Here is a 462,392-nt window from a genome sequence, read left to right as displayed (position 1 = left end):
ATCAACTGTTCAAGGTGTTGAATACTGCTTAAATCTTTATTAGTAAAAATGAAAAAAAAAGCATAACTTAATAGAGCAGTCATCTTATAATCATCAGATATTAACCTCCCTTTCTTATCTCTCAAAGATCCTACCCTCATCCTAACATTTTGTATTAATGTATTTTTTCTATACATCATTTTTGATGTTATAATTTCTTCATCTATAATCTTCTAAGTCTCATACCAGTCAATTTCTTAACTTTATGATATTATTTTTAAAATTTAATCCCTTATACTCTTTGTACGCCAACCTGGTTTACTTGCAACTGTCCTTTTGTTTTCTATAAAGAATATATTTACCTTGAATAGTTAACGTTTCTTCACATCTGATCTGCGTCTCCAAATAACTCAGCTGCCTATTTTACAATAGATAATACTTGTCACATTCTAACAAAATTTGCTGTTTTTTTTATTTGTAACCCAAATATATTTATTCCTTATTTCCATATGCAGTAAAACACTGAAATTAAAAGAACAATGACTACTTGCGCTCAGTTGTTCCTCAATTTACACTCTCTCGATCATTTCTGTATTTGAAGTTAGCAATAAACCTAAACTAGCATTCTTTCTAGTTGGTTCCTTGACTAATTGGTGAAGAAAAAACATTTTGGACAATTTACAAAAAAAAAACCTTTCTCCTTAATGGTTTGGCTCATACCAATGTAAACATAATAAACTGCTGTTTATTACTGGTAATAAATAACAAGTATATTTTAAAATAGATCTAATTTAGTGGTAGCAGCGTATTACTTTCTTCCTTCTCCTCTCTCACGGTTTATTCGTTCTCTTTCACACACGCACCTCCTGGTCCTTTCCTCTGTTCTTTTTGTTTGTTTGTTTGTTTTGTTGAACTTCTGATTTGCATATTCCTTTCTTCAACTCGATACTAAAGTAGGCTCCTTGTTTCTGACCTTTCACTTGTTTTCCATGTATCACATTGTAGCATTTGATAATCATAAGAAGTCTGCATTCACCATATAAGCTGAGCCCAGAAAAACTACCTTACTAGTTCAATAATTTACTGATGACTTGAAGTACTATAGTTCCTCATTCTAATCCTTAGAGACTGTCGAAAAGCTGACTGCTTCCTCACACTTTTGTAGCTTTAAATGATATTACTTTACACCTAACTTCATAACAGACTCTTACATTAGTTAACTCATATATCCGTTCCTTAGCAGAAATCTGTTTCACAACTCCAACGTCTTGTTCCCTTAGCTGAAAAAGAAATTATTGGATTCAACAGCTACTTCCTTGGAGACAGCTTCCATGAAAATCCTTTCAAAAGTCTTGGGTATTAAAAAGGGAGTTCACTATTGTTAGACTTTAAAGGTTGACTAGTGATTTAGAGTTCAAAGTTTTGACATACTTATACATCCTTCAAAGCTCTTCTGTATACCAAAAAACTTGACATCTCACGAAGAAATTTTTCAGATATGGAGTTTGATATTAGTAAGCAAAGTTTTGTGTCTTGTTACATGAAATAGAAGCTGAGTTTCCGGTTTGGAGGTTTTTTAGATCCCACTCTAGTGTTTTGAGGTCAAAACATCTACAAAAGCAAAGTAAAAGTCAGTGAGGAAACACCAAAACAGTGCGTTGTGTTTTGTGCTAAACGACCAAGTCAAAGACATCAATAATTTAGAGCTATTGGCCAGAGAAAAGGAAAAATAAGTAGCCTCTCTCCCGTCTACACAGCTAAACTTAATCAACAAACGAGATTGATTTCAATTTTTATATTATTCTCTGAAGTGAAGTGGAGAGTAATATCGAGGTTTAAACCTTGAACCTTCCTATTCGTGCTTTGGTACTCTAATCAATAAAATACGCTCAGAAATAAAAAAATTAGCATATAGTGAAAATACACAACGCACAATAAAAACAATAACAGCTACGTTTACTATCATTCTTGAGTCCTGATGTTTCACAATTCAATCAAAAAATATCCCTTTTAGTTATAAATATTTCCGATAGAGAACGCCACAACGCATGTTCTTCGTGAAACTTTAACTCAATTATTATGAAATTAACTTAAAATGAAAAAAAAAATTCTCCTTTTAATGTGGTAACACTTTATGTGAGATCATGCCAGTGTTTGATAATTCAGTGCACTGTGTATTGTCTGAGACCCGGAGTCATACAAAAAAACCTTTGTTTTTTCTTCTTATCAACAAATATTGCTGATTTCAATATTTTTAAATCTTTAAACAATATCCAGTCGAATTATATTGTATTCTTCATAGTTTGTGTCTGCTTATTCATTGTTTGCAATCTATCACCTTTAAGCACACATTGAAAGATATTTTTCATAGTAATACTCAACTGGCTAACAATTTCCTAAAACAATTGTATTAATCTTTCTTATAAGAATAGCTATTCAAGCGCGTTGTTAAGTTCATCATAATATACAAGAATGCTAAACAAACTATACTTTTATATGTTGTTGCTTAAAGAACACGAGCAAGCGAGAGATGTGTAAAACACATTAGGGCCAAGTGATGTAGAATTAATGTGATTTGTTGTGTTTGGCAGGTTCACGCTAGAAGTGTTTCGCCATATAAGCTTTTATTTCATCCATTAATTTTCTCCCCAGATAACTATTTTGTTACTTTCTAAAACTGTGTTCAAACTTAATCGGCCAGCATTAGTCATAGATTACCACTATCACCCAAATAGTTCACTTTTTTTGTAAGAAGTCGTGAAAAATTTTACGTTTAAGCTTCGCAATTAGTACCTAGTTTTACTTCTTACGCTCATGGCCAGGTGGGTTAAGGCGTGCGACTCCTAATCTGAAGGTCGCGGATTCGCATCCCCGTCTCACCAAACATGCTCGCCTTTTCAGTCATTGTGGCGTTCTAATGTTTCAGTCAATCCCACTATTCGTTGGTAAAAGAGTAGCCCAAGAGTTGGCGGTGGGTGGTGATGACTAGTCTTACACTGCCAAATTAGGCGCGGCTAGTGCAGATAGCCCTCGAGTAGCTTTGCGTGAAATTCAAAAACAAACAAAACAAAAACAAACTTCTTAAGCTACAATGTTCCGATACAGTTAATTGAACCTACCATTGATTTTTAATTTGTTGGTCTTTAAAGCTGTGAACCATTTTCCGGAATTTCAGAATATCAACGGTTTGTACGTATCAACATTGTTTTGCTTTTCATAGTGCCGTGACCAGCGTGGTCCTCATTGATATACTCAATATCGAAACAAAGAAAGATGTGGTCAAATGTCAAACGTGTTGTTCACTTTAAAGAAGTGCATATCCGAGAATTTGAAACAGGTCGCCTAACGCTGAATCAAAAGTGGACAGTGAGTATATGATTGATATATGATATATGATTGATATTCCCCATTAATTCACGTTGTGTTTGTAAACGTATTTGTTTCTCTACGAACTCTTCTCAGAATGTTGCTGCTGACAGAACTATACTTGTTATACGAAGACAGGGCGGCACGGGAGAATAATGTTTTTTTCTGTATTATATGTCCCCCCAACTAAAGTGAGCTAAAATCCCTTCCTAACATCACTAAGACAAGGTGAGGGTCAAGGATTAAGTTTGTGAAGTCGCTAAATCCAAACTTAGCATCGCATTTGTTCCCCAGTGGCTCAGCGGTATACCTGCGGACCTACAAATCCTGGTTTTGATACCCGTGGTGGGGGGAGCACAGATAGCTCCTTGTGTAGCTTTGTGCTTAATTCAAAGCAACAAACAACAACAGCATCGCATTTATGTTCCTCGTCCCCTTAGGATCCCAGGATGGTCATGTTTAAAATTGGGTTCATAATGAACTATGGTCTAGTGATTATAACAACCGACTTGCAATCCGGGGTCTCGAATCCCCGTGACTTTGACTTGCTACTTTCTCTCTGGCCTATCACTACTAAATTAGGAACGACTAGCGCAAATATCTCTCGATTAGCTTTGCGCAAAACTTCATACGTGCAAACCATAAACTGGCGAGACTAAACATGGCAAACATGTTATTGTACCACCCGGCGGTTATACTAACATGATTTATTTTTCGGCACAAGCCTCTTTAAGATAGCAGCCCTCCAGTGTTTTTGACACCAGTTAGGAAAATGTTTTCCTATAAATTACTGATGTTATCATGGTGTTGTTTTTCATATAGAATGAAGGAGGATTAGGTGGAAATATAGAAATATTCCTTATGTAATAAGCTCTCCAGCAGCACAGTGGTATGTCTGCGGACTCACACCGCTAGGAAACGGTTTCCATACCTATAATGGGCAGAGCACAGATAGCCCATTGTGTAGCTTTGTGATTAATTCCAAATAGTCAATCTCTAGGATAGTTATATAACGGAGAAGTTTGATTGGTACATTAGGACCACCTCGAATCATCTGAGGGCCTTCCATTCCCACAGCTCGGTAAAGCAAGTATTTTACGCTACTTTACGTATTTTCTCTACTTTATACATTTTACACTACTTTACATATTTTACATTTACGTATTTTACATTACTTTACGTATTTTAAACTACTTTACAATAATGAAGGCTGAGTTTCAAGATCAATAAGCGAAATAAAATAACACAACTATATTTTATGATTTTTTACATTATCTAGCACAAATACTTTGGAACATAAATTTGAGATTTTTAATGCCGTCTGTAAAAATATTTGTAAACAAGCTATATCTGTAGGGTGTGAAATGTTATCAAAACTGTTTTGGCGTAAACTTATTTTTTAAACATTTTAGTGTTATATATGCAAACTCTTTCGGAGAAAATTTTATTTTAGGAGTTTTAGTGCTATGAAAAAAAAGGTTTTGGAATAGAACTTATTTCTAGTTTCTTAGCGTCATCTGAACGAAGTTACTCCGAGCTAGATTACACATTTAGGGTTTGCAATGTCATCAAACCCTTTATAAAGATGAGTTAATCTATAAAGCTTTTAATGTTGCCTAGAAAGTGCTTTCGTAGCAGACGTTATCTGTTTAGAAATGTTGTATATGAGATACAAAAACTCGAAATTTAAAATCATGTAGTTTTCTGTTTTGTTGACAAAATTTATTAACTAGTACAATGCTTAGAAGTTATTGTTCTTTTTTTCCTTGAAGGTCCAGGTGCGTCTTTCTTAAAAGTGTGTAAATGCTTGGACTCGGTTTCGCAAGAAATAATATTCAGTAGCTCAGCGGCAAGTACGAGGGCTTCTAACACTAAAAATTTGGTATTCGTAATAGTTTGTTTGTTTGTTTGTTTCGAATTTCGCGCAAAGCTACTCGAGGGTTATCTTCGCTAACCGTCCCTAATTTAGCATTGTAAGACTAGAGAAAAGACAGCTAATCATCACCACCCACCACCAACTTTTGGGCTACTCTTTTACCAACGAATAGTGGGATTGACCGTCACATTATAACGCTTCCACGGCTGAAAGGGCGAGCATGTTTGGTGCGACCGAGATTTGAACATGCGATCCTCGGATTACGAGTCGCACGCCTTAACACGGTTGGCCATGCCGGGCCAACTCGTAATGGATACAGCACGGAAAACTCATTGTGTTTAATAACAAACAAATAAAAACAAAAAAAAACTAGATACCCTGAGCCTGTATGGACCCAGTATTCATTCATCGTGACCCAAGAAGTACCCCAGTTTACAATATGTGTTAGTACACATGCCTTATATACATACTCATATGCGTATATACAAACAAATAATATCGATTAACATGTTGTCATGTGTATCACTTCAGTCTATTTGCATAAAGGAATTGCGGGAGAATGATATGTTTCTATTTATCGTAATGTGGTCTGGGGAATAGTTTTATATATTCTGATTGATCGCAAAGTAGGCTGGGGAATCATTTGCTATATTTTTATTATGATAAAATAATCTGAGAAATCGCTTTATGTAGTTTTATTGATTGAAAGGTAGGTTGGGGAATCACTTGATAAATTTTTATTGTTTCTAAGGTAGAAATCGGCTATTTTATTTTTCTCTAAGATTGAAACCAAAGTTAATCAAGATATATTATTATGATCAAATATCTGTAAAGAAACAATAACATATGTCTCTTGTTACCGTAAATAGATCATTACATAGAAAAAACAAGGCAAAGAGTAAGCTAATCGTAACGGTTCTTGTATGCACGAAACGTTTATCTAAATAAAGCTTTAAAAACAGCCTGAACATAACTGACGTGATTTTTGGTGTTTTTGGATAAATGTCTATATTTTCTCCAATTCTACTTTTGTTTTTTTTCTGGGGGAAGGTGATATGTTTCTGGAAAGTCGTTGATGTTGCATGTACCAGTTTTTAAAGTAGGCATTCAAAATACGATAACATTAATAGTGTTCTACTGTGTCAGAAAACTAAAAAGCCTTTCTTTCCCATGATGCAATAAAACTACCAGCCAACCAATCATATGGAAGTGTTCTCAATAAAGTAAAGTACAACTTAGTTGCAGAAGGAGTGTTTATATGCACATACGTATGAGTGCATTTGTATAGAGAGAAGAGAATATGTGCTCTACCATTAAAATGCATGACTTCTATCAACATATCTCTATAAACAACGACATCAACACAAGATTTTCGCTTCTACGCTCATTTCGTTGTTATATTGCTGATTTTTTAATTTACAAGTTTGCATTGGATCTTTTTAAATATTCAAATAGTTCGTTATTGCTTTTCACAGCAATAGTAAATTGATAAAGTTACATTTAAAGCTTTATTTACACGTAAAAACACAATAGAAAAACGTGGCTGACAGAGCTTCATAGATTGACATCCTTCCAGCTCTTTTTGATATTTTACTGCCATCTAGGGGAAGGAAATTAAAATACTTTTACACAACTCAATAACCACAACACAATAATTGCACTGTGTAACGCAAATTTTGTTCCTAGATAGTATATGTTATTTCTTAATTGCTTGTGTTGTAAAAACACAGAAAATGGCCATTATTCCCTCAAAACTTTCCTTTTATGACCTGGATAATGAAATTTAGAAATTAACCTATTTTCTATGTAAAAATGGGCAAATTTGTACATTTTCATTTACATAAGGTCTGAATAAATTAACATTTATATGTATTTATACCGAATTTATAAATAAATTAACACAAATGTCTAGAAGTGAGTAGTTTTTCGAGATTTGAGACTGTAATGTAAATCACTTTCACGTATCAGCCCCCAAACATAGTCTCCCATCATGTTTTCGTTATACGCTCTCAGGTCACAAAAGCAAAGTTTGAAGAGAAAAATAGGTCTTTTCCATTTACTTTAGGCGTAAGCAATTGGGAAATAACACTTTCTACCCAGGAAGAAGAAGAAGTAAAAATTTAGTTACATTGTGTAGCCAATATGATCTAAACATATAATTTAACATTTATGTTCGTTACAACCTATACAAAATAGCTATGACCACTACTAGATGCAAAGTTAACTCACTGTCTTCAACCATCTGTCTCAGTAAAATATCTGTGTTAAGTACTCATTGCAATTTCAGGTGTAATCATTAGAAACAAACAATAAACAAGAATTCTCATATCAGTATTGTGCATCTTAAGAAAGTCTTACGTTTGATTTCAACAGAAAAGTTTAATGTTCCTGTGGATGATATGTTGAGACAAACCATATTGAATCATGATGTACATAAAAAAATAGATTACACCCATTACTCATGTGTATTAATACATTTATTGGAAGGAAGGCACACTTTACTAGTCTATGGAATATAACTCTAAGCAATGCATATAAGATATCTTAGTATAAAACTACACGTCACCAGTATATCAAAAAATAACTTTTTCAATATGAAACCAAATACGTCATTAGTATCGAACAAAAACCGTATTCGCTATAGAACCCAAAATATCATCAAAATAAAACTTGTCACTATATAATTCTACCATCTTCAGATTGGTTTTGGTTTTTAACTTCCGCATAAAGCTACTCGAAAGCTATCTGCGCTAGTCGTCCCCAATTTTGCAGTATAAGACTAGAGGGAAGGCAGCTAGAACTCTTGGGCTACTCTTTTACCAACGAATAGTGGGATTGACCGTCACATTATAATGCTCCCATGGATGAAAGGACGAGCAATTTTGATGCGACGGGAATTCAAACCCGCGACTCTCAAATTACGAGTTGAACGCCTTAAGCCATCTGGCTATGCCGGGCCCCATCTTCAGAATACAATAAAAATATTTTAATATAGAATAAGACCCATTATCATATAGAAACGTTTATTGAAATTTACAGCAAAACCACATTGGATTATGTACTGTGTCCACCGTTGGAAATCAAACCTCGGATTTTAGCTTGTAAATCCGTAGACTTACCGCTGTTCAACCGGGGTGCAATCAGTATAGACAAAAGGTGTCGTAATTATTGGTTTGAAGTATCTTTAGAATAGAATAAAGATATTATCACTGTAGAACCTAAAACATCATTAGTGGATAAAAGTGACTTCCAAACCTTTGTCACTGATAATACCCTAACTTACCCACTTGACTTAATTTGTGCGACACCTCTGATGCCATATGCATATATATATTTGTAGTTTTTTTGTGTTCTTAATTATTCTTCATATAGTGAAACTCTTGTAACACGCAATGTGGAAACTACTGGTACATGGTATAGAATATAACATATTATCACTGTAGAACTGAAGTGTCGTCAGCATAAGATAAAAGACATTGTTACAATAGAATCCAAAATTACATTAGTATGTAAAAAGTTATATATATAGCCACTGTAGAAATAATGTCTTCAGTATAGAACAAAAAATATTATTCTTATAAAACCAAATATGTCATCAGTATAACATCACAAATACTGTCACTATAAAACCCAAAACGTCATTAGTACAGGATGAAAAATATAATCACTTAAGAACACAACTCGTTACCAGTATAGAATATAAAACATTATCATAGAATCCAAAACATTGTCACTATAGAACCTAAAACATCATTAGTACTGAAAAGAAAACTTTGTCACTATAAAACCAAAAACACTATAAACATAAAATAAAAAAAATATTATCACTAAGGAACACAACTCATTACTAGTTTAGAACATAAAACATTATCATTATAGAACCTAAAACACTGTCAATGTAGAATAAAAACAAACTTGTTACTACAGAATTCAAAATATCTTCAATATAGAAAGAAAATAAAACGTTTTCATTATAGAACCGTCACTAGTATAAAATAACGACATTGTCACTTGAGAATTAGTGTCACCAGTCTATAACAAAACATCTTTTCGCTATATAACTCAAAATATGATAAGTAAAACACAAAAAAACATTTTCACTACAAAAATTAAAACGACATTAGTATAGGACAAAAACAAAACTGTAGCTGTAGAATCCAAAACACATTGTCACTATAGAACGTGAAATATCATAAGTATGGATAAAAATAATAAATATTTTCACAATTAAGCCTAAAACATCATTACTATAAGACAAAAAAAGACATTATAGACATGAAACACGTTGTCAATGTAAAGATCAAACTAATTCAGTGTGGAAAGCAAAGTGTCTTCAGCACACAACTCAAATACTATCAATATAGAGAGAGAAAAAAACGTAGTCAGAACAGAATCCAAAACTTTATCAGCACAGAATACAGAGTAATAATAAAAAACTGAAAACTTAGTCATTGAATAAGAAAAATCAATATGGGCCCCGAAATCTCGTAAGCATTAAAAAACGTGTAGTTATCAGAAAAGAACACAAAACACCATATATAGAATACAAGACTCTATACACTGAAATCAGTTCTGTATGTTCGTGTTCCATTAGAAACAGCTCTCTTCCCACGACTGACTGTTTACAGTGAATGACTGTTTAGACTTGTAATACTCCAGATGAGATTTTATTTATCGTATCAGCTTGTGTAGGATATACATGTTTGTTTCAAGCGCGAGTCTTTTCAATAAAGGATGACAAGTGATATCCCAACCTCTGTGTGGGTCTTACTCCCACTGAGCTGCATTCCAAAGTCCTTAATCTGTAGTGACGTACTCTGACGAAACACGAGTCAGTCCCGAAGAAAATGTAGCCTATTCTCCAGTGAGTTTATTTTTAATTTGCTTGCTACATAATATTCTAATATGTCAGTTTTGCGATTTTACGTCCTCTCCTTTTAACTGTTAGTCCCTGATGTTTCAATGAAACATACGCCTTTTTCTATACAACTTAAAACAGAACTATATGAAGCTATGATAAATCAGAGCTAAGTGATAACAAAAAATAAGTAAAAACTTAGTTATGTTTCAACCATTATTTATTGGTTGTTTGCTTGTTTTTATTTTATCGTATGTGGTAAAGTTTGTGTAACAGTACTTTATCTTACTCAAGTCCTTTCAGTTTTTCACCTTCAACTGTAATGTTAAAATCATTCTACATAGAAAGAAAATTAATTTTAACTATTATTTGTTGTTTCCCTCTTTTCCAGTTTTGATGAATCAAAATAAAAACATACGAAATCAGGGGGAAAATGTGTACAAAAAACAATAGATGAGTCCTTATATATTAGCTATTTCGAAGACCAAAAATTAGGTTTTATGACTTTTGACGTATTCGAGGTAATGTTACATCGTCATTTGTTTAATACTGTACCACTAGAGAGCAGCACGCACGTTTAGCTAACGAAATTTATCGTACAAAAAAAAAAAAAGAGATTAAATAATATTATTATGTTTTATGCTTTCTTTACATAACAAACAAACAAGTAATTAGAATTTTTAGCATTACTTGGCATCATACAACATGGTTTGGAATGTTGCAGATTAATACTCTGGCGAAAACAACATGGTGGATATATGCTCACATTAACAGTTTACGAATGTCTGAACATGAAGCATTAGAACATTTGAAAACTTTTGTAAGCCAATCAATTGTTTAAAGTTAAAACTCATAAAAAATATTTTTTCTATAAAGGTAACCTAGAACCTCGGTTGGTATTATTAGTATCGATGAAATTACAAATGAAAATCAAAACTAACAAGTATAATATTAACAATGAACAGAGGCAAATTAAGGTTACAACGACATTGAAAACTAGAAAGGTCTTTGTGAAATATAATATCTCTAATTCAAAATCAAATATCAAAAACTGCCTTCAAGGTTTCATCGTATCAAATCACTAACATTCAAAAAAATTACAAAGACTGCACTGTTAAATAAATTTTGCGAACAAAGTTTAAATGGATATTTCATTAAGCATGACGAGGTTTGAATGGTTTGCTAGATGTTTCGTGTCCTTCCTGCAGAAAAAAATCGTAGTCCATATTATGGAACAAGTGAGAGTCAAATTCCATTGTTCGATTAGAGTAACCAAAGTGTGATTGTGGGTGGTGTGACTGGGGGGCCTTCCTCTAATTTATCATTTTAAAATTAGGAACAAGAAAAGACATTATCACGTTCTTCAGCTGCTTTTTTATTACAATATCTTTGTTGTTGTATTTGGCAGGATATTTACAACATTAGAAGTAATAGAAAAATCTTTCTTATTTCTCATAAAACGCATAAATGTAGTTCTGTCCGATTTATCTGTCATAAGAAGTGTATATATAGTTTTACCTGATTTATTTGTTCTAAAAAGTGTAAAATGTAACAAACGGGTAGCAGTATTTTGCTCCTTAAACTCAGGTTTATAAAGTTTATTCATCAATAGACCCTATTCTATTCTCAAACTATATTTATTATTAGCCTTAGCAAGGACGTGGCCTGGCATGGCCAGGTGGCTAAGGCACTCGACTTGTAATCCGAGGGTCACGGGTTCGAATCCAAGTACCACCAAACATGCTCGCCCTTTCAGCAGTGGGAGCGTTATATTCTTACGGTCAATCCCACTATTTGTTAGTAAAAGAGTAGCCCAACATTTGGCGGCGAATGGTGATCACTAGCTGCGTTCCCTCTAGTCTTACACTGCTACACTAGGGACGGCTAGCGCAGATAGCCCTCGTGTAGCTTTGTGGGAAATTCCAAACAAACCACATTGGAGAAACTATCGCAGATAGCCCTCGGGCAGCTTTGCGCGAAATTCAAAACAAACCAAACATTTAAGTCACATGATAACAATAATAAAGATATCTACATATCTTCCGTAATATCCTGGCTTAGGATGTTATAAACAATCTTCTAGCCAAGCCATTTCACGATGACATAAGAACAAATTAGCAAGTAATGGATTTAATCTCGATACCATAGAAATCCCATATAGTTAATAATGCATGCCGTTGTTAAACAGGTGATATAACTCGTGAACTTGTACAATAGTTTTTTTTAATCTACTTTGATTATTATGATCGTAATAACGTACTTCTGTACACATATTTACAGCACTTTCTAATGGCATATTGGTAATGATATATGTAAAAGCTAGCACAGTAAACCTCTTTTTTGAAATTAACTTTTTATCTCTAGTAAAAACATCTTATAGTTTATTTATTTTTAATTAGAGGTTCTAACAATTTGACTGTGAAACCGATTATTTTGTGACTTTTCTTTCCTGTACTAAACAAATGTTATTTCCTATTTTTTGGTTCCAGAAATGTTATTTTAACCTTTCAGCTGTTTGTTTTTGAATTTCGACCAAAGCTACACGAGGGCTATCTGCGCGAGCCATCACTAATTTAACAGTGTAAGACTAGAGGTAAGACAGCTTGTCATCACCACCTACCGCCAACCCAAATCTTGGGTTACTCTTTTACAGTGGGATTAACTGTCACGTTATAACGCCCCCACGACTGAATTGGCGAACATGTTTGGTGGGAGAGGGATTCAAACCCGCGACCCTCGGATTACGACTCTTAACCACCTGGCCATGCTGGGCCTTTCAGCTGTTAGAAACAAGAGTGGTAAATCTAGAAAGGTAACTTCAACCTTTTAACTGATACAAACAAAAATGATAAATATTTCAGGAATAACTTCTAAACAAATATCGTAAAATATTTTGTTGCTAAGGTGTAAAAAATAAACATGGTGAAAATTCAGACATAAACGCAATAACATGTAAACTCTTGTACTTTCTTAAGTTAAAACAAACGAGACAAAATAAATTATAATCTATACAAAAGTTAAGGAAGTAACAACCAAAAAGAAATAAACACACACATATATAGATACATATAATACCATTAATTGTGGTAAACAGAACTGGCTTGTTTAACTCTTAAAATATTACTGTAAATCCATTAAAACTGTCTAAATTAGAGTTAAAAATCTCACTATTTTTACAAACAACGACTATTTGTTATACAATTCTAAAAATGACACTGTTTCCAGTGTCATTGGGTTTTAATTATTTTTAACTCTGTACAATAAGCTATTTGTATTTTATTGTAATGTTGAGACTGGAAACAGTCTCATTTTAGAGCTGTGTAAAAAATCATTTTCTTAAATTGTGCGTTTTTAACGTTGAACATTACACGAGTGCCAGTGAATTTTAAAATGTATAAATTAATATTATAAAGAAAATTGCAAAATGATACTTTTCATTTTATTCTTTAAAATTGTGATGTCATGATGTCTGTTTCATTCAACTTATTATAATTTTAAAATATCCATATTTGTCAAAACGTAAATTTCGTTTCCTTATTATATTCTTTAATCTACAGTTAGAATGTGTATGTGGCCTTAAATAGTAGGTAAGAATCCTTTTTCAAGATACTTACGTAAATGGTCGTCTACTATTGAACTATGATGCATATATCCATCATATATTTCAACTTTCAACATGCTTAGCTTTCTTTTACAGTCATGATTATTTCTGCTAGGTTGTGGTTTATTAAGATTGCCGGTAAAAACCCTATGATTCATTAGGCTTAAAGAAAAATTTTGAATTCGTTTTTGGGCATGAGTTTATTATTTTATTTGCATTTAGAATTAAGAAACGTTCGAAAACAAATACATTTTTGAAGAACAACAGTCTCTTAACTTTTCCAACAAAAACGCCACTTCAACTGCATTTGAAGCAATCTAAAAATGGTTTCGTAGTGGTATGATAATATCAAATATTGATCGCTTGTGGGAAAGTTATGTAAGAGAAGACCTGAATCAACTTTTGGCGCCAAACCCATACACAAAAAGAGAATACAATAAGTCGTACACCAGTTGTGCTAAGCAAAGTGCGATATCGTACAACAACTGAGAATCTACAAGCGCAAAGGTCAGTGGCGAAGCTGTTCACGTAACCCTGACAACAATAAACAAAAAAGGATCTCCGTTTGGAAAAGTTACACGAGTTATATGCACACAAACTGCTTACACAACATGTCCTTTCAAAATACGCATGCTTAAAGCAGTTAGAGAGTGAAACGAGTATTCCTTCTTTTTCATACGTAGATATATCAGTCAATTCACCGGATGCAGTGCCTATGAATTTCTGCGTAATCGGATTATTGAAACGGTGCTAGGAAATACTCATTTTCGTACACTAGATGGATTGGAAGGCATGCAGGGAGAAGTGGTATGCTTTAGATATGACAGCAGTACAATGGATCCTTTTGTAGTGGAAAAACTCTGCAAGGTTAGTATTAAGACTAACATAAATACCAGCTTTTCCTGTTAATTCGTGGGGAAGATTATTAGGCCTGCGACCTTTCCTGGAATTCTCTGACAGTTCTACAACAATTTACTCATAACTGACATTCAATAATGTTCACTATCAATGAGGAAAAGGATTTTATTGAAATTTTAGTTTTAAAATGAGATATCGTTACAATATTACACCACAGACTAGATTTTATTGGAGTATTTCTTTGTATACACAGTTTTCAATGAAACTTCCTTGCTTTTCTGATGCAACACTCATGAGATTTTCACTAAAGAAAAACAATGTTTTCAAGTTTATTTTCTGATTGTTTTATATTTGAAACTTTCTCCCTTTTAGTAATTTTTATGAGGTGTAAAAATACTGTCGATTTATAAAAATATTACGCAGTTATGATTGGTGATTATCCGTGCGGTAGTTTCCGACATCCGAGTTTCGAAAGTATACACGGCAAGTTTCATTATAATAAGATATATAGTATTCAAATAGAGAATAACTGGACGTGATGACATGGCCTGTAACGACGTTGTAAGACTCCAAAATCATTTTAATATGACGTACTTAATATCTCTGTATTGACTATTCAATACACGGTTTGATGTTCCTTTGAAAGCTTTCCGAAGTAAAAGTAAGTATATTTCACTAAATGATTTGGGTTTTGGTTTCAGTTATCCTTCATGTTTTGTTTTGTTTTCTCTTTGAGCCCAATGTTTCACCAAGCGACAAAAAAGAAAACCAAATTTGGAATATGAAATTATTCGTAAGACTACGTAGATATTTGTGTCTAACAACACCCACTTGAATGCCTGCAAATTGATCACATTACGCATGTGTTAAAAGAACTTAGTTTTTACCACTGACAAGCAAGGGCAAATGTTACAGTGCTGCGAACAAGTCTAGTCACGTGTAGATGGTAGTCTGTTTGTATATTTATTCAACATATGCCTTGTCTCTTTCTTTCTCCCTGAACTATGGGCTATCTGAAGATTCATCTTGTTAATAGTGGTCTTTGGAAAACCTATAATAACTGCAAACCAAAAGCAAATGTGATTTTAATCTATCCTTATGGAAGGTACCATTGCTTTTATGCTTTTCGGTGACCAGCTAATAGCTGGTATCCGTCAAAAGCGTAACTCACTTTCTGTGTACATTTTTAAAGAATATCATACTCTGACAAAAAGCGTTGCATTAACTGTACCATACTTAATGGTTTTGTCTGACTACAGAGTGATGTATTAACCTTTATTTATATAATATCACACCTAAGGCAAAGGTCACGCTATAGGAAGGTTTATTAACTGTATATCTACAGAATATCAAACCCAAAATATTTTTCACGCTACAGAGTGACATTTTATATTAACTGTTTTATCTAACATCTTTTTCAATGGATAATTTTCACTGGTGAACCTCTATGAATGTTTATATGATTTCCGTTGATGTACTCCTATAGATGTTTATACGATTTCCGCTGGTGAACCTCTATAGATATTTGTATAATTTCCACTGGTGAATCTCTATGAATGTTTATATGATTTCTTCTGGTGAACTCCTATGGATGTTTATCTGACTTCCGCTGTTTTCTCCGTGGATGTTTATATGATTTCCATTGGTGAACCCCTATGGATGTTTATCTAACTTCCGCTGGTGAGTTCCGTAATGGCTTAAGAAAGGGGAAGACAGGCAAGGAATGTGTACTGAAAAAATTCTACTATTATTTAGATGAAGTAGGTTATTTGGAGGAAGTAGGTTTAGTGAGGTAGTTAATGAGGATAAAAGGCAGAATGAAAAGACATAGTTATAGAAGATAGGAAACAGATCGTGAGAGAAAGGAGCATAACTGAAGAAATTAAGATAGTCTGATGACTAGGAACAAAGCATTTTACAAAAAAACGGAAGTAACAAGCTGAACAGTAAACTGACCCTCACTTTATCCCTGAAGAGCACTTGACCATCTGGTTCTTTTGTAAAATGCGTGTAGTTTGTGTTAATATTTGGTACTTGTAGGTTTTAAGTGCAATAAAGCTATTTTATTTTCGCAAAGTTCATCCATATGGTAAAACTCTTTTTATAGAGTAATATTAATTTAGTATATACGAAATAAAGCCAATTTTATCGCTTTTATGCGCATGACCGTATCATAACTCATTGATTAATTTCATTCTATAAACTTTACTTGAAAAATAATTAAAATCTCATTCCCCATTCTAATAATTTAAAAGTGTACTTCCAAAAGTAGCAGCTTTGTCTGAGGCAATATAAATGTGTAGTTAATATTACTTGCTCCTGTACTGATGTTTCACTGGGAAACGTAAAGGAAAGATATAACTTTGTACAGAAATAAAGAACGTTGATAAAGCCATCAACAACTGATTAATTTTGAGTAAGCGCTATTCAGTTTAAAGGAAATTCATACAGATGTTTAGCGCAAGACAAATAAAATAGAGATAGTTCAGAGTAGTGTTTTTTGAGCTGTTTATGGATTATAGATATGTGTGTGTGTATGCATGTACATATTTATATGTATCATATGGGAAATGAAGTTGAAAAGTAAATGTGCGAAATGGATTGACGCTAAGTGTTTCCCACGTGATATGTTATTTTTTTTCTCGTGCAATAAGTTGCTAGATGAATTCACAAAGCCAAACAGTGCTAGTAATTAAATATAAGCTACGAAACAGAGCAGCCTTTATGAAGTGTGTGCGTACATGTTATCAACACCACATAGGAGTGGTTGCTTATGACTGTGCTAAGACACATGCGGTATTGTGCACTTTGCACATCTGTCAGGATCGAAAACACTAAGGAGATTCCACCAGAATACCAAGTGTGTTTCAATGCGCTTCTTTTGTTCTGAGATTAAAATGTACGAGAGCGGTAACTAATGGGTTCAATGAAGAGATGGTGGCCATAATAGACCTATTGAGAATTCAATTCCTTTTTATTTTACTGGCGAGGTATATCAAGTTACTTGAACTGTGTAAGACGTACCAAACGAAACACTATTCCCATCAGCACTAGTCCAGAGAAGAAAACAAAAAAATTCTAAGTTGATCGAAATGATAAAACGCTAAGAAACAATCTTTTTGTTTTTCAGTTCTTCCCACCATACTTAAAATACATCTATAAAACGTTACGTTTTTGTCTTCTCTCTTATTTATTTCCAGTTAATATTTTATATTTCCCGTTATTTCTGAAACACCTTTAGATAGTTTTAGTATTCACTTTTACGTTCCTGATATATCCATTCAGTGACAAGGTATTTTGAGCAGAGATTTAATCTGAAGATACTTGTTAAATAGGACACTTAGGATTTAATCTGAAGATACTTGTTAAATAGGACACTTAGGATATAATCTGAAGATACTTGTTAAATAGGATTCTTTCTCGTCCAAATTTTCGTTGTTCTCCTACGCATTTCGTCGATATCTTCGTACCGTGATTTTCATTTTTTTAATAAAATGGTTAATCTATTTCAAAGTTAAACAAACCGTGTTGTTCTTTTTTTTATATCTATTTATTACCTCTTTGTCAAATTTGACTTCAAAGGTTTCGCTCCCAGTGGCTCAGCAATATATATTCCGGCTTATAATAGTAAGAATTGGACTTCAATGCCCGTGGTGGCACACAGCCCAATGTCTAGCTTTATATTCAACAAGAAATAAATAAACAAAACATTTAAAGTTTCAAGTTCTGAGAAATTATAGTTTGTATAAATTAAGTTTTATCTTTCGGTTTCATTTTTCTTTAGGACACCACATAACCCATTCAGATGCATTTGCCGCCAAAAGGGTTTGTCCGGTCATTTCAACCGAATAATAATATTGAATATCACTTTTATATCGCGCTCTTATCTCAAAACGTGGAGCCTGTTCTGTGACATCACGTCTCGAACCCCGAACTCTTCGATACATAAATCTAGGCCATTTCCAACCCTATTTCATAAATAAGCTCGAACCCTTATAAAGGCGGTTCGTCAAATATCTGAAAAACAAGTAAAGCAGGAAATTACGTATGTTAAAAATGTAAGGAAAACAAGCTGCACCATCTTAATTGTCCCCCAGGGACACAGCGGTATATCTGATGTCTTATACTGATAGAAACCAAGCTTAGATACCTGAAGTGTGCACAGACATGCCTCTGTGAAGCCTTGTTCTTAATAACAACCAACTACTGTCTCACTTTACTGAAAATAAGCATAAAACAATTCTTACACCAAAAAACGTTCAGTATCAAGTGTAAACTTCAGTTGAAGCTACTGAATTAACGAATTTTATCGACTGTAACTGAAGGCTGAAGTTACTGCATTAACGGATTACATGTTGAAGTTATTAAATTGGTGAATTAGATCTACTGCAACTGTATGTTTAAATTTTTTAATTAACGGATTGCATCAACTCATTCACTATAATTTTATGTTGAAATTATTGAATTAGTAGATTACAACGACTGTTTTTTGCAGGAATTATTTAATTAGCAGAAAAGGTCAACTGTAATTTTATATAGGATAAACTGGTGTCTATGAAAAATATCCGAAAGCAAAACATTGTAATAATTATTTCAGTTTGTACAAATGTAAAATATTGGTTAAAAAAAACTTAATAAGTAAGAGAGTTCTAGTAAACTAACGAAAATATCAGAACGTATTACCACTATTCACACAAAAATAGAATGAAAAGCAGTTGGCAGCTGTTACGATACTTCAATATTATTGATAAACCAGTGATACGAACTCCACTAAACTGACGCGCAAATCCCTCCTAATAACAGCTAATAACCGGAAGGGTATGGGTTCATGAACTACTATATCTATATCTCTATATTCTTATGCATTGAAAGGTGTCCTTTCTTACGTTAGGATTCTAAGCGATAGCTTTCGGATTTTAGGAAAGAATTGGCTAAATATACCGGATATTTATTATGATGTGTGCTGTATTACTTGGGCTATTTAGTTCACCCCTACAATATGGTAGACCAGCTTGTCGAGTCTGTTGAATCTCTCCTAGTGAGGTACATTATTAAGACCTTTGTTAATGTTTTTCTAGAATCCCCCAAATGTTTCATGTAAGCAGCATGTCGTATTTAAAAAGTACATTTTTTTTTCTAACGCTCGTTCGCATATTTATCCTCTTCTTTGCAGTGTGTTCTTCCAGCTTTTTAAATATAATGAAAGGAAGTGACGCTTCAGATGACGTCATGCGTAGAAATAGAAAAACAGCTGCCACCTACCCGTTTTCGGTTGTTGAGAAAATTGCTCTAGTAACGGTTACAAGAGAGATCAACAGACAATTCGGCGTTTGTGAATGTCACAAAAGGACATAAAGGAAAAGCTGGATATCCGAACCAGTACACTACACGTTTTTTTCCGTCTTCCTCTCTATTCCTAACCGTACTTCCTCTTACATTTGTTTTTACTCGACACAAAATATTTAATTGTCAAAAACACGTGATCGGTAAATCCTCATTTTTGATCACTGAGGTTTATCCTTCACTGATTTCCGGTTTGATCACTGAGGTTTATCCTTTACCGATTTCCGGTAAACGTTTAAAAAATTCAGTGTATTTGCATAGAAACAGTACAATCAAAATATAAATATGTCACATTCTTTGAAATTGATGAAGGTTAAAAATACTCTAAATACTGTAATAAGTTTTAATGCTAGAATATCCTATCATCACCGAATTCCAATTTGGTTTAAGAGTGAGATAAAAAATTACAAAATAACCAGTTTATGCTTCGTTGAATTTCAAACCGACAAGTGAAGTTGTATCATCACTCCTATAATGTACTCACGGTCTCAAAACTCGAGCGCGATTCATTGGGAATAGAATGATGAGCAGTAATGGGACGTGAACAACGAAATCTCAGAATCCCATTCCAAGAAGTTAATCATTGGGCCGCATCTCGAACAAAAGCAGTATATGAAACAAATATTCTATTATGTTTGCGAGTTTTTGGAAATTATTCATCTAAGAGAGCACTTATATAAGCTGTATATTTTCTTTATGAATATTCTATAAAACAAATCATGCGAATATCCTGTAGTTTAGTTATATCCAGTAAAATAACACACGTTAAGGGTTTTTCAAGCAAAGTAAACGTACATAACAGTAAAGTGCACACTTCTGTTACGCGGCATTGATCATATTTGACTCTCAACAAAACAGGTGTCTGTCTGTCTGTCGTTATAAAAAATGTGAATCATTTTTGGCAGAACAAAAGTAAGATGATCCCATATGTGTCTCACAAGTTTAATCAAAATCTGATCTTTTTTTTACTGAATTACAGAGCAAAAAGAGCGTGAAAAATCGGAGTTTTTGGATTTTAGTAACCTTGTTTGAGACTTTGAACTTTGACTTTGATCTCCAGAAACTAAAAACTTCTAATTGGAATCATAGTTCAGCTGTATACCATCTTTCATTCAAATTCATTCAATCATTTTCGAAAAATCTTACTAACAATCACATACGCAAACACGAATGAAAATATAACCTTCGTCCAATTTTAGTGGCGAAGGTAATAACTGGTTTTCCATTTGCAGGCTAGCTGCAAAATTCGAATAGTTTCTGATACTTTACCGTAATGAATACGTAAGCTTACTTCTTCATCCACCAGAAGACCAAAATTTAACGTAAACACTGCTGACTCACGGAGACCAATTTTTAATACTGCTTGAAAGGCAAGAATGATCACAACTCTTTAAGCATGTATATTAGCATTACTGTCAGGGTCTTGAAATAGTACTTTAAACATGTATTATAACATTACTGTCAGGCGTCTTGAAATAGTACTTTAAACATGTATAATAACATTACTGTAGTAGAAAAAAACACATTTTATTTAAAGATTTTATACAACCAGGTCTCTATTCCTCTGAAAATGATTTTAAGAAATATATATTAGTAAGTTATAAATGAACATATTATTTATAAGTAACATTGTTCAACGGAAAAACCGCCAAATCAATGGTTTATTTAGACTGTTATCTGGAAGTAAAAGCATTCAACCAAAGAACTGGAGTACTTGTATCTATATTAAGCAACAAAGATAAATTTGTTACATGTATGTTACATTTTGCGATATAAGATTAAAACAACGTACCGTATGAGTCATATCACATAACATTTCTTGTTTAACATAACTTGAACCACAGTGGCAGAGTAATTGCTAAGAGTTTACACAAATCTGTTTTACTATTTGGAGAAATTATTGTGTTATTCATTTCGGTAAAAAAAAAAAAAATTACCAAAGTTTGCTATTTCATTACACATCACTGTTTCACAACGGCATTGAGTGAATAATTACGTCTCCCAGTAGAACAGCGGTATGTCTGCAGACACCCATCGTTAATAACCGTGGCTCGATACCTGTGGTGGTCAGATACCTTTGTATCTTTGTGCTTAAATCTACACAAACAGAGCAAGATGTACAATAGTTCAATCAAAAAGTTGACTGCGAAGTAGGAAGAACTATATTAATAATATTTGTTATGGAAAAACAACCGACCACTCTGTCATATTCTTCATTTCTATTTTTACTTTAATTCCAGCGGATTACGGGTCGACTGGTAAATTTTGTAAGCCAATAATCTTACCATACAGGTGGTTAGCCTAGCCACAGAGGATGAATACATTCGGTGATAGGGAACTCGGTCTCGCGATCTCCAGGCCTGTGGTCTTTCTTGTGCATCTTAACATATCATGTTTGGTTAAATGATGTTTGAGAAACGTAAGCCTTCTTTCTGAAGTCACGACGTAAATAATTATGTATGAAAGAAAATTTGAATAGGAAGCAAACCCTTTTTTTTTTTTGTAAAATAAAAGTTAAATATTATAGGTAAATTTATTTTTTCATTTTATATACTATAATTTTTAATGTTTTACATGGTGTGAAAATAAAAAGAATGAATATTAACATACCGTTTTCGCTCCTTGTTACAAGCAAACTTTCATTTTAAATTTTAAATTTTCAAAAACACTATGAAAAGGCGCTAAATATAATGAAATTTCTTTAAGTATAAAACGCTAAATACCTGAAAAAATATCACAAACAAATTACGCTAACTATCTAAAGAAATAACTAAAAAAACACGCTAAATATATAAAGAAATGGGACCGGCATGACCAGGTGGGTTAAGGCTTTTGACTCGTAATCTGAGGGTCACGGATTCAAATCCCCGTCGCACCAGACATGCTCGCCCTTTCAGCCGCGGGGAGTTATAAAGTTACGGTCAATCCCACTATTCGTTGGTAAAAGAGTAGCTGCCTTCCCTCTAGTCTGACATCGCTAAATTAGAGAGGGCTAGCGCAGATAGCCCTCAAGTAGCTTTGCGCAAAATTCAAAAATAAACAAAAAATATAAAGAATGATTTATGTAAACACGCTAAATACCTAGCGAAGTAAAATACACAAAATACTTAGAGAAATACCTTAAGTAAACTACTCTAAATATCTAATGAAGTAAAGTAAAACCCAGTAATATCTGAAGTTGATGTTTCTTACAGGATTTAATACAATGATGTTAGTATCCTTAGTATCCTAATATTAACTATGGTCGTCATATAGACGTCATATCTCTAAACCATATGTAAACCACAATCCTTGTGGATCCATTACTTTGTTGATTACGGGCTTAACTGTTAGATTACCCGATGAGTGTGTGTCCCATGTCCCAAAGCTTCTCTACACACGCACACAAATATAAAACACAACCCTGCGGTTAACTACACTGATTACTGCTGGAACTTTCGATGAAGTTATGCTTAGAAAATGTATGTTTTCGCCTGCTTTATTTCATCAGGTCTTTAAAGTGACGTAACGAGATCATTATGATGCAGCACGTGGACTCCACGATAGTGGACAGTATATAAAGAAAACTGTAGTTTTAGGACTAAGCTTCTTTTCCCTTATTTAGATTTTTTTGCACCATGAAATAAGTCTCGTTACGTCAAATCTGGATTATCCAGAAACATTTATTTGTAACAACCTTTGCAAATATTAGCACTCTATCCGAAACACTTCAAGCACTGTGTGAGAAACACGAATAAATTTGTCCTAATGATAGTTTATGGCATTGTTTGAGTATCTGAAAAATTCATAAATTTCAATTGAAAGTATTTTACTATGGTAACTAATTGTTAATGTATATTGTTATTAGATTAGCTCTACTATTGTACAAACCATGTGTTGGATTCATGCTTCTCTAGCTAATAGGCTTGAGGACAAACACGATTCCAGATTACTAGAATGACTTTGCAGTCAGTCCTGATGAATAGATGAATAGAAAGGTACAAAGAAATTCTAACTTCAATTGAATAACATCAAAGAACATTCTTTCCAGAACATTGTGGAAGATTCAGTACTCATGTCAGTTATTTACCATTTTATAAGTTCGAGTTTTAACGGCCAAGTCAACACGAAAGTAAACCTTTAAACATAACTGATCAGTACACAATTTTCAAAGATCTTTATTTAAACCTTTAAACATAACTAATCAGTACACAATTTTTAAAGATCTTTATTTAAACCTTTAAACATAACTAATCAGTACACAATTTTTAAAGATCTTTATTTTCGTCTGTATGGTACAGAAAATCAAATTACAAAATGCTTTGAAGAAATCTTAATAGAACAAACATATTCATCAGGAGTCGAACCCGATATTCTACTAACTAGACAGATGCTCTAGTCCTCACATTTTGAAGCATATCTCATTTGATTGATTAATATGAATCGAAGGTATATGTTTGCATTGAGTAGGCAAATCAGTCGTTCGTAGAATCTATCCCAGGTGCGCACACACACATGAGAATTATGTTTGTAATTAAATCAATACATCCTAACTTTGTAAGTCAAAATATAAACAATTTTTCTATACCTTACTAAAATTCGGGATTTTATGTATTTGTTAAGTGTCATTCTCTCTCAGGTTTTGGGGCCGATTTTGTTGGACCTGAAAGAGCAGATACACCTTCGACCTCTTTCTTCTCCTAATAATAGAAATTCGTTCTTTTGTTTTTTGTCCAGGTCGCTAAGGTTTTATTTAATCCACATGGAATTTTCTGGTGATGCTTCCCACACCTATACAATGACAGATTTGTTTTCATCTGGACTCGATCCAGGGAGAGTCAGATTCAGCTTTAAATGTTAATACATTGTAGCCCTTTAAATCTCGCGGGTACTTCACGTCATATTAATACGCAAGAATATCAGTGGTTATGTATTACATAGAAAATAAACACTTAATTCGGACACAAATGTTTAATATTTCTTCGAAAGCCTTAAATGATATTTAAAATAATTATTTTCTGAGCAAATACATATGAAAATGGAGTTAATATTTGGATCTACTTTTTTGTGCGAATTTACACCTATCTTTTCATATGTTCACTATCGTCGAGAGTCGGGTCAACGCGCGTTTTTGCAGCAGAGCGTGTAGCGTAGAGAATAGAAGAGAGTGTGGACTGTCGTCTCTTTTAGAATGCTCTTGTGGGTTAACATGACAAGTTTATAAACTGGAATATAGACAGTGCTGTAACAAATTTCAAAACGTTTGGAAAGCTATAGCAAGATGAAGGTATTACCAAAGTTCCCAAAACACCACTTTTGGACCGCAGTTTTTTACACAGGTGAGTAAACAAGAAATTTATCAATTCTCGATCGAGTCGTTTTGCACGTGCACTTCCTTGCAAGTGCGAATTGGCGTTTTAACTTAACATTTGATGTACAGTGTTTACTAAGTTGTGGGGTAAACAGTTACACTTGAAGCTTCTTTCATTATAGCTGTTTGCTAAAACTCCAACAGTTATATATCTCTAGTCATTATCTTCAACATTTTTTTGTTTACCTGCTGTATCCTAATTTGTTACAAAGCGATGATGTTATGTTGTCACTTTATCTAAGCGAGCTTGGACTTTTCGTACATTAGCAAGAAAATTATATTTTAGTTTCTCAAGTAGTGAGTTAATAAAATGGTTACACTAGGGCTATCTGCGCTAGCCATTCCCAATTTTGATTGTATAGACTAAAGCTTATAGTCAACAGGACCCACCGCCAATTGTTTGATACTCTAATCGAATGGTATGAGTTAAACACAGTCACTGCGAAAAACGATTTCTTCTTCTTTTTTTTTTGGGGGGGGGTTGAATATCGAACCAGAGATCCTGAAATCCATAGTCCATCACGCCAAACTGTATGCCTTTTTTTTAAAAGTAAATTGGCCATTTGAACTAAACGAGGGTAAAAATAAATAAAATAACTGTATACTGTTTGTTTTTTGAATTTTGCGCAAAGCTACTCAAGGGCTATCTGTGCTAGCCGTACCTAATTTAGTAGTGTAAGACTAGAGGGAAGGCAGCTAGTCATCACCACCCACCGCCAACTCTTGGGCTACTCTTTTATCAACGAATAGTGAGATTGACCGTCACATTATAACACCCCCACGGTTGAAAGAGCGAGCATGTTTGGCGCGACGGGGACACGAACCCACGGCCCTCAGCTTAGGGAGTCGCACACTTTAACACGCTTGGCTTTGCCGGGCCAACAGTACACTCAACGAAAGCAAAATAAATTAAATATTTGTAAACTAAATGCGTAAAATAATAAATAAATTAATACAATACTAAACCTTATAGTGTTTCAGAGTTAGTGTTTAAACTTATATAACGACTGTTACAATTGCACGACTTTCTTATTTCAGAAGAAAAAAACATTTATTCGAACAAATATATATATATATATGTGTGTGTGTGTGTGTCTTATATAATTAAGATTTTGTTTTTCCCTTAAAGTATATTTATGTTATTAACCCAAGTTACACGCATGGAAACAACCTGGCACTGTGCTTCAGGTTCACACATTGTCAATCAAGGACAAGGCACTACAAAGATAGAACTGATACGTTATTCTTCAGACAACAAGATCATTAAACACAGCAAGTACAACACTAATCGGACAGCAAGATGAATAAAACACAGCAAGTACAACATTAATCGGACAGCATGTACAATTTTAAATGTTTTCTCTAGTTAGAGTATTAAATAACATTATTCCACCTGGTTATGTTGAGACATTTTGATTTAAGTCCTGTGGTAGGTTACATTACACCATTTCGTTCTGTTAAACTATCATTTACAAAAGATTCATGCTTTTTCTTACGATAATCAAACTAATAAATTATGCTTCTCTGTGGTGTGTTCCATATATAAATGTGATATAGGTTACGCAATAACGTCTATATAATCTTTATAAGGACCAAATCTCAGTTATCTCCACTTAATGGCTACTTCTTTAGAAAGTGTTGCTAAACAAGTAGCGTTGGAATGAGTTTTTCTAAATTGTATATATAAATACAAAATCTTTTACAAATGCGATAAAAATTATAGATCTCATACAAAAACAAAGAATACAATTTCCATATTTAATTTAAGGTTAAAAAAAGAAATGGAGCGAAAACATTTACGTAATAGTTTAGAAAAGACGAAGAAACTGAATATGTTTGTTTGTTTTTGAATTTCGCACAAAGCTACTCGAGGGCTATCTGTGCTAGCCGTCCCTAATGTAGCAGTGTAAAACTAGAGGGAAGGCAGCTAGTCATCACCACCCACCAACAACTTTTGGGCTACTCTTTTACCAACGAATAGTGGGATTGACCGTAACATTATTACGCCCCCACGGTTGAAAGAGCGAGCATGTTTGGCGCGACTCGGGCGCGAACTCGCGACCCTCAGATTACGAAGCGCACGCCTTAACGCGCTAGGCCATGCCAGGCCCGAATAAAAAGTTAAAAAAACAAACTAAAAACGTTTGAACATGAACAAATTAACTTGTATTTCTGAAATTTTAGTTCTTTATGAACCAAACACATAAGTAAAAATTTCAAGAAAAGCTAATAGTTTCGTAAATGGAATCTATATCGTTTATAGATTTTCTTATTTCCATAGGAGATGCCAGTAGAGTCAGTAATGTTTACCATCAGATTTTTTAAAAAGAAAAATAGAAAAATTAAATTATTTCTATTCTTCCTTGTTAGTTCTTGTAGTTTAAGTAGTCAAACAGGTTCATAGCAACTGTTCGATCCTGGAGGCAGTCGGAAATACACGTATGACCTGAACCAAACAATCGTCCCTTCTTGATATGACCGTTCGTACCGTGAAGTAGGGAACGCGCCTTCTCTTCTGCATGCTGTTGGTTTATGTCAATTCACTATTCGGTCAATCGGCATGCCTGTTGCAGACAAATGTTTCATTCTTTGTGATTTATGTCGTATGATTTATTATCAGTGCAGTTAAATAGCTTAAATCAGCCAATCGAACGTTTACATTTTCTAACGAAAATCTCGTGATAAGTACAAGCAAATAGTGAAAGGTCTTATCATTGTCAAAATAAAGTTTTGGCACATTCCACTGTTGTATTTTTTTCCTTTTTTAGTGAAGCTTTCGCGATATTTTTATAATATTTCGGGACTTATAGTTTCTACAATTAGGCAAAAGTTATCACTCTAATGTTTTCCTATCAATAGTTTTCACCATTAGAATATACTACGTATGATTGCAATTCTCGTGAATATATGGGAGCTTTTCATGACGTTAACCTTAAATAGGCCTCCTCTCGGCTTCAGATAAGCCTCAGATTAGTTCCATATGAGACCGTGGTTTAATATTGCTAAATGTTTAGTGTGTAGTGTGTTTTTTAACGACGTTTATTAATTTCGTGATCGTAAATACCGTTAGAAATTATAAAGACTTGATATTTAAAGTGCCATTAAAATATGATTCCTTGGACAAATAGATGCTTGTTAGAACATTATTTCTTGGACACGTAAATGACCATTATAACATGACTCCTTGGGCACTGAAATGACGGTTAGAATAACACTTCTTAGACACGTAAATGGTGATTAGAATATGATCCATTGGGCACTAAAATAACGATTATAACATACTTCCTGAGATAAGATGGGCTAAACAAGAGTATCAAGACTTGAATTAAATAGGAAAATATCTGAAAATGATATAATGCAGTGCTTAGCAAGTTCAGAATAGCATCTACTTTGTAGGAAACAATGAGGTCATTAACCTTCTGATGACTTGATTTCCATGTCTTTGTATTCTCATCACGTGGATCATCGTACTCTATTGGAGTGTTTAACGGAATATCTTTAGCCTGCATAGACTGGTATTGAATGTACGACCTTCTTTACTATCTCATTTTTTGAGATAATGGTTTAAGGTAGTTTAACCACAGCTTACTCATATAGATCTATATATGTGATGAATCTAATAAGAGTCGTAGTTCATGCACACCAGCACTAATACTTTACATCCTCAGTCTATCCTTTACTACTGCGATATACATTTCTAACGCTAGTTGTTTTCCCGTAGTAACGAGTTCAGAAGGAAACATGTGGCGTGAGTTATATTGTAGCACGTACTGCCCTGAATGTCGCGGTTTAATTCTAAATCAAATGTTGCTTAATTGGTATGTAGCCTGAGTTAGTTTAGAGCACAAAAACAATATCTCGACTTTTATGGTTCCGTTTCAATTCAAATGTTAAATTATACATTGAAATGCACGATTGAATATTCACCTTTCCAGGGTTGTACAGCTTCGTTCACTTCTAAAGCAACAACAACAATATTGTTCTACCTACTTCTAAATCTTCGGAAGTTTCATTCCTCCCTCCTCCAACTTCCTATGTACAACCAAAAGACATCAAATTTACCAAAAAAAGGAACAGAAACATCGATTCAGTTGAACGCCTGTTGTTGCGTTTTATTACAGAGTTAAGCATCATGACTTTCATTTTAAAAGGTATAAAGACTTGCTGAAAACTTAGCTAGTTTGACATTAGAGAATTTTAGTTCATGCAGTGTAATTAACCTAAAATGTGTCATGGGTTGCCATAGATATATATATATAAATATACACACCTTGATGACGTTGTGATAAAAAGTATTTGTGACTATATTTTTAACTTAGTCTAGATCTTACATTTGTCTCACTGTACGAATCGTTGCTGAATACCTAAATTACCTAAATATATGTAATTTCATGTTTAACCATTTTGTTCCCTATTATGAGCTTCAGTTTATAAAACAACAGTTACAGTGATTATGTAATGTCATCTTGTTGTATCAATGTTAGTTTTTATCCTAGTACATTACGTATTGAACAGTTATTCTAAACCAATTTAAACGTACAATTTGTAATAATTTCTTAAATTACCACATCTTAAATTCGAAGAACAAAAGAAATGAGTAAACTATGAAAACGCTATATTCATTTGATGTTCGTTGTTTAACATAAAACTGCATAGAAGGCGCTGGATGTTTGTTCTTCAAGTTTTATTTCAGTGCTTGCCAAGAAACAGATCTGAAAGAGAATCTAGCTTAAGATTAGGTATTCCCACTTATATATCTTGGTTTGAAAGTATGCTTTGAGTTCAGGTACAGGAAACCACCTTTTTTTAACCTAATCTTGCAGGTGTTGACATTGTACCAAAGTACACCTGGATATATATATATCTCTTTTTTAAACTACAAACGCACAACAACCATTCAGAAATATGGTGTCATTCAGACTTTTGTAACCCTCGCAAATGTGATCGGATTACCTCAAATCCGATTATTTTAATACCTATACAAAGGTGTAGCTTTGTTGTGTGGCTCCAACACCATTCACTTTGCCGCTGGCTAGCCCGCGACCCGGACCCTAACTTTTGTCGCCCCTTTAGGCGACGTCATATTTGTGTGTGTGAAACGTGCTCGGTTAGTGCCTTCAACATTCTTTGTGCACTAATAATGTTCTATTGTAAAGAAATAATTGAAACCCAAGATAACATTAAGATTATGACGGTTTCTGGTCCTTAATCACAGGAAATTCATAACAAAAGAGATTAAAATATATAGATGTAAGACGCTAATATAAAGCTCTTTTTTTCTTATATTTTTACATAAAACATAACTTTTTTGTATTATGAGGGCGATTCTTCCATTATTACTTTAATGTATAGATTTCAGACTAACTTAAGCCTTCTAAGCTATAATAACTTTATTAATAATGGGATTACAGCCGAAAATACCCGTTGGAAGGTGGTACCAAAATGACGAATCATTACTTTCTAGTCATTTATCAGTTTCGATTTATGGTACGACGTGCTTCTTGTTAGACCGATATATTAGATTAAGTATATTATTATTAACAATATTATTAATTATTGGATAAATTTTAGTTCTGCACTGTGCAAATGCGTTGTTTGATGAGACATTAGTGATACTTATTTAGATATAGTTCAGTAGAGGGTTAGTGTGCAGTGTAACTGAATAATTGAAGACTATAATGTTTCTATCTTCCTGATACTGTTCATCCCTATCAGTGAATGTATCTTTTCGTTTTTTGGTTTCATGTTCACATATTTGATTATTTTCTTCTGAAAATACCGTCATTATAGTCCAACGTAATGTTACCCAACTTGCCATCAGAAGAGCCCCCCGCTAGTACAGCGGTATGTATACGGATTTACAACGCTAAAATCAGGGGTTCGATTCCCCTCGGTGGGCTCAGCAGATATCCCAATGTGGCTTTGCTATAAGAAAAACACACACACACGTCATCAGAATATTGGCAACCATATAGCTCTCAAGAATCTTGAGATAAATCAATCCATAAGAAACAGTAATTTTCCAGAAGCATTTGAGTTAATAGCTACAACATGAACGCTTACCAGACAACCGCCCTCGTATCCTGCTGAGACAGCGGTGAGTCCCCGGATTTACAACGCTAAAATCAGAGGCTCGATTATTCTCGATGGACACAGCAGATATCCCGATGTTGTTTTGCTATATGAAAACCACACACTACCTTTACCCATCCGAAAAACTTAGAGAGACAAATTAAAAAACAAAGGCGACAAGTTTCGATATTTAATTCACTAATTGAGCGTCTCAACTCTTACTGACATACACACTTCTAAACTATTGTTGCATTACAGCTTGCATTTAGTGCACTGTAATGTGTTTATAATTTTTATTGCGCTGTAAAGTAGGTTTATACATTTTTACCGCATTGTATGTTCTATTTATAATTAATATTACATTGTAACATGCGTTTCTAATTTTTATTCCACTGTTTGTGTTTTCTAAATTTCTATCGCACACTCAAGTTCGTGTTCATACTCTATCATACTGTTATAACGTTTATTTTTATATCCTTATCTCATATAATGTACGTTTTCGAATTATTCGTACATTGTAAAGAGCATTTCTGAACTCCCATTACTGTTAAATGTGCGTTTCTGAACTCCCATTACTATACAATGTGCGTTTCTGAAATTTTATTGTACTATGTAAATTTGGTTAAAGTTCATTGCACCTGAATGTGCCTTTTTAACACCTTATTATACCCTTGTGCAGGTTTGCAACTAGTACTGTAATATAACATTTATTTCCGAGTCTTAACTCTTTTTATATCTTATTACGTATTCTTAAACTCTTATTACATTATTAGCGTGCATTTCTGAACTCTTTGATTTTACTGTTGATGTACATGTCTGATCTCTACACTGTCAGTAACCCACCAGGTGTTATTTTGGTGTGCCTCGTGCTGCTCATAAATTACACACCTAGAAGGGGAAGGGGAAATGGTTCTTTGACCTGATTGCCAGGGTTTACACCCTCACATTCTTCTTACGTAAACAGTTTAACAAAAACAATGATTAGCGTAGCACGATGTATCTTCAGCTTGTTCTCCGACACGAACATATGTTGTTGTGTTCTGCACTTGCATTATTTCAGGAATATTTGAACATTTATCTCTTAATAAGAAAACTTTATATCATTCTTGTGATACATAAACGTAAGACTCAAAATTACAACTTTTAAGAAATTATCTTCTTTATTTAATCAGTTCAAATAAAATTTAAATGAAAATAAATAAGCCAAGACAACAGCTGCCAGAGGTCGTTGATTTCTTGTTCTCATCATTATTTTCTAAGATATCAACCCTTAAAATAAGTTTCGTTGAACAGAATACCACTTCATTCCCCTTTGAGCCAACGTCAATGAGTATTCCAGTCATGCATCTGTCTTACATGTGTTTCTTGTTTAGCTAGTACCAGTTTGTAATACGTTGTTTTCATCGATTAGGCAAACAGCCTATGTACAGGTAGCTCGTGCGACCAGAAATTCTTGTACAGCGATCAAAACCAGGCCATCTATAGGTTTGTTCAGCAAAGGTTCACTGGACACGAAGTACTAAAATTATTGTCCCGAGCTTCAGGCTTAAGACGCTGAAAATCTAATTTCAATACCCTCAGAATATAGTGCATAGTCTATTTTTCAGCTTTGTACTCAACAACAACCAAACCCAATGAAAATTATTATTATTATGCACCATTTTCCTGAACTTATTTCGCAAATAAATGTATTAATTAGTTAATACATAAAGTTATGAACTTATACTACAATATCGTGTTAAAGAATATGCTTGTGTCCATTTAGTATTAGAAACCATGTTATGACAAAGCCTGCTTCTTTATTCAAAACGTTACATGGACAGTAAAAACTGAAGGAATTCAAGGAGTGGTGTATTAAGATGGGTAACCGTGAATTAATTATTTGAAAATGAGTAAATTATATAATAGCAGTTTATATAAATATAACACAAATTTTATAAAATAAATTCTTAACTTTATATTCTACCAAACATACCAGAGCATCTATTAAATAATAGTCGAGGTTTGGTTTCTAGATAGGATACTTAATCGTTCCTCATCTTAGCTTCCACCACCATAAAAATCCCCAGCCACTCTCCTCACTTTAGCTTCTCCCATAGTAATACCCATTATAAGCTCCTAATCCACCATAGTAATATCCATCACAGCTCATCACCTTAGCTTTCACTAATAATCCCCAGCTTACATCCCCATCTTAGCATCCACCATAGTAATACCCATCATAAGCTCCTAATTCACCATAGTAATACCCAGCTTCGATCCTAATTTTAGCTCTCCTCCCGTATAATAACTGATGTAAATAACTGATGTTGATTCATTCAAGTCCTCCACACTTTAGAGACATTTTGTTATGGCCGTAATATCCATGACTAACTTGCCTTGAGATGTTACTGACCTCAGCCGGTGTAAGAGCTGAAGGTGCATGCACTTTAAATTACTGGAAAACTTATTTGTTAAGCTTGTGAGAAATTATGATCTTACACCTCTTCCAACTTTCCAGCCTCATACATCATACACTTTACATCTCTAACATTAAGATAATCAGGTTACAGAAATAAAAATCTAGCTAAGCTAGTATTTTGATGTCGCCGCTTTTCTGTAGGGTGTAGAGACTCTAAAACGAACTTTTAGCCCTGCTAAATTCTGTTTCAAATGTCACTAAATTTGCATACTGCTGTGACCTTAAATATAAATATTCCCTATATGCTTTATTACATAGCATGTATTGTAAGACTTAGATAGACTGACTTTCCCAATGTAGTCATTTAATATTCAGGACAAGCAGAGATACACGTTGACGTTAAAACAGGTTTGTCCGGTAATGCCATATGATTAACATATCACAGAAAGAATTGTCCAGTGGTGCTATGTCAGTAGTATACCGCAGGTTAAACATGGTATTCTCAGTGATGGAAATGTCCGTTCGACTTATTTACAATTTCTCTACTAAGATATTTTGTCTGAAAATTAAAAAGAATAGGACCGAAGTCGGTCATCATAGAATCTCCCTAAGTCAGTTGGAAATACTCTCTTCCACCTGTGACTGTAATTCTTAGTAACAAGAGCTTAAAGACATTTTGTTCCCGGTTAGTCAGCGGGAAATTTACAGACTTAGAAAACAAAAATAGGGTGTCTGATCCCCGCGGTGAACAGGGCAGATACCCAAATGTGATTTTGCTCTTAAATTCACTCACACACTTAATGGCATTTAGTGTAATCCCTGTCTTGCTTAATGTTTGTTTGTTTTGAACTTCGTGCAAAGCTACACGAGCCCTCTCTGCGCTAGATGTCCCTAATTTACCAGTGTAAGGCTAAAGGGAAGAAAGCTAGTCATCACCACCCACTGCCAACTTTGGGCTACTCTTTTACCAACGAATAGTGGGACTGACTGTAATATTGTAACGCCCCCACTGGTGAAAAGACGAGCATGTTTGGTGTGACGGGAATTCGAACCCGCGACTCTCGGTTTAGAGTCGAGCACCCTAACCATCTGGCCGTGCCGGGCCGAGTTAATGTTTGCCAAACCTTTCTGTAGATCATAGAATGTGATGTGTTATTTTAACTCTTTTTTTTTTTTATTTGGTGTTTTCGATATGAATAGAAACAATTTTCTGTTGTGCAGATTGAATTGTGCTTTTCACAAAATACAACTGCTGCCACGGAAAAAAAGGTATCTTGTGATTATTAATTACCTAATGAAAAATTACTGTATCCTCACTGTTTAGCCAATTCTCCTATGCTAAACAAAGTCTTCAGTATAAGGTTCAACATAGTTTTTTCCTTCTATTTTTACGATTTCATGAAGTGTTTCATGACTTTTAGTTTATGTTTGATTTTACCTATGTCTGAAAGATAGTGCATTATGTCATTTAATAGTTACAAGACATTTTTACTGCTACGTTTTTAAGTTCTCGTAAGGGTTTTCATATTAAGACTTTCAGCTAGTATCATCTCATCGTGTCCTACTTTTCTCACATTAAAATTAATTAATAACGACTTTTACTTTATGAGGTCCCACATGTCTTACAACATGATTTGGTTCTTCCTTGTACATGGTTCTTTTCGATACATCTACATCTTACTCCTCTCCCATCATCAGTGCTAATTCAGATCGCTCAAGACAATAAGAATTTTACTAGGTTCTTTCCAACATGTCTTAATATAAAACCTCCAAAATAACATGCATACTTATTTATAGATACATTTTCTCTCTTAAATTGTTTTATTTTGCTAGTAAACCAAAAAGATTTAGAATTCTTTACGAAAAGACATTTCGTGAGCCTTAAATTGTTACAAATTACAATTATCAATTGGTCTCAACAATCAAATTAAAATGAATATTTCAAAACGCTGTTTCAAGTCCTATTGAATCTGGTTGCTCCAACGTGCTATCAAAAAACCAGATGTGAAAACATAATAACAAAAAGGCTGTTATTTAAAGTTTATGAATTAATATTTATCGTTGAGTCTAATATAAAAAAAAACGGTGTCCTGTTCCATGACCAACACGGGGGTTGCACACTTCCAAGTTTGGGTGGTGTTCTGCTTCAAGGCTTGATCTGAAGCTGAAGTCTGCCATGCTTGGTCATTAGCAGTTTCTCTATACGTTCTATAGTAGCTTTTTACCATCATTATCGAGACCGCACCTACTTACCTAAGGCTCAACTGAACAAGTCTTGTTATTAGTGGCAGGTTTGATTTGGACTTTCTATTGTTAAGGGGCTGACTCTTTATTAACGGAACGTTGCGGTTTGAAGAAAAACCCATAATATACTTTTGCAATTTTTTTCCATTCACAGTATTTAGCTTTGCCTACATTTTCAACTGAATAGAAAGCTTATTACTGCACGGTTCTATGCACCTGGCTTTATCTATATACTTCTAAGCCAATGCTGAGGAAACCCTAATAGAGTTTTGCATGATCATTATAAGTAATTTGTATGCATATAATGTTACCTTTAATTTTTTGTAGTTCCGTGAACCAGTTTTATGTAATATATAACGTATTTGTAGCAATCCTCCAAAACGTCATTAAACAGCATAACATAATCTAATTTCAACAATGTAGAGACATACATATAATACAAATGACCCTTCTCCAACTTAATCCAATTCACACTGTACTAATTGTCAAGTAGTAAATATGTCGTATCTCAAATCACTGGTTGTACGAAATGCCTCTTCGTCACCGGATATAACAGCTGTTCTTCTCGTTCGTCTTTACTTTCACTCAAAGGTTTTTATAATATTGATTCCGCAGATTGAAAATTACCCTTTACATTAAACTTATAAAACCAGTGAAACAGTCTTTGCACATAACATTAAGATGTTAAAAGGTTTTATTCTAATTTGTTTTATTGAAAATGTCGCCAAATAATTTCCCCAAAAGAGGATTTACAGGCTGATGGCTGTTGAAACTTCTAAAAAAGCCTTCGTCAAAATTACCAATAAAATACTACATTCAGGATAGAAGCTACATAACCGACTGCATTACTTTTCAGTAAAAACATACGTAAGTTTCAAAAGTGAAAAAAAACTGTCTGGCATTTCGTCACAGACAATGACTGTTACAGTACACATGCACCTCGAAAAACGGACTTCCCGCCATTCAGATTGTTTATTCCTCTCACATTAGTTCATATAAATATTGTATACTTAATTTACCACCAATGTCTTTATATGGTAACCCTCGGCAATATTAAACGCACTATTAGAGGTTTTCACCTCGTCTTGAATCCGAATATTGAACAAGTTAATTTAGTTTTAATTATTCATGAATAATTATATTATGGCATTTAAAAACCTCGAACTCTCCATGGAAGAACTTGTTTTAAACCATTTGTTTGACACACACATTTCTTTGTTTGTAGAACACACTTTTCACCTGAACGGCTTCTAAATGTCCGTGTGAGAGATTTCTCGGCTTCAGGTGTAGCTGTTCCTAAAGTTTGAATTTCTGACAAATAGAAAGACAGCCAATCACGAGCAGCAGCCTTCTGTTACAAAAATCTGTGCCTGACTCTTGAAACCGAATAAAATTCCCGCAAATGAAAGTACGGAACTTCCTCAGCAGCTTGTGTCTCGAACCCCGGATCCTTCGATCCAAAACCTGACATGATAACTACTATATCGTGTCCAGCCTCTCGTTACTTATTTCATAACACTCTAAAATAACATAGAATAGAAACAGTCATTTTAAGTGATTGAAATATATATATTGAACGACAAGTGACTTAGGAATATAATTGCCGAGATTTCAAGACTAGTATTTCACGGCATTTGAAACTCTCTGTAATTTTTTTTAAAATCATTATTGATGACTAAATACGTAGACATGTAAGGGTTTATATTCTAAGATACACTAAGTAAAAAAATGTAGTGATCCTTCTAGTTGAGGTAAATCATATTGGTGTATTATAAGTACCTCATATTTTATCTTTTATGGAGAAATACGGTGTAAATCAAAACGTACAAGGACAGGCAATATGATTATTCCATTTGTTACGCTTTCCCCAACCTAAAAGTCGGGTAATATCACAGATTTATGAAATAATTCATTTACGATTTTGATGTTTTGCTATTATCCCTTGTCAAGATAAGTTTTCTGTGCCTATTTATGAAGAGCCTATCCGACCCACACCGTCTTTTCCACTAGTTAATCACGTATCACCTTTTCTTGATAAGAGCCTTAGCTATGCACCTGTCACGTGCTCAGTAGCCATGTGTTATTTTAGTTAACGTTGGCAGGTATTCATGGTCAACTCTTGCTTTAATAAATTAGAGATCGACTCTATCGAGGCCACATTTTCCCTTCGGCCCATAACTCGTACAAAATACAGTCATACACTGTAGTTTTTCAGAACCCGGGGATTCCCACCCCTTTGGAATTTAAATCATCAAATGATTTGCAAGTAGAATCGCTAAATAACTCCTCTAGTGTTGGGTTTATTATTTGATATAAAAATTTTGTCAAATTTAAACTTCAATAATTACTACTTGAAAGAAGATTACTCACTCAAAAAAAAACAAACACCAACAACAAATGAGTCAGAAATGGAATAATGTATTTTGATGTAAAGAACCCAAAACTTAACTAGCATTTGGAATAGTGATTTTCGATAGAAAATTGTAAACCATTCAATCCGGTTTTCCTCTCTTGTTGTTAGTTTTGTAGCAAAATTAATATCATAGAAACCCGTCTTTAACAGTGCAGCTATTCATGTTGAGAAAAATACATTCAGAATCTTTTCTTTTTAAGCAACTGCATTTCATGAAAAATCTTCCAAGGAACTTGTCTTCAAGACGAGTTTTGGTGCAAGCATAAAAAGTGATATAATGAAGTAGTTGTTTATGTCTTCGGGCCTCGGAGCTTACAAGTAAACCCGCTGAGGTTGGGCTGGGTCACCTTGGTGAGGCTTGACACTACCCCGAGGGGCAGAAAGAAGGCCAAAGAACCTCCGCTGGAGCCCAGTTTTGTGTTTGAATTGGAGAACTACTATTGAATACGTTAAAGAGAGTGTAGAAATATGCAAGCGATAATATTTCTAACTAAAATGACACGAGGTGCACACAAGGCTCAAAAAACAAAGTGTTTGTTTGTTTAGAGTAGGTTAATCTAAATTTCGCCATTTAGGAAATTGGGTCAATAAGAAGTGTAGATGCACGAAAATGAGTAAACATTCCACTTAGCTTGAAATGAATACGAGCTGTTTCTCAAGCTTTACCTTGAATGGACTTAAGAGCCAAAGTAATTTTAAAAGATTGAATAAAAAAGATATTATCCAGTGTTTGCCTTCGAAACTCTCATTTTTGCAAAAAAGGGTTAAACAATGTATTTAACATCGCAGTTGTTCATGCGACGATTAGGAACCTAATTTGAGACTTAATTTTAAAATCGTCTGTGAGAGGAGGGAGGGGTAAGTTTCCGTCAACGATCCGGTAACGTGCTACATAGTATGGAGCACATGATCCGATTACAACGCTGGTTGAAATATTGCGCTGAGGCCAGCTCTTTGTTTGCGACATTAATAGTTGAGTTGAGAACGTTGTTGCAGTGTTTTTAAAGAAAGAGATAGCACTAAAACGTGCCATATGACAGAATGTCTTTAGAATTCCGACTTTTCAAATAATAAAAGGAACTAAAAAAGAAGTCAAACTTCAAATAGCGGATGGTGTATTTACGATAATGTATCTCGACGTTTCGGACCTGAGCCCTCATTCTGGATATAGAAAAAAAATGTCGGTAAATTTAAAGTTCCGCGGCCCTTTATAATATTTATCTAGCTGAAGTTTTTCAAACTCTAGCACCGCTTTCATTAGACTTCTTAAAGACCAGCATCGCCACATTTATCAAACTGAAGTTTTAAACGTCAGCATCACGTTTATAAAACTGACTTTTGAAACATTACCTTACCCCCGCTAGTACAGCGGTATGTCTCCGGATTTACAAAGCTAAAATCAGGGGTTCGATTCCCCTCGGTGGGCTGAGCAGATAACCCTTTGTGGCTTTGCTATACGAAAAACACACTGAAACATTACCTTCTTCTGACTGTACTGTTCTTAACGGATGGTGTTCTTCATGTTACTAAAGTCGAGTTACGTGGTGCAAGCCCATTGAAAAGCTACAGCCTTTATTACTCTTGGTTGTTTTGTTATAACCAAAGTTTGGTGTTAACACTTTATAGATTGTGATGATGTTAAGAAGTCCTATCGTTTTTTTTCAGCCACTTGCATCGTGAATCTTAATTAGTGTGCCTCTTTCAGTTCAACAACTTATGTTATTTTTCTAGGAGGATGAGTTGTTTGAGCGCATTCGACACGCAGAGGCCCGGCATGGCCAAGCGTGTTCAGGCGTGCGACTCATAATGTGAGAGTCGCGGGTTCGCATCCCCATCGTGCCAAACATGCTTGCCCTTTCAGCCGTGGGGGCGTTACATAGTTACGATCAATCCCACTATTCGTTGGTAAAAGAGTAGCCCAAGAGTTGGCGGAGGGTGGTGATGACTAGCTGCCTTCCCTCTAGTTTTACACTGCTAAATTAGGGACGGCTAGCACAGATAGCCGTCGAGTAGCTTTGTGCGAAATTCCAAAACAAACAAACAATCGACACGCAATGCTGAAAAGTAACTTCATCAGTATTTCTTTGATTAAATTTCACAAAGTAATCAGTGAAGTGACTACAGCTTTAAACCTCATCAGATATTAAAATATCATTTCTGTTCTAGTAAAGCTGTGAAGTAAATTAAAACACCTGTTTAGTTCAAGGAAATTGTAATACTACGCCTACCAGTCAAGCTATCTCATATTTTCCTGTAAGTCTTTCTTCAATAAACTAATGTAATAATAGGCCTACCAGTCAAGCTATCTCCTATTTTCCTGTAAGTCTTTCTTCAATAAACTAATGTAATACTAGGCCTACCAGTCAAGCTATCTCCTATTTTCCTGTAAGTCTTTCTTCAATAAACTAATGTAATAATAGGCCTACCAGTCAAGCTATCTCCTATTTTCCTGTAAGTCTTTCTTCAATAAACTAATGTAATACTAGGCCTACCAGTCAAGCTATCTCCTATTTTCCTGTAAGTCTTTCTTCAATAAACTAATGTAATACTAGGCCTACCAGTCAAGCTATTTCCTATTTTCCTGTAAGTCTTTCTTCAATAAACTAAGTTTACCTTTCTAGTCAACTCAGTATTCGGCTTTTAGTTTTCGTCTTTCTTAAAAAAAAAAAAAAAAAGAATTTCGAATTATAAGAATTATATGTTAGTGACAAAAGGTTATTTGGCCCCTAAACTTCATATCTTCTTCAAAATTGGCTTTCATAAAAGGTTCATTCCTTTCAAAAAACAATCTGTACAACAGATTGTTTTCTTGACAAAGAGAGCCACTTTAAAAAAACAAGTCTTAAATTCCAGAGCAGATCGATGTGTTAATAATATAATTAAGTAACTCACTCATGTTTCTCAGGTTATAACTGTAAACAAACTAACTTTCATTTTAACATTTTTGCAACTAAATAAGACTTGCTAATTCTTAGGCAGTCTTTACTAGTAGTGAGGAAATAATTACTCTCAACGACATTTATCAGTTCGTTATGTTACAGTTATCTTAATGACATAACTATGGATTAATGTTTGAGTAACACTCAAGTTAATGTTAATATTATCTCATTTTGAATAATCCAGAACCACGTAATTGTTAAAAGTACATGTTTTTATCTGTATTTATTGGCTATTGCAAGGCATAATATTAGTTTTGTTTGTTTTAGACAAAGCCACATTACATTATCTGCTGTGTACACCACGAGAAATCGAGCCTTGGATCTCAGAGATATAAGTCCATAGAGTTATCGTTGTCCCTCGGAAAGCCAGTGTAGTGCAGAGCATAAGATAAAAACCCCAATAAGAGCTTGTCTATGTACTTCAAGAAAGTTTGTTTTGTTCAATTTCGCGCAAAGCTACTCGATGGCTATCTGCACTAGCTGTCCCTAATTTAGCATTGTAAGACCAGAGGAAGGCAGCTCGTCATCACTACCTACCGCCAACTCTTGGGCTACTCTTTTTCTTACGAATAGTGGGATTGACCGTAACATTAATGCCCCATGACTCTTAGAGCGAGCATGTTTGGTGTGACGGGGATTCGAACACGCGACCCTCAGATTACGAGTCGCACGCCTTAACCCTCCTAGCCATGCCGGGCCTACTTCAAGAAAGAAAACTTATATATTTATAAATAAGTCGTAATATATGTATTTTCTTGATGGATACGAAAAGCATAAATACTGCTATACATTATAGTGAACACACTCGTGAAATTATTTGAAATGTGTTCTACGTGTGAATATAATTTATATTTCTGGCGCTCTATTGCTAATAAATAAATAAGAAACGTGAATCAACTGAAAGGTCTTTCCCTTTCTTATTAGTCTACAAGTGTATAATTTACACTAATTTAATGATACAAATATTGCTGCTGTTCAAAGTAAAAAAAATTGTCGGTTTACTTTGATGCTTCAAACAACTAACTTTCCTGAGGCTAGTTGGACTTACGCACCGTTACCCCGGCTTTTCATTTCCCACGACTGACGTAAAGAAGAAAGAAAACTTCAAAAATATACAGCAGACTAGTTGACAATGTATGCATTATCATTTAGATTTGTAATTAACAAATTCTAGAATAATATCTGTACTTCCTTACTTGGTTTTTTTTTTTTTTGAGGGGTGTCTTTTTTTCGTCCTTTGCTTTTAGATCTAAATTAAAACCCATTGAATCCTCAAAGCTCTTTAGTGTCTTTGTTGAAGAAAATCTGTCAAAATTACCTTTCTTTGCTGAAGAAGCAATATACACTTGACAAATGCAACATTTACTTTTCACCCACGCCCGGCATGACTAGGTGGTTATGACACTCGACTCGTAATCTGAGAATGCAGGTTCAAACCTCATTCACACTAAACATGTTCACACTTTCAGCCGTGGCGACGTTATAAGGTGAGGGTCAATCCTATTATCCAGTGGTAAAAGAGTGGGCGGTGATGAACAGTCTGACATTGCTTAATTGAGTATGGCTAGCGCATATAACCCTCGTGGAACCTTGCACGAAATTCAAAACAAACAAACAAAATTCTCACCTAGCATAGTCTAGAATATTATTTTGCTCTAAATACTGTATACGGTTTAACTGATAAGAGAAAAAACTGTAGAGAGATAATACTAATTTAAAAAGTCACGTTTACTCATCTAAAGGTGATACTAGTATCTAGTATTTCGTACTGAGAAATTGAATTTACAAAATTTTATCATTTCCATCAAGTCAACAATCTGAGGTAATCTCCCTCTTGTTGTAAAGTACCACACGAATCCTGGTTGTTTCTTTTGTTACATCTTTGAAAAACCCAGTGATTGGGATCTTCAGGACTTTCAATGACAGTTTCAAGAGATAATGTTTGTCAAGTTCTGCCCCAGCCTCTTTAAGTGTACGGTTAGTGTTCGTTTTTAGGTTCCTGAGACACATTAACCTGGTATCACTGGAGACATCTGTGTTTACTGTCGCTGTGATCACACCTTCTGAAGTTGAGGGTGGTCTTCCACTCCTTTTCACAACCTGAGGTGTTTCTAGTTGACCCTCATTATTAGAATATAGGAAAGAGTCTGTCTACGAAAAACTGTAAATTTCTCAGGCTGTTATCAGGTCATTATGAAAAGTAAAGTTAAGATAAGAACTTTATTGTGTATTTTACGAAATATAAAATTTGTATTGATTAACAATATATCAAATAAATGTGCATGTCCAACATTTTGTGGATGGTTTGTTAGTTGGTTGTTGTTATAAGCAAAGCACCAAATGAATTTTTCGTGCTCTACCGATTTTTATCGTCGTAATTCTGCTGATTCACCAGGGGGCATTATTTATGCATGTCTCTCATGGTTGTTTAAATAATATCTGTGGTGTGTAGACAAAATACTCAAGTGATCAATTTGTAATTGTTATAAGGCACTGAGAAGATACTCGTATTATTAAACAAAACTGCTTCGTGAGTTCACGAATAATCTTATCAGTAATCAAGGCATTAATTAACACTTTTGTAAATATATTTGTAATTTTGATATTTATATAATGATAAAGGACGGCCAAAAACTTACATTTAAAATGCACTAGTCCTTATTCTTGAACTAATAGAGTAGAAGGAAGGCAGCTAGTCATTAAACCATACATTTCATTAAAACCTAAGAGAATGATTTACGTTAAAATAAACCTGCGCATAGAATGCAAGAATCAGTTAAAAACAAAGAAGATTATGGACAATTCTTTAAATTCATCCTAAACTGACTTGAAACCAAAATAAAATCAGCGACTACGGTTCTCCTTTCACGTCACCTGTTTTCTATATCGCTGATTTTAACTTTTCTTAACCAGTTTTACAAAAAACTGATTTTATTTTTCAAGACAAATCCGAGTAAAACTTTAAACTGTTATGTGTGTGTGCGAACTTCAAACTTACAGAAGCTTGGATGTTACAAAACTATATTTCAGTGCCTGAATGTACGAAATGTTACATCAGTTTGAACACTGTGTCAAGAATAGAAAGATATTGGACGGCCAAAAACTTACATTAAAAAAAATACATATTAGTTCTTATTCTTGAACTAATAGGGTAGTTTTTTTTTTAATTTCGCGCAAAGCTATACGAGGGCTATCTGCACTAGCCGTCCCTAATTTAGCAGTGTAAGGCTAGAGGGAAGGTAGCTAGTCCTCACCATCCACCGCCAACTCTTGGGCTACTCTTTTACCAACGAATAGTGGAACTTACCGTCAGATTATAACGCCCCCACGGCTGAAAGGGCGAGCATGTTTGGTGGTACTTGGATTCGAATCTGCGACCCTCAGATTACGAGTCGAACGCCTTAACCCACCTGAGCATGCCGGGCCAACAGAGTAGAAGGAAGGCATTAGTACCTACCGCCAGTACTTGTCTGATCGAATAACAAGCTTTGGCAGTCAGTATATAGCGCAATCACGGTCCCAAAGAACTCTTTTTAACATCCTGGCCACTAACTGCTAGCTCATAATTTCATGGCTAAAAGAACAGTTATTGGTAAACTTTGAACATGTGCATGACGTGAGGTGTATGGTATGGGATATCATTTATCAGTAAAAATCTAAATATGACTTATATCATCTTCCCTTTTTCTCACGCCCCCAAGTGGCAAAGTGGTATATCTGCGGACTTGCGCCGCTTTAAACTGGGTTTCTAAATCCTGATGGGCAGTGCACAAATAGCCCTTATGTAGGTTTGTGCTTAAATACAAATAAATAGAACTTTTTCTCACGATCTACAAAACCTATTAATAAGTAACAATCTTTTAACAATTACACTTTTGTACAGTGTTAAGGTGAAATGATTTCATAATGCAAGAAATTAAATAAGCGATACACCGTCTACTTACAAAGGTTTTACTCACTTTTTCGGAAAGAGCACGTAACAACATGTGTTTATCTGTATAATGAAGGTAGGCAATTCTTTAAGGGATCGCTATATTCAAGGTTCGATACTTTTGTTTGAACATATTTTGTTATAATACGTGGAGAGAGAGAGAGAGATTTGAAAAGACCACTGTCTTCACACATCTTTAAATAAAATTTCCGTTTCTGACCGTGTAATCCAGTTAGAAATAGCAACTTGTTTATAACGGAGTCATCACACTGAAGCACTGTCATTGTAAGACGCACCCGTGTTCTGAAATTTGACTTTTTATGTGTTCCTCTTTACATCTTCAAGCAGTAAACTTTCACAGTGCTGCAAGTTCTACCTACGATATGTTTAAGCGCTCGCGGTTGAAGTCTCAACGCAAGAGCAAATACACAAAGTAAAATATAAATCTTAGTGGTTGTTGTGGATACTTGAGTCTGTAAAGTGTTACTGGTGACCAAACTTTATTATCCCTGTTTATTAAGTTTTGAATAAAACAAATAAAAGAGAGGCTGCATCAGTAAGTTGTTACTGAGAACTACGCATAATGATATGTTATTTATCAATATGTTGTAACAAAGCAAGTTGATTCTCTAAAGAATATGTTGTGGATTACGAGTTATTATCCTTAATATATATATATATTACGAGTTATTATCCTTAATATATATATATACAGATTTTTTTTCGATAACAAGTAAAAGAGAAGTTAGTCTTGTAAAGTGCTCCTGGAGATACTATATATATATATATATATATATACTGTACAGCGTTCTCTTACGTTTATGTAAATACTAAGTTTTTCGTGAACGCTAATATGACCAGGAGCTCTTGTTTTACTTTTATTTCGTTGCATGAATAATCACACCAGATTCACTTTTCCTTGATCCATTTTCTTCGTGAAACTACTTCGACAACAGATTCGCCAGGATAGAATGAAACAGGTTGACCATGACTTCCCATTCTATAAGAGTTGTTATGATTCGAGCTCCAGCCCGTAATGTGGGACACACTTAGTTAATAATCTACTATTTGAAGTGAACTGTTATTACGAATAAATGAAAGACGTTTTTTTTTCATGTACTTTCCCGTTGTTATTATTACCTAATAAAGCGTGTATTATATACAAAATGAAGCATGTAGCCTGTTTCCCACAGTTGTTTTTTAGATACATACATGACACAAATTCAGCTAAATATTCACACTAGTACTCTTCTGTTAAATATGAAATGTAGAAAGAGCACTCAAAGTTAGTATAATCCCTAATCCTTAAACGTCTACTCAAATGTACAACACTTCCAGTTAGTAAAAATCATGTTTTACCTTTAAAAATCGGATACAGTCTGTTAATTCAAAATTTTATACACGAATCGTTTTATTACGATATACTTTGATATACGTGTTCCGCTAAGTGAAATACTGGCATGTGTTAAATCGAGCCACCTTAGGCTTAAAAGGAAAACCAGAAAAAGAAAGGTTTAGTATTATTTTAAATCCAAACACATAACCCAACGTTCCGTCCAGTAAGGGAGCGAGATAAAATAATTACTGTCCTTAAACCGAAAATATAGCTGTGACAGTTTCAAAATATTTCACATTGTAACGATCTCTGTTGACCTATGTTTTCTTTAAACGTTCCTAACAACAAATTTTATTCAGCTGTGAATGCTTAGAAATAGATCAACTTCCATCCATTAACTTTTTATTCTAGTTTATTATCCAGTATTTATACTAGTACATTTTACTATAAAGAAAATCTTTCAAAGGTCGCTCTGTTCACTTTAAATTATTGAAGACCACCTAGCGATAAAGAAAGAACCTTAAAAGCTTGTTAGCCTGATTTATCACACCTTCCTAGAAATATTGGTTTACTTTCTATTCTTCACCAGAAATGTTAATTTTCGAAAGATTTCCGGTCGCAGTTTTAGCTAGAAACACTAGTGACCTGTTTTGGTTTTCGTAATATTACTTTGAGAATACCGCTCGCTTGCAAAACGAGCCGCACGAGCGTTAATGTTTATATGGACACATAGACGGCTTTTTGAGTTATCAATTCTAGGCTTCTTCAGAGAAATTATCCAGAAAACATGCCGTACGGAAATCATAAAAACCTCAAAAGAAGGAGAAACGAAACTGACAGAGACCACATGGTGTTTTAACTCTAGCGCTGTTTTCTCACAACAGACCATTTCCATTCGGGTGAAAGCTTTCTAAATTAAAAAAAAAAGGTGTTCATTCAAGAAAAAATATAATACTTTGGTGTTTTTGTCGTAGCTTCAACATTGGGTTTGGGTTTGCATCACATCTTTTATATTGATCTGGTTACAGAATAATACAAATGCTCTAAGTAGTTCAAGTTCTTTATCGTCAAATATACAAAAATTGTGTAAATTATCATTTTATCAACATATCATACCAGACTCTCAATTATCTTATTAAACTCGTATTCTAGTGGGATTTACATTCTTATTACTGCACCAATTGTTGACATTACAAAAACGTGTGCGATTACTCTATGTTATTAGAAAAAACAACTCAGTTCAAAATGTTTGGAAGAAATTAAGAGAAAAACACATCCAACTGCCTGCCCACTATGTTTTCTAAACAACAACTTTAGTCAACTGCGTTTCCTTTTCGTCGTCACAGGTTTCCAGTTAGTATTCTGGACGATAATACAGCAGCTCCGTTCAGCATGGGAAAAACTCAGAGGTTGTGAGTGATAATTAGTATTTAAACGGTCTGTTGCAACAATGATATTTATCAGCAACGATTAACCGAAGCAGCGAGGCAAAGAAAGTAGTTTTGAAAGAATGTATTAGTTTAGTGTGATGAAAAACGACACTACATTGTAGAATAATAAAGGTGATCCAGTTGTAAGAAAATAAGCAAACAATGTTTATGTAGACCTAAGTAAAGATGAAATGAAATACATAACTGAACATGCTGTTTCATAAATGTTTCTCACAAACGTTCTAATTTCTGCACCTTCGTGATTTCAAAGCAATTGTTCCGTTTGGAGGCTATTTTGACCTGCTATACACAATGTAGCGTGCTCGCCTTTGAATGATATCGTGTCTTGCATTCATTCTCCTAAGTGAGTTGTAATTAACATTAACGATTTGGTATTAAGGGTAAGAGGGAAATAAGTAGGCGATGAACTACAGTAGAGGCCAGTAAAGGAGAAGTTACTCCCTTCCAAGGACAGTTTTCTCTGTATAAGTAAGTTTACGACTGCTATAAGAACTTGGTTACGTGCAGCTCGCCAGTTATTTTTGTTGCATGGTTATAGCTATCTGTTACTGTTGTCAGAATTGTTAACGAAGGATTCAGCTAATGGTACAAACATCAATCTTATTAGGGTACCCACCGGGTCAGCGTCTCGGTGGTAATGAGAAGATCTATGTTCAACCGAGCGGGAAACCATCACCTCTGTGGTTGAAGTGATCTACAACAAAGACCCGTTCTTTCATATTCTCAATATTTACTGAGTTATACATGTATTTATTCGCAACGATATTCATCCATCTACTTGAACGTGTAGCACGAGGACGCCAACTCAGCAGTTACTTACAGGGACTGTTTGAACGCAAGCAGGCATCTCAGACATCCTAAATTACGACTAAACTTAAATTATTTACTGCCGTATAGAATGAGGCACTAATCAGAGTATTACTTTTTTACTCTAACACTATTTTCAAGAGTCAGTAACTGAAAGATTAATAACAAAGGACGATTAGACAGACATCAGTGAATCATCAGTGCTCTTTCGTTGTTAAAACGTTTTGTTTTTTCGAACACACTCTGACTTAGCCTTCATCGTCAGCCATTTAGTTAGGGATTTATAATTAAACATAATCTTGAAGCGAAATCATTTAATAATAATATTAATTTGAATTCATTTCGCCACGTATAGAGATATTTTGACTGCAGCTTCCTTGTTAGGCTAATTTTCACAGAAAAAAAAATTCTGCTTCTTGTTTGAAAGATGCTAATTCCTTACTCATCGTAATCATGTAACCAATAACAAACTTTGTTATGTCTATATGTATATATAGATATGAATACTTTACCCAACAACTTAGTTTAAGTTGACTGCCCCTCTCACGTTGACAGTGATTATGTTCTAAAAGAAAAAAGGTAAACAAAACTACCACCAGGGGATATGAGGCCACAATAGTTTATTTTTGTTTTTGAATTTTGCGCAAAGCTATTCGAGGGCTATCTGCGCTAGCCGTCCCTAATTTAGCAGTGTAAGACTAGAGGAAAGGCAGCTAGTCATCACCACCTACCGCCAACTCTTGGGCTACCCCTTTACCAACGAATAGTGGGATTGACCGTCACATAACGGCTGAAAGGACAAGCATGTTTGGTGCGACCGGATTCGAACCCACAACCCTCAGTTACGAGTCGAACGCCTTAAGACGCTTGGCCATGCCGGGCCCGGCCACAATAGAAACCTGTACAAGTAAGGCATACGCACTTGTTACTATTTATAATTCTTTCAGATTTTCAACAGGATAATCTTTATATTGATCACTGACTTTATTCAAATATTGTGACATAAATCGACAAATACTAAATCGCGTGCAGCAAAGAAAGTAAGTAGTCTGCGATCAGTGAGATGGGTTTAATACAATTTCGCACTTTCCTTGCCCATTAGCTTCCGTGAATTTAGGAACAGGGGTCATAAATCCGACAATAAATCCCATTGTATTTTGAAGCAGCGTCACAAACTAAATGGTTCTCTAGGTGTACTTAATCTGGTGCGCTAGAAACAAACAACCACAACCTTCAGATACTAGCCTGAGGTTGTATCTACTTTCTGACATGAACGAAGGCGCCCTTTGTCTTGAAATAAGAACACGTGAAAGACTACCGTCTTACAAATAACCTACTGTGATGGCCAATTGGACATATGGCTGATTTCCAGCTGACAGAAAAGCTTTGGTCGACTACCACCTGTCATAAAATAAGCAGCTAAGTGCTCCTAGAGGGTTGAGCCTATTATATTCCAGTTCTTATCATGTATGCATCTTATATTCTCCAGATTTAAAATTAAAAGTGCTTGAACTGCAAATTGACAGCTCTTTAAGCAACAGTTATTCTTGTAATATATAAATGAGAGTACTTAGAGAGAAACAGAGAAAACGTAAACAAAACTCGACATTTTTGTACTTATTGGCACATTAAGTGTGGCCCCTCAGTGGATCGGCGGTGTCTGGGGACTTACAACGCTAAAAAACGAGTTTCGATACCCGTGATGAGCAGAGCACAGATAGCCCATTGTGTAGCTTTGTGCTTAATTCAAAACAACAACAACACATTAATTGTTACAAAAGCCAAACATATTGAATAAGCGTGCTCTTACATCAAAAATTGTTTGTTTATTTATGAAATGCTTTCAGTTTTCAAAGTTTAAATACTGATTAGAAAATTTATAAGTAAAATCGAACAAAAAATCTCATATCGACTATTTGATGCAGTTTGTATAGTAGATATCATGGCGTTATTAATCATGAAAAACATTTTTGTTCAATGTCTGTAAAGCCTTCTACAAATATCCTCCTTGCAGTCAGTTATTTTCTGTAGTGCTTACGTGAAACCAGTACATGGTACGAATAGACAGACTTCTGGTTACTAGAGCGGACTTTCGTCACGTTTGACTCTATAAAAACGTCTGATAATGTCATTTAACTAACACATCGTTGGTTAAGTAGACATCACGACGGAATGGGTATCTTTGTTTTTTTTAACTTATTCATTACAACAACCTCATTATCAGCTTATTCCAAATACAATAAAATTGAACTAATTTATGTATAAAGTGTCTCAGTTGTTGCTGAGTTCCAAGTTGCCCATAACTTTCCTAAGTTGTGAGTCAGTTAACAACGTTGAAATTACGAAAAATATTTAGCTAAACCGTGACACAGTGGTGCGCCTTCGGACTTACAACGCTAGAAACAGGGTTTCGATACCTGTGATGGGCAGAGTACAGATACCCCAATGTATAGCTTCGTGCTTAACTACAAATGAACCATCAAGGAAAAAACCGTTAGTAAAATACTAAAACCTTAGGTAGCACATAAGTTGTCAGTAATTGTCTTTGTGAATTGTTCACAGTCTCTGTGAACTTGACGATGACCGAAGAAGGTCGAAACGTTGTTCGCTTGTCTTCGTAAAAAAATTCTCAACCCAAACGAGCCGTTTTTACATATATACATATATATTTTTATATTATTTGTGTACACACTGGTGTCATGTCTCCATAAATAACTTGTATTTATTTTTGTTCTTACAGGGAAGTTTATTCTAGACGTTGATCTTGTTTTTAAGTTCGTGCTGTTCTTAAACCTCTTTTAACTACCATGACTCTGTTCTTTGTAACTATAATTATTAGCTTTAACCGGCAAAATATTAGGACAACCAACCAGTAGGTTAAGATAATGAGGTAAGTTAACGAATTCGTGCGTTTGACCAACGACGAAGTATATCATTTGTCCAGAGGATAACTAAATAATGTGAGGTCTTGTTTCCATAGCAACTATAAACGTGAAAGGATGTTTTGTGCTTAGCAGCAGCTAGAAACACGAACATATCTAAGTCTCCTGTTACACCGACTGACTGGACAGAATAACTGTCACTATTCAGAGACGATCGCGTTACAACTGATTAGTGGAAACCTGCGATAGAGCCGCTGTACTCTTCGCGTTGTATCTTCCTTTTCTTTCGAGTTTCAGTTTTATTTTCTTGGTTGGTCTTGGTAGTCGATTGAAAAACAAAGTTTCGGATCAAACAAACAGAAATTTCTATTACATCTACTACGATACTCGAGTAAGGAAGTACATTACGCTAACATAATAATAAGCTGACAAAGCAAAATTTTATAAGCATAATAAACTGATTTAGCTTTGAATGACAGTTTTATCAAAATTTGCTTGTTTGAGACATTGTTTTAATAAGAAAAAATCAAAACATTGTTTGAAATTCGTCATATTATAGACTGAAAGACCTAAGTCTATACAATTAAACACTAAATTGAAGGCATTGCACAATTTATTGTACCATTTGTATTTCAAACTAATGTTCTTTGAAATTCGTACTTTCTCACATAATATTTTAAAAACGTTAGATAAACCTGTGATATTTTCCTAACTACGGTAACCAAGTTGTTTTTGTGTAGGTAAAAACCATTTTCAATGCGGCAATGAAACGTTTTTAACGGCTGTATCCGCTTCGTTTAGAACTCGTGTAATTTAGTTAGGTTCACAAACCAGTAGGGATGCCCTTTGGGATGACCTACACTTATGGCTCTTCTTTTTCCCTTTCCTACCGTGGATAATTTGGGAGTTTGAAGTTCGTGGACGACGTCGCGTAGATACTCTACATGAATCTTCACAGAAATTTACAGTGAAATTAATGACACACTTGATCCACTCGCAGGGTTCTTTCTTATCGGGATCTGTGATTCGTCACTTGAATGTTTGTTGAATTTGACGCGAAGCTACTCGAGAGTTATCTGCGCCGTTCCTAATTTAAAAGTGATAGACTAGAGAGAAATCCAGTTAATCCCATCTCTTACCAACTCTTGGGCTAGTCCTTTTACCAATTACTATATTATAACGCCCCTGCAGATGAAAGAACAAACATGTTGGATTTAGAGATTCGAACCTGCAGGTTGCAAATCGAGCACTCTAACCACCAGGCCATATTAGACCTTGCTTGAGTGTGACGGTTTGATAAAAGAATTTCACCGCTAATTTCTGTCATTCATGCAATTAAACTACAGTTTTGTTCAAAAGTACCCAATCTCTGTATATCTTAAATACGACATATGACTAGTTTTATAATATGAGAATAACACGATCTCGAATAGAGGTTACCCATAAGTTGGTATAAGCAGACTAGTTTATTATTACATACTTAGTACGCTGTAACCTTGGAGTGATTTACTGATCAGTTTGTTGAAATGTAAACCTAATTGTCCATGTCGAAAAAGTAATTGCTGTCTGCAAAAGTGCAATAAGAGTAACGGTCAAATCCTCTTATTTAATGAGAATATTACAAGAGTTGGCGATAGATGCTGTTGACTACCTACACTCCATCAGCTCAAAATTACTCCTTCCCTCTCTATGGCTATAGAGGTATGTAGGCTTACGTCACTGAAAATCTGGTTTCGATATCCATGGTGAGAAAAGCACAGATAGTCCATTGTGTAGCTTTGTGTTTAACAACAACCAACCTTGTGTAGCTTTGCGCAAGTTTCTGAGACAAACAGTTATACGTCGTTAGTTTATATTTAATGCTATCCCAATAAACACCAATTTAAATAGATGTTTCTAAATGTGCTTTACAGTCCAGTGTATTATTAAATTTTTTTAGAAAATGTCGTGGAAACCAAAATTTATATATACATAGACTTTGTTTGTGCACGCAACTATGACGAGCACTTTAATTTTTTCCCAGAAGAGATTCGTGGGAAGAAAGATTTGCTAGACATAATAGTAAATGAAATGCAGTAGACTATTAAGTGTATGTTAACAGTGAAGATGATGACTTAAACAATCGTGGGGAAATATCATATGTATTATACATCTGGCCAGCGTTCATGTTTGTAATAGTAGCTAATAGAGCTAACTTTCTCACTGTAAAGACAAAAGATATTCAAAGAAGCAACTGTGTTTTCTCAGTGGAACATCGTGTTTATATTGCACATTATTCACTTTCAGATATTAGGAAGCAAAAACGTGGTTAACTTACTTCCCAGTTTTATAGTCACACTTCCCATGTGACTAATAACTTGGTTGAGTTTGTTGTGACACACGTAGTAAATAATTCATTTCTGTTAAATTCAACTTCACAACACCAAATGCTTATTTTTCCTTTGTTCAGCTTGTTTGTTTGTTTTTTGAATCTCGCACAAAGCGACTCGAGGGCTATCTGTGCAAGCCGTCCCTAATTAAGACTAGAGGGAAGGCAGCTAGTCATCACCACCCACCGCCAACTCTTGGGCTACTCTTTTACCAACGAATAATGGGATTGAGCGTAACTTTATAACGCTCCCACGGCTGAAAGAGCGAGTATGTTTGATGCGACCGGGATTCGAATCCGCGACCTTCAGATTAAGAGCAAACACCTTAACCCACCTGGCCATGCCGGGCCTGTTCAACTTGTATATATGCCGACTGTATTCGATATCAATTTTTTTTGGTTTCCAAAGATATCTATCTGTTTCAAGTTGTTCGGATAATCTTGTATGCTGTTTTGTGTAGGCTTCAAGCGCAGGCGGACAATTTGGATTCTATAACGAGACTCGACCAGAAATCCTTGGAGAAGATTAAATGTCACGTGCTTTTTTTTTCTTTTTTTTTTGAAAACTTTGTTTTCTCACTGTTCGGTCGCAGCCTCGGATGTAACGAAAAATGTCAACTCTTATGAGCAGAAATCCTATGTAATACATTAGGCGACGAAACCTTGTAAGGAAATCCAGCATAAATCAGATTATGTTTGCCGCGGGTCGTGTTGGTATGCCTTTAAAGGATCTTACAAAACTACGTACAGGTGCTTGATGAAATATACATAATAAAATAAAAGTAGTCAACATTTCCACAAATTCTGGTTTACCGATGAAGAATATTTAAACAATACGTTTCAATAGATTTTGCTCAAGTAGTTTTTAACTCTTTCTTAAATTTCTAAGTACTAAAAAAACTTTGTTAGCCTGTTTTTTGGCTCTTTCTTTTCCTAATCATTTAATCTATGGCTTTTATCTGAATTTCTAACAAATAGATTCATAAAACAGCATACTGAAGAGTTTTCACTTGAATTTTTTTATAATAATAAATAATTAACCAGAGAGTTTTATTAATTTGTCCCCGTTAGCTCAATGGTAAAAGCTTAAGTGCTTATAACGCTTATAATTGGATTTTCATAACCCGCAGTGGGTAGAGTAGAGCTAGTCCATTCTGTATCTCAAAGCTTATTGTCAAACTAACAATATTTTATCTTTTTTTAAACCCTTATTTTCAATATTTCACATTACTAACGTTCATGCTAATACATTAGTGTATTTGTAACATTAATTACGACTATCTACAAATAAGCCAAGAATGTTTGAATAAATTGTTTGAAAATGGTCTACGTTTTCCATATCTTTAAATTAACAAAGTTTTATGAACGAACTTCTTAATCAATATTATGTGTTTTATATTTGTTTGTTTGACCGGAATTAAGCACAAAGCAACACAATGGATTATCTGTGCTGTTCTGCCAACCACGAAAACCGGAACCTGGTTTCTAACAGCGTGAGTCCACAGACATATCGTTGTGCCACCGGGTAGAATATTTTATATTAACATAAAAATTGTCAACATGGTATAACACAAAATGTATTATTTCTGCTTGAAAAAAACATAAAAATAGTGATTGTTTTTATTCAGTTGAAAATGATTACCTTGACGCTAGAAACACCAGACACAATTCACCAGAATGTTTCATATTTACTATTCACATCTAAGAAATCTGTAGAGAGGGGGGGGGGGTACCTCGTTAGTCAGTCTTGTCTGTAAGCCTCACCTCGGACACCACCTGTTAAATCAACCTCAGCATTGACTAAGAAATCGGGGCTCGGCGTTTCGCATCGTTACCGTCTCTAATAAACTCCTGGGAACAGCTGTGGTTTCCAAGACGCCAGCCGATAGATGTGGAAGGCTCGCCTGATTGGAATATGAAGACCCACAACAGCAGGTAGCCATTCGTAACCTTAGCTACAGCCATTGTCTGGTGAAAGATATATGAAGTGCGGCTGAATTCCAAATAAGCATTGGTGTTTTCTAAGAGGGAAATATGAAAGAAAAGAATAGTGTTGGTGCTGTAAAGCTCTGTCGTCAGGTCTGTCATGAATAGTTTTTATGTCGCCTGACCACTCCAAAGGCTATTATTCTGCTTTGACTTGAAGTTAATATTCTTTCCAATAGAAAAGCACCGACAACAAGACTTTGTTAACAAGAGGTATGTGGCTCTTCATTTCATTCAATGGTCATTCTAGGGAGACCCAAATGAAATACCACTTATAAAGGTTCTTTCTTTGATTGAAGTTCGTGATCATGCTTGATGTAAATTGAATGCTGCTGAAGGAATGCATATTCAATACGACTGCCCTCTTTTGGTGATCAGTGAAGTGTGATATTTTTTCCCTATGCTTTTTTCTATCTTTAAGGTTGATAGAATTCAGAGCGATTACAAGAGACGAGTATCTTGAGTTTTTACATAGCTTCATGTTTGAAGACTGTTTCATATATCCAACACCTACCCACCCACACTATATTAAACATTCTTTTCACAAACCATATAATTGTTTGAATAGTTGCCAAACAAATAGTTTGAATTGCACTTCCGGGAATAATTCTATAGCAAGTTTTCTACATATTTTATTAGATAAATCTTCTTTTGTTTTTCACTGAGTAAATTTTGCTTATTTCTTCACACTCTTTAAAACATTATTGATTATTCTCATATATAGCCCCTTACCCGGTAGCTCAACGGGAAATCTGAAGCCTTATGAAGCTGGAAATCGAGCTTAGATACCCGTGGTGGACAGAGCGAAGATACCCTTTGTGTAGCTTTGTGCATATTAACAAGTAATTCACATATTTCGATAAGCCTTCCATGGTTCACACTGCGACCATTTCAAAACAGCTGTTTAAAAAGACTGATATTCAGATTGAAGCTTAAGTTAATTAATTAAAGTTCTGGTCTACGTTACTGTTTCCTAACCCTCTTAAGTTTCCACTCTTTACTTTTCAAAGACAGGCCATCTGTGTTTTATAACGCTCGGGTTGCACGGTTCTCGTCGACCTCAAAGTCGCTCAGTGAACACCTAAGAAACTGAACTTGTGGAAATGTTAATGAATAGACTATATGGTCTGCTATAAGGCATCTGAAGAACTGAATCTCATCTATTATTTCACTTGTTTGTTTTGTTTTATCAACATCCGAACTGCTCTAACAGTCTAACACTAGACACTTTATTAGTTTTGTACGATAGGAGAGTTATTTCACAACTTAAGTGTATTGAAGTGTTCTGGTTGGAATAAAAATATATATCAAACACTAACAACAGTGTGTGTTTTGTGTTTTGTGTTTTTCTTATAGTAAAGCCACATAGGCTATCTGCTGAGCCCACCGAGGGGAATCAAACCCCTGATTTTAGCGTTGTAAATCCGTAGACATACCGCTGTACTAGCGGGGGGCCACTAACAACAGACATTATTAGCTTTGTACGATAGGAGCGTTAGATACACTTCGTAATGTTGATAAACTCACAAAAACTGAGAATTATCTAATAAAGTATTATGTTATTTTTTGTTTTATTAACCATTAAATGTGTTACTGTACAGTTGAATAAAGATATCCCTGCTTAGGCTGGCAAAAAACTAAACAGTATTTAGAAGTTATTGAAGGATATATTTATATGATAACCCCTGACATTTGTATTGTGACCTTGGTGTTGAAATTTAATCCTCGACATGCCAGTACCAAAATGAAACGTATTTTTCACACACCATAACTCTGTAACTGTATGATCCTCATATGAATCCACTATTTTAAAATTAGTGTAATTATCTCTGCCAGAAAACTGTAGTGAGACCACAACTTTTTTTTTTTTAATATTCTGGTTATGCCTTCATGCAGACGGCGTGAGAAACCATGGGTTAGGTTAAACGAACTGTGACGAACAAGGAACCTCTAAGTGAATGAATCACAGATAGATTTTTCGTATCATTTACTGTAATCCCAAGAATTATGATTCCCCTCTTCAAGTATTAAAACAAACAATACTTTTACAGGTTTAAATGAAATAGTCTTACAACTGATACATTTTATTTAGAACTGATCCTGTTTGTGTGAATTAAACAAACATAAACTTGTTGCTGTTGTTTGTAATTAAGCTATACAATGTGCTCTGCCTACCACGGGTATCGACACCTGAATTCTAGCGTTTAAGTCCGCAGACTGTGCCACTGAGGTGCCAAACAAAACATTTCTGAATTCTAGGCCTTTTTCTTTGATTTTCCACGCATTAGTGATTGTTCATCTTTGTTTTAATCAGAACATTATCAACGACATGAATTTGATAACCGGTATTTCACCGACTTTTCGCCACTAAGTACGTTTCAGGCTTTTATGTGTGAATTAATTTACGTGATATATATTATGGTACATTGGTTAATTGGTTCTTTGGGTCGTTAAAGGATAAGTTTATTTTGACAACAATTACTGTGTTCTAGTTGACTTGCTACATGTTGCATGAGTATCATATGTGGCCCTGGTTGTATGCTACTGCATATCGAATGTAAAATGGAATAAAAAGTAAGATGAAAGACTTCGCCAAATTAAAATAATTTTAATGATAAAACACAAAAACAATGTTTCAGACAAGAGTTCTTCCATTAGGTTTCCATTGAGGATTACGTTGAAAGAACAAGTAACAAAGTGTCTCGAAAGAAACAAATGATACGTGGCTCGAAGGCGAGACAACAAGTTCCTAAGCTATAAAAATATTAATAACCCTAAATAGCATAACCCTCCTTGGAAACCTGATGAAGGGATGTTGCCAGAAACGTTGTTTTCGTGTTTTATCAATAAATTTTTTTTAATTCGGCGAGCTTTATACCTCCAATTTTTACCCTGTTTTACATGTTGTTATTTCCTTGCCTACACAATTATTTTATTGCTACAGTTGCACACTAATTCTCTGAACAATATTCTGTATCACTCGTAGCCTCGGTGGAAATATTTTTTTACTTATGAGTCAACAATAACTCAAGCTACCTCAGTATAAGTTGTCAGTGGGCCATCGCTTAGCAACAATAACATTAGTTGGAACTTTTCGTCTCAGTTGCTTAGCAACGGTGTGAATGTTTTCTCCGCTAAGATCGAGTGTTTGTGCTTGAAGCTGGTTTGTGGCTTGAGGTTTCTGGTGTACAACAACTAAGACCATTCTGTCAAACAAGTTATATAAAAGAAGGTAATATATAATAGTTATAAAAACAGTAAAACGAAACAATGGTAAATCTTCACATTAAATGAAAAAGTCAATAGCTGTTAAAAAGTTCAAGCTGTATTAAGTTGGACAGTTTTAGTATTCTTAATGATATTGTGCAACTAAAAGACAAATAAACAAATGTGTAAAATATAACTTACTGTCTGTTTCTGTTCTACGATCGCTTAACTGCTTTGTATGTAAATAGTTCCATGCGGAGATACATACAATTTTTCAGTTTTGTATTTTGCAGTTCTTATGGGTCCTTTTGCGTATTTTACTATTACTTCGCCCCCTATAAATTGATCTTCACAAAATTTAATATGGAGGATCAATGAGTCCATGGGGAAATAGATAGAAATTTTCATCTGTACGTTTTATGTTATGCGTTTTTATGAGCCCTCATGAACCCCTTCATCAATGTTGATAGATCTTCATGAAATTTGCAGTTTACATTTTGTGTTTTGCAGTTTTTATGTACGTGTTTGTGTTTTTTCACAATTACATATAAGGAAAGCAACTTTAGATGACCTAAGATAACTTTCCATTAATCATGAAATTACTTTACTTTCGTCTAGAAGAGGGATATTCCAGCTAGTAAAGCAATGTGTTTATAATATTTCCACTATAGACAGCAGTAAGGCAAGATATAGGCAACTCTCAAAGATATGTCGCATTATTCATACATTGGCTGGTCATTATCAAGTGAGAAGCACTAGTGAGTGAATAAATAATGAAAAATGCAGAACCCTGCTAAGATAACTTCCGTTTCTTTTTAGAGCTTTCTTATGAAAAGCTTCTCATGTGTATTCCAAATGTTGGACAATAATTAGATTACACACAATTCATTACCGTTAGGGTATTTCCATACATTCTTATATAACTTCTCATAATATCAGCAGTCCACATGCAACACTGCGTTTGGGAGTATCTAATCAAAAACAGTCTTAACACTCCTCATTCTCGAGTCACCTTCATTTCATAGTTACTGTTTGTGAAAGAGGTTTTGTAGATCAAGCGAGCTGAGTTGACAGCGATAACCCACAGCTTATGAAACAGACCTATGCCGCTTTGTCTCTTAATCGACCAACTCGGTCTTAGTTTTTTGTTTTGTTTTCTGCTCTCTTGTAAGCCTGATAGACCGGTCTCGCCGATACCTACCACCGCCCTCCAGCAAGCTCCAACAGACTCAAGGTTAATCGCCGAGTCCGTCAACCTTTTATCTGGCGATTCTCTGAGTATTTCGTCTTTCATAGCGTCGTTGTCCAAATGTGCCGGTAGTTCATCGTGTAATTGCGGTTATTAAAAATATATGTATAAAAAAAACAACAGAACCTTCTTAACTGCTCTCTCTGAGGATATGTCAGTAAACAGAAAAACACGTTTTGCCATAAACATAATTTTCTAGGCTGAAAACTTGACTTTTAAATTCACCAAGAGTGATTTTCCTATATTATACGTAAACGGATTTTTTTTCTAATTATGTTCCATAACAAACAGAACAGTTTTTGCCTCAGTGAGGAAACGTGCTTTAGCAAGAAATTAGGTATCTTCAAGTCAGTTCGGCAGCAGACGTTAGCTGTCTTACTGTAGCGAAACTCATAGACCATCGAAATAATATTTATTGTAGGATTTCTTTAATTTGAATAACTTAAAAGTCATAACTTCCCATTTAAATAACAGTACGTATAGCAATAACATAGGTCTCTGAAATTATTACAAATATATATCAAAAATGTTTGTGGCTTATATCCCTAATATAACATTACACACATACTATTGTTTATATAACATGATAACCTGAATGGACATTAGACTTACATGGAATATCGGCTGCAACACTTTTAACCTTATTTATAGGTTTGGATCACCAGTGATGTCTGTAGTTCTTGTTTGAGTTTTGATTATTTTTTGGTCTTTCTCTGTCCTCTGAGGTTCGATTCCTTGAAGTTGGCACAGCAGGCAACCCAATATGGTTTTGTTCTAAATAAGACTTTCTTTACCTATGGGTTGGATGACACTTTGTAGTTATGGATAATTTACAGCTTCCTTTTACCGGTTTGTGATTCTTTGAAGTTAATTTTCATTCTTTCATGTTTTATGAGACTAAATAAAGCAATTAAGTCCATGAGTATATTATTTCTGTGAAAGATAATTTAACTATTAACTAAGTTTGTGCTAGGTAACAACGGGTAAAGGAATGGTTATTGTACAATATTTCACTGCAGATACGTACAAACCTACACATTAAACTATGCCTTATGCAAACATCGCGCATGGTTTGCACTAAAAGGTTTTTAGTGTTCATGCAAATTATCTGCTGCATATGGCTGAACGCATAAAATATACACATATTTCTGAATTATATAAACTTTTTTTTTATCACAAAGCAAGAAAATAAAAATATGTTGGGTCCGTAAAAACGGTTTTCTCTTGCTAAAAATACACAGATTTGTGCGCGAAAAGGTAGCGAAGCCTAACATAGTACATCGTTTCGAGAACACGGCGATAATTCAAATATTAGTTATCATAAATGAGTAAAAACAACTGTAGTTTTCAGGTGTTGTCATATGTTAGTCAAAACGAAATTCTAACACACTTGCTCTAAACGACTGTGTAGGAATATCTCATATTTTAAGGTCCTTGTATTTGTTAGATATTCAGTATAATAGGAAATCCGCAACCGACAGAAAAACAAGGTTTAATTAACACTTACAAAAAGAAGGTGTTAGCAGGTACGTATGGTCAAGCAGAGGCGTCTCTAAATGCTTAAAAGATTCTGGGCTCTGATCCAAAGGCGCAGGAATTTTATTAGTCATTGTTTTCTATTCTGATTTGACAAGAAACCAACTGGGGATTCAGGGAATTATGAAATATAATCGGGGTACAGGCCTAGCAACGTCTCTGCAATCAAGTGTTAACATCCTAAAGTCCAATGACTTTTTTTTCAAAAGGGTCATTAGGTTAGTACATTCATTAACTAGCACTTGACACCAGGGGGCATCTTCAGATTACTGGCGTATAGAAAGTACTTTTCTACCAAGCATTGCTTAATTTTTTATACGATGTATTATGTTAACGTAGTTCCAGTAGTCGATATTAAAGCAGATAACATAATAACATCCCCTCCGGTAGAGAGCTAGCAGGCGGGACTAAGTCACGCTTCGAACGTTAATAAACCTTGGTGTTCATGGTTTTAAAAATACTTCTGAAAAACAGTGTTATCTCACGATAACTTGAGATGAAAACAAAAACAAAAAAGAGAAAATTCATCGAGATCATCATCCTAAGAAGGTTTTCTTCTAAGGATGTAAAAAAAGATAAATGTAATATAATTATAATATTTCAAAATGACAGTATTCAAAAAAGATTATCCCTAGAGCTTTACCTCATCTGTTCACTTTGTTTGAATGTAATTTTTTTGGATATAAAGCTAAAGTTGTATTACTGTACCGCTTTTTATTCTTTTTGGGCGTTTTTATATCGTTTTGAATTAAGTTTGGACTTTATTCCAAAGATGTAGACATGTATAGAATGATGCAAAAGTTATACGACACCAGGAATCCATGATACTTCCAAGTTCCATTGTTAACTATGTAAACAGAAGACATCTTTGTACTTCTCTAATTGATCAGGACGTCATTAACCGTGTTGAGACTATCTTGTTGAATTGGGGAAAATTATTTTTGTATTTTTATAATGTTACTCTTCTTCTGTCGGCGGTTGATTAAAGTCGGTGTTTGTCACACCTCCAAGTAACCTTAAAGATTTGACACAAAGAATAACGACAGTCTACGTGACTCAAGATAAGGCTGTAAAAGCTACAAAATGTAAGCTACGCCTTGAGAGAAACAGTGATTTTGTGTACGTTAGTCAATGGTGCGCATTTTAGCAGCTGCTAAGAGAAAAATATATGGTAGTGTAATACTTTGGCATCATCATGTATGTTGTTAAGTAAGCTTTCAAGGCTTTGCGTTCGTAGTTTATGTTTGTCCTTCTTTTTAACCTAAGCTATGTTTCATTTACAGAATGAACTCTTTGTTTCTGTTACCAGTTTCAGCAGCTGTTTACTTTTTTGTTGTTGTTGTTGGCATATTTTGTTCTTCCATTCTGCATGAACTTCGTTCATAGAAAATTAAAATGTCGATGGTCTGTGTACCACATCAACATGTATGGTTTCTACAAATTTAGTCTTATTTTTGAAAATTACTGTATTCGACGGTGTTGTTTCTCAGAGGAAAAATCGATTTATTAAACAGAAAATAGTTATTCACGTCAAGAATTGTGATATATATATATACTATAAGAAAATTAATATTCGTTGAAACTTTCTACATAATAGTAATTATCTTATTGATTCAACCCATTTGAAACCTCTTTTTTTTGTTTCTTTCATCTAATACCTTAAATATTCTTAAACTTTAGTAATTAGTTTACATGAAAGATTTCAACGTTAAATAAGGTTTTAATAGTCAAGGACTTTGAACCTCCCATCACGTATACTGTCTTACCACTCCATCTAATCGAAATCAAATTTAGAAGTATTTTAGCATGCAGCAAACACTCCTTCCCCTAAGACAACTTGTTTTCAGCTCAATATTATATATTCAACTTAATAAGACAACTCAATATTCTAATGCTCCACAGGAACAGCTTCCAGATGTAATCAACGTATGAAATATTAGTTGAAACCATAAGATTTCCTGTTTATCTTTGTAATTTGAACGCATTTACCACAGACAATTAATCCGCTGAACCAATAAGTGTTTTAAGTTTATTACACGGGTTTCGATATCTACGGTATACAAGAGTAAGTGTAGTTCTTTGTGTTGATGCGCGTTTAACAACAACCAATTAACCAAATGTTAGAAGAATTAAGTTATTAAATAAACTTTTGTCTATTTATTTTAAATTTTCAGTTAATGAACGTTTTATTTGTGTGTAGAAATAATGGTATCTTAGTTAATGTAATATCAAAAATTTTAATAATAACATTAGGAACCTGCACCGCTTCATGATGGACCTAATGTGAATATTTGTAACTTTTAAGCTAATAATATTTGTAGCTGTTTTACATTAGGAAAAAAGAGCATTACTGTAAATTAAATAATTAAGAAATAAGTTACTAAAGTCGGGATAGCTTACTTCTAATTATTGCTGCAAAACTTAAAGTGTTTTTGATTAGTTTTGATACATAAGTTTGTCATGTTTTAAATTCCTCTATTGTTATTTTCAGTTCTAGTCTCCGTGATCTCTATGCCAAACGTAAACAATAAGGATGTCGTGAATGGAGAGATGGTTCGTCTCCAGTGTAGGTTCAATCCAGCGCTATCTACCGGGAAAGTCTTGTACTACTGGATCAGGACAAACAAGGACGGGAAAGATAATGCTGCTATCAGCGACGTAGCCCTAGATCCTCACTACCAAGTTGAATTTACTCCAAGTGAAGGCATATACGATCTCTTTATCACACACGCCAAGTATGACACGGACAATGGTCATTTTGAATGTAAACTGAAGGAGGGGGGTAGTGGAGCTGACATCCATAACATGGCCTTCACTGTAACAGTCCTCAGTAAGCAGAATTTGTACCTTAGAAACTATTAAATGTTACATAATATCCCAATGAAACTACTAAATATTCACACACTACTTTTTGTATTTTTTTTAAGCAGTAACTAGAAACATACAAATATGTACTTTATAAACTGCGCGTAAAGTAATAAAAAGGTTCAGTGCTATAAGTTAGGTGACCGATTTGACAAATTCTTTGAAATCCACACGAAAGTTTAACTTCTCCTGCAATTACTTCAGAAACGAACAGTCATAATTTAACAAGACAATATAATGTATTGAATAATGATCAATGTATGACAGATGGTTCTGGAAACATCGCTTTAGGATTATTGGCACATTATACATTATGTTACAATATAGCTCCCAAGTAGCTCAGCAGTAAGTCTGTATAATTACAATGCTAAAAGTCGAGTTTAATGCCGTGATGGGCAGAACTCAGGTAGACCATTGTGTAGCTTTGTGCTTTACAGCAAACAAATTATGCATAGTATAAAATCTTAAAGAAAATGTCCCTACTGGGACAGCGGTAAGTCTTCGGTTTTACCACGCTAAAATCAGGGTCTCAATTCCCCTCGGTGGACACAGCAGATAATCTAATGTGGCTTTGCAATAAGAAAAACGTAGTAATTGAGATAACTCTTGCTCGTTCGTTAAGTATCCCATTTAAAACATACAATAATAACTGGTGAAGTAACTGTGACGCATAGGGAAAAAAAAGAGCTTGCTTCCCGTCTCTTTTGAAAACTTTTGGTTGAATCTGAATCAGGCTGCAAGTAGTCGAAACTCGCATTAAAGAAACACAGTATATACATTTGTATATTTATTGTTCTCCATAATAGCCTACCCGTTTTTGGAGTAAAAGGATATTTTCATAATTGTAACACTATTTTATTCATTTAATAAATATTATACTAACCTCAAGGTCCCATACTTGAATTACTTATTACATCTGTTGAAATAGGGTTAAAACTGTAGCTTTTTTTAAATTTTGCTCAAAGCTACACGAGCTTCATCTGCACTAACTGTCCCTACTTTAGCAGTAACAGACTTCAGAGAAAGCAGCTACTCAACATCACCTACTGCCAACTCTTGGGCTATTCTTTTACCAACGAGGGATTGACCGTCACATTATAAAGCTCCCACTGCTGAAAAGGCAAACATATTCAGCGATGAGAATTCGAACCCATGATCCTCAAATTGCAATTATAGAGCTATAATAACCAGGTCATTTCAGGCTTTAAAACTGTAACCTCGTAAAAAGCTTTTGTGTTTCAATTAAAATGTTACCCAAAATAAAAGGTTATAAACATGTTCATGTTGCTATAATTGTTCTTGTAAATAAAATATTATATTAGAAGAAATACAGTATTGAATATTTCATATTATAACAATAAAACGTCTGGCTTTACAATTTTTGATGACAGTAGTTAATAACGTATAGAAACAATTCAAATGTTTATTCACAAGCATAAATAATTATGCAACCCTCTAGTACAATGGTAAATCTACGGATTTACAACGCTAAAATCAGAGGCTCAGCAGATAGCCCGATGTGGCTTTGCTATAAGAAAAAACACACACACAAATAATCATCGACATATTAATAGAAGAAACACCTGAATTTTCTTATAGACATATAGAGTTATTTTTCAGTATATTTCCCCGTCACACTAAACATGCTCGCCCTTTCAGCTATGAGGGTATTATAGTATTACGTTCAATCCTACCATTTGTTGGTAAAAGAGTAGCCCAAGAGTTGGCGGTGGGTGGTGCTGACTAGCTGCAAAATCCAACTATTTGTTAGTAAAAGAGTAGCCCAAGAGTTGACGGTGGGTGGTGCTGACTAGCTACCTTTCTTTACCTGTATTACACTACTAAATTAAGGACGACTAGCGCAGATATCCCTCGTGTAGTTTTGCTGAAAATTAAAAAACAATCAATCAAACAGTCATTATATTAGTATACACTGAATTTTTCTAGTTCCACCAGGACCACCGAACATTCTTCCCATCAATCCTATAGCGAAAGAAGGCGAACCATTCACCCTTACATGTTCCAGTGAAGGTGGAAGTCCCGATCCTCTCATCCAATGGTACCGGGAAGGAACCCCACTACAAGGTCAGCTTCGGAAAGGAGGATCTCGAGATAAGCCTACCTCAAATGTCTTAACAATATCTCCAAGAATGGAAGATGATGGTGCCATCTATCGGTGTGCTGTGTGGAACCGAGCCATCCGAGAGGAACAGAGATTAGAAACGAGTATTACGTTAAAAGTTCATTGTAAGTAAAGAGAAACTTTGTTTCTTATATGTTTCTCATTTAGTTTCTGCAGTACATTTAAGCTATGATTTTGTAGCCTTTAAAAGGTATTAAACATTTCTTATTTCAGCATTAGTAGAAATATTAGGTTAGTCAAACAGCATTCTAAAACAGTTTATTAAACATTTTTATTTCAGTATTATCAGAAATATTAGGTTAGTCAAACAGCATTCTAAAACATTTTAGTAAACATTTCTTATTTCAGTATTAACAGAAATATCTGGTTAGTCAAACAGCATTCTAAAACGTTTATTTGGCGTTAAAGTAATCTATTTAGACTTTAAATTTTTTTTAGTCGTAAAATCCTATATACGGATAAATGATGGTCCACACAGAACTAACTTAGAAGTATGTTTAAGTAAATTGTGAAAGGAACATTTTAATGCTTAAATAATATGGTATTAATCACCAATATGTGACACTTTGTTTAATTTTACTTTATTTCAAATTTGGCCTCTAAAAGTTAACATGGTTTATGTGAGGAAAATAACCTGAAAATTATACGTTTTAGTGATTCTTATATTCGTCTTGAACTTTTTAGATTCCCCGAGAATAACCTTTGGACCCTATAATCCTTTGAATGTATTAGCCGACAAAGATGCAGTCCTGGCCTGTTTTGTTGTAGCTAATCCTCCTGTCAACTCTGTTCGTTGGGTGAAAAACGGCCACCTGTTGTCCAACAGTCACAAACACACCATTTTAGGTGTAACACCAGATGACAGTGGAATTTACACGTGTATCGCTGATAACGGGGTTGGAAAAGCCACCCAAACCGATCTTAAACTTTCAGTTTTGTGTGAGTTGCACCGTTATTTTATTTGTATTTATTACTTTAATTTTGAGACTCCTACTGTTAGCTGTTATATTTTTATCACTTGTTCTTTTTTCCTTTAAAGAAAACAAAACGTTATTACTTCTTTGTCATTTAGATGGGCCTAAAGTCACTGTTGAAAAGCAGAAAGAAGTGTCAAAGGGAGAATCTTTATCAGTAAAATGCAATGTAGATTCAAACCCACCACCCAACTCGTTGATCTGGTTAAAAGAAAATGACCCATTTTTTCGGAAAAGTGGCGACACTTTGAACCTTAAAGCAGTATTTCCTGATGACTCCGGAAAGTACATTTGCCAGGCAACCAACTCTTTGGAAGCGTCCGGTTCTGGAACTCGGGAACACGTCAGAAGCAATGCGTCCGTAATTGTTCTCGTGCGACGTAAGGAAATCATACGCTTTTGTTACGATATGCAGTGTTGCAATATAATGTATAGAGACTGCTTAACCTGTTTGTAATTATACTATTGTAAAGTCTATACTTAGGATCAGTCGTATGACATGCATAACAAAATTATAATACATTTAAATGATTCATAATTCATTGTTTCTTGTGTCTCAAAAACTTTAACAGATTGCCAGTGCTTTATTATGGTTATTCGTTTCTTCGTTTCTAGACAAACCTGGGGATGTTGAAATTATCCCAAACAACCCTATGGCTGTAGCCGGACAGCCTTTCACATTGACTTGTTTAGCACGTCCTCGAGGATGGCCACTGCCAGACTATCGCTGGTGGAAGGAGGGCAAAGAAGGTACAGACTTAGCCAGAAGGATGAACTATACCATCGTACCAATACACGTGAGTCATGAAGGCCAGTACTACTGTCAACCTCAGAACCCTCTTGGTCAAGGTGGTATAGGATCTGTTTATCTCACTGTTCATGGTAAGTAACGCTTGTGTATCAATCGAAGTATGAAATTTAAAAAAAACTATTAGGAATGATATAAACTATCAAGATAATACAGGACTGTTTACCTCACAACTGTTCATGGTAACTAATGTTACCAGTCGAAGTATTGTATTAAAAATACTTCAAAGTACCCCATAGTGAAGATAACAAATAACAATAATTTTATATGACACAATTTAAAGATAATTAATAATCAATTATATACCAGTAGAGGGTGGTAATGTTTAAGGTTTGCCTTTTTTTAGACGTCACTGAATAAAACTGAGGTATTTGCATGCTACACTGCTGTGTTAATTAGATGTATTTCGGTCTCCCGCTAGTGCAGTGGTAAGTCTACGAACTTACAACACTAAAATCAGGGATTCGATTCCCCTCCGTGGACTTAGTAGATAGCCCATTGTGGCTTTGTTATAAAAAAAAACAACACACATATGTGTTTGAGTGTCCACAGCACTTTCTTCGGGTGTGAAGAATCTAAATCAAGGGTGTATATATATGGTGAATGAATAAAGAAATATGTTTTTAGAGACAAATTCCCTCTTTCTTCCCTTGCATTTGTGTGTGCATGGTTCAATTAAAACTTTTTGTTGTGAAAAAGCCTTATTTTTAATACAACATATTAAAAGTATTAATATGATAAAATGCTACTAATTTGATAGGAGTGAGATTTTGTTTGATTGTTGATTAGCGTAAAGTTACACTAGGGCTATCTATAGCTAATTTTTAGCTTTATAAGCACACAGGCTTACCCCTGAGCCACCAGGGACGGTGTGAAGAATTAGGAGTAATGTTAATTATCATTGTATTTCAAAAGATAAATTGTACTGAATCTCATTTGAATAAATTAAAATTGGGAGCAGCTTTAACTAGATGTTCTCTAGAAGGTTGTACGTAGTGTGTTCTGTTTTGAGTGTGAGTGTGTAATTCGTGTAAGGAAGGTACAATAGATAAATAGATAGATCATTATTATCTACTAATTAATATGTATAATCACACAGACTAAGTTTGAGACCCCTAGTCTGAGGTCGATTACTTTACGATGCTGATATCTAGACAAACCTTACCTTCTAGAAACGTGATTTTGCCTCCCAAATTACTCTAACTGTTCGTTGTTGGAAATTAAAACCTATAAACTATGAAATTTTCATATTGTAGATATCACTATAAATACATTGATACATTATTTGTTTATAATGTTTTATTGGTTAATGGCAACCATGGCATGTTATGAATTGAAAATATCTACAAGTGAGTAAAACCACTGATATATATATATAACAACATAAAATACCTAAAAGCTCTGTTTGTTGAAAACAGACCATGCTATAAATGTGTCATATATTTTGTTAAGCCGAACTTATATGCATGAATAGAGTGTTTATTAATCTAGTTGTTGTAATAAGTTTTATTATTATTATTATTATTAGAACCACCATCCGTTGTCATACCACTGAGGCCACAAGTAATCAAGCGAGATGGCGATGCCAGTTTCAGTATTACTTGTAAGGCTCGTGGGAAACCCAAACCTAAGGTCCGGGTGGCTAAAAAATGGACAAGAAATGTCTAAGAACACAGATTTATTTTCTATTGAAATTTCTGACTACATAGAAGATAAGAATGCATACTCTGTGCAAAGTACTTTGACCTATCGAGGTCCGGGTAGAACACGAGAAACTCTTTCTCTTACCGACAGGGGGAAATATGCTTGTGAGTTTGATAACGGATTTGGAGAACCCGCAAAATCTGAAATGATGCTTCGATTAGAACGTAAGACTTTTTATTTTACGCTAACATTAATCTAAATGTTCAATGAGAATATTTTTTTCATATAATTTTGTAGAATTTTTCACATTAGCTATTTTTAAATTCTCAATATTGTATTTAAATATTTACATCTTAAGAGAAACATGTTTTTGAGTTTAAAGTCTTAACATTTTATTCATTTTTGCTGATTTGTGCCTAAACGTTTAAATTATTTTGAATTCAAGCTAACGTTCTTAGTTTCATGACTGTTAAAAACTAGCATGAGTTGGACTGTGCACAGTAAAACTAAATCAAATAATTAAACTACATCATTACATGAGACATATACAAGTTATGTGTTTTTTTTTAAATGAACCAGTAAAGTATAATGAAATTAATATTATTAAAAATACTATAAAATAACTTTAATATTTTTTCTTGAGCCAAATCATGAAAGTTTTTATTACAACTGCTAATATACATTTTCTGAAAAATAGATCAAACGTTTTGTTCGATTTCATGTAGATTCACCTGTTGTTAGACATACCTACAATCGCATGGCATTTGACAGTGGAGAAACTGCTGTACTACAATGCAAAATGCAAGCTTATCCTGAGCCATCTTTTGAGTGGTCTTTCAAAGGACGCATCTTGGACAATTATGGAAATTATGGGACCAATGTTACAGATCTTGGGGAAGACATCTTTGTAGGATCTTTATCCATCAGGGATGTGAAAGATTCAGACTATGGTGATTACACCTGCCAAGCATGGAATCAAGTTGGTGATGATGAAAAGACCATCATAAAACTTGTCAGGAAAAGTAATAAACCCTTTTTACAATTATTATGTTCAAGTTCAAATACATGTACTCTAATGAAAATAGAAATCCTGAACATCTGTGATAATTCCTTATATTACTTACATTTTTGAAAAATATTATGGTTGTGTTTCCAGATTAGGAAAAATATTTTATGCATGTATTTATGAAAGAGGACAATAGTATGCCCAGTATTTAAAATCTGATAGAAATTTTGGTGTTAATATTGATGGGCATCTTACGTGGATGATGTTTATTATTAATTTTTATAAAATGGCATAGCCTTTGGTTATATTTATGTTGGAGGTTATGCAATAAGTGAAGCCTTATGTCATGGGTCAAAAATAAACTAAAAAGTAGCTTTATTACATAAATCAGAGGATAATTATAGATATTCCATTTTCTAACTAGATAAATTATAATATACAGTGATGTGTTGCAAGGACTGTGGATTATAAATTTTGTAATTACATCATCAAATTGTTAGGTAATGGCTGTATAGCTGAAACTTTTCTTTCAAAACAAAAGCATTACAACTATTCATTTGGAATAGAGAAGCCAAGAAAGAACATAAATTTTTGTGATAAAAAAAGTAATAATACACAGGTAGGGAGAATATTAATGTAAGTGTTGAACAAAATTCCTAAAATTTTGACAGTGTTTGTCATTTAACTTGTTATTTTAATTTACTTCGTCACAGGTGCCCCAGATAGACCTACAGGTCTTGGTGTAATGGAAGTTAACTCCAATCAGATTACCTTAAGATGGAGTGAAGGATTTAATGGAGGATTCTCAAATACAGAATTTATTGTCACATCCATAAACCTTGAGACAGGACATGCCAAAAATGAATCTTGTCGTAACCAGAACCCTTGTCAAATTACAGGTAATTTAATTACATATTAGTGTACTTTTCTTATCGTAGTATAATCGTGTATTATTGTGAATAAGTTTTAAAAATCTATTGATATTACTATGCAGTTTGACATTTAAATTTAGTTAACAATTCTCACTGCCTTGTAAATTTGTATATATGTATGTATGTGTTTTATATAGAAATTTTTGGGTATATAAGCTAAAAATACAGATATGAAGTAGCACAAAAGTTGTGATTTCTTATGCTATTTTCTTTAAAAGAAAAGTAAAGTTTGTAGCTAGTGGAATAAGAAAGTAAAACTAGAAACCATATTGGAACATAGTATTTTTGAGTTTCTTAAAGTACAACTTAAATATTTATTACTTTGATTTTAATATTTCTAATCATGATGTTGCCAGATAATTTGAATTTTAAATTTTAGGACTTCAGTCAAAGACTAACTACAGATTTAAAGTCATAGCTATAAATCCACGTGGTTACAGTCCATATTCTGATGATATAGTTGTTTCCACCAAAGGTAATTTTACAACTGTTTTGTATTTGTGATTTTTATAAACATTTGTCTTTATAGCCTGTTATAAATGAATAGGTTTTAAAAGTCAAAGTTTTATATGTATATAATTTTACAAAATGAAAATAACTATTATTTATTGCAGATTAAGTGAAATGACTGGTTTAACAAATTTAATGTTTATGTGACTCAAACGAAAATATTGACATCCCATGTCTCATATTTTATTATTTAGTAAAATATAAATATAAAAAATATAAATGGTTACTAATTGTTGTATTATTTCTTCTTTTGCAGTGAACCTAAAAGGTAAGCTGAATTAATATTTCCTGACTTAATTTTTCCAAGTATAAATAGGTAATTCACAGAATACACAATCAATTCTAGTACAAGCTTGGTTAACAAGTAGTTATTAAAATGTATTCTATTTATTTATTATTAAATGTTGTATAATAATAACTCTAAATTGAATAAACCATTTGCTAAACCATAGGAAACTGTTTGAAAGTCATGTTTCTATCATTCATTTAACATTTAATTGTAAAAGTTAGTTTTTTAAACTAAACATGTACTTTACTAATATTAATTTAAAAAACAGTTCCAAGCTTCAATAAAAATACTAGACAGATATGCCACAGCAAGAAAAAAAAATGTTTAAATAATCACTGATATTACATTCAATACTTGAATATAACATATCATTTTTCATAGTATAACATCAAATTAATGAGAGAAATTTTACTTATTCATTTTAATATGTTACTTCTCATATTAATATGAATATTACTATATCATATAGACATTACACTAATTTGTCCTTCTAGATATGCCTCGTGCAGTTGTTGCACAGTACGACAGGGAGTCACACCACGTGTTTTTTCGAGTGAGCCCTACAAGTTTCAGTTTACTTGCTAAGGTGAGAGACAGTTTTATTTCAGAGATCAGTTATGTTTATCTCAAATTTAATTTTCATTTAAAAATTAATATGTTAACTTAACTCAAGTTTCTTTTCTTCTTCTTAATAGCTCAGAAATATAGATATATACCTATATTTTATTTTTATTATTTGAGACATTAGAAAGTGACTACAATGTTTAATATGTAATCTTATTTCTGAAACATTAGAAATTGGTTATGGTTATTTACATGTAGGCTTGTTTCTGAAACATTATAAAATGATATTATAGGTTAAATTTGTCTTGTTTCTGGAGCATTGGAAAATTATTATTGTGGTTTGTATCTAGTCTTGTTTCATGTGTTGTTCCTCGGGTGTTATCATCTTAGAATAAGGATAATTATCAAATGTATTTGTGGCTTCAGAGAATAGTAATAATAAGTTTTGAAGTTTGAAAATGTGTCTGTGATAATCTAGAAAATATTACAATTTCAGAAAATTAATTGGGAAATTGGTAGACTGATATTGCTGAATATGATATATCTGTCACTAAAAAAATAGGCTTGAAGTTTTCAAAATAAAAATAACATGCTTTGATTTTTAATGTATATGGTTATGATAAGATATGCGTGTTAAAACTGTATTGTTTTAAGAATAAGATATTACCTACAAGTAAGGAAAACTTTCCAACAAAGGAAGTAAATGTTGGGATGGTTAATATCATTCCTTAAAAAACAAGATAGTAGGGATGGCATTTGCATCATCCATACATATCAGCACAGCAAAACAGTATAGTAGAATGATAAAAGTCAAAATAGGATAAAGTAAACCCATTTGGGATTGAATAGTTTTATATATATATATATTGTTATATGTTAATTCTATTATGTGCTATTATGTAGGGATGATGCAAATGTCATCTCTGCTATTATGTAGGGATGATGTATGTGTCATCTGCTATTTTGCTTGCATTGTTTTTGTAGGATTGATATTATTCATTTACTCCTTTTTTGAAGTATTCTTTATTTATATATTTAATACAGTGTTGTATTTATAAACAAGCCCTAAACACAGTGATGTTCCAACTGTAATATTTATTATTTATGTATTACTGGCTGGTAATTCCTGTTTCACCCTGTACTAAAACTTTTCAAAGGAACATCAGTTTTCTGTAGGAAAGCTTATCTTCAAGATGTAAAGATAACATAATTTACACTAGAATTAAGATTTTTAAAAATTACTTTTACTTATTAATAATACTTATATAAATGGATATTTGGTTTGAAACTATGTCACCTCAATCAAATTGGTTGACAACACTGTTTTGGTTTTTGAGTTATCATGTAATTATAAAAAATAAGAAAGAACAACAAGAAAGTCAAAGCTTCTGCTGTGATACTTACAGACATCTCTAAAACTTGTGGCTCGATCATTATGTAGCTATTGTTGTAGAAGTAAAACTATATAGTATTGTAAAGTTCTGATGACCTGTTGAGGAAATATTTAAAATAACATTTTAATGAACTGTCCGAGCCATCCCTATATATCTAGTGCTACTGTCTGCCTGATACTCATCATACAATCTGTTACCATATAAACTGATTTTACAAATGTTAAAATGTATATTTGATTGGATGCTTCTCAGCTCTAGTGTTGAGATTACAGTTTTATAGTTATGTTAAAATGCTATGTATAATATTTTAAACTATTTAAATCAATGTAAAATAAATTATGAAAACATCAGTCATAAACAATGAAATGGTTATGAGATATTTTAGATTTATGTTTGCTATTTTGTATGAAATTTTTAACATTTTAGCATACTAATATATAAGTTAAGAAAACATAACTAATATATTGGTATGAAATGTGTTGCTATCTTTTCATATAGAAGGTATATAATTTGATTTATTTAATTTGTTCAGGTGGAAGCTAGGCCAGCTGGGGAAACAGAATGGCAATTACAGAAAACAATCTCTGTGGAACATGAAGAAGTAGAAGTTTATATCAACTCAGATCACAATGAATTTAGTGACGTTCGGATAGTTTTGTGTCTTCAGAGCAATGAGACATGGTGTGGAGATGAAAAGTTAGCAGAACCATATATTGGTGGGTGTTAAGGTTCATTTGTGTAGTTTACCTGGTTTATTAGTAAAGAATAGTTGCACTTATTCCAAAATTATAATCCAAAGTTTTTGATATTAGTAAGGCTATTGTTCCTTCTTCATCAATAACATGCAGTGAATATAGTGTAATGAAGGTAAAGGTTGTGTTTACACTTATTCAGCTAAAACAATTAACTTCATTCATATATCTTGCAAAAACTAATCTCAAAATTATGTAAGGTTATGCAAACATCTCTTGAATAAGATGGAAAACAATTTCTGAAGCTCTGTGGAAAAATAAATTGTACAGTTGCCTTCAAGAAATGTTCAAAGATGAATACTGTACAATTATTTACAGTTTCCTCTGTGTTCCTCTAGGTGGAATTCCTCAGGCAATAGGAGCCAAACCACCCCTCTCTACAGCTCACATGATTGTTATTGCAACAGTTGCAGCTGCAGTCTTCTTGTTACTTGTGATTGTTGTCATATGCTGTTGTTGGAAGAGGAAAGTAAAAAAGGGTAATTTTTTGTTCAAAGTATAAAAAATACCATTTACTATACAGAGACCCATAGTTTTGGTAAAATGCGTAAATATCAATCAGTTTCAAAATGATATGCAATGGATTCAGATTTTTTTCCCCAGTTACAGTTGCAAGAGCAGCCCACTAATAAATTATGCCCAAGTAGTTTTCTATATCTTAGTATCTTATGTTTACATTTGACAGTTGTGCAAGTCTAGGTAATGATACAGTTGGGTAAATTTTAAATATTTTTGTTGTCAGTTACTTGGTATTTTACTCAAACAGTTATCTATTTTCAAGAACAACTGAATAATTAAAAATAATGTTTTCAATGTAAATAGTACTTACTGTTAACAGTTTATCTAATATTAATTTTCTTCTACATTTGTTAAAATTAATACATTAAACTACATTTTTTTTCCAAAAAAAACTGAAGGCAGAGTACAAAATGAGATTAATGTAATGTTTATGGACAACAAGAGGCATATTGGTCCATCTCAGCTGTTCTGTTCTCTAAACTAAATTAAAATTATTAAATACATTAATTAAAAATAATCTTAAAGGCACTCTTATCATTCATATAGTTATCAGCTTTCACTCAAACTCACATTTACTGCCCCCACAATATTGTAAGACAACTCTTTCATTAGAAAAATAAAACTGTGTTAACTGAAAATGTCTCCTACCTTGCCAAAATTTATATGTATGTCATCTAATCCTACTATTATCACCATTAAGTATGAAAAAAAATGATGCATCAACACTATCAATTTCCTTTACAATCTTAAACCTTCTCTCAGATTCCCTCTAATTCCTCTTTTAAGAGAAAACAATTTCAGAGATCTTAACCTCTCCGCATATGACAACTATTCCATCTCAGATACCATTCTCGTAGCTATCCTCTGAACTTTTTCCAGCAATTCAGTGTCCTTTATAAGGAAAGTAGCCCAAGAGTGAACACAATATTCCAAATGTGGCCTAACCAGTGACCTATACAATGGAATTATAACCTCTTTAGACTTGTATCCAGTATTTTTGCAGATACAACCTAAAATGCTATTTTATCTACCACTTGTAACAGCAGCCAACTTTTGGTAGCTTAAGAAACTTATCAATCATTACACTAATATCCACCCTTTTTCATGAGAAAGGTTATTCCCGTCCACATTATACTTATAATTAAAATTGTAATTACCCACCTACATTTATTATAATGCAAAGCCACCTGCCATTTATTTGCCCAACTCAGAAAATGATCTAAATCTCTTTGTAAGGCAGCATCATCCACTTCACAAATAGCAAAATCCAATATTTTAATTTCATCAACATATTTAAGTGACTTACTGACCATTTCTTCATCTATGTCATTGCTGTAATTAAAAAAGAGCAAGATTCGTAACACTGAGCCCAGAGGTAACCCACTTGTGACATCAGTCCAGTTTAACTGAACTCCATTTATAATAACCCTCTGATTTCTTCCATTCAGGACTTCTGTTCAAGAGCTTACAAAAAATAACATTAAATGGCTCATATAACCTACTCTTAACCTTTTTCAAAACTCTTGTGAAATATTTTCTGGCATAGGAACCTTGTCATTTTTTTAAACTTCCTAATTTTTTTCTTAACAAACTAAGAATTAATGCATTCATCTTGTTTGACTTTGTTTCCCTCTATCAACTGTTAAAGATGAGGAATATTTCTTAAATCTTCATCAGTAAAAAAGTAAAGAAAATGCAGAATTTAGCAACATATAGTCATCAGATACAAGCCTTCTCCCACCTTAACATTTTGTCTTATCAAATGAAACTTGTACAATTTCTTGTCACAAATTCAAAGCTGTGTAATTTAGTGAAATAATGTGTGAATCAAAGTAAAAACAGTGTCAAGAAAAAACATTTAATTTTGCATAGGTTAAACATTAAAAGAAATGTATTCATCTGGTGCCCAAACTTTAGAAACAAGGCCTTCTATTTTGAAAATGGTTAATGTGTTATCAAACAATAGTAAATTATACTATAATATATCTTAAAGTACATAAAAAAAAGTTATTCAGAGCAAGGAATTTGATGTTTTTAGTTTTGCTCTAAGCATCAATTTTTCCTATAGCATAATGCATCAGTAATATAGTAGAAAAGTGTACAAAAACTACATTCATTGCCTTGATATAAAAGATAGTCCCTCAACAGTAGTATTAATTCTGCTTCTAAAACAAAAGCAGTGTAAGTTCTGTTTTAATTATAGTCTTTCCAAATGACTTATTATATTATTACTAATTCTATATATGTAAAAACTGACCAGTTACCTCTTTCTTTCTTTGTGAACCTGACAATGACCAAAGAAGGCCGAAACGTTGTTCACTTCTCTACCCATACCATCTGTTTTTACGTATATATTATTCTCTTCATCATGGATTATTACTAATTCTGTTGTGTAAGATGTAGCTAATCTCAGCTTATTCAAGTTACTTTTATTATTAATATTGTTGTGTAAGATGTATCTAATTGAAGAATAGATTACAAAGTTGTCAAATGTTACTTTTTTTTAGATGATTTGGGCTAGTTCTCTTAAATCCTTTTATAAAAACTTTTATATTATATACCTAATCACACCTGTCCATATTACTTTTTTATTATTATTATGAATAATATTTTGTAAACTCTATTTAATCTCAGTGTGACTGTATATTTATTATTATTATTAATAGTGTAGTACATTCTACCTGACCTCATCTTATTCAAATAAATATTTTTGAAATTGTTACATTCTCGTAAAAACCTCAATGTTTATTTGGTTCTCTGTTATTTTTGTTGCAGCTGATAAAAGAGATTATGAAATGAAATCAACTAAGTAAGTATAGAAGTTAAATTTCTCTATGTATTTTATTTAGTTTCTTGAAAAGAGAATATTTTGTATATTTCTATCATGAAATCTTTTGCTGAACTCTAATTTGTTTATTGCATAAGGTTGTACCTGTCAAAACCATGTAAAATAATTTTTTTGGAAGACCATCTATATGGAACTGGAAAGAAGAAATACAAATAATTCTATATTCTATAAGCTTGATTAGCTTTGTACTTTTTTCACATAAAGATAATGTAGGCTTTTGCATTCCAGTAATGCTATCCTTATTTCCTTTCTTACAGACCTTTGTGTGCTCTTTTTAAAGTTAAAAAACACATGTAAGATCATCTATTGTTAGTCAAAGATTTCAATGTTGTAATTAGCCTCCTGTATTTATGTTTAATATGTGCCCATTTAATTACATAAAATTACCACCTGGAAGTAATGTCTTTGAAGATTACCCCTTTACTTGAATTTATATATCATTTTAAGGTTTGTGTGTATATTTGACAATAAGAAAAATTCTTATTGAGATCTTAGATCATATAATTGACTAACATTTCTAACCAAATAACTTGTAATAACATATTTAGCTTAAAACCACCTAATTATTGCTTTTTGGTGGTTCTTCCTTTAATATAATAGTCAAACATTTTTAAATAGCTACAGAGATGAGTTTTTGTTTTGTTTTCGTTATTTATTTTATGTGACTACTACCAAACATGATTTATCTTTTTCCTAAGGACTTGTATGAGTGAAATGTTTTGATTAAGATGAGATGTTAACAGTCAAGTAAGAACTTGTAATATTCTTGAGAAGAATACTAAATCAGAATCTTTGCCATTCAAATAAAAGTCTAGTTAACAAAAATTAAAATTATTTGTTATTTCAGTTCCCCACCAAATGCAATATCCCCTCCATATTATGCACATGGTACAATTGGTAATAAAGGTGTGGAAGAAACATTAGATGATGTTAGTAAAGTTCCAATGTATGCACATTCTCTTCATGGTGTTAATGGGGGACTGATGAATGGTCATTTATCTCTGAATTCACATCATGCTAATGGTAAGTTGTCTGTATATTAATTATTGGTGGTATAAAAAATATTCATTTTATGATCTATCAGCATATGTAACGTATTGATGAACTAAAATCACCATACACGATGTTATATTTTTATAAGATTCTGAGCTTAAGGATAAAAGAATAAATAGGTATACTTGCATTTTTATGAAATTGTTTATTACTGTTTTATATATATATGCATCTCTTAAAAATTACATTATGCAATCTTTTTTGTAAAATAAATTCTGAGTAGAGGTTTCAACCCTTGTAGTATCTGGAATTTGAATTGACTAGTTTCCAGGCTATGAGGGAATAAAACCTATATCTACCCCATCCAAAATCCCAAACAAACAAAAAACACATGTTCCACTGTACAAGATCTGGTTCTTCAGCCCTATATAGATGTTTTCTCCGTGGTTTTCATGATTTCTCACGATATAAATCATTATTTGATGAGAAATTTGTAGATTGGCATACAAAGTGTGTTAATATTGCTTATAATTCCCTTTCATGGCAATTCATACACCACCAATGTATGCAAAGGCATCACAAGTCCAATCATCATCATCTTTGTTGTAGTGGTTTCTACTCGTAATCACAGATGAATACTTGTCAAATCAGTCACAAGAGCTAGTTTGATATGGGATGGATAACAGTAGTAGCAGCAACAGTTGAACCAGGACAGCATCACTGGCTCAGCACATTGAGGAATATAGACTAATTAATGGTTTCATTTCTTATTTAAATCAGTCAGGGTTTAATTTTACATTTGACCAATCATGGTATACCAACATAAACACTACTACTTTTTGCATGAGAAATACAGTCCAGCTGATTCCCAAAACTCCACATCTTTGTGACCAAATACTCTTTAAAAGGGAATTTTTTTAACATAAATGTCTTTTTTTTTCTTTTTTTTTCTTTAGGTTAATAGGTTCAGCCCTTTATTAGAATATGTTTTAGTTCTTATTTGAATACCAGAAACTCTACTATTCCTCTGTAGCCCACTTGATCTCCAACATTCAATCTCATCACCTTGTAGACTGAGTATTAAAAAAAATTGTCTTTCAGATTTGTAAATAGAGCAAAAGTAGCATTTTTTTCTCCAACTTAAACAGAGCACATTTTCAGATTAAAAGCTAAAGCCTCAATAAGTACAGCATAGAATACTTTAAGAATCTAGATATAGTCGTAAAGCTGTGGTAGTGACAATCACTCTTTACCAGTAAATGAAAACAAATTACCACGTCAAATGTTTTGATATATTTTAAAGCAATAATTATCACAAATATGACATATATTATTTGTTTTTACCCACTAAGTGAAAATTGTCTACCTGAAATATATAATTTAGACAAAAAGCTTATAGATAGTTTACTCTAGGCCTTAAAGTTATTTTAAAAAGCAAGATGTTATTTACTAATAAAATAGTTAAGAATTGTAGCTAATGGGCATGTCACATGCATATTATCTTTAAAATTTATGTGCTAATTATAAAATTAACCTTCCACCTTCCTTTTTGTTTCAAGCAATGATGTACCTGCCAGAGCAAGAAGTAGGTGGTAATGATAGCCATTCAGATCTGTGGATGAAAGGAGGGGGAGAATTACCTCCTGAGGGCTCCTACAACCCCTATGATGGTGGCTTACCTAATGGCTACTACTATCCAGAAGACTATCAGCCACTGACAGAAGATATTATGAATATGAAAAACAGAGAACATCTACGTAAGTATGAGATAAAAAAAAATGGATTACATTGTTGTATGTGATATCTTGTGTGTTGTTTATAACACCAATGTAAAGTAATTTATGTAATCAGGATATATATTTTTGTTTGTATGTTTCTTAATTACATTAGATTTCAATAAATATCAATATGAGCTGAGAAGTGAGGCATCAACTAATATGGTTCTTAAAGCATACTTCGGATAATAACAATACATTTTACAGATATTTGAAATGATAAAAACAATGGCATATTATATCACCTTTGCCAACTACACACAGCTTTTAATCTCCTTTATTACAAAGTTCTTTTTAATTAGTTCAAGGACTTAATATAAAGATCAGCCTTCTGCTGGGCTCAATACCATTGTTAGCTGTCTACTATAAGTTCTTTGTTTATTAATAGCTTAAATATATTTTTAATTCATCATTAATATGAAACTCTACCATTTGTTTTTAATGAACCATATTGTTTACAATGCTTGAAAGAAATCATAAATAATTTACAATGATTCTTTCAAATGTATGGTGGTAGACATTGGCATAACTTTTTAAAGATGACAGTTTCTTTGATTACCAAAAACATTTAATATTCATTTGAGTAACACTTAAAAAGCATTGTTACTTGTCTTCATATATTTCATAATAAATAGTAATTAAAATTTCTATTTCTAGAATCCCCCTACTATGATGTCAGTGGGCTCCCAGACCCTTATGCCCTGGGTGATGAAGATAAAACACAGCAAGTCTCCCTTAGCTTTGATGAAAGTTTAGAAAGTGGATATTCCACCCCTAACTCCCGCAATCGCAGAGTTGTACGAGAAATTATTGTGTGAGAAAGTTATAGTGTTGTGGTTACCAAAGGAAAGTGAGTTGTATTGCAGTCACATAAGGATGTGGACTAAAGGGAGGAGCTTGTGAATTATCTTAATGAATAACATAATGATCCTATTATACTGGTTATGTTGTAGGTTTAAATTGGGGCATTTTTTTCTTTCACTAAGCCTTCTTTCTGTGGAAAGATGATGCAAATTTACCTAGCATAAATGAGTCAGTCACATTCCACAAGTGAAAACAGAAGCAAGCCCTGTGTTGAGACGAAAGAAGCCATGTATTTGTCAGGAGTGCTGAAAGTAAACCAGCCATGTATAAACACTTATTAATACTCAAATGTGAAAAAAACAACATTTAAAACAAAAGCTATTTAACTGAGTTTTGCCAGAATAATTCTTAGTTAAACAAAAATAAAGAGGAATGTGTCATTAAATAATCAACATTGTGAACTTATTATTACCAATTTATGGATTAAGAACTGCTATAAAAAGCTTACTTTGCAATGGCTCAGTGACAGAACTTGTACATAAAAAATTGTAAAATATTAAAAGAATATAGTACAATACCAGAGCTTTAGCTCATTTGAGCATAGACTTTAGTAAGTGTGTTCATGCTCTGATTCCAGCCAGAAATGGATAATTATGTCCATTTTTATTGTAAACTTCAGTTTTGTATGGTTTGTTTGAATTTGGCTTGCTATGAATAACAGAATAGAACCATGGGCAAATGCCTTAACAGAAATAGTTTGGTCATTATGAAATATATTTCATTCATATTTTATTATCTGGTGCTGGCTAATCTTTGATTGTAATGGTGATCAAGCTGTGGTCATTGAGGTTATTTTAACTTCAAACAGATATTCAGGGGGGGGGTTGTCCAAGAATTATTATGAATAACAGTATCACATTTGCACAGGAACATTGTACTCTAACATTTTTGCTCTTTAAAAGCAACTCTTTCAACTAATATTTTTACAATTTTTAATAAATGTGTAAAATTTTGTTTTCATCAAGGGATTGTTCAGCCAAATTTCTCAATTATTTTATTGAATTTTAAATTTAGAAAAATTATTTACATTTTTAGTGTATGTTCTCTTTACTGAAGAATTTATCAAAATAAAGTGCTCGATGTCATTGTTAATGGGTTGTTTTTGTCATTATTAACCTTTATTGTACAATTAAAATGTGTAGCAATAAATAACCATTCTTTTTATATTAAATTAAATGCACCTAGATTTTTTACATGTTTAAGGATATATTTGATGCAAACCATATATACTGGATCTGCAGGTTAAGATAGGCCTTCTAACTTAACCTAACAGATGCCCAAGTCCAAGCTTTCAACTCTTGTGAAGGCATACTTAGGCCTAACTAGACTGCTGTCCATAAAATATAAACTTAAAAAGGTAACTGGTGCAATCTAGTTAATTGGAAAATTATATTATAAACTTTGTTAAAAAAAGTGTTTTATGCAGCAAAAAAAAACTTTTAAAATGGTAGAATCCTCCAAAATTAAGGGTTAAGATCATAGGCATATGAACATATCGACTCAGTCAGGTTATAAAATTTTGAATATGCCTATCTGTGTTTAAGGGAGATTACCCCATTATATTAATACCATTATCAAGACACACTATACTTGTGATTTTAGCACTACTAGCACTAATATTCTATTGCTACCTGCAACTATAGTTAGTATGTTATTGTTGTAGTTCACAAGGTATGTATATGCTAATTTTCTTTTGATACTTTGTTATTATTATGAATGGTAGCGGTATGTTGATTCAGTCCATCCGACACGTGGGAAGAACCACAGGCAGTGTTATGATTACAATTGTTTCTTGAATTTTTCTTCATGTTAGAATCTGTATTCATAGGTTTTATGATTTTAAAATTAAGAATGGGGTAATGTTTAATTTTCACTGTAATTTTTGGCTACCACTGACATATCTGTATTGTATGTCTGATGTATTTGCTCTTTAGACCAGTGGTATGCCCAATGCTAGGCCTTGCCTGGCATATATCCAGCCAACGCTTGGACAAGTGATGGTAAAATCTCTATCTATAAAGGAGCTGAAGTGAAAAAAAAACTAGTTTGTTGCAGTATGGGTTGTAAGAAGAGTGAAAAAAGAGACCTTATAATCAATGAGCTAAAGGAGTCACATGTTATTATGTAATTAAGTATATTCTTGAGTTTTCCAAATTAAAATGATCCTTGTGCATTGGTTATAAATTACTTTTGTTTTCATTTACTTATGTACAGTAAAATGCCATAATATTATACATATCTTTAGCCACAGTCTCAGTCAAGTATTGCATACACACATACAAAGGGACCATACCAACATGCTATCTGTAATGTGATTTGCTTTGGTTGAGCCAAAGCAACTTTTTAAGAGTTTGTCTACGCCACTGGTCAGTCTTGTGGATATGAACCAGTCATTTTGTTTGACACATGAAATTTAAAAACAAGGAGCCTATTGGTCCATTTAGGCTGCCTCATCTAATAAATTAAATATTTTTTTCAGCATGAAGGTTCAAGTAATAACAACGTTTTAGGTTAATTTAAAATTATTTTGCCCGAGTAAGAATATGTTAAAAGAGTGGAAAGATTTGAAAACTGTATTGCTGTTGTATTTTCTAAGTTAAACGTCTTAGTTTTCCAGTTTACCCTAATATTTGATACATATGGTAAGGTAATTATTTTGTCCTTGTAAGTTTGTAAAGAGGGGTAACATTGTTCAGAATATAGAATATATTTCTTTTTTATAACATGATCAAACCAATTGTTTCCTTATTTGCTTCACCCTAGACTGACAGTGTAGTTAGGGCTCAGCAAACGAAAACTGGAGTACAAATCTTACACCAGATAAACCATCACATGTGTTAAAAACGTATTTGCGTTTTATTTGTAATCCTGTGTTCATTGTGATCATTAAAAGGTTAAAATTAATTTTAAAACATACTTTTTGTAGAACTGATCTCTTTGGTACTGCAGGTTCAATAGAACCGCGTTAAATATTGTTACACAAGAGAAAAAAACTACATTTTGATATAGGCTACATTTGAGCGTATTTTTGTGTTGTAATATTAATCACAATAAATAACCTAATGGGTAATTCAAAACCTTTCAAGATAAAATCAAAATGCCTTTATGATTAAACGATAAGTTTGAACTTGATGTGCACAGGCCAGATATCGTATTGTGTAGCTTTGCTCTTAAACACAAACAATAAGATCAAATGCTTATCATTTGAGTTGTGAGAAACTAAATACTTGTTTCCCCTTTTGCTCAGTTGCATATAGCAATGTCAATAAACAATCTAAACCCCAATTTGTAGTAAAAGTTTTGTATTTTAAAGTCAAAATTATTGTGTGGAAAAGTTCAGTATCTGCATAGTTTTATTTTTATTTGTTCAGTGTATGCTTTGGAAAAGCATTTTTTATTGGTGTGCAGTTGTACTTTCCTTTTTTTTTTGACATAATTATTTTGTTAGTTCAGTTGAAGCCTTGTGGTTGTGGTACCGGACTGTGAATCAAAGGGTTCGTGGTTTGTGTGTTTTTTGTTTTTTTTGCCATGGCAATGCGCAGATTTTGTTGACCAGGTTATGTCGAGCAATAAATTACATCTGTTAAACAACGAGAACTGACTAAGTTATTTATCATGAAAATGATCGCAACAGTGATCGAAACGTTGAACCTGCTCTAAAAACAAATGTTGCTTTGAAAGATTTACATTGTAATGAAATAAACTTAACTGGTAGGTAAACTCGAAATGAAACTATGACTTAATATTTCCCATTACAAATGAATTTTTGAGTCATTGCGTCCGCTTATATTGGTTTCCAAGGCGGTTGTAAAAAACATATAAAAACAAAACACTGTGATCAGTTCCATATCTTATTTGTCACTAGCATGTGTTTGGAATATACAGCTTGACTGTTATTTTAACTTTGATATGCAAATATGTAACATTAGTTCTAAATTTCAAGTTGCTTACGCTGTGATACTAATGTCACCATTACTAGGAACGTGAAGGATTCGGTGTTTTAATCTGGTAATGCATACTTTGTAAATAATGGAGATCACGTATGAAAATTGTTCATTTACTCCATATATAAACATAAGTTTTCAAAATGCACTTGCTTGGCTATGAATGTCGTTAATTTGACAATGTAACTTTAAAAACTTAATTCTGAATATGGCTACTTAAAAAAAAAAAAAGATAAGGCTCATTTTTGTAACAAGTGATATTCTAAATATTGTATTAAATCAAAATTAAACATAAAAGAAAGGCAGTAAATTGTATTTCTAATGAATAACATTTGTGTTAAATAACATACGTGTTAAAGTGTCTTTACTTTTGAGGAGGAAGGTATGAAAGTATTAATTTCTTGAGTTAAAACGTACGTTTTAAAGTTTCAATATTAAATTTCCGTGTAATATAATTTTTTGTCAAATTTCTTTACAACAATTTAATAGAAAGAATGTTGCTTGGTATTTTGAGAAACAACAAACAATGCAAATAAGTTGTATTTTTGTATGTACATTTTTACATGTAACCATTCCATTTTGTAATCACTTAACGTTTTTTGCTAATTATTGCAGCATACAGAAAACTTAATTTTAGTTTGAATAGCATATTTTATATTATGAAAGTGCTCATTTGTATATAAATTCTTGAAGGAAATTTTTCCATAAAGTTATTATATAGTCTGTTTTCACCCGATTTTTTTTGCTTTTTTACATGTAAATATAGAAATTATAAAATTTTGTATTTAGAGTTTGTTGATTTTTAGACTCTTGTATGAAAGTAAAAAATAAATAACATTTTTCTTTAAAAAAGGCTTCACTCAGTTCACTCTAGCAGCATTCTCCCTAAATTTATTGACTTCACAATAAATCTTCAAAAACAAAATACTGAAGACAATCTGATAAAGTGTCAATTTATTTTGCATCCACGTACTATACCAAAATACGCCCACAAAGACATATATTGCAATACAACGTTGGTATTATTATCTAGTGAGATGTAAATATTCAACATTATTTAAGTTGGTACCACATCTTTGTTTTAACATTAACTTTTCATCAAATACACTTCATGTGTCAAAATGATACTGTCAGCTACTAGTCAGTACTCACTTTCAAGTACTTTTGTGTGTATTTGTACCTTAATAACTCATTCTGGTAGTAATTCATTTCTTCACAAATACAGTTAGATGAGTTCTTTAATACAGTTTTAAAAAATAAGGCTTGTGAATTAATCCTAACAATCCTGTCAATTAATAGGTAGTCCTTTTCCTGCAATATTTTAAACTAAATCTTCAACTTTATCAGTTTGTTTACTTTACAATTAGCGAAGAACAAAGATGTTAGAAAAAAACGGCACTTCATGAATGAATAGTGACTGATGAATAAAACAACATCCGTTCGTTACTGTGACATAATGATGCCAAGCCTTATATTTCTCATAAGTAATATTTGTGGCTAAGAAGTTCAAATTTACAGGCCTTTCCTATCCTAAACGTGAACCCTTTTCTCAGCACTCCCAGATCGTTTATTCATTTAAAGTAGTTGTCAAAATCAGATTCGTAACCCAGCAGTTCATATTATTAAATACGATATGATAAAACCTACAGAACTACTAAGGAAATACATCATGCAAATAGTTATTGTCATTTGATGTGGTTCGCCTTTAAGAAATAAACTCCTATACACCGTTCTTGAAACAATGTTTTGAGGGAATATCACATTTATTTTTTGAGTATAACATTTCCTCTAAAAGTGAGACGTGATCACGTAAAGTATTCCACGTATATATCCCCACAAGAAGCTGTTTCGTAAACTCGATATTTCTTCAGTAATTAAATTGGCTACGTATCAAAACGAAAATCCCCTTTCTTTCTGAGCACCCATAGATTCTATGTTATAAGCGATATTTGATTTATATTTACTAAACAGACTAATAACACTCCAGGGGAGGGGAATCAAAACAACAAAAAACAATGTTATTCAAAATCCTATTTTTCGGTTTACCCTTCTTATACAAATATAGGCTGATAACTGGAGAGAACATATAACAACACATAACAGGCTTAGCAATATTCACACAAGTATTTTATCGGTTATACATAGTGAAACTTTTGTTCACTTATACCTATTTTAATGACTCCCTTCTCTCTTGTAGGTGGAATGAATTTCAATACTTAGACCTGAAAGCTTTATTTATTTATTAAGTTAACAGTTCATTGAGAATTTACTTTATGAAACGCGTTTTAAGTTTTACGCAAGTTGTTGTCAGATAAAAGCACTATTAATATCCTCTTTTTTAAAAAACTGGTTTGAAAGCAAAATTTGTCAACTCTCACGTGGATTGTTGAAAACAAACCTATTAAAATAGCTTAAATATGTGAATTATTTAGGTTCAAAATTATTATGTTATTATAGATTCTCACACGATTCCTTTTATTAACTCACCCGCTGACAGCAAATAAACTTAGTGTTGTGAACAGAATAAACAAAAGTTTAATACGTACAGTCGATAAAAAAAGCTCCTTCTGATATATAATTCATGACTTAATAATTGTAATATCACACGCACGTTAAAAGAAACTCGAATGACTAAGCGACAGAAAATCGCAAGCTACTGAGCAACAACCAGATAACAAATAGTTGCTGTTTGTTCTTTTTGCTATCTCCTATCTGCTCTCCAAAGCTTAGAAATTGATATCCGACATTTGCTTAAGTATCAATCAAATGTTTTGTAACTTTTTTTTCTCTTATCAATTTAATTATTTTTTGGTATAGTATTCGTAGCATTATTGAGAGCAGACATAGTACTGAAATAGTTCAGTTAATCATTAGTAGGAAATATACTTAAATAAAGAAACAACAGCTGATAGTTCAAGGTAACACCAGAATGCGTTAATGCTGTGTAGAATAGTTAAGCCTCTTTCTGTTTGCTAATGGTTCATTTAAAAAAAGAAAAATCAGTAGCTGAATTTTAATACCACTAAGCATATTATCATTTAAGAAGTACAGTATATAAAGTCTATACTAGGGCTGATACTAAAATCTACTAGGTCTCCCTATTTAGGTTCGTTTGCACAGTTATACTAGGGCTGATATTGAAATCTACTAGGTCTACCTATTTAGGTTTGTTTGCACAGTTTTCTTCTCAAAGTTTTGCTCTTACACTGTACTAAACATACATTACTTACTAAAGTACACTCAGGAAGCTGTTTCGTTCGTGCATCGTAATGTTCCTCCTCTTTTACTTTTGTATAACGAGCAAAACAGTATTTTATCCTAAGTTGTATATATATATATTATCCCTACCCATCCATAAATCTTATGTATGCACTGTATCTGTGTGCTGTCCCTCATTCTCGCTGCATAAAATTATGCGACGCCATGTTCTGTGAGACATTTTCAAGTGTAAATGGGCTTAAATCGGCCATATTTCTCAAGAAAAAAGAAAAACAATTATAATACATGCGTAATTGAATATAACATGATAACATGTGGATGGGTACGATCTTACGGGCCACCCTGTATATTTATTCAGAAAAATAGAGTTTTTAATTTTACCCTCCTCGTTTTGTTTCTCATTGCTATTTTTTTAATGACTTAGTGATTGCTTTATAAAAAGATTGTTAACATAAATTTTCAAGAAACTTCTTACGTATTATGATATTTATAAATAAGTAATTAATATATTCAGATTCAGTAAAAATCTAATTTAAACCCCACCTCACCATTGGAACGTTTTTACAGCTCATAATGAAACAACAAAAACCTAATTTCATTATTCATTTTTACATCTGATGTACTACCTATATAATGGAATAATCAGCTTTTATATGTCATGAATCAATAAATGTTTATATACCGTGTGGACATCGTCAGCACAGTTCCGTTGTCTTTAACTGTACGGTTGGTGGAACTGGACCATAATAGCAAAATATGTAATAAGTAGGCCTGTCATCTGATGGGAAGAAGTGGAGCAGATGAGACTGAAATTTCCATGTTACAAGTTCACATTAAATCAAAAATAACAAATCAGAATGAAATTCTGAATAGTTTGTAGTGTAATTTAATATCAGGTATTCAAGATTGCTAAAACATTGCTGCTAGAATATAAGTAACATGAAAGAAAGTTTAAGCAATATAACCAAGATTGTACCGATAATGACGTAACATCTGTTTTTAACGAAGACACATTAATTTCATATTTAGCTATTCATACAATACTCCAGTCTTCATTCACAACGAAATGATTGTTTAGCATTCTACCTTCCCTTCGAGTCTTTGAAATTTAAATTCCAACGTAGCTATTAAAACTCAATTTGTGCATGATAAAAATCAAAGATAATTGTACTTCTTTGCATTTTATCATTAATTTAAATTAGAAACATTATATAAAACAGTTTTCAATCATCACTAAAATTAATTCAGGTATATTTTTTCTTTAAATAATGTGCAATACGAAAAACATTTTTAGATTATTCAACACCTTAGGAACTCGATTTCTGTCTTTCAACAAAACCATATCCGTCATTGCACACTAACTAGTTGATATCTCTAACTCGATTCAACTGACATTGCATAAATTTCATTGAAACATGTATTTTAATTAACTTCCCCCTTTACTTTTAATATCAGTGAGTTAAGTTTGTTTTTGAACTTCGCGCAAAGCTACACGAGGGCTATATGCGCTAGCCGTTCCTAATTTAGCAGTGTAAGACTAGAGGGAAAGGAGTTAGTCACCATCATCACCACCCACCGCCAACTCGTGGGCTACTCTTTTACCAACGAATAGTGGGATTGACCGTCACATTATAACACCTCCACGGCTGAAAGGGCGGGCATATTTGGTGCGAGAGGGATTCGAACAAGCGATCGTCGGATTAGGAGGCGAACGTCTTAACACACTTGGCCATGTCGGGCCGCTAAGCAATATTCATATTGTTCTGATATTGTACTCTTATCGGTATATCAAGTTCAATTTCACGTTTCTATCTCATGATAAGTTAATCTCGGTTACATTTGCCATTTCGCGACGAGATTTATTTGACATGTAAAGACTGTTATAGTTTGTTCACCAATGGCTCAACGTAGACTTCAAGGCTAAAAAAGTAAAAACTCAGGTTTCGATCTCTGCAGTAGATAACTCATTGTACAGGTTGTGCTTAGATAAAATAAACACAGCTCTATGACGTTGCATCTCGTTTAGTTAATAAGTCTTAGCCATTACACGTAATTTTAATTTTTGTTTGAAAAGCGAAACAAAATATTTTAGCAATAGTGAATGTTTCAACGAAGAAACTAACGTATACTATTTTATGGTTAACTCCCCTAAAGGTCTCGATAGTACAAATTTCAACTTGAAGTGTCACGACATTATTTTAGTGTGCACTGACTGACTGACAGACAATACATTACTGTATTCTGGTGCAAGTGGTTAAAACATGTGGTTTTCAGTCTCCTTTAAGGGAAATTATATACACATAAAAGTACTTACATTTAACATTGTACCTGTGGTGATGACGAAAAAACTACCACATGTCAAGCCAATAGAAGTACCTTGAAGCCGTTGAAACCAAGCGATCAACTGGAAAATATCAAAAGAAATTTCAGTATTATCCATAGAAATTATTTTATAGCATTGAAATATTTAGTTTTGTTAATTTTATCCATATTCAAGTTAATTACTCTCAATCTTTTTATTTTTTCTAATAATAAATAAGGTATTAATAATGGGTTCGACTGACGATAATAAATTCGCAAACAGAATATTGCATAGAAATTAGAAACGTCCATCGCTAGAATGCTTAATGAATAGGCCTACCGGCTTAGGTCATGTTTTGCTATTTAGAGAAAGTTTATGAACTGTAACAATTGTAAAGATAAATATATTGTTAAAAATTGCTGTAGGAGAAAAATATTCAAGTTATTGTCACCTTTCATCAGGACAGTTAAAAAACGTTTTCTTGAAACTTTCGCTACTTAAAATATTATAATTTTTATATCGATTTTAACCATTTATTTGTATTTCTAGTGTCGAGGTTTTAATTTCGAGTATGTGTTGCAGTGACTGTCTATGACTTGTTGGCTATAAGTTTCTACAATGAATGGACAGCACGCAAACTACTTGTTTTAAAATCGTATATTCAAAACGAGTCAAATATTTGTTCAAAAGCTGGTTACACTGTTGATTAACACAACTGCATCCAGAGCTTTAAGTAACTGTTTAGTTTTCATCAAAGTCCGAACAACACAGGTGGGCTCAGTTACTTTAGAACAAGACAAATTATTGTCTTCTATCTCTGTTATTACAATTCTACCCGTGAAACTCAGTTTAGAAATCGCTGTTATGGTTAAGCTCATAAGCAGTATAACTTAACTTTTTAACTCTCATTTTCACTAATTTAGCTCCCTGCACTACCTTGATCACCTATATATATTTAGGTCTAGAACTTTCTAAAAACTACGAGACATTTTGATGTAATAATATTTACTTAAAGGAATAAGAAAAAATTAAAAAGGTTGAGTAACATGACATCAATTCATAACAACTGAACTATGTAACAAATGATTCGCAAACAGCTACATAAGCAAACCATTATAAATCATTGCTTCTTAAAATATTAAACTTAACACTTTATATCTATTTATGTCATAGCTTTCATATTAAATCTAAATGAAACAGTCGTATATCTGACGACTAGATATTTTCAGACTCAAGTTTCAGTTCTTTATTATTTTATAATGGCATGGCGTGGCGAAGCGCGTAAGGCGTGCGACTCGTAATCCGAGGGTAGTGGGTTCGCGCCCACGTCGCGCCAAACATGCTCGCCCTTTCAGCCGTGGGGGCGTTATAATGTTACGGTCAATCCCACTATTCGTTGGTAAAAGAGTAGTCCAAGAGTTGGCATGGGTGGTGATGACTAGATGTCTTCCCTCTAGTCTTACACTGCTAAATGAGGGACGGCTAGCACAGATAGCCCTCGAGTAGCTTTGTGCAAAATTCCGAAAACGAAAACATTACTTTAAAAGTAGTTGTGTAAAGCAAATGTATGCTAAAAAGTTAGAGTAAAATAGTTTTAATAGCATTTAGAACTATTTATAATTTTATGAAATCGGTCTGTAAATATATACATTAACTAGAGTGAACGTACGGTATGAATGTAGAAATAATCACTCTGGTATGAAAACGAATTTGTTATTTATGAAATAAAACATGGCTCTTATTTTGGAATGCAAGGCTCCATACCTTTAGTTTTTCCTCGTTTGAAAGAGCTGTGAAGTCAAGTTTCATCAAAATCTGGTAAGATTTCCTCGCCTATTAGACATAAATTTTGAAGCTTTATTTATGGTTATTATACACGAACTTATGTATTTGTAAGTAATTTTTAGAGATATTTTTTATTTGTTTTATGAATTATAACATTCAGTTTCTGGAGTGACATCATTATTATGCACTAAAGCATTAAAAATTACTGATTAACCTAAATTACAGATGTTACCCAATTATTGGATACACTCAAAGTTTATGTTTAAGGACTTGTCTTCCTGCTTTGGTACAGTTAGTGTTTCTTGACTAATTGTACAAACAAACATAGTCCTTTTCAAGACAAAATGTACATTGAGACATTTTCCACACTCGAACTTATACATTTCCATTTTTTATCCTGAATCCTTATGAGATCTGACATGGTTCCAAATTGCAGTCCTTAGTTGATCGTTGTATAATATTTATTATAGAATACAATAAGACGTGGTTCATTTTTCACTTACAGTTGTTAGTAATAATAATTTTTTATTATTACTAATAATTTGCAGTAAAAGTATAGGAAACAGCTATATTTATTCTTATAAATTTAAATATAATCTTTTATGTCTGGTAATGAAAAGTCTATACTCTCAAATAATTAACACCATTGGTAACATTAACTCTTTAAAAGGAACTTCTTTTTAACTTCTAAGGATATATATTTATGTAAAAACGGCTCGTTTGGGTTCAGAAAATATTTTACGTAGAGGAGTGAACAACGTTTTGACCTTCTTCGGTCATAGTCAGGTTCACAAAGAAAAAAAGTGGTAACTGACCGGAAGCTGACCACATGTTTGAAAGGGGTTGTGTAACTGAGTGTCGGAATGTAGGAGACGGTGTTAGATGTTTGAATATATAACTTCTAAGGATGCTAATTGTAAGCAACACTTTTACACTCATAATCTTAACACATTAAAACTACCCTAAAGATATCAGTGAATTACCTTAAGGTCAGTTATGGTAAAAACAAACATTCTCTTTTAACACCCAATCAAGGAGTCATGTTTGATGGATTGATTACCAAACAAGGCTTTCTGTTACTCTTTTAAAAACAATGTATGAATAGGGATTTCAGCTCCTTAGAACATCTGAAATCTGAACTGCCCGTCAAGGTAGCTGAATTTCTACTGATATTCAGGCTATGAGGTAGTAAAAACCTTACTATAATTCAAACATCCATAAAAAACATAGAATTAGCTGCACATGTCGAGTAATAGAAGATCTGATTCCTCAGCTGTACACTGCCGTTTCATCAGTGGTTTTCGTGAGAGACAGCCAAGTAATGCTCAACAAAGCCTACTTATTGTTGTAAGATACCTGCATGTGGTATCTACCTGAACATTAACATTTCTACTATTGTGAGAAAAACGAAAATTGTATGGCCAATCCACAGTGTCAAAGACTCTTGAGAGATGAGTATTTTGGCAATAGAATGTAAAGTGTGTTCGGTTAAAAAATCCACCCCCTTATAGGAGAACATTTTTTTCCTTGTGGAGGTGTCTAACTTGATTACCGGAAACCGTGACATTGCCCTGTAGCCTACTCGAGTTTGGTCTCATTAACTCACAGACTGGGTGTTAAGGTTAATTTTATAAACAGTATAGAGCAGTAGTTTAATATATCAAGTTTTACTCTTTTTTTTTTTATTACTATTATACTTTTGTGACAGTAATAGGTTTGCATTATAAGCTCAGTAATACTAGACTTAGTTGACCGACCTTCCGGAGATATTATTGGATTTACAGTCACAAATATTGTAAATAGTAAAGGTACTAAGGTACTATAGGTACAAAACATTGTAATCATTAGAGTAAGAACATTAGAAAAGTATATTTAATTAGATATATTCACTAAAAAGTTGATTATAATATTTTATCTAAATAGATAGCTTGCTCTGATTTCAAGTTAACATTAATTATCCGGATAATAAAAAGCGGTATCTTAAAACTGAACAGTTCATACCGAGGCAGTTACTCTTGAAGCAGCAAAGCAGAGAGAGTAAAGTCCTAGAAGACTCATGATTGTAAGTCCGTATGATATAGACTTATTGGTTAGATTTACACTGGACCAAAGTGCCTTATAGATGAAGAACGAAAGCATTGGAAGATATACTACAAAACTTACAGAGATAAACGGTCTGAATATGCGGTCACAGGACCTTACCAATTCACAAAGATGTTCAAATCGACGAAAATACTCGTTGAAAAGTACAGAGTGACCAGAGTTGCCGGAAAAAACGTTTAACTTTATTTCTGAGTTAAGTTCATTAAACCTGAAGGAAACCGCCCAACACATAAGGAAGTAAAAGAGATAAACGGTGGACATGATTCCTAACGCTAGTATTAAGGTGACGTTGTTTCCGATGCTCCAGATTAAATGAAGAATATTCATCTTGATATGAGAATCTTGGTAAAAGAATACCAACTCCACAAATACAGATAAAACTATTGCTGAAAATTCTATAGTTAATAGAACATGCTGTGCTCGAACAAACATTTTTGGTAAAAGAGAACCCATCGAGTCATTGCCATCATACAAGTTTTCCCATGTATCAAACAATTGCTTCAAGTAAATTCCGTGTCTAGAATTCCAATGAAACGTTAAAGCCGTGCTACCACTAAAGAAAAGTAAGGCTGTTATAGTGACCCATACCCTCATGCTGTTAGGTTTCTCTAGTGGATTTTCTTCCAAGTACAACTTCGACACCGACAAAGGCATAAGAAAAACACAAAAATGACCGAGAAAATTCAACCATACAATTATGATCACGATAATAGAATACACCCTCCAACCAGTTTCGTTTCCTTCTTTTAAAGATAATGCCTCCAACTTGCCTTTGTTTCCTTCTAAGCCTAAAGAATCGAAAAACAAACCAAAAAATCTAAGGGTTCTCAAACAAGGTTGTAGAGCGTGGTAGAGGAATAAATGCTTTTGTGCAGTTCGAGCTGCCATAACTCAGAGGAAGCCGTTTCTTCTGTCGTATATATCCTTCAGATTAAAACTGGTTATCGTGCAGAACAGGAAATTTATATGTAAGAAATGCAAACCTAGAACTCACAGGTGAAATTAGTTAGAATATTGTATTTATATTCGTTATATTATAAGCTCATATATTCACCAGATGGCGCCTTGATTGCTCAAGCATTCGTTTATAATCATCAGAAAATCTTTGGAACAAGAGACGTAAGAAAGCATTGAATTTCACGTGATGATATAAAAATAGAGCATGTATAACAGTGATTAGTGTTTAGTTTCCACGTATGTTTTGAGTAACCTGTTTAGTATTTTAAAAATATATTTTCACAAAAAGAGTATATAGCGTCTATCATTACACATAATAAAATGTTTTGCAAAAGAACTGATACGATTTTAGTTCAAGTAGACTCCATTTTACTTCCTCGTAGATCAGGTATTAATGGTGTATCTATAGTAAATTTCCAATGTTTGGAGAAGTTTTCCACGAAAGTTTTATTGGTACTTACGATCACATTACAAATTAATATTTATTCTTAGTTCCATGTGACTGCTGTGTAATTTGGCCAACCCGTTGTACTAGCCCCTTTGTTTTCAACTGAAATTATGGTAAACTACAGTTTCAATCTGTAGTGAAGTCTGACATTTTAGGTGAACACCAACATCAGCGTCCTTATTGGGACAAAACGCCAAGAAATTACACCTTACGTATCAGTAAATAAAAGCATGACTCTTGTGAATGTACTATGATTGAACAGATGCTTTTCATGCTAGTGCCATGAAGAATAATATGACTTTTGTTTTACTTTCGTGTGATAAGATTGAACTTTTTGAGTACTATTGTTTTCTTACATTTATCACACAAAGACAGGGTTAGTATAAATAAAGTTTCATATTTAAGATGATATTTTACGATTGCTCATCCTGAGATAAAATTATACCAGATCTTCTTATTCAGAGATATGTTTGAGATAACGTGGTGTTTCACAAACTGGCACAGAAGGTACTCATTACGCTTACATTTGCTCCCATATCCATATGACGCTATTGCAAGCATAATTTATTGAAAATAATATTTATTGATTCTTAAAATAATTTGCACACTGATATATACATTTTATTCAAATCACATAACTCGTACTGTTGAAAAATATGAAAAGAATATAAATAATTGTGTGTGTTTTTTTAATTTCGCTTAAAGCTACACAATGGCTATCTTCTCTAGACATCCCTAACTTAATAATGCAAGACTAGAGGAAAGACAGCTAGTCAGCACCACCATCCGCCAACGCTTGGGCTACACTTTTACCAACGAATATTGGGATTGAGAGTAACGGGTTTGTGGGTCGCTTTAAATCGTAAAGTTCCCCCATATTTCCTATATTTCACAACGAGTTAGGGAAAATATGTTCATAATTTGTAACAGGAGACTCTGACTAACATCGAAGTTCACATACGTGTTTTTTAAACTGATCAAAATAAGATTTTATTTTGTGTAAGGAAAATATTCAAATCGTAACTTTACTCAGCAGAAAAAGCAAATGTAATTAAAAATAACAAGTCTTATGTTTATAATTCCCATCAAAACGTTATCATTTAGCTAGTTATAATTGTAATAATTGCTTGAAAGACATTGCCGATGACATGCCGGTAATTTTCAATTAATATTAGTGTTTGTATTAAAAAACGATAAAATTGTAAAGTTTTTTGTTGTTGTTGTACAAGGGAAATATCATACTTCTGACGTAAGTGGTGCAGTTTCTATCGTATTAAACATTTACTACAAATTAAAAACCCAGAGAACAATACACAATAACGAAAGTAGCTTTTTGTTTCGACTGCAACTTTTACTATTTTAATTACACTGACGATTATTAATTTGATAAACGTGTAAATAATCACTGCGAAATGCCCTAAGTTTTAGTATTCTTGAAATCATTGTAAAACGTAATTAATGTTCAGACCACAGTACTAAATTTCGTAGAGTACAATATGCTGCCTAGATCCAAAGAATTTCAAACATATGAGCTGTGTATCATCTTCCGATATTTTATACTCCTGATTTCTTGTTGACTTCATCGTCAACAACTGTCATTCGTCGTTATGAATAACACACGTTCTAAATATTCAGATCTTTACTCATTACATTACACTCTGTATTTTGTAATCGTTATTCATTTATTGTTGACTTCTTCATTTGGTACGCACAATCGGTGTCTAATGGTATTATGGCTCATACCTCGTGTAATCTTATACGATATCTTTGGAATTACGACGTGCATGATAACGTATAGGTTCTTTCTGAAAAGCTAAGCTCCAGACTTACTGTTGATATGAGAACGACATAGTTATGAAACTGTGAGGTCACTCTGAAGGATCAATACTCTAGGACACAGTTCTAATGTGCCTACCAGATATAATCCCTTGAAATTACATAAAACCTAGGTTGCTCGGCGACCCCTAGATTTTACTGATACTTGTACACTAGTTCAGAGACACTGTTATCCCCTCCTCTCACCTCATCCAAGTCTAATGAATAAATACAATTTATCATCAGTTGTTTATGAAATTAATTTATACGTGTGTTTGTAGTTTCTGGTATGCAATATTATCTACACTTCGCAATATATCAAAATTGAAATAAAGTGTTATATGTGAGTAGTTAGAGAAGTACCTAAAAAGAAATGTTGTTAGAGGTCACTACATGTGTGTCAACCTCATTGAAGGGAGCGAAGGGGTGAAGACGAAAATGCCACCAGAGACGATGACGTCATAGTTCTACGAAGTGGAACCACAGGACGCTGAGGCAATGCATTGATGTCATAAAAGAGATGCGATGCTAAGTCGCTATGATGTGAGAGACAATGACACACACATGTCTTAACGTATCTTAACATGGCTGGGCTTAAAACAATAATTCGTGAGCTCTATATTTAATTAGTTAGTTAGTTATCACCATTAGATTTCATCAAGGAACATAGGGCCGCAATCGCTTGCGGATTCTTCAACAGGTATTTAAGTGAGTAGGTTGTTAGCCCACTGCACCGAGCCGTCCCTAATTTGCACAGTGGCTATCTGTGCAAGCCGTCCCTAATTAAGACTAGAGGGAAAGCAGCTAGTCATCACCACCCACCGCCAACTCTTGGGCTACTCTTTTACCAACGAATAGTGGAATTGACCGTCACATTATAACGCCCCCACGGCTGGGAGGGCGAGCATGTTTGGCGCAACGCGGGCGCGAACCCGCGACCCTGGGATTACGAGTCGCACGCCTTAAGCGCTAGGCCATGCCCTCTATATTTAATTACATTTCGTAATCATTTATATTTAAATCGTCCTGAAAAATAACGCTTATTTAATATCACACAGTAATTTAAATTTTCCATTTTAACTAATCTGACTTTACGCTATCTACATAACTTGATAAAACATTTCATTTCACATGTGCTACTGTAACAGGAAACCATATTGGATAATCTGTGGAGTTCGACTTTAAATTCAGTTACAATAGATTTATATATAAAAGAGATTCAAAAAGTAACAACACTGTAATGCAGTATATTAAGCTAGTCAGTTACATCGAAATGTTTGAAGATATCTTGGAACTATTAAGCTCATCGACTTGCACTAGTAACTGTTCTTGGATTTAACTTTCTACACCCTTGTGCAAATTAATTGAAACAAATGGTCATTTTACAATATTGTCAGCGTGGCGGTCGGTGTTGGCTCGCTGGATCCGCTGGTTTCCTTTAATAGTCAGTTTTTCACACAGACGGCGTCATTAGCTGTGTTTTGCAGTACGGTCGATCTATTTTTGGGATATATGACGAAATTTTGAGGAGTATTACGTCATTCGAAATTGCGTTAGAAGGGCAAGAAGACCAGTCAAAAAACAACTTCTTACCAACTCAATGAAAAAAACACGTTATCAATGGGTTCTAAAATACAAGAACTGGGCGCAAGAACAATGGAGGAAGGTGTTATTCATTGACGATACTCATTTATTTGTACAAAGTCAAAGAAGTCTGCATGTTCGCAGATCTCCAGGTGAGGAACTTCAAGAATCTCACATCAATCATTTCGTAAAACATCCCTTGAAGAAGATGTTTTGGGGCTATTTCAGCTACTATGGTGTCGAAGGCTTACATATCGTAGAAGGTATGATGCGAGGACCACAGTACATCCAAGTTTTGCAGAGAAGAGTCGTTTCAAAATTGAAAAAGAGATTTCCAGATGGATCTGGCATTTTTCGGCAAGATCTGGCTTCGTGCCACACATCGAAACTTGTGAAGAATTTTATGACTACAACGCGAATAAAGGTGCTGGACTGGCTTGGAAACTCTCTGGAATTAAATGCTATTGAAAATCTTTGAGCGATTTGTAAAGAAAGACTTCGGGGAAAAGACTGTTCTACGAAAGATAAGCTAATTGAGGCCATAATTGAGGTGTGGTAGCGCGACCCAAAAATTAGTAAAGATTGCAGTCAACTCGTGGACTTAATGCCAAAGCGGATTAATGATCTTCTGAAAAATAAAGGCAGTAATATCATGTATTAATTTGTGAGTAATTTTTGGATTCTCAGAAATAAAACGCAAAAAATTGAAAAAAAATCGCAATTTTCCGTCTTGTTTCAATTAATTTGCACAAGGGTGAACCTGCGCTCTACCAATTACGGGTATTAAACCCGGTTTTTAGAGGTGTAAGTCTGCAGACATAACGTTGAGTCATTGGGGGAAGCTGTTTCTCATTGGTTTTGATAAGCTGTGTTACAAGGTCAGACATACCTTAATTTTAATATCTTTCTAGAGCAAACAATTTAAAATTCAGCCATATTTGGCTCATTTTCATATTTTGTAATAGAATTACCATTGTACGTTTATTTTAATACCTATGTTTGTTTCGGGTTGATGTGTGTGTGACCTATATTGTTGAATGTTACTACGCAAGTCTTGCGTGCTCTCTAAATTTGTAGAAATTTCTTGAGAGTAAAAATCAACAATATTTTTTACAAAAACGCTAGCGTGTTCGAACATTGTTGAACGTCCTAGACCTAGAATTTTGCATGTTTCGTATAAAAGCAGTTAGCCGAAATACAATAATAGAATATTAGTGGTCAACTGCAGTTAGTAAAGTAAAAGCTGTGGAAACTATAATTGTCATTAATGCTTATTTATCAGGAAATTACAGAATTTTACCAGGAAAATCTTTATATTTAGAACATTGCAAACTGTTCAATTTCAGTGAATCATCTTTGGACGTTAGTATTTGCATGGGGCATTAAATATTTTCGCCGGAGAAAGTCAGCCTGTAACCAGTGTGAGGCCAATCAAGCTAGCTTAAGCGAGGTGTAATAATATCAACTCAAAATTAATTTACTTGTCATGAAACCGGATCGTCGATGAAATATTTAGTTTTAGGCCAGATATAAGACTCAATATTGTTTTTAAATAAATCACATTTGTAATAGCTATTAGTAATAACCATTAATACAAACTGTATTGTTTTTTGTTTATATATTAAAAAAGTATTTGTGTTAAGAAATAAAATTGTGTGTATCAATTTTGTTGGCAAATATCATACATTTGATACGTATCGGCATTAAATAAACGTCTAGCTCCCCAATAGAACAGCAGAAGTCTGCGGACTCACACCGCTCGAAACCAGTTTTCGATACCTCTGATGGGCAAAGCACAGATTCTGTAGCTTTGTGCTTAAAATAAAACAAATTAATATTTCCGGCTATTAGAAATCTTAGTGCGTAACATAATAAATTGTAGACTCGTCCGACATAAATAATTATATGTGACATTTTTTTATTCTGAATCCAATTTCTGTGTTGTTTTATTTTTGACATAGTAATGTTTGTTTTCATTCATATTCATTATATTAATAAATAAAGTTGATGTGATTTACTAATTATATATTATTTTACATTCTAGTCTCTTGTGAAGTAAAGAAATGCTCTTAAGATTTATGAACTTATCAAATCCAGCAGTGCAGAAGAATTACTAAAAGAGAAAAAACGATATTTAGGTTCCTCTACTATTATACAATGTGAACCTAAATCATCTCATGCCTATCTCATTGAGAACAACCGTTACATCATTCTACCACCTAATGAAAATAATTTGAGTATTAATATTCAAGCTTTCAAGGACTTTGGAAAAGAAAAACTATATCCAACCAAGGAAGGTATCACTTTTTATTCAACAGAGGGGAATGAGTTTAGGTTATGGATATCAAACGTTGTCGTAGTTGTACAGAGCAAAACTGAACAAGATTTTCTTCTCAAATTTCTTTAATTCAAATAAAAACTAGATTCTATGTTACAGACTGTTATTATTTGTTGTATAATAAATTCTCATACATGTTTAAAAGCTATTATAAGCTGATTATTCTAAAATATGGTTGTGTTTATAAACTAAGTTTGTGTGTATTGGTTTCTCTGTTTGCAGACAACATTTTATATATTATGTTTATTATCGTTGTCGAAAAAGCTGAACATACCACAATGAATAAGAGTGAAATATCTCCATGGTGTTAATGATCCACAGATTGAAATACAAAAAAAAGTCTGTGTATTGCATTCTGTCTTAAGCAAGTGTAGAAACATTTTTTGTTAAACTACATAAGTAAGTGTATGGGGAAATCTGTATACAATTTTTAATAACATTGTCCACCTTTCATGTAATACAAATAAATACATATGATTGAAAAGAAAAATGCAAGGTGTGATCTCATTCAAATAATTAATAATAGGATATTTATTAAGATGCTACAGACATTACGATTGTTGTTGAAACCATTGTTTTACCATAATTAAATTTAGATATTGATGACTTATTCATATGTGGAAGTATAATGTCTACCCTTGTATAACTTATGTGAGATAAAACTTTCATGTATCACGTGAAAAATGAAATATTTTATCAAATTAAATGGATAACATGAAGCCAAACTAGTGAAACATTAAATTTTAAATCATTGCATGATATTTAAATAAACGTTCTTTTTCAGGAAATGTAAATATTACTGAACTAATGAATTAGGATTTTATACTGACAATATTAAACTTAGAAATGTTGAGACCTTTCATGGAACTATATCATCATGTTTAACTTTATCTTTTATTCTCTCTACCCCTTCCTTCTTCCCCTGAGGTCAACACAAGTGTAGTGCCCTCTGGTAAAAAAGCATAGATATCCAGAATAACTAGTTTGTTTGTTTGTTTTGGAATTTCGCACAAAGCTACTCGAGGGCTATCTGTGCTAGCCGTCCCTAATTTAGCAGTGTAAGACTAGAGGGAAGGCAGCTAGTCATCACCACCTACCGCCAACTCTTGGACTACTCTTTTACCAACTAATAATGGGATAATGGGATTGACCGTCACATTATAACGCCTCCACGGCTGAAAGGGCGAGCATGTTTGGCGCGATGGGGATGTGAACCCGCGACCCTCAGATTATGAGTCGCACGCCTCAACACGCTTGGCCATGCCGGGCCACAGTTAGTATTATTCTTACTGTTTAACATAATAATAGAGTTTTGACACCTTAAATTTCAACACAGTTGATATAAGATTCACTAAAATTTGGTAAAGTGCATGTAGTAACAGGAATACGTTAAAGTCATAATAAATCAGCCCACGGTTCTTCTTAAGTTACAGTTATTTAATTAAGCTCAGTGACGAGAAAATGTTATATACTTAAAATCATCAAATAATCTCTAACGAATTTTTTAAAATGATTAACAAGTGTACAACATTGAACATATTGTTACTGCAGTGATATATATATTTTTGTTGGTGAAAAGAAAATATTTTAGCGAACCATTTTTTGACAACAACGTCGAAGACTTATGCCAAAAACAAATTGGATATTTTCTTTGTACAGAATTACAAAAAGCTATATTCAATTTATATTAAATTTACAACTAATTCCTTAAGTTACGGCAGAATATATGAGACTGTCAGTAACGAAGAACGAGGCCTATTGTCCAGAACTCATATTATCAAATCACTATACTAATTATTAATGTGACATCAGTTATTACTGTATTTAGCTTTGGATTTAACGATGTTGGTCAACGACCTTTCTCTCTTTTCTATATATATTTTTCTCTGTCTGTCTTTTTAATGTGACGAACTTTGTACCCCTTAACAGACAAAGATTATATAGCTAGACGTAAGTGATGTATGTGTGATATTTCATAACAGTGCTAACATAATTTCAATATTTTTGAAATATTTATAGAAAATTAATGAATAAACGTTCATTAATTATATTTAATTGAGACAAATGGATCAGTCATTCAAATATTAGAGAGCATGTATGTTAAATGACCAACTACCTGACCATACAGAAAAACAATTGCACATCATCAATCTGTATCCAAGTCATGAATCTAGTAGCCACTTAGTCTGCATTTATATTGTTCGAGATGAGAAAGGAGTGTATTTTGATTCATAAGGACTTCCTCCACTTAGTATTAACAATATAAAATCACCAAGCACAACTGTCGAATTTAAACTTAAACCAACGAAAATACTGTGAGGACCATTTTCGTCTTTTTGTGTGTGTATGTGTGTTTGTATGGACAGTATTGTATATATTATTGTTATCATCATTTAATATATTTGTCCAATAAAGTTCAGTCCTCAAAGATTTATGAAAAATGGTGAGAGCTATTATTCTATAATATTGATTAAAATTAATAAAATTATTTACTACAAAGTTTGTTCTAGATGTTAAATTAAAGTTAGTGATAGATTCTTTATATACATATAAAAAGTTTATTGATTATGTATTTTTAACTTAAATAGATTGATCATGTCACAATAAGTTAGAGTTAAATGTCTCCATGGTGTTAATGAATCACAGATGGAAATGAAATTAACGTCCTTAAGCTGCATACTATGTTACAGAATTTGGTTTTGAATTTCGCACAAAGTTACACGAGAACTATCTACACCAGCCGTCCCTAAAACTCTTTCGCTATTAGTTATGAAATTTTATCTAAAACTAAATAATTCTGTTTCCTTGTCAAAAGTCCACACAGGCTAGTTAATTTAGTTTAGTTAAATTTAGTTAAATGACACGAGCAATTCTCCTCTTTAACTCTGTACTTTAAGACTACACAATCTTTGATAAATTCATTTACATTAACCAATAGGTTTTTAATTATATATAGAACTTTAACTAATTATCTTCTTTTTGAGAGTCTACACAGGCGTGTTTAGTTACTTTACAACGCCCTTTGACAAAAGAAATTATTACTCTTTATCTCTGTTAACTGTGATACTCACTTTAAATTACGCCTATTATAGCTACACTAAAATCACTGGCTAACCTCACTTTCAATACTGTGCAAACACATTAGAACAAAACAATATTTGGTCATTCTCACCATTTTATTGGGTTAATTCTTCTATGTTATTACAGAAAGTACATTTCAACACTATGGTAATGCTTCACTGAATCCTGTTGATAGATAAATGGGCCAAAGTGATAACACTTACCATTCTTTAGAATTCCCATATACCTATTTCAAGGGCATGTGACAGGGGTTCTGTTTGAATGAATATACTGATCACATTGAGGGTCTGAAATAAATAGCATGTTACTCCATGTTGTTTTTAACTCTTTAGAAAGATGTTAACATATGGTACCAATATATGCTAAAAGAAACCAATTTAATAGAATTTCCCAAATAAACTTTGATAAAAACAACGTTTAATACTATATATCAAGTTTTGTTGTTATTTCATGGCCCAAAGAGAGTAGAGAATTGTTGATAGAACAAAGAGTTTGGATAAAACCTTTACGTGATGTTGGATGGATTTTCCGCCAATTGCTGTAGATCTGAAATGTCCCCAAACACTGTTAAGTACACCCTGGATTGTAAAATCGAGAGAATTAAATTTGAAAATAGAAAAGGATGAGGCAGAAACTCAATTTGTCAAGCGTCTTCGTTTATGCAGTCTTCAGGACAAAAGCAACACTCCCACTGATCTCAAGCATGAGATAAACGGCCGTGTAAGAAATGGTAAAAAAGTTTCCACGTCTACATTATCAAGAAGACCAAAAAAAAAAAGGAATATTTGGTCGTGTAGCAGTTTAAAAAATATTTTACTTAAATCTCCAAATATTGTCAAGAGACTAAAATTTGGTAAACATTAAAACAACTGGTACATTAATAATGGTGTCCATAAAATAAAGTCGCAGCGCTTTATTTCACTAATATATGGTTCTCTTTACACTTGGTAGTGTAGTCATTATTGTTCTTCAGTATATGACATACATTCTCTGCAGAGTGCAAAAGAAACCCTTCTTTCTCACACGTCTTTAGTCAGGAGTCTAGTTTTTTGCCATTTTAGAAAACTGTTATTTTTAAAATCCTATCTTTGCCAACAAGGCCTTCAGAACTACCAATCCATGTTCTAAGTCTACAGGTAACCCAAACGTTTCAACTGAAATATTTTCTAGTTTTTTATGGTCTGTTACAGCTAGATGTTTGAACGTTTTCCTATATTCAATAGATGATTAATTAATATTGGTACTGTAAAAATATTTTATCACTTTTTTTCATACAAGATGTTGTTGTTCTCATTTTACTTATGGAATCAAAGTTAGATGATGTCAGTCTATGGTGTCTTTCCCGTCACCAAATAATATCTTTATGTTGATGGATGATTTGCTTTTTGTAGCTTATTTTATTGTTATAATGATACTTGCAACTATGTAAGTTTTTGACTTTTAATTTAATAAATAAGTCTGGTATTTTATTGGTCTGATTAACATATTTCCCATAATCCATTGCAAAAATTTTGCCAGGCATTTTAGAACTTGTTTCTCATTTGTGAATCATTTCCAGATATTTTTCATGCGGAAGCTAGAAGCCATCTCTTGCAATTTTGATTGTTTTTGTTGGTGTACCGGGTATATATTTAAAAAAACAACAACAGTACTTGAACTTTGAATTTTTTCGCTAAACGATTCCGGTTCGACTTTAGCTGGTAAGATAAACTAGCTCCTTGGCATCTATTACTGTAGAAGTTTCTTTTTGAACAAAGAAAATATTTGTCACCAACAAACTTATTAGCTTAATGCGCATACGTTTAATTTGCCTTGCTTGTTTCATTTTCAGCAAGATGAGGTACTTTCTGAACAAGTCGAAATAATTCAGGGTAGGGATGAAATAATTTTATTATCAGAATCCTTTTCGTCTTTCTTACAGTATTTATCTCATTTCGTGAGCGAAACACATGGTAAGGACCATTTCTGTGATCCTTTTAAAAACGCCTTTAACATGAATCCAGTAAAGAAGTATGATGTGTTATTGCTTCTTTTGCAACAGCATATAGCTGCTTTATTCTAAGAGTTAAAAGAAAAAGGGCATTTCAAGTATTCGATTTGGAAATATCATGCAAAGATGAGTGTAGCAACACAGCATGATTAGCACTTTCTAATTTCTGAGTTTTATAGCCATACTTTACCTGTTTAATAATTATTTTATGAACACTGAATAATCATCTCCAAATAATCTAAGGGCTCAAACCCGTAAATTTTTTACTTACTCTGAATCCCTTCATTATTAATCTGCTTCCATTGCCGTTGATAATTCATTCCAGTTTTTATAGCATAAAATAACCTTCTTTATATTCTTTCTACCATTAACTTCAAAGATACATTAGTATTTGTTCCTGATGCTAATAAATAAGCACATTTTCTCCATTTTTCCAAAAAATAACGGTCACACCAGATTCTGTACTGTAGCAGTGTCCCTACATTAACACGGACTACACCTACATTCATCCATAAATCAATATCAAATTCTGTATTTCTTATTTCCAGCAGCTATCGATGTTTTTTATTTCATTTTTAGAAAGGTTTTCTTGCTCGTCATGGGAACTTCCATCTGATGCTCAAAGGGAAAGATGTAGCCGTTTCCTGTTATAATATAAAACAGTTATTATCTTTATTTCTAAACGTATTTAAATCGAAAACGGTGACACAAATGTTTAACATTACATGCTGCTTACCCCAAACCATCTTTTTGGTTCAAACGTTCATTATTAACGAACTCCTTCAGTTTAGAGAACAATTTTACCTTTCACATATTCGCCACTCTGTAAGCATATTACATTGACCTATTGAGAATGTTAAAAGATAGACTTCAATACTATAACATGACCCTTTCTACACGACCTTAGGTATCAGCTAATTAGAGACGCCATCTAGTAAAGTAAATGTTTTTCTTCACTTCATTTAATAGCATAAAGTACGCTTGATTTAGTTTATACATTTATCTATATATGGAGATAACATCCTATTATATTAGTTTATTGAACTGGTGAATATTTTTAAACTAATTTATATGGTCTGAGGAAAGTAATTCTAGATTATAAAACGTCAACACATTTGTAAATATATCGAATAACATTAGAACGTCTAAGCGGAAAATTAACTACGCCCCTGTTTGTTTGTTTTTTACACACATACCCTGACCCCACTCTTTTTTCCCCTTTTCTTCGCTTCATAGTCATATGACTTAAAACATTTACCTACATAACATCTGCTAATTTTTCAAGAGAATAAAAACGTAGCTTGTGGTTAGTAAAGTGTTTCTCGTTGTTAGCTATAGAAAACAATATTTTAAATATATTCTTGAAATATTTTTGTTTTTTAAATTTAATTTAATTATGTCCACATTTTTTCTAAACAGTTTGTTTGTTTTAAATTTCGCGCAAAGATACTCGAGGGCTATCTGCGCTAGCCGTCCCTAATTTAGCAGTGTAAGACTAGAGGGAAGTCAGCTAGTCATCACCACCCACCGCCAACTTTTGGTCTACTCTTTTACCAACGAATAGTGGGATTGACCGTAACATTATAACGCCCAACGATTGAAAGGGCGAGCATGTTTGATGCGATCGAGATTCGAACCCGCGAACCTCGGATGACGAGTCGAACGCCTTAACACGCTTGGCCATGCCGGGCCTATAATATAAACACAAAAAAACGTTATCTAGCTCCAAGTGCTTTATTGTTCCATTTGTCATTTGTGTCCGTTTTTATGAAGTCAAATAACTTAACATCAGATCACATCTTTCATCTTTAAGTTTGACAGTTCGATTATTTAAATGTTCATTAAAAATGCAATAATAAAATACTGTATATTTGGAAGGAAAGCTAGGTTCGAGGGGATTTATACATATTAGCATTTGTGAATCATTCCTTTATCAGAAAATACAGTGTATAATAAAATTGCGGCACATGTAAGGACAATTTCTTCGATTCCTTAGCAAGTTATACAGTCAATCAGTGACAGTTGGTTTCATCTGAAATATTTTATCTTCGTTTTTCACCCCAAAATGCTTTCCATCTGGCATAAAACTTTGCTTTAATTGCAGGCTAATAACCCATATAATAAATTAGCAAAGCATTATAATTACCATTAGAGTTCGGTTTTGCCACAGTTCCAGCGAGCTCACTCTCTTAGATATACTTGCTAGGAATCTAGACAAACTGGATAGAAGCAAAATATAATGAAAAATTAACCAATAGTTTATGAATATTCAAGAAAACTGGGTGAGAACTGAAGTTAAGCAATCTCAGATCCTTTAAATAGCTAAATGAGATTATGTAAATGATATAATTTGTATGCCACTTAGCTTCCATACGATCCAGAGCAAGTGAGATTTCATAAAACTCAATAGTGAACACAAAATCTATGGAGGGAATCTTATAAGCAAAGGCAGAGCTGCAGCAAACCATGCGAGAACCATTTATATACCTTAAAGAAACGAACGTTTCATTACTACCACTAATTCTTTTTGACTTATGTATATTTAGAAATTTAAATTATAAACTGAAATCAATTCTTGATTTTTTGTGGTAACAGATATTGAAAAATTCACACTCTGCTGACAAAATGGTGCTTTAATAAATGAAACGACATGATCACCCAATTTCGAGCCATCTGTAAAAATGGGAACAGAGAGATGACATCGAAGGTATTCATTAAATATAAGTTGATATTCTCAATCAGGTGACTCAAAGAAAAAGTCACAATAGAGGGGTTGGAAAAAAAGCCTTGCTGAGATGATATAATCATCGAATTCAGCCATAACATCCAATGTTAGACTTAATCCTGTTTACTTTGAACACAAAACATACAGATAACAGGACATCTATGTGTAAAGAGAATGGCCAAGTAAGGTACTAAACTATATTACAGGGAGGAGTATAGCCCAATACAGTTAAAAGCTACATTATAGGGTTTTGTGGAAGTGAACAGAAATGAGCAGCATATTGTTAAGAAAGATAAAATAATTAAATGAAATAAAATTTCTTAAAACTCTGTGTACAAACGTTAAGCCAAAGAGTATCGAACAACCCAACGTAGCAACAAAGTCCCTGTTGATTCAAAGGGTCCAACAACTACAGTTTAAAGTCTCTGATGTGGGTATATACCAGAGATCCATAGTATAGCTTGGATCCAATGAAGAGATGACACAGCTTAAGCATAGAATATATCTGTTTACTCCCCAAGAGATGGAAGAGAGAATGTATAAGATTTTCGGTGTTCAAGGTACAAATATTGATCCACTATGTTTGTCAGAATGTATCTTTTTGATAGTTAGTGCAGATATAACTTAACATATACGTAACACATATTGCACTGATGGTCTTCTGATCATTTTGTCTGAAGGAATGGGCGATTGTACTCTATTATAGACATCTTACAAATCTAAAGCTACTACCAAAGTGTACTGACGAGCTTCAAAGCTTTTCCATATATCAGATATGTTAATTAATACTACAATTCTACTGGATAACCACTTAATAATAACGTCTTTTCTGGGATGTTGTTAATGATGGTTTGTAGATTCACGATTTAATAATTTTTAAGATGAGAGTGATCCTTCATTGGTTTAGGTAACAATTTGGTAAATGTATCGGTCAATATTTCAGGGACGATATTCACTGTCCATCCAGCTGTTTTGACACAGTGTCACTAAATTCAACAGGTTTTCTTCTATAAGCTTCTTAAAGATGGTGATATTAACACAACCTAGACCTGGTCTTTGGGTCTTTTCATGGTTCTATATATATTGCCCAAACTCAAGAATAAAGTAGTGATTGGATACTGAAAAACATGTTACGACAGGATGTCGTTGTGCTTTTGCTGGTGCCAAACTTCTTTAGTAAGTGTTAATAATTATCATTAAAATTTAAATCCAACTTCTACATGTGAGTTGTCAGAAAGTAAAGACCAACGTTTAAGCTGATTAGATGTTGCAGAAAACATCCTGAGATTCTATAAATAAACTGTTAAATACTACAGAGAAAATATAAATTTAGCATAGCAACCATATGTGAAATATTTTACACGTACATGACCTGTTCAAATCTATACAAGTATTATATTACTGTGTATTATATGTCCATGTAACTTTTTCACAGGGTGTAGATGTATTTTCCCTAAATTTGGTGTGGAGGTTCATTTTCAGTTTTTAGCGTTTTCTTTACCATTGCTTTGCCCCTCTTGACGGATCTTCGCCAAATTCCCGCAAGAAGCTTTCTGAATCCACACGGAGATACATGCAAACTTACGATTTCACATTTTGTGTTTTGCCATCTTTTTGGTCATTTTTGCATTTTTTTACAATTACATATAATAGAAGTAGCTTTTCATGTCCTAAAATAACCTTTCTTATTAATTATAAGTTAACATAAGTTGTATGCGGTGGAGGGATACTCCAGTTAGTAATGAATAATTTCATCTAATGAAACGTGAAGTTAAATATTTCAGAAACTTCCATTGTCATGAACGCGACACTTTGTTGTGAATTTTGTGAAAAGCTACGGAAGAACTATCTACATTAGCCGTCCCTAATTTATGGCAGTGTAAGACTAGAGGGACGGTAGCTAGTTATCACCACTCACAATAGAATCAACCACACATTACAACATACCTACGGTTAAAACGGTGAGCATATTTGGTATCACAGGGATTCGAACCCACGACCGTTAGATTGGAAATCGAGCACCCTAACCACATGACCAAACACGTTTTTTTGTTTTTTTTTTACCTACATATAATCTATATTATTCCAAGGTATAATACATCATTTCAATTGCTATTTTATCTGTTCACAGATTGTAATTTTCCTTTAACAATTGTGGCATTAAAGTCACTATAACTAAGAGCACGAGAAACATTTTTTTTTTCTCTGTTTGAAATATATTTATCATCATTTGATCTCATATATGGTGTACATTTTTACGTGGCTTTTGCATCTTGTATGCATGTTTCAATATTACTCAAAGATAAATTCCAATTTTTGACTATTTAATTTTAACAATAATAGTTCATCACTTATTGCAAGTTGATAAAACTTAAATTTAATTTTTATTATTTGTTTACTTAAAAAACTAATGAGGATAATTCTAATCAAAACAAACTACTCAAATAGATCAGAACTAAATCAATCTGCTAATTAACTTAGCTAATAAAATTCACTATTTTTATATTTTTATTTATAATGGTTATAAAGCATTGTTTCGTCACTTATGTATCCTTCCTGTAAAAATAGATAACTGTACAGTTTCTCTCATGGTTCCATGAATTTCTAATAAAATATAAAACAAAAGCAAATACTGAAAACAAATATTTACAACCAGACAGCGCTATTAGAAAATGAACTTTCTTCGAACCCTCCAAAAACCTACCTTTTAATAATCAATGTAGGCATCGTCTATAGCAGTTGCGCCTTGTATAAGTTGCTAATAAAGGCACATTTATATTTTAAATGTGCCAACTGAATAACTGTAACGGTATTGTATCCCTCTAACTTTGCCTACTTTAGTTTAACTTTCTCAGTGTACTTATCATAAAACAATTTATTGTTGTTAGTCCCCACATCTGTGAGAACCTATGTAGATGTAAAAGAATTAAACAAAGGAAATACGTTCTTAAGTTTTACATGTTTAGATATGCTACATTTATTTGTTGTTGTTTTTTTATCAATAAAATTCCTTCCTTATTTACACGTCCTGTCCCTGTCCCAACATACGTAGCGTTATAAGTAACAGTCTATCTCATTATTCGTTGATAAAAGAGCATCCCAAGAGCCGGCGGTTCGTGATGGTGACTAGCTACCTTCACCCTAGTCTTTCGCTGCTTAATTAGGAACGGGTAGCGCAGATAGCCTTCGTGAAGCTCTGGGCAAAGTTCAAAACAACTCAAATATCCATTTACATATATTATCTCTAAACTAGTTTGAGCGTAGACGACCTATTTAGTTATTTTGTTTCTCTGAAATTTATATTTTTCTTAAAAGGAATAAATAAATCTCATTGAAAAAGTTGTCTAAAGACCAAAATAATAGTATAAACACTGGGGGATTCTACCAATAATATTTATCTATAGAATGCATCTAACTACTTCAAATACTAAAATCTAGTATTCTCAATTGTAATGCAATAATAATAATATTATATGATTAAATCAGTAGTTAAAGAATCTCATGAGAGTGCATGCTGTCTCTGTCTTTATTCAGGTAAGTTTATTTGTTTTTGTTCGTTTTTTGAATTTCGCGCAAAGCTACACGAGAGCTATCTGCGCTTGCCGTCCCTAATTTAGCAGTGTAAGACCAGAGGGAAAGCAGTTAGCCATCACCACCCACCGCCAACTCTTGGGCTACCCTTTTACCAACGAACAGTGGGATTGACCGTAACATTATAACGTCTCCACGGCTGAAAGGGCGATCATGTTTGGTGCGACGGGGATTCGAACCCGCGACCCTCTGATTACGAGTCGAACGCCTTAACCCACCTGGCCATGCTGGGCCTAACATTGATTATGAATAGACAATTTCTTATATAATATGGCAACCACAAGCAATACTAACTCATGGTGGAATGGAAGGCATCAGAAATACAATTTGATATTGTTTAATGTTTATAGGTAGTGCGATGCTTGAGGAAAGTTATTACTTTTAGAAAGCGTATGTAACAGTTCTGTTAGTCGCAAAATATTTACACTCTTAGATCATAACTATGTTTTCATATCGAAGGTTTAGAATTTCTAAGATAAAACAAATTGATACGAATCAACTTGGAACACCAGGATCGTCCAGAAAGAGACTTGAACAAGTTGCACCCCAGCTATGATAAAAAAAGTACGGAATATTGTAACAGGTAAGTATACACGAAAATAAAGGTCAGTAGCAGAGGCCATCCGGGAAACAGTGCACAACGTAATCAAGACAGATTTCCGTCTTGTGAAGAGCCCAACAGGTTATGAGGCTAGTCACGTGCCTTGTCCAAATATTGATATCTTACTCAGCTGAAGAATGCAACGGGTATTTATACTACTTCATACGAAGACACACGAGTGAAGTTGTCGGATGCATCACCTATAAATTTCTGTGTGATCGGTCTGTTTAAATGAGCACTAGTAAATTGTTTTTCTCATATTCTAAATGGATTATAGAGTATGCGTTAGGAGCAATAGTGTGCTTTTGACATGACTAGCTTATAGCGAAACTCTTTGCAATGGAAAGTACACTGCAGGGATTTTGTTACGATGTACGGCTATCAGAGAGGACAGAACTGGATGTATCGCCATATGGAATGTTATGACTTAGTTGAGCGTGTTTCAGTACAAATGAGCCTTTGTGAAATAAGTGTTTAATACCGTACATACTAAATAAAACAGTTTAACACTTCATTGATAAAACATTCTGTATCTTGTCAGTCTAATAACAATAAATAATAGTAATTTTCTAACAATGGTCAATTTCAATATTAGTTTTCAATAATTAGTTAAGTACTTAACAAGCGAATAGGTGTTAAGGTTTAATTCATGAAAACGTGTTGTTTAATCAAAGTTTAAGTTTGTGGAAGAGAATACACAAATGCATAATATCTTCATAAAATTCGTTCATTTACATGGACAATTATTTTTACATCTAGTTTTCAACATTAGATTCAAGCTGTAACTCCTCTGAAACAGTTGCTTTTTCAACAACATTTGGTTGTTTTGTATATTGTTGATCAGATAGAGAGCTTGTTAGTGTGTTTGGTTTATCAAAAGTTTTGTTTTCAGAATTATCCTTTAGCAAGGATGTACCTCGCAGTTCAGATTCCAAGATGTCTTCTCGTAATTGTTCGCCTGTAGATTCGGCCAATAGAGAAAATTCACTTGATATAGTAGTATCAGGTACTGATTCAGTTTGTTGACGTTCAACTAATGCATCTGTAGACTTCACCTGAAATTTTAGCGAATTTGACTTATCTTTTGTTATTCCATCAGAAATTTCAGTTTCTCCAGCCAGCTGCTGAATGTCTTTTAAAATATCCGTATTGTTTACAGTGTTTTGACAATAAAGGGATGTATCACGTGTATCAACAGTTTGGGCTGAAGTCCTCAACTCTTTCTTGTCAGTTTCGTAAACCAAAGGCCAAAATGTATCTTCTTGGCTGCTGGAAGCTCCTTTTAAATTAATCTCTTCTAATTGAATAAGAGTGTCCTCCTGTTGACTGTTTGATTTAATAGATGGGTTTGGTGTTTCTAGAAAACTTAAATTTTCAATAACGTTATTTTTTAGCATTGAATGTCTTTCATCTGACTCTATTGTGCAAGAAGAATCAGGACAATCTTCATAAAATAATTTTATTGACTCTTCAGGCTTCTTTGCGGGTGTCTGCGTTTCTGGTTTGGTTTGAACGCCTGATGAATCTTCTAATAAACTAATAAGGTCATCTGAGTTTTGCAAAAAAGCAATTTCTTTTTTCTCATCCAAAATCCAAGAATTCTTTGGTGCTACCTCTTTATCAAAAGTAAAAAAGTCATTTTCACTAAGTTCTTGAGGTATAAAAGACGTATGTCCTTGAAATATGGACTCTTCACTTGGTTCAGTACAAGATGTCTGCGTTTCATGAAAAGTTAACAAATCTTCAGGGCTTTGTAAAAGAACATCTGAGTGTGATAAATCTGTGATATTCAAATGATCTACGCTGTGCTGTGGGTGAGATGTTTCAACATCTATTATTTGTGATTGGTTCAGTTTTTGTTTAAAGGTGCTACTATCAGAAAGAGGGAAATCAACTTGTTCGTTTTGAGTATCTGATACATTAAGCTCTTTTGATATTTCTTTCTGAGAATTCACGGTACGATGATCCTCCAACATAGCACATTCTTCTGGAAAAGTAAATGAGATTTCTGCCTTGTCTTGGGTCTTTTGTAAACATGCTGGAAAATTTATATTTTCTTCAAATTTTGGTGTGCCAAAAAACAGGTGCAGATCTTCTTCTCTTATCTGCGGAAAAACTTGAGTGTTCTTGACATTTTTGGTTGCATTCTTCTTTATTATCATCGACCTTTGGATATAACAGTCTAACCGATTCATCAAAATTTAATATTTTGACTGGTTCAGCTCTGAATAACCCTGTCACAGAACTATGATCTACATCCTTATTTTCTTTCTCCAAACATTCAGATTTTTTCTTTTCCAGACTAACTAAAGATTCTTGTGGTTCTTTTCTATGCTCACCTTCTTCCTGCAAATCTTTATGTTGCTCATGTTGTGAATAGTCCTTTTCTTTCTCATCTCCAACAGTTGTTTGGCTTACAGTTTTGGCTTCATATTGCAGTTGTTCATGTGACTGATTTTGTCCCTGCCTTTCAGCATCTTGGGTACTCTCACATTTAATATGGACATTTCCCTGCTTTATTTCACGACGAACTTGGTAACCACGAAACACAGCTTGAATTCTCGTAGCAGCAATTTGTTGTTTTTCATCAGGTAGATAAAACTCTTTATTACCAGCCTCTATCTTTAATTGATTATCATATTCAGCTTCTTCTGGACACCTCTTAGTAGACTTCAAACTCTTACTTCCTTCGGGATCAGTTTGTTCATATTTCTCTGTTGTCAGTTCTTCCTCTTTCTTTAAATTCAGTTTTCCATGCAAACTTTCTTTTTGTTCCACAAGATTATTTTCTTCCTTAGGTGTCGGTGTAAGTTTTTGTAATTCATATTTTGTTATGTCTTCGTTATCCTGTTTCGTCTGCGGATAAACTAAATCTCCGTCTTCTGCTAAAGCAGCAGCGTAGTATTTCCTAGTCATATATCCTCGAAATGCCGATTGTATTTTCACTGCCGCATTTTCTTCCATTACAGTATGTGTTGCACCATCGTTTGGTATCTCATGAATTGAAGAAATTTCTGTGAAATACAGAAAATGAAAATATATTACTTATACCCAATATTATCTGTTATTTACATCTGGGACTTTTGGTTTTCGGTGCTTATATTTAGCTGTTTTATAGTTTTATTTAAGTATTTTAAAATCGGTGTTTTTCAGGGTTTTTGTTTTTAATGCTGTAATGACTGATTCCCAATTTGCCCCTGAAGAAGAAAGATCCACTTTTCGAAAGCACTCGGGTCATAGGGATTTTATTCGATACTGTAATGAGTATATTATTACATCATATTAATTTCTATTATTGGAGTAATGACAGATACAAAACAAAACTCTATATATGTTAAATTTTTGTAACATCAGTTAATGTTTTATATGAAACTATTAAAACAAACTTACCAATAACGAACTAGTTTGTATGGAACAGGTTAAATCTCGCATGCATAAGAGTACTGAATAACCACTTCCAGTGTTTATTGGAAAAACACCAATTTTATTTTTATTGAAAGTGTTTTATCAGTGTTTAAATCCCAAAATCTGGACGCTCTATCTCTAAGCGGTTGAAAGAAAAGTGTGTAAAACATTGGGAGGGTACTTAAAGATTCAAAGATATTGTTTTAATATACCTTTGTCATTGTTGTTTAAAATTCATAACGTTGGTGAATTAACATGTAAAATTATACTATACAGCAGAAGCAAACTATTTTTATACATATATACATGTTTATATTCATTTATAAAGTTATAAATCTTTCCCACAAATTAAAAAAATAAATTACAACGAGTGTGTTTCTAACCCCTAAATTTGCTCTTTAGACTTAAATATAGATTCTCAAGATCATATTTTATTTTGTTAATAACTTAGCAGGATCTTTAGCTCAGAAACTGTTTGCTGAATGATTTTATAACAATTAGAATGGAGTGAAATAATAGCACTTATCGTTGATACTGCTAAAAACCTCCTAAAATCCATACATCACTTAATGTCTGTGTACACGTAGGATTACATTTATTTTACTTTCATTCAGTAATAAACTGAGATGTTTATATTAAATGTCAGCCATCTTTAGAATATTTAGATTTATACTTATTTATATTCCAAGTGACCATACCTATTGGTTTGTATTCTTCTGTTGTAGCTTCCTCTCTTACAAAACTAATATCAGTTGTTGTAGGAGAGGTCATTGGCTGTGATACTTCTTTCAAAACTTCCTGCTTTACAAAACTAGTTTCAGTTGTTGTAGGAGATATCATTGGCTGCGATACTTCTTTCGAAATTTCCTGTTTTACAAAATTGGTTTCAGTTGTTGTAGGCGATATCGTTCGCTGTGATACTTCTTTCGAAACTTCCTGTTTTATAAAACTAGTTTCAGTCGTTCCAGGAGAGGTCATTGGATGTGATACTTCTTTTAAAACTTCCTTTTTCACGAAACTAGTTTCATTTGTTGTATGAGAAGTCGTTAGGTGTGGTTGTTCTTCTAAAGCTACCTGTCTAACTACACTTATTTCAGTTGTAGGAAAAGTTATTGCCTGTGATGCTTCTTTTGAAACTTCCTGTTTTACAAAACTAGTTCCAGTTGTTGTAGGAGAGATCATTGGCTGTGATACTTCTTTTGATGCTTCCTGTTTAACAAAACTAGTATCAGTTATTGTAGGAGAGGTCATTGGTTGTGATACTTCTTTTGAAACTTCCTTTTTTACGAAACTAGTTTCAGTTGTTGTATGAGAAGTCGTAAGGTGTGGTTGTTCTTTCGAAGCTTCCTGTCTAACTAAACTTATTTCAGTTGTAGGAAAGGTTATTGGCTGTGACACTTCTTTCGAAACCTCGTGTTTCACAAAACTAGTTTCAGTTGTTGTAGGAGAGATTATTGGCTGTGATACTTCTTTCGATGCTTCTTGTCTGACAAAACGTGTTTCAGTTGTTGTAGGAAAGGTTGTTGGTTGTGTTACTTCTTTTGGAGCGTCCTGTTTTATAAAGGTAATTTCATTTGTTGAAGAAGCCTTTAGATATGGTTCTTCGTTTGAAGTTTCTTGTTTTAAACTAATCCTATTTGTTGTAGATGAGACTATTGGTTGTTGTGCTTTCTTCAAAGTCTCACGTGTTTCTATGGTTACAGTGGTCGAGGTAACAGTGGGTATTGTCTGTGTTTTATCTAAAGGCTGTATAATCTCATGTGAATTTTCTTTAAGTGCAGAAGCTGAAGGAGTTGCATTGGTTTCTTTAGGCATTGGACTTGCATCCTGTTGAAAGAAAACAGTTACATGTAAGGATGTAAAGTGAATAACAAACTAAGTAAAGAAAAACACAATTTAAGGCTTTATCGTTGTCACATTTGGTTTGTTTTGTTTTGAATTTTGTGCAAAGCTACATGAAGGTTATCTGCGCTAGCCATTCCTAGTTTAGCAGTGTAAGAGTAGAGAGGAAAGCAGCTAGTCATCACCACTCACCGCCAACTATTGGGCTACTTTTTTTATAACGATTAGTGGGATTCACCTTCACACTATAATGCCCCCAACAGCTGAAATGGCGAGCATGTTTGGTGGACGGCAATTCGAATCCGCGACTCTCAGATTACGAGTCGAGTGCCTTAACCACCTGGCCATACCGGTGATTCGTTGTCAGGAAACTGACATTTTTCATACTAACTTTAAATACTCTAATACTAAAAGTTTGCTTGACGTGTACGAAAAGTTGTTCTTCAAAACGGCAGGCAAGTTAAACATGCTGAAATTAATCGGTCCTGTCAGGAACGTCGCTTCCGTGAACGTAAAACGTTATGTATTTACACAATAGTTTAGCGGTACCGCAGAAAAGCTTAACGTGGATCACAAAAACAAAAAGCACATTCTATTAAAAATGTGAATTACTCTTATGAGTATATAACATGAAAAGTATATCGGTTTTGCCAATAATTTCAATGTTACATGTTTGTTCTATTACCCAATCCGTTTGAATATCTCCTTTTGTTATTCAGACGCGAGGAACCTGCTTTCAGACAATGAAGCTTGAATACGGATGGAATGGATTTAAAAAATCATTACGAGTTAATCAAGTTACAAATGTATAATATTTCGTTAATATTTTGTCGTCATAAGGTACAAAGTAGGCTACGTAATTCAAGACTTTATACAGAGTATGGGACAAAGAGGCCGCATAACCGAAAACTGCACTTATCTTCGCACTTCCAGAATGTTGGTATAAAGTAAGGTTGCTTTGTTCATTTAAGTATCTCAACTAAGAACGTATAGCATTAATATTACTATTCACTTTAGTCAATCGATGGAACTTACAATGCCAAAATCTGAGGTTCGATTCCCTGCAGTGTAAGCAACAGATAAACCATCGTGGCTTTGCTTTCAAACAAACAAAAGGCTGTGATGACGAGAAACCCACTTGTAGAGAAAATTATATATTTAAAACGGCTGATATGGGTAGAGAAGGTACTAACAGAGGAGCGAACAACGTTTCAACCTTCTTCGGTTATCGTCAGGTTCACAAAGAAGGAAAGGGTCTTTTCTATGTGAACCTGACGATGACTGAAGAAGGTCGAAACGTTGTTCGCTCCTCTATTAGTACCTTTTCTATCCATTTCAGCCGTTTTTAAATATATAAACAAAAGGCTGCCTCACCACATACACTTCGGGGATATTTCGAGGTCTTCTGGTTACGTTATTAAATTTAAGATATAGGGATAACTACAAATAAAGGTGGCTTGCTAACAGTGAACCTATGAAATAAAATCGCCCTCTCCGAAATTAATATATCTTCCGCCACCTCTTTTTATAAGTGTGTGTGTGTGTGTGTGTTTTGTTATAGCAAAGCCACGTCGTGCTATCAGATGAGTCCACAGAGAGGAATCAAACCCCTGATTTTAGCGTTGTAAATCCAAAGACTTATATTTTCAAGTCATAATGAGCATAATGTTCTTAAAAAATATCCTTCAATCATAAAACATCATCTTCCCACCATTTGACTCTTTCCATCATGCTGAAGAAAGCGCCCCCAGCAGCACACCGGTATGTCTCTGAACTTACACTGCTAGAAACCGGGTTTCGACACTCGTCGTGGGCAGAACACAGATAGCCCATTGTGTAGTTTTGTGCTTAGCTTCAAACAAGTTCAAGACAGTAAAGAATATGTAATTTAAAATTTGCTTCTTTAATCAGTTGTTATTACTGATTGCATTTGAAGCGTCATTTCAGAAAAACTGAAGGAGGGGTGGCAAAGTTATATAAGCATACAGAATATTTTCTGTGCAAAATAACAAAATTAAAATTAAAAATAAACAGTTACTGTCATTACTAGGCAATATTCATGGTTTGTTCGTTCAATGGGCTCACCATTGTTTAATTTCTTCATTTTCCACCAAAGCACACGATACCATTTTCAAAAAGAGTTAAAAATTAGACTCTGGAATCTACCCTCAGAGGTTTATGATGATCTAATGACATTATATCTATATAAAACATTAGGTTTAGTTAACTCAAATATGATTTTAAAACTTTTAATCGTATTTACCTTCGACTCTTGACAACCGAGTATACAAAATGTTTATACTCATGTAATCACTTGAAGACACCGCCACAATAATCACTTCAACTCTGTTAATTGTCAAACAAATAGATAAATGAATACTCTCATTAAGTCTCGGGTAGGTCATTACATCATAATGTTACCACCAAATCAAGACTTTTATGTCTTTCTGCAGCAAAGCCACCAAACGTACGATCTTATTAACAAATTATGAATTTTTAGCTGCCACTCTCTTCCTGGAAAAAATACGAATCATCCTTCAAAACTCTCAACAGTTAACCTTTATTTTTATACTATTATCATCCTTCAACGCCGTCAACAGTTTACATTTATTTTTACATAATTACCATTATTCAACACCGCCAACAGTTAACTTTAATTAGTATACAATTGTCATCCTTCAACATCGTCAATAGTTAACCTTTATAATTATATAATTATGATCCTTTAACATCGTTAACAGCTAACCTTCATAATTATATAATTATCATCTTTCAACACTGTCAACAGTTAACCTTCATTATTATATAATTATCATCCTTCAATAACGTCAACAGTTAACCTTAATTTATTTTATATTTATAATCATTAAATGCCGTCAAAAGTTAACTTTTATTAATTACAAAATTATAATCCCTCAACACGGTCAATAGACAACATTCATTTGTTATATAACTAACGAAATTAACCAGCTTCTCTAGGGTTACTAGGTTGACTTATTTTAGACGACTATGTGAACGTGTGTATTCTGAACCCAATTTAGCATAAAAGTATAATCTATATACTACTACTGTTACTGTGCGGGATGTGACCTGTTTATCCAGATAGCCTTCACTCCGACTTGTCCTCATATTTTAAACTTAAGTGATAAAACAAACCTCTTTAATCAAAGGAGCCTCTAAATTAGAAAAGATTTTCTTCAATTTTCTTTACTTTATACATTTCATTTTAAACTTTCAGCACATAGCCTCTTACACACGTACATGTACAAGTACAATATCTTGGTGCACATTCCCATAGTTCATTTAGTATGGGTGCAAACTTTCATGTTTTTAGGTTCTTTCTCTTTGAGTTATGTCGTTCACACACACACACACTGTCACGCCCTTTTATTATTATATATTATGATTTTCAACACCGTCAACAGTTAAATGTAATTTGTTGTATAATCAACATCTTTTAAAACTGTCAACATTTAACCTTCATTTACTACATGATTATTATTTTTCAACACCGTCAACAGGTAACCTTCATTTATTATATAATTATAATTCAACTACCATTTCCATTTAATCGACTGTTATAACAAAGGGTGAAAACATTTTAATTTCTGAGAAGTTTTGCTTCTTTAACTTGTTTGTAGAGAAAACTTTAACAATTTCGTATATCTCTTAATCTCTTAAGTGTGGGTGCATAATTTACCGATATATCACTTGATATGGACTGTCATTTCTTGTACTTTTTACACTCTAGGAACCATTATCTCGTTGAATTTATTTGGTTATTTTTGTTTGCTGTTAAGAACAAGGCTATACCCATCAAGGTATCGAAACCTTTTGCCAGTTTGGTCAGTCGTAATGGATTTGTTCAATAAAAAATGCTCAATTCAACAGAAAAGAGAAACAAAAGAAAGTTATATCGTCAGATGGTTACGTGCACAAAGTTTTAACTACAAGAATTGATTGCTTCCATATGTTCCAAAGAACTTCAAACGTACACCTTTCTCAAATTACAACGTCGCTTGACGTATAAACCTATTTTAGAAACATACATGAACGATTACACTCGCCAAGTGACATTGAACAATATAAGCTGTGACTTCATAGAGTGAGAAAGGAAACCATATTTACCTTTGACTCTGGTGTTTCTGGATTTTTTAATTCTTCTGAAACATCATCTTCATCAATTTCTTCGTCTTTACATGTCTGTTGGTCTGTACCTAAACAAAGTAAGCAAGCCATTTGTATAAAAATACTTCAAACACTTTAATGTATCTTTTACGAAGCATGAATTACTAAAAACCTGCCTTTAAATATGAAATCAGCAGGAAGTCCACGTTCTTTCTAAAAACTCTTCACATAAACAGAAAATATCCCCTCAAAATAGTTGGACCGAGAATCTTAGGGTTCATGGTTCGCGTCACGTTACCACAAAATCGTATCCCGTACTTTTGAGCTATTAAAGTAAGAAAATTATACGTTGAGCAAGTTAACTAGTCCTTAATTTACTAGCGCCCTCTTAATCATTTAGTAAAATCACAACGAACCTATTATGTTCCTTTATTATCTGAATTAAAAATATAATATTGAAATAAAAAATGCTGTTTATAGTTCTTAGTACGTATTGTATAAAGAAATGTCTGGATTATTGTTTTTATTTGACTAATATATACACATATAGTGAAATGAAAGTTAATAGTTAAAAATCCACATAACTACATTGCTATAACTATAAACGAGTGCAAAAAGTCAACAAAAACACACACATAATTTTATGCTTTGACTGGCACCAGATCAGTCATCTTCAAGATAATATAACGTATAAAAAGTACTATATAATCTCGAAGACTGTTTTCATTTATAAGCATTTATAGTTAAAGTAACGTATGAATGTAAATTGTTAATTAAATTCAGCTCGAAGTTATTTTATATCTGAAACTTAACAGCGTTCAAAATTTCGGAAAGGGTATTAGTAACAACATGCTAATATTTAGTGAAATGAACAAGAGACTATTTTACTGTCTTAGTAATTACTGACTCATCAACAGGGAGGAAGTAATGTAGAAACTGCTAAAAATAATTCCGACACAGCTCACGTTGTCATGGGTACATGAAGGAATTTTTCTTTTTTGTACCTTCAAGACGAGTGATAGAAACAATGTAAATCATGCGATAATTAATATAACTCCTGAAAGATATTATAAGCAAAGGTTGTAACATGCCTATTAAATTTAATCTATGAAGAAGGGAAAATATCTTATGGATTTTAAATATTCATAAGTCCGGAAAAATAATCATTTTCACTGTACATGTAGCTGAAAATAAAATAAAAAGGTATGTCTACAACAAAATGTTGACTTTTATTGGAAAAATAGCACTATAAACAAATGTCAATGTGGATTTATTAAAAACTAAATGTTCCACATTACAATTAGAATATTTAACAAATGATTTAAGCGGAGCCTTTGATACATTAAACGATACTATTGTATTAACTATACACAATGGGTATAAATGGACGTTACAGAACACGTTTTAGAATTATTTAACTAATAAGGTTGCAATAAAAGAAATTGAAGAATTAATGAGTGATCCACTGACTATAAAATATGATTCTCCACAAGGTCTTGTTTTGGGTCCACTACTGTTTAATTTATAGGTTCATTATATTGTAAGTATAGGTTCATTTCATATTGATATAGCTTTAACTGTAACTATGTTGATGTGAAAGTTGACAAATAAATCTTGCAAGTTGTTTTCATTAAATAATATATTGGCTTGATATAAAGGAAATCCATACAAATATCTTTAAAACAAAAAATATGATAATTCATTCACCATATACAAATATTATCAACAATTATTTTTGTAGATTCCTGGACAAAGATGTAAAAATAAACTGCATGTAATAGGAAATGTTAATACTGAGATATACTTAGGAGTAATTATAAGTGACGTTTTTTTGTTGGAATAAACATATTTACATATCTTTAGTAGAATTCTATATACGTTATGGATTGACAGTATATAGTTCAACAAGCATCATTCTCTAAAGAAAATAAATATAATTCAAAAACCAATGTATAATCTGATAATCTTAAAAAAAAACTGACGAACTTATTGCAAATGTTACATTAATAGACGAAACCATAAGAAACCCGTTATTTGATGTAAGTGCATCTATACAAATATACTCTTCAAAAAAGAAACGCAAAAGGCAAAATATGAGACAAATTGTTAACAAGTTTATTCCGGGAAGTTCTGTATGACATGTGTGAAACTTTGCACCTTCACTGCTGAACATCCAAAGTCTGCAAAGTCGAAGTTTACGCTCACTAGGTGAAGTTTAACGTCACGCAACGTCAATAACGAGTACGCCCCCCGTGAGCATCAATAACTGCTTGGCATCTCCTGCCCATGGAAGCGATGAGATGACGAATCACATCCTGTGGAATGGCTGTCCACTCAGCCTGCAAAGCTGCTGCAAGCTGAGATAGAGTCTGCGGTTGAGGTTGTCGCAGACGTCGGTCCAACTCGTCCCAAAGATGTTCAATGGGGTTTAAATCTGGTGATCTGGAGGGCCAGGGAAGAACGTTGATGTTGTGGTGTCTCAAGAAGACAGTGGTGAGTCGGGCTGTGTGAGGACGGGCGTTTGTCATGTTGAAAAACGTCGTTGATGTTCATCATGATGGGTTGCACATGGGGCCTAAGAATCTCGTAGACGGTTGCGTACGGTCTGATCGGAAATCCTACGCAGCTCTGGTATGGTTGAGGCAGTAGACGTCGCAGTGGTGGTCCTATCCCGAAGGTGACGTAACCGGATGTTGCGATCTTGTGCGGGCGTGATCACACGAGGTCTGCCAGATCGTGGACGGTCACGAGTTGATCCATGTTGTTGGTGACGATTCCATAGCCTTGTGATGGTACTTGGGTGGACATTCTGGCAACATCTGATCGAGATTCGCCTGCTTCCAACGACCAATGGCGTTGTTGCGTTATGCTTCAGTCAGTCTAGGCGTAACTGTATTGCGTGTCGGTGGCTTAACACTGAGCTATGGAAACCGAGAACCCGTCACTTTTATAGAGATTTTGCACATGTTGCACTTGCAAAACATGCAGATCTCTCAAACAAATTTATTGGACACGCATGCGTTTTGGCGAAAAATTCGATGTTTTCCTCCGTTTTCAAAGTGCACAACTTTTATTCTCATTTTGGTCTGACAATCAGTGCCTTAACACGTGTAACATCACATACTCTGAGCTTGTAACGTTATTATATATATTTCTCTTTAAAATAACAAAAATATACCTTTTGCGTTTCTTGTTTTGAAGAGTATATAACGATTCATGCGGAGGCACGAAGTAGTTCCAGTTTTGTATTTTGTAGATTTTATTGGCGATAATGTGTTTTTTATCACTACTTCGACCTCTATAAATAGATCTCCATTAAAGTTGGTGTGGAGGTTCTTTGTGCCATGGGAAAATATATACAAATCGAACATATATATAAAGAGAGAGAGAAGTTTATGGTCACAGTAATTGAGGAATATTCTACAAGTAAGTTGATTAAGATTTGTGGGAACTTCTTTATTTTGTATGTTTAATTTTTCATTGATATGTATATGTTGTAAGTGACAAAAAGTATAGAAAATTTTTTTTAACATTTATGAGTAAACAAAAATTAACGAAGTAAAGTTTAAAAAATGAGTTAAATAACATTTGTTTCGTTTATTTTTCTTATAGCAAAGCCACGTCGGGGTATCTGCTGAGCCCAACGAGGAGAATCGAACCCCTTATTTTAGCGTTGTAAATACTGAGACTTACCGCTGTACTAGCGAGGGGTATTTCTTTCGTAAACATTCATAATACTTTTGGAAGCGACACTTGATATCCAAGCTTAGGGCTGGCATGATTAGGGTGGTCGACTTGTAATCTGAGGGTTGCGGTTTGAAATCTCCGTTACACCAAACATGCTCGTTGGAGCATTGTAATGTGTCGGTCAATCCCACAAATTCGTTGGTAAAATAAGTAACTCAAGAGTTGGCGAACGACTAGCTGTCTTCTCTCTAGTCTTGCGCTGTTAAATTAGGGACGGCTGGCGCGAAATTCAAAACAAATAAACAAGATTTTCTGAAATCAAGTAGCAGCATGAGAAGGCTTATGAAGACATTGTTTATTCCCAAGTAGAAGAATGTTTTTATTTATTTATAATAAAGTGCAATATTGTGAAATTGAACATATCTGAATAAAGTACTTTAAATATTTTGTAATAATTTCACGAAAACAAATAAGTAAAACTATGCACACAGATATTAGGAAAGAATGTACGCCATGGCAACAACATTCTTTGAGCGAAATTCAGAACAAACAAACAAACAAATCTTTGTTTTATAGACCATAGAAAACCGTTTGACAAAGTGAGACATGAAATTATAATGAGAATTTGTGCAAATATCAATTTATATGGTAAAGGTATGTAAATCAAAATATATGTTGGGATTAAACATCAGCTATCGGAGTAGTTTGTTTGTTTGTTTTTGAGTTTTGCGCAAAGCTACTCGAGGGCTATCTGCACTAGCCGTCCGTAATTTAGTAGTGTAAGACTAGAGGAAAAGCAACTAGTCATCACCACCCACCGCCGACTCTTGGGCTACTTTTTTACCAACGAATAATGGGATTAACTGTCACATTAAAACGCCCCCACGGCTGAAAGGGCGAGCATGTTTGATGCGACGGAGATGCGAACCCGCGACCCTCAGATTAGGAGTCGTACGCCTTAACCCACCTGGCCATGCCGGGCCCCTATCGGAGTAGAGAATGATCTTAGCCAATTACAGAAGAAAAAAAAAATGAGTTTGACAAGAATGTGTTTAATACCCTGATCTCTTCTCCTTGTACAGTGAAATGATCATAAGAGAAATAGAAGACTCGTTAGGCATAAGTATTGGATGTAACATTTTAAACACCATCACATATGCTGATGACATCGTGTAAATAGCAGGAATGGAAAAAGATTACCAGTTCTTACTTGACATGTAAATTTAAAAAGCGGTAATATAAGACTCTGAGAAAACAGAAACCATGGTTATATAAAAGAAGAAAAACTACAGTCCGAATTGTACTTTATCATTAAATGGGAACCTGCATAAATGTTGTCTTATCCTCTGCTCTTCACTTCATTTTGACATCTTTGATCTGATATAATCCATGATAGTGCCTCAAAGAGATTTTAGCTGCTATATCGAACCAATCTTGTTATACGGTTACTAATCATAGACAATAAACAATGAAAAAAACCATTTAATGCGACCGATATATGGTTCCTGCACAGAGTGGTTAGAACTTTCTACAAAGAACGGAAAACAAATGAAGAATTTCTACAATAAACAGAAACAAAAGTACGAAAAATAGAAGCAGAATTCTTTGATCACGTGATGAGGAGAATGGTACGAAACATTTGGTAAAAAACTGGGAAATTTTTAGGAAAAAAAGTAGAGGTAGACAGCGATAGAAGATCCTGGACAGTTTAGCAACTTGGTTACAGAAATAGATGGTGACTAATGTGATCACAAGTACCTGTTACAGGTAAAGGGGCGCTACTAAGTATGAAAGCTTCATGATCATTGTTAAAATTGATAGACAAATTGCAGATCACCTATTGTAGAGCTTTGACTGATTTAGTTTTTATCCAGGACAAAATCACCTGCAAACTACAGATCACCTATTGTAGAGCTTTGACTGATTTAGTTTTTATCCAGGACAAAATCACCTGCAAACTACAAATCACTATTGTGTCTCCACCACATGTAACCACATGGATTTGTTTGATGAATTTCGCGCAAAGCTACACGAAAGCTATTTGTGCTAGCCGTCCCTAATTTAACAGTTAAAGACGAGAGGAAAGACAACTAGTCATTATCACCCACCGTGAACTCTTGGGCCACTCTTTTACCAATGAATAGTAGGATTGATCGCACATTATAACACCCTCACGGTTAAAAGGGGATTCGAACTTACGACCGAGCCTAACAGCAGGGATTCAAAATATGAGTTTGTAGTTTGGGTAAATAATGTCTACAGTAAATCCAGCCTTGTTTTTTATTTCTTTACAATCCCTATTTGCAAGCTTTTACATTTCCAATTTATTATCTTATTATTTTAAATAACTTGTTTCTAAATAATTCAAAAGGATAAATTAATAGAATCAATGCCACGTGTGCTTCAACTCTTATATAAATGTATGTCATTTAATAGTTGTTATCACCTATGTTTTAATTTCATTATTTTGAGTCACAATTCTGAAAAAGAAACTTTCTGAAGATGGGTATCTTTATTTTTGTTATACAGAGAAAGCAAAATACGTCTGGCAAAACCGGTTAGTTCGAGAATTATCTACACGTTTAATTTGTTCACTTGTGTTAGATTTTTCGCGCAAAACTACATAAAGGCCATTTGCATTAGCCGTACCTAATTTTGAATTGATTGACTAGAAGGATCACAGATATAAATCAGCTTCTGCCTCCTACTTTTAATCTACTCTAATCAAACAATAGAATAATGACATTTGGAGAAGAATTTTGTGGTAATGGAACACAAACCACAGACTTTATAGGTCACAGTACAGCATGCTAATAATTAAACCATTCCTGGCCCGTGAAGACTGAGATTTTACATTTTTCTTATAGTGTGCATATAGTTCCAAAGAGCGGACCTCGTTTATGTAAGGAAATGAATTGTGAATCCCCGATTTAAAGCTAGAATCTTAACTACACCCAGTTCAGTTACCAATGAATATGAACCTCACTGATTTTTTAAATATATTTTTCTAAACTATTTATGCACCGTTGAATCCCCGTCACACCAAAAATGCTGCCATTTCAGCCGTGGGGGCGTCATAAAGTTACGGTCAATTCCACTATTCGTTGGTAAAATAGTAGCTCAAGAGTTGGCGGTGGATGGTGATGACTAAATGCCTTCCATCTAGTCTTACACTGCTAAATTAGGGACGGCTAGTGCAGATAGCCCTCGTGTAGCCTTTCGCAAAATTCAAAACAAACCAATTTATGCACCGAATCGCTTGAAAATCCGTAACGTTTTCGTTTTCAAGCCACATATAAGTCACATGAACTAATTTAAAGAAATGTAATATGAATATTAAATTTAACCCTACTAATTGCTGCTGTTATTTTCTGTGTTTTTTTACATTAACAGCTTCTGTTTTTAATAACGATTCCAAGAAGATTCGTTCACTTAAATCTTAACGTATATTTTCGTGATTTTCAATACATAAATTGTTTTGCTTTTTATTGAGCATAAAACTATCTGTATTATGCCCGTCACGAACACCGAAATCTGTTTTCCAGCATCGTAAGTCCTTTGACTTACCAATGGAACACCAGAGATCTAGAATGAAAATGAAAGACGAACTATTTCTTTCGATTATTTGAATAATGTCGATCTTATTGTAAATTTAAAACTTTAACAATAAAGTACTTTTACTGTATAGGATGTATGTTTCAATATACGAGGTCTGTTCAAAACATACGCGGACTGTTTGAACTGCGCGGCTCCAGTTGGTTCCAGGGGAATCCACTTGGTGTCGCTAGGTTTGCACAGATCAGTTGATTACGACGCCATTTCCCGATTGCAGATATCTTCATTTGTGTATTAGCTACGCGGTTTTAAGTGAAGTGCGATTTTTTCGTTTGGCGGATTTCAGAATGAATGACCTGAAGGAGCAACGACTTGCTGTGAAATTTTGTGTTAAACTTGGAAAATCAGCGACTGAAACTTTTGCTATGCTTAACACGGCTTACGGTGATGTTGCTATGAATCGTACGGCATGTTTCAAGTGGCATGAACGTTTCAAGAATGGTTGACAGCCCTTGAAGATGATAAGCGTCCTGGACGTCCTTCCACGTCAACTGACGACCCACACTTCGACAAAATCAACACCCTGGTGCGGGCAAATCGACGTCTGACTGTCAGGGAGCTTACTGAAGAGTATGAGATATCAGTTGGATCTTGTTACGAGATTTTGACCGAAAATTGAAGATGCACCACGTTGTTGCGAAATTTGTGCCTCAGAACTCGTGAGTTTTTGGCCAAACACTCGATCACTGTTCTTTCCCACCCCTCCTACTCACCTGACCTTGCTCATTGCGATTTTTTCTTGTTCCCCAAACTCAAAAGACCCTTGAAAGGAAGAAGATTTGAGACGATTCCCGAGATTAAGGCAAATGCGACGAAGGAGCTGGAGGACATTACAAAAAAAGCATACCAGGACTGTTTCAACAAGTGGAAACACCGTTGGTATAAGTGTGTGCGTTGGGGAGGAGAGTACTTTGAAGGGGTCCCAGACCTGTAACTTCTTAATAAAGTACATTTTGTTTTATGACGTCAGTCCGCGTATTTTTTGAACAGCCCTCGTAGGTAGTTGGAACTACCCCAGTGGCACAGCCGTAAGTCATAGGACTTATATAACAATGGAAACAAGCTTTCGATACTCACTAAAGACAGCCCATTGTGTAGCTTTGTGCTTAAGTACGAAAAAACAAGCATATATGATTAGATATATCTTGTATTTTTAGAGTAATGTTTTTATTCTTAACCTGTAGTTTTTCAAGGCTGTGAATTTAATATTAACAGTTCTGGCTTTTCGACTCACCTGTAATTATATCATAGTTCTGAATATTTCCAATAGCATTTCTAATACACAAAGTGATGCAATATTAATAATTCGTATTTGGTGTGTAATGTTCACTTTAATGAGTTCATTTCTAGTTTTCTTACTCTCTTTGTTTATACAAGTTATGGTGTCGTGATGATACGTATTAAGTGTAATAAGGTATCAGAAGGTGTAATTATGTGTCAGAAAATATTCTAAAGATTGCAGGGATATTATTTACAAATGATCATTGGGATCAGGATATTTGGTATTTTTAATCTTTAAGCATGTTTTTTACTCTTTATTAGAGTAAGGAAAACTCCCATGTATAAACACCTTTTGGAAAGTTCAAACATTTATCACGTCTGAAAAGTGTTTTCATGAATTTGTTATTGACTCCAAACGCTGTATCTATCTAACTTTTAGTACAAGTACAATAAAGCATTTCTGTTTTTCATCACCATCTTATAAAAGTATCATAAATAATTATTCTATGTTCCACTTTACTGGCCTAAATAAAATTAATAATTACCCAGTAACTTACATTTAATGGCTACCATACCAAAATTTACTGTTCGTTGATACATTATTTACAGGAACCTGAGGTAACAAGATGGCATTAGTATTAACGCAAGGTAGAAAACTGTTACACCAAAGTGCTACACTTCCTTCACAGATACAGCAATACTGTATGTTTGTGACTGTACGTCATAAAACTTCCCCACGTGCCTTCCTATCAGTGTCATCGTTATTTAGTGTACCTGGCACCCACTTAATATAATCCGTAGTACAATATGCTTACAAAAGGGGCATTCAAACAAGTAAAATCAAATAATTTTTTGAGAAAACGAAATCAATACATATATTCAGTTATCAAACGCAATAAATGTTAAATTACACAAAAACTACCTGCGCTGTGCTCATAGCAAATATCAGTCACCGGGTGTTAGGTTATAAGTCCTCAAGATTAGCCACTAACGGTCTTATTTTAAATGATTTTATTCTTATTGTATATTCCCAAAACAACTTTTCCAAATTAATATTTTTCACGAATAATTTCAGACTAAAATATATTTGGAAAAATACGCGATATTTAAAGGTTTCAGTCACCTTCTATAACATTGATTTACAATTCAGCAGTCGAAATCTGTTATAACATTGATTTACAATTCAGCAGTCGTAATCTGTTATAACATTGATTTACAATTCAGCAGTCGTAATCTGTCAGTAACAAGAAAGTAACAAAAAGGTTATTTATTTTACCTTTGTTTTACACAGCTTGAAACATACAGTTTTCTTAACAATCGTTTTTAATTCGCTCATACTTATGATTTAAGGTAAACTAACTGTTTGTTTTATACAAATAAAAAGAAAATAATGCTTTTTCTAAAAAGAGAAAGTTAAACCAATAAAACTGAAATACTGAAATTTGAAACCTACATTTTACGTTTCTCAGTATTTTGTTTAGCGTTATGTTTACCGTATAATGGTAAGTTAACTTACCTTCCTTAACCAGATATGATCCGTAATGAAAAAGGGATTGAATGCAACCCATTGTAGAATATTTTTTTCTTAATGAAAAAATTCGTTTATTCGAATTGGAAAACGAATTATCTGTCAAAGTTCAGTTGTTAATTTCAACACTTGACGTAACTTATTTACTAGTCTACTGTCATCGAAACTAAACGAGATTTGAATACATCCTCGTTTTGGTTGAATATAAGGTTCCACTACAGAATGGAATAGTGCAGGTTCTAATAACGCAAACCACTTCGACAAATAAGAATCATAATGTATCGATTTTTTCGGCTAGAGTCTGATTAGTTTTTCGTTATCTCAGTCAACAGCGAAGTGAGGAAACTAATTAATTTTAAATTAAACGTCTTCTATCCTATTTGTTTCTTTAGTAAAGGATATTTTTTCACTTTTTTTTTCACTCTCCAGTCTCGAAATCTCTATAATACATTTTGTATACAGAGAAACCGATAAAAACTGAAATGCTGAAATATTACGTTGTTAAATTACACAACCGTAAATAGGTTGGATTTTCGTTTCATATGGTCAGTCCATTACAGCTTGACACGTCAGGACTTCATATTTAAGTAACATGTGATCTTTTATAAAGTTGAACTTGTTTTTCTGAAGTTTGGGCCTCAACTGCTGAGTCGACATAAATCAATTTAAGCACTGCTGAACGTTAAAATAATTAGAGTAAGGCCTGCACTAAAAGGCCCTACGGATCTATCTAATTTGAGTTTCTGTGTTTCCCAGAAGTAAGTGGACTCCTCTAGGTGATTGGAAGTGAGCGAGTGACCACAACACTACACTGCAGCTGTATAATCATGCAGGGAACTGTTCTTCAGAGAAGCTACCGTACGAAAGCAAGCTTTCACATGAAAACTTCTACTGATGAAACTTCAGAATTCCGCCCACGTGTAAACAACGACCAGCTTCGTTAACTCACAGAAACAGACTTTACAGCTACACGTGTGGTATTCTGGGACGCACTAGATAAGGAGATACCTTCATATGCTGCGTTTTTCAAACAAGATTATACCAGTCGTCTCGCAAAATATCAGTTCACCTCACGTTCCAAATCTTCTCTCGTCGTTATGTTTGAAACGTTGAAACAAACATCAAGCAGTCTGAACATTTCAACTGTGACTTTAGAGAAACTGATACCCAGGAAAACTGTGCTGCAAACACATCTCAGCATTTTAAGCCTTTCATACTTCCAACAGCTTTATCCCAAGCTGTTGACGAGAGTTTGATGCTATAAATAACAACGGATGCACTCCGGGTCCCCGAATCTTCACAGACGTTACATCTGACATGATGGTACTTTTTGTTTCTTTTCACCGTATGTGTGTGAGAGAAGGGGGGAAGAAAATTTATCATTGTACACACAAGATTATCTTGCAGGGAACTTCTGATTATTTAAATAAACTGAAGGAATGCTTGGAGCAACGTGTGTGCCCACATTTCCACCATGCTATGCTTTTACTTACAAAACTATATCAAGGAAAGAGGTTAAAGGCATAACTAAGTAAGCCTTGTTAGCTAAGATGTTCTTAACGCTTAGTTAGAAAGAGACAAAAACCATATGAACTAAATAAGAGGAATCACGTACATATAATAGCAAAAGTCGAGTTCATGAAAGTAGAGCAAATTAACATCATACATTGTTAAAACATTAATAGGACGGACAAAGTTCCCATATCGAACGTTTAATGTTAAACATAAAAGGGGCAGTACATGAAGAAAGACGGTTGAAAACATAGATTCATTGAGAACTGGACCAGATATTAACTTACATACAGTGTTCATTAATTATTGATCAGAAATTCTGGTTTAAAGTCAAGAAGAGAGTATTAAAATCATATTTATTGTTTATCTAAGAAACAGAGGATGGTTTCTCTATCTCAAACTAGTAGACACGTCCTACATAAGTTTTACACATTAGTTAGTTTGTTTTGAATTTCAAAAACTATCTGCGCTGGCTGTCCCTAATTTAGCAGTAAAAGACTAGAGAGAAGAGAACTAGTCATCACCACGTACCGCCAACATTTGGGATGCTTCTTTACCAAACAATATTGCAACTGACTGTAATATATTTACGCCCCATGGCTGAAAGAGCAAACATGGTTGATAGGACGGGAATTTAGACAAGCAACCTTTAGAGTGTGGGTCAAGTGCCCTGACCCCTGACCGTACCGGACCTATACATTTGTGTGACAGCTTTATCTCCTAATCGTTTCAGTCAGTAAAATTGTGGTGTTTGCCGTCCCTCCAGTGGCTCAGCGATACGTCTGAAAGCTTATAACTTTAGAAAGCCAGTTTTTACACCCTTAGTTGGCACTGTACAGATAGCTCATTGTGCAGCTTTGTGCTCAACTAGAAACAAACAGTGGTGTTTGCAGTGTGAATATACAAGGAAAGAGTCGTTCCGTTTCGCAAAGCACTTCTGTCAACAGAGGGCTGCTTAAACATTCACACGAAATTACAATTATCGGGTTTCTGATGTGGTATAAAAACATGGGGCTACTTTCCACATCAATGTGTTTCCAAAATATGATAATTAAGATCTTCTGAAAGGTTCTAGCGTCTACAAAAAAAAAAGAGAACAAATTTTTTTTCTTTGTTATATTATTTTAACATATAATTAACTAAAAATGCGTTGATGTAAGTTATTGTGTGAAAGACTGAATTCACAGTCTCACTACTTTAACATTAATGCTTTCAACTAACATTATAAATATCGAGCATCAAGAGCTTTACTTTGCAAGTTGAAGAATTCATTTATTCTTATTCTCGACAGAGCTTATACATTTTACTTTGTTAAGGGAAATTTTACATGCTATTATGAAAAGGCACATCGTGTACATACCATTAAAATTACATTAAATCATACTTAAACCATTTGGTTATCTACTGTTACCTTAACGTAGACTTTATATCACATTTAACAAATTCAAAATATAGAATCTTTACTTCAAGTACCTACAACTTGTTAAAACTATTTTTGTTTTAAGTTTTGTTGTTATGAGAATAAGCTAATAGCAAATCTTCATCGTTGAAACGGTTTTTTTTAATTTCCACCAACTCTTCAAATTCGAATTTAAAAAATAATCCTTCAGTGCACTGAAACATATAGTGAAATCATCTCGCAACATACTATCCGCTGCCGGTTATGAGAAACGACTTGTAACACTAGAAATTAATGGCAAACAAATAATGAAAATAATTATTTTACCTAGATACTCCTTGTAACTTACAATTTTACGTAGTAACAAAACACAACAGGTAGGATATGCAGCTAAGCGAACAACCTGAGTTTGGTTTATAAATTTCCTGTTTAACACTACATATATACTAATGAATCCTCAAAATTAAGTAACTATTCTTAATACATATATGTATATATGTTTTTCACATTGAGCATTTGTTTGCTGGTTGATAAGCATATTGCCGTGCTCTTCGTAAAGGTCGAGACCCGAATTTTAACTTTATAAACCTTACAGTTGAACTTCAGGAGTACACCATTGAAAAAGCTTGATATAAACGAATAAAGGTAGGGATATTGATAAAGAAATACGTATGACTGAACTAAACAGCTAGTTGTTTATCTTTGGCATTCTTGGAATTTTAGTTCGAAGCAAAACACAAAATATAGTTTTATCTTTCAAAGAAAAAATTACCGATACTAAAAATACAAAAAAATATTTAATAAAAAGAACGGACAAAATAATATTTTAAAATATCAAAACTTTAAAAACTCTAAGTTTAATAATTCTTTATCTTCTAGATTTTCAGACTAAGACTTTTCCTCACGTGCCAAATGTATGAAAATCTTGCATGGGAATAAACCAATAACATTTGTATTTTTTGATTAATGCGACAAAACAAATACGACCATAAAGAAGTTCTTCCTACGCAATGAAGAGAAACTGAGTCCTCTTTAGAAGGTGAATCAAAAATAATAGCGTCGTAAGCTATATTGATATATAATAAAAATATACAATACATAAGGCTTAATATATAATTTAATATTAAAAACGTGAAACAGAACTGGAAACAATCTATGGCCCATAAATACTTAAACCACTGACGATTTGAAATGTATCATCATTTCTTATGATACTACACATTATTAAAGGGACATCGCAAATTAATACATGTTTAAATACTGCCACCTCTGAATGTCATAGTGGTGACAGGAAACCAAAATGTGGTTAACATCAACCTCTGTATAACACTGACGGAACAGACTATAGTATAAAAAAAATAAATTTAATCCTGAGAATTGTATATAAAACAGACGGTTAGCTCTTGTTGATAGTTTAGTTGTGGATAAACGTATTACACTGTTGCTCACCCCAAACCATCTACTATGTGGCACACAGCCTTGCCATATAATCTTGTATAATAGTCGAGATATTAAGAAAAATGTGTACAATGGGTTAAAAGCACAAAACTTTACATAATTTTAGTTAACTGCTTAACTCAGATATACACCAACTGAAAATCATTCAAAATGACCACAAAACTCAAGTTACAATATTAAGATATACGTCGTATTTAACTTTTAACTGAGCACAATTTAGTATATTTTTGTATACACACCTAACCTTTGTTGTGTTTTCTAAATATGTCATAATAAATAGATACATATAGTTTCAATATTTAAAACTCATGTTAGTTATATGTTAGATTCCTTTGATATTTCTTTTCATGGTTTTTTTATATTGCTCAGTGTATGACAGTATTGTAGAATATGCAGCAGTATGGTACCGACCACAATACAACAATGGTTGTTTGTTCTCATCTTGGTGCTTCATAAAGACCTTGACAGTATCATTGTAAAACAATCGTGGTTAAAAACTCCATTTTTAATATGAATTACAGAAACGCTAAAATACATTATAAGTTACCCTACGACTTTGTGTATGGTTTCGAGGTGCTATCGAAGTGATTATAGAAATAGTATCAAGTGAAAATCAGAAATGTTATCGAGGCTGAGAATTAACTAGAAACTGTTAAAACGTAGTACGTGTGGACTGTGATATTTGTGTGTTGTTCTTTTTTTCAAGAAAGGACGACTGTGTTCTTAATAGTCTTTAAAACCAAATAAAGAACCAGGATATAAAATAACTACTAATAATATACATGTTTAGTCGTTAGTATATTGAACACTGGAAGACTAGAAAAAGGTGTAAACATACAGTCAATTTTCAAGTCGCATAAAGCTAATTGTTAAAAACGTTGTGGAAGTATCTTAACAGCTTTAAGCTTCTAGGAGCTTAAAGAAATATAGAAGAATATTCACAAGAAGACATACTAAGTAAGGTTACCAAGATTTACTTTGCTGAATCTTTTATCATGAACGATCATGTAACAAGATGTGCACATGTTTCACAGTAAACAGTTTTACTGCAAAAATTCTGTGTCGGAGTTATTAACTTCCAAGATATTACTTATCATGTCTTAGTTCACCTAATGAAAGTAAAATTGTGAAATTCTGCCACAAATGCTGAATAATGAGGAAAAATGACAACAGGATTTAGTGTTAGTAGAATACCTTACATTGAGATCATTAAGTTGGCATTTGGTATTCTCCCAATCTTCAAATAATCTGATTATGCAAAGACATATTCTACTTGGTTATAACAGCTTGGAGGTTAAACATTTAGTGGTGTATATAATAGTAGATAAGGAAACCCGAATTTCATCCAGTTGTAATAACTTGAAAATTCATGAACAAGGCCGTGATATTTTATTGTCCTACTCTGCCTTTAAAAATTGCTTCTAAGGCAGAAAAAGTTGTCCGTTTGAAATCTTGAAAATTAGAAAACCACGTTTGATGGAACTTTTAAAAGTCATTGTCAAGAATAATTTGTACCACATTATCTTAAATCTGTAATTGAAATGACATTGGGAGGTTCAAATAGCCAATCACAATTAGAGAGTATTCGCATAAGAAACATTCCTCTTTCTAAGCTTCCAGAATTGTATTTACAATTTTTGGAAGAGAGAGCTCGACAGTGAAACATAATACAAAAGGTCGAGAGATTATGTTTCCAACATATCTTGGACCCTAAGACATGTAAACATGGTATGTTAAAAAGTTTTATAATTTACAGTTTTTTGTTGTCGTTTTTCTCACAATAAGTTTGTGAAACTTTTAACTACCATGGATAGTAAATAACAGTCTTTGTGTTCAGTTTAAGGCAGAATGTGTTGGGTGTCCATTTAACTTGTGACCTTTTCATTACAAGAACTGTTGACATTATATATAGTAATCCTAGTTATACAAGTGCCCAGGTATCTTTCTATGGGAGCGGTATCTCTATCTTTCAACATTCTAAAATAGATATTGATGGACAAGATAGGGATAATGTTTTACTTCAAGAGAAGGATATTTCACTAAATATAGTCTTTACTTCTGAATGACAGATATAAATACTTCCATGTCATGTGATAATCAGTTGATTGCTGTGGCTGTGCAGAGAGATTGATGGCTTAATCACAGTTGGAATGCTGTTGAAGACATATAGCAAGGTGCAGCAAACATGATTGTTCTTTGAGGTGTATATGACGCTATTTATTTTTGAAAGAATTACAAAATTTGAAAGGCTATCAGTTCTTCACTTTTCCGTCTTTTTAAAGTTCAAGCAAAATCTGTAGCAATTATATGTTATTCAGTGATATACTAGTAAGACAATTTATTTGGCTTTAAATCCTGGCCAGGCATTTGTTCTAGCAGCCACTATTCTAGCACTGTGCATTGTATAATGGACCTGGCACATAGGTAGAATAATGTGTAGCCATCCTTTTGAGGAATCTAAATTTTAAGATTGCAATCATGAAAATTATTGGCAACTGGCTCGAAAACACTTGATAGACTAATGCTGTAATTCAGACCAATATTTAAACACTTGACAGACTAATGCTGTGATTCAGACCAATATTTAAACACTAGATAGACTAATGCTGTGATTCAGACCAATATTTAAACACTTGACAGACTAATGCTGTGATTCAGACCAATATTTAAACACTAGATAGACTAATGCTGTGATTCAGACCAATATTTAAACACTAGATAGACTAATGCTGTGATTCAGACCAATATTTAAACACTAAATGGACTAATGCTGTGATTAAGGCCGATATTTAAACACTAGATGGACTAATGCTGTGATTAAGGCCGATATTTAAACACCAGATGGACTAATGCTGTGATTCAGACCAATATTTAAACACTAGATGGACTAATGCTGTGATTCAGACCAATATTTAAACACTAGATGGACTAATGCTGTGATTCAGACCAATATTTAAACACTAGATGGACTAATGCTGTGATTCAGACCAATATTTAAACACTAGATGGACTAATGCTGTGATTAAGGCCGATATTTAAACACTAGATGGACTAATGTTGTGATTCAGACCAATATTTAAACACTAGATGGACTAATGCTGTGATTAAGGCCGATATTTAAACACTAGATGGACTAATGTTGTGATTCAGACCAATATTTAAACACTAGATGGACTAATGCTGTGATTCAGACCAATATTTAAACACTAGCTAGACTAATGCTGTGATTCAGACCAATATTTAAACACTAGATGGACTAATGCTGTGATTCAGGCCAATATTTAAACACTAGATAGACTAATGCTGTGATTCAGACCAATATTTAAACACTAGATGGACTAATGCTGTGATTCAGGCCAATATTTAAACACTAGATGGACTAATGCTGTGATTAAGGCCGATATTTAAACACTAGCTAGACTAATGCTGTGATTCAGACCAATATTTAAACACTAGATGGACTAATGCTGTGATTCAGGCCAATATTTAAACACTAGATAGACTAATGCTGTGATTCAGACCAATATTTAAACACTAGATGGACTAATGCTGTGATTCAGGCCAATATTTAAACACTAGATGGACTAATGCTGTGATTCAGACCAATATTTAAACACTAGATAGACTAATGCTGTGATTCAGACCAATATTTAAACACTAGATGGACTAATGCTGTGATTCAGGCCAATATTTAAACACTAGATAGACTAATGCTGTGATTCAGGCCAATATTTAAACACTAGATAGACTAATGCTGTGATTCAGGCCAATATTTAAACACTAGATAGACTAATGCTGTGATTCAGGCCAATATTTAAACACTAGATAGACTAATGCTGTGATTCAGGCCAATATTTAAACACTAGATAGACTAATGCTGTGATTCAGACCAATATTTAAACACTAGATGGACTAATGCTGTGATTCAGACCAATATTTAAACACTAGATGGACTAATGCTGTGATTCAGATCAATATTTAAACACTAGATGGACTAATGCTGTGATTCAGACCAATATTTAAACACTAGATAGACTAATGCTGTGATTCAGACCAATATTTAAACACTAGATGGACTAATGCTGTGATTCAGACCAATATTTAAACACTAGATGGACTAATGCTGTGATTCAGACCAATATTTAAACACTAGATGGACTAATGCTGTGATTCAGACCAATATTTAAACACTAGATGGACTAATGCTGTGATTCAGATCAATATTTAAACACTAGATAGACTAATGCTGTGATTCAGATCAATATTTAAACACTAGATGGACTAATGCTGTGATTCAGATCAATATTTAAACACTAGATGGACTAATGCTGTGATTCAGATCAATATTTAAACACTAGATGGACTAATGCTGTGATTCAGACCAATATTTAAACACTAGATGGACTAATGCTGTGATTCAGACCAATATTTAAACACTAGATAGACTAATGCTGTGATTCAGATCAATATTTAAACACTTGGCACGGCTCATTCTTTTCCGAAAACTGGACACCTATCTAGAACACCTAATGCTTACCAGATAACAGTTGGACGCCCTCATGTTTGTTTGATGTGAGTACATGTTATATACAAAGAAATATTAAAAATAGGAGAACAAAGTCTTGAATTCAAAATGTGGAAAGTAAAAAGAGGAAGTGAATATTTTTATTTCAATTCTGTTTCATCACACTCAAGTTGGAATTCTAAATTATTATCTTAGTTTGTTCTCTCCATGAAAGCGAGTTTCCCCTGTACAAAGATGTATTTACAAGACTAACTTCATGATTTTTTTAGTTATATCATCCACGAAAGATTACTTCCTGTCTAGAAAGCGTTCTAAATCGAAAATGAGTTTTAAAATGTATATTTTATAGCCAAAAAAAGAAAAGATCCCGGCATTTTTTCTATTCATTTCAATTTATCATGCCTTAAAAACAAAGTAACACTCGTTCATAGGAGATGGTGGAGTAGTTGGATTCATTGAAAACAGTACATAGTTTTTAAAGTTTATGTCATAGGGTCTTGAAGTGACATGAGTGAAAAGTAATTTGAGAGTCAACAACAACTGATAAAGCCAAATTTGAGAAAATATCCAGTAGTGCTATTTTATAATGTAATGGAAAAAATGTGTAATCCATTTTTTGAAAAATATCAAAGTTTCTTAATTTTGGATAAGAGATATATTACACATGAACTTGTTATTCACTATTCAACAAATAGAATATAATTCTACAAGAGAAAAGCAGTTTCAAGAATTTGTAGATACAACACGGCTGTTGCAACACACGACGTCTATTGCTTCAGGTATTAATGTTGTAAATTCTTGTAATATTTTCCAGTTGTTAACTCTTTTTATGATATTAATTATATTATCCAGTGAATTTATTGTTCTTTGTAGAGGTGAGTGAGTAGTCATAAATTTAACACAATCTTTATTAGATGCAAAGAAAACCAAGATGTAGGCACTGGAAAGTCATCTTGTACAGGGTCGATAAATCAACCAATAACTTTTTTGTACCACAAATGTACCATGAAAAGTCTTACTGTTGATTTATTCACTATGCTGATCAAGTTGAACGCTATTCATTAACAGGAAACTTCAGAACGACGTGTGTTATCAAGTGATTGTTCATTTTCTTAAAACATAGTTAAGGCTATAACCTTTAGATATCACTTACTCGACCATTGAAGGACATTACTATTGTAACCTGTTTCTACACAGTGCGTGAGGTTGCAGCAATATTCCCATGAGCAAAATGGATACAAAGTGGAGAACAACAAATTGGTAAAAGCAATTAGGACTAAAATAATTCAGAGGGTGTTCTGAGCCACATGTTCATGCAAAAATTAGATTAAAAGTACATTTTTCTAAAATTGTAATATTAATAAAATAAGGTAGAAATCATAAAGTATGTGATTACATGCTACAACTAGATGTCTTATAGAGCTCGTGCAAACGTTAACATTTGCTCACAGCCGTTTTCACAACAGTACAAGGAGTTTAAATATAGAAACAAGGTGTTTATAGAACCCTGTGAAAATTATAAGCTCGGTAATTAGATGTCTTTTCAACATCGTAAGCAGTTAATAGTTTGGTAGAGCATTAGTCAGTAACGTTCTTCAGATATAATTTTTTACTGTATTTAAGAACTTTTTTCTATATTAGTAAAAATATGTTTACATAGCCTTGTAAGAAATTAAACCTGGAAACTATGTGTTTAAATAGCTTTAAAAGGTTATTCTTGGTAATTCGGAGCTTAAATAATCTCGTAGAAATTTACACTTTGTACCTAGGTGTATCTAACATGAAGAGGTTACACTTCGTAACTAAGTGCTTACGTAACCTTGTGAGGTGTTAACCTTGATAATTAAGCATCTAAATAACCCTGTTAGAAGGCTTAGTTTGGTAACTTTTTAAGAAATTTTCACTTGATAACAAGATGACTAGATGTGAGAAATGTAAACTCGATCATTAAGTACTTTAATTACCTTTTGATCAGATTAAATTTGGCAACTACAGTAAGAGATTAACTCTATGTCACAACTTTATAAATGCACGTGTTTGCATTTCTCTGAGCAGAAAGAATTATTATTTATTATGATTTCTGTGAATGCTCCAACCAAAATTCTATTTGAAACGATGTGTTTAACGACACAAGTCTTTCGTTCAACCATACTTGTCTTGAATATTTCTTTTTAGCAATGTTTTAACAATGACATTGTATTCAGAAAAGTTTATTTGATTTTGTTTAAATCTGGTTCGAACAATAAGGAAAAAACATTCTACACATCAAAGATACAAGGGGCGCGAAGAACGATAACGTATCTAACATGTTTTCGTGTATTTCACGCCCCTCATTCTGACGTTGTTGTCTTTAATTTCAATTACGCATTTCACAATACTCGTTGTTTTCAGTTGCTGTGATGATGATAAACCTCACAGTCACCGAAATTTTGGTAAATAAAATCAGATTAGTGGGTCAGTATGAATAATTATATTAGCAAAAAAAAGCTCTTAGTTTAAATGGTAATAAATAAAAAATATTAGTATGTTGTATTTGTTTGTCTTAGAACAACGCCATATTGAATCAATTACTGTGTTCGCCGCTGGGAATCATCAAACTAGAAAGTATTGTAGTTAAAAAACAGCTATAAACTCCTAGGTGGCTAACGTCGAAACTGTTTGTGTGAGAAAAAGAAGTGTATTATTTCAGAACTATTAAATGCTTTCAATATTGTGCCCATGTAGTGTTCCAAAAACATTTTAATTCACCAGTTAACATGTTCACAAAATAACTCTGAAGTCTGCTGATTTCAACAACTTTAATAATTACTTCTAATACCTGTCAGTTATATCATTACTTTGTATTCAAAAGCGTAAAAAACAAACAATCAACAAAACAAAACTGGCTATGAAATTTCTTATTCTATTTGAAAATACAACACTTCAAAAAGCACATCTTAAAATGTCCGAGTTCCACATAAATAATTTCTAGACCTGATTATTCTAGAAGATTCAATACATGCACGCTCATTGCCTTGAAGGGATACGTTTGACCTATAAGAAGACCATGTATACTTTCTGCCTGAACACTTCTTAAGAGATAAAACGAGCATGTTTCCGTGTGATTTTAAAGTTCTTGAAAAAATATAATTATAATACTTACATTTTGATAGATTTTGAAGTTGTAAATTATTATTATTATTACTCCTAATTTTAGAACATCTGAAGAAGTTTTACATTTTCTTATACAGTAAGTTCTCGGAAGAGTTGACTGTATTAACATACATTTATGGATCTGGGACAAATCTCGGGAACTTTGGCACTCTTTCTTTTGGCACACAGTAGTGCCGTGTCGCTGTAACTTAAAACAAAAACATGACCAACTTCTAAAACAATTCCGAGATAATTAACAATTCAAATACAGCAGGATATATATTTACTTACTTCTTCAGACCCACTGAAAGGGGTCTGAATATATAGCCGTGGTGGGCACAACACAATTAGCCCATTGTGCAACTTTGTATTTAAAGGCACGCAAGTTCATTTCATCTGTTGTACTTCTTTATAAAGAACATAAACTAAAACTTAAGATACCGCAAAACCTTTAGTGAATGTAATTGTGACAATGATTGCAAAACTATTTGCAATCCTTGATCTACAACAACTTGTAATAATACTCTAGTTTTTGTACTTATGGAAAAACTATCTTTTTACTCCTACACGTAAACTTTTACCGTAGGTTCAACACCATACTCCAATGTTACAGTTTTAAGTTATGACACAACTTAACTTCTTCATCTTATACATTATAGAATATGGAAAAAAAAAACAAATTGGTTTTCAGATTTTCATGTTTTAAAGATTTATGTGGACCTGACTTTACATCCCCATGCCTTTAACTTTCCAGGAAGACTTAGTACAATTACATACCTTTCAACTTATAAAAGTTAAATTTAACTTCTCATAGTTAATGCGTTAAAATTGCTCAATTTAACTAAAACAGTTGCCCTACCTTCGGTGTCATTTAGCTGCTCTAAGTCTCCTACTATATGGCCAGATGTTTAGGTCGCTTTGCTCGCAATCTGAGGGTCGAGGGTTCGAATTCACGTTCCACCAAACATGCTCACCCTTTCAGGCGTGGAAACATTCTAATATTAAAATCAATCACACTTTTCGCTGGTAAAAGAGTAGTCCAAGAGTTGGCGGTGGGTGTTGATGACTAGCTGCCTTCCCCTCTAGTCTCACACTGCTAAATTAGGAACGGCTAGTTCAGATAGCCCTCGTGTATCTTTACGCGACAATCCAAAACAAACAAACCACAACCATTTAATAACTACATTTAGCATATGTATGCATGTTTATTGAACTGTCTTTATTGAATACATCTAATAAAAATCTACATTTGATACACAGTTGAGCGTTATTACAAGATACATCGACTGTAACTTATCTGTAACACTTGCATTTTTTGCTTTGTGTAGATCTACTTAATTACATAGTGATACCAGTGGAAAGCGGATTTCTTTAGAAAAATCGATATGATACATAATTTTCGTTAGAGAGCTTTACTATGAAGAAAGAAATCGGCTGGTTGCGAAGTGATTCAGAGAATTAGCGAACTATGCGTCTCCTCCACCATCTGCAAGAAATAACAGTGATTAAAGCCTCATAAAGTCCTCAAAATATTACAGCTATATGATTAACACGTTACTTTCACTATACCATTAATGTTTTGTGTTTAACTAATACTGGAAGAAAGAGAAAGCATTAAATCAGGTAAAATAACAAATATACCAACGTGTTATACGTATACATTGGAAAGTATGTTATTTTTTCTATATGAAAAAAAGCTGAATCTAGCTAATACTGAGGATAAAACTTGGTCATAAGTACAGTATTCAAGAATGGAAAGTTTCTGTGTTAAATAACAAATTTAAATCAATGTTATTAATAGTCGACCGTGCATACTAATTGATAAAATCATAAACACAAAAATTTTGATATTTTTGGAAAAAAAAAAAAAACTTATTTATACACAAATGTTTTTCTTCCTCACAGGCCCAGCATGGCCAAGTGTGTTAAGGCGTTCGACTCGTAATACGAGGGTCACGGGTTCGAATCCCAGTTGCACCAAACATGCTTGTCCCTTTCAGCCGTAGGGGCGTTATAATGTAACAGTCAATCCCACTATTCGTTGGAAAAAGGGTAGCCCAAGAGTTGGCGGTGGATGGTGATGACTAGCTGCCTTCCCTCTAGTCTTATACTGCTAAATTAGGGACGGCTAGCGCAGATAGACCTCGTGTAAGTTTGCGCGAAATTCAAAAACAAAACAAAGAAACCTCCCCACAGAAACGATAATTTCAGTGAAGAAAAGATGACGTAGGGGTCTTATCTATTCTTCGATTCGTTAATGGAAATTATACTGGTGTGACGGTAATAGAAAACAAAAAAAATTGTTATTTATGGGGAGGAAACAAAACTAGTAAACAGACAGTTAATCTGCTGAATAATAATAAATAAATAACTGAGATGATATGACACGTGTTTGGGTTATCAAAGGTCATTATATCAAAATATAAAATAATTAATTTTTAATCGGTTAGTATGATCGTAAGACAATAAAACATAACTAATCCGATCTTCTACAATTAATAAAACTAACATGATATTACGACACTAAAAAATAATTAAGAAGATGGTTTAAAGCTAACAACACAACAAGGAGATATAACACTAACAACTCAAGTTATTTGACGATATGAAAGTAATATAACAGTATGATGATATAATAATAATAATAATAATAAAAAGAACTAAACTGGTTGTAGAACACCAACACAGATTATCAAACAGAAGTGGCATACACCACCTTTAAACTGCTGGCACAAAACTAACAACATAACTAATCTGATAATAAAATAGTACCATGATTACATGATTAGTCTGATAGTATAATACGCTATCACTAGCCTGCTGGTTAACAACATATCTAATCTGATAATAAAACAGATCCATGATTAGTCTGATAGTATAATACACTATCACTAGCCTGCTGGTTAATAACACATCTAATTTAATAATAAAACAGAACCATGATTGGTTTCATAGTATAATACGCTATCACTAGCCTGCTGGTTAACAACACATCTAATCTGATAATAAAACAGAACCATGATTGGTTTCATAGTATAATACGCTATCACTAGCCTGCTGGTATAAAATTAACAAACAGCCAATCTTACAGTACGATACAAAAACACAGTAAATTTAAAGTAAGAACAAAAAAATGATAGTTTAAGAATGAAGTTAATACGACTATGATGTTGGGAAAGAAGGCAGTATTAAAGATAATACAGTTGACTGTGATGATGCACTTAGTGACAAGGTTTGTCATATTATCAGATGGTGTACTCGTACCCTGGACGATACTTATGTAAATTCCTGATTTATGAAAGGTTTATTTTAGGGCATGAAAACATTCTCATAAAATCAGCAAAACACAAATTTGAAATTTGTATATACCCCAGATGGACAAAATGAACCTCGATACCATAATTGGTGGGGATCCATTCAAACCCTGCGAAGAAGTTACACGGACGTACAATAAATAACAAACATTACTATTATATTTATATAAATACAACCACAACGATTTCATGCTCTTAACTTATACAACAAGAATATGGCATATAAGGCAACATATTATTTCAGAATATAACTTAAAATGTAAAATAATCATAATTTGAGGATATTATTATTAACTGACAGAAGTGTTTTAAACCCATAGAAACAGTAGTACGTTTGAAAAGATATCACTTTGTGAAAGGTGGTATTTGGTTTTAATACAAGCTAATAAAAACACATTTGGTGTAAAAAAAGTGCGACCAAAAATATTGAATATGCGACTTAAGGGAAAAAAAATGAAACCTTCAGCAGGTTCTCTTGATATAACAGTTATAATAAAATAACTTTATGGATAGGATTTTTTAGTACACGACCCAGCTCAGTAAGAGATACACAAACGTCAAAGATCCAACAGAACCAATAATGAAGCTCAAGAGAAACGTTAACAGAACCAATAATAAATGATGAATTATATACAAACACTAATGGATCCAATAATAAATGATAAGTTAAATATAAACATTAGCAGAACCAATAATAAATGATGAATTAAATACAAACATTAGTAGAACCAATAATAAATGACGAGTTAAATACAAACATTAATAGAACCAGTAATAAATGACGAGTTAAATATAAACATTAGCAGAACCAATAATAAAAGACGAGTTAAATACAAACATTAGCAGAACCAATAATAAATGACAAGTTAAATACAAACATTAGCAGAACCAATAGTAAATGACAAGTTAAATACAGACATTAGCAAAACCAATAATAAATTACGATTTGAGTACAAACATTAGCAGAACCAGTAATAAATGACGAGTTAAATATAAACGTGAGCAGAACCAATAATAAATAACGAGTTAAATACAAACTCTAACAGAACATTAATTAATTAGTTTAAACGATACTTACGTGTCATCACACGGCTCAGATTTAACTCTGAACTGGAAGTAAAATGTTGCAAATTGTATTTGGTAACATGTAAATGTTTTGTTTCGATATATTATGAAAATCGTAAATTTTAACAATTTAACTATAAAAATAATACTCATTTTAAAGCCACCAAAATGGAACTAATATTTTTCATTTAAAAACAGTTTATTATTTTTAATAAAAAGCTATGCTGTTCCAAAAATAAAATTAAACCAACAATTAATAATTACCAAAACATATTTGTTATTATAAAATTTATATAATTTTTGTCTTAATTTGAATAATTAGACTTTGCAGTTAAAATTTATGCAGATTGCTAAATAATCTTACCTCAGACTTCCTATTGTGTTTGAAGGACAAAAAAAAGATAATTTTTATTAATAATAAATACTATTAAGTTTTTCTTTCTGCAAATGATATTTAAATTTTGTATGAAACAATTAGCTGTTAAGTGTATTTGGACTTGATCTAGTAAATTGTTCAGTGAGTTTTGGACTTGATTGTGAAAACTGTTCAGTGTTACTTGGTTTTCAACTACACGATTGTTTAATGAGTTTTGGACTTGACCTAAGCAACTGTTCAGTGAATTTTGAAATTGTCTAAGACACTCAACAATTTATTGTATTTCAGCTAAGACGATTACTCAATGTAGTTTGAAGTTGGATAACGCAGCTATTTATGAAAGAAAATCCATTTCTCATTGCGTTTTGGATTTAGCTAAAACATTTATCATTGTGCCTTAAATTTAACTACAACAGTTAGTTAATGTTTTTTGGACTTAGAGAAGACAGACAGTTATTCTGGACTTTATAAGGATTATTCGTTGTACTTGAGAATTAATGAATAGAGCAACATGTTTCAACTGTTTTTAGTTTTAGCAAATGAGTAATCATCGTGTCTACCACAAGACAGTAAAACTTATTGCCTAATCTAAGCATGTAGGAAATGTTTGATTCAACATTTAAACTAATTATAATCAGAGCATTATTCTTAATTTTATATCTTAGGACAGCTGGTATTAACACTTTTACCACTATTACTCGTCATTCTTAATTTTGTTCTATAATTTTTTTTTTAAATGAGTCAAGGTTTTATAAATAAAAATATGTAGTTGTTATCACATAACCACAGTTTATGTGTAATCACCTTTTCACCAAATTGTAAACAACCAACATGAAGTCACGTGAGATGAAATATTACAACTACACTTACATGTCTGTCTCTTCTTGGCTGGATACAGCTAGAACTGGCTGAAGAGGAGAAGGCATACACTAAAAAATCAAATTAAATTTTATTTCATAAAAGAATTGTCTTTGTTGCTGTATGTATATTGCTATTACTTGAAATAGATTATTTGGTTAAGATGCATAGATCAAGAGGTGTGTTGCTAAGCTTTCTTCATAAAACATGACTCGCAAAATATATTTTTATAGACATTAGACTTTAGTAAAAGTTTTCCAACTTTGTGATATTTACGTTTGTTTTCCCAACCTGACTATCATTATCTCTCCTACTTTTGTTATTTTTCTCTGTCACCTTTTCTTTTATATCCTTTCTTCTCTTTTCTCGATTATATATTTATATATTTTGCTCTCTCTTCCTTAATTATCCTGGCCAGGTCGTTAGGGCGCTCAACTCGTAATCTGAGGGTCGCGGGTTCGAATCCCCATCAACTCAAATATGTTCGCTCTTTCAGCCGTGGAAACGTCATTATGTGACGGTCAATCCCACTTTTCGTTGGTAAAAGAGTAGCCCAAGAGTTGGCGGTGGGTGGTGATGACTAGATGCCTTAACTGCTAATTAAGGACGACTAGCGCGACAAATCAAAACAAATAAACCTTTATTTCCCACCTCTGACTTTTTCCCAATTCATTTCTTCCCCTCTGTCTTTTTTGTCACCTTCTCTTTCCTTTTGTTTTCCATGATCCTTCCTTACTTTCCCTACCCTCTACTTATTATTATGTGTGTGTAAAAAATATACTTACTGTTCTTGAAACACTTGGACCATTTAGCAACAAGGATAAGCAGTACGTATATAATACAATTATTGTACGTTGACACAAAAAGTTTGGGTTTGAACACTGCAGTACGAAAATTTATTCAAATTAAGTCCAAATTTTAGGTCAACAACTCACGTTCCATGTGATCTTTGTGACTTTCATAGTGAAAGATCTCATAGAATGTCAGGGAATATAATTAAACTAGATTTAAACATCATTAACAGCTAAAGACTTTAAGCTAGATTTCACAAGTATATAATTCGATATAATTTCGTTATTACATAAATATTTGTACAATAAACTGTAAAAAATTCACGAGCAAAACGTCACATTGCTTCTGTTTGTTCGCTGTTGTTGTAAATCAATGCTTCGCTTCTTATTTTTGTCCCCATATTGTTCATCGAGAGCTAATAAAGCTAAAATTTAAGTTTTGATACCTGCTGAGGGTAGAGTACAGATTATCCTTTGTTTGGCTTTGCATTAAACAAGAAACAAACATAAAAATTCAACTTGATTAATCTGTTTCATTGGTGCTTTTATCAAAAATAAAATAAGAAAGGTAAATAGTCTACTAATGTCCATATAAATCCAAAATATTGGGTTGAGGAATAATTCGTGAGCGTTTTTTCAAGTTAAAAAAATATATTCATAAATGAAACGCTTTCGCAAAATATTTCATGTCATTTGGTAGAAAATTTTTTGCTCTAATAGATGGTGTGTTTGATTTTCATATGTCTTTAATTTTTGCTTTCATTTTCAGCTCATTAAATGGAATGTCAAGTGGACAAAATCGAGCATTTTCGACACCATCTGCTTTTCTCATTTAATTTCTTGCAATTTCGTTTAAAACAATGCATACTATATACCTAGGTATTACATGAAATAAAGTATCATAATAAATGTTTTGGGTGTAATGTGTTCATGCATTGAAGTATTGTATAGTCTTGCATGTAATGCTTGAATAAAATTATTTAAAAACGCTCACGAATTATTCCTCAACCTAATATATTATTGTCGTCGTCTTACAATTGTCGTTTTATAAATTTATCACTGAGTCACAAAAATATTCCAAAAGCTTGTACTAATAAACTAAAACATTATCGGATCTAATAATTTGTATTAGCTGGGACTGAAATGAAAATATTTATAGTTTACTATAAACGGGAAGAATCAGCTAGGTGAATTAGCTACGCAGGTATTCGTTGTTGTTTTATGGATCATTACAAGTGTCTAGAATATGTTCGACCCATAAATATTGCTGTTTTTTTCTTTTATTCATAGTACATATTTTACATTTTGCTCAATAACAGCAGAATACAAACTGTATAAACATATAGATGGTGGAATAATTGAGCTTTGCCAGTTAAAAATGAAATAGAAACCCTATAAACCGATCGCTTTCGAAAGGTGGGCCTTTCGAAAGCGCTCATGTTACAGGGTTTCTATTTCATTCTTATCAAGACTTCTTGAACCCACGTGTTTTTAGAACACCATGAACAGGTTTGTCAGTTGGTGCGGGTGTGAAAAACAATACATCAACGTTTATTAAAAATAAAACCACAGATAGATCTGTAAAATTAAATTGAAGCATATTGATTTTTATTTCATCTTAAGAGAGTCAGTGATATCAATGCATGACTCAATTATAGCCTGCGTCAATTTCAACAACAAAATCCAGATGAAACCTGTTGTTGTTTAAAATCCATCTGAGGTTTAATATGAAGCAGATAGTGATGTTAATCACCTTACGTTCAATATGATTGTTAATTGTTAACTTTTGAAAGCAGTAACGAGTCCTACTAATCAGCAACAACATTTTAAAGTATAATTCCTCTTAATGTCGCGTAAGAAGAAATCGAGTTTCGACACCCGTGTGAACAAAGCATAAATAGCCCACAACTAAACCAGCATAAAGGAAATATGCTTGCTCATCCTGAAACTCCACCTATATATTTATTTTTATTTAAATAACTTGTTCTACACATGTTTTTCAATATCCACACATGCTAGCAAAGATGGAGATCGTATGGTTCTCTCAACACTTATGCATGTATACAAACAACAACCGTGTAACAATAGTGGCTGAAGTTACAGAAAACATGGAAATCATCAGTAAATTACCAAATGAATCTTGCATAATTCTCTATAATATATACTTTCATACCAAACTATTCTTGTCAATTCCTTCTATGAAACATTCTCTGGTAATTTCTTCCGCTAAATCTTCAATTACGTCTTCCAGGAAAAGGCCAATCACTTCACGTGCAAACTTTTTGTCCTTCCTGAATCTTTGAATTAACTCCTAAAAAAATATATAGAAACATCATAGATAGATAGTATTACATAAAAAGCATATTAATATCATCATAATTCCGTGGCAGGATATTTTCATGAAGTTAGCGTGCCAACACCGTGAATTCGAGAGTTCATGGAGTGTGTATTAATGCTACAGAAAATTACTTCGCACTTTTAGTCTGTGGCTTCCATATAAGAACTGCAGTCAAAGTCCACTATTAGGTCCAACAAATGTAGCTTGTGAGTAGGCGGAGGATGCTGTTGGCTAGTTCAGAAGCTAACAACCTTTAATTTCCATAGAAACCGAAACTGAGTGGAAATTTAAAGTATTTTCCAAAGAGACAATTTTTGAAAAAATACAATCATAAATACGTACGTGTACACACAATATGTGTGTTTTAAAGTGCAGTGTAAAGGTTTCACGGATAATATAAACTGATCATTTTAATGTGCAATTTAAAGATTCAAGGAAACTATAGATTGATCATTTTAAAGTGCAATTTAAAGATTCAAGGAAACAATAGATTGATCATTTTAAAGAGCAAATTAAAGATTCAGGGAAACTATAGATTGATCATTTTAAAGTGCAATTTAAAGATTCAAGGAAACTATAGAATGATCATTGTAAAGTACAGTGAAAAAGGATTCAAGGATAATATAATTGATAACTTTAAAGTGTAGTTGCCAACCCAGGCTCTAGTCTGTTGGTTATAAATTCGAGGTTACTGTGCGCAGGTAGCCCTTGTATATATATATATATATATATCTTTACACAAAACTTACAAAAGCTAGTCTGAACATGCTAACCTTCGACCACGCCCGTCTCAACAGTAAAATAACATAACACATATACGTAATTCTCTAGAACAGTGTTTCTCAAATGGGTGACTGATTCGCCCAAGGGTAAGTAAGATCAGAATCACTGAAAATGAGAATGATGTAGTGAATGACTATTATCAGTCATGCAACAAATTCAAGATCAAAGAGAGTGATTACTTATTATTATTTATCCTATTTGTACTTTAATAAACACGTATTTTCCTTGCATTCATTCAAATTGCAGTTTGATATACATTTAAGTCATATTAAATAATTTTATATTTTAATATAATACTTTTTGTCTTGTTTCTAACTTGGATGAATGAGTTGTCGTGAGAAACGTACAGTGATGAATCATAATGGAAAAGGTTGAGAAGTACTATGCTAGAATGAGGAAGTATATTATTAATATTTTGGGTTTATTTCAATTTAACTATTATTATATTGACGTTTGTAGTTACTTTTACCACTGATCTGAACTTTATTTTCGTTTGAGCAGATTGCATTCCTTTATTAACAAAAGAAAGCGTTTGTAGCTTTCCATAGAAAGAGTCAAAACTTAAATATTGAAGTATCTTTGCGTACAATGTATTAAATAAAATGCAATTTGTTTCAAAGTAATTTTCAAATAACATCTACAAAACTCCTATACTCTACAAAGTAAAATATTAAAGTATTTTCATTGTTCAAGCAATTCGCTCCTTAAACTGAAATTACCGATCTATTTTTATATTATTCAACACTTATGGGGTCCAAATATTCCAACAAATTGAGGATTACATTTTTAACTTTCACAACGTGTAGTGTAAAAAACTGATCAAAATTATCAGGTAAAATAACTGATTTTCTACAGAAAACACGTGAAAATCCCAACAGTAAATTCAGCAAAATTAATTGTAGTATTAATGGAATGTTTGTTTACAGTTTGTGTTTATAACTTTACTTTATAATTAACAAATACGTGGATCCTCGAGCAGTTTGGAAAAAAACATTCTTCTAAAAACTGATGGACTCTGAATCCCATTAGTAACTTCAAGGTTAAATACTGACACTACGTGATATGCGGGACTATCATTTGTCTCCACCACTCTTAGTAACATGGAAAATTTTAAAATAATTTATTTGGTTAAGTTTCTGTGTAGTTTTATCATAAATATGACGTCCAGCAAACTATTGAATTTTGTCTTATTCTATCTACATGTTTGCTTTCTTATCAACAACATGTAATATCTGTTCTGCTCGGTGGTATATTACAATTGAAAGGGTTAACGATTGTAGCATTCCTCGCTGGTTAAGCGGATGATGCCTGTATGTCAAAACAAGAGAATGACCTGTAATATGATGACGATATCGCAAATAAAGCATATGGGATTATTGATATCTCAGAACCTTTATACATTCAGAGTTACACTTGCTTTTCATCATGCTTGGTTCACAAAACCTCTCTTGAGATCAAATCAGCTGCCAACTAGTACAGTTATCTGGTAGAGGCGATTATTCAATACGCACAACGGTTTTGTTAATAAAGGTTGTTTTCACTTTTCTTCAAACGTGTTCAGTTTGTTTATTTATTACATTTCCTAAAAGTAAGTCAAGTTTTCAAATTCAGATTGCTTTAAAAATTCATGTTTGTTCTTGGTGTTATTAAGCGAACCTACTTAATACTTGTATAAAAACAATTTCGCCTAATATTTTCATGTGTCTACAACGAATTAAATGAGTCATAGTTAAAAACAAACAAAAAACGTTCTTTTGTATTCCAATATAACAGGACTTTACTGCATTACCTTCTCATTATCCTGTTTGATATCGTTGGTTGACACCACCTTTTCTAGCCTGAGATCGACATCTTCAGATACGACATAAGGACATGGATGAGACTCGCCAATATCCGGTAGGAGTACAAGAGGTTCTGTGCTGGCACGACTGGATACAGTAGATTCTGAACTGTGATAAGGGAAAACTGGTTGCTTATAAATAAACACTATTTGGATGCAAACCGAAAACTAAGAAAATATATAAAAATAATACTATTTATTACAAATTCTATAATTTTCACAATTAAGGATAGAAAGACAAAAATTATCAGTGATCACGTTCTGATTCGAAGTTTTCTGTAATAAGCAGATATCTTATAAATAATCACGCAAAAAAAAACATTGCAAATAAGAAAGTTTTTGAAATCTCACACAGCAAAAAAACAGTTAAATATTTCTGTTTTAGAATCCAAAATATTTTATGTTTGTAAAATTCACGTTGTCATAAAAGTATAAAGATATACCGATCAGGCTGTAACCAGGCTTATCATTTCGTGTTTCAGAATATTGGACTTTGAACTCTGCAACTTACTGGTATTTTGTTTCAGAATACTTTTCATCTGTAACTGAAAGGCTAACCACCATTCGTACTTAGACCTTTACAAACTAACTACATCAACATATGAAATGGTCACACTGCCTTTAGATTAAGAATACATTGCCCAGTAATGCTGAATGGGGCCAATTAATTCATTTTTATGCGCCATGCAAATTGTTTATCTTGCCTTGACTTTTATTGATGTGAATACCAACTGAATAATACGATTACTATTTAATTTTCAAACTATTTACGTAACTTTTATTTGATATACACATATTTTAAATAATACTAATTGAACGTTTTGGTTTTTTGACTGTTTGTTATTATACATGTATAATTTACAAATATAGAACCAAAATTCATACAACATTGATTTTTAATAAATACAAGTGGAAAAATATTTAAAAGAATTCAAGTGTAGGAAAAAATAAATAAAAAAATAAGGAAACAAGGTAGGAATGGGCGAGGTGTCATAAAAATTCCTCTGTACAACCTAACATTTTGTTCATGCCTACTTCGAGTAAATACCAGTAATTTATTTCTATAATTCTATTATTTAAACTACAACAGTTTTATAGATTACTCACTTGTCCTGATGACCTGGAATAGGTGGCATGATATTGTATTGAACCGTTCCGAAATGTGCAGGTGGAGAAGGCGACATCCTGCCACGAGAGGGGCTGTCTATACTGAAGCACACATTATGTTATGTAGGATAGCTGTATATCAAAATAAATCCACAAGTTTTTTTTCTTAGCAGCATTATGAGTTCAGTGTTCGTTCAAAAAATCAAACATAATATCTCTCCTAAACAGAAACGATTCAATAAAGTCTGGAAACGCCATGCACTGTGCAGGGTACATGTATAACAATTAATGATTCCAAAAACGACAAGAACAAGAGATTTACAACTCTAAAAGTTGCTTTTATCATTTGCAGCATGTCTGATATTTTCAGAATATTTCTTCGTAGCAGTCAGTTAGAGCCCAATAAGTGAAGACCCGAAGGATACCGAATTACTGGGTGTGGGTCTGTTTATCTCTCTGATCTGTAACTGAATTTGTAAGGAAAAAAAGAGAAGAGATATTGAAGATAAACAAGGATAATGATCATTAACTAATAACAAGAAAATCCCAGTCGCTGTTACAAGCACAAGATATAACAAAATGGGAGCAAGTGGTCCTGTGGTAAATATGTTGGAATGGTTAGAGAGAGATAAAGTAGAACCATGTTGAGTTCCTCGTAAGATAAATTAAAACAAAGTTATAAACTAAAAAATAACCCACTATTAACAATAAAACAAAAACACAAAAGTTACTCCAGAATCTAAGTTTTGCCAGAATAAATGAATAAAGATAATATCTCAATCTTAACAAAAACTCCAAATCTTCTAAAACTTGAAGTCATAAAGGAAATTTCAGAAAAATACATATTTAACAAAGATGACCCTGGATTTTAATACAAAACATAATAACAGCTTAGGCCCAGCATGGCCAAGTGTGTTAAGGCGTTCGACTTGTAATCCGAGGGTCGCAGGTTCGAATCCCGGTCGCACCAAACATGCTCGCCCTTTCAGCAGTGGGGGCGTTATAAGTGACGGTCAATCCCACTATACGTTGGTAAAAGAGTAGCCCAAGAGTTGGCGGTGGGCGGTGATGACTAGCTGCTTTCTCTCTAGTCTTACACTGCTAAATTAGGGACGGCTAGCGCAGATATACCTCGAGTAGCTTTGCGCGAAATTCAAAAACGAAACAAAAAACATAACAGCTTAACCAGATTTGCACAACCTTTTCCGCACATTATCTTCATCCATTCATGTTCAATCACAGGGACGGGTTAGTCTCCAGATATTATCCTTATTCGCTGAAATAAAATAACGTTTTTATTCCTGCATGTCACGTGCAAAAGTCTAACAAACTTGGCTAGTTTCCAATTAGCAGATAAGTGTGTGTTTTTTCTTATAGCAAAGCCACATAGGGCTATCTGCTCAGCCCACCGAGGGGAATCGAACCGCTGATTTTAGCGTTGTAAATCCGGAGACATACCGCTGTACTAGCGGGGGGCTAGCAGATAAGACCGAACCGAAATATCTAAGCTTCAGTAAAATGTACATATTATCTAATGGAGCAGAAAAGACGCGGTCGTGTCCCGTAACACACATGAACAATAAGGTTAAAAGTAAATTAAAATGTTCATTATGTCTATTCACCTTCTAAACCTACGCTTCTACCTACTTCACTTCCCTCTAATAGCTTTCATAAGCGTGAGGGCTTATAATGTTAAAAGTTATGGTTCCATCCCTGGAATGGACAGAGCACAGGTAGTCCATTACGCAACTTAGTTTCTTTTCTTTTCAAAAGAAACAAATAAACTACTCCCCCCCTGACAATTGCAGTGATGCTTCATGACCTCTAATGAGTAGTAAATATACATCATACAGTGTATTAACTGCCATACCTTCAAAACCAAACTTGCAAGTTGCCATATTCCACAGACAGTATAGTACCTTTCATTAAAAACTCGAAAGAAAAACGTTTTTATTTTTACGAAAAAAATAAAATCAGTTTGCATGACCAATATAATTTTCAAAACGTATGACGAAACCTTACACAAATACTCTAGATTTAATTTTAAAAAACTTACAGATAATACCGTCCGCCCCAACCATAACATGCCTCACAAAATCAGTGTAAATACGTTTTCAATTACAAACAAAAGTTTTATACGAACATTATGTTCAGCCAAAAATAGTATATTGCTTAACCCTGACTAGCAAGATCCAATAATGAACAATTTCAAATTATTTTATGTTTCTGCTCGTTATAAAACTAAGCGTTTAAAATATAAAAAATTACCAATAAAACTGAATGAAATCATTCATTTTTTTATGTAAAATACACAGAGAACCTCAACAGTAATTAACTGCAACACCATTTTTTTTTACATTCCTTTGTATGACTCGTACATTATTACGAACTCTGTAAACCAACAAAGTCATGGCCTAAAGTTATTTCGTGCATAAGTTCCTTACAAATCGGATAATGCTGCAAAATAAAGTCTAACACAGCCCACAATGAATAATTTCACTTGAGACCTTCTTTGGTAAAGTTAACTACTTAACAAGACAAAATGAAAAACTTTAAAATTCTATTCGAAGGTGTTGCCAAAGGAAGCATTGAACGAATGCTTGTATAGATGTTTTATTAACATTTTACTATTGGAGTTGTTCTACAAAAGTTAAGTTTAAATTACGTAACAATGAAATAATGTCAATATATAAATGCTTAATATCGGCTTGTTTGTTGAGAAACACGAAGCGGCAGAACTGGGTATCTGTGTAGTTCCACTACAAGGAGCAAACCCCCAAACTTCTGCATCACAAACGCCCAAGATTATCCCTGACTCACCAAACAACTCTATCAGTGGAGACAGATATAAAAGGTTGTGTTTATTATACTGATTTATTTCACACCTTCCCTCGCCCCCATCCACCCACCTACACAACTTTAGCTTCTCGTCGACTATTACAAAAGTAGGAAAGGTAGAAGAGATGGTCAGTTGCTAGGTTATTGCATAGAAAATTTAGTCACGAATGCGTACTGAAACTTAATATAAATGTCGCTAAACAAAGAATAATATTTTCAAACGTTCATCGGGTGTCACGAATACATACTGACAACGTATGTCGTTCACATCAACTTTTGTAGTTTGTTGTTTTTTTCAAATAATTAATTTACGTTAATTATTTTTATAGGTGTTAAATTCCCATATTAGGCTTAAAATGCCATGTTACGTTAGGCATCATCACAATTTTCGCCATGTTCACGTGGTTACAAAATGAACATTTTTCCTGACCCCCGTCTCTTCTGAAAGCGTACGCACGAAATAGTGATTTTTAAAGAGATTACATAAAAATCTAGTCATTATAAATAGGGTTAAGGGAAGCTGAAAAGAGGTTCTTAACCTTACAAAACTTATCCAAGTGATGTTTATAAATGCTTTTGGAAGGTATTTATTAATAGCAAATTATGTCCTTTCGACATTTCAAGTAAAATGTTCATGAGCTTCTAATCCCCAGTGTCCACACACATTCATTCCTTCACAGCATATGGTTTGTACGCCCTTAAAAATGGCGAAAATTGTAGACTATCCCTCATACATACTACATCATCATTATCATAAAGAAGGTTTTGATAGTACTTAATGTATAACACAAAACCGTGAAATATGAAAAGCACATCACCTAACAACTAAAGTAGTTCATGTGTTCAAAAGTTGAGCATCAGTAAACCTAACACAATTTTTATTACAATTTCCAAATATATTCTTCGTTTTACAAAGCAACGCATTTGAAAATTCGTTTTACTTTATCCATTTGTATCGTATGGTTTGGGCCCGACATGGCCAGGTGGTTAAGGCACTCGTATATTATCTGAGGATCGCGGGTTCGAATCCCCCGTCACACCCAACATGCTCGCCTTTTCAGCCGTGGGGGCGTTATAATGTGACGGTCAATCCGACTATTCGTTGGTAAAAGAGTAACCCAAGAGTTGGCGGTAGATGGTGATGCTTTCCATATAGTTTTACACTGTTAAATTAGAGACGGCTAGCGCAGATAGTCCTCGTGTAGCTTTGCGCGAAATTCAAACTGTATGTTTGGAGTTATAATTTTTCGAACTCTATAATTTGAGGCGCGAGTCATATAATCACTAAATGCGTGTTTGTTTGTAATTAAACACAAAGATACACAATAAGTTATCTCTGCTCTGCTATCCACGGGTATCAAACACGGTTTCTAGCACTGTAAGTTTGCAGGCATACTACCATGCAATTGGAGGGGAAGAGCTTAAATGTGAATTTTTAGACTTGAACACTAAATAGATATCTTGTCAAGTACTTGCTAATTATTGACGAACTGCATATAATTTAGACATATATCTTAACTGTACTCGTATCCAATGCCATTCATCCCCAACCCACTCGCCTACATACATGACGGCAGCGAGCTTATTTTATATTATTAGCTTCAGTTATTTATAAATTACTTTAAGTTTTCATCTATATAATTATATTATATTTGATTATAAATTATTATGAATTTCAGTAACACTTTCAGGACTTTGGGTAGTATATCCGAAAATATAATCAAATTTAATCGTCTAAACGTTCATATCTCGTGAAGAACAGCAGGAAGCTACAGTGCTGCTAAAGCTATTACTTAAAAACTTCAACAATAAAAAACATAAACAAATTAATTTATTCTATTCACAGGAATGAATTATGAATGAGAATATGTGTCGTGATCAGAACTCAAAACCATAAAAGCATAAAACGAGCTTCATGTCGGTTAAACTTTGATCAAGCAAGAGACGTTCTCTATTTGAAGTAAAAAAAAACACACGCCTGCCTTCTATAATCCAATAACAAAATGGTTAGAATAATTAACCATACCTTTCTTCGTCAATAAACTAAATGACTAGTAAATTGTTACTAGCTTACTTACTTTAATTAAAATAATACTCAGTTGTGTTAGTTTTAACCAAAAATTAGTTATTTTAAGCAACATCTACTAAGATTATTTGTTTATCTATAGTTAATCAAAAAGCTACACAATGAGGTTGCCTGTGCTCAATCTACCATGAGTATTGAAAGCTATTTTCTATCATTTTAATTGCAGACATATCGCTGTGCCACTGGGGGCGCTGTAGTAAGATGTTGCTTTGTTATTTTGAGTTAAGCACAAAGCTATACATTAGGCTATCTGTGCTCTGTGCACCACGGGTATCGAAACCTGGATTTTAACGTTGGAAGTCTGCAGAGATACCGCTGAGCCACTGGGGGAACCTGTAGTAACAACGATAACATTAAGCACTGCTTGTCACGAGATTTAACAGTGAATTAAATTAGACAGAGAAAAACAAATTTCGGATGTTTATACGCATTAGACTGGAAATTATTTACAAAAACGTAATGGTTTTAAAAATTAAGATATTCAAGTAGGTATATAACACGAGTTTCTCAAACACAGTTCTTCCAGTAGTTTTACTCTACAGAAGCACAGAGAGTCATCATTGACTCTGGAGAATAATTGGTATCTTCCCCACTCGGAGTGCCATAATGGAGCAGTGAGAAGAGTTAGTTTACACCTTCCATCCTTACCATTATATGATCCGGAGAGAATTGTTGTCTTACCCCTGCCCTGACTAGTTTTGAACTATGCCACATACACATTCACAAATGTGGTTCAAGGAACGGTTAATATTTTACTCAACGTTCCGTATTGTGCGTTTTGGTGGTCTCACCTTTTCTTGGTGTGTATTGTGTACCAGAGAAATATGTCTGGCTTATCAGTGAGACTGGACGTAAAGGCACAAAATCAAAAAGTTTCAAGCAAGAAAATCGGGAAGTTAAACGTTTGATTTGCATAAACAGTTTTTCAGTTGTTTTATATTCTAATTTAAATAAAATACAAAACTATAAAATACATAAATTTAATTTATATATGTATAGATATAATTGTAAGTTTATGTTCATACGAAGGTAATTTTGAGAAAAAAACATCACAAAACTTTATGATTATCTAAAAATGAAATACTAAAGTGTGTGAAGTTTTACTAAGCATGTGGTACACATTGTGTTAATCGTTATTCCAGTTACGTAAGGTAAACACCAACCTCGGCAGTCTTACAGGGGATGTTCTAAAATGGTTTGTTGTTGTTGTAGTTGCCATGGATACAGGAAGTTAGATGACAGGTCTTCATGCTCGAACCTGATATATACAACAAATTACTTTGTTACATAGTACATCTAGAGTACGAGCTCTATCACTAGTTTTTACAAATCTATATTTGTTCGATCTACAGCTTTGACGACCTAACATATAATCTACAATAACAAAATAGTTATTGCATGCAGAAAGGTATATATATATATTTCTACGCGACAGCTAGAAAATAAAAAAATAAAATAAAAATATATTTTTTAAATGTCTACGAAACATGAAACGTTAGACACTAGAAAAGAAAAACCCTTTACTTAAAGCTATTTTAGTCTCAACTCCATATTAATTACTAATGCTTAAGTACTAAATTATTTTTGAACATAGATTTCTAAGAATTAACGAGGGTCCGGCATGGACAGGAGAGTTAAGGCGTTCGAGTCGTAATCGGAGGGTTACGGGTTCGAAACCCCGTCGAACCAAACATGCTTGCCCTTTTAGCCGTGGGGCCGTTATAATGTTACGGTCAATCCAATTATTCGCTGGGAAAAGAATAGCCCAAGAGTTGGCAGTTGGTGGTGATGACTAGCTGCCTTCCCTCTAGTCTTACACTGCTACATTAGAGATGGTTAGCGCAAATAGTCCTCGTGTAGCTTTGCGCTTAATTTAAAAAAAAGAGTTAATATATTAGTTTATAAATTTTCACAATATTTTACCCGTGAATCACAGTGTTCTACTTTTACATTATATCAAAGAACCATACTATTTTACTGACAACTCTGTATTGCTTCAATTTTCTCACTACAACCTTGAATAATTTTAAACTGTGACCTCTACCCTATTTTAACCTTTGAGCCACACTGAAGGAGAAAGGGAAAAGTTTAAAATCAAACTAAGCTTTTATATACAGATTGTTTATAAAGTAAGTATCTATTTCGGTTAATTAATTATTTTTATTTATGAAGATGAATGTGTAAGAACGTGTGGTGGTTGTTACGCTATGTATTGAATGAACGAAACCAGAGAACAGTTTGAAAAAAAAATTACAAGCCTGGTCTCATAGACAATACAATACGTAAGGTGCTTAATAAATTTCAAAGAACAGGATCTGTTTACGATGAGCCAAGATCTGGACGACGAAGTGTCTCTAAACATGTTGTGAGTGTAATAAGAAATGCTATGGATGAAAATATAGTTACGTCAATTCGCACTGCACCACGCAGACTCAGAATACCCTATTCAACTGTCAACAAAAGTTTAAAATCGCATTTGAACATGAAAAGTTGTTATCTTCAGGTATTTCATGACTTGAATGAAGAGGACTATCCACAGCGAAGTTCAATATGTGCTGATCTGGTCGAATACATTCTGACAGAACATTTAACGGACCACATTCTTTGTAGTGATGGAGCAACTTTCCACACGTGTGGAAAGATTAATCGTCATAACTGTTTCATATGAACTAATTAAAAGCCAGTTGATTTTTCCTATCAGTGGGAAAGAGATACTCCTAAAGTTAATGTCTGATTGGGTGTGACTAAATCTAAGATTTTTGGACCATTTTTCTTTACAGAAGCTACATTTATGAGCGTTATTTGTCTGGACATGATTCAGTAATTCCTAGAATCACAGCTTTATTCAGGTGGCATTTTTAATACTGTTGTCTTTCTACAAGATTGGGCACCTTGTCATTACGCAACTACTGTTTGGGAGTACCTAAACGAACAATTTCAAAATTCGTGGATCGGATCTAATAGACCTTGGGCAGCTCGGTCTCCAGATCTAACATCCATTTTTTTAATTTTTGCATGGAGCTTCACTAAAACAAATGTATATCATAGAAAGGTAAGATATCTACAGGACCTAAATAGACGTATTGCAACAGCTATTAACAAAATAACCCCTGAAATGCTCTAAAATGTGTTCCGTAATGGTACTGACAAATTCTGTAGAAATACTGATGGTGTTCGTGTAGAATAATCTCCATAAGTATTCGTTGAACGTATGCGTTCTATCGTATTGAGTTTGAATTTTAGCCATTTTCGATGTTTTCACTTAATAGATTCTTACTTTATAAACACCTTGTATAAAGACTCTGCTTCTTTTAAAATGACTTTCATTTTTAACTTACTCTGTAATCATCGAGTTTTATCATAAAGCAAAATGCCACATTCATATTCTAAAGACAGACAATCACATAAACAAAATGAATTCAAAGTGCTCCCTTTATAAATCATTACATTGTTTTAAATCAACGTTTTCAGTTATCAGCTCATAATAACTTACTATTTATACAAAGACTAAATATGTTGTACCAAAATGATTTTGGAACCTCACCAAGTAGTCACAACTTATTATTCAGTCACGTCCTATGGTGCTCTATCTGACAATCGTGGATCTTGACAATGGACTATAATATAGTTTACATTACAAAAGGCTTTACTGTAATGTTGTCATATACAAATGAAACCATTTCTCTCTGATAGCTTTCCATAATCCATCCAGTGTAGGAGAACCACAGTTTTTTAGTGCTAGTTTCAACAGTTCTATAACAGAAATCCATAGGTTCTGTCTAGTGATTTGACTGTATGTATGAATGCTTGAGTTATTCGAAAATTGAATGAGACGTATAATAAGAAACCTTATCATGATCTTTTCATGCCCTGTTAGTAACGCTTACAGACTGAGATAATTCTTTGTTGTGTTGTGTAATGCTCCTTCTTGGATTTTACTACTGACTTTTGCGTTCTTCAAATCTCACCTGCTTGAAGACGCCGAACTTTCTTTTCCACGGTTTACGTACGGCGTATATATCTCTTTCTAGGTGGTCCTGTTTCTTCAAACTGATACATATGCCTATGTTGCTCTTCTCACCTTAGAAATTCGAAATCCCTTAACTGTCATATATTTATTATCTAAGTGTATAAATATTTTACATCAGAAAGAATTGTTATATACTCTTTCCAAAAGTGATCAATTTTGATGGATTACACTACCTAATACAGCACGAAATAATGTTCAAATTAATTTTGATACGTGCCAGTTCACTACTATTTTATATTGTCTGTGGCTGTATTCTGAATTTTTAAAATTTGAATATTCAAATTGTTTGAATATAGTATACACAATCTCTTGCAGTTTTAAAAAGGCAAACTCGAAACCGTACAGAAAAAACTTCTTTTTTACATTTTTTTCACAGTAAGTACATCTAATCTAATAGCTCTTATTATTATCATTATATTATGTTTTGTAAAAGTAAACTCAAATTTGTCTTACCAATTTGCTTTCTTCATAAAATTGCAAATTCAACACAAGTTTTTATATAAACATATTATCTCGCTGCCGTCCTTTGGTGAAAAGATAGCGTTAGCTTTAAAGACTATATAGATACGTTATTTAAAATGCAATATTTTGTTTCCTTTGATTCAGCAGGTTGACGTTTTCACTGTAGTTTAAGTTGGAAAGGAATACCCTTTAGTTATAGTAGTTTTTTTCTCAAATTTGTTGTTGTCATTATTGTTAATATATTATTTAATACGTAATATATTCATGCGACAACACGGCGACAAAAAGGCTGATTATTAATATATAAATAATATATTTATTTATATTTATAAATATATATTTATATATATATAATAACGAAAAGCTGGCGATCTTTTATACCAGCGTATAAATGAATATACATTCCAAATAATTCGATGAATAATGGCAGATACAACACATTATTTAAGAACAAAAATAACATACAATTTAATTCTAAGAATGTTTTTCCCTAATATATGCCCCTCAAGTGGCACAGCGATATGTCTGCGGACCCACACCCTTAAAATTGGGTTTCGATACCCTTGATGGCCAGAGCATAGATAGCCCATTGTGTAGTTTTGTGTTTAATTCCAAACAAATAAACAAACCCTAATATTTACTCATAAAAGAACTTTAACAGTAAAGATAAGCTAAGAACTGAAACGTTGTTTGTTTCTGATATTCGTACAAAGCTTGCCATCCCTAATTTTAAACTAGTAGACTGAAGAAAATGCAACTATTGAACATAATTCATGATAACAAGAAACTCGCTCAAAGTACAAATTTTAATTAAAGTTTTAACACCCATACCATCCGTCTTTATAATACAGCTAGATTTTTTTTTTTTTTATTTTGCGCAAAGCTACTCGAGGGCTATCTGCGCTAACCGTCCTTAATTTAGTAGTGTAAGTCTAGAGGGAAGGCAGCTAGTCATCACCACCCACCGCCAAACTCTCGGTCTACTCTTTTACCAACAAATAGCGGGATTGACCGTCACACTATAACGCCCCCACGGCTGAAAAGGCGAGCATGTTTGGTGTGACGGGGATGCAAACCCGCGACCCTTAGATTACGAGTCGCACTACTTAACCCACCTAGCCATGCCGGGCCTATAACTAATGAGCGACACTTATCGTCAACTGCTCTACTTATTAGCTTGTTGATTCACTAAAAATTATGGTAATTACAATTCGCATACTTTATGTCGATGATATAAAAAGCTCCTAAATTGTCACTGTGTATTTCGTACTTTAGCCATCTTGACAAATCCTTGGTATTTCACGAAAAGCCTCGCCGGTACTGGTTATGGAATGTGTAGTGTGGTAGAAATTTATTTTTTATTGCTTTCACTCATAAGTTAAATTGTAAGAATTACCGAATAATGGGGCTTGATCAACAATATAATATCGCACCCATTGCAGTAAGGAGTGCGTAATAACGGGTTGCAAACTTGGAATCATCGGATTCATAGTCTGGAGTAATTAACCATTTGACAACTTCGGCTGATATCGCTCTTGTGTCATGTGATATATAAACTGTTTCTATTGTTTTCAAGCATGTGTGGAATTAAGAAACGTTCTAAGTGCCACAGTCCTGAAGAACTGTTTAAAACAACAACAACGAAGTGAAACAAGTAGCTCAAGAGATTCAGTTTTTTAGCGTTTAATTTCAGCTACTTGTTTTTTAGATTTTTCTATAAATTTCTTATTTTCCATTATATGTTAAATGGTATATTCTATCTGCCGATAAAATATCGTTTTTTTTTTCAGTCTCCAACAACTAATAGTAATGGCACAAAGCATTCTTAAGACGAATACTGAATTATTAATTTAAATACTGCATTAGTCAAATCCTTAAATGTTTTATTTTCTCCACGTCAGTTCTTCGAGAAATATGTCATTAACACCGTAGAAAGTGTAATAAAGAAATCAAATAACCACAAGAATGGAAGCAGTCTATACTTACTACAGTGGTTTTTATCTGAAATACTAAATACTCTATACGTTCATAATCCTATATTTAGCCTAGAGGAGTCGATTTGACTTTACTATACCCCTTTCTTAATGTAAAGAATCTTCATTAACCGAAATCTAGATTTTGTTTTTCCCCCCAGTGGCTGAGCGGTATGTCTGCGGACTTACAACGCTAAAAACCGGGTTTCGATACCGGTGCTGGGCAGAGCACAGATAGTCCATTGTGCTTAATTCAAAACAACAACAATAAGTTGTTTTCCTTTGACGCTGAGTTTCTCGCAAGTTATATCAACTTACTTTAACCCGTTTATTGACAAGATGGGTAAATTAAGTTATCACATCTTTTTTCTGCCACGAATGAATGTTGGTCAATCGTTTTACAAGAGTTAATAAATAATTAATGCTTGGATAACATTGCGACAATGTAAAACAAAAATGTAAAACAAAAACGACCAAGCTTAATGTGACAGATATTAAATCAGTTGTTGAAATACAGTCAACATGGACCAACCTTCACGTGCAGGTGACAAACCAGTAATAAAGATCAACCTTAGTCTGACACCTGAGTTGTTGTATAATTTAAATATTCTGACACACACGTCACTAACTCATCGATATAGCTTTCACTTTTGAGGCCTGATTTTTATCTTCTTTTAAATGTTTTTCAAAGGTTCTCACGCTCCCTCCTCCCCCAAAGTACATGCACCACTCCTATGATTCAGACTTAGTTGGTCCTCATTTTCAAGTTCTGACCAAGTTAAACCGGATTGTGAAGTACCCATGTTTCAGATTCGAGACCTTCGGATCCTGATTCTGACATGTTAACCGTTAGACTGTGTTCGGCTGCTATGCATGTCTGCCCGAGATCTTACTTACCCGCGTCGCGATAAACATGCTCGCCCTCCCAGCCGTGGGGGCGTTATAATGTGACGATCAATCTCACTTTTCGTTGGTAAAAGAGTAGCCCAAGAGTTGGCGGTGGGTGGTGATGACTAGCTGCCTTCCCTCTAGTCTTACACTGCTAAATTAGGGACTGCTAGCACAGATAGCCCTCGAGTAGCTTTGTGCGAAATTCCAAAACAAAAAACAAGATCTTACTTAAGAAAATAAAATGTAATATTGTAAAACGGCAAGAGCACACGATATAATTTGAAACAGAGAAAATTAGTTCTGCTTTTATAGGTCGTAATAAGTAAAGACTGAGTTGCTGTGTAGAATATATTTAAAAATCACAAATTTGTATTTGTTTATTTTGTTGGATTTCGTGCTAAGGTGCACGAGGGCTATCTTCACAAATTGTCCCTATTATTCAAGTGAAAGATTAGAGGGAAGGCAACAAGTCACTACCATCTATCGCCAACTCTAGAGAGACTTGACGCTCGGCCTCAAAACCCTGTTCCACATAATCTGTAAATTTAGAAACAGTAATGGTGTGAAAACAGTATCTGTGATAACTATTTAAAAAACTATATTGAAAAAAATATTTGCACTAAAGACGTTGCGTCTAAAAATTTTACTTTTGCAGTCGGAGATTACACTATGAAGCAATTTAAATCAGATTGTAAAATAATGTGTCTTTTAAATCCCAAAGTCAGGATAAAAAGAAGATGTCACCGTAGATTATATTGTTTAAATTGTACACTTAGGTTATTAAAATGACATTGTAGATCCTACAATTTAAACTTTACTTTCAAGTGATGAAAATGTATCCTCAAAATCTGTATAATGTAATCTTAAAGGGGCCTGGCATGGCCTAGCGCGTTAAGGCGTGCGCTTCGTAATCTGAGGGTCGCGGGTTCGCGCCCGAGTCGCGCCAAACATGCTCGCCCTCCCAGCCGTGGGGGCGTTATAATGTGACGGTCAATCCCACTATTCGTTGGTAAAAGAGTAGCCCAAGAGTTGGCGGTGGGTGGTGATGACTAGCTGCCTTCCCTCTAGCCTTACACTACTAAATTAGGGACGGCTAGCACAGATAGCCCTCGAGTAGCTTTGTGCGAAATTCCAAAACAAACAAACAAACAAATGTAATCTTAAATACAGGCTCGAAAATATGGAACGCAGATTACAGAAATGTTTCAATGAAGATTGTTTGTAGCGTTTAAATGCTAAATGTAGAAAATATGTCACTGGTGATGGCATTTCTTAAACCGTGAATGGTTATGAAAATGTCTCACTGGAGTGTGTATTGCTTAAACCTCGCATTGAAGCTAGAAAAATATGCTTTTGGAGAACATATTATTCAAATCCTGTACTCAAACTATAAAAAATATGTCACTGAAAAAACTGTATTGTTTAAAATCAGACAATAAAAATATTTCACTGACTATCGTATTATTTTAATTCCCACAGCCTGGCTATAACAACATGTCTGTTTGCTTGTTATCCAGCACAATGGACTGTGTCATCCGTGGGTATCAAACCGATTGTTAACGTTATATGTTCTTCGGCTTACTGTAGACCCACTGGGAAGAATTTATCTTTTAAATATAGGGTATAAAAATATTTTACTTAAGATCGTAAAAAGGGTTTTAAAATGTTTTACTGAAAATTATATTCTTGAATCTTTCATCTCGAAGATTAAATAATTACTTAGATCATTTAAATCTATAACTTATTATTGTACTGTTTAAATCCTAGTATCAGACTACTTAAATTTATAACTGATTATTGTATTGTTTAAATCGTGTAGTAAGTCTATTCAAATATATAAATAATTATTGTATTGTTTAAACCCTAGAGTAAGACTATATAAATTTATAACCTATTATAGTATTATTTAAATCGTGTAGTAAGTGTTTTTAAGTCTATAGCTGATTATTGTACTGTTTAAATCCTAGGATAAGACTAGTTAAATCTATAAGTTATTATTGCATTGTTTAAATCGTGTAGTAAGACAATTTAAATCTATAACTGATTATTATATTATTTAAATCCTATAGTAAGGCTAATTAATGGCCTAATCGATAACTGAACTATTTTAACCAACTCAAATATTAAAAAATGTTTCTGAAGGTGGTATCGTATTGTTTAACTCCTGAAATCAGTCTACGTAAATATATCATTGAGGTCTAAATCCGGAGTTAAGTAAGAAAACGCGTCTTGTTGAGAACTATTAACAGTTTAAAATGCAAACACGTGCAGAACTGAGCACAAAGTATTGTATGTAATTCCAGAAAGCTAAATAAAAGATATATCGAGAGTTCATTTATTATAAACCAGAACACGAAGAAAGGAACGTACTTGATCTTATACTACCCAGAAGCCTACCACCAGTAAAATCAAGACTTTGCTGACTCAAGCAACAACAAGGTAATATCCAACTTACAATATAAAAATATCCTTATTTACGAACATCATTAGATGACTAGTTAGCTAAGGACACTTACCCCATAAATTACGCTGAAGTCCTAGAGTGTAAAGAGCAGTGGTAAAAGAGAATCATCCTGAGGTTTGTATAACTAGACAAATGCATTGAGCCGTGTTATTATGTTCTACTCGCATCAGAGTTACAATCGATATTTCAAAGCGATTCATCGTGACGACACCAACGTGAAACGAAATACAGTCATAAGATAGCATTTTAAAAAATCTCATAAACTTTCAGAGTTTTGTATAATTAAACTATGTAACACAAATTTTGTTCCTGGATAGTATGTGTTTTTTCTTAATTGCTTATGCTGTAAAAGTATAGAAAATGGCCATTATTACCTTCAAACTTTGCTTTTGTTGCCTGGATAATAAAATTTAAAAATTAACTTAATGTAAAAACCGGCAAATTTGCACATTTTCATTTACATAAGGTCTGAATAAAACAGCATATGAATCAAGATTTATATGTATTTATACTAAAGTTACAAATAAATTAACACAAATCTCTAGAAGTGAGTAGTTTTTTCGAGATTTGCGACTGTAATGTAAATCACTTTCACGTATTAGCCCCCAAATATAGTCTCCCATCATGTTTTCCTTTTACGCTCCCAGGTCACAAAAGCAAAGTTTGAAGAGAAAAATAGATCTTTTCCATTTACTTTAGGCATAAGCATTTGGGAAATAACACTTTCTGCCCAGGAACAAGAAAAAGTAAACATTTGTAACATAGTGTTATCGAACTTATATGTCTCAAGTCAGTACTCATAAATAAAAAAAACACAAAAAATGAATATATCGGTAAACTAAACAGTTTGTATTCTTAATGTATGGTACATTTACAAATATAATATATTTGGGATAAAGAATAAAGGATAAGGTAATGACCAAATAGTTGTAAGAGAGCTCTATAAGTGAGAGTATCAAGATGATTTTAAGGGTCTTAGATTTCACGGAACCAACTTTCCTTAAAAATATGGAACAATTGAAACAGTAGTTTAAATTTAATTTTTTTAAATATTCACACTTAAACACTCATATGGTGTCAAAGGAGTTTGGAGGTTTCTCAGGACTAGACTTATTTATTTGCATTAAATTAACACAAAAAGAGATCACTCTAAGTATTTTTCAGATGCTTATACGGGATGTTCTAAAGGTGGGACAGCAGAAAGTTTACGGACTTACAACGTTGAAATTCAAAGCTCGATTTCACGCGGTGGACACAATTTGTCTTTTTATTCTTAAAACAACAAACAAACTTTCTAAAATGATATCAGAGAGATTTTATAGGTTATTTATACTTGCTGAATAGAATAACTTGAAACTTTACAATAAAATGTTAATGGAGTTCAAAACAAGTTGTTCTTTGTTGTTTTATTTTACATAGACGTTGTTTCTGTGAATTTTCACAGGCATTTTAATAAATATATCTTACTACATAAATGTAGAGATAAATATAGATAATTGATAATCTGACCTACCTGATACACACACTGGGGAAAATATATCAGCCTAAGCGAAAACTACACTTGAAATTCAGATAACAGAATGTGCTATTATCAAATAAATGGCAGGCTTTAGCTGTGTGAAAACATTTGAAACAAACAGATAAAAAGTAGTGCAGTAACAAACCTACATATGGCTTTAACTTCGGTCTAAAAACGTATAAAACAGGCTTTATGTTGAGTGTAAGGAAAGCTGACCATCATAAAAGCTAGAAATTCCAGTAACAATTTTTATATGTATCACTTCTGGTATAGAACAAAATGAAAACCACTAAAAGCAAAAGGCAACAGGTCACTTATCATAAAAACGTAGCTAAAAAGCGACCACTCGTACTAGAAAAGTGGATAAAAGCTCAGTCAAAGCTGAGAAAGCAGTACAAGCAGCAATGTAATTTGTCTCCTATCAGGTTGAAGATCTACAACGAAAGTAATTTGTGTAAAACACTTAAACCTGAAAATCAATATATGTATATAGATACATACAAATATACGTGTTTCCTAAAATACTGTCAGTTTGTTTGCATTTCAAGCCATGTTTTGCTTAAACATATCACAGTTTTGATACGCATTCTATTTAGAATAAATGTTTATAAACTTGGGAAACGTATTTAAATATGATAAAAATTATTTAATATTTACGTTTTTGAAAGGTCGCTGAGTCAGAAAAAATGTAAAGCTGACGATAGTTAGTATTAACAAAACAATAGATGTAAAAAAAAATGAATAATAATATATCAACATCCTCCACACCGGATGCTGACGTACTAAAATTAGGTGTACTTCCTTTTCACGATGTAGCGTGGTAAAGGTTATGTGTAATAAATTAATGGGTGCGTAGGTGTGTTTTCTCATAGCAACGTCACATCGGGCTATTTGCTGAGCCAACCGAGGGGAATCGACCCCCTGATCTTAGCATTGTAAATCCATAGGTTTACCACTGTACTAGCGGGAAGCAAAAATTAAAGGAAGCTTGCGTACAAGATAGCTGCATCACCTTTATTGTCACTATAAACACAATGCTCATGTATTTACTGAAAGTAATTTGGCAAATTTATTATTAATGTGCTAAAGGAAAGTGGAAGTAACTTGCTAGTTTGTAGTTTTATGTTGGTCATTTTATACAATAACAATTTCCACTCTCTTTAAAAACTGTGTGTTAAAAAATGGAAGATTTCTTGAAATATTTTGTTGTAATACCCATACATCCAGCGTTATTATAGTGTGTGAAATAGACTGCTATAGGAAGCGTACTGAAGTATTACGTCATGAATCAAGTCAATAACTGTATGAGGTATTCGGTACGTGTTCCAGAAAGTGTCGTAACACAGAGTGTTATAGTGCATTTAAAGATGTTGTGCACACACATTTTTCACAGCTTGTGGAATTGCTACATGGCATAGCGCTAACATATTCAAGGCTTAAACTCCAACAGTTCAACATTCCAAATTATATTTTTTTGTTCGAAATGATGGAGAAAGTGTAATGGCTGGTGAAATAAAGAGTAGCAATTCTCATAAAATACATCAATATGTCTGTTCACTGTCTTATAAGCTGCAGAATACACTCCCTTTTGAGTCAAATTTAAAGAGGTACTAAATAAAAGAATATATATTGTGAGTAAAGTGCAACAAAAAAGATCTTGAATTATGAAGACGTTTCAGGATGTCATAAAACTGTAGAAAGAAAGTCTAACAAATTCCTTTAGCAAGGTGACTATCATTTTTACACTGGAAAGTTCTAATATTAGTCCTACTAACAGACCAGAGCGCAGATTCTTGGGGACAGTTGATGTTTTTGTTTTTTTTTAATTTTCTGGCGGTTTTATTATTTTTATTTCACGCTTTGTTTTTGTAACAAACTGTGGTTTCCGTTCTCAACTACAGGCCCTTGATTTAAGTGTAGCACTAGACCACGTTAATTCTTGTATTAAGGAAACTGAATATATTACATGTCATCTGTGGAAGCAGTGCCAAAGGTGATACCTGATGGATTTCATTGTAAAGATAATTTCCTCAAAAACAGAATAAAAAACAACAACAACAAAATAATATGGAAGTGATAAACGATGTCTTCATTGCTAAATTGATTTCAAACCTGAATTAAAGTTTTAGTACACTCGGTAAATTTAATGTGTTCACGTGTTGTTGTTTTTTATGTACAAGTTTCTTCGATTAAGTGAGGATGATTTTTAATTCGTACGTAAGTAATAAGATCTTGAAAGCTTCTAAACATTTTCATAGATACCCAGAGTTGGAAACCTGTCAGAGTGTGCATTATTCAAATGCTTTACCAGCATTAAGTGTAGAATTCCTGTCCTGAATTTTCTTTAAGGAAAATCGTATCAAGGATTTTCATTTCTTAATGATGCCTTTGTGTGACTACCTTTATAAAAAATGTAACTGTCTCAAACCTAAACACACAAGTCTTGATTAAAATCAATGGACCTGAGAGGGGACACTTTTACTTTGATAAAGCATTCACAGAATGATCACAAGAAAGAGTGAATCAACTCCAGAAAGATGAGGTACAATGATAAATATCTCTCTGTTGCATATTGCATTTTCATGATGTTAGAAAAACACGTAGGTTCAAGAGGTTTTAAAAGAAAGGGATAAAACCTTACAACCACAGTACTTTTCGAAAGTGAATCTTTCAAAAGCGCTCGGGCTATAAGGTTTTATTCATTTCTGTTTCATATTGCATATATTATTAATGAAGAAATATATACAGTTGGTTATAAACCTTCAAAGTATTGTTTGTTTTCTTGTTTAAAAGTCGGATATAATTGTTTCATTTATTTACACTGACTTTTAAAAAGCACAATACTTATATGTTTTTATTCACCTCTCCAACAAACCTAATAAAGAAATCTGAAATAAATCGCGGTTTAAATATTCAGAAAATTTCTTTCTAAAACCAAAATTTTGAGTAGTTCAGGATGAATTGTAGTTTCTATTAGTTTTAGTTTAATTACTAAAACATTGAAGATCAATATGATATACAAAGATTCCAGCCTGCAACATATTTCTAAACATTTTTAACTAGCCTCAGAATTGTGAGGTGATGGTAAGAATCATCACAAACCAAGGACAATGGTTAGATGCGCATGGTGGATGAACTTTATCACGAAGATTCGTTATGGAGAAGGTGGGGTAACTAGCATCTCACCACAGTCTTTTATACAGATAGTTGCTTCCTGGATGGCAAAGTGGTGATTAATCATATCTCTGTGCACTACAGTGTTCTGCTAAAAAATATCCCATGGACAATGCATCTTTAAAGTGCAAGCCTCTAAACTTTTGGGCCTCTCAGTAGGTTAGCGGTAAGTTTACACACTTACAACACTAAAATTCAATTCCCCATGGTAGGTACAGACAGATATCCTACTATGTAGCTTCGTGCTAGAACAAACAAATTGAACTTTTGTAGAATATGAAGCCTCCTCCAAGTACTGATATTATCGCAGTCACGATGCAAGACAGAAGCTAATAACATGTTACTTTCTTCATCATCATTTTGTTATGGTGGACCATTTGGACCAATTCCCTAAGTATTTCAAGCAAGCAGTTTTTGGAATGAGTGAATTCGTATGAATGAGATCGTGAGAAGCAATTTAACTAGAAGGGCACAGTTGTCGATAAGTTACATCATCAATTCAACTCTCTCATGAAGCGTGCATAATTCATAAGGCCCCATGGCAATTTGATCACCTTCTTAGACAATCTAAGAAAGTTACATGAAACGGTAGATCCTCAGTAAACTTGGTGATGATGTTGCTGTTTGTAATGAAGCCCAAAACTACACAAAGGAATATTTGTGCTCTGCCCACCACTGGTATCAAAACCTGAGTTTTAGCATCGTAAGTCTGCAGATATACCGCTGTTCCATTAGGGGGCACATAGTGATTAATATTTTATCATGATCACTGGGAGACATGGTCTCATTTCTGGTGAAAGCATCTTCTGTTGTAATGGATTCTGAAGTGCTCACATCATGGGAAGCACTAAAGAAAAACAAGAAGTCAACAACAGCAGAAACTTGAAGGGCCCAAAGGCTAAACCTTAATTACACCAGATGCTATGCTGTTTCTAAATGTTTTAACAATCTCAACTGCCATGTAACAAGATATGAGGTACAAAAGATATCAGAAGCATGAAAACTGAAGTTCCTATCTCAGGTTTCGCTTACCTTGTCAATAGATGTAAACCACAGAATCATGGTTTTTAAACTCAGATAGAGCTAGTGGGTTTCAGAGCTCTGAGGGAGATACTCCAAATTCTACATAATGCAAAAACTAAAGTTAACCAGTGTTTCTCGCACTTTTGCAAGTGTTCATATTCAAACATCAAGGTGGTGCAAGCAACATTTTATGTTCAGTGCCTAGAGGAAAGTTATCAACACCAGGAAAATAACCATGAGAGCAGTAGTTTCTGTTTCACATATAATAAATAAGTGAGTCAATGCTTATTCACTGGTTTTTAAAATTAATGAGTTGGCTGAGCTGTGAATAGTATTATTCAATGCACCTGAAACAATTCATACAAATTAAAGTTCAATTTCAACAGAGATATTCATGGAGCTGTACAGGATGTGATGGAAATGTTAATTTCACTGAAACACCCACAAAAAGATGATTTGGAAGATTATTTTATTCAGATGATGTTTGGAAAGTTTGAAATGAAGGGAACGAATATGTGCTATACATTGTTACGCCACAAATAATAATGGAACAATGGTAAGCTGTTTGTTTACTAAACTTGTTTATATTTTGCCTTAAAACAGAGCTCTACAAAATGTGTATGTACCAGTATCTACAATAATATTCAGAATTAATGAAATTTGCATTGGCTATTGGCCTGAGATTTGTGTTTGACATTTGTATAAAGTTGCAATGCAACACAGATTTATGATACAACATCGAAGCAGTTAAATCTAAAGCTTGAAGACTGGCTACATACCAAAAGTTAAGAGATAACTCAGTCTTGGTTAGAATGAGCTCTTCTTCATCCTCATAAGTTCAACATGTGGACAAGTGAAATTATGCAATATTTGAGTCATGGATCAGAAACGATGAGAGCAATGTGATACGTAAGTTTAATTTACTGATGAGAAAGACGGCTGTCCATGGGGTTACAGACGAGGAGACACAAATATGTGATGCACGAATGGGATGTAATATCGGCCTCATAATAAATATGGTATAGAGTAACTACTTTATTCCAGTGAGGATAATTAGTTCATTGGAGAATACATTAGTGAAAAGAATTAGCACTTCTATATTTTTTGTAATGCCCAGAAATATAACCTTTGAAGTGACTGGAAATTCTTGCTAGGAACTCTAAAGGCACATATGATCCAAAAAACTGTGATACGTTCTTTAAGGTGGAATTTTATGAAGACAATAACCAAATTTTTATTTGAAAAGGTACGTGAGAAAGTTTATATGCATGTATGCAATTTTATGTCTAATTTAAACGCAAGACGAAACCCTCATGCATGAAGTGTCTGTAAATGACTCCTATGTGTGTAATAAAGAAGTACTTTTATACAGCACAAACATTAAGTGGATCTCATGTAAAAACAGACTGTTTCAAAAGATTGGTTTGGTTTGTTTTGAATTTCGCATAAAGCTACATGAGGGCTATCTGCTCGTCGTCCCTATTTTACTAGTGTAACACTAGAGAGAAGACAGCTAGTTATCGCCGCCCACCGCCAACTCTTGGGCTACTCTTTTACCAATGAATAGTGGGATTTACCGCACATTATAACACCCCCACAGCTGAAAGGGTGACCATTTTTGGCATGACGAGGATTCGAACTCGCGACCCACAAATTATGAGTCGAGTGCCTTAACCATCTGGCCATTTCAAAAGATAGTTGAAGCCACCACGCAGTCCAACTGGCTGCAAAGAAAGCCCTCCCCTCTTTTTTTTACATTTGAAATGTTTGCAATCAGCCGTATATATCAGATATGCATGTTCATAACCAACAGAAACAGCAGATTCTTCTGCACATAAATTTTAGAATTCATTTAGTTTTTTTTCACCATAAACCGTTAATCAACAGAACTTCTTTGTGGAGATCTGAACGTGACCGGTATATGTATATAACATGGATTATTTTTTGAACGTTTATGTTTCTGGTACACGTCAAGGCTTTTTGTGAATATCAGAAATGTTTACACGAGTGCAAAAGAGTTTGTGTAAGTAGTAAAGACTACAAAATATTTTTTATGTGTATATATTTTATTTAGAAATATATATCTTTATGTTTACAAAATTTAGAATTATAGATGTTTTCACCAAAGCCTGAAAACCTCTAGCAGGATAAGTTTCACGGTCAATCCCACTATCATTGGTAAAAGAGCAGCCCAGGAGTTGGCAGTGCATGGTGATGACTAGCTGACTTCCCTTTTAGTCTTTCAGTGCTAAATTAGGGACGGGTAGTGCAGTTAGCCTTCATGTAGCTTTGGGCAAAAATTCAAAACAAAACAAATAAACCCCTAAATGATCGAAATGCTTATCAAGCTGGAATCACTTGATGAACTACAGATGTTAAAATTCGTAAATTATCTTCAAGTCAAAGTTCTCATTAACAACACGCCATTCTCCACTCTTAATGGCATGACTATAGTGTAATTAAACTAGCAGTTTCTTAGTTACAAGTTAGTATGCGAGGTGCAAAAGCTTGATTCTTACATGAGTAAAAACTGCAAAAATGAAAAATTCTGGTTTACGGGTTTTGTAAAACAAGTGTAAAGAAATAAAAATATTGTTCTGACACCCCTGATATAATGCTTTTTTTTGCTTTATATATGTAATCACTGTTAGTGTTTTTTGGATGCTTTATGTTTATACACTAAACGTTTATTACTGTACTCTTGTTAAATTATCGTTAAGCCAACTAAGTGCTACACTGACTCCTAATACATAGTTTGTAGGTTTAATTAGGAAAAGCCATGATGGTCTAAAGATAAATGCATGAAGAAATGGGGTATTTAAATACCAAATGCGGCTTTCATTTTAACTTAAAATTCTAATAACGTCAAACTTTTCTTGTTTATGCCTAGGAGTGTTGATTAATTCTGTTCATATACAGGAAGTAGATAACCAATGCCCAACTGGATCAGACTTATTTTTGTGTCATCAATACTGTCCTGGATCATTTTCTTTGATATTTCTAGATATTTTTTACATTGGTTTTGTTGTTGAGAATTCATTTAGGTTTGTTTGTTTTTTTAACTTCATGAGCCACATAAAGATATGGAAATGTTGAAGACTTTGCTTTTCCTTTATCTTAAAGGAAGTAACCAATGACAAGGGTGACAATACATTTTGGAAGAACTGGCCATGATGTTGTAACTTCTCTAATACACCTATTGAATATTACAGGAGTTCTATATTTATTTTGCAGCAATTTATATTGGTATACAAAAAATCTAAATGATTATGCATATACATATTAATTTAATTATTTTTCATATTTTTAAGCTAATCTAAAATAGTTCTTATTCAAGTCACATACTAAACAAATTTATCTTGGTTTCACTTTTAAAAAAATATTTATCATGTTCCTTCTTTCACACTTTAGTGTAAAAGACCACTTTTTAAATTCAACCTACAACATTTAATTTATCACATATTATTCAAAAGTTTAAATGTGCTTTGCACACAAACAAAGAAAATGAATAGAAACGGCTATCACTTCAGTTCTTGCCTCCATGATTTCAACATAATTTATTTTATATAGTAAGATAACACTGCCAGAATATTTATTGTTTCAAGAATGAAGACTGCTAAAAACAAGAGAAAGTCCTCATTATCCATAACACTCGAAATTCTATAATGTTAATCTATGGGGCAGACCCTTGTGTGCACAATTGATTAAGAGATAATTATAAGATAATCCTGGCCATAAAAAATCATATTAAAGCATACATGTTAATGGTGCCATACAGCAATATTTAAAGCATGTTATCATCTTTACAAATTCCAGTAACCATGTAACAACAGCTAATTTTCAAAAATATTGTTGAAAGATCTGGTTGTGAGGAATTTTATACAAACTCTAATTAAAATACATTTAAGTATTGTTAAAACTGGAACACCAAAAGCACATTATTGGTACTGCATTTGAAAGTTTTCATTTACATTTGCAGTGTACCTTTAAGTTTGTACTAAGCTCCATACAAAGTCCAACAACAACTTATAGAGCAGCAGTAACAATCAAAACTACAACACCAGTAGCAAAAAGAAGCATTCAATTTAAATTATCAGCATCCCAGATCCTGTTTTATGAACAAAATAATTACAAGGAATTAAGAGTTATAAGATACAAAACAAGTTGTGATAGAGCAAAACCTCCATCTCTGTATTTTACTCATTTGATGGCAACTGATGGATATAAAATCCCAAGGAGCCAAGTGCCCTTCTTCAATGTTATTACAAATTAAAGCCACCACACACCTCTCGAATATTCTACATATTATCATCTAGTTTCCTTTACTCGGCTGTTTAGGGTTGTTACTCTGATTTTTCATTCTGTAGCATGCAAATTTGTTAGAGAGAGACTTCTTTTAATATACAGGAATGATTCAGACTCTTAGACCTAGCATCTGCAACATGCAGACCTACCTCTTTGTTCCTAAGTGAAAGCAATTGTTTTCATATCATAAAAAGCTTGCACCTATCTGTTCATACATTGTAAAAACTGACCTTCTGTAAAACATTCCTTGTTGTCCTATATATGGTACCAACTTTACCAACAGATCAGCTTATTTGAATTATTAATTTTCAAATAAAGATTTGAGTATTGTCTTTGTTAGAAAGTTTAGAATCAATTTTATTTCATGGTAGTTTCACAGGAAATCCTAGCACAGTTTCAATTTGTCTGGGCTTGTATTTTCCAAGTTTTAAGTTTGTCTTGGTATGGTTTCTACCATTGGATGTACAGCTAAATTCTTTGCAGTACCTACCAATGGATGCAGAAGTTGTAGGTTTGAGCATTTCACTCTGTCCGTGATGCTCGGATTATTATAATCATCCATGTAGTGGAGCACAAATCCAATAACAGTTCTAACTATTATTGGATGTACAGGTAATGGGTTTGAGTAATCACACCTGCGTGTGGTACTCTATACACCCAAATAAAGAGAGTACAAACTCCAAGTCTGTTGCTACTACTAAGAGTCTTTGTCTCTGGTTTCACCATTAAATATAAACTACCCATGGTGTTCAGATTGCAATAAAATCTTACAGTCATCTGATCAAAAGAAACACAAAGTAACATATAATTTGATTATTCACTAAATATCATTGACAATTTTCTTTGGTGTACTTGATTTACCTTTAACATCCCAGTTGAATTTTAAACTCCTTTTCTGACTGCATTTGTTATCATTCAACAATGTCCAAAAGGATACATAATAATACTAAATCATTGGAAAATGAAACTTTAAATGACATTGGACATGTTAGTCAAAATCTTTGTATTATAGAGCTGCCTCTAGGTGATGGTAAATGCTTTTATCAAGCAGTTTGTCTACAGATCTCTGAGAGAGATCTAATAACGAAAGTGTAACATAAATCATTATCTCTTTAGATTATGAAACTCCACACTCAGAAGCTCTGTATTTCTTAGACATTTTACTTAAATCAGAGGAAGGCTGAATCAGTACCTATGATACCATACAAAATAGAGTTTGGGCCAATGACATGATGGTATAAGCTACTGTGTGGTTTCAGAACATACTTGGATTACTTTTCAAGATAATTTAATTGAGTCCCTATTCACTATATTATTAGCAAATAATTGTTCAAAACTTTGGCATAATGCATGGGCAATACTTTAATTCTCACACATGATAATCAAGTGCATTTTCAATTACTTTTTCCAGGTGATTCCCATCTACCAAATTTTAAGAGTCTGAAGAAACAGAAGCAACTGGCCAGATTTCATAAAATTTGCTCTTCACCTGGAAAGCTACCAAATCTTTATGAAAATAATGTGGTTGTCACAGGCAATGATACTATTCTGCCTGTTTCTGTGAGTCAAAAAAAAAACCAGAAGCAACAAGCATGGCAGAATACAATTTTCATTTACAATGCAGCCACATTTTGATGAAAAGAATGAGAATACATGCAAGGATTGTGGCAAAACTAGCTTTGAATACATCTTGATAAGGTTAAAGCCGAATCAAAAGAAAAAACATGCAGAAAGAATTACTTCTAAACCTATAGGGAAAATAATAAAGATGCTCAAAAAGTATAAAGCTCCATATGATGAAAAACAAAGAGATGAGTGCCACAAGTATCATTCCCAGTATTAATATGAGAATAAAACCAAATGAAAGATTACCAAGTGACATACAGAACTATGAGCAAAAGAAATCATCTTTGACAAAATGGATGAAAAATATTGTCAGAATAATTTCAAAGATGGAATCAAATTGGCTCAATTGACTGTTGCAGCTGGACTTTCTTCGAATCTGATATCAAATGCATTGAATTTTTAACTATTACAGACAGGTTTGGGCAATCTTTATGAAAAGTCTATTCATGAAACTGCATAAAGCTATTTGCTGATGGAAAAACACATCTGTGCCATAACTGTCACGTGCAATTGATAAAACAAAAACTGTGCCGGCCTTATCAGTCAGGAATGGCTTGCAATTAGATTAAATTCAAGATAAACTAAACTCACAGAAGTAGAAAACTTATTGATGAGCCAAAACATACTGTTACAAAGATTTGCCACCTACAAAAATCTTAATGGTCAAGTTGTCAAGTGAAAAGTAGTGAATATACCTCTGATATATTCTGGCATCATTCAAACTGTACAATCACTTCCTCAGATTGTAGCTGAGGCTGAAATCATTTTTGTATCACTTAAGAAGCTTGAATACAAAACAAAAATGCATTAGACACATATTGACCAATCATAAGTAGTACATGGTATCCATAAGTCAAAAGAGTTGGGAAATCAATATTATCAATTAGTAAATTCTGATACTGATTATCTTATGAAGTATTGAAACGAAAACCATAATAGATCTAAAACAACCTTTGAGGCAGAAGGAGCAGACTATAATAATGCTAACATGAATTTTAAAAAATGCAAAAGATATTTTCCTTTGGAAAGTCACTGTCAGAAGAAGAACAAAAAATATGACAACATAATCTTGAAACCAAGAAATATTCAAAAACTATGCACAGGCACTGCTTTCACACATGATGAGCAAGAGTTAAATAAATTACAAAGAAATGAAATTATGAAAAAAACAGAGAATACTTTACAATTAAAAACCAAACTCTATACTGAACATGAACCAGATACCATTCAGAGGTTCCACCAGTTCAACTTTAACAATGTGACAGCAACAATCAGTGATCGTCTGAGAAAATTATTTTGTTAACAATACTTTGGATAAAAATGAAAAGTACAAAATAATTTGAAATAGCACCTGATGAAGGCAAAAGAGAAAGAAACTTGTCTGTTAAAGCATTTTCTTCCATATTGCCAATTAGGAAATATGGAATCCACCATATGAGAAAGGAAAAAATCTCAAGACAACAGTACAGGTGGTTCTTGATTTACATGATAGCTCCATTCCAGGAATTTGTCTCGTAAATCAAACGATACATGTAATAACAGTGTGAATGCCACTAACCAAGCCTGCAGGAGTACTTCCTATCCTCACATAGTCAACATAATATATCTACAGAAAACATCAACTCCAGTGTGAAGCATGATAAATTGATTTTAATGACTAAATAGACCCTGCAACCATCTGGCTACTGCACAAATAACCTTAATGTTATTGTCATTGTAACATTACTTCAACTAGTGTGTATTGTGTTATCACAGATATTATCATAATAAAGCATCTGCACTGGGTAAACCTTCAGACACACGGTGAGTAAATGCTTCTATTTGTACCATTACAATACACAAATTGCTTGAAGACCACATTAATCCAAATTTGCAAGCAAGTAAGTCAAGAAATGGTGTTGATCAACTGCATTAACAAAAAACTCATGTAAAATGAATTGTAAACCGAGAACAACCTGTACCTTCTGCAAAGGGTTATAGTTTTAAATGTTGAAAACAAGTTCTGAAAAAATCCTGCCTTTGCTTTTGCATCATTCAATTTAAATGAAATGCATCAGTTGGAAAGTCACATCAACAAATCTTATAAGAAAGGGCATATATGAAATAACTTAAATAATGTGCTGTCTATTGAAAAGGGCTTCACAATATTAGCCAAAATCAATGACACTCCAAAATATGAGACAAGAAAAGTTTGAAATAGTTGCAAAATTGGAACAACTTAGTCCCTTTCAATTCTCTCTCTTGTGGTAAGAAAAACTGGAGTAAAACTCTTCTAACCATATTGAAAAATAACATACAAGAAAGTGACTGTAAGTATGCAGAAATCTTTATTTTCACCAAAAATAAAAGTTGATGGCATTCTGTTGGAAGATTGTTTGACAAATTCAAATATCCATGAGATGGTTTGCAGTGACATGCTGAAAATAACACAATTTTGACAAACATGTTAAAAAATTCAGAAAGAACATTATGATGGATAAACAGCAGTCCTATGAAAGTACAATATTATACTGAAAGAATTGAATTTCTTCTTAAAAGAATCAGTCATATGCAAGCTCATGGTCAAAGTATATTAAAAAGTGCAGGCTTTCATATGCAAAGTTTCAGAGTAAAGACATCATTGCCAAACATCTTCCAACTAACATGGATGAAAAAAAAAAGATAACAGTATATTATTTTTAACAAAACTCAATTTTTGTTTGTAAACTACAAAGTTAACACCTGCAGAGTTTGAAAGAGACATGGAAATATGTGAAATTATTCAGAAAGCAAACATGTCAGAAAATGAATATTAACAAAGCCCTACATATCTCCACTTTTTAGGGTTTCGGTCAGTTTGAAAAGGAAAGTTTGAGAGATTTATGTAAACAATTTTAATTCAGAATGATCGAATGTATGGAATGCTAATATGGATATTGAAATCTGCCTTGGGTATTATGCAGTCCTTAGTTAAATTACTGATTATTTCACAAAAGAAAACTCTAGATCAATGGAATTTTTGAAAGATGCCACAAAGCAAGGGGTGCATTTATAAATCAAGGAGAGAATGAAAGCTCTTTCTCAAGCTTTCCTTATATATAGAGAATGTCTAGGGGAAATGCAAGGCACATTACAGAATTATGACAAACCTAAATCTAGATGATTCAAATGCAAAATGAATATTTGCGAGTACAGATTTTCTACCTCATAGAATAAAAATTCATATTCATAGCACCTGAGGAAAAAAACAGATTCAAATAATAAATTTGAGGCTAATGATGCTGTAATCAAAGTTAGTGAGCATAAAGGGAAACTTTAAGGCAAAAATATCCATATAAGAAAGGTGTGCTTGTAAAAGAAATGGAAAAATGTTTGCTTGACACAGTTTGCAACATAGTACATTACAGCATTAGATTCCAAGGTCAAAGTCATAAAGTTCAAGAATGCCAAACATGAAAAAATCACAAATTTTACCACATGATGAAAACCTAATGTCAATATTAAAAGACCATTATCTGATTCAAATAGATAAGGAGCCCACACACTTAGAGGGTCATATAATTGGTCATGTTCATACCAGATTAATTTAACATTCAAGTTAATTTATCCATCCTCTGCATTTATCTGATCATACATTTTAATATAAAAGCTAATAAGCTGCATTAGTTATGTGTTTCTCTTACAGCACTTTGTTCAGTTAGTCAATATTACAATGATTGTTTATATACCAGTATCCATAATTTAGTACTCATTGTATAAAACACATCCTGCTATATGCCCACTTGGAAAGGTTCTAAACATAGATAATGATAATTGAACCATGCATCCTAAAATTAGGAACATTTTTAAATCAAAAGGAAATCCTCAGTAGCCATAACACTTTAAGTTGTTTTAGGTAGGATTAGAGTAAACTAATCTACAAGACCTTTCATTCCTTCTTCTTATCTATATTTTTGTGCACCAGCAATACTGAGCATGGGGCATGTGTATACCCAATTTGATTTTATTACTCATCTGAATCTTTAACAGCCTAGCCTCAAATTGAAATTCTTTCAGGCAAATTAGAGTGAATTAACTTACAAGTCTTTGGACATGGTCATATACATCACTCAATAGGGTTTGACCTCCTTAGTCCAAAATTCTAACAAAATCTCAAATCAGTCAAGTGATGAATGAGGTAGAAGCTAAAGGTTTGTACTTGAAAAAATAACTTAAGTGATTCTATGAGTAGCTACAAAGACTAAAAATAAAGTAATATAAAACAAGGAAGAAATTGTACATTTCTGAAAAATTATCAAGTTACAGAAAGCAAGAGTTCTTGTTGAAAACTAATTATCATTCTTATTAGTGTGGTAACACTACTACTGAAAGAGAAATGGTAGCAAAAGGAATACTTAAAAACATTATTGTCATAAAAACCTTTTTTTCTGCATACATGCATAATAAGTTAACTAAATAAGTATAATCAAGTAATATTAACTATAAAGTAGGTTCAGGTAAACTGTCACAATATTTTCAATTTAAAAGTTAGACAAGAATCAAAACTGTTACTATACGCAAAATTATCCCAGCTATCTGTGCTAGCTATCCCTAATTTAACAATGATAGACTAGAGAGAAGTTAACATCACCCATTGCCAACACTTGAGCTACTCTTTTACCAATAAACAGAGGAGTTAATTGTCACATCATCAGAGAAGAAAAACAGCAGGTTGAAAAAAAAAGAGAAAATAGTCAAAATAGTATAGGAGAAACCAAACTTTTGCAATAAACAAGGAAACAAAATTTATTAAATACTGTAAAAAATACACCTAAATAACTAGCAAGGTATGATAACCAAATAAATTTGAAAGGTAAATTCAGGAAAAAAATAAAAGAGCTCCCTCTGCAGATCAAAAATACAAGCCTAAAAAATTAAAACCTACTTATCATTAACAGAGGTGAAGTATATAAATATAAATACAACAATAAGCGACCAGGTTTCAATTCACATAATCTGTGTTAGGATAAAAAAAAAATTACACATGTTCAAAAGCTATAGGCCAACAGCTGAAGCTTTTCACATATTTGAACATAATCACAGAAATAGCAATTACAAGCTTAAAACAAATACAATAAAATTATTACATATGAGGAATACAATCAAGATTATTGTTTCAATATATTACTAAAATATTATTGCTTTATACTATATCTTATTTTATATTATAAAACAAATACAATAAAATTGTTACGTGTGAGAAATACAATCGAGATCATTGTTTCAATATATTACTAAAATATTATTGCTTTATACTATATCTTATATTTTCACTAACAATGAGAGATCAATAAGAGTCCATGTAAGAAGTAAAGTATGAAGCACAGACCAAAATGTTTAAATTTTTTCCAATCACATTTATGTCTGATGTAACTTTTGTTTCTAATGTCATTTCACACTTTTGTTATTTCAGCTGAAAACTAAATTAATTTTCACCATATAACTATATCAAACCACTTCTTTCTGTAAAGATAAGTAGTTCTGGAATAATTTGAAAGAAACGTAAGTACATTTTTGGTTTTAAATTATAAATACAGATTTTACATCACATGTCCCATACCGTTTGGTAACTATGATTCTTACAAAATTCAAAACAAAGCCTGGGTCCCACTAAACATTTAAATACAGTTGGTAGGGCTGCATCTTGAAATATGAAATGTCCAAATATTGCAGACTGTCAAAATATGTATAAGTATTAAATTAAGCAATGAACTTCAGATTTTTTGTTTCCTATCCTATTTCCCACTTTCCTGTCCTCAAATGCGGTTTTTCTTTAAGAAAACAAAAGTTTCCACTGAGTTCATTTCTTAAGTTACTGAGTAAATGTAATTATGATAATGTATGAGCTTACATTTTTAGTTTTAGACTGCCTTTAAATTATGCTTGTTTTTAATGGTTGTGTTACATAAACAGTTTTTATGTTCTTAAGTATAAACATATTATAATTAGCTTGAACAAGAAAAAGCTGTAAGCTGTCTGTTCTGTGTTAAACTAATTTACTGTACTTTTTGAAACTAAAGAAGTGACTGAATACAGAACAGCTTGGATTTTAGTTGTTTGAATTATTTAACTTAGAGAATGTGAAAGTTGTTGTATTGAATCCTGTCGTACAAAATCAACAATCAAATACTCGAAACAATATTCATATGAACGTAAGAATAAATCTATTTTATTGGCTTTGATGACACCTTCATTCATTAAACAATGAAGCTGATAACACAAGTTTTGTTCTAATTGTAACAATGCTAAAAATGAGTGCACTTGGCTCAATCTTAATGATCAGTAATGGTAAATTATATATAATGTCTCTTGAAACCTTCTTGGATCCTTCTCTTTACAGTAAACTAGTGCATACAGCTTGAGTTGCAGTTTCCCATTAAAATATTTCTAAGTTATCTACATATAGTATCTGATGACTATCCTATAATAAGTCCACAACCAAACCTCGACTGATTTTTAGCATGATTCAGCATTCCACTTAGAGCAAGAGTGAATGGAAGAGGTTGCAATTTCTTCTCAAGAACTGCTCCTACAGTCCAGTTACTGTCAACAGTACCTGGAAGTAAAATGAACCTGTTATGTTTAAAACTTGTTTTAGGTGGCAAGTAGTAATTGATTTTGAATTGTGTAATGAGTTTCCTTCATCTTTGCTAGTTCAGAAACAGTGTCTTGAACAAGCAGCATAACCTGTAGGCCTGATAAAATTATCAGAACATTGTCTCCAAATTACCAGTGCTGGACAAAGCTAATTCCATGATCCAAAATGAAGAATGTTTAGGATTCAGAAAAATTTAGAAATTTTCAAAAACACCAACTTCATAACTATTAATTTGAAGTATTACAAAATAAAAGTTAGAAGTTAATAACCAAATGGTTAGCACATATTCCCACAGAAACTATTCTAGGGTGACATTATTTAATAAGCAGTCCAATAAAATGTTAAATATGTTAAAAGAAAGTTGTTCTATACTTAAGAATTTTAACATTCAACATTTATTTAGCAAGCCATTTGCAAAATTACAGATTTCTATGGAAACACTTGGACTTTTCTGTAACAATCAAATTTAATGTTTTGATCTCTATGGAAATACATGAACCTTTCTGTAACAGTTAAACCTAATGTTTTGAATTATTTCTATAAATTAAAATTTTTTTATATATACAATATTTACTAAATAGAAGAATCTGAATATTCATTTACACATTTTACATCAAACACAAATCTTCAGAAAAACAGCATTAGGTCTATTACTGTTAATGCTACCAAAATAATGAAAGGTAATGTGTGTAACTAATTGAAAATATAAACAGGTAAGTTGAAAAACAACCTCCCATTTGTTCTTATCCTATTTCAGTAACTCATGTTTAACTGACAGGTATTTTTCTCATTTATTTTATCTAAAATTTTTTGTCTGACTCTTACACAGAAAATTAATATAGATAATTCATAAAATACAAGAATAGAATTTAAAAAAAGATTCTGCTATAGTTAAAAAATAAAATAAATGAAAGAGAAAACAATAATACAATTAAAGTAGAAATATTTTATTTCCAGAGCACAAGATTTAATCTAACAACTAAATATGATTAAAAAAAATTTTGGAGACATTACATTATAATGGCTTATGGATGTATTCATTTTACTATAAATACGTTAAAATATTGATATAAACCATTTTCTATCTTAAACTGACCTTTAAATACAAGGTTAGCCTTGGGTAAATCAATCTGATAGCCAATTGTTGCAACACTTTCACCTAATCTCAGGTTTGTTTCAACTTCCACACCAACCTGTGAATCATTGTTAAATGAAGTTTTAAACTATTAAAAAACTTACAAAGTACTCTTAAAGAGAGGTTTATATTTAATATATCTAATAGCTACTAACTTTATATATATATTCATCATTTATAAGAAAACTAGAGATATTTTTATAGCTTTATTTCTCTTCCCAGCTTTAGATGAATGCCATCTTTTATAAAAACAAAATTAAAATCAGGCAAATAAAAAAAATTGCTTTTTTACAAGAATATAAAACAGGGAGTGCAGGTAATATTCATACAGTACCTGGCATTTACCCTCCTCTACCATGAAATGTCACTAAATCATCAATGTAGGATAAAATGAATAGTTGATAACTTATGTACAATACATAATACCATGTTATATGGCACTCTCTAAAAGGTTGTGACACATGCACAGTGATCCCCACCCATGCATTTAGGGTTAACTGATTTCATATATTATAATAAAATAAGTACTAAATATTTTACTTTTGAGAAGATATAAGTGTCAATACATATCATACTAATTACTGTCATTGTAAAGAGATAGAATATCTTCACTTATACAGAAAGTTATTTGCTTTAAAATTGTATATCCAATCCTCATGTAATTCTAAGGTGTATGAAAATCCATATCATTAGCCTTAGACTGATTGACTTTTAACATTTGAGTTTAAAATGTTTTGCAATTAAATATAAAACTCAATCATGTATATATACAAAAAAGTTTATGAAGCATTTATCTCATCAAGTGTTTTCAATGCTCTTTTTAACAGCTTTAAAACTTATACCAAGATAAAATGTCTTTAAAACAGCTTTTTCTTACTTGCAACTGATCATTTCCTTTGTGGTAATAGCAAACATGAGCTCCTGCAGTACTTAAAGTTCCACTAAGAACACAATTTTCACCTGAGAATAAAAGTATGCAATAAATTTAACATAGTTCCATCAAAAACTTTCATAGTATTTTAAGTATATAGTAGGGCAAACTGACTGTTTTAGAAAACTTTAGATTTAATTTTCATTGAAGAGAATAACAAGTTGAAAACAAGTTTAAGATGATATCTGAAACAATTTTTCAGATGAAAAGCTAAAAACGAACTGCACACACACACACACACAAATAGTAAAACTTGCATGCAAAGTGGAAAGGATTAGATACATACACACATTCCTGTATTTGTTTAGAAAACTGTACACAGAAACTAGTGTGTCAAAATGCACAGTTTAATTTCAGGAGTGAAGAATTTTTATTGAATTAAGAAATTTCACAACCCAATCAAAACAACAAAAATCATCTACACAATTAACTACACTCAATAATTCATACAGTCTAGCTACATACACAATTCTAGTCTTTCTCACTACACTCAGTAATTCATACACCAAGCTACATAAATGATTCTTATGTTTCTTACTGCACTGTGATCCATATATTTCATCTCTATAAACAATTTCTTATCTTTCTTCCAAACAAAGTTTTTATTCAATTTTCTTTGAATGACTGTCCTTCATCTGTAAGCAATTATCACAAAAATATAACTATTTAAAACTCTACTGGTGTACATGTGGTTCAATGTAAGCTATAATTTGTAATCATTTTGTCACAAAGCTTTCTGAAAGAATGCTTTTGTGTTACAAACTGTGGTTCTTACAATTGCCAGGCCACACCTGTTTATAACTTAACTGTTTTATTTTGTAAAGAGCACGGTAAAAAACAGTATGAATTAAAATTATCTTTGTTTATTACATATTAGCCAAAGTACCTAGCTTTGCTCAGGTTACTAGATTGAAAATTTACTTGTAGACTGCATCTGTGTATGTGTGTCACTATTTTTCTACTTTAATTCAAGGTTCTAAAAGCAAGTATTAATTTTAACTTTTACATTCTATTTTTTCTTATTTTCCCTTTTCCTTAAATAAAAATGAAAAATAATTTAAACTTTATTTTCTCATTTTTGACCAAGCTGGCCCGAAGGCCTTCACTGTTGTTGATGCCATTTTCTGAAACTAAGAAAAAAAGAATGCAAAATTAAGTATTCAATTTTTTTTTAATAGACAAATGTACATGTACAATCTAAGGCCACAAAGCAGAGAATTTCATGAAAACATGGAAAATAGAAAATTTTTACTCTATTGTATTTTCATGCACCAAACTTCTTTAACTGCTTTGTTTGATTTCATTTCTTGAACTTTATTTATTCAAATCTTTTCTAGTATTCTAAGGATCTGTTCTATGGGCCATGATGCCTTTGTTTCCCCTTCATGTTGTCTTTGACTGGCTGCAAATGCTTGACCTACCTACTGAAGTTTGTTCATATTTTTCGATTTTTGGCCAATTTTGGTAGGTTATTGAACCATTTTGTTCTTTTTCATTTCAAAAGTATTTAGCAGAAAATGTCCACATATTGTTCAATCATTAAGTGAAAATAAGAAAAAATACACTTTTCTATAAGCCTTCAAGAAGCAGAATTATGGAGCTTAACCCTTTAGGCGTGATTGGCAGTTGACTTGAAGGCTCAGCACAGCAGGCGACCTTCCTTTATTCCTGCTATTCTTATGTATTGAATTTAACATATATAGTATTGGGTACAATCACTAAATATTTCAGGGACTTTTGTTGAGTTATTGCCAAGATATCATGCTTTTAGTACTGATACTGTAATTAGTTGAAGTATCAAACATATATATTCAGTGCCAAAAGGGTTAAGGACTATAGAGTAAAAATTTTATAGCAAAAAATTGGCCAAAACGTTTTGAGTCAAATCTAAAAAGATAATACCTACATGCAAACCCTCAAAAAGCTTGCAAAGTTTCAGGTTCTTTCTTCTTGGAACTATGGCAGTGTCACACACACTATTTTATTATTATAGATAGTAAAACTTTAATATTTGACAATGTATACATAAATTACTTGGAGCATTATTCCAACATACAAAGCTGGATAATTAGCTAGATTACCCAAGAATAATTAGTTTATCAAAACTACAATTAAATCAATTAATATTATGACATTTATCAACTAAAAGAAATAGGCATTTCCAATTACTTCACCTATCCAAGTAATCAAAATACAGCCATTATATTTATCATTAATTAAAATTTGTTCAGCTTAATCTGGGGTGGATTTTAAGCCTAAATGCCTAGTCAAGTAAAAAAAAAACACCTTGATATCTATTGGTTATAGGTAATACATAATTAAACATAAAAGAGAACTATTAAAAATCCCTGAAAGAGGATGTAACAGAAGGAGTCTGATTTTCTATTTGATATCTCTGCAATCAAACAGTTAAAGGTTCGTCTGAGTAATGATGATTTTAAAGTGAACAATTTACATTTAATTTCATAGTTTCTTTGAGAGTGCTGTATAAAATAGAGATGAGAAGATACCTACAGAACATGTCATGCAAGTCACACTAGGGACAATTCAAGATTTTTTTAATATTGTCTTATAAAATTTACAACTTAAAATTTTATGTTATTAAAATGTAGATTATTAGTTAAGATTTTATGCTATACTAATTGGTATTACATAAACAAAAATAAGATTAATAATGTTCTGAATGTAAGACACAAACACTGTATCATGCTCAGTAAAAAATACCCATAGAAGAGTCAATATAGCATTTACATGACTAGCTCTAACATCATACTCAAATTCTAATCTGCGACACATGTAAAAAAAAAAACAAAAAAACAGATACAAAGAGGTATAATTTAAGCTTAGTTTTCAGTGTCTAATTAATTTTTTCCATTCATAACAGTGAAATCATGTCTAAGTTTACAATGTTCTTACACTGAAAATGTATTATTAATAGGTACTTACCTCCTCTCACCCCCAGCTATTTTGATCATGGTCTACCACAGAGTTGTTAAAAACTTCTACTGAAAAAACACCATTCTTTTATACCCCCCAATTTACACAATTTTATATTGAAAATGTACTGATCGTGTGATCATTTTCCACTAATTATGTTATGCCATCTATACTAGCACAAATTAGCTCCTTCTACTATTCCAAAACAAACCTCACTTTCGAGAATTGGCAGTTAAACATCAAATACACTAGCATATCAGTAAGTAAGATGAAGTAAGTACCTATCAGAAATATGTTTTTAGTACAAGAAAATGTTAAATTCTGAAAAGGCCTTACCTTTTCTTACCCAGAGCTAAAATACCATCTCACATAGGTAGAGAGGTCAGTGAAGGTGTCTAAGTAACCAAGAGAGCAGAAAGCAACTGTCCCAGAAGTATTAGTGTGCAAAATTAAGAAGAATAAGCACACCAAAGGGTTACAGCACTACTTCTAGAACAGATATGCTCTTTGTCTAGTAATCAAAATCAGAAAACTATTATGAGTTGAACTGAACTGGCAGGCACCAATGTATTAAGTAAGAAACTAACACTGCAAATCAAATAAATACAACATAACCATAGAAAATTCCCAGATACTAATTAGGGAAATAAACATAAACAAATGCAAAATCAAAGAAGCCCTACCTATACAACAACTAAAACCAAATTTAAACCAATTTAGAGGAACACTTTCATACCATTTCTATTTAATAACCTAACATCCAACCTCCTACAATCACTTACCCCTTTATACTCTCATCCCTAAGATGTGCCTGGCAAAGGTCAATTGCAAACTCTCTCTTTGTTAACCTGAAAATGACCTAGGAAAGTCAAAACATTCTCTACTTATCAATAAAAGTGTTAATACCAAAACCAGCTGTTCTGAGAAACAACTGGGTCACAAGCATATGCCAAGTGCAATGCTTTAGGTAACAAAAGAATAAAATAAGAGTTGTCCATCCACACAAAAAACATCCAGTGGAAATATCTTGTATAAAAAACTGTATGAGACCAAGAAGCAAGGTATGCCCAGGCAAAAACATCCATTGGATAGATAAAATTGTTACCAAATGTGGTCTGCACAAGCAAAATTATTTGGGGAAAGTGCATTACAATATGACTGATTATGTTAAGCAGAAAACATCCAGCAAAAGCACACTGCATGAAATATAAAATCAACAAGTGCAGTCCACCCTTGCAAAACTAGAGGGAAGCATCTTGGATACATAAGATATGACCAGGTTGGTTCACTCAAGCAGAAAACATATGGAAAAATGCCTTGCATACAAAATTACTTGATCAATGAGCAGAAACTGCCAAGCAAAAACATCTAAGGGAAGCACCTTGAATCCTGAATAATCTGTTGCTGTTTGGTACTGCACTGAGGATAAAAAAAAATAGCCCTCTTCTCACCATGAAGGTACCTATGATCTATATATGCTGATCTGTGTTGGTTATACAAAATCCACTTAGAAGGAAACCACTCCATCACTCTAGTTACTAAGAAATGGAAGTAGTAGTTGTTGTTGTCATTGTATGGTGCAAAGCAATTAGGTTATCTGTGTCATATAACCAGTAAAAAAACAAAATAACAGTAAAAATATTATAAAGTGTAAAGTGAAATTAAGTTAAAAAAGTTGTAAAACATCAGCTAAAAATGCAAATAGAATTAAAGAGGCCAATACCCCTTAAAAATTTAATACCTATAGAAGCATAATAAATAGACTCAAATATCAAACTTAAAAAACTCAATAAAACTAATACATTAGAAAGCCTATCCTGAATAACACAAGAAAGAAAAGTCACACTGCTTATTATTTTTTATTGACAAGTAGTAAAGATAAAAAGAATCTTAACAAACATAGAAGAGGTTACAACTGCTTAAAGAGTTACCAACATGTAAAAACCTGCACTTATATTGAAAACTAAGCAAAAACCTGGAATAATCAAATTCCAATTGTAAAGATCAACTAAAGTAACACACATGGCAAAAGAATTATAAAAATGTAACTCAGCAAAAAATCATGAAAGATCGAAATAATCTTGCAGGGAAAATAGGCCTAATTATGAAAGCTCACATAAAAACAGCAAAACATGGGAATACCTACTGGGAGTGAGTAAGATACTTTGAGAAACTTAGCAGATATCTGCAGGAAAAAACAACAATACTTAACCCATGAGATTACATAGAGCCATGGTAACAGGTGGAAAGTGATATAAAAAGAATTTTCCACTTGTTTGGTACAACCTTACTCAGAAAAAAAGTTGTGAAAGAATGAAATATCATTGGCTGAGCATAAGACAAGAACTCCCCATGAACTATAGCTTTCCCCACAGACATTACTGACCCCAAGACTTGAAGATGTGTGCAGAAACATAAATTTTTATGAGAAATTCAACAATCTTCATATTAAGTACCACTGTAAATATAAGAAAAGTAGAATTTAGAAAACAGAAATTGAAGTAGAGACTGATAGAAATGTGTGATCAAATGTCTGTACTTAAATAGAAAGTGAGTGAAAACACATCTGGACACTGGAATGCCAATCAAGTAAATAAGATTTGTTCTGGAAGAGTAGAGGGACCTAATGCATGCAGTATGTATTGTTTGATATGTGTTGCACAAGTCCTATCTGTTCTCTAAATTTGTAGAAGTTTCTTGAAAGTAAGAATCAAAACATTTAAATAATTCCTTCAGAATTAATTAAAAACAATTATATTTTTGCCTACCTGTGTATCTACCTGCTAGGGATAGAACAGCCATCTCACTACCTGGGACTTGAGAACCATACTGATAAGCAAGCTCTGCCCCAGCTGCTACCTTTGATGTAATTGACTGAAGATAATGAAAAACAGCTATCCCTGAGCCATTGACAATATCCATGTTGCCCAGGGTTAGTGATGCTGTATAATCATGATCTTTGAAATCAGCTGTTAATTGTGATGCCGCATAGCGGGAATCTTGTACCTGAAACAAAACAATTAAGTGGTTGCTAACATTTGTGAAATACAAGAAAATCTTCACAGCTTTATTAAATATTTTGTAGATGGTTTATATATGACTTAATTAACAGGAGTATGCTCCCAGTGAACAAGTCTCTGATGTAAATTAAACAACATTTCAGGAAACTATTTTGTAGTAAATATGAATAATTTTGTTTGCATTCATTAATTACTTTAATCTTTCTCCAAAATATACCAAGAAATAGAATCTTTTCTTTCAGACTAATAAGACCATTTTGAATTGACCTGTTCTGTTATTGTAGACTTGTTTATTGTTAATATAAACACACAAATTTGTTTATGATCGAGAATCAACACTAATTGCTGAATGAGAACTTATGCAAGTTTAAAGCCAAAAATAGCATGAAATATTCTGATTAAATGCACACAAGATTTGTATATTAAGATTTAGAAAAATCATCTAACTGTACATTTGCTGTTATAAATACTTGAAATAATTTTCAAATGTGTATAATAAACCTTAACGCATACAACTTTTTAAATTATTTCTACCTAGCTTTTGGGTTGCAACAACTAGTTTCATAATCTATCACAAAATACCATAATCTTGTGTTCTAAACAATAAAGTTAATTTCTCAAAATACTAGCTAAAGAGTGATAAATTAATATCCATGTTCTCGTACATAAATAAAATGATAGTGAAACTGTTTTTTGCAAAACAAAATGATAAGAAAAAAATTATCTTGGCTTAATAGTCCATTAATACTGATTAACAGGTAAGCTTACAAAACAAAATCCTACTGTTTATTTTGTACATATGAATTCAATCAAAATGAAACAAATTTTATACTAAACAATAAGTTTATTTTGATCTTTAACTATTTAATTTTATTTAGATGTTATGGTTTTCAGAGCATATGATGAGGCAAAGTGACAGAAGACCAGTTGATCTACTGAGTCAAAGCAAATATTCCTTTTCATAAATGTAACTTTTCTTATAGAGGGAACAAAGAGCCATGTTCTATTACCATCTTACTGCTAAAAAACAAACCCCTCTTTTACATTATTAGATATTAAGAATGTCTTGACTTCTCATCTTAGCAACAAATGGAAAATTTGTCACTAATTCCATCCCCAATTTCCCAAATATTCAAAAGTCCTTTCTTAAACTCCTTTAAAGTTGTAGCACCTTGCAGTCTAGAGGGTATTTTGTTTCAAAGACTCTCAATGGAGAAATAAAATTGCCTCAACTAAAGAAATGTCTGATCTTTCAAAACCAAAATTCAACACAAAAAATCTGATATATAAAATATTATTAGTTCTCTATAATAGTTTTATATATTTAATTTTCATATAAAATCCTTTTTTTTTAAGAGACAACAAATTATGATATCTTAGTCTTTCCTCATACAATAACCGATCCATTCCTGTAATCATCCCACGAGCAATCGATTCAGTGCCATTCCTACGTCACAGAAACAAAAACACAAAAACTACATGCAGTCTTTCGTGCAGAACCTAACAATTGACTTGTACAATAAAACTATGACCTCTTTACACTTGTATCTAACATTCCTGTAAGTATTTCTGTTAGCTGCACTACTTGTAATAGAACACTTTCTTAAAAACTTCAAACTACTTTAAAATCCTATTCCTCATCCACATAATTAAACAAATTCCCATCCAACTTACACATGTAATTTCTATTACGATAGCCTACACATACGGACTTCACTTAACATAATTAAATACCACCTACAAAGAGCTTGTCCAACTAACCAACAGTTTTAAGTCTCTCTGTAAGATTATAACTTCTTTTACAGCCTCCCACACAAAGATTGTTTTACATCATTAGCAAACTTGACCAATTCACATTATTCCAGAAAGACTAAATTCCATTAATACAAATTTTTTGTTTCCTCCAACACAGCCACAATTAAGTCCATTTAACTAACTTATTACCTTAGTATTTGAAATTATTTTTTCACAGATATTTTTTACAGCACCATATCACAAGCAATCTGAAAATCCCAGAAAACCAAATTCACTATTCTACATTCATCCAAATAAGAAGTATTATGGGTCATTCCATGTCAATTCATCCAGATTTTGGAAAATTTTCCAGGTGACCCCCTCAGAATGCTTTGAAAAAAATCACATGTGCTTATCTACCCTATTAATGAAAAACTGCCAAAGATCAGATCAATATCTCTAATAGTTTCTGATTTACAGCCCTGTAAATTTATTTATTTTTTTCTATTTTTGGCATATTCATTTTTGGGCAACTTTGGCTGCTTAAAGTTGCAAGAGTAATAGTGGTAGAAGGCTGAAAGTTGCTACACTGACTGAATTAATCTCACAGAATTCAAAAATGGTCTCAAACCACGTTTATCTCTTAGGATTTTCATAATGAGGTTGTAAAATCACCTGAAAACCCAAAATCGTAAAAAACATTCGTTTATTTAATAAGCCATATCTCTGAGACTTAATATGATACAAAGCTGAATTTTGTTTTCAAATTTCCTATAACATATCAGTTGATAAATCAGCAATTGTAATTAAAAGTCTATTAGATCTCCTGTAAAAAAAATTTAGTTGCATGCAACATTTTATGATTAAGCTAAAAATAGCCCTACTGCAGGCCACAGTTTGACCATGTCACCAGTTATTCAGCCTTTTCAGATTTTTATCACATATTCTTACATCTCTGAATATGATCTACAAAAAAAATCACGATGGTGTTCAACCTACTTTTTGACTTACAATTTTTTTAAAGTATCCTCTGACCATACGTTGTTTACTTGAAAAAAAAACAACTTCAATTCAAGTGTGTTACTGTGTGCAAATATATCCATACAATTTTGAAATAATTTATGAATCCAATTGAAATATTCTAATCAGCCTTTACCATATATTCTTACATCTCTGAACATGATCTTCAAAAAAATCAAGGTTATGAAAAATAATAACTTATCCAATTTTAAGTGTCTCTGATATGTATCATTGGGCAAAGGACCACATTCAGGGCATTCAGTTCTTTCTTGTGAATCAGGAATCAGTCCTGCAGAATTGTGTAAAGTTTGATCTGCTTGAGCACTTTGAAAAATGCAAAACTGTGGCAGGTATTAGGTCACATCATAGCTTTATTCCCACTCTACCAACAAATTGTATATGAGAAGACTATCAGATGATGATGTGTACACAGTTGTAACTGTTGGTAGTAGCAGTGAAAGTGATGCTGCAGCAGCTCAAATAGGGTCTAATGATAGAAATGACAATTATCAGCCAGGGAAATATGTGGCATGCATATATGATCATGAATGGTATGTGTGAAACATAAAAGATAGATCAGATGAACATTCTGATGTGTTGGTGTCATTTAAGAAAAAATCAAGAAACGAACTTCTCGTGGCCTGCAAGGTCGCGTAAAGATGAAAGCTGGATTCCTTTCCAACATATTCTTTGTCTGATAAATGCACCTACTGTGCAAGGCAATAGTGCTTGCTACTATATTCTAAGTCAAAACTATCTCAACATAATCAAACTCAAATTTCAGAAATTTATTCAAGCTGTCTGAACAAAGCAATGATTATTTGATGTTGTTATAGCTATAGTTTTTGAAACATTTCATTTTCACAATTATTGCAGTTTGGTGTGACTATAATATTTCTCAGTTACGCCCTGTTGTAGCACTGTGCTTTTTGTGTCTGATTTACCTTTGTATTTATTATTTTATGAATCTTAAACTCAGCCACATCTGCATAACTGTAATGCATACACAGTATAATTGCATTGCCATGTGATCTAACTAGTTATGCCAATAAACTTGTTCAGAAATGAATTCTTTCTTGTTTCTTACAACTTTATTATTTACCATTGTGAAAGGCTGGTTAGAATATTTCAGTGGGATTCATAAAATCCTGACAGGTATTTTTCAAAATTATATGGATATATTTGCACACAGTAACACACCTGAACTGAATTTGTTTTTAAAATAAAAAACATATGGTCAGAGGATACTTTAAAAAGTTATAACTCAAAACGTAGGTTGAACACCATCCTGATTTTTTTTGCAGATCATATTCAGAGATGTAAGAATATATAATAAAAATCTGGAAAGGCTAAATAACTGGTGACATGGTCAAACTGTGGCCTGAAGTAGGACTATTTTTAGCTAAATCATAAAAGGTTGCATGCAGCTAAATTTTTTGCAGGAGATCTAATAGACTTTTAATTACAACAATTGCTGATTTATCAACTGATATGTTATAGGAAATTAGGAAAAACAATTCAGCTTTGTATCATATTAAGTCTTAGAGCTATGGATTATTAAATAAACCAATGTTTTTTTACAGTTTTGGGTTTTCAGGTAATTTTACGGCCTCATTATGAAAATCCTAAGAGAGATAAACTTGGTTTGAGACCATTTTTGAATTCTGTGAGATTACTTCAGTTAGTGTAGCAAATTTCAGCCTTCTACCACCATTACTCTTGCAGCTTTAAGCAGCCAAAGTTGCCCAAAATTGAATTTGCCAAAAATAAAAAAAAATAAATTTACAGGGCTGTAAATCAGAAACTATTAGAGATATTGATCTGATCTTTGGCAGTTTTTCATTGATAGGGTAGATAAGCACATGTGAATTTTGTGGAGCATTCTGTGGGGGTCACCTGTAGCCCCCTGGATGATTTGACATAGAATGACCTTTATCCTAAATAAAACAGCAAGTCCTGTAATTTTAAGATAAGATCTTCCTTTTATTAAGCCATGTTGACTGTCTGAAAACATGTTGAACTTCACTAAACGATTCTGTAAGTTTTTTTCAGACTGTCAAGTGATTTCCTTGCCACAAAGGAAGCAGTAACTGGTCAAAAATTACCTGAACAATGCTTACTTTCTCTTTTAAATACTGAAGTAAGATTAGCCAACTTCCAATTTTCAGATACTTAATCTCTTTCCAAAGACCCACCAAAAATGAAAATAAATGACTCAGAAATCAAGCCTTTAACTTCTTTTAAAACTCCAGGACATTATATCACCAAGTCCAGAAATCTTATTAATTTACAAACTCTATGAAATTTGTTTAACAATATGGATTAACATTAATAATAAAAATTTCCTTAAAAAAAAACAAAAAAACTCTTAGGCACAAGAAACCAACCAACTAGTGAAAACTGATGGAAAAAAAACAAACAAACTTAAAATATCATCAACAAAAACTTTATTCTAATCCTTTAAAGATTCAATTTATATTCAAAGAAATCCTTATTTTTTATTTCAATATCATATGCTAACTGTTCTTATGTGCAACTTTTTAACATAATTTTCTTTTTAATTGTTTTGCTGCCACACGTAATGATAAAAGAACTAGCAGTGCCAATTTCATTTTTAGAAAAACAGTAAACAACAAGGAGCATGTTTTATTTCATTACCTATCTGAAACTTGAAGATGGTAAGCTCTGGAAAGTTTGAAGTGAGAATACCCTTTTCTTCACAGTGCTGCAATTTTTCAAACTCCCATGTTCTAGGAGGAGGATGGGGGGGATATATATCCTTATGGCAATGAAAGAATGAACTAATTCTCAACTACTGTACTTCCATCCTGTTCATTACGTTGAGGCTCCTAAACTTATAATGTCTATTTAATTTCATTCCTTGTTAATATGTAGTAAAACAAACGTAATAATACGATCCCTCACATTCAAAAGCTCCTCTGCCCCCACATGGTATGTATTCATTAGGTGCTAACAAATCCAGCATTGCATCCATCCTAAGCAATTTCTTAACCATTCACTGAAGAAAATTTTGAAAGACTTCCTCAAACTTCTCACCCTTCTGATCTCTTCTTTACTGCAGCAAAAAAATATCTAGAAATTTCAAACTATTTCCATACATTAACCCCTCTAAAACTGGAATAATTTTTGGTAGTAATTTTCTGAATTCACTTCAAAGTTCAATATCCCTTCTTAAATAAAGTTACAAAAACTAAAAATATTGCAAATGAGGTCTAACAAAACCTTAATAAATGAATATAAAGAGATACTTCAATGCATTCTCAAAGCTTCTATAAATGTAACATTAAATCCTGTTTTGCTTATTTAACATGAACTATCTAGAAGGCTTAATAGGTTTTGTATATAACTACATCTTGATTAACTTCATTATAAGTTACCACATCACCAAGAAAAGCCTGTTATTTTTCCTTGCAAATATATCTAGATTTAGATCAAATCTAATCATCTTAGCAGATCTTCCCCAAACCTCTTTAACAACTCAATGTTCTTTCTGAAACCAGGTGACAATAATTGAACACAACTTTCCAAATAAGGTCTGACTGGCATCTTATAGAATGAACCAATAATGTTCTTTGCCTCATGATAACCATTTCTATGTATGCTATTTATCATCCTGTTTTCCATGCTTATAGGTAACAAACATTGTCCAGAAGGCTTTAAAAAATTTGAAATAGCTACATGCAGATTTCTTTCATCATCAACTGTAAAAATGGTTAATATTATGATAAGCATTACAGATAACCTTACTTTCATTAAGATTAAAAGGTGTTAGTCCACCTAACCTCATTATCCAAATTTCTCTGAAAATAATTTATATAATTAATAACACACATGCATTACCTTTCATTTGTTAGTTAAATTGCACCTACCATTTATATACCCAACTCACCAAGTAATCTAAATCCTTTTGTAAAACAGAAGCATCCCAGTGCTTAATCTCATCAGCAAATTAAAATAATGTATCATTCATTTCTTCATCTATGTTACTGATGTACATCAGAAAGAGAAAAGGCCCTGACACTGAGCCCCGAAATATTTTACTCATAAAATAAATCTAGTTTTGTTGAACTCCATTTATAACAACCCTCTGGTTTCTTCCATCTACTCAGTTTTCTGTTCAATGAGCTAACATATCCTTCTTACCTACATAGATAACTTTTAACAAGTCTTTTACAAAGTATCTTCTTAAATCATTTCCAAAAATCCTGATACACCAAATCCACATCTTTATTCTTATCTATGTAAGCAGTAATCTCTTCAAAGAATGTCAGAATATCATTATAAAGCAAGATTTCTCTCTCCAGTAAAATCTTGTTTACTATTCAACAAAATTTCAAATTTTGTTAAGTGACTTTGCAGAGAATATTTCATAAAACTTTCAAAAAATTACTACCTCTACTGGTGTAGTACTAATTAAACCTTTAATTACCAATAAAATTTTATCATTTTCCTAGAAAAGCTAATTTCCAATCCTTCAATGCCTGTCTATTAGTCAGACTTTCATAAAATAATAGCAAGTGCTTCAAATATCTAATACTTAACCTCATTCAAATCCCTTGGGTAAATATTATTGGACCACAAGACTTAAAGTTCTTTGAATTTCCTAGTTTTTTCTTAACAATTAATGATTGATATTATCAAGTTGTTTGTTCTTGTTTAAACCTAACAGGACATGGAATATTTCTTAAATTATAATTATTAAAAAAAACTGAAGAAAATGTAGTATTTAATGATTCAATGATCTCATAATCACTAGAATGAGCCTTCCTGTATTACCTCATCCTAGCATCTCGCTTACTCTCATTGTATTTCTAGAAATCCTATCTACTGATTTTGACATTTTTAACCAACCTTTTCCTATGCAGTTTTTGATTTCCTAATTTCTAGTTTGACCAATTCTTTTGATTTCAATAATCATATAATTACACCACTAAAGCAGTCAATTTATTAATCTTACACATGTTTTTATGTTATCCCTTATACCCTTTGACAGCCAACCTACCTGGTCTTTTACTTGCAGCCACCTAGTTTTAACTTCTAATTTAAGCTAGTTATTTTTAGAGCATATACGAAATCAAAGAAATACAGTCTCTCAAAGAATACTAATCATATGAAATGCTTATCTGCCCTTTTCAGATAATTAAAAATTCCAAGTATGATAACACTTCACTTCATCACTTTTATTGTGAACTTCATAATAAAACAATACCAAATAATCCCACTTTTATGATCCTTCATAGAAGTTTTAATGGTAGGAAAATTTGACCAGTTTTAAAATGAACAAATTTAAATCTTCCACATAAAATTACTGAAAGAACACACAACTTGCTTCAGAATCTGTTCTAAGATTAAGAAAGATGAATATAAAACATTAAAACTCTTAACTTAAAAAAAGCCCTATGCTTACCTCAGGTAAATCATATGGCAACTTTTCTTTATTGTACTTTTATTAGTGTTATCATTTGAGCTCAATGATTTGAAATTATATCTACAACAAAAATACATTAATTTACTAAGCTACTTACCTGGGCAACAAACTTTGTACGAAGGTGCTTATTAAACTGGTGTATAATGTTGGCATTCAGATTTCCACTTGGATCAATGTCCCCTAATAACACAGGATAAGCCTAAAAAGGTGGATGTAGCATTTAAATATCTTTCAAAATGAAACTATCATTTCACATACAGAACTAAAACTAAAAACACTTACACAAAGTATGTTTGCTTTCTTTTTATTCCTATCAGCAGATTTATATTTGTATTTGTTTCTACATCAAAACCTTTTTTTTTCTCTCACATGCAGTAACAAGCTATCTGGCATTTACACACTTGCCTCCTCCTCAGCACAAAATAAAAGAGTAAGGAGAATGAATACAACATTTCACATTACTCACGTGTCTCATGATAAGTTCTGTATAAATGTGTGCTAATGCATCACAAACTCAGTTATATGTATCTTTGTCAGCATTCAAACCAATACACAGAATGTAAGTTTAAACAGTTCTGTGAAGCAGAAATATTCCATAGTTAATCAAGATTTTGTAAATTATTTTGCCAGAAAAAAAACCTTGTTTATAACCATATTTATATCAACACAATCATTAAACAATTTGCTACTTTATGCTGAAAAATAAGCTATGTTCAAATTTTTAATGAAAACAATGTGAACAACTCTGCACATAAATGCCATATTATTTAATTTTTTAGTGACAAATTTCATTATTTAATTGAAAACTAAACTTTTTTTTTATTGGCTAATCAAAATTTTTATTCAAACACTATGATATATAATGTAGCTATCAACAGTATATAAAGCTAAAATTCAACTCTTAAACATAATTTTGCATGCAATTTTACTAATTAAGAGACCTTGCTGCCAACAAACATTATTAGAGCAGTTCTTCTTAATCTAAATACAAAATCAACAAATGTAATCTTGAAAACAGTTACCAAAAGCCAATGGTAAATCATCCTGAATAATGAATTTAAATATATACTAACTACTACACAGTAATGTCTTAAAATGTGCTCTGTGTGAAATCAATTAACACTGTATCAAACAAATGATTCAAACCTATGTTGTAATACATACATCAGACTTACTTTTTGAGAATTTCAAAGAGTAAATTTTAAATTGTTGTTATTATTCAAGCTTTTAAAAATTCTTGCTAAACAGTTACAAAATAAATAGTGCAAATTATACAAGAGATGTAGAAAAAGACTTATGACAATCTTAACTCTTTAAGAAAAGTTTAGAAATATTACCTCTGCTGGACTCAACTGCTTGGTACCTACATATGTGGCACCAAACCGATATCCAGATGGAGTAATCGAACTCAAACTAAGAGTATGACTAATCTGGAAATGATTACTCAAGCCTTTGTTGACCATCACTTTAGCTCCTTCAAAATTAACTGGAAAAATATCTAAAATTACAAGATAACTTATTATTAAATCATGAAAACACAGACAGAAGGCAAAAATACATACTAATTCTGCATTGCAACTTCATCAAACAAATAATTTATAATGATCTGCTGATGTCAAGAGAGGTAATGTCATACATTTTCATTCACAATGTCTCAAACAATAAATTCAAAATTAAAGCACTTTCTAGAAGAATAATTATAAAACTATGAGCAAATGGTAAAATACAATATAATAATCTAACTACGCTGACTTCGATTGAGCTTATAATTATATTTAATTTTAATACACTGTTAATTATTACTACATGTAATTATTTACAGTACCAATAAACCACTAAAGTTTAATTCATTTTACATCATATATATATATATATATATATATGTGTAATATGCCTTCAAGAGCGAGTAATTTATCTCGTATACAAATACAAATTATAGAAACATTTTTTTCTAAATGTATACCTTTACATTTCTTATGCAAGTCCTCCATCGAACCAGGGTTAAGGCTGTTGTCCAACTTCTCAGTCTCATCAGGTCCCACACTGGATGCAGTCGAAGGTGGAGGAACATTTGGTATTGGAGGTGGTGGTGAAGGTGTTGGGGATGGCGATATACTTGAAGCTAACACGTTTCCCATTTCACTATATTTTAACAAGTTATTGCCTTCTCAAACTGAGGAGCCAGACTTAATGTGCGTTCAATAAAATCACTTAGAAATCGACTGAAAATCAACTCTTATGTTTCGTCAATATCATAGTGCTTTGAATATAGGCCTAACGTAATAATATATACAACACGCTTTTCTCGCAACCTAACTTTTATAAGTTTGCCTATTCCTGTAAACAGTAGAGGCCTAGCCAGCCTCATGGTGTTGAGAGTATTACAAGCATTTTCTGAAATTAATATATATTACTATATATATCATATATTATATATTTTATATATTAATATATATAACAAGAATGAGAAATACAATTTTAAGTATAATACAAAATATTTATCATTATCTTAGCACATATTTATCACACGTCTTTGTTTAAATTTTATAATATTATTATTAATGTCTAATTAAATTTCTTTCTTTTTCTTTCATGATTTACAGTTTTAGTTTATTTAAAAAAACCGTATTTATATTTAAGTCCTTCGCTGGAACAGAAGTAAGTCTTCGGATTTACAAAGTTAAAATCCGAGGTTCGATTCTCCTCGGTGAACAGAGCAGATAGCCAGACGTAGCTTTGTTATAAGAAACACTCATATACACTTATAGTTAAAGATACTAAATTACACACTTTGCTAAAAGTTTTATCCTTCATTGGATAAGTCATCAGTATACAAACTTACAATATTAACACCTGGAATTAGCCGTTATGGACAGAAACGGAGAAAGCAGATAACCAATTGTGTGGCTTTACGCTAAAAATCTAACGCCAATTGCACGTTTGCTTATACTTTATGAAAAAAAAAGTTATTTTAATCATTATGGATTCTTAATTGGATAGCCCGGCATGGCTAGGTGGTTAAGGCACTCGACTCGTAATCTGAGGATCACGGGTTCGAATTCCCGTTACACCAAACTTGCTCGCCCTTTTAGCCGTGGGGGTGTTATAATGTAACGATCAATCCCACTATTCGTTGATGAAAGATTAGCCCAAGAGGTGGCGGTGCGTAGTGATGACTAGCTGTATTCCCTCTTTTCTTACACTGTTAAAAGAGGGACGTCTAGTGCAGATAGCCCTCGTGGAGCTTTACGCGAAATTCAAATCAGACTTAATTGGAAAATTACGTAAGATAATAATGTTACGGTCAATCCCACTATTCGTTGGTAAAAAGTAGCCTTCACTGCTAAATTATATTGCTCATGTAGCTTTGCGTAGGCTTCCAAATAAAATCAAGTCTGTCTCTTCTAAACCTTAAACTTTTGCCCTCTCTCGTTTGTAAAATATATTACATAAAAATTAAAAGTTCCAGTTCTAACTATTCTGGCCCAGCATGACCAGATGGATAAGACATTCGACTCGTAATCTGAGAGTCGCGGGTTCGAATCCTCGTCATACCAAACATGTTTGCCCTTTCAGCCGCGGGGTGTTATAATGTAACGATCAATCAAACTATTCGTTGGTAAAAGAATAACCTAAGAGTTGGCAGTGGGTGGTGTTGACTAGCTACCTTACCTCTAGTGTTACACTGCTAAATTAGGGACAGTTAGCGCAGATAGCCCTCGAGTAGCTTTGCGCGAAATTTAAAACAAAACCAAACCCATCTAATGATCCTATAAATAACATTGTAACCTCAAATAAGATAATCTCCAATAATTCTTATCAGAGGTGAAAATAAGTTTAAAAATTTTCAACTTATTTATTATTGGTCACTTCAACACCAGTTTGTTGTGATCGTTGCTTTGTTTTATATTGTGTTATACCCGCTTTTTGCTTTCCATTCTTAACTATCTGCTTTATTTAGGTTGTGCTAATTTTTATCTTGAACATAATAAAACGCTGTATAATACTGTATACAATAACAAATAGATTCAGAATTACTTTTTCTTCCTCTTATTGGCAGTATATTACTTTCTTTCTTTCTCTCTCTTGGAGTATTCCTTCTCTCTCACACTTCCTGGTGTCCACTCTTTTTTCATAAAGCCCTTGCCTTTTATATTTATTTCTAAAATCCACGTCGGACTGATCCTTTTCTCTCTCTCATTTTTATTTATTTTGCACATGTTTCCGTTATATCTGATTATAATGTTTCATAATAATAGAGTTCTTGTATCTTTCAATTTGGCTAAACGTGGGAAAGCGGCCACTAATTTATTCACTATAACTCATTTTCTAAAGATTGAAATACTTTATCCTCTAATTCCTAAGAGAGTGAACAAATATCAGCCATTTTCTTACTTTGCTCAACCCCAACCAAACCTACACCTAGCTAGATAACATTATCTACCAAAAGATAAACTTTCTATCCCTGAAATCATCCTAGTAGCTCTCTGCTGAGCCCTTTCCAGTAATTCAGTAACTTGTCTTGGCTAAAGAGAGCAAAACTATATATAATAATCCAAACAAGGACAAACTATTCTTGTACAAAAAGATAATTAAGTTTTTTACTTAGAATCAACACAGCAATATGTTTGTAAATACGATATAAAATTCTATTAATTTTGCTACTTGCAACAGAGAATTGTTTCAATAACTCGAGTGACTTATTCACCACGCTACTAAGATCTTTCTCTTCAGTCATGCTGTTAAGTCGGTTCCCATAACGATAATCATTCGTTGTCATGGAAGTACTTTGATTGCATATAATTTGCCAAACATTTATCCAATTCACAAATTGATTCAAGTATCACAACATCACCAACACAGCTATAAATTCTCAAGAGTTTAATGGCATTTTCAAAGTTTATCTACGAAGTCCTCAAGCTCACCTTGTCTGCACCCTTGTCACATGACTGGTTGAATCACTAAGGACATCACGAAGTCTCATAATTAGGAAAAACTGCTGTAGCATGTAACAAGGGCTCGGCATGGCGAAGCGTGTTAAGACGTGCGACTCGTAATCTGAGGATCGCGGGTTCGCATCCCCATCGCGCCAAAACATGTTCGCCCTTTCAGCCGTGGGGGCGTTATAATGTGACGGTCAATCCCACTATTCGTTGGTAAAAGAGTAACCCAAGAGTTGGCGGTGGGTGGTGATGACTAGCTGCCTTCCCTCAAGTCTTACACTGCTAAATTAGGGACGGCTAGCACAGATAGCTCTCGAGTAGCTTTGTGCGAAATTCAAAAAACAAACAAACAAGCATGTAACATGCTATACATAGTAACAGTGACCTCTTTTATTGGCAATTAAAACTTGTTCTTGCAGTTAAGGTGGCCTGGCATGGCCAAGCGCGTAAGGCGTGCGACTCGTAATCCGAAGGTCGCGGGTTCGAGCCCGCGTCGCGCTAAACATGCTCGCCCTCCCAGCAGTGGGGGGCGTATAATGTGACGGTCAATCCCACTATTCGTTGGTAAAAGAGTAGCCCAAGAGTTGGCAGTGGGTGGTGATGACTAGCTGCCTTCCCTCTAGTCTTACACTGCAAAATTAGGGACGGCTAGCACAGATAGCCCTCGAGTAGCTTTGTGCGAAATTCCGAAAACAAAGAAACAAAACAAGAAGTCAAGGTATAAAATTAGTATATGGATTTTGTTAGAAACTTCTCTGAAATTTAGGTTTGGATATAGCTTGAACGTCTGAAATTTTATTTTATTAGAATGTTATCCATAACACAATTTTGTACAAAGTAATTAAAATACATTTTAACTAAGATATTATATATATAGTACCATTTAATGCAACACACTTGAGCTTTAACTTTTTCAGAAAAATTAGTTCATTATGATATAAAGGGGTAAATGTATTGCAACCTTGAGGCCATGAGTACGTTATAAGAATAACAGTCAAATCCTACTACTTGGTCAGCGCAAAGGCTGGTTAAGAATCCTGTTCTTCTCTCTAGAGTAGCAAATCAAATTTAAAGACAACTATACACATATAGCTCTGAAACGAACAAAACGTTCAAATTTTATTCGAGAGCCAAAATATTTCAGTTTTGAACAGGAATTTGCTAAAGCTAACGCCTATTCTGAGTTATATGACAACATGTTAGGACTGCATAAGGTCATTATTTCTATGTGTATTTACGTAATGTCAATTTACCGTTCCTAATGAAATAAAATTGTCAGCCGAAATTTGTTCTATATTTTACACACTTATTGTCTGTACAGAGGCACGAACAATTAATTATTATTCACTTTTATTTCTACTAGAAGTCGCTTTTAATTTAAGTATTTTTCGTATTTTAGTTAATAATAGAAATAAAAATAACATTAATTTCAATGATGAAATATATGGTGAGGCTGCAGTAACTTGTTATGACAGTACTGTTATATATTTGCGAGAAAAATGTCTTAAGAAATGTTTGAAGAAAGGTATTTAATTTATTGTCCACATATTTCTGGATCGGAAAAATAGCGCCATATTCTGTTAAACCTTTTTAACTTTGAATTTAAATGTAAAATCTCATCGCTACCACCACGCGCACCATCAGAACAACAGAAGTAACGACTTCTTGGAATTCGCAATTCCCGCTTCCCTGAATTTCATAACATCCATTTAAGCTTTAACAGCTGTATGAATCACGTAAACGCAAACTCTTGGGCACAACGCTAAAAAGTGTTTTCCTGGTACCATTGATTATTTGCCAAGATCATCTTTATTTTATCATGATTTCTTTCGTGATTATGATTTTTTTTTATCCTACTACTGGAAAATAATTATTACTGCTGGCTTGTTGCTCCTACTCGCTGTCCAGCAGTTCAGACTTTAGGACGATTTTATGGCATATTTATGGCATATGGTGCTGCTCTGATTGAAAGTACCAAATAAGTCGATACTGAAGCAAGGTGGCTACAGCTTTTAGTTTGTCTGAAAAACTTTACGTGACATCGATTCGTTTATTTTTTATTAAACATTCCTTTTATTTGTTTCTTTCAAAGCAAAGCCACATTGGATTATCTGCTATGTCCACCGGGAAGAATCGAAATCCGAATTTTGACGTTATAAGTTCCTAAACTTACCGTTGTCCCACTGGAGAATAATAAACAATTAAAGTCATCTTCTGTTATTTGCCACGTGTGCTCAGTTTTTTTGTTTTTTTTTGGTTTACCTCTCGGTTATTCTGCTGATAGAAATGTTAAACCTGATACTAAAAGGTGTTAGAATAGGATATACAAATGGTTAACTGCACATAAGTGGTTTGTATATGTTAATACGGTAGTGTGGAGTTGTTTGTTTTAGAGCAAATCTACATTGCGTTATCTGTTGTGCTCACCGCGAGGAATCGAACTCTGGATTTTAGTGTTTTTTCTCCTTAGATTTATCGGGGTCCCACCAGAGTACCTATGATGTAAGATGTGCGTCGAAGACGCAAGCGATTTTGCCACGGACGATATGCTTAGAATCGGTATGCTTGGTTCATACCGAATTGTCAACTATTCCACAGTATAATGTCACAAACTTTTGAATGAGTATATAATACTTCCCAGTTCCTTTCAAGGAAGGATATTCGTATAATGATATTCTTAAATGATTTTAAGCCAATAAAGAGAGACATTTTAGGAAGATGGCTTTCAGTGATTAATACGAAAATGGGAAGTCTTGCATTACTAGTGTTAAGACATCAGTGGACTCTAAAACCATGCGCCAAACCAACCTGGAGCAATACCCTTATCTAGAAATGAAAGGATATTATTATGAAAGAGAACCCTTCAACTCAAAAATGCAATACGATGATGTTAGACATTTGTGCTTACTGATAACGAAATAATAAATAAGTGTTTGAATATGAAGAAAGCTCGTAAACCACCAGCTGCAAATCATAATTTATGGCTGATTTCTTAAGAGAAATAGCTAAAAAAAAAAAAAAAACAGAATCGTAATAAGTTCATTCAACCATACACTTATTAAGTAACCCGCTACAGTTTAACTGGGTTTCTTTGACTATGATCTGTTTAAATGTGATTTTGAAAGTTGAAGTTTGTGGAAGGTTTGTCAAAATATTTGGTCTAAAATAGGATTTACTATATTTTGAAATATAGTGGGATTGTAGCAGCGAAATTTGGTACGATGAACAACGGAGAAAATAGTTCCAAGAACAGCAGGTAATCTGGAGCATCGTTCAAATAACCAGCAATAAGATTATTTGTTTTATATTTACGTTCGTAGTGCAAGTTATAAAATTAATATTCATCTCAAAACCACGAGCCCATTAAAGTGCCCCCCAATGGCTCAGCGGTATGTCTGTGGACTTACAACGCTAAAAACCGGGTTTCGATAACCCCTTGTGTAGCTTTGTGCTACACGACAATAATACAACATCATTTAAGTCACTGTCCAATTTTACTATGTATATAGAGATATGAAAATTTTAAAGCCATATCTGGGATTAGGTCCGGTATGGCCAGGTGGTTAAGATGCTAGATTCGTAATCTGAGGGTCGCGGGTTCGAATACCCGTCACATCAAAGATGCTCGTCCCTTCAGCCGTGGGGGCGTTATAGTATAACTGTCAATTCCACTATTCATTAATAAAAGAGTAGCCCAAGAGTTTGCAGTGGGTGGTGAGGACTAGATGTCTTGTCTTACTCTATTAAATTAGGGACGGGTAGCGCAGATAACTCTCTTGTAGCTTTGAGCGAAATTCAAACCAAATCGTATGTTTGGATTTTCAATTTTTACTGAATAACTTTTTGAACCCTATAGTTTGAGACGAGAGTAATTTAACAGTGTATCTTTGCGCGACATTCCTGAAACAAACAAACAATCTTTGATTAGTATGAAAGTTTTTATTGTGTTTTGCAGAAGTAGATTTGGAAAGAGAAATACGTGGATTAAAAGCACTGATAGACGTTCGTAACGTAAAACAATTGCAACATGGGAAGTTGGCTAAAATACGTCTTCGTTTCATGTTGTTTAATTATTCTTAATCGCTTGAAGAAAAAGAATGATTAGGTTTCGAGTTATTTATAAGAGTAATCGTGTTATACTTTTGCGTGCGTGTTTGTTTTGTTACCTAAGTACACACGCAGATATTCCAATGTGCTTTTATCATGCTCTACATTTTTTGTTTTACCTAAATATCTGTCTTCTTGGATCAACTAATTTAGTTACTGATACATCCGCCCTGTGGTTCTGCCGTGAGTTTAACTCGTGAAGGGCTCATGAACTTTTCTATCTTCTTGACATTTTAACTTTGGAAATTGATAATTTAACGAAAGATGTGGGAGTATTGCTGAAGAAGTCACATAATTCTTTGACGTAAAAAGTTATTAAATCTTTCTTTTAATAAAACGTGAGACAAAATACTGCCACTGCGTGCAGAGAGTTGTTTGTTTGTTTTGAATTTCTTGTAAAGCTATACGAGGGCTATCTACGCTAGCCGTCCCTAATTTAGCAGTGCAAAACTAGAGGGAAGGCAGCTAGTTATCACCACCCACCGCCAACATTTGGGATACTCTTTTCCCAACGAATAATGGGATTGATCGTAACTTTATAACGCCCCCACGGCTGAAAGGGCGATCTTTTTTGTGCAACGTGGACGTGCAGAGTGAAATACTTTTTGTGCCAAAGGTTGCTGTATTTTGAAATATATACATATATATAGGATTTTAACAGACACAGGACGTCTATTCTGGCATGTGTAATATCTAGTTTTAACACTTTATTCACCGAAATCAGTTGATATTGAATAAAGTAAAGAACCGACATTTAATGCTAGAAATTTGAATTTGTGAAAGTTAAGAAATTAGTTAGTGTTTAGAAACATTCAGTAGTATAAGGAAGTCGAAATTTTCAAAGTAAAGAACCACTCAATAGTGTTAAAGGTTGAATTTGTTCTTTGGAAAAAGAAAACAAATCACCCTTATAAGTTAAATATTTTAATTAATTTAGTCTTAAACATAACGTAGAGATTATGTTGTGAGTAAAATATCGCAGAGCTAATAATACAGAATTTTAAAACATTCGGAGTTCTAACAAATGTATTACTGTAAATGGGGTGTCCTATGATAACACCTCGCTAGTACAGCGGTAAGTCTCCGAATTTACTACGCTAAAATTAGGGGATCAATTCCACTACATGGGCTCAGCAGATAGCCCAATGAGGCTTTGCAACACACACAGTCCTATGATATTTTACAATATTGGGTTAGTTATACAAAACATTGAGAAATAAATGCTGTAATGTATAATTTTGGGATGTTCCCCAGTGGCTCAGCGGTATGTCTGCGGTCTTACAACGCTAAAACCCGGGTTTCGATACTTGTGGTGGACAGAGCACAGATAGCCCATTGTGTAGCTTTGTGCTTAATTCAAAAGAACAACAACAACAATAAGTTGTGATATTTTACACATTCAATTGTGTCACAACCAACTTTTCTACTCACACAATGTTTTTTAACTATTACAATAATTGTCATTTATCAGTTGAAGACAATAACGTGTTCTTGGCAATACCGATGAAGTGTATTATACTCGTTTAGAAAATGTTTGCAATTCAATTGAGGAACATATTAAAATTTCGGGTATTAAATTAAATAATTTGAGATTAAATTATTTTCGTTAAAAATTTAACGCTTTCTTAGAAAGTGTACTCAGCTAATTTTGAAATATAAATAAACATCACTAAGATTTCATGTGATTCTATTAAACATTTAAACCACTATTAAAGACATTTAAAAGAACAATTAAGCAAGCTGTATATTAAATATATACATATACGTACCGAGACCAAATATGTAAACATATTAATGTGTAGGCCTGACACGGTCAGGTGGTCAGAGCGATCGATTCGTAAGCTGAGGGTCGCGGGTTCGAATCCCCATCACACCAAACATGTTTACCCTTTCAGCAGCGGTGGGTGACGTTAAATTGTCACGGTAAATCCCATTATTCGTTGGCGGTGGGTGATGATGACTAGCTGAATCCCTCCAGCCTTAAACTGCTAAATCAGGGACGTTTAGTACAGGTAGCTCTCGAATAACTTTGCTTGAAATTCAAAACAAGCAAACAGCTAATGACATAATAAGCTTCTCGGCCGAACAGGCTTCTTCTTCAGGAATCTCCGATCAATACGACTAAGTATAAGCAGTCATACATTTCATAAAACGGATATTATCTTCAGTTGCGCCTTGTGTTTGTAGGCTTATAACATTAACAAAACAATCAGGTTTCGATACCCGTGGTGGGTACAACAAAAAATAGTTCAGTGTACAGTTTAGCACTTAACAACAGAAAAATTAATTTATACTTGCAGTTGTTGCGGTGGCACAATATGTACAAACATTCTTTCTTGTGATGTCGAGAAAACCCACTTGTAGAGAAATATATATGCAAAAACAGCTCGTTTGGGTTGAGAAAATATTTTATGTATAAGAGCGAACAACGATGACCGAAGAAGGTCGAAACGTTGTTCGTTCTTCTACGTAAAATATTTTCTCAACCCAAACGAGCCGTTTTTGCATGTATATTTAGTGTCTTCATTTTTCTGTTTATAATATAATGTTTCGTTATTTCAATGTTTCTCAGTGTTGTCATATTGCCACTGAGACAAATATTATTTTCTAATGTTTAGTTAAAACGTTAAAGTGTTTGGAGACAGTCGTTATGTATTGCGTTATTCTTGTTAGTTTGTTTTAACGGTAAATTTGCTAATATGATCAATCATCAAAAAAGTCTCTGCTTGCGTTATTTTCTCGCTTTTAAATATAACAGTCCTATCATTCCCAGAAACCACTTTAATATCCTTTTACTAATGCTAAAAAGTTAATATAATAATATAAACTTGTAAAGCAAATTTTATAGCTTGTATTTCAAATTATTTTACTCGTTTTCCACATATCGCAAGTAACGCTTCGAACTTATATTTCCTCAGCATCTTCCAGAACAACAGAGCGGCAGGAAATAAGATGATTGAAAGAATTAGTTTGTTTGTTTGTTTGTTTTTGGAATTTCGCACAAAGCTACTCGAGGGCTATCTACGCTAGCCGTCCCTAATTTAGCAGTGTAAGACTAGAGGGAAGGCAGCTAGTCATCACCACCCACTGCCAACTCTTGGGCTACTCTTTTACCAACGAATAGTGGGATTGACCGTCACATTATAATGCCCCCACGTAAGGGTCAATCCCACTTTTAGTTGTGAAAGAGTAACTCAAATGTTGCTGGTGGGTGTTGTTGATTAGCTGCCTTTCTTATACTTTATTATTTATAAGTTATGGGTGGTTAATGTAAAATGCCCTCGAGTAGTTTTGCTCGAAATCAAACACAACAGACGAGAAACTTTTCCAACTCTAGTAAGTTTTAGTTCCAACACCAAAGCAAAATATTCTATTAGGGTCCGGCATGGACAGATGAAAAAGGCCCTCGACTCGTAATCCGAGGGTCGTGGGTTCAAATCCCCTTCGCACTAAAATGTTCGCCCTTTCAGCCGTTATGGCGTTATATGTGACAGTCAATCTCACTATTCGTTGGTAAAAAGAGTAGGCCAAGAGTTGAATGTGGGTGGTGATGACTAGCTGTCTTCCCTCTAGTCTTGCACTACTAAATTAGAGACGGCTAGCGAAGACAGCCCTCGTGTAGCTTTGCGCGAAATTAAAAAAACAACAAAAAATTCTATTTGAAAATGTTTTCTTATTATTGTATTTTACTATGTTTTTGTCATTTTATTATTCAATAATATTATTTATCAAAATAAATTGCTTAATTTGTAGCGATATATATGTTGGGATGGTGCCTAAGATAAAAGTTTTAACTTTGCTTAGCGGTTTATAAAAAATAAAACAACAATATTATTTAGTGTCGTAACTTTCGAAATACGTCTAACCTTATCTGGTGTTGCGAAACCAAACTCCATGAAAAATATACTTATTTAACCGTATGTAAATAAGACAGTAATGTGAAATTAATTCTCGAATATTTAGTATATAAAGTTAATATTTGTTTGTTTTGAATTTCGCACAAAGCTACTCGAGGGCTATCTGTGCTAGCCGTCCCTAATTTATATGCCCTCGAGTGGGTTTCTCGTCATCACTGATTATCGTCCCTAATTTAGCAATGTAAGAATAGAGGGAAGGCAGCTAGTCATCACCACCCACCGCCAACTCTTGGGCTACTCTTTTACCAACGAATAGTGGGATTGATCGTCACATTATACGCCCCCATGGTTGGGAGGGCGAGCATATTTGGCGCGACGGGGATGCGAACCCGCGACCCTCAGATTACGAGTCGCACGCCTTAACACGCTTGGCCATGCCGGGCCGGAAATTAATATACTTAATATGACACTAATTTTTAACACGTTAGCTTCCAATCCTATTTCGCCAATACTTTCCAAGGTCCCTCTAGTCATTTTGCAATTACTTTTCTAGGAAGAGTATATATGCAGCCGTTAATTATAAGTGGCATTTTTGAAAAGAAAATACAACACGCTTCACAGGTTGGTCGGGTCGTGTGGGAGCCAACGTGTTAATAAATAATTTCGTTTCCTTGCAGCAGGGGTGTTAAAGACTTTGTCCATTAAAATACATTACTTAACAATGTCAAGAAAACAAATCATAAGGCCCTTAATGAATATTAAATAAATTACCGTTTTTAAAGTAATTTACAATCTCCTTCTAACTGGATTAACCAAAAACGACTTAGCGCTTTATTTTAAAGATGTGTGAATTTTGCTATCATGTTTTACGTTAATACTAGATGAGATATATGCTCTCAGTTTACAAGTTATGTTTTGGAATATAAAGTAATCAAATTATTCCACAAATTTACCTTAATAAAAGTGTTGGCGCAATAACACTTAGATGAAATAAATTATAAATTTACTTCACCATATACTAACTTAAATTAATTTAGGTATGTTAATAATATTATGAAATTTCGTTGAATCTCATCAAAGAATGCATTAGGCCTGTATGTCATAGATTCTCTTTTCAGTTGCACCTCTGGAGAGAAAGAAAAAATCTTTATTATATATGTATATATATATGTACAAGTTCACAGACAGTTTCTATTTATCTGTGTAATCCCAAAACACTGAGTAATACAGACATTATTACCTTTAGCTCTCTCCTACCTCCGCCATCTGACATGAAATGTACTTTAACTAAGCTACACAGTTAACGAAAGAGACAAGTTGGTTCATAAATAATCGATACTGTCATTTTATTACACATCCAGTGTACAGTAGCAAGCAAGGCACGTGCACTGTACTGTTGTAGGCCTCCTCGAATGTTCTCCACTGCCGAACAAAAACGATTCAATAAATAGCACCGTACAGAAACATTACGTGGCATTTAAGATCGACTAATAACGTTAACTACAAGCTATAATAAGAAACACCTATAGAATGTATTATCTTATACCTAACGCACCACAGTAAAAAGGGTCGTGCAGTGACCACGAATTACTGATCAAAGTTATGACTTAGAATCTATATTATAATCTGTGATGACGAGAAAACCAACGAAAAAGGTCAAAACATTGTTCGCTCCTCTACTAGTGCTTTCTCTACCCATACCAGCCGTTTTTAAATATATAATACATATTATAGTTACTAAACTTAAATTTGTAACTTAGAGGCAAAAAATGGAATTAGCTACTGAACACTTGAACATTTTGTATAGAAGCAACTTGTTAGGATAATCAGTGAATGGCTTATACTGTGTTTTCGTAATTAAGTAGCAGCTAACTGGTAAAGCATGTCGGGGTTCAACATTCAAGGAAACTAAATTATTATCATATCAGATTTAGGGTTGTCTTTGTAAGTATAACTATTTGAAATATGTATTTTACCCTTATTAATATTAACCCCAAGTGACGAATTTAACTATTTAATATCGCGGTTTTTTATTTATAAAGTTGACTGTTAACTTGTATTTTCTTTAAAAAGTCGATCATTTAATAACCAATATTCTGTTTATATGTATCACAATTTAACATCTAGGTATTTCTTTTCATGCATCATTAATAGTTTAAGATCTGTGATTTTCTTTATGTGAATTATTAATAATTAAACAGTTATTAACAATTTAACATATAGGGTTTTCTTTATATAAGTCATTATCAATGTAATATACAGGGTTTTTTTTATACAAATAGTGTTCACTTCTAAAAAAAGAAAGTAAATATAAGAATGGGTAATATCAGTCCTCAAAAGCAATGCAAACAATATGTTGGGTACAGCATTTGCATCATCCATTCATAATAGGATAAAGTGAAACTAGTTGTGATTGAATATTTATATATATTGCTATATAAACACAATGAGGTTCCAACTGTAATATTTATTAGTTATCTATCACTGGCTGGTAATTCTTGTTTCATCCTGTACTTGAACTTTTCAAAGGAGCATAAAACTTCTGTAAGAAAGCTAGCTTCAAGGGGTAATGATAACATAATTTACACTGGAATCATAACTTTTTTTTAATTACTACTAGATGTTAATAATAATTGTAAAAGAGGATACTCCATTTGAAATTATGTTATCTCAGTGAAATTAGTTGACCCAATAGTTTTAGTTTCTGAGTCATCATGTAATAATAAAGAAAAAGAAGAAAGAAGAACAAGATACTCGAACTTTCTGCTGTAATAATTACAAACATTTACAGAATTTGTGACTCAGTCATTAAATAGACATTTGTCATAAAAGGAAACACTATGTAGCATTGTAAAGTTCTGATGACCTCTTATGGAGATACTTAAAATACCATTTTGATGAACAACCCCAGTCATCTCTATATGAATAATGTAACTGTCTGTCTGATAAGTCATTAACAATTCAACATCTACAGTTTTATGGATATCGATCATTAACAAGCTAATATATAGAGTTTTATTTATGTACGCCATTAGCAATTGATTTCTTGGAGTTTTCTTAATAGAGATCACTTACAGCTGAACACCTGGACTATTCACTATATAAAACATTTACAACGTAACATATAGGATTTTCGTTACACATTAACAGCTTAAAATACGTTTGTTGTTTTATTTTTGTAATCATAACTTTCTTTATGACTTTAATAATATCAAATCTACAGAATGTTTTGAACAAATTACCATTTCAAATGTAAGATTTTTATACATTAAACTTTTTTTATTAATTTATTATCACATAGAACGTACTTTATATTACTTAAACAATTAACGAACACGATTTTGTGTAGCTTTATGCCTCACAGAACAATCTGTTTATTTGTTTTGTGATGATGAAAAATCCACTTGATGTAAAAACGTATCTCAGGACGGTTGGTGTGGGTATTATCACTTTTACCAATAAAGCAGCGAACAACATTTCGACCTTCTTGGGTCATCTTCAGGTTCACAAAGAGAGTTTGCAACTAATCGTTTGAATTTCGCATGGAGCTAGCCGTCTCTAATTTTGGAGTGTAAGACTAGAGGGAAGGCAGCTAGTCACCACCATCCACTGCCAACTCTTGGCCTATTCTTGAATTAACGAATAGTGGGATAGACCATCACTTTATAACGTCCCCACGGCTTAAAGGGCAAGGATGTTTTGTGTGATGGGGATTTGAACCCGCAACCCTTGGATTACGACTTGAACGCCTTAACCCACCTGGCTATACCGGACCTTCATCAATTCTGAGTGCCTCAACCGCCTGACTATGCCAGGCTCACAGAACAAGCTCACTAATAATAGTTCATCGTACCATGCTAATATGAAACTTTTTTTTTAAATACATTATAACCAAGGAATAACGTTCATGGTCAGTCCTTAGAATGTAAAGACAATTTCAAGTGTAGTAGCTGAGAATGTAAGTCTGACTTAGCCCTTGATCAAATTACCTTTAAATACATTTTTAAAAATCAGACAGTAGTCTGATACTTTACATTTTAGCTAATGCTTAGAGATATTTCATGGTTAGACCATAACCTTAAGATTCCTCTCCGTTTTAACAACTTCGAATGTTAATAATGGAAACTTGGGAAAACTTATGCAACTCATCATTGAGCCTTCGTTTGAACATCTACAATTTTTGTTTTTTTTTTACTCTCTAAGTAAAAGTTATTACCTACGTCTAGCGCTTTAGTCTATGCGGATGTTCTTATTATATCCCTATAGCTAGATTCACATACACAGTAAACCTATGAAAATAATAATTATTCAGTTGTGTTACTGAATTACACATGATAAGTCTGCATTTTTACAAGTAATGTGTGAGCTTTGTTTGTTTGTTTTTTATTGTTCATTGGTTTCAAAATAATTTGTGTTACGAGTGAATTTAGTTGTGGCTCCGCGTAACCTTCATTGTGCTTTTTACTGACCAGAACAAAGATTAAAGAGATTTCCAATCATTCGGTGTACAATCGATAATCGTTCTGGATACTTGCCAAGCGAGATGTTTGCGGAGAAGTGACGTAAAACGCCTCATCTCAGGACTAGGCAACTCCCAATTTTCCAGCGCGACTACTGTAAAGTCATCGCAACATCGAACAAACTGTTAGCTCTTCTGTATCGTTCTGTGTATGAGTTGGATATTGTGCAGAATGAGCGACACCTACGATCAATGAATAGTGCCATCTTTATTTGATACAGGATCAGTGATGGCGAAAAAGATCTGTATGGATATTTCATTTCTTAGCACTGTAAGAAAAAACTACACAGGATTAGAATCCTTCGTCGTATTCTTCAACCCAGGCGAGTATTGATTACTTTTGTTACCCCTTGTTGTGGCGCATGACAGTGAATAAACTTAAACTGTAATCAGCACTCATCAAGCCTGGAAAAAGAAAGACTTGCAGAATAAGACATATCTGTATCCGACACAACTGTTCAACAAAAGTGCAAAGATTTAGTGTCGAAAGTAATCAGTTTCGATTGTTCTTTTGCACGAGTCTTACCGGTCGTTAGTGCACAGCAATGCTCTGTTGTGTGCTGCTTTCACGAAATTTGCTCAACCTACCCCTGCGCATGTGCATGTCCAGGAGCTGCGACGTGTGTGAAAATGTGTGTGGGTAGAGTGTTGTAGGTCAAGAAAGCCGAGGTGCGGAGTGCGGCCTTCTGACGTGAAGTATCACCTGACTACTAGATATAGTAGCGCCTAAGCCTTATCTTACTGACTTGGAATAAACTAATAATTGTCCTTTCAACACAGGTTTGTGGAGTCACTAGTTCTGACGAGAAGGCAGTAGTGATAAGTCAACTCCAACTTGCCAGAAACAATAACGAGGTAAGCTTTACCGGTTAAATACTGCAGTAGGACGAGATACTAAAATACGGAGAACATGACATGGCATGATGATACGGAAGAGATACACTTCAAATTAAGATGTGGAACTCATTCATGTTTCTGCTCGTCTTGTTTGTAACGACCTAAACACCTGTATTGCTGCGATCATATTTTACACCAGAAACATTTCATGCAGGTTCGAATATCAACACATTAGTTTCGTAAAAATTATAATAAAATACAAATGTAACTTTACTTTAGTTGCAATTAAACAATATAAAATTTACAATCTATAAGAAATTGATCAATGAGTAACTTTAACCTGATCCATGATTTGATGATCATCTAGTGTTGTTTAGCTAAATCCGATAACTTTATTAAAGGTCAGTCATTGTCGGTCTACTTGTAACACTAGTGCCTTTGCACAATGCTCTAGGTTAGTCCTTTTTGATCAATTGGTAACATCAACTTGCTCTATCTTTACATAGTAACTATATCACGTCAATATTACTGATTAACAACGGTAATGTAGCTCAGTCATTGTCGACCAGTAGAGAACGCAGACATATTCTAGATTTTTACATTATTTATATTGCAGCCTTCCCAACCAGTTGGTAATGTTGCACTCCAGCTTTAACTGGTAACAATAATTTAGTCTAGTTTAACACTACCGCCGTATTATGCCGATAGCGCAAGAATTTCGCATTTTCTACAATATGTTTCATTCTCTATCAGTCAATAACCCCAGTGTTTTAGCTGCATCTGTTATATAATTCACCCCCTGTAAATAAGTTGGCAACCTAAATAGTTTAGTACCTTGTTGAATCGATGGTGTTACCTATAATTTTGACTTGTCAAATCTGTCAAACGTAAATACGCACGAGTACATCTCTATATTGCCGAATTATCTAACTAAATTGTTTTAAACAACAGGCATTACCACATTCATTTCACTTTTGCCCCATCGGAAGGCCTCTAACACTAAAATCTGCTATATCCAAAATGAGGGGCAAAGGTGTTTGTTGCATCTGCAAGCATCGTCTCCACCGCGAGCAATTGAGACAAAACAACAGTGATAAAGTGCAAGGTTATATTTACATTTCGTTTTCTTTATGGCTGATTATTGTAAGTTTATGCAAAAAGAAAGTACGTGTAACTGTTAGGAGTATTTGTGACGTGATCTTCGTCGCTGGCAACTGATAAAATACACATAGGTTACTGTATTAATATAACTAGGGACGTTGTATGGAGAGCGTAGGATCGGGGGGGGGGGATTGAGCGACCACCTCAATATTCTAAGAAGTCTGAAGATCCACTATCTTCCGATTTATTTAAATAAACACTTGAATATCTCAAGTTTTGAATACAGTATTTTACAAGTTTCATTTAGGCTAAGCTAAATTATTTAAATAATTTGTATAGAAAATATGTTCACATTTTTTGTGTTCACAAAAAAACACAACAAGAAACAAAAATAAACCCTCCACTCGTTTATAGGCTAGAATAAATTTATTCCTTGTCGATCAACTATATAGAAACGTCGCAGTAGCTCCTGGGTGTTACGCTTTATTGAATTTGTTTATTTTGTTATGCTATTAGAGGGCTATCTTCAATAGCCACCCCTAATGTTGAAGTGATAGACTTTTATACAGAAAGTGTTAACTTAACTACGCTTCTTTGCTGTGGAGTGCCTCCAGTAACACTATGGTGCAGGAGCATAAAAATACTGTTTTTAGTATTTGTTTGTTTTTGAATTTCGCGCTAAGCTACTCAAGGGCTATCTGCGCTAGCCGTCCCTAATTTAGCAGTATAAGACTAAAGGGAATGCAGCTAGTCATCACCACTCACCGCCAAATCTTGGGCTACTCTTTTACCAACGAACAGTGGGATTGATCGTAACTTTATAACGCCCTCAGGGCTGAAAGGGCGAGCATGTTTGGTGCGATAGGGATGCGAACCTGCGATCCTCAGATTACGAGTCGCACGCCTTAACCCACCTGGCCGTGTCTGGCCGTTTTTAGTATTTGTGTGCTCACCTTAAAAGATAGTACATGTTCAATCTTAGCTGTTGAAGTTATTCTTATAGTGTTTGTATTGTTTTTAGAATATAAGAACACTACATACTTGTAATGTTTCGTATTCTTTTTAATTTTACAAAACTATTGACAATATTTACTGGTTGATTTAGTTTTTGCTGAAAGTATATTTCTTTAAACCTAATGACATTGTTGTTATTTTGGATACGTGATTTTCCATACCTAACACTATTCTCTACTTTTTCCTTTTATATATATATATATATATTGTCCTTGACTCACCACGTCATATCGCCACAATTAATTATCTATTGTTATTCAACGGAATAATTGGTTATTTGTTCATTTATGAATTCCTTTTCCTCACTGAAACGTTAGTTTAAGTGAAAAAAAAATATCGTAGAGGCCTAATCTATTCTTTGATTCGTTATTAACGCTTCAGCAGACTAGTTTTGATAAATCCACAGCTCATCAGTGTTACTTCAAAGCACAAAGTAAATGAATAAGGAATTCCTAATATGGTGATGAACTGCTAGCTAGTAAGGAATTGATTAATGGATAAAGTCTCTACGTCATCTTTTCGTCACTGAAAATTATGTTTTGATGAAGAAAACAATTTTATAAATGTACATCCCACACTTGTCATAATTGTTCTTGCATCCTACTCAATACATTGTGTGATGGCTGTGTTTGCTCGTTTCTCTGTACCCTTCCAGTATAGCTGTGAACTTGTAGCCGAATGGCTGCGTGTTTGTGGCTTGACTGTGTAGTGTTGCGTCCTTAAACTAGACACTACCCAAATTGTTTCACCCTATCCAGCTGTATAATGGGTACCAGTAGGTAGCTGGGAGTCAACCTTCGTTAGACTGGCGTCCTGTCTACGAGAAATATATTTCTATTTTCATTGCTTTGTGCTTTTGAAACCGACTTCAATTTGTCTTCTCGGCGTGGAATGAGTTAAACTTGCACTCTAAACATATGCAATTGTAAACGTTTTGTATACTCAGGGGCACTGTATCGTTTTTCAAATGTAATTACATTGTTGATTGCGTTTGGTTATTTTGAATATGTAATTTTTCAATAGCAACAATATTATATACATATTTGTATTTTTCATCGAAATATATAATTTCATTAAAGAAGAGAGAGAATCCATGAATGACATAGAGACGTAATCTATGAATGATATAGAGACGTAATCTATTCTTTGATTTGCTATTGCTTCTACAATAGACTAACTTCGCTGAATTCACGGTTTATTAGTTCTGGTTAGAAAAGTAAAACAGATAAATATATTATACCTTATATTGTGCTGGAATATGTACAATGATGTAGGATCCTTTACATGCCACTAGTAATCTAAAGTTACTTATTTGAATAACATATAATTACAGTTATTTTCTACTTGGAGATTGGTGGAAGTTCGAATGGTGCTATAGAAGAAGTGAAATCACCTACTATAAATATTGTTACGTATTATGACTTATCTTGGACGAGTCTTCGATTTATTATGTTACGTCTTACGATTTCAAATAGCAAAAAATTTTAATTTTAATTTAGAAGCTAATTTAATTGCCGATATGTATCAAATTTATGACATTAGCAAACAAGATTGACACTGGCAATTTTCTTTCTTAACACAAATATTTTTTAATATAGAAACAACAATACAAATTATAATAATGGTTATTATAGATAATGATTCATAAACAGAAAGTTCACAGATTTAGAACCAATACTGAGTCTTCTATCTGACATGAAAGTAAATACTTTATCGACAATTCACGAGGAGCGAATTCTATATTCATATTGTACAGTTCGCGTAATGGCTAAACTTATGTCGGTTATAAGCTGACTTTTCTCGGACGAAGATATCTAATGTCCTTGTTCTAAAATTAGTTGGAAATGATTGATGGTAACTTACAATATTTTTTAATATTAACTAACGTTAGAACGTCCAAGTTTATTTTGTGTGTTTTTGAGTAAATTGTGTGTCGTATGAAGTTTGTTATTCACAGTTAACACTTTTTTGCGATGCTTTCTCTAATTTCAGGTTATAACCAGTACTGTACGGTGCTGATTTACCAGTAATTAAACATGTGACATTCCTAGATGGGAATAGGGAGCTGTTACTATAGCAATAGAAATTATGAATAATTAAAACAGGCAGATGTGAGAGATGAAAATGGACTCGCTTCAGTAAAGGTTTTTAAGCCTAAAGTGAAGTATTAACTAACAAGGTGAGTTTAAAAGCATTTTGAAGTTTGCCAATGTTTCAGTGCTGATTAAAGAGCTTTATTAGAGTGTCAATTATCGGTTTTCGTAAGAGGCTGGTTCTCAATTATCAACATCATAAGTGTACAAATCGTTCTGTTTTTACGCTGCTCATCTCTCTCTTCCTAACGAAACAATACTCACAGAATGTTAGAACGTACACATAATTACAAACGCACTTGTATCCTACTTGGGTCTTTCCTTGCTGCAGGTGTTTCAATTATTAGTAGACTTTCTATTGAAACATAATAAGCGTGTCTGGGCCATACATAAAGCCTCGGTGTTTCTCTAGCTGTTTATTAAGTTGATCAATAACTTCTGATCAAAGTAAGCTACCAACAGAACTGTAAATAATGTAGCTAATTTAATGTATTGATCTAGCTGGGAGAATGCAATGCGAAGAAAATCTTTGACGGTTATAATGAATTGATTCGTCATTTAGAGGCCCTGTCTCTTCTTAGTGCTTTTTATTGTATTCTCAAAAATATCTCACAAGGTTCGATCAGGTTAAATCAATTTACTGATATAAAATTGCCAAATAATCTTCATAGTATAAAAACAAAAGAAATATATTAAAATAATATAAATATAGATTATATATTAAAATGTGAATCAGTATTTTTAATGAAACATGAAGGAAAGACTGAAATAAATTAAATATAACTTGTAAGGTAACTGTTTTTTCCTCCATTATCCCTATTTTCTTGGCTCTTGGAAAACGTGAGACCATTATTTGACGTTATTTTAGTTGCTACAAAATAAGTTTTTTTCACTCGTAATATTAATGCTACTAATAAGTTAATCTGTCGTTAGCTAGATTCTGTATCTTATTAAAGTGTTTCATTAATATAATAACATATAGAATAAAATCGTTCAAAAACTGTCCTCATTTCAAGTATTTGCACAGAATATTGTTAGGTACAGCGTTGAATGTAAAAAGTCCAACGACGCAAAGTGACATGAAAGAACATCATTTTCCACTCCCCCCTACAGAAATAAACACACACGTTCCATTACTCCCTCACCGTTAGTGTCCATTTGTGCACTTGTAGATGGCCATGAATGACCACCAAAGCGCCTTCCAGTGACTCAGTGGTAAGTCTGCAGGTTAAACATCGAGTTTAGATACGTGTGGTGGTTATAAACAGATAGTTCATTGTATAGCTCTGGGATTAACAACAGCCAACCAATCAACTAGCAAAGCTTATATTGGAAATTAAACGAGATTAATCTTCGTGTTTAAAAATCATACGATGACATAGAACATTTTATTAACACAAAACACGTATACCTAATTTAAAGCAGGCTAAGCTGAGTTATTTTCGTGGTCACACGTCTAATATAAAATCATAATGTGTTCGTGAAGTTTCTAACAAGTAAGTGTGGTATCTATCATTCTTCGGTCTTATACTGATTTTAAAGCGTAGTCTATAAATACTGTAACATGGATTGATTAGAAGAACTTATGAGTGAAACTAAAATAGAATACATGATAATATGTTGAGCAAACTATATTTGTAACATCCTGTGTCAACGCGACCTTTTGCTAAACAAAAGGGTTCATGAGGCCAGTCTGTGGATTTACAACATCAAAATCAGGGGTTCAATTTCCCTTCATGGACCCAGCAGATAGCCCGATGTGGTTTTGCCGTAAGAAATTACACACACTCATGAGGCCAACATAGGATTCTTAGAGACGTTAAGTATATTACATGAACAACAATTGTTATGGTGTGAACTAAATTAATTTGGTATCGTATCAATTTTATGAATCATATACAAAAATACAACAAAGCAACAACTGAGATTGAGGTCTAATAAGGCTACATTGTTTGTGTATTTTAATACTAATTATTTATTATTATTTATTTTTACTTCTCTATAAAAATAATTCTTATCCATCTTGGAACTGTTATGGTAATTTATCAAAAGATACTGAGATGGGTTATCTTTAATATATAGAATAAGATGATAGGTTACGTTTTCAAAGGCATATAGTGTAATATAATGCTAAAAATACAAAAATAAGATAAATTAAACTTGATTGTGATAGAATAGTTATATATATTTTGCTATGTATTAATTATTTTCTGTGCTATTATATAAAGATAATGCAAATGTCATCTCTACTATCTTGTTTAATTGTTTAATTACAGAATGATATTAGCCATCCGGACATTTGCTCTCTTTTTAAAGTTTTTCTTCACTTGTTCGCTTTTTTTTATATACTGTGTTTCGATAGACATAGGTAAGTTGTATTCATAACCAAATTCCAAATACAGTGAGATCTCAACTGTAATATTTATTGTTTATCTTCTATTGAAGGATAATACTAGTTTCAACCTGAACATAAATAAGTATTTTAAAGGAATGCTGAATTTCTGTAAGAAAGTTAACTTTAAGGGGTAAGATAACATCATTTACACCAGCATTATGATTCTTTTTGTTACTACTAGTTGTTAATAATAATTGTAAAAGAGGATACGACGTTTGAAACTATGTCAGTGAAATTTGTTGACACCATTGTTTTGGTTTCTGGGTTATTATGTAATAATAAAGAAGCAGAAGAAAGGAGAACGAGAAATTCAAACTTTTTAGTGTAATATTTACAGACATTTATAGAACTTGTGACTCAGTCTTGTTTGTTTATTTGTTTTGGAATTTCGCACAAAGCTACTCGAGGGCTATCTGTGCTAGCCGTCCCTAATTTAGCAGTGTAAGACTAGAGGCAGCTAGTCATCACCACCCACCGCCAACTCTTGGGCTACTCTTTTACCAACGAATAGTGGGATTGACCGTCACATTATAACGCCCCCACGGCTGAAAGGGCGAGCATGTTTGGCGTGACGGGGATTCGAACCCGCGACCCTCAGATTACGAAGCGCACGCCTTAACGCGCTAGGCCATGCCAGGCCCGTGACTCAGTCATTACATATATATTGTTATTAGATAAAACTGTATAGTATTGTAAAGTTCTGATGACCTATTGAGGAGATATTTAAAATAACATATCGATTAACAATCCAAGCTATCTTTACATTGGCTACTAAATACTTTAAATGCATACTAGATCGATACTTAAAATACAATCGGCTGTATTAACTGCCTTGTTCAATATTTATAAAAATAAAACCCTTTCAGGATAGATAACACTGCACAACAAAGTTTTTGATTCTTGAATACTGTTAGGTGTTCTTTATAGATTTTTGGCTGCTGATCACGAAAATCACATCCAAAGTTGCCCATCACGTACCGTTTCATCGAAATCTTCAGTTTCACCAGGACATTGCTACAACGGAAAAACGATATCAGGGCAACTGGAATACGTCAATGCTTGCTGACTACTGTTGGACACTGCAACGTGATGCACCGAACATTGAATACAAACGAAAATCTGGAGCACAACACTTTTAATTATGTTGAACTTAATAGCGTATTAGAAACATAAACGCAATTAAATACGTTATTGCCGGTAAACAGTCAACTGTCTATTTCTCAGAGTTCTTACGTGATGAAGCAAAACCAAAACGATATTTGTGCATACCCACCAGGTACCTGTCACAATCAGCAAAAACTTTTCAGAAAGCAAAACTTTTCAAAAAATTGTTGTGCAGTGTAACTGTAACAGCAAGAAAAGTGAATTATTGGCTATTCTATAATTTTTGCCTCTTTCAAACGCATGAATATTAAATTAAGATAGTACATACGATAACATATGAACAATGTTATAATAGTTGTCTTGCTAAATTTATGGTTTCGCTTGCAAAATCCAGACAACAATGTTGAGACAACCTATAATAGGCTCACCAACTGAACTATCCATTTACAGAAACGTGATATAACCTGGAAGCAATACCTCAGTAAAACAATTTTCCAAGTGATACCATCTGCCTGTAGAACCTTCGTAACACAGTCTACCTAGTAACACTATCTACCTTCGTAAAACACAAGTAACAAAGGTAAATATATAAATGAAACTACAAACATTCGTTTTATCGATTTGATATCTGTATGCAATCCCACGGAAGTACAGTATTACAATATGCCTTATAAGACTATTCACTAATTAAATATAAAAATGAAAACTATAAATATAAGTTTAAACAAGCTGAGCTGTATATGTATTCCTACAGAAGTATAGTAACATTGTCTGCCTATAAATTCTTGGCAACATCATTCACCTTTAGAACTTTTGTCATACCATTTGCCAAAGCAAAATCTGCCTCTGGTACAAAATACTTTTTCTTGAAAATCCCCGAATAATAATGTCTCGTAACATCTCGTAACAACGTGCCCTTTAGCAAGTGTAATGGTAAATTTCGACTCTCTGGTGCCATTTTGTGAATCTATGACGTCACTTCCGCCATGTAAGTACGTCTTTACAGACTACGTCTAGTTACCATATGTTTAATGGAATATTTGATAATGTCAAGAGTGTTAAAATGAGCATTAAGTGACACAGTAATATTCAAGGTTATGAAAATAAGAGCGCACCAGGTCATTCCAGCTCATTTTTAGAATGTAAAGTAATAGAAATATGATCTTGGTGTATGTTTCACTTTTTTATGCTGTATATATTCAGAAAAAAATATTTAAAATTTTTCTTGTTAAACTATACGACTGTGGGTCGTATATATCGGTGGATTTATCATATTCAACCTATGTTTATACTAATGTGGTTCATCGCAAATGCGATTCAAAACATAAGGAACAAAATGCTTAATCTTGAATATTTGTGAATTCCAGATCATTTGACTAGATTGTGACCAGAGCCCTTTCTCAACATATTGATTCTTGTATCGTGTTAAACAAAATATAGCCAAAAAATAATATTTTCCAAAAAAATTGAAAAAACTCGCCCGGCAGCATGTTTAGTACAGCAACGAGCTCAAATCTAAACCCCAAATTAATCCAGCACTACGCCCTTCCCCACAAAATAAAAGCAATCGTTACGAGAAAAGACCATCCAACCCCCCAACCCCCCCCAGAAAAACCATTGTGATGAAGTTCTGCAAATTTCTTGGACTTGTGAATAATGTATTTAACAAGCACTTAAAAATTGCAAAGACTGAAAAGCCAAATATTCATAAGCTTCTACTTATGCATAGGAAAGAATTTTTTTTTAATGAGAAAGAGGAAAAAGAACTGGAATTATAGAATTTACATTCGATCGTTGCCTTCGATACAGTTCCAGTGCAATCTAATGCATTTAGTTCTCTTGAACGTTCTTGGAAGCATGTACAGAGGATTCCTGGAAACATGTACAGAGGATCTTCAGCGGATGGTTTATACAAAGTTTGCCAAGATTTCTTTTTTGTGATTGATTTGTTTGTTTTGGAATTTTGCACAAAGCTACTCGAGGGCTATCTGTGCTAGCCGTCCCTCATTTAGCAGTGTAAGGCTAGAGGGAAGGCAGCTAGTCATCACCACTCACCGCCAACTCTTGGGCTACTCTTTTACCAACGAATAGTGGGATTGACCGTACATTATAACGCCCCCACGGCTGAAAGGGCGAGCATGTTTGGCGCGACCGGGATGCGAACCCGCGACCCTCAGATTACGAGTCGCATGCCTTAACACGCTTGGCCATGCCGAGCCATCTGTGATTGATCTCGTCTTCCTTTGCAGCGTATTATAATTGAAAATCTGATATTGGGTAGTAGTGTGTAATCATGACAATCGGACTTTGCACGATCGACTAGACAGGAAGTAATTCTTTAGTAGCACGTGACTTTAGAGTGTGCGATATGATCATTTTTACCATATTCCTTAACTTCTCTCCTAAACCATCAGAGCACTGTTGTTGTTTTTCTAAATTGGATAATTTTTTCGCGATCTTTTATTGTATCATACAAATTATACCTTACGTATTTGATTGTTTTTTAGTATAGAAATATATTTTTACACATTGATAAGTATTTTTGAAACTTTTTATAATTTCTTTATTAATTTCTCCAGCAGCTTAAGAAAAGCTAGTTATCACATACATTGTTAATAACTTGAGCACAAAGCTACACAATGGCCTATCTGTTCTTTGCCCACCACAGACATCGAAATCCAGATTCTAGCGCCGTAAATCCACAGACATGCCACTTAGGGACGCATTTTGCCTAAAAGAAGAACAAACGAAACGTGAGGCAACACGTACAAAATGCTACATGGACACTCCCTGTTTGTGTTGGTGAATTGATTAAGAGAAACGCGCCCACGACCACGCCCTTTCGCAGTTATTCTTATCTATTTATTGAATAGATGCAAGCGTCCTCTATTTATGAATAATACTTTGATGCAGCTCTTTAAGTGGAACACTGTTTGAATTGATTGTTTCGGAAATTCTTGCGGAGCTACACGAGAGCTAACCTACAGAATAGACTATCCGTGCTCTGTCCACTGAAAGAATAGAGCCTCGCAATTCCAAATTTTAAATACGCTGACCCAACGGGAGACGACACAACAGCAATTAGCGTTAGCCGTCCCTTATTCTGAACTGCTGAGCAAGAAGAAGCTAGTCTATAACACCTACCTTCAACTCTTAGGCTCTTCGATCCGATATGGCCAGGTGGTTAAGGCACTCGACTCGTTATCCCCGTCACATCAAATATGCTTGCCCTTTCAGCCGTGGGGGAATTATAATGTGAAGGTCAATACAACTATTTGTTGTTAAAATGGTAGCCCAGGAGTTGATGGTGGGTGGTGATGCCTAGTCTTGTACTGTTAAGTTAGGGACGGCCATCGCAGATGGCCTTCGTGTAGCTTTGCGCAAAATTCAAGAAAAACCAAACCTTGAACTCTTCGAATTGAACCGAGAGTTTTGACACACACTTTTATAACGTACCAAGGGATAAGATGTCAAGTGCGAGTTTAGAATGTAATGTAAATTGTATATGAATTTTTTTGAAATGTGTACGACAGTTGTCAAGTGTACACATAGTTCTAATAAATTATGTGTTCATTTTCTACAAGCACTTGTCGATTTATAAATCTATGATGCACTTTAATAACATGATGGGGAGATTGTAACACATTTTACAAATCAAAACGTATACTTGTCAGCTAACTTATCAAGATATAAATATTAATAGCATTTATAAGCTCATAAGTCGATTTACAACTGTTCTGGGTAATAAACGTGACAGAATAGTCACATATGAGACATATATAAATTGCACAGACAGTGTAACTTGAATCGCAAACAATTTAATATAAATTTCAAAATTACGTTTGTCATTCATACCTAAAAGGCGGGTAGCAATTTTTTGGCAGTGGGACTGAAACCTTGAACCCTCGGATTCACATTCCGGCAACTAATCACTAGACTAAGTGCAGCTTCAGTGTTTGGGTCTATGAGCGCAAGAGACAAAATTGACAGATTCCGCCTGCTGAAACTGTATATATGAAACTAACTCTCGTCATATAAATAACAACTTATTTTTACGAAGCATTTATGATAGTACAAACTACTTTTCTAAAATTTTCATAGAAAAACAACGTATATCTTGTTTCACTCTCAACGATGTACATATTAATACCACTTTCTACTACATTTTAATAATCACAAAATTTACAATACAATTAATAATTATGTTGCCTCCAATATCATTATTGCAATATCATTGATAACCATATCACTTACGATGTTACTAACAAGCACATAACTTGCAATAGCATTAATAACCGCACATCTAAGAATATCACTAATATGCACACTATCCACTTCCATTAATAATAATATCATTAACAATAAATAAGTTACAATATAATTAGTACCCACACTACTTACAATATTGTTAATAACTGCACAACTTACTATGCTACTATCAATCACGCTCTTACAATATAATTATAATTACCCTACACACAATATCATTAATAACGATGGTTACAATATTATTGATAGCGCCCCCCAATATCTCAGCGGTATGTCTGCGGACTTACAACTCTAAAAACCGGATTTCGATACTCGTGGTGAGCAGAGCACAGATAGCTCATTGTGTAGCTTTGTGCTTAATTCAAAACAACAATTATAACCATATAACTTATAGTGTCACCAATAACAACAAATCTTCCATAACTACACTACTTATTATGTCATTAATAATCAAGCTGCTTAAATATAATTAACAACTATACTACTTCCAATATCATTAACAACCAGACATCTTACAAGAGTAATAATAATCCACTTGTTTAATCTGGTTCACATCATAAGAACCATTATTTATTAAAACTGGTTAGTGAGAAAGGAGAGGACTGTTATAAATGGAATTCAGTGAAAATGGATTGATTTCTCATGTGTGCTTTATTTGAGGGCTCGGTGTTAGAACCTTTGCTCATTTTAGTTTACATCAATGACACAGATAAAGAAATGTCCAATAAATTATTTAAATTTGCTGATGATATCAGCAAACGTATTGGGTGTTGCTAGCCGTCAAGAGGATGCTGCTGATTCACAAAATGATTTAGATGATTTAGTGTGTTAGTGAAATAAATGGCAGACGGGCTTTAATTATAACAAAAGCAAGACACTGCATGTGGGTTATCATAATTTGAATTGTATAATTTGGATGTGAATAACCTTAACAGAGATAAGAAAGAACGGAATCTTGAAGTAATGGTTGATCAGACTCTTAAGCCATCCAAGCAGTGTGCTGTCGCTATTGGTAGAGCAAATAGGTTTAAGATTATGTTTACAGATACGTTGAATACAAGTCCAAAAATGTTAAAATTTCATTGTATAGGTCACTGGTTATGCCACATTTGGAGTATTGTGTTCACTCTTTAGCTCTTTACCTTAGAAAGGGCAATGAGTTGTTGTAAACACTTCAAAGAAGGTCTAGGACAATGGTGCCTGAAATGAAGGGGTTAAGATCCCTGAAATGTTTCTCCTGAAAAAAATAATAGAATGGATTTGACTGGGGTGTTGAAGATTGTAAATGAAATGATATTGTTGATGTAACATTTTTTTTTCATACTTAATAGTAATAATGGTAGGATAAGGGGACACAAATATAAATTTTGACAGGGTTGGAGCCATATTTAGCTAAGAAAGTTTTATTTTTCTAACAAAGTAGTTAGACTCTGAAATGTGTTGCCTTTGAATGTTGTGGAGACAGTAAATTTAAGTGAGTTTAAGAGAAAGCATGATAATCAGGGGTAAAATTCTAAAATTAAAAATGTAGAGGCACTCAACTGGGTGAAGTGGGCCTTTTTTTTTTTGGAAAAAGAAAAATATTCTTACGTATAAACATTAATAACGATAATTTGAGAGTCAACGAATAAATGCTTTTTGACGGACCAATGGAATGCACGCGGGTCTGAAAAAGTAGCGCTAATGAGTCCCGGTACTAGTAACACCTTAAAAATAAGCACCAGTAGTATTTTACCCCAAACAACTACAGTACGTAACACCCATAATAATCACCCAACTTCTAATATCATTAATAAGCTCACAACTTACAATATCACTAATAACCACACTGTTAGATGGAACTGCAATCACAAAGTCCAGAATTAAGTCCACATAAAACAATTCTTTAATTTTTTGGCTCAATGTTTGACAAAAATTCCAGCTGTTCTTATGAAAATATGTTTAAAAGATACACAGGATGAAATTAAACCAGAGTATTTTGGGCTATACAAGATATTTGCAAAGGAAACTTAAACAAACTATTTGCGTAATAATTATATAAAAAGTAATCTAAGATTAATTTACAGCAATTACAACTTACATTTTCTAGGAAATCAATGACAGTTTTTGTGTTAAGCTCAAAGAACGACACTTGTTGAAGTGCTATAAGAGATGTCCGCACAACTATACTATACATGTATTTTTTCGAGCTATTAACCTTTTCGTTTTAAGCTTCAATGATAATTATCAGTGATGATGAGAAAACCCACTTGTAGAGAACAATGTATATGTAAAAACGGCTCGTTTGGGTTGAGGAATTTTTTTTTTTTTTTTTATGCAGAGGAGCGAACAACGTTTCGACCTTCTTCGGTCATCGTCAGGTTCACCTGGTTCTGTGGTAAAATTCGTTTCCGTGTTTCGAATATTCGTACAAAATTACGCTTCATATAACCACATGTAGTTTTGAAATAAATAGAGAGAGTTTGTGTGTGTGGGTAGTATCTTAATGCAAAGCCACATCAGGTTATCTACTGTATCCACCGACGGGAATCGAACTTCTGATTTTAAAGTCATAAACCGAAGACCAGGTGGAAGGCAGCCGTTTAATAGCATCAACTGGTAACTCTAAGACTAGACTGCTCTGATCACCTAGTGGGAGTAAGGTTGTTCAACACTCTTTTATTGCATATACGGCTTTCACCTGTGCTGATCAATTTGCGAGCAACGGGACTCGAGTCATAGGCACTGGTATTCACAAGATAGCATACCAATCGACGGGCCACGCCTAGCCGTAACAAAAATAAAACATAAAATTGCAGAGTGATTGTATAGCAAGGCAAGAGATAAATATTTTAAAATGTCTACAAAGGTGCATCAAAATATAAACAACTAAAAACCACAGTAATGAACTGTAGCCTTTAAAAGCTTGGTTTAAACGCTGATAGTTAATGAAGCATTCAGAAAGCAATAGGCCTAAAATTTGTTATACAAGAAATTACAGATTTTTCGTTTTTATATTTCTGTTACTTTGCCCAGGACCAGCATGGCCAGGTGGGTTATGGCATTCGACTCGTAATCTGAAGGTCGCGGTTCGAATCTCGGTCGCAGCAAACATGTTCGCTCTTTCAGCTGTGGGGGCGTTATAACGTGACGGTCAATCCCGCTATTCGTTGGTAAAAGAGTAGCCCAAGAGTTGGCGGGGGGTGGTGATGACTAGTTGCCTTGCTTCTAGTCTTACACTGCTAAATTCGGGACGGCTAGCGCAGATAGCCCTCGTATAGCTTTGCGTGAAATACTTTGCCCATTCCAGATTTCCAGTTCAAAGTGTATAAAGATAACAATTCAGGAGGTCCTTCGTTCAACACCAGAACTCGTCAGTTTACGTCATTTTTATCAAAAATACTAGTCCTAGTAGTTTCCAGAGCATTTTGGCTTTCAACAATTCAATTATAGCGTTTCGAATAAATTTTTTTACCTCATTGCTTAGCCCAATAGTTTATTTATGTTATTCAATCTAGGCAGTGATTGTCCGATAAAAGAGAGAGCTGAAATGCTATTTTTACACACATTTGTATTGAAGTCCGCAACATACAAAACGAATAACGTGAAAAAATAATATTTGCAGCTTACTTGCTTATAGATCGCTGAGATTAAGTTTGACACAAATAAAGTTTTGTAGTGTGACGTATGATTAACTTGAATTTAATTTGCTTTAAATATCCTACTAGTAAAAACATTTTTCTACATTCATGCCTCTTTGTACAAATAAATCTACAAGCGGCTGCCTGAAATTATTAGGCAGAGTAAACAACTTATCATAGCCAGTTAAACTATTTTATTCTTAGCTAATAAAACTGTGAAACTCAAAGCAATAAAATTAAATAGTTTAAAATATCAACCGTTTAGTTTTCCTTTCTTTATTTTTCGGCTCCCGAGCGACACAGCGGTATATCTGCGGACTTACATCACAAAAATCCAGGTTTCGATACCCGTGGTGGGTAGAGCACAGATAGCCCATTATGTAACTTTATGTTTAAATACAAACACTAACTTTTTTTTACTCCTATTGAGTTATAATTAAACATAAAGACAAATAAATACAAAAATATAGAAGACGTTTTATTTTGATTGAAAAGTATTTTCCACGAGTTCCATCAAAAATCATTTATTTAGGTGGAAACGAGTGAAATGTAATCGTTATCTTCTCAATCTCTAGATAATGAGATCGAATCCTGTCGCTGAACGTACTTGATCTTTTAGCCGTGATGGTGTTATAATGGAATGGTCAATCTCACATTTTTTAAATAATGTAACCCAAGAACTGACGGTGGGTGGTGATGAGTAACTGCCTTCCCTTCAGTCCATCACTTCAAAGTGAAAGAATGTCAGCGTAGCTCTTGAGTAGATTCTGCATTAAATACAACTAAACAAACCAGTTGTTTGTAAAACTGGCAGTTTGTTACAATATGTTTTAAGCGATTTTTGACTTAACTAATACAATATCAAAGCAACAGTGAATCATAAAATCCAATATTTCTTCTTCATTGGTGTTTGGACTGTGGACCTAGTGTTTTCATTTTAGATTCATGAACACAACATTAAACCACATTTTAGTTGCCTTGTGATTCATTATATTCAAGTTACACGTTGTAACTCAACAGCAATATTGATTAGATTTGTTTTCCCGGTAGAACGTCCTCAACTATCACTGATAATTCGTAGAAGTTCTCGGTTTATTTTGTAGCTAGAAGGTACAGCTGTTGGTTATTCTGTGGCTAGAAGGTACAGCTGTTGGTTATTCTGTGGAGTTTTAACAGCTTATTAACAATTTACTTCAAATGTTTTTCAAAAAAATATTTAATGTTATAGTTTAATTTCAAAACTTTCGTATTTTATTGTCAACTTTCTAGAACAGGAGATTAAAAAAGCGTAAATGAATAAGTAATAACATTATAGATTCTTTACAAAAAACTAATATTACCTTTGAAGAAGAGGAAATCACCTTTCAAAAGTGTTACACGTTTTGTTTATCCTTTTTATCAAACTACGATCTAGTGTTTACATACATCACAATCCACGTATTATTTAATCCACGTACTCAGTAATTTTATATGACCAAAAATTGAAAGAAATTCTTTTCATTTTATTCTTGAGGACGTAATGTGGAATTCAGCAGTAATTAATGAGATCAATTGCGTTATTAAAGGGGGAGAGAGTTTTGTATGACTCATTTGTTATTAGGGAATATCTAACCAAGAGAGTCATTAACCGATAGGCATTAGTCCTTATATGGTTTCACTGGTTCACTCTAATAATAGGAATACGTATGTGAATTCCATTTTATCAGTTGCAGATGTGTATGTGTGTTACATTAAAAAAACTTTAATTTTCAAGAGCAATTTCTGATTATATAACTTTTGGAATGTACATAATCTTTATTAACATAAAACCCAGTATAACTTGAGATTACTATCTAATATTAATAAAAAACTATGGTATTTTTAAACTAAGATGTGAATATTCTCACACTTCGTTCCAAAACTCCCCCTTTTCATTTCACACCTCATAGGGATTCCCCATAATATTTAAAAGTAGTTCAGGGGCTCACAGGAAGCTTGGCCCGACCTGACCAGGTTGTTAGGGCGCTCGACTTGTGATCCGAGAGTCGCGAGTTCAAATCCCTATCACACCAACCATGCTCGCCCTTTCCTTCGTGAAGGCGTTATAATGAACGGCCAATCCCACAATTCGTTGGTAAAATAGCAGTCCAAGAGTTGGCGGTGGGTGGTGATGACTAGCTACCTTCCTTCTAGTATTACACCACTAAATTAGGAATGTACGGCTAGGACAGATAGCCCTCGTGACGCTTTGCGCGAAATTCAAAAATAAACATAAACACAGAAAGCTGGAGAATCCATTTGAGACAATAAAGTAAATAAAATATTTTCACTAGACAGAAACAACTGTGATTTAAAAAAACAAAAGAATATAAATGAATTTTTGATGAAGAGGTGAATTAGAAAAAAAAATGCTACAAGTTCTAATCATCTCTGTTGGGTCGATTAATCTTTTTTTCTTACTATTCTACTTGGATCACGAGCATCTTTCTAGACAAGGCCGACCAAACGACAGGAATTTGTGTCTGATGTGTTTAAGCGTAAAATAAATCTTAGAGCGGCATCTACAGTTGGTGCGGCAACATATAAGGTGAAAGTGAATTCTCCACATTATAAAGTAATACTGCTGAAATTAGCAAGCTTTCTTGTTGTTATAGACTCAAACGTAGGTAAATTAATATGTAAAATGATATACAGAATCTTATGTACGTTAAAATACTTTGATTTGCGAGTTTTTGGCCCTCTTCACGGAACCCTTTATCGAGCAACAGTGTACTGAGAAAGGTTAATGAAGATATGGCGTATAGGATTAAACCTTGAAACAGGCTAACTGAAGAAGACCATCAAGTTACAGGAAGATAGACACTGTTGTATTACCTGCTGATAAGAGGAATGCTACAGTTCTATTGAACAGAAGTGATTATAGAAGACGTATTAATGGACAAGGTATAGAAAAAATGGGTTGAATGAAGAACTATGGAACATGAGAAATAAAATGAAAATAATCAATACACTGTTCAGAAGATTATCTGTACAGCATTAAATCTCTCCACAGCTTTATGGTTTGCCAAAGATATAAAAACCAAATGTACCCATGCAACCTATTGAATGTTACAAAACAGCCAAATTTGTTTCTAACGTGCTAAAACCTCTAACAATAGATCAGCCTTATTCAGTTACAAACTCACAAGAATTCGTTAACCACATTTCTCACCAAGTAATATCCAAAGATCTACTACAGATTCCGTCGAAATAATACACGTACGATTAAGTGACGACATTTCACTTTAAACAAGAACATCCACGAGCATCCCGAATATCATGATTTGCTAGACATCTGTCTCGATGCAAATTACTCCCAATAGAATAAACTATTTTACAGTATGTTAGATGCTACTCCATTACGTTCACCTTTATCATTTGTAGTATCATAAATTTTCATGGAGCATTTTGAGCACACCATTTCAATACGACGTCTTCACCAACCTCTTATAAGGGTAAGATGTGTTAATGATACACTTACATTGTGGACCCACAGAGAAGAAAAATAGCTTAAAACCTTTCATACTCACCAGAACAACCAATTTGTCATTATACATTTTTCTATAAAACAACCAATCTGTCATCATACATTTTTCTATAGATTGTTTGTTTGTTTGTTTTTTGAATTTCGCACAAAGCTTCTCGAGGGCTATCTGTGCTAGCCGTCCCTAATTTAGCAGTGTAAGACTAGAGGGAAGGCAGCTAGTCATCACCACCCACCGCCAACTCTTGGGCTACTCTTTTACCAACGAATAGTGGGATTGACCGTCACATTATACGCCCCCACGGCTGGGAGGGCGAGCATGTTTAGCGCGACGCGGGCGCGAACTCGCAACCCTCGGATTAAGAGTCGCACGCCTTACGCGCTTGGCCATGCCAGGCCATTTTTTTCTATAGAACAACCAATATGTCATCATTCATTTTTCTATAGAACAACCAATCTGTCATCATTCATTTTTCTATAGAACAACCAATCTGTCATCATTCATTTTTCTATAGAACAACCAATCTGTCATAATATATTTTTCTATAGAACTTTAAGTCGATAACTCTTTCATCCCTTGATGTTCTGGTTCAAAAGGACACAATTTTAAAGTTGATTACTACCGTTTATCCAAAGAAGATAAAAACATCTGATATTTCGCTCATGCCATATAATATCTGTCAAAAATGAAATTATTAAAGCACTAAAACCTAGAACAATAAGTATTTGCTTCTCGTTTTACCTAAATGAAGAACTTAACCATCTTGAGAAGATGTTTAGGAATAATGGTTATCCAAATATATAAAGTGTTTTAACGTGTGTTATATGGTTCGTCTGTCTCAACTACTAATGAAACACAACTTAAAAATAACAACGAAAAGAAAGAGGCATTTCTTCTTTACACACCAGGCTTAGAAGAAAACTTCGTTGGATAATGAATAAACTTAACATCACTATAGTCTTACGAGGGTAAAATCCCTACTTTAAAGTTCTCTCACACAGAACGTGGTTTATAGCACGCTCATAAAAAACATCATTTAATATACTTAAGAAATTTCAAAATAGTAGGCGCTAGAAAAAAATACCAAACGTAGAAAAATCAAGGAAGCTATTGTCATCCAAGCACAAGACAGTAGGTGTTATTCAAGACAACGACCAATAACGACTCAATAGTGTATGTAAACCAGTAATAAAAGAAATAAAACATATTATTTATCACGGTTTCACTGTAGAATTAAACCTTTAATTGTTATAATGTACTGTTTGAAGTTCAAAAATTCCTTTATTTTGAATTTTTTATTAATACATGTGATTGTATTTTAATTATATTGAAGTAATCGATTTATATTACATATTCATTATAATTTTAATCACTAGGATGCTGTTTTTTTGTTTTTGAATTTCGCGCAAAACTTCACGAGGGCTATATTACACTAGCCATCCCTAATTTAGCAGTGTAAAACTAGAGGGAAGGCATTTAGTCATCACCACCCCTCGCCAACTCTTGGGCTACTCTTTTACTAACGAATAGTGGGATTGACCGTCATATTATAACACCACCACGGCTGAAAGGGCGAGCATGTTTGGTGCAACGGGGATTCGTACCCGCGACCCTCAAATTACGAGTCGAAAGCCTTAACCCACCTGGCCATGCCGGGCCCACTAGGATACTCTCAGCCATTTATCTTTGGAGCTTTTCAAATGAATAGTTAGTGTTATCATACTTTTTAACTTCTAAAGAACAGTAAGATTTATCTGCACGTGGCTTACGTCAAGCAGGTGCCCACCGGTTTTGCGATTTAATAAAAACATTTTCGAAAGCTAAAAGAGAAATGACATATGAGCCTATGAGGCAAAAGCCATCCAACTGAGGAATCTAATGTTTCATTTTGTCTGGGAAAACACTCATGAATGACTTTGCATAGTTTCACACTTGCATGCTACGCTTCACACACACATATAATCACAAACTTATACTTGCATTCATGTAAATTTTGAATTTCCATATATTGCCACATACCTTAGTAAATTTTAATAGATTGCTTCAGGCATCTGTGCCAATACTATAGCAACAAACTCAGGCTTCTATCGTAAATTACATGTTGGTAATTATGGTTTAGTAACACCCCACCCATGTGAATGTGTTCTTTAGGCCTCACGAAATAAATAATTACTAGCAGAATTTATGTGAACCAGACTATTCAGTTAATATTCTTGTCTCAGAACTAATATTTCTTTTGTCACTATATTTTATATCAATACCCACTCTAACCAACTTTGGCTAACCACAGTTGTACACAATGAATTTGACATCGCTGTCTGAAGTAACAGTCGTCCACAAGTCATTGAAGCATTGTATCATTATACACGTAATGTTACACTAATGTTATTTGACATTACAGAAAATTCAGTATAGGTATTCTTTGTGAAATAAAATCTATTCCATATATATTCATAGTCAGTCAATCCACTTTTAGTGTCAGTAAAGAACACAACTATGTAACTCAAATGGATGAGTTATACACAGTTAAGTGTACATGTGACAGTTTCTCTAGATTATTGCTGCATTCTGTTCAAAAGAACCAAAACCACTCTGATAAAGGTGAAACGTCTTCATGGAATATTGGAATACAATTAAACATTTGAAAAATGCTCAATAGTGTAAAAAGCAAGAGTAAAAAACCCTTATTAGTCAAATTTTCTCAACCAAACAACTTTCGTGGCTGTTACAATCGAATGGAAAATGAAACATTGTAAAGTGAAATACCATCCAATAGCTTGTAAGGTAAGGACTATTTCTCAGTTTCAGTTAGTGACTATGCAAATCAGGAACCATTCTAGTCTCAAATGACTGAATGATTATTTAAAAATACTATATGTAAATTAAATCTGAATGTACCACTTGTTGGCTTAGAGAAGAAAGGTAATTAATTAATTGGCCAAATAAGCTTCCTACCTGAATAGTTATTGCAACCAATAAACTTACTACCTAATTAGTTATTACAACCAATAGACTTACTACCTAATTAGTTATTACAACCAATAGACTTACTACCTAATTAGTTATTACAACAAATAAACTTATTACCTGATTATTTATTACAACCAATAAACTTTCTACCTGGCTAGTTATTACAACCAATAAGCTTTCTATATGGCTAGTTATTGCAACCGATAAACTTTATACCTGGCTAGTTATTACAAACAATAAGCTTCCTTCCTACATGGCTAATTATTATATCCAAACGAACAGGAAGTCTTCAGTGGTTTCACTAAAGCTTACACTCCTCATTGATTACTTGATCAAATCAAGGGTCATGCAGATTCAGCGTTAAGTGCAGCACAGGATCTCTTAATTCCAGATAGCTACTTATTTGGAATACTTTAGAACATGGCTCGGCCTTCCCCTGGTTACCTCTTATACGTTAGACTCCAGCCCCGAGGTTTCAAAATAATGCATTATAGGGAGCAGTTTGCCTACTGGCTCACAGTGCCTCAGTGTATTCAAATCTTAGTATATTCCATCTTAGATGACGTCTCTGCTACCCCTCAGGTCCTCATCTTCACCTTAAAGTGCCCACTGTAAAGCAATACAGTTCCACTCAATGGAACTTGTTTACGAGTGGTACGTCACTGGCTCGCAAATCGGTAACGGATCGTCTTTCTTCGAAGAGAGGTTTTCCGCTGCTCCATCAAGCACTATTACCATTTTCTGCTAATATCCACCATCTGGCGAAACAACTTATGTCGCTGAAGTTCGTCTCCCGGTGGTATTTATTCTCTGGTGGTTGGTTTCGACCACAGATAAGAATCAACTTCTCTGATCTGTAAATGCCTAGAGTGCTGTAGAGACCACTCCACAAAGTTTCGGATATCCCAGACTAATAAAAGTTTAAATAAAAAATCTGATAAAAAGAAGAACTTGTCTTTTAATGCAGAACAGAGTAATATCATATAAAGTGAGGATGCATATCACTCCTCAACCACGTGACATTCATTCATTACGGCTATAGTACAAAGGCGAGAAGACATTAAGCCACTTTCCGATTTGCTGTCAGAAATCCCTGTCAGATATTTTGAGACATCAGAAGTTATCTTTCCTGCAACAAAATGCGGTTAGTTGTTAGTAGCAAATCCAAGTCCCAGGCAAGTTTAGAACCAAGAAATATCAGCTGCGTTACATGAGCTATTTTTTGTGTCTAATCTGAACACAGAGAAAAAAGGTAGAAAAATATATACATTAATAAAAAGGGTCTAAAACATACAGCACTCTCCTGTACCATACCACACTAAACAATCAAAGCGGCCGTGGGAGTGTTATAATGGTACGGTCAATCCCACTATTCGTTGGTAAAAGAGTAGCCCAAGAGTTAGAGGTGAGTGGTGATGACAAGCTGAACTTCCCTCTAGTCTTACACTGCTAAATTAGGGATAGCTAGCGCAAATTGCCCTCATGTAGCTTTGCGAGAAATTCAAAAACAAACAAACAAACAATCAGAGCGAAATTTATTTTTTAAAACATAAAATGGAACAGTTTCTTTAATATAAAATGACTGTAAACAAAATTCTAAACATTTTCATTGTTACGATATTTAAATTTCTTTAACTTGGTCATCAAGAATTAATATTCAATATTGTTAAGTGCCAAAACGCTTTTTTCGTTTGTTTGATTTTGAATTTTGCGCAAAACTACATGAGGACTATCTGCGCTAGCCGTCCCTAATTTAGAGGGAAGGCAACTAGTAATTACCACCCACAGACAACTCTTTGGTTACTCTTTTACCAATGAATAATGGTGTTGACAGTCAAATTAGAACACCTCCACAACTGAAGGGGCGAGCATGTTTGGTGTTACGAAGATTTGAAGCCGCGACCCTCTGACTACGAGTCGAGTGCCTTCACTATCTGACCATGCCGGGCTACCTCTGTTCGTTTCTCAATTTCTAGATTATTTAAATATGCCACATTGTTATGTTGTTTTTGTAAATTATTGCCGTTTGTGTTTCTGTAACACATTCTTTGTTTGTTTATTGAATTTCGTACAAAGCTACACGAGGGCTATCTGTGCTAGCCGTCCCTAATTTAGCAGTGTAAGACTAGAGGGAAGGCAGCTAGTCATCACCACCCACCACGAACTCTTGGGCTACTCTTTTACCAACGAATAGTGGGATTGACTGACACATTATAACGCCCTTACAGCTGAAAGGGCGAATATGTTTGGTGCGACCGGGGTTCGAACGCGCGATCCAGATTACAAGTCGAACGTCTTAACACTCGTGACCATGCCGGGCCCAATAATGGACGCCTCAGAAGATTCTATTCGAGTATAATCTGACACTCCGAATCGATTTTGCTGTTACATTTTATCAGATATGGGTAAATAACGCTGTAAACTTATAAATTCTAAATTAACAACCAGAAGAATTTATTTGTCCATGAGAAGTACGTATGTAAGGAGTTAATTTGTAGTATTTAAAGAGTTATCAATTAATTTAAAATTGTAAAACAAATGATAACACTTTCATAACTTCGAATAATCTTTAAAATTTCATCCATTCTTCTGCAACAGGTTTTGTTGGTAAAAGTTGTTTCTCATATCAATGGTGTCATTTTACGATTTAGATAAAGCAATTAAACCTAAACTAAAATTTAATAATTGCTAATTAATGTTATTTTTTTATTAAAACAATAAGAGTATGAAATAAAGAAAGTAACGTAAACTATATATACACGTTGTTATGTTGTGAACGCTTTTCAGGAACTGTGGAAGCATCATATAGTCAGTAATATTTGTCATAAAACATTATATATCATTAAAACATTCCTATATCTAGATCCTAATGGATTTTCAAGATTTAGAAGCGTTTATAATAATAGTATTTCAACCACACTATATTTGTCATATTTATTGCCGACGACTTAAACCTATTTGTTTCCAAAAGTCACAAGAGCTTCATAATAATAAAAAAAAAATCATCAGCAGACTTCTGTTTCTAAACAATTTGCTTCACTCGTAAGTCCTTTAGCAAAACTTTCTTTTTAACCAGTAAAATTTACATAGTTTTCGTACATTTCTCCCTCTACTTACTGCTACGCAACAAGCCCGCTGCTAGTACAGCGGTATGTCTACAGATTTTTAACCCTAAAATCAAGGGTTCGATTCCCCTCCGTGGGCTCAGCAGACGGCCCGATGTGGCTTTGCTATAAGAAAACCCACACACACCTATGCTATAAAATGTAATTAATCCTGTAAAATAGGTTATGCATATTATCTAATTATGTTTAAACATTAGTTTTCTACTTTTCACTTGAAATTTACTTTTTTAAATGTCTTAGTTATAATTTTGAAGTGGAAGATCTACATTTACATCTCACTTAGGCCCGGCATGGCCAGGTGAGTTAAGGAGTTCAACTCGTAATCTGAGGGTCGCGGGTTCGAATCTCCTTCGCACCAAACATGTTCGCCCTTTCAGTTGTGGGGGCGTTATAATGTGACAGTCAATCCCACTATTCGTTGGTAAAAGAGTAGCCCAAGAGTTGGCGGTGAGTGTTGAGGACTAGCTGCCTTACCTCTAGTCTTACACTTGTAAATTAGGAACGGCTAAAGCAGATAGCCCTCGTGTAGCTTTGTGCTAAATTCAAAAAACAAGCAAACAATACATCTCACTTATTTTAATATATTTTATTGAAATACTTCATACAGAAATGTATATTTTGTTACACACTTCCTTGCGATTTCTTCTAATTTGATTAACCTTTAAGTGGTTTTGAATATTCTCAAGCATCTTATCAAATTAAACAAACACTATTTTTGACAATGCCTCTTATTTGAGTGTTCTTTTGGGCCCGGCATGGCCAAGCGTGTTAAGGCGTTCGACTCGTAATCCTAGGGTCGCGGATTCGAATCCCGGTCGCACCAAACATGCCCGCCCTTTCAGCCGTGGGGGCATTATAATATGACAGTCAATCCCACTATTCGTTGGTAGAAGAGCAGCCCAAGAGTTGGCGGTGGGTGGTGATGACTAGCTGCCTTCCCTCTAGTCTTACACTGCTAAATTAGGGACGGTTAGCGAAGATAGCCCTCGAGTAACTTTGCGCGAAAATTCAAACAAACAATTCAGTGTTATTTTATAATCAATTTAATTGAAACTAGTTAGCTCTGTTTTTCATTTTTGCATAATGACATGTTGTAGCACACCATAGAGTAAAAACATATTTTGTGTTATTACACTAGTTCTTAACTAAATAATTCGAAACCTCGACCCATAAAATTACGAGTTGAGCTCCCTAAAACCACATGGCCTTGCCAGACCCTAAAAAAAGCTATATCTAATGTATTAACTTCTTATTTCGTTAAAAATAATGCAAAATCAGTTAAAAGATGAAATATAAAAGTGCCCACTCACTGGAAGAAAACGGTAAAATACTTGTTACAATAACCAATGTACACAAATGTTTCTTCGAGAATAGCGCCATGAATTCCGACTAAGTGTCCCATAATACAGTTTTCCACCCTCGCAGCAACAGTATTGGTACACTTGATTTCTGTCGCATTTTCAGGCAGAGATCCGTCTTAATTATAAATACAATTATGAGTCCCTCATATTGACCCCCCCCCTAATACAGCGGTATATCTTCGGTTCAACGCTAAAATCAGGGGTTCGATTCCCCTCGGTGAGCTCAGCAGATAGCCCGATGTGGCTTTGCTATAAGAAAACACAAACCCTCCCATTGAATAGTAATATAAAATTCGTTGACATCTTTAATAAGTTTAATAAAGTTAATAAGTTAACATATAAACTGTAAAAGTGTATCACAAACAGACTTCATTATAACATTATTGCGTATTATAATTTATCTCAGACGAGCCTCCAGTTTATTATATTACGTGTCACGATTTCAAATAGCTTGACATTTAATTAAATTGTAATTGAAATTTAGATATTAGTGTTTCTTAAGTAGTCTTATGATAATTTATCGCTTTGAGAAGAGCAGGTAACAGTTCTTTTTGACACAAACTATATTCAGATCGTGGATTTATAATTTTCAAGAGGGGGATATTCCCTGAACGTAACGTCATCGGGGAAAAAATGGAATATTGGCCAATTTGGGGCACCAAGAAAATCGAGGAAGATACTTATATTTTATATCTAAAAACGGCTGGTATGGATAGAGAAAGCACTATGTAAAGGAGCGAACAACGTTTCGACCTTCTTCGGTCATCGTCAGGTTCACGATATATAATGTTCTCTACAAGTGTGTTTTCTCATCATTACGGAGACTTATATATTAACAAGTAAGAATCCAAGAACACAAATGTCAGTGCGAAAAGCTCATTATGTATTATCTAGGGCCGAATATAATCAACGTTATGTGGCGGAGGTATGTGCTCTACTGACTGCCCCTTTAATGTACTTTGTGTTTCTAATTGAAAATGACTGCACTAGTGACCAAAACGTTGCACTTATTCTATTACACAAAAAACAAAAATTCAACAAAACATAATTGTTCTAACCCTGATATCAAATAATATTCAATATCCAGTGTCGTAAAACGTGGATTTTCTATGTGTTTAAATTTTGTTTAACTTGACTTCATACCCTAACAGAATAGCTGTTACATTATACCAAGTAGAAACTATCTTTAAATATAGTTTTCAACAGTTTCCACGTATTCTACCAAAATTTTGAACAAAGTTTTCAAGAGTTTCTTCACATCCTCCCAAACTCTTAAACTATGTTCAAAAGTTTCTACACATTCTACCAAGGTCTGTAACATAGTTTCAACAGTCTACACATTCTACCAAAGTTTTCAACAGTTTCAACACATCCTATCAAAGTCTTGAATATAGTTTTAACAGTTTCTATACATTCTACTAAAGTCTTGAATACAGTTTTCAATAGTCTCTACATAGTCTATCAGACTTGAAAAGAGTTTTAAACAGATTTTAAACATTCTACCAACGTTTTGAACACAGCTTTCAACAGTTTTTACACATTCTCTACAAGCCAGACGTGGCCAGGTGGTTAAGGCGCTCGAGTCCCAATCTGAAGGTCACGGGTTCTAATCTCATAGGGCTACTTTAATGTAATTGTCAATTCCATTAATTTGGTAAAAGAGTAGCCCAAGAGTTGGCGGTGGGTGGTGATATCTAGTTGCTTTCCCTCTAGTAAAATTAGAAATGGCTAGCGAAGATAGCCCTCGTGCAGCTTTGCGCGAAATTCAAAAAAAAAAAACAAACACATTCTACCAACGTTCTAACATATTTTTCAACAGTTTTTGCTCATTCTATCAACGTTTTGAAAACAGTTTTAAACTGTTTCACACATCTTATCAAAGTCATTGAACATAGTTTTCAGCAGTTTTTACACATTCTATTGGTAATGTATAATACTTTAGTCTTTTAAAAATTATAAACACTCTACTAAAGCTTTTACTATGGTACAAATTAATTGACAAGGTTTTCAATCAATTGTGCAAGCCATTATTTAATAAAAGTCTATATGCGTATCCACTTGTAACTGGAGAATAGCTGAACCTATTCACATTAAACATAGCATGTGCCCTGTAATTTCTGCGCAATGAACGTCAGTTAGTGTGCTGGAAAAGACTTTATTTTCTTGGAGAACTAACGAAAATTTTTCTTTCAACTTTGTTGGAAACATTTTTAAAGCTCTTAATTCTAATTATATAAAAAATTCCTTCTAATAATCTTTACTCGTTCATCCACTACAGCCTGAAGTATAATTCTTCTGGGATAAGAAACTTCATGATACTTAACTTCTAAAGATTTTAACACTATCTCTTCACTTTTGGCCATAACTTCAACTTGCTTTTCACTTTGTGTGTGTGTGTCTAAAATGATGAAACAAATTGTTCTGGTCAAATATACTGTCTCGTCAATCTTGTTTCTTCGTTGCACGAAAAGAGCAATTCTTTAACTATTAATGTTTAATATTTTATGCAAAAACAGTTGTATAGATTCCATATCTTCCTTTAATTTCACAAGAAGATTAAAAAGAGAAGGAAACAAACCAGAGTAATTCAAGAAACTGTTCAGCAAGTCTGATGAAAAAAAAAGTTCAGTATCGGTGAAAAATAACCGGAAGAAATTAAGTTTGTTAATGTATCACACATGGAAGAAATCTTACACTCTTAAACACTTTCATCACAGGTAAACTAATTACACGAAAATAAAATGTTTAAATAGGACATTACTAAAGGTTACATGATCATCTTTTCAATAATTTGTCCTATCACATCGAAGGAATTATATACTGAAATTGCTCTGGTCATAGGCTTTCTGTAATTGTAATGCATCTAATTTTGTGACACTTGTACGGCATTAGATTAACATAACTTTTAAATTCCATATTACAACAAAACATTAAAAACTGAAGTAACGTATAAGCGGTTTAATATGCATCTTTCTCCATATAAATATGATCTGATAAATATATTTTATTTTAAATTGGTATCCTAAAATACGTTTTAAATAGTTTTCTTTGTTGAAGAGTATAAACATTAAAATTGTATAATTTCGCTATTTATTTTATATCTCTCAACAAATAACATCTGTAGGAAAATAATTCTGTCTTTAAACATTGTCCTTTAATAAAGAAAGACCACCTCAATTAATAGTATATTTTTACTGTTACGCATTACAATTTCCAATAAATAACCTTAAACCGAGTTAAACTATAATTTAAATTCAAAATTTAAATCAATATGTATCCAATTTATAACACTTGCCAACAAGATTGAAACAAACAGTTTTCTTTTTAAATACAAATATATTTTAATACACAAAAATAAAATAATTTACAATAATGGTTGTTACAAATATAATATATTTACAAAAGTTCTACAAACTTACAAACAATATTGAGTCTTCTTTCTGGCCTGGAACTTCCTTGATGTCTTATCAAGCTAGCTAGACATTATCACATGTCGAGTTTTCACCTTTGAAGTTATATACTATTTTTGTGAAGACACTAATGGCATATGTGAATCCGCTGAAGTTAAATGGTTTGTAACGTTCGAAATTTATAAATGTTCCTGGTCAAATATCTGAAGTTCCCTATTAATAATCGTTAATCACAATTGTAGCTTTCGAGGTTTATAGTATACAAATTATAGCAAACCAATAATATATACCGTTTCTCGGCCCGTTGCGTTGGTTACATTTATAGGCATGAAGAGAGTTTCTAGAAATGTCAGTCTGTCCAACAATATGGACGAGGCACTAGTGTTTACATACACATATGTTAATTTTTTACACTCAAGAACCTTCTACAACTTTAGTGTATACTCTGGAATTTTGTAATACAGATTTAACAGTACAAGTTACATGTAAACTTAAATTAAACAAACATCGAGTTTAAAATAGATATATAATAGTAAATCCGCTACATTGCACACAAAAGAAATACAGTTCCTAATCTTGCTATACGATACACAATTTTTCAGAACATGAAAAATATGTCTTATAGAAATATATGCAGATTCGCGTGAAATATATTACTCTTATATTTGCTGTATGATATCCAATAATTATCGATGAATCTGTGAATATTATCAGTGTTGTTGTGTTAACTGAGGTGTTTCTAATAAACATTGATTTGATTTTATTCGAGATAATTAAGTGTTTGCTAAAATCTGTCTTTTGATTCATTTTATGATAACAATAGTTCCTAATATACTGTTAAAGTGCTTATTTAATATAGTTCTATAAGATTCAGTTTAAACAAGTAGACTTGAAGTGTGTTTAATTTATCCTTTGATAAACTACATTTAATTAAAATATGCAGTTCTGAACACCAAGTATAGAATTTCCACAGTAGTAGAAATGTTTATAACTAACTAGTTCTTATTGGAATGTTCCCTGGTGGGTTAGTAACAATGCTCGATTCCCCGCGCGATAAATAATACAGATAGCCCGTTGTGTAGTTTCACTCTAAGAAAACAACATCTGCATGAATATGTAGATAACGGAGTTGTTTGTTTGTTTAGAATTAAACACAAAGCTAACTAATGGGAAATCTGTGCTCTGTGCACCACAGGTATCGATTTGTTTATTTGTTTATTTTTTGAATTTCGCACAAAGCTACTCGAGTGCTATCTGAGCTAGCCGTCCCTAATTTAGCAGTGAAAGACTAGAGGGAAGGCAGCTAGTCATTACCACCCACCGCCAACTCTTGGGCTACTCTTTTACCAACGAATAGTGGGATTGATCGTCACATTATAACGCCCCCACGGCTGAAAGGGCGAGCATGTTTGGCGTGACGGGGATTCAAACCCGCGACCCTCAGATTACGAGTCGCACGCCTTAACACGCTTGGCCATGCCGGGCCTCCACAGGTATCAAAACCCAGTTGTGAGTCCTCAGAAATACTGCTGTGCTACCGGAGTCGTGACAAAAAATTCTTTTAACTCCTTTAACTTCAGTATATTTAAATGATATAATCAAAGCAGTAAGAAAAGATTGAAATATCAGTGTCATTGAGTTCTTCATTCATCTTGACAGTAAGGTCCGGTTATAAACAGGTGATTAACACGCTCGACTCGTAATATGAGGGTCGCAAGTTCGAATTTCCGTCACACCAAACACGCTCGCTCTTTCAACCGTGAGGGCGTTGTATTGTAATTACAGACTGGATCATTTTACTTGCAAAAACTAACGGAACTCGTCCGTATGGATGAATTATTTGCTTCACGTGCGATTATATCACCAACTCATCGACTCTTTCCAATTCGGCCCGGCATGGCCAGGTGGGTTAGGGCGTTTGACTCGTAATCTTAGGGTCGCGGGTTTGATTCCCGATCACACCAAACATGCTCGCCCTTTCAGCCGTGAGGGCGTTGTAATGTAACAGTAAATCCCACAATTTGTTGGTTAAAGAATAACCCAAGAGTTGGCGAGGGGTGGTGATGATTAACTGCCTTCCCTCTAGTCTTACACTACTAAATTAGGGACGACTAGCGCAGATAGCCCTCGCGTAACTTTTCGCGAAATTCAAACAAATAAACCTCTCCAAATCTACCTTTATCTTTCACATAAAAGGCCAATTTACTTGTACATTACAGTGCAGTGTTTATTGTATTCATTGTACTAGATGTAAACAACTCGGAATTTATACACCTTTTCCTGAAGTGATCATTAGCTTCCGTCTATACCACCACTGTTAACTTGACACCATCTATTCATATTTCACTGGTCATTATTATTTTTATTAAAATTACTATTTTATCATTTTTCGAGTTTATGTTTAATACCTTCTGTTTCGTTTAAATTTCTAAAATCCAATTTTTGCCACTTGTTTTCCGTTTTAAAACTGTTTATGGAGCCGCTTCAACAGTGATGCTTTCAATAAATTTCTAACGTGCTTCACGCTATACGTACGTAGTTTAAAATATCTTTATATTCTAACAATTTAATGATTCTATGTAATCCTTTTTTATGTAATCCAGTTTAAACTGCGTGACGAAGAACTTCTGTCTGAAACGTTGAAATAATAATAGACGTGAGTTTTACTTATTTTGAACATTTTTTTTTCATTATTTCATTATTTTTCTACATCTTTCGATCTTTCCTACTGTGTGTATGTTCAGTAAGTTATAAGACGATCATAGCACATTAAATTAAGTTGTATTTATCACTTCCTGAGATTCCCAAGTGGAACAGCGGTAAGTGTTCGGATTTACAGCACTAAAATAAGTGGTTTGATTCCTCTCGGTGGACACAGCACAAAGCTAAATGTGGCTTTGTTGTAGGAAAAAGACACACATATTTCCTGGACTTGTCATTACTAAACTGACTGTCAGTTTCATTGTCTTCAACCAACTGAGATCAAGTCCTCAGCATTAACTTACATATTCTTGTGGTTTGTTACTAGAAAAGTAATTAATTGACTGTTTCATTGTTCTCAATTTACCAAGAGCAGCTTTACAACACTAGTCTGTCTGTAATAAACTAGTTGCTGGTTTCCTTCTTTTCGGTTTACTGAGAGCAACTTTCCAAACATTCTTCTGTCTATAATAAACTAGTTGCTGGTTTTCTTATCTACAGGCTATTGGTTCTTTAGAATGACGAGAATTTTTAATATTATCCCGACTGTCTATTATCAACTAATTTTCTAGATACACCATTAAAGTAATTTTAGATATGGATAGATAACATTATAGTTATAAGTTGTTATTTGCATATTACTTTCTAATATTTCCCTGCTTAGTAATCAATGTTCTAAAGCTGACTGATTAAACTTTAAAGCTGTACTATGAATCACAGACTAACATTAGCTGATAATCAAATGATAAATTATTACCTATTAAACTTCATTACTACTTTACTGGTATTATTTTAATGACATTTTTATTTATTATTATTACTCAAAACCTAGTTAGTTGCAAAAGTTTAAAAGTACATAAGCTTGTAAAAATACATAAATACCTGAGCTTGTATTTACTTTGAATATGACGGTTTTTGTCAAATATTTACAATTTACCATACTTGTCACAAAGCGCTGTTCACTGGCACAACGGCAAATCTGAGAGCTTAAAATCTCAGGGTGGATCCGCGCACCGCAGATAGCCTATCGTGCAGCTTTGCGCTTAAATAAACAAACCCAATATCACCATATAACTTAACTGTTTGCTTCGTTTTAGAGAAGAACAAAAACTTTGAAATTTGAAATATTTTTATATCAATAATAAAACTAATTTTTGTTTGTTTGATGTAAAGCACACAACAATATAATGGACTATTTGTGCTGTGCCTACCATGAGTATCAAAACCCTCTTTTTAGCAATGTGTATCCCCCTGACTTACCGCAGAGCAAAGGAGACAAAAACTAATTCAAGCAGTGAATTTTAATCTTTAAGAATCTGCTGAACATTAGAAACCATTCTCTCTATTTATTTTTTATTTTGCCTAGCATAGCTTTATTATTAGGGCTCTTGACCGAAACCCTTCGCTACACATATTCGAACTTTCATTCATGAGAGTGACAGTCAGCTCCACTGTTCCTTTGTAACAAGTAGCCCTAGAGTTAACAATGGATAGTGTTGACTAGCTGTCTTCCCTCTTGAACATGAATAAAAATATTGTTTTTTGTTGTTATTTTAACAACATTCAATTGAATTAACATGCCAGATGTCTGAAAAACAACATTCAGTTGAACTAGTATGTTAGAAGTCTATTTGTGTCAGAAGAGACTGATTTGAAACGAGTGCTGTAATTTAATAATAGTTGTTATACACAGAGAATGGTGTAGTGTGCTCCTTTTGAATCATATTTGTACCTATATACTTATTTTTGTCTATAAACCCTAATATAATTACGATTTTATATGCTTGCTTCCTTCTCTAGACCTACTAAACTCGTTGATGCTAACCAACATATTTCAATTTGGATAATTGTTGTTTTTTGTTGTGTGTTTGTTTCTTGTTACAGTATAATTATCCCATCTAAAAAATTAAATTTATCTTTCTATCGTGCTTTGTTATACTTTTCTTTCATAGAAAACGTTCATAATATGTAAATGATAGTCTTCATAACACTATTAGTGAAATTGACTCTTTAATTTTTTGCGCTATTACCATTCATGTTTTCCAATAATTATTTCATACGTTGTTTTTGTATGTTACAACACTAATATTAAAAGCAAGTTACAAACCTAAATATGTTTTCTCTTGAAATTCTTTTCTTTAAGCGTCATACAGCGTTACAAAACTAGTTTAACTAACATTGAATATTTTATAACCATTTTTAATAAGATATAATGAACTAGTAGAATATCTCCAAATTCTAACATAAGTTGGAAACAAGAAATCTACTTAACTTTTTAGCTGCGTCATAGCGGCTCATAGAACAACTCTGAGTTTGTTTGTTTTATAAATCAGCATTAAAACTACATAAAAAAAATGTATATATATATATATGTATATATCTTTTCTTTTTTTTCCATTTGAACGCGGTGCATGAAACAGAAAATATCCCCCTATCGATTGATGTATTTGACTACGCCCAAGACCCCATAGATAAATGTACCTAAAATAATTTCAAGTGCCGCAGTAACTGAGGGTTTCCACTTGGGTTTTGAAATAAAAGATGTATGCATAAATTAAATATGTTATAAATAGCTTTATGCCATATCTACAGAAGTATTAGGCTTTTTAGATAACAAAATCTAATTAAACTGGTTTTATGAAAACTGGTAAAGATCGAAATTACAGCTGCATTTTCTCGACTAGTCGTGATATAACATATAAAAGTCTGAAGAAAGAAACTGACATTCTAGCTGTAATATTGTTGTATTGAAATTTTAGAGGGTCATTCAACGTTGGCCCGGCATGGCCAGGTGGGTTAAGGCGTGCGACTCGTGATATGAGGATCGCGGGTTCGCATGTAACTGTCAATCCCACTATTCGTTGGTTAAAGAGTAACCCAAGAGTTGGCGGTGGATAGTGATGACTAGCTGCCTCCCATCTAGTCTTACAATGCTAAATTAGGGACCAAACCAAACATATATCCTGGTTGTGTCGTGCACTATCTGTTTCATATCACTTCCTACATGCTTGCTCTCAAACCTTTTAACTTACTGCAACTACAAACAGAGTGACTTGACATTTAATTTATCATGATATATCCGACAGCATCGTGTACCCCGCTGGTACAGCGGTATGTCTACGAACTTGCAACACTAAAATCAGGGGGTTCGATTCCCCTCGGTGGACTCAGCAGATAGCGCCACGTGGCTTTGCTATAAGAAAACACAGACACAGACAAACACCTTCAGCATCGTTGCTTACTTGGAGCTTAGTTGCTTATGTCCACGTGACTAAAACTGTGTGTGGGTAAGTACTGCATGTATTTGTTACCAGCGTAGCGTGAGATATTTTCTATGCTCCGTAATCTATTTTTCAACGAACTTGATTTAAGTGCAAAACTCTAACAAAAACTCTCTCATTTATCGGGACCAAATTTACTGGAAAGACATTTTGGAACGTCATGAGTCTTAAGCTAAGATTAAAATATACTTTTATAGAAACTTTTAGTTCACTTTGCTGGCACATTTTTATACTCTTTCCATGAAATATGAACTATTTTTGTTTACAAGAGCAAATCTAATTTTAAATTTAATCTTAGAGAATCATATGTTCTATTAGCGACATTCACAAATCGCTCGAGGTTATGCTTTACAGATGACTGGCTTGACTTGACAAATTGTAAGAATTATGCTATGTAACAACATTTTTACTTTTTCTTGTTTTTTGGCAGAAAGAGTTATTTTCAATTGCTTATGCCTAAAGTAAATGGAAAATACCTATTTTTCTCTTCAAACTTTGATTTTGTGACCTGGGTAATGAAATTTTCAAATTTACCCATTTTCCAGAACATTCCTGGTAGGTTCAGTGTTAAATAGCTGATAGAAAAGTTTCTTGAGCTCACAAAAATTCTCTAGAATGTTATAGAACTTACGAGAATTTTCAAGAACCTTTTAGAATTTTCTAGAACGTTCCGTAGTAATATATATACAGGGACTCACCACTTACCACTTCAGATTAGTTCTAGCTGCCCAAATGAACACATGGACCTATCTGATTTTATCAAAGATGGCATCAAGAAGCTGCAAGCATTCTCCAGACGCACTCTGCTATGTATGTGGCCAATTTATCAAGACAATAACGAAAAAGTACTCTGTGACAGCATCTGTTAACATGTGTGAAGCCTACAAGGCATATTTCGGCATACCTGTCGTGGATCAACACAAACCCTGGGCTCCTCATTTTACCTGCAAGCACTGTAAAAAAACTTTAGTAGGTGAGACGGACAATTTTTGCTTGCTTGAATAATAAGATTTTACATTATATAAATTTTAGACCTTTTAAAATTGAAATATCTTTTTATTTTTTAAATTTTCAGTAGTATAGAAAAATATCACGTATAAAATATCTTGCATGAACCTCTTACACATTAGTTGTGGATAAAATAAAGTTATTCTTCATAATAACAATTTTATTTTGGTCTTTTGTATTTTTTGGTACAGAAAAGAAAAGAGAGCCATGAAGTTGGCTATTCCAAAAATTTGGCGTGAACCTACTGACCACTTAAGCAATTGCTACTTCTGCATGGTGGACCTTTTTAAACGTCAGGCTGGCAAGAATGCATCTGCTATCATGTATCTGGACCTTCCATCATCCATCGCCCTAGTGCCACACTGCCCTGAGGTTTCTGTGTCTACTCCGCCAGAGAGAAAGCAGCCATCCTCAGAAGAGAGCAGCAATCCAGAAGAGAAGGTAGACGTTGAAGATCCAGATTACAATTTCAGAGGTGCAGCTGATGAGAGAAGCCCATGCTACCCCAATCAAAGAGACTTCACTGACTTGATCAGAGATCTTGGTCTAACAAAATCGAATGCCGAGCCTTTGACATCTAGACTTAAGGAGTTGGATTTGTTAGACGAAAGTGTACAAGTCGCAAGTCGGAGGAAGCGTAACCGACATTTTGTAAGCTTCTTCACTCGTCAAGATGGGCTCTGCTTCTGCCACAATGTATCCGGTCTGCGCGGATACAGGCGCCACTTGTTCGGGTTACATGCAATTGGAATTGTCTGTAACCCGAATGAGTAGCGCCTTTTCGTTGATATCTCATCCAGAAGCCCCAAAGCTGTGCTGCTCCATAACGGGAATGAGTATTCTGACTCATTTGTCATTCTGACTTCCCCTGACTCATTCGGTGCACCTCAAAGAGGAATACAACAGCTTCAAGACCTTGCTAAAAGCCTTGAAGTATGATGAGTATGGCTGGGAGGTTATCGGAGACTTCAAAATGGTGGCATTCCTGATGGGTATCCAAGGAGGCTTCATTACGTTTCCCTGTTATCTTTGCCTTTGGGACAGCAGGGACACCGCAGCGCAATACAATAGGAAGCAATGGCTACAACGTACTGAGTTCTCTATGAGGAGGCACAATGTCAAGTGTGAACCGCTAGTGGACCTCCAGAAGGTGTTGTTCCCATCATTGCACATAAAAATTGGATCTTATGAAACAATTTTTACAGCTCTTAATAAGGAGTCTGCAGCCTTCAAGTACCTTTGAGACTTCTTCCCTAAGCTGTCTGAAGCAAAGGTCAAAGCTGGTGTCTTTGTTGGACCACAAATAAAGAAGGTCCTGGAGAGCAAAAAATTTCCCAAGAAGCTCAGTAGGAAGGGAAAAAAAAAAAGGCTTGGGGCAGCTTTCTCGCAGTAGTTCGTGGCTTCTTGGGCAAGCACAAAGCCGAAAACTATGTGGAAATGGTTCAGGCTTTGGTGAAGAACTATAGCAAAAGGGGCTGCAGGATGTCCCTGAAAATCCATAACCTTGATGCTTATCTTGATAAATTCAAGGATAACATGGGAGCATTCTCAGAGAAGCAAGGCGAGCGCTTCCATCAAGATATACTGGACTTCGAACGCCGCTACCAAGAAGCGTATAACGAAAACATGATGGGAGACTATATTTGGGAGCTGATACGTGAAAGTGATTTACATTATTGTTGTAAATCTCGAGAAACTACTCATTTCTAAACATTTTTGTTCATTTTTGTATAACTTTAGTATAAATACATGTAAATCTTGATTCATATGTTGTTTTATTCAGACCTTATGTAAATGAAAATGTGCAAATTTGCCCTTTTCACATAGAAAATAGGTTAATTTCTAAATTTAATTATTCAGTTCACAAAAGTAAAATTTGAAGGGAATAATGGCCATTTTCTGTATTTTTGCAATATGAGCAATTAAGAAATAACACATACTATCCAGGAACTAAAATTGTGTTACATATTGTTATTGTAGTCTACGTGAGCCTGGAAACCTCTTGTGACAACTTTTAAGAGTTGTTATTGTCTATATGGCATCGGAACTCTCTCTCGAGAACTTCTAAGAATTGTTGTTTTGTACGTGGCAATTGAAACCTCTATTTACAACTTGTAAGAATTATTGTATTTCACGTAACACCTGAAATCTGTCTTTAAACCTTGTAAACATCGTTGTATTGTACATAACACTGGAAGTGTAAATGCTTTAACATTTAGCAGAAATTTTAAATTGTTATTTTTTCAAGTACAGACCAGAAGATAAAAATATTTTCTTACCTGCTCAAAATTTGTTTCAATACATATGTATTATTGAGCAAGTAATTTACGAAAATTGAAGAAATATGTCGTTTAGCGAATCTAGATTTTCAACGTATCTTTTTCACAGCACATGGCGTAACTAATTTTTTTATTTCTACCCTTATTTAAAGAGAAACAGGGCAGTTTTAAAGAATACGAGTATATCAGTCAGCAAATTGTCTCAGTGTAGTCGAAAAGTAATTTAGTACATGGCATAGCTATTCAAAATTTATACCAGGTCGTAAACTAAAAAACGTCATGAAATATGTAATTTTTAAAGAAAATATTCATGATAATTAAGACAACTCAGCAATGAGCAGTTTATTTTTGATTAGTAAAGAGAGATCGTCCTGTAGTTGAGTTTTAGTTAGTTCGGAAATGTATCATCTTTAAGCTTTTACTCAATAATATATATGTACAAAGCACAAAAATCAGTATATTTCCCTGTGCGTTCCTTATCTACCTACTCCCACGTCACTGAGTCAGTTTTAATCAAACTTTGTAGGATAGTAGTTGATTCAAGGAGAATGTTATTGAAGGTCAGCAACCCCCACCATCCCCATCTACCAGTAATGTTATTATTGAGCATTAATTATTTTTGATGTAAGTAAACGTTCACTAGGTACATAGATGGCGCTACATTCTTCAATAAAAATAAATTTTCGATAACGAAACACCTGTGGAGAGAGCACATAAATCTCTCTTCTACATATAATAAAGACAATATGTGTGTTTGTTTTCAACTTAAGTCCTCCGAGCTTATTGAGCCAAACTTATCAAAAATTTGTATACAAACATTATGAGCTTTGGAAAATCTCCCAACAGGTTAAAATTGAATTTAACCATATTTCTGCTTTGTAAAGTCTGTTATTATTTCCAGCTTGAGTCAATTTCAAACAATCTTGGCAGGTGGACGATTTAGAAAATGTTAAATATTCTAAAGGAATTCAAGGTCAAAGCATGAAAGTTGCTGGATTATTTCTCAAACAACCACGCTTTTCTCTCAGATGTGCATTCTAAGTCTCACCAACTCAGATAGTTAAACTGGTTTATGAGAGCTTCATTAGCAATTTTAAAAGTCTGAAAGTTTGGCATAAAGTGAAATCAAATATATTATTTCTGTTAAACCTAAAATCTTTATTTGTTGGTTGATAGAAATTAAACTGTAAATGTTGTTTATGAGGAAGCTTTGTTGTAATTTTTAAAATTTGGCATAAAGTTTATGTTCAAGTCATTACTTTGAAATATATTATTTCTGTTAAACTTACATCGTTTTAATTAAGTTTAAACATTCACCATCGGTTGATGGGTATTTCAGCTTTTATCTTATGTATCTCAGATAGCGGCGAGCACACACTTTGAAGGATTGCAATGAAATGAAAATGGCCGCCGCTGTTGCAATACCACAAAATTTCTACTCCAACAGTCACCGTAAGGCTGATATGAGGAGCCATTTTTGGGGGTATACCTAATTCTTACTTTGAACCGTGACATTTCAACTTCGGCTAGTAAGAAACTTCTGCAGCCAATGACACTCAATTAATTAATCACGTGAAACACCATGGTAGAACGTTAAGAATTAGGTGTTAAAAGTGAGCAAGAGAAAGTACTCTGTAAGACCACCGCTTTTTTTGCTACCTCTTGATACAAAGTTACCCTGACCATTACATAGTTTCTTTGTTTCTTTGTTTTTTGAATTTTGCGCAAAGCTACTCGAGGACTATCTGAGCTAGCCGTCCCTAATTTAGTGGTGTAAGACTAGAGGGAAGGCAGCTAGTCATCACCACCCACCGCCGACTCTTGGGCTACTTTTTTACCAACGAATAGTGGGATTGTTCGTCACAATTTAAAGTCCCTAAGGCTCAAAAGGGCGAGCATGTTATGTGCGACGGGGATTCGAACCCGCGACCCTCATGTTACGAGTCGAGCGCCCTAAACCACCTGGCCATGCCGGGCGCCATTGCATAGTGTACACTACGTTTTAAATATATACAGAGTGAGTTCTTAAAGCTTGTACAAAATCTTTACTGAGGAAATAATAAATACTGTAGTAATAAGTTATGTTATTAATAAATTGTATGAAAGTTAGGATTTTTATGTTAGTTATCAAAGCACCCACCAACTCATTTTTTTTAAGTACATGACCCGGACGAGGGACGGATACATCAACCTATGTGAACTAAAGAAATGTGTTTGTGAGAGAACTTACGCCTGGTATGTGAAAGAAGCTCTTACTGGGAAAATACCAGCTCATAGAAAGCTTTATCCAAAACGTCCACGGACTGAAACGGTAACAACTTATTGTCATATTAGAACGTGTGGATAATTTAAAATTGAACGTCTAGCATTACTTAAAATAATCGTCTAAAATAGTTAGAAAATATTCGGCCGAATATGTCAATATTTCCCAACCCACTTGTGCGTAATGTGTAAAAAAATGTTTTCGTCTTTTGCTACCTTTCGGTGGTAGTAGACTCTTCCTGTAGCTGATGTCATTGCTACAAACCTTATTGTAAGCTCTAGGTCATACGCGCATGACTGTTATACAGTTCATGTCGCATTGTTTCAGGAAATCTTGGTTTGACCTTTGTTGTTGGATTGTCTTTTAACAATATATGTGTCCACTTGGACATTTGACCTACACTGATTAGACAGAACTACACGTGTAAGAAACTATTTGTTTATTTATATGTAACATGTTCGTATTAAGCCCAGCTCAGCGTTGTTGCAAAAAATTTGGATTCAAGGATTTGATGTAATGATTCAATAAGTCAGCCAATTCTAATTAGCTTTTCTTGTCTCATCAATATTCATAAGACTGCATAATAAAATTCTTGTTTTGGTTCGTTTGATTAAAATATCTTTTATTGTACGTTACGCAGTTACTCAAAAGAACAGAGGTTGAAATAGATACCTTTGGTGTGTTTTTTTCCTAAGATACTCAATGGACCAGTAGTTCGCGTACGGGCCTAGAACGCTAACATCTGGCGTTCGATTCGCCGAGGTGAAGAAAATTCAGATAGTCCTTTGTGTTGTTTGCCCTAAAAAATAAACATTATCCTTCCTGATTTTGAATCATTTTTTAGTAATTAAGTATAATTTCCTATTATGAACCACTTAATAATTTTTATCAAATTTTTGTATTTACTAGCAAACTGCTGTCTGTAATGTCAAGTCAAGTCGCAGATAACAGCAGATAACTGAGTTTTCTTACGATACGATCACAATACTGATGAACAGTTCTTTCATTTGGCATACAGTTATAGCTAAACTATTGAAAAGTGTTTTCCATCTTTTAGTAATTGCAATCGCAATGTTAGAAAACCTATAAAGATCAACTAAATATGTATTTCAAACATTATGTCAACAATTACAAACAAATTCAGGATACTTCATCCATCATCATCATCATCATCATATATAAATAGACAATTCATTAAGGTTGAAATTCACGATGTTAGAAAGGAAAACACATACGTTCAAGATATCTTGATGAAATGAATAAAAACCCAATAACCCTGGCACTTTCGAAAGGTGGGCCTTCCCTCTTGAGGGTCAAACTGGGCAAACAAGTTTGTCTTGGTAGGTTTTACAGTGATTCCTGAGAAGACTGACTCGTGGTCTCGATTTTTGGATTGGATGCCAGAAGATCCTTTCTGAGACGACTAAAATTCTCGGTTTTCATTTTTCAGTCATCTGAGTTCTTTTGTAGTTGTATTCAGTATTATGAGCCACTGACAGCCCTGCATCAGCAGATGTGAATGTCCTCCGGTGGGGCTGTGGTAAGTTTTTGGATTTAAAACTCTAAAATCAGGTTTAATTTTTCTCGGTGGACACAGCAGATAGCCCGATGTGGTTTTGCTGTGAGAAAAAACACACATAGATATGAATATCTCAGAACAGCTCTTCTTGCTTCCTCTGCAGACCGTAGCAGACAACATGATGTAACTACAGTATACGTTACTGAGCCCGTGATTCCTAACTTGCTAAAATAAAAATATTTTGTTGGGTTTTTTTTTAACTTCGGGCAAAGCTACACAAGGGCTATCTGCGCTAGCATTCTCTTATTTAGTAGTGTTAGACTAGAGGGAAGGCAGCTAGTCATCACCACACACCGCCAACGATTAGTGAGACTAACCGTTACATTATAACGACCCCACTGATGAAATGGCAAGCATATTTGGTGTGATACGGATTTGAACCCGCGACCCTCAGATTGCGAGTTGAGTACCCTAACCACCTGTTTATGCCGGACCAATAAAGAAAGAGATGCAGTTCATAAACGATTCTTCATTTTTAAGTTATTAAGAATTTATTTAAACTTAACTCAAGGATGGAAAAATACGAAAATTTCTCAGAATTTTGTATCTCCTGAAAACAACCACTCGTTAGAGCACTTACGCAATTGCAATGCTTTAAGAGAAAATTTCCTTTTGACTTGATAATATTAGTTATTTGTATAATCGATTGTTTATAATTTCTTCTAAAAATAGGGTGGCTATAGTTTTGAGATCTGAAACCCTGAATGTATCTCTTTTTTGATATGAAAATTTGACCATTCTTTTCTTGAGCTCTTTTATTTAATTTTAGAATTTCTTGCATCAAGTTTAACTTTTCATTCTATAATTAAATACGTTTTACGGTAAATACTCTATTAGATGCTGAATTTTCCATTCATTACAAGTTCGTCATTATTGTTGATGTTAATGCTCTGTTTTCCTTCTTTAGTTGGTTTCTAAGTGTATGAAATACTAAATAACCTTACCAAGCATTTCAAATAACATCTTTAAAAGATCGGCAGTAAGAGAACTAGTATTTTCCTAGAACAACTATAAATATAAGGACTTTCTTTTAATAATACACATGTAAGTTATGTACAAATAAACCTCTAAAGTAGTCTTTCATTATTTTTTGTTTTGTTTTTTATAATTTCTGTGCAAACCTACAAAACGCTATCTGAATATAGTCATCCCTAATTTTTAACTGATAGACTAGAGGGAAGGGCATTTATCAACAACACTCACCGTCAACTCTTATCTGTGGGCTTCATTCACGGTCCCATAGTTTAGGGTGTTTCCAAGCTCCGAGTGAAAAAAATCGCTAAGTTAAAGTCGTATAAATTTTTTATTTAATTTTAATACCTGTGAATTTCTTATGAATTTGCCCCCACCACTCCACCACCTCCTCTACCAGTTGCTCAGAAACAAGCTTTGAGGCTAAAAACGCTAGGATTTGAAGATCGATTCTTAAGATGAGAACAGGGCATTGTGCAACTTTAATAAATCAGACACCTGGATTAAAAATTACCATCTTTTGCATGTCACACAAGTACATTTCATGCTCTTGTGGTATGGTTAATATTTGTATGGTATTAAGCACAAAGCTACACAATGAGCTATCTCTCCATGCTATCTAGACTATATTTTAAGTGTCATAAGCACCCACTTACAGCTGAGTCACCGAGGTGAGGAGGCTCTGATAAATGTATAAAACATTTTACTTAAATAACATAGTACGTACACTGATATAGCTGTCTCACTGCCAGTAGTATTCTATGTAGTAGAGCCTTATATCTATCCATAAGTTTGACCTCCTCCCTCGGTGGTTAAGCAATGAGTCTGTGAGCTTATAACGCAAAAAAAAAAAAAGGGTTTCGATAACCTTTATTGGCACAAAACAGATGGTCAATTATATTAATTAAGGTTAATTTAATTTACGGAGAGGCACATGCATAGATATTCTTCACTGATAGCATCTTTCTCTTACTGTCTTATATAAGTCATAATTTGATGTTTTCCAACTATTTAGATAGTTTATTGATAATTTATATTTATTATCACAGAACATTTCTTATATTGTTCTCCGGTGGCTCAATACTAAACTTGAGGACTCATAATACAAAACTAAACCTTCAATTCACCCCAAATAGCTTACTGTGGAGATTATGCTCATACGTGATTAAACATAAATGTTATAAAATAACCTTTCAGAAAAAATGTATAAAACAGTGATTTAAACGATTAAATCAAACATGCGACGTACTATCATTTTTGGCTCAATAATATACAACATTCAGTTGATGTGTGTGTGAGTGTGTAATAATATGTTGTATATACAATCATGAGACTCTTTTTAGGGTTAAATGAGAATACTATATATTTGTTGGATAAAAATACCATTTACGATTGCCTTATTAGCGTATTTTAAGAAAAGAAACGAAAATAGAGAGAGAAATCGAAATTTCTAACGTACAACTTATACACGATATTAAATTATTTAAACTAAAAAACTACGTGTGAAGAAGTCAATGACTATAACAGTTAGTGTGTTTCAAATGTAACCTAGCAACACATCCAAAAACATTTAAAATATCAATGAAACGTTATGTGTTTCTTTTAAGATCAGTGAAGACATAAATATTCACTTATTGTGTGAGTGCTAAAAATGTCCACACGTTCAAGGTTCTGATTATAATCGAAAGTCCATATTGCGTAATTTACATATATAGTTTTTAAGTTAAGGTAAAAACAACGGTCTGGTATAGCCAGGTGGTAAGTTCCCTCTACTTCCAATTTGTACTTTGTGGGTTCGAATTCCTATCCACTAAACATTCTCGACCTTTTAGTTGTTGGTAAAAGAGTATCCTAAGAGTTGGCGGTGATGACTTACTGCCTTCCCCCAAAACTTTTACTACTAAATTAGGGACGGCTAGCGCATATAGCTCTCGTCTAGCTTAGTGCTAAATGCAAAACAAACCAAGCAGAATAACAAGCAAATCCTGATGAACAGTTTTGTTAATCTTAGCCGCAACTGAGTGGCACAGCGGTATATCTACGGACTTAAAATCATTAGAAATTTGGTTTCGATACCAGTTGTGAGCAGAGCACAGATAACCTAATGTGAAGCTTTCTGTTTAACCACGAATAATCTTAACCACCATTGCTTTATATGATTGTTTACGTGTCTTTTAGCGCAAAGCTAAACAATGAATTATCTGTGTTCTGCCTACTGGAGTGCTCTAACCCAGTTTTCTAGCTTTATAAATCCGGAAAATTATCGCTAATCCACCGAGAGACAAAACTTATAGAAATATGGACTATTAAAACATTTTTTTTTCATTTCAAAATAGTTAACTATTAGTATCTCTATTGGAAGACCCAGATTCGAGTTAAGCTGCCATCATGCACTAAAGTAAACTTCTGGTACGTTCGTCATCTCAGACAAAAATTGGTGGCTTTACGATGCATGAAAGTTGTGCTTACATGATATTCTGCAAAAGAGGATTTTATGTAGACGATGGATGATCAGAAACAGGAAGGCAGAGTTCATTTTTTCCACTTTTCATTGCAAAATATCAGACTAACATACTTTAATATCATAGAAAGGAATTATTTATATGTGAGAATGGTCCTTATACGAACATAGAATGTACGTACAAACAAACCAAGCGAAATTCTTTACAACCAAAAGGAAATATGTATAAAACCAGATACAAGATTATCGCGTAAATTTGAAACTAATTATAAGTTATGTATCACAAATTTTAAAAAAGGGTGGTTAATATTAAATAATTGATTTGGTTTGTTTAGTTTTGAATTTCGTGCAAAGCTACTCGAGGACTACCTCCGCTAGCCGTCCCTAATTTAACAATGTAAGACTAGAGGGAAGACAGCTGGTCAACACCACCCACCGCCAACTCTTGGGCTGCTCTTTTACCAAAGAATAATGGGATTGACCGTCACATTATAACACCTTCACGGCTGAAAGGGGAAGCATGTTTGATGCGACGGGGATTCTAATCCGAGACCCTCAGATTACGAATCGAAACAGTAGATGAAAATAAAAACGTGTTAGATTGACTGACACAATAAAATAAATCCGGGTAAATATCAGTTGTTATTCAATCTTTCAGAGTAAAACTATAATTTACTTTATTAATATACTTTTAGAAAAAAATGTATATTTAGAATTATATTATCAGAAGAATGGAATAGCAACTTTGTCCGTACGTTAAGGGAACCTTAGAAATTATGAATTTCAATACAATAGCTTATACCCTTAAGAGAATGATCAATTCTGTGCAAATACTTCTGTCACAGCCAAACGAATACGTTATTACTATGCATTTATATCTTTACTTGATCTTGCGCGAATCTTCTGTCTTCCAGTAGGCCAGTTTTAAGGTTAGAAATTACATTGAAAAATTTCCGGGTTCGATTCACCTCGATAGACACAGTATATGGCCCTTTGTGGTGGTTTGCTCTCAAACATCCTTACACACACATTTATTCTCTTTTGTCCTGTATTCTAACTGCTCTTTCATTCTGCATAAAAACAGTCAATTATGTCTCAGCAGAGAGAAATGCTGTTCCTGTGTTGTCTCTTCTTCCAAACACTTTTCAATCAACTACCATTCTTCCATTTCTCAATGGATTGACTTGAAACGTGATACAATTATACTATGACTCAATACGACCATAAACTTTTCTATATTTACCTTTTAAATGATTTTATCTGGTAAAAGATCAAGCAACCCCAAAATGTATATTATGGGCTCGTGTGCGGTCATATTTATAGCAGTCAAAATGACAGTTGGTACAAATATAAGATTTCATGTGCCCACTAAATTGGCTGTATATTATTAAGTTTATTTTTTGAAATTAAAACTTAATTGGGGTATTGTAATTCATTTATATGCATCAAAAGATTTACTAGATGCCATAAAAATATTGGATCTACAGTGGATTTAGTTGGTTCGAATATTTAATCAAACTGTATTTCAAAATCTTATTTGAATACACCCTTCAGAAAAAGTTGATATTGCATTAGTTACTCTGTGTATTAGTTAAACTGTGTATTTCGATAATCATTTTTGTAATAAGACCTTAGTATATTTCTAAAAACTGCGTTGTTTATCTAGACCTTGAAGAATTTATAATGTTCCAACTACACTGTTTGCCATATCATTTGTTGCCGACACTAGTTATTATGGCATAGACGATTATAATTATACTTCGCAAGCTTATAAAAGCAGTTCACACCATAATAACTGTGTATTATTTGTATTATATTTTTAAGTACTCAATGTTGTTACAACTGTGTATTTTTGTGTGATTTTTTTATGCACTCATTGTTGTTATAAAGAAAGAGTTGTTGATCGGTTCAGTATGTTTTGTTGCTTCTTATTGGTGAGTGGATTTGGGTGGTTTCTACAAACGATAGACATTGGCAGGACTCCAAGTTCAGCTACTAAATAAAAATAATCGCCATGATCACGAGAAGATTAGTGACTAAACCAGTTGTCGTTACTTCTATGATTCGATCCCTGTCATCCGTAACCGTTATTGTTGTGTTTTAAATAAAACAATTATTATAAATACTGGATAACTAATAACGTTTTAAGAATCATTACTTATTGATACGAAAATAAGACTATAAGTAAAACTGATTCCACCAATCTCATACATTTTTAATTTCCAACTTATTAGATATTCCTTGACATCTTACTGAAATGGAACGAATCGAAGTATTTTGTGGCACGGGAAAGTTTAAAAACTGCGTTAACAGTAGTGAACAAACAATGTCGTCATTGTATTCGTAACAACGCTGTCCTGAAGTTTTTACATTATCAGCTTTTGTTGCCCTACAAAAATATTATAATTCATTACATTAGAAACTTGCAGGCTCTGGTTCTGCGTTTATTTTATCGATATACCTGGAACTACTCTGAAGTGTTCTGACTAGAAAACTGAAAATGTCCACTTTATTCCTGAGAACCCATTATACAGGAATAACTTAATTATAAATGGTTCAAGCATCATGCGTTTTACTCTTGTTTTGTAACGTTTCGTAAGCAACGCTTTATTTAGTAGCTGATTCCGTTGGAACAGGCCAGAAACTACAGATAATTATCCACCTAGAAATAACAAACGCAAAGAGTGCATATGTGTTTTCTTACAGCAAAGCCACATCAGTCTATCGGCGGAGTCCACTGAGGGTAGTTGAACGCCTGATCGTAGCGTTGCAAATCTGTAGATTTACCGCTATATTAGCGAGGAACTAAACGCAAAGAAACTTGTAAACTATTAGTAGATAAGCCGACATTTAATTTGGTGTTATATACGAATAGCAATAGTTGCGAAAAAATTGAGAAAAGCAAACGCAAAACATTAACATTTGATAATGGTTTAGATTTTTTTGTGTTTAATAAACATTCGAACAAACAAACAGAACAATTTAATTTAAAGTACGTCAACATAAAATTGTTATGACGCATGGTGCTGATTGACATTTATATGTAAAAACGGCTCGTTTGGGCTGAGAAAACACTTTTACATAGAAGAGCGAACAACGTTTCGACCTTCTTCGGTCATCGTCAGGTTCACAAAGAAAGAGGTAACTGACCGGAAGCTGACCACATGTTTGAAAGGGGTTGTGTAACTGTATGTCGAAATGTAGAGGGCGGTATCAGATATTTGAATATATAATTTTATTTATTTTATTAATATAGGTATAAAAGCGTTCCTTTATATTGGTTTATTTTGGGTTTAAGTTGTTGTATAAGTAAGGCTTCTTTAATTTTGCGTTTGTTTATGTTTGTTTCTTTATTTAGTATTTGAGTGTTTTCTATGGTTATGTTGTGTTTATTTGACTTGCAGTGTTCGAAAACGTGTGAAGGTGACTTTTTATGTTCTTTGAATCTGGTTTCCATTTTTCTACTTGTTTCTCCAATATAGAAGTCGTGGCAGTTATCACATTGTATTTTATAAATAATGTTGGTGTGGTGTTTGTCAGTGTAGTTTTTACATAGTATAGACCTCAGTTTTGTGCCGGGTTTTTGAATACAAAACAAAAACTCAACATACTAAGAAACCAAATAAACACAGCCATAAAACTATGCTCACCAGATAAAATTAACGATGAATTAGACAAAATAAAACAATACTTCACCAACATCAATAAGTTTCCTCCACAAACCGTAGAAAACATTATACGCACACACCTAGACAGAAAGCAAAATCAACCAACTAAAGTAAATACAGCTCACGAATCAAAAAAACACGAAACCATATACTGCTGTATACCATATATTCCTGACATCAGCAAACAAATAACCAACATTTGGCAAAAATTAGTAACAAAATATGACATTCCAATTAATACCAAATTTATTCAAAAACCCGGCACAAAACTGAGGTCTATACTATGTAAAAACTACACTGACAAACACCACACCAACATTATTTATAAAATACAATGTGATAACTGCCACGACTTCTATATTGGAGAAACAAGAAGAAAAATGGAATTCAGATTCAAAGAACATAAAAAGTCACCTTCACACGTTTTCGAACACTGCAAGTCAAATAAACACAACATAACCATAGAAAACACTCAAATACTAAATAAAGAAACAAACATAAACAAACGCAAAATTAAAGAAGCCTTACTTATACAACAACTTAAACCCAAACTAAACCAATATAAAGGAACGCTTTTATACCTATATTAATAAAATAAATAAAATTATATATTCAAATATCTGATACCGCCCTCTACATTTCGACACACAGTTACACAACCCCTTTCAAACATGTGGTCAGCTTCCGGTCAGTTACCTCTTTCTTTGTGAACCTGACGATGACCGAAGAAGGTCGAAACGTTGTTCGCTCTTCTATGTAAAAGTGTTTTCTCAGCCCAAACGAGCCGTTTTTACATATAAATTTCTCAACAAGTGGGTTTCTCGTCATCGCTGATTGACATTATTTCAGATAAACAATATGAAAATTAATCTATATAAAATTTTCCAGGAAAATACGTTTCAAAAAATTTGGTCACCATAAGTATTGTCTTAGTGACTTATTAAGTTACTTGAAAGAAAGTAATAGTATATTAAATACATGAAAATCAACACACAAGCGACAGATTTTGTGAACTTACAGTTTCAGAAAAAAAATAGTCAGTGTAAGCATCCAATAGTATTATAAGTTTTTATAATACTATTTCATGAAAATAATTTATTCTATCGTATAAAGTTTAATGTAATATTGATCTATTTTCCTACTTCTTTGCTTCTCAGATCACTCATATAAAATTTCAGGATCAGCTGATTTACTAGTTGGATTTAATTTCTTTAGATTTATGAAAATACATAAATAATTTAGCAGATTTTGTGTGTGTGTTTTTTCTTATAGCAAAGCCACGTCGCGCTATCAGCTAAACCCACCAATGGGGGTCGAACTCTTATTTGTAGCGTTGTAAATCCATAGCTGTGCTAGCGGGGAGCTGATCAGATTTTATTATGATTTACGTGTTGCAGAAGTTTGTTAGCTAGTTTGTTTTTACGTTATGTTATTAAGTACAAATTAATAAAATGGACCGTTATCGCATCACGGTTTTTAGTGGTGTGAGTCCATAGATTCACGTTAAGCCACTGAAGGAGTGAAAACATTCTATGTAAAAATTGATAACAAGACTTGTTGGAAATGTGTTTTTAATCCTTCACGCACTCAAGGTGTGAATTTAAAACTGAATATAGCTATCTTTACATATATTTATAAACAGTAATTTCCAAGAAAAAGAGCATGTTCCGATTTAAGAAAACAAATCTATTATGCGTTGTGTGTGTGTGTGTGTGTTGTTGTGTTTTTTTTTAAATAAATAGTATGCAACTATGATATAAAAGAGGCTTAAAATAAGTAATATAATTTTAACTTTAGAGGAAGGAAGCATGCAAAACATCATTGATTTTTTCTAGTCAGTCATTATTATATTTTATGTATTGCATTCTATATCCTTTGAATAGTTAAATTATTCATAAATTAATTTATAATTAGAATTATTATTTATTAAAATGTGGAAGACGACGTTACTTTCTGAGAAAATTTATATAAATTATGATGAAGTATTTGGATGAAACATTTTCATCGTGTTCTGACAGAGTTGCCCCCGGTGACACAAAGATATGTCTGCGGACTTACAACGCTAAAAACCAGGTTACGATACCAGAGTTGGGCTGAGCACAGATAGCCCATTTGGTAGCTTTGCGTTTAATTTCAAACAAGCCAATACAATTAAATCTCTCAATGATTCTTTCAGATAAAACAACAACTAAATATAAAAAGGCATGTAATAACTTCGACATCTGACTATTGAATATAATTAACCTACTTTTCACCTAAGTCTGCTGGGCATGTACTATTTCTTAGCGTTCCAGACATTAAATCCGAGAGTTCATGGTTCACATCCTGTTATCGCAAATTTGCGCTTCACGCTTTAAGATAATGAGTATGTTTATATAAATGATGGTCAAATCCTAACCTTTTATTGGATCTGTCAAAAAATTGACAGTAGATTCTTTTGCTTAGCTGCTTTCCATCTAGTATCTCAATTCAAAATTAGGGATAGCTGATGCAGATAGTCGTCGTGTAGTCGTAGTTGGTAAAATAATATATGACAAACACTAATTTGCATAATTAATGTTATCAAAAAACCTTAATCACTTGGTTTATAATTTACGGTCCTTGGACTAGCTAGCCAGTTATTGTGAAATAAACTTGGCCATTCTAATCTAAATTTTTTTTCTAAATGTGTATATTTTCGTTAACAAGATGACCAGTGGCCTTGACAATGAAACACTTTAGACTGTGACTATCCTCTCTTTATAGGTTATTTTGAAGTGTATACGATAATGACACAAGTATTTCTGTTGTGGATTTGTGCATTCTATGTGTGTGTATGCGTGTGACCTTTGGTGACCTTTGTAATTCTCAAAAGTTTGTATCCAGATTGTATGTATTTGAAGTAAGATTAAACAGTATCAAAAGTGGACAACTCTAATGATTTTTATAACTTAGTATATATTTTTAACCAAGACAGTCTTTAAAGACTCACACATGTTAAAATTGTATGTTGGTGATATCAATATCTACCAGGTGCTGTAGAAGAAAACTTTACAACTGACCACTTGTTATCATAATAACTGCCTGTATGTGTGTTTTATTGACATCAAATAGAGCTTCATTAGTTTTATGCACTTATAACAGAATGAGCGTGTTAAAATTTGTATATGTGTTTCGTGATAGGAGCCAGTCTGAAAGTTGTAGTATTTTAAATATTAGCAATCAGTAAGTCGTTCGTTTATTATATGTAGCTTTAGGACGATTGTGGTTTGTAATACAAGTGATTTGTGAAAGTGAAACAACAAGTGTATTACAGAACATTAAAAGAAGGTATATATTCCATACTTTCACAAGAATTATGTGTGTTTGAAGGTGGTCAATGACTATATAGAAAATTGACAGATAAACAGAAAGTCATTCATTTATTGTATATATCAAGTCATCCCTTAATTAATATCCGATTTTAGTTCAAACACATAGAAGGAATTTTAAACGCTTTTAATGTTATTTAATCAATAATGTATGGTCCATTATTATTAATTACTTCCTGCCAACGATTCACAAGCTTCTGAATGCCACTTCTATAAAATTCTTGGGGTTTGAAGGAAAAGAATGTAGAGAGGATAGTTTGATATCTTCATGTATTATAAGCCCTTTCCCATTATGATAGTTCTGCAAACTTCGGAATAAATGATAATCAGATGATGCAAAGTCTGGAGAATAAGAAGGATGTGGAAGTTTTCCCAGTCTAGCTCTTTAATCTTTGCAGATGTGATCCTTGCTGTATGGGCCTGTCCATTATCCTGGTGTAACACAACACCTTTACGATTGATCAAAGGAGACCTCTTTTCTTTCAGTGTAATACTTAAGTGCTTTAACTATTGACAATAGAAGTCTAATGTAATCGTTACATTGAGTGGCAGCAACTCAAGCAACAATATCCCACCAAACATTTAACAAAACCTTCCTAGAATGGAGGTCCATTTTCGTCTGTACTTTAACCAGTTTACCTGCACTGAGCCACTGTCTTAGGCACTTAACATTTTTATAAAATATCCATTTCTAATCTCCAGTCACTAACCTGTCGAAAAAAGGTGAGTTACGTTCACGAGAGTGCAGAGAAGTGCAAATGTCCACTCTTACTTTAAGGTTGGCTTCTGTCAACTCATGGGGAAACCATTTTCCAAGTTTTGACACCTTTTCAAGCTATTGCAGATGATAGTGAACTGTTGAATGGGTTGAATTAAGTTTCTGTGCTAGTTCTTCAACTGTTACAGCACAATCTTCATCAAGTGCAGCCAGCAGCAAGTCATCGTTATAGTCAACAGGATGACCTGAACGTGACACATCACTTAAGCTGTGGTCACCTGATGTGAACTTCTGAAATCACCTTCGAGATTTTCTTTCACTGAGAGACTCTGCACCATAAACACCTTGAATGTTTCGTGTGGGTTCTCAAACAACCACGCTTTTCTCATGGTCTCTCAGATGTAAGGTTTACAAGGGTGAAATCACCTAAAAATCTTTATTTGTTGGTTGATGGAAATTAAACTGTAAATGTTGTTTATGAGGAAGCTTTGTTGTAATTTTTAAAATTTGGCATAAAGTTTATGTTCAAGTCATTACTTTGAAATATATTATTTCTGTTAAAGTTACATCGTTTTAATTAAGTTTAAACATTCACCATCGGTTGATGGGTATTTCAAGGGTTGGAACTATAACAGAGTCATCTTAGGTGACGACACATGTTGGAGCTATTGATAGTATCGCCCCCTCTCCCCATACCCCTAGCTATGGCGGCATCGCTTGAACACTGAAGAGGACTTACTATTAATGTTAAAGTGGCTAAAATGTTTCTAATACAATCTCTAGCTTTGAATATTGTTTAATAAGTTACTGTACTTTAGTACAACAATAAGATAGGCCCAATAATGAAAAGTTAATTCCGTACAATACATTGTTGTTAAAAAAAACAACTTTTCTGAAAGCACTGATGATGAACTGAATTGATATGTGGCTGGAAATCTTATCTTAATTTCGATGTATTCGTTTAATAAACAATAATTTCGAAAGTATCCTTGAGCTATTATTGCTTAATTGTTTTGTACGAAAGTATTATTAATAACTTATTAATTATCAAAACATTTCTACAATACCTTAACAGTTGGACTAAAGATGTGTGTTTCAAGTAATACCTTAAACAGTTTCATATTTTTTATTATCTCAAATGCTCTCGAAAAATTATAATGATTATATTCTATCTGATATTAGATACTGAATATTATTTTGTTCGGACAAATTACTGCAAAGTTTATGTCAATATATTATTTGGAAGAATTGCGAAATAGAAATGTAATACTGATTTGTAAATTTTCTTTTTCAAAAAGTGTTTTATCAAAAATAATTACTTTCTATAAAGACTGCGCTTGAAGTATTAATAGCTATGATTTAGAGTGATTAGAGATATCGGGCTGTAAGATTTTCTTTTGCATTTAATTATAAAAAAAAAATGTTTTCTAATGCAGAAAACAGGAGAAGAAAGACGTCATCGGCTTTAAAATCACGTGATCTGGCTTGACATTATTTCTCCTCCTTACGCTGTCGCCTGGAATGATACGTTTCCATGGAAACGGCGGAGACTGTAAGAAAACTTCACGTATGTGGAATATAGTTCCGGCCACCTGAATTGTGGTATCTGATCATTCGAGGTGGAAGAAATACAACACGCACATTCCAGCGACTTGACACCAAGGCTACACTGCCCTCCAGCTGAGAAAGATAATCACTTCCTATGTTGAATCATGTGTTGTACGATGTTTAATGAAGCGTCTTCTCTTTTCTGGGTATTGCTAATATTTCTTCAAGGTAAAACCTAATTTAATTTTGAACCGAAGTTTCTTTCTTTTCTTTTTTTGTACTAAACTGCCATGAAACTTCTCGATATTTATGACAGCCCGAAAAACGTTGAAAATCCGTCACGATTCTTTGATGTCATTTCAGTATAAAAATAGTTCATCATGAAAATACACACAAGATACTTCAATGTGCTAATTATTAATTTTTCATTTATTCGTACAAAGTTTGCTGTCGATTCTACTATTTTTTTCATGTTAAAGATAACCTACTTTTCTTGGTTTGCATAAGAAATTGAGATATTTTATATCAAAACATTTTTTTAGAAAAGGTTCTACAATAAGATATTACAATTCAGTTATGACACAATTTTTATTTAAATTAATCACATTTCTTTAGTTTTTACTCATAAAACAGGCTGTCTCTTCCTTATACCATCTATTTTATTTGTATTTCTTTAATTAACTCAGTATAATCTCTTATAAACATCATTCTTCACAGAAATTACTTATAATGTCATTTATATAAATTTCAGATACATTTCACCAATCAATTGGCTAAAAAAGTGAAAAGTTTAGTTCACTTTTACGTGACCCAGAATAGCCAGGTGGGTTAAGGCATTCGACTCGTAATCTGAGGGTCACGGATTCGAATCCCGGTTGCACCAAACATGCTCGCCTTTTAAGCTGTGGGGGCGTCATAATGTGACGGTAAATCCCACCATTCGTTAGTGATTTCGTTAGTGAAAGAGCAGCCCAAGAGTTGGCGGTGGGTGGTGATGATTAATTGCCTTCCCTCTAGTCTTACACTACTAAATTAGGGACGGCTAGCGCGGATAGTCCTCGAGTAGCTTTACGCGAAATTAAAAAAGCAAACACTTTCACGTACTTCACGAAAACTACACAGTCGTGTGCGATTTATAAATCATAAACAGTTTCGCTATTTATCATTAGTCATTTCCAGGTTTAATATTAACATCTTTTGTATTATAAGACACAAAGACAAAAGCCAATATTGTATTTCTTCTATGGTATTCTTGTGTTGTGAAATCATCTTGAATATTTTAATGTTGTAGGTCTAGCATGGCCTGATGATTAGAGCCACTCGACTCGTAATCTAAGAGTTGCGAGTTCTAATCCAGTCCTTAAACATACTCGCCTTTTCAGTTGTGGCGGTAGGTGTCCTTCCTATACTCTGTCAGTTCAAAATTATTACACAGATAACTCTCGAGCAACTTAGCGCGAAATTCATGACAACATTTTGTAATCGAAGAACTTCTTCAGACAATGAAACAGGTAAGCCCAGCATTAGTCTTAGCACAGAACGAACATAAAACAGTAACATGTGAACATGTTAAACAGACTTTAAAGCACAGATAGAACAAAGACAGTCAATAAAGCAAACCAACGTTAGATAAAAACTCATTAAGCAATAACAATGAGGAAAGCAACACTTATGAATCTAGCAGCAATCAAGAAAAAGCCAAAGAACCACATAATAGATCTCAAACACACAAGAGAAGAACACAAACACAGAACAAGATTTCACAGAGGTAGTAAACAAAAAGAATTGTTGTCAAAATGGCAAGTGTGTTAACTTTCTATTTCTGGAGCTCAGGATTTCAGATTTGATGAACCGAATTCTAATCTGTCTGGGCCTGGCTTGGCCAAGCGCGTAAGGCGTGCGACTCGTAAGCCGAGGGTCGCGGGTTCGAGCCCGCGTCGCGCTAAACTTGCTCGCCCTTCCAGCGGTGGGGGCGTATAATGTGACGGTCAATCCCACTATTCGTTGGTAAAAGAGTAGCCCAAGAGTTGGCGGTGGGTGGTGATGACTAGCTGCCTTCCCTCTAGTCTTACACTGCTAAATTAGGGACGGCCAGCACAGATAGCCCTCGAGTAGCTTTGTGCGAAATTCCAAAACAAACAAACAATAATCCATCTGATATCACAAACTATTCACAAGTTTCTTTTGAGCTGAAATTTTGGAGGAAAAACGAGAAAGTCGTTTGAAAAAAATAAAGTTCTCTAGCAAATAAAACCTCACCTACTGATTAAAATGCTTAATAATATATTGCTAAGCACTAAGTGTTAAATTAACAGTTCATATATATATATATATATATATATATATATATATATATATATGTTACTTCACTAAAGAGAAGTGTTAAAGAATAATTTGTTTTATCAATTTTTGTATATTACTTAAGTGTAAAGAATATTGATTTGTCCTTATTATTAAAATAATAAATTAATATTAAAATAAAATTACGGATATTTAAATTTTAAAAAATTAATTTATAATTTAAGATCAAATTTTAAAAATTTAAATGCTACAAATTTCTTTGTTTGTTTTTGAATTTAGCGCAAAGTTACTCGAGGGCTATCTGCGCTAGCCGTCCCTAATTTAGAAGTGTGAGACTAAAGGGAAGGCAGCTGGTCATCACCACCCACCGCCAACTCTTGGGCTACTCTTTTACCAACGAATAGTGAGATTGACCGTCACATTATAATGCCCCCACGACTGAAAAGGCGAGCATGTTTGGTGCGACTGGGATACGAACCCGGGACCCTCGGATTACGAGTCGCACACCTTAACCCACCTGGGTACTGCTTCAACTGATGCTGTTTGTTTATTACTTTAATCCGTAGAACCTACAAGAAAAATATATTTTTCTGCCTGATTTCCAGGATCATTCAATCTCTTCATCGTCCCCCACTATCCTTCACAACGCCCGCTTGCTCACCCTTCCAATATATTATACCTTAGCAGTTTATACACTCTCTGACGCTTCCGTAATGATACCTAACCCAGAAATGAGGGAACTATTATGTAATATGGTCATACATGAGGATAAGCCACTCGAAAAAAATACACACAAAAAACAAGCATATCACTAAAGTCCCCGTAAAAATTAAACCTACGGCCTTAGCCCTTCTCAAACCCACTACCATCGCTCTACAACTAGTTTACGTTAACGGAATTTTGATAAACCTGTCTACTGAGAGATACAGATCCTTTGTCTCTTTCTACGACGAATGTTATATTTCATGTTTCGGGATTCATACTTTCAAAAAAAACGTAAGATATCTGAAGTAATTAAATACGTTGTGACGACTAGACTGAGTCACAACTCTCATGTAAATGGGTAAACCTTACATCGAGTTTATATCTCATATAAGATTCATGTAATAAATAGCCTGAAGCACCATTTCTGTGGCTTCCTTCTTATCTTATCCTTGATGTAAATATTCAAAGTATTGTGCAAAACTCTATTTTTTTAATTAATTAACAACCTATTCGCACATAAATGTTGCTTACGATTAGTTTGTGTATAATAAAAATTATTTCAAAAACACGAATTAGATATAATAGCTGGATGTACGCGATATTTTTCATCTGAAACATTTCTAATAAAATTTTCACATTAAGAAATATGAATTACTTTCGGAAATAAGCCATATAATAACTTATTCAGATGTCCAAACAATATGTCTAATATGTTACTGAGCAGGAAATTTTTTCATTAGTTCAAGTTTGTTCAAGTAAACGTAGTGTAATATTGTTGTGTAACTGAAGTTGTCAAAGAGACATAATAACTACACAAGACAATTCAGTATAATAACAAGACAAGACAATTCCGTATAGTAATAGAACAAGACAGTTCAGTATAATAACAAGACAAGACAATTCCGTATAGTAATAGAACAAGACAGTTCAGTATAATAACAAGACAGTTCAGTATAATAACAAGACAAGACAATTCCGTATAGTAATAGAACAAGACAGTTCAGTATAATAACAAGACAAGACAATTCCGTATAGTAATAGAACAAGACAGTTCAGTATAATAACAAGACAAGACAATTCCGTATAGTAATAGAACAAGACAGTTCAGCATAATAACAAGACAAGACAATTCCGTATAGTAATAGAACAAGACAATTCCGTATAGTAATAGAACAAGACAATTCCGTATAGTAATAGAACAAGACAGTTCAGTATAATAACAAGACAAGACAATTCCGTATAGTAATAGAACAAGACAGTTCAGTATTGCTAGTGTATTTAACAGGTGTCTTATAAAGGATGTGAAAGGTGCTTGTTGAAATGTTCCCGTGTGCTTTCATTTGTGATTAATAGCAACTGCCTATCCATCAATGTTTCAAAAGTCCTTTAAATAAGTCATTCTTTACCTTTAAATGCTCGAAGGCGCTCTTAGGCAATAGTAGCAAGTTGGGTTTAAAATGTTATTAGCTTAGTGAATATAATCTTTAAAAGACTTACGATAGTCAATGTACATGTATGTAATTTAGAAAACTGAAATTATAAACGTGGTAAAAAATGTTAATCTTTTAAGAGCATTTTGCTTTATTTTATCTAAACAAGTTGTTTTATTTCTTTAATAAACATACTGTTAGTTTAATTTATGTAATACATATAGGTATATACAAGACTTATTAATACTAGAAATAAACAAATTTATAAATTTATAAAAGTGTTGTTTTTATTTTAATTGAACACTTGACGTTCCGTTTACAGCTTCTTCACGAGATAAAACAAACCGAAACTGATAGTACAAAACTTCAAATGGTTTAAACTTCTATTCGACTCTGATATGTATTTCTACAGCGTGTTCTTCACATATTGAGTAGTATATGATATGTATTTCTACAGCGTGTTCTTCACATATTAAGTAGTATATGATACGTATTTCTACAGCGTGTTCTTCACATATTGAGTAGTATATGATATGTATTTCTACAGCGTGTTCTTCACATATTAAGTAGTATATGATATGTATTTCTACAGCGTGTTCTTCACATATTAAGTAGTATATGATATGTATTTCTACAGCGTGTTCTTCACATATTAAGTAGTTTATATTATTGTTGAAAGAAAATTGTTGAAATAACTAACTACTACCTTTTCTTTAAGACTCATAACATCGGTAAATTAATATGTATAGTTATAAATGGACGTTTGTCAACGTTAAAATGCTTCTGTTGCGAGCTTCCAGCCCTCTTACCTCTCGACCTCCAGTGAAATGGCGGTATTTTTGCAGACTTAAACGCTAAAATCCTGGTTTGATACACGTGGTGGGCAGAGCACAGATAGTTCATTGTGTCGTTTTCTGCTTAACGTGAACAAACGAACCTTCTTACCTCATTGTTGCTTGATAAAGACTCTGTTAACAGAGCCGAAATATTGCCATGAAAATATTTTAACGCATGAAAATTCCATTTATAATTCTACATAACTCCTACATATAATAAATAAAAGATTTATCTAGGTAACAGAGTGAAATAATGAAAAGGTAGAATAAATAGAAAATAATTAAAATTATGAGCGTTTTCCTTTGTACCTTTTCACTGTACTTGGTGGCTTTAATGAGGATTTTTACAGAAAACGGTGATTTCAAACGTGTCCAGAATTAGTTACAAAATGATCTACAACTGCCATTCTTTCATGTTATTGTTTATAAAGAACGTCAGTGTGTTCTCCTATTTTCGGGTATAGGATTCTTTTGGTTTCTCCTATATACGTATGGTAAACAACATTGAAAACGAGACACTCATCTTTAGATTATAAACGCTTTTTTGTAAGACATCTGACTGTATTATATTGTAGGGTAGTGTACTGAGATTTTGAAAGTTGGCCTTTTACGGATGGATCTGGTCATTTATATTTTTCTTTCTACAATAAACTTTACTATATAATATGTATAAAGCACACTGTACAAATGCACGTCATAGATTCGAATATAATTTATTATTTAAAACCTTTTGAAGCTTTATACTGTCAGTTTTCGTTTGCGTTTTAGCAAACGCTTCTAAAGAAGGTGTAAAATGAAACGTTGATGTCTAATTAAATACAAAATTAAAAGTTGGTGTTATAATGCTGTTTATTTCTGGTGTCAGCACTGTTAGTTTGTCATTTCACTTTTTCTTTTATCCAGACCTCGGTGTTGACCCAAAAACGAAGAAATTATAAAACGTGTTCACAGATGAGTTAGTTGTAATATTCTTTTTGTATCCATCTAGAAATGAATGATGTTGGAAGTTTAAACCAGAACGACTGTTTAAAAAGTACAAATAGCTCTGTTACGAATATAAATAGATGTGAAGTTCTTTAGAGAGTTATCCCTCTGGCTAGATGCAAAATAAATTAATTAAAAAGATCCAAAGGTGAAGTTTATCGGGGATATGTTTAGAGCAATAGGCCAGTTGGTTGGCCCTGTGGGAACAGTTTAAGTAGAATATTAAATTATTTATTATAGATGGCACTACTTACGAACATATTTGGTTATAGGAGGTTTAGAGAACTCTCATTATATTAAACTAAACTTGCATAAATATAAGGAAGTTTGAAAATCTACAAACTGATAGGATAGTGCAAAGTGCAAAGAGGAGTTTGGAAATGGGAAATTCAGAGAATAGGCTTAGTTGGTGTTACTTTAATGTTACAAGCATTAGAAACAAAACGAATGGTTTCGAATTTAATTTGAAATGGAAGTTTGTGATATATTTGGAAACCAAATTAAGTTTTAAAAGCATAGAAAAAGGAATTATTTTGAGATTTCTGATTAGAAATTACTTTTACAAAAAAAGGGGTGGAGTGGCTCGTTATATAAGGAATTAGTTGTAACATATTAGGATTAAAAATGTCAAAAATGGTAGTCAAGATGTTTGATCTGTATTGGCTACCATCAGAGATTTAAAGGGTGAAGAGTTTATAATTAGCAAGTGTTATGATCAGAAAGATGAAGTTAATGAAAAACTGTGTATGATGAGATCAACATTGTTATTGTTAATAAAACTAATACGTCATATTTTTAATAAAAGCTTATTTTTATGAAAATGCTTAATTTTTTTAACCTTTGCACATTGCACAAGCGTAGTTTAATTTACTAACAGTTTGTTTTTGGAATGTCGCGCAAAGCTGCACGAGGGCTATCTGCGCTAGCCGTCCCTAATTTAGTAGTGTAAGATTAAAGGGAAGGCAACTAGTCATCACCAGCCACCGTCAACGTTTTCACCTATGAATAGTAGGATTGACCGTGACAATATAACGCCCCCATGGCTAAAAGGGCAAGAATCTTTGGTGGGAAAAGGATTCTAACCTGCGACTCTCAGATTCTGAGTCGAGCCCCCTAACCACCTAAACATTAATTAGGTTTTCTTCATGTACTTTTGGCACTCGTAAAATACCTGGGTGACTGTATAAGGTATTTCTATTAAGATATTCTTGCTTTAGTTAATTTTAATAATATCTCTGTTTATTTAATGTTTTTATCATTTGTTTTCCATTTAACAAAAATATTCTATGTATGAATGGCGTTTATCATTAAAAATATTTTCGATTTCGAAATTTAATGTCCTCCGTTCTTGTTCTACTAACCCTGAAGAAGCCAAAATGGTGAAACTTTGACATAACTAAAATGTTTTAATCACCTAGAGATTAAAGACCGTTTTATTTTTGTTTTACTATTTTCTTCCAAAACATACGTGTAAATCAACTCTGCCATTTCTATTATACGGTTTCATTATAATTATTTTATTATTTCTTACTAAAACCCCCCGGCATGGCCAAGTGTGTTAAGGTGTTCGAGTGGTAATCTAAGGGTCGCGGGTTTGCATCCCCGTCACACCAAACATGCTCGCCCTTTCATCCGTGGGGGCGTTATAATGTAGGTCAATCCTACTATTCGTTCGTAAAAGAGTATCCCAAGAGTTGGCGGTAAGTGATGATGACTAGCTGCCTTCCCTCTTGTCTTAAACTCCTAAATTAGGAACAGCTAACGCAGAGAGCCCTTGAATAGCTTTGTGCGAAATTCAGAAACAAACTTATTAAGATTTTTAATTATTATTAAATCTTTCTAACTCAGATTAGAAGGTTTGTACTTAAACTCATAATGATTAAACTAAAAGGCAGTTGACCAGTATATTTCAGTACTAAAATAATTTATTACAATGAGAAAAAAAAATTAAAGTTATGTGATAATTATTTTTAAGCCGAAATATCGGAAGAGTAGTTATCAAAATAGCATTTAAATGTTTTGAATGTGGTTTTAAATATATTAAACCAGTCACTAAGTGGTTGGAAACACGTGTAGCAAAATGTAAGTTTGAATACTCGTCGAGTATACATGCACTCCTTGAATGTGACGCGCCAATATTACATGGTTTATTTAAGATTTTTGCGAGAAGAAGCAATAAAAAATTATACTTAAAAAGGACTGGTTCTTAATTGTTAGGGTAAGGGAGTGGGTCATAACTTTTGCAGTTAGTTTGTTATTGTAAATACGAGTATTTGCCTTTATACTGTAATTTATCAAATATAAAACGTACATTAAAGTAATTCAAAAATAATGTACTCCGAAATTACTTGTTCATCTTGGGCCATGTAACACAATAGTAATTTTAATAATGAGTTTGTCCCTCGCTGTGGCTTTACGATAAGAAAAACATACACACACAGTAATGAGCTTATTACGATTTTTTCTCATAATATCATACTTTTGGCACTAAGTTAGCATAATAAGAAACGGTTATGTTACGTTAATATGATTTTTCGCTAGGCAAAAAGTAGATTAATTTGTATCTCAGAACGGCTGATATGGGTACCTAGGAAGATAGAAACGTTGTTCTCTCCTTATCAATAAAAGTATTAGAACCCATGCCAGTCGCTCTGAGATACATTTTTATTTTAAGTGGGTTTCTCGTCATCAAGACATTAATTTGTAATTGGGATTTCTCATCGTTACGTTACAGTTTAAACTCCAGTACATCTTAAATTCGCGCCTTACTTAATTTTTTCAATAAGCAGTTGTTATAGGGGATATTTCAAAAGAAACTGAAATAATACAATACTTTTGACTGCTTGCAGGTGTCCTCGAAGCTTTAGAGAAAAACAGGGGCCCTATATTTATTTCAGAGCCTCCCCCTCAGGTGGAGTTCCTCAATACCACAGGTGTCACTGTTGACTGCTTGGCGTACGGCAGTCCTGCACCACGGGTGTTTTGGCGTTTGGAAGATGGTAGTCCTGCCCACGATATTCCAGGATTACGAAAAACATTGCCCAACGGAACTTTGGTCCTCTGGTCGTTTCATCCGGAGCAGTACAGCCAAGAAGTGCACTCAAAAACTTATGTGTGTGTGGCTTCCAACACCGTGGGCACGATCCGTAGTAGAAACGTTCACTTAAAAGGCGGTGAGTACTGTAATAAGCTGCAATATCCATTTATCGATGCATAATAGGTCACTCTTACTGATAACATAAATGTTCGCTTACTCTGCTTCCCGGCCCGGTAGTTAGAACACGAGTCGCAATTTGTGAGTCGGAGGATCGAAACCTCGCGCCAAAAATACTCACCCTTTCAGCCAAGGGGAACCATAATGTGACAGTCAGTCCTACCTTTCGTTTATGAAAAATAGCTCAAATGTTGGCGGTGGGTGCTTTCGACCAGTTTCTTTCTTTATGGATCATCAATTGAGAATTAGTGACGATGGCTTATAGCCTTAGGAACTTTATCACCAACATACCCTACTGTTTAGTTCTAGTTCTCACGATGATTAACATGTTGACGAACTTGCACGTAGAACTTCCTACCAAAATGTAATGAGTTTATTTATTTGTTTGAAGTTAAGCACAAAGCTACACAAAGAACTATCTGTGCTCTGCTAATCACGGGTATCGAAACCCGGTTTCTATCAATGTAAGTCTGCGGACATACCGCTGTGCCACTGAGGGCGCAGTGTAATCAGTTATAATTGACTCTGCTCATGTATCTGAACATCTGTACTTGTGTTTGTGTGCTTTATTAATTTTCTATCGCCGTTAATAAATTACTGCACACAAAAATTCTGCCCGAAGTCATCTAGTCTGCAAACAACCCAAATGTTCAACGGGATTAATTGGTATACTGACTCTAGTTATTAGCAATATAGTTATAGATGAAATGTTTCAACCACTTATAGAGGAACATTCGTCCATTGGTTCAGTAAATTATTCTAAAGTACGTTGAATGTAATAAAAAACGTACCTTTGGTGATGTAGAATATGAGAAACGAATATTAGTTTCATTTTGCTTCTGCTTTTATGTAGGGTAAATCATCTACACGTAGTTCATCTACTGATTGCACATGAAACTTATGAAGTTTTCTTTCATTTTCTATTTTCTCGTTTTCGGTAAGATATTTTCAGTTAAAAGTTCTTTCAGCGCCCTACTTCTGTATATGTTAAAACAAAGTTATGTATACACTTGATGTTAATTATCATAACTGTATTATCAAAGTAGTTGTGAGACGAGAAAGATTGATTTCAGTTTTTCATTTCGTACGTTCGACGACTTGGACTGTCCTTGATGTTCATGTTTCTGTTTGATTTATGTGGCCACGAGTGGTGTTATTTCAGTCACTTATTGGCTCTACAATCAAGTTACCTGTGCATGTAACAGAAAAGCTTCGGTTCATTAGCTTCGCACTTATAACAATGTTCTGTGATTATCTAAGATTTTCCAACTTGGCATCATTGGTTTTTGGTGCTTTTCTGAGACAACTTATTTCATTCTTGCAGTTGTATTCTTTTTATAGCGTAACGTGAGATCGATACAACGAAACTGTTTTGATTTTACTTATTTTGCTTGCATTTCTGGTCCTTGTGAAGAACTGTAGGCCTGGCATGGTCAAGCGTGTTAAGGCGTTCGACTCGTAATCCGAGGGTTGCGGGTTCGAATCCCGGTCGCACTAAACATGCTCGCCCTCCCAGCCGTGGGGGCGTTATAATGTGACAGTCATTCCCACTATTTGTTGGTGAAAGAGTAGCCCAAGAGTTGGCGGCGGGTGGTGATGACTAGCTGCCTTCCCTGCTAAATTAGGAACGGCTGTCGTAGATAGCCCTCGAGTAGCTTTGCGCGAAATTCAAAAAGAAAACGAAGAACTGTAACCGATTGAAACTATCGAATCTATTAAGACCAATCTTGTTTCTTAATCTTTGACTCCCGTAACCTCATGTTTATATATGTACTTTTTAAAATACTATACTTTAATACGTTTTTCTAATGCCAGCCGATATAAGAGACGTGTCCCAGACCGGTACCAAATGCCAAGAGATTCCTATTAAAATTAGAAAACTGCTCGACTTGTTTCATACGATATCAGCAAATAACCTTCAGAGCGTTTCTTCAGTGCTTTAAGAATTCCAAATTACTCAAGACAAACAGAGAGTACTTAATCATCTGGTACTGACGTGGAGATCTTTCGAATGAACGTATTTTCAGAATTCATCTGAGAATTGTTAGCTTCCTTTATTCCTTCTGATACACATTATTTTCCTCCGGTGTATCAGCAGTAAGTTTTTCGATTTTCAATACTAACGTCCAGTATATGATTACTCTGAAGAGCGCACATTGCCCATTGTAAGTATATTTGGGCCTAAATAACAGTAGTAGCATCTTTAAGGGGCATTAAATATTCTTAAGTTTCCAGAAATTGCTACTTGTAGTTCACACTGCACCTGTTTTATACTTTACAAAAGTTAAGACATATGAATCAGATACACAGTATATCGTGTATTAAGTACAGAAAGTTGTGTAAGTTATCTTAAAACATTTTTAAATACATTAATTAACATGACAACCACAGCTATACAATGTCTTAGTATCAGAACTACATTTCGATATAATTTGGAATTTTGTAGGTAGGTGGATCCACGGAAAATTCCTTGCTGTTTTAGAAGTGTATATAACAGCTTTTTCTGGTGCAGAATATCAGTATTCATCACATAAAAACGTGTTCTGATTGAGAATTCATAATTTCCAAGATCCTTGTACTTAATAAGGCTAGAAAACAAAGAAATATGGATCAGCTTGGATACCCAGGATTATCAAAAGAGAGACTCACAATAGGTCATACTCTAGTTGTAATCAGTAAAATGCGGCTTCTTGTAACAAATGAGAATCCACGAAAATAAAGATTAGTAGCAAAAGACGCTCACGTGCTATGGACATCAGTAGGCAGCATAATCAAGAAGGATTTTCATTTGGAATAGCAGCACGAGTCAAGTATACAAAAAATTGGTTCCGCGACGAATCCGTTCATCCACCGCATATCTCAAGCAGCTGATCAATAAAATGGGTATTCAAGCTATACCCTACAAAGACATGCTGGGATGTTTTCATACACAATACTTCTGCATTTCTATGCAATTAGACTGTTGCAACGGATGCTGATAAATCATCATCCTCATACATTACCTGGATTATGGAAAGCCACCAGGAAGGAATGGTGTTATTCAGACATGATAGCCCTACGGTGGAGCCTTTTGGAATAGAAACTATGTTGTAGGACTATTATTCAAGGTGTACGGTTGTCACAATTCATGATAAAACGTGGCAACAAGGCCTATAACGAGGAGGCTGGCTCCCAAACCGTTTTTATATAACATACTCAACCTCTATAAAAATTGGTATTACGGACTATGTTTATAATTGCTGATGTGTATGACTGTTTAATGGGAGTCAAGTAAATTTACAAGACTGTTAGTATAATACCTATTGTTATTTTCCTTTTTTTTTATACTTTGCTTATCGGTAGATTCATTTTGTAAATGGTTTGTTTGTTTTTAATTTCGCGCAAAGCTACACCAGAGCTATCTGCACTAGCCATCCGTAATTTAGCAACGAAAGACTAGAGGGAAGGCACTATTTAACTACTATATATATATAGTACTATTTAACCAACGTATTACTATTGACTGTCACATTAAAGCACCCCTATGGCTTAAAGGGCTAGCATGTTTGGTGTAGCTGTAATTCGAAACCGCGGCCCTCAGAGTACGAGTCGAGCGCCCTAACCACCAGCTGTGCTAGGCCATTGTAAACTGGCAAGGTGAAAGTGCTTGTTTTGTCTTTCAGTGTACTTATATCTCAGAGCTATTACACTTACTTCTATGTTTTAGAAAACGAAAGCCATATTCTTCGTAAAATTAGTGGATTTGATTTTTCACAAAAACAAGTAATTTTCACCTTGTTGTAGTTAGATGACAACCGACAGAAGAAAGTTCTTTGTTAGTTTAAACCATTAAAGTCTGCACTGTTGTTAAGTTTATTTGTAAATTCAGTTAACTTCAGCCGACGTAAATTAACCGAGGTTTATTTGTTTTATTTGTTGTGTTTTGAAAATAACTGACTGTTGACGTACGTTTGTTGTATTTACTATTTTCGTAATGTTATAAGGTTGTTGTAGTTTACGCCGTTTCAAATTAAATACCACTGAAAATGTATGATGTGTATATATTTGTTTCTTACACAGAAGTCAGCCAGAAATACACAGTTCAAGTGTACGATGTATTTGTAACGGGAGGAAATACAGCTGTTGTCACGTGCCACATTCCGATGTTTATCAAAGAGTACATTACTGTGACGTCATGGATTCGTGGGGACAACGTCAGAATTACTTCAACAGCACGAGACGGTAATTTTACTATTGTTTATAAAATTAATTTTGTAGATTAGAAAATGTAACGTTTCCTAAAACACTTGTAAGTACCACGGTTTTAATTACTGATTCGTTTCGTTAGCTGCAGTAAATTTTACTCTTTGTGCTCTGTCAAACAATTAATTAAATCTTTAAGCATTTGATTAATTGTTGTTTTGAATTAAGCACAAAGCTACTCAATGGGCTATCTGTGCTCTGCCCACCACGGGTATCGAAACCCGATTTTTAGCGTTGTAAATCCGCAGACATATCGCTGAGCCACTGGGGGGGCATTTAATTAATTAGCTGCTGTCCACAAAATAGTGAAAATAAATGCATGTTAATTATAGGATGGGATAAGAAAGTGTTTTTCTTTTGTTTGTTTGTTGAATTTTGCACAAAGCTCCTCGAGGGCTATCTGTGCTAGTCGTCCCTAATTTAGCAGTGTAAGACTAGAGGGAAGGCAGCTAGTCATCACCACTCACCGCCAACTCTTGGGCTACTTGCGTGTCAGTTAGTGTACAGGTTAACCTCTCTCCATCCGAATGTATTTATGTGTCATTTATGGTACATGTTAAGGACGTTGTCGCAGTTCTCAGCGTAACGGAAAAGAGTTCTGCTTTAACTGCAAAAATATAGAAAAAGTTACGAATTACGTCCAACTATACTTATAAAAAAATATTACCTTTTGTCTCCACAAAAATCAATATCTCATTCTTACTTGAGTAAGAAAGCGCATTATGTTTAGGTAAGCAAACAACGATTTAGAAACAAAACGTAAACAACACCAAGGTTACATGTGTATAGGTGAATTGCACTTTTCTACCTTAACGTATACCCAATATGAAACAAATCACAAAACGCTTTGGGATGAAATTCTCCCGTATTAACCCCAAAGAAAGAGACTTATTTACAAACTACAGAAATCACTAGAGCAAACGGTCTCTCACTAAACGGAAAGAATGGCCCTAGCAACATCAGTTGTAATTGACAAGGTGTATTCACCATCCACACGCTAAACCAGAACTGGGCTTCACCTGTTACCCTGTAACCATTTCTTTGGCATTTAATCCCTGTCTTTGTAACGATATATAAATCCTGTATTCCACATTACTGACCATACCAGAAGAAGACAGACCAACGTTCTGTCGAAATATGTAGAATGTTTCATCACAAATAACATTTATCCTTATGCTTATAACTCGATGGCTGTTGAGTTGTTATCTTATAGTTAAATACAGCTCTAACATTAAAATATCGTCTCTTAAGATTAATCTTAAACTATGGCTAATATAGAACTCCTATACCAATGACGTTTTCAGATATCCTGAGTGTGACCCAATAGATAAATTCTCCAAACTGTAAGTCTAAGGATTCGTGACCCGAAATCCCGCTGCAGAAAAAAAAAAAAACACGTTCAACACTGTGGGGAGAATGACGGTTAAATCTCACTATTCATTCAGATATGAGTAGTCCAATAGTGGCAACCTTTGCAAGTGATTAGCTAACTTCCTTCTATTTTATCATAATTAGAGATTTTGTACAAAGTTAACTTTGCGCGGAATCATGGAGCAAATGAGGAAGTCCTGCATTAAAAATTTAAAAAAAACTTAAAGAAGCAAAACCGTACGTCTTTGTAAGTATTTGTATTTTGCTACGCTAATGGAGATGTGATCTCTAAAATACTGGGAAAACTAATATAAATTCAGCAAGGAAATACTGGCTCATTTGTGTTTCACCAAATCTCATTACTGCTGCTGTTTTTCGGAAAAATAAACAAATAAAACTAGTATGGGCATAAGGAAAAATTAAAATTCTTTTACATAAGAAATATTATAACCATAAATTGTTAGAAAAAACACACCTTAAAATTAAACAAAATAAGCTCCATTTAAAAAAAAAGATCCCAGAGTACGAGCTACAACGTGGGATTATAAAGTGTATCCTAGGTTTGCAGGTGAATGTGGAAGTAGGACCCACATTTCGGTGGGGATACACCGTCTATCAGTTTTAATCTCCAATTCTCTATTCTCACATAAGAAAATTAGATATTAGGAGAGCGAGATGTGTGTGCTCAAGCCCACAACGTCCCACTACTATATCACCCTTCACTGCCTGCAGACAGTTGTGGCAAGGTGATGGCTCTCACAAGTTAAAATAAGAATAATAGAAAGATACACACAAAAAGATGACAAAATAAAATAAAAAATAAGGTACTAACATTTGGGAGTAAGTAAGATGAAATTTACCTCTTAAAGTTTGTATTCCTGCCCTCAGTATGGTAGAGGCAATTATTAGCACGACATTGAATCATATAAGTATATTAGGTTTACTGTGACTGTCGTACTTTTATATGCGGAACAAGGTGTACATCCGCATAAAGTAGTGCCAGGTTCTTAAATGATCTTTAAACTTAAACATAATTATTAGTAAAATGTCTCTGATTTTACTTTCTTTGTATTTATTTAGTACATTTTTGTATTTATTAGAGAATAATTTAATAACTTTATCGAAATTTCTTTATTAACGTATAGTTTAGTAAAGGAATTTCTATTTACCTGTTGTTTTTATTACAAAGCAACTAAATGTATTTACTGTTGTCCGGCTGTGGAGTATATTTCTTTGTATCAGAGAGATTAGAATCCGCTTCACTCCCACTGCTCCCCAGTGGTATGTCTTCGGAATTACAACGCTACAACCTTTGTTTCGATTCCCGTGGTTGGCAGAGCACAGGTAGTGTTTGCTTAACTTTAGGGACATCTAGCGCAGATAGCCCTTGTGAAGCTTTACACGAAATTTAAAAATAAACAAACAAATAAATTTTCTCTAGGCCTACATCGTTTTTACTAATATAACACGTAGACTATCTGCGCTAAGCGTCCCTAACTTACCAGTGTAAGATTAGAGGAAAGGCAGCTAGTCATCGCCACCCACCGCCAACTCTTGGGCTACTATTTGACCAACAAATATTGGGATTGACCGCAATTATAACGCCCCAACGGCTGAAAGGGTGAGCATGTTTGGTGTGACGGGGATTCGAACTCGCGACCCTCAGAATGCGAGTCAAGTGTCTTAACCACCTGGCCATGGCAGGTCGCCTACAGAAGATACACTGAATATATACTTTTAAAATAATTAAATAAAAACTTCAAAAAAGAAAGTAAATGTGGGATGGCAAATCCTTAAAAAAATTTAAGCAATAGAGTATCATTCCAACATAATTGCACAAGCACACGGTGCGGTACAATGTTAACAGGATAAAGTAAAATAAAGTAAGAAACTGTAATTGAATAGTTATATATATATATATATATATATTGCTATATGTTCATTCTTATCTGTTTTTGAAGAATGTTGTTATTTGTCATCCCTAGATACACTTTCTTTTTCGAATTTTTTTTATTTGTTTGCCTCAATGGATCATTTCAATAGACATAAAAAAGCTGTATTTATAACCAAATTATAAACATAATAAGGCTCTAACTGTAATATTTATTATTTAAATATTATTGGCTGGTAATTCTTCTTTCACTCTGTGTATAAACTTTGTACAGGAACATTAAAGTTCTGCAAAAAAGAGAACTTTAAGGGGTAATAATAACATCGTTTACGCTAGAATTAAGACTTGTTTTAAACATTATTACTAGTTATTAACAATACTTCTAGAAGTGAATACTTTGTTTCAAACTGAAATTTGTTGACGCAATTGTTTTGGGTTTTGAGTTATCATGTAATATGTAACAATAAAGAAACTAAAGAAGGAAAAACAAGAAATTCAAACTTTCTGCTATGATATTTAGAGACATTCACAAAACTTGTTTCTTAGTTATTACATAGATATTGTTATAAAAGGACACACTGTGTAGTATTGTAAAATTCTGATGACCCATTGAAGAGATATCTAAACTACGATTTCGATGAACAGTCCAAGCCATCCTTATTTCAAAGATACGTGGTATTAATCATTGACGTTTCAATAGCGACAAGTGAGTAAAGGCAATATTAATGCTACTTATTAATATGACGAAGTTATTTATTGGGCAAAATAATTACTTACAGTAAGGTTGTGGTAATCGGATATTAATTGTTGTTATGGTTCGTACAATGACTTAAATCTGATTATTATGTTACAACTTTATCAAATAACTAAATACTGATTACTAATTTAATTTTTTGCCTTACTTGTTGGCTATTAATCTGTTTCTGTTTCTGGTGAGATGGCCTACTTTTATGTTGAGATTAATCGTGATTCGATCCTTGGTATTTTTTTGTGGAAAGTGGAATCGTTAGGTACTTGTCTGGGATTCCTCTCTCATCAGAGATGCTTTCAAAACGAATATCCAAATTTTTGCTGACTTCTATGCTAAATTGATGAAGTGCTTTGGTAGTTATGTTAATGTTTCCTTGTTGAATTTCGCGTAAAGCTATTCTCCCAACCCCAACACTTGAGCTACTCTTTCATCAATGAATAATGGAATTGATCGTCATATTGTAATATTCCTAAGGTTGAAAGAAGGGTGGGGGAATTTGAACCCGTAGATTGTGAGTCGAGTACCGTAACCACCAGTCTATGCCAGGCCTGTAAGGTTGGTCTGGAAGAAGTCTTTTGTCTGTCTTTTGTTTTCTCATGTATGATTGATATTTTATCATTTTGGTACTATTCCACTTCATCGCATGCTGTTTATCTATGGCAAGATGAGCTGTTGCAACTAGAATGAGGCTTTTGCTTCTCCAATGTATTGGAATCCACGTTCACAATGATTGTTTTAAATAATGTTTTACTTCTCCATTGGATATGTTGGGTGATTTGTTATCCAGTAAATGCTCTTGGATTGGTTTACTTGTTTGTTTTAGAGCAAAGTCACATGGGGCTGTCTGCTGTGTCCACCGCAGGGTATTGAACCTAGATTTTAGAATTGTAAGTCCGTAAACCTAAAGTTATTCCACCAGGGGACTCGTATTTGATTTCTTAATACTGTTCTGAGTTCGCAAGTCCTCTGTATATTTTCAGACTTCTGGTGTAGGGAAGTATGACTGAATACCTGTCATTTTCGTCCAGTTTATTTCTGTCCATTTTGTAAATAGTTTATCTATGATATTGCAAAAAATCATTCAAAAATAGGAAAAACAGTAGTTAGTATACTGATACCTAGCTAATAAATAAATATTAATTAATAATTGAGGTTTAGGTAATTGTATCCATAGCAACGACCATGAAAACTGTTTAAAGTAATTTGTCTTTTTCGGGTCTGAAACTAGTAATTTTAATGATAAAAGAAAAAAAATGCGTTAGATTATACAACTTTTTTACGTTTTTGTAATAAACATAATAGGATAAATACTACACAGTGAAATAGTGATGCAATATTGTAAACTTATTTAACTGTTAAAAACAAATGCGTGTACATCTGATAAACTGAACAGAACCTTCTTTTGCTGATCTACCAGTCACAAAAATCATAATATCCTAAAGCTTTACAATCCTTTCCTGAGACGTGTGATTACATACTATGAATTAAAGAAACAATTATTTAACTACAAACAAAAACACTGCAAGGATTTTGCATTTTCGAAAATAAATTAGAAAGAAAAGTTTAGACAAATAATTATTAACAAGTGGCCATTCTGAATTTTAGCGCCACACATGCATTGTTTGTTGCTAAGCAAAAGATGCATAATTGGATCGAACCTCGAACTTTATTCTTCAGGGGAACTGTTGAGCCTCATGAGGATCACCACATATTTAATTTTTTAATAAATTTCAACAACAAAATATTTTGAAATTCCAAATAGTATTTTACAAACAGAGCAACTGAACAAATAAAATAATTACAATAAAAATGTTCGATTTTTGTAATATCTTCACTACTTTAATATACTCTTCAAAACAAGAAACGCAAAAGGGATACTTTTGTTATTTTAAAGAGAAATATATGTAATAACGTTACAAGCTCAGAGTATGTGATGTTACACGTGTTAAGGCACTGATTGTCAGACCAAAATGAGAATAAAAGTTGTGCACTTTGAAAACGGAGGAAAACATCAGATTTTTCGCCAAAACGCATGCGTGTCCAACAAATTTGTTTGAGAGATCTGCATGTTCTGCAAGTGCAACATGTGCAAAATCCCTATAAAAGTGACGGGTTCTCGGTTTCCATAGCTCAGTGTTAAGCCACCGACACGCAATACAGTTACGCCAAGACTGACTGAAGCACAATGCAACAACGCCATTGGTCGTTGGAAGCAGGCGAATCTCGATCAGATGTTGCCAGAGCTGTGAATGTCCACCCAAGCACCATCACAAGGCTATGGAATCGTCACCAACAACATGAATCAACTCGTGACCGTCCACGATCTGGCAGACCTCGTGTGACCACGCCCGCACAAGATCGCAACATCCGGTTACGTCACCTTCGGGATAAGACCACCACTGCGACGTCTACTGCCTCAACCATACCAGGGCTGTGTAGGATTTCCGATCAGACCGTACGCAACCGTCGACGAGATTCTTAGGCCCCATGTGCAACCCATCATGGTGAACGTCAACGACGTTTTTCAACATGACAACGCCCGTCCTCACACAGCCCGACTCACCACTGTCTTCTTGAGACACCACAACATCAACGTTTTTCCCTGGCCCTCCAGATCACCAGATTTAAACCCCATCGAACATCTTTGGGACGAATTGGACTGACGTCTGCGACGGCGACAACCTCAACCGCAGACTCTACCTCAGCTTGCAGCAGCTTTGCAGGCTGAGTGGACAGCCATTCCACAGGATGTGATTCGTCATCTCATCGCTTCCATGGGCAGGAGATGCCAAGCAGTTATTGATGCTCACGGGGGGCATACTCGTTATTGACGTTGAGTGATGTTAAATTTCACCTAGTGAGCGTGGACTTCGCCTTTACAGACTTTGGATGTTCAGCAGTGAATGTGCAAAATTTCACACATGTCATACAGAACTTATGACATAAACTTGTTAACAATTTGTCTCACATTTTGCCTTTTGCGTTTCTTTTTTTGAAGAGTATATATTGATTATTTTAATTTTTATTCGTTTATTTCTTTCACTATAACTATTATTCATTTCCTAATTGTCTTTAACTTAAGATTTTATAATGCTTTTGATTTTTACTTCAGTTTCAAAACTCAGCTGTAGTTTCAAAAACGCTTCTGACAAGTAAATAATAGAACACTCATAGTGGTCGTTTTAAACTTTCCAACAGTAACAATGAACTCATTGATTTATAAATAATTAATTGTTTAATGAAGCGTTAAAGTATTTGAATTTAAAAATTTTTATGAAGCAGTTTTATTATTTTATATAAAAAGTCGATATTTTCAACCTAGTTATCTTCTAGTAAGATTCTAACTATTTTAAGGCACTTATTTATTGTTATTCAACAAGGAACGATAACATTTTAGGAATATTATATTGTCAGTTTCAGAAGGTCAGCATTTATAATAATATAATGTTCTTAATAAAATTTAGAATAAAGGCTTAAAGAGAAACCTAAGCCTATGTAAGCCTAAGAGCTTATAGTGCCAAAAATTGGGTTTTGATTCCAGCACTGAGTGGGGTTTTGTGTTTAATACAAGTAATTCTGAAATAGTTTTAGTCTAATTTTTTTATAAATATTTCATGTACAGTTTTGTCAAATTTCCATCTTAGATCACCAAGGAAATTATAATTAAACTAAAGATTCCGTGACAGACTGGCAGACGAATTAACAGATAGTTAGGTGCCTCTCCTGACGATCTGAGATTTCAAGTTGTGCTCTATTTGTATAAATAATTCATAGTGCACCTACCCTGTTGAGGGAAAAATTTATTTAAGCCCCTTAAAGACGTTGAATTTTTATTTAAAAGTAAATTAAATTCTTATTCTGATTATTAACTTATTTTTTTATCTTTTTTATTATGTTTATTTCTAATATGGCAACATTCATAAAATTTGTTTAAACTGGCATTACTAAATTTATCAAGAACGTCTTACTTTAAATTAAACGTTTTCTTTTCTTTTTTTTAAGGCGGAAGGTACAGCGTCTTCTCCTTCGGAGAACTACACATCCGCAACTCTACTCGACGGGATGAAAACTATTACCGTTGCGAAACTGCTCACAGGCTTACCCAAGAGAAAATACTTAGTGCCACAAAAGGAAATTTATTTATAAAAGGTGAGAAATGCTCAATAAGTACTTGTTTAAATAAGCTAGTGTTTTGAACGACTGTTATTATAGGTTTGGTAAAGGGCAGCTGCAAATTGTTTTCAGTTTTATGTAACGTATTTCTAGACAATATAAATGTTTAGACCAATGTTATAACAATATAATAAGAGCATTTATTCTAGGTTGTTAATGCAGCACTGCTGATTATAAAAATTGTACTTTAGTGTTAAGAACTCTGTAATCTAATAGCAGTGATTATAGAAAATTATTTTTAGGAGGTTACGACTATATATATTATTAATGTCAATTGTAGAAGGAATGATCGTTAGGTATATATAAGATGTTAAATGCGTTATAATAAAACAATTTTGCATATGCAAATCATCATGTCGATATAAAGTCAGGAACAAGATGTGTAATTTTAAAATGGTTTTTCGAAAGTAATGGGATGTCTCCGAAAATTGGTCACTTTTACAAAAGGTATATAAGATCTCTTTGTGACGCTATACATCAGTAAACCTAGATCATAAAGATGCACGCAGATTGGGAATTTAAAATTTTAGAGAAAGTGTGTGTGCATATGTGTTTTCTTACTGCAAAGCCATTTCGGGCTAATTAGTATCGTGTAATTAATGTGTGTGCGTGAAAGGGTAGCTGCCTGGTCAGTGTGAGTTACAAGTTCTGCGAATTTCATAAATTAACACAACTAGCTAAACTGTTATCATATATTGAACCGTGAGCAAAATCGTGTGCTATTCGCAGCACTTATTCTTATCGATGTTCTTCATTGTGGAATGGCCCGGCATGGCCAAGCGTGTTAAGGCGTGCGACTCGTAATCTGAGGGTCGCGGGTTCGCATCCCGGTCGCGCCAAACATGCTCGCCCTTTCAGCCGTGGGGGTGTTATAATGTTTTGGTCAATCCCACTATTCGTTGGTAAAAGAGTAGCCCAAGAGTTAGCGGTGAGTGGTGATGACTGCTGCCTTCCCTCTAGTTTTACACTGCTAAATTAGGGACGGCTAGCACAGATAGCCCTCGAGTAGCTTTGTGCGAAATTCCAAAACAAACAAACAAACAATCATTGTGGAATAATAACTAAACGAGGATCGTACTTAGGGTTATGTACTGTTAGAGGAACATACGTGATTTATTAATTATTGATGGTCAGGGAAGACCTATTTTTGAAGGTTGCTTAGTAGTACTAAGTATGAAATTTATAACCATTATACTATTATTGTTTTAGTGTAATGGTTTTAGCTTGAATGGTATCGATTTACATGAATAAGCTATTATAGAATGTAGTTTTAAGGTAATGTTATTGAACAGAGGTATATCTGCAAACTTACAAACGTTCGAAACCGGGTTTCGATACCCGTGATTGGCAGAGCGCAGATAGCTTATTATGTAGTTTTGTGCTCAACTTTAAACAAACAAACTGAACACGATTTACGATTATATATATATATATTTACTCTAGGTGCAGGCCCGGCATGGCCTAGCGCGTTAAGGCGTGCGCTTCGTAATCTGAGGTTCGCGGGTTCGCGCCCGAGTCGCGCTAAACATGCTCGCCCTCCCAGCCGTGGGGGTGTATAATGTGACGGTCAATCCCACTATTCGTTGGTAAAAGAGTAGCCCAAGAGTTGGCGGTGGGTGGTGATGACTAGCTGCCTTCCCTCTAGTCTTACACTACTAAATTAGGGACGGCTAGCACAGATAGCTCTCGAGTAGCTTTGTGCGAAATTCCAAAAAAAACCAAACCAATACTCTTGGTGCAATAACTTTGACAGTTTTAACAATGAAGAAATAGTTAGAGACAAAATAATTCGGTCTTGCATAGCCAGGTGGTCAGGGCGCTCGACTCGTGATCCGAAGGTCATGGGTTCGAATATCCGTCACTCACACTAATGATACTCGCCATTTCAGCTGTGAGGGCGTTATAATGTGACGGTCAATCCTACTATTCGTTGGTAAAAGAGTAGCCCAAGAATTAGCGATGGGTGGTGATGACTAGTTGCCTTCTCTCTAGTCTTACACTGATAAATTAAGGACGGCTAGCGTAGATAGCCCTCGCGTAGCTTTACGCGAAATTCAAAAACAAACAAACACAAAATAATTCAGACTTTACCAATGTACTCCAGGATATTAAGTGTAATAATGCTAAAAATGTACATTAGTAAATGTGAGGTTTGAATTATAACAAAAATGCGTGTTTCAACGCTATTTAAATTTTATCGTCTTAATTCTGCTAACAGGGAACTAGTCATCTAAACAATGGATGTCGGTAGCAAAATAAGCAAAGTCGACTCCAAACGAAAGTAACGTTTAATGCCTTGAGTAGCATGGGTGTCTTTCTTTCGGAGAAGAGTCCGTTTATATGGTCCAAAATAGTGAAATAGGGGCGGCCCATTCCACACATTTACAGTATTACATCTTAAGCCCGTCATTGCAGGGAGTTTTGATAAAGGAACTCACTTAACTGCAAGAAGTAAATTGTTCTTCATTCGTTTATTTCTTTTTTTGAAAAACGTAGTCTGAAAATGGTTGATTAGTTGTTATTTCTTACTACAATAATAGCTTTTCCGACAAGTTGTGCACAGAAGAGTAAATAATCAATTGTCAGGAGTACATGTTGATGTCTGTGTTCTGTCAACTATTCCTTTGTTATTCAAGAAGTACATCTTGATGTCTGTGTTCTGTCAAGTGTTCCTTTGTTGTTCAAGAAGTACATCTTGATGTCTGTGTTCTGTCAACTGTTCCTTTATTGTTCAAGAAGTACATCTTGATGTCTGTGTTCTGTCAACTGTTCCTTTGTTGTTCAAGAAGTACATCTTGATGTCTGTCTTATGTCAACTATTCCTTTGTTATTCAAGAAGTACATCTTGATGTCTGTGTTCTGTCAACTATTCCTTTGTTGTTCAAGAAGTACATCTTGATGTCTGTGTTCTGTCAACTGTTCCTTTTTGTTCAAGAAGTACATCTTGATGTCTGTGTTCTGTCAACTGTTCCTTTGTCATTCAAGAAGTACATCTTGATGTCTGTGTTCTGTCAACAATTCCTTTGTTGTTCAAGAAGAACATCTTGATGTCTGTGTTCTGTCAACTGTTTCTTTGTTATTCAAGAAGTACACGTTGATATCTGTGTTCTGTCAACTATTCCTTTGTTATTCAAGAAGTACATGTTGATATCTGTGTTCTGTCAACTATTCCTTTGTTATTCAAAAAGTACATGTTGGTATTTATGTTCTCTCAACTATTGCTTTGTTGTTCAAGAAATACAACTTGATATCTGTGTTCTGTCAACTATTCCTTTGTCATTCGAAATTTACAACTTCATATTTGTGTTCTGTCAACTTTTCCTTTGTCATTCGAAATTTACAACTTCATATCTGTGTTCTGTCAACTTTTCCTTTGTCATTCGAGATTTACAACTTCATATCTGTGTTCTGTCAACTTTTCCTTTGTCATTCGAAATTTACAACTTCATATCTGTGTTCTGTCAACTGTTCCTTTGTTGTTCAAGAAGTACATCTTGATGTCTGTGTTCTGTCAACTGTTCCTTTGTTATTCAAGAAGTACATCTTGATGTCTGTGTTCTGTCAACTATTCCTTTGTTGTTCAAGAAGTACATCTTGATGTCTGTGTTCTGTCAACTGTTCCTTTTTGTTCAAGAAGTACATCTTGATGTCTGTGTTCTGTCAACTGTTCCTTTGTCATTCAAGAAGTACATCTTGATGTCTGTGTTCTGTCAACAATTCCTTTGTTGTTCAAGAAGAACATCTTGATGTCTGTGTTCTGTCAACTGTTTCTTTGTTATTCAAGAAGTACATGTTGATATCTGTGTTCTGTCAACTATTCCTTTGTTATTCAAGAAGTACATGTTGATATCTGTGTTCTGTCAACTGTTCCTTTGTTGTTCAAGAAGTACATCTTGATGTCTGTGTTCTGTCAACTGTTCCTTTGTTGTTCAAGAAGTACATCTTGATGTCTGTGTTCTGTCAACTGTTTCTTTGTTATTCAAGAAGTACATGTTGATATCTGTGTTCTGTCAACTATTCCTTTGTTATTCAAGAAGTACATGTTGATATCTGTGTTCTGTCAACTATTCCTTTGTTATTCAAGAAGTACATGTTGATATCTGTGTTCTGTCAACTATTCCTTTGTTATTCAAGAAGTACATGTTGGTATTTATGTTCTCTCAACTATTGCTTTGTTGTTCAAGAAATACAACTTGATATCTGTGTTCTGTCAACTATTCCTTTGTCATTCGAAATTTACAACTTCATATTTGTGTTCTGTCAACTTTTCCTTTGTCATTCGAAATTTACAACTTCATATCTGTGTTCTGTCAACTTTTCCTTTGTCATTCGAGATTTACAACTTCATATCTGTGTTCTGTCAACTTTTCCTTTGTCATTCGAAATTTACAACTTCATATCTGTGTTCTGTCAACTGTTCCTTTGTTGTTCAAGAAGTACATCTTGATGTCTGTGTTCTGTCAACTGTTCCTTTGTTATTCAAGAAGTACATCTTGATGTCTGTGTTCTGTCAACTATTCCTTTGTTGTTCAAGAAGTACATCTTGATGTCTGTGTTCTGTCAACTGTTCCTTTTTGTTCAAGAAGTACATCTTGATGTCTGTGTTCTGTCAACTGTTCCTTTGTCATTCAAGAAGTACATCTTGATATCTGTGTTCTGTCAACTGTTCCTTTGTTGTTCAAGAAGTACATCTTGATGTCTGTGTTCTGTCAACTGTTCCTTTGTTGTTCAAGAAGTACATCTTGATATCTGTGTTCTGTCAACTGTTTCTTTGTTATTCAAGAAGTACATGTTGATATCTGTGTTCTGTCAACTATTCCTTTGTTATTCAAGAAGTACATGTTGATATCTGTGTTCTGTCAACTATTCCTTTGTTATTCAAGAAGTACATGTTGGTATTTATGTTCTCTCAACTATTGCTTTGTTGTTCAAGAAATACAACTTGATATCTGTGTTCTGTCAACTATTCCTTTGTCATTCGAAATTTACAACTTCATATTTGTGTTCTGTCAACTTTTTCTTTGTCATTCGAAATTTACAACTTCATATCTGTGTTCTGTCAACTTTTCCTTTGTCATTCGAAATTTACAACTTCATATCTGTGTTCTGTCAACTTTTCCTTTGTCATTCGAAATTTACAACTTCATATCTGTGTTCTGTCAACTTTTCCTTTGTCATTCGAAATTTACAACTTCATATCTGTGTTCTGTCAACTTTTCCTTTGTCATTCGAAATTTACAACTTCATATCTTTGTTCTTGTATTTTGTAAATTTACGCTAGAAACTAGTAAATATGAATTAGCAGCAAGTAGTAACTTAGAATAGTTGTTTGTATGTTTAAAACTAATCAATCTTTAGAAGATCACGCACCGTATATCGAGAGCATCGAGGTAACAATGAAATGAGGCACGTAAGCAAACCCGAGTGCCACATAAGGTGAAGGGCCTGGATATTGAATTAACATTGTATATGACAAACAAAGGCCCATCCTTGAAGAGTATTCGACCTAACCTTCTTTTTGCTTGCGTCTCAAGTGAGTATAGGACTGTGTTAAACCGTTAATGAGACGTGGAAATATAAAAGTCACAAACGCTCTTTATTTCTACTAGATTCCAGTGGAATAATGTCTCCACGTACTAAAGATAGTCGTCAGGTGTCTATTTCTGCGATGGTGGGTGAGTTTGTAGAGCTTCCTTGTGCTGCACAGGGTATTCCTCTTCCAAATTACAGGTGAGTACAAAAAAAAAACACATCTAGTCACTCATTATACATATTATGGATTACAAACCTACCACATACGCAGTTTTTCTATCGAGTTGCTTCATTATTTTGTGTTTTATGGTACTTTTAATTGTTTTCCGATTTACCAATAAATTACATTTACGCATACAATCGATATACACTGCTGGCCAAAATCTTAAGGCCAATGAACATAAAAAAATGCATTTTGCGTTGTTATGCTCAACCACTTATTTGAGTAGAGCTTCGAAAGATTAAATAAGAAAAGGGAAAATAAAAAAACCTTTTTAGCATTTAATATGGAAAATGTGAACACTATGAAATTAGCCTAAATACTAGCTGGTCAAAAGTTTAAACCCACACCAAAAAGAAGTCCTAAACAGGGTAGGAAATGCCCAACAAGAGGTCTCAATAGTGAGTTGCACAGCCGTCATTGCGAATAACTTCAAAAATTCGCTTTGACATGGTCGATATAAGTGTTTGCAGAAGGCTGGCTGGAATGTTATTCCAAGTGGTGAAGATGGATTCATGAAGTTCATGCACTGTTTGGAATTGACGTACATTTCTATATACTACTTCCCTTGCTATCCACCCCGAAACATTTTCAATGGAGTTCAGTTCGGGCGAACACGCTGGATGGTCCAAAAGAATCACGTTATTCGCCATGAAAAAGTCTTTTGTCGTGCGGGCATTGTAAATTGCAGCGTTGTCCTGCTGAAAGATCCAATCATTTCCACACAAGCGAGTGCCTCCAGTCAATAAGGATGTTCTCTCCAATATGCCAATGTAGCCAGATGCTGTTCGATGTCCCTGTGTAACTTGAAGCTTCAATGTTCCATGGAAGGAGAAAGCACTCCAGATCATGATGGAACCTCCTCCACTGTGTATTGTAAAAAATGTCTCCGGTGGGATATCGTTATCGTGGCAATAACGTTGGAAGCCATCTGGACCATCCAGGTTAATTTTTTTCTCAACAGAAAACAATACCTTCCTTCACTTTTCTACGTCTCATGTTTGGTGCTTCTCAGCAAAGTTTAATCGAGTTGTTTCGTGGTGTGGAAGGAGGCGTGGCCTTTGAAGACGTTTACGGTTTTTAAAGCCTTTCTCTCGTAGATGCCGTCTTATTGTTCTTGAGCTGCATTTTGCGTCCGTAAGGGCCTTAATCTGGTTCGATGATCAGCTAGTGTCTTGCCGGACAACCCGTCGAATCCTCCTGCTCAACGCCGGCGAAATTTTCTTGGGTCGACCACTTGAAATTCTCGTTCCGTATCTCACAGGGTCTTTTAAGAAATTTGCAACAGCAGTTTTACTACGCCCAATCTCACCAGCGATGGCACGTTGAGAGAGACCTTGCTTTTGCAGCTCGACAATTTTGCCACGTTCAAACTCTGTCAACGTTTTAGCTTTAGCCATGTTTTTACCCAATGTAACACAGGAGATATTAGTGGGAGATGTTGACGACGCTAATGCTTGAACACAAATGATTAAATTTCGTTACGTGTTTACCAATTAACGCTTCGTTACAGTATGGTTTTGAACTTTTAACCAGCTAGTATTTAGGCTAATTTCATAGTGTTCACATTTTCCCTATTAAATGCTGAAAAAGTTTTGTTTTTTCCCCTTTTCTTATTGTTATCTTTCGAAGTTCTACTCAAATAAGTGGTTGAGTCTAGCGACGCAAAATGCATATTTTTTCCTTATGTTCATTGGCCTTAAGATTTTGGCCAGCAGTGTATATGTATGTCATAAACAGTCGACTTCTCTCTATTGAAAACTGCGACTTTCGAATTACGAAATTGTATCGTAACTACTTTCAAGCGCTAGTAACATATAAATTATAATCATTAATGACTGATATTAGGCCATTAAATGGTTAACGTGAAAAGATTTACACGGCACAGAACGTGAGTGATTAGTGTGTAAAATGCACGCATTAGGAATAGCGAGTGGTTAATATGAAAAGGAAAGTAGGTATTTAGTGTGAAAAAACGACACTTCCCAGGAATGAAAAATGTTAATGGTACTTTGAAAGACAGTATGTTGCATTAGACATTATTTTGCATAAGACCTTTGTGTTTGTCTTATTAGCAGAATGTTGTTGAAATAGTAATTTGCTCTGTGTCCACTGCGAGTATCAAACCCCAAATTTTAGCATTATAAGCTTTCAAGCCTATCACTGCAGGACCTCAAATACATGAAACGTTTGCAAAATTCGTGAAAGCGCTGGATAATAATAGTGCAAAATCCATTTTGATACATTAATGTGTCTATATAGTGTCTTATTTATTGACGTAGCACGTGAATCTAACTGAAGTAAGTACACCTAATTTATTTATAAAGTGACTGTTCTTCAATGACTAATTCATTTAATTAAATTCTGTTGTTAACTAAGTCAGTTATTTTAATGATTTAATTAATAATGTTTGACTTGCCGAACACTTACCTTACTATACGATTTGGTAAGAGACAATTGCAATAGTTTTATCTTAATGAATGTTCCAATAAGCAAATTATTTTAGGCGTTTACAAAATTTTATTAATTCTTTTGCAACCAGGCATTTCCAGGAACCAAGAAAATGCGACAAATTAACAAAAAACGTGTTGGATTCACTTAATGTATATTTCATTGAAAAAAAGGTTACAAGCCATGTATCACTGAATTCAGCGTGAAAATCCCTTATCAAGAAACATGCATATGACCCCTTAATTTATATGTTTATGTCGTACCACTATGCTATAATGGTGTGTACTGTGACTTGCGACACAATAACCAGCTTCTAAACTAATAGAAATAGTATATCCGAATATTTAAAAATTACATCAAGACGTCAGTAGAGTTAGTGAGATGCCATAATGTTATTCGAATCACGTCAACCACATGACCATGCGTGGCCAAGTAGTTAATGTGTCGGGAATATAGATCCGAGAAATAATGGTCCGCATCCCGTTGTGTTAGAAAAACGATTCGTAACTTTGGGGCGTGGATAAATTATTAGAGTGACTACTAAATTCCACTATTCTGTAAAATAAAAGTAGTACAAGAGTGATCATTGAGTGCTATTGACCAACTGCATTCCCTCTATCAGTTTAGAACTGGTGAGTTCTGTGCCAAATAACCCTTGGGTCAGTTCACTCGAGAATTATTAATGAATGTCAGGCTTTTTTATAAGTGTACTGGAATTCTCTACAGTAGAAGTCTGTGACTTGTTGGTGATAAATTTGAACAATAAACCGACAGCACACACTCTACTCGTTTTAAAATAATATATTCAAAACAAGTCAAACGTATGTACAAAAACTCTTTACATTATAGAATATCACAGTTGTATCTAAAAGTTTAAATAATTCTGTCTCTTTTTTGTCAAAAAGCTACACAGGCTGATTAAATTACTTTATAATCCAATTGACAAGACGAATTATTTTCCTTTACACTGTTTCTCAATATACAATCTGCAAAAAAGTAATTTACGTTATTCTAAAATTACCACAGTTGAATCCAGAACTTTAAATAATTGTCTCCTTTTCGTCAAGATCCACACAGAGAAATAAACTTACTTTAGAACACCCTTTGTCAAGACAAATTATCCTCCTTAACTCTGAAACTCAGTTTAAATATTGCGCGTTATAGCTAAATTAACAATCACGCAGTCTAACTTCACTTTCATTAACTTAGCTTATGCTAACATAGTCTCATGTATATATATATATATTTTCATACCGAGACCTCACACTTTCTATAAACAACAAGAGTCTATGATGTAACGATACTCAAATAGCGAAAAAAAACTTGAACTTCACACACATAACGTACGGCTCTTTGCGAATTACGCAATCATACTTGTCATAATTATTGCCTTTAAAATAATTACTTTTAACACTCTTGTTATGAAAACTAAATATTCATTAAATATCAAACCACTCAATAAATTAAATAATAATCATTAAGCTAAACAGTCTTGTTGTTGTTTTTGTTGTTTTGAATTAAGCACAAAGCTGCACAATGGGCTATCTGTGCTCTGCCCACCACGGGTATCGAAACCCGGATTTTAGCGTTGTAAGTCCGCAGACATACCGCTGAGCCACTGAAGGGGGGCAAACAGTCTTGTATTTGCATCAGGCAAACAAACATCAATCAGCACGTGTATCAAAGAAACTGTTGGGCAAACTATTGTCAGATTTTGAGCTGCCCTCCGGTGACACAGCGGAATATCTGTGGATTCACACTGCTAAAACTGGGTTTCGAAGCTATTATTGGGCAGAGAACAGATAGCGCATTGTGTAATTTTGTGTTTAATTTTAAACAAACAAACAGTCAATCAGATTTGAGTTAACCATCTAGTGAATTAAATGTACCAAGCTGTTGTTATGCTTAGATCAACCAGTGAATTAGAAGAGTTGCTGTACCAAGTAGAGTAAGATTCGTGTAAATAATAAAGTGAGTATTTTCTCACTCGTGTAAAAACAATAATGTATCAAAATTATGTAAGGCTTAATACAATGATAATATACTAAAGTCACCTACATTTATTGCAGTGATAAGAAGTCACTCTGTCAGATAAACATTATTTAATTTGCATACGGCATTTTATTGCATTTATTTTGTTGAAATTAGTTCATACTCTAACAATCTTGTTCTAGTTGGTACAAATACACAGGAACAAATCAAACTCCCGTCTATTTGGACTCTCGGGTGATGCAGTTAAGTGGATCACTCATATTCCACTCGGTAACTCTGGATAATGCTGGAAAGTACGTCTGCGTGATGAGAAACAGCGCAGGCGAAGAACGATATGATTTAACTCTGATAATCAGAGGTAGGTAAAGTGTGTTATCGAAAATCCAAAATTTTATATATCACGGTAATAATTTAAGATATAACAAAGACATCAAAATGTATTTAAACATTTTTCTTTCTACACTTTTCATCAAATAACATTAGTTTGTACTAAGTGCCCAAAAATGTTGCATAAAAACCAGAGAATAATGAGTTTATAATATTATTTTAAAATGCACAATGAGACCTTGTCCTAAATAATTCATAAGTGTCTTAGCTCCTTTACATTTCTACAAATTCACGAGTTTTATATCTTAAAAAAACGTTTTACACGATGGTAAGTCAGATTACAAAATTATATGCTTATATTAGAACAATTTTTAGTATGCAAATCAGCAAGTTATGTGACAACTACATCCGATATAAAGTCATGGTGGAAAAGAGTGTATGAAAACGACATATCGGCGTTTTCGCAAAATTGATCGCTTTTAAGTAGAATATAAAACAGTTATTTCCAACTGAATAGTTCTCCTTCAGCTCCTTCCTACTCTCTTTTTTTTCGAAAACAATACTTTTGTAAAAAAAGTTTTCAAATGGCGTAGATATTTAATATTCTTATTTGAATATAAAATATTACTAAATAAATTTAACTTGTTTCTATCTTAACAAGTTATATGTGCTTATTTTTCTTGGCCCGGCATGGCCAGGTGAGTTAAGGCGTTCGACTCGTAATCTGAGGGTCGCGGGTACGAACCCGCATTGCACCAAATATGCTCGCCCTCTTAGCTGTGGGGACGTTATAATGTTTTAGTCAATCCCACTATTCGTTGGTAAAAGAGTAGCCCAAGAGTTGGCGGTGGGTGATGATGACTAACTGCCTTCCCTCTTGTCTTAAACTCCTAAATTAGGAACGGCTAGCACGCACAGCCCTCGTGCAGCTTTACGCGAAATTTAAAAAAAGGAAATTTTTTTTTTTTTTTTACGTATGTCTCATCTTACGCTCAGCTGGCTTAGGCTGCACTTAGACGTCGAGAGAGCATCCAGAGATAGTAGTAAATAAGACTATTTCTAAATTCATGTTTTACACTAGAAGACCAGATATAATTTCGGATTCATAGCAGTAAAAATATAGGGGCGTGATATGTTCAGGTAATTTTTTTTCTTCATCTACACACTGTGTTATGTTCGAATGAGCTAACCTCAAAGCAATGGGATCATCTGATTTAACATGAGGTTTGACAAGATTACAAAGTAGCACTGAATATTTTGGCCCCATAAAGTAAAAGCAGATACAATGTAGTGTACAAATAGGTAGTCACTATTAAGGTACAAAGGCACGCTGTGTTTGTACTTACGCTTATGGTAATGGGGTTGTTGCCTTTACTAGATGAAGTGTTTACCAGAATCTCTAAAACCAACGTTTCTCGTTTTCTGGTAATGTTTGATATACCCAGAATGACTAGCGTTATCCATATGACTAAAAGAGGCCATCACCTTGAGATATCATTTGAACCAGAAGAATAAGTGTAACTTCAATAAAATAATATAAAGTTAACAACATTATCAACCATATGTTATGGAAAAACTTTGTTTACAGAATAAATAATAAATTCATAATAATGCTTTATTAATACAAGAAGGTAAAAACACGTTGTTTATATAGCACGAAGCTATAGAGACAGGTTCAGTCAGTATTCAGGTGTCAGTCTTGGTTGCTTCCAATAATTGGGTGACTATCATTTAAGTAACTGATAAAGGTATTGCAGTGGGGACCATAAAAAACTAAAATTTACTGACATACGTTAAAGAATAGGACATCATTTAGCATGTTAATAATTTTGTACAAGTACCAAAGAACATTATCTTTTTCTATAGTGTAAATATTTAAGAGCAAATACTTTGGAAATTGTAAATAAGAAGAGCTTCATGACTTTGTTTGGAGGTTTAGAGATCAAAATACACGTGTAGCTCTTTTTGTGGTGCTCCTTTGGACTAGTGGAAACCAATTATTTAATATGGCCCAAGTATTTAAGGAAGATCATGAAGGATATAATTTAAGTAACAGGTGGACTTTATTGAACTTGTGGGACAGTTTTGGTGGTAAATCATATGACAGATAATGGCTCCATATAAGCAAGTTCAGTACCAAGGAGGAGGAGGAGATACTTGATAGGTATTTAGGTTAATTTATAATTTCGTTCCCCAAAGGTGAACGAACAATAACCAGGGGCGGTCAGAAACTATTGTTTCTCTTCACCCCACATGTTAAATTAGTCAACTGGTCACGAAGATAATTAGCTGAATTTGTGTGGCACGTTGATTGTTAATCAAGAGCGATGGTCACTAATGACCTTGAAGTTGTCAGTTTTATGTATCTAATTGAGGAGCGTTAGGAAACAGCTGAGAAGTGGGCCGACGAGCCGGAGAGAAAACGCAGAACCAAGTGGAAAAGGTTCAGCACAACATTCACAAGCGTCGGAAGAATTAAGTGGTGTAAATATTGTCGAAGTGAAGGGAGCAGAGAGATGCAAACACAGACAAAATTAAGACTTGGATTAACTAGACTTTAAACACTTAAAATTTTGGTACTAAAGTGACGGACCTCTTTTCAGAACTGGGATCTATAGATCCTATGAAACGGAACTTTTGCTGTGGGGGGAAACGGGAGTACCCCGAGAAAACCTACTTTCACGACCAGGGCGCCGAATAAAGGCCCTGACCGTGCCTGGAAGAAGAGCTGTAAAGAAAGAAAAATACGATGATTAGTTACAATAGATATACAGTAGCACTTACAACATCAAAGAGATGTGCAATGATACTAATAAACACAGATTTCAACTAGAATGCGTTTAAAACAAAGAAAACGAATGATCTAAAGGACATGGCGGATCATCTGTGATGCATAGGTCTGATTTTAGCTTGGGCGAAGGTGGAGACATGAGGAAATTCTTGTTCCTAGGCAGAGTGTTTCTAAACTGGATTCCTTTCTGTGCTAACTTGGTGGATGCTCTCGTGAATCTCATGTCTTCTGGATACTGGGTTTCTTGATGAATCATGACTGTGTTTGTTTGAGAAACAGCGTCTGCTGTTTGGGCATTGTCGGTCGAAGCAGAGGCTTCACAAGTTTTAGTCTCTTCGGTGGTGGTTTGGGTGCTCTGGGATATTTTGTTACCGAAATCTGCCTGGGTACACTTGTCAGATGATTGATTAATGGGTTGCCGGAGGGTCGATGGGCGGAGTGGATATTCTGTTCGGTTGCAAGACAGGATCAGGTTGCTTGGGTGTCCTTGGTTTGGTTGGGTGGCGTCGGGTGCGTTCGGCACTAAAATGAAAGATGTGATAGTAGCAGCCATTCCGTAGAATGGTATCGGCAATATGTTTACTGGGTGTTACAATTTTTATGAGTTGGTGGCTTGCTGGGAGGATTTTGAGTATATCCGGTGCACGGCGTATATCACGGACTTGGTTTGGTTTAGTTTTCGACGGTGCATTTTATTTCACTTGGTTGAATGGAGTGGTGTCCTCCTCTCAGGAAAACAGAGAACAGGTTAGTAGGGCTCTTGGTGGGTGCACATCTGATTTTAATAGGGGTATTCCATGGCTCACAAAAGTAGGATAAGTCTTCAGGCGTTGTTTGGCTGGAGGAGAGTTTCCCCCTCGGCGTAGAATTCGCGTTCTGGGAGGGTCTAAGGAGGTGCCGGGCCTAGCCTGCACAATAAACGCGGCAATTTGAAGAGGCGAAAGGTGAGGCGGTAGGCCGGCGGGTCAGTAGCAAGATGTTCAGGGAATCTCTTAAAGATTTCATTGAAGACAATTTAAGCTTAAGTAGTGGTAAGGAAGCTTGGAAAATTGTAAATAAACTTATTAATTGGGTAGTTAGAGATATACTGAAACTGGTTAAACTGCGTCGGCTCTTGGTCACCTGATGAAACAAGAATGAAAAAGTGTATAACAAGATTAGCATTGTTAGTAGTAAGAATATGTATGCAATACTTATGGGAAACTTTAATTTTAAACAAGTCGAGTAGGAATAGGTTGTAATTTGTTTAGAATAATGTAGTAAAGGAGATAGACTTCAGCACCAAATGGTCAGAGAGCCAAAGGAGAAGGATAATTATTGTATAACTAGATCTTATAACTTGCTACATGTTGTAATGAAAATAAATGAGACATTATCTTTAGTGAACAGGGATATGATAATGAATTTATCAGGTGGTGTGTGACAGATTTAGAGAAGTTTATTTAAAAAGTCAAATTTAATTTAGCATAAGAATATACTTGAAAAGAAAAAAAGCAGAAAATAGCAAATCTTATTTGGTTAACAAAAACTTATAGGAGAAACATCAAGCATAATGACATGAGATTAAGGGATTTACATTTACAAAAGAGTGAATAAGTTACAGAACTACAGAAAAACTTCAGGATGTCCCATAATGTTAAAACTAACACAAAGTTTTTTTTTCAGTATGTTACAGGCCAGCACAATGCTAAACTTTTTAATAATTTTCATTGTGTTTTCTCAAAAGCAGTATTCCCTTTCATGGATATTCCATTGAAAATATTGGGATTAACCTGGCTTCCATAATCTATTGAAATTAGATATCCTAAAAGCAAGTCAACAGTAAGTCACTGAGGGGGAATCTTTCCTTATTAATTTGCTAATTTTTATGAGGATTTTAAATATTATTTGGGTGGATGAAATGGTATCAAATCATTTTTGAAAGATTCTAACAAAATATTATATAAAAAAAAGAATCAAATTACTTCAGTTAGAGTTGGGGAAAGATGAGTAAATTGAATTTTAGTGAAGTTGGTTGAGAGAATGCATAAATTTGTTATTAATGTAGTCCAGTCAGACTGAACATTTATTACTATTAAAAAAGGTTCAGATGAGGCCTACTAGAATGGTCTTAAGGTTGTGTGTGTTGTCTTATTTGGATAAGTTAGTATGTTTTCTTTTGATAAAAGAAGAGCAATGGGTAATTGCTGTTGTGTGGCTAAATGAGATGAAGAACTGAATGGTGGCCAATGACACTTTTTCTTCATCTATCCAATGTAGAGGTTTTTCTCATAGTGAAAACAAACCATATTTATACCAATAATATGTTTGAAGAGGTAGCCTTATTTAAGTAAAATATTTACAGGGAATTTACAGGAAAAAGGCCTCAAGTTTCACTATGCTCTATTTGAAACACAATAAGAAGAGAGGAGAAAACTCTGATTTTTGTACAAGACAAACTAGGCTTTGGTAAATTAGGATACTTCTGTTTTTTTTTAACATGGTGACTAGCTTATAGAATGAGTTGTTGTCAGGAGTAGTAGAGACCAACACTTAACAAGAGTTTAAAAAGAAAATCGGGAATTTCTCTCAAAATACAGAATAAGTTCAAAGTTTTAATTTTCTCAAAACATGTTGGATGTATAGAGATGCCTTGAAAGACCAAGTAGTCAATTTTTATCTATAGGTAACATCTTAGAGGAAAAATTTAAAATGAGTTTAATATTGAATTACTTTTAATAATAAAAACATAATCCCATCCATTTCTTTGCAATTTATTTTGTGTTCGTGGTTAATTTTTCCTGGTAAATATTTCAGAAGGAAGAGGTGCATCTAAATTTAGAGTGCCAGTTAATAGGCACTAGAACATCCACACACAAATACAAACAGCTTAAGTATAAAAATCAAATTAGGTTTAACCCATCATATTCACATAACAGTCTACAACAGATTAAAAGGATTTGACAGTATACAGTGCAATAATAGAAAACTATTAAATTTATAACTCCTATCAACTAGAAATTTTATGAAAAAAAAATAATCTGTATGTACGTTAACAAATCTTAAACCTTTGATTTTTTCAGACCATCTTTCCACACAAGTGCAGCCACAAGAACAAACTGTTGATGTAGGAAAAATAGCCACTTTCAACTGCTCATTTTCTGGCTACCCTGTGAATCTTGTTACATGGTACAAAGATGGAGAGCTATTATCATTGGAAAATGTTAGAATACAAACATTAACAAACTTTTCTATGTCATTAAATCCTGTACAGAGAGAAGATAAAGGCATGTATCAATGTGTTGTGTCCAATGACCAGGATTCTGCTCAAGGAACTGCTCTGCTTATGCTAGGTGGTAAGTTATTTGTTTTAATTGGTATATCAATCATGTTTTAGTTACGATTGAATAATATTGTGTTACAATGTAGTTAGTGATGCTTCTGCTGATATTATGTATTGAAAAGTAGTTCTTATTATCAGTAATAACTTAGCTTGTTCTCCAGTGATTTTCAAATCCAGAACACTTCACATCTGTTCACCAATCATATTTCTAGGTATGTCTTCCTGAAAATCATTGTCTCAGTATACTACTCCTATTTTGAAAATATTATTTTCTCTTTTATTTTTAACAATTAACGTCACATATTCATAATTGAAGTATCATATTTCATGTTTTCAGATGCTGAGCCTACTTTTCATTTTGTGTTTTCGAAGCAAACATTTCAACCAAAGTCATTCCATTCTTTAAAATGTGCTGCTTCTGGCAACCCAACCCCTCAAATAGCATGGACACTAGATGACAAACCTCTTCGAGAAAGTCAAAATCTCCATGTAAGTGAATATATCTCACACCCCAATTTAGTAGTCAGCTATGTGAACATAACATCTGTGGCAGTAGAAGATGGCGGGGAGTATGAGTGCCGAGCAACAAACTCAGTGGGCAGTGTTGCTCATGCAGCTAGAATGGATGTTTATGGCCCACCTTTTATCCGTCCAATGAGAGATGTGTCAGCTGTTGCAGGGGAGAATCTTTATCTTCATTGTCTTGCAGCTGGATATCCAATAAACTCAATTAAATGGTACAAAGGTAAGATGTTAAAATGTTTCAGTGTTCAGTTTATTGTATAAACCCTACTTACTTCAGACTAGTCACTAAAACCTAATTCAGTTGGGAGCAGCCCAAAAAACATTTTCAGTTTACCAACTTTATATATCACTCACTATCTATGAGGTCTGTAATTTACATCATGTTGAGTAATTTTACAGTTTTTTTTTCCTGTTACATAATTTTTGTAATGTAGTGACCCAAGAAACTTTTAAGAATTAATTGTTTGTTACTGTACACACTCTTGTTTAATATTTGTTGTTGTTGCTGCTGCTGTCATTTTGTCATTCATCATTAAACTTTGATTCCCATTAAACGAATCTTTTGATATCTTTATATAGTTTTCATAACCTGCTATAGTAATCATTATAGATGAATATCTTGACTGCAAAACATTTAGGCTTGTGTGTCTTCAGTTTGACAATATTTGTGATTCTAGTAATATCTTTTATTTTCCAAATTACATCAGTTGAATGATTTAGATATTACTTTGCTCAAGAGTAAGATCTTTTTGTCAAAAACTAGTCAGCATGGTTTTCACTTTTTTTAATTTTACAAGTATTTTTTATGAGTTTATTTTAGTTTTAATGTAATATTAGAAGTTTCAGTTTTGTTTTTTGTAATGCAACTAAATGTTGTGTTTTTGAGTCTATTTTTACATAATGAAATAATTTATCCAAAGCTGTGTATAACTGTTACATTTCATACTTTGTAGGGCATATCCAGCTGCCTGTTAATCTTCGCCAAGAAGTGTTTAGTAATGGGACTTTGATGATTCATAATGTTAGCCGTGAGATGGATGACAGTGTATATACTTGTCATGTGACAAATGACCAGGGTCAGAGTGATAGAGAAACTGTTCGAGTTAATGTTATTGGTTTGTACATTATATCTGTGTAATTAGTTTTATGGTTATATCTTTAGTCTAAATACCTGCTTCGTTTTTCAATGGTATTAAGGATTATTTTATCATAGAAGATACATTTAATTTTTATGGCATATGGGCAAAATCCTAGATCTCATCTTAAACAGTAAAATTTAGAACTTGTCAGCATATGTGAGTTTGGTATTATTTTCTTCAAAAATACTTCCACACTATATAACCTATGTGTTCTCATTTAAATCATGTTTGGTATAAACTTTATTATTGACTCAAAACTTTATGCATACAGACATTATACATGGTATGGAAATAAGTCATGTTATAAATAATGTTGCACAATATCTGTAAGTAAGTACATTATTATATATTATAATAAAAGGTGATAATGAACAACATTTTGTATCAGTGACAAAATGAATTACGTGCTTACTTTAACTATAGTTAAAGAGTTCTTTTAATTTTACAAGTAAGAAAACACAAGTGTTTTTATCCCTTCTGAGATACTTAATTCATTTGTAATCAAGAACACCATATAAATGTATTACCTCTAGGTATCATAATTTTATACATATATATTTGCTGTGTTGAAATGCAATAAAAATAATTATACATTTCTTAATGATATGCTGATGCAACGTTTGTGATATTTATAAGCTCAGATCACTAAGTTACCATGTTTTTGTATTCCAGTTCGCCCTGTAATTTACCCCTTTTCCTTTCCGAAAAGTATTCAGGAAGGAATGAGAGCAAGACTTGTATGCACAGTAATCAAGGGGGATCCACCATTTACTATTCAATGGTATAAGGATGGACATCCTTTGATACAGGAATTGAATGGAAAACAACATGATGTTTTCTCAAGTGATTTGACTTTTGCTAATATTCAAACTCAACACAATGGAAACTATACTTGTACAGTTAGCAACACAGTAGCATCAGCCAGTCACAGTGCTGTGTTATCAGTCAAGGGTGAGTTTACCATGGGTCTGAGAATGCCATTTCTGTTTGAGTGAAATTGATGTGCAAACTCTTACATATTCCTTTACAAGAAATTGAACATACTTTCCCTTATATGCAAAGAACCTAGAATTTAAATTTTAGTGCATAAAATGTGGTGAGATATCTTAACAAATGTATATAATAGGCACAACTGTAATGTATTTACCTTTATGTATTTAGAAAAATATTCACTTATTTTAATCTAATGTAATATATTAGGACAACATGGGACTTATTGGTCTATCTTCACTGTTCCATACTCAAATCTAAATCAACTTAAAAAACAAATAAACCTAAAAGCCAGTCCTTATCATTCATGTGCTTATCAAGTTTTTCTTAAACTTATTTAAATTTACTGTGTATACAACATCTCAAGGTAACCAATTTCAAAGGCTAACCACCTTGTTAGAGAAATAAAACTGTCTCAACTGAAGATAACTTCTACACTGCCAAAATTTATACTTATATCCCCTAGCCCTAGTATTCTCACTGTTAAATATGAAAAAAGATGATGTATCAACACTATAAATTCTCCTTAAAACCATAAACACCTCAATCAGATCCACCTGACTCTTCATATATTCAAGAGAAAACAATTTGAAAGACTTCAGCCCCTCCTTCTATGACAATCCTTCCACTCCAGACAACATATTACTTACCCTTATCTGAATTCTTTCCAACAATTCAATGTGAGGAGCCCAAGACTAAACATAGTATCCTAAATGTGACTTAACAAGTTACTTTTACAATGAGATTATAACCTCTTTAGACTTGTAATCAATATTTCTGTGTATACAACCTTAAATCCTATTTACCCTACCACTAGCAACAACACACTGCTTGGATAGCTTTAGATACTGATCAACTATTATACCAAGATCCCTTTCTCTAATGACATTGTTAAGGTTATTCCCATCCAAGTTATAATTCAAAGTATGATAATCAGCATGCATTATCTAGCATTTATTTATAATTAAAACTCATCTGCTATTTATTTGCCCAATTTCATTAAATGATCTAAATCCTTTTGTAAAGCAGTAGCATCCTCTTCACAGCTAGCAAGACCTTGATATCATCAGCAACTTTAAGTAAGTTATTGAACATTTCTTCATCTTGCCATTGATGTAAACTAAATAAGCAAAGGTCTTACTGCTAGCCTTGAAATATCACATTTTTGACATTAATCCAATTTGACTGAACTCTATTTGTAACAACCCTCTGCTTTCTTTCATCCAGCCACTCTTCTATCCAATTTGCTAGCTCATCCCCCACACCTGTAGATACACTAAACTAAACTAAACTAACGTGGCAGGGGTTCAGTTTAGAGAGAGAGAAATCAGAAGAGTTCTCTCTCCAACTGGGGTGTTCAGGAACTTTGTAGTTCCTCTTCGTCCCCTTTCGTGGATTGTTATTAGGATTAAGTGGTGGTTTTTTTTATTATTATTTTAATAAATTAATTATCGTTATTATTCTTGACTTTTTGGGTGGAGAATGTCTCACTAAATGTTCTTTTTGGGTGGAGGCAAAGGCAGCAGTGGAAAGAAAGGCCGGGTCCTGTCCCGAAATGAAAAAGTTGGGGAGATGTGAACATGAATTTAATTCATTCAAATTCAGATCAAACCAAACAGCCCGATTCTGGGTCTGGCAAAAAGGTTGCCTAGGCTGGGATCTAGAAATCCAATGCCTGAAGAATTTGATGTGGGGGGAAACGGGAGTGCCCCGAGAAAACCCACTTTCACACGACAGGCGCCGAAAGTTTTGCCTGTCATGTGCCCTGTACCTGAAAAAAAGGAATTCATGTTAATAACATAGATTTTATTTATTTAGATTCTTTGTTGAGTGGATTGTGATTCTTGAAATATGTTGTAAGGTGATATGAATACACATGTAGATACAATTTTGTTGAAAGCCTTTTATATAGCACCTTGTTAAATGATTTCTGAAAATACAGAAACACCAAATCTGTACCCTTACTCTCATCTACATAAGCAGTAACCTCTTTAAAGAATGTCAAAAGATTTGTAAGGCAAGATTTTCCCTTACGGAAACCATATTGACTATCCAATAAAATTTTAAACTTTGTTAAAAGACTTTCTGAAGCATCTTTTAATAGACTTTCCAAAACTTTTTACACAACTTATGTAAGACTAATGGGTCTCTTAATAACTGGAACAAGTTTTATCACCTACCTTCAAAAGAGGAGTTACATTAGCTAATTTCCAATGCTTTGGTACCTGCTCACTATTCAAGGTCTTACATATTCGCTGCAGATGTCTCTTCAGCACTGTTACTACATTTGTAATGTTTTCTTTCACATTATTTTAGAGTTTTTGTGAGGCTTAAGGTTATAGGTTATTTTCTTTATTTTAAGAGAAAAAACTGGAGACATTTTTTTGAATATGAATACTTACGTTCATGGCTTAGATACAGAGTTATCTGATGCCCTTCCTCTACAACCTCATGTTGTTGGGGAAGGCCACCTTCCACAAGGGGCATACAGTTCTTTACAAGCAGAATGATAGAATCTTATATGTAGTCTTTTTTATCTCCTGTTTGCTCTGAGGCTGAGTTTGTTTGAGATCAAAGACAAACTAGTGATAATTTAGATTATTTTTCCAGTACTCTCCTTTGCTCAGATAGTCATTGATGAATCTTAGATGGACATCAAGCCCCTTGCGCCCTTTTTACAACTAGTATGCCATGTTTGTAATATTTTGAGTATTTATCTGGTGGCTTATGAATCTTCACCTTCTTTATTGGGAGAAACTCCAGGAATTCCAGACTCAGTCACAGTCAACCTTCTCCTCTACTCCTTCATGTTATGAAACAGGTGGTTTTTTTCAAACACTGTTGTCTTCATCTTCACCAGCACACACAGTACTATCTCTTTTGGGAATTTGGGCATCTTTGAAATCTCTCCTTTCTTTGTTCAAGCCAACATGAGGGCCCTTCACTTGTCATTACTGGACCAGTGGAGCATTTGGACAGTTGCACTGGATTGTCCAGTGACATTGTCAGATTTCATTTTTCTAATTCTATATCTCAACTAATGGTTGAACAGGAACAACCAAACTGTAGTTGACCCTCCACCACCTATGGATACATCTGTTCACTCATGCTTCTCTTCAAGACTGAGGTACTTGTATAGATAATATAAAATTCAAGGAACTTTATACATCAAAGGAAGCTTCTCTCTAGATCAGTCCCTCAGACATTTAGGAGTTCAACGAACTATGACTCAGGGTCTGGAATTGTTGTGAGGAAAGGTGGTAATCCTTACAGTAGTGTCATTCTTTTCAAAGCAAGGGGGCACTCACTCCACATCTCATTGTTTTTGAACAGTGGATCATCTCTTTTAGGAATACAAACTTCAGATTATTCTCCTTGCTAGTCATGTTTCAGGAGTAATTAATCTAGTGGTTGACCAGTTATCTCATCTTAACAGAGCTCTTTCTATGGGATGGATGCTTCTTCATCAAGTTTTTCATTGAATCTGCTGTTTTCTTAGAATACCAGAGATTAAGGCTTTCCCACACACTGGAATGCTCAACTTCCATCCTTCTGGTTTCTAGTACCTTGCCCTCTGGCTTTGGAAATAGAAACTCTCAGCCAGAATTGAATTTGTCTGTATGCATTCCCTCCAATTTGCCTGCTCTCCACAGAAGGGACACTAATCTGTTCCATATCCTGTTAAGTCCTTCTAGTGGCACTATATTGGCCAGATAAGCCCTGGTTTTCACTCCTCCTGTAGCTTCAAGAGTGTCAATCTCTTTCTCATTCTCCATGGCTATCTTTCTTATGTTAGCCTCAGTCAGACATTTCTTCATTTAACAGTTAGCATTATTCGACATCATGTCGGGCTTTTATTCAGTCCATCACACACCATCAGAGATTGATATCTTGAGTGGTGTATTTATTAACACATTCCATTTGGCATTCTTGCTTGGAAGATTTTCAAAGGAAATTATTCACTTATCATTAGTGGTCTCTCAAACATGAGTGTAACCTCTTGTTTCATGTCTCATTTGTCGTTTTTCAATACAAAGAAAAGTTTTTGAGTCCCAAGTTTTGTCATAAATTTTCAAATCATTTCATTTTATCCATCCTCATTGCACTTTCAGATTTTTAACTGGGGGGATCACAGTTGTACTCTATGCATTATCATGTTCACCTTTTGAATTTTTTGGGTCATGTTCATTATCTTATCTTTCACTTAATACATATTTTCTTCTGTTATTGATCAGAGCAGTGGAAGATTACTTACATTTGCATTCCATTTTTACAGAACATTTTACCATTCCAACTATGTTTTGTTGTATCCAGACAAAGTTTTTTCTACCTAAAATTTCAACAGCTAGGGAAGGCTTTCTCTCCTACTTATCTTTCCACTATTTTCCATTTATATGACCTTGAAGGTTTGGATCATTTTTTATGTTGCCCTGATCCAGCTCTCTGATGTTATGCCTTGTGCTTTAAAACATTTTGGAGATCATGCCACAGAGATTCTTTGATATTCCTCTCATGAAGTTCAACATATATCGATAATCCTGACAGCTTGGTTGCATCATCCCCTGGAAACTGTACAGGCTGGTATACGAACCACACTAACAGCTTTATATCACACTATTTACATGATTTATAAAATGGCATTTGAAACTATGGTCTTTAAAGAAATAAATATTGTTAACAATAAAGTATCTCTTTCTTTTCATAAATGAAAAATTTCTAGAATTAAGTGACCCAGTACGTAATTTAGGAAACATAGCCTATCCATTTGATATTTCAGCTCCTTTTCTGAGTATTATTACTAACTATACGACCTTTAAATCTAGATATTTTATGACAGAAATGTAACACTGCAGTCAAACAGTCGAAAAACATGAATAAGTGAGAATGATTATATAAAAACAAAATTTCTGCCTGCAAGGTTTTTGTTATCCACTAAACAACCATATGCACATATTCAACGATAAAAATCATATTATACCTTACTGACCAAAACTCAGAATATTTTGTTGAGTAAGCATGAATAATAAAGTATGATTTTATAGAAGCTCATTTTGTTTACTAGAATATTGCTTCTGATAAAGCTTTGTACTGTCTGTTTTGGTTTGAGTTTTAGTAAATGCTCCTGATGAAGCTGTAAGGTGAATTGTTGAGTGTATAACAAATAATATTTTGGTATTGTAAAAACATTTATTTTGAATATTAATACATCTTCTATACATCAATATGATCTACAGAAATTAGATAATGTGGGATCCTAATTACAAATGGGAGAGGAGGTAAATATGTTTTGGAAGTTAAATTGAAAATATACGTCCAGTTTATTCACGTTATTCAGCCCTTCCTCCCCACTAAGAGACTGGGATTGAGCATTCTTGAAAAAGTGATAACATTATCTGAATGAGGTGCTTATATACAGGGTACTAGGATAAAGGGCACATTGATGTAGATGGAGAGGATCACAAGATAAATGTCACCAAAGGCAATTGAGTGGAGTATAGAAGACTGGAGCAAGTGAGAAAAAATCAATCCAATGCTTAGATGTGCAAAGAAATAAACCATAGCAGTCGAGCAGTAGCTATATGTGTTGAAGAATTCTTTGTTTGTTTGTTTGTTTTATTTTGCCAAAGCTACAAGAGGGCTATCTGCACTAGCCATCCCTAATTTAGCAGTTTAAGAGTAGCAGCTAGTCATCCTACCCCTTGTCAACTCTTTGGCTTCTCATTTACCAATGAATAATGGGATTGACCATCACATTATAACAACCCCATGACTGAAAGGGCGAGCATGTTTGGAGTGACGGGGATTAGAATCCGCAACCCTCAGATTATGAGTCGAGTGCCTTAACCACCTGGCTCTGCCAGGCCATGTGAGTAATTATTATTGGAAATACATTTTCAGTTTAGTAAAATGTTTTTTGTTTTTTTTACGACCACTTTTTCATGACACTATTGATTTTCATGTTTTTTAGCTTTCATGAAAACTGTATTAATAAACATATTTTCCTTTGTTTATTTTCAGTGCCACTAAAGTGGGAAATAGAACCAAGAGACGTCTCAGTCGTGGTAGGCCAAAACATCAGGATAGATTGTCTTGCAAGAGGTTTTCCTTCACCAGTAATAACATGGAAGCAGAGAGATGGTAAAAGCAGTCTGTCTGACAGTACATATGTTTTATTGAAAAAAAACAGGAACTTAGATTTCAGCAGGGCAACTTCTATAATGCAAAAGCCACTTTGTTTATCTTCTGTCGGGGGTTAATTACACTTAACATACTAATACACTGATACACCATTACAGATCCAAGTCAGTTTGCTATGTGTGACATGTTTAACACATAATGTTTGATCCATTTGGAAATTATAAACAATTCAAATGTAATGTCACAGCATGTAGATTTGTGGCTGAAAGAATATGTTCCATACATATATATATATATTTATATATTTCCTTAGCAAGATTATGAAACAATACCAAAGGACCAAATATTTCAAAGAAAGGAAATGTCAGTGTTCTCTACATAAGTGAATAAAACTTGCAGAGACAAGCATTTAAAGCAACAAAAGCACATCTTAAACACATCATCAGAGCAATGCCTTCTTCTGCAAAGTTTAAAAATCTCAAAATTGGTGACTGCTTTCATAAGAGAGATAGCCCCAAGAATTGAAATTAGATCAATCTCGTTTAAACAGATACGTGTAAAGCATTCTGATGTATCACCTTCAATTGAATGGTTTGTCTTTGTCTGCTTAAACTTTATCTTATAGGCCAACCTTCCTATGCTATGGAAGTCCCATAGAAAGTTTGTCACAATATGTGGTCTCAATTTTGAAGAAGCTTGTCACAATGAAAATTGTATTAGTGATTGACAGATCATAATTGTAGCTGACAATGAGGAAGTGGTTCAAAGGATAGTATGATATTTATATCAGGTCATCCCTTAAGTAATGTCCAATTTTAGGTTCAGAAAAAGAGAAAGGATTTCAAATGCTTTAAATGCTATTTAATCAATAATGTACGTTCCATTATTATTATTTATTTCCTGCCAACGATTCACAAGTTTTTGAATGCAACTTCTATAAAATTCTTGCGGTTTGGAAGAAAAGAATATAGAGAGGGTAGATTTGACGTCTTCATGTGTTCCAAAATATTTTCCATCAACATAGTTCTGCAAGCTTCAGAATGCATGATAATCATATGGGACAAGGCCTGAAGAATAAGGAGGATGCGGAAGGTTTTTCTCAGTCTACCTCTTCATTCTTTGCAGATGTTGTCCTTGTTGTATGGGGCCGTGCATTATCCCGGTGTAACACAACACCTTTATGATTGATCAAAGCAGGCCTCCTTTCTTTCAGTGCAACATTCAAGCACTTTAATTGTTGACAATAGAAGTCTGAGTGGTAGCAACTCAAAGTGGATCACACCAACAATATTCACCAATCATTTTCGACATTTTCTTTTATTGAAAATCTGCACTATAAACACCTTGAATGTTTCGTGTAGTTTCTGCTGCACTATTGTCTTTCTTTAACTCTTAAAGCATTATATGCCTAATGTGCTCCTCAGAGACATTCATCTTCGTAAGGGTTTATTTGATAAATGATCTGAAAAAGTGGAATTGTGTTAGTTTTCTTTATTTGTCTGAACATTTTTATACACGTCCTACTACATATTTTAATCATTAAAGTCTTCTACAAGGACAGAAATGATGATGCAGTTTCTGAATTAAATTTTTATGGGATGACCTAATAACACTGTGTGATTAATTCCAAAATAACAAGCATTGTGTACTATAAAAAATACAGAACTTAATTTATATAAAATTGCATTTTTTGATATGTATCTGTGTGTGTGAGTGAGCACATTTATAATACATATTTCTTGGTAGTATTACTAATTAATGGTGTTCTTTTATTTTTTACTATGTTCTTAATTACAATTGTATGTGCACAAAAGTTCTTTGTTATCTTAAAGGCCATAGATTCAGATACTAATTTGAAAACAAAGAGCCTTAACAAAATAACATTCTCTTTTTCCAGAACCAACAAAGAAAACTGTTACTTTATCATACTGTAATATAATCTTGGTTGTTATGGTGTAAATACATAATTGCCAATATTCGTGCTTTTAGAAGTCAAATGCTAGTAGGCTGAACACTAATAAAGCTCATTTTCTGTTCTATTTTATTAGCCTACATGGTTTCCATTTCAACAAGAATTAGATAAAGGTTATAAACCTTTGATAGCTTGATATATCACTTGAAAAAAATGTTTGTGAACATCTACCACCATAACTACAATCCAAAGTTTTTGAATCTTGCATAAAGCTTGTTGCTGTATAATAGGAAATGTTTTTTTTCTTGAAATATGCCGAGTTAAATCACTTTGCACTCAACTGTATCAAATTTAATTTTTCCAACCTAACTGTTTTAACCCTTTTGGCGACCTCAGTCGACTTGAAGGCTCAGCGTGGCAGGCGATCTTCCTTTATTCCTGTTATTCTTATGTATTGAATTTAACATATAGTATTGGGTACAATCACTGAATATTTCAGTAACATTTGTTGAGTTATTGCCGAGATATCATGCTTTTAGTACTGATAAAGTAATTAGTTGGAGTATCAAACATATATATTCAGTGCCATGCCAAACATTCAAAGTTGCTATTCAGAGCCGAAAGGGTTAAGCTGTATTTACTTTATCTTATTAGTCTCAGAAAACTGCTTGAATGAACAAATAAATCCCCTGAAATGTAGTTTTTTACAAATGGAGATAAAACTGGTTGAACTGGTTTTTTGGAAATTCTGACTTCTCTTCATTTATTTATTAATTAATAGTTTGATTGTGTTTCTTTTCTTTTTTATTTTTATCTTTCATTCTTTTCATACTATAACATGTTGGTTTAAGTTAATAGTTTTAACCATATTCTGAATTATCACAAGTTTACTGGCTGTAAATTATGCTATCCTTTTTATTAATGTAAAAATACTTTTGCCAAACCAATGTTGGTTATTTATCGTATTAATATGTATTTATAAGCATTAAGTTTATATTTCTTTACATTTTGAATGGTTTTTATGTATACTGCAAGTAGTTTTATTTATATTAGAACAGCTCATATAGTAGATGAAATAATTTTTCTCTTAAGAAATTATTTGTTTTTCAAGTTTATTTGGTTAAGTGTTTCTGAGTGAACTGCTTATGTTAATGCATCTCATTCAATTATCTCTCTTCCAGAAAATACTCCTGGTGACTACTTACCAATTGCTAGCGGTTCATATTATGAAATTTATCCCAATGGCTCCCTTCTCATCAAGAACACCCAGTCAAAAGATGAGGGGCTCTATTTGTGTCAGGTTAACAATGGGATTGGATCAGGCTTGAGTAAAGTAATCTTTATTACAGTTCATGGTTAGTTGGTTGGCACAGCTATTTGTAAATGTCTGTTATCTTCTTTGTTGAGAAACTGTATGAATATAATTTATTCATTATTTTAACTGATAGGAAGGCTAACAACATTAAGTGAAAGTGGTAATGTTAAATATCAGATCACAGATGAGTAGACTGTTATATATTAAAACCACAGGGAATCTTTGAGCATTTACAACCAGAATTTTCTACATAAAGTCTTCCATTTTTTAAACCTCTTTGAGATTTTGGTTATCTGGACATATTGAAAAGTTAAAAATTTGCACAAACTAATTAACTTGAATAGAATAATACAAATGTCCTTCATTACAATTTTATATAAATAATTACCACATTTTGTCAAACCTAAACATTGATAATAAACAAATGACACCCAAGTTTTATTGCAAGTTACTGGTTAAGCAATCAGTGTAAAACTTTAAAATATGTTTGATGTTTTTAATGCAGTTGTGAAGAAAATTAAGAAGGACGATAAATTTTAGCATGATGGTTAGTAATTAGAGAATGTTACTTCATTAAGCACTTTTTCCCTGTAAAACCATGTACACCTCTTAGAAACCTGTAATAATACTCGTACAAATGTTCACTTTGTGACTCTTAAATACATTTCTTTATTTAAAATGTCAAAATATTTTATCTTATTTATGGCTCATGAATAATTTTATATTATTCTGATTATTTGTTTTAAGCATGTAAAAAGATTAGGTCGTTTTTGTATTTGTAGAAACAAAAAAATTATTTCATGTACCATTGCTGTCCTTTTAAATTTGTTGTTGGATACTGGAGTACAACATTAAGTAAAACAAATTTAGATGTGCAACAATTTTATGTCTTAGAAACACTGTATTTAAAAATTTAAAAAAACGAAAATAATATATTGTAATTTTTATTTAATTATTGTTTCAAAGTAAATATAACTTTTAATTACAAATAAATAAAATGACCATGAATTGTAGAGAATCTTTGAAGTTGTTTATTTCAGTTTTATACCTTCATCAGGAGTATGCAGTTTTGTAAAATAACTCTATCACTCAGTTTATGTACTTCTGATGATGGCATAAAGCTAAACTACTGAAAAAGTAAACAACTTGTAGGATTATCTGAAGTGTGCAGTCATTTGATTTGTTTGTAATTATGTGTACTATGAAAGTTAAAAAACATAAAAACATGACTTCTATGGTATGTTTCTGTTTTTTTATTGGGTATCATATTTGGAACTACGTGATATCACATTTAGAAATAAAGTCAACCTTCCATTAACTTTTTCATCAACCAGTACTTTCTGTGTTTAAACTTTTCTATTGGTTCCTCTAAATCAATGGGTATGTCTCAGAAAAAATCTGAGATGAGAACTATTATCAAGAGTTATAAGAGTTATAGGAATAAATGTGCATCGGTTACTTTTGCTTTTTAGAGCTCGTGTTATCTTGGTTGATAACACTTAATCTTAAAAGATTTAAAAAAATTAATTTAATGAGAGGTACTCTTACAGGAATACAACAGTGTTGGATTTTGTTTTCCACATAAATGTAACTAAATAATTGTGTTCATAGTAAAAAGAAAGTTTATTATGTATTTTCTTAGTTTTTAATTATATAAAGCAAGAAAATCTTGACAGCAGATCTCCTAGATGAAAAATTATCCTTTCTCACACAAATTCAGGTACATACTTTTGATTTAAAAAAATTTCATATATAATGAAATGAAAGGTTAATAACCAAAAGCAAGAAACGAAGTAACTTATTATTTTTAGACTTAATGGAGGAGATGAAGGTCTTATCACATTTGAATATGTTATTCATGTACATATAAATGTATATTATGGAAGTAGTACTCCTATTTGAAAAAAAAGGCATTTAATTTTGGTTCATAATCAATCATTTTACTTCATTTTTTTTCTTTGTGTACACATCTTTTATTATTTCTGTATGATAAAAAGTATTTTTTGTTAAGTTAAATTAAGTAATGCATAAGTACTGTGCACATGTGACTGTGTGTTTGTGTGCATATACTTATATATATATGTGTGTGTGTGTGTATGAATTATGTCTATGTAAGAAGCATTGAATTTCCATGAAAGCATTCTTCTATTAATCTTATTAGAGGCTTGTATATTCTATTGCTCATTATTATTGATTAATATATGTAGCTTTTGCAGGATCTTCTGTTTTGAATAGTTTATGATTTAAGCATGCTATCCCTTTTTTGTTGCAAAAGCTACACAGAACCATTTTGTTTTGTTATTTTTTAACTTGCTGTGTCTTGTTTTACTGCTATTAATTTTGAGTTGCTAATTAATGCTATGTGGCATATATGAATTATGTTCATGTTAAGTTCCACCACGTTTTGAAACCAAGTTCAGAAGTGAGACAGTCCGCAGAGGAGAGAAAGTCATGTTGAGGTGCCATGCTTATGGAGATCATCCCATGACCATTGTTTGGAATGTCAACGGGCACCTGCTGAGCCCTTCTGACAATCCAAGGTAGGCTTTAAAAAAATACTTCACAATTTGTGCTGTATGCCACTTTAAATTACAACCTTTTATTTTTTCTCCATAGAATTTCTAGACTTTTTTAAAGCTTGAGGGCCTATAAATATTTGGATTTTAACCACAGCAGCAGACAAAGCACATAAAATCCATTTTGCAGCTTTGTGCTTAAAGCAGACAATTAACCCAAGTTTGTCTATCATTTGGGTTTAAAATCAAAATCAGTTATTGTAAAAAAAAAAAAAGTAAATTTAATTTACTAGAACAAATCTGTGCCCGTGAATAAATACTGTTAAAAGATATAGGAAATATAGGGCAAGTTAATGAGAGTTCACTGTGAAAAGGTGAAAGTAAATCTTCCAGTTAGATACTTAATGTCCTTATGACATCTTTATGTGCCTGCCAAAAAACGTTTTTGCATTCCACTAGCCTTGAGGCAATCTTGACTAAATTTCATGTGAATTGTGCTACTGCATGATGACTTAATCACATGATATATCCCTCCACCAATAGTAGGGTAACATACCTCCATGCAAAATAACTCATCCATATGTATTTGCACTCATGTAAACTTTATTCTTCTTCTCAGCACTATATTGAACCAGCTGTGCTTAACTTTCTCATCTGAACTCAGTTTGTTGAGATTTGCACCATTAACTAAAGTTTGTATATAATTTTCTTTGGCTTTTGTTTCAAAAGTTTTAATCTTCATTGTGCATTTCCAAAGACTGTAATTTGTACTATGTCTTGATTTATTAACTTGGTTCACACTTAGACCTTGTATTTACTGTTTCCCTTGAAAGCTTTTTAACTATCAAGGTCATTGCAGCCATTGTTACACATGTTGTGGATTACAACATACTTACTTGATCCTCCTATTCTATCAGCTGAATTTCTTTCCCCTCGGTGGAAATAATGTGTTGCAATACAACCTTCACCAGTTTGTTTTGGGTAATACTTTACAATACATAAAACAACTTCAACCTTCCTTTCTCTCTATGGATTTTATTCTCATGCACGTTCCTTTTTTTTATATTAATTTTTGTTGTATCGTGCCCTGACCAACATTTCATAAGTTTAGCTTATATTTTCCCTTATGTGTCTTTAGAATTTGTGCTGTTTCTTTTATCTAACAACTCCTTTCTCAGGCCCGAATGTATTATCCCCCTTACAGTCATTACATTATTTGTTCTGAACTGTAGACTTTCTTCCATTTCTTTTCGCATTTTTTTCTGTTGGTATGTATCTGGTTAGCTTGGAAATCAAGCCAATTATCTCTATTTCACTTTTTAGTTTCCTAACTTTGAATTTTCTTACTTTTCTCCCTTCTTTTCTAAACTCCCTCTCCTAAATGCACCTTTTGAACTGAGGCATTTTTTTATATTTCAGGTGGGTTTTGATGAAAATTTCTTCCCTTCACTCTTATTCCAATTTTTCTGGTCTGTCCTCCATCCTTTTTTCCCTTGTGATCAGGATTCTTTGGATTGGGTTACACTCTTTGCTGTACTTTTTTTTGCAGTTATTGTTTGTCTGGTTCCATTTCTTTGTCCAGTTTTCTTCAGTGAAGTTCCTTTCTCCTTGGAACCTGGAGTTTTGTTATTTAGCTTCTGTTCTTGTTATCATCCCAGGTTTGTACTTTTCTTGGCCTCAATCATTTCTATTCCTTGTCTGATTCAGTCTTCTCATCACCTTCCAATTCAATATTACACACCTTCATCTTTTTATTTTTTCTAGTGTGTCACTCTTATTGTCAGTAAGATCTCATTTTCTTCATCATGATTTCTTTCCTTAGTCCTTTTCACTCTAGTCCCTTTTCTCCTCCTTTCAGCTCCATCTATGATCTTTTTCACCTTTTCTGTAGTTGGTCATTATCTACGTGTTAGTATTGTATCACACATTTTTATTGGTCAATCCTCCAGATTGAGACAGTGCTCAATTTGGAAAGAACTTCTGAGGTTTTGCTGCTGTACAGGTATCTACTCTACATCACTGTGCCCAACCTTCTCACCTTTTGTTTTGCATGGTTCAATTCCTGCATTTACTGGTGGATCATTTGGTCATATTACACTGTTATTTCTTGCTTCACCCGTTCAAGAGGCTCCCATTCTAGTGTCTTTTGTTTTCAGGCACTATACACTTCTTGGGATCATTTTTATCTGATTAATCTTGTAACATGTCATTTACTGGGCAATTTCATTTTAGTAGTGATCCTTCTCTCTTGACCAGTCTACATAGTATCAACAGAATGGTCTTTACATGCCCTGGTCTTTCATCAGGTGTGCTGTTGGTTGGACATACCACTCTTGGGTAACTGTGCTGCTCTATTTTTACTCTGAGTTTCCTCATTGACTAACTCTACCTTGGTCCACTTGTCATTTGGACCCATTCTTTCTCTCTTCAAACTTCCCATCTTTCTTGCTTCACCTTCACACACATCTTCATTAGAGGATATATTTCTTCTGTCCTCACACAGGGATTTTGCCCATCAGATTAGGCCTTCTACTTTGTGATGGTGTTGTTACTTTCTTCACACCCTTCTACTGTCTTTTTCTCAACATTGGGCACATGATTTTTGCCAATGGTCCTTCTGCCACCCCTTTCCTTCTACATTCATTCTGCCCTTTTATACCTAACTGTTCATTAATGGCTATTTAGTCTTCTACTTTGCTGTTTCTCAAGTGGCCCTATACAGGCACCTTCTACTTTCCTGGTACCTTATCCCCTTCACTTTGTTTCATTCCTCCTTTCTCTTTTGTCCTCCTTGGCCTACTCTTTTTAATGGACTGTTTCCTTAATGTGGTTTTATGTTACCTTAAACTTTCTTCATTCTTGGGTTTTGTACCATCTTTTTCTCCAGTCTTGTCTCCTATTACCATGGTTATCATTGTTCAGATATCTCTTCTGTAGATACTTCTCACTCTCTTGTCCTCCACACTTATATATTTCCCTCTTGAAACTGTCCCTTCATTCCTTGAACTTCATACAGTACTTCTCTCTGGACTCCCATATGCTGGAATGCTAAATATCCATGACTGCTTCATTTAACTTTAATATGAGAGTTATGATTTAGATAGCTATAAATTGTGAGTGTTAATTTTAGTATTTTTTAGAAGCAATAATTTATTGTAGGTTTGTTTGCATAACTGTACAAATCATATGTTATGTAGTTCACTAATTGGTGGTATGTTGTTGTATCATGTTACTAAAAACTTTTAAAATTTTCCTGTGGTTTCATTGAATATTGTTACATTATAATGCCTCATAGTTTGTAGAAAGTGGCCTCAGTTGGGCAATTTGTATATAGATGATCAAGTTAGTGAAAGTAAAAGTGAAGTTAGACTGACTTTGAATTTACCTGTAATTGGTGATTTCTAAAATGAGTTTTATAGCTTGTATTGTAATAACAGAAGCAGAGAAGAGTAATTTGTCTTGTCAGAGGAGGGTACTAAAGTAACTGAACTCACCATTGTGGACTTTGATTCAATTAAAAAAGAGACAGTTACTTAAAGCTCAATACAACTGTGATAACCAATGGTGTAAGAAACATTTGTACAAATATTTGGCTTGTTTTGAATATATTATTTAGAAACAAGTATACTGTGTACTGTCAGTTTATTGATATGGACCATTTATACCTGGATCAGCTTCTTTTTCAGTTAGACTGTTTGGTGTCCTTTTCACAGACCTCTCTTTCTTTGGGATCCCACCTTAATCTACAGTTACGACAGAAAGTGTTCGTACCCCTGCGTCCCGAATAGTTTTTTGCTCGTAACTTAAAAGTATCACAATTAGGCTAATAGACGTATAATATATTATAAATATTATACTAACACGAATCTACATACATTTTTATGTAAATTAAACTACAAATAAACTGTTTATAAAGAAATAACCAAAAATAGGAGGAGCAAAAATTGTTCGTACATTTCAGAACGTGTGAAAAAACTGATATTCCCGTACAAATTTTGTTTAGTTTGGCGAATAAACTACATTATACTATTCCAGAACGAGACACTTGGTTCATAATTATTGGAATTTAGGCAGCAAAAACTTTACTTCCGGCAATTTAGCGCCGTCTCCGTCATTATCTGCTTGGTCATCATGGCGAACAGGAAACAACTGTCCAGTGATTTAAAAAAACGAATTATTGTAAAATACAAGTCTCGTGTGTCTCTTTCCAGTATTTCTACACAACTCAATGTGCCGAAATCTACTGTTCAAAGTGTAATTGCCAAGTTTAAGCTTACAGGATCAACTGCTAACCTCCCTCGTTCCGGGCACCCCACCAAAATTCCAGAGAGAACCAAGAGGAAGGTTCTCAGAGAAGTTAGTAGGAACCTTCGTTTAACACGTAATGACATACAGAAACTGGGGTTGAAGTAAGCACCTCTACAGTTACAAACATGTTACGTTCTTCTGGGTTCAAAGCATGCTGTCTTCGTAGAACTCCATATTTAAAACCTGTTCATTTAGAAGCACGATTGAGGTATGCAATAAAGCATGTAGATAAACTCTTTACCTGTTGGAAGAGTATTCTTTGGTCAGAAGAGACTAAATTCGAGATTTACGGCCACAATGATGTTCACAATATTTTCTTTAAGAAGGGGGAACGAAATCTTCCAACGAACACTGTCCCTACATTTAAACATGGAGGTGACTCTATCATGTTATGGGGTTCCTTCAGCTCTTCTGGTGTAGGCAGCTTTCATGAAAAAAGAAGAGTACGTTGATATATTAGGCACTTATATCAAGAATGATGCTCGGAATTTGCGGCTTGGGCATCGTTGGATCTTCCAGTACGACAATGACCCTAAGCACACATCGAAATATGTGCAATCCTGGTTGCAGAGGAACCATATAAGCATTCTGGAGTGGCCATCTCAGTCACCCGATCTCAACCCAATTGAAAACGTTTGGCATGAGTTGAAGACCAGGGTTTATCAGCGTCATCCGAAAAACTTGCAAGATTTGGAGGCCTTCTGTGAAGAAGAATGGAAGGAAATACCAGTCGAGTACTGTCAAACGATCATGGAGGGCTATGAGGAGAGATTGCGCCATATAATTCACCTGCAAAGCTACACAACTGACCATTAAAGTAGACCCACAAACACTTTCTGCCCATCCTATGTTTGGTTATTTCTTTATAAACAGCTTATTTGTCATTCAATTTACATAAAACTTTATGTAGATGTGTGTTAGCATAATATTTATAATATACTCTACTTTTATTATTCTAATTGTGATACTTTTTAAGTTATAAAGAAAAAACTACTCACGACTCAAGGGTACGAACACTTTCTGTCGTAACTGTATCTACACCTTGGGATCCCTCTATCTTTCTTTACAGGAACCTCTTTCCTTCTACCTTTACTAGATGGGTCTGCAAATTCCTCTGATTGACATGTTAATTTAAGATGATGATTACTGTGAACTGTTCCACATTTCTTCACATTTGATCCCTCATCTCTTTTTATATTCCTGCATCTCCTCTTCTCTTTCCTTGGACAGGCTCCTACAGTTCCTCTTCACACCATCTGGCTATTTTATCTCTTGATGGTTTCAACTTTTACTGACCACCATTCTCTAATCACCCCAATGGTGGCAAATGCATGATCTTCTCCTTTCAGGACTCTATTCTCATTTCACAAGATCCCATTAGGTAGCTGCTGTTTCCTAATGGAGCATGAGTACCTAAAATCTGCATCAAGCCAAGATAATGGAAAGTACCTATACCATTCACCCTGGCTATACATGTGCTGTTGAGAGATAGGGCATTTGGCAAGACCACTTGAGGTATATTTTTGATATATCAATATATATCTACTAGATAAAAAAAATAAATCCACAGTTCTAATAATATAAGTTCAAGTAAATAGGCAACCAAAGCACTGTACAATAATAATGAAGTTAATACAAATGAGAAATGTTCACAATGACGCTAAAAAAAACTAAAACAATTCTTCTTTACCAGTCTTTGTTATCAGTATCAACTCACACCAAAAAATCTCTACAATCATATTTCCAAAAGGACTGGGGACATTTCATCCATCAGACAAGATCCAAATGCAAATGTCAAACTGTTCAGCAAATCTGGAGAATCAGTTAACACATTGGCTCCCACACAACTTGCTGGTGGGTGGTGAGGGTCTTACTGGAAGACACAATGGCTACATATACACTATTCCTAAAAAGAGTAATTGTAAAATGAATAGTTGGACCCTGATAAATATTGACAAAATAGACTTGGAAGCCAACATGTTGAGTGCTTGAACCCACAATGTCTCTATTTCTAGTGCCTTTCACTGTTTGCAAATAGTTGTGGGAAGGCAGTTACCATTAATATTTAGATATAATCGTTATGTCAGAAAATAGATGTCTAGAAATAAATTACCATATATTTCTATTACAAGAACATTTTTGCTTATTTGTTGTGGTAAGTTGCCTTATTTTACATCTATATAATAAGATTAAGTGTCTATCAGAGTTTTGGAAAAGAGTTGCAAAGTAGGGTTACTTAACTAGAAATTAGATTTTTACAATGAAAGATTGAAAGTATGAGAAGTTGCTAAAATTAGTTCTCAAGCTGCCAAAGGCAGCTTAATGTTGGAGAGTCTGGGAGCATGTCTCCAGAAATTTAATATAATTATACAATTTGCAGTAGCTATGTAATTCAGATATGTAAAAGTGTGGGTGCTACAGTGTGTATGTGTGTGTCACATATCTCCTCCTAACCCATTAGTCACACCAACTTCTTAGTGGTACCAAATAAATTATCTTGGTCTGAGATATGTTTTCACCCTACCCCTTAAGGAACCCTTCTTCTAAACTGCTGGGTTCAACAACTTCTAAATGGTGACAAATGAATTATCTTAGTCTTGAAGTTTGAACAAAAGTAAAACTTTTTACCTAACAGTTTAGGGAACTCGCATATTTTATAAAAACAGTCTTACAGGGATTCTCAAAATGTCAGTCCCAAATTTGGTATTAATTTACATTAGAGCACATAATTAAGAATGACAAAACATTAATGTTTGTAACTTGGCTAAAGAATTTTAAATTTTCATTATTATGACAGTGATTATCAAACTGAAAAAAAAAATGTGCATAATAGATTCAAGCATTAAATTTGTATTTTAGCATCCCTTCAAATATGACCAATAGGCCCATGAGTTTCCTAATCTGTTTATAATATTTAAATGGTTGGAGTTTGAGAACCCTAACCCCTTTCATTCAGTTCCTGAGGTAATAAACAAGAAATAACAATACAGTGAGAGATGAAGTGGTGGTGACATTATTAATGTCCTGCAGATCACATGTTGTATACATCACATATACCACTTATGACAGTTGTACCCTATTCCTACAGCCAAAGTTTTTCAGTAAAGTCCAGGTGGGAATATGTAATACTGTGACCCCGTTCTGCAGCTTAAAATATGTTCATTTGATTTGAGGTATGCACTGACCTTACAATACCTGTTATCTATCCCTTTATATACATGATACATTCTCTTTCTATAGTCAGTGTCTGTTTAGTAGAGTCAAGATGAAAACATTTTATACTGGTTTGTAGCCATTAGTATACTGCCCTCCCCATACAGCTGGAGTCATTTCCTGTAGAATTGAGGTATGCATATGCTGTATGACTTCTTGATGCAGCTTAAATCTGTCCCGTAGGGTGTGATGATTTAGTCATTCACAAGTATCCTGTTACATCTTGAATGTAAGCCACACATACTCAGTGCTGGAGTTTATCCTACAGAATCTGATGATAGAAGTGAGATGAGTGCTCACATACTTGTAACATGTGTTCTACTCCCACAACTAGAGTGTGTCTCAAAATTCAGTCTGAGTACATCCCAACCAAATTACATATATTAGCTATCTGACAAGTACTTGGATATGTTCCCTGTGAAACAAATTTAATTTCTTTGCCTCATATCCTTTTCCATACACAGGTAAAGAAACCAAATGTGGAAATACACTGGTGTTCCATGATAGAACACCTGTCATCAAATGCTATATCCTTTAAGCATCTTTCAGAGGCTTTCTGGAGGTAGCTTATCTAGTTCAAATTGGCATAAATTCAACATGGATTTTGGCTAAATCTGTGTGAAGAAGTGAGATTTCATCTCAGAAGATAACATTATACTTACCTGAAAATGTATCTCCATCATATACATCCATATACATTTCTATTCATCCTACCTAATTCCAATGCATATTAGGTAAGAGTTGCCTCAAGACTACTGGCCTACAAATCTCTAGCAGATCAGTAAGGAAGATAATTATGATAAATCTGTGTGAGAAGGTAAGGAAAATGTTAATTTCATTAAAGCGTCCTCTGACATGTAATGTACAAATTACTTATATATTTTTATTTATAGTAACAATATGATTCATTCTGTTAGTAGTATATGTATCCTTGTAGGTGCAACCTTGATATAGTTTATAACTTTTTACAGCACAAGTTAATGGATGCAATGCATGGAGTAAAAAATCTTTGTTTAATCTTTGATATTGTTATTTTTTTAATCTAAAATAAAAACTTAAAGAATTTTTATTTGATATCAGTTAACTTATCACTTAAAATTTTGTTTGAAATTAATATATGAATTCATTCATGTCTCACAATTATGAAACACTTTTTTCAGGAAAGTTTTCTAGATAACACTGAATCTCTGTTTTGAAATTAGAGCTGTTAATATATTTGAAGTTTGTTATTTGCTGTAATTTTGGAACAAAGATTGAGTTTTGTTTATTTTTTTATTAATGTTTATTCATGGCAGTTTTGAACTAACAAGTTATTTGAAGTTTGTTATTTGCTATGATCTTGGAACATACTTGTATGTGGATATGTTACCATTATAGCACAATTATATTTGAAATACTTGTTGTGTATTTAAACTAATTAAAAACTGTCACTTTTTCTAAATGTTTAATTTTAAAATACCAAGGCATTACACTATAGTTCTCATGAAATTATCTTTTAGTATAATGTTTGAAAGGGTTTCCATACTGGTGAATTATGTTTTCCAACCAAAATAGCTTTATGAATTAACTCTTTCCAAAGTACATCACTTGTGATGAAATGTACAAGCAAACAAAGTAGTCAGTCTTCAAATGTAAAACATTAAAATGAGATTCTGCCAGAGAGTTATAGCTCTTTATTTTCTTAGAAATTTGAAAGAGGATTACTGACAAATTGTATTTTAATAGTTTTAAATAGGCTTCTTCACTTTAGTTTCCCATTGTAACAGAATTCTGTTAAAGTTCTATAATCAGTGGGATTTTATGATATTAAATTTCACATATAGGGAGGATCTCAAAGATAGGTCCTTACACATGTAGCCATTATCAATTATTCATCCATAGTTTCTGACCAAGCATCTCATGTTAGCAAAAAAATTTTAATTGAGATTTTTATATTTTATGTTTGTTAGTATTTTTTAGGTGTCTAACAAAACTTTTAATTGGTTGTTCACTTATTTTTTCTTGTACTTTTTATGATATTATGATTTAATATATTTGGTTAAGTCTAATAATCATTGTCTTTGTAACATTTTATAATGGATGAATATCAAAACACTTCAACTAGCTTTTTCCAAAAGGAGAATATTATGGTTGTTGTTTCTTCCCCACCTTGTGAAGCATAATAAAACTTTAGTAATGTTAATCTTTGTTATCATTCTGTCCCCCCTTGGCACAGCAGTATATCTGCAGTCTCATGCCACTATAAACTTGGTTTTGATACCCATGGTGGGTAGAGCACAAATAGCTCATTGTATACCTTTGTGCTTAATTTCAACATTCCTAAATCCTGTCACCATTATACAGAATTTTTATTTCATGTCACCCCAACAGTAAATGCTGTTTATATCAAATGAAAAACTAAGAAAAACCTTTTTATCTATTTTACAAACAGTATTTCTTATTTCTTCATTGAAGCAGACTACTATACAAAAATGCAAATTACTTAAACATTGGAACATGACTTCTGAACTTACAATTATTCTGTTATGTAAACCTGAATTATTCATTTCAGGTACAGACTTCAAATACAAGTAGGAAACAAAGAAATGTCATCGGATATTACTATTTTAGCAGCAGACAGACAGGATTCAGGCAACTATACATGTCTTGCATCTAATGTTTTTGGTCAACATGATACCATAATCATGCTCATTGTACAAGGTTGGTGAATAAAATTGCATGTGGTACTTTTCAGATTTTTACATTACATTTATTTTTTGCAGTAAAACTCTGTATGTTTCTCTCTCTACCATAATACTGTAAGAAATACAACTAGATAATAGTGTGGGTATATTGTAGTTAATCACTTGAAGTTTGTCCTATGGTGGCCCCTTACAAAGTTCAGTTCAGGAACTCCCTGTTTGCTATTTCAACCAGCAGTACTCTGCTAAAATACAAATATTTTCAAACAGGGCAACAAATACACTATTTATTGAGAATTAAATGACATATATTTTACTAAGGTAATCACAGAAATAACAGATTCAGAATTAAGCTAGTTGTGCTAATGAAAAGGAGTGAAAGAGGAGGCATATCACATGAGACACAAGACAGAGTTAGTTTTATTCTCAATGAATCATAGTTTCTTATCACATATAAACCTCTGCTATAGAATGTGCAGAAAAATTCTTAAAGAATTTATGTGTGTGTGATTACTGGTGAGACTTTCTCAACAATTCAGCTTCTAGGACACTGTAAATTAATTTTATTCTGTATCTAGGATTATTCAAATTAACAATATTGCTGAGCACAATGGCAGGAACTCGTGACTTCTTCTAGATCTCATACAGTTACATTGGCTTCTTATGCCTAAAACTGCTAGTGTACTTAGTGAACTATATTAGTAAAATCCAATAAGTTAAACAGTCTTGTATGAAAAAGTATAAAAACTATTATGAGTTACTCACTTATAAACATTTAGTGACTAATAGATGTGCACCTGGGTGTAACATATGTTACAGTTAACTCTTTAACTGTTCTTATTGAGTACACTGATTTTGCAAATAATTTCCTGTGATTCTCTGATTTAGTATACATGATTTTAGTTTTCTGTCAATCATTGCTTCTACTAAATAAACTCAGTTGAGAAGCTGTTTGGTTTTGGCATCTGTTGTTCCTTTAGCCCAGTAAATGTTTTGTTTCTTCTGCTTTGTTCTAAACACTTGTACTGTCTTATTTCTGTGTTGTTCAAGTATAGATAGAATGTACCCAATCATAACAATTCACAGCAGAAGGAAAAAGTATTGTGCTCCTAAAGAAAATAATATTTTTAAGTTACTTACAACTCCTGAATATAATTTGATGGAATATTAAGAATTTTAAATGGATAAGGAACATACAGATAGCAGTGAAAATTAATATGAAAGTGAATGTTATGCATACAAAACCACCACATTTGCAATGAAGGTCCTCATACCTGTGTCCTGTGTCATACCTGTGGCATCAACATCAAAAACGATGATTTAGTCCAAGGCAGCAACTAATAAAAAATGAAATTACTTTCATTGAAAACTGAATGCGAATTTGAGTTACACATTTGACAACAAATTCTGGACTGCACAGTAAGACGTTTGACAAAAACAGAACTTCATGTGAAATGTTTCAACATTTTATCTCACCTGCATTCATTTTGAAATAGTTGGAATGAGTGAACACTCATACCTGCAACATTGGAAAAAGACAAATGGTGCTAAAATCTGTTTTTATAGCCATTTTTTGAATGCATTATGTCCAGGGATAGATTTTTCTTGATTATCATTTATTGCACTTTTGTAACAGACAGTGAACATAAATCTTTACAAGAGAAGGAATGTAATAGTGCATACTAAAATAATTATTAAGAAATAATATGTTTATTTGAAAATCAATGCTTTGATGAGAGTTTGATTTTGTTCAAAGGACAGCATGGGTTCATGCAGCATATTTCTTCAATAAGGAATCAATTTTGCATTATGTTTTTTTTTCTGCGTTGTAGAAACTGGTTTTATATTGAGGTCTGTAGTTTGTATTGGTTGATTAATCTGGTTTCTCAAAACTCCCTAGGATTTTCAGAAGATACACTAACAAAATTTCTGGAGCCTTACTCAGTAAAATTCACTCTGTGTATGTTTACAGTTGTTACACAAACCTGTTATTACTTAATTGGTTACATCAAAACAAAACAAACTACTGTGTCACTGTCAAAGAGCAGAGAAAAGAATTACAAATCCTAAATGCTAAACTGAAAAAGGTGAAGTTGAAGCCAAGTACATTGATTCAATGATTGCATTGAAATGGATAGACAAGTGAGAAGTTTCTATGTTGTCTACTTTTCATACAAATTAAACTGGAAAGAAAGATTATCACACTGGTGAGAAAATAAAGAAACCAAGATATATTTTAGAATGCATAAAAATATGGAAGTTGTAGATAGATCAGATATGAAGCTAAGCTCAATTTTTTGTGTTAGAAAGGCATTGAAATGGTATAATAAGTTATTTTATTGTACTGATATGTTTTTGTTAGATTCAATACTCTACATCTGATGACTTAAACTGATTACACGTTACTGTAGGCCTTTCAGCTACAACTTGTGAAACATTTACTAATAAAATACAACAAAAAAATCCCATCAAGGAAACGAGAAAGGGTTTTTAATTCATCAACAATAGAGAGACCTCTATACCTTACAGAATATATTTTCCATTTTTATTCTACCAGCAGCTTCAGAATAGAAGAAGGTACTGTCATGTTTGCAGTAATAGTTCAAAAAATATGAGTTCAGATACGTGCATGTGATCCAGGAGTGTGCATTGTACCATGTTTCATGTGTGGTGTAGCATTTTGTATTGTTCCATGTTTAATGTGTGGTGTGGCATTTTGTATTGTTCCATGTTTTGTGTGCAATGTAACATTGTGTATTGTTCCATGTTTTGTATGTGGTGTAGCATTTTTGTATTTTTCCATGTTTTGTGTGTAATGTAACATTGTGTACTGTTCCATGTTTTGTGTGTGATGTGACATTGTATATTGTTCCATGTTTTGCTGAATATCATCAACTCCAAAACTTTTTAATAACAATAACTACAATGAAAATATTATTTGTGCATTTTCTACCAATAAACGACTTTATATTAAGCATAATTTTTAATTATTCAGTTAGAATGAAATATTTCAACTTTTTACTTTTATTCAGCCCAGCAACATCACACATGACACATTAATATAGCAGTTGAAAAGTTAAACATAATCCTAAGCTGTGCTCAACTCATCCATCTTTGTGGTGTTGGCAGTGAGTATCTTCTGATATAAACCTTTATTATGTTTGAATTACATGTCAGTTTTTCACGTATGCTTAAATTATAATCAGTAAGAAATAATGAATTTTTAGAATTAAGATTTTTTTTTCAAATATTGTATTATATGTCTATGGTGATGAATGTGAGTGAAAGACATTTTTTATATATTGTTTTCTAAAGAACCACCTGATTCTCCAAGAAAAATTGAAGTTTTAGAAAAGAAAAGTCGCTCAGCAAGGATAGGGTGGTCAGCTCCATTCAATGGAAACAGCAATGTAACAAGATACCTTGTACAATGCTCACCAAGCCAAGGTCATTATATCATTTCTTATACATACTTTAATGGACTTGTTAACTTGGTCACTAGTATAATTGCTATTTTTATGAAATCTAATTTATTTATTTGTATTCTTTTTACAGTTTTTAAAATACTTGATGTAGTAGCATTCAGTGAGATGTTGGTAACCACATACATCAATAGGGTCCAAAACAGTGCATAAACTCATTGTGTTTCTATAACATTAGAAACTTCTATTTTGTCTTAAATAACATATCAAGAAAATATTCTAATATTTGAAGCATTCAGCCCCCACCCCTCCCAGCGGTGTGTCTGTGTACTTGCAATGCTAGAAACTGAGTTTCAACATCCATGGTAGGCAGAACACAGATAGCTCATTGAGTAATTTTTTTGCTTAATTTTAAGGAAAGAAACATTCATAAAATAATGTGTATGACAAAGTTTATACTGTACAATTGAAATAAATTTCTATTTTAGTTTTATCTCTAAATAAACTTTTATTATACTTGAAGACTGGCAACATCAGATCATTAACCTAACAGTGGACAAAATTGAGAACACAGTTGAATTAATGGGACTAAGGCCGGCACAGTTATACAGATGTAGAGTAAGAGCAGAGAACAACATTGGAATTGGGCATCCTAGTGAAATGGTGTCGGTAATCACGGCAGAAGAAGGTAAGACACATCTTCTAATTCTCTCTATCAAATACTAGGTTATATCATGTTGCTTTTGTCCCTTGTATAACATTGTTAATTAGTAAAATTAATGGAATTAAACTAGATTTAAATAATATTTCAAGAAACTATCTATCTTTAGTTTGAAATATTATTTTAAAAAAGCCTGTACAACTATGTTAAACAAATTTGAACAGATTAAATAAAGTTTAAAAACAAAAGTTCTTAATCGTATTCAAATAAAATTTCAAAAATATTAACTGAGTATTTTAAATAACTTCTCAGCAAATAATTAGTTACTTGTCATCAAATTGAAATTATAACTTTTTTATAATGATAACATGGTTGTACAGATTTAATGTATTTATACATAATGTTTGGATCAGTTATTATAAAGCTACTGAGTTTGCAAGCTCATTAACTTGTAGTTCTGGTTTATTCTACTTCAGTTCCTGGAGGCCCTCCTAAATTAGTGAAGGCTAATGCTTTGGATTCTCAAACTATTCGGGTCACTTGGCAGGTTAGTTTCAGTTTTTGGACTGTGGTGTATTTGTTTTTTCAAAAAAGAAATTTGGCTATTTACTATTTTGTTTGAGTTTCAAAAATTATCTGTTTCATTGGAAATCTCTAAAGGCTGTTTTTATTATCAGTTATGAAATGTTAATCTTCTAAACCCTGAGCTATCTGTCATTTTGGGGAAATAAAATAAACATTTTTTCATTATCAACACAATAAAGCCTTGAATTCCAGATACCTAACTGACTGCTATTTCATTCAAATAATAAGAAACTTGATTATAGTTTGAAATTATGAGAACTGAGTGCTATTATTTTTCATAATCCAAAGAATTTTGCTAGGAATTAAGCAAAAAGATATCCTTTTCATTTCTTTGTAAAACTAGACTTAACTGGACATAATGCAGAGATTCTTAATACTATGATACAGGTAACTGAATTAAATAAAAATGTACATATCCTTGCCACATGTCATAAATAATAAGATTTTCTATTACTTTTTTTGTTTGTTTTACTCCTTATTTAGGAGGTACGGTGTTGTTTTTCAAAGACTAAGTTTGGTGGTTTACATTATCACAAAAAAAAATCAAAAAAGCATTTTGCATTTAGTTAATAAATAACATATAGGCAATTCAGTGTATAAAAGTCCCATGTTTATTAAAAATTAAAACAAATAAAACTCTATGGGTTTTAACTTATTAAAGAGTAAGTTATAATCATAAATATTGCATACAGTTAATAACTTTCCACCATATTAAGTTAATACAGTATCAAGTAACTCATACTTGATTTTTAAGCTCTCCAATATTTAGTAATGCACAATTCAACAGAAAATGTTACTTAAATAGTGCTAATTCAAAACTCGATATCTTTAAAACAAGATAGTTCACAATTTTTGTAATGGTTTTAAAGATAACTGTCAACTTAACCTAAAGATAAACTCTTTTGATTATATTATTCAATTGTTATTTCATTTACAATCTATGTATATCAGTATCTGGTATGTGACATAAATAATATTCATTTGAAAATTAGGCATTGATGTTATTTATTGAAATATGAGCTGTATGAAAATCTATGCATAAACCAGCATAAAAGCCCATCAAAAATGACAGGAAACCAATGGAAACAAAAGCTACTCTGTGTAAAACTAGCAATACACAAAATAAATATAAAACTTTCTTAGGACCATGCTACATATTGCTCCTGAATTCCCTACATATTGGTTCCTTTGGATAAAAGATTAAAACATATTTTGACCATGTAATTACATCCACACATGTTCATCTTCTAAGGAAAAGCCATCTTCTATCCTATAGATACTTGCCATATTCAGTCTGTTTTAACAAAGTCTTTTTTGTAGTAATTCCAAAGCATAAATTTTCACTAATATCTGAATTATTTTTAATGGACATTAAGAGGATGTAAGTGCATATTTGTGTCTTCAATCACAGGAGTCTTTCTGGCTTTCCAATTTGGATCGTACCTAGCTTGATGTTATAATGATGTGGTGTCGCACACATAGTGCCATGCCTGATCTAGTCCTGGGAACTCCCTCATTTACAGACTTTTAAATAGAAGAAAAAGTGTCAAAGCTATTTATACCTCTGTTACTGAATAAATTCAATCAAAATGGTAGTGAGCAATCAAAAGAGGAAATATTGTAGGATAAAAAGTAGAATTGGATTTGTGTAACTCTCTAAATTCAGAGAAATTGAGTATGACTGACTGACTGACCAACTGACACTTGGCTTTCTATATACTCTATATGGCCAAAATTATATGGACACCCTTTCTAACTAGTGGGTTTGGCTAATTCAGCCACACCTATTGCTAACAAGTCTATAAAATCAAGCACACGGCCATGAAATTTCCATAGACAAACACTGGCAGTAGAATGGGTCATACTAAAGAGCTCAGCGACTTTCAATGTGGCACTCTCATAGGATGCCACCTTTCTAACAAGTCAACTCATCAAACTTCTGCCCTGCAACAACAGCTCAGCGACAAAGCAGTAGACCACACAGGCTTGCAGAATGGGACCACCAAATGCTGAAGCTCGTAGCATGTAAAAATCATCTTCTGCAGTTGCAGCACTCACTACCAAGTTCCAAACTGCTTCTTGAAGCAACATCAGTACAAGAACTGTTCATCAGGAGCTTCATGAAATGGGTTTCCATGGCCAAGACCACCATGCACAATGGCAAGCATCGGCTGGAGTGGTGTAAAGCACATTGCCATTGGACTCTGGAGCAGTAGAAACACATTCTCTAGAGTGATGAATCATGCTTCATTATCTGGCAGTCTGACGGATGAATCTGGGTTTGGCGAACGCCAGGAGAACGCTACTTGCTTGAATGCATAGCGATAACTGTAAAGTTTTGTGGAGAAGGAATAATAGTCCTGGGCTGTTTTTTATGTTTTTGGTTAGGTTCTTTAGTTCCAGTGAAGAGAAATCTTAATACTACAGCACACAATGACATTTTAGAAAATTGTGTGCTTCCAACTTTGTGGCAACACTTTGGGGAAAGCCCTTTTTTGTTTCAGTATGACAATGCCCCCATGCACAAAATGACGTCCATAAAGACATGGTTTGTTGAGGTTGGTGTGGAAGAACTTGGCTGGCCTGCACAGAGCCCTGACCTCAACTCCATCTAACACATTTGGGATAAATTGGAATGCTGACTGTGAGCCAGGCCTTCTCATTCGACATTAGTGCCCAACCTCACCAATGCTCTTGTGGTTGAATAAGAGCAAATCCCTGCAGCCATGTTCCAAAATCTGGTGAAAAGCCTTCCCAGAAGAGTGGAGGTTGTTAAAGCAGCAAATGAGGGACCAACTCTTTATTAATATCCATGGTTTTGGAATGAGATGTTCAACAAGCACAGATGGGTGTGATGGTTGGGTGTCCACATACTTTTGTCCATGTAGTGTATATCAATTAGTTAAATTGGTATAGTAATAACACAGTAAAAATATTTAGGTATCCTGAACAGATTTTCTTTTTGACCCTTACTTTTATAAGTTTTATCGGTTGATGAAAGTACTTACCTAAACCAATTTTTCTCAACATTGATACATAGTATTGTTATAACCACAAACAAATAAACATTCTTAAGTTTTAAAGGTATCATCTCTATTGATAAAAATGTATTATGAATTTTTTGTTTTTTCACTTATTTATACCTTGTTATTACTGATTCATACTCAACAAGAACTTACAAATGGGTTGTACTCATAACAAAAGGAAATGAGAATCTCTCTCTTGGTGTGGCTCAGTATGGTCATGTGGTTAAGGCACTTGGCTTGAAATCTGAGAGTTACAGATTTGAAACCCTATCCTACCAAACATATTCACATTTTCAGCAGTGTGGGTGTTATAATATGATGGTCATTATTCATTAGCAAAAGAGTTGCCCAAGAGTTGGAGGTGGGTGAAGATGACTACATTTCTTCCCTGTAGTCTTTCATTGCTAAATTAAGGATGGCTAGTACAGGTAGCACTGGTGTAGCTTTGCACAAAATTCAAAACAAACCAAATTTGCTTGGTGATGTTAAACTTAGCAGTAAAGATAGTAAGAGTAATTTAGCTCTAGAACAGTTGGTAGACTATAGAAAACAAATAACTGAAAACTAAAGAACAGTATTTATAAAAACAAAAGTAAATCTAGCATTACATAAATTAGGTATAAAAAACTACCTCAATTCCATCAGCTAAGTTGGTACTTTGAATAGAAATCAAATTTTTATGCAGAAATTTTCTGAAGAGAAAATAAATGTATACTTACTTGCCAAAGTTAAATATCAGGTTGTCCAGAAATAAATGTCGTTTTCTTTGTAGTTTGGAAAAGTATAAACCAGTATTGTAAAACATGCTTTAATCAAAGTAATAACATTTGCTTCAACACACTTTTGCCAATGTGTAACAATGCTGTTTACGCCTGTGCTGTAGAAATCAGAGTTTCTATGGTCAGTGAACTCCCTGAAAGGCTATTCTGCAGCTGCCTGGTTTTGAAAGCATATATTATTCAAAAAGTTGTCAAAGTGCTTGAAAAAAATGAAAATCTTTAGGGGAAAGGTCTGGGCAATGAGGTGGATGAGGCAGAACCTCGATTCACAATTCATTCAAAATTTTGGAGGATCATCTTTTACAAGTCTCATAATGCAGGTTTTGTTGATCTTCAGTCACTTCATGCAGAACCCACTTATCCAACTTTTTTGTCTTTCAAATCACACTCAGGTGGTTGGCAATGCTTAATTAGCTTGTGCCTAGCTTTTATGCAAGCTCATGTACTATTGTGCAAGGATCTGTCTCAATTGCTTTCCTTAATGTGTTTTCATTTAAGGATGGTTTCCTTCCATGACCTTTGTGGTCTTCAAGATTTTCATCTCCATGTCAAAACCTGTACGTTCAGTAACAGATCCATAGCCAAATGCCTGGTTGAGATTTCATGTAGTTTCAATAGCTTTTCATCCAAGTTTAATGTTGTAGAGGAAAATCAGATGAAAGTTCTTCTTGTCCATGCTGCCTTGAGGGTTGCAAATTTTACTCTAAGTGAAGTTGAAACAGCAGACAATTAAGACACCTTGTAAGTGACAAATGTTGGATTAAACCAACCAATCAATGATAAGTTACTCAGTATTTAGCTTCTAAATACCGTCATGAGAATTCCGGCATTTATTTCTAAACAACCTAATACCAATTCTTAATATGAATTTCTTTGTTGAGACCAGAATATTTAACGTAATGAAAAAGACGAAATGATTTTACTTTTGAATTTCTTATATTTACAGTGATAAATTTTTCACTAAAGTTGTAATTAAAGCTGCTCTAAAGAATAAGATTTAAGGTGGACTAACAGCAATGCATTCTTGTAAGAGATTCATTTCAATTTCAATTTATACAACTATAGTACCAAACATGGGTTGTAATTTTAATGAGCTATTAAATTTTCTGTACTATTACTTCACAGAAACTAATTTATTAAACTTATTATCCTTAACAATATTTGTAATTTTCAAGTGGCACTGTTATCTAAGCCTTTCCGTTGATACAAAAGCATTGTGTTTTTTCTTAATAGATAGTTTTTCCTAACAAAACACAAGTTTGAGAGTTGATGCAAAATCATTGCATTCTTTTCATTTATCCATTTTTTTCTAACAAGACGTAAACTTGAGAGCATTACTGTTACCACAACTCTGTTATTTTTTCAGATTGATTATTACAGGAAACTAGAAAGAGCAAAGTCTAAACTGCAAGAATTTGAATACTCTACCAACTTCTCAGTTATATCACTTAAAATTGATTTGACTTAATTTTATTCTAATCTTATTTTCCTGTTTGCAATCAAATATGAATATATTTGTTTAAAACAGAGATAATTTTTAAATGAAAAAGGGAGTTAATTATGTTTTAGTTTTGAACCTGCATCATTGTGTACTGAATATTGATTTTGTATCTTGTGTACAGAAAGTGAAAAACATTGATGACCAAGCTTTGTGTCCAGTAAAGTACACATAGATATCAGCTAGTATTAACAGCAAGAAATGACCATGATTGTAATGATTCAGTATTATGACTAACCATTAATATTAATACAATGATTAAGCCTAGTTCAGGGGTTAAGCTTTCCCAGTTTGTTAGGTGCAATAGATGCAACAAATGAGTTTTTTTTGTAGGAACTCTAAACTACTATGCACTTTTAAGGAAGCTAATAGTGAGAATGTTCCATTTACATGTTGAGTTTGCAAGATGTAGGAAAGGTTGGAGGTTATCCTAATTAAAGTTGAAGAAGTTAGTAAAGAGAAGTATAAACTGTGAGAAACGACAGCAAGACTTCAAGAGGAGCTTGAGATTTTACATACAAGGGAGACATCAGCTAAGATCAACAGTAACATTCAGCAAGTTAGAAAGGATTAAAAGTAGTGAACTTAATTTTAAATACACTATTAAGCAACATATTTCAGCCTTTGGTTTATGTAGATGAGAAACTATTGGAGGGAGAGACAGCTAAAAAGAATAGAGAAGGATATGGATCATGAACTTAAAGAGGTTATAGTTATAGGTGACTCCTTGACAAGGCATGTTGTTAGTATAGTCATTGGCATAATAAAGAGAGAACAATGAATTAGATTATGCTACTCTGGAGCATAGGTGGAAGACATAACTGACAGAACAAGAGATATAATGAAAGGGATTGACAACAATGAAATTTTGGCATTCATTAATTTCAATTGAAAACATAAAATTATCAGTAAGGATTTTTTAAAGTACATTAGGAATAAATAAAGTGATAAGATGGGGATAGGAACCTTAAGGGATGACAAAAAAAAAGATGATTATTAAATGATTAGGTTAGATTATTAAAGTCGGCTTTTTATCAGTTTTTTACTAATGAACAGTTAATCAGTATTCCTCATCTTGAAAAATTGATAAATGAAAACAAAGTTGAACAAGGCAATTTCATAAATTCTGAGCTTGTTAAAATAAAATTAGGAAGTTTATAGAATGATAAGGCTCCTAGGCCAGATAATATTTACCTGAAGGTTTTAAAGGAGGTCAAGGATTGCATATGCAAGCCACTTCTCACAATATTTTGTAAGTCCTTGAATAATGGACAAGTACCAACAGATGGAAAATTAACTAATGTCACTCCTATCTTCAACAAAGGTAATAAAAAGTTGCCCCAGTAATTATAGATCTATTAATCTCATATAAGTTAAGGGAAAAGTTTTGTAAAGTCTGATGAAAGATATTTTACAAAGGCATTTCACAAAGTTTAGAACTTTATTGTATGATAAACTTGGTTCCACTAAGAGAAACGTTTGTGTTAACATTCTTTTGACAAGCTTTGAAAATGTTACTGCATATTTAGGTGTGGGTAAGGGTGTAGATTTGGTGTATTTGGATTTTCAGAAAGCATTTGACAAAGTGACACATAAAATACTAGTAGAAAAATGTGTCTATATAGGTGTGGAAAATAATTTAGTAAATTGGATAGAACAGTGCCTGGATGCAAGAAAGTGAAGGGTTTATACAAATGGAGTTTAGTCAAATTGGATTAATGTCATAAATGTGGTACCTCAGAGCTCTGTCTTAGGACCTTTGCTCATTTTGATTTGTGCATCAAAAATATCGAACAAGGATTAGTCAATAAATTACTTACATTTTCAGAGTATATTAAGGTCTTTGTTTTTAATAACTGTGGAGAGGATGCTGCTGCTTTACAAAAAAATTTAGATCATTTATTAAGAAGGACTCATAAATGGCAGGTAGATTTTAATTATGATAAATGAAAGATACTGCATGTGGGTTATCATAATTTGAATTATAACTATAATTAGGATGGATAACCTTAAGAGTGGCATGGAGGAAAAGGATATTGGTGTAATGGTTGATCAGTCTCTTGAGTCATCCAAGTAGTGTGCTGTTACAAATAGAAGAGCAAGTAGGAATTTAGGTGTATCCACAGAAATATTGAATACAAATTTGGAGAGGTTATAATTTCATTGTATAGGTCACTAGTTAGGCCACATTTGGAGTATTGTGTTCAGTCTTGGGCTCCTTACCTTAGGAAAGACATTAAATTGTTGGAAAGGGTTCAGAAAATGGCTGCTAGAATAGTGCCTGGAATAGAAGGGTTGTCATAGGGGGGGGAGATTAAGATCCTTAAAATTGTTTTTGCTTGAAAAACGAAGAGTTAGAGAAGATCTAATTTAAGTATTTAAAGGAATTCATAATGTTTATATGTCGATTTTTATACTTAACAGCAATAATTATAGAACTAGAGGATAAAATGATAGATTTAGGCAAGGTAGAAACTGTCTTCTGCTAAGGCAGCTTTATTTTCCAAATAGGATGGTTGGTCTGTGATGTGGGTTGCCTTCAGATGTTGTGGAGGCAATAAATTTTACTGAATTTGAAAGAAAGCTTGATAGATATATAAATTATAAGGACTAGTTTTAATTTTTTTTATTTAATAGTTTCAGTTTGGCTTAGAGGATGGGACAGCCAAAATGGACCAGCAGGTCTCTTGTTGCCTCTAAACATTATTTATGTCATCAAGTGTGAATATGTTTGTTTAAAACATAATTTTTATATTAAAAAGGGAGTCCATGAAGTATTTAGTTTGAACCTGTATCATTGTGTACTGGATACATTTTTTGTATCTCATATACAAAATAGGAAAGATTAGTGACAAAGCTTTGTGTCAAATAAAGCACACATGGATGTCAGAATGTCACACATTAATGGCAAGAAATGACCAAGATTATTATGATTTAGTACTATGACTAGCCATTTTTATTAATCACAAAAACTTATCATAATAATTTTCTCTGATAACTCATTAATATGGATAGCAGCACAAATAACAAATAGAGTTTTTACATGGTGAAGTTATCAGTTTAGTATATACTGAATTTTATAATGTGTGATGTGATGCATTGAAATAACATATTTGTTATGTTAATTAATATCATAGACTCATGATGTTTATCATAACTATTGAAAAAAATTTCTTTGACTGTAAGTGCTATTTTATAAATGGTTAATCTTGTAAACAGAGTACTGAAAATGTTAAGGCTATAAAAATACAATATCATCAGTGAAATTTCTTAAATATAACTGATACGAGCCCAGTACATATTAAGATGTAAAATACTTTGTTTTATGTGGCTTGTTTTGGAGCATCATATACCTTTCATGTTATCTCCACTGTATATGAAAAACAAAAAGAAATTACTTATTACTTTGGACTTTTATATGTCTTCAATATGTACATATCAAATGTACACATAGATACCAGTGGAAACTTCATTTTTACTGTAGCAAATTATATTATTAGAAAAACGAATGACTTAACTGTGGGAGAAGGCATTTGAATCAGTAGTAAGTTTGTATGAACACATTTGTTACAGTTGGACCTTTCAACATATTAAAAGATGTGTTTTGACAAGTTTGTAAATCTGTTTCACAGAATATATATGAAATGTAATTTTACTTATCAAATTCAATAATATTTTAAAATGCAGAAAAACTTAACTTTCTTCACTTTAGCCACCAGAAAAAGAACAATGGAATGGGCCACTGAAAGGGTACTATGTAGGCTATAAGATACATAACTCTGATTCTCCTTACCTGTATAAAAACTTGGAGGTAGGAGAGCACACTCAACAGGAGGTACTACTGTCACAACTTGAAAAATTCACAACTTATACCATCTTAGTCCAGGGATACAATGCAGTGGGTGCTGGACCTCGTTCTGATGAGGTGGTGGTTCAAACACTGGAAGATGGTTGGTATACAAATTTTTGTGAATACTTTCTCACTGTATTGGTGTATAATACCCTTCATCACTCAGTCTTTATTCAAACTTAGAATTTACAACAAAAATATTAAATTTTTATACATGTAGGTGTGCATCTTAATGATGACAATATGATGAAATTACTTTTAACAACAAAACTGTATATTTTCTTAAACAATGCTGTTTAGATTGTGGCTAACAAACAGATACAGTATCAAAATTAAGATGTGCAACATTTAAAGCAAGTTTCTCTGCTATTTTTTCTAATGAAAATGGTTTCTTTATTGATCCTATAAAATCCATAAATGACAGGCAAAGAAACTCAAATTTTGGATTAAAGTTAAGTATAGAAACTGCATAATTGTACAAAAAAAAACTTTTAAATTGGTAATAAAAGCCATATTCCACACATCACTAACTTGTCAGAAAGTAAAATGATACATTTCAAAATAACATCAAGAAATTTCATTTATGTTTTGTTTTATAATCAGGTATTTAAATTTCCTGAAATCCAACATACAAACTATATTAAACTTTTATTTATAATCAAACATAATCAAACACAGAATTCTAGAAGCTATATGTAGTTAGAAATCAAAATGTCATCAGACAGATCAGATTTTAGAAACAAACAAATTACAACGTTTAGGTGAAATCTAAATAATCATCATATATTTTTGTGATATGCTGAATTTTTTTTTTTAATAAGGGGTTTTGTTTCAAGTCATTCATGAAATCTTTTATTTGAAGAAGAAAAATTATTAATAATACTTTACTCAAGCAACCTGTTAATTAAGACACATTTCTAAAAAAACATATGCAATTGTATTTGCCTTACAAGATTTTTGTGAACAAAACATATCAATATACTCAAAATTGTTTTAGTAAGCTAAATTAAAAGTTGCTGCATTTACCAGTCCCAAGCGAACCTCCAAGAAACCTCCAGTGTTCACCTTTAACATCAGAGATAATCCTAGTCAAGTGGGAAGCTCCATCTTTGGACAGCATTCATGGAATATTACAGGGATTCACAATCCTTTACAGACCAGTGGAAGGTATTGTCCTCCCCACCTAGTCACTTTCTACTTTAGGTAAATTCAACGACAGTAGTTCTCTGTAAATCCACATACTAACTAGATATTTTTACACCATCATTTACCTGGAGCACACTAGAATCTGATCAAATTACTGGAATTCTAGACTATTATAAGAGAATTTGTTCATAGAAATGATTATCAATTATTACAGTATAACTTGTGATATATAATTGCATTTCCAGATGATGTAACTTTATTTTGTTCAAAGTTGCAGGTTTATGGATACATGTGTAATATTTTAGTCTAACTAAAAAACTGTGTTAATGCTTTGGGGTAGTTTTGCTTAGAGATATTGTACATGGAACTATTTTATTCTGAAGTTTTGTTGAAAGAAAAAGGATAAATTAATGTAAATTGACTCCTTATGCAAATGAATTATAGTTACATATTTAGAACGTTTTAAATGCTTTCACTTTTTCTCATTTATAGTTTAAAATGTAAGTAAACAGATACCTTAATTGAAATATTCTGAATTCTGAGACTTTCAGTTGTTTTTTAAATAATTAGGTTCCAAAAATAAACCTACATCTATCCTTGTCATCAAATGGCGAAGACAACAAATGAAAAGAATAAATCGTGATTAACTCTTTTGTAAAGTTTCTACAATGTATGTGTACAAAATCACTCAGAATTTGAGTTACAATTTATCACAATATTACAAACATAGTATTGAGATATTCTGGTACTTAAATTACCATTTGCTCAGTTCTAAAAATCTCACATGACTCTGTTAAAACTCATTAAAGATAAATTTATAATCTGTATAAGCTCATATTTTTTTTAGGATATATTTTTTTTTATTGTTAGTAATTTATTCAAACTAATTTAGTGTTTAACAAAATATGTTGGAAGGTTAAACATTGTAGATGTTAATTTGTATGTATTTACTAATATTCTCATAGAAACTACTTATAAAATTTGCAGATGGTACTTCAGTGCATATTTAATGACTGGGCTTGTAGAGTACTTCTAAAAGTAGTTCTTTTAAGGTTTTGATTTCTACCATATTCTGAACTGGTAAAAAAAGCTGTGCTAAGCTCAATTTATGTCCAGAATTCTAATGACCAACTTAAGACATTAGTTTTTACTCCATATGTCTTATGTTTCTTGACTGATTTGCCTCATCTTAAGAAACTGCAAAAAGAGGGAAGAATTTGTGTAGTTATAAATATGTACTTTCAGAATTATAGCACAGTTACTTGAAAACATATCATGTTCATCCAGTTATATACTGTAACAGAGGTAGGGCAATTGGTTAAGCTTAGCCATTGTAGCTTTGACTAACATTGTTAGTTACACTGTTATGTATATTAATTGAAGATTGCAGTGGGGAATGTAGCACACAAGCACTAACTTGAGGATGTGGTTAAAGCAAATATTCTGACTCTGAGACTAAGATTCTAAAAAGCGCTTTTAATATGCTTTTCAAGTATCATTGGTTTACTGTCAATGTTGCATATTTTATTTAGACTAATAAAACTCTTCTAGTTCAACTGATAAAACACTCTTTAAAGCAAATACTTTCAATACTTCAACTGTATTTTACCACATTAATCAATGTTAGGGATAATGGCAATAAGCTACTTGCAGAGAGTTTAGGCAAGAAACAATTAGTGAACTAATCACTACTGTGGTCACAGTTATCTTCAAACTTCAATTGACTTAGGCTGTAACTCACTGGCATAGGGTTTAAGAAACTGTTTTCAAATTCAGGAGAACTCATTTTTCCACTCAGTACATGAGCTTTTATCTAAACTCTTATGATCTTCCAAATACAAGACTACCCGTCTTTGTGATTATTTTTCTTTATTGGATGCAGATAGAGTCATTAAATTGACAGCCTCTTCTCTCTTATCTATAGGCACATTCCTTTTACTGACAATTCATCAAAGTGCCAACTCCCTTCCTTTCCTGACGGTTTTATGCAAAATAATCATAAATCTTCCATAGCTTTTGCCCATACTGTAATGTCTCCAAGCTGTCAGGAACATTTACAGTTCTGTCTTATTAATAAAGCTTTTGTAACTCTCTCTTTGCCTCAGTAGAGTCAGTGTTTAGTTAATATAAACATACAAGCAATAGTTTCTTAACACGTTTTCCTTCCCAGGTAGTTGACATTATATAACCATTTTTGTACTTGTGTGGATAAGCATCACACTTCTCCTTCATACATATAATTATTCAGTATTTCAAGCATTTGAAATGCTCAAAAATGCTCCAGTATGTAGTAGTGTTTATGAGAATGATATCATACTGGGTGATCTAAGGTGGTTTCAAGAACTAGTGATACAAGTATTTTCCAGAATGATATTCTTAAACACTAATTACTACAGTGCTAGTTCGATGGAGTATTACAAATCAAGCCTTTTACTGGAATTAACACATAATATAGTAAAACAACAACTCATTATGTTTTTTTCCTGCTGTTTAAAGTAAAAATTGTTATTGTTTAAAACCTCTGAGGGTCGCAGGTCAAAATCTCCCTGTCACACCAAACATGCTTGCTTTTCAGCCCATAACATGATAGTCAATTCCACTATTTGTTGGTAAAAGAGAGTAGTCAACATTTGGCAGTGGGTGGTGATAACTAGCTGCCTTCTCTCTAGTCTTACACTGCTAAATTAGGGATGGCTAGTGTGACATAGCCCTCACACAGCTTGGCACGAAATTCAAAACAAACAAACCAAACCACAAACAATACTTCAGTATCCTCCTACCTTTCTAACTCTGGAGCTATAGAAAAATAAAGCCATATCAAACTTTACTCACATAACAACATAAAAGCCAATATAACTTTCTCTTCCATCTTAGAAACCACTTTCACTTAATACCTAAGGGCCAGACAATAATTACTAAATCAAAACACCATAATGCATTACAATTTTTACCCATCCCCCTTTAGAAACAATTGGTCTTACATACAATGCATACTAAAGAAACTATAAAAGCACATTGCCTTGTCCAGCACCAGGGTTTTGCCTGAATCTGAACACTCTACCTGACAACTCATCCCCAGGTTTTCCACCTTCTATGACATACAAAATGGCATTTGTACTGTGTGCCTGGTTTACTCACTAGATTGTTAACAGCCTGCTTCTTTCATCCTCTTGAAGATACTTTATGCCCCAACACAAGAAGATATTTTGGGTGTAGTACCAATTATTTTGCCTTCCTCTCTATTGTGTTATATCTCATGATGGTCTAAACACAGAGTTAGACTTTTTGGAGGTTTTTGCTTCTTGACTGTGAGGTGTATTTTCCTACATTTTTATTTAATCACACAGTTCATGATTTACAGATACAAAAGAATATGCTAGGGCAAGTGAACTATGAGTATATGTGAAACTGTGTTACAGAAAAAGAGATTTATTAGATCTCATTCAAACTCCTGAATGTTTAAGAGAAACAAATGAAAAAACAACTAAAAATAACCTCTAACATTAAAAGAAATTGCTGTAAAAACAAAATATAAATCACCTTAGTGCAAACCAAGTTCTTAATATAAGATTTCATTGTATTTACTCATGTTGCTTTGTGGTTCTTTTTCCCCTCAACACAATTAAACATTTAGTGCTTTCAGAAAGGAAAATTAAAAGTTAAGTTGCTCTCTAATAATGTGTGAATCTTTAATGTATTTATTAAAATTGAAAGTTATGCAAACAAAATAAGGAAAAACCCACTTGACTTTTGAATAAATTACAAGAATGCTGAAAACATGCACATATTTTAGGTTGGAAAAAATCAGAGCTTTCCAGTCTAAAATAATCTTTAGTATGTCAATAAACCACAGTTCCTTAGCATACAAAATGTCATAATTTGCACTAGTTATCCCAATTAGCTAGTAAGTCTTCCTGTAGCTGTTATCTGATTTGCAAACAAGGATAGCTTAGTAAGTTAGTTATGTACCTCAGTATTCCTGTAACAAAACCAGATAGTCTGCTGCTAATTGTATTCTCGTTCCAAGGTAAAATGCAAGTAATTCAGTTTGCTTGAACACCTCACTGTACATAAACGGAAAACTACAAAGTTTTACTTTTTAACTGAAGGGGTGGAATGCAAATGATGTTTCCTACTACAGTATGAAAGTCAATCATCTAGTATTTTATGAAGTAATTTCATTTCATATTAAATTAGAAATTGTAGGTGCTGATTTTATATAACCTACTTATATATACTTTTACTTATTACCCTCTCTTTAATGTACTTCATTGTTATAATTTTTATTATACACAAATGTTCATCCAGAACAAACCTATTCCAAGAAAACTTAGGAATTACTTTCTGCTTTGGGAAGATAACATGTACAACTAACTGTTTAATTACCTCAAGTAAAATGTTCATAAGCTACATTTGTAATATACACTTAAACAATGCATTGAATTATTTTAGTGAAGGCTAATATTTTAGAAATCTGACAGAGAATGGAGTGTAAATTTCACTTTCCTGGTAATAAATAATTTGTTGTTTATTGTTGAAGTTTGTTTTGTTTGTTTTTTGCATATGAAACTACAAATAATCAAAAGTCCAATCACAAATAGATATAAAAAACTTATCTGCTGCTTGATAGTTTTTCTGTTATTCTGTAATATAGTTAGAGATCTTTAAGTTACTGTAAAAGCTAAAAGTTTATGGCTTACTTTAAGTATGTTTAGAATGTTTTACTATTTTAGATGAACCAGTTACAACCTATGCTGATCAAATAGTGACAAGGAAAGAACACAAATTAACAGATCTGCAGAAGTTTACAAATTACAGCATATCTGTGATGGCTTATACTCAGAAGGGAGGTGGAGTAAAATCAGATCCAGTCTTCTGCAGAACACTTGAAGATGGTAAAAATTTCTTTAATTTTTATTTATTTCACAAAAATTGAGAGCTGTGTTTATATTTTACACAGAGCAGGAGGTTTTCAAATGGAGAACCATAGGAAAGTGTTAGGGGACCTGTAACAGATGCACAGAACATATAGTACTGTGAAGAAACCTGGTATTTCTAGATTAATTGGAGGGGGAATCTCAGTCAGAATTCAGAATTTTCTCGTGACTTTTCTGCTGAGAAAGTTTGGAAAACTATGTTATAGAGTACAGAATAGTGTTATAGAAATGTTACTTTTATACTAGGTCAAAGACTGATTCGTCTGTTTATAGTTAAATAACATGTGAAACTACAAAGCAGAATTTAATTGTCAAAATATCTGCAAGTGTGTACATATATCATTTATGAATAACTACAATGAGATGTAGTTAATTAGAGAAAAGTAGTTTATTTTCTAGGTTATCAAATAAATTTCATTGTTGTAAAAATTGGTTGAAATCTATTGATTTAATAGGATATGTTTGATAAATATTTGTTTTTAATAAGATAAATAAAAAGTTACGTATTGAAAATATGAGTAACCAAACATGTAATTAAATTTTGACTTTAAAAAGTAATAATACTGTATTTAATACCTCATTACAGTCTTTAAACAGATCAAGATCCATTCACAATATTGTGTATGCAAAAATTTAGCTGTCTGAAAAATAAGTCTTTTAATAAATAAATAAATTATATAATTTTATTTACATTTAGACCAATACTTGACTTTAACTCAATAAAAACTGACTAGATTTCAAACCTGAGAGGCCTTAAGTTGGAGTGAATTTCATTATTTATGTACTTTAAAAGAAATCTCATTCACAGAGAGCATTTTACACAAACCTCTCAGACAGCACTTAATTACGAGTGGCCTCAGTGGATGTAATAAAGTTCTGCTTGTTTCTCACAGAGAGAATTTCTAGTGCAATTTTTATAACCCTAACAAAAAGGTCCATCTTCACTTTTGACTAGTCTGAAAATGTTTTAGACATAGTATTAAATATCCTGATATTTTAAAAATTTTAATACATAGTACATTGTATACAACCAAGTTTGTAACTATTTTGTATATTGATTTCCAGTAATATACATTCCATCTGCACTTAAATTATCATAATGCTTGATACTAGTGATAATATGTGCACACTTGTGTAGAGCTCACTTACATATATGACATTTATCATTTTACATTCAAGAATATGCAGGATAAGCTGGTTGAACCATGTCGTATATTTAAGGGCTGTACACAGAGACATCAATAGAAATATTTATAATATATTTATAGATAACTAAAAATTACTGATGAAACTCAAGTGTTGTTTCAGACTTTCCAAACTTTTGTATGAGCATGTGCTTATGTTTGAAGTTATTTTCAGTTTTGGTAACTTAAACACTGTTATGTTTTGTGATGGAGATGAAATCTCATAACCTTGTTTGTAGATTTGTTACAATGTAACAAAAACTAAGCTTTTGATGGAACTTTCTGACATACAAATTATTGAGTTTCCAGTATGGTTTAACACATTATCTTAAATGATTAATAGACCTTAATAATAAACATATGTTTCTCAGAAAGGAGCTAAGAATGTCCAACCTTTTAAGAAATACCTAGATTTTTTGATATCCTGAGTATATCAATCATTAGTGCAGGATTTGGAAAACAGTTAATAATCAAAAGGTGTTTCATTATTAATATGCACTTCTACAAATGTATAGAACCTAGACATAGGTTGCACACCCTTCCCCTCATTTAGCCAGTGGTCTTTGGAAAGATAATATGAAAAGCAATAAAAATTTATTTACTAAACTCACAAAAATTTGTGTTTAATTATATATAGAGAGCCTTTGTTTAATGAGCATTTGTGACTTCCCTCTAGTTTCCATGCAGTTAAAAAGCTGCAATTGAAGGTTGATGATATAAGTATAAAGTCATTTTTTTCTTTGCTCCTTATAATTGTCATTAAGCTGTGATCCAAAAGGAGTTTACCAAAACAATTTGTTTATTTGTTAAAATCTTATAGTGTAAATACTACTTCTATTGTAGCATTATCCATACCTTACCAGTATTTAATGTTCATTTTTCAGCACCAAGTGCTCCGGCAGACATCAAAGCAATTGTTGTGTCTCAAGATGCCATTTTAGTAACATGGAAACTTCCTTCACACCCAAATGGAATCATAACAAACTATTCCCTCTACTGGCAGACTACAGGCAATGGTTTCAAGGTACCCAGAACTAGGTGTTTATTTGAATTTTACAAATAATAAATAAATCACTGTTAATATGTGAACATAGTTTAGCATATTAAATATTATGTCTGACAAAAAAAAATAGAAACTACAAGTCACCAGTGAAGACCTTTATGTTGTTCAACTTTTATCAAGAAGTTAATTCATTCAGCCTTTTTACACCTAACAACTGATGCAGCTAAACATACAAAAATTTAAGAGTCATCATAGATGGTAGCAAATTCCAACAGTGTAATGCAGCAATGAAGGTGGTTAAACTTAGTTGTTTAGTGAAGAAAGAGAAATTTTTGGGAAGTAAAAACAAGAAATTGTTCACTGAACCAAAATGGCAGTACCTCAAAAAATGAACAAGAACAACAGGAAAAACACAGAGAAAGTATTTTTGGTCCAATTATTTTTCATTTTGAGCAGCTGATGAGTGACTAATTAGTCTAAAAGCTAAACTGTGAAATAAACTTACATTTTCTTAAGAATGACAAACTCATTTGTCACATTACTCAAATCAAAAGTATAAATGAGGTTGTTTGAGCACAATCAGTGATTTGAACCAAGACTGATTCATTGTTAATCATTGTTATACTATCAATAACTGTTCTGGCTGAACTGCTAATGATGACAGTTAAATGAATTCATTTTTTTGTTCTTGTTGTTTTTTATCAACTAAATAACAGTTTTTAAATTTTTATGCTTAAGTGTAGTTGTATATATGCAACAGGGAAAAACCAAATTCTTGGTTCCGTAAAAGGGCCCCAAAGATATGGAGAATTCCTGAGAAAGTCTGAAACATATCAGTATATAAAACTGCTATAAAAAGTGCATTAATCCTGCAACGTCTATTAACTGTGTAAAATTCAAAAACATATAAAAATTAGATAGAAAAAAAAATGCATAATTTAAAAAAAACTACATTTGTTGAAGGTTTTTATTCCTTTATTAAAATGGTTTCTTTTTTATTATGTTTATAAACATTAGGCTGTCAATAAATATTTTTAACAGTTTTATTTTCATTACAGTGTTATGTATCTTTAAACTATTGGTAGACATGTAATGGAGTATGTATGTGTTATGCTATTCTAGTATTTAAATTTCTACAACTCTCCCCTGTATAGAGATTATTACAGTCCATACATTCTACACTCTAAACCACTTCATTCTATATAGTAGTTGGTTTAATTAGGTTTTTAAAAATTATATTCATGTTTTTTTTTCATGGTAAAACAACTGGAAGTTTATACTTCTTTATATTTCTTTACAAAGTCTTTTTTATTATACTTCACAAGCCAGTTACATAAGGAATTATATAGTAAAACAAATTATCTCGATGATTTTTCCTTTTTTTTCTATCAACTTATCAGTTCTTGAATATTTTTTAACCACACTAATAGGGTAATAATTCCTCTTCACTAATAGGTGTTTTTGGATAATGTACTTCCTTGTCTAGCTCTTCTATTGAACTATGATTAGTTTTTCTATTAACCAATAACTTTTTTGTAATCCCTACTTTTTGAGATTTGTGATGAGCTGACAACCAGCTCAAGTACAAATCAGTACAAGTTTATTTTCTAAATACATCTATTTTAAAAGCATTATTGATCTACCAACTATGATATTGACAAAAGATAACTCACCCTCATTGTCATGGGTAAATTTAATATTATGGTGCAGTGAATTCAAAAATATAAAAAACTGTTCAACCATTTGTCCAGAAAAAAAGCCAAGAAGTTTATCACCAATATATTTGACAAAAAAAAACATAATTCTAAACAAACTGTACTTTTCACACTATAATTCATTATGTTCATAAAGGTATTAGCTAAAGCAGGGGCTGATCGACTGCCCACACTTATTCCCTCAACATGATTATTTGTGTTGTTGTAAAAAATAAATTTTGTTTTAAAACTTCTAAAGAAAGTTGTGTTCTTCGATTTTCATATTGTATAAAACAAGAAAGAACACAATCAATAAATTCATGAATTGGTATGTGTGTAAATAATGAAACACCACAAAATCTAACTAAAAAACTACAAGGATTGAATGTACCTAATAACTTGGTAAAATATTCCATATTTTTTATAACACATTCTCCCTGTAGTGCTCAAGGTTTAAATATGCAGGCTAAAACTTTACCTAGGTTATAGTTAAATGGTCTCTCATGGATGCATTAGGCCAAAGAAGTATTTCTATTTTATGTATCTTAGTTAATCCATAAATGTAAGGTGTTTTTACATCAATAGATCTCAAAGAGTTATAAAGAGAATCATTCAGTTTGTGTTTTTTTTAAATCAAATAAAAATTGTTTCTTTTCTCTGTTTTTTGTCAGATTGTCATTTAAATTCTTATAATGCTTATGATCACTTAATAATTCACTCATTTCACTTAAATAATCACAATAACACATTACTACAACAGTATTACCTCTGTTGGCTTTCATAATAACTAAATTATTATTTTCCTGTAATAGTTTAAAGAATTTCAGTTCAACTTTTATTATGTTAGGCTTAACACTTTTAAGATCTAGTCACCCTTCTTATTTTTTGGAAAAAATCCTCAAAACATTAGATGAATACCCATTTTTTGGTACCTGGTGGAAAATAAACATAATTGTTCCTGTAATTATATGTTTCCATACTGTTAACTTCTTGAATCACTTTTTCTCTTTTCTCATCCTATCATACAAACTTGATAAATATATTTTTTAGCACAATCTTCCAATCCTGCTTTTATATCCAGCAAAGAGGTTCATTTTGGGAAAATGAAAAGATTGAATCCCACTTCCTAACACCTTGATTATAACATCTGCTTTTATTCTATATTAGCTGTTTTTAAATTTTATAGAGTGTAATATACTTCCAACATTTGTATATTAAAGAATCAAAATTACAAAGTTTAACAACTTTTTTTAATACTGTTACAAAAGTTTATAAATCTTAGATTTAAGGATTTGTATCGTATTATATATTTATTTTCAAACTAGTAAATATTGTTCATTCATGCTCCTTCTGGGAGTGTTTAAATTGTGGTTTCTGACTGGCTTTTAATATCTTTTTTTACTAATTTTTTAATTTTTTAGAATGCTTCTGTAATCCATATTCCTCCTGGGCAACTGCAATACAAAGTTTCTGGCTTGCAGGACAGCTCCAGGCATGAGTTCTGGATTACTGCATCTACAAGCAAAGGAGAAGGTGATTCTACCCATGTTGTATCTCAGACAACAACCAGTAGAGGTACTTTTGATAATAACGTTAGCTCTATAATTTGTTGCATATCTGTTCTTTTGTATCTTTTGTCTTTTGTTGTTTTTTTAAGGGAGTTAAGTCAATATTTTCATTACAAAAATGCCTAACTGTAGTAGCACTTCAATGATTCCACAACTATCACCTCTGTTATATGATATGTATATATTGACCATACAATCCAAAACATATACAACATATGTATAGATCAGAGGTTGCCAAACTTGCTCAACATAATGGCCTCATATGATAAACTTCAGATGTTTGAGAGCTGCAAGACATGAACATATATTACACATGTACGTAATAATATTTATTTATGTATGTAGTTTTTAAACTGTTAATTTATATTAGTTTCAATAATCACAAAGTACACACACACACATACCAAATGTTTTCAAAATCCTGGTTTGTTATTGTTTTAACTGTATTGAGCGTATTTAATACAGTAATGAACTACAGAAACATCTGAGAAAAATATGCAAATTTGTATTTCATTAATATTAAACGAGACTGCCGAAAATAAAAATAAAAGAGGTACATTTCCACATGTGAGCTATATATACATTACATTTATCAGATTTACTGTTACATAAAACTAGGATCTCAATAAAGTAAATGTCTATTAAGGATCATAGTGCTAATTACTGACATACAGAAACAAAACAGTAAATATTATAAATGCATATAATCATATCTTTATGAATGGATATTAAACATTTCTTAAATACATAAATAGATTAATTATATATATATATATATATATATGTATAATAAGGCCTGGCATGGCCAAGCTACATATTAAAATATATAAGCGTATATCAACTTATGAGGTGAAATCTTCAGTAAAGCATATAGCATTTAAGTCGCATGAGCGTCGCGACTTCGTCATTCAAGGGTCACGGGTTCGTGCCCACGTCACGCTAAACATGCTCGCCCTCCCAGCCGTGGGGGCTTTATATTGTGCGGTCAATCCCACTATTCGTTGGTACAAGAGTAGTCCAAGAGTTGGCGGTGGGTGGTGATAACTAGCTGCCTTCCATCTAGTCTTACACTACTAAATTAGGGACGGCTCAGTGCAGCGGGCTAACAACCTACTCACTTAAATACCTGTTGAAGAATCCGCAAGCGATTGCGTCTCTATGTTCCTTGATGGAATATAATGGTAATAACTAACTAACTATATATGTATAACAGCATAATGTTTAGAGAAAACACAGGACCTGTTTGTCTATCTTGGTTGTCCCATCCTCTTAGCCAAAATAAAACTGTTAATTAAAAAATTTAAGGCCAGCCCTTATCACTCATATATTTATCAAGCTTTCTTTTAAACTTGACATGAAGGCAACCAACTCCACAGGCCAACCTCACTATTTGAAAAATAAAGTTATCTTAGCTGAAGACAGCTTTTACCTTGCTTAAATCTATCTTTTTGCCCTCTAGTTCTACAATTCTCACAGTTAAGTATGAATAATGTTGATACATCAACATTATTAATTCCTTTTATAATTGTAAACACTTCAATAAGATCTTCTCTAACTCTTCTTTTTTTCAAGAGAAAATTTTAAAGATCTTAATCTCTTCTCATATGACAACCCCTCCATCCCAGATGTCATTTTAGTAAACCTTCTCTGAACCCTTTCCAACACTTCAATGCCTTTCCCAAAGGAAGGAGCCCAAGACTAGACACAACACTCCAAATGTGGCCTACTTAGTGACCTATACAATAAAATTATAACCTCTTTAGACTTGTATTCAGTATTTCTGTAGACACAACTTAAAATCATAATTACCCTACCACTTGTAACAGCACACTACTTGGATGACTTAAAAGACTGATCAACCATTAGACCAATATCCTTTTCCTTCATGCCACTCTTAAGGTAATCCCATCCAAATTATAGTTATAATTCAAATTATTATAACCCACATGCAGTATCTTGAATTTATCATACTTAAAACCCATCTGACATTTATTTTTCCAACTTAATAAATGATCTAAATCCTTTTGTAAAGCAACAGCATCTTCTTCACAGCCAGCAACATCCAAGACCTCAATATCATCAGCAAATTTGAGTAATTTATTGACTATTTCTTCATCTATGACATATCATTAATGTAAACCAAAATGAGCAAAAGTCTTAAGACTGAGCTCTGAGGTACCACATTTATTACATAAATCCAGTTTGGCTGAACTCCATTTGTAAAAATCCTCCACTTTATTCCGTCCAGCCGTTCATCTATCCAATTTGCTTACTTTGCCACCACATCAATGGAAATTTTATTACAAGGCTTCTATGTGCCACTTTGTCAAATGCTTTTTGAAAATCCAGATACATCAAATCTACACCCTTACCCACATCTGCATATGCAGTAACATTTTCAAAGCTTGTCAAAAGAGTTTGAAGGCAAAAGTTTGCCTTAGTGAAACCAAGTTTACCTAAGTTCTAAACTTTATTAAATGCCTTTGCAAAGTATCTTTCATCAGACTTTACAAAACTTTTCCCTTAACTTATATGAGATTAATAGATCTATAATTACTGGGGCAACTTTTTATTACCTTTGTTGAAGATAGGAGTGACATTAGTTAATTTTCCATCTGTTGGTACTTGTCCATTATTCAAGGACTTACAAAATATTGTGAGAAGTGGCTTGCATATGCAATCCTTGACCTCCTTTGAAACCTTCAGGGAAATATTATCTGGCCTAGGAGCTTTATCATTCTTTAAACTTCCCAATTTTATTTCGACAAACTCAGAATTTATGAAATTGTATTGTTCAAATTTGTTTTTGTCTATCAGTTTTTCAAGTTGAGGAATACTACTTAAGTCTTCATTAGTAAAAAACTGAAAGAAGCAGACTTTAATAACCTAACCTATTCATTTGATAATAATCAGATACAAGCTTTCCTTTGTCAGCTCTCAAGGGTTCTGTCTTCATTTTAACATTTTTTTAATATCTAATGTACTTTAAAAAATCCTTACTAGTAATTTTTATGTTTTAGTCAAATCTTTTAATAAATCCTTTTCCTTGTTTTACCAACTTTTGTGATCTTCTGTAATCTTCTACACATTTCAATTTCTTAAATTTGTGATGCTTTTCTTTAATTTTATCTTTTGTACACTTAGTGAGCCAACCTGTTTGTACTTGCAGCTACCCTTTTCTTTCTGTAAGAAATACATTTATTTTGAATATTGAAAATTGTTTCTTTAAAAATTTTCCACATTTGCTTAGTGTCTCCAAATAACTCAGCTGTCCATCCCCTTAAAATTTGCTGTTGTGTAATTTGGAGTCAAAATATCCTTATTTCTGACTTCCATATGCAGCAAAACCAATTTCATCCTCTTAAACATTTATATATTATAAGTTAATAGGTTACTTGACCAATTTGTGAAGAAATCCATTTTGAACAGTTTCCTCTTTTTACCATAGCAATGAATAAATAATATTGAAAAGAAAAAACAAAGTTAAAGTGCAGACAACAAACAAGTACTATCCAGAAGTGACATGTCCTACATCCTGTTAACCATTTATATACTACTGTTTCTCATGAGTTTTAGAATAACTGAACTGAAAAGACACTTGCCTCATGATTGGTCTATAGAAATCATATAGTAAGTGGTTGTCAACATTTTAAGCATAACAAAATATGACCCAATTTTAATTAAAATCATTCTCTTATGTTAAAAGTACATATGACAATTTGTGAAAAACCTGTACTTGATGGAGTAAAATGGATATCATTTATGGATTCAGAGTGCAAGAATTACCATAGAACATGTAAGAATTTCAAGGCAATAAAACCATTGCTGGCCTGTGCTATTTATGAATATCTTTTGATTAAAAAACATCTTGTATTAACTTGAATAACATTATTGACTTTCATAATGGAGAGCTCAAGTGTACTTTTGATTTTATTCAATGTTTCCAATTATCAGAGTTTTTTTATACTTTTAGTCAGAAAATAATTTACCATAAATTACAGACCCCATTCTCTAGTAGAAACGGATCAAAGCTTCCTCATAAAAATATTCTCTTAAAAATGATAAAGAAAATTTACAAACATTGGTTTTGAGTTTTAATGTTCATTTGCATTTGAGGATCTATATCATTGTAAATAAATTATATATTTCACTATGTGTGTTTGTCTTATTTTTATACAAGGTAAATTAAGACATATTATTAAAGTTCTACCAGAGAAACTGTTCTTTATAAAGTTATTCAAGACATTCTGTTACATTCGTGACATAATGTGGATATTGCTGGGTTAAGTATTATTTTTGTGAAACATTTTGGTATTCTTAGACAGTTTTCATTCTGGCTTATCACAAATGTTTTGCATTGTTGTTGTTTTTCATAATTAAAGAACATTTTATAGTTAACTAAATATAAGTGTAATTTATTGATTTACTGAAATATTCTTGAAAATATACGTTATACTGCTGGTTTAAATGGAACAGTACTTTATAATGAACATCAGCTAGTGTCATTAACTGACAGGGCCGTGTCAGAAACTTGGCATAGAGTATCATTAGTTATAACATTTTGAGTCAGAAAAATTGAGCTTCCCTAAACATATTTGGTTAAAGTTAATTCCTTGTTGTGTCTTTTGAAAGCACATATGGCTGGTACTTTTCTATTCCTATTTCAATAGGCACAAGATGGATAGGAATAGTGGCCCATTTTCTGGATTGGATTGATAGCTAATTCATTGCAGGTTAACTGCTAGCAAACTGTTGGTACCCTTCATACAATTAGGTGGACTTGTACAATTGGAGTAAAGTATCTTGTTAAAGGATACTTGAGTGTGACATGGACCAACCTGAAACCCTCAACCATCCAGTTACAAGTCCAAAGCACAAAATCGCTAATCCATACTGTGTGCCAACATAAGTATGAGTACTATCTGAAACAAACATCTTCATTGATGCTACTGTTACATTTTAACCTGTGAATGTTAATCCTGATACATGACAACAGATAGTAATTTTTGTAGAAGTATTTCCAACTACCCTACTTTGAATAGGAAAATAAAATTAGTTTGAGTTGCATTGACTATACAGTTAATACATTATGTCAAATCAATAAGAATTACATACTGAGAAGCTCTTGATCAAAGGCATTCTAATAATAAAAAGTGTGAGAACATTTTATGATGGCATTATCCATTGCTTGAAGTAAACAATAATGCATGGGTATGCATAACCCCCACATCTCTGATTTTGCATTTTGCACCCCCCCCTCATTTCTTGTGCATCTTGATTAAGAATTACAAACAATGAAAAATGCAATTTCCATTTTATACAAGAGCATCCTCTCACTTCAGAATTTTGATTTGAGCACTAGTTCTATTCCAGTACTGTAAAAAAGGGTTATTATGTAAAGTTTGTGTGTCTGTGGATGTGTGAATTACCCTAGAGATATACATTTAACATATCATTTAGTAACTCTGGTATAAGCCATGTAACTTCTTTATATAGAAATTTTTAACACCCTAGTAGTGACAAATAATGAAAAGAAATAAAACAAAAACAGATAAACTTCTTGCAAATTTCATGAAGACTTGTTACTTTATGGTGAAAAAAAATGAACTCACAGTAAAAAATTTTAAGATATTATTGAGTATGTGTGAAAACCAAAATTTGAGAAACTTTTATGAGAAACTAATTGGTTTGAATTGGTTTATAAAAGTTAAGAATAGAAAGATGCTTTTCTCACTTTCAAGAAAGTGCTCACAGCTAATGAATGTGCTATAACTCCTGGAGATATGATATGGGGTCCAGTCAGAATAAACGAATTTCATTTTCAACAAAACACTTTTATACTACAAAATTAGTTAACTAATATTGACAAGCGAATTATACTTTTATTATAGAACTCGTAGAATTTTTATCACTTGTCAGGTAACCTGCCAACCTGTACCAGACAATGTTTTGACCTGTATACATTTTTAGATACTGTACTTTTAAGATAAATATGTCTTCTATCTAGTGGATATCTATTTCCCAACCAAATAAACATACAATTTAGAGTTAAGCGTGTAAAATTTCGTTGTATTGCTATCTATTAATGTGTCAGTTGTCTGTTTCATATTTTCATCAGACTGAACTTACATACTTGAGAGAAGCCATATCTGTTAAGTAAAATGAACTGATGCCCCATCCCAGTTCTCACATTTGCATTAACTACTTCATATACACATTAAAGTACAGGTGGCAACATTTGGTAGATAGTGTGCCCTGTTAATGTCAAGGAACATTACCTTGATGTACTAAATGTAACAGAAGGTACAGTCATAGCACTGACTGCTACCCTTCACACATTTTTACTCCAAAAATTGGAATCTCAAGACATTCTTTTTTACAGATTTTGAGGTATTAGGTTTTATGTTCAAATAAAATGGTCCACTAACAATTCAAAAACTTTTAGTTGTTTTTTTTATTTTGTTAGTTGTCTCAATCACAGGCTTGTCTTCAAATCTTTTGTCTTTTGTTTTAAATAATACAAATTGAATGAAGCATTAAAGAAACTTCAGCTAATTTCAGAAGTGAAGTGTATAAAAATCTTCTAGCCTTTAGTTCTGGCCAAAATGAGTAGTTTCCAGAAAATAAAATAAAATTATAGTCACATTCCATGAATTGTATGCCAAGAAAAAAATAAATTGAAATGATAAATGAATAAACCTTAAACCATAGACATGCTCTTTGGTTTAATTGGCATTTATGAAGAACGTTGTAAGTTTAATTTGGCCATACAATTCCCAGATCTTAAATTTTATAAAATTATCTTTCTTTGCCCTTAACCTGGCTTTTCGATTAAAAGTATGCAAGACAAAAACAAGAATGTAAAACTTCAATCGATATGATTAATGAGAACTTTCTCATTCGAAAAAGGTATGAGAAATATGAAGCATTTGCTCTTTGAAAATTATAGGAGAAACTGTAAAAAGTTTGGATTGTTGCCCAAATTACAGAAATTGATCATGTTTGAGAGAAATGCAGTCTCACATATTTTAGATTCTTGTTGGGAGATAGTAAGTTATATATTTATTTTATCATGGTATTTTTAATTGTAAAACTGATGCAACTTTCCCTTAGCAGTGAGGTACAGATGTAAGGAAAGATTATGTAAATTAGCTACTCATATCAGATTTAATCTTGTGATCTAACCAATAAATAAAAATCCATTCTTGATCTCAGTTTAGTTAGCTCATGAGATATAGTTTGCATGAATTATTGCTGATTGTTACTCAGTATTGTTATTAATCTTGAGAAGTGGTTTAATTTTAGAAAATTATGTTTTTGCAGAATTAGTTGTTTTTTCTTGTGTTCTTTTACTTAATTCAATTATTTAATTGAAAGTAATGACATTGATATTTATGTTGTAGTGTTTATCATTAATGTTTGTATCAAGCCCAGATTAGGCATAGATTTACTAACTTTTCTGTTCTTTTGTAAGTGATAAAACTTGTATTAAAATTGTTTGAAAGTTTTATTAGTTATATTTTGGATTTCTTTTGTTGTTACAGTTCAGTAAATTGTTTTGTGTTAAACTCTGATTGTAATGACACTTTTTTTAGTTCAAAACATCATAGCCTTCCTGATGACTTAGTGTTACTTTATGAATATGAAAAATCTGAATTACCAAAAGTAAAGGCTTGTTATGATGTTTGAGGATCTGAAACTTTTGAGAGACACATTCAAAGCAAATATTTTGTAAAGAAAAGTGTTAAGGCATTTGGATAATTTAGAAATATCAAGCAGGAGAAATACATAAAAATCAATTTCACTTTTGAGTAAAGAAGTTCTTAAAGACATTATGTTGCCTGGTATTTACTCAAACTGTTACTTTTTCTTAAATATTCTGGTATGAGTGGCATCAACTGAATAAGGTGTTAGTTAGATGAATCTGAAAAGCTCTGGAAACCAGCCTAATGATATTTAGTATTGAGGAACCTGCAAATTTGTCTGAAGAAAATTGTTTGGACCCTTATGAAAGACTCCTATTACAAGAACAATTGTCAGCATATGAATGTTAAGTTTTTTTGTTTTTTTTTTTTTTTCAATATTTATTAAATATTCTTTAAATATTCTTTATCAATATTTTGTTTTCTATACACAGTAGTGCACTCCATGTTACGTTTTCAATTTTTAACACAGGAAAATCTAATACACATTCATTTTAAATAAGTAAAATATCCCAAAAAATCTTGTATAACCCTCAAAATCTTGTCTGCCAAGAGCCAACCTCAAATAAAATTTGGTGCACTAACCACTCTTATTTAAAATCTTCCCCTTTTGTTCTGTTGATCATTGTTTTGTGTTGTAAATATAAAGAATTATATAATGTTCTAAATAACATGATGTTATTAATCTAGTTCCAGCAAGGATTATCAGCTTTGGTCAGTCTCTAATATCTCTCCTTGGAGGTAAGGTCTTTCTACCATGTCATGCTGTTGGACAACCACAACCTGGACGCAAGTGGACAGTTGGGTATTTCAGCCTCTTTTTTTTTTTTAACAATGTTTATTTTCATTATATTAGTGAACAGAGTTTATTACACTCTAAGCCTTCTCAAGATATATAATCTGTAGACATAGCATAAAAATGAAAAATGTGCTTAGTTTAATCTAGGTGTGTGTTTTGACAGAAAACAACAATTCAGTTTTTATATTACCAACTTGGTCTTTGTAGCTTGTGAATTATACTTACCTGATATTTAAAACTAGAATCAGTTTTTGAAAAATGTTACGCTGTTATTTGATGCAAAAGTATATATTATGCAATCAGTGTTTAGTGCTAAACTATTACAGTTAGTTTTTATAATACTCTAATTAGAGGATTATGGATTAGAAAATAAAACTTAATGAAATATTGTCATTTAATTTTGAACAGACTAATTTCTATGATAAATTTGAATTACCACATAAAATATGTACATTTTACTTTTTGAAACAGTTGAAAATTTTCTGAATAATGTATTGTTTGATTTCAGGATTCGTCGTTTGTTTCATTCCAGGAGCAAGCCCTTTGTGAAATCTGAGCGAATGGAAGTGCAGAATGATGGGTCACTGTTTATTAGAAAGCTTCAGCAACTGGATACCAATAATTATACCTGTCATGTGCGCAATAAACATGGTGCTGATGAAATTACATATTCTTTGGCCATGCAGGGTAAATTATTTTAATATATTGCTTTGAATTCTGTCCCCAAATTACTCGAAAGAAAATGGCATTGTTAAGTTGGTAGTTCAGATTACTCCAAGTTGGTTTAAAAACCATCTCTCTTTTGCATAATCTTATTATTATAATGAAGTAACATTTCTCACAAATAATAAAAAGATATAACTTATTTTTAGTCTAAGAGAACATATTGGACACATGCACATAAAAAAGAAGTGTCACTTTTCCTTGATAATTAATTATATTTATAATTTTCTAATCCTCATTGTTTCCTGGTGAGACAGTAGTAAGTTTAAGAACTTACTATTTTAGAATCCAGGGCTTGATTCCCTTCAGTGGACAGAGCAGAGAGCTCATTCAAACTTTCATCAAAAACAAACATGCTTAACAAAATCTTTAAAGGGGATTCTACAAAATAAATAGTGGTGACAAATCCTAGTAAATTATTTTTATAACAACTTAAAACAAATAAGCTGGCAAATTAATTGTTTTTTGGCTTATTGTGTACTTAATGACTTAACGCAAAAGGTGTTTGCAGCCTTAGTATCACCATATAGTTGCAAAGTACAAAATTTCATGTTCGTTGTAACTTAAACTAAGGATATTAAGAGACTGTTTGGTCCTTCAAAGTTGATTTTGCATGCACATCAATTCTCAAGAAAAGTACACCTTTCAACCTACCCTTTATTTCTCAGGAAATAAAAGGTTCCACTTCAGTTTCTTTAAGGTGTAGTCTCCACTACTTCAAATGGTAATATATTCCATACGTATGTTGATTACCCTATTAGAAAATAAAATTGTATCAACTGGAACTTAGCTTGTTTCTTCCTAATCTTAAGATTGTGTTCTCTCATCTTATTATGTTCAGAATATAGCACAAAGAAATTAGGGCCATTTATCAATACTGAGAATAATCTTATACATTTTGTCATCATCTTAAGTATTGTTGCTATGGTTGATCATTTCTTAGGCTGCGCATTCCACCAAGTGTTTGTTGTTGCCGAGCCTGTTTCGTGGTAACGAAAGATGAAAACGGGAGAGGTAAGATATACTTTATCTAAAGTATTATCTAAGACCCAAAGACAGTTAAATTCTTACTTTATCATAAAGTCTCAAAACTCGTTAATTCAGTTTTGTTTCTTTGTTTGTTTAAACGTTTCTTTGCTATTAATATTTATGGCGATCAGATACAGTTTCCCGATCACACAATGGTATAACTACGCTCTGTTCGAATCTTAGATCTGCACTGTACAAACTGTGATCATACATCATGATAGATTTTTAAACTGACACATTTTTCAAGACTGGCAGGACTCACGGCTTCGTTGTATCAGAGGACAAACGTTTTATGGACCTGAGGCACAATAATAGATGCTTCCAGGTGTTTGTTTATCTACTCCATCAACAGGTTCTCCATGATTTCAAAATACAATGCCATAAACATATCCAGGTCATGTGCCCCACCAATGATATGGGGTGTTCTGCAGGACTGCTGGTAAGTATAACTTAGTCTTTTATTTCATAAATATGTTTATTGCTGACTAACATGAGTAAAGCAGATGGGGATTATTGTTGATTTCTGATGATTCTGGCATTTGAGGCTCTTTTCACCACACAACTGATATATTATTCTAGATGCATCCAGGTGTGGGTTGATTTTTTAAAATATGGTATTGAGGTCATCCATTACAATGACTGCTGCTGTGATCCTCAGATGTCTCAAACACACTTTTTCCCTCCTCTTTCTAGTAGAGTATCAGAGTATTTGCTGCTTACCAGTTCCTAGCTGCTGGGGTGGTTTACCATGGAAGCCTGACCTCCTGGATGTACACAGTAACATTCAGTTGAGAATAGGATGGTGGCATTCTGTTAGTGTAGGTGATGTGATGTTCTTCCAACCAAAGACCTGATGTATAATTCTGAATGCTGCCAGGTATGGATGTAGCACTCCACCATATAATTGCAGTTTGCCACTCTGACTGAGACACAATCCTTCCTACAATTTGCAAGATGTCGGTTCCTGGGGATCAGGTATTGGTTGAAACCAGATCAGCTGCATAAATCCTCATATTTGTTTGGATGGTTACCTTCCTTCTACCATGAATTAGGCAATAAATTCCCAACGTAACCAGGTTTTGGACTGGTTACATTGTACACCATATAACTATTCGTCTTTCTAATATCTACTGGATATTGGATTTTGATGGATCTGGTGTTAGTTGAAGCTGGACAAGACACACAAACTACTGCAGGTGTAAGGTTGTTTACACTCCTTTCACAGTGTAATGGAGAAATATTGCCAGTGTCTCCAGGTTTGGATTGGAGATGCACACAAACCTGGGCCCTCAATCTTCTTACCATTTGCTGGATGTTGGTTCCTGTGGATCTGGTGTGGGTTGTTGGAGGTGCATGCCTAAATAAGCAGATTCTTGGTACAGAAGCCCTTCTTCACTACTTGTACCATTCTTGAGCTAAAAGGTAGAGGAACTTTCATGTCATGGAACTGATGAACAATTTCAAATGCCACAATATGTTGATTGAAGTTGAACTCCTCTTTAGGGTCTGTAACATCATTGCCACTCCACACCAGGGGTTCCATTATTTCTGTAACTTTTCTTGGGGTTCCTTCGTAACCAGGTTTTGGACTGGTTACATTGTACACCATATAACTATTCGTCTTTCTAATATCTACTGGATATTGGATTTTGATGGATCTGGTGTTAGTTGAAGCTGGACAAGACACACAAACTACTGCAGGTGTAAGGTTGTTTACACTCCTTTCACAGTGTAATGGAGAAATATTGCCAGTGTCTCCAGGTTTGGATTGGAGATGCACACAAACCTGGGCCCTCAATCTTCTTACCATTTGCTGGATGTTGGTTCCTGTGGATCTGGTGTGGGTTGTTGGAGGTGCATGCCTAAATAAGCAGATTCTTGGTACAGAAGCCCTTCTTCACTACTTGTACCGTTCTTGAGCTAAATGGTAGAGGAACTTTCATGTCATGGAACTGATGAACAATTTCAAATGCCACAATATGTTGATTGAAGTTGAACTCCTCTTTAGGGTCTGTAACATCATTGCCACTCCACACCAGGGGTTCCATTATTTCTGTAACTTTTCTTGGGGTTCCTTCTTTGTTTCCATTCATTTTAGCAACACATTATTAACAAGAAAATAGTACCTGGTTAAGAAGATTGTGGTTTCCCACAGCTATATTGTTTTTAGTTCCTTCTCACAACCCATGGTTGTCCTTAAAGGGCTACGTCTTCTAACTGGTCTTCCACCTGTTGAATGTGGGATTCTAGTTTTTTGTGAGAAGAGGTAAGGTAACATATTAGAAGTTAACATTTCCTGAAACTGAAAACGTATTTCTGATATGTATTTACCTTCTCTCACATTTCCCACCAGTCCTCCCCAGTTCTGGTATAATTTGGTGTAAACTGGCAAACCTTAAAACGGTTAATAGTTGCAAATTTAGAAAGAGTACTAATTACAATAGGGAGAGTCCTACTCTTACTGGTGGAAGTTTGCAGCATAATCATTTGCATGTTAGTATTCAGCAATAAGTGGAAGTATCGAGGCTAGTGGCAAGCAAAAATTTGTGCCAATAGACGACAGTATAAGGTGAGAAAGCTTTTAGTGAGAAAAGGTAAGTTTTCAGTTTAAGAAAATGTTAACATCTGATCCAAAATACATAACTCAGATGCATTTCTTTAACATATAATGTTTAGGAGCAATTAGGGACCTATTAATTCAGCTGAGATTTTCCATCCTCTCAACTAAGCTAAAAGTAATTTAAAAAATAATTAAAATTCATAGCCAGTCCTTATTATTCATATAATTATCAATATTTCGCTTAAACTCAATTAAATGTACTACCTCTGCAACAACCAAAGGCAATCTATTCCAAAGGCTATCCATGCTGTTAGAAAAATAAAACATTTTTAGTTAAAGAAGACTCGTATTTTGCCAAAACTTATGTTTTTGTCCATTAAGTGTGAAAAAGATGATACATCAGCATTAACAATTCTCTTTACAATCTTAAACACATCATCAATATTACATTTGAAACCAACATTTTTTCATACATCCTTTTTGATGTGTTCATTTCCTCTTTAACCAACTTTCTTAATCTTTTATATTCTAAATATCCCATCATACTAGTCAGTTTCAATTTCTTAAATTTGTGATGTGTTTTTCTTTAATTTTATCCCTTATAACCTTTGCACTTACTGTACTTAAAAGTCATTTATTAAATATTTAACCAACTTACAATTTGTAGCCCATATGGTATCAAAACAAAAAAGTTTTTCCTATCACATTGTAGCTTTTATTTGTTAGATAGTATTTATCAATAACAAAAAATATTCTCATAGTGTACTTTCAGGAAATTGTAAAATTTCACAGAATAAATATTTTATTCATTCCTGGAATATTATAAAAACCTGTAAATTTAGGATTCAATTATTATTATTTTTGTTATAAATATACCATTGACATATAAATTCTCAAAGTAATTTGAACAGACTGTCTTTTGTGTGTGTTTTTCTTATAGCAAAGCCACGTTGGGCTATCTGCTGAGCCCACCGAGGGGAATCGAACCCTGATTTTGCGTTGTAAATCCGAAGACATACCGCTGTAATAGCGGGGGGCACAGACTGTCTTTGTAGTTTTTTTTATAAAAATTTAAATACTTTAATAATTTCCTGGTGAAATTTCCTTCTTTTATATCTTTAGAAATATTATATCATGAAAAACAGTTAAGCCTGTTTGCTATATATATCTCTATAAGAAATTGTGACATTAAAACTAATTTAGTCTTTAGTGTATGACTATTTTTATGAAGCATTTTGTAAACCAAATTTATGTTTTCAGTCTTTTAGAAAAATAATAAAGTAATGATTAATCCTGTTTGTTAACCTTAATGCAGTTGTCCCTCAGTGGGTCAGCAGTAAGTTTTTAATTTACAATGCTAAAATTAGGGTTTCTGATTCCCCTTGATGGACAAAACAGATAGCCCAATTTTGCTTTGCTATAAACACACACACACTCTTAATACATTTATTTAAGTATTATGTTAGTAGGTAGAGTTCATACAAGATTTGGATGTTTTCATTTTAATTTGTAAATTGTACACAGTGTAATTACCACAGATCTTTAGAACTTAAAGTATATGTAGTAATGACTTGATACTGAAATAGACACTTGAATGTTATAAAATTCCAATACAGTTTTACCTCTTTTTACACAAAGCTGTCTCAATCATCTTTCTGCCCTCTAAGCATTGCTGAAAATTATTTTCATGCTTAGTGCACCAATCTATATACCCCACCATTTCCTGCACTATTGGTATGTACATAGCATGTGATAACTCTCTACCAATAGTATTGCACCACTTGTTATTGGCACAGCTAGCTTTTCCTGCTATTCTTGTTGAATCCTCACTTTCCTGATTGATACAGCATTGTTTAAACATGTTTTTTTTTTCACATGTGACTCCTGTTTATTATTGTGCTTCTTTGCCATTTCAAATTTCTTTTTCAACAATTTTATTTTTACTGTGTTTGCATTCAATTGTTTCAACAGTTTTTGTGTGTGTGTTTGTTTCTTGGTACCAAATTTTAGAGATTTTAGAATAAACTCCTAATCCAAAGTATCAATTACAGAAGTTCCTGCTACAGTTGAAAACACTATTGGTACTTCCTAGTTATTGGAAGTACCTATGAGGAGCAGCCCTTAATTTGCAGGTAGTTGTATTCATATGTTTGGTCGACAATTTTTTCTTTTCAACTTTGCTTTTGAGTAAGAATACAATCAAGGAGAAGACTGTTTGGACTCTCTTTTCCTGGCACCTTCTTATTTTGGTTTGTTACACTCTATATCTCTTGAGAAGTTTCCCCTTCCATTTTTTTACAGCTAATTAATCAGGTCATTGGTTGACACATATTCTGGTTTTATTGTATGTTCAAGACATGAGGGGCCTTACAGTTTTTCATTTTCTGCTCCAATTTCCATGCTGCCATGTCATTCACTTTGGTGAAGGTTTCTCGTTTCCTACTTTCTTCATGTTACTTCCAGTGGTGATATGATAAATTTTGAGCTTGTACTTCTCACATGGTGGAAATATCCATGGTAGACATGTTTCAGATGCCCTTTTAAATATTGCAGGTCATCAGTGCTCATAATTTATAATTTTAATGTTTTTGTGTCCTTTGTTATCTAAATTTAATTAAGTTAGATGTAATTAAAAAATGCCTCAGGTGTGAAAAAAAGGTGCAACCAAAAAATTGGTGACTAGACTGGTAGTTACACTAATAGCACTGACATTGATTCCCCTATACATTTGCAGTTTTATTCATTCTTACTTCAGTTGGTCCCATTCATGTTCTCTTCATCTTCAAAATATGGATCAAGTGATTCCCAGGGTCCTCAGGATAAGAGCTTCCAAAAAAGCCCACATATCCAAACGAGATAAATCCTCTGGAGTATGCTCTTTTATGTTCCATTCAGTAGACACTCCTAGATCAGTGCAACTTCTACTCAGATTTTTTGAACCACCCTTTTACCTTTCATTCCCCAGTCAGACAAACTTGGCCTGGTGGTTACAATAGACCATGACAGAGGTGCCACTTTCTCTGCTGCATCCAGATTTGCATATGTTCATGGACTCTTCTTCAGAATGTTAAAGTACTTACTTTAACTCCTGGGAGATTTCAGTCTGTAATTGATTAAGAATTATTCTATACTTACCACCATTCTCAAACTTATGGCAATTTGTCCATTTATTTTGTTTGGATTTCCTTCCTCTTCTGCAGGGGAGAGTGGTTATGATACACTCCAGCAACTATGGAATGATCACTTATATTACTGAGCAAGGGTCTGCCAATTCCAGATCTCTGTTCTTTTAGATTCTGGCACCCTGAATGTAGTTGTAAGTCAATTATCTCGTCCCAACGAGATTCACACTGCATGTGTTTCCAGCTCTGTACACCTCATATATGCCTTTACTACCTACTAGTAGGTCTGACTTCCTGTTCCATCTGCTCCTAACTCTGGGAATGGATGCATTCAGTCAGGTTTATAGGAGTTTTCACATATGTTTACCTTCCTATTGAACTCTTCTTTAGAGTTTTATTGCTAATCCAAACCACCTCATATTTAGGCCCACTGCTCCAACCTTTATTCGTACAACCTTTTCTACTCTTAAATCTGTTTCAATCTGTACTTTGTCAACTTTGATTGGATATTGTTCATCCAGACACCTTCACACATTGCTTTAGTCAGTTCCATTGCTTTAGCCCAGAAACTGACTCCACATGTTGCGTCCTTCCTTTCCCCTTTAATGAGACTTTCATGTCTGCCCATTTATCAAAGGCAATAATATATCCATCTTCCATCGTGGTCTCTTTAACAAGGTTTTCACCATTCCCACTCTTACATTCCTTATCTTTCCCAATTCATCATCTGGATATTTGACAAATACTTGTTTACTTCAGCAGTGTCTAGCTATCAAGTGGCTATGTTGAATACTTTCTGTTTCTCCTAAATTCATAAGGTTTTTTTCATGTCATTTCCCACCTTTTCCACTCCCTTTGAGTCATCTTTTCTCCATGTTCCTTTGATTTACCTGATTGAGATCTCATTGTGGTCCTTTATGTCCTTCCTCTAGCCTTTATCTGTATGTTCCATGTACCATCTCTTCCTCAAGAACTATTTTCTTCTTCTCTAATTTGTGCTTCAGTTTAAGAGATCTTTTTCTTACCACTGAGAAATGGATTCCACTTTATGGTGGACATTTCCTGCTCAGGTATGCTGTGCCTCAAACCAACACAATTTACTAACTGCACAATAAAACTTCTTGCAGAGATGGGGTGTTTTGCTTAAATGGTGCATAAATATGTTTCTAGATATCACAAAGTTACACTCAGCGGTGGAATGTCACTCATAGACTTAATAAGTAAAGCAGTAAAATAGATTTCTGTCCATCTCTGCTGACCCTTTAATGGAATAAATTGGGATTGGTCTGCTTTTTAAAATAGGGACTCACAAATATTTGCCCACAGACAGAAACCTACCTATTCATCCCAGGGCTGGATCCATAGAGATGGACAGACTTCCTTCCAATAAAGAAAAAACATGCTCAAAAAGAGAATGGCTCTCCATCTAATTCTTCTCCAGATAAATAAAAATGTCCATTTTTTATATAGTGTAACTGCCAGGTTTTTGTTTCAATATACATAATGTTGAGGATTTGATTGATTCTCATCATCCTGTGTGTCTCTCCTTATAGGAAAAGTTTTTGAAATCTGCCAATGCAGTCACTTTTTGGTAGTTTTCTTTGCAAAGAAATGACATGTTGTGTGATGGATGAGTGCATAAAAGGGTGGCACTGCTGGTTAATCAGCATGTGCTCTCCCTGTGTTTGACACTCGAAACAACCTTGGAAGCGATAGCCATCTTTGTTTCCTTGGGCAATACCATCACTATTTGTTCTCTCCACCTATCTTCAGAAGAGACCTTGATGCCCTCGTTGAACAGTTACCATCTTCCTTTTAAATCATGGGGGATTTTATGGACATAATTCCATCTGTGGGATGGTAATATTGATGGGAGGGGTAGTTCCATAGAGAGTATACTCTTGGATCACAAACTTTCTCTCTTCAGTTCTTGTTCTTATACTTATTTTCATGCACTTAGTAAGTCTTTTACTATTAATGATCTGTGGTGATGGTAATATTGATGGGAGGGGTAGTTCCATAGAGAGTATGCTCTTGGATCACAAACTTTCTCTCTTCAGTACTTGTTCTTATACTTATTTTCATGCACTTAGTAAGTCTTTTACTATTAATGATCTCTGTCTACTCCCTTTCACTTTTCTCATACTATTCTTGGAGAGTTGTCTGTAACCCACAGGGCAGTGATCTTTTTCCTGTCATTTTGAGAGAGACTGGCTGTGGTTGATGCCACTGGACTCATTTGCCATGATGGAAGCTGGACTTTCTCATAACTCAATCCTACCATCATCTGTAAGCCATTGATAGACGACGACTCTGTGACAGTAATGACTGACTATATCATCTAAGCAGCTGCTCAATGTATTCCTAAAACCTTGACATGTTTTCCACAGTATTCTCGTCCATGGTGGAATTCTGCCAGCCACACGGTACGAAAGGCCCAGAAACGACCTGAGGTACGTTTTACAGGTATCCCACACTTTTAAACTGTATCACTTTTTCAGTAATCCAATGCACTTGCCCAGCAGGCTAGATGTCAAAGCCAAAAAGAATCTTGGATTAAGTACACAGCTAGCAATTCTTCTACCACCAGTTCCAACAAGTTCATATTGGACACGATTCAGAAAGTCAGTGGAAAGTATACCTCTACCCCCTTTCAATCTTGCTCTCCAATGGCCAGGAAGTTGGTGATTCCCAAAGCACCACCAACACTCTTGGTAAAAACTTTTCTCATGCATCTAGTGCTTCTGCTTCATCCCTCACTTTCCTAACTATCAAGACTCAGGCAAAGAAATTGCTTCTTTCCTTTCAGGCTGATCGTCTCTTTGACTATAATCACCCCTTTACACTGGTGGAACTCAGCTTGCTCTTCATCAGTCTCACAATACATTAGTCAGACCTGATGATATTCACTACAAGATGCTGCACCATCTCTCTTCTGCCTCTCTTGACAATTTTCTTGTTGTTTTTAACCAGACCTATCAGGAGAATACTTTTCTTGATGCTTGGTGCTGGGCTATTGCCCTCCATTTTTGCAAACCTGGGAAGGATCCCAAGATTTTTTCAAACTACTGTACAGTTACATTGACAATTTCTTTCTGTATGATCATAGAGAAGATAGTTAATGATCATCTTGTTTGGTTCCTCAAATCAAACAACCTCCTCTTGCCCACCAATTTTGGGTTTTGATGACAGCACTCCACCATGAACCACTTGAATGAACTTGAAAAGTTGTAATCAGAGAAGCCTTTCTCAAGCAACTACATCTTGTTTTTGTTGGTGCTTTTTTTTTACCTTCAGAAGACTTATGATACTACTAGACCTCCACTCGTATGGGTTGCATGACCCTTTGCCCATTTTTATCAAAAATCTTTTAATGGACTGGTGATTCCAAGTTGGTGTGGGTTTTACAATTTCCCATATCTTGTGTCATTTGTCAAGATGAGGTTTGTTGAGCAGCAGCTACAGACTACCCTCAGTCATTTACTAAAGTGGACTACAGCAAACAATTTTACTTTTTTTTCTCTCTCTAAAATTGTTTGCATGCACTTTTGCCACCAATAAGAGTATTCAACCTGATCCCAAGCTCTGTCTTGGTGAAACTGTGCATCTTGTGATCCACAAAGTAAAGCTCTTGGAGCTTTTATTTGAATGTAAGTTGACTTTCATCCCATACATCAAGTCTACAAGGGCACTGAACATCTTCCATGTTCTCTCTTCCACCTCTTGTGGAGCAGATCGATGTTCTGTGTTAAAGATCTGTCATGCCCTAATTCTATCAAAACTGGATTATGGGTGTCTAGTCAATGGCTCTGCCAGAACCTCAGCCTTAAAGACGTTGGACCCTGTTCATCGTCTGGGGCTTCAGCTCTGTGCAGGGGCTTTTCACACTTCTGCAGTCCAGAATTTTTACACTGAGTCTCAAGAATCTCCTCAAGTATCTCTGCTTTTTGCAAATGTGTTTACTGTATGCTTCAAAACATTGATCCTTACCACAGCATCCCACTTAAGGTTGTGTTTTCCTTCCTCAGTGGGCCATGCTTTTTCAAAATAGACACTCTGATATTGTTTCTTTTGGTCTTTGTATACAGGCACAACTGGATGAATTGGATCTGTTCTTAGATGATGTTGTTGTCTCCACGGGTCAGCCCATGACTTATTACCATCTCTAAATGTTACTTTTTTTTTTGAGTCACTTGAAGAAGGTAGATATTCTCAATTGAAAGTACCATCTTCTATTTGCTGAACATTTTTCAAAACATCCTTTCATTCTCATTTATAAGAATGGTTTGAAATCAAGTGACTCTGTGGGCTCTGCCATAGTTTATTGTGGTTCAGTTTTGCACAAAGGATCTCCTCTACAGTTTTTGTGTTCACTGCTCAATTGTATGTCAGTTCTCTTGCCTAGGATCACATAGAAGCTATGCAGTACAAATACTTTGCTATTTATACCAACTTGCTTAGCTCTCTACTGGCTCTGGAATCACTTCTTATTAGTTTTCACTCTGTTCTTGTTGATATTCAAAACCGACTGGCCAATTTTTCTTTATCATCTACTTCTATTCAGTTTTTCTGGATACTAGGCCTCATTGGTATTTGCAGGAACAAGCTTGCTGACACAGCAGCTGAGTCTGTCTGCTCTGGTGCTATCACTACCATGCTTGTTCCATGCATGGACTACAGCCCTGTATTCAAGGCTCAGCTCCCTACCAATTACCAGTCAACCAGTCAGCTTGGAGTGAACATCGTGATAACAAGCTTTTCCAGATAAAACTTTCTATTGGGCATTGGCCATCTTATTTCCAGAAGGATAGGAAGGAGTAAGTTGTCCTAACTAGGCTACACATTAGTAACAGTTTTTTAACTCATCATTTTCTTTTATCTTGCTCAGATGCAGCACTCAAGTCACAATAGCTCACATTTTACTGTCATCCCATTGTTACAATCATGAGTGAAGGCACCATTTTAGATGTTTTTACCATGAGTTTACCCCTGACAATGAACATTGTCACTGTCCACTTTACAAGTGTTTTTAAAGTTTTAGGGCCATTGATCTTTTTAATTATGTTCAAGTTTTTATCCAATATTGAGCCACTGTTTTTAATTTAATTCCTCTTTACACTTTATAATACTTTTGCTGTTATTTTAATTTTTTACCAGTTGTTTGACAGAGATAGCATAGTTGCTTTGCTCCATAAAATGTCAAACAACAACCTTTTTTCTTTCACTGGAGTGTGGAAGTTTTTACCAGTTTCAAGCCTCTTGGGTGATGGATCATGAAGGCTTCCTTCTACGTACATTGTAGAATCTTAATTTACCATATTGACTCATGATTTTTTACTCAGTGAGAAGAGGGCAAAGCTGATTTCCCTTCATCTGTGTTCCCTGGATGTATTTTCTCAGACAGACAATTGTTCATTGGAGAAGGGCCAGCCTCATAAAACTGGTTTTGTGATAACACCACCTTATTCCTATGGTTGTTAGCAGTAGAGGTCCCTCTTCTCATTAATTCTGATTGCATGACATTCTTTCCCTGCTCCTGTGATCAAATTTGGCAGACTTATACTGGTAATAGGATATACATACCAGTTTCTACATTTGAGCCAACATTCCATTTCCTCCTCATAATTCCATATGCAGAATGTCTCTTCACTGCATTTACAGTTTTATAATATATGATTTTTGCTTGTAATATCAGTTACAGATATTGTACTTATGTTATAGCTATTCTGTGACCCCATAATTCTGAGTTTAGATGAAGTAACATGACCCTGTAATGCTGGGTTCAGTCTCTTGTACTTATAGCTCTTGTGGTGGTTTTGGAAGTTTGTGGTCTTTGTTGCTGTAAGATAAAGACACTGAATGAAGGAGAGATATATTACTTTATTCATTAAAAAACTAATCTGGATTGCAGAATTTTTAATGAGCTTTTGTTGTAATGTGTTATTTTGCTTTGAACAAGAGGTTCTCCAAAGATCTTGAATAATAAATTTATAGATACATCTAAAGAATATATATATATATATTATCTTTATAAACTGTGAACAATAAAAAGTCCTCCAGGGGCAGAGTGATATGTCTAGATTTACAATGCTAGAATCCAGGTTTCAAAACCCATGGTTGGCAGAGCACAGATACCCCATTGTGTTCTTTTGTGCTTAATTACACACAAACAATAAAAAATCTGGAAAACTTAGATGTGATCATTCCAGAATTATATTACATGCACCAAGTGCTTCTTATGAGCATTTACAGTATTTTAAGCAGACATACTTTTCATTTAACTTCTTAAACAGGTGCAGATACTACAAGTATCAGGCTGAGAATTCTAAATTACCCCTCAGGTGGTAACAGCACCTGATCATATTTTTTCCTTCTTTGACTAAAAAACTAATCCAAATCATGTTATTATTCACAAAATTATGAAAATTGAAGTTTTATAAGGTACAGTGGATAATTATTAGGAAATTATAAAAATAATTTTGACAGAAATGAAAAAACTCAGGCTTAAGAGTTAAAAGACTAGTTTAAACAAAGTCTGGGGTTGAATGTAAAAGTGCTGGGAGAACCATACAGTCTATAGTTTTGTAAGTTTGTACATGTGTATTTAAACATATGCAGAACACGTTAAAAAATTATCATTGATTGTGTTACAAAATGATCTTGAAAACATAGTTGCTTATGATGTGGTTTCAATAAAAATTATGATTAGAAGTATAAATTTGATGTTGGAACACATTTACTGGCTTTTGGATAAGTCACATTTTGCCCAGTTTTAATGCTTCTGCAAAAATTCATGATCTGTTTCAATAACGTTACATCATATCTTATCAGGAGTCTGTTGTTTAAAATTGATGGAGAACATTTATTGTGCCTTGTATTAGTTTTATTCTTAGGATGATATAAGATTTATTGAGTTTCAAGATGGCCTAGCACTACTACCTATGGTGATGTTTTTTTTTAAGTCATAAATGTTTATACATCTGTACCAACTGCCAAAGCTATAAGTTGTGTAGTTTTTCAACATACACAAACTTATTTTGTACTGACTTCTTATTTTAATACTTATACCTGTATAAGATAAAACGTAAGTTTACAGACTTGCTAAAATATTGGTTTTTTCCCTGTGTTGGAGAGTGTACATATCTCATGTATGGTCTCATGCTAAAGAAAAGGAAAAAAACCTCAAAAATAAGCCTATATTTAAAAGAACTGTATAAAATAAGTTTACTCTGTATACTTTGGAAAACTGAAACATTGGTAGGAAAAATTTATTTTCAATTGTCGTTTATTTTCTTCATGAAAAACTGGAACCAGAGTTCATCTTAATTAAGTAAATTTCTGGGAGTTTAAAAAATACAGGTTTAAGGCTTTGCTTTCTAGTCTGCTTACTTGATGAAATGTAGGAAAAGAACAAAACACTCCTTACAACTGTTATGCAATTTAAGGGAAAACACCAGAAAAAAAGTCTTAAAGCTTTAAACAGTGATTGATTAATAACAACTACAGATACAAAATGTGAGAGGAAAAATTTATGAAATTCCACATAATTCTATAATTTTTTTGTTTTTTACCACAACTACAGCTTCCCTGTAAGGTTTACAGGGAAAGATTATTGAAATTCAACTTAAAGCAATTTTATTTTATTTTACAAAAACTAACTTCCATATACAGAAAGACTAAGCAATTCCAATTTAATGCTGTTTTTATTATTTTATAACAACTATGACTACACAGTAGGAATAGTGATAAGTATGTGCAATTTCAAGCTGTAGAGACTTGTTATTTAACCATAACTCTTCAGCATGTTAATAAATTACAAATGAAATGCAACTGCAAGGTGTAAAGATTTGTTACTTAACTATAACTACAGTGTATAGAAAAAGAACTAATAGAAGTTAACATAAAGACATACGTTTTTATTGCATTATAAAAACTGCAACTGAACAAGTATAAGAAAAGAACTTAAAAAATCCAACATTTAAATTTTATTTCTTTACAATAACTACAACTTATACTCTATAGAGAAAATATTGAAAATATCCATCTTAATGTTTTAAGCTTTTCTTGTTTTATAATTATGAGCACAGTGTATATTAAGTAACTAAATATATATAGGTATGTTGAGCTAAGGATTCTTAGACAGTAAGTATCTATGACTTCTTGGCAATAAATTCAAAACATCTGCAGCATAGACTCCACTTGCTTTCAAAATAATATGTTTTAAAAACAATTTAAATATATGTACAAAAATTTCTTACACTGTAGAGGTCATAGTTATAGCTTAAACACTATATAGTTCTCTTTTTCTTGTCAAAAGTCCAGTTAAGCCTATCCAGTTGCTTTAGAATTCAATTAACAAGCCAAACTATTTTTCTCTATTTCTATCACCAGACTATCCAAGTATAGTTCAATTACATTGTCATTGAGTTACCACTGTTGTATACTGTACTTTACAAATTGTCTACTTCTTTTTATGTATTTACAAGTATTGTCTGCCTTTTGCCAAGGTTTATTCAGGTTGGTTCAATTACTTTGGAACACTCTTTGAAGTGTCATTTCATTCTCCCTGTCTCTCATGAAATTATTAATCTCACTGTAATATATCAACCAATAGGCTTTTCACTCCCATGATGATTAACTTTACATTTAACTTTTCTCTGACTGAACTTCTCCTTCCTGTGACTTTACTCTATTCTGCTACATTTTTCGTTTGCTTGCCATTATTTATGTGTCTTTCACTTAGATCTTCTAGAAATCTTCATGTCCTCGACATCAATGAATTGCATGCAACATTCAGTAACCTTGACATCAATAAATTATAAACAGAATGTACAATTCTTACTGGGTTATGTTACAAAACTTGTCACAACTGTCACCTTTAAAATAACTGTTTTTAACTTTCCTGTTCCAAAAAACTAAATAACCATGAAATATTCACTCACTAAATAAATTAATTAATAATACCTGCACTAAATAGTCTTTTGTATCTGATATAACTTTCTCTTCAAGATAAATATTTATAATATTTTTCACTATATGCAAAGCCTGTTTTCAGCTCACATACTAAGTCCTCTCATGTAGTCTACACCAACATTTAGCTTCTTTGTCCATCTGATCTAGCATAGAGTCTCTAACAGGGATTTATCTTGCCCTTGTGTGGCCTGAGAAGCATTTTTGAAAATGTATTGGTTTGACTTTCTCAATAGAATTGCTTTTTCAGGTCTGGTTCAGTATTCCTTATCTGATCTTCTGTTTTTTAAATCTATTTCTATATTTTATTGTGCTTGAATTTCTCTTAGCCACTCTCTTAAAATTTGCAGTGAACGGTCTTTCATATGCCCTTCCTTCAAATTTTTGCCTTCTGGTATGTTTCCAATCACCAAGTCATATATTGGTTCTTTGATACACATGGCTTCAAGGTCTCTTACATAATATGTAGTATCTACCTTTATTTTTACTATATGAAACTTTCTCACTGTCTCGTAAGTTATCGCACATAAGCGTACCTTGCCTATCATCTAATCATTGCATAGCAGACTGGTTCTCACTACTACACCCAGTATCTTATAGAACCATCACTATCTTGTGTCCAACATAGCCTTTTTATATTGGCATATTATGATTTGTTGGCACCTCTTAACATTTATAACATGCTCCAATTACTATTGGCACTATTGATCCATTTGCTAACTTGAGCCAACCATTGGCACATCCTTCTTGTAGTGAATCTGATTAATTTTTTTGATTATGTTTCTCCTGACAGCAGCATCCATAGTGACACTTGCTTATTTCTTGTTTCTTAGTAGCTCTCAATTTGTAAGTAGCTCCAGCTGCTTTATGTTTAGATTTTTCCTATTGCTTGATGGTAGTAGACTTACACTCCTTTGTGATATGTCCTATTGTATAACAAACATAGCATCTCTTCTCCCTTCTATCTGTTAAATTTCTGTAACCTTTGGTAGACTCTTGCTTTTGGTCAGCCATCACTGGTTTTAAAGTGTATAATTTTGAACTTGCCAGTTACAATCCCTTCGTGGGCTTTCATATATTGTTCTACCTGCTTGACCATCTCGTCTACATCTTTTGGTTCTCTCTCATTTAGGAATAGTGACATGTCAGTTGAACACATGATCATAAACTATTCATTTACTGATAGGTATGCCAATCCCTCAAAACTGTTGTCACACTTGTTATGAAAAAAAATACAGTCATGAAATATTCATCCACAACATAAATAAATTAATAAAATCTATACTAAACAGGATTTTATATATGACACTAATCAAACCTGACTTAAGCTGTTGGTGTTTCATTACAACAATGACTACATGTTAAATGTATGTTAACCTGAGTGGTGGAATATAATAGTACTTTACAACATCCTTAACATATCTCCAGAATTAAAGAAATTTTGAAAATCTCTTTTGTCCTATATTAAACATAAGATTTTTTGGGTCAGTTTTTTGCAGCATCTAAATATTTTTATCTTACAGAATAACAACTGAGTTTAAAAACTTTTAAAGGTAAAGTTAATAAAAAATATAGAAATGCACAGTGCATTCACAGAAGTAGATATTACAATGTTTTGTAAGGCTTTAATTTTGAAAAATCTTTCTTAATTATAACTTTTTTTTTAGTTAGAAAATGTCACACTTTCTATGTCTAAATCTGAATTTAGCATGAAGTGCATATTAAGATAAATGTTCAGTTTCTATACTAGTTTCTATTAAAAACAATTGATTGGGTTATCAATATTTTTAAAGTGTCATCATAATTAACACACTTAATTAATGTGTTTAATTTTCTTTATTTACCAATAAAATTTGCAAATTCCACTAACCATGACATACCCAATTAATCCTTCCTCACTTTTTCATCCATACTGTCAAGACCGTATCTGAATTCAAACTTTAGTAAATTCCTGATGAATATCTGAAGAATTAGATTCTCCATCAAGCACTAGTTAACCCTCAGCATCAGCTTTCACTTTGCCTCTCGAACTTACTTGGGGTACTCCTGTTGCCATCCTGAAGTACCTTGTGTCCATTTATTCATATAAGTTCCTTTGCTAATCCATTTATTAATCCTATCAATCTTTCAGCTCATTTAATTTATCTATAATTCAGCCCTCTAATACAAACCTTCATAAATCAGGCATACATCACTTTTTATCTGCAAGCTGGACAAATAAGGATTCCTTAATTTTTGAATGCCCTTGATGATTAATTATTCCTACTGAATTAATTAATTTTGCATCAAAACCAATGTCAGAGATAGAGGAAGTTAAATGAGAAAGAATTAGACAAATCTAGACTGAGTTATTAGCAGTTTAGTCATGATAAGCAATTTCTAAAGAAGTTAGTAAAAATAGTTAAGTGAGAAAAAGTTAAATTAGTGTAAGTTTAGCCATAATGGGTGATATTTTACCAAAGGGTTTTCAAAAGTAATTGAAATCACCTGTGTAAACTTTCATGAAAACGTTACCCATAGGGTAATGTAAATAGACTTATTGCAGATTGTGTAGTATTAGTCAGAAATAAAGTAGGAAAAATTATTCTTATCAATTGGACTTTAAAGTAATTGAATCAGCCTATGTGAAATTTGACAAGAAAAGAGGATTATTTAGAGTTTTAGATACAACTGCAATATCCTATAAAGGAAAGAATTTTTGTATATATGTTTGACTTGTTTTGAATATGTTACTTTAAAACAAATAGATTGTGTGCTGTCCATTTCTTGTTCAAATTTATTGCCATCAAGTCACAGATGGCTGCTGTAAAAGAATCCAAGACCATATTCAAAACCTGACAGTTTTAAAATCAGCCAGTATTAAAACACTACATGTATTATGAATTATAAAATGATTGTTAATCTAACTCTTATAACAATAAGTGAATACTTAATTTGAATTTTCTAGTATATTTCTCTGTTTGTCTGTATATTACAAATTCATTTTGAAAATGAAGTAAGTTGGTTATTATATGTTTATTTTGTCATTTTTTTGTGATAAACACTTTAGTTTTAGATTAATTTGCACTTCTTGCATATATCTCCATCATGACTGGAAAATATGATGAATTTACATGAAATTTTCAAATTATCTCACAGACACACACACAATAAAGCTTGAACTTTTACCTTCTTACAGGCCTCCAGTGAACTTTATGTTGGATATCAGGAGCATGCTAGGTATACCTGAACCAAATTACAAATCATTGTTAATTTTATTGGATGTTAAATGAGTAATCACCATAAAAATTATTAAATACATATATTGATTAAGACTAATTTATATTACATTAAGTTCATTTTGTTCATAATAATCTTTTAAGCCCTTTCAAAATATCCTACTTGAAAAATATGTAAATGTACTGACGTACCAATTGTTTTTGAATAAAAATATATAAAGCTTGTTCTCTTATAGCACCACTTGAAGAAGTGGAAGTAAAACTTATATCAACAACTTTAAACACTGCAAATTTCTCCATATCAGATACTTTCATTGAAGGCAAAATTCAAGGTTTGTATTATTTTTGTTACTTTTAATTAGTTGCTGGTTAATAGAGTTTTATAAAATAGCCCTTTTCATCTTATTGATGAGAATATATTGCCCTTTTTTTTTCAATTTATCTATTCTCAGCTGGTTCAGCAGTATGTCTTTGGATTTACAACTCTAAAATCAGAGGTTCGATTTCCCATGGTGGGCACAGCAGATAGCCTGATGTGGCTTTGCTATAATAGATCACACACACTCATTTATCAATTTTTAGTATTATTTTGGCCGTTTTTACTTTCAACAAACTGGATTTCTATGTAAATTCTGTTAACCTTTACAAGATTATCAGTTTATTTAGTCCATAATTGTTAGGAAAAACACTAGTGACTAAACAATACACTTGAATTGATTATTTAATATGTTCCTAAAGTTTGAGTATCTACATATCTCTAGATTTGGGTAAATGTGAATTATTCACAACATTTTCTTAGATTTACATTTGGAATATTTAACACTCCACTAGGCAGCATTATAGTATAATAAGGGTTAAAAAAAGAATGTCTGAAAATTCAGCTGGTTTGGCTTTAAACATGTGAAACACTTGCTACAAACACAAATTTCATTCCTGATTTTATTTTTTTCTAAGACGTCAGAGTAACATGGAATTGTTAATAACGTTTTTAGATCATCATGGCTGATAATTTTACAAAATTTTACAAAAATTGGGCTTTGGCTTATAAAGTATTGTTCTAGAAGAAGCTGTCATAGTTAAGTGACTTGAAAATACTTGATTAACCTTGTAGTTATTTGTCAACTTAATTTAATTAAAAATAAAACTAACAGTTTTATTCAAATTCTTCTTTTTTAAATTCCAGTAGAGGTTTCCAGTACACGATTTTATTAGTAAAGAGGGATGAAACTAAAGGTACTTTTAGTGCAATACAGAATCACACTGCTACCAATTTATATATCATGCTTCACTGTCTAAGGCATTATTCTTCATAGAAAATAATAATATGCAATGCTGTATACAAGCCAGTTCTTTCATATTAATAACACTTTTTTTGTAGAGAAATGAGTTCTCTACCTAAGATATTATTAAAAATGGAATTTTACTTTCTAGTTTCACTTTTTTACTTATGTATAAGTAATCCATGCTGTCACTATTTGCTTCTCAAATGTTTTGTATTGCATCTTGGAACTTGACCTGTCGTGAGTTATTAAAGAATATATGAGGCTTTTCTCGAGCCCAGATATTGCAGTTTTCAATGGGTTCAAACAATCTTGGGAATACGTATACCAGTCCAGTTACGGAACTGGAGCTAACAAAGATGAATTAGTAGAAGCCACAAGTAGAAGTAGAAGAAAGTTAAGGACAGTGTTATTGAGTTTTCTACAGGAAAACTTCAGTTCACTCAACCTAGAGACAGTTAATAAGAACTTTTGAACCTATAACCCTTTTTATGGCATCTCTTCTTATGATGTTTGATTTATAGCACTTGGAGCACTACATTGTCTGGCCTTAAGATCTGGATGTCAATAAGACTGTTCAAACTCACTCCCTATAAGGAAAGAGAACTCCATAACATCTACACCTTTGTTGTTGGACCATATCTAATTTTGATGTTTTTTGCTCCTTACAACAAACCTAACTTCCTACAATGTCTTGTTAACTATAAGAATTGAATTCTGCTCTTTCAATATATGCCTATCAAACATTTGCTGGAAATCTATGGTATCTCAGTGATAAACTCCTTGAGTTAGAAATTTTTGGTTTAGCCATATAAACATTGACAAAATAAGCAAGGATAAATGTACTAAATGAGAAGAAAAGTATGGATGAACCTCCAAAGCAAATCCAGCTGAATGTCAGGAAGTTTGAGGGTTTGTCTGTTGAAGATTGCACCAAAAACAACAGAATTATTCAGATGCATCAACAGTTCATCTAGATTTCTGGATTATGACTTGAAATCATGAGAGTTTAGAGTGGACTACAGAGAGACATTACAAACAGTTCAACACTTTTAATGTATTAAATGACAATGCTGTAAAGGGTTTGTCTCTTTTTGAGAAGTTTAACACTATCATAACAAAGAAAGAAGAATAAAAACAATTCTTCCTTCAAATTGGGCAGCACTATAAAAAATGCTTTCCTAATAGCAAAAAGGAAACAATAACAATGCAAAAGTTAATAACCACATCAAAATCGTATAATGATGTAACTGTACTTTTACCTTCAAATGAAGAATTACCCTGATGTTCAGTAAATCTTAAGCACTTGCACTGAAAAGTAACTTGAATAAATGATCATAAAGAATAAACTGACACATCTAAAAAAAGTTTTTTGTTAATTTTATGTAAAACATCACACAAAATAAGCTAGAAAAAGTTTTAATTTAGGTATGACAATTTATTATTTATTAACATTTATCCAACTTCTTCTCTTGTCTTGCAAAATAACACTCAGAATTAACTTCATTCTTATCCTCAGCAATATCGTTGATGGAAGTTTTTTCAAAGTTTAACATTGTTCAATTGTTTTGAGATCTGTGCTGCCTTTTTCCAGTGTTAACTTTTGTTGGTTTCATTTTAGTTTGCTATAACTTCATTTTATAACTACATCACCTCCACGTAACTACATAAATTGGAAAAAAATTATCATGTTAAGAATTTAAAACAATCTAATGAATTCTTAAGTGACAGTAACTAGTACTTCCTCCCAAGGTTCTGACAATGTTCCTCACACTACCCCTCCTTTGTCTGTGGTCACTTGTGTAGAAGAAGTTACTGTTATAGTTCATCTTGTCATGGGTTCTTTGATCCCTTTCTTGCAACATCTCCATGTCCCTATATCTGAAGTATGTTCTTTTTTTAACCAAACCACAAAGATGAAAATTCCACTTGTCTCTTACCACCTTTTGGATTTGCACTAGGTTCGTCTTTAACTATTGAACACATACCAGAATGTATGTTCAATTATTGTCCTAATCACACTACATCCTATGCCCAACTGACCTGTTGTGTGAAACACTTGGCTTTTCATGTATTTTTCTGCTCATCCCTTACATTTGTCTTTTCCAAAGAAAGCTCATCTAGGTAAGTATTACATTCATGTGGATTCCAGGTGTGCAAAGGTGTATCAAAGGGATTTTTTTTTTTTCATCATAACTTAGGATAAATTTCTATTTCCAATTTCATTATTTTGCCTCTTACTATAGATGTAAAGGTGGACCAAATACTTTTTAAGCCAAAATAAATTTCAGTATCAAACCAAAAGTTAAAGTGTGGTTCCTTTTCTTTTAATTTTGTTTCAGAGTTTAGTGTCCATTATATGCCTGAAGGTGGACAATGGAAACAGTATCATATAAATGGAAAAGCAAAACATTTCCTTCTTGAAGGTCTCAGCTGTGGAACTAACTATGAGCTTTATTTAATTGCATTTGCTGATGAAAACCAGAAACGTAGTGAGCAGGTTCTGTTCAGAACAAAAGGGACACGTGAGTGCTAAAAGAAACTTTTGTATTTTGATAAAAATTATAGTTTGTCATCTTGCCAGATGGATGGTTGTTTCAGAAACTAAACCAGTACAGAATTTGTGAAACTCTGATAGTGATACTATCTTTCTAAATTTAATAATGTTAGTGGTGAAAATGTAAACTGTGTTCTTATAATTAGCTATGTAAGGCTTCATATCATTGTGTCTATTGTGTTTGTTTTTAACGGGACAGAATTCAATAAATTTAAAAACCAATTGAGTAAGAATTATATGCTTTGTTTTTTTTAACTTTATAATGGATTTACAAATATTTTACACCTCCAGTGTTTGCTTAAACGATTATGGATATGTATATTTTTAATTGTTTTATGGTTCAGTTTAAACTTTTTCAAGTAATAAGCTGTAGGTTGTTTTTTTTAGCACCTTCCACACCCACTAAAGAAGAGCTGCTCAGTGCTAATGCTACCCACATACTTATACATTTGTCTGCTTGGGAAAAACCTCAAAGTTGTCCAGTGACCCGAATAATCATAGATTATCGCCTCCAAAATCAAGATCACTGGACACCTTTTCTGGACAAAGTGGCTCCAATGTATCAAAATCATGTAGTTATACCTGATCTTAACTCAGAAACATGGTATGTCATCCGAATTATAGCTCATACTGATGATGGTTTCATGAAAGCAGAGTATAATATAAAGACTCAAAGGCAGTTTGCTGGTAAGGCTTCACAGTGTTTTAAAGTTTTCAAGAGTTTTAATTGTTAAAACATTTATTATCAACAGTAGCTCGTAATTTAAAACTATTAATTTATTTGGTAAGAATGTTTGAGCAGAGATGGAGCTTTGAGCAACCTCTCTTCAGATGCTTTGTTGTTTAAAATTTGCAGAAGAGCAAATAATTAAATAAGCTATGGCTCAAAATTGGAGTGATCAAAAACATAAACCTTAGTATTCTCTTAGCGATCTTTGGTGTTAATAACTGTTGTGCTAATGTATCAAAATGTTCTAAAAATACATTCAACATATAAATAAAATAAAATTATAAGAACTATATAAATAAAAAGAGAAAATAATTAGAATTATTCTTTACACTTCAACCTAACTTGTATGTATAAAAGTAAAAGTAAATGGTATCTTGTGCAGTACTAGTATGTACTCTTTTGCTGAATTAATAAACGTATTTTGAGGTATGTAAAGTTCTTAACAAAGATAAAATCAGTTAAAGATTTTATTTATTCATTATTTACCCATAATCTGTATCCTTTGTTATTAATTGAATAATTCATCAGTAGTTTTGGCTTTTAGTTATGTTGTTTTTTTTCAAGTTAAATTACAATCATATCCTCCTATCCCTTTTTTTTATCTGTAATGATGAAATACACCTTGCATAATAGGAATCTTTGATATAAACTGACAGTTTCAAAAATGCCTCATGGTAGTGTGTTCTTGATAGACCAATCTACTTTAAAAGATTTACTTGCTTGTATTTTCTGTAAAAGCTATACAATACTGTTCATCTTAGTCAATGTTTCTAATGATGCAGTTTTTTAACTATGACCTGTATATATCTGTAAGAACCTTAAAATATTAAAATATTGCATCTCATGGAGGAGAAATGATAAACCTGATGTTAAATGCTTCATGGAGAAACACATCTGTTTCCTTAAGTAGATTTTTATATTATAGCTGGTTTTAGTTATTGCAGTTTGTATTACAAGTTAATATTTATTGGGATTATTTGTAGAACCTTTGTGAAGCCTAGCTTTGTATAACTAATAACTTAATTACAAGGTGACTGAATGTGTGTGATGTTTGTTTTCTGAACATTTTTAGGTTATGTTATACTCCTAGGATTTATCTAACATGCTTCATTTTTTCCAGTTTATAGTGTATTCTTTATCCCAAATGTGTTTTGTAAAGCCTAGAGTGTATATTTTTTTAAATTAAAAGATTAAAGCTGTTTTTGTTCGTATTGGTAGATCCTATTTTACATACATTATGCTTATAGTTTTGTCTTTTTATACAGATACAATAAAACTGTCAGAAATAATAAAGAGGGACCATATAACATTATTGAATTTTTGCTATTTGATCTTTAGAAGAATCTTGGAAGTTTAAAAAAAAGTAAATTCAAACAATAACTTATCTACTGTGTTGTTTCTTGAAAAATTAATCAATGAATCTCAGTTAGTCTGATACACAAAGAGGAAGGTTTTTTTTTCATGTAGACATCCGAATCAATTTTAGGTCTAATCTTAGAGATCATGAGTATATCTTGTAATTTTTCCCTGTTGCCTGTATTGTGAATTTGAAAATCATCTATTTGAATAAGAGAACTATGCATAATTTAATTTTAATATCTCATTGATAAGAACAAATAAAACCATTTCATTCTCAATAGTCTGTCCTAAACAACAAGCTTTAGTTTCAAATCTATAACTTTGTAATATCATGATATCACTACCTCTTTTAGGAAAACTTTCATATATTTTGTGTTATAATTTGAAAAGCTTGGTAGTTCAGATTACCTTGGATGTTGTTAAGTCACATTACATTCTGTGTTTAGAAATCACTTGAGTTTATTCATATTCAAGAAAAACAATATCCAACATATGCATTCATCATTTATTGACTATGTATTGTGTTGTCTAATTTATGGAAGTTGAGTGTGTCAGAAGTACCACTTGACACTTATAAAAACAGTATTTCAAACCTGCCTAAGAAATCCAAGCAAAATAGTGCACATCTACTTCACATTACATACACAAAGAAAGTGACTTACTGATTTTAATGGACATTTCCAAATTTTTAGTACAGCCGTCAGTGAATAAAAACTACACATCAAGAAATACTAATCATCAGGAATATGGGAATGTAATATTTAAATCTCTATTCAAAATCTCAAAGTCTCAAAAAATTTTTGGTATGGTTATTGCCATTACATTATTGAATTTTTATTTATTTCAGATATTTAATTTAAAACAATAAAATACACAGAAAATCCAATGGCTTATAACTGTTATAATGAAACTAGCTGTCTCACTAAGGTATACATTTTTAAAAATAATTTCCTTAACATGTTTGAGGTGAATCTGGCTTTATCAATTTCAAATCAGTAGACAAGTAATTCAGAAGTTATCACTAGAACAAGATAGCATTGCACTTAGTCAGTAAATTAAACTCTCTTTTTTTATTCTGTTGGTTATAAATAATGTAATAGTAAAGATCAGAAAATATCATTCACATTTTTTGAAAGACAGTATGTGATAGGAGGGTGTGGCAAGTTGATTTAGTTTTCTGGTTTATATCTGTAAATCAAGATGATTTATATCTGTAAATCAGTTTAATTTTAAACTGTCTCGTCAATAACTCTAGTTCACTATAGTTCAATAACTATAATTTGTATTAATCTTAGAAGCTGACGTAGGTGTGGAAAGAAGGATTAAATGGGCATTTCAGAACAAACAAGTGTCATGATACATAGACAGGAAGATTGAGAATTTACTTGAATATTTTTTTTTGAAATCAAGAAATTAAAACGTGCATACTATTAAAAATTAAGTTATTAACTATATTTTGATGTGAAGTTTATTGACATAAATTGATCATTAGATTGTTTGGGTTTTGAATGAATCCAGTAAAATGTCATGACATGTACAGTTTGATCCAACAATGATGTTGTAAAAATATTTTTCTTTCATTTTCCATAGATAAGGCTTTTTTTCTCTGTTATTATCCAATTTTGACATAGATGTTTGTTCCCAATATTAATTGTTTTGTTTTCCTGTTACTTCTTCACAATAATATAAAGATTTTTAACAAAAGTTGCCCTTTTTTAAGTTTTAACTGTTTTATGTATATTAATAGAATATATTTCTTGTCTTTTAGCATTTCCACCAGACTCCAGTAACCCAGGTCATGTTTCCTCCTCTACATCATTTTTCCAGAATACCACTACACTAGTATCTATGGTTTCATCTGTTGTGGTGCTGATTGCTGGTGTTGTTGCAGTGGTGTGCCTTGTGATGTACAAGCTTCGGCGAACTAACCACAGCCGCCATCATTACAGATCGAATAGAGATCAGACTATAGGTTGTTTTAACATTTTATAAGAATTTTAAAATATTGTAATTTTGAAACATCAGTTTTAATATTTTTATTTACGCATATATACTCTTCAAAACAAGAAACGCAAAAGGGATATTTTTGTTATTTTAAAGAGAAATATATGTAATAACGTTACAAACTCAGAGTATGTGATGTTACACGTGTTAAGGCACTGATTGTCAGACCAAAATGAGAATAAAAGTTGTGCACTTTGAAAACGGAGGAAAACATCAGATTTTTCGCCAAAATGCATGCGTGTCCAACAAATTTGTTTGAGAGATCTGCATGTTCTGCAAGTGCAACTTGTGCAAAATCCTTATAAAAGTGACGGGTTCTCGGTTTCCATAGCTCAGTGTTAAGCCACCGACACGTAATACAGTTACGCCAAGACTGACTGAAGCACAACGAAACAACGCCATTGGTCGCTTGGAAGCAGTCGAATCTCGATCAGATGTTGCCAGAGCTGTGAATGTCCACCAAAGCACCATCACAAGGCTATGGAATCGTCACCAACAGCATGAATCAACTCATAACCGTCCACGATCTGGCAGATCTCGTGTGACCACGCCCGCACAAGATCGCAACATCCGGTTACGTCACCTTCGGAATAGGACCACCACTGCGACGTCTACTGCCTCAACCATACCAGGGCTGCGTAGGATTTCCGATCAGACCGTACGCAACCGTCGACGAGATTCTTAGGCCCCATGTGCAACCCATCATGGTGAACGTCAACGACGTTTTTCAATATGACAACGCCCGTCCTCACACAGTCCGACTCACCACTGTCTTCTTGAGACACCACAACATCAACGTTCTTCCGTGGCCCTCCAGATCACCAGATTTAAACCCCATCGAACATCTTTGGGACGAGTTGGACCGACGTCTGCGACGGCGACAACCTCAACTGCAGACTCTACATCAGCTTGCAGCAGCTTTGCAGGCTGAGTGGACAGCCGTTAGACAGGATGTGATTCGTCATCTCATCACTTCCATGGGCAGGAGATGCCAAGCAGTTATTGATGCTCATGGGGGTCATACTCGTTATTGACGTTGAGTGACGTTAAACTTCAACTAGTGAGCGTGGACTTCGACTTTGCAGACTTTGGATGTTCAGCAGTGAATGTGCAAAATTTCACACATGTCATACAGAACTTATGACATAAACTTGTTAACAATTTGTCTCATATTTTGCCTTTTGCCTTTCTTTTTTTGAAGAGTATAATTTCTCCCGTGAGAGCATCATCATGCAGTTGTTGTCCTATCATAGCATTCACTAATTGTAATATACAGACATTATCTACTCAGCCAGTATTAACCCTTTTAATGCTTAAGGAAGTAGACTGCAACATTTTCTGGTGCATAGTAGGTTTTATCTGCTATAGAAAACAAAACAAAAGTAAGACAGACAACTTTAATGGTTTACTGACTGCATGTTTATGCTAAAACTTCATAGAAATTAGATAAACAGAATCCTCCTATGTTATCAAAACAGATATAAACATAATATTGATATATATCATATAGATATGGCCTAAAAATTACGTTTTTAATAACAGAACACTTTGTATAATTCAATGAAAATTCTAAAGAAACATATTTGTCAGTTTTTTTTAACTTCTTTAAAATAAAAGTGAAAAACTCAAAATGTTTCAGGGCATATGGAATATAAGTTATTTCATTATGTTTCATCAGAAGATAGTTGTGAAATATCAGTTTTAACAATATTTATTTTTGAATACCATGTGTAAGCTATTTTTATTGTGAAACACAATATTTATTTCTAATTTCCATATTTTTTTAATGCTAAGGAACACACATAGTAACTTCATAATTATATACCTATGACCCCATGATATGCTTGTAATATGTCTTGTTGAATTAAAGTTTTCAAACATCTTCAGTATCCTTGAATGTCATGTTTGGTCATCTGGTCATATAATTAAATTCTAACTATTTTCTTCCTTCCCAAGAGTCATCTTCAAGAAATGACTTAGCAACCACTACAGCTTTGATGTCTCATACAGAGAAAAAGCCTCAGCACTCTGCATCATGTCGCCATAGCCACAGTCGAGAACACCAATCATATTTTTCTTCTCCCATACGAAAAGTCACGCCTTCAAACAATGTTGCTCAGGCCAAGCAAGTCAACAATATGCCCTCAACCAGCCATTGTAAGTCTGAAGGTGTAATTTGTGCATCCTTCACTGTTGAAAAGAGATTTTCAGTATTTAGTTTTCAGTTTTTCCAATATTTCAATAAATAAATCATGCAATAGTGCTTTCTGTGATGGTTGTTCAGTTCAAACTATTTTTAGTTTTGACTAACTAACATAGACCAAAACTTCAATGCTGTATAGTTTTTTTTTTTAACCATTTGTCCCATTGAGTTTTCACAGGATTGTTTATAGTATTATAAGAGTTATACAAACAATAAATTTTATTACAAAGTTCATGATACCAAGAAGCTACTACAAACATTGCATTGATTTGTAATTGTATTGTCTCATGTAGATATTGGTCTTAAAGTCTTCACAATATTTCCTTTTACTTCAACCTATTAATTGTAATTTATAGCTCTATATTTTAGTCGAATCTGCAGTTGCATTTCCTTTTCTTTCAGTCCAAAATTTATTACAGACATTTTAATGTATAAAAATTAAATTTTTCTCAGAGTAACAATTTTTGTTCATTCTTATTTCTTAAAAAATGTTTAATATAATGTTTGCTAACATAAGTTTCAATGATTAAATAGACTCAGAAGAGCAAGTAACTACAACTTATTGTTACAGCACAATGGGTCAGTAAAAGCATAGGATGTTCTTCTCTTAATAGTTAATGATGATATGAAAATTCCCAAGAAAATTTTTATCTTTTAATCTTATCCTGGTGTCAAAATGTTAAATTTAATAAGCATTTATCTCAACAATACTAAATTTATCAAACAAAGTAAAAACAATTTAGGATTTATATGCTGAAATATAGTTGTAGGTTATAATTATAACTTATTTATAATATCATTACAGGTTTTAGTGGGGCATTTTTTGTATGAAAACCAGTACTTTAGGGGCAGAGTGTGATCCAATTGTTAGCATGCCAAACTGTAGATCCATGGGTTGTACCCCATTACTTGCAAAAAAGTTCTTGCTGTGCTCTTTGAGGCCATGACTGTACCATTATAAGAATGATAGTTGCATTTCACAGATAGCTCTTAAGCAGCTTGACACAAAATTCAACAGACAATCAGTAGTGATGTACATCATGTCTATTCTTGAGAGATCATATTGTGATTCATACTGGTTTTTACCTGTGTTGTTTTGTGTACCTATATTCATGTTTTTTACAGTCTTTGAAGAAGAAATAGCTCCCTATGCAACTTTTAGGTTACCTGAAGAAAGAGAAAATAATGAAGACACAGAAGAATTTAAAACATTTAGTGTAAAACATGTGGAACCCCCATACCTAACAAAGGTAAGTTAAAGTACTGAGATAATAATACTGATTGCAGTATAAAAAAAATTCACATTAGGTTTGTATGTAGATATAAGTTAACATCTTCCAAAATGTTTTTCCAATAATACTTATCTCCACTCACACTTATAAGAATTACTCAACCACCATAATTTCTTCCTTTGTCCATCAAAGCATTGGTCTGATTTATTTTTCTCACTTTCTATAGTCTTTTATTACCCCACTCAATTGCCTTTGTTGATATTTATCTTGTAACACTTTATCTACATCAATATGTCATCTATCCTGATACTGTACAAAGAAACCTCATTCAGATAATGTTATCATTTTTTTGAGACTGACTCAATCACAATCTCTTAGTGGGGAGAAAGAACAGAAGAATACAAGAAAAGGTAAGTATTATAGAAAATACATTTTCAATTTAGGAAAATATTAACTTCCAAAACATGTGTGCTTCCTTTTCCACTTATATCTAGAATCACACAGGTAAAGGGGCTGGTAATGGCATTATTGATAAATGAGGCTAAAGGCTCAACTGGATGTGAAACAAAGTATATAATATCACCTTAATATCCCAGTTAGATAATTGAAAAGGCATTTTCAAATAAAGAATGTGAAATGATTTGAGAAGGCCAGATAGCACTGGAAAGTCAAATAATTTCTGATATTAAGAGTATCAAAGTGTAGTTAATAAAGCTGATTTATATAAGGTGACAGTAGAGGATGTTAAACCTTTGAAAATAGCCAAGTCAAAAAGCAAAATACAGTTTGTACATTTCAGCAGAGTGGGTTCAATTTCCTTGTGAGGCACTATTTTAAATAAGTGTACCATTTCTTTTGATAAAAGTTCATTGTGGGTCCACTGTGAGAGTGAGACAAATACAAGACAAATTTAGAAGTTAAGCCCCAATGCTGTGCAAAGGACAGCATAACTTCCATACATGAATTCTGAACTTCAGGATGTCTGGGTATATGACATCAGATTTAGGTTGCCTCAACAAATATGACTAAAGAAGAAGTGGTGAAGGTGGGCACTCTTGAAGATACTGAAAAAAAGAGGAAACCATGGTTGGGCTTACCAGTCTGGAGTTTCCAACAGCACTCGACAAAGGAGGGAATCAGAACACTGCCAGAACTCTTGTTAAAAGACAAATTAGTGGATAAGCATATAGAGGAAACTTTGTCCAATCCTAACTGAATGCATCTATTACCAATGCCTGAGGATGAGGAACCAGAGACCAAAATGTATGTAGGTGAGAGTTCCAATGTGTGGCAAATGCATTGGTTATCAGTATATCAATCCAAGAGCAAATCTGCTGGAATATCTCTTAATGTAGGATCTATTCAGTCAGGAGAATTTGGTTGGGTTGAGGCATATGATCTGCTGTCACATTCATCATCCCGAAAATATGACAAGGAAGGAGGCTGATATGATGGAAATAAGTCCAATAGAAAATATGAAAGTTTGAAAACAAAAATCCCCAGAATGAATGCCCTCTTGATGGTAAATATAAGATACCATTATGAAATTGTTGAAGTGAATCATGACCATGTTTCCTCTCAATAGATCTAGACATTGCTCATTTGACAGCAAGAAGCCCAAAATTGACTCTTAAGAAAGGTTCAATATTTGTCCATAGGTTCTGGGATTCTTGACTGTTAATATATGCACTCCATCCATGAAGTGAGGTACCTGTAAAGAGATGAATCTTGAGATGAGGGAGTGGTAAAGGAATGCCTTTTTTAATATTGTTCCATTCTAACCACCACTTGAGATCTAAAATTTTGATCTTGAGTAAGGAGAGTGGATGACCAATGAATCACTGTCCATGATCCATTGGTCATGAAGTGACCACCAAAAGAATCGCATGTTCTTGTCTGAAATGAATTAGAGACACAAGAATGCCCACATTTTTAAAAGAGAGAGATCACCATTCGTGCAGCATGAGAAAGAGACATGAGTGAGAGTCTGCTGCCCATTCCATAGCTTGAATCCAGATAGGAGTCAGTTGAACTTGACTTAAGTACATATTTAAAAAGGCACTCAAATGGACAGTGTACTTATTCGACACAAGAATACATTTTTCAGCTCTAAGAATAAAGTCTGCCTTGGTGACTAATAAAGGAAGAATCTCAGTGCTTAGAGTAACCAGTTCATATAATGATGTGTCACAGGCCCAAAGAATGAAGGTGATGAAAGAAATCTTTTACGATTTTGCAGAACCTGACCATTGTGGATAAAATGTAGATAGCAGTTGGATGACTCTGCTATAGAAATGTGGAGATAGGCTTTGGTAACATCAAAGTTGTTTCTCCACAGATCTGGTGAAAATATCAGTATAGGGTGAGAAACGATCCCATCATGAACTTGGAAGAATCTAAGAATTGTTTGAGAGGAGAAAGATCAATGGTTGGATGCCAATCTCCCATATTCTTGAGCACAACAAATAGACAAGAATAAAATTTTGGAAGAACTGAATTGACTCTCTCTACAGCCCCTTTGACCAACAATTCTGATAGCCTTGGATCCACCTTCCAAGAATCTGTTGAAAGTAGAAACACTACAGGTCAGAGGGGTAATGGTGTTGGAGATGTGAACTGATGAACTGAATGACCAACCCTGATGCATGAACCTGGAATATTCATGGATCTGGAGTGTAGGAATTCTGTATGTCCAGAAAAGTTTAACTGCTCTCTCACAAACCCCACTGGCATAAGGTAGTCAAATACCACTGGCAGTGGTCTGTCTGAATTGAGGAGCCCTATTGATAGGTATAGAATTGTTCTGGGTACTATTAAATCAAGGGTGGAACACAGTTGTACCAAGATAGATGTCAGCAAATATCCCAAATCATCATCAAATTGACATGGAGATTACTGAGTGGCTTCCAACAAAATTTAAATGGAAGATAAAAACCTCAGAACTGTAGTGAGAGTCATATGAACCCTTGAAAATTGTGTTCTGTTCAAGAGGATCACAGGCTCCATTCTGTAATCCCATATTTCCAAAGGTGGATTTAGACTTAATTATATGCCCTGGTGGTAGTAAACCAAAGCATGCTATTGCAACAAGCATGGTGAACAAGTCATAGCTATCACTTTATTGAACTGAGTGGTAAAACTCTCTTCATGAACAGCAATATCAGGTGATAGAGGAGAAATCAAGTATTTGCCCTCAGACTTTTCTACCGTCATGGAAGAAGTAGACTCAAAAGCAACTGGGGAAAGCCCCAGAACTTCGCTCACCCAATTAACTAAAAGTAGGAGCCAAAGAAAGTCAAGAGGACAGCAATGACAATGAAGAATGAAAATGGGTAGTGTCAGTTTGTGATTACAATGCCTCTGGAATACCTGCAAACATCAAGGGAGAAGGAAAGAGGCCTCATGTACCTTATGGAGGGTGGCAGCCAGTAGACAAATGCCCTCCAACAAGACAACTCTATTCAATAAGTCCCAGTAACATACCAGCCAAAAAATCAAAAAAAGAGCAAAAGTTGACAACCATACCAAAGTAGATAGCAAAGATCACAAATCATTATCAGCTCGATGTGGCGATCATTGAGAGGCTTCCGGCAAAATTTGGAGAGATGATGATTTTCTCAAAACTGTATTGAGGGTCAGAGGAATCCTAAAATATTGTGATGTATTCATATTGATCACAGGCTCCCATATTTTTAAAAGTGAATTTAATCTTTGGGAATCTAAATATGTATCATTCTGTGGTGATAAGCCAAACCAAGTTGTTCCAATAAACATGACAGACAAGGCACAATTATCTCTTTGCATAATTGAGCAGTAAACTTCCCTGCATGAACAGCAGTAACAGGTGATGAAAGAAAAACTAAATATTAGCCCTCAGACCTTTCTGCCATCAAAGAAAAAGTAGACTCAAAAGCAACTGTACAAAGCCTCAGAACCTCTCATACTCAGTCAACTAACTGAAGAAAAGAAGCAGGATGTGACTGGTCAAAATTAGTCTCATCAAAAGTTCTTAGAAAAAGAAAAACTAAGTTCTCTTTAGAATATCCTAGATCATGAGTAAAAGCAGTCTTAGAATACCCCAGAGAAACATCCCCAGACTGAATGTACATCTCCATCTCACTGCAAATCAGATCGTGGACAGTGTTAACTGAGAGTGAACCCCCAAACTGTTGAGAGATGCTAGAGAATAGAAGTGGAATAGGAGAAGTCTAATTAACCTCTGTGCCAGAAAGAACATCTTAAGAATTCATGGCTGAAAACAGCAAGTCATAATGAAGAGATTTTTTATAATTATTTATTTGTTTATTTGTAATATTATTGAATGTAAGTCAACTAGGCAATGCAAAAATTGCACCAAAGAACTGACAGTTGCAGTGATTTTTTAAAGAAACATGTTCCTAAATGCTGTGTTGAGCAAAAATAAAAACACCATCTGGATGAGAGGGTTATATACAGCACTGGGATAGAGGTTACATTGATGTCAGTGAAGAGTATCATGAAATAAATATCACCAAGGGTAAATGAGCTTCATATAAAAGACTGGAGCAAGAAAGGAAAAATTAGACCAGTGCTTAGATGGGCAAAGAAATAACCTTGGCAGTCGAGTAATAGCTATAATTGGGAGAGAGGATAAGTACTTTTTGGAAAGAAAAGTGTACCGAGATATGTGAAAGACATGGTTATTGTAACATTCAAAGGTATCTAAAGGTCAGGGTCATTGTAGCACATCGAGAATCTAAGGGGCAGGGTTAATATTGTGTACCAAGGTATATAAGGGGCAGAGTTTTTATAGTTTAATTATTTTCTCTATTGATTTTTATTGATAGAAAATTATTGATTTTTGATTATCCAACTTATATTTGAGCCTCTAATGAACCTACCTCATTTTAAGCTGTGCCACCTGCTAATGACATAACCCTATGACCTTTGATCTTGCTCTCATTTTTAAACTAACCTCAGAAATAGTATTGAACAAAAAAGTTTCAGTGTCTTGCAGACTAAATGTTTTACTTCACAACTTTGATTTTTCCTTTCAAGTCTTCACTTAGCATAACTGTTTGTTTGTTTGTTTGTTTGTTTTGGAATTTCAAGTCTTATCTGTGCTACTTTTAGCATGTAACTAGTCATCACCACCCACCGCCAACTCTTACTCTGTTACCAACAATTATAAATTCAAGCTGCTCTTGTTGTGTTTTATTTATTCTTTTAGGCCATGGGCCCCTTAACTTTATGTAACATATTTTTCTTGTTGTGTTTTATTTATTCTTTTTGGAACTTTATGTAACATATTTTTTTTAATAGTTTCATAATACTTTTTATATTTTGAATTATGTTTTGCAAATACATTTTAAAATGCTTACCTAGTATTATATCAAGCACTGTACAGAATTTATGTGAACTGTAAAGTTTTATAAAAATACATCCACCAGTAACAAGATTCTTATATAACCTACTGTTTCTAGTGTTTGAACAACTCTTAGTTTTTAATTATTCATTAGCATTGTACATTTTTATTTATATTTCATTTTCATAGAAATAACCTTTTATACACATTTGTATTTTTAAAAAATCAAGATTCACTTGAAAGCATTTTCAATTTAAGCCACTAATTAAACTCTCATTGCAGTAATATTTTACCCAACTTCAGAATCTGACTAAAACATTCAGCTGGAAATAATAATAACCATTTATTGAAGAGGAGGATGTTCAAGATCTATTTGTTACTATGAAAGCATAAAATTGATAAAAGTCATTTGTAAGATAGTTGTTTATATGTAAAGGTGTGGAAGTTTTGTTCCAATATTGCCTTATTTAAAGATTGTTTAAATGAAGAAATGTTCTCTGCACTGTAAGAGCTGCAGTAAAATTCCATTATTTGGAGCACTTGTTGATTAGCTGTATTCTTCACATCAGTTCAAATTAGGATGATAAATGTTGTTTATTAGCTTGCCTGCACTACGAGTTTAACATTTCATGGTTCATATTCCTTTACTGAAGAAATGTTCTCTGCACTGCAAGAGCTGCAGTAAAATTCCATTATTTGATCATACAAGAATTGGCAGCAAGTGCTGTTGATTAGCTGTATTCTTCACATCAGTTCAAATTAGTGAAGTCTTTGTGTAGACACCTCCTGTATAACTTTGCAAGAAAATTATAATTGTAGCAGTTATAAAATATTTAGTATAATAATTCTGTTTTTATGTTTTCAAACATGCAGTAAAATTTTCTTAACATTGGTTAGTATGTGGTAACATTTACTGATCTCAGCTTGAGATGTAGTATACACTTAAGTTTAACAAATGATAGGAACTAAAGTACTTAATTATGCTAAGGAGAATCTCAGATAAAGATCAGTAAATTAATTCTTGCTAAAATATAATATATTTATAATATTATTTGTGATTTTATTTAAATTTGTACCAAATAATAATATTGGTTAAGTTAAAGCATTATTTCAGCACATTATTATAGCATTCCAAATGATATTTTTGTGTAAATCATTTCCCACTTGTTGTATTTTATATGAATTTATATCTGTACAACATTTATGTCAAATGTATTATAATATCCATAAACCTACATTCAACATATCCTAAGGTGCTATTATAGACTTATTTCTAGTGGATAGCTAGATCTTAAACTATTATATTTAGGTAAAAAGTTACATTATTTTACCAAATCTCTAACTTTATTCAAAATGTTAAGACTTTGTAAGCCTAATGTTTTAAAGGCATGATAATTTGTATCATATGCTTAGAGAATATTAGAAGAATTATAGTTATTTATTTGATATTAAAACCTTATTCATTAAGATACTACCTTTGTTAAGTTAATTAAAGTTTAAGAATAAGTTCAGTAAAGTTTAAGAACAGCATATAATAAGTAAGTACATAGTTTTTCAACTTATGTTTAAGCATTTGTAATTATTCATAGACCCTTTGTTCCACATGCTAATCATGTCACAGACTCTTTATTCTACATGCTAATCATGCCATAGACTCTTTATTCTACATGCTAATCATGATCAGTGTATGTTTATTCTTTTTCTTAGGCTAGTCTAGATCCTCCATCAAGAAAAACTGGAAAAGGAAGTGAAGAATTTTGTATTCATAGTCAATGTACAGGTAAGTAGACTTTTTGATCATTACCAACTAGGATACTTCAATGATTGAGCGTACATATAAATAATTGTATTAGAATTTACAGAATAAAAATATTTATTTATTTTTGCTAAACACAATAACTTGCAAATTTTACTATGAGTAAAAGTATCTCATGTTGCATTGAATTGGTTACAATCACATAACAAGATAATATCAGATGCAATAGTTACTAAACAACACAAAAAATGAGTCATAAGTTTTATTTACTTATCAAACAGGAAGATGTTTTAAACAGGATAGATATGTGTACTGTCGTGTACCTGAGAATCAATAGGTGTATTTTCTTTCTTTGAGTCAAAACAACAAAAAACAATCAGTAACAAATGTATATTTCTTTTCACAAGTCATTTCCTAGACAGATTTTTCAAAATATTAAAACAAGAAAAGAACAGTCCTACTTGGAGTTAAGTAATGATATGATATCTTACCTTTTCTCAATCACTACTACCCTCTATCAGCACAATTTTTCATTGCTTATCACTGACCTTACACCTCCCCCTTTCTGCATATTCACATGTAAGTTATTATGCAGCAGCTCTTCACCAATAGGAGCATGACACAACCCCTATGATAAACAGTGCTCTCTACACATTTGCACTCATTAATCACTTCTTGATTGCCGGTAAGTGCAGTACAGATGTGCTTGTTTTTGCTTACAAATCTGTTGATTTTTTCCTCTATACTACAGACTTTTTCTTTAATATTTCTCTGTTTTTTGACATTTTTCTATTGTGAAAAGTTGCTTTTCCAACATTTTTTACTTTTAAGCAGTTACAATTACCACAGCTGTTACTTGCTTCTGCATGTTTCCTACTTCCAGGTTGAGTATTGGCTGAGGAGGTGATGCCAATTATTTGACTTGAAATGGCCGTGTTCATGCAACCTTTACCACCACTCAAAGAATATTCTGGCATGCCTGCTCCTGTAATGTCTGACAAGGAGAACAATACTTTGAACAGCCTATTTCTCCCTCCCCCAGAAATGTGCTTCCAAGTCATATATGATATAGGGAGATTTACCATGACCACCTTCATTCTTTGTGTAATTCATTAATAAGGTTTGTGCTGTCTTATCCTCATCTCCTGCTTCCTGTGGTTATCAACCTGTTCTTCTTTATAATGAATCTACATGCCAACATTTAGTGTTCCCTTCCCCTCACCCATTGTCTTCCCATCCTCTTTCTTGTTAGTGTCTATAAAAAGCAGTTTGAGACTTATTTTGGAATCTCTTTCCATAGAACTTGAAGATCCTTCTTAGCTTGTTTTCCTACTGTTTATTCATCATATCCAGAAAGACAGGAGATTGGCAAATGATTATAAATTTATTATTTCTTAACCGTTTCTTGATTATACCCAAATTCATAATGGAGTATTATCTAACCCTTTGGTGGGTTTTTATTCCTAGGTTGCATAGGAGGTAGGTCAATGTATTGAATGCCTATTTATACATTTCCATCTCCCAAGCATCCTGGCATTCCTTGATTTTGTTTATCTGGGGCATATCTGTCAGTTTTGGGCCCTACCATCTGACTTGGCTTCAGCTTCTCATGCTTTCTGCCAAGTAGTCAGATTGTTCACTCAACTGCTTCATGCTAGAAGTCTTTGTTTCTTCCATTCCATGGAAAATTTGCAATTTTTGGCTTCCTCTCAGGTTGAACCTGCTGTTCATACTCAGTCTCTTCTTCAAAAGGGTGCCAGAATGAGTTTGCTCATCAAGGTAGAGAAGTTGTTTCTCACATCCAAACAATATCTGATTCATCTAGTTGTGTTTTTCACTTCCTTGTTAGTCAGATCCACCCTTTTCCCCTTCATATACACGATATGGAACATCTCTTTTGCAGACAATCAACCTCTCCTACTGCATGAGAGAAACTATTTATTTTGGGGTTGTGGGTTTTTTCCAAAACCTTCATTCTCTTTAGTTGTGCTCACATAGGTCGCTTCCAGTGGTTATTACTTGACAAATGGAGCCTCATTTGAGATCCCTTAAAAGCTCCTAAACCATGCCTCCCAACATACAGACTGACTTTGCTACTACCATTAGAGATTCTTTTCCATTTCCTTAACCAGAATGTCATGTTTTTAGAAGTGCTACCCTTTTGGACTGGGGTATGCACTGTCTAAATTGTTTCAACATTTCAACAAATTGTAATTGATGGTAGTTTATTTTGCTTTGCTTCACTTCTGGTTGGATGTTCAGAGGCATTTTGTAATGGTCCATGCCAATAATTCCATGTTAGTGTCTTATATTACCGGACAAAGGGGTACCTTGTCACAAGATCTACCTCCAATTCTTGAATCTCCTATACTGAGCCCACAAGCATCACATTAGATAGTTACAATGTCATATTCTGGAAGTCCTGAGTTTGGCCATGAACCAGTTATCTCAGTCTAATAGGATTCTCCCAATAGAGTTAGATCCATTAGTGTTTCAGGCATTGTGTGCTCATTGATAATTTTTGGATGTGAATGCTTTTACCACACATCTTAATGCACAACTCCCTCATTTTTATCTCCCATTCCTCATCCATTGGAAGAAGCTGCAGATTCTTGTAGTCAAATTTGGAAGGGATATTATGTGTATATGTATATCCTCCTATTCATCTTTTTCCCAAGGTACTTTCATTGACTCAGACTCCTTCATTTCATGTGATTCTAATGACTGTGCTTTGGCCTGCTTAGTTGTGGTTTCCACTTCTGCTCAGGCTTTTGGTGTCACCTCCCCTTTCTTTGCCATTGTCTCCCATGTTCTGTCATCAACCTCAAGCAACCATGTATAATCCATTTATTTCTGCCATCTGACAGAAGATCCTGGAGTGCACAGAATTCCCCAAGAAGCTCAGTAGGAAGGAAAAAAAGCTTTGGGCAGATTTGTTGCAGTGGTTTGAGATTTCATGGGCAATCATAAGGTCAAAAATTTTGTGGAACTGGTTGAGGCTCTGGTGAAGAACTATGGCAAAATAGGCAGCATGATGTCCTTGAAAGTCCATATTCTTGATGCTCATCTTGATAAATTCAAGGAGAACATGGGAACATACTCAGAGGAGCAAGGCGACCATTTCCACCAAGATATACTGGACTTTGAACACTGCTACTAAGGAGTGTATAACAAAAACATGATGGGAGACTATATTTGGGGACTGATACATGAAAGTGATTTACATTACAGTCGCAAATCTCGAAACCCTACTCACTTCTAAACATTTTTGTATAACTTTAGTATAAATACATGTAAATCTTGATTCATATGTTGTTTTATTCAGACCTTGCATAAATGAAAATGTGCAAATTTGCCCTCTTTTACAAAGAAAATAGGTTAATTTATGAATTTCATTACCAAGTCACAAAAGCAAATTTGAAGGGAATAATGGCCATTTTCTGTACTTTTACAACATAAGCAATTAAGAAACAACACATACTATGCAGGAACAAAATTTGTGTTACATAATATTATCATATACTCTTAATAAGAGTCAGGTGTGCTTCACTCCTTATCAAACGTGTCTTTAAGCCCCTCTTTTCTTGTTTAATATGTTGTTGTTTTTCTCAGCTTTACTCCAATAGCCATCAATTGGTATTGGTGGAGTGCATCAAAGTCCATAGTCTGTCACCTTCTTTTATTTTCTTGTCATTGTTGGTAATTAGATGAACTGTGACTTAGAAATAATTCTGCCCATTCTGAACTTTACATTTCTTGATTTAAAATTAATTTCAGTGAGGTATATATTTCTGAAACACATTCCTATCCACCTCCCAATGATTATGAGATTTGAAATATCACATCGTGGTTGAAAATGAATCTGACTTTGAACTGAAGGTAAAGAGTAAATAGTCATGTGGAAGGTGTAACTACTGCATTATATCAAGGTTATTCAGAACATTAGGTCAGGTGATGTTGTGTAAGAAAGTTCTACTAAATAGCATGATGCAAGCTCTGTTTCAGAGGTAAGCACCTATTTGAAATTGATCTTAATTTTTAAAACAAAAAAAATAAATATTAGGCAGCTGTTTCACAAGCCATTATGGCCCCCGCTAGTACAGCGGTATGTCTGCGGATTTACAATGCTAAAATCAGGGGTTCCATTCCCCTTGGTGGGCTCAGCAGATAGTCCGATGTGGCTTTAATGTAAGAAAACACACACTCATAAGCCATTATGTATTTCCTAATTTCTTTTTTAGCCAAAGCCCTACTCTTGTTACAGTTCTCTAAACCTTCCAACTTCCCTGTCAACTTAAATATCTTAAACTTACAGTATTTTTCCCTGATTTTCTCTCTTACGTTTTTAGTAAGCTGGTTTGGTTTGATCTTTTCTGTTGCTCTTTTCCTCTTTATAAAAATGTGCCTATCCTGAAGTAAAAGCAAAATATATTTTTAAAATTTCCCAAACCTCTTCCACATCACTTTTTTAACTCATTGTCCCAGTTCACTAATAATAAATCATTTCTTGTGCCCTCAAAACTTTATGAAAATTTAGATCTAGTATTTCATTTCTTTTTATTTCAATATATACAAAGAAACTAAATGCCCCCTTACATTTCATAAACAAATTGCATGTAGTATGATGTAAGCTTACCATCATACTTAAACTAAATATTTTTGGTAATTTGTATTAAAACTGTAAATTAATTTGTGTCTGTGTTTAAGCACACATAACACATATACTTTTTGTATGTTGACTTAAACTGTAAAAGCTGATCCCCTACAAACATGTCCTCATTAGTGATTAATAGTAAATCTTAAGGACAAACCCTGGTTGACTTCTTGACAGTTTGGTGTATAAAATCATCCTGAATCAGTTTGTTAACTTTCTCTCTCACTAGTTGATTCCATACAGTTCCAATCAATATGTCTAAATTGCAGTCTTCCTTAGTTATTACATCAGTATTCATATTAGTAACAACTCTGATTTCATTTTGCAATCTGCCATTGATCACTTTTCTCTGATTAGGTGGTCTATAACATTAAAGTTTAAAGTCTTACATCAGATTATCCCCTTGTTAGAAATTTTTACGAACATAGTATTTTTTTCTAGAACTATTTTTTGATGTGGTACCCATAAATCAGTCATTCTATCTCTTATTAGGAATTGTTGTAGTGTTAGGTTTTATATATGAGCCAGATTATTTACAGTAGATGTAATAATAATCACATCATGGTTGAAAATGAATCTGACTTTGTACTGAAGGTAAAGAGTAAATAGTCATGTGGAAGGTGTAACTACTGCATTTTGTATTTGTTACATAGGATAAGTAAGCTATTTATTACTTGTTGGTAATAAATTTCAAGAATAAAAAGGGAGCTCACCATCCACTTTTTTTTTAATAAGTTATTAAAAAAAGTCAAACATATACACAAATGTTTGTTACACCATTGATTATGTTGTATCCAGAACTTAAATAGCTGTCTCTTTTTCAACAAAGTCCTCACAGACTGGTTTAGTTACATTATAACTTCTCATAGAAGTAATTCTAGAATTTCTTGATTGCTGGATAATGACCAGATACTTTTGTTTAATCACAGAATAGTTTTTCTCACTACTCAACAGCTTTTTACTCATGTACATTTTGGAAAACAGTTTGACTATGTGTTATTGGAGAAGTACTGCTCCAATTCTAACTTTTGATGCATCAGTCTGGATGGTGAATGATTTGTTGAAGCCTGACATTCTAAGGATAAAGCACTTAGATGGCCTGATGTTCAGACCTTTTGTCATCACTCATCTGAACAACTCACTGAGTTTTTCAGGTGGTCTTCCCTTTTGGTTTTTAAGTCCAAATATCATATAAATAATGTTAAATGTTTGTAGTTTTGCACAACATCTTCCTCACCATGCAATTGCACATTGCTTTTTTTCTCTGTAGATTCTGTCTTGATCAGGATCTGCTAATAACTTTTACTGAAGTCATTCTTGGTAAAGAATTTGACCATATCTAGTTCTGACATGATAACCTCTTTGTTGGCCATGGGTTTAGATCTGAATTTTGTCACAAGGTTCAGCTTCTCCAAATCTATGCAGAAGCAGTTTGAGACATCCCTCTTCTTTAAGATTACCACTGATGTAAAATATACTGACTAACATTATCTTGACTTCTTGCTTGGTCAGGTTTCTCATTGCATAGAACATCTAGTAAGGCTTCATTGCAAGTGAATTCTTACTTGTGGTCTCAATCTTGTATTTCACAGTCTGTCTGGCCTAGTCTATCTATTTATTAGCACAGTAAATCTTATAGCTTTTTCTTCTGCTTGCAACCAGTTTTTAACTGGTGTTGACGTCTTTGTATATCTCATATTCATGAAGAAGTCTTTCGTCAAATAGCTTTTAATCTTCAATGATAAAGTTACCACTCTGTGGTTTTGCTTTTATGACAGCCACATGTGCAATGCCCATCTGTACCTCAATAGCTATATTTATTTGGTCTTTTTCTCTCTTGAAGTACTTCTTAAACATATTGGTGTCACATATCTTCGTCTTCTCTTCCACTTTCACCTCATAGTCTATTATTTTGACTGCTTAATGCAATTCCAAAGTTTTTGTTGTCTGTGGGTAGCAGAACTGAAACCTTCTGTCTGACCTTGAAATGTCAATACTTGTTACAGTAGTACTTCACTGCCTTAAGCTACATACAAACTTTCAAGCAAGTTAACAGGTCTTTTCCAATCATTTTCTGAGGTCTAATATATTGGTCCATTCTTTAGTCTTCTCCTATACACATTCTTTTACTTCCTGCATCAAACTTCATACTGTTCTTTCATAAGGTTTCTCAAAGAATAAAAATCTTGTCCTCACTTGTGGGGACTCTTCAGTCAACATAACAAATAATTCTGCCTGCAGATACCAATCCCAGTCATATGGTTTCTCATGGCACATCTTCAGATGCTCTTTAGGACTCATTGACTATTTCACAAAGTTCATTACATTTGGAATTGTATGGAATGGTAAAATGTTGCCTTAGTCTTCAAACCGTTTTGCATCAGTTGTGAGGTAAATTGAGGCCCTCTGTCACTCAAGACTTCTTTTGGAAAAGCAACTCCATAGAACAATCCCAGGAGGGCTTATGCTACTCTCTGTCTCAAGTTCAGTAATGCCAAGGATCCTGGGTAATATTTTGCATAGTCAACTACTGTCATCATGTGCTCATTGCCATTTTCAGGTAGAAAGGCTGATGGTCTAATCAAGTCCACAGCTAATATGCTAAATGGCTCATACAGAAGAGATCTCATCCAGTAGCATCTTGACTACCTTCCTACTAGATACTGTCCTTGGAAGGTGTCACATAATGTATGTAATTTAGTGATGTCTTTGATAACCCCATCTATTGAAAGTTGCTAGTGATCCCATCTTCTTCTTCTTCACTTCTAGGCATACTCTCAGAATAGACTCATGACCCAACTTCGTTACTTGAGTCCAGTCTCTTGTTGGTATGATGATCTGTTTAACTTACACAGTTTATCTGCCTTGATAGATCTGGTACAGCACTCTTTTCTAATCCTCTTCTGTAAGTCCCTTTCCCCCATTGTTTTGTGCTCAACTTTCTCTCAGGCACATTCCCACACTTTCTGTATTGAAAGCACATTTTCTGTGCTTCCTTCAGTTTCTGTAGACCAACATACAGGACTTGAGGGGTTTGATGTCTTGCTCACTTTATGTTTCTTGATTTCTTGTGATGATTGAAAATATCAGTCTCCTTTCTATCTGGATTCTGCAAACTTCTAATTGCCTGATATATTACAAAACACCGTTCATAGATGGGTGTCTTCATACATATAGCTTCCAGGTCTCCCACATAATATGGAGTGTCCACCTTTATTCTTGTTATGGGAAACTTTCTCACTGTCCCATCAATCAGCACACACAGATGTGCTTTGTCCATCATCTGGTCATTAAGCACTAAACTGGCTATCACTGCTATACCCAACACCTCATAAGACTCATTTTCATGTCCTCGACATAGCTTTCATGTACTTTCATGTATATTTAACATATGGCCATAGATTTTATCATAGGCTTTTTTGTGCAGTTAAAATGAAATATTGCAATTAGGTAGATCAAGAGCTTTCTGTATTTCTTAGAAGTTCTCAAAATTAACTTATATTACAGCTTAAAATTTGTACATTAGACTATGTTTCTCTATTCAAAGTCTCTTATCTCTATCCTGAACTTCTTTTTTCAGTATCATGTCAGCAGTCGTTGTAGTCTGATAGTGGGAGCAATGAGTATTGTGTGAATATTCGACCAATTGTAGTTTTTGTTAACTTGCAAAGGTTACCTGTAATTATAGAAAAACAGCCTTGTTTCTTACTATTTCAGTTTTCTAATGCATTTTAAATTTAAAATTTTCTTTGTTATTATCCAGTTTGGCTTTTAACAAATATAGCCTTATCACATAAAATTAATTTTATTTTTATAGCTGTCATCAATTCCAATATTTTTGTGTTTGTGACTTTGTTTCATTATAACAGCTTTAAATATCACCATAGCTTAACTTTATAGTCTTTTTTCCTTGTGTTACACTTCCTAAGTACCTACTTCATACATATATTCCTATTTTATTTTCTAACTTCTTTATTTCAGGATTTTTGTTATTGGAAGTAATAGAAATCCTTCATTCAGGAATCTTGATTGCAGTTTTTAACTCTTATATCTTTACTTCATGGCTTTTATCGTTTATCACCAGCACCCAATAGCCATAGCCTTACCTCAGGGTCTTCCAATCAAGAAGAGCTTATGCGAGCCTATGAATATGCACGTCGGCACCTGCCACCTTCTTCAAACTATGAACATGTCCGTCGCCTGAGTCATGTTAGTGGCACAACTGGTGGGTCAGAAACAACAGATCCAGGAATTCGTCAGTTCAGTGGTTCTCCTCCTAAACCCAATGAACAACGTCAAGGTGCTTGTTTTGCTCACGGCATTTCAAGTAAGTATATGTAGGGTTGAATTGTTTAGTTTGTGCATAATTTATAATCTACATTATTGTATAGTTAGAAGTGCACTGATCTGCATTTGAAAATGTAAGTTAAAACAAGAAAAGTATTTTTACATTCTATGTAATTATTTTGTTACCATTCTGAAACATTCAAGAATGATGGTAATCATTTTAGACATGACTGATGTATCTGCCATGATAAAAAAGTCATATCTAGCAAGAATTTGTTATCCAAAGGATCAATAACCAGATGATAAATGATCAAAATTCAGGCTGTGGCATTTGCTATTACAAAAGCCTGAGCATAATGGTTTATATATTGTATAGGTAATCAGGTAATGTAGTAACTTGGTATAGTAATTGTTATAATTTAACATTTCAGTAAATATAACTTAAAACTGTTTTGTTTATATAAGATAATTTATTCATCAGTCACATTTATTTTGTAAAAATTCATCCATCTTTGTTTTGCACATTAAACGGGATCAGTTTGAATTTTCACAAATCTAGCAGATATGATAACAACTAGTATTTTGTTATCTGTTTTCAATTTGCAGTCTTGATTTCTTCTAAGTATCCAACTATCATTGTTGTGGAGATCACTGGGTAGTATTCCAGTTTGGTGTCCCTCAATGTGAATTCCTGTACATGGTGAGGGGACCTACTAGAAAAGGTTATGTACTTTCAATTTACCTCCTCCTGGATCTGAACATCCACCCATGTGTTTGCCATGCAGGGCAACCTGTGAAGGGAAAGAGTGGATCATTTGGTTAAGGGGTTCAACCCTAACACACCACTTTGGCTTTGACTTCCTGTAGACAAGTGGCCTCCAGGATCAGTCAGCTGGTCCACCTGGGCTAGGGTCAACCAAGTACCAGCATTAGACGTTCTCAAAAGGTCTGATACTAGTGTTTGGGTATAGTACTCACAAAACCCTGGCATTGCTGCAGTGTCCTTGTTTGAAATTGCAGTGTGTTTCCTCATTGGCCTCCATGGTGGTTGGGGACAGTGAGCACTCAAATTTTCATACTTTATTATGGATAACCCTATTCATGAAGAAAAAAAAATAAATGAAATTGAGAAAAAAAAAAAGTTGCTAAACAGCCACAAATGGATGACTCTATTCAACAACTGCTATCACAGTCGGTTTTTGTACCTAGATTTCTCATTTTGTACTCATTATCTGAGAAATTCTTAGGGCATATGTCCCCTTTTTTATTCAAGAGGGATTAGAAAGGCTTGCTGGCTCCCCCAAATCAGTAAGAAAGTTATACTCTGGAGACATTTTGGTGGAAACATCCTTACCACAATACACTAAACTCATCCTTAATTGAAGAGAAATGGGGATATACCCATTGAGTTTACTTTCCCTGCTACCCTAAATGTCTCAAGAGGAGATATTGTTCAGAGGGACTTGAAGAACATTTCAGAGTAAGAAATTCTAACTGGTTTTTCCAGCCATGGCATTTCTGCAGTGCATTGAATCTCCACTCTCAAAGATGGAATTATGATGTCTACTTATATTTTAATTTTGACGTTTACATAACCACATCTACTTGGCACAGTCAAGGTAGGTTATATGAACTGTAAGATACAGCCATACATTTCCAACGTTCTCAACTATTTCCAGTGTCAGTGGTTTAGTCATCGGAAGACATCATGTTGTGGTTCTTTAACATGTGCTTATTGTGGTGGTAAAGACCACAATGCCTATGAATGCAAATTGGAACCACATTGTGCTAACTGTAGTGGTTCACACCCCTCTTACTCTAGTTCTTGCCCTAAATGGGTGGAGAAGAAAGAGGTGCAATATTTGATGACTGTGAATTATATTTTCTACCTAAAGGCTGAGAAGTTATTGTCCCGCACTCCATCTCAGACATATGCTGATGCATTCTGTCTCACTGATACAATGGAAGTGCAGACAGATCTCTTCTTAACTGTGACAGAGTCGTTTGAAAGACATGTGAAACGTCTTTTGCCCTCCATGGTTAAAAGAGTTGATGAGTCTATATCTATTCCCATTTCTGTCCCTGCCACTCCTTCCAGTGCATGCTTGGGTCCGTTTTCTTTTGCTTAGGTTCAGGCATTTTCTCAGGTACATTTTCTCTGGTCCTGAGATGCAAAATGATTATTTGTTTATGTCCTCGGCCGCTGGAATCTTTGTCCACAGACAGAGACTTGCTTACTTGACCCAGGGCAGGATCCATGGACCTCCTTCCAATAAAGAAAAAAATTGCTGTCGAAAATAGAAGGGCTCCATGCTCCATTCTCCTCCACATAAATAAAAATGACCACTTTGATAAAGTGGAACTGCCATAGTTTTTGTTCAGATATAAGTAGCGTTAAGGATTTGTTTGATTCTTATCATCCTGTACATGTCTCTCCATATAGGAAACATTTCTGAAACCTGTAAATGCAGTCACCTTATGGCAGTTTACTTTGTACAAAAATGGCAGGTTGTGTGATGGACGAGTGCATAGAAGGGTGGCACTGCTGGTCAATCAACATGTGCCCACACTGTCCTTGTCACTCGATATACCTTTGGAGGCTGTAGCCATCTGTGTTTCCTTGGGTCATACCATCACTATTTGTTTTCTCCATCTGTCTTCTGGAGAGACCTTGATGCCCTCATCAAAAATTTACTGTATCCCTTTTAAATCTATGGGGATTTTAATGGACATTATTCCCTCTGGCAAGATGGTAATATTGATGGGAGGAGTAGTTCCATAGAGAGTATACTCTCATATCACAAACTTCTCTTTTCAGTACTTTGTTCTTGTACTTATTTTCATGCACTTAGTCAGTCTTTTTCTGCTAATAATCTATCTATTCTTCACTTTTCTCTTACTTTTTGGAAGGTTGACAGTGACTCAAGGGGCAATGATAATTTTCATATTACTTTGAGAGAAATTGGACATGGCAATGCCACCCAACCTGCATGCCTCGATGGAAGAGCTGGACCAGGTCACCAACTGGCCCTCGTTCATTGCTCTCTCGGAACTTGATCCTGCTGTTGTCTATAAGCCATCAATTGACAACTGCATTGCAGCAGCGACTGACTGTATTGTTAAGGCAGCTGCTCAGTGTATTCCTAAAACCACGACACATTTTCCATGGTATCTTCATCCATGGTGAAATCCTGACTAACACATGGCACCTAAGGCCCAAAAACTGGCCTGGGATATTTTTCACAGGTATCCCACACTTTTACACCATATTGTTTTTCAGCAGGCCTGTGCACGTGCTTGGCAAGTCAAAAGTCAAAGCCAGAAGGAATCCTGGATTAAGTACACAACTAGTATCTCTTCTTCCACCAGTTCCAAACTCATATTGGACAAGTCATTAGATAGTAGTTATGGCACAACAGTAAAATGTAAGCGATTTCAACTTGAGTGTCACACAGATAACACACTGGTGCATCAGTCCCAGATAAAAGAAAACAATGAGTTAAAAAATTAAGGATCAGAAAGAGGAAGTTGTTCTAACTAGACTATGCATTGGTCACAGTTTTTTAACTCATCATTTTCTTTTATCTGGGACTGATGCACCAATGTGTTGTCTGTGTAACACTCAGGTCACAATACGCCACGCTCTACTGTCTTGCCGTCGTTATAACTCTCAACAATGGCGCCATTTTAAACATGTTTTGTCTCAAGGTTTATCCATAACATTAGACAGTGTTATTGGCAATGGTGACACTGTCCACCTTGGAAATGTTTTTAGTTTTTTAAAGGCCATTGACCTTTTTAATGTTATTTAAGTTTTTTAATTTATGCATTAGACCTTTTTCAATGTAATTCCCTTTTAAGAATCAAAGTACATTTTGTTCGATTTGAAATTAGAAAATGGCTATAACATCAAAAAACTCGAAACCAGGACTGGAAAGGCCAACTTCAGGTGACTAACGCTGCTGTTTGGACTACCTTCTAGTCATCCTGGTGAATTATAATAATTAAAATTTTGCTACAAGCCTTTTTAAACTTTTATTACTCTACTTTCTGAAAATGATCTTAACGTCAAATAACTCGAAACCAGGACTGAAAAAGCGAACTTCAGGTGGCTGATGGTGGTTTTTGAACTTGCTCGTAATTCATCCTGGCGAGTTATTATAATTACAATTATGCTACAGAAAGTCCTTTAGAACTTGTATTACTGTAGTTTTTCTCTTACCGTTGTAAACTAGATGTAAAAATTGGATTTAATGCTATTTATGTTTTTAATTCAAAAACTAAATTTTGTCTTATTTTACCTTAATTCCCGTTTAAGAATTTCACTTTAATTTTATCTTTTTACCAGTTGTTTGGCACAGACAGCCAACCAACCAATCTTCGAATCAAACAACCTCCTCTTGGGTTTCAATGATAGTGTTTCACCATGGACCACTTGATTCAACTTGAAACGTCAATCAGGGAAGGCTTTCTCAAGTGACAACATTTTGTGTTTGTTTTTTCTCGTTCTGAAAGCTTATGATACTAAGTGGAGGTTTGGCATTTTGTGAGACTTCCACTCATATGGGTTGCATGGCCATTTGTCTATTTTTATTAAAAACTTTTTTAATGGACCATTAATTCCAAGTTCCTCTAGAAAAGTGTCAAACCCTCAGAGCTGTGTCTTAATTTCACAATTTTCATTATGAAGATTAATGCCATTACTAGACTACTCCCTCTACAGTTGCAAACAGACAGACTCTATGTTGACGACTTCCATTGCATGAAGTTTATTGAGTGGCAGCTACAGACTGCCCTCAATAATTTACTAAAGTGGACCACAGCAAATGGTTTTACCTTTTCTCTTTCTAAAACCATTTGCATATGCTTTTGCCACCAATGGGGTATTCATCCCCAATACTGAGTTTCATCTTGGTGAAGTTGTGCTTTCTGTGGTTCCCAAGGCAAAGTTCTTGGGGTTTATATTTGACTGTAAGTTGATTTTCATCCCACACATCAGGTGTAAAAGGGCACTGAACATCTTTCATGTATTCTCTTCCACCACTTTAGGAGTGGATTGATGTTCTATGCTAAAGATCAGTCATGCCCTCATTCAATTGAAACTGGACTATGGGTCTCTGGTCTATGGTTCTGCCAGAACCCTATCCTTGAAGATTATGGGCTCTGTTCACTATCTGAGGCTTTGGCTCTGCATGGGGGTTTTCTGCACTTCTTCAGTCCAGAATTTGTACACATGAACCTCCTTTACACCTCCACCATTTGAAACTGTTGAAACTGTATGCTTCAATCCTTACCACAACTTCCCACTTGGAGTTGTGTTTTCCTACCTCAGTGGGCTATGATTTTTCTAGCCATTTCTCCTTTTGGCTTTCATATCCAGGCACAGTTGGCTGAATTTGGTCTGTCCTTGGCTAACGTTGCTGTCTTTACAGGGCACCCCATCCCACCATAGCTTTTTATCATCCCCAAGTGTGACCTTTTTTTGAGTCATCTGAAGAAGGTGGATACTCCTAATTGGAAGTACCAGATTCTATTTGCACAAACATCTTTCAAATCATCCTTCCATTCCCATTTATACAGATTGTTCAAAATCAGGTGAATCTGTGGACTCTGCCATATTTTATTGCAGTTTGGTGGTTGCACACAGGATTTCCTGTACAGTTTCCGTGTTTACTGCTGAATTGTATGCCATTTCTCTTTCTCTGGATCACATAGAAGCTATACAATACACAAACTTATTTAACTCTCTACTGGCCTTGGAATCACTTAGCATTAGTTCTCACCCTGTTCTTGTTGATATTCAAAACCAATTGGTCCATTTCTCTTTCTAATCTATTTTAATCCAGATTTTCTGAATAGCAGGCCACATCAATATTAGAAGGAACAAACTTGCTGACACCGCAGCTAAGTCTGCCTGTTCTGATGCTGTCACTGCCATACCTATTCAAGGCTCAACTTCACACTAGTTGGCAATGGATCTGTAGTGAGCAACATGATAACAAACTTTTACAGATAAAACCAAGACTTTGGCTGTCTTGTTTCTGTAAGAATTGAAAGGAGGAAGTTGTCCTAGCTAGGTTACGCATTGGTACCAATTTTTTAACTCATTGTTTTCTTTTATCTGGGACTGATGCACTAGTGTGTTATCTATGTGACACTCAAGTTGAAATCGCTTACATTTTACTGTTGTGCCATAATAACAACTATAAACAATGGCACAATTTTAGACATGTTTTTACTTTGGATTTACACCTGACATTGGGCAGTGTTATTGGTGATAGTGACACTATCCACCTTATAAATATTTTAATTTTTTAAGGGCCAATGGCCTTTTTAATTCTTTTTAAGTTTTTTTCTAGCATTGGAACATTGGATCACTGTTTTTTTTCAACTTAATTTCCCTTTACACTTTGCAATATTTTTATTTTTTTACTGGTTGTTTGAGACAGATAGCTTAGTTATTTTTTGCCATAAAATCCCAAACAACAATCCAGTTTGATGTCATCATTGCCATCTTTAATTATTGGGTTGTAGTTTTCAATTTTCTTTAATGTGTCTGTCCAGTCTTCATCCAAAACTGTAATTTTCCCAGTGATGTCATCACATGAGAAGAACTCCCACGAGTTAGACTGAGTTTCAAGCATGTTTCAACCATTATTTTACTTTGAATACATTAAGAACAGAGAGGTAATTGGCATCCTGTGCATTGGACTTCTTCAAAAGTCTGTGACAGAAAAGTTTTTTGTTGTAAGTTGATTTCAGAATCTTTATGATGCCACCATTGTGTTTGTCAGTGTGATATTTGGTAGCAGGGAAGTGAGCTTCACATTTGAAAACTTCATGGATGGGTGTTTAGAACAGTTATAGACAAACAATATATTTGATCGGTTTTGTAGTCTCATTTTGTTTTTGGTGTTCTTCAACCAATTGCTGAAGGTGGTTGACATCATCCAGGCTTTCTTGTTTGCCTCTAAAATTACTGGTAATGATAATGTCTGGAATCCCCTAAAACAAGGAGGATTTGCAGACTACCCATTGACAAGATGAATCAGTTTCTCCTATGCTGCGCTGAAGTCTAACAACATCATAATTCTCTTCTTTCAACTTTTCCCACCCTTACACATGTTGTCTTTGATAACTTGAAACCAGTTTTGGAAGGCATGGAAAAATAGGCCAGTTTTGTCAGCTTTGAAATGTTCTGTTGTGTAGCCCTTGCATATAAATGCAAGTCTGCTGCATCAATCACCTACCATGTCCTGGCTAACATCAGCGACTTCTAACAATAACACAGCTGTGAGATGTGTCATTTTTGGAAGCATTCCAACCACAGATTTTAGGTAGTGAAGTCATCTGTCAACATTAAAGCTTTTTCTTGGATCTACTTTTCTAAAACAGAGATGTTCTTAGCTCTAGCTTGTTAAGTTTGTGACATTGGTATTGTGTTATTGCATGAAATTTTTAGTTAATAATGACTTTAGTATCCATTGATAAAATAACTTACATTACTTGTCCTGAATTTTACACTGGAGAAATCAGAAGAAAATTGGAGAACATGTTTTCCATAAATAATGAAACATTTTACTATGTTTACCACCATTGGAACTGAAAAAAATAATATATTTATACAGAACACTGCAATTTAAATAAAAAAACCAAACCTTGGTAAGAAGCTATATTAATTAAACAAAACATCCCCACTCTAAACTAACACCTTGGAGTACTAAGCTACCTATACTAAGCTAAGAACTAATCTCCAGTCATGTGACCTTTTTGTTCCATTCTGTATATGTATTATCGTGTCTCTGAAAAGTACATTTATCTTTAGATGACATAATCTTGTCGAACCATTGTACATTTGTAATAAAGTTGGCTTCATTACCCTGTCAAGCTGCCTTTAAAGTTTTATTCCCTAAAGAGGATTCCTCATCATCAAGTGTAAACACGTGTTTGTATGTCTTTGTTAAAAGAAAGAAAATACTCTGTATAGAGATCATTACCTGACCTTTTACCTAAGAATCAGGGTCATATGTCACATCTGTCAGGAAGTTGTTTGTAATGGCCAAGTCAATGTAAAATTATTTTGTGCACAAAAAAAAAATATTTAAAAGAAAGTTGTTACTGAGGGGGTTGTATCCACTAGGGACTACTGTGATGCACTTTCTTACTTTATCTGCATATTTAATTGAGCAATATGTAAAAACCAAGTTGAAATTACATTTATATGATGATGATATAAAAAATGTTTGTTTAACTTACAGTCAAAATACATGTACACTTGCTATAAAATAATAAAACAAAAATCATAGTGATTATGTTGTATTATAAATAAAATAGATTTTTATGTATATATAATTAGACTAGTTTGCAATAAAAAATGCGCAGATACTTATATAATGACATCACATGTGCAGAGTGTCAGAAAAACATGGTTTACATGTAACAGTATAAAAGTTTGTCTCTTTTGGCAATAATTCAAGGCTTTTTGTTTCTCTTTATTACTGAATGTCTATGTTTATTAATAAGAAATTATATCCCTTATCTAAACAAGTGTGATGATTCATTATACAGGGTTGAAACTGAACTGGTTGACTTAATTGAATGCTATGCTGAAATTTGTTAATTTAGCTTCAAATAACAGTAATTTAAAGTTCACCCATCACATTCTGTTTATTATGTAATCATTATAATATGGTTAAAGAGGAAATGTATTTTAATCTCACTTGTGATTAATTAAAGAAGAAGATACACTGTATATTTACCCTGGAAATAATTAATATCAGCATATATAACCTTTCAATTTAATCTAAGTTTTAAAACAACATTAATCTAGCATATGAATTCAAGATATAAAACCTAAATCACTTTGCTGGACAAACAAAAACTAAGGTATGACCATGCTTGCATCGTTGTTGAAAGGCTATGGAAATGTATGAGTGTTAGAATTTTCAAAGCCCTCATTTTGATAAGTTGAATTTATATTCTAAGACTAAACTGATGTGTAAAATTTGCTCTGTTTTCATCTGATATATGTTCTTAATGCTTAAGAACACCTTACTTTTCTTCTGCTTGTACAACTTGCTTTCAGATATGCCATGTTTTTGACTACTAACATGAACTAAAACATAAGAAACTTATCCACAGTTAAATATTTTCTGTATATTTGGTACGTTTTACTAGAATTTGCTTTGTAAAAAAAATTTAATCTGTGTTGAAAACATACAATATGAATTTATATAATGTAATAAATTATTCCTCAATAGCTGCTAAATTTATTCAATAAGAATTAATAATGCTTTTTTTTTAATTTTGAAGACAATAAGATTGGATGCTACTCCTTTTTTAAAGAAGATTTTTTTCAACACAGCATAACCTGAAATAAAAATTTTTAATGCTTTTACTATTCAAATTTTGTAATAATCTATTAAGATTCCAGCATTGATTTTTTCTTATTTCATTGTCCTTGCTTTTCTTTAACATGTATGTTTTACAAATACCTTGCATTGGATTATAGGACCTTTTGCTATATAAACAATGATTCTGGGACTTTAGTTATCAAATCTTTAGCAGGTATCACTTCAGTTATAAAGCATGACACCAGTTCCTCAGAAGAAGTAACACCAGTGAGCAGTCCTCCACAAATATATGAACTAGTTGCCAACTTTGGAGTGCTACCTCAAGATAACCTCCGTCAGTCCTGGGGTGGGTCAAAAGGTCGAGCCCAACCAACAAACAAAAGAAGTTCAAAGGGAATAAAAAAAGGGTGAGTCCCTCTATGCTGTTTAACTAAAACGTATAATCCAATGATGTATGACAGATAATGCTTCATGCACAGATGGTAAAGACAACTGTAAGAGTAGATTGAAACTTTCCTGAAAAATTACTTTAGTTATCTTCTCACTTTATTTTATTTTTCTTATTACTCAGATGATTGCCTGCACACTCTTCAGATTTCCTTTTTGTATTTTGTTATCTTAGAAAATAGGAGTTCTCATTTTGTTTTGATACCAGCTTCAACACAAAGTTAGTTTCTTTTATTTTCCCTATACATTTCCTTATACATATTAGTTTCATAAATGAATAGTTTTTCTGGAAATCAGGAAATATGCAGAGGTTTAATCTTCAACTTTATCATATCCTTTTATACTAATTAGCAGAAAATATGATCTTCATTCATTACAGAAAATGCAATAATTCAAATAAAATAACCCATATCATGACTTGCTCCAAATTATACTTTATCACATTATTAGCTCTTACTACTCTCAAATAGATCAGGGATAGAAAAGTGTATAAAGCTTCATTGGATAACATATTTTACTGACATTTATGAGTTGATGTTATCAAGAATACCGTTTTCAACTGGTTGTAATATGTTTTTGTTTTTTTTTACAGCATGAGTTATCATGTTTCTTATTGTAACTTGTAAAACAACAAAGTTAAGAAATTCTTCAAGCCAGGTTTTACAATGAAGAAGTATAAATGTTTTCAGATAAGAACAATTATTCCACAGCCAGAATTATTTCTATGGCATTTTTAATACAATGATAAGACATAATAACTAATAAATATCAATAAATACTGGAAACAGAGCAATGTCTAAAAAAAAAGAAGAAACCTGAGACTGAGATCCCAACTCTATCAAATATTAGTTTATGTACTTTCCTGTAAAATATGTTTAATATACACAAGTGTTTGAATCCTTCAAAATTCCTGTTTAAAATATCGTAAATATGGTTAAGGCCATATGTCAAATTCAGCCATAGGTGTTACTTTTCTTCCTTTTTAGCAGGGTAAGTCAAGGAAATTATACGCTGTTTCACGGGATAGTTGCATTGTGACTTACCTGATCTTATGTATAAAGGTCTACATTGCAAATGTCATGGAAACATAAATATTTCAGAATTTCAGTTCTCTTATTTTAATTTCTTAGTTATAGAGAGAATGTATATTGGGAATGCCATTATGGCAATTTGAAGAAAGATTAGCTGCTGTGGAAAGAAGTTTTTTTTTTAAGAGATCAGAGGCCTACTGTCAAATACCCATCTTTGTTTATTTATACCTTATGATTTATGTGCTGCAATTTTAACTCTTTTTAATTTTTTTATATTCTTTTATTTTGCAATAATCCTTCATTTCCAATATTCACTTTTATTTGTTGTTTCTTTGCAACAAAATAACTTTATCTTTAAAACTGGTGTTGTGTTTCTTTCATTTCACTCGTTTTAACTCTATACTCGTATCCTTCTGCATATTAAACCCACAGCTTCTGGTTTTGAGGTGACAGTGAACTGTTTTTGTCCTAACTAACATTAAAATTGTACCCAGCATGAGAATAAAGTATAATAAGCATATTAATCATCTGGAGTAGGTCAATATCAACAGAAAAAGACTATGTGGTAAATAATAACTTCCCATTAGAGTAAGCTAGTCATCAGTATAAAACAAGCAAGACTTTTATTGAGATTTCACCAAATAAATACATCTTTGTTTATGATCTTGTTATCATCACCTTCTGATGTTACAAACTTTTGTTGCTTTGCTTGATTTTCAATAAACAGTGGAATCTTTATTAGTTGACAAATCATATTTGTTGAATAGAAAAGTCTACTACTGAAGCAATATAATATTACTAGATGAACATAAAGGTTATATTGAAAGATTAAAGTGTTAATAACATTGCTATCCAAGTACTTTTAATATACGTTTTGTTTTTAGTCTTTCTAGTGATGAGAGTGACAGTGAAGGAACTACATATACTTTCAGCCAAGCTGAAACAGTGATTTTACAAGGTAGTAGTGGGAATGATCTCTCTGAGGTAGAGTGTGAGTGGGATCGGCTTGCAAGGATTCCTAGAGGTAGGGCAATTCCTTAACAGTTAGCTTTATGTTATTGTTATTTCTTTAGAATAATTATATAAAAAAATTCTTGAATATAAATTAAAATGAGATGATGTTGAAGATATTACAAAAAATATGACCCACTATCTGATTGTATAAATGGTTAGCACCACTTCTTTCCTTTACAAATTTTAGAATATCGCTGTCATTACAATAACATAAAAGTAAAACTTTATGACATGTAAAGTTTTATTTGGGAGTTTTCTCATTGTTTGGCACAATTTACAAGTATACATAAACATAACTATAGAAATCCTTCATTGGTAAAAATGGATTTAATTCTTCTGTTAACTTTCAAAAGCATCTACTGAAAGTATATTAGTATCTAGTATTTTCATGTTAATTTCTAAAATTTGATTAAATGTTGTCTTTGAACTGACTTTAGATGTGGTCCTCCTTTTCTATCATTTTGCACATGTTGTTGTCTTCTTCACCAAATGTTTTTTAGGTAATTTCATTTTGTGAGGTTTTTTTATCTTTAATGGTTTACTTGTCTGTATTTGCCTCTCATTCTCTTTTGTAACACTTTTATGAGTAATCTTAGTAATTTGTAAAATATGTGGAATTTTGCTTTTTAAATTTATTACACAAATAATAAAAAAGTAAAAACTGAAACATTGAAAGATTGTATAATAACAGCACTGAAACTATGCATTGGTTAAAATTTAAAATAATAAGCCAAGAAAAATGTATGAAATCAAGGAGAATGAGAGAAATAACCAAAAAACCAAGAACAAGAAAACAAAAGTATTATTAGTGCATATATTAAGTAGTTTGTCATACAAATTAAATAAAAAACAATTTATAAATAAAAACAAAATAGTAACTAAACCAGGATCCAATATTAAAAGTTTCCTGCCAAAATTATGTAATAATGATACATATGCTAATAATGTAAAATTGAATGTATAGACTGCAAAATTTTCTTCATAGGCCTGTTAGTATCACATCATTGGCTCCATGCTAGTACAGCTGTAAGTCTCCAGATTTACAACGCTAAAATCAGGGATTCGATTCCCCTCAGCGGGCTCAGCAATTAGCCCAATGTGGCTCTGCTATAAGAAAAACACAAACACAATCACATCATTGATGGAAAAATATTTTATAGTCTGATAATAGATGCTTCAAAAATTCATTTAACAAGTTTGACAATGTAATTTTGTTGGATAATCAGCATGATTATACTGGTAGAGAATTTTATTTTAATAATCTATTGACATTTTCTGTTGAGGTTGCTGCTTACTTATATGAGGTTGATGGGATATATTTAGTGTATCTGGATTTTTAGGAAGCATTTGACAAGACATCTTACAAAAACTTGTTAAAAAGATTATTTCTATAGATGTGGATGATAGATTAGCTCATTTAATAGCAAACTGGCTAGATGGAAGAAAGCAGAGAGAATTGTTATAAATTGAGCTCGGTATAGTGAATTAATGTCATGATTAGATACCTTAGGGCTCAGTGTAAGGATCTTTTTCCTGTTTTTTTAATTTACTTAAATGATAAAGGAATGGTTAATAAATCACTTAAATCTGCTTATGATATTAAGGTTTTGGCTATTGTTGATTGTAAGGAGGACCATGCTTCCTTACAAAAGGATTTTGATCATTTGGTAAATTTGGCAAATAAATGGCAGATGCATTTTAATAATAAAAACATGCAGGGTAATGCATATAGATTGTCACAATTTGAATTATAAACATAATTTGAATGGAATAATCTTAGCAATGGTATGGAAGAAAAAAATCTTTGTATTGTGGTTGGTCAGTCTCTTAAACCATCAAAACTATGTGCTCTTTGCAAGTTGTATCTACAGAAATGTTGAAGACAAGTTTAAAGTGATTATGATTTCATTTTATGGGTCACTTGTAGGCCACCTTTGTCCTATAGTTTTCAGTCATGGACATTGAATTGTTTGAAATGGTTCAGAAAAGAGCTATTGGGATGATACTTGGATGGAAAGTTTGTCATACGAGGGCAGGTTTCAACTGAGATTGTTTGCTCTTGAAAAAAGGGGAGCTAGGGAGGATCTGTTTAAGGCATTTAAGATTTTTAACCCTTTCATTATGGGTTGGGTGGAATCCCTGAGAGTAATTATACTATGATTTTTTATAATATAAGCAGATGTTTGCAACTTTTCAAGGTTATTGGTAAACATTTCAACACACAAAATATGAAGATTAGAATTATATTTTCTGATGAAGTTTCACCTTAGTTGATAATTGTTAATCATTAGTTGATAATTTTCTTGTATTAATTTGTGAATTTCAGGGGTGTTTCCAGCATTTCATGTTATAATTTACTGTTTTGTGTGGGAAAATTTCACATATCGCTTGTGATATAGCATTGGTACTATCTCTGGCACATTTGTAAATGTTATTAGGACTTTGAGCAGGATATCTAACAGAGGTGAGATAGCTATCTATGTATTTGTTGAATTTTGGCCAATCAGTGTTAGTAAAGTAAAGAGTTCAGGGTGGGGCTTGGTCACTGTGATTTGCATTAGCTTGTAGCTAAAAAGAAATTGGGTTATGGTCACCACTGATACTTTTGTGAACTGTAAGGTGAGAGTATTGTAGCACAAGTCAAGGAGGGAATGTAACTGTGTCTAGTATGCTTTGAGAGCCACTGTGGTGTGTGTGTGTGGGTCAACTGATTGTCATTTATGATTATAAGGTTGTTGTTGTTAGTGAATTGATGTAAGATTTTTCCATTGTTATTTGTTGTGCATTAGTTAAAGTCTGTAAGTTTAGAGTGTAGATCACCGATAATAGTAGTTAGAGGGTATAAGTTTAGAATAACTTGGAAGTAATTAATATCTGATGGGGTAGTGGGTTCAACATGTACAAATAATAAGATTAGAACAGGTTTGTTGGGAAGGTGTATCTGGCATAAAATGAATTTTTTATTATATTGAACTGGAATTGGCAGGAAGGTTATTTTGATGTTTTTATACTAAAACAGTGCTATCCATGTACTATATGAAGATCTCAGTTTGGTGAAGGTTATGTAATTTGGTACATGGAATTTGTTACTGTCATTTAAGAGTGTTTTGTTTAAACTAATGACATCAGCTTGAATTTGGTTACAGAGTTGATATAATTCAAGTGTTTCTAACTGCTAAACTGCCCTGAATATTACTGTACAAAAAATATACCATAATAAAAGTAGTAGTTACACTTGGATGTGCACACCATTTCTATGTTGTTTGATAATTTTCAGGAAGAAGACCAGGTTAGCTGTCACTGTGGTGAAGTAGGATATGGCAGTGATGCATATTTCTGTAGCCAAGAATGAAACTTCTGTGCCCTTGGTGATGATAATATCTTCTGTGTGAAAAAAATATTGTCTGTGGGGTGTCATGTTGATCAGATATTGGTGAACTAGTCAGCTGGGTTGCCTTCTGTTGTTGTGTTGGCAGCATAGCTTCAGAATAAGATCTTTATGGCTCAGAGATGCTGGTTTTAAAAGAGATCAGTGAATGGCTCATGGCTGAAGCTTTGGAGTGAACTGGTATTGATGGAAATGGGTGGACGATGTTGTTTTTGGTGATGGTTGTAACCTATCAGAAATTTTTGGTTGTGGCTTTATGGCTATGACCTTCTTGAATTTGGGGAATCCATGATAAGAGGAGACATGCAGGCTTCCACAGTTGGCACACTTGGTCAAGTCATGAACATTTGGGCACTCTAATACCAGATGTTGGCCTCTGAAATGGATGCATCATGCAGTTGCTGTACAGGCTGCTCTTGTATGGCCAAATTGTTGAAAGTTAAACATCAGACTATTGATATGATGGGTGGTTTGGCTTCTTTGACATTGTAGTGGTAAAACCATAAGAATATTCCTTCATTTATTAGTCATGTGGGTTGTTTGACATTGGTGAAGGTTATCCTGATGAGTAGTGTAGGGAGGCTCGTCTTGGCTGAAGTGTTGCATTCTATCTAGACATGGTTAATGTTAGAGATGGCTAATTTGTCATGTAATTCTTGACTTTCAATGTTCAGTGGGACACTTTTTATGACTATAGATTTTTTCTCGGTCCCCTGGCAATGTGTTGAGTAATGTTAGTTCCATTAAAGATGTCTTTGGGCCAAGATTTCATCAGCGTGGCATATTCTTGAAGATTTCAGCAGTTGATCAGGTATTGTAGCCCTTTGCTGGAAGAGCATAGTTGCTTCTCCTAAATGGAAAAACCTTAGCAGAGATAAAAATACAGCAGAAGAACACAAGCAGTGTGTACAGACAAGTGGACTAGTTAGCCCTGATATGGCAAATTTGACAGGAAATGGTGCTAAAAGATATAGGTCAGACATACCCAAAGAAGAATATGCTAGACAAATGAGCTTAAGAACCAAGTTAGTTAAAGTAAAAGGGAATAAATCCTGAGAGAAAGAGATGTGCTATTGTGAAGGTTCTTTCCACAGAAAGAAACAGTCTGAGCAAGGTAGCAATGGACTGCTGGTACAGGACAAAAAATATTATTAGAATCAACATAATCATACAACAAGGAAATAAAAAAGAAAGATAAAAAACATCTGACATTCTTTCCAGGTTGCCCAAGAAAGAACATTCAGGGAACAACATCAATCACTTCCTCTTATACAGAGTATAGGAGGCATTTGAGCTGTAAACATCCAAGTAGAAGGAGAAAATATGTTTTCAGAAACTAATGATACAAGGAACAAGAGGTCAGTGGCTCATGAGGGTTGTGGATAAGAGCCTGAAGAACCACACAAAGGTTGGGAATAGGGACTGGATGAGAGGACTTTAGACAAAAGAAGCCTCGAAGGGTCTGTGATAACAGGCAAAAGGAAGAAATTAATATGTGTTAAGTTACAAGCAGCACAGTTTAGTAGTCTGCAATGACAGAAACAGACAGGACTTTTTCAAAAATCAAGCAAATAAAGGAAATAAGACGTAGGATAATGAAACAACCTAGCAAAAGAGAGTGGTGGAGGAACAAATGCCCATTTACACTGATAGAGAGCGAGGTTAGAATGCTGACAAAAATTATAAAAAAAATTGACTGCCCTACTAGAAAATCCAATTATTTTCAAAAATATCAGAAAAATTACATGAGTAAAGATGAAGGTGTAGCACACTGTTGTGAAAGGTGGATGAACAAGGTTGGCAGAGGAGGAATCTCTAAAGAGGAAGGGAAAAATGTCGTTTAGACAACAAGTGACACAAAAGTAGAAACCACAACACAGCCAGCCAAAAAAAAAGATAAACTTCAAGAACTCAGCGAGGGATGTCTCAAATGATAAAGATTACTCAGGAGATAAAGATTACACCACACAGAAGGAAAAAGACAAAGAGAAGAAAGACAGGCATGAAAAAGAGCACTGGCATCCAGAGTGGTTGAATCTAGGACTGGTGACCAAAACAGGATGATTTTGGAATTTAAAGGAGTCACAAAAGCATTGATCAGTATGGTTCCAAAATGGGAACAAATCCAATGCAAGACTGAGGGATTCATTGGACACTGAGAGATGGATTGTTTCCAATCATCCATAAAATTCTAAGCCCCTGAGGTATAACTCGTCACTAGGTGAATGGGACAACTGTCAGGGTGAGAAAGCAAAAGTTCTGAGAGTAAATGCCTCCCTTGTGGCTGATGTAAGAAATGAACATAAAATTGTCAAAGTGGATCATCGAAAGATAATCTGACAACAGCAACAAAGAAGTTTATAAACAAAGGTCCCTCATATGGAAACCAGATCCCTATGAGAGTGGTGGTGTCAAGAACAACCCCAAAATTATAAAGATGTAGAGATGGTGTAAAGATACTAGTCAGATTGAGGAAGAGGAGTGAAATATCCTGAGTTGTATTTGAGTGATCAAGGCACCACACAGATAGGGATAAAGGATTGTAGAATATGTTCCATTGATCTGCCAGAGTCCACCAAAGGGGGATTCATATGTGCACAACAGAGAAACCAGAACTATGAGGGAAGGAAGAGTTCCCATAAGTGATAGAATGTCTTGTGCAAGAAGAGAAGAAAATGAATAGTCTTGTATGTCAAGATCTCCATAACAGAAAGACACAAGGAAGAGGGTTTTAGCTCACTCCACAAGGAAATTGAGAAAAACTCAAATGATATTGCAGACAAACAGGAAGAAACAATGGGACAGAAGAAAAACATGAATGTGTAGGAAGGCATCCAAAACATCAATTTCGGTCATCCATGACCCAGGAAAAAAGGCCCAATGCAGATTGAGAAAACCATCCATTCAGAACTGAAGAATGATGAAAAAGAGATTTAGAGATGACAGGTCAATGACAGCCCTCAGTATCCTGTCTTCTTGGGAATAACAAATAGTCATGAAGAGAAGTCTTGAGTGAAGTGGAAGATGGGTTCTGTAGTTTCCACTGCCCGCAAAGAGACCATTAAATCCTGAAGATGTTGAAGATGCAAAGAATTGGAGGGGAAAAAATGTGGAAAAGGATGAGGAGAAAGAAAAGATGGAGTATGAAAGTGTAGGAACAGATTATGAGAAAAAATTTCCACAACCCAAATTTTGCTGGTGAAGGGAATCCTATGGCAAACTTCAAAGATGAGTTACTGCCAACAGCTGCATTTACCTGTCCTGCAAGAGGAGGATAATAAACAGAAGCAATTGAACAAGGAACAGAGAGTGGTAATAGCTCAATATTACACCTGAGAATGATTAGTAGTCTGAGGCACTTGTGGTATAATGATTTGGGAAACTGAGGAAATGGTAGAAAATTGGTGATAAGCAGCTTCAACCAGGGATTCCAAAGAGTTGGAAAAGCACCCCAAGGAAGGAACAGAGGCAGAGACCTGAAAGGGAAAGCATCTCAACATAAGAGGCCTTAAAAGCAAAGAAAACATGTCAAAGTAGAGGTAGAAGAGATTAAACAAAAAGTCAAGGTTGGCAAACAAGTAAAGTAAGAAGAGATGTCCCATGAAAACTCTCAGTGTCACAATAGAGAACTTTTTGTAAAAGGTAGAGATGTACCTTTGTAAAGGAGTTGGGTAAAGGTTTATTTGTTTTTTGTTGTTTTTTTTAGTTTCTCACAAAGCTACTCAAGGGCTATCTGCACTAGCCATCCCTAATTTAGCAGTGTAAGACTAGAGGGAAGGCAGCTAATCATCACCACCCACTGTCAACTCTTGGGCTACTCTTTTACCAATGAATAGTGGGATTGACCATAACATTATAACACCCCACAGCTGAAAGAGCAAACATGTTTGGTGTGACAGGGATTTGAACCCATGACCCTCAGATTACGAGTCATAGGCCATGCCTGGCCTCAGGTAAAGGTATGACAAAGATAAGTAGGCTGCTTGAAGGAAAGATGTTAAGTATAATGTCGAACATCTTAAGTGGATAAATAAGGCTCAGAACTTAGAGTTCAAGCAATATAGAAGGTTTGGAACCATAGTCATTATAAAAGAACAAAGGACTTTGGAGGTGAGAATATCAGTAAATGGTGGTTAATGATCTAAAGGAACCCAAGAGTCATTACTATGTATGACTGTTGCAGTTTAAGCTTAATACTACTATTATGACTTAGATAGTTTATATAGTATGAGTCTCATACTTAATTAATTTTAGAAGCAATATTTTATGGCAAGTTTGTTGCACAACTGTTTATGATTCATACTTTGTGAAGTTAAATTGTAAATTAATGATTCTTTACAATAGTGCAATTATTGCATCATATTGCTAGAGCTTTCTGAGTTTCTCATTCATTTAATTGAGCATTATTGCATCAGAATATCTAGTATTGCAAGAAATGTTCTGGACTGCGTGATCATAAGTTTAACAATAAAGAGTGTATAGTGGTAATTTTAAGTGAAATTATCACAGACTGTATTGCAATAACAGAAGAATAATTAGTCTTTGCAATTATGTTCTAAAGTAACTGAACCAGCCTTTGTGGACTTTGTCAAAAAAGATACAATTATTTAAATCTCTGGATACAACTGTTATAACCAATTGTAATGAGCATTTGTATATATATATATATATATATTTGTTGTTTTAATATATTACTTTAAAACAAATGGACTGTGCTGATATTTGTTCATGGTCGAAGTGTATTGCCAACAAGTTTACAGACACCTACTGTAAAGAATCCAGTCTTAGAAAACCTAACAGTCATTAGTATTTACTGGTGAAAGAGGTAGAATGTCACATACTTGAGTAATGAGAATAGCAAACAAAGATGGAAGAGGTATGTGTTCTTCATCAGGAAGAGAAGAACCAGAATAAAAGGCTGAAAGTGGAAAAAAACTTATCAAAATCATTCACCAATGAGGCAGGCTGCACAAAAGGCAAGGGAGTAGAAGAGAACCAACCTGTTTATGCACAGTAGCTGTTATGTCATAAACAGATCTGTGTCTCGAGTTATTATTGATGCAAATTTAGAAGATTCTGTAGAGGAACGTTTAGGACTTGGGTTTTAGAAGCAATGCAACTTTGGGAATTCATAGTAAATCAGAAATCTATATGTGAATTAATTTGTTTATGTTTTATGTATAAGATACTTTTATATATATACACACACATGCAGTAGAAATAAGCAACATGATGATTATAGAAGAAATTGCAACAAGAATAGAAGTGAAATAAAAATCAAGAGAGAAATGAAATCAGTCATTGGTATGAGACACTAAAGTCACATGAAATAAAAATCACATCTGAACACAAGATATGTTAAGAAAATAATGATCTTTAGGATACTGGGGATTACCATGCATGGAGGTTGTGTCATGCTCTTCTAGCATGAAAAGTACATCATCGGCTGGTGTAACTGGTATAATGCACATGAACATACATATGGATGGAAGTTACCCTCAAGCTCTTCTTGGTGTAGAAGAGTAAGTAATGTTTCAGTGTGATTTCTTTTACTTCTCATTTTTTTTATTCTTTACAGTCTGACAATTCCTGTGACATAAAGAAAAAGTATTGTAGAGGAATAAGAGTCAGTAAATTATTATGATGGTTAAGATCTTGAACCCCTCAGTGTGGATTCCTGTACGTGGTGAGGAGACCTCCTAGGGAAGGTTCTGTTCTTTCTAAACATCCCCCCACATGTTTGCTGTGCATGGTGACCCGAGAAGGGAAGGAGAGGATCCTGGTGGTTGAGGGGTCCAACCTTAACATACCACTTTGGCCTTGAGTTCCTGAAGATGGGCAGCCATGGGGTAGCCCCTCTTGGGTCAGCTGGCTGGTCCACTTGAGCTAGGGTCAATCAAGTACCAGTGTTGGATGTTCTCAACAGGTGTTGTGGACATTGTATCTGATGCTGGTGTTTGGGTATAGTGCTCACGAAACCATAGTGTTGCTGCAGTGTCCTTGTTTGATATTGTAGTGGGTCCCCTCATAGGGCTCCAAGTTGGGTGGGGTCAGTGGGCACCAAAATGTTTCCTTTTTTATTATGGATCCTCCAAATAAAATAGTGAAAAACAGTCCAGAGATAAACGACCACGTCTTGAAAATTCTGAGCAGCAATCTTCAACATCTGTAACACCTGTTGTACTTTATTTTCTTATACTACATTCTCTTTCAGACAAACCTTTAAGGCAGATGTCTCCCTTTTTTCATTCAGAAGGGACTAGAGGGACTTGCTGGCTCTCCAAAGTCAGTAAAGAAGCTTCGATCTGGTGACATATTAGTGGAAACATCTACATCTCAACACAGTGAACTCCTCTTGCATTCAAAAACAATTGGGGATATGACTATTGAGGTTATGTCTCATGCAACTTTGAATTTGTTACAAGGAGTTATTGTTGAGATGGATTTGAAGAACATCTCCAAGTCAGAGATTTTCACTGGTTTCTCCACCCAAGGAGTTTCTGCAGTGATGCATATCTCCACTTACAAACATGGAATTCTGATGCCGACCAATGTCCTCATTCTGACATTTACATCACCGCATCCACCTGCCACCATCAAGGCAGGTTATCTTAATTGCAGGGTACGGCCATACATTCCAAACCATCTCAGATGTTTCCATTGTCAGCGGTTTGGTCACTCGAAGACATCATGTCATAGTTCCTTGATGTGTGCTTGTTGCAGTAGCAAGGACCACAATGCCTATGAGTGTGAAACAAACCTTCATTGTGTCAATTGCAATGGCTCTCACCCATCCTATTTTTGTTCTTGCCCTAAATGGTAGGAAGAAAAATTGATGCAGCATTTGAAAACAATTCAAAACATCACTTACCCTGAGGTTCGAATGTTGCTGTCCACCACTTTATCTTGGACATATTCTGCTGCATGTCATTCTACTACTACAGAGGGAATGAAGACAGATCTCTCTGTGCCTCCAAAAGAATCGTTATCAAACCCAATGAAAAGTATTTTGACCTCCTTGGTTAAAAAAACTGGTGAATCAACTTCAACACCCATCTCTGTCCCTAACATACATTCCAGAAAATCCCAAGATCCTCTTCCTTTGGTTCCAGGTACAAGCATTTCCTCAGGTACATCTTCTTCTCCTACCGCAAGACGCAAAATAATCATTCATTCACGTCCTCAGTCGCTGGAATCCTCTTCCAACAGCGAAGACCAGTAAAGAAAAAAGACGTAGTTGTAAACAAAAGAGTTCTTCACCCAATTTGCCTACACATAAATAAAAATGGTCACCTTGATACAATGAAACTGTCAAGGTTTATGTTCTGATCTGGGTGACATCAAAACACTGATTGCTTCCTACCATCCTGTATGTCTTTTCTTACAGGAAACATTTCTGAAACCTACCAATGCAGTCACCTTTTGTAGGTTTTCTTTGTACAGAAATGACAAGCTGTGTGGTGGATCACTGTTGGTTGATCAGCATGTGTCCACCCTGTCTTTGCTGCTTAACACATCCCTGGAGGCCACAGCCATTTGTGTTTCCTTGGATCGTACCATCACTGTTTGTTCTCTCTTCCTTTCACATAGAGAGACCTATGATTGGTCAGACCTTGACGCTGTCATTGAACAGTTGCCATTTCCCTTTTTAATCCTAGGGGACTTTAATGGACATCATCCCCTCTGGGGAAGTGCTGATATTGATAGAAGGGGTAGCTCCATATAGCATTTGCTCTCTAATCACAACCTTTCTCTTTTCAATACTAGTTGTTCTACTTATTTTCATGCATCTAGTCAGTCCTTTACTGCTATTGATCTCTCAATTTGCTCCCCTTCACTATTCTTCCATTTTTCATGGAGGGTAGACAATAATCCATGAGGCAGTGATCATTTTCCTATAATTTTGAGAGAGACTGCCCAAGGTTGATGCCACCCGACCTGTATGCCCCACTGAAAGCTGGATCAAGCAAACTGGCCCTCTACAGCTTCTGTTTTCACTTCTGAACTGTACACCATTTCTCTTTCCCTGGATTGCATAGAAGCTAAGTAGTACTCAAACTGCACTATTTATACTGACTCTCTTAGTTCTCTACTGGCCCTGGAATCGCTTCACGTTAGTTCACACTCTTTTCTCACCAATATTCAAAACCGACTGGCCCATTTCTCTTTAACATCTAATTCTATCCAGTTTTTCTGAAAACCAAGCCACGATGTTATTTGCAGGAACGAGCTTGCTAAGACCGTAGCTAAATCTGTCTGTTCTGGCATTATCACAGCTATGCCTGTTCCATACATGGACTATGGTCCTGTATTCAAGGCTTGGCTCCATGCCAGTTAGCAGTCAACTTGGAGTGAGCAACGTTAAAACAAGTTTTTCCAAATAAAACCCTATATTAAACTTTGGCCGTTTTGCTTCCGTAAGGATCAGAAAGAGGAAGTTGTTCTAACTAGACTACGCATTGGTCACAGTTTTTCAACTCTTTATTTTCTTTTATCTGGGACTGATGCACCAGTGCGTTGTCTGTGTAACACTTAGGTCAGAATAAGCCACATTTTACTGTCTTGCCATCGTTATGACTCTCAACAATAGCACCATTTTAAACATGTTCTATCGCAAGGTTTATCCATAATGTTAGACAGTGTTATTGGTGATGATGACAGTGTCCACCTTGGAAATGTTTTTAGTTTTTTAAAGGCCATTAATCTTTTAATGCTATTTAAGGTTTTTTTAATTTATACATTAGACCTTTTTATGTGAATTCCATTTGAGAATCAAAGTCCATCTAGTTCGATTTGAAATTAGAAAATGACCGTAATGTCAGCAAAACTTGAAACCAGGACTGGATAGGCCAACTTCAGGTGACTAACGCTGCTGTTTGAACTACCCGTTAGTCATCCTGGTGAGTTATAATTATAATTTTGCTACAAGTCTTTAAAAACCTTTATTACTTTACTTTCTAAAAGTGACTGAAAGTGGTTTTTGAACTTACCCCTTAGTCCTTCTGGTGAGTTATGATAATTACAATTACACTACAAAAAGTCCTTTACAACTTGTATTACTGTAGTTTTTCTCTTACTACTGTAGACTAGATGTAAACATTGGTTTTAATGCTATTTATGTTTTTTAAACTTTGTTTTGTTTTACCTTAATTCCCTTTTATGAATCTTACTAAATTTACTTTAACTTTTTACCGGATGTTTGGCACATATAGCCTAGCTGCTTTGTGCCATAAGACACAAATCAACCAACCAATCTTGAAAAGTTTCACTTAAAGTTCATTCTTATCTGATGAGAAAGCATGATCCTTTTAACAGTGTATGATGGTTTCAAATACTACACTGAAAATTACTTTTGATTTTTGTCTATAGCATTAAAACGTTTTTCTATACATCTGTTTACTTCTGATGAGTCTAGCTTATGAGTTGAAAGTTGAGACTGAATCATCAATAATTCAAAAGCACTGACCGGAATATTAGAGTTCACTGTTTTTAAATACGTTGGTATCACAAAGACATGATATCATATAGAAATTGGTGAGGTGCCTTGGTTAGTGAGAAAGAATGTTATCTTTCTGAGATATGATACCTATTGGAGTGTGTAATCGTACAAAATTATATTCTTTATTGTTTCATATACCCATAAAACTATAGTAGTATACAATCATGTTTAAATCAATTAAAATTATTTTTTGTTTCATGCAGGCCCATTTCCTAGACGACCCCCTCCACGCATCACAACAAAGTCTGATATCATCGACTGTTAGCACCTGCAGCACGAAGAATTAGAAATCATCTTGTTTTATTCATTGACAGTTTAACTTCTCCTGCTATAAACTCACAGTGTGGTAACTCAGTTCAAGTGTTTTTTTCTTGTTCTTGTTAATTCCCTATTTGTTTTAAATCCTGCAGCTTTATTTTACACAAATAATTTATGTAATCTGGTTGGTTATCATGACATACAGAAATCTTGTATCAGTCTTATTTAACGTTATCAAGATCAAATGTTACAATACAACTTTTACCAATGTTACAGTTTTCACAGTTAAGTTCTAGTTGGTCAATAACCATCCTATCTTCTTCAGTAACATTTTACCTTTCATAGTTGTTTCTGAATGAAGTTCAGATGCATTTTTCTGGTAATATTTGTCAGATTGCATCTAATTTAATTCCTACCATAAATATTATTCATTCAAAATTTAGGACTGATTCGTAATCTTTACTGTAATAAGTTGTGTATGTTGAAAATTTTTGTTATCAGCAATTTTGTATAGTATGTTCACAACTGCCATAACTAGGTAGTAATTAATGTTTGTTGATCACTTTTTTTTTTTTTTAATGTTGGCAGGATTAGCAGGCCTTAAATTATTATCTTCTTCCATATATGAAGCTGCAACCGATCAATATTTTGTCTTCAGCTGTTGCAGGTTTTCATTCATAAACTGAAAATTAAATTGAATCTTTTCAAAATATCAAAGCATTTCTACCACTAATTTTAATTATAACTGGATTTAAATAACTTCAATCATTGCAAATTATATAGTATAAGTGTGAGAACTTTCTACTTTCATTAGTAAAAATCCAACTACTATCATCATTTTCAGTAACTACCAAGGTCATCAATAAACTTTAACAATCAAAAATATATTAATAATAAAGAGACTGTCACAAATCCTTACCATAAGAATACAAATCGTTTGTCATGAATTCTCACATTTATGTATATGCTAACATATTTTTTTCCCCTTATTGAGTTGCAATTATAGTCAAAGCTCATGGACAGTTAAACTGTCTTACCAATCCAGTATTTTGTAAACAGTTTTCACTGTCATTTCTAATTAATAGTTCAGTTATTCCACACTTATTAGTGTTACATCTTCTGTATTTATTTGTCTTGTTCAGTTTTTTACAAGACTGAATTCTTTTTTATGATTTGTAATTGCATCCTTCCTAGCTTGTTTTTCACTTTTCTGTATAATATTAGCTGTTACAAACATTTGATTGTATCATTTGAACTCTACACCTATTGGTTATCCTGTTAGTCTCTCTCACTTGTAGGTACATAGCCTCTTTGTTTACAGTTTCTTGTACATTTGTCTCAGATTTTCTACCATTGATTTAAACATGCATTACTAAGAAATTAAAAGTTACAGTAAAACAATAGTATGTGTTTCAACTCAGTCAAATCAAAATAATAATAGGTTTTCAAAAGATATCTGTCCAGTTTAAAATCATGTTTCTATCAAATACTGAACTCCAATAACAAAGCAACTTCATTAAAAAAGTTGATTTGATGAATCATGTAAGAAAGCATTCTGTATGTTGAAAATAAAAAAAATTGAGTGGAAAAAATAAAATGCATTGAGTTGTATAGCGTTCAATAATAAATATACGTACAGCCTACATATCGTATTTTCAATTGTAAAAAAGATTCCACTAGTCAGAGCAGCCATTATTATTTATTGCTTTTGACAAATGCAGAGAATTAGATGAGCATAAAGTGAACATCCAGTATTTCAACTACTTCAGCCTAAACAAGAAATATATAAGGAATTATTATGGTATGTACAGATAGTAGTATATATTTCTTGAGATTTAATGTATTTATGTGTTAAAATATTTTCGTAGTTTGATTTGTTTTCTAGGTAACCCTCAGAACAATGGGTATTTAGTTGACCCTGTCACAGCTGATAAATTAGTTGTTTGTATGTCACCTAGTTCCAGTAGAGACTTGTAACAGTCAAAAATCATTAGAGAAGCAGCAGTCTAAAGTAATTTAGTTTAATGAGGTTAATAATAATATATAGACACAAGAGTCAAAAATCATAATTGTTTAAATGCATAAATTTTATTGCATCAAAGCCATAAAAATTATACTTGAATAAACCAGTACCTTAAATATTACAAACTTCATTTATGAAAAGTTAAAGGTATGACTATCATCAGTATTATTGCCTAATTGAAATCACAAGAATGTGTCATTAGCCACACCTTTATTCAGTGAAAATCTGGTAGCCAAACCTAATCAGTCAAAAAGTTCAGTTTCCAAGCTTATTTGTAGAATTCATCAGTCAAACCTAATTACACCTAATTTAATTATTATATCAGCAAGCTGTATATTTACAGTTACAAATCAATGCTATGTAAAGTAACATTTAGATGAATCGTGAATCATGTTTAATTATATGTATCTACATTTACCAGTCACACCTAGTTCCAGATATAAATTATTGTAATAACAAGGGTCAATAGTTATATGAAGTTACGGTCATACAAATCATGCCCATTTACAAGTACTTACAAGTTATTACACACTATATTAAAGGTACAAGAATAGACAGTTGTGACTAGTTATAATATTAAAGAATCAATAGTTACATAGGCACACTCAAAGGAATCATGCCCTGTTATTAGTATTATGTTCTACAGCCACACCTAGTTATAGGAGCAAAAAAGAAACAGTTGTAACTAATTATAATAACAAAGAATCATCGGTTGTATAAAGTCACAGTCATACAAATCATGCCCACTTATAAATATCTACAGGCATCAGCCACACCAAATTAAAGGTGCAAGAATCAACATTTGCAACTAGTTAGTTGCAAATTATATACTATAAGTGTATATAATTTAATTATTATATACACTTGATTTGTGAACAATATAAAGTTACTGAAGATTATATCATTTGAACTCACAAATTATATACGGTTAGTTGATTATTAACTAGTATACAATACTAGTTGTATACCAGTATTTACTCCAGTAAATACAAATACAAGTTACTCCAGTAACTTTGTGTTACTGGAGTGTGTTGCCCATCTTGGTTGTGAAGTCACAACCAAGGAAATCATGCCCAGTTATAAATACTACATTCTCCAGCCACATCTAGTTATAAGTGCAAGAATAAACAGTTGTAACTGGTTATAATGCTGAGGCATTAGTTATAGCTGATTATAATGGCATGTTTTATTTGTTGAAAGTCAAAGAAGATGTTGCTTGTCATATCTACAATAATTAGCAAGTATATAGTGATCAGTAGTTAGTTACAATTATCTAAAGTTTGAATTTAAGGCTTTAATTGCTCTAACCTGACATATAGTTAAGTTTTCTGCTATCAGATCTCTACTCATATGTAAGAAATAACCAAAGTTATTTTCATGTAAAGCAATACCTCATTGTCCCATAAATCTCTCATAAATCAGACGAAGACCAATATTTTTAGCATTCCTCAGAATATTATTTCTTCGATTCCTATGAAAACTTATATCAAATTTTCTCTCTATTATTTTTTCTCTTAATTGAAAATAGTTTTTGTAAAGAGAAGGAAGTAATAATCTCAAGATCAAGGATATTATAGAAGTTGCAACTAAATGGCTTAGGCATTCATAAGGCAAACTAACCACTTGGTTATTCACAACTGCCCAAAATGTTGTATAAATATCTCACTTTTTATGTTAATAATTTCTGATTAACAAATCAACTACTTTGGTTATTTTAATATGACCAGGAAATACATATAAATGTGAATACTAATCCATTTAGGCTTCCAGAATTTGAGAAGTGATTTTTTGTAATGTTACTTGCTTAAGTCTTGAAAAAAACATTATTCCAGTAAATAAGGAGATAACTTTTCTAATTATTTCAAACTAAAAAAAATATGTTAGTCAAAAACAAACAAACAGAAACAACTAGAGTTTTGCAATGTAACAAGAAATTTAAAATTGCAGATCTCATTTGTTTAAATCAAGGCATGAAGAAAGGCTAAAATTTTCAGCACAGAAAGCACTTTGGTTTTGTGTGTAACATGATTTCATGTTTATATGTTATGCCACTATAACTTCTTTTTCACTGGAATGTGCCCTGATTAAGGCATTTGTGTTGCCCATCTTAACTAGAGTACCTGCTGTTGCTTTGTTTAATGTGAGTTACTAGATACCATGTTTGTATGTTATATTAAAACTTATCATGTAATAGTTTTTTGTTACATTTATGCTTGTGTTATGTATAATATAATATTATGGTTCTTGTAATTTGTAGTTTCTTTTTGTCCTTCTTACCATATATATCAGCTGACAAATCATTATTTTATTAGTATCTAATCTTTATGAAATATTCTCACAGGTGATAATGTTTCCAGACAGTTTTCTGTGTTAGCAATTTTTCTGGAGCTTACCTTAGTTGGAATACAACACTATATAGATGACCATCATATTAATCTAGTGCTACTATTTTCTGTCTGCTGCTGTTAATTTTACTGAAGAAAAAGGTGTTCATCATGAGAATTGTGAGAATATTTATCATATATCTTTTGAATTATGTCATAGATTTGTTAGAAGTGTGCTGTTTTATAAAGCAAACTGGAAGAAGTGTTATTGAGCTATTATTGTAGCCTGCTTTATACAGATGGTCACGTGAGATTACTATGGTAGTATTCTAATTAAACCCAATGTTTAGTGTATTTGTTGAAAACTTGTTACTCCCTTTCTTTGATGGGCCAAATTTATTAATATCTGTTGAATAGTGTAAGGTTTATATAGCTTGTGTCAAAAGATCTAGGTAACACCTTGAATTTAAACTCGCAAATAAAAGAAACAAAAACTGAAACTGCTTAGTAATTGAACCACATTATACACAGTTCATTTTATTAAAATATACCAAAAACTTGTTTAAATTTGGTTAAGTTCAGCTGGTAAGAGTCAAAATCTCCATCTGTATAAGAAAGCAAGTTTACTGCTTCTTGCTTTAAAGATTTGAGAGAGGTAAATGTTTTCTTGTGTACAGTGAGTGTGTTCACATTCAATGTATTTGTTAATCAGTGTCTCTATACATATCTGTTTCCTTACCATCTGTGTTGTTCTTAAATACCTGGTGGTAATACATTTTAAAATTTGCTGGTGTTCTACAGTATTAAGATTTCTTTTCACCACATTTTTTTTGGTTTTATCAATTTTGCTACTTTTTATCATAAATGTTGTGACTTTGGTCTTATACACCATTAATTTGAAATCAATAATATTTGTCTAATACCTTGTGATGTTTCATACCTATTTACTCAGTGTTATTGTTTTTCTTACCTGGTTGTTGTTGTTATTCATTAAATGTACTATTTTTTCACATTATATTATTTCACTGTACCTGACTGTGTAATGTAACAAATTAGACTTTTAAAGAAAAAATCACCTCTAGAAACTAAGGTAAAAATCTATTAACTTGACAACATTTTGAGCAAACTCTCTTATTCAAGCCAGAAAACAAGCCTGTAATGTTATATCATTGAATAATGTTTAATCTGTAAATCAAGATATTTCAAAACTTACCTTTGTAAATGTATGTAAAGCTCTTTGAATGAAGGGATTATTGTTAAATATTGTTTTAATTATTTTTAATAAGGTTTACAAGCTATGCATGGTATGTTGGTTTGCTTGCTAATCTGTGATGGGTAAAGTCCATGGTTCATGTCCCAGTGTCACAAAATTACACTCCACACTTTGATACCACAGATTCATTATAAGAGTCATTGTCAAATCCCAGTAATTAATTATAACCAAACAGTTAGTGGTGGTTGTTATTGACTAGTCACCTTCTTTCTAGTTTGCAATTAGGGATAGCTACTAGTGATAGCCCTATTGTAGCTTAACATAAATATATGAAACAAACAAAACCAAAGCTTGTTTCTATCAAGTCTGCAGCATTTTAATTTTCTGATAAAAGAAGGATATTGCCAAAAAGCTTTTTTAAATTTTCACTTCTCTACAACACTAATTCAGGAATTATTAAATTGTAAACTGTTCTCTCATTAGATGTATGCTAAGGAAACCTTTTTTGATGTGAAGCTGCCAGTTGTTTAAAGATGTTTTTAAAGAACAGGATAAATAAAGAAAAGTATAAAATTTTGAAATAAAAATTATCAGGTAGACTTACATTATTGTCCTGTGGTTTTGAGATCGTTGTTGATTGTAAGTTTTCATTCAGTATATTACCTCATTGAAAATATCCTTACATAGCAACTATTATTTAGTAGATGTTTTATTTTCTATGTATTTTCAAAGTTTGCTTTTTGTCACAATAACCAACTGTTTTCATTCTGTTCTTTTACATCATAGCATGCATCCTTGTGAATTGTAGTTTCTTTTGTATATAACTGAGGGAAAAAATATTAATAGCTTGTTACATTGAGCTGAAGAGTTAAGAACCATTTAATTATGAACAAAGTATGTGCAGATATAGGGAATTGAAAATAATATCTTTTTAATATTTAATTTTGAACACAACAAATAATGCTTCTTTCAAAGTCAATTTCAATTGGTAAATAAATTATGTAATACAAGAACCTTGTGCACTGCAAATTGTCTGCAAAAGAATCAAACTACATCAATATTTTGGACTGAGAAGTTAGTGAAGTTAAATCATCTATATCCTTGTCTCAAAATGAACCCTTTTTATTTTTGTGGATTTGGCATATTCTAATTATTTAACAGTGGATCTGAGGGTCTATTGTTACGAAATAAACTATGGGGGCTGTGTGTGTTTTATAAGGGTAGCAGTCAAATCTCACTATTGCATTATAGTACAATAGCTGATGGTATGTGCTGTTGACTACTTACCTTCCCTCTATCATATCAATTCAAAATTAAGGATGGTTAGTACAGCTAGTTCTCCTGTAAATATTGAAAACAAAATACATCATTTATAGATATTAAAACATTAGGTTAGTTTATTTTTCTTTCTATCCTCAGAATGTAAGAGCTGTCATATAAAAAACAGTGAAAGTATTTATTATTCACTTCTTCAATTCTACAGCTAACTCTCAGTATTCAAGCAATAAGCTTAAGGTACTAACACAAGTATGGAAAATTAATATGCATTTGAAATAAGCTCCATTTTCTGTACTTAGTATACTTTAACAACAGACAGGGATTCACACCATATTCAAATTATTTTACTAAAATTGTAACTTTAGAATCATATTTGCATTGACATTGATTTGGTGATTTTTTTCAGTTTAAGATGATCATCTGATGGCTTGTAAGGATATTAAACAATACAACATCAGAAGCATATGTTGAATAATTAGACTGCTACATTCAAAGCTGTTAATAACAAGTGGTTTTGTTGTTGTTTTTCTTCTTGCATATTCTTACTTAGAGCAAAGTGTACAGTATTTCATCAAATGTACTCTTGTACAACTAAACACTTTTTCAAAAGAAGTGGTGTACATAAGAGTAAGCAAATAAAGAATAATTAATAAATGTAATTTGAGTTTGTATTGTTCTCACAACATTTTAACAAATCTGGTTTCTCATACTACTGTATTTACTTTTCCTGGACAACATTTGTCAGTTGCAGGAAATTTGTATGGCTGTGTATGCTAACTTGTTTCCATGTTTTAGAACTTATTTACAGTGATTTGATTCTGGTTTCAAGTTCAAGAGTAAAAGAATACCATCAAAATTTGGCAAAATTGTGATCCTAAAACATTTGGTAATTACACTGATCTTATGTCTATGTTGTTATTGAAAAAGTATTAAGTATTTTGTAAATATAGCATTAAAATTTGTAAAACAAGTTGATAAATTTGACCTTGTGTACAAAAGAGATATTTCAAAACTTCAAATGTTTACAAAAGTAGATACAAAGTAATGTGTATCAAACTACATTGTATGTCCTCTGAAATTAAAATGTGATGAATAAAAGTTGTTGCAGAAAGCTTGAACAAAAGAGTATTCTATTAACAACAAATAATTTAAAAGTAAGGTAGAATATAAAAAATATCATGCATATTGATGTAACTACAGAATGTACAAACATTTCAGCTTCAGTTACAGTATTTAGTAGATGATTGGTGAAAACTAGTAATGGTTAGATCTTATCTTTAAATCATTATTGGGCAATTCTGATGCAAATACTGATGATGTGAGTAAGAATGGGTTCTGTTAAATGCCCACTTTTACTAATTAATCGATTCTTCTGTAGCTATCAAGATACAGTAAAGGGTGGCTAAAATACTGGACTGTGCATTGGAAGTTCTGTAGTTCAAGCCCATGATATGTTGATGAACACACTTAACATTTTCTGCTGTACTCATTATAAAAGTGGCAGTAAATTTCTGTATTTCATCCAAAGAGCCAAACAAAGCTGTGATGACAACTTTGTGATACTTGCTAGCTATGTTCTCACTTGTGTGGCATTGTATTTTGAACCTTGGACCATTTGATCCACAGCTATAGAAGTTAACTTATAGGCCATGCCAAGTATAACTTAACATGTATTTGCAGAACAAATAACGAAACAAACAACAGTAAATACATTTGTGTTTTCACCAAAATCCCTCTGTTATTAAAAAGATGCAATTGATTTGTTTGTTTTTTTTAATTTGGTGCAAAGCTATACAAGGGCTGCCTGTACTAGCCAGCCCTAATTTAGCAGTATAAGACTAGAGGGAAGACAGCTAGTCATTACCACCTACTGCCAACTCTTGGGCTTCTCTTTTACCAATGAATAGTGGGATTAACTGTAACATTATAATTCCTCCATGGCTGAAAGGGTGAGCTTGTTTGGTGTGACAGGGATTTGAAACTGTGACTCTCAGATTACGAGTTGAGCACTCTAACTACCTGGCCATGCTGGGCCCTGGTTTTGAGTACAACCCATCATAGACAATGTATATGGTGGATATAGTATAATTGGAAAATGCTATTATATACCCTTCTTCATGGGAAGATCTTAAGTGATCAACTATCTAGTGTAGATTTTTAATGCTGTAATTTTAATACTCTTGTCTTGTGAAAATTATATTTTATATAGTCACACTTTCCAACTTAAATTGTTCACATCATAATACTTGTTATTTGAAAAAATAACTTTGATAAAAAAACAAAAGTCAGGTATTGAGAAAAATTGGTAATCATAAATAGATGTAGCAGACGGAATGTTGTTGAAATACTTTTATGATGTAACATAACATTTTAGGAAAACAAGGGATGTGTTGGACGTCAAGGCTCTCCCATCCACTAAACTAAATTCAGCCCAAAGCCAGCTCCTATCATATCTCTTTACCTAAATTCTCATAAGTTTGCCTCACAGGCACTGTTAGAAAATTATTTCTGCCTTAGTTGTAGATGACCAGCCAGAATTTATATTGTTTGTCTTATTATTCTGACCAAAGAACAAAAATGATGCACTGAAAGCTTTTTTGTTTCAGAGAAAACAATTTCAGAGACTTAATCTATCTTCATTTCACAACCTTTCTACCCAAGGTATCATCTTATTCATCATCCTATGAATACTTTACATGACATCTATGCACCTCATAAAAATGTACTCCAAGACTGTAACAGCTAGAAGAAAGTCTATTCATTGGACACTTGATTGATTACAAAAGGTTGATTGGTTATAGATAGGCACAAAGCAACACATGGTGCTATCTGTGCTTTATTCACCAATGATATCAAAAAGTGGTTTCTAGCATTGAATGTCTACAAACATACTGCTGTGCTTCTGGGGAGCAATTACAAAGGAAGATGAGCCATTAATGAGCAATGCAAGTAATACACACATTGATTTCAAGAAGTAAATATTTGGCATAAGGTATATTGTGTTATAGATCCCCTAAAATGAGTAAAGGTGGTTGATATGTAGGCATGTTATGCATTTTATCCTCTTATTATAATGTAAAAAATTTGAATTTATCTGTGCAGTTTTCATGAAAAACATTAGAACAGAAAGTCATTATATTGTTTTCATTTAGTTCTTTGTCATCCCTTGGAGATAATACTTGGTCTGTCCATGGGAGGTATTGCTGTCAAGCTGCACCATATGGATGATGATCAACACAATGTTCTTTAATGGCAGACCAGGTGATATCTCAAGCTTACAATCTCCCTTACTGTTAGATACACCCGACTGTTTTAACTTAAATATAACATGAGTGTTAAATTTAGTTAATGTTTGAATGAATAATTCATTGCAGGTTTTTAATTTAACTGTACCATTCATTGCCTAGTTCAGCTGTCCTAAGTTGGCAATGGTTGTATTATTGTGTCATGATACTAGAACATTCTATGTTATTTTCAAGTATTATTACATTATAATGTCTTGTAGTGTGTGGAAAGATCTAGGTCTCAATTGCAATGGCTATTTATGAATACACGTCCAAAATTGCAGTTCAAGTAATACAAAGTTAGTGAGAGAGATAGTCATATAGATATAAACTTTGTGATTTTGAGTTTAGCCATAAGAGCATATAGGGACAATTTCTAAAATGAATTATCACAGAGTAGAGAAGAACTAATTTGTCTTGTTGTTTTGTTTCCCAGTAGCTGGACAAGCCTGTTTGGACTTAAAAATAGACAATTATTTAAAGCATTAAACACAATTGT

The 462,392-nt window shown here is 33.4% G+C and overlaps 4 protein-coding genes and 1 pseudogene across 19 annotated transcripts; 2 read left to right on the top strand and 3 right to left on the bottom strand.

The window, feature by feature from the left end:
- Window positions 1-24,985: 24,985 nt before the first annotated feature.
- Window positions 24,986-87,729, top strand: LOC143225252 (cell adhesion molecule Dscam1-like; annotated as a pseudogene). The gene is made up of 18 exons (XR_013013749.1): window positions 24,986-25,199; window positions 64,545-64,883; window positions 66,866-67,165; window positions 67,746-68,000; window positions 68,134-68,415; window positions 68,651-68,917; window positions 70,372-70,711; window positions 71,213-71,509; window positions 72,207-72,392; window positions 72,805-72,900; window positions 73,192-73,203; window positions 73,719-73,810; window positions 75,715-75,898; window positions 76,273-76,413; window positions 79,229-79,262; window positions 80,149-80,324; window positions 81,854-82,051; window positions 82,727-87,729. The product of XR_013013749.1 is annotated as a cell adhesion molecule Dscam1-like (transcript).
- Window positions 87,730-115,874: 28,145 nt separating this feature from the next.
- On the bottom strand, window positions 115,875-147,044 carry LOC143225251 (uncharacterized). 3 transcript variants are annotated; one of them, XM_076454331.1, is made up of 4 exons: window positions 146,879-147,044; window positions 124,792-124,880; window positions 119,520-120,648; window positions 115,875-118,430 (listed from the first exon to the last, which is right to left on the bottom strand). In XM_076454331.1, exons 3-4 carry the CDS (start codon window positions 120,634-120,636, stop codon window positions 117,475-117,477), a joined length of 2,073 nt encoding a protein of 690 aa, XP_076310446.1. In that variant the 5' UTR covers window positions 120,637-120,648; window positions 124,792-124,880; window positions 146,879-147,044; the 3' UTR covers window positions 115,875-117,474. The 3 variants fall into 3 exon arrangements, with proteins under 3 accessions (XP_076310446.1, XP_076310445.1, XP_076310447.1); XM_076454330.1 differs by lacking the exon at window positions 146,879-147,044 and adding an exon at window positions 134,831-136,428; XM_076454332.1 differs by lacking the exons at window positions 124,792-124,880; window positions 146,879-147,044 and adding an exon at window positions 122,927-123,016.
- Window positions 147,045-148,040: 996 nt separating this feature from the next.
- LOC143225250 (uncharacterized) lies at window positions 148,041-175,939 on the bottom strand. Of its 12 annotated transcripts, none has more exons than XM_076454324.1 (10): window positions 175,598-175,720; window positions 174,137-174,241; window positions 168,233-168,345; window positions 165,428-165,522; window positions 159,341-159,472; window positions 158,183-158,342; window positions 155,446-155,583; window positions 152,494-152,552; window positions 151,261-151,292; window positions 148,041-148,354 (listed from the first exon to the last, which is right to left on the bottom strand). In XM_076454324.1, exons 5-10 carry the CDS (start codon window positions 159,415-159,417, stop codon window positions 148,335-148,337), a joined length of 486 nt encoding a protein of 161 aa, XP_076310439.1. In that variant the 5' UTR covers window positions 159,418-159,472; window positions 165,428-165,522; window positions 168,233-168,345; window positions 174,137-174,241; window positions 175,598-175,720; the 3' UTR covers window positions 148,041-148,334. The 12 variants fall into 12 exon arrangements, with proteins under 12 accessions (XP_076310439.1, XP_076310433.1, XP_076310440.1 ...); XM_076454318.1 differs by having other exon boundaries at window positions 159,341-159,442; XM_076454325.1 differs by having other exon boundaries at window positions 159,341-159,437.
- A 15,951-nt stretch (window positions 175,940-191,890) lies between these two features.
- Window positions 191,891-210,914, bottom strand: LOC143225249 (mitochondrial import receptor subunit TOM40 homolog 1-like). Of its 2 annotated transcripts, none has more exons than XM_076454315.1 (7): window positions 210,537-210,914; window positions 209,911-210,071; window positions 208,671-208,772; window positions 200,119-200,356; window positions 194,360-194,442; window positions 193,444-193,540; window positions 191,891-192,305 (listed from the first exon to the last, which is right to left on the bottom strand). In XM_076454315.1, exons 1-7 carry the CDS (start codon window positions 210,709-210,711, stop codon window positions 192,166-192,168), a joined length of 996 nt encoding a protein of 331 aa, XP_076310430.1. In that variant the 5' UTR covers window positions 210,712-210,914; the 3' UTR covers window positions 191,891-192,165. The 2 variants fall into 2 exon arrangements, with proteins under 2 accessions (XP_076310430.1, XP_076310431.1); XM_076454316.1 differs by having other exon boundaries at window positions 210,543-210,894.
- A 15,176-nt stretch (window positions 210,915-226,090) lies between these two features.
- LOC143225248 (cell adhesion molecule Dscam1-like) lies at window positions 226,091-460,652 on the top strand. The gene is made up of 36 exons (XM_076454314.1): window positions 226,091-226,854; window positions 282,517-282,856; window positions 291,734-292,057; window positions 296,158-296,319; window positions 304,356-304,502; window positions 310,136-310,256; window positions 314,904-315,079; window positions 320,902-321,174; window positions 321,499-321,906; window positions 322,640-322,801; window positions 323,498-323,776; window positions 329,834-329,953; window positions 333,047-333,220; window positions 335,573-335,720; window positions 345,769-345,917; window positions 349,214-349,345; window positions 349,844-350,008; window positions 350,458-350,528; window positions 359,582-359,819; window positions 360,749-360,886; window positions 365,599-365,760; window positions 367,871-368,010; window positions 371,105-371,258; window positions 379,645-379,759; window positions 380,262-380,440; window positions 399,612-399,707; window positions 402,998-403,180; window positions 403,600-403,899; window positions 407,070-407,273; window positions 409,262-409,462; window positions 410,634-410,758; window positions 417,792-417,864; window positions 426,579-426,821; window positions 436,346-436,541; window positions 438,497-438,636; window positions 451,717-460,652. Exons 2-36 carry the CDS (start codon window positions 282,793-282,795, stop codon window positions 451,776-451,778), a joined length of 6,024 nt encoding a protein of 2,007 aa, XP_076310429.1. The 5' UTR covers window positions 226,091-226,854; window positions 282,517-282,792; the 3' UTR covers window positions 451,779-460,652.
- The last annotated feature ends 1,740 nt before the right edge of the window (window positions 460,653-462,392 follow it).

Source organism: Tachypleus tridentatus, chromosome 9, assembly GCF_004210375.1.
Source record: "Tachypleus tridentatus isolate NWPU-2018 chromosome 9, ASM421037v1, whole genome shotgun sequence".
NCBI lineage: Eukaryota > Metazoa > Arthropoda > Merostomata > Xiphosura > Limulidae > Tachypleus > Tachypleus tridentatus.
Note: the sequence above shows the minus strand (reverse complement) of the source record. Positions and strands in the feature narration are given on the sequence as shown.

Coding starts and splice junctions, on each gene's coding strand:
- LOC143225251 (XM_076454330.1), bottom strand. CDS start 134,882: ATGGGTTGCATTCAATCCCTTTTTCATTACGGATCATATCTGGTTAAG. Junction 120,649..124,791: donor CAGAAACACCAGAGTCAAAG/GTAAATATGGTT, acceptor TTCTTTCAACAG/GATGCAAGTCCAATGCCTAA. Junction 118,431..119,519: donor AGAAGAATACAAACCAATAG/GTATGGTCACTT, acceptor TGTATTTCACAG/AAATTTCTTCAATTCATGAG.
- LOC143225250 (XM_076454320.1), bottom strand. CDS start 165,483: ATGGCAACTACAACAACAACAAACCATTTTAGAACATCCCCTGTAAGA. Junction 158,343..159,340: donor ATTCCAGGTCATCAGGACAA/GTGAGTAATCTA, acceptor CCCTTATCACAG/TTCAGAATCTACTGTATCCA. Junction 148,355..151,260: donor TCTGAGCCGTGTGATGACAC/GTAAGTATCGTT, acceptor TATTTCTTGCAG/ATGGTGGAGGAGACGCATAG.
- LOC143225249 (XM_076454315.1), bottom strand. CDS start 210,711: ATGGGAAACGTGTTAGCTTCAAGTATATCGCCATCCCCAACACCTTCA. Junction 193,541..194,359: donor AAGGAAATGATCAGTTGCAA/GTAAGAAAAAGC, acceptor AATGATTCACAG/GTTGGTGTGGAAGTTGAAAC. Junction 192,306..193,443: donor GGCTAACCTTGTATTTAAAG/GTCAGTTTAAGA, acceptor TTTTACTTCCAG/GTACTGTTGACAGTAACTGG.
- LOC143225248 (XM_076454314.1), top strand. CDS start 282,793: ATGTGTTGTACGATGTTTAATGAAGCGTCTTCTCTTTTCTGGGTATTG. Junction 323,777..329,833: donor TGCTGTGTTATCAGTCAAGG/GTGAGTTTACCA, acceptor GTTTATTTTCAG/TGCCACTAAAGTGGGAAATA. Junction 333,221..335,572: donor AATCTTTATTACAGTTCATG/GTTAGTTGGTTG, acceptor GTTCATGTTAAG/TTCCACCACGTTTTGAAACC.